At 42.7% G+C, this 576,716-nt stretch overlaps 8 protein-coding genes across 18 annotated transcripts; 4 read left to right on the forward strand and 4 right to left on the reverse strand.

The window, feature by feature from the left end:
* Positions 1-8,325: 8,325 nt before the first annotated feature.
* On the reverse strand, positions 8,326-57,765 carry LOC125460399 (SRSF protein kinase 3-like). 2 transcript variants are annotated; one of them, XM_048547850.2, is made up of 13 exons: positions 57,670-57,765; positions 50,439-50,517; positions 50,137-50,249; positions 42,496-42,604; positions 40,379-40,466; positions 35,342-35,429; positions 31,395-31,501; positions 28,521-28,677; positions 27,816-27,916; positions 27,045-27,152; positions 24,610-24,679; positions 14,100-14,192; positions 8,326-8,916 (listed from the first exon to the last, which is right to left on the reverse strand). In XM_048547850.2, the coding sequence occupies exons 3-13, from the start codon at positions 50,189-50,191 to the stop codon at positions 8,732-8,734; spliced, it is 1,161 nt and encodes a 386-aa protein (XP_048403807.1). In that variant the 5' UTR covers positions 50,192-50,249; positions 50,439-50,517; positions 57,670-57,765; the 3' UTR covers positions 8,326-8,731. The 2 variants fall into 2 exon arrangements, with proteins under 2 accessions (XP_048403807.1, XP_048403809.1); XM_048547852.2 differs by lacking the exon at positions 57,670-57,765 and adding an exon at positions 57,404-57,639.
* Positions 57,766-71,092: 13,327 nt separating this feature from the next.
* On the reverse strand, positions 71,093-86,572 carry LOC125460160 (ankyrin repeat and SOCS box protein 13-like). Its single transcript, XM_048547284.1, has 6 exons — positions 86,361-86,572; positions 83,969-84,109; positions 80,936-81,126; positions 75,594-75,787; positions 74,443-74,571; positions 71,093-71,685 (listed from the first exon to the last, which is right to left on the reverse strand). The coding sequence occupies exons 3-6, from the start codon at positions 81,114-81,116 to the stop codon at positions 71,446-71,448; spliced, it is 744 nt and encodes a 247-aa protein (XP_048403241.1). The 5' UTR covers positions 81,117-81,126; positions 83,969-84,109; positions 86,361-86,572; the 3' UTR covers positions 71,093-71,445.
* A 3,577-nt stretch (positions 86,573-90,149) lies between these two features.
* plxnb1b (plexin b1b) lies at positions 90,150-335,303 on the reverse strand. Of its 5 annotated transcripts, none has more exons than XM_059649798.1 (39): positions 334,891-335,303; positions 310,579-310,713; positions 206,941-207,025; positions 186,721-187,849; positions 181,860-182,042; positions 176,592-176,720; positions 174,505-174,605; positions 171,252-171,384; positions 169,656-169,812; positions 167,307-167,412; positions 164,407-164,515; positions 159,924-160,826; positions 158,887-159,015; positions 152,424-152,546; positions 151,465-151,558; positions 146,119-146,285; positions 143,463-143,614; positions 141,397-141,502; positions 140,527-140,663; positions 138,760-138,936; positions 137,490-137,670; positions 135,846-136,088; positions 133,326-133,502; positions 132,988-133,136; positions 130,771-130,871; positions 130,360-130,577; positions 127,154-127,332; positions 125,267-125,333; positions 124,188-124,334; positions 123,452-123,608; positions 118,333-118,436; positions 113,198-113,282; positions 112,571-112,737; positions 110,249-110,409; positions 104,763-104,910; positions 103,933-103,997; positions 98,860-98,935; positions 98,569-98,643; positions 90,150-97,450 (listed from the first exon to the last, which is right to left on the reverse strand). In XM_059649798.1, exons 4-39 carry the CDS (start codon positions 187,837-187,839, stop codon positions 97,346-97,348), a joined length of 6,630 nt encoding a protein of 2,209 aa, XP_059505781.1. In that variant the 5' UTR covers positions 187,840-187,849; positions 206,941-207,025; positions 310,579-310,713; positions 334,891-335,303; the 3' UTR covers positions 90,150-97,345. The 5 variants fall into 5 exon arrangements, with proteins under 5 accessions (XP_059505781.1, XP_059505783.1, XP_059505782.1 ...); XM_059649800.1 differs by lacking the exon at positions 334,891-335,303 and adding an exon at positions 334,512-334,601; XM_059649799.1 differs by lacking the exon at positions 310,579-310,713.
* Positions 335,304-389,875: 54,572 nt separating this feature from the next.
* On the forward strand, positions 389,876-424,009 carry zgc:171775 (STKc_p38 domain-containing protein). Its single transcript, XM_048548194.2, has 12 exons — positions 389,876-390,133; positions 396,823-396,952; positions 397,061-397,119; positions 404,485-404,596; positions 408,122-408,151; positions 409,595-409,642; positions 411,985-412,099; positions 413,776-413,847; positions 414,764-414,843; positions 416,076-416,154; positions 416,550-416,723; positions 423,469-424,009. Exons 1-12 carry the CDS (start codon positions 390,015-390,017, stop codon positions 423,528-423,530), a joined length of 1,080 nt encoding a protein of 359 aa, XP_048404151.1. The 5' UTR covers positions 389,876-390,014; the 3' UTR covers positions 423,531-424,009.
* Positions 424,010-429,177: 5,168 nt separating this feature from the next.
* Positions 429,178-441,847, reverse strand: ccdc51 (coiled-coil domain containing 51). 5 transcript variants are annotated; one of them, XM_048547994.2, is made up of 4 exons: positions 441,697-441,847; positions 438,698-439,038; positions 435,059-435,223; positions 429,178-433,453 (listed from the first exon to the last, which is right to left on the reverse strand). In XM_048547994.2, exons 2-4 carry the CDS (start codon positions 438,986-438,988, stop codon positions 432,680-432,682), a joined length of 1,230 nt encoding a protein of 409 aa, XP_048403951.1. In that variant the 5' UTR covers positions 438,989-439,038; positions 441,697-441,847; the 3' UTR covers positions 429,178-432,679. The 5 variants fall into 5 exon arrangements, with proteins under 5 accessions (XP_048403951.1, XP_048403950.1, XP_048403949.1 ...); XM_048547993.2 differs by lacking the exon at positions 441,697-441,847 and adding an exon at positions 441,363-441,576; XM_048547992.2 differs by lacking the exon at positions 441,697-441,847 and adding an exon at positions 441,321-441,576.
* Positions 441,848-442,171: 324 nt separating this feature from the next.
* brpf1 (bromodomain and PHD finger containing, 1) lies at positions 442,172-503,589 on the forward strand. Of its 2 annotated transcripts, none has more exons than XM_048547722.2 (14): positions 442,172-442,547; positions 447,925-449,472; positions 461,341-461,497; positions 461,884-462,015; positions 468,366-468,494; positions 468,653-468,965; positions 471,802-472,113; positions 482,194-482,481; positions 484,244-484,391; positions 486,555-486,688; positions 490,023-490,138; positions 494,166-494,320; positions 495,400-495,541; positions 503,017-503,589. In XM_048547722.2, the coding sequence occupies exons 2-14, from the start codon at positions 447,935-447,937 to the stop codon at positions 503,131-503,133; spliced, it is 3,681 nt and encodes a 1,226-aa protein (XP_048403679.1). In that variant the 5' UTR covers positions 442,172-442,547; positions 447,925-447,934; the 3' UTR covers positions 503,134-503,589. The 2 variants fall into 2 exon arrangements, with proteins under 2 accessions (XP_048403679.1, XP_048403680.1); XM_048547723.2 differs by having other exon boundaries at positions 471,805-472,113.
* Positions 503,590-508,757: 5,168 nt separating this feature from the next.
* ogg1 (8-oxoguanine DNA glycosylase) lies at positions 508,758-535,378 on the forward strand. Its single transcript, XM_048547858.2, has 8 exons — positions 508,758-508,903; positions 514,220-514,374; positions 515,562-516,016; positions 520,796-520,975; positions 528,785-528,963; positions 530,201-530,348; positions 532,073-532,122; positions 534,172-535,378. The coding sequence occupies exons 1-8, from the start codon at positions 508,850-508,852 to the stop codon at positions 534,238-534,240; spliced, it is 1,290 nt and encodes a 429-aa protein (XP_048403815.1). The 5' UTR covers positions 508,758-508,849; the 3' UTR covers positions 534,241-535,378.
* A 23,769-nt stretch (positions 535,379-559,147) lies between these two features.
* Positions 559,148-569,296, forward strand: LOC125460401 (elongation factor 1-alpha, somatic form-like). Its single transcript, XM_048547855.1, has 7 exons — positions 559,148-559,291; positions 561,292-561,471; positions 563,091-563,387; positions 564,210-564,360; positions 564,442-564,698; positions 565,963-566,197; positions 569,175-569,296. The coding sequence occupies exons 1-7, from the start codon at positions 559,148-559,150 to the stop codon at positions 569,294-569,296; spliced, it is 1,386 nt and encodes a 461-aa protein (XP_048403812.1).
* The last annotated feature ends 7,420 nt before the right edge of the window (positions 569,297-576,716 follow it).

Consider the following 576,716-nt stretch of genomic DNA (forward strand, 5'->3'; position numbering starts at 1 on the left):
TTCACAGCGAGATAATCCTGGACATTGTCTCACAAAAAGACTCACACAATGACACACTAAACCTTCATGATGGGTAAGACACAATGTTCCAATCCACCACACAAACCAACCAATAGCTGAGAGATGACCCAAACAGCAGTCGTGAAATTGTGAAATGGTTATACACATAGAGAAGGTGTTGGAAGCTAAAACTAGGGGCCATAAATTTTAGATTATTACCATTAGTTAATTCAGAATACATTTCTTTACCCAAACAGAGTGAAGAATATGGTGCTTGCTTCCACAGGAGTAATTGAGGGAAAGCATATATACGCACTTAATGAAAATCTAGCCAAACACAAAAGGAGAAAAGAATAAAAGAAATGTTGAAGGTGTACTATGAAGAGAATTTGGAGGAGGCTAATGTGAAGTTCAAATACAAGCACACATCTGTTGATTGTTAATAGATTCCATGTTAGTTAGTGAACTTGAAATCAAGAGATATGTATCTTTTCTTCTTGTGAAGAGTGCTTATTGATTTGCTCGGTCTTACCGCCCTCATCTCACAGTCAGTGTCACAGGTATTCTCTTTATATATGTGCCCTGAAAACCAAAATCCACCCCCTGCATCTCAAACCCAGCCCCCTACCCTATCCCCTTAACCTTGCATTCACCATAGCTGATCCACCTAACCTGCACATCCTAGGACACTCCAGACAATTTGGCATGGCCTATCCGTCTAACCTGCACCTATCAGACTCAAAATGTTAACTTTGTTTCTCTCTCGCTCCACAGACCCTGTCTTAACGTTAAAGACATTAACTAACTTTTCAATGTGATGAACCAGGCATCGACATTGGATAGTATCCCTGTTTCTGTCCTATGTTTCTATGTAAATCTATTTAATTCTCTCCCTTGCCAAGGTCATTCCCTTCCATTTTCAATTGCAGATACCAGCACTTAATTTCTAGGGCAGGATCCTAGTTATTTTCCTTAGATTTTCATATCTCTTTAGATTTTTGTTCTTCAATGAATAATTAACCAATGTGTGGGAGGAAGATGCAGCATGTGTCTGTCCTTAAGAAATAAAAATCCAATTTATTTTCAGAAAGCTTTGACAATTCTTTTATACATTTTCAAGGATTTAGACCTTTGAACATGTAGAGACAGAATCAATCCTAACCAAGTTGCCTGTCAATATGAAAAACATCAGATCAGAAATAACTCAACTCAGTAGCAACCTACAGTGCCTGGAATCAAAGGGATCACATCCAGTTAGTCAAATTTTATCAACAACTTGCAACAAAAACAAGTTAACATTTTAAGTCTGAAATGTGCAGCTTAGAAGGATTGGCCATGCAAAGCTGTACAGAGTGTCCAGGGATGTGCAGGTTAGGTGAATCAGCCATGGTAAATGCAAAGTTAAGGGGATAGGCTAGGGATAATGGGAACTGCAGATGCTGGAGATTCCAAGATAATAAAATGTGAGGCTGGATGAACACAGCAGGCCAAGCAGCATCTCAGGAGCACAAAAGCTGACGTTTCGGGCCTAGACCCTTCATCAGAGAGGGGGATGGGGGGAGGGAACTGGAATAAATAGGGAGAGAGGGGGAGGCGGACCGAGGATGGAGAGTAAAGAAGATAGGTGGAGACAGTGTAGGTGGGGAAGTAGGGAGGGGATAGGTCAGTCCAGGGAAGACGGACAGGTCAAGGAGGTGGGATGAGGTTAGTAGGTAGCTGGGGGTGCGGCTTGGGGTGGGAGGAAGGGATGGGTGAGAGGAAGAACCGGTTAGGGAGGCAGAGACAGGTTGGACTGGTTTTGGGATGCAGTGGGTGGGGGGGAAGAGCTGGGCTGGTTGTGTGGTGCAGTGGGGGGAGGGGATGAACTGGGCTGGTTTAGGGATGCAGTAGGGGAAGGGGAGATTTTGAAACTGGTGAAGTCCACATTGATACCATATGGCTGCAGGGTTCCCAGGCGGAATATGAGTTGCTGTTACTGCAACCTTCGGGTGGCATCATTGTGGCAGTGCAGGAGGCCCATGATGGACATGTCATCAAGAGAATGGGAGGGGGAGTGGAAATGGTTTGCGACTGGGAGGTGCAGTTGTTTGTTGCGAACTGAGCGGAGGTGTTCTGCAAAGCGGTCCCCAAGCCTCCGCTTGGTTTTCCCAATGTAGAGGAAGCCGCACCGGGTACAGTGGATGCAGTATACCACATTGGCAGATGTGCAGGTGAACCTCTGCTTAATGTGGAATGTCATCTTGGGGCCTGGGATAGGGGTGAGGGAGGAGGTGTGGGGACAAGTGTAGCATTTCCTGCGGTTGCAGGGGAAGGTGCCGGGTGTGGTGGGGTTGGAGGGCAGTGTGGAGTGAACAAGGGAGTCACGGAGAGAGTGGTCTCTCCGGAAAGCAGACAGGGGAGGGGATGGAAAAATGTCTTGGGTGGTGGGGTCGGATTGTAAATGGCGGAAGTGTCGGAGGATAATGCGTTGTATCCGGAGGTTGGTAGGGTGGTTTGTGAGAACGAGGGGGATCCTCTTGGGGCGGTTGTGGCGGGGGCGGGGTGTGAGGGATGTGTCGCGGGAAAGGCGGGAGACGCGGTCAAGGGCGTTCTCGATCACCGTGGGGGGAAAGTTGCGGTCCTTAAAGAACTTGGACATCTGGGATGTACGGGAGTGGAATGTCTTATCGTGGGAGCAGATGCGGCGGAGGCGGAGGAATTGGGAATAGGGGATGGAATTTTTGCAGGAGGGTGGGTGGGAGGAGGTGTATTTTAGGTAGCTGTGGGAGTCGGTGGGCTTGAAATGGACATCAGTTACAAGCTGGTGGCCTGAGATGGAGACTGAGAGGTCCAGGAAGGTGAGGGATGTGCTGGAGATGGCCCAGGTGAACTGAAGGTTGGGGTGGAAGGTGTTGGTGAAGTGGATGAACTGTTCGAGCTCCTCTGGGGAGCAAGAGGTGGCGCCGATACAGTCATCAATGTACCGGAGGAAGAGGTGGTGTTTGGGACCTGTGTAGGTGCGGAAGAGGCACTGTTCCACGTAACCTACAAAGAGGCAGGCATAGCTCAGGCCCATGCGGGTGCCCATGGCCACCCCCTTAGTCTGTAGGAAGTGGGAGGAGTCAAAAGAGAAGTTGTTGAGTGTGAGGACGAGTTCAGCTAGGCGGATGAGAGTGTCGGTGGAGGGGGCCTGGTCGGGCCTGCGGGACAGGAAGAAGAAGAGGGCCTTGAGGCCATCTCCATGCGGAATGCAGGTGTACAGGGACTGGACGTCCATGGTGAATATGAGGTGTTGGGGGCCAGGGAATTGGAAGTCCTGGAGGAGGTGGAGGGCGTGGGTGGTGTCACGGACGTAGGTGGGGAGTTCCTGGACCAAAGGGGAGAAAATGGAGTCCAGATAGGTGGAGATGAGTTCGGTGGGGCAGGAGCAGGCTGAGACGATGGGTCGACCAGGGCAGGCAGGTTTGTGGATTTTGGGAAGGAGATAGAAACGGGCCGTGCGGGGTTGGGGAACAATGAGGTTGGAGGCTGTGGGTGGGAGGTCCCCTGAGGTGATGAGGTCGTGAATGGTGTTGGAGATGATGGTTTGGTGCTCGGGTGTGGGGTCATGATCGAGGGGGTGGTAGGAGGTGGTGTCGGAGAGTTGGCGTCTGGCCTCGGCGATGTAGAGGTCAGTGCGCCATACTACCACTGCGCCACCCTTGTCTGCGGGGTTTGATGGTGAGGTTGGGGTTGGAGCGGAGGGAGCGGAGGGCTGCCCGTTCTGCGGGGGAGAGGTTGGAGTGGGTGAGAGGGGTGGAGAGGTTGAGGCGGTTAATGTCTCGACGGCAGTTGGAGATGAAGAGGTCGAGGGAGGGTAGGAGGCCTGGGGGTGGTGTCCAGGAGGAGGACTTGTGTTGGAAGCGGGTGAAGGGGTCAGTGGAAGTAGGGTTGGGTTCCCGGCTGAAGAAGTAGGCGTGGAGGCGAAGGCGGCGGAAAAACTGCTCTATGTCCGACCGTGACTGGTATTCGTTGACGTGTGCGGCAACGCTGAGGGGGAGATAGACCTGATGGCTGACATCCAGGACATGATGCCGGTAGCACAAAAGGCAAACGCGGGGCGACCGAAACCACCCAATAGGTATGCAGGCTGGAGGGAGTGGGAATTCGAGAAGTGGCAAAAGCTGGAATGTCAGGGAACTGGCATCCAGTACTTTAGAGATGACAAGATCTCTAACTCTTGGACTAAGGCTGGAGTACAACAAAAACCCTCTAGATTCATTAACAGCGTGCTCTTGCGGTGTAACCTATACCCGACGAGAACCACATTATCCAGAGGTAGGCTGAACAGAAACAAACTATGCTGTAGGTGTGAGATGGCAAATGAGACCCTACCACACATCTCAGGATACTGCCCATTCGCTAAAAACGCTCGGATCAAACGCCATAATAAGATCGCTGACCAGTTGCAGAAACACGTCACACCCTCCTGCAAAAATTCCATCACCTATTCCCAATTCCTCCGCCTCCGCCGCATCTGCTCCCACGATAAGACATTCCACTCCCGCACATCCCAGATGTCCAAGTTCTTCAAGGACCGCAACTTTCCCCCCACGGTGATCGAGAACGCCCTTGACCGCGTCTCCCGCGTTTCCCGCGACACATCCCTCACACCCCGCCCCCGCCACAACCGCCCCAAGAGGATCCCCCCCGTTCTCACACACCACCCCACCAACCTCCGGATACAACGCATCATCCTCCGACATTTCCGCCATTTACAATCCGACTCCACCACCCAAGACATTTTTCCATCCCCTCCCCTGTCTGCCTTCCGGAGAGACCACTCTCTCCGTGACTCCCTTGTTTGCTCCACACTGCCCTCCAACCCCACCACACCCGGCACCTTCCCCTGCAACCGCAGGAAATGCTACACTTGTCCCCACACCTCCTCCCTCACCCCTATCCCAGGCCCCAAGATGACATTCCACATTAAGCAGAGGTTCACCTGCACATCTGCCAATGTGGTATACTGCATCCACTGTACCTGGTGCGGCTTCCTCTACATTGGGGAAACCAAGCGGAGGCTTGGGGACCACTTTGCAGAACACCTCCGCTCAGTTCGCAACAAACAACTGCACCTCCCAGTCGCAAACCATTTCCACTCCCCCTCCCATTCTCTAGATGACATGTCCATCATGGGCCTCCTGCAGTGCCACAATGATGCCACACGAAGGTTGCAGGAACAGCAACTCATATTCCGCCTGGGAACCCTGCAGCCATATGGTATCAATGTGGACTTCACCAGTTTCAAAATCTCCCCTTCCCCTGCTGCATCCCTAAACCAGCCCAGTTCATCCCCTCCCCCCACTGCACCACACAACCAGCCCAGCTCTTCCCCCCCACCCACTGCATCCCAAAACCAGTCCAACCTGTCTCTGCCTCCCTAACCGGTTCTTCCTCTCACCCATCCCTTCCTCCCACCCCAAGCCGCACCCCCAGCTACCTACTAACCTCATCCCACCTCCTTGACCTGTCCGTCTTCCCTGGACTGACCTGTCACCTCCCTACCTCCCCACCTACACTGTCTCCACCTATCTTCTTTACTCTCCATCTTCGGTCCGCCTCCCCCTCTCTCCCTATTTATTCCAGTTCCCTCCCCCCATCCCCCTCTCTGATGAAGGGTCTAGGCCCGAAACGTCAGCTTTTGTGCTCCTGAGATGCTGCTTGGCCTGCTGTGTTCATCCAGCCTCACATTTTATTATCTTGGGATAGGCTAGGGGTTGGGTTTGGGTGAGATGCTTTTCAGATGGTTGGTGGAGACTCATTGGGCCAAATGGCCTCTTTCTGCTCTGTAGGGACTCTGTGTTAAAGTGCCTCCATAATTCTATGATGACTCTTCTTTGGAACCATGTCTACACTTGCCCTTCTCCACAGGTTCCAATGACTATGCAGGTGCTGAGCAGTACCACCAAGGTTTGTGTCTCGCATCTAAAAATACAGGGGGAGAAAACCTCTATTATTTGTGTGATGGATGTTTCATTTATTATTATTTGGAAACTTATTCTACAGTGAATGGAACCATGTGTAGCTTTAAGTTTGAATTGAATGACTATATCTGTAGGTTAAGGGGAGGGGAGACATTGTTTTAGTTTAGTTTTTGAGTTCTGTGATAAATGCAGCTACTCTAGAAATTTGTTTACTTGCATTTAAATAAGGCATTAAAAATGATTAATGTGAATAGTTCAGTGCTTTTAAAAACAAGTACAAAAGAGAGAAAAATATTGAGCTATTGCCCTGAAGAAGGTGTCCTATGGCACAACAAGATGAAGATAGAAACAAGTTGCCTTTCAGAAAGAAACAGAACCATCCAGAAGGCCAATGAATGTGCAGTTTTCTTTCAGAGCACAAAACAGACCATTAACAAAGAAATACCCTGGGGGTTACCATTGACCAGAAACGGAACTGGACTAATCATATAAATACCGTATCCTCAAGATGCCAGATGTGAGGAATCCTATGGTGAATAACTCCCCTCCTAATTCTACGAAGCCAGACAACCATCCATAAGGCACAAGTCATGATTGTGATGGAATACTCCCCATTTGCTTGGATAGGGCAGCACGGTGGCTCAGTGGTTAGCACTGCAGCCTCATGGCACCGGGGACCCGGGTTCGATTCCAGCCTCGGGCAACTGTCTGTGTGGAGTTTGCACATTCTCCCTGTGTCTGCATGTGTTTCCTCCGGGTGCTCCGGTTTCCTCCCACAGTCCAAAGATGTGCAGGCTAGGTGGATCGGCCATGCTAAATTGCCCGTAGTCTTCAGGGGTGTGTGGGTTATAGGGGGATGGGCCTGGGTGGGATGCTGCAAGGGGCGGTGTGGACTTGTTGGGCCGAAGGTCCTGTTTCCACACTGTAGGGAATCTAATAAGTGTAGCTCCAACAGTACTCAAGAAGCTTGAAACCATCAGGACAAAGTAGCCCCATTGATTGGCACGACGTCCACAACACTCACTCCCTCCACCAGTGGCACACAATAGCTGCAGTATGTACCATCTACAAGATATACTGTAGGAATTGCCCAGGTTTACGAGACAACACCTTCCAAATCCATGGCTACTATCATCTCGAGAGATAAGGGCAGCAGATACATGGGACCATCAGCACTTGCAAGAACCACCCCCCCACCCAACCCCCTTCCCGACCCCGAACCCCCAAAGCCATTCACTACCCTGACTTGGAAATATACCACTGCTCCCTCAGCATCACTGGGTCAGAGCCCTCCCCAATGACATTATGGGCCTCCCTCCAGCAAATGGACTGCAATGGTTTAGGAAAGCAGCTCAACACCACCCTCTCAGGGGCATTTCGAGAGTGGTGCCTACATCCTTGAATGAATAAAAGTAAAGCCGGTAACATCAGTGATGCAGTTTAGGAGTCTCCAAAATAGCCATCCAGGAGAAAAGAAGACCTGAGTGGCTTCGAAGTTAGAAAGAGAAAAGGAAGGTTCCAGAAATGGAAGGTTTTAAAGTGTCGGACAGGAAAACATCCTAAAGAGTATTGAGTGCAAGAATTTACAAAACAGGTTAAAACTAAATTGATCATGGTAGTAGTTTCTTTAAGGGTCTCCTTAGGATATATTAACTAAAGAAAATAGCATAGTATGAATGCAACAGCAGCCAAAAATTATCTAAGTACAATGATGCCAACTGAACAAGCAACTTTAAAGTATAAATAGGGTGACTTTTCACTGAGGTTTGACTATCTGTAATGTTGTTTTGAGGGTTAAGGTGTTGAACCTTTATTTTTGAAATTTGTAATATAATTGTGGCAAATATTTATTGTTTTGCATAAATATGTTTTTTTTATATATAATAAACTTCTTGTAAATCACTAGAAACTGACTTGACCAGTATTACCATCAATCAGGATCATATCATCCATAATGAATTTGTCAAGCACAATATTCACATGACAGAACCAGAGGACATAGTTTAAAAATAAGGGGTAGGCCATTTAGAACAGAGTTGAGGAAAAACTTCTTAACCCAGAGAGTGGAGGATATATGGAATGCTCTGCCCCAGAAAGCAGTGGACGCCAAGTCTCTGGATACTTTCAAGAAAGAGATGAATAGAGCTCTTACAGATTGTGGAATCAAGGGTTATGGGGATAAGGCAGGAACAGGATACTGATTGTGGAATATCAGCCATGATCATAATGAATGGTGGTGCTAGCTCGAAGGGCTGAATGGCCTACTCCAGCACCTTTTGTCTATTGTCTATTGACAAAGCCTTGAATGAGCCATTGTCTCACTTAAAAGATTATTTCATTATTTACATTTTATTTTGAGATTTTATTTATTTGATTTCATTCCAAAGTCTTGAGGATATTTTTGAACAGGACACATTGGACCAAATGCTGCAAATCCTCAGTTATCCAGCAACTTCCATACCCAGTAGAAAGTTATACCTTTATTACAGCAGATAATGGAAAGAGATAACACCATGTGGAGCTGGAGGAACACAGCAGGCCAGGAGCATCAGAGGAGCAGGCAAGCTGACTTTTGGGTCGGGAACCTTCTTCAGAAATATTTCAGAGGTCCCTTCCCCCTCCCTCATTTCTGAAGAAGGGTCCCGAACTAAAACATCAGCTTTCCTGTTCCTGTGATGCTCTCTGGCCTGCTGTGTTCGTCCAGCTCCACACTGTGCTATCTCTGACTCCAGCATTGGCAGTTCTTACTATCTCTGAGAAAATGGAAAGAAAAGGTTTTCAGGGGCTTAAATCACCAGCCATGGGTGTTTGAGGCATTCTGCTGCAGTTGCCCGTTCTTCTGGTATAAACTTGAGCATTTGATGAAGTAAATCTGAAAATATAGCTGCATCTGCCAAGAGGAACTCATATTTCTCTACAAGGACATCGTACAATCCCCAGTGTCTTAGTGTCTTGATATGACGTAGCTCACCTGAGAATAGAAACAGAACTAAGATTAGTATGGTTCATGTAGTGTTGATTCAATTTTATACAATTGCAATTGGATGTTCACTTGCTGCCTTTCTGATCCTAGTCAACATTATTTTATTTTTATTGCTTTGATAAAGCTTGGCATTGTGAGTTCAGTGATGTTAACTTTTATTTCATGGTAAGTTCCTAAACCCTAATAGCTCTATAATGATGATTTATTAGGTGATTACCCAAAGGGACATGGGAAGGGATAACTGGATATAAGTCCACCAGAAGAATCAGGAGACATCTCATGTCAAGTTAATTTATGAAGAGTTATTGGACCGCATAAACACATTCCAAACTTAAGATACTCAGACCATTTATGGGAGAATATGTTTTGCAAGGCCTTAATCAGTAGGAGAGATGTTGTTGATGCAAATGTCTTGCACATTTTCCACCTACAAATTGGTTCAGTGTGTTTCTCTGTGTCAAAAGGGTGTGGTCTAAAGCCCATTACAGAAGCTCCATGAAAAGATGCCATATTGCTGGAGATGTCAACCTTTAAAGAGATATTAACACAAGGTCCAGCTTTGTGATGCATGCAAACTTATAAGGTAGGATGGGCACTACTGATTTTGGATTGTTTAAAGTAGCAAAAGATCTTTGGGCCTTGTGGTGCAGTAGTAATGTCCCTACTGTTCCAGTTAGAGCTACAATCTGATCTATGGCCTTTTCCTGCCCAGCTTTCATTCCAGTTGAATTCTTACAAACTCCAACAAGTCCCACTGTTTCCCTTTCAGCTTCCAGTATTCCAAACAAATGTTTCCCACCTCATTCACAATAGAAACATCTTGGCTTTTGATTTTTACCTGAGGAGGAGACCTTGGGATATTCCCAATACTTAGCCTGGCTATTTGCCTCCCATTAATTTTTTCATTTTCTATTTCTTTGAATTTATGAAGGTGACAGAGAAAAGGTTTCGTTTTTGGATCATTATTTTGGATCATTCATTAATTGCATCTATTGAACAGATGTAACTGTTTGATCTTCAATGTAAGTTTTTATTACAGAAGGTTTCTGAATTTTTAATGTTTTAAATTCCTCTAAGAGAATAACTGGTCTGAAAGCTTCGGATGTAGTTTACCTTATAATGCCTTTATCCACTTGTTAAAATTATTTTACTTAACCCTTTCAAATTCAATTTAAGTTTGCCCCGTTTGCTTCCTTAAATTTCAAAGCTTGTGCCTATATGCTTCACGTATTAATTCATATGCATCCAGTAAGCTTTGATCACTGGTTATAATTCTGAGAAACCTTTTCTGCCAGTGATAAATTTTCTGTGCTTTACCTGTTAACTTACTAGTCACAAACAATAGCCAGTCCTTTTCTGTTCAATTCATTTGCCTAGGCAGTTTTTCAAATGATGTAAAGAATGACTCTATATCCTTTCCCTCAAATTACAGCATTACTTAAAGTACTTCCTTACTGGACCTCAAATTGCAATACAAGTTCTCCCCATCAGAACCTGCATTAGCATCTGACATCTCCAGTCACAGCTGCACCATTTTAAAACTTATATCCATATTCTCTCACTTGTTCTTCTTTTTGCAATTCTAATTCTGGTTTTTGCATTTCCATTCTTTTAAATTCCATTTTCCTTTCCTTCTCTTCTTGTCTCTCCTTCTCCTTCTCCGCCCTTTCCTTCATTGTTTTCTCTCTCTTGCCTTCTTTCTCTTTGCTTTTTGAATTCTATCTCCAGTTTTTTTTTCAAGTCTCTCCTCATACTCAAGCTGCCTGAACTGAAATTGAATTTCATCTGATTTCACTTGATTCCAACATTTCATTACCTGAAGTACTTCTCATATGGGTTTATATAATGATGAGAGGTATAGATATGCGAATAGTGAGGGTCTTTTCCTCAGGGTGGGGAAGTTTAAAACTAGGGTATATATTTTTAAGGTGAGAGGAGAAAGATTTAAAAGGTACACAAGGGGTAACTTGTTCACACAGAAGATGGTTCGTATATGGAATGAACTGCCAGAGGAATTGGTGGATACAGGTATCGTTACAAAATGTAAAAGATAATAGGACAGATACATGAAGTGGAAAGGTTTAGAGGGATACGGGCTGACACAGTTTAAAAAGGATTGGTTTAGTTTGGGAAACTTGGTTGGCATAGATGAGTTGGACCGAAGGGTCTGTTTCAGTGCTATATATTCTATGGTCTATGCCTATGTATGACTCTATGACTCTATTTGTATTTCATTAAAACCCAAGTGCCATGTTATTCACACTACTATCTCTGCCTTTTTAGGCAATGCTACCTCCAGTTCACCTGACGAGTCAGTTGACCTTAGTTTTGAAATGTCATTTAAGACTGCTAGTGGTAATTCTGCAGCCTCAGGAAATCTTTTGCTGTTTCCAGTGCAATACATTAAAGGTAAAGTTGCCACAGTCCTACTGGACTACAGGGCGCTCTGAAAGAGAGCAGTGGTTTAACCTACAGGTCTCTACGCCTCAGGCAAGTACAGAGGATGAGAAGGAAGAACCATTCATTGTAACCTCAGATGGTATTACCCGCTCTGTTGAAGTTACTCTACATTGCAACTGAGCTATCAAGCCAACCGAGCATAATGACCCCCAGTGCAGTACAGAACCTGATGTTTTTCTCAATCTATATTATTTAATAATACCACAGCCAAATCCTTGTTGCCAGTATTTCCAATCCAATCCAATCCAATCCATTCCTGCCAACACCCCCTCGACATTTGTTATGACCAAATGGGGTAGTAGACATAAATCATGCCCTACCAGATGTCCCAAATGTTAATATTTTATTTCAAGTTTCAAACATGAATTATTATTTAATATAGTAATTTCTCTATAGATGCATGCAAACAGAAATAAACATGTAATTCTAACTAAAACTAAAACAGTGGTCAGTACTGCTGTCTCACAGCACCAGGGACCTGGGTCAATTCTAGTGTCTTGCAAGTTCCTTGTCTGTGTGGAGTTCACATGTTCTCCCTGTCTCTGGTTTCCGCCAGTTGCTCTGGTTTCCTCCCCACGTCCAAAGTTGCGCAGGTTCAGTGGAGTGGCCATGCTAAATTTCTCATAATGTCCAGGGATGTGCAAGCTAGGTGGATTAGCCATGGTAAATGTGGGGTTACTGCGATAGGGTGGAGGGGCCCGGTCTGGGTGGAACAATCTTCAGAAGCTTGGTACAGACTAGATGGGCCAAATGGCCTTTTTCTGCACTGCAGGGATTCTATGATTCTAATTCTTTTATAAAGCCACTCTTACACACTGACACAAACAACTAAATAGGGAAAATAGATTATTGCTAGAGGAGAAAAACACTAGAAAGTCAGTTCAGTCACTTTTGATTCCTGATCAATGTTGAAATGAAACTTCTTTGGCCTTGGTGTTGAGTTGTCTTTCTCTGGAAACTTCCACTGGTTTGTAAGCTTACAGAATGAGTGATTCACTGGGAAAATATCTTTTATTTATTAATTTAAAAGCCACAGCTCATAGCAACTGCAGCCAGTCTTCCATCCACTGACTCCGTCTATACTTCTTGCTGCCTCAGGAAAGCAGCCAACATAATTAAAGACCCCTCCCACCCAGGTCATACTCTCTTCCAGCCTCTTCCATCGGGCAGAAGACAAAAAAATTGGAAAACACGCACTAACAGATTCAAGAATAGCTTTCTCCCTGCTGACGCTTGAACGGATCTGTATTAGAATTGATCTTTCTTGCACCTATCTCTGTAACCATATTCTGCATTCTGTTCTTTTACCCTGTTTTACATATGAAAGGTATGATTTGCCTGGATAGCACGTAAAAGAACACTTTTCACTGTATCTTAATTGGTCGGTACAACATCATTGGCTGAAGGGCCTGTACTTTGCTGTACTGTTCTATGTTCTTTGTTCTATCACAATACATCTGTCAATAATAAATCAAATAAAATCAAATTAAAACAAATCAAAGGAGAAGTAACTTTTTAAAGTTTAAACTGAGGTTTTTTTTATAGCTGGGAACAAAAGCTTCTGTTAGGAGATAGTGTGAGGATTAGGTTCACGTTTAACCTTAAGCCGAACCCTAACCCTAACCGTAACATTAACCCAAATCCTGACCCTAACCTTAACTGTAACCCTAATCCTAATCTTAATCCTTACCCTAACCCTAACCCTAATCGTGAACCTAACTTTAACCGAAATCGCTGTACGTGTGTGTGTGTGTGTGTGTGTGTGTGTGTGTGTGTGTGTGTGTGTGTGTGTGTGTGTGTGTGTGTGTGTGTGTGTGTCTATATGTGCCTCTGCAACTTGTTTCTGTTTCCAACCTGCTCAGTTAGCTGGGAATCTATCAGCACCACTTGTAAACAACTCTTTCGCTCTTGATTATCTGCACAACCTATTGCAGCCACAAGAAACAGAGTTCACAATAGGTATCAAGTTCCTTGCTTTGAAATTGCATAGAATTCTGGTAAATCCCTGTTTTAAAAAACACTTCTTTCTGATTACTGTTAACAGTTTTTAAAGATACAAAAATAAAATGTACATGGTCATCGCACTACCTTTGGACCTGAAGGTCTGAGTTCACAAACTCAGGATGTGATGGCCACTGAGGTGTGTCATAATGTGAGTTTGTAAAAAGAGTTAAATAAAGTTTACAAAGTCAAATGAGTCTCAGAGGCAATTGACCTAGAGATTTAACCCAAAAAATAAATTAGACTGGATGAAGCTGTGGTGAGTATTCCTGGAAGTTGAAATGAGAAATGTTTCCCAGCTGAGGCTTTGGCATATGGAGAGTTTTGACACCCCTTGCAGAAATTAATCAGTTGTGAGCTAGCCAATTGGTACTTAGATACGTACAGTTCAATGTAAAAAGCAGGCACTCTCTATAGTGTGGTGTGGTATTGAGTGACACCAGAAGATCCCAGACTTGATCTCTGGTCTTTTCTCAGATAATCAGATAAGCAGTTACGCCTGATACAGCAGATGTTAGAATTCAACTCAATGTTATTGAAGTAAGGAGGTGTGAAATTAAATGTACAAACTGGCTTGAGCCCAGCCGTGGTCAAACTAATGCACTAGTTTATCAAGGAAACTTTAAAGTACGATATTAGAGAATTATAGACCTTACAGATAATAATTTGTACTTAGCACAGTTCAGGATTTATGTGATTTGTTACTGTACCTTTCAGGTTGAAAAATTCTTTGGAGTACTTTCCAGATAATGCACAATTCAATGGGATTCTCCCCAGCAGTTCAATAATATGTGCAACATGGTCTGTAACGGAAGGAGGAATGGAAGATGAACAAAGAAAAATAAAGGAAAACAACATCTATTTACATGATTGAGAGACGGGCTTAGAGCAAATCTTATAAAAACTATTTAACCGTTAACCTCTCTATGCATGAGTAGGCGGATTCACTAAATTCCATGTGTAAAATAACAATAGGTAGGGTACTCATTGCTCAAATCAATGTATCAGTCTGTGCCAGTGCATGTGGTAGAGAAGTGGTGTATGTGTAGAGTGAGAGAGTGCGCAGCTATAAGACAGGCACCAAAAATGTCAGAAAATAAATTATAAACAGCCAAGGACAAGGGCCCAAAATTCCTGCATGGGCCTTGAGACTGTTTTGAGAATCTGCTGGGTCTTCTGTCTTGTGCTTTAATGTCACCGTGAATTTGGGATCTTTTTACCATTCTGTTCCATTTTACCAGCAAGCCTGCACATCCCCACTGCATTAAGGAAATAGACTAAAAGAGATGTCTGGCATGGAAACAGATCCTTCAGTCCAACTCACCATACCGACCAGATATCCTTAATTAATATAGTCAGCATTGCTTCAACATTTTATGCATTTCACATTGCCTTCTTCAGTTGGTTTTGGCACTCTGCTCTAGGTAACCCGTGTCCAGTGTAAATTAAGGGAATATGGGACCGAATGTATTTTGACCCTGTCTTTAATATATGCCAAGAATTCCAATAGCTTGGAAACAGTGGAACCCTACTTGGCCCAAAGAAAAATCCAAATTTAACACATCTTCCCTGCGTGAACTAGACCCCCAAACACTCCACAACAAACCTACCCTCCAAAAATCCTGGAAGTTTTAGCCCCAGAGAGAATAGTACATGATAGAGAAATATTGAACCCCTGTGGAAACTGACAGACAGAAAAAGAATGATCAGAGTGAGGAGTAGGCGAGAAAGCAACAAACATCTTGACTGACATGTTATTGTGGTGCTTTGGAATCAAGGTTGACGGTCAGGCTAAATAATTCCTCAGATGGAGGAGAAGCTGAATTTTGGATTCATACATTTGTCTGCAGTGGTGGGGTGAGGAGCACATTGTTTTGGAGGGAAACAGAACTCATGACCCCAGGTTGTCCCCGTTGCCTTTCCTTTGCCGTTATCGTTCTATTTTGCAACCTCATTGTGGCTTGCTCCTTGATGCATCAGGACGTGCTTTGTTCTTCCGGTCAATGGCATCAAGAAACAGAAAAATGAAACTTAGACGAACTTAGATAATAGTGGTGTGTGTGTATGTGTGTTTGTTTTCCCAAGTTTGTCCAATTATTGGATACTACTGAGGGGTCTTCTGACATGAGATGGAAGGCCATGTAACACATGTTGAGCAGTTAGTCAGCATGGCAGTCTGAATAAAGTGCAGTTGGATTTGTGACTATGAATATTGTCCTTTTAGCTTGGGAAGTGACATTAGCAAAGGGGCGACAAATCGTGGCTCAGTGGTTAGCATTGCTGTCTCAGAGCACCAAGGGCCTGGGTTTGATTCTACCTTCGGGCAATTGTCTGTGTGGAGTTTGCACATTCTTCACATTTCTGCATTGGTTTCCTCTGGGTGTTCTGGTTTACTCCCACAGTCCAAACATATGCGGTTTAGGTGGATTGGCCATGCTAAATTGCCCATAGTGTCCAGGAATGTGCAAGCTAGGTGTATTAGACATAAGAAATGCAGAGTTACAGGTTTAGGGTAGGGGGATGGGTCTTGGTGGGATGCTCTTTCGAGGATCTGCGTGGGCATAATAGGCAAATGGCCTGCATCCACACTGTAGAGATTCTATAAGGATGAAAGTATTTAAGCTTGTGGCAGGGCATTTGCTGGAACTGATATGTCTGCAACCTGAGGAATTCAGCTATTTGATCCCATGGGTGATGTCCAGTCCTGCTAGCATGAAACAGAGAGCATGACTGGAGAAGTTTGAAGTGTGTGCTGACAGTTGCTGTCTTTGAGGGGCAACAATGGTGCAGAAAACACACTGAACTGGCCTTACTGCTGTTCAATTCAGGGGCTTCAATGAAGGAAGCTTTCAAAGCATTGACTGACAATGAAGCAAAGGCTGCTAATGCATGTGTGGTGAAAGCCAAGAAGGATCATTCCAAAGGCATACTTTCTTGCAGATGAAACAAAAAGAGAGCATTGGCAATTGAATTGGTGACTTCTTAGAGACAAGTTTTTGATGGATATGATTATATTTTGATGGATCTGAACAATTGGATAATGGATCAGGTTGATCCAACATTGCAGTTACAAGGAGCTGAGGTGCAAGCTCCTGGAATGAGGAGGTAAGCATTGGATGACACTTTGAAAATAGCAACTACATTGAAAGCAGTGGATGGACAATTTCAAAGCACAAAGCCTGGCCTCATCTCCACCAGTTGCTCAGCAAATGCTGAAGTGAATTGAGTAACACAATGGAATCCAGGTATACACAAATGTATGCAACAAAAGATGGATAAGTAGTGTTTCGGATGTGGCAATTTGAGACATTAGGCAAATGATGGCTGCTGCTCTGCCAAGGCAAAAATATGCACACATTTTGGGGCAAAGATCTCTTTGCAAAGAAATGCAGAAGCAAAGCTAAAGAGATTGGAAACCCGGAAAACAATGTAAAGGGAAAAGATATGACACTTGTGAGGTGAATTGAAGCTGATGCAGTGAGTGACGACATTAATAGAACTATTGATACATGTTTTCTGTCAACGAAAGCAACCCAGAGAATGTTCCAGTATTGTTGGTGATGTGGGTTTGAGCATTATTGTAGATTATGGCAGAGACAGTGATGTCATTAACTGAGTACTGTGGGAGGAGGCATACGAATCTTGAAAATCTGAAAGCTCTGTCCTCACAAGTCAAAAACAACTCTTCAAACCATTATAATATAATAAAATGTGAGGCTGGATGAACACAGCAGGCCAAGCAGCATCTCAGGAGCACAAAAGCTGACGTTTCGGGCCTAGACCCTTCATCAGAGCTCTCTGATGAAGGGTCTAGGCCCGAAACATCAGCTTTTGTGCTCCTGAGATGCTGCTTGGCCTGCTGTGTTCATCCAGCCTCACATTTTATTATCTTGGAATCTCCAGCATCTGCAGTCCCCATTATCTCTTCAAACCATTAGATGTTTCCCCGAGGATGTAAGAACTGGGGATCAGAATGTAGAGTCAGAATTTGTAGTAATTGAAGAGAATAATGAATCTCTCTTCAGTTTAGAAACTGCCCAAGAATAGGGCTGCTATACATCACATTCAATATGAATTCTGTGAAGACCTATGCAAAGCTAAGAAAGAAATCTGGACCAGTTTAGAATTTACACAGTCACTAAGTGATGAGATGAGAATGTGAACCCTGTGGCTCAGTCTGTATGCAGAACACCTTTTGATCTGAGAGGCAAAGTCGATGGATAGATCAAGGAACTGATTGACACAGACATCTTGAACCTAGTTGATGGACCAACACCATGGATGAACCCTACTGCAGTTGTTATTGTTCTTATGTAACAGGTGAATGGAGTAACAATGGAAGAAAGTTACCCAACTCCCACAGTGAAAAACGATTTCAGAAAATGTCAACCAGCAAAGTATTTTCCAAATTAGTCTTAAAATGAGGATTACACCAGCCAGTTTCATCCTGTTTTTTGGAAGGTTACAACTTTTTGTCACTCATTGTGGACTTTACTGATATAAAAGATTGCTACATGGCATCAGTGCAGAGACAGAAATTTCCCAAAATCTATCAAGTAATAATTGGGATTCCAGGAACAGCTAATAACTCAGATGGCATCTGTTTCATGATGTCAATAGTGAGGAACACATTGACTGGCTCAGATTAATATTAGCTAGATTGCAGTCGGCAGGATATTTGGTAAAGGCAGATAAGTGCCTGCTGGGTGTGTCAGGGCTAACATTCATGGGCATAAACTTGCAAGAGGCTGAATAAATCCAGATAGGCACATGGCTCTCAAAATACCTGTGAGGTGAGAATTCTGGTGCTGGTGAACCATAAATCAAGGTACATTTCAAACTCCGCTGAACCATTGAGAAAGTTGATAGAAAGAATGAAAGGTAGTTGCTTTCAAAGCTTCAACGAGCAGGTAGACAAATGCTCAAATCCTAATGATGCAAATGCATCAGTTACAGACATGGCAGATGCTAGTCCAGTAAGATTAGGAATAGTCCTGGTACAGATGTATGCTGAAGGCCTGGTAACTATTGCCTATGCGAGCAGATCTCTGACACACGTAGAGAGGCAATAGTCTCAGAAAGAGCAAAAGGGTCGAGAATTAATTTGGGTGTGCAAGATGCCATGTGTACTTGTTCACCATCAGGTTTGCATTACTGAGTCATCACAAACCATGTGAGATGATTTTTTTCAGCTAGAATCTTGCTGTGTGCCAGAACTGGAAAACAGGGTTTTACACTTCAGCTGTGCATGTTTATTACTGGAAAGATGAACATCATTGACCTGCTGTCATAACCACCAAAGGAGGATCAAACACACAGAAGGAAACTGAATCACTTGTGATAGTTTGTGATAGCTCTTGCTTAATTTCCTGCCTAATTTCACCCAGAGCAATTGAAAGAGAATCAGAAAAACATCTGGAATTGACAACTGAATGAGAATTTGAGCTGAAAACTGGGAGAGTTGCCTATTCAAGGAATTGATAGTTATATGTGATGAACCGTGCACAATTGGGTAATGTCTTCTCAGAGCCAGTAGACTTGTTATGCGTGTCATCAAATTCTAAGCCTAAACCGGTGACGCTAGTTCACAAGGATCACTTATGAGTGATTTGTCTGAAGCAAAACTTATAAACCAAGGTATGGTAAGCCAGGCATGGAGAAAGATGTGGAGCAATCTGTCAAAACATGTCATAGATGTAAACTTGTCAGCCGACCCAATCCACCTGAACCGGTAAACAGCACACTACTACAGGCTGGACCTTAGGAAAATGCAGCAGTTGAATTATTATGTACATTTCCATTAAAAGAGTCAAACTAGAGATGAGATAACAAGGTGTAGAGCTGGACGAACACAGCAGGCCAAGCAGCATCAGAGGAGCAGGAAGGCTGATGTTTTGGCCCTAGACCCTTCTTCAGAAATGGGGAAGGGGAAGGAGGTTCTGAAATAAATAGGGGGAGAGGGGGAGGCGGATAGAAGATGGATAGAGGAGAAGATAGGTAGGGAGGAGACAGACCAGTCAAAAATGCAGGGATAGAGCCAGGAAAGGTGAGCGTAGGTGGGGAGGTAGGGAGGAGATAGGTCAGTCGAGGGCGGATGTACAGATCAAGGGGGCGGGATGAAGTTAGTAGGTAGGAGATGGGGTTGGAGCTTGAGGTAGGAGGAAGGGATAGGTGGAAGGAAGGACAGGTTAGGGAGACGGGGACGAGCTGGGCTGGTTTTGGGATGCGGTATGGGGAGGGGAGATTTTGAAGCTTGTGAAGTCCACGTTGATACTGTTGGGATGCAGGATTCCCAAGCAGAATATGAGTTGCTGTTCCTGCAACCTTCGGGTAGCATCGTTGTGGCACTGCAGGAGGCCCAGGATGGACATGTCGTCTGCGGAATGGGAGCGGGAGTTGAAATGGTTCGCGACTGGGAGGTGCAGTTGTTTATTGCGAACCGAGCGGAGATGTTCTGCAGAGTGGTTCCCAAGCCTCCGTTTGGTTTCCCCAATGTAGAGGAAGCCACACAGTGTACAGCGGATGCAGTATACCACATTGGCAGATGTGCAGGTGAGCTTCTGCTTGATGTGGGAAGTCATCTTGGGGCCTGGGATGGGGGTGAGGGAGGAGGTGTGGGGGCAGGTGTAGCACTTCCTGCGGTTACAGGGAAAAGTATCGGGGAAACCAAGCAGAGGCTTGGGGACTGCTTTGCAGAACTCCTATGCTTGGCGTCAGGTTTCCTTCTCCTCTGATACTGCTTGGCCTGCTGTGTTCATCCAGCTCCACACCTTGTTATCTCTGTTTCTCCAGCATCTGCAGTTCTTACTATGTCCAATGTTAGAGGTGATTGTCTCCAACAGCTATTACTACTAGCATGTTGTGATGAAGTCCACATTAGCAGAGAAAATGGTGTTTGCATCAACTGAAATAGTTATGAGGCATGATGTTATAACCATGGTGATGAGGAATGATTCAGCTCCTTTCTTTTAACTTCTCCCCATGATTGGTTGCAATCATTTTTTTCCCTTTCGTTTAGAATGCAGCTATCGCACTTCAACTGAAATGGAGTTAATGTTCAAAATAAAGGAAGTTTCTGTCTTGAGTGAAAGAAATAAGAATGTAATTGCTCGCTAACCCTAAGAGAAAAAAAAACACAACATCACACAAACAAAAACACAGATAACAAGTTTAAAAGGGAGAGCATACAGTACTGACAGTGAGAGAAATGTTACAGTCGAGGCCAGTAGCCAGAGCAGGAGCAGGCAGCCCAGGGTGGCAGCAGGAGCAGGGAGCAGGGACAGGCTGCAAGGCAATGAGAGCAGACAGCCTGCTAGGCCAGTGGGTATGAGGTCAAGCCTGAAGTTGGGGTGGTCAAGCCCTTGTGATGACCAAGTGCTTATGGACTGTGGCGTTGAGCTGTTAATTGTGTTTCCTTGTTTTTCCATAAAGACTGCAATGTTTAACTTTTTAACTTTGTTTTCCTTATATTTCTGCTTTGTACCTAAGATTCTGCACCTAGATACCTTTGTGCCTAAAATGGTGCCAGGAGTAGCGAATTGTAAACTTTTCACTGTTCTCATGTGAGTACATGTGACAATAGACCTAACTAAAATTCAAATTATTGTAACAATGGTCTGCCAGTCACTCTGTATTCACACAATATACCACAGTAGATTTCATAGACCATTAGAAGATTACAAGCAAGTCAACCCCACAAAGCAACCCCTAAAGAGTCATCGGCAAACTCGGACATGGAACTACCAAACCTATCCTTAAGGACACGGATGAGGATTATTCAGGTTGAAGACAAAGATTGTAAGGAGGCATTGCTGTCATATATGGCCATGTATAGATTAACTCTTCACATAATGATGGGAAAAGGCACAACTGAATTGTTATTTGGGCTCAAAAGACACTCCTAGATACCAGGGCTGAGGAATGTCAATGTTGATAAGGAGGTTTATGATGGTGATTCTGAGAAAAACACTGCTTCAAAGTTTTGTAGGGATTACCAAAAGAAACTAGACCACCTGATGTGATGCCAGGTGATGAAGTACCGTCTGAGAAAGACGGATACAATATTATACCCCAAGCTGTACACTGTCATTGCCAAGGAGGGAAATAGTGTGACAGTGCAGACACCATGAGGAGTACTACATGACAAAAATTCTTAAAGTGAAAATAGCTGTCATTGAGACAGAGATAAAGCAGCACTCAAACCATATGTAAAGCTGAAGCAATGCTGACATCCAGAAACCTAAAAGTCCATACCAGCAATGCCAAGAGCAGGCAGACAGCTTCTGTCCAAAGTGAAAGACATTGGCCACTCTACCATGATTAGGAAATACTATTGTCAGCCCTGGAGCCAGAGTTACTAAGACCACAGGCAGATCGTGCCAAAGTGAAATGACTTTCTGAAAATTTGACATAATTTACTGACTGAAAATGAAATAAGAAATAATATTTCCAGAAACTAGAACACTGAGCAAAAGACAAAATCTATACCAGACTGAGATGCACTGTACATACCTGAAATTTGTTATTGAAGAAGTCCATTTACACAGTGAGTTGGGAAAATAATGATTCAGTTGGCTTGTTTGCTAAGCTTATCGATGTATGTTTGGCACGTGTGGGTGTATATGTTCATGCGTGTTAGTGTGTACACGTATAGGATCCACTGGTGGAAGGTCAGATTTCACCTGGTGGCAAGTAAGCCAGCATCACTAATATGACACTGGGTGTTGTCAGCCTGAGATGTGACAAGGCAGAACATAGAGATAATAACATAGAGAATAGCAAGTTAGTAAAAGCAAGCTTGAGGGCAATCAAGTCAGCCTGGTTACAATATTGCACAGTTAAGTTACTCATTGCACACAACATTCATGCCTCTCACCAAAGATTGACTGGCAGGACAAGGGATATAGTGTTTATTATTAAAAGTATGTGACAGGAAATTGATTCTGAGTTCCCGTTCCTGGAGCAGGACTATGATGGTAGGCACACTTGGTAATATTGGAATATATGTTTTAGATGCATTACAATTACAATGTTCACTGCTGCTCAGAGATCCGAAGAGAAGAACATACAAAATTACTCCCTTATTGTTAATTTATTCTATTTATATGACAAACTATTTTTGTTCATCAACTGGCCTTTTTTTTTCTTCTCTCTTTCTTTCAATACAGTAAAATCCTTCAAGCCAACGGTGCTACCTAATCTCAGCTAGTGCTGCTGTGCAAATAACTGCCGAATGGTTCCTCAAAAAGTGGACCAACTTGATTCTCAAGTTGACTTTTTTTATCTTGCTATTGGAAATTATCTTCATGTGAAAGCATAGCTGAGGCAGGAATATCACACCAGAACTCCTGGGAGTTAATCTTCATTTTGTCCCTGCATAACTCAGCAGGTTAGATTTCTTCAGAGATAATGAGAACTGCAGATGCTGGAGAATCCGAGATAACAAAGTGTGGAGCTGGATGAACACAGCAGACCAAGCAGCATCTTAGGAGAACAAAATCTGACAATTCAGGCCTAGACCCTTCATCAGAAAAAGGGTCTAGGCCCAAAAGGTCAGCTTTTGTTCTCCTAAGATGCTGCTAGGCCTGTTGTGTTCATCCAGATCCACACTTTGTTATCTTAGGTTAGATTACTTGTTGACTGGATCATTCATACTAAACAAAATCTATTCCATAATTAAGTAAATAGGTGTCTCACTGGCAGAATCAGACAAACATTAGGCTGCTGGGCCCAAAGGAACTGCATAAATTGTAGATCATACGTAACTGGGCCAATGTTCCTATCTGTGGTATAAATGTATGACTGTGAATTCAATTCAATGTGGGTTAGTGGTAAGCATCGCAGTTTTGCAAAATATTCCTTGAAACAGAACAAGTCACGTGTGCCTTGGGAGTTTAACATTTTCCACACTTTTCATCCAAAAATCATTTAAAAACAGAGGAAGAAGGGTAATCTTTTACTTCCCATGTTCATGATATACAGAGTTTAAGAGGCAGAGTCCCTAATATTACTGATAGTTTAATTTCCTATACTAGCCATCCTGGTTAGTTCTCCAAGTTACATTTCAAACCTAATGTGAAAATACAGAGAAGTCCAGGATGTTCTGCTACATTCCCATTAGATGTATATTGTGTGAGTAGTGGATTGAGGCATTGTGGTGATATCACTGGGTTAGTAATCAAGAAGCCTCGCCTAAAGCTCTGGGGACATGGGTTCAAATGAGTTGTAGCTGGTGGAATCTCAAATAATGAAATCTGGAACTAAAAGCTATTCTCAGTAATGGTGAACCACAATTGCCATAAAATCTAACTAGATCATTAATGTCCTTTAAGGAAGCAAGTCTTGCCTGATCTGACCTAGATGCCAGTCGAGAAATAGAGCAACATGGCTGACTTTTAACCACTGTCTGCAATGCCGAGTAAGCTACTCCATTCAAGGACCATTACGGGTGGGCAACAACTCCTACCTTTACCAGTGATGCTCATGTCCCATGAAGGAATTAAGGAAAAGGCTTATAAATTGTTGGTTTATGTGTATGAATGGTCATCATGCCAAATGTGCCAAAGTGCTTCTTGGAATGGGCTACATTTCAACTTCAATGCCTGTTATTCATGCAAAGGTAGCAGCTATTCCATATCAACACTTTCAAACAAATAATTAACTAATTCATCAGTGTTTTGGTAGACGTGTTGACAAGGATGTCAGTATTACTTAAGTTCAGTGGTCACTTTTGGAATGGAACGGTCAAGTACAACTCCGTACCACCTCTATTATCCAGGGATAGTGTGTGTTACATGTCGGAACACCACAGCTGATGGGGAGAAATTACTTTCATGAAATAAACCCGGAGGTACAGAGTTGTGGAGAGAGAGAGAGAGCGAGGGTCTATGCCAGTGAGATTAGATTAGGATTGTTCTGTCAAAGTTAATTCACAAAGTTGGCCTCTTAACTTTCTGGAAAAGGTAGTCAATTTCTTTATCCTCCCAAAACATATATAGTGCTGCACTTCAACCTCTACCAGCACTGAGCAGCAAAGAGTACTAAAAGAGGGTGGTGAAAAGCCCATTTTAACACATTGATCGTGAAATTATGCCTATGACAGGGAGGCACCTGCCCAGGATTCTAAACCTTGCACTGGTAACTGACCATCGCTTCCAATTTAACACGAGTGAAATGGCAGTTCCTCATTTGAAAATTATGAATAAGAAGATGCTCTCTTACCCTCATCTTGAGTGAAAGTCTTTCCAGGTCGAGGGTCAAATAGGTACTCGCCTGTTGCCAGCTCAAATGCCTGCATAGGTAAAAAGACACCTCTGTCAATTCCTGTTTGCATTACTAATGGAATAAAATCTGACATTCAGTAAGTTTTGGATTGTGAAACATTAAAGATAATCCCTGAGAGGAGAACTGGACAAATATCAATGACATAGTGCCTGAAGAATCAGCAAAAGTAATTATGGGAATTATGTTATTCCATAAAAATTAAGGAATACTGCTTCACAGATTTGTTCCTGTGAGTGATTTTTCCTGTAATTTCTTCACCAAAATTGGGCCTGTCTAAAGAATCATAGAGGCAAAGAGTGCAGTACAGACCCAATAAATCTGTACTACAAAAGCTACATTAAATCTTCTTGAAAGTGGATTCGCAGGTAGACAGGGTAGTGAAGAAAGCGTTTGGAATGCTTGCCTTTATTGGTCAGTGCACTGAGTATTGGAGTTGAGAGATCATGTTGCGGCTGTACAGGACATTGGTTAGGCTACTTCTGGAATGCTGTGTACAATTCTGGTCTCTCTGTTGTAGGAAAGATGTTGTAAAACTTGCAAGTGTTCAGAAAATGTTTACAAGGATGTTATCAGTATTGGAGGGTTTGAGGTAAAGGGAGAGGCTGAATAGGCTGGGGCTTTTTTCACTGGAGCATCGGAAGCTGAGGAGTGTCCCTATGGAAGTTTATAAAATCATGAGGAGCATGGATAGAGTAAATAGGTAGGGAAGTCCAAAACTAGTGGGCATGGGTTTTGTGTGAGAGGGCAAAGATTTAAAAGGGACCTGAGGGGTGACTTTTTCATGCAGAGGGTGGTGCACGTATGGAATGAACTGCCAGAGGAAGTGATGGAGGCTGGTAAAATTATAACGTTTAAAAGGCATCTGGATGGGTAAATGAATAGGAAGGGGTTAGAGCGATATAGGCCAGATGCTGGCAAATGGGACTAGATTAATTTAGGGCTGTCTGATTGGCATGAACAAATTGGACTGAAGGGTTTGTTTCCTTGTTGTAAAACTCTATGTCTCTAGCACAACTTTAGCTCATAGCCTTTAACCTCATGACATTTCAAGTGCTCGACCAAATAGTTTTTAAAAATTATGGAGTTCCCCACCTTGGTAACCCTCCCAGGCAGTGGATACTGGACCCACTCGCTGGGTGAAAAACATTTTCCTCAACTCCCCTTTAAACATTTCATCTTAAAGTGTTCCCCCTTGTTATTGACCCTTCAACTAAGGGGAACGGCGGCTTTCTATCCACCCTATCCAAAATCTCAAGAAGTATCTGTACAGAAGAAGAGATGGAGATGATAAGTTTACCTCACATGAAGAGAAAGCGCAGTTAATGTTTTGGGTCCAGTGACCCTTCCTCAGATCTTTCTGAGGAAGGGTCACTGGGCCTGAAATCTTAACTCTGCTTCTGATGCCACAGATGCTGCCAGATTTGCTGAATTTTCTCAGAAAGTTTTTTTATAGTCCCTGATTTCCAGCATCTGCAGTTCTTTGCTTTTTTTTTGTTCAATGTTTACCTCACATGGACTTGGCATGGGCTTGATGGGCCAAATGTCCTCCTGAGGATGGGTCACTGGACCCCAACACATTAAGACTGATTTCTCTCCACAGATGCTGCTAGACGCTCTGAGCTCGTTCAGCAATTTCTGTTTTTGCCATCTTTCTGAGTTGTGCTGACTCAATGTAATTTACTATCCACTCCCCAACTCCAACCTCCTACCACCACCACCAGCCAAGAGGGGAGAAAGAGATGGGCCATTCGATCGAGCAGTGTGCATGGTTTGGGGAGCTCAACACTTTTCTGACTCTCCCAACTGGCCTCTGGTGGGAAAAATCCCATTCCGACCTGCAAGTTAAGTGAGACACCTGAGTAGCCACTTAAAAGGCTTTACACACACACCAGATTTTCCAGCAGCATATTGGGAAGGGGCAAGGGTTTGTCCCTTGCTGCCCCTGAGCACGAGGCACGAGACATGATGACTACTGAGAGACAGCCCACGCTGTCCTTGCTTCTAACACCCCCAGCAGCAGGACTGCTTTGTCCTAACTGGTGACTGCCTCTTTGTGGCCTCCATTGTGCTCCCTTTATATTTTATGTTTTGGTTTATTTTTTCCGTGTTTTAAGATGGCGCCAGAGAGAGGCGACACTATACAGCACTTTTCACTGTACTTTGCAACAAGATGCACATGACAATAAATAAACCAAATCAAACTGGATTTACTGAGCGTATTAGGTTCAGAATAGACCTGAGGCAGGTGTGACTGCTTGCTGGTCCCATTTGATTTATGCTGCAGTAAGCTCACCTGTACCATACGCAATTGAGTATCATCAAAGGGCATGTCACAGATATTAGAAAGTTGTAAGCATTACCACATTTCTTACCATACAGGCTGTGCTCCATATGTCAGCAGGGGACCCATAGCCAGCTCCAAGGATAGTCTCCAGTGCACGATACTGTCTGGTCTGGATCTCCTCCGAAACGTGCTTAAACTGGAAAAATGACAAGAGAAGAATGGCTTACAACCTTACAAAAAGTAAAATCTTGTTTACTTGGCACTAAACAGGGTTTTCTAATAACATTGTAAGTCACTCCAAGTACTCAGTGCAGAATAATGAATGCTGCACCTTGGAGGGATATTAGAATTTTGTGAAGAGTTCAGATCATTTGTAGAATTATAGATATCCAAGTCTGATTAAGCTTTATTATCACCCACTTATGGGTGAAGTCGAGTTTCAACAAGATATTTCATGAAGCTCTCTGTGTAATGTTCCTTGAAGCAATTCCAGGCAAGCTATTCCATGGATACTATTAAATAAAGCTACTAATCCATTATATTAAATGTACCACAAGAAAATTTTGAGCGCATGTAGCCATTCAAGGAATGAAAAGTGGCTTTGGATCTTCTGTCACTAACGAAAGCATTGCAGAACTGTGCTGTTCCAGCATGGGCTTCTGTCCTTTGGCAAGGTATTGGAGAATGTGCGTTGTTTTACAAAGAGGGGATAGAAGAAGTGATTAGTACAGGATGGAGGATGAGGGATGACAGTTTGCTCAAGCACGTTTCCAAGAGAGGGCCAGTATCCTCCAGCTATGTGACTGAACATTTGGGCTACAAAACCATTGTGGTGATGCTACATCCTAACAGAACTCACCGTCCAGCAGCCACTTCCAAGGTCCACAATTTTCACGCCTATTTCTTCAGCATGTTTAGGGTCCAAAGGGTTTACAAGTGATTGCTTTGCTTGCATTATCTCTGTGAATCACAAGAAAAATCCAAATCAACTCAAGGAGATTTGAAACCTCTGCTCGGGGTTGGTACATTTCTTAACATTTTTGCCTTGTCCCTGACAATTGTGAGGCATTTGGAAAACATTGGTCCATAAATGACGACACTTTGAGCAATGTAATAATGTTGAAAGCTACAAATTCTTTACCTGTCGAACTATGTAGTGTAACAAAGTGTGGAGCTGGATGAACACAGCAGGCCAAGCAGCATCTTAGGAGCACAAAAGCTTTTGTGCTCCTAAGATGCTGCTTGGCCTGCTGTGTTCATCCAGCTCCACACTTTGTTATCTCAGATTCTCCAGCATCTGTAGTTCCCATTATCTCTGAACTATATAGTGTAGTTATGTTTGATGAAAAACTGCCCATTACAAAGCAAAGGAGCAAATTAAATCCAGTATTGTGTAATCTTGAGAACCTGGAATGAGTTGCACTTTTGGGAAAGCCGGACAAAATGCCTTTTTTGGAATGTTAACTTTTGTTTTATTCACTTATAAGACATGGGTGTCACTGGCTAGCCAACATTTATTGCCTGTCCTGAGTCGACCTTGAGAAGGAATTATCAATGTCATTACCTGATAATCTCAGAGGTGCTTCTCCCACTTCCTGTTCTAGAGAAGCTGCCAAGTGACTGAGGTATTGTTCATTGACGCACAAAAGGATATTCTCTGGTTTGATATCTGTGTGCAGGATTTTGCATTTTGTGTGTAGATAGTCAAGACCTTGAAGAACCTGTCACAAGCAAAGAAAGAGCAGCCAATCAGCCAAAGCACTTGATGTGCATTGTAAATTGTAACTGAGTGATTAGCTGATTAAATATTTTATCATCAGTTATAAATCACACTTCTGAAAGAGCAAAGGAGTTACTCTTTGAGAGTTAACTTTCTCCCCATAACTGCATTGCTTTAGCATCCTCTCTCACATACGGCACTCTGGGTAAGAGAAGGAAGCTGCCCGTGTTTACAATTTGCTAACTTTATTCAGAAAATGGAAGGACATGCATTCCTACAGTGTTTTATAAGAGCATAACACCACAAGATATAGCAACAGAAGTAGGCCACTTGGCCCATTGAGTCTGTTCCACCATTCAACGAGATCACAGCCGATTTGATAATCTTCAACTCCACATTCCTGCCTCTTCTGATTTCTTCACTGATTATCAACTCTTTTGATTGTCCCAAAGCACTTCAACTCTAATAATTGACTTTTGACGTCATTCCGTTGTTTTATAAGAAAATGTGGCAAAATGTTTGCACGGAAAAAACGGTAGATGACAAGTTAACCCGCACAGTATCTTACCCTTTTTGGCTAAGTCAGGATTATGATGAGTTTTTGGGGGGGATTCCATTGAGACCTAGCAAGGTTTCTTGCCTTATCTTGCCAAACCCACTTCATTAACTACCATCCTGCCCATGTTGCCCCTCCTATCCTATGCCAGTCCCATCTTGCCATGTGCCATTCCCAAGCCAGCACTGTCACTCTCACACAGTGTCTTTGCTGCAGCATTACAATGGCAGCATTAAAGTGCAAAAACATACTGTAAATGGAGTGAAAATGTGCCATGAGGATTCTTAGAGACTGGCACATATTGGATGCCAGTGTCCACAGATGTGAGGTGCATGTGGCTAGTCCCATGCAGTGTGCCCTGAGATTATAGAATGATAGAATCCTAACAGTGTGGAAGCAGGCCATTTGGCCCATCGAGTCTGTACTGACCCTCTGAAAAGTATCTCACCCACATCCACCCATTACTACCCTATCCCTGTAACCCTGCATTTCCCATGCCTAATTCTTCTAGCCTGCACCTCCCTGGACACTGCGGGCAATTTAGCATGGTCAATCCACCTAACCTGCATATCTTTGGACTGTGGGAGGAAACAAGAGTACACAGACACAGGGAGTTTGTGCAAACTCCACACAGAGAGTTGCTTGAGTCTGGAATCGTACCCAGTTCCCTGGCACTGTGAGACAGCAGTGCTATCCACTGAGCCACCAAGCTGCCATTTACAGCATCCGATATGGAGGTCAATTGGAGAAAGTGGTGAGCTAGATTTGCCAGGTACTCGTGGTTTTCATGCTTTCTCAACGTCTAAATCATTTGGTAGGTTTGGTAAGATAGAAAGCTTATGAAAAAATGAGTTGGGCTGGGTTTAGCAGTCAATAATCTCTTGTAATTGGCAACTCCCTGCTGCCTTGCAAGATATTTGCTATGCTACATGTTAAAAACATCAAAGTTGGAGCAAGATGCTCCTGCTCTAGAGGTGTCTAGACCTTTCACCTGATTCTGCCACAGATCTCACGATAGCCCACATCACTTGGTTCCCCCATAAGATTTCGTCCTCTCTTCCTGAGAGCAGAAAGTTGGTCAAGATACTGGAAAAACAGTTTATTTTGTTTCAAATTACATCATTAGACAAAACCAATTTTTGGACCTTGGCAAACAAAACGTCATGCGTTCAGCACACACATCAGCAAGTAAATTTACCTCATGATTTCAGAACAACCAAAAAAATGATCAAGAAAGATGCGAGATTGTTTAAAAACTCAACTCGTTCACTAATGAGTTCTATCAGGATAAGGGTAGCTGGTGACAGACAGCAAATCTAGCATTGTCCATGTTATTCAACTAGATCAGATGCCAGTTAAGGCAGAATGTCATAGGTTCACGGTTGTCCAGGCCTTGGGCCCAGAATTTAGACTGACATCTTTGTGCATATTCATGAGTGTGTGTGTGAAATGTGTGCAAGTCTGTTCCACTCAGGATTCCTCAGCAGTCAGTCGTTGTGTCATACAGCACAGAAACTGTCTATTCTGTCCACCTTGGCCGTGCTGACCAGCTATCCTAAAATGATCTAATCCCATTGCCAAAATTTGAACCATTTCCCTCTAAACCCTTCCTATTCATGTACCCATCCAGATGCCTTTTAATTGTTGTCATTGTACCTGCCTCCACCACCTACTTTGGCAGGTCATTCCATACACACATCATCCTCTGCATGAAAAAAATTGCCCCTCAGGTCTCATTTAAATCTTTCTCCCTCACCTCAAAATGATGCCCTCCAGGTTTGGACTCCCATACCTGAACAGTATTCTCTTCAACAAAAGGTATCCTTTTCTCCAAAATTATTCCTGTGGCATCAAGAGACACTCGAATATGCTCTGGTTCCACAAGATTCCCAATTGTCAATGCACCTTCCTGTTCCTGTTCCTTATCCGCTCCGTTCTCCACCCACCCCTTCTTGTTGCTGGCAAGGCAAGTGGCCTGATATTCAACTTCTCCAAATGGAGACATGGTAGACATAGGCAGTGCATCCCCAAAATATCACAAGGCTTAAGGCCCAATTTCAGGCATCAGGTGGGACGAGTACTCAATTGGCATTGCCTATTTCTGGAACAAAATCAGGCTTCAAGCAAGTCTCTCTCTCCCTGGAGCAGACCGTCAATCTGACCTGTTGGATAATCTTTTTGACACATGTCATGGGCAGGCCCTGCAGCTTTGATTTGAGAATCCATCGATGAAGGTGGTCCCCAAGCAGCTCGAGAACCAGGCACACATCTAGAGATAAAGAGTGAAGGATTGTTATGAACTGCTTAGTCACTCCTTTTCAATTAGGAGTGGTCTTGTGAAGAAATAACAATGGCTTATCCTTCTATAATGACTAAATTCACAAATTTCTCCAAACATTTCATATAGAAAGCTAATCTGATACACACAAATACATTCACGTTCAAAGCTAGTCTAATAGTAACACCAAAACCATTGTCAATTGTAGTAAAATCCCACTAATGTCCTTCAGGGATGGAAATCTGCCATCCTTACCTGGTTTGGCACACATGTAACTCCACACCCATAGCAATGGTCTTGACTCTTAATGTTCTCCAAAATGTCTAGGAGAGCCAATGTATTCAAGGGCAATTAGAGATGGGCAACAAATGCCAAGCTTGCCAGCGATGTCCACATCCCATGTGAATATTATAATACAATGAACTACTTTGAAGTACAGTGATTGCTATTGACCAATGAATCTCATCAGATGTTTCGAACACAGGGTGATTTTACTGACTATAGTGAGGTGGATAGTCAGTTAATCTGCTTACAATGTTGAATACAAGAACAAACAACAGAATACTTTTGTTATTCATGGACAGTATTATGGTGGTAGAAAGGACGTTTGATGAAGACTTATCTGCTGAGGTAGTATGGGCTGACTTTAGAAACAGGAAAGGAGGCGTCACCCTGTTAGGAGTTGTCTATAGGCCTCTGAAAAGTTCCAGAGATGTAGAGGAAAGGATAGCAAAGATTATTCTGGATAGAAGCGAAAGTAACAGGGTAGTTGTTATGGGGGCTTTAATTTTCCATATATTGACTGGAAACGCTATAGTCTGAGTACTGTAGATGGGTCAGTTTTTGTCCAACGCGTGCAGGAGGGTTTCCTGACACAACATGTAGATAGGCCGACAAGAGGTGAGGCCACATTGGATTTGGTACTGGGTAATGAACCAGGCCAGGTGTTAGATTTGGAGGATGGGGAAGGAAACTGGGGCTGGGCACAATTGAAATGTGGAGCTTGTTCAACGAACAGCTACTGCGTGTCCTTGATAAGTATGTACCTGTCAGGCAGGGAGGAAGTGGTTGAGTGAGGGAACCCTGGTTTACTAAAGAAGTTGAATCTCTTGTCAAGAGGAAGAACGGGGCTTATGTAAACATGAGGCGTGAAGGCTCAGTTAGGGCGCTTGAGAGTTACAAGTTAGCCAGGAAGGATCTAAAGAGAGATCTAAGAAGAGCCAGGAGGAGACATGAGAAGTCTTTGGCAGGTAGGACCAAGGAAAGCCCTAAAGCTTTCAATAGGCATGTCTAGAATAAAAGAATGACTAGAGTAAGATTAGGGCCAGTCAAGAACAGTAGTGGGAAGTTGTGTGTGGAGTCCAAAGGGATAGGAGAGGCGCTAAATGAATATCTTTCATCAGTATTCGCAAAGGGAAAAGACAATGTTGTCGAGGAGAATACTGAGATACGGGCTATTAGACCAGACGCGATTGAAGTTCATAAGGAGGAGGTGTTAGCAATTCTGGAAAGTGTGAAAGTAGATAAGTCCCCTGGGCTGGATGGGATTTATCCTAGGATTCTCTGGGAAGCTAGGGAGGAGACTGCAGAGCCTTTGACTTTGATCTTTATATCGTCATTGTCTACAGGAATAGTGCCAGAAGACAGGAGGATAGCAAGTGTTGTCCCCCTGTTCAAGAAGGGGGGTAGAGACAACCCTGGTAATTATAGACCAGTGAGCCTTACTTCGGTTGTGGGTAATGTGTTGGAAAGGATTATAAGAGATCGGATTTATAATCATCTCGAAAGGAATAATTTGATTAGGGATAGTCAACACAGTTTTGTGAAGGGTAGGTCGTGCCCCACAAACCTTATTGAGTTCTTTGAGAAGGTGACTAAACAGTGGATGAGAGTAAAACAGTTTATGTGACATATATGGATTTCAGCAAGTTGTTTGATAAGGTTCCCCAAGGTAGGCTATTGCAGAAAATACTGAGGCATGGGATTGAGGGTGGTTTAGTGGTTTGGATCAGAAATTAGCTAGCTGGAAGAAGACAGAGGGTGATGGTTGATGGGAAATGCTCATCCTGGAGTTCAATTACTATTGGTGTACCACAAGGATCTGTTTTGAGGCCATTGCTGTTTGTCATTTTTATAAATGACCTGGATGAGGGCGTAGAAGGATGGGTTAGTAAATTTGCGGATGACACTAAAGTCGGTAGAGTTGTGGATAGTGTGGAAGAATGTTACAGGATACAGAGGGACATAGATAAGCTGCAGAGCTGGGCTAAGAGGTGGAAAATGGAGTTTAATGTGGAAAAATGTAAGGTGATTCACTTTGAAAGGAGTAACAGGAATACAGAGTACTGGACTAATGGTAAGATTCTTGGTAGTGTGGATGAGCAGAGGGATCTCAGTGTCCATGTGCATAGATCCCTGAAAGTTGCCACCCAGGTTGATAGGGTTGTTAAGAAGACATACGGTGTGTTAGGTTTTATTGGTAGAGGGAGAGTGTTTCGGAGCCATGAGGTCATGTTGCAGCTGTACAAAACTCTGGTGCAGCCACACTTGGAGCATTGCGTACAGTTCTGGTCGCCGCATTATAGGAAGGATGTGGAAGCTTTGGAAAGGGTGCAGAGGAGATTTACCAGGACGTTGCCTGGTCTGGAGGGAGGGTCTTATGAGGAAAGGCTGAGGGACTTGAGGCTGTTTTTGTTAGCGAGAAGAAGGTTAAGAGGTGACTTAATAGAGACATGCAAGATGACCAGAGGATTAGATAAGGTGGACAGTGAAAGCCTTTTTCCTCAGATGGTGATGGCTAACACAAGGGGACATAGCTTTAAATTGAGAGGTGATAGACATAGGACAGATGTCAGAGGTAGGTTCTTTACTCAGAGAGTAGTAAAGGTATGGAATGCCCTGCCTGCAACAGTAGTAGGCTCAACAACGTTAAGGGCATTTAAGTGGTCATTGGATAAACACATCGATGATAATGGAATAGTGCAGGTTAGATGGGCTTCAGACTGGTTTCACAGGTCAGTGCAACTCGAGGGCTGAAGGCCTTGTACTGTGCTGTAATGTTCTATGTTCTATGTTCTATGTTCTATGTTCTATGTTCTATGTTCTATGTTCTATGTACTTCATGCTCCTCTCCAAATAATGCTCTCCACTAACATCCAGCTGAACAGGCAAGACCTCTGTTGAACGTACCTTTCAGTACTGTTTTGTAAGCATCAATTTAGTTTATGATTCCAATCCCTTTATAGGGTAACAGCATCCAATTTTTAATAACTATGAGGCTACAGCTGGATCTATATAGCATGCCAAAATGAGAAATTACTAAATTATTGAAATAGGCCTGATTCTGACATTTATTGCCACATAAGTAAATATCTCATTCTCAAAATTCTTCACCCAAAGTCCTTTCACTTAGGAAATCTACATTCTCAATTTTCTTTTACACTGAGCGAATCCATAAAGCTCCGATGATCTCAATCAATATCTATCTTTATTCACTTATTAAGGTAAACATTCTCATAGTAATCTCCTCAGCTCATTCATAAACATCCAACAATCATGTATCCCTTTCAACTAAGGGTAATCAAGTGACTGTTTCTGGAATTCTTGTCTGTTTTTCAATAAACCTTTACAAAGAAAGCTCCTGTTGCTCATATTCCCCTTTTTTTGAATAAAAATCTGGGCTATGATTGACAAAAATGAGGAGTTAGGAATTCTGTATACGGATAACTGTATACTCTTTATTCTGGCAGAAGCAGAAATCCCTGTGTGGAACATTAAAAAGAAGCTCCTTGTTGTATGCCAAATTTAAAATGAGTAGATTTGAAAGGATACGAACACCATTTGAACCAACTATAATAAAATCATCCAGTAGCTGGACTATTCGGTCTTTTCCTGGGTCCTTTGAGCATTTCCATCTCACCTGAGAAAATAAATAACTTTTTAATGAGAATGTTAAAATATTTTGTTGAGAACCTTAATCATTAAAATAAGAATAAGTTGCTTCACCCTACTTTTCTCTCCACAAATGCTGCTCGGCCTGTTCAGTTTCTCCAGCACTTTCTGTTTTTATGTTATACTTAACGATCATTTGACTGTTTGAGATATTGGCACTTCATGTTAGCAGTGTTCCTGCATGCTCATTTAGTTTCTGTAAATGTCTTGATACAATTGGGAGAACGGAAGGACACAAGACACCCTTTGGGAAGTAACCGAAATAAGTAGGAATCTTTAAATGTGTCATATGTAATGCAGTTCAATATCCAGCTTTAGCCATTCCTGTAAGAAATTATGATGAACAATTCCATGATTTTGTGATATTTCTGTAACATTACTCCTTCCCCAGCCCTGTGTATTGTCCTATATCTGTCCCATTTACACCACCCTGTGTTTTGCACCAGCACCCTCTTTGTCATTTAGTCTCCCCTGCCTTCCAGCTCCTTACAGGCTTTCACCTTTGGTTTTTAGCCCACTTTTTCCGTATGTCAGTCTGCCTAAAAACTATTTCATTCTTAATTCTAGTTCTGATGGAAAGCTATTAACCTGAATCTTCCCAACCTCTCAGAGATGTTAGCTATGCCAGTTCTTATAGCTGCCAGCAAAGATCAGTGAAGGGGGTGCACATATTATTGTAGACTTCAAGCTATATCAATCTCACATCTGCAACTTGTGCCACCAACTTGTGAGGCAAATACACCGCATGTGCTTCAAACAAATGGCCACGATTCAAATTCTAAGAAGGACTATTACTCGGTCAATGATATGTCAAGGAAGGCATGCCAGAGGCAGCATCAGGCATTCTATGTAAAAATGAAGAGTCAACCCTGTGAAGCTACAACTTGACTATTCACATGCTCGTCAATGGAAACAGCGTGTGATACACAGGGCTAAGCAATTGCACAAATTATGGATCAGGTTAAAACTCTGTTCTCCTGCCGCATTGAGCTGTGAATGGGGGTGGCTGAAGCATTTGCATCCATCTCCAGCAAAAAGACTTGAGAGGATGATCCATCTCAGAGTTTCCTGGAAGTTCCCAGCCTCCCTAATACCAGTTTGCAGCCCATTTGATTCACACCACATAATATCAAGAGTGGCTAAAGGTGCTGGATACTGTAAAACCCACAGATCCTGACAACACTCTGGAAGTAGTACTGAAGACCTGGGCTTAGAATTAACTGTACATCTAGGCAAGTCATTCCATTACAGCTACAACACTTGGCATCTTCTGAACAATGTGGAGATTTGCCCAGTTATATCTTGTCCACAAAAAGCAAGACAAATTTAACCTAGCTGTGTTAGTCTACTTTTAATCATTAGCAGAGCAGGGATGGCAGCGTTGCTAACAATGGCACTTGCTCAGCTATAACTGGCTAACTGAAGCTCACTTTGGGCTCGGCCAAGTCCATCCCATTCAGTCAGCCACCTCAGCCCCAGGACACTTCTGCATGAGCTCATCAGGCGAGTATCCTAGTCCCAATCATTTCCAGTTGCGTCAGCAATTACCTTCCCTCTATCATGAGGTCAGAAGTGGTGAAGTTCACTTTTAATTGGACAAGCAGGGCTAGAGGGGAAAAGTGAAAATGACGCTAATTAGCCTTCAATGGGCCACACAATGGCAGAAACAGCCTTATCTCAAGTTACGTTAATGTGCTCACACACAAGCCTTTGTTGAGCACTCTGCTTGGGGATCCAAGTTCCAGCCTTAACCCAATGTCCTGGAGTAAGAATTCTGAGGCTGGGCAGCCATTTGTTTTGACAACCAGCATGCATTCTGGGAGATGTAGTCTATATCCAGCCAAGGCCCCACTTTCACCCTACTGCCAAATGCCAAGCCTCTCAAGGCTCCATGTGTGGTTTTCAGTGCATGCTGACTCACATGTGCAACTGCAACCTGAACTCAGTGGAAGATGCAGGTAAATCTTGTGAGCTTTTAAGCTGTTTATTGCCCAGATGAAGACGATCTAATATCATAAATCCAGGTGCCATACACAGGTTCTGTTCCCAATCTGCATGTTTGGGTTAACGAGATGACTTGACTGGCTTATAGGGAATAACTCACATTGCCATCATATACAGTCCAATTCTCAGATCAGTGGAGGATTACTTTCCTTTCCTTTCTTACATCCCCAATATACTTCCCATTCATTGAATGCTGTCATTCCTAATATGTAGGAGAAACTGTGCAGGAAGGCATGAATACCATGTTAGATACGCAGGTAGAGAATGAAACTGATGCCAGTCTTTCTCCTATCCATTCCTGAACATGCTCTCTAAGCTGGAGAGAAGTTTTGTTTTGGCAGCAGGTGGTATCATGTAGGATATGCAGGCAGGAAAGGACCACCTTAGGGTATGGGGTTGACTCTCCTTTGTCCTATGTGATCTGTTCTTGGAGTTTTCCTTTGAGAAGAAAGCTATTGAATTGACAATTTTTTGCTGGATCTTCTGTGAGTGAGAGAAGGAAAGCTCTTGAGAAATTGTGCTTTGATGAATTCTCAGTGTAGAAGCATTGCAAACAATACTATCACTTATTGTCCACTCTCACTCTAGACGGCGGTTTCACAAAGTAATTACAGCACAGAAAGACATTATTGGGATCGACCCGTGTGGTGATGGGCCTTCTACATGACTGAGTGTTTTGGAGACCACTTGCTGTTAAACCAAACATTGCAGTAGGCCCAGACCATATAAGGGTAGAATGCTTCCCTTCTTAAAGGACAATCTTGAATTTGTCTCTAGATTTTTAAACAGGAATCTAAAATTGCCAGTGTTAAACCTGAAATCCCAGCAAGTTACACAACCCGTTTGTGTAGATCGCCATGGAATATCTTTGAGGTGAATTGAGGTAATTTACAGATATGGTTGGCTATTTTTATACTTCAAAGTAAAACTTCAAAGGAGTTATGTACTGATAGATATAACACCATTAGTTCAAGAAATGTTCATTTATACATGGAAATATGAGATATTGTGAGGTTCAGGTCTTTTGGATGTTGAATGATTACTAAAGCAAATTGTTTCTACTTGTATATAAAAAGAAAGCGAGTAGCGAAAGTAAATGTGGGACACTTGCAGGATACAACTGGGGAATTAATAATGGGACCAGGGAAATGGCAGGTAATTTATAGTCATATTTTGCATTAGTCTTCACAGTGGAGAACGTTATAAACACCCCAAAGATGACAGATAAGCAAGATGCTAATGAGAGAAAAGATCTTGTAATGGTCTTTATTATGAGGGACATTATATTTGAAAAGCTAATAAAACTAAAAGCAGACAAGTCACCAGGAACTGCTGCCTCCATCCAAGGATGTAAAGGAAACAGCTGCTGAGATAGAGGAGGCATTTGTTGAAGTATCCCAGAACTCACTGGATTCTAGGAGGTTCCAATGGATTGGAAAACAGGTAATGGACACCCTGTTCAAGAAGAGAGGGAGACAGAAAGAAGGATACTGTAGGTGAGTTAACCGAATATATTTCATTGGGAAAATACTAGAATTCATTGTTAAGGAAGAAATAGCAGACCATTTAGAAGAGGCTAACATTATCAAACAGAATCAACATTGTTTGCAAAAGGAAAGTCATGTTTGTCAAATTTGCCAGATTTCTTTGAGGATATAATAAGCAAAGCTGTTAAAGGGTAACCGATAGGTGTAATAAATTTGGATTTCCAGAAGGTATTCAATAATGTGCCACACAAAAGCTTGTACGAATATAGGAGCTCATGGTATGAGGGGTAATGCATTAGCATAGATCAAAGATTGGTTAATACACAGAAACAGAGAAATGGGATTAATGCGTCTTCTTCAGGTTGGAAAGATAAAACAAGTGGAGTGCCAGAAGGATTAGTTCTAGTGCCTCAATTATTTACGATTTACCTTGATTACTTATTGGAGGAGACAGAATGTGCTGTATCCAAATTTGCTGATGATGTAAAAATATGTGGGAGAGCAGTTTGTGATGGGGATATAAGGAATGTGCACGGGGACACTGTAAGGTTGAGCAAGTAGACAAAACTTTGGCAGATGGAGTTTAGTGTAGGCAGGGTTGAAGTTGAGAAGGTGTTTCCGTGAGTTTTGAACATAGTTACAGTGCTTGGGGGCATTCATATAAAACTGAAATGCAAAGGAATTTCTTTTCTACCCTCGAATGTGTTGGATGCTAGATCACTGAAAATTTTAAAGACGGTGTGGATGAAATTTTGAAATAACAAATGGCCTACTCTGCTCCTATTTCATATGTTCCTCTTCTCGAGATTGTTCAAAATCATGGCATAACAAACTGTTAATTTTTAGTTTTGCAAAGTCGGGCGGAGGAGATGCTCTGACATACTGTCTGGGTCTCACTGACTGTGCAAGACCTCTCCACTAGTATCATTTCCCAGAGCCGAGCTGCAAACTGCGATATGGCAGAGGATGAGCAATGACAGATATTCCAGCTGTATCAGGAGGCCTAGCTCCTTCATTTAATGAGATAAAGTCCTCATCATTAGACAGTGTTTTTGATGACCTAGGGATATCTAAAATCATTTTTAATTATGGACATTTGAAGGGTAGCCAGGGTCCTAATGAAAGAAATACAAGCTCCAATTTTCACACAGTAAGAATTCCAGAAGCGGCAGTGAGATAATGGCCACACAATCTATTTGAGTAATATTGACTGAGGAATAAATTTTCATCAAGACACTGGGGAGAAACGACCCCCTTACATCAAATACTGCTGTGGGATTTTCTTTATATCTAAAAGGGGAAAGTATGCCTCTATTTAATCTCTCACAAGGCAGCATTCCAAAGGTGTGGTTCCAGTCTTTTCTTTGGAATTTGAAGCCACATCCATCTTTACGTTTACTTAACACTTCTGTAAGAGGTAACTCACACATTTCAGAAGCCTGATCTCATCCTGCGCTGCCTCTGAAAACCCCAATGCACTCTTCGCCACCTTTACTGCCACAAATTTATTTTTTCTGTTAAATGAAATATAATTGCATTAAGTTTTTTATTGACAAAACAACTTGGATATGTGTAGCATGAATACAAAACTAGAATTAAGCCTCTTCACAAATGTTTAAGCTATTCATCATGTGATAAAGCAGTTTGTGCCCTTATGCAGCATGAACCGGATAACATCGGCTGACACTGATAAATGGGGGTAATACACAAGCTATACAAGTGTCAGGAAATGGCTATCTCAAACAGGGAACTTAACCCAAAGGTAAGTCCCGAGTAGGGTAATTATCTCTTTTTAATCGAGTCATCCAGACATGTTGTTACACATACAAAGCAGATGGGGCCACAACCAAATCTTCTGGCTTAGAGCCAGGGGCCCTTACACTGTGTCACATAATCCCCCAATTCATCCTGACTAGACCAGTATTAAATGCCCATCCTTAATTAGCCAGAGTGCTGTTAAATGTTGTATCAGAGATAATAGGAACTGCAGATGCTGGAGAATCTGAGATAACAAGGTGTGGAGCTGGATGAACACAGCAGGCCAAGCAGCATTTTGTGCCCCTAAGATGCTGCTTGGCCTACTGTGTTCATCCAGCCCCACACTTTGTTAAGTGCTGTTAAATGTTAACCACATTTCTGTGGTTCTGGTGTTACATAAAGGCCAGGCCGAGTAAGAATGGCAGATTTCCTTCCCTAAAAGAATTTAGTGAACCAAATGGGGTTTTTTTATGACAATGGGCAATGGCTATACAGTCACCATTAGTTCATCTCTGTATTCCAGATTTTACTGGATTCAAATTTCACCATCTGCCATGGTGGGATTCAAATCTAGATCCCAGAACATTAGCCTGTTTCTTGTCCAATGACATTACCACTATGCCACCACCTCCCATAAATGGGATGACTGAAAGAGGCATGGGAATAGATTTTTACTTGAGGAGATAGCATAAAATGGAGGTAAAACATCAAATCTCTCCAAGATGGAGCTTTGCAATAAGCAGCATATTCATTTTGAAGTATTACTGTTCTTTCCCACTGGGGCCTGTTTTAAGTATTCATCCAGTGGTATAGTATGGCTTCCCTACAGGAATTCACTATAACAACTCATCATAATTTCTTTGGTAGCTCCACCAAACCCACGACTCCCCTCAGTGAAGCGTGTAAACCTAAAATGTCGAGGTTCCTGCTTCTCTGATGCTGCCTAACCTGCTGTGTTCCTCCAGCTCCACACTGTATTGACTCTGACTTCAGCATCTGCCATTCTTGCTATCTTCCCAGGAATACCTCCACATTGCTGGGCAAGGACAACAGGTACACGAGAACACTACCACCTACAATTGCCCTCCAAATCCCATACTATCTTGAATTTGATATGTATTGTAATTTCAACCTCACCTTTTGGTCAAAATCCTGGAAGAGCATTGCTGGAGTATCTTATTATGTGGATGGCCATGACTTAAAATGATGGCCTGGGTCAAGTTTCTCAAGGGCATATCAAGGTAGGCAATAAATTTGGCCTCATTGGTGACAGCCATATTGACTTCAATGGAAATGAATATTAGGAAAGATATAAAATATGTTACCAACTTTCAACACTCATTTCACAGTCATCCTTTCACTTAGTGCTCACAAGTTTCAAAATCTCACGCTTAGATGTAATCAAATCACTATTTTCTGATTAACTTCATCTCTTTTGTTTTAATCTTTGTGATGCAGTTAAACTCCTTGTATTTGCCAGAAGAGAATTGTGAACAGTTTGTGAATTTGTTGATCCACTTGATATTATTGTGTATTATTTTGCCTACTACAATTCGAACATTCACTCATCTGTGGCTTTCCAGGAGAAAACGTGTGCGTTGTGGAGTACTGCAGATGGTTCAATAATATCACTGAGTGTGGTATTCCCCAGAAATGCATCTCCGGTGAAAAGCAAATCTGTACTGCCCATCTATAATCATTAATCTTGGTTTGTCAATTTAAAAATAAACTGCAGGCCTTAACAATTCTTTAATAAAGTCAACATGAACAAGATTGGTTACTTACAGCAGATCCTGACAAAGCCACACTGTTGAGTAATAGCCCCAGCCCAGTTTTCTCATTACTTGGTACCTTCCATTAAAAACATCCCCTAATTTCACTGGATGGTAACCTCCTGTAAAGATAAATCTCAGCTTCAGCTCAGTTCTTGTCAAGGAAGAATATGACAGTAACCAGAAGTTGTAGATCACTCCCTCACGCAAATGCATTTACATCAAGTGATATTTTCATGCCCTGAAATTGAGATTGTTTCATCTCATTTATTGTTAATGTTTAATTCTTCAGGGAAGGGAGCAGAATATTGCTATGGAGTTAAATGTGGTTTCCCACACAATTGTTTCAATTTAAACATGTATATAAATTTCAAAATCATTTATTTACTGAATGTATAGTCCATCATTCTAAGAGGCAATTGTATATTTGTTTTCAAATTTGCATGTACTTGGTTGAAAATTTGTTTTCAATATCAAAGCTGCAAATTAGAGTGAATGTATAATTACCAGTCAGTATATAGCAAATTGAAGAAAAGCTATTAATCTATGCTAGCGAAAGCCTTCACTCAGTGGCATAAGTCAAGAGCATTGCGGAATATTCTCTTTTTGCCTGGATGAGTCCAATAACATCAGGAAGAAAGTAGCCTGTTTGATCAGCAAACATAAGCTCACTCCACTATCAGTGCACATTGGCAGGATCTACTGGATGTGACTGCAGCCAGTGGCAGGTTTCAGTAACTGAAGTGGAGATTGCTGACACTGTTCCTTATAGACGTTGAAGTTGGAGAAATGCTCCCCGAACACCCTGACTGGTAATGACCTACAAGTGAGAACCCTATTTTCCTCCAGGAAAGCGTCTGCCTTTGTGTTGACTCTGCCCATTCTCTCTGTTATGCTGTCGTCTAAGGGGGTGCATATAGTGTGAAGCAAATGATTGGCACAATAATCTCAAAATCAAGGCCATTTCTTCACTATTTGCCACAACACTCCCTCTAGACTTTAGCAATTTAAAACACCTCTGGAAACGACTGCATACCTCAGCAATGGTGGCAGTGAAAAAAATCAAAACAACCTTTCAAGTAATTATTGGTCTCTTCAAGCATGAGAAAGGTAGAGGTCACCTGAGTGATAAATGGAGACAGGATAAGAAACCAGGAAAATGTCTGCTAGAGTGATAATGGGAACTGCAGATGCTGGAGAATCCAAGATAATAAAGTGTGAAGCTGGATGAACACAGTAGGCCAAGCAGCATCTCAGGAGCACAAAAGCTGCCAAGTAGCATCGCAGGAGCACAAAAGCTGACGTTTCGGGCCTAGACCCTTCATGCGTGGGATGAAGGGTCTAGGCCCGAAACGTCAGCTTTTGTGCTCCTGAGATGCTGCTTGGCCTGCTGTGTTCATCCAGCTTCACACTTTATTATCTTAAATGTCTGCTAGAGGATCAGGTTAGTGAGGATTAAACATGGGTCAACTTCAACAAAAATGGTGGAAAAATATGAGATTTTGAAAGCATCAACTGATATATGAACTTTTGTTTCCTCTGTCAGATCTTTCTCTCTGACGTGCTTTTCTCTAATGATTCCAGCAAGATCAAGTGTCATTAACAACTGTGATGTGGTAAACCCGACTGCACTTTCAATGTAAATCTATGACATTTTTTCATTCATTTGTGGGATGTGGGTGTCGCTGGCTGGCCATGTTTATTGTCCTGTCCCTAGTTGCCCTTGAAAAGGTGGTGTTTAGCTGCCTTCTTGAGTTGGTACAGTTCACCTGCTGTGGGTTGACCAGCAATGCCATGATGCACAGAATTTCAAGATTTTGACCCAGTGGCAGTAAAGGAACAGTGACATATTTGCAAGCCAGGATAGTGAATGGGTGTTGTCTGAGGAACTTTGGTGAATTTTCGCAGTACATCTTATAGATAGTACACACTGCTGCTACTGGGCATCGTGGCGGAGGGCTGCAATTAGAAGGATATGATTTAATTGGAGGGGGTACAGAAAATATTCATAATGGTTTTGCCAGGACTGGAGGGTTTGAGTCATAGGGAAAGACTGGATAGGCTGGGACTTTTTTCACTGGAGCGTAGGAGGTTAAATGGCGACCTTATAAAGGTTTATAAAATCAAGAAGGGCATAGTTTAGGCCAATAGCAAAGGTCTTTTCTACAGGGTAGGGGAGTTCAAACCTAGAGGGCGTAAACCCCACAATATAAACAACCTTCCATTGACTTTCCAGGATTCCTTCACACTACTATTCTCTGTCACATGCTGGTTTAAAATCATGGTTCCAAGAAGATTGTTCTAGTTAATTATTAAGGTACTTCACACACAAAACAAAAATCCATTTGCCTCTGATTTGAAATACAAACTCCACGAGAAAATGACAACATATATCATTCAGTGATAATGGGAACTGCAGATGCTGGAGAATCCAAGAAAACAAAGTGTGGGGCTAGATGAACACAGCAGGACAAGCAGCATCTCAGGAGCACAAAAGCTGACTTTTCGGGCCTAGACCCTTCATCCCATGCATGAAGGGTCTAGGCCCGAAACGTCAGCTTTTGTGCTCCTGAGATGCTGCTTGGCCTGCTGTGTTCATCCAGCTCCACACTTTGTTAACATATATCATTCAAATACTTTTCATCACACCATTAGTTGGAATGTTGAGCTCGAAAATGAGAACATCAGTGTTAAACCTCCTAGCCTTTGCTGTCAACCAGAAAAGCATCAGGTGCAATTGCATGTAAGAACATAAAACACAGGAGCAGAAGTAGGCCATTCATCCCATCGAGTCTGTTCAACCATTCAATGAGATAATGGCTGATCTAATAATCCTTCACTCCACTTTTCTGCCTTTTCCTCCCACCTCTTAAGTTCTTTACCAATGAAAAACCTGTTTCAGCTTTGAATATACTGAATGGTCCAGCCTCATCAGCCCTCTGTGGTAAGTATTCCACAGATTCACTAATTTCTGAGAAAAGAAATTCCTCGTCTTTTTCTTGAATGTGTAACTATTTATTCTGAGATTATGATCACTGGTTTCACAGTCTCCCATAAGGAGATACAACCTTTCCACATGTACCTTGACAAGTCCCCTAAGAATGTTGTTTCTTTCAATAAGGTCACCTCTCATTCTTCTAAATTCCAGTGAGCACAGGGGCAATCTACTTAACCTCTCCCCATTAGATAGTCCATATTTGGTATCAGCCTCCTTTGCCAGTGTGCCTTTCCTTAGCTAAGGGCCCAATCTGTTGATGGTATTTGAGGTGTGGTTTGATTAGTACTTTGTACAGTTTTTAGGGAAGCCTTCTAGCTTTTGTACTCTATCAGACATAGTAAGAACTACCGATGCTGGAGTCAGAGATAACTCTGTGTGGAGCTGAAGGAGCACAGCAGGCCAGGCAGCATCAGAGGAGCAGGAAAGTTGACGTTTCAGGTCGGGAGCCTTCTTCTTTCCTCAACTTTCCTGCTCCTCTGATGCTGCCTGGCCTGCTGTGCTCCTTCAGCTCCATACTGTGTTATACCTGCTTTTGTACTCTGCTCTCTTTACGGCCACACAACTGCTGCCAGTGCATGCACAAATGATCCTGATGCTTTCTATTCAACAGCAAAAGCATCTGTAGTGTGTATGAGCCCACACAACATCAAATCCACTTCAGTTTCCATCTTTATTATTTGGGTAGACTTGTTCAAATTGCAATACATTGTGGAAATAAAAAATTAAATTGCTATTTGCAGGTTTAAACAACAGTCTCAGAAGCAAGTTGGAAAGGCTATGTCAAGACATTTCCCAGATAGCTTGGCTGGTGGTCTGCAATCTCTTAAACCCAGATTCATCGCCTCAAACCGCACGGTACCTGGCAAGTTTTTAAAATTGAATATTGCTTATTTGTTAGCTCTTCACCAAAGTAGAAACTCATTTCTGGAATGAAATAGGAGTTAATAAATAACAGAAGGTGGATTAAGCCCTTAAATGTCAATTCTTTTCATTCCATTCCTCATATTATCTGCAAGAAGTTCTATTAATAAACAAAATTGTAGAAATGACATAGCGCAGAGAGGGGCCAGTTGGCCCATCCTGCCTATGCTGACCCAAATACACCCAGATGCCTTTTCTAATCCCACTTTCCTGCACACGGCCCATAGCCCTGCAACTTACAGCACCTAAGGTGCAAACTCAGGTATCTTTTATAAGAGCTTAGCATCTCTATCCCCACTATCAATTCAGGCAGTGAGTTCCAGACGCCAACCACCTTTTACATAAAAAAGCTTTTCCTCACGCCCCCTCTAATCCTTTTGCCACTTCGCTTGAATCTACAACCCTGGGTTTTTGAGCTGTCTGCCAAGGGAAACATCCTGGCAAGACTTCATAATTCCAGTAGAAAACCTGGTGGTTGCCAGTCACCTACCTGGGTGATAATTGATCCAGGGTACTTTCTGAACAAGGTTTCTCTGTACCACACCTTCACGCCTTTGGACTTATTTAACTGAAGTGAGAAAATCTCAGCCACAGCGACAGTCACAGGCTCCTCCTGTCTAATCCAACTCTAGCCCCCACAATTTTGTATACCTCAATCATGTCATCCCTCAGCCTTCTCTATTCCATGGGAAACAACCCAACCTCTCCAATCTCTCTTTGGAACTTCAAAACCCAGATGTGTTTCCAATGGAATTGTAATAATAATGATTGGCAAGTTAACGGAACACTCTGAGGAACAGTCAATCCTGATGTGATTCTGTTTTAATTTGGTCCCTGATACCGATTTTAAATTCACTCGGAATTAATCAATTTGCGGTGTCTGTCTAGATGCAAATGATACAGCCACAGGCAGATTCAGTGTGACACACTGTGGCTGAGATCTTTTCCATTTTTGGAATAAGTCCAAATGTATGAAGGCTTAATAGAGAGAAACCTTGTTCAGAAAGTGCCCTGGATCAATTATCTTTCAGGTAGGTGACAGCAACCAGCAGATTTACTGCTGGAATTATGAAGTTTTGCCAAGATGTCCCTCAACCAAAGGAAAATACTACTAGAAGTCAGAAACAAATACTGAGAATACCAGAGAAACTCAGCAGTTCTGGCCGCAGGTTCTGGACAACAGCGATACCAGGCTTGAAATGTTAACTCTGTTTCTCTCTCCACAGATACTTCCAGACCAGCTGTGTTTAGTTCCAGGATGGCCCACTTATCTGGAGTAGCTGAGACAGCACCGTCCAGATTCCACCAGAGAAGGGTAAATGTTTGCAGAGACGGTGTCCTGATACGGGGAAAGAGGGACAGAGAAATCAGGAAGTGAGGGCAGGCTGGTGGCTCTGAGAGGTCCTTCTCTGTGCCCTAGGGCATGTCCCTCAGTCTTACAATAATGTGCAAATCAGGAAACACCCTTCCCACCTCTTCCACAAGTCCTAACAAACCACTCCCCACACCACAACCGCGCCAACCCCACCGCCCCCACCCCCCACCAAATATCTGCTCTTTTCACCACCTAGCCCACCACTTATTGGAATATTCCACTCTGTATCTGAGCATGTGCAGAAACTGCCTTCCCTGGTGGTGCAGCACAAAGAAACACATCTAGTGTTAAGTCAATGTTACACATTTGTTGGCTGCATTATCTGCTGTACTCTGCATGTTCACTGGATGCTTGCTGCAGATGTGCTAAGGGTGTTACCAGCAGTGTGTTTTTTTGGGTTTTGCATAGGATGTGGGTGTCGCTATCTAAGCTAGCAAATGTTTTGCCTATCCTGAGTTTTCCTTGAACTAATTGGTTCTGTAGGTCATTTCAAAGGGCAGTTAAGACTCAACCAGACATGGTCTGGAGTCACATGTAGACTGGGTAAGGATGGCAGATTTCCTTCCCAAAAGTGCGGCACGGTGCCTCAGTGGTTAGCGCTGCTGCCTCACAGCGCCAGGGACCTAGGTTCGATTCCACCCTCGGGCAACTGTCTGTGTCGAGTTTGTACATTCTCCCTGTGTCTGCGTGGGTTTTGTCTGGATGCTCCAGTTTCCTCCCACAGTCTAAAGATGTGCAGGCTGGGTGGGTTGGCCATGCTAAATTGCCCATAGTGTTCAGGGAGGTGTAGATCAGATGGGTTATAGGTGGATGGGTCTGGGTGGACCTGCCGGGCCAAAGGGCCTGATTCCACACTGTAGGGGCTCTATGAAAGGAAATTATTGAGGCAGATGGGTTTTTACAACAATCAATAAGGGTTACATGGGGTTGAATCTTAGGTTTGTTTTGGTTAAGTGGAAGATGTTTTGAGTCCCTTGGAGGGATCTCACCATAAGACCCAGTGAGATTTCTTGCTGTATTTTACCAAATATACTTCTTTAACTACTTACACTACCTCCATGGCATCCCAGACATCCAATTCCATCCCCAGCTTATCACATGCTGTTCCTGGGACAACTTGCCACTCAGGAGATGGACAAGGGCTTGGCATGCCAGGTAGCCATGGACGGTTCCCTGAGACACAGTTTGGAGTTGAGCAACTTGGAGCCTTTGTAGTGAGCAGTGAGCTGAAGTCACCAGGTATCCACTCTGGCTCCCATGTTGAACCATTCAACATCTAGCTTGTTTGGTAAAACAGAAAGCTCAATACTAATGAGATGAGTTGGACCATTAAAAAAGTATTTAACAAGTTATAATTCCCCTTAATTGACAACTCACCACTCTCTATCGAAGAACTACCCGGTCACACAGCATTTTTTTTTAAGATATATAATTTCTGTTATTAAAATGGTTCCGGAGTCAGGTGATTTAAACACTTTTCACTGTTTTTATTTTGTAAAAATACAAGTAGCAGTAAATTACTATTCTATTCTGCTAGAGCCACAGAGCTATGCAGCACAGAAACCAGACTTTCAGACTAACTCTTCTATGCCCAGCAGGTTCCCAAACTAAACTAGTCCCACCTGCCTGCACTTGGTCCATTTCCTTCCAAGCATTTCTTATTTATGTACTTATCTGATGTATTTTCAACATTGTAACTGTAATCACATCCACCAGTTCCTCTGGAAGATCATTCTACACAAGAGCCACTGTGTGAAAAAAGTTATCCCTCCTGTCTTTTTTAAATCTTTCTTCTCCCGCCTTAAAAAAAATTCCCTAGTCTTGAAATCCCCCACTTTATGGAAAAGACACCTGTCACTCAACTTCTCTTTACTCCCCATAATTTTATAAACCTCTATAAGCACAACCCTCAACCTGCTATGCTTCAGTGGAAAATGTCCCAGTCTATCCAGCCTTTCCTTATGACTCAAACCCTCCATTCCCACTATGTTGTAGCAAATCTCATCTGATCTCTTATCTAATTGTGCCACAAATTTTACCATTGTCCACAGTAACCATTAAACCATTTAATTCCAAAATTTATTTCTTACTTGAATTCAACTGCCATGGTGGGATTTGAGCATATAACCCCAGAACATCAGCCTAGTGTTCAGGATTGCTGCTAGCTGAGCGACGTGACTCAAAAACACAGCCAGCCAGAACAGCATTAGAAGTAGATCTGTGCCATAGGGATGCAACTCTAGAGGAAAAATAGCATTCACTGTGACAAGGAAATAGATCTAACAGAATTGTATTTCATGACCTATATGGTAGTTATCTGAGGCTTTAAGTTGGAAACCCACGGCACTCAAGAGACTGACCTGTGCGATATTCTGCTGGATCCTCATGCCCTTCATCTAGCAACTGCCTTGACATATTGAGAACTTGGCTGATGAGATACTTTCCAATAATCTCTTGCTGTTTACAATGAAACCTGGAATAACAGTAAAAGATAACGCTTTGATAATCTCATCCAGAGGTACAAAGATGCTGTCTGGGAAAAGCTTAGTGCAGGATTCTTATAATGACTTCCATGCAACATTCCAGGTGATGACAGGAAAGTAAAATATTGCAGACACTGAAACTCTGAAATAAAAAGAAAAATATGATGGATATACTCAACTGATAGGTTGACAGTTCCCAGAGCTGTTCTTGTAGGGTGAGTTGAAATATTGAACAGGTTTTCTGGATCCTCTTGATATCTGTATTGGAATCAGAGACATATCAGAGCTACCATCCAGCCACATGCTGTGGGTAGCTGCAGTATTTTTCCTTTTCAGGGTCACGTGGACCCATTGAGAGCTGGACTTTCCTTAACCAATTAAACAAGACTGACTGGAATCGACAGGTAACAAGAGGCTGAATGGAGGCATCAAAGCCAAGGGTCCCAGATTCAAGATAGACCTAAAGCGCACCATATCTGTCAGGATCAGCCCTGGTTCACCATGTACAGAGGTTTCCTCACACTTTCAACAGTGACCTGCAACTGCTGAGTGATTCCAACATCTTCTGTTTTTTTTATACCAGATAAGGGGAATCTGGAAGCATATGTTAATCTCCACTAATATAAAACACACATAATAGGATTGATTGATAACATAAAACCTTTACCATAGATCATCAAAACATTGATGTTATAAATAACATATTAGGTAATAAACAGTAGGTTAAAAAAAAGTATATTTTTCATTTTCTCATATTTCATTTAAGTCTTAACTGACTGTGGAAAGGCTCACAAAGCTGAACATTCCAGACCATTTCACTCTTTTGTCTGATGCAAGAGACTCTTTACACAATGTCCTGTTGGAATTGGATATTTTAGGTACTGCTCCTGCTCCCATTATGCCAACATCGCAGATTCATATCTGTATTTTACCAACGTTTTTATGGGTAGCACTGGTTAAGCCAGGCATGATGCTCTGAGACGGTAGTCCTATTCACAAAAACTTTTAAATTGAAATAATCTAGGGATGGGTCTTGCCAACTATTGCCAGATCACATGATGGACGTAGATGCGAAAGGCAATTGGTCAATCTCAGTTCATCAATTACAATCAATGCCCCAGCATTTCCCTTCCCCAAAGAGCCTCTTATCACAACTATATCTTTTTACTATATTCAGCAGCTATTCAACAGATTGCACACTCTTTCCCAAAGGAATTTTTAACATCAATCTTAAATATTGCTCCTTGCCATATTGTGTCTGTGTCCCTTGTCCTGGTGTCATTGTTCAGTGGTTCTAGATTCCATTCTTATACTGTTTAATCTCTTACACAAAATCAAAATACTGTGGATGCTGGAAATCTGAAACAAACACAGAGAATACTGGAGAAACTCAGCAGGTCCGGCAGCTTGCACGGAGAGAGAATCAGATATAACATTTCAAATCCAGTATGACTCTTCTTCAGTATATAGTTCAGCAAAATCTCCTATTTGTTGATTTATTTAAATTTTGGAAGACTTCTGTTTCTCTGCGCTGTCACTGTAGTTACGTATCACCTGATCCATCCTTCAAAATATAGAGAGCTTCACTCTCTCGGTCTGCAGAATGTGTGCAATGTTGAGTATCCTCGCCTCAACTCCTACCCTTCCTGGCAGTACATGTCCTAGATAGCCATGACTGACTGAACAGTAAAGAACTTGTACTAATGCTTGCCCAGTTCTTTAAAGAAAGAGAATGCACAGAGGAAAGAAACTTCTTAGAAAGACAACAAAATGTAAAAGAAAGCATAAAGCTGGGCATTTAGCAAGGTTTGAAGCAAGACAAAAGATACATTTCAGCATCAACAAATATCCCAATATTAATTTTTCCCAGAGAGTAATTTGTTACGCCAGAAACAATTCTATTCTTGGTGGCTGGCCAAGCCAACATGAATCTATCTCCATGGCAACTTTGCCTTCTTAAGTATTGCCAAAGCCGGGAATTTCTCAATGAATCACTTGAAGAACAGCCATCATTACTTGGCAGCAGAGAGCTCCTTGTTCTGCTGTAGCTTCTGTCACTGAAATGACTGCAAAGCAAAAATACGCTAAGTTCCCACAAGGCAGGGCTTTGGTCACAATTAAGGTTGTGGTTTAATAGCTCAGCTTAAATAATTTTAATCATGACCTTAATGAAAAGAGCAGAAAATTTGATAGTCATTCAATTCATTCATTGTTTTGGTTGTTAAAGAAAGAAAATCCCAAAGAGCTCTGAATGAGATTGCCATCTTGTGGAGAATCACAGATAATGGGAACTGCAGGTGCTGGAGAATCCAAGATAACAAAGTGTAGAGCTAGATGAACACAACGGGCCAACCAGCATCTTCGGAGCACAAAACCTGATGTTTCGCGCATAGGCCCTTCATCAGAGAATCATGCAGTTTTGTAATGACACCTTCTAGAAATTGGGTCAAAATTGTCTTTAATCCCACTGTAATGAATTCAATACAGGTTTTCCACATCCAGCAGAAGGAAAGATGACCATCATCTTTTTAGTCAGAGTCCCAATGACCTCTTCCGATTCTGGGTACAAATTTTAAACATGAACGTATAGTATGTTTAACTGTTGCATTAATATTATCCCAATGGAATTATCCATCCATTTTTCAGAGGCCTGGCAGAAATACTGCCCAGAGTGATTCAAAATGGTGTGTTTTATCCAGGGTGGACAGCCTGGTTACTATTGTAAGTAGCTCCAAATGTTGCCCGTGCAGTGATTTAAAATTTCAGTGCATTGTAACTTTTGATACTATTCTGCCTCTCAGTCAATGTTGGGCTCCAATTTCTCATCAATGTGGGGTCTAATGTTGTTGAGATAGGGTCCAAACTCTTGTTGAGGTAATGTCTAAACTGTAATAGAGGTGAGGTCCAATGTGTTACGGGTATGAGCTTCAAAGTCATGACAAAAAGGTGACACGATTAACTTAGTGACTTGTTGAGATGACAAAGGCACCCAGTTGACCAGCTTAAACATTCATTCCCTCCACCACTTACATACAGTGGCAGCAACGTGTAGTATGTGCAAGATGTCAAACCTCCTTCAATGGGACCTACCAAGCCCAGCTAGAAGGAGAAGGACAGTAGATGCATGGAACCATCCATGCAGTCTCCCTTCAGCTCAACATCATCCTGATTTGGAACTATATTGCTATTTCTTTGTAGTTGCTGGTCAAAATCCTCAAACTATGTTCCTTACAGCAGCGAGGATATGCCTACACAACATGGACTATAACAATTCAGGAAGGCTGCTCATTACCTTTTCAAAAGCAATTAGAGGTGGGCAATAAATGCTGGCCTCGAGAGTAATGCTCATATTTCATAAACAAATAAAAGAGAAGAGAAAAGTAAAGCTTTCACAATCTTTGAGTGTTGATATTAGAAGCTTCAGTTATACAGCAGTGTGCTTATTTATGGGTGGGAGACTATGATGCCTCCAGTGCGAGTTTAAGCAGCTTGATCTGTCTGCTTTGTTCCTCCTCAACCTCTTCACTGCAGTGGTAAAGCAGGTTCATCAAGTGATAGCATAATGTCTTCAGGTACAAATATCACAAATGAAAAACACCAAAAGAAAAACTGAAGCAATCAACAGAGGGGAAGTAGCATTACTACACAGAAACAAACAAGCCTTCTGCAACAAACCATAACCCACAACAGCAACATTAGCAGCTTAGATTTATATCCAAATAAGAAAATAATAGCATTTATGGACAAAAACTTGGTCTCTTAAAGCAGGAGAGGGAGTTAGAAATGCAAAGAGGTTCAACACAGTTTTGAGGTGGCCTTTAATACTTCTTCTGCCTGTAGTAACAGCCTATAACAAGCCTGAATATCTTTATTATCGTGGAAACCATTTCCAGAGGCAGGCAGTGAGACAGATGCATGTTTGATTCATAGGTGACAGCCCCTTAGTGGGTACTGCAAAGTGACCACATCACAGTCTCAGAAAGGTTGCAATGGAGCAATTGAATATTTGGGAATACAATACTACACATTGATAATCTAAGCCCCTCTACAATTTGCTCTGACTGGCTTCAAACTGGGCAAAAAAAATCAAGAAATTCCAACCAAACACGGTGAATGTATCCTTTTAGCCATGGTGAGAAAAGCAGTGGTTATCACACCCTTGAGAGATTTTCTGTTCATATTATCACAGTATGTGAGGAAGGGCAGCATTTATTGCCCATCTTAGACACACGAGTGGCCTTTAAGAGCATTTTAAGGGTAAACCATATTGTTACATGAAGCATGCCTGGGAGGCTTGGCAGATTTCCTTCACCGAAGGACGTGAGTGAACCAAGTGGATTTTTCAGACAATCTGGGAATTTCACAGACACCATTAATATCTATTTTTTTCAAGTTTATTTATTTAACTGATTTAAATTCCCAGCTGCCATGACAGCACTTCAACTCATCTGCATTACCAGTCTGTTAATATCATCACTATACCATAAGACCAGAGGTACATAAAAGTTAGAGCTTGAATCAATCAGGCTCATGTTGCACACTTTACTGATCTCACTGAGGGTCTCAGTGACAAAGATGGAAACAGATTGAAGGCCAATGACAGATACATTTGGCATCGGGTTTCTCTGTGTTGTGCTCTGCTTGAATGCTCTAGGATCAACAAGGGATCAGGAAATAGCTTGCTCTGCAAATCTTTTTTTTCCTCTTAACAGCTTCTGCTTTTTGTGCAGCTGGAAACTAGACAGGAATAAGTCAGTACCCTCATTTCTGTTGGCCTCCCTGTCCAGTTGACACCTGGACTCCATCTGCAGGTGGCAATGAGGGTGGCATAATAGTCTGATGGCACAAGTCTTCCAGTCTCCAGACAGCCAGGCACTGCACTGATTCAAAAAGTCTCTTGCAAGTCCTGATCACATGGGAATTTCTGGGAATTTAAAACTTATGACCACTATTTATCCAACTCAGAGTCAGAAACTTTAGAGGGCTCTATCTACCACCATAATGGTCGCCCAGGAGAGGATAAAGGGCATTAAACCTGCTCTTGCTCCCAGCTAACAATAACCCTCACCCCTCAGTCAATCACAATCACCTCTGATATTCCCTTTGAAACCTGATTTCCCTCCCAAGACTTGACTTCATTGACACATGATTTCCTACTCCCTTACGAACACTCTACATTCTCCCCTACCCACACCGTCCCCACAAACCCAAACGCACAACACCTAGACCCCCAACAGTCAACCCTCTTGACACTCGATCCCCTGACACTAGAAGCCGCACCTACACTAACATCTTCCTGCCTCGGCCTCTGGGCAGTCAAATGTATCCCCTCAACTGAACCCTGGTTCTGATACTTGACACACTCTGCTCTTTTACCTACTTACCTGCAACCAGTGATCCCTCACCAAATTGCCATCCTATGCCCTTCCAACTGCTACCCTATCCCCACCCACTTATCTGCCACCTTATGCCCTCATCCATGTGTCTTATTTGCAAGACACCCTTACCCCACCATCTCACGCACCCATCTGCTGTTCTTTTTCCATAATCACCTGCACTGAGTGTTAGCAAACATTTATCTCCCTAAACCCTCATTCCTTTACAGAAAGAACAAATGAATAACTAAGGAAAGTATAGAGGCAAAGAGAGACTTTGGAGGTAGTATGTGTGTGGGCTCAGAAGACAAAGGTACAGCACTCTTAGAAGACTTTGCTTCAGTTTTCTTAATGATAAATGAGATGTCCTCCACCGTGAAATGTTAGAATAGATTCACATATAAAAAGGGCAGTTACTGAAGGATTCATCAACCTTAAAATTGGATGAATCACCCAAATGAGATGTATCACAGGCTGTGAAGAGAGGCAATGGAAGAAATATTAGGGGAAGAGGACTGCAAGACTGCTAATGTTGTTATTTTGTTCAAAAAAATTACGAAGAGATAGACCAGGAAATTATCGGCCAGTCAGTATAACTTCAGTGGTGGGGAAGGGGAAGCTTTTAGAGAGAATTCTGAGGAAGAGAATATATCGGGACTTGAAGAGGCAGGGATTAGTTGGGGATACTTAGCAAAGATTTGTTACAAGGAGGTAGTGCTTGAATTCAACCAAGGAAGTGTGAGGTAATGTACTTAGGGAGTGCTAACAAGCAAGGGATTACACTGAAGATCAGAGTGACCGTGACGTGCATTTCCACAGATCCCTGAAAGTGGCAGGGCAGGTAGATAAATTGGTTTAGAAGAAAGATGGGATCCTTGCTTTTATTAGCTAAGGCACGGAATAATTTTATGTTGGAACTGTATAAAATGCTGGTTGGGCCGCAACTGATTGCGGTTCTTGTCACCGTATTGCAGGAAGGATGTGATTGCATGAGAGAGAATGAAGAGGTGATGCCTGGGCTGGAGGGTCTGAGCTTAGAGAGAAGTGTGGATAGGCTGGGGTTGTTTTCACTGAAGCAGCAGGGGGTTTGAGAGGAGACCTGACAGAAGTGAGGGGCACCGGTATGATGGATAAGAAGTCACTTTTTTCAAATAGTAGAACTATCAGAGACAGAAGGTTGAGAGGAAAGTTGAGGAGAACTTTATTTCACCCAGACGATGGTGAGAGTCTCCAACTCACTGCCTGAAAGGGTGATTGGGTCAGAAACTTCTGCAACACTGAGGCAGCATTTGGCTATTCACTTGTAGCACCATAGTCTCCAAGGATATGAACCAACAGCTGGAAAATGGGATTAGAGTAGTCAAAGTTTGAATGATCTGTATGAACACTTTGAGATGAATAGCCTCCCTCTTGCTTTAAATGTCAATGAGTCTATGAGAAGCTTGGATGTAAAGGGCACACACTTCTTTAACATAAAGAGATAGGGAAAATTTCTAGCAAGAATTGCCCTAAATCAACTTACTCATTTTCAGCAGGCAGTTATGGAATGACCTAGGTTTAGGACAAAGTCACCTTCTTATCATCTCAGCTGCCAATGGGCACCTGACAAGGAGAAATCAGTGACAAAGAAATTGCACAACAGTGCCTCATAAAACAGTTGTAAATTCATCTGCCAAACTAAGCACATAAGATGGCACTGCAGCATCAAACACAACTAGCTGAATCAGATTTTCAACACATTCCCATTATACTCACAAGTTTTTGCTTACATTTATTTGCCGTTCTGCTCCGGTAGGTAACATCCCATCTGGATAGCAGTTGACAGTGTCACAATTTAGTCCTGGGATTCAAAGAACTCCACTACCATAACCTCAGATTTCAAACCACAGTATGACCAGTTACAGCAATATCCTCAAATAACCCCATACTCTAGTTTTACAGATCTACACTGCAGAGAAAAAACAAACCTCATCAAAGGACCTCATTTTAGAGCAAGTCTATATTTATTTTTGTTTAAAGTCTGTATGTTACTTACTTGTGGAAACAGCTGCAGAGAAAGGAGACCAGGGAGGAAAAATAGCTTACAGTGGGGGAGGAGCCTGACACTAACTCAGGATGGCAACAGTTATAGCACCAAGACCCTTCTATAGATATGGTACATGACAACTGGCTGGATTGTGCAAGTGGGAAGAGGGAAGGCAGATTTTCTGATTGGCCATTATGTTCCAAGGACAAATTCAAAACACAGCACAGCATCAGGATAGGTTTAAGCTGCAGAGGGCTGTACTCTGGAGGTTTGAGATGAATTGCTGCTTTGTGGGAAGAAAAAATATGAATAAATCTGAACTAAATGTCAACGGGGAGTAATTGCCACCTTTAGAAAACCTGTACATTGGCAGAAATATGAGCTGTACAGCTGGCAAGTCTCATTAATATGGAAGCAGTGATCGCCTCAGATGACTTATTGTAGCTCCTCCATCAACACTGCAGCTCATCTTTCTCTCAGACAGCAACTCTTCTGAGATGGTCATACAGCTTAGTCAGGGAATTTGAGACACTGTAGCACCATAGGTCAAGATAATGCTCAGAACGGGACTCCAAAACAATGATGTTCTAGAAAAAGTAGGAGAGGAGGTTACAGTATTCTTCACCCTTTGTCTGGGTCTGAGATACTAAAACAGCACAGTCCTGTAGAACACAAAGGACTGAATGTCACATCAATAACTCAATCCTATGTTTTGGGCAGATCACAGATGTGATACTATCTTAGAATCAAAATGTTCATCACTATAAAATTTCTCAAATAATACCAAAATAATAGTACAGAATAGCTTAACACAAGTCTAATCATTATCTTTAACCATAGATAAGCAGGATGTATTATAATTACCAGACAAGTATTTACTAGTTACCACTGCAGAAATTGTTAACCACAGTATAAACATGTTATAATAACCAGAGATAGTATAAAGTAATACACATGGAAAGCAAAACAAAATGGTAGTGTAAGGGAGATCATCATGACTCCCCCAGTTTTAATTCCTGTTATGTCACCAGTTCAGATTCCATGCTGATTAAGTAAATAAAAATCCTGGCAGTTAGTCCAGCAACATATATCACAGCAAAATCCGATTCAATAGAAAAAGGTCTTCTTACAGGTTCCTGTCTATACATCTGTACCAGCTAATTTAAATCACCTCAACACCACATGCACTTCAGATTATACAATCTACTCATTCCAATGGTATACACCTTTCATGCGTAGCTATACATATTCCTGATCCACTTATTACAGGAAGGTGGAGTTACAGAGAATGAGGACAAGATTAGACAAGGAGAGAAAAGAAGAGTTGCATTTAATCAGATTTTAAAAGTTTCAAATTACATTTACATTCAGACTCAGGTATCCTCAAATTCTTGGTTCTGCAGAAGAGTCATACTGGACTTGAAAAGTTAATTGTGTTTCTCTCTTGCAGATGTTGCCAGACCTGCTGAATGCTCACCAGCACTTTCTACATTTATTTCAGATTTTCAGCATCTGCAGTATTTTATTTTTATCAGGTGTCTCCCTTCAGGTTGCACAGTCTGACCCCGTCATGGGGCTAACCTTGAGTCAATAGTAAATACTTTCACTTTTGCAACAGAAGATTATGAGTTTATTGGCACACTCCAGAGATTGGAGTACCTGACTGAGGACGAACAGGAAGTATTGGGGAAAGAGTAGTTCACCTCATTATTGTTTGTGGGAGTTTGCTGTGCACAATTTTGTAACTGCAATTACCTAACAGTGACTAGAATGAAATCTACTTCACTGCTGCATTAAAACTGCAATTCTTGACATTGTGAAAAATGATTTATTAATGCAAATCTTACTTCTTTATCATGTTACTCTGAAAATTAAACGAGAAACTGGTTTTACAACATGCTTCAGTGATTACTGAAATGATACAATGTGCATGTTCCCCTAGTCACTGAAACTCAATCCTCTCCATTTTAATACAGTTACAGGGTCAGTTCACATCAAACCATACACCTGCCTCCATTCTCTTTGTATGAAGAATAAATAATGTTAAAATGCGACAAAGTGAGTGTTTTCATTTTTGTTGTAATGACTTGTACCTCAACTGTTGCACTGTAACATATTCTTATTGTGACTTTCTGAAGTCCTGTGAAACACAAAGCTATTGTTCATGTACTAATAGTTACACTATTTAACAGTTTTAATATAGAAAGTATTTTAATGTAAGTTCATTTCCGTATGGCAGTAGTTTCAGAAACATGAATGCATTATACATGGTAGGTTACAGGGTTCTTTCAACATAATCCCTGCAACTGTAGCACTTATAACCTATTGATAGCAAACAGTTGGCTGGATTGATGCATTCCTTCCACATTCTTTGCAAACTGGTACATGATTAGACCATCCATGGACAGCAGCCAGTTGGCTGCAAGGGGGTCAATGAGGACCTCAAAACGGTCCAGTTATAAGGTGAATAGAGCCTTACATCCATATGGTATTTTTATCTGGTAGTGAGGTTGAACAACTGCTGTCCTTTACGGGCAGGACAACAATAGACCATAATGAGAGAACGATATCACCTTAAACAGGCAAGAATAAGAAGTAAGAAATTTTAATGAGGGAGGGCGACTAAAATTTAAAAACTATGTAGCTTGACTGTTAGAGTTGTAACCCTAGATGAATGAATTAATTCTAGTCAGGATTGGCAATAGCATTCAGTGACATATTCAGCCCAATCCAACCCTCATAAAAAATAATATTATACATATAAAAATATTCATAATGTCAATAAAATAGACTAAAATATAACTTGAATCCTCTAGTATGTAATATAAGAGTGCATTCGTGCATTTGAAGATAATAACTGGATTATGATTTTTAATCTACATTCATATTAAGTCAAATCTACTTCTTCTATCTCTCAATATCTTATTATGCTACCCATCTTTTATAACTTAAAGGAAAGGTTGAAAATAAGGTCAAGTTAATGACAGGGGCAGGTTATACAAATGGAGAATGGGAATGTGGTAATTCAGAAAACTCCACAAAGCGCATCTTTTCTACTTGACAGTTTCCATTTGGTTGTTTCAGTCTGCCAGGACTAGCTTTCAGATGGACAGTGAGGACTTCTGAGCAGGAGCAGGTAGGTCTAGCTTGCAATGTTTTATTGCATGCATTACTTTAGGCTGAACTTCCTGACCTGTGAATTTCATTGTGATGAAAAAATGAGAAATAAAAAACTCATCTTTCGAAAGAGGTTTCATTTTATGTGAAATAAAATTAACTGTAGTTTAATTTTGGACTACAATTTTTAAAAGAAAATTAGTCTGCCAACTTTGCTCAGGAAAGCACATCCTGTTAGCTTCTTAAATAATTTGAGAGGCCGATCCTCCACCGCTTGTGGTATTGATTACTTTCCAGGTAGTTGTTAGAATCCAATTGTGAGCTATCCAACTTTCCCAATAAAATGCCAACTGTTTGGTAGCAACAGCATTCCTTTAATAGTGTCCTTACCATGAGTTTGAGACATGACCGTGAACACCAATATGCAAACCTGCAATGAAGAAACCTAGATTTTCTTGGAAATAACAGCAGACTATTACATGTTAAACGGATGCCAAGGCAGATGGTGAAGTATGAATCCAGACACAAATCCTTTCTTCATTATAGATTTATTTCCAGAATGCATCTTTACAATTTCTCTACCTCCCACACCAAGAACAGTGTCCCAGCAATTCCAGATATGTATTCAAAATATTTAATTGAAAAACACTATCTTGCTGTTTATCCTTAACCTTCATGATACAATTAATGTATGATTAACATCAAGAAATTCCACCATTCCACAGGGAGGTCAATAATGTTATGGAAGCCTATCAAAAATGTTTATTTTAAGATAACAAGGTGTAGAGCTGGATGAACACAGCAGGCCAAGCAGCATAAGAGGAGCAGGAAAGCTGACATTTTGGGCCCGGACCCTTCTTCTGAAGAAGGGTCTAGGTCCAAAACATCAGCTTTACTGCTCCTCTGATGCTGCTTGGCTGGCTGTGCTCATCCAGCTCAACACCTTGTTATCACAGATTCTCCAGCATCTGCAGTTGCTACTATCTCAGAAATGTTTGATGGCTTTCAATTAAAAAAAAATGTAGTCATAAAAGATATATCACGGGCTTGACCATAATAAGAAGGCATGAGGTTTGGAAGCAGAAATCTTACACTCATAGAATTATACTGTATATTTGGTTCACCAAGTCTATGCTAGAACAGCAATCAGTTAAACCCACTCCTTTCTCCCGCCCAGATCCCCGTAACTTTTCTTTTGACGAATTTTGCAATTTTCATTTGAAAACGATTAATGAATCTGTATCTATCAGCTTCTCAGACACTGCATTCCAAATTCTAACTACTGGTTGCATAAATAAACTCTTACATGTCATTTCTGGTTCTTTTGCCAATCATCATCTCAATGTCAACCCTTCATCCGGTGGATGCAGTTCATCTTTATTTACTTTACCTAAACACTTCATGGGTTTAAATAGAGCTATCAAGTCTCTTCTTAACCTTTTCCATTGTAAGGGGGAAAACTCAGTTTATCCAGTCTATTGTTGGAACTGTAATTCCCCATTTCTGGAACTTTTCTTGCAAATTTATTCTGTATCCTCTCCAAAGACTTTTTGTTCTTCCTAACATATCCTACCATAATTGGACATAATGTCCCATCGGGATTGAACCGATGTTTCTGATGGGCTTAGTACAATTTCCCAATTTTAGAACACTATTCATCTAACTATAAATCTCAGGAGCACATTGCTTTGCTAATTTCCGGAATATTTGTGCACAACTACCCCTGGATGGTTAAGTCTCTATTCTTGTGCTCTCTTTAAAATTACACCATTTCAGTACGTCTCTTCATTCTTCCAATCAAAATGGATCACCTCACACACTTCTGGGAAATTGAATTTCAGCTGCCAAGTCTATTAAAACCATCCTTAGCATTTTATTCATTTCCAAATGTAGTGCCTTCTGAAAATATTGCTCTACTGAGCTCTGGCTTTAATTGTCCCCCCTTTCCCTCTTGTCAGAATATACTTACGTTCTACTGGAACAATTTTCTTTGTAAAGGCTGCCCATTACTTCTTTATATTTCTGCCCGCCAACTTTTGACTTCAATTTATCTGGATCAGATCCCTGCTCAATTTGCTGAAATTAGCCTTTCTCCAGTGAAATGCTTTTAATGTTGAATGCTTTCTGACCCTCTGCATGAATAAAGCCAATGGATTGTATGACCACCAATGCTTGATCTTCTGCATTACTGATCTAAACCCAATGATCATCAGCCCATTTTTTTGACTCTTCAAAGATATTATCTTTTTTGTAGCACTATACTGTTTTCCTTAAACAAAACAGTTACCCCTCCTCCTTTTTATCACTTGCCTATTTTCCTATATGTACTTGAAACAATAAGCACCCAATCCTCCCCTTTCTTGAGCTAGTCTCCATTGACCCTACTGCATCATATTCCCATGTGTCTATCTGTGCTTAAATCTTGACCAAGCCTATTAACATCACGTCATCAATGTACAAACATGCCCTCCAAACCTGATGTAGTTCTCTTGTTTTCTATGATCTCACTTCATTCTTGATCATTTCAAACCAGCTCTCTCAATCATAGAGACATAGAGCTGTACAGCATAGAAACAGACCCTTCAGTCCAATGTGTCCAAGACAACCAGATATCCTAAATTAATCTAGTTCCATCTGCCAGCATTTGGCCCATATTCCTCTAAACCCTTCCTATTGATATACCCACCCAGATGTCTTTTAAATGTTCTAATTGTACCAGCCTCCACTACTTCCTCAGGCTGTTCATTCCATACACGCACCACCAGCTGAATGAAAAAGTTGCCCCTTAGGACTCTTCTGAATCTTTCTCCTCTCACCCAAAACCTATTCCATCTAGTTTTGGACTCTTCCCCCATCCTGGGGAAAAGGTCTTGGCTATTCACCCTATCTATGATTTTACAAACTTCTATAGGGTCACCCCTCAGCCTTTGACGCTCCGGGGAAAATAGCCCCAGCTTATTTAGTCTCTCCATATAGCTCAAACCCTCCAACCCTAGCAACATGCTTGTAAATTTCTTCTGAGCCCTTTCAAGTTTAACAACATCTTCCCTGCAGCAGGGAGACCATAACTGAATGCAATATTCCAAAAGTGGTCCTTCCAATGTCCTCTATGCACCATGCATCTGCTTTGTAAAACTACATCTTGATGTTCAAGCCCCTAACAAGTCATTTAACCCCTCTTCCACAGCGCTGGTTAACCAGCCCACAAGATAAATATCTTGAGTTCTATCCAAGTGCAACCCATCCATTTGAACATGTCCCTCCTGCTACAGAGCTGATCCCAATTTCTGACGAATTTGAAGATCACCTCTGCTCAATGTCACCGGCTACATATGCAGTTGTCATATCTTCTTAATGTAGTCTCACTAGTGTGCAACATGGAGAATAATAAAGAGCAATTATTAGTTTCAAAGCCCTCCTTTTTAATATCCTCTGTGTCTCATTGAACTCAAAGAGAGCTAGGAAGAAATCTTAGGATGTTTGATACAATTTGCATAAAGGTTGAATAGCCTGGCATCAGAGCCTATGAAAAGGTTACTGGCTAAATGTGATGTTCCATGAGCAAATATTGACATATTCATGACCTTTACCTTTCATATAAAGCTGATCTGCTATAGCATTGCTTATATGCAATATGAAATTGGATCATGTCTGTAATATTTAGTTACGAACATGGCAGGTCCTGTTTAGGCTACTGCTCATGCACTCCCTATAAGGGAAGCGGTCCAACACACATCCTGAAATCAAATAGATATCAACTCATGTTGCTCCAGGAAATGTTTCAAATTCAGCAACTGCTTAGCTTCTCTCCTGAGAGGGAGGAGCTTGACTCTAGCATGTGTCTGTTTCACTTTCTATACATTTGATTGAATAAAAGGAGTGTTCCGTTATGGCTTTATGTTGTAAATAAAACTTGAGATTTGACAGATGTGTCTCAAATCTTTTTTTAAATACGTGTTCTCATCAGACAGAGCACATTGGAACATCAGCTGGGTAACGGGGAGCTAGAAAATACTGGTGTGCATTTATAGTCACACAACATAGATATTGATCGCAGTCACGTCTGAATGAAATCCTGAATGAAAGCCAAGAAGTTTCCAGCATGGAAACGGAGAAGATTGGAGGCTAGCTATTCCAAAACTGTTCTTGCACACAAATATTGACATTGACAGAGGCTTGGGAGCTGTCAACACTTAGCTGCAGATAGTGACTGTCTGAGAAACACCAGGGCAACCCGAAGGGCAAGATATAAGGATTTAAAACTATCAAAAATGTTGACATAGCATCGGCATGGAACTTAGACAGCAGGGAAAATCTGTCATTTCTACCACTGATCCATAATTCTTCTTGCCTTTTTAGGGTCTTCTAATACTCAAAAGTTGATCTAAGTTAATTATTCCATCTTGGAGGTTCTTAAATCAGTTAATAAGAAGATGGTCACTGAAGCTTGCCATAAATTGTAGCTAGAGAAATAGACAGTGAATGCTATACATTGGGGATTGACAACGGATTAAAGTTGATATTTTACCTGTTGCTAAACTTAATTACAGCCCAATTCACTGCAGGATACAAATCAATTACCAACTAAGATGAAGGAAAATACTTTATCTGCCTTCCATGCAGGATATTTGTGTAGTGACTTATGTAATTAAAGAATTATTTTTAAATGCAGGCAATGGACATTGCTGTTCTTTGTTTAAATTTATTTTATATTCCCTTTAGTTTGCACTGTTCTGAGTTTCCTTCTTCAGTTCATTTTGTTTTACATCCATTAGTTGTTGCGACTAAGATGTTAGGACTGAGGGTAGGGTTTGATGGATAAGAAAGTCTACATTTTAACTTTGTACAAATTTAGTTTAATTTGTAGTTGGGATTAAACTGAAATGTGCAGTTTAAATTCTGTAGTTGCCAATCTAAAACAAGGTTTTAACTGGGCTTCTAGTAAAACAGCAGCTTAATGAAGAAACAGCTGAAACTAGATCCTCATTTGTTGAATCAGGTAGGCCTTTTATTTTACGAGCACATAAAACTAGCCAACGTAGTGTGACATGGTTCTTGAGTGCAGCCAATAATATAATATCAATGTTATGTGATTAACAGAGTTAAGGGGAGGAACAGAAAGAGGTGTTTTGATGTTTTTGCTTACTCTAAACATTCCAGTATCAGGAATTGGCTTTGAAACTGCCAGAGGAAAAGAAGCTGCTTATTTGTTGAGCATCTGGTAAGTGATGAAGGTCTACTCCATTCCTAAGCTTAAATATAGCATAGTAGAGTTAATGAAATATTTCAAAACATAACTTAATATAAAATAATAAGTAGCTCCTTAGAAAACATTAAGGATGACAGAATAGATAATGTGTTGCAGTTACAACACATACAAGTTCCTTGATGATAGTTTGTTCTGGAGCAAACACTGCCACAGTATTTGTTAGTCAAGCAGCTTTGGCTCAGACATTATGAGATGGAGACTGAACAATAGGCACTGTGATACATCAGGGAGGGGAGCATTACCTGGATTCTTTGTAGCAGGAGTCAGCCACACCTTCTAGGGTTGGGTCATTTGATTTCATAGAATCATTGAATCACTACAGTGCGGAAAGAGGCCATTTGGCCCATCGAGTCTACACCAACCTTCTGAAGAAAATCCCACACAGACCTAGACCCAGAATACCATCTAGCCCCGTAACCCTATATTTTTCATGGCTAACCCTCCTAGCCTGCACATCCCTGGACACTACGAGCAATTTACCATGGCCAATGCAGCTAAACTACACATCTTTGGACAGTGAGAAGAAACTGGAACACTTGGAGGAAACTCACACAAACACAAGGAGAATGTGCAAACTCCATATAGACAATCACGCAAGGGTTGAATCAAGCCCAGGCCCCTGATGCTGTGAGGCAGCAGTGCTAACCACTGAGCCATCATGCTGCCCAGATTTGTTCAGTGTTCAGTGATGAGGCAATGTGACTGAGAGTGAGGCAGAAAGGGGATCTAGCAAGAGTCCAGGAACCTTAGCTTTTGTAAGTGTCCAACTAGTTTGAGATTCTTTTAGCTTGGCTGGATGACACAGCTGTGGGGTCAATGTACTAACTGAGCATGGCATCATGGTAGTGGAAGCCATTCAAGAGGGTAGGGTAAGAAAGAATGTAATGGTGGTAGAGGACAGTACGATGAAGGTGAATTAACGCCATTCTCTTCGGCAAAAAGCATGAGTCCAAATGGATGTGTTGCCTGCCCAGTGCCAGTGTTTAGAACATTAGCTCAGGGCTAGGGAGGAACTTACAGTGGAAGGAGAAGGATCCAATCATTGTAAATCACCAGCAGCATAGACAGGACAAAGAAGCAGTTCTACATAGTCAGAAGCAGAACCTCAAAAGTGATAATGTCTGTATTATTAACTGAGCCACAAACAAGCTGGCATAGGGCAAATCAGATTAGAGAGGTGAATGCATGGCTTTTAGCCTGATTAGGAAATGTGGGTTCCAGTTTGTGGGGTACTAGCACCAGTACTGGGTAAAGTAGGTTCTGTACTAATGGGACAGCGTTCACCCGAACCATGCCGGGGGAAGTGTTCTTGCCCGTTAGGTACTTTCAGCCTAACAATACACTCAATACACAATTTTTAAAGGTTATGAAGCTTCCTGCCTCTAATCTGCCCCAGGCAATGTGTTCCAAGATTTTCACCGCCATTTGGATAAAAAAATTCCTTAAATCCTCTCAAATCATCCTGTTTTTTGCCTTCAAATTATAGTCCCTCATTATTGGCCCTTCAACTATCCACTCTTTCCATCCACTCTGTCCCAGCCCCTCATCATCTTATAGACCTCAATCAGCCTCTCTTCATTGTTAAATTTCTCTAATCCAAGCAACATCCCCGTTAATCTCCTGTGCACCCCATCCTGTGCAATCACATCCTTCCTACAGTGTAGTCACCAGAACTTCACACTGTACTCCAGCTGGGACCTATCAAAATTCCTGTACACTCCACATGATCTCCCTGCTCTTTTAATCTTTGCCATGTCTGATTAATCACCCTGTTAACCCACCCTATTAACTAATTCTGCTGCCTTCAGGGATCTGTGAACAAACATTCTGAGATCCCTCTGATCTTCTTGGTGTCCTGCCATTGCGTGAGCTTCAGGCATAGGGCTTGTGCTTTTTCTCCAGTTTTAGTTCATTAAGTTGAGAGGGAGATGCACTTGCTGGCAAGTCTGTGCCTCCTAATTCTACACAGATCAGGTAACCAAATATAAAATGGAAAATCCAACTCTATTGGCAAAAGAAGAAGTTTCCATGAGTTGTCTCCCATGATGGGAACAACCATTGTATTTTATTGTCAGTGTCATGGCCATGGGTCAGAACCCTGACATACTGTGGGCATTCTTAACTTGTAATTCCTCTCTGATGAAGGGTCTAGGCCCGAAACGTCAGCTTTTGTACTCCTGAGATGCTGCTTGGCCTGCTGTGTTCATCCAGTTCCACACTGTTATCTTGGATTCTCCAGCATCTGCAGTTCCCATTATCATTGTAATTCCAAAATCTGTTTTTAAAAGAAGACTGATACAGTGAAAAATAGCCGTGGATGTAAATTAAGTGACTGTTGGGTGTGTGTGTGTCTGTGAGAGAGAGAGAGACAGACACAGTCTCATCGAATGCCACACCTAAAAGATCAAAGGGAACTTCAAACAACAACTCTTCAAAGAAGGAAGAAGCAAGTCAAAAAAACTAAAATGTAATCTTTTATGACTACAAAGATAACGAGTGATTAATGACCATCTCTTCAACAATAAGTCACCTCCTGTGAGCTATGTCCTGAGCTGCAAACACATTTTGTGTTTTTTCCCTTTGAACAATACAAATGGGCAGGGTTAAAAAGCCAGCTTCAATGCTACTGGACTGTGCTGGTGGGATTGAGGCTCTCTGTGTGCTAGTGAGTTAAATTGTGTTAGACTGAGTTTGTGAGTCCAAGAGTTACCCAGAGTAGCAGGTAAGGGAACTCTGTTACTCTGAGTCAGCTAGCTAGAAAACCAGGCAAAAGGATTCTGGACAACGAAAGGAACCTGTCTCACTCTGAATGCTGAATTCAGTCATGGTCAAAGGGAACCAGAACAACAGAATCTCAACCAATCTACAAAATACGATTATTGAAATTGACTGTTCAACTACCAACATCAATGTGATCAGCATCCTCACTGCATTGGCTGTATCTTTCAACTGTTCTCTTTTTAATTATCTTTTTGGATTTAGCTCTTGTTTGAAGTCCCTGTGTACATATGTTGCATTATTAATTACTAAATGTCAGAAGAATTAGAAAACTCACTCTTTGCTGACTCACAAAATAACTGGTTACATTAGCTCTTTTTACAGCATAAGATCATTTGGATCTGGAGAAAGGTCTCAATAGGAGAGGTGATCTGTTTGTAAATCATTTTGTGACCAATAAGACAATGGGTAAACAAGGATGGGGAGCAAGTTCATCCCATCTCATTTGGGATCTTAACAATTTGGGATATTCTATCCAGAACCATATCAAATTGGGGAACCTCGTTTAGGCATTAAATCAGTCACTGCCAGCATCAAGTTCTGAAATCCAATCTATAAGGTATTGACTCAGCAATGACTGGCTTTCCTCTGATTACATGAGGATTAGGGATTGTATCCCAACCAGGAGCTGGTTACTAGGTACTCAAGAAACAACTGAGGCTTGAAAGCTGGATCTTCAGGACAATATATCCTGACTTGCATAAGGATTTGCAGCAGAAGAGAGATCTTTTGTTTACATCCTGTTTAAAATCATCTATTTTTGAAATGGATATTTAGCTGGAGTGACAACATAGCTACCACTAATTGCATGATGCCAGTTGACCACAATTTCTAGAAAATTTGGATCAGCAGAAGTCAGTAGACAAAAGCTTGCATTATTGGTCAAGGAGACCACTGAAATGCCTTAACGCTCAACTAGGTGATCATTGCTATTTGATACCAAGCACAAGAGTTTTAGGCCCGGATATGAAAACCCTACTTATTAGCTGAATAACTAAGATAGAAATCCAAGTTGCATGACTGAAAGTGCTAGTTTGTTTGAAACATCGTTAATACAAAGTTCTTAATTCTTTCTGTAGTCTGCTTGTAACACCAGAACAGTAAACAGTTCCAAACTTACTATTGGGTGAATCTGATCTCTACCTGTCTCAAAAGACTGATTTCTGAAAGAATCCTTTATTTCACATGTGAAGTGAACCACTTTCCAGCTTATAACTACGTTGCCTTCACTAGCTATTTGGCTGATTAGTGCTTTTGTAAATAGAACATCTGTGCACAGTCACTGAAATAACTTCCACTGGATACTGACTTAATTAACTCTCTCATTCATGTGAACTAATTCCAACAACTTTGATTTTAAGTAATTTGTAATTTGTAGCCTATTTCCTTTCTCACATGTGAATGTGTTGTGAACCATTTCCCTGGGTTTTGAATACTCTAGTAAAGTCTACTTTGTATTCAAACCAAAATAATTCGCTGCACATTATTTTTAAACTGGACCTCACAAACAAGGTTTGAACAAACACATTACTGCTTATTTCTAAAAGTGAAAAGAAAAATAGAAAAAGAAATTAAAAGTCACTTCAGTTATGGATGGAAGAGGAGAATAGTAAGAATAACTCAACTCACCTCTCTTGTCTGTGATAGATAGTATTGAATGACTGTGAGCTATACAAGTTCATCAGTGATGTTACCCAAGGAGGTGGCTCATGCCAAGAGGCCAGTAGGGAACACAAAGTTGTGATTCAAGGATGCTATCATTGACTTGAACACCCTCAACATCAATTGCAACAAGTGGGAAACAAGCTGATGCTCAATTGCCAATGTAGACACCAGTTATGGACAGGAATTTTCCACCACAACATGTGATTTCAGAAGCTCTAAAGTGTCACTAGCCCTGAAAACGAGGCATGAGAGCAGAGAGCTTCCTTCACCATTGGCAAGGGATAACTTCATGTGTGGCAACTGCAACAGAAAGAATCAGCTTGTTCAGCTATTAAATGAAGTGATGTAATCTGACCTCACCAAAGTTTCTGAAGATGTATTCCCATCAACTGTTAGTGGGAGAATGTCAACAAACCAATAATATTTATTCCAAATTTTAATAAAAGCTTACTTATTCAATTTTGTAATCCTAGCTGTCAAACTGTATTCATGAGGGAACTGTTGAGACACTATAAGCTTATTAGGAGAAGAATGACATAGTCCTCACTGAATCGTGGTTTGACAATGTAAATGGATTAATCACAAAACAGTCTTTAAATACCATTCTTTGTCTCACTTCCATTTACTGAAATTCTGCGGTAACAGTTACTCTGTTCGACAATTGATTTCCACCGTAAGCTTCCCAAAATTATTATGAAATCAGGAAAAATAGACTAAATTGTTGCTTTGTGTCCACTTTTCAGCTTGAAACAATTAAGGAATTGTTTATAATGTACTAACTCTTCAAACAAATGAAAAGAAAGAAATCGAAACCTGCTCAGCAGCATTTGAACAGAGCTCAGCTCATGGGCTACGAACTACTGAAAAAGAATAGCAGGCACTTGAAAAGAACATGGAATCTGGCACTGATGTAACTGCAAAACAATGTTGGATGTTGAAGAGAGGGGTGTACAGGGTTACACTGGAGTAGCTTCTGATGCAGCATTGTACAATGTCAGGTCCTCAAACATAAGGTAATTTTTCAGTGACTGTGGGATGTCAAGAGTCCTGATGGCATGCAGCCTCCGATAGCCAATCGACTCACGGATCTTCAGCCGGCAGGTTTGCTTTAATGATAGTGGGTTCTTCTGATACCCATCTATCCAGGACAGGAAGGTGGTCTTGGAAGCCAACTGTTTAGGGGCCTCTCCGGTGTTCTGAAATAATAACACACTTCAAAGTGTCACTGCTTTTGGGCCGTAGCTCAGTGGATCACAACTTCAAAATATAAGCTAAGTGCTAGTGACTCCACAATCTAAAGCAAAATGGGCAATGTAATATCACTGGAAAATGAATTTTGAAGCTGTAACGGCGACACATTTCAGAAGGATACTTACTTTTTTAAACTTCTATTAATTTGCTTATCTAAAGATTAATGAAGGTATTTTCTATTAAGAAAGGATATACCTTAATTACATGCATATCACTTTTATTCAAAGATAGCCCATTCTCCAATTAAAGATGTGTCCCCTTCTTCATATATGCTGTCAGTTTCTTCAGCACCTCCTATTTTTAGTTCAGACTTATAGCATCACGGTAATTTGCTTTCACTTCTATAAAGTATCGTTTCAGTTTTCTGGTACAACCATCAATTTACTGGTGACCCAGGTAATGTTTCGGGGACTTGGTTTCAAATCCCACCATGGCAGACAGTGAAATTTGAATTAAGTTATTAAAAATCTGAAATTAAATGTCTGTTCTGAATTAAATCTGTTGTTGATTTTCAGAAAACACCATCTGGCTCACTAATGTCCTTTAGGGGAGGAAATTGCCATCCTTCCCTGGTCTGGCCTACATGTTAGTCCAGACCTACAGCAATGTGGTTGACTCTAACTGCCTTCTGGGTAATTAAGAATGGGCAATAAAAGCTGGCCTAGCCAATGATGCCCTCATCTCATGAACAAAAACGTTTCCTTTTGTTGCAAACTGATTGAGTGACCACTGTGACAAAGAAGAGCCAAATTGTGGCTAGCAACCATTTTAGTATTTGGAATAACTAAGAAATTTTGTATTACATAAAACTGAAATAGAATTTAAAGCCATGTGATCTGCCAAAATGTAACATTTATTAAGAGGTACCAGTCCCTCTGTCAAATGGATAAAGTTGCCAGCTCTTAATCTACTGCCCTTGACACTTTTGGCTGCCAGGTCGGATTTTCTGGTCCCTCTGCACACCATGGTTGAGTACAGAACCTCAATATGACAGGAATGCTACAAAACAGAGCACTTTTAAATTTTTTTTTTCATATCATTACTCAAAAGGGGTGGCATGGTGGCTCAGCAGTTAGCACTAATGCCTCACAATGTCAGGAGCCCGGATTCAATTCCACCCTCGGGTGGCTGCTTGTGTGGAGTTTGCTCATTGTATCTCCGTGAGTTTCACCCGGATACTCCGATTTTCCTCCCCAGTCCAAAGATGTACAGGATAGATGATTGGCCATGCTAAATTGTCCAGTAGTGCCAAGGATAGGCATGCTGGATGGGTTACTCATGGGAAATGCAAGGTTATAGGGATAGGGGTGGGTCTGGATGGGATGTTCTTTGGAGGGCCAGTGTGGACTCAATGGGCTGAATGGCCTGCTTCCACGTTGTAGGGATTCTATGATTCAAAATAATTGTGGCAAATACTTATATTTGGTTTTACCAAATGATAACTGATGTTATCAAAACAAGCTACATTTTCATTATCTCATTTCTGTTTGTGGAACTTTATTGCAACTAAAGATGGCTGCTATGTCCCTTAACTTACAGCAGTCACTATGCATCAGATATACTCAATCAGTGCTGAGGCAGTTGGGGATATCCTAAGGTTGTGAAAGGAAGTATATAAATGCAAGCATATTTTATGTAGTGTCACCATCATTTACATATCACATTAAACTAGAATCATGATAATTAGATGACAGAAATGGGAAAAGGCTTCGAAGAAAATTTAATCTGCGCTCTCGCCCCGCATTCTGCACAGAAATATATTGCCATAGCTTGCATTCAAAATAAAGTCCATTTTAGTTTGTATCAGTGGGACTTATACTTACTGGAGCAGCATACCATTAGGTTCTTATTTTATTCAGGAATATTTAGTAGTTAGAAGGTATTTATTCAATTTGGTAACAGTATAGTTAATTTGTTTACTGTTAATGTTCAATAAATAAATTGTTACTTGTTGATTTTAAAGTGAGTGTCAGGGATTTATTCTATTTACCCAACAGAAGTTGCTGAAGAACCGTTACACTACTTTTCACACTCATTTTACATATTACGGGATGTGGTGCTCCTCTTTGGGTGTTTCGGTGTTAGTTCTCAGATGGGCATCTGCTTTATAACATTATAGTGTAGCATTTCATCTTGTACAGATCAGGACAATTTGCAAGAATATCTATATAAAGAGAACAATGTTTTTACATTGTGTGAGAAGAGAATGCTGATTTGTTTTCACTCCGACAAGTGATTAGTTGGCAATGCCTCTGTTATTCAGAGTTCATTTACCAATCAGTGGGTCCTTCTCAAACAGTGCAAACATCTTGTGCCTATTTACTCTAGCATTCTTGTAAATTGTCCTGATTGGTGGAAGACAAAAAAAGTTTCACCAATGTATGTGATTTCTCAGCAACACTCATGTTTCTCATGAGTGAAGCTGAGTGTATGACATAGGCTCAATTTTGAAGTTGCTGAAAACAAAAGTCAGGAGAGATGCAAAATAGACTGCTGACTTGTCACCAGCTTTACATGATTTCATACATTCGATGGTCTCTCATCTCATGGTCAGGAATAAAAACAGAAACTGCTGGAAAAGCTCAGCAGGTCTGGCAGCATCTATGGACAGAGTTCACATTTCGGGACTAGTGACCCTTCCTCAGAACTCCCCATGTTGCCTGATGCTGCTGATGAACCAATGCTTCTTTTTCTTCCCATACCTTATTTCTGTAAGTGATTTTTGCTCCAGACAGGACAAGCAGTCGCAAACAGTCAAGTTGTCCACTACAGGCAGCCAAGTACATGGGGGTTACACCCCAGTTGTCAGGAAGGTCTACATCTGCTCCATTCTGAAATAGAAAAAAGGTGGGGAGGAAAAGCTTGATGCTAAATCTATGAGATATAATGGATCTTTTAAAAATCTCTTGCAGGTAGTTACATTTGAAAAGATTACAATGTATTCACATCCTTTTGAATTTCTTCCACTATGGACTTTTATCATTTTACCCTTTGCTTTGATATCCCTGGATAACACGCTGACTCCAACTGAAAATCTGAGCAGACAACGTGTTCCCAAGCATTATCAGTTGTTAAATGTTGTACGGGAGTCCTGTTCTTCTTTGTGGAACTCAGTGCTCCAACCTTCACCTTATATAGAGGCAAGGAAGCAGGTCCAATGCAGCCAGCGATGAGGATAGCACTGAGAAACCAATTTGATCCTCAATGGCTGTCCTACCAACTGAACTGGTCAAACTGTGCAAGGAGTCAGAGTTGCAACGGAAGCATACAATCTTACTTGCATGTTTTAGCCTGGAGCTATGGACTGTGATGGTAGAGTCCCCAGTTCCTTTCCAGTATGCAGCTAACCAGGAATCTACTCCACTGTTACCATCTATCTGTGTCATCTTTGGAAGGGTTTACAATTTAACATTCAACCTGTTTGGCCAAGTTACGACACAAACTCCATGGCAGTCAAGTTCTGGAGTGGGACGTGAACACAGAACTTCTGGCTCAGAGGCAGGGACACTATCCACTGCATCACAAGATCTCTACACTGAAGAATTAGACTGGTCATTTCCATTCTGACTTACTTTCTCATAGGGAACTGTACTCTTTCATTCTCAAAAATAGCAAAATGGCATGGGAAATCAACCACTTGGAGCATCACAGCACCAACTCATATCTTACCACTTTGGTTTGATATCGTGAAACATTCAGGTCAAATTTGTGACTGCAGGGTTTATTTTAAAGGCCTGAACCAAACAGTTACTATTCTCTCAGACTAATTCCTGATTTGCGAAAGTTTCAGCTTCAGTTTGCTGATTATTTGTAGCCCATAAAGATGTGCTGAGTACCATGCCAGAGCGCTAACCTGTATGAGAAGCAGAGCACAATCAGGAAATAGACCAATTACAGCATGGAGTGGAGTGGCTCCATGTTTACACTGGCTGTTGGCATCAGCACCATGTTCCAGCAGTAACTCGATGCAAGCTCGCTGCCCTTTGTATGCAGCCCAGTAGAGGGGGCTCTTGCCATAGTAATCCTTCTGATTGACCTGATCCTCACCTGAAATGGCACAAGATCAAAAAATAATTATTACGCTTGAAGTGACGTTACAAAACCTCAGATGTGTTTAACTATGTTTCACAGTCACTCCTCATATTTTGCATGTGTGTCAATTAATTAGAAGATTGTTATACTGTACCAAAGCACAGGGTCAGTACGATAAGAATAACATATCCTTCCTTCTACTGTGTCCCACGATACTGAGGACACAACACTGAATGTGTGTGTTTTCATTTTGTTGTCAAATTATAACATTTGTGAGTTCTTTTCACTCTTTCAAAGCTGCATTGTTTACTAAAACTTAAACACAATTCTTAGCACATAAGATCATAAGAATGCAAGACAGAGGAGCATTCAGCCTATCAAGCTGCTCTGCCATTCAATAAGCTCATGGCTGATCCGTTAATCCTCAACTCGACTTTCCCGCCTTTTTCCCAGAAAGCTTGATTGCCTTACTGATTAAAAATCTGTGTATTTCAGCCTTGAATATACTTAGTGATCCAACTTCAACAGCCCTCTACAACAAAGAATTTCACAAATTCACTAGCTGCTGAGGAAAACAATTCATCTTCATCTCTGTCTTACATGTGTGAACCACTCTTCTGGGATTGTGCCCTGTGGTCCTAGACTCTCCCACAAAGGGAAATGACCTCACTAAATCTACCCTGTCAAGCAGCCTAAGAATCTTGCACGTTTCAATAAAGCAGTCCCTCATTCTTCTAATCCCTAATGAATGCAAGAACAACCTACACAACTTTTCCTTATCATAAAATATCACCATAATTGGAATCAACATAATGGACCTTCTAATGCCTTTAATATCAGTGCATCTTTTCTTTCAGGTGGGCACTAAACTGTTTGTTGTATTCCAAGTGTGGCCTGACTTGTGCCTTGCATGCTTTTAACAAAACTCCCCTCTGTTTATACTCTATTCCTTTCGAAATAATGACTGACAGTCTACTTGCCTTTCCTATAACCCACTGAACTTGAATGCCAGCTTTCTCTAACAAATGCAAAAGGAACCCTGAAACCCCTGGAATGGAGCTTTCCGCAGTCTTTCTCCATTTAAATGAATTTCAGCTCTGTTTTCCTGAAAATCTGCATAGCCTCACATTTTCCTACTTTACATTGAATCTACCAATGTTTTTCCCAGTCATTTAACCTGCCTATATCCCTCCGCACTAGTCCTAATCTTCGCCTCCCACAGTCCTGACCCCTCCAACTCCAACCCACACCCCTACCAGGTTCTGATCTACGCTCAATCCCAATTGGGCTTCCTTGCACCCCTGCACCCCGGCCCCCTACACCCCTCCACCGGACCCAAAATCCCACACAGTCCTGATTTTCCCATTCCATCCTATCTCTTCGTCCCAGTCACCCAGCCCATCTACATCCCCCTGAAATCTGCAGACACATGACTTAAAGTGGCATATTGCACTGGTATGCATTGGTGTCAGCAAATACCGCCTTAATAATTTAGTTTAGTTGGAATGCTATTGATATCCTTTACATTGAAGGCTGGTTCAGAGCCTCTGCCTCTGTTTATTCAGGCCTCTGCCATTTCCTGGTTCCCTATTATTGTCTTTTTCGATTCATTTTTGTGGGATGCGGGTGTCACTGGCTGGCCAACATCTATTGCCAGTCCCTAGTTGCCTTTGAGAAGGTGGTGGTGAGCTGCCTTCTTGAACCGCTGCAGTCCACCTGTTGTAGGTTGACCCACAATGCCATCAGGGAGAGAATTCCAGGATTTTGACCCAGTAACAGTGAAGGAATGGCGATATATTTCCAAGTCAGGATGGTGAGTGGCTTGGAAGGGAACTATTTCATTCTGTAAGGGGCCTCTGTTCACTTTGGCCTTTCTTTTCTTTTACATAAATTTGAAGACGTTCTAATGTTCGTTTTTGTATTACTTGTGAGTTTGCTTTCACGTGTTCTTCCTGGTGAAGATGGTGCTTCAATGAATCAGGGTCAAATGACCAAATCTGTAAGAACAAATTTCTGCTTGCTATGTCTTATGAGAGCTCGCCACACAGAAGAAAACATCTCTTTCTTCCTGAACCAAATGTTTTGGGCTTGTTTCCAATTTAACACCAGTAATATCTTACTGGTAGACCTATAGCACAGCATTATGAGATTCAGCTTCTACCAAAGTTCTGTATCAGTGATAATGGGAACTGCAGATGCTGGAGAATCCAAGATAATGAAATGTGAGGCTGGATGAACACAGCAGGCCCAGCAGCATCTCAGGAGCACAAAAGCTGACGTTTTGGGCCTAGGCCCGAAATGTCAGCTTTTGTGCTCCTGAGATGCTTCTGGGTCTGCTGTGTTCATCCAGCCTCACATTTCATTATCTACCAAAGTTCTACAGTCTTTCCCTAATTCAAGTCTGAGCTAGGCGGATTTTCAATTGATAAAGGAATCAAGTGTTAAGGGGTAAAGGCAGGAAAGTGGACTTGAGGATTATCAGATCAGCCATCATCTCATTGAATAGTAGAGCAGACTTGTTGGGCTGAATAGTCTACTTCTACTCCTACATCTTATGGTCTTATGGTAACTTCATTCTTCTTTTCGACATCCCGCTTTGGCTGAAGTCAAAGGTGTATAGTCTCAGTGTTCTATCCAAGTTTGTGTCAAAGAACATATCCTACCCATTTCATAAATTCTACAGTCCAACCTTCCCTTCCACTGGAAACCTGACAATATTCTTTTGACCTCAGTACATGATTTCATCACTATTCTTTGAGACTCTGCCAAACTCCAACTTATCATAAACTCTACACCTCCAATATCTGGGCCACACTGAGTTACATCCACCCATTTTCCTTATTGTGACCGATTTCTATTGGTCCATTTTGAATTAGAAAGCATTGTCCCTCCGCAATGTGACCTCTGCAAAGCCATCAAAGATACCAACAGGCAGTACCGGGCCAAGTTAGAGGGCCAAGCCAACTATATGGACTCCTGCTGCCTGTGGCAAGGCCTAAATAACATAACGGGATGCAAAATGAAGCAGAGCAAGATAGCGGACAAAAACATATCCGCCCCTGATGCGCTCAATGCTTTCTATGCTCAGTTCAAGCAAAATGGCGACAATGCAGTGTCACCTAGCCTAACAGCCCCGGACGCACCTGCTCCCTCCACCACCATTGCAAATGCTATATTGTTCTTCCTGGGTGTCCATCCAAGGAAAGCAGTGGGACTGGATGGTGTGTCCAGCCGTGCAATTAGATCCTATGCTGACCGCTGGGTGGCTCTGACCTCCATAATCAATGAATTGCTTCAAGACGCTGGTCATGATCCACACCAACACTAGGCTCCTAGCCTGCATTAATCCCCTGTAATTTGCCTACTGGCACAAGGGATCCACAGCAGATGCCATTTCCCTCACCCTGTCCTTACCCCTGGAACATCTGGACAGCAAGGATACCCACATCAGATTCCTACACATTAACTACAGCTCCACCTTCAACACGACCATCCCCTCCAGACTGATCTCAAAACTCCGAGATCTAGGTCTCGGCTCCACCCGCTGCAACTGGATCCTCAGCTTCCTGACTCGTAGACCCCAATCAGTGAAGATGGGCAACTGCACCTCCTCCACAATGAAACTCGGCACTGGAGCTCGCCCAAGGATGCATTCTCGGTCCCCTACTGTACTTCCTGTACACCCATGACTGTGTAGCCAAATTCCAAATCAATGCCATCTACAAGTTTGCCAATGATACCACCATGGACAGATATCAAACAAGAATGAGTGGGAAAGGAGATAGAGGGCTTAGTAAAGTGGCGCGATGATAACAACTTCTCTCTCAATGTAGGCAAATCTAAAGAACTGATCGTTGACTTCCGTAAGAAAGGAGGAGAACAATCCCCCATCCACATTAACGGAGCGGAGGTGGACAGAGTCAAGACTGTCAAGTTCCTAAGAGTGACGGTACAACAGCCTGTCCCGGACTTCCCACATAGATGCGATGGTGAAGAAGACTCATCAACACCTTTTCTTCCTTAGGCAGCTCGGGAAATTTAGCATGTCTGTAAGGTCCCTTACCAACTTTTACAGACGCACCATTGAAAGCATACTGTCCGAGTGCATAACCACCTAGCATGGGAATTGAAGATAACAAAGTGTGGAGCTGGATGAACACAGCAGGCCAAGCAGCAACTCAGGTGCACAAAACCTTTTGTGCTCCTGAGATGCTGCTTGGCCTGCTGTGTTCATCCAGCTCCACAATTTGTTACCTTGGATTCCCTAGCATCTGCAGTTCCCATTATCACTAGTATGGGAATTGCTCTGCCCAGTACCGTAAGAAACTAGAGAAGGTGGAATGCACGGCCCAGGCAATTATGGAAGCCAACCTTCCACCCATGGACTCCATTTACATGTCTCATTGCTGCAGAAAGGCTGCCAACATCATCAAATGCCCGTCCCACCCCAGTAATGCTCTCCTACAACCTCTTCCATCAGGCAGAAGATACAAAAGCTTGAACACGCACACCATGTTCAAGAACAGCTTCTTCCGTGCTGTTGTTAGGTTGATGAATGGACTCTGTAACTTCAAATAATGTTGATCTTGCCTCACGCATGATTTGTGCAGTGTAACCTGTATGCCTCACTCTAAGTTCTTTCTCAGTTTATGATCTGTATGTCCTTGATTACCCTGATTTGCCTATACTGCCTGCAAACAAAGATTTTCACTGTACTTAGACACATGTGACATTAAATCAAAACAACTCAAATCTTGTACAAAATCCTCCCTAGCTTTGGCTCACTTAGCAACATCCCCCAGTCTCAGGTTCTAGTGCGTATGCTCCATTCTTCCATGTACCTTCCTTCCTACTCCACCCTCACTGATTATCAGCAAGGAGCACATGCCTATTCTCTGGAATTGTCTCCATAGAATTTTGCCACCTCTCATCTGTAAAAGTTTCATCAGTTTGACCTTAGTCACTCAGTTAGCTTTTCTTCCACCGTTTTTCAATTATTTCTGTGTTGCTCGTAATTTAACGAAATTCTGTAATTTAACGAAAATTGGTATTTAAATACTAGGACTTGTTTAAGATCTATAACAGTTTCCAAAGGTAAAAGGAAAGAGTTGCAATATCACTGCCATGAATAAACTGGTACTTCTGATATAACCCCTATTGTACCTGCAATGCAAAGCAATGCCTGCAGTCTCTCAATGTTCCCATGGCTCGCTTCACAATGTAGATCAGTCCATTTGTAGTTGTAGTTGGGTGCTGTTTGGTACTGCTGCCCCTGCGATGTCCCTTGCTGGAATCTGGTGTTTTTTAGTTCAGCCCCGGACATGGAACTGATATAAAATCCCATTCTGTTGTGTCTGTATGGGAGAAAGAAACTAAGCATTCATGGTATGAACTTCATAAAGGTAGTCTGTAGCACTACCTAGCAATCCGACAAGATACTTAGTGGGCAGCACGGTGGCTCAGCGGTTAGCACTGCTGACTCACAGCACCAGGGACCCAAGTTTGATTCCACTGCTGGGCGACTGTCTGTGTGGAGTTTGTACATTCTCCCTGTGTCTCGTGGGTTTCCTCTGGTTTCCTCCCACAGTCCAAAGATGTGCAGGCTAGGTGGATTGGCCACGCTAAATTGCCCATAGTGTTCAGGGATGTATAGATTAGGTGGATTACAGGGGGATGGGTCTCAGTGGGATGTTCTGACGGCTGGTGTGGGCATGTTGGGCTGAAGGGCCTGTTTCCACACTATAGGGATACTATGATGATGATACCAATGAAAGTTTTCATAAATGGAAATAATGTTACGTAAAATTCCACCAGTGGCCCACTGAGCAAATGCAATGTTGTACTAAGCTTTAGAAGCTGTGATCAAAAAGATTTTAAATGAGAGAGAGAGGCCATTTTACCAAGTCTATGTGAACTATATTTCCGCAATACATATCTACTCAATCTAATTTCTGTATATTTCCCTGATATCTTGAAATGTGTTTTTCATGTTGTTGATTTTCCTTTTAACAGTGACAATAGCTTCTATTTCCAAGATTGTTTCTGGTAGAGCATTACATCTCCTAACAAATCTTGGCTTATCTCCTGACAAAGAAAGCCTAAATCTCTGCTGGGTTTGGTAATAGCATTAGAGAGCTATCACTTTGTGTCAATTTCACCCGGTATATGGCTACCAACAGACCGCTGCCAGGAGCCAAGGAAAGTCCTGGCCAGGTAGAATGAAAGCAAAACAGTAGCATATGCCAGAGATCTGAAACAGACGCAGAAACTGCTGGAGAAACTTAGCAGGTCTGACAGCAACTGTGGAGCGAGAAACAAAATTAATATTTCACATCTGATATGACTCTTCTCTAGAACTAAAATGGTGGATTTTATACTTTTGACAGAGGTGGAAGAGGAGAAAAGAGAACATGTGGAAGTCCAGTATAAAAGACAAAGGGGTTACTAACTAGGGTGAAAGGTATCAGGATGTAAAGTTGGAATAAATTGAAATGTAAAGGACTGAAAATGTGCTCTTTTAATTGAAAACAAGCCAAACAAGACACAAACAAGACAAACCAGTTGAGGGAGAGAAGTAAGAATTTAAAAGAGATGGAGGACAGACCATATAAGGCAGGTTCTGAAGTTGTAGAATTTAATAGAGAGGTTGTAAAGGGTCTACATAAAAATGACATGTTGTTCTTTGAGCCTGTACAGTGCCTCATTGGTACATTGCAACTGGCTCAAGGCAAAGAAGTTATCATGGGAGCAAGGGAGTCTTTGAAAGGGCATGGAACTGGGAGGTCAAGATCATTCCTATGGACAAGATAAATGTGTTCCACGAAGAGGTCACCCAGTCTTCATTAGGTCTTGCTAATGTAAAGGAGACTACATTATGAGCAGCAAGTATTGTAGGCTAGATTGAAAGAAGTACAAATAAAAAGTTGTTCCACCTGGAAGATGCGTCGGGTGGTGGGAGGGAAGAGAGGAGGTTACCGGGCAGGTGTTGCACCTCTATGATGGCATGGGAAGGCGCTATGCGATGGTGAGAAAGTGTTAGGAGCAAGGGAGGAATAGGCCAGTATGTCATGGAGGGAATGGTCCCTGCAGAATGCTGACTGTGAAGAGATGGGGAAGATATGTTTGGTGCTGGCATCTTGCTGGATGAGGCAGAAGTACAGAGGATGATCTTTTGAATGCGGAGACTAGTGGGTTGGAAAATTTGAGCAAGTTGCTTGGGGAAGCAGCAAAGGGATATGGACGTAAGTGTGGAAAATGAGTTGCATACAGCTAGGGCCTGTCAACCACAATGGGGTGTAATCCTCAGCTGAGGTCATGTCAGAGGCACCCCAGTGGAAAGAGGTATAATTGAGACAGAGACAGAGAAATTGGGAGAAAGGAATGGAATCCTTGCATGAAGCACGGTGTAAGGAGGTGTTGTTAAGATAACTATGGGAACCGGTGGGCTTGGAATGGATACTGGTGTACAGCCTATGCCCAGGAAAGCAAAGTGAGAAGTGAGAAGAAAGTGATTGAAGAGTTAGAGTTGGACCAGGTGAATCGCTGGCCTGGGGCACTTATTCTCCATCTTATCTCCTCTTTGACATGGGGTACCATGCTGCAGAGAGAGGTTTCATTTAAGTGAAGACCCCATGTAAATTTAAAGCAATGGCTGGAGTCAAGATATCAGGGCTCCAAACTAATTTCTACACTTGTCCCACATTTCTCTTGTTCCAAATCTTGGTAGAGTACCCTGGAAAGTTCACAGATTTTCAGATAAAAGAGTAATTTCTCAATTTTGAAGATGTTTACATTCCTCTTTTAGGTTTTCTTGCATGGAAAATGGAATATTCTCAGTGATAAAATGGATAATTGGCTTCTGCATTTATCTGCAGCCACTCACTGGGACAGGTACATAATAGTAGGAGAAAGTACCTTTGCATTATAGTGTCAATCAGGTAGTTTTGAGAAGGTTTTGATTTGGTCAGACAAAAGACATGTCATTGATTAATTTTAAACATTAAGCTTCTGTATCAGGCAAGCAAACCTCAGTGGTTTAGTGACTGTCATTCTTGAGGTGAACTGATCACTTTGCAACTGTGTTGGATCTGAAATGCTGCTACAATAAACCATGGGCCTTAATCTTAATTCCTGCACCGTCAGATAATAGGCATCGAGCAGTAACTTTCATACATGCAATGATTGCAAATGACCTACCAGCAATCCTTCATTTCTGCCATTGGAGCAGTGGCCTTCGAGTTAACACCATTGTTTGTGAAGCTACAAAATGATTTTTGTCCTGCCATGGAAGATTGGACTTCCTGGGCAAGTGAAGACTTTAAAATGGCCAACAGTCATCTGTAAAAGATTAAGAATTGATTACGCAGTAAATTTATTTAAAAAGCACAAAGCAATTACTCTTTAAAAAATCCACTATATCAGCTAAATGGCCAGTCATGAAGCATCTGTGACAACCGAGAAAAAATACAAATTTGGAACACCAAACCCATGAGTAATAAAGATGTGAATATTGAAACTTTTTCATTTGTAAGTTGGAAGTATAACAGGAATATTTCTTTTAAAAAGAATAAACATATTTTCCTTCCTACTTTTGCTACTCTGCTTTGTCTTTTGAAGATGCTCACTCTTCATGTTTTTGAGCAATATGAAATATCTTATGCCAGTAGCCATTATTCATATCAAGTCCAAACAGTGTCTAAGTGTCATTAGGATATGGTAGACAAGATCAATCACTTCTGGATTATGATTGTTACCAATTTTCAGAAATTATTAGATAACCAGTAGGTGCAGGAATGATGATATTCCCCTTTTGAGTCCAAAAAGATTGGAAATAAATGAAGGGCTCCTAATGTAACACTGATGAGTAATGACCAAAACAAACTGGGAATGAAGGCCTGCAGGTATGCATAGCTTTAGTAACCATTGTCAGCTAAGCTGCGGCAGTCTGTATATCTTATCTTGCATAGATAATTTAATTCTTATATATAATTTATCTAGGTTGAAATAAGAGGTTAACCTATGAGTTTACTGCTAATTTTTAAGGAGTTTGGCAACTAGTAAGCATTGTCTGAGCTTGAAAAGGAGGGAGAGAGGGTGAAGGTGGGGATATTTCTGCACCTTCGATCCTACCGTACAAAAGCAGCTTTACATCAGGACCCACATCACTGATGTCATTTGCTGTTTTATTTGTTGCATTTGCACGTTCTGCCAATAAATAAAAGAAACAGAGCAGGAATAGCCATGTAGCCCATTAAGCCTTTTGCATCATCTAACGTATTATTGGCTGATTTTTACTTCAACTCTAATTCCTCACTCATTCCCTATACTCTCTTATTCCCAGGCAGATCAGAATTCTGTCCATCTCAACTTCAAATATATTTAACAATGGAGTATTTCAAAATTTCTGGAGTATAAAACCTCAAAAACTCATAACCTCTGAGTGAAGAAATACCTCATTTTCATCCTAAATGATCAACTCCATACCCTTAGACCAAGACCTTGTGGTCTAGATTTCCCAATCAGGGAAACAACCTCTCAGTATCAAACCTGTAAAGATCTTGCAGAAGCTGAAATGCTTCATTGAGATAACCTCTCATTCTTCTAAAGTCTGAAATATATAGGCGTGATTTACTCACATCCTAATCTTAGGACCACCTTCTCTGCTTGAAGATTAATTCAGTGAATTTTCACAGTAGTACAATAAATACAAGTATATCATTACTTAAAAATGGAGACCGAAATTCAACACAGTGTCCCATGAGTGGTCTCACTGAAGCCAATTGCATGAAGGCATCTTTATTCTCATCTCTATTCTCTTTGCATTGAAGTCTAACATGTTACTTAACTTCCTAATTGTTTCCAGTATCTGGTAACTAACTTTGAGCTCTTTGTACCAAGCATACCCAAGTCTTGCTGTCATCCAAATGTCATTCTGTCCCATATTATTGCTCTATCTGCCTTTTTGTTGCCTACACAAACTGTCAATATCTCTTTGCAGCTTCTTTTTGTCCTCTTCACAGCTTGCATCCCATCTAGCTTTCTACGAGCAGAGTGAACTTTGATACATTGCTCTGTCTCTTTGTCTAAACTGTAGATACCTGAGGCCCCAGGACTGATCCTTGTGGCATTCTGCTACTTAAAGCCTTCCAGCTTGAAAAAGGCCTTGTTTTTTCCTACCTTTTATTTCCTGTCCATTTACCAATCTTCATTCATGGTAACATATTACCCTGATTCCATGAGCTCTTATCTTGTGGATTAACTTATTTTTGTGGCACTCTATCTCATGCCTTTTTGAAATCCAAGTATACTCTACTTCCGGTTTTCCCTCTCTTTACCCGATAGTAACATTTTCAAATGAAAAAAACACGCCAAGTAAAATTTGACAAATGCAATTTCCCTTTTATAATACCACGTTGACTCTGATGGTTTTAACATTGCCTCAGTTAGTCTGCATTAAATAGTCCTCCAATTTTTCTGGAGCGTGCATCAATTTCCCCCATCGCAGAAAGTGTTGGAAGGAAAGAGGCCAGATAGATACCAGCAAGAGGGGCTGCAAGATTCCGCAAGAACCCTCCTGCATTGCACATACCCACGAATTATTGCATTCAAGCCCCGGGCCCGGTTGGTTCTTGCTTCGCTTCCACTGGGAGCAAACGGGTCTTGCAATGGGTTATCTCAGCCCCAGAGCTCCAAACTCGCGGTGAAAATCCTATCTGGCAGAGGATATCGATGCTCAGGCAATTAACCTGAGCGCTGTCCGCGGTGCTGAACACTGGCCTCTCTTCTACTGTTGCCCCTCCCTCCGAGTACAGACGTGCGCGTCCTGGCCAGCACAACGTATGCGTGCTCGTTCTTGAGAGCCCCGAGTTCAGTCGCAAGATTGCAAAATCTTGTTCCAGAACGATACTCTGCGATTCGTTTCTTTATTTATATAGAAAACATTTACCTTCAATGTATCTTAACTTTTGTTTTCTTAATCATCCCATGGTTGTTCCAAATTGAAAGTGCCCTGCTGTAATAAAGGAGGCAACAACGCATCAAGGGGTTGTGTGGTACACTGGTCATTTCCCTGGGTTCACGTGTCATAACACATTTGGGCAGGTTTTTTTAAAGGAAAGGATGAAATTAAATTCAGTCAAAGCTCCTCCAAACCCAGTTGGTACCCTATTACTTGCATTAATAAAAAAAACTTCGAACAACAGTAAAATGCTGCAGATGCTGGAAATCGAAGTTAAAAAGACCTAGATACAAAACATTAACTCTGTTTTCTCTTGTGGATCAGGTGGACAGCAGAAGGAATGGTTTGGAGATTGGAGCTTTTAATAAATCAAGGATGCTGGGAATTTTGACCGAGCAAGTTTAAACTCTGACCTCACTTAAAACTACAACCAGGACATGACCTGCAGTCTTCTGTCAACCAACCAGTGCATGTGTCAGGGTGATCTCCAGCTATATTAGCATCACTATACTCCATATAAAGGTAGTAAAACATAAGTATATTGTTTACCAGTAAACTGTAATGGCTGGGATTAGATTTTGATCGATTCATTGGCTGGGCACTAAAGATCTCTATGGAAACAGAACATAGTTTCAACTCATTTAACAGACCAAAGAGATTTTCTGAGATGAAGCCTCCCAGACCGCCTCCGAGGAACACATGCTCGAAAGGAACTTTCTGACAGGACCTACACAGAGAACAAAGTAGGCCACTTCACTCAAAATTGGTGGTAGTATTTTATTCAAGCCAAACTTGAATAAAGTAAGAGTTAGTTAAATGTGGATTAAGTGACACTCAGTAAAGTGAGTTAAAATTGAAGTTGTTAGATGAAGTGAGATATAATTGCGGCAATGAATGTTTTACATTATCTAATCCTTTAAAGTACCAATGCTTAAAGAAGGGTTTGTTTAATTAAATTCAGTTCCCTGCCTTTTGCCTATCACACAAGGAAATACCTGGGTAAAAGTTTTGAGTACTCCTTTTTGGGCAGCACTCTCCACAGATGCTGCAAGACCTGCTGAGTTTCTCCAGCCGCTCTGTTCTTGCTTTAAAATTCCAGCACACACAGTGTTTTGTTTGAATAAATGCTGGAAAAACTCCATTGTTGGAGAAATCAATTTCAAAGAACTGTTGGACTAGAAAATGTTAACTCTGCTTCTCTCCCCAAAGATGCTGCCAGCCCTGCTAAGTTTCTCCAACATTGTCTGTTTCTTATCTCAAATTAAACCTTACCTAAGAGAGAGAGGGAGTGTCAATATTTTAAAAAGGATGTAAAAGAAAAACATTTGTAGATCATTGCAATTAGAAGCATCACAGAATTTGATGGACGGTTTTTGAGGTGCGACTCAATAGAAAACATAGCAAACAATGAAGTCAAAAAGAAGATTTTCACTCAGTCTACTGGACACAATAAATTCTATTCTAAGTAAAAATGTACTGGATATGCTTGGCAAGACTGGCAGCTTCTGTGACAGGAGAAACAATTAAAATTTAATCAAATGAGACTTCTTCAGAAACAATAACAAAAAATACTGGAAAAGCACAGCAGGTCTGGAAGCATCTGTGGAGAGAAATCAGAGTTAATGTTTCAGGTTCAGTGACACTTTCTCAGAAACAATGGAGGCTAGGAAAATGGTTGTATACAGAAGACAGGTTAGGGGGAGGGATTGAGGAGTAAACAGAAGTTGGAGATACACCCCAAAGAGAGAAAACAATTGGACAGACAGAAGGAGTGGATAATGATCAGCATGGAGCTAGAGGAGCACAACAGGTGAGACAGCATCAGAGGAGCAGGAAAGTTGAAGTTTCAGATCAGGACCCTTCTTCAGAAGTGGGGCTGTTCTGAGGAAGGGTCACCGGACCTGATATGTTAATTCTGATTTTTATTTTCTTCACAGATGCTATTGGACCTGCTGAGCTTTTCCAGCAACTTAAGACCTGGTGCCTGGGAGGGTGAGGTAAGGACATCGGAAAAGGTGCCTCAAGTCCTACAGTTGTTGAACTCTATGACTTCTTCAGAACTTGCTTCTTACCTAATGTTTATTAAAACAAAGGGTGTATAAATTGCAGGTCGAGAGTCATACAGCACAGAAACAGACTCTTCGGTCCAACCGGTCCATTCCAAACATATACCTAGGCTAAATTAGTCCCACCTACCTGTGATTGGTCCTTATCCCTCCAAACATTTCTTATTCATGTACTTACCTAAATATCTTTTAAATGTTATGACTGTACCCACATTCACCACTTCCTCTGGAAGTTCATTCCACACATGAACCATTGTGTAAAAAAAGGTCTCTCATCATTTTAAAATCTCTCGCCTTTCACCTTAAAAACATGTCCCCTCATCTTGAATATCCCCCAGCCTAGGGAAAAGATGCTTATCATTAACCCTGTGAAGACGTCTCATGATTTAATCCCATTGAATAGTTGAGTCAGCTCAAAGGGCTGAGTGGCCAACTCGTATACAGGTTGGTATTAATATAACCCATAATATTTTCAGATCAACATGTGGAATTAGTTCACAGGAATACAATTGAAACTGCAAACAATTCAGTCTATGAACTAATGAACCAGGTCAGTGAGCAAGCCAATCACAGCAGCCTACACATGACTCTAGACTCATGGCAATCCATATAACTCAACTGGCTAAGCAAGCCACTCGATGAACAACAATTAAATTTGGGCAACAAATGTTTGTCTTCCTGGTGAAGCCCACATCCAACAAAATAAAGAGAAGATAGATCTGCTTATCTTTTCAACAGGATTTCCATTTGCCATGTTACATTTGACTAGAATCTTTAACTCTGCTTCTGTCCACAAAACTTGTTGCGCCAAAGTGCCTATTTCCACAAGGTAGGGATTCTGTGTAAATACTGCCTGAAGTACTGAGTATTTCCAGCACTAATTTCTATCACAGATTGGGCACCTGCAGTATTGTGCTTTTAGAATAAACTTGCACTTCAGTTTCTTGCGCAATACCTGGTCAAACCTATTTGTCTCTTCCTATTACCCTCAATAAGTTGTAACATTAGACACAGATAACAATACTGCAAACATTTTTAGAACCGTGTTTAGATCAGAGAGGGAAAAACACAGATACCCAACTTCCTAAAGTTGCAGTTTTAATATTCTGAAAATGGAGGACAGAACCTCACTGGCTAGTTCTGCTCAAAAGAAGGCACCAGCAATAACACATTATCCATACTTGAAATAGCCCATTCTCATTATGTACAAAATATACCTTTTAGAAAATAAGTTGCTGAAAGTTGTGAGGAGCCTTATCTGGGAATGTTGCTGGCTCTAGGGTGAAATTAAAGGATGCTCTCGAAAATGAAAAAATGACACTTCTGCATTTTTAAAATATTTTATTACCTGCAATTTGTATGTTTTCTTTAATAAACAGATTAAGGTAAGAAGCTAGTCAATTTGGTTATTTACAGATATTACATTGGTGATTTACTAAAAATTAACAGTCTTTCTGTGCTCATTGCAGAGCCAGCTCTACACATTATTTTACACTAGGTGGTAAAACATTTCATTTTAATTTCCTTCAGTATATAAATACATAACTGTTACTATATACAACTGCAAGTCAGTGCGATTCAGCAACCAAAATTTCCAGTAGAGATCAAGTGGTAATAGGCAGATGCAAATACCAGAAAATATTAGTGCAGATACTGCACTAGTGAGGAAGTCAGACAGAGTACATAGAGATCTATTTTCAGGGTAGGGAGAACGATCAAAATGAGATCACACTAGTCTGTCCCAAAGGATCTAATATCGATGTGGTGTTCATAAATACAGATTTTACTGAGGTACCCAGTTATGATCTGCAGGTTCCAAATCCCATACTATAATCAAAGGAACAAATGTTACTCCAAGTCTATCAGAACTCTGACCAACAAGCCTTAATTCCTACGCACAATGATCACAAACATAGATCCTATTGTTGACCTCCAACAGCTGAAACAAGGGGTTCCTTTCCACCATACTGTTTTACGGAAAAATAAAGACTCCTGTCAACCCTGATGTGAAGACCCTATATTCCATTCCATTTTCCAAGCAAAGTTGTAATGACAATAGAATTTACTAGATCCAAACTGATGAGAACTGGTCACAAAATGTCAGACAACAGTCACTGCATGTTAAAGGTACTTCATTGACTGTTGATTGTTTTGGACAGTCTTCTGAGATGAAAAATACTTCACAAAGCAAATACTTTGTTGGCATATATTTCATGTTATTGGTTGGTTACTAGGCCTCTTCAGAAGTGCTATCCTGAAAACTCAGTCATCCATTAATGAACTTACTCACGAGAGGTCAAGAAGGTTTCATGACATTCTATTGGCATTACTGCAGAAAAAAGAAGACACAAATAGGTACAGAAGAAACATTTGGGTTCACTGAATAGCTTGAGAGTACAACTAGAAATATTTTCATTCTCTTTAGAAAAAGCAGTGCGAATATAAATGTTGTGGAATATCCCTGCATACAAAAATGGTTATCCTGCACTGATCTTTATAATGGCATCCCATCTGCTGCAATACAGCAATTCAATCTAAGGAGGAGTGCCCAAAAGAAGTTCACTGTGATTAAAATCATTGAGCCAATAAAGGTTAGAAAGTGTTCCAAGTCCCAAACCAATTAAAGTCACTATATAATGAAGTATGTTTGCTCCAAGTTATTTTAATATGAAGTTTGGTGAATAACTGTTAATTTTATTCACAGCCTGCTTGCAACTGGTTAGCTTCAAAATATAGGGAACCAGACAGAAAATAGTTGAACTTCTGCACTAAAATCCAATGCTAGGATCGGTTTTGGCTCAGACTAAAGAGAGAGAAAATTTCACATTCTTAGCATTCTGTTGAGGTGTTACAGAATACTAAGACAATAACTACCGGCTCACGTTACTTCATTTATTCATAGTTATTCCCAAGATGTTCTATCAGTTCCTCCCATTGATAAGTTTGTTGGAACCATTTATCAGCAGCAAATCAGGCAGAGAACAAAACGGAAAGCTTCAGCGATCTATAAATGGTTTAGATTAGCTGAGGGAGCGCTGCAAAGTATCTCTTTGTTCCATGGCCCGGCTCTGTTCCTTTTCTCCCCCACAAAATTGTATTGTTAAATTGAGGCATACATATCACTCGAAAAGGTAGCCCTGAGAACTTGCGCCCCCACCTCCCCAACCCCTCAAAGTGAATAAAATGCTCTTGAACATATCAAACATTTACAATGCAAATTAAGAAGTAATAAACAAGGTTTGGGCAGATAGAGAGGGAGGAAAACTGATATTAACTTTAAAGGGAGGAGTTTTGGATGTTAATTGAAATTCTAGATATTTCCATCCCTTTCATTGTATCCTGGTATTGCAAGTTTATAAAGAATTTGCGTTTCATCTCTAAGTGTCATCCTACTGCTTCTTAATCAGAGCTCTGTTTATCAGAGCCATGGAAATTAAAAACATTTTAAAACTGAGCTGCAAAGTACATAGGTTATAAATTCGAATGTGAAAGTCAATAAAAGAGAAGTTTAGGCAAAGGATCCTCAAAGTGTGGTTAGGTAACAAACGGGGTTGTGACAGCTGACATTTTGGGATCATGCGTTCTGAGGCAGTAATGGTTGAAGCCCCAGCCTCTAGTGCCATAGTTGTTCCAAAACCCCAGAAACTGCGCTCAGCTCTCATTATGAGGTCGGAACAATTTTCAAACCTGATAATGGGGTCACAGTGAGAAAAGAGTTTGGGAAGCATTTGTTTAGATATAATTTTAAACAAAAATGCCAGGTTATTATAGATCAGCAGTGAACAAACTTTTTTAAAAGTACAGGACAGCACTGGAGATAATCAAATTGCCTGAGTTGCCAGATGTATGGCAGCATATGAAACACAATCCACTTGCTGCATCAATCAAACAAAAAATGATGCAAGTCATTCCTCCTCTAAAATGTTACATCACGATGCAGTAGAATGAGTTTGTTTACATATTTCCTGTTAATCTGAGGAGAACAGAATAAGGAGATTCACAGAATTGTTACAATGCAGAAGGAGGCCATTCATCTGCACTGGCTCTCCAAACAAGGATTAGTTGAAGCTGAATTCACTTTGTCCCATTCCCCTGCCATCGAGGAAACTGCAATACTGCACATTCTTTCTTTTCAGATCATGCAATTCTCTTCTGACTATTTCAACTAAACCTGAAACCACTAAACTTAAGCCTCCCTGCTTGAAAAGGGATTTTCTTTTTGCCTTTTTCACCAATTATTTGAAATCTTTTGCCCACTCGTTCTTGATCCTTTCATGAGAGGGAACAGTTTCTCCCACTCTGTCAGGACTCCTCATGGTTTTGAATATCTCTGTCAAATCTTCTCTCAACCTTCTTTTCTCTCCCCACTCGCCCCAGAACAGAGGAAAACTATCCTCACTTATTTTTATCACCAACTGAAATTCCTCATCCCTGGAACTATTCTGGTGAAGCTTTCCTGCAGCTTAATGCCATCACACCCTTTCTAAAGTGTGGATCCCAGAAATGAATACAATACACTAGCTGAAGCAGAGATGGAGAACAGAATAAGATGAGGTGGAAATCAGTAAGGCTGTTTTTCTATTTCTCAGACCTAGGTCTAGAGTAGGCAATGGAGTTCCTATCAACAAGTCTTGTCTCAAGAATGAAGTGCTATGAAAATTGACAATAGTGTTTAAACAGCAATAAAATCAAATGGCATTTGAAGATAAATCACAAACAGTAATTATGGCTCTCCAATAATAAAAAAAAACAAAAGTCAAGGCAATACTATTTCTCTAGAATGATTTGTTTTGAAAGTAATCTTTTCTCCCATTGACATGCATTTTTGGCGGTATTGCTACAATGAATGCGTTGATAATGACCGAACGCTTTAATTAGCTTGGATATGTATAAAGATCTGGTCATCTAAATTATAACAATCCATTGTCAACACGACTCCATTGAATATACCAGGTTTCCATACATTCAGCAGCGACCAGCCCTTTAATGAGCTAAAAAGCTGAGTGAGTACAACTATAGCATGTTCAGTAGCATATTAAGAACCTCCCTGAATAAATAAGATCATCACAGCTATGTTGTGACTCGGAAATTTAGATCACAAATGTACTTTATTTTTAGACATGTTTATTGATTTCAATTGTTTTTCTACTGGTCTCCATGTGAGTCATAACCTTCTTCCTCCAACCAGCCCCAAAGCTCCTCATTACAAGATTATTCTCATCACTACAATTAAAAGACATATACAGCAGGCAAAGTGCTGATGGAGACTCAGGTTTGATTAAGACCCAATCAATGCACATAGCATCCACCTTTATGGTGTTACGCTATCCTCATGTTTCTTCTGATATTTCTGATCTGTATATCAACCACAGTAACATCAATGCTCTTCGAAACAGAACACTACAAAACTGAGACCTGCTAATCTCTGTATAAACTTTGAAGATATGTCAATTTCTTGGTTCTAACTTGAGAAATAAACCCAGTAATTTGTTAATTTGGCAGTAGAAATGTGAGAATTAGATGTCTAGATGGGTGTCTATTTAAAAATTGTCCAATCATCAAAAAAAAGTCATTTTATTTGATATTTTTGAAGTTGAATGGGAATTTGCATTCTTCACCATGAGGGTAAATGGTATACATCACTCTCAGGTAAAGTGTTGAATGAGAATTTCAAAAAATCTTTTCACATTCTGGGAATATTTCCCAAGTTGTTGATTGAGCCATTTTATGGAGCTCCCCAGTATTTGTTGCTGTTTTAAGTATGGTTTGTTGGTACTGTGGATCCTTTAAAATATTATTAATTTGGACTTTGGAAGACACTTAAGTGCTATTTCATGACCAGTATGTAATCAAGAACTTCACAGAACAGAAAAGAACAAAAATTATCAGTGTCCTCATTTAACCAGGCTATGCCTGCTAATTAAATAAATACACTATTGTTTAAAAACAAAAAGGGATTTTATAAATGTTTTGAAAGTGAGCTTTTCTTTAAGAGAAAGCATCTATTTCAGTGGTTTAGTCACAAATACAATCAGACTGCTGAAAACTTCACCTAAAATGCCTCTGGTGTTATTTATGCTTGCTGTTCAAGTAAGATTTTCAGGTGAAAACGTGACCAATAGTAATTAGCTTGTGCGTAATCATCATCATCTGTAAAACTCGCAAAATGTTGTTTGGACTGACATCAAACCCTTTACTTTTACATTCCAAACATGTAGGATGGAATGTCATATTCCAGGTTTTCTAAGAGTGGACCTCTTGATGCTTTTTGAAATGTTTTAACAAAGTGGAGGTGCTGCCTCCTCGTTTATCTGATAAAAACAATGCAGCAGAGAAACCTGCTACTATCAACAAAATTTCCCATTGAAGACAGATCTTCCAGGCAAACAAATACCATTGCAGCCATATTGAGGTGTGCAGCTGCATCTTAATGACGTGGGTCCAAGGATATAAGAGACATTTCTAAGCAGTCGTGACAAAAATCTGTATAAAGTTTTATTGTGGATCAGACATTTGCACTGAACATCATCTATGTGTATGTGAATTGAGATGATATAAAATGATTAGAATTAAATACAACTCTGAATTCCAAGATCAAAATTGAAGTCCTGTCTCAGACTGTACCGTAAAAGAGTGTTACTGCACACACCCCAATATGGAAGAACAATTGTGATCATTTTCTTCAAGGGAATAATGTTTGAAGCCATCTGATACAGCGGACATCACTCTGGAAGATTTTGTTTCCCTCTAGAGGGATAACACTGCTGTTAAATACTGGATGTGTAAGCATATTATTTCAGACTTTATCATAAGTTAAAATGATAATGAAGCCTACTTTGAAACAGGTTACCATTGTTATGGGGTAAGTCAATATTTTTAAAAAAATCACTTCATTCCAAGCCCCACAAACTAAACATACGCCAACCCCCCCCAGTAAGACCAGTAGATCCTCTATTTCCTAACAATTACTCAATTGTCTGTCAGATGTTTGAACCTCAGAAGGCATCACATTTAAAATTAAAATATTTTTAAAAAAAATTCCAAGTGGTGCAGAGATTGCAAGATCTAATTTCTGGTGGCTGCATGGTTCAAGTGACATCTGTCACTTTATATGATGGATGTTAAAGTTACTCCCTCCTTCAAAAAATAAACAGTCCCCGATCGTCTACAATGGGTCAGGATGGAAGAGTTGCACATAATCAAAAAGGTAACAGCAGCATAATGGGAAACTATGAATAAACTGACAATTTACAAAAGATCATTCTTTCATTGAGCTTCGCAGATCAGGAAATTTGAAGACATTAGCAATTTTTCTGATATTGATTGGTCCTTTGGAAATAATTCTTAATCAGAAAATAAAATGAGTGAAAGCCTCAAAGCTGCTCAACATTCCCAGGCTATTTGCTACTAGGATCTCAAACTCCCACAGAATGGATTTGCACCAGTCTTAGCTGGGTGGCCTGACTTTGAATCAACTGGCTCTATTCACAACTTTTCATCAATGGCTGGACCCAAAACACAATGGTAACAATTAAATAATATTCTGGAGTGGACAATTAGCAGTGATGTAAAATGAGATATCAAGTAAAATAAGAATCTCCATTCCTATCAAGGGGCCCATCACCATCACAGGGTATTGAAAGGACTAGACAGTAAAAAGCAACATATTTGCGGGTTGTTGCCAGAGTTTAGGAAGCAGAATGGTCCATTGAAAGATATATGTGATAGACATGAACATTTAAACCAGCTACGGAATGATATTAATGTGCTTTGAGGCAGTGACATAGTTCCAAACGGTGACATAGTTCTAAACATTCACCTCCAAATGGCTTAATTCCCTCTCAGGCCTCTTCAAACTCACCAAGTGCCACATGACAATCCTACTTCTCCATACTCTCCAAATCTACCAATAACACGACCTGTTTGAACTTGGCCTTCTGCTCAGGAACTGAGTGCTTGACTGGACCTTTAACAGTCAATTTCCTGTGTGTAGTGCTTGCTGTCGACCATCCTATATTTATTGAAACCAAGCAACTAATTAACTCAGTCCAACACCACTTTGTGTATAAACTCTTCAATGCCTTACTATCTGTACCATTTCCCAATCTCACTTTGCAGCTTCCAACGTAGAACAGTAATACCTCTCTTATAGGATTAGTTTAAAAAAAAATTAAATCTCTCTGTGGAAAAAATATTAACATCATTTGTCCATTGATATGCTGACTCTTTAGACTGTTCATGGTTTGTGGTGTTTTCTAAGTTGTTTAATAGTCTACAATATGAACACTCCCAAAAGAGAGCTTGAAGCAAGTGGAAATGGCCTAGGAGCAGGGAAAGAGGCTCTTTTCAATGTTTTGCAAAACTGATGCATCATAGGAGTTTGCTTTCCTTCATTCCCACAGCTGAAGTAATAGAGGAAGCATGGTTCCATAAGGCACTCCTGCATTCAGCAAGCTCTGTTCACTGATCAGTGTCTCATCGCTCCTCAGTTTGCACCAATGCAAAGATGCCTCAACTCTTCCTTTGAATCATTCTCAGTAGTTCCTCCTGTCACAAGTCTGTGACCTTGTTTTCCACAGACGCAGCAATCTGCTGTAACCGGTAACCAAGCTGCATCTTCTGTGCTGTTGGATCCTCTTCTAGTGCTGTAATGATCTAAAGACAGACGAGAAGTGAAAAGTTATTCAGCTGTCAGGTTAAAACTCAGGTAGTCTAACGTTGTTAGGATTACACAGGAGATGCAGTACCCTTCTCCCTTCCCAATATAGATACTCCTGTTGGAAAGTCTGTTTAATCCATGTGGACAGCTTTCTGTCAAGTCCTTGTTGATCACAGTTCATCTGTGTACTATGTTTTGGAATTCACATGCATCAAACTTTGCAACAGATATTGAGTCTTTACTTATCATTGCTCAAACAGTAAACACAAATGTTATTAGACTCCACCTGGGCAGTTCTTCCAAGTTGGCAGACACAAGCCTGACTGCACACATCCAGATCCTCCAGCAGACTAAATCAAGTCAGTGTATGCAGCCCATACAGATTACCAAGTTCATACTTAGGGACATGCTAACCATCTCCAATCCACCTCCAGTCGTTGGTTTTCATCTGTACACTCTCAGACCTCCACATTAACGTTATCTCAGTGTATCACGATTCAGGCTTTATTTTCCTTTCTAGAATATGGTGTGTCAAACAGCATTATAGCTGCGATGAGCTTCTTTTCTATCCTAACCATGTTAGCTACTTAACCAAGCCTGATTAATTTTCGATATACAATGAATAAATTCTGTCATCAAACTCGCTGGCCAATGAGATCATTTTCATTGTGGATTCCATGGATTTGTAAAAGACACTGTCTCAGTTTGGTCAATTCAGAAAGTCAGATATGGAATGTGATCCAATTTACCGCCAACACATCATTCAGGGAAGACTAGCTGGAATCGTAAACCCCTAGTTGTAATTATAAAAGGAAAGTGACTTAAATTCAATGCTTGGGACACGTTGAAAGCAAACATCCCTGATCCTAGAGATAGCAGAAACTGCAGATGTGGAGAATCTGAGATAACAAGGTGCAGAGCTGGATGAACACAGCAGGCCCAGCAGCACCAGAGGAGCAGGAAAGCTGATGTTTCGGGCCTAGACCCTTGAAGGACCTTCCTGTTCCTGCGGTCCTGCTTGGCTTGCTGTGTTCATTCAGCTCTGCACCTTGTTATCCCTGATCCTAGTCTTAGCACAGAACCTTGCCTGTACCTACATGCCTGGTCTCCATACCTGGTCATAGTATTTGTTGATGTATTTATAGAGTTCATGAAGAGCCACGAGGGAGTTCATGTCACTGGAGTAATTCTGTAAAAGAGAAGAACACCGACTATAAAAGGACTCACCAACAGGGTTACTGTTTCGCAAAACAAACAAACAAAAAAAAAAATCAGCTTCTTCCTGAATCATCTCAGCATAAAGAGGTGCTGCACATCAATCAATTTTCAAACCTGGGTGAACTGAAGGATGTTTATTGCAGTTGTCTGATTCATTAAGAATCCCATTCTACTTCCAAATACTCACCCTGGACAGCTCAGCTAAAGCAGAGTTCATTTCCTGGTCACTAGCTGAGATTGTCTGCCGAATGTCTGCATAGTACCTGTCAGAAAGAGCAGAGTCCAGTCAATTTTGGCTGATAACATACTCCATCCCAAATACCTAAGTTGCAGAAATTAGCAGCAAGTAGATAAGCTTCTGAATGAAAGCAGTTTCACACTTCATGCAGATACACTCCAGTGGGATATTTTTCACAACTCTACACCATACACTTTTTTTCCATCCTTTTTGCAGATACTGATTAGCTTGCCTGCTGCAGGGTTCCAGCATTTGCACTTTCATTTTAGTTTTATACCTCTGCCCACAATTTCCAGAAATTAATTTCTGAACCAAACCTCCATCTCTTCCACATACTCAATCTAAAAGATGATCTTTGAGCTCTTGCAAACTATAGTTCACGATATTAATGCACAAACAGCACCGCATGCTAATGACTAAGGTCAAAGAGCGTGCAGTCACACAACAAAGAGCAGAATGGATTTCTAGCTGGTTTCAAGGAAGACAGAAGAGATTGGGAATAAAGGGGCATTATTCAGACAGTGCCAGAAGGTGAAAAGCTGTATTTTAGGATAGAATCCAGACTGGATAATAATTAAAAAATGTAAGAACAGCAGATGCTGTAAATCAGGAACAAAAACAAAGTTGCTGGAAAAGCTCAGCAGGTCTGGCAGCATCGTGAAGGAACAAAGAGTTAACGTTTCAGGTCCAGTGACCCTTCCTGTTGGGAGGAAGGGTCACTGGGCCCAAAACGTTAACTCTGTTCTTCCCTTCACAGATGCTGCCAGACCTGCTGAGCTTTTCCAGCAGCTTTGTTTTCGTTCCTGGATAACATTAGTTTGTAAAACCCTGAAGGACTGAGATAATTGTATTGACAGTTATCTCAGACAATGCCGTTAGAATTTTTGTAAAGTTTCAGGTCTCTTTTCCGTGGAAAGTTAACGCCGTCACGGCAAGTATCAATTCTCGCAATTGCTTATTCTGCCACGTGGATCAACGATAAGGTTCCAAATGAATGGTGCACTAGTTACTAGCTGATTTTCTTAATTTATTTGTAAATGGATTTATCAACATTATGAAATCAACAGCGTGAGTTCCACTGCAGCGAGCATTATATGCTGGCACTTTTCCAGATGTCACTTACAGACAGCAGAGCAGGTGGAAATGGTGGGGAACCTCTTCCTGACAATTCTCAGGTTGAGATGGAGCTGAGAGAGTGGATGCAGATGCAATCAGCACGCATTCTCATTGCTGTAGGGATCTTGTCACATTGGAAAGTAAGGGCAGACAACAAGTAGAACAACATCCTGCCCTGAATTACACTTGTCCCAGTTGACCCGTACACATTCAAAAAAAAACTTCCCAGCTCAGGAACTCTGAGTAATGTTTCTGATTGAGAAATCAGAGTTCAGACCACACTGTCCAAACCTAAAAGGTGTGTTAGGACACAAGACCATGCCTTATGAACACAAGTCAAATGCAAAGCTCACAGTTTGAAAACAATTAGAAAAGCATGCATTCTATTCTGCGAAGTGGTACATTTCAAAAGATGAAATGTAAATGACTTCCAAGCTAGCTGTACATTGTTTGAGGACGCTATTGGGAATTATTCTTTCATTAACTTAATGTTGGCCTTGGTAGTCATAGTTATACAATAAAAGCAAAATGCTGTGGATACTCAGCAGGTTTTAGTTTCATCTGTGGACAGTCATAAACAAAAAGAGTGTCAAAGCTTTGGGTCTGTGGTCTTTTATCAATATTCAGGCCTTAATTGCCTCTCCCTCCAAGGCTGATGCCAGGAGGTGCTGAGTATGGCCAGTGTTTGCTGTTATAATCTCAGATTTCCAGCATTCTTCAGAGTATTTTCATTACAAAATGATTCCAAATCCTCCAATCCAGTGAAAATCTTCACCGTCTTTGAGCAATAAACTCATGTCTAGAATCCCAGAGATCCCTTGGTCTGTGCCAGTCAAAAACAGCTGCCTAACTACTCTAATCCCATTTCCCAGCACTTTGGCCAAAGCCTTGTATGCCTTGGCATCACAAGTTCACATCTAAATACTTCTAAAATGTTCTGTGGGTTTCTGGCTGCACCCACCCTGATGGGCAGTAAGTTCCAGATTCCCACCATCGTCAGAGTGAAAATGTTTTTCCTCACATCCCCCTTAAACCTCCTGCCCCTTACATTAAATCTTTGTCCCTTGGTTCTTGATCCTTCCACTGAGAGGAAAAGTTCCTTCCTATGTATCTAATCTATGCCTCTCATAATTTTATACATCTCAATCATCAGCTTCTCCCTCAATCTCCCCTGTTCCAAGGAAAACAATCCCAGTCTGTCCTATCTGTCTTTATAACAATATCTCCAGCCCTAGCAACATCCTGGTAAATCTCATCTGCGCTCTCTACAGTGCAATCTCTATCCTCCTATAATGTGGAACACTGAATGGCACACAATTCTCTGGCTGCGGTCTAACCAAGCTTTTATACATTCCCAGCACAATCTCCCTGTCGTTACACTATCCCATATGCCATTTAACAACTTTATCTATCTATTCCACTAATTAAAGAGCCAGTGGACATGCACACCAAGTTCCCTCTGATCCTTGATGCTTCCCAGAATGTGACTGTTTATCAGGTATTCTCCTGCATTGTATGTCCAGCCCAAGTACATCACCTCACATTCATCTACTGCATTCCATTTGGCACTGATCAGCCCATCTAGATCTTCCTGTAATCTAACAATATCCTAAGTGTATCTGCCTCAATATTTATCACACCACGCAGTTTTCATGACCATTATCATCTATAAATGTGTTGATCAACCTGCCTGCATTAAAGTATAAATTATTTATAGACACCACAAATAGGAAGGGACCCAAGACTGATCTGTGTAGAACCCCACTGGGTACAGTTACAAAAACCACTCCTTGCCCCTCACCCTCTGCTCCCCACCATTCAGCCAACTCTTCATCCAATCAGCCAGATTTCCTTGACCAGTTTCAGGGACTAGGTCATGTGTATAACTGAATTACTTGTTGATTTTATCCACTCTTCTGTCAGGAGGAAGAAGAATCTTCACTAGAGAAGGAAACATCCTACCTTGAGCAAGCAGTGCTAAAAACAACTGTCAAGGGTCCCATTATTCAGAGAGAAAACAAGCCATCAGCAGTTCAAACATTTCCATGACAACAGTATGTCCTTGCTACATGTTTAACTAGCTAGAAAGAGGTTTGGTGTAGTAGTGGAATAGTTCCCTCTGAATATTCTAAACCAACATTAGGTGAAATTTATTCCCCATTAAGCCGTTTACCCCGAATTACACTCTGAACTGATGAGACTTGCAAACAAACATAAAAACTAGGAACAAGAAAACACTACATGACCCTTTGAAACTGCGCGATCATTCAATAAGATCACAGCTGATCTAGTTATACCACATTCCCATCGACCCCCAATAACCTTTCACCCTTTTAAGCGGTTGATGTAGTGTATATGGATTTCAGTAGAGTGTTTGATAAGGTTCCCCACGGTAGGCTATTGCAGAAAATACGGAGGCATGGGATTTGAGGGTGATTAAGTGGTCTGGATCAGAAATTGGCTTGCTGTAAGAAGACAGAGGGTGGTGGTTGATGGGAAATGTCCATCCTGGAGTTCAGTTACCAGTAGTTTACCACAATGATCTGTTTTGGGGCCACAGCCGTTTGTCATTTTCATAAATGACCTGGATGAGGGCGTAGAAGGATGGGTTAGTAAATTTGCGGATGACACTAAAGTCGGCGCAGTTGTGGACAGTGTGGAAGGATGTTGCAGGTTACCGAGGGACATAGATAAACTGCAGAGCTGGGCTGAGAGGTAGCAAATGGAGTTTAATGCAGAAAAGTGTGAGGTGATTCACTTTGAAAGGAGTAACAGGAATACACAGTACTGGGTTAATGGTAAGATTCTTGGTAGTGTGGATGAGCAGAGAGATCTCAGTGTCCATGTGCACAGAACCCTGAAAGTTGTCACCCAGGTTGATCGGGTTGTTAAGAAGGAATACGGTGTGTTAGGTTTTATTGGTAGAGGGAGTGTGTTTCGGAGCCATGAGGTCATGCTGCAGCTGTACAAAACTCTGGTGCGGCCGCACTTGGAGTAATGCGTACAGTTCTGGTCGCTGCATTATAGGAAGGATGTGTAAGAATTGGAAAAGGGTGCAGAGGAGATTTACCAGGGTGTTGCCTGGTATGGAGGGAAGGTCTTATGAGGAAAGGCTGAGGGACTTGAGGCTGTTTTCATTGGAGAGAAGATGGCTAAGAGGCAACTTAATAGAGACATACAAGATGATTAGAGGATTAGATAGGGTGGACAGTGACAGCCTTTTTCCTCGGATGGTGATGACTAGCACGAGGGGATATAGCTTTAAATTGACGGGTGATAGATATAGGACAGATGTCAGAGGTAGGTTCTTTACTCAGAGTAGTAAGGGCATGGAATGCCCTGCCTGCAACAGTAGTAGACGCGCCAAGTTTAAGGGCATTTAAATGGTCATTGGATAAACATTTGGATGATAACGGAATAGTGTAGGTTAGATGGGCTTCAGATTGGTTTCACAGGTCGGCGCAACATCGAGGGCCAAAGGGCCTGTACTGCGCTGTAATGTTCTACGTTCTCAAGAATATCTGCCTTAAAAATATTCAAAGGCTCTGCTTCCAACACCTCTTAAGCAAGAGAAATCCAAAGATTCTCATTCTTCTGTGAAAAAAGAAATTGTCCTCAACTGTGCCTGAAATAGGCCTCGTTTTAAAAAATGGACTCCAAGTTCTCGGAAGCCTCATTTTTGTTCACTGAAAGTTCACCTTCATTCCAAAAGTATTGAGAAAGGGTAAGGCCAAAGAAAGACATGATAAAGAAATGGCTTCAAATCTGAATGTTCAGTCAGCAAAATGTCTAACCAAAGTTCACCCCTAACAATGCATTCTAGTTCAACAAATTGATAATGTTTATTTTTGTTATTTATGTGGTGACCCCATCCCTGGAGCAATGAGAGAAAAACAAGATTCTTACCTCTCCACCATCTGCTTGTATCGAGGGATGTCTCTAGCATACAGCAGTTTGTTAATTGGAGAATCCTAGAATTGAAAAAAATCAGCAGGGTCACATCAGGTATACCTAAAGCTACAGGAAACGTCATTGCAACAAATTTTGTACTGGTTGAATCTCAGCATATGCTTTAAAAGTAAAAGGTTGGGTGGACAGTGCATTGCATGTGTTAGACATATTACACAAGTTGAATCTTTTAATGTTGAGTTAAAAGAATGTGGCAACATCAAGCCAATACATGAAACTCTACTGCAAACTAATAGGAAGCGTATAGCTTGAAGCTCACTTTGAGTTGAAGCTTGGCACTCACTTGCAAGGACATGCGGTTATTTGATCATCGGTTCGAGCACATTGTCTCAAATATAAGGTTTCAAACAGAAATGCAGACCGCTCTCTTCTCAGGTGCATTACTCTTATTGGCTCTATAAAATCGGCTACAGAAACTTTCTCTTGTTCACTTAAATCCCCTCAGATACCTTGTCATCAACTAACAGTTCCCTTAAGGAATGTGAAGAATGAGCCAACCGGTTATAGCATCCTTCATTGCAAGAAGCCAAAGCCCAGAGAAAATGGCAACTCTTCATCACCCTCTGAGGAGGATGAAACATCTGAAGGGGTAGTCGAAAACAAAGAATCTATTCCTAGAGGAAAAATGTGAGGTTGTCAAAGGCAACACGGAAATTACAATATCCCTTTTTAATACGTTGCCTGTTATTAGCTTAAGTGCCGGGGTATTTTCATGGGTATCTTTTCCTTCCCAGCCTTTCTTCCTCAACATCTATTGGCAGACTTACCCGGCCCAGTTTATGTTCTGCTATAGTGCAGGAATCCATGAAGGTCTGTGCAATGACTGATAGCATGGCATCCACATTATCTGACACCTGAACGTCAAAGGTGAAGTGAGGATTTTTAATAATGTTTATCCAGAAACGAAGAGGCAGACTGGAATAAAAAAGCAAAAAGATCACAACTCAAATAACCCTGCTATGGTTCTAAATTCCATTCCTTGCAGAATTTAATGATTTTAATTCTGCTGTTCTTTGAATCAATTTTCATTAACTTGAATGTTTACATCCTGGAATATGTTCCATTTCCGGAATGTTTTAGGATCTACCACTCATCTTCTCAAGCCGAGTGCCTACACTGGCAGAGAAAATTCCCTAAGTGTATCTGACTGTGACACAATGATTTATGGTCACAATATATTATTAAAGAAACTTAAATTATTGCAACATCACCTGGTTTCGTATTCACTGCATTTACTGGATTCTTTTGGCAAATGATCAGTCACTGCTCAATCTTCATTTTCCATCTTCGTCAACAGCCACCAAATAATTGCATTCTCCATGCAACAAAGAATGTTACTTTATAGTAACCTTACTACAGACTCCGTGGCATCTGAGAGAAGTACCTTCTGGTTTAGCGAATATTTTTAACTTATTCAACACAGTATCAAGCAGATTAAATAGTAATTCAACTTGTGGTGCTGTTTCTGGGACCTGGTTATGTGCAATTTGACTGTTGTAAAGCTCTTTATAGTGTGAAAATTTCACTGACACTGAAGCATTTGGGGTACCTTAATGTTATAAGGAGCTGGAGACGCATACATTCATTCTTTTTATCCATATCCTCCATCCATATATCATGAATGCCATCTATTTTCTACTGTACCTCTTTTCTTTCTCTGCATTAATGGAAATAAACCAAGCCTGTCAAACCTCTCCTCATAACTGATTTCAATTCCTGGCATCATGAATTTGAAGCGATGAGGAAACAACTTCATTTTACATATCATTGAGTCATTGAGATGTACAACACAGAAACAGACAGACTCTTTGGTCCAACTCATCCATGCCAACCAGATAACCTACATTAATCTAGTCCCATTTGCCAGCATTTGGCCCATTTCCCTGTAAACTCTTCCTGTTCACGTATCTAGCTAGATGCCTTTTAACTTTGTGATCATCAAGGCTTCATCACTTCCTCTGGTAGCTCATTTCATATACACTCCACCCTTGCGTGGAAAAGTTGTCCCTTGGATCCCTTTTAAATCTTTCCCCTCTCACCTTAAACCTACGCCCTCTAGTTTTGGACTTCCCCACCCCAGGGAAAAGACCTCAACTATCCACCCTGTCTATACTCCTCATACTTTTATAAACTCCTGTAAGGTCACCTCTTGGCCTCTGACACTCCAGGGAAAATAGCCCCAGACTATTCAGCCTCTCCCAATAGCACAAACACTCCAACCCTGACAACGTCCTTGTAAATCACTTCTGAGCCCTTTCAAGTCTCACAACATCCTTCCTATAGGAAGAGAGACCAGAATTACATGCAATACTTTGAAAGTAGCCAAACCAACGTCCTGTACAGGTGCAACATGGCCTCCCAACTTCTATACTCAATGCACAGACTAATAAAGGCAAGTACATCAAATACCTTCTTCACAATTCTGTCAACCTGTGACATCACTTTCAGGAGCTATGAACCTAATTTCTAAGATCTCTTTGTTCAACAACACTCCCCAGGACCTTACCATTAAGCGTAGAAGTCCTGCCCCAATTTGCCTTTCCAAAATGCAGCACCTCACATTTATCTAAACTAAACTACATCTGTGTTTTGTTGCTGAGGACGTGCACCACAAAGGCTGGCTTGTTGCAGTACATTGTGAAAGGTCTGTGTGATACATTCTAGATCTGATCGTTGATCCCTTGATCCTTCCTAGATCTAATTGTTGACCCACGATCTTTCCTCTGCCAAACGGTTAACACCTGAAACAGGCAGGGCACAGAATGCATCTTGGTTAACCAATGGAATTAGGCAATTTGCTCGGTTTTCAGTGAAAGGAATGAGCTGCACAATCTGCAGTCCATATCATAGACCCTCCCAGCATGTATATACATCATACCTAACTACTTGGCATTTTTGTGCATCTACAGACACATACAAACGTATAATTCACTTAACAGGATTAGAAGTGAAAGGAAACAGAGTAATAGATATGCAGCAAAGTGAAACACAGATACAGATAATATTTAGCCTGGGCCCATTAGTTTTAACATTTGGTGCAGAAGAGAAAGAAATCCCAGTGGAACACCTCTCTTTAGGGCTAGCTGTCTGACTTGCAACTGGTTATTTAACACAGGGAAAAGTTAATATAGCAACATTGTCACATTGTGGATTTGTGTGCATTGAGGTCTAGCTTGTGGCTGTAAGGACTCATTGGTTTAGATTTTCCAGTCAGAGAATTGGGATAATCATCGCTGATTCTGAAAATCTCGGCACTCCAACCATTTTTCCAGCTGGAACTTCCATCCATGGTTGCATCAATGAGGTTTCAGGGCAGCCATCCACAGGTAGTGCCAGTGATAGGGAGCAGCGCAGGAGGAGATAGCAAAAGAGGAGCAATACAAGCGGCACATCTCCTTTTGATCACATAATTTGCCACACTCAGATAGGATCTCAAAGGCTTCAGTTGAGTGAGTGAATGAGGGAGTCAATGATTGATGCATGCGGTGAATGATTAGTGGGTCGATGAGTGATTCAGAAGGTGGTTGAATGGGGAGACCATAGATTGGTCAGGTTGGAGGTGTGTGAGAGGCGCTCTGAGTTGTATGTGTTGTGGGGTGGCATTTTTTTTAAACATTCATTCGTGGGATAGCAGTGTCACTGGTGAGGCCAGGCCAGTATTTAGGGCCAATCCCTACCTGCCCTCCGGGCAATTAAGAGGCAACCACGTTGCATTGGGCCTGGAATCACAGACCAGTTAAGGATGGTAGTTTCCTTCCCAACAGGACCTTAGTGGACGAGATAGGTTTTTCCAGCAATCAGCAATTGTTGTTGTGGTCATCACTTAGACTCCTAATTCCAGATTTGTATTGAGTTCAAACTCCACCATCTGCCACAGTACAATTTGTACCCAGAACCCAGAACATTTACCTAGGTTTCCAGATTAACCTAGGTTTCCGGATTAAGAGTCTAGTGATAATACAACTAGGCCATTGGCTCCCCAAATATATGTATGTCATGGGGCTAAATCATGGAATTACACTAATACTCTCAGAATTACACCAGAGATTACACAGCATAATTATTCTAAGCTATCTGATACTGAAGTCAGCGTATAAGATAATTGTGAAATGTCCCCAGCACCACTAAATCAGCCAACCTAAGATTTCTTCTTCCTGGGAAACTACAGAGTCTGTAAATATGTCGTATTTCATCAGGGTCCAGACACACAACAGCAACCTCAGTGCATCACTGATCATGGCACTAAACATCTAGCCTAGTGTTCACAAAAAATAGGAAAATCTCATGTTATTATATCACTTATTTTTTAAAATAGTGAAATTCCAATGCTTTAATAATTAGAAATGGAATACAGAACATGGTAAATTCTGCCTTAAATAGTTTGAGGCAGTTCTTGCTTGCATTGAGCAGAGATGGGCAAATTGTAAATAGTGAGCGAATAAAAAATAAACTTCAGGACTGCACCTGGAAATGATGATGGTTGCCATAGGTTGTTACTGAAAGAAACAGTGCAGAAAGTTAGAGACACTATCTTGGTTGCTTAGCCCACCCACCTGGGCACAGGTTCCACTAAAAGCCACAGTCTAGTTAGGTTTCCCGTCTGAAGGTCATTGGGGTGGAGAACTGCAGTAAAATCAGGCTTCCCATGTTAAGATACTCTACGTGATGGGGGTGGTAAGGGGTTGCACAGGGAAGATGGTGATGTCATGGAACATCGCCAGCCTAGTCATTCACAAGTCCAAATTAATGCTGTAGTCACACGGGTTTGAATCCTACAGGCAGGTGCTGGAATTGAAAACAATCCTCAGTAATGGTGAACATGGAAAACCCACCAGGGTCACTGTTTTTTTTTAAAAAAGGGAGGGAAACCTGCCATCCTGACCCAGCCTGACCTACATGTGACTCCAGACCCACATTAATGTGGCTGACACTTCACTTGGAATGTCCCAGAAGGCCACTTAGGTCTAGGATAAACAGCAGTGGACAACGGACCCTGGCCATGACAGGAACATTCCATGAAAGAATAAGTAAATGAAAGTGAACACAAACTGCAAGGGTGACACAGTGACTCATGGTTAGCATTGCTGCCTCACAGCACCAGGGACACCCCAACCTCGGGTGATTGTCTGTATGGCGTTTGCACGTCCTCCCCGTGTCTACATGGGTTTCCTCCGGGTGCTCCAGTTTCCTCCAACCGTCCAAAGATGAGCAGGTTAGGAGCACTGGTCATAATAAATTGCTCATAGTATCCAAGGCTGTGCTACATAGGTGGGTTTGCCATGGGAACGAAACTGTCTCGGTAGGATTGGTGCAGACTCAATGGGCCGAATAGCCTCAATCTGCACTGTAGGGACTCTCTGATGAAACATACTGCAATGATTAACTATTTCATTTCTGCGACTGACTGCACCTCATGTCCTAGTGAGCACGGATAAAAAAATGCCATTTGCATTAATTGCAATGATCACACATTGGTTATCACAATTAAGTAAATAAAATGAGAAAGAAGGGAAAGAAGGCAGCCGTTATATTTCAGTCTCTTTTAACTTGGAAGGAAATGGTACAAGCGCCAACCACCTTCAACCACTTCCACCAATTGTAAATAATGTTGTGGCTGATAATAAGCTTCTCCATATTTCAAGAGGTTTCATGGCTTCAAAAGAACCAGGCCAAGTGGTGTGTACACTTCAGAAGTAGGAATGATACACTAGATGACACACTTCACTCGCCTGTCATTGCTTTCAACTTGCAAGAAATGCCATGGAGAGATTGAGCCATATTTCAAAAAAATCAAGTCTTTTCCTTTCACTTTTGTTTTTTCAAAATCTCATTAATAACCTTTTCAACAAAATTCAGCACATCAGCATAAATAGTGATTTCACACAGTAGAAAAACATCAAAGGTATAGACATATAAAGACGACAAGAAAGGCGTGCAAATTCCCTCTGCAAATCTCTTTGCCTTTCTGCCTTTAAGATGCTGCTTCAAACCTTCCTCTTTGATCAAAGATTTGGCTTGATGTCAATTTTTTATCCAGTCAGTGCCTCTGAAATGCCTTGGGACACTTTGCATACTTACAAGACATTATAAGCGTGCAAGTCAGGACAGATATAAAATGAAGTGCACACAGACATATGTAAACATATCCAGCACTGCCTACAGAGCATGCAAAACACCACTTTTCATGGTCTCAATATATGTGACAACACAAATCAAATCAAATTAAATCTGATGATTATGCAGTCTCAGTTACCTATTTGTTTTCCAGATGTGAATAGTTTCTGTATCAGTAATCCCATGGTGTACTGCTTGTTCATCCAGGAGGTCAAAGAAATATTTGACGGCAAGAGGGACAGGCCGACTTGTGCTGAGGATCACCTGGAAGAGGTCATCTACAAACTTCTGCAGTGTGCCCTGAAAGGTACAGCAAGATAAGAAGCTCAAAATGGTCTCTCTTACAATGACAACTGTGTTTGGTATCCAACAACTGCGTTTATGGCAGCACAGTGGCTCAGTGGTTAGCACTGCTGCCTCACAGCACCAGGGACCCAGGTTCGATTCCACCCTCGGGTGACTATCTGTGCATACTCCACATATTCTCTCTGGGTGGCCTGGTTTCCTCCCACAGTCCAAAGATGCGCAGGTTAGGTGGATTGGTCATGCTAAATTGCCCATAGTGTCCAGGTTAGGTTAGGTGGGTTAGACGGGTTAGACACGGGAAATGCAGGAGTAGGAGAATGGGTCTGGGCAGGATGCTTTTCGGAGGGGCGGTATGGACTTGTTGGGCCGAATGGCTGGTTTCCACAGTGTAGGTATTCTATGATCTGCAATTGCTATGAAATGAAAGATGTCTGCAGTGGGTGAGCCAGTATTAGAACAGCAGAGATAAACCACATTCCACTATTTCGTTAGAAGCCTGGTCAAGCCACATCAACATTGTCTTTAATCTTCTTAGGTAATAAAACGTGAGGCTGGATGAACACAGCAGGCCCAGCAGCATCTCAGGAGCACAAAAGCTGACGTTTCAGGCCTAGACCCTTCATCAGAGAGGGGGATGGGGTGAGGGTTCTGGAATAAATAGGGAGAAAGGGGGAGGTGGACCAAAGATGGAGAGAAAAGAAGATAGGTGGAGAGGAGAGTATAGGTGGGGAGGTAGGGAGGGGATAGATCAGTCCAGGGAAGACGGACAGGTCAAGGAGGTGGGATGAGGTTAGTAGGTAGGAGATGGAGGTGCGGCTTGGGGTGGGAGGAAGGGATGGGTGAGAGGAAGAACAGGTTAGGGAGGCAGAGACAGGTTGGACTGGTTTTGGGATGCAGTGGGGGGAGGGGAAGAGCTGGGCTAGTTGTGTGGTGCAGTGGTGGGGAGGGGACAAACTGGTGTGGTTTTGGGATGCGGTGGGGGAAGGGGAGATTTTGAAGCTGGTGAAGTCCACATTGATGCCATTGGGCTGCAGGGTTCCCAAGCGAAATATGAGTTGCTATTCCTGCAACCTTCGGGTGGCATCATTGTGGCACTGCAGGAGGCCCATGATGGACATGTCATCTAAAGAATGGGAGGGGGAGTGGAAATGGTTTGCGACTGGGAGGTGCAGTTGCTTATTGCGAACTGAGCGGAGGTGTTCTGCAAAGCGGTCCCCAAGCCTCCGCTTGGTTTCCCCAATGTACAGGAAGCCACACCGGGTACAATGGATGCAGTATACCACATTGGCAGATGTGCAGGTGAACCTCTGCTTAATATGGAAAGTCATCTTGGGGCCTGGGATAGGGGTGAGGGAGGAGGTGTGGGGGCAAGTGTAGCACTTCCTGCGGTTGCAGGGGAAGATGCCGGGTGTGGTGGGGTTGCAGGGCAGTGTGGAGCACCCAAGCGGAGGCTTGGAGACCGCTTTGCAGAACACTTCCGCTCGGTTCGCAATAAACAACTGCACCTCCCAGTCGCAAACCATTCCAACTCCCCCTCCCATTCTTTAGATGACATGTCCATCATGGGCCTCCTGCAGTGCCACAATGATGCCACCCGAAGGTTGCAGGAACAGCAACTCATATTCCGCTTGAGAACCCTGCAGCCCAATGGCATCAGTGTGGACTTCACCAGCTTCAAAATCTCCCCTTCCCCCACCGCATCCCAAAACCAGCCCAGTTCGTCCCCTCCATCCACTGCATCCCAAAACCAGTCCAACCTGTCTCTGCTTCCCTAACCTGTTCTTCCTCTCAGCCATCCCTTCTTCCCACCCCAAGCCGCACCTCCATCTGCTACCTACTAACCTCATCCCATCTCCTTGACCTGTCTGTCTTCCCTGGACTGACCTATCCCCTCCCTCCCTCCCCACCTATCTTCTTTTCTCTCCATCTTCGGTCCGCCTCCCCCTCTCTCCCTATTTATTCCAGAACCCTCACCCCATTCCCCTCTCTGATGAAGTGTCTAGGCCTGAAACGTCAGCTTTTGTGCTCCTGAGATGCTGCTGGGCCTGCTGTGTTCATCCAGCTCCACATTTTATTATCTTGGATTCTCCAGCATCTGCAGTTCCCATTATCACTTTAATCTTCTTGCCTTTTTTTGAAGGAAGCTTGCTCCTACCTTCATGGAAAGCAATCGTGTCAGGTAGATCTCAGGAATGGCTTTGGCTCGTTCCCGCTCCCGCAGGCTGCCCCTTCTGTGTTTGGGCAGTTCAGGCTCTTCACTGGCTTTAACCAGGTGCCAAACTTTGATCCCTCCTTCATCTGCATCTTCCAACATTGGTGTCTCTGGAGTGGTGTGAGGAGAAGGAAGAGAAACATGCGCAAAACAGCAAAGAAAAATGAGACTAAATATATTTCAGACAAGGCACTCCCCAAGAGTCAAAAGCAAACTAGCAAAAAAGTTTGATTAATGTGGAACTTAAATCTACTTAAGCAAAATTATTCAAAACATTACAACTATCTGCAGTGGCCACCATGCTCCTTTCCCACTTAGCGATCTGAGCTAGTTTACCTTGTGATCTCAATGCATCACTACGGTGAAGGTACTCATACAGTATTCAAGACTTCTTGTATAAGGTCCTTGAATTCCAATTTCATTTTTAATTTTTGTGGAAAACATAGGATTGGAACTGTGGGGTACCTAAAATTTGATTATTTTGCTTCAAACATATTTTGTCCCTCCCCAGACCTAAACACAAGAGTGTTTAATGGTTAATACAGAACAAAGATGCAGTTCTTCACTCACTCTCTCCTGCAGTAAAATCATGATTCTCATGGTGAATGTGCTTGCTGAGGCGTGGGACAAGAGCAACTGTGGCCCCATCAGTAACCTAAAGGATTTTCAAAACAGACGACAAAACAATTTCCATTAATTACTTGTACAGACATGAAGCTAAACTCTTTCACAAGACTGAAGGACATGTTAGAAATGATCAGTTACCATAAATAAATAAATCAAAGGATATTAAAGGAGAATGCTGCGTGGGTTCTGTAATTCAATCGGGGCATTTGTTCATCCTGATCACCCTTCATTGGGACAATTCTGCGGCAAGGAAAGATGCCACCCTTAAATGACTGTATTTCTACATAAATTAATGTGAAAGGTGCTTTGCATACAAAACAGAGGCTCTTTGGGATTTGCTACTAGATCATGCCAATAGGAACGTTGGGTGGCTTACCACATCAAGAGGAAGATTTAGACAGAGATAAGGGGAACTGCAGATGCTGGAGAATCCAAGATAACAAAACGTGAAGCTGGATGAACACAGCAGGCCAAGCAGCGTCTCAGGAGCAGAAAAGCTGACGTTTCAGGCCTAGACCCTTCATCAGAGAGGGGGATGGGGTGAGGGATCTGGAATAAATAGGGATAGAGGGGGAGGCGGACCGAAGATGGAGAGAAAAGAAGATAGGTGGAGAGGAGAGTATAGGTGGGGAGGTAGGGAGGGGATAGGTCAGTCCAGGGAAGACAGACAGGTCAAGGAGGTGGGATGAGGTTAGTACGTAGGAAATGGAGGTGCGGCTTGTGGTGGGAGGAAGGGATGGGTGAGAGGAAGAACAGGTTAGGGAAGCAGAGACAGGCTGGGCTGGTTTTGGGATGCAGTCGGGTGAGGGGAAGAGCTGGGCTGGTTGTGTGATGCAGTTGGGGGAAGGGGAGATTTTGAAGCTGGTAAAGTCCACATTGATACCATTGGGCTGCAGGGTTCCCAAGCAGAATATGAGTTGCTGTTCCTGCAACCTTCAGGTGGCGTCATTGTGGCACTGCAGGAGGCCCATGATGGACATGTCATCTAAAGAATGGGAGGGGGAGTTGAAATGGTTCGCGACTGGGAGGTGCAGTTGTTTATTGCGAACCGAGCGGAAGTGTTCTGCAAAGCGGTCCTCAAGCCTCCGCTTGGTTTCCCCAATGTACAGGAAGCCACACCGGGTACAATGGATACATAATACCACATTGGCAGATGTGCAGGTGAACCTCTGCTTAATGTGGAATGTCATCTTGGGGCCTGGGATGGGGGTGAGGGAGGAGGTGTGGGGGCAAGTGTAGCATTTCCTGCGGTTGCAGGGTAAGGTGCCGGGAGTGGTGGGGTTGGAGGGCAGTGTGGAGCGAACAAGGGAGTCACGGAGAGAGTGGTCTCTCCGGAAGGCAGACAAGGGTGGGGATGGAAAGATGTCTTGGGCGGTGGGGTCGGATTGTAGATGGCGGAAGTGTCGGAGGATGATGCGTTGTATCCGGAGGTTGGTGGGGTGGTATGTGACACCAGTTTCTAGCTGGTTGCCTGAGATGGAGACTGAGAGGTCCAGGAAGGTGAGGGATGTGTTGGAGATGGCCCAGGTGAACTTGAGGTTGGGGTGGAAGGTGTTGGTGAAGTGGATGAACAGTTCATCAAGTCTCCATCTCAGGCCACCAGCAAGAAACTCTTGTCCATTTCAAGCCCACCGACTCCCACAGCTACCGAGAATATACCTCCTCCCACCCACCCTCCTGCAAAAATTCCATCCCCTATTCCCAATTCCTCCGCCTCTGCTGCATCTGCTCCCAGGATGAGGCATTCCACTCCCGCACATCCCAGATGTCCAAGTTCTTCAAGGACCGAACTTTCCCCCCACAATGGTCGAGAACGCCCTTGACCGCGTCTCCCGCATTTCCCGCAACACATCCCTCACACCCCGCCCCCGCCACAACCGCCCAAAGAGGATCCCCCTCGTTCTCTCACACCACCCCACCAACCTCCGGATACAACGCATCATCCTCCAAAACCTCCGCCATCTACAATCCGACCCCACCGCCAAAGACATTTTCCATCCCCACCCTTGTCTGCCTTCCGGAGAGACCACTCTCTCCATGACTCCCTTGTTCGCTCCACACTGCCCTGCAACCCCACCACACCCGGCATCTTCCCCTGCAACCGCAGGAAGTGCTACACTTGCCCCCACACCTCCTCCCTCACCCCTATCCCAGGCCCCAAGATGACTTTCCATATTAAGCAGAGGTTCACCTGCACATCTGCCAATGTGGTATACTGCATCCATTGTACCCGGTGTGGCTTCCTGTACATTGGGGAAACCAAGCGGAGGCTTGGGGACCGCTTTGCAGAACACCTCCGCTCAGTTCGCAATAAGCAACTGCACCTCCCAGTCGCAAACCATTTCCACTCCCCCTCCCATTCTTTAGATGACATGTCCATCATGGGCCTCCTGCAGTGCCACAATGATGCCACCCGAAGGTTGCAGGAATAGCAACTCATATTTCGCTTGGGAACCCTGCAGCCCAATGGTATCAATGTGGATTTCACAAGCTTCCAAATCTCCCCTTCCCCCACCGCATCCCAAAACCAGGCCAGTTCGTCCCCTCCCCCCACTGCACCACACAACCAGCCCAGCTCTTCCCCTCACCCCAATGCATCCCAAAACGAGCCCAGCCTGTCTCTGCCTCCCTAACCTGTTCTTTCTCTCACCCATCCCTTCCTCCCACCCCAAGCCGCACCTCCATTTCCTACCTACTAACCTAATCCCACCTGCTTGACCTGACCTATCCCCTCCCTACCTCCCCACCTATACTCTCCTCTCTACCTATCTTCTTTTCTCTCCATCTTCGGTCCGCCTTCCCCCTCTCTCCCTATTTATTCCAGAACCCTCACCCCATCCCCCTCTCTGATGAAGGGTCTCGGCCCGAAACGTCAGCTTTTGTGCTCCTGTGATGCTGCTTGGCCTGCTGTGTTCATCCAGCTTCACACTTTATTATCGGAGACTTAGGCAGCATGCTTTTTGCTCCTTCTATCCCCAAATTTATGGCTGTGTCATGCACTCTTCTTCACATATGAGCACAATTACTCTCCCGTAAACAAACATATTAGGAGCAGAAGGAGGCCATTCAGGCCCTTGAACCTGCTGTGCCATTAATTATGACCTTATCAAATTTGATGTAGCCTCAACTCCACATTCCACCCACTTTCTTGTCCTTCAAAAATTGATTTAACTCAGCCTTAAAAATATTCAATGATCCTGACTCCACAGCTCTCCTTGGAAGATGATTCTGCAAACCAATGACCCTCAGGGAAAAATAAATATATCTTTGCATCTCAAATGAGAACCGTCCCCCTCATATTTTGAAACCGTGCCCCTAGTTCTCGTTCCTTCTTAAGGGAAACATCGTTTTATCATCCGCTTTAGTAAGCCCCCTAAATATCCTGTATGTTTCAACAAGGTCACCCTCATTCTTCTAATGTACAGCCTTTTTCCACAACATAGCCTGGGATGTGGTGGTCATCAGTTGAGTGAACCGTCTCTTAAGTTATGGGTCCAAAACTGTACACTGTACTCCCTGTACAAAAGAACAAACTTCTCTACTTTTATATCCCATTCCACTTACTAAATGAAAACATTAATTTGCCCTTCTGAACCACTTAGACAATCAGAAGTAGGAACATGAGAAGGCCATTTGGCTCCTCAAACTTGCTCCACCATTCAATAGGATCATGGCAATTTGAACACTCCTCACATCCACTTCCCAAAACTTTGGATGCCCCTACTTATCAAGTCTCTCGATATCTCTATCTAAATCTCCATCCATCTCAGCCCTAAATAATACAAGGACTTTGCCCCCCAAACATTTCTGTAGCTAGGAGTTCTCTTCTAGTCAGAGAAGACATTCTTTCTCATCTCAGTCTTAAATTGGCACTCCTCAATTCTGAGACTATCCCCTCTGGTCATAGACTCTTCAATGAGGGGAAACATCCTCTCTGCATTTACCCTGCCAATTCAATATGTTTCAATGAGATCACTTCCTCATTCTTCTAAATTCCAACGAGTAGAGAGTCCCAACCTTTGCTCATGAAAAAAAACTCTCTCCAAACCAGGGATCATCCTCATGAACTTGGTCAGAATTTCCTCCACTGAAATAATATTTTGTTAAACAAGGGAACAAGAATTGCTCATAGTACACCAAATGTGGTCTCACCAGCAGTAAGACTACCCCAGTCTTCTACTCCAACCCCCTTGAAATAACGGTCAACATTCCATTAGCCTTCCTTATTACCTGCTGCACCTGTGTGCTTGCTTTGTCTTTCATGCACAATACCCCAAGTCCCTTTATGTTGTAGTTTTTCTCATTTAAATAAATGTTCTTTGGTTCTCCCTTCCAAAATGAACAACTTCACATTTTCCCACATTATACTCCATTTTCCAGCTATTGCCCACTCACATAATCTATCAATATCTCTCTGTCAACCACTTACGTCTTTTTCACAACTTGTCTTCCCAGTTATTCTTATGCCATCTGCACATTTGGCTACAGTAGTACAGAAGTTTCCTTCTTCCGAATCATTAATATGTATGTTGTAAACAGTTGTGGTCCCTGTGGAAATCTACTAGTCATAGGTTGCCAATCTGTAAAAGAAGCCCTTATCCCCACTCACTGTTTCCTGCCCATTAACCAATTCTCTATCCATGCCAATATCCGACCTCTAACCTCACTCGGTCTTACTTTATGACTTAACCTTTTGTGAGGTATCTTGTCAAATGCCTTCTGGAAGTCCAAATACAACACATCTACTGGTTCACCTCTATCCACTCTGGTTAAGATTTCCTTGAAAAACTGTACTAAGTTAAATCAGATACAATTTCCCTTGCATGAAGCCATGCTGATTCTGCTAAATTAGATTTATGATTTTCCAAATGTTCTGCCATTACTTCCTTAAAAAATTTATTCCAATAGTCTTCTAATAATAAACATTAGGCAAGTGTATCTGCATGCTAACTTTGAGATTTCTAACACTGCTTGATCTGTGCTTAGTCTGGATTCCTGCATCCAGGCCTGGTGGAGATCAAGTAGCATGTTTAAAGAACAGCAAGTTCAATACTTTTTCAAAGAAACTCTAAGCTTACCTTATAATGCTGCAAGGTGTTTAGACGTTTCCAGTTTCCCTGGAGAACGGAGGTCAGGTCTTCATCAGAAAGGATAAGATGTCCAGCCAACCCCGATCTCCATTCTAATTTAGCATAACATAATCAATTAAAATAATGAAAGCTTCAAAAAAAAATTAAGTCAACACAGTCTAGCATGACTTTCACATTCCCAACATGAGTAATAGTGTTTCCGAGGCAGAAGATATGATTTTCCAATCTTAATCATTAGTAAAGAGAGCTGAACCTAACAACTCCTGATACAACCATGCACAAGGCAGCTTAATCCATTCTCAAAAGAGTTACGTCAGACTCTGCTCTAAATAGAAAGCATGTGCTTCCCAATCCTCAAAACTGCTGGAGCTTCCAAATTCCAATATCGGAATTCCAACAAACTGTTAACTTGGCGATCAATTTCAGATGGGAGATTTTTGAGAAAACTGCAGTCAATGTGGATAAGAGGGAACAAGTTGTTACAATGTCTTTAGATTTCCAGAAGACACCATAGAGTCGCAGGGATCAGAGTCAGAGGTCAGCAGCACAAGAACAGCCCTTTGGCCCATTCGCACCTGTCCATAGCCTTGTAATGCCTTGACATTGCATGTGCCCATCTAAATAATTCTTTAATGTTCTGAGGGTTTCCGTCTCTGCCACCTTTACAGGCAATAGGTTCCAGATTCCCACCAATCTCTGGGTGAAAACCAAACTCCTCACAACCCCTTTAAGTCTCTAGCCTCTTTCCTTAAGTCCATGGCCCCCATGCGAAGAAATTCTTTGCTGTCTATCTCCCTCATAATTTTATACATCTCAAATCAAGTCCCCACTCAGACTCCTCTGCCTCAAACAAAACAAACCTTATCTATCCAATCTCTCTTCATAATTAATACTCTCTCCAGGCCAGACAAAATCCTGGTAAACCTCCTCTGTTCCCTCTCGGGTGCTATCACATCCCTCCTAATAGTATGGATTCTAGAACTGCACCTAATACACTAGCTGTAGCCTAACCAACATTTTATACCGTTCCAGTACAACATCCTGCTCAAATGCTCTGCCTCAGCTGATAAAGGCATGTATTCCATATGCCTTTGAATGCATTTTATCCACCTGTCCTGCTACCTAAAGGACCAGTGAACACAATGCTCAGCGCTTCTGTTGGACCAACTATTCATTGGTTTCCCTTGCCTTGTTTGTATGCTGCCCAAGCACATCACCTCACACTTTTCCAGACTGAATCCCATCTGACCAGCCCAACTAGATCCTTCTGTATTCTAAGGTTATTCTCCTCACTATTTATCACCCCACCAATTTCACACCATCCATGCAGTTTCTGATCAACCCTCCTACATTTCAGTCTAAATCATTTGTAGACACTATGTTCAGTGACAGCCCCCAACACTGATCTCTCTGGAACCCAATTGGGCACAGTCTTCCAGTCACAAAAGCACCTCTTGATCATCCTCCTCTGCTTCCTGTCACTCAGCCAATTCTGGGTCCAATTAGCCAAATTTCCTTGGATCCCAAGGGCTCATACCTTCACTACTCGTTTCCCATGTGGGACTTTGTCAGAAGCCTTGCTGATGTCTAAGATGACTATATCAAATGCACTGCCCTCATCTACATACCTGGCCATCTCCTTGATAAATTCCATCATGCTGGTTAGACAGACCTGTAACTCCATCCTCCAGCTTCACACACTAATTACTACTGTGTTCCTAATGAGCCTTACTGTTTCCAGAGTTAACCTTTTACCTTCAACGTACTTGTAAAACAAACTTAAGACCTTGCTTTATTTTACCTGTCATTTTCATGCACCCTTTTTTCATCCTAATTTCCTTCTAAGTTTCCCCTTTCTCATCCAATACTACTTTAGGGCTTCTGCAGTTTTGATCCTTGGTACCTGCCTTAAGCCTCCCCTTTTTCTCTTTATCTAAGTCTGTATGTTGCTAAATATCTGGGGTGTTTGCTGGAATACAAAGGTTGGGTTACTCTGCAAAATAAGTGGTCATACTGTCGAGATGATGGGATGAACAGTGGATTGATTATTGAACAGGTTGCAGAGAGTTGGTATAAATCAGGTATTTTCAGGTTGGCAAGATGAAATGAGTAGGATGCCATGGGGATCAATGTTGGGACCTCAATTGTTTATAATTCATACCAAGGACTTGGATGAATTTACCGGTTTCTAAAATTGCTGATGACACAGCAGTAGGAAAGTAAATTATGAAATGTTCATAAGAAGTCTGCAAAAGGATATAGATTAGTTAAATGAGTCTAAAATTTGGCAGATGTTGGAAAATCTGAACTTGACTACTTTGGTGAGAACTTTAGAAAAGCAGCATGTTACTTAAAATGGAGAGAAATTGCAGAACTCAGAGTTATAGTGTGATCTGGGTATCCCTGCGACATGAATCTCAAAGTTATTATGCAGTTACAGCAAGTGATTAGGAAATCAAATTGAATGTCATCATTTCTTGCAAAGGGAAGTGGAATATAAAGATAGCAGCACAGATAATGGGAACTGCAGATGCTGGAGAATCCAAGATAACAAAGTGTTGGGCTGGATGAACACTGTAGGCTGAGCAGTATCTCAGGAGCACAAAAGCTGACGTTTCGGGCCTCGACCCTTTATCCTCTCTGATGAGGGGTCTAGGCCCGAAACGTCAGCTTTTGTGCTCCTGAGATGCTGCTTGGCCTTGCTGTGCTCATCCAGCTTCACACTTTGTTATCTTATAAAGATAGCAGCGTTTTGTTACAATTCTACAGGGCATTGATGAGACCGCATCTGGAGCATTATGTGCAGTTTTGGTCTCCTTATTTAAGTAAGGATATAACAGCACGCGAATCAGCTCAAAGAAGATTAACTTGTGGTACCTGGAACGAAGGGGTTTAGCTCATGATAGAGGAAAGGTGGGATAGCTGAGTTGGTTTGTATTGGACTTCAGAAGAATAAGATATATTCACTTTTGAGAATATATAACATTCTGAGGAGACCGGCTAGATGCTAAAATGATATCCCCTTTTGGGACAGACTAAAACCAGCTGACAGTTTAAAAATGAGAGATTCCCATTTGAAGAGAGAGATGAGGAAGAAGTTTTCTTTCAGAGAGTCAAGAACATATAACTCCCTTTCCCGCAGAGCAGTAGAGGTAGTCATTGAATATTTTTTAAGGCGGTTAGTTTTATGACTAACAAGGGAGTCAGAGGCTGTTGGGAGTACACAGGAAGAGGCCATTCAGCCCCTCGAGCCTGACCCACCATTCAATGAGATCATGGCTGATCTGCGGCCTAGTTCCTGTGTATAGCTCATAGCTGATGGCAGTATTAAAGGTAGGGGTGGAGGTTAGATAGACCTCAGGTTTAGGGTAAAAGTTCAGCACAACATTGTAGGCCGAAGGGCCCATACTGTGCTGTAATGTTCTCTGTTCTATATCCTTTAATACCTTTGCTGAACCAATATTTATCCATCTCAGATTTAAAACTAACAACTGATGGGGCATCAATTGCTCACTGTAGGTGGCAGCAGTAGTTAGCAATATGGAGCTAAGGGAATAATTAGATCAACTCTTATCTTATTGAATGGTAAGCAAGTTTGAGGGGCTGAATGGCCTACTTCCAGCATCCCATTAACTTTGTTTTCATCGTCTGCAGCAGTAATTTCCAGAAGTGGTCAATGCCATGAACGGTGTTCAAACACTGATTCTGGACCATCTGAGCAGTTGCATGGATGCAGGGCTAGGACGAAACATTGCTTACTCTTGATCCCATTTCATATGTTCATTTGTAATTCTAGAATGAAGTTTCATCCCTAAGAGCTTGGTCCCTTCACAAACTGGGTCCCGGTCCAAAGCAAAAACTGTTGCACCTTCATAAGCTGATGCCCAGCCAAATGAGCAATGTATATTGTCAATCCCTGCAATTCCACTCCTGACATAGCATCAGACAGTTTGAGTTTGTCGGAATCTGGCATTGTTGCCTGATGGGGTCTTACACATCTTACCTCACTCAGAGAGGTACAGAGCTCAGAAACAGACTCTTTGGTCCAACTCGTCCATGCTGACCAGATATCCTAGATAAATCCAGTTGCATTTGCCAGCATTTGATTCATATCCCTCTAAACCCTTCCTATTCATATACCATCTAGATACTTTTTAAACGCAATAATCATACCAGCCTCTACATGTCTCTGGCAGTTCATTACATACACGCACCACCCTCAGTGTGGAAAAAGTTGCTCCTTAGGTCCCTTTTATATCTTTTCTCTCTTGCCTTAAACCTGTGCCCTCTACTTTTGGATTCCCCCACTCCAGGGAAAAGACCTTGGCTATTTACCCTCTCCATGCCCATCATGATTTTATAAAGCTCTATAAAAGGTCACCCGTCAGCCTTCGATGCTCCAGGAAAAATAGCCCCAGACTATTCAGTCTCTCCCGAGAGCTCAAACCCTCCAACCTTGGCAATATCCTTGTAAATCTTTTCTGAACCCTTTCTAGGGTCACAACATCCTTCCTACAGGAGGGAGATCAGAGTTGCATGCAATACTCCAAAAGTGGCCGATCCAATGTCCCGTGCATACCGCACCTTGTTAGTAACAGCTAATATGCTCTAGAGTTATGCAAACTGTATATAGTTACTAAAATGCACCCGGAATAGGAGCCTCTTCTGCTTATTACTCGTAATTATTCATGGAGCTCATCCTCCACTATAGACTATGGAACAGCCCAAGATGAGGATTCATGGCTACACATGATCCCAACCACAAGTGCTGGGCACCCAGGCATCACATCATGCTTTTTATTTTAGATCAACTTGTTTGGCTATATCACAACACATATCTGAGGCAGGTAAGACTTGAACCCAAGATCTTCTGTCCCAGAGGGAGCACCACCACAACAGCCCTTCTAAGATGACCTTCTCATTACCACAATTGGTGGATATATGTTCAAATCAACCTGTTAAGGTTATGTCATTACTCAACTCTGGAACAGATGGGACGTGAACCCAGGCTTCCTGGCTCAAAGGTAGGGACACCACAAGAGCCCGCTCATCACTGCTGTAAAACTTACATATAGACGCACCTCATCAGAGGTTCCACATTACTTACCAAGATCAAGTGTTTCCACATGCGGTCGAAGTGAGTAGGTCACTCCTTTGTAGATCTGATCAATGATTTTTTCCTTGACTTGGGTGATGGTGTCACAATCCAATACTTTCACAGGTGAGGGTTGTACATCTTCACCTTGTACCAGGACGTTGAGGGTCTGTGCAGTGAATTGAGATAACAGGATGTTACATTTCAGATAACACCTCCACCAGGTGCCCTGACGAAACTACTCACATAGCGCTACAAATTTAGCTGCTGTCTGTCATGTCATCAAATTAAGGACAGAATAAGGAATAAGACCAAGTATCATTCTGCGAATTTCAGTGAAAGTCACTTAAATGTCTTGAATCTCCTTTCCACCCCACACAGCCGATGCACTGCTTCAGGGAGACAAACGAATGAAATGAGTAAACCTTGCACACATTAATAACATATACCGAATTGTGAACGTGCACATTCAGTACTGTATTTACATCAAACCTTTAAAGAAGGGACAATTGAAACAGCCTGATTTGGCACTTTTGCTTATCCAGCAGGGGACACAACTGAGAAGCAATCTCCTGCCCAATACTTTGTTTCTTTCCCTTGGCAGAAACTGACAATGGTCAGAATTCCCAGGACACAATGATGATCCAACTCTAGTATCTCAGTGGGGAACTGAAGGCAGGGCTGTAACTAGAACTGCTGATGGTTTAATTTACTTGAAGCTAAGACTATTGCACTTTGGGAGATTTACCAGTGTGCGGTATTCCACATCCTCTCGGAGTAGTCTGTTGTCATTGAGAGTATACTTGGCCTTTCCTGATACAGCATCAACAGGTCCTTTATCCACTTGGTGTTTGATTGCTCGGAACAGCATGTAGAGGGATTCCCCCGCCGAATCCTAGAGACACGTTGATTGGCAATTATCAGGTGGACAAAGTATTCATATTCAAGAATTTTTGCTTCACAACTTTGGACAATGTCATGGGTTGTTGACCCTAGAATTTCTGGGGTAATAATGACGACTTTTGGAAAACAATTAGGACAAAACAGCTATAAGTTCTGCAGTTTCACTCCAGTAGCAAAGCTATTTCTGGTAGCACTCCGCTGACTAAAACTTAAAAGAACACTTATTATGTGTTTTGAACCACGAGCAGAGCTCATTGAACTAGGGTAGCAAGCAAATCTTGACTTGAATGTTGACTTTGGGAAATTAAAAAGCTCGCTCTAAACAAATGCCCCAGTCAATTCAACACACAACTGGAATATCTGACCAGTAAAGATGCAGACATATTAGACAAGACAGTCCTCATTCTCCTGCCCAGTTGCCATTTGCTATTACTGATGTGGGTGTGGATCCTGCAGTGCTGAGCCCCTCTCCCTATAACATTGTGGCAGCGAGTTCTGTTCGTTCAGATTCCCATTTGGCCACTATTTCAAAAAGCTTGCTGCAATAGTTTGGAGCCTGACACCCTGAACACATCAACTAACTAATGAGACTTTGTATGAAAATAATACTTTAAAAGTTGGTTTACTGGCAAATTTAACATTAAAATACTTCTGCTTCTAGCTCTAAATAATATACTGGAACTTGCAGAGTGCATACACAATAGTACAACATTGTGCTATGGGGGAGAATCCAATTCTCCATGTGAAGGAAAAAAAAATGTATGGCTGTAGTTATTGGAATAATACATCATGAGCAGATTTTTTCCCCCGATCTGCAACACTATAGGGAAGAAAAGAAATAAGAGGGTATCCAGATAGCATTCCAATATAATTCAAACTAATGGAGGTATAGGAATCACTCACTTCACTGAATAGAATACCTACCCTGAGGAATGTGTATAGACAGATGGACATCCAATTTGTCAGCAACTTCTCCACCACTGTTTCTGTTCTGGAACAGAGTAAAATTACTTCAGATTTAGTTTCAATCCAGATTTTTAAAAAACATCAAAACAAATATTTGGTGTTTAGTAGTGAATACTGGAGTGGATGACCGTTATATAGCAGTTTGCTGGGTATAGTAATTGGGACCAGGTGGATCTTACTGACTATCAGATCCTTGATGGGGGGTAAGAGGGGGGTGGTTGTTAACCAAAGCCAATCAGGGAGTCCTGGCTGACCAATATGAACAGGGCATTCAGAATGTCCTCGCTTCAGGAACTGATTCCAAAGCTGGCTGACTACAGCCAGTGTAACTGTGCGCACGTGAACAAAGGGCCAGTTGGTGACAATATGTCCGTGCAGTTATTTCACGAGGCCCGCATTAAAAGGAGAAACATGGCTTTAGCTCATTAAGACAGTGCCTAATTTAACTGCCATGAATTTATATCTAGAACATGGAATTCATACACTTCCCCAGAAGGGAAAATTCAGAAAGCAGAGCTCAGGTGGTTAGGCAGCCAAAGTATAATGTGAAATGACACCACAGTGTAGTGTAATGTCATAACATCATCATGGAGGACTTCCTTTTCACCTTGAGCCACATGTTTACAGAATGCCGTCAAACTATACACATTGAATCATGATTCTCTGATGGAGAAAGAGGTCTATGATCTTTTGAGGACAATGGCTAATTTGTTAAGTTAGTCACTGTGCAGGACTTCTTATGTCATAAGCCTTCACACCCATTTGACTGCCCAGTCTCCCTGCATCAGAATAATGTGGGGAAATTTCAGCTGTTGAAAGAGAAAAATTATATTGGCTCGTTACAAAGAGCTAATGCATATCAAGTGTTACGGAGTCATAACTTATTTTTTAATTACATTTGTAGGTGTGGTGACAACACCCAGCTCTTTCTCACCGTCACTTCTCTCAACCCAGTTCTGCCTCAGATTGTCACACGTCTGACATTAAGTATCAGATAACAGCAATTTATTCAAACTAAACATTGAGATGACAGAAGTAATACACTTTGGCCCCTGCCACGAACTCTGTTCCTTAGCCTTTAACTGCGTTCATCTCCTACCCTCCAAAGCTAAATCAGAGCATAAGGACTCTGGATGTCCATCAGGACCCTGAGATGAGCTTTTTAGCTCTGCACTCAGCTTATTCTCACCTTTGTCATCTTGCCTAATTCCACTCAAGTTGCTACTTTGTTGCAAACACCGAAATCCACACATCATAGCATTTTCACGGCCATTACCACCAGTGGATTAATTCCTGGAGGTAATCCCCAAAGAATTTTACATACAATACAATCTTTTCTGTGTACATCGGAGCACATCAATTATTGAACATATTTCATAATCCCACATTATTTATCCATTCCATACATTTCATGGGTTACAGGTTACAGAAGGCTTCCTCAAAAAAAAGGACTGCTGCTTGCTGAAAAAATTTACTCCAGTTTCACTTTCCACCTGCTTTCTTTGCTCTTCCCTTAAACTGAAACTCCTTTTCAACTTGATAAAAATACTCAATAGAAAGAAGCTACAAGTTTGGCGTAATCCTACCCTCAAATGTGGCGTTCTAGAAGCCAGGCCCACTTACAATTCCCTTACTTGAGTTACTGAAGCCAAGAACCCTATTTTCCTGAGGTGGGCCCACTACACCAATCCAAGTGAGACATAATGAGTTTGTTACAGTCGGTCACTACTGACATTGTGATTTATAAAAGATGCACAATTAAGCCACTGGAGAAGGCACAGTGGCATTTAATGCATTATGTGATGCTCAGTTAGGCACCAGAACTCAGGTTCGATCGTCCCCTACCTGCGCAGCATCAGTTTTGGGTTCTTGGCAACATTCTGCTCCACCAGATCATTCAGCAGCGTTTTCAAGATGTCTGTGTAATACTCTAACTTCCCATGCAACGAGACAGTCAATAGCGATGCCACATAAGCACGATCCCGTGGGGAAAATGTCCGTTGGCTCTCCAGCGTGTGAATAAACTAATACAAAGATATGAAAGAACCTTGAACAAGTTTAAAAAAACACCACAATGATTTACTACCAGGATGCTGCCTATATGGAAAAATCTCTGCACTGAGGAGAGACTGGTTAGGCTGGCATTGTTTTACACAATGATTTGGCACCTTCCATTTGCTTCCAGTGCTCTCATAACCGGAAAACCAGCTCAGAATCCAGGCTACATACAAACAAATGGAAGCTCTCCTGGAAGGAGATACATCTAGTGCCTGCCCAAAATATGATGGTCACCCTTCCAACATGAAGATGGCTACTTGATAATTTTGGGAAATGGAAAGTGGGCAATAAGTACTTTTTAAAAAGGCTGTGGGCATGTGATAAATGTTTTATCACATGTGCACCGGGCGGCACGGTGGCTCAGTGGTTAGCACTGCTGCTTCACAGCGCCAGGGACCCAGGTTCGATTCCACCGTCGGGCGACTGTCTATGTGGAGTTTGCACAATTCTCCCTGTGTTTGCGTGGGTTTCCTCCAGGTGTTCTCATTTACTCCCCACGGTCCAAAGAGGTGCAGTTCAGTCACACTGGCCTTGATAAATTGCCCATAGTGTCTACGGCGGGAAATGCAGAGATAGGGTAGGGCATGGGTGTGGATGGGATGCTCTTCGGAAGTTTGGCGTGGACTTGAAGGGGCGAATGGCCTGATTCTACACTGTAGAGATTCTATGATCCACTTTTCTTTTTTAAAAAAAAGCACGCTCTTCACTCAAGTTCTGTTTTAAGTTAACAAAAGATAACAGTTCTTATTCAAACACAGCTATTAGAAATCAGGTTGGCTGCCAATGCCTTATATTCTGCAGTATCAGCTCTCCTACAGTAGCTGGAACCAGTTCCTTTGATGGCAATTGAGTCACAACACTCTGTATTTGTCTGCATAGTAACAATCCAGTGAGGCTGACAATGTTGTCAATGATGGTCCCTTTAAGAATTAATCAGGATATGCATCAGAGGCAAGCAAGAACAGCTAATGCTCATTGGAACATATATTTAAGTGTTGGGGTTTTCTAACTCTATTTTGATTTAGTCCCCTTCACCTTTGATGGTTTGCAATGCCTTTCACAGGCTTTGCACGTCAATTATTCAATTGGAAACACGGTTAATTTACTAGTGGTGGTTAATGGACAGATAACAAACCAATAGCGGATTTGGTGACAGGACTAAAAATAATGAGCTGATTTCTGAGAGCTCTTCTGAGACAATGGTAATATCCCTACTTCTGTACCATAAGGCCCAGGTTCAAGTCTCAACTGCTCCAGAGAAATACAATAATATCTCTGAACAGGTTAATGAGAAAACAAACCAAAAAGAAGGTTGGTATTCCAGGAGGCAGTTCTAGTGCTTGTGACTCTGGAACTGAAACACCGAGTTCAAGTCCCACACCAGGATTTGTTGGCCATGGAGGCGTATTTGTAAGGAAGCACCAACAGGTCTATAGTTGGTCTGTCAATCCTTCTAATATGCCTGATGGCAGACAGTAAGAGTGGGAGATTCTCCTGGTTAGGTATTAATGCAGAAGGCAATGGCGTTTTAATGTGGAACAACCCAGTGGAAGTCTACAACCCAAATCTCAAACAAGGAAGGCTGGTTTTTCATCCCCTCCAACACCATTTTGATTTAGTCACCACTTCTCTTCCTACCTTTCCTTCGTCTCTGATATCACTAAACTGTCCTTAATGGGTGATATAACTGTGGTGGCTAAAGGTGCAAAGTACCATGGAAGACAGAAAAGAAAGTATCCATTGTGCTTGGAAATAAAAAAGAGCAGTTTTTAGGTACTTGTGGCACTGTGATGGTTTCCCTATCTCTAAGCCAGGAGACCCAGGTTCAGGTCGCACCTGCTCATGAGGTATGTAGTGACATCTCTGAACAGGATGAATAGAAAATATTTTAAAAGAGGCTGTTTACCCCAGTAAGACGAGTTGTGTAAGACTGACAGACTCATGCTTCAGTAAATGGATGACTAAAACACTGTAACAATACTGATATGTACTTAATATTCCTACCCTTCACAAGGTTGCCTCTTCAAGCTCTTGGAAGTCAGGCCAAGCTAAGGCTCAGTGACAACAGGCCCCCAACATAAATTCGTGCACAGTCAGATGAACAGGCAGAACTGCAAATATGACTGTTGCCATCCAACATATATCATAGAATCCGCACAGTGTGGAAGCAGGTTAGTCGACCCAACAAGTCCATATAGACAAGCCCACCACGCAGACCCCAACCCCTACCTTATCCCTGCAACCCTGCATTTCCTATGGATATTCCATCTAACCTGCACACCCCTGGACACTATGGACAGTTTAGCATGGACAGTCCACCTAATCTGCATAGCTTTTGTCTGTGGAAGCATGTGGAGAGAATCCATGCAGACACGGGGAGAACATGCAAACTCCACAGAGGCAGTTGCCCGAGGCTGGAATTGAAGCCAGGCCCCTGGTGCTGTGAAGCAGCAGTGCTAACCACTGTGCCAACGTGCTACCCCAGTTGTTCAGGTTGTTTTCACAAATTAAGATGGTGCTAGGCTTCCTCTTATCATTTCTGATGAAATCCTTTGATATTTTCTCTTTAAAAGCACGAACACCTGCACAGTAATCCATTTCAATGAACCTCTCATACTTGTGTCTCCAAATCTTCACAGACAGGAAAAAAAAATTGCATAAACATTCCAATTTGACAAGTGGGAAGTTAGTCAGCTTGTTGAATCCTTTCTGGAAAAGTGGTCAAAATAAATCCCTGACAATAACAATAATGAAAAGCTCCCTTCTACCCTCCTCTCTGTACAAGATCCACAAAAGGGTGAAATAGTTGAATACATTAAAATTTGTTACAAATGTCACTTGTTGCCTCCTTAGGTCAGACCAAAACTGACTAACGTGTGACTGGTTTTGCCTATTGAGATCAGTGCGTCGCTGTCTCCTTGCTATTAGGATACAGAGACACTGCGTGGATACCATCAAAACCAACACAACAGAAGCAAAATGTTTCTGTATACCTTGGTGAGGAAAAGCTTGCTGTTCAATAAATTAGAAAGCTGCACAAGCCCCTGTTCTACTGTCTGGCGTCGAGATTCAGGTACATCCAGATCCCGTTGCAGAGGGGACTCCCTATGCCCTGGGAAAAAGATGCGCTCGGCATAGGTCTTGTAATCCAGAAAAGGAATTCCAGTTCCAACCAGATCACTGGATAGGTCCATCATTTCAGTCATGAGATCTGTTAAATGTTTGAATGACAAATTTAGGGAACATTTTGTTAGCAAGCTGAAAGCAGAGTGAAGAGACATTTATTGAAATACGTAAAACCTGTTTAATGCCAGAGAAAATACAGCACAAGCACGAAGCGATCTAATCTCTGTGCATTCAGGACCACACACACAGACGGGGGCCTGGGCACAGACACAGATTACCTGTAAACTCCTTCTTGCATCGATCACGGACACTGGTCTCCAGGTTCTCCAACTGGATCTGTACTTTCTTGTAGTCTCTCAAGGCCTGCTTACTTTTCCGCCTGTTAAATGGAAAGCAAGATCATGCTACTCACTGAAACGGGTAGATTGCTGGATTGCAAATAAAGTCAGGTTTGGATCCACTGCCCTTACGGAGGCTAACATTACCAACTTAGGAAGTCAGAAATGGGAGAGGAGCCAACTAGTTAAAATAGCAACAGAGGAAAGTACAACTGAGACTGTCCCAGAGGTGCGACTGAGGAAAGTGGGCCTGACCTGGTGATGCTCTGGAGGAATTAACACCAGATCCATCACATGATATAACCATCTCCCTTCGCACTGAAAAGAGCTCTCTTGGTGAAAAAAAAATCCCAAAGCAGGTGCAAACATAAACATGGCACTTCAGTTAAAATGTAGGCAGCAGTCAGCTTTCATGTACACACACACTCTCTCTCTCTCTCTCTCTCTCTCTCTCTCTCTCTCTCTCTCCAGGTCATCGTTCTATCAGAAGGACCCGACTGCACCGGAGAGGGTGCAGAGGAGATTCACCACAGGATGTTGCCTGGTATGGAAAGGCTCAGTTATGAATACAGGCTGGTCAGGCCAAACTTGTTTTACCTGGAGCAAGGGAGGCTGAGGGAGAATCTGGTTAAATAATACATAATTATGACAGGTATAGATACAGTAGATCACTGGAATCTTTTCCCTGTGGCATATGTGACGAAGACAAGAGGGCACGTGTTTGAGATGAGGAGAGGACCTTAGAAATATAGAATGTTCTGTCTGAGAGGGTGATGAAGGCAGGTACTCTCGCAACATTTCAGAAGCATCTGGATAAGCACTTCAAATGCCAGGGCAAACAGGCTATTGACCAAGGTAAACAGGGTTAATGTGATTTAGTTCATGTTGGCTGGTATAGGCATGGTGGGCTGAACAGCCTGTATCTACGCTGTGTGACTCATTTCACATTGAGCACTTAGAGTCAGAGTAGTACAGCATGAAAACAGACCCTTTGGTCCAACTTGTCCACGCTGCCCAAATATCTTGAATTAATCTAGTCCCCTTTGCCAGTATTTGGCCCATATCCCTCTGAACCCTTCCAATTCACAACCTCATCCAGGTGCTTTTTAAATGTTGTAAATTTTAACCAGCCTCCACTACTTCCTCTGGCAGCTCATTCCATACACACACCAACCTCGGTGTGAAAATGTTGCCTTTTTAAATCTCTCCCCTCGCTCCCAAAACCCATGCCCTCTAGTTTCAGACTCCCCTACCCTGGGGAAAAGACCTGGCTACTTGTCCTAACCATGTCCCTCAATTTTATAAACCTCTGTAAGGTCACCACTCAGCTTCCGATGCTCCAGGGAAAATAGCCCCAGCTTATTCAGCCTATCCCTATAACTCAAACTTTCCATTCCCAGCAACACCCTTGTAAATCTTTTCTGAATCCTTTCAGGTTTAACAACATTTTTCTTGTAGCAGGGAGACCAGAACAGAATGCAGTATTCCAAAAGTCACCGAACCAATGTCCTGTACAGGCACTACTTAACATTCTAACATATACCCAGTGGGCTGACCAATAAACACAAGCATTCCAAGTACCTCCTTCATTACCTGGGCTACTTGGAACTGCACTTTCAAGGAACTGTGAACCTACTTCCTAAGGTATCTTTATTCAGCAACATTCCGAAGACCTTATCATCAAGCGTAGGAGTCCGGCTCGGATTTGCTTTTCCAAAATACCTCACATTTTTCTAAAGTAAACTGCACCTGCCACTCTTCAGCCCATTGGCTCATCTGATCAAGATCCAGTTGTACTCCGAGATAACTTTCTTTGTTGTCCACTACACCACCTATTTTGGTGTCATTTGCAAACTTACTAACCATACCTCCTATGCTCACATCCAAATCATTTATTTAAATGACAAAAAGCAGTGGACCAAGCATTGATCCTTGTGACAAATTGCTGGCCACAGGCCTCCAGTCTGAAAAGCAACCCTCCCACTACCCTGGCAAGAAAAGAGCCAAATTTGTAGTGCCAGATTCCAGCAACTCAAACCATGAATTAGGGCACCCTTTACAGTTTGAGTCATCATCAGTGTCTCCACGAGCTGCGAGGTGATTGGGAGGTTTAAATACTTTGGTTGGTTGAACCTCAGCAAGGATATTGTTGCCCACCTGTAGATAAGCACAATGATCAGGACAATCAGAGCGACAATGGAAGCTCCCACCCCAAGTCCAATCTGGGCCTCGAGTGGGAAATTAGATTGGCTCTCGGCATCATATCGAATCTTTCCCAACTTGAAATGCAGCTTTCCCATCTGCACCTGAGAGATAAGAACAAAAAAAAGTGTGAAGGAATTTGAAACAGAAAGAGAGAGGGTCTAAACACTCCCAAACAGAGATTTTATACGTCAACTGTGACGGTTCATTTTTGCTTAAGGACTGCCCAGTGTAACATTCCATATCAGCAGTCTCCTAGACCATATCCAAGAATTATAGAACTTGGAACATACAATAAATTCCGGTAGTGTGTCCAGGCTTTCACGCTTTCTCCTCCTTCGTGCTGCAGGCTGTTCCAGGGGTGGTTCACAGTACAGGTGATTTGCGGTCAATGTTCTCACAACACAGATTCCTTCACCCACCATCGCAACTACTTCTTCCTTCGTAATCGCTAGGTCCAGGTTTTCACCCTGAATATGAAAAGATTAACGTGATCTAAGGTGTGAGATTTATATACATTAATACAATCTATTTTAGGGTTTGGAATTTGAACTAGTGGTATAAGTGTTTTGATCTGCATGCATATAGGGCTTAATAATTAACTTTCGGTATTTCTGGAGGCATGAGTTTTAAACCAGTATGCATCAAAGGGCAGGTGATTACAGCCCTCTCGGAGTGATTATGTGAGTTTGTTTGTATTAAAAGAACTTTATGAATGAAGAACAGAAATATTGAAGATCATTGGTTTGCTCTTCATTTATAAGAATTTTTTTTTGCTGAGACAAAAATATAGATTAGAGCACTTTTCTATCACTTTGCAGAAGAGCTGTTTAAGGTTAGATGTATGAACAGTTTCCCCTGGTTAAAGAAGTTAATTCTGAACGGTTAGGAAATGTATTCTGTCAGCGTAAAGGTTTTGGTTTGAAAATTCCAGACCAGAAGTATATGGTTAGAATGCGGAGGAGATTATTTGAAGCGAAGAAAGTTTAAGTTCAGTTGCTTGAATAATTAAAGAGAAGAGTATCAAACTTTCAAGACTAGAAATTGAAACAAACAGTTATATAAAACCTATAAATGTGATAGATAGGGAAACTCTCAGGTATTAAGAGAACTGCAAAGTGATGGTGTTGAGCAAAGAAGGGATTTTATTTTGTCCGTATGTTCTGAAATCTTTCAAATTATGTTTATGTATAAATAGCTTGCTTTGTCCTATTTTATCTCCTTTTAATTATTATAATTAACCTTTACATCATTAAAACCAAAATCAGCAGTATTGCATGCTTTTATTTCAGTGAAAAATCACCACATTAAATAAAAACAAACATGATTTATTCAACCAGATTTCAATCTAGGATCTGACTTGTCCAGTAACAAGATCAGCTGGGATCATACTATTAAGGAAAAACTGAACATTACAGGGGAAGAGGTGTGTTTTACACACCAGAATAACAGACAGTGAAGTAAATTTAGACTGTAATGGGCCATTGGAAAAGGATTGTAGTCACATCTGAGAGGCAGGATGTCAAGTTCAGAAATATTCCACAGAGACTGAGAGGATTGCTGACTCTGCAAAGAACTGTGCATTTCCAAGAGGAAAACAGTGTTATAGATGATGGCTGGAGCAATAGATTGAGAGAGTTAACTTATCACACCTTAGTGATCGGCATATATTTAGATCCAATTACCGTATTCAAAGACAGAAGGCAACTGGAACTCATGGATAGAAATTTCTCTATGCAAAGAGTGGAGTAGTGGAGATGTCTTGTCCTTACGAACACAAATGGAAGAGACTCAATGATAGTTTTCTGATGGATATTGTTATCATTGCCTACAGAAACGCTTAGACAACAACTGCGATTTAAATAGAAAATGAGGTGAGAGTGGGAATGAAGGTGGATAAATGACTACAAATGCATCTTCTACCAACAGAAACTCAAAAACACAAATACTGAATTCAAGAAATGTTACCTACAGTGGGGTCTCAATTTCCAAACGTCTGACTTCGTAATGCTCACGCTTACTACCACAGCTCCATTTGGAACATAATATTAATTATCTGACATACGATCATTTCCTGTACTTACACATGGCTATTTTATATTGTCCTGCATTGTGTTCCAACAAATCAACTTGTGGACAGGCTATCTGTATTTACATTGTACCAAGATTCTTTCACAGGATGTGAATGGTGCTGCCTGGTATAGCCTTTACTGCTCATCCATAATTATCCTCAAGAAGGTGGTGCTGCATTGCCTGTTAGAATAGTGTGCAGTCTGTGTGACATAGGTGCACCCATAATGCCATTAGTGAGGGAGTGCAGGATTTTGACCTGGTGACAGTGACAACAAAGTTCACACACACCGTCCTGGCGTAGAATTGGATAGGAGCTTGCAGACACAGGGTTATATCCTAGTACCTGGTGTCCTTGTTCTTCTAGGTTTGGGAGCTGCTGCTGAAGGAAGGAGCCTCGGGAAGTAGCTGCAGCACACCCTGTTAAATGTATACACTGCGGCCCTGGTGGTGGAGGGAGTAAATGTTGAAGGTGTTAAATGGTGCACCAATCCAGTAGGCTGCGTGGTCCTGATGGTTTGGAGGTTTGGCAAAGTTGTTTGAGCTGCATTTCGCCAAGCAAATGCAGAGCATAATATTCCATTGCATTTCCAACTCATGCCTCGTTAGTAGTGGATAGCTTTTGGGGAGTAGGGAATCGAGTCATTCATCACAGAATTCCCAGTCTCTGATCACAATGTATAACAGTAATGTGATGATTAAGTGCTGAAATACACTAAAGAAAAATGAGAAAGTCACCATACCTCTACAGACAGTACACTGCCTGGTTTGTGCCTGTATGGCTTTGATGGGTCATCCGCATTTAGTGGCTTCAGGATTGGGTCAGGCTTGTACGTGAACTTTGTTGGACTGATCTCATTGAAATCGAAGCACAGGTTATCCATGAGGAAGTGTACAGTGATGACAGCATCGCTGACAGGGGCTTTGATCGATGGTGTCTGACAAGTCATGAAGGAAGAGGAATTCACCTGACAGAATTCAATGAACTGAAAAAGGTTTGGTTGGAGTAAATAGGACAAAAAAAAAAGAATAATATCACTATATCTCATTAAGCCAGATAATCAACATTATAATTACTTGCATTGATACAGTGTAATGTCTTGAATACATTACTAGGTCTCAAAGTACTTCATATTAGGGATATAGCCTGTTTTTCTCTTTAACCATTCATTAGGCATGGGGGTGGGGGCTGTCACTGACCAATCCCTAGTTGCCCCTGAACTGAAGACTTTGGTAAGTCATTACAAATAGCAGTTAAGAGGCAACCGCACTGCTGGAATCTGGAGTCACATGTGGGCCAGACTGGGTAAGAATTGCAGATTTCCATCATAACAGTGAACCAGATGGATTATTGCAACAACAATGTTAATTTCATGCTAACTGTTATGGAGACTAGCTTTCAATTCCAGATTTATTAACAAAGTTTAAATTTCACCAGCAGCTGAAATGGTGTTGAAACCCCATGTCTCAAGAGCATTGCCCATGCCCCTTGATTGCTGGTACAGTGGTATTATCAATACATCACTAACTCCCCAAGACAGGGAAAAGATGGCTTGACCAAAGGACATACTCAAACTGCTTTAAAAAGTGTTTAACATCACGCAGATAATGATTTATTCAGCAATTGTTAAATCATCCTCATCCTGTGCAAGTAAAAATTCTGATCAGCAGAATTATCAAAAGGTGGTTTTGGGGAGGGATTGGGATTATGTAATATTCTGAGAGATGATGCCACCACGCAATGACCAAAACTGCTGGTTAGAAATCAGACTTGCAGCTGACAGCCAATGCTAAATAATAGTTACATCAGGTAAAACTCACATGGTTAACAGAATTAAATATTCAATTCAGTCACCAGTTAATGAGCACATCAGAACATGAGCTGTACTTCAGTTCATGGCAGGCTGTCTGGCTGATTTAATCTCACCTGCAGGGTTAAAGGTTGCTTCCGGACGACTGAAGAACAATCATTTCAATTGTGCAATTGAGCATAGCTATTTTATAACTCATGAGAAATAAATAGCAATGCCTTCTTAGTTTTGACTTCTTTTAAATCCATGCAGCAGTATTTTACATCAGTGTTATTAATGCCTGCACTCCTGTAACTCAGCGCTGGTCTTTCCACAGCTACCATGCCATTTTGTGTCCAGCTAAACACAACATAGTTCAACAGGGAGTGTATGGTTTGGCTAGCAGTCAGGACTTGGCTCTGGTGTCTGGCCTGACCACTTATCCAGGTTTCCCTATGGGTAAACCAGATTGCCTTAATCCACCTTTTTATTCTAGGCCGAGTGCCTGGTTTAATACAGAATTTCTAACAGAATTCAACATTTTGGTTGCAAACCCTCCCACTTTATTGCAGCATTTTATGCACCAGCTTTTCTCACCTTGAGTCCATGCCTTTCAGCGTTGTTGTCCTTTATCATTCTGCGTTTCCTCTCTCTCACCCGGCTCTGTAGCTCAGAGAGCCACCTCCGCCGTCGTTCATTTGGGATTAACTGGACCATCATCTGAGGTGTTTGCACAGCATCTAAGTTTTGTCCATTTATACTGATCACTCTTCCACCACTTAAACAGATCACAGAACACCGTGACAGCCTCAAATGCACAGAAAGTCTCAAGTGTTTCTTACTAGTAATTGTTGCCATTAATTTGGGTTCCTTCCGAGGCTTACTGATTTACTACTTTACTCTCATTATTCTTAGAAGTTAATCTGTATAAGCTTTCTTTCATGAATTAAAAACTGCTTTAAAATAAAATAACATAGATAAACGTTCAGCAGAGTCCCAAGATAGAGCCAAATCAGCAGATGATCCCATAGCCAATTACAGTAAGAACAACTGCAACACCAATTTGAATTTATGCGACACCTTTAACATAATTAAACATCCTAAGGCACTTCAGTGCAGTATTATAAAGCAAAATTTGACATTGCACCAACTAAGTCAATAACAGGCCAAAACTTGCTCAATGAGGCAGATTTCCACAAGCTTAAGTGAGAAAGAAGACTGTGATACTGATTCATAAAATGATTTACTCTGTCCTCAACTAGAGACAATTTTTTTTGTTGTTGTCTAATCTGTTTGCCTGTAGTATACCCTGTGTTCCAAACCAATAATCAATTTATTTTGGGCCACCGAGTCAAGGAATGACAGTGCTGAAGAATCAAGCACTTTATCACCCTACATTAGTCTCAAACTCTCCCTCCCAGGTTAGGTGTTCAACAGGAATGCAGGATGAACCACTTCCCGCTCTGCTCGATGACATTAAGAACAACCGCTCTCAGGAGAAAAGTTCTCCTGGTGTATTCAGGGCACGGTCACCTCCTTGCACCAGAAAGCAGACAAGCAAATGCACTCCATTTTGATGCCATGTCAAGACTCCTGTCTAGACAGTGTATCAGGATATTTTACAGAATTGCTTGGGTTCACAAAGCTGCTTTGCCTCATCTTCAACCCTTTTGCTCTCTGGTCCTTGGCTCTCCCACAAGGGGAAAACATCCTTTTCACATCCGTCCTGTCAAGTTGTCTAAGGATCTTCTGTGTCTCAATAAGGTCACTTCTCATTCCTCTGTATTCCAATCAGTACAGGCCACCTAGTGCATCAAGATAATAATATTTCCAACTGCCCATTCTTATCAATTAAAACCCATCTTACCCTAAGAAGCTCTTGTCTGGACACACACTGGTGATGTTTGGATTTTCTGTGTAGCTGTAGAAGGCACTGCTCAGTCTCTTTGGAATATGGCCATACTTGACTGTGACAGGCAGCTCATCTGTCTGGTTGCTCGGGCTAGTGAGACACTGGACATGACGATCTTCAATATCGGCAGAACTGCCCAGGGGTAAAACACAATTAAAATTCTGGCAGAAATTGTTATGTTTCTACATTGTGCTAACAAGAAGAAAGCCAGTTATTCATTTGTACAGGTCCAATTTTACATGATCTCACTCAGAATTGTGAAGAATTTAAGTAAAATAATTAAGAGCCACAGACATAACCCTCAGTTCAGTCGCCGAGTCTCGCAGACCAAGAATCATAGAATCGCCACAGTGTTAAAACTGGCCCTTCGGCCCAACAAGTCCACATGGACCATCAGAGGATCCCCCCCAGGCCCATCCCCATTTAACCCACCCAATCTACACATCCCTGAATAACACAGACAATTTAGCATGGCCAATCCATCTAGCCTGCACATCTTTGGACTGTGGGAGGAAACCGGACCACCCGGAGGAAACCCACGTAGACATGGGCAGAACGTGCAAACTCCACACAGACAGTGGCCCGAGGGTGGAATTGAACTTGGGTCCCTGGCACCGTGAGTCAGCAGTGCTAACCACTGAACCACCAAGTCACCCCAAAGATGCTCAGCGAATCCAGCAGCAGCTCTCTGTGGGGCATTGCAATTGGCCCCCATGGCACTGGATTAGGGAATGGGAAAACACTGGGCTCCTGTTTCTCATCAACATTCACTGATCTTTGCTGGAAAATCCAAACAGGGTGGTCAGGTGAGAACAGAAGCTGGATTAGCTGTGTGGCCATTAAAAGCTCAATAGACAGTAATTGAGTGTTGGCAAATTTGGCAAATCAAAAACCATCTCACGAATGTGACACCAATCTCAGCCTGGACTGCCAGCTTTAAGGTGAATTCAGATGGACGCCTGGGCTCAAGAGCCTCAAGGTGAAGCCAGTGCAGACTTCCGGCCTCTAAATGAAGCCCAGTGTTGTCTGGAGGCTAGGTGTTGGCATGGAGTTATTCTAAACTTTTCATTTCTTTTATTTTTCTAGTTTATATCTGTGATTTGGCACTTTTGTACCTCAGATGGCACAGAAGTCTGAAATAGTAGCCCTTTTCTCTCCCATAAGCTTTTTCCGTAGAATTTGTATTTATGAACTGGTACCTAGGTACCTTTGTATCTAAAAACAGTGATATAAGTGGCGACTTCTAAACTTTTCACTGCACTCATGTGAGTGCATGTGATAATAAAGCTAATTCTGATTTAATTCTGATGAGCAGTGATCACCGATAAAACAGGAGAGATGGGAATGAAAGCTCTTTCATCAACACCCTGATCGTCCCCATGTGACCCTCATATTGACAAAAATCAGCATTTCAGCACACTATGCTCTGTTATCTGAGAATATCCGCTTCCCCCATTCCATTCTTCACCTTGGCATTACAAAGCAAATTTAGCTAAGTTGTCTAAATCGATAATTCGGCCGGTAATGTCTTCCCGACAAGGGAAGAAACTCAAAACGTCTCCTCAGTATGTCCCCTTGATAGTATGGTCAAGATCAGGGGGAGTTATAGCTACCAAACGGCATCCTTTCACCCAACAGTATGACACATTGAGCTTACTGTAGCACTGTCCTTGTGTCAACGGTCTGAAGGATTCACATCTCTACTCCAATAATCATACTTACATGAGGCAGGGGAAGTCACCAACAAACACCTGGACATCACTTGGTCTGCCAGTCAACAAATTGATGCCATTGAGTGTGAGGAGTGTTCCTCCAGCTTTTGGGCCTCGTGATGGTGAGATAGAGTTCAGCACTGGGTTCTGAAGAAGTAAGAAATTGCAATATAGTGCTGCTTAATTACTTGTGAAATTGATCCAGATCTGGGTGAAATTGATCGAGCAATCAACCGACTTTTCACAGCTATTAAAACTTACAATCCCAATCATTTCACTCTAGAATTTCAACCACTTCACAGGTATTACAACACACCTCTGGAACAGAAGGGACTTGGGCCCGGGGTCACCTGGCTCACAGGCAGGGATATGTCCAACATAATACAAGAGTTCTTCAACCATTTCACTTTGGTGCAGGTGAAGCAACATCAAATTCTTCTCATCGCCTGGTGAAATTTTTACAAGTAGCAGATTCTGATTCAGTCTGGGTTCCGTCAATCTGACAATCTTACAAAATTTTAAAACTGAATGCTCCCAGAAGATTCGGCATTAAATTGTTCCTTCTCTGCCCAGGGCCTCTTACAAGCTGCACCTGCTGGCCTTGTGCCCATGGCTCTCCCCAAGTTGTTGTAGTATGTGCTGGGGCTGTCAGTCAAGGTTCCCCTCAGAATGACACTGTGCATACAGTCATGCAAAGCCACAGGGCTCCTCCAGGTTGTTGACTTTGTACACTTCTGCAACGTACCAATTAAAAAAAGAAACACTACTCCCATTCCAAATAATCTCCCCCTTGCAGAAATGACAACAAACTCCAGGAATCCTTTTTGTTTAAATATAAAGAGGTGAAATAAAAACATGACTGAATCCATTTCATACTGACCTGATAAGTAAAGGGCTGCGCAGAGGTGCTGCTGCCTCCATTTACTACTTCAACTGTCACCTGGCCTGATACTTCCTCATTAGCAGCCGCCGTGTAGCACACAATTCTACAGGAGGAAACCCAACAGCATTAGCCGAAAACATGTCACAATGTTCAAACACCAAAGTCATCCATTCATATGCGACACGGTGGCTCAGTGGTTAGCACTGCTGCCTTGCAAAGTGCCAGGAATATGGGTTCGATTCCACCTTCAGGCAACTATCTGTGCGGTGTTTGCACATTCTCACCGTCTCAGCATGGGTTTCCTCCCACAGTCCAAATATGTGCAGGCTCGGTGGATTGGCCGTGCTAAATTGCCCACAGTGATGTGTAGATTAGGTAGGTTATGTGGGGATGGGTCTGGGTGGGACGCTCAGCCGGTCAGTGTGGACATGGGCCAATGGGCCTGTTTCCACACTGTAGGGATTCTATGATATCCCACAAGTATTTTCAACACTATCAAATCACATTACTCAACTGTCACAATTATAGTTTCAGCAGTAGACCAATGACAAATAGTAAACTGCGACTGAGTATTTACAGCCAAAAAAACACTTTCCTTCCAAATGACGGAACTGATACTCTAATACCTGGCACTGTCCACAACATGACCCCAATGCAGGATTAGGCCATTCAGCGACTCAAACTAGCTCCATTATACTATCAGATCATACAGATCTGTACCTCATCCCCATTTCCTCAACACTACTCCCTCCCTGTGATACTCAAACCTAACCATATAAATATTGGTCACGATATTGGGCAAGAACTTCCTTTCTCTTCCTGGAATTCACAACACCCCAACAGGGTGAGCAGACCATGCTTTAATATCTCATCCTGAAGATAATGTTTCCACCAATGCAATAGTCCCTCAGCGTTGCACTGAAGCATCGGCTGGGATTTTGCATTCAAAACTCTGGTGTGGGACCTGAACCCATAAACTGCTGCCTCAGAGAACAGGATACTGATGCTCATCGGTGGCTAATACATTCACTTCTAAAATTCTTAATTGTTTCTCTAGCTAAGCATCCCCATTAGATAGAACCTTTCATGGAATCAGTGCTATGAGAAGGATATTATTAAATTGGAGAGGTTACAGAAAAGATTTGAAAGGATGTTACCAAGACTGGAGAGTTTCAGTTATAGAGAGAAGTTGGATAGGCTGGCACTTTTTTTTTAACTGGAGTGTAGCAGGTTGACATTATAGAGGTTTATCATGAGGGGCATAGATAAGATGAATGGCCAATGTCTTTTCCCTGAAGTAGGGGAGTTCAAAATCAGAGGCCATAGTTTTCAGCTGAGACTGGAAAGATTTAAAAAGGGACCTGAGGGGCAACATTTTCACACAGAGGGTGGTGCATATGTGGAACAAACTGCCAGAGGAAGTGGTAGCTGCAGGCAAAGATGCAACATTTAAAAGCAGTTTGGACAGATCCATGAATAGGAAAGGTTTAGAGAGATATGAGCCAAATGCAGATAAATGGGACTAGTTTAGCTTGGGAGACTTGGTCAGCGTGGGCAAGTTAGACCGAAAGGGTCCATTTCCATGCTGTGTGGCTCTATGACTATATGTGCCAATATGCAGCACTGAACAGGGCAAGTCACTCGACTCATTATGTATGAACAGGCTCTTTCAAACAACAATCATGTTAGTCCAACTCTTCTCCATTTTCCTTCTCATTAAAGAATTTCTTCAATTCTATTCAGATGTTTACTCCAAGATCTGTAACAACCACTTTATTACATTGTGCATTCCAAACTCTAACTGCTCAGTTGGTAAATAATCTTTTTCTCATGATGCAGTTGATTGTTTCGGTAATCACTGTTTCTGTGCCCTTTTTGTCATTGGCCCTTCCACTATCAGAAACAATTTACTTTTCTTCAACGCTTCGCAATCTTAAAGATACGTGTCAAACCTGCTTTTAGCCTTTTCTGCTCAAACAACCGTTCAAAGCTTTGCGGCATTGTGAATGGTATTCCGTGTGCTTGCTCACATGGTGGTAGTTGGCGATCTTTAAATGACTGACCTGGTGGAGACCTCGTACTTCAGAGGATCAGCACGACACGGGATCCCAGCCACCGTCACCTTGTTCTCGATGTCCTCGAATCGCTGGCCTAAGTTTGAACCCATGATGGTGACCACGGTCCCACCTTCCTGCAGCCCTGACATTGGGTCGATCTGGGAATGAGAGGAATCCACGTTAACATCTGCAAGTGTAACAGCAGCAGGGGAAGTGATGGAAAAGGTGAATAATCTTTTGAACGGGGTAAGAAAGATGCTGATGTCCAGTTTCGGAAAACAATACACGCTAGATATGCGTTGTTCAGAATTAAAGTTTGTAAAAATGGGGATAAAAAGACTGATAAGTTTGCTTTTTTTCCTCGTCATCTTTGCCAAGTTTAGAAAAACTTCTGCTTATTCATCCAAAATAATGTTATCAATTTGATCCTGAACAACAAGTTCCACCATGATATTCAATTGTTTAAAGGTGTCAGCATTGAGTTGATCCTGCAGCACACATTTGGTAGCACAGAGGCAATATTACTCGACTGGTAATCAAGAAACCTGCACTAATGCTTCAGAGATAGGAGGTCAAATCCCAGTCTGAAAGCTGAGGGAATAGAAGCTCACTGAATCAAAAAAAAGGAATAAAATGTTGGTATTACAAATGATAACCACTAAAAAATACCTCACTGTGATGAGAGCGCAAATCTGCCACACAACATTATGGTTCACTCCTAAATGCCCTCTCTAACTGCTGAGTTGGTCACTCAGACATAGGGAATCCAGCACCCACCTGGTCAAGGACACAGATGAGCAACAAGGGCTAGCCTAACCAGTGATGCTCACATCTCATGAAAGAATAAAAACAACTCCTGACCCTACCTGACACCAACAAAGGAGGTCACTGAATCATAATCAACAGCAAGAACACACAAGGCTAAGTCAGGAGAGCAAAGGAATAGTCCCCAGTTGCCTGAATAAGTGCAGCACCAAAGCACTAAAGAAGCTCAACACCATCCAGGGCAAAGCAGCCTCTTCATTCTCTTTGTCACCGCTCTACAGTGCCAGGAGCGTGCAGCATCTACTGGTGCCCTACAGTAACTCCCCTAGGTTCCTTCAACAGCATCTTCCAAACATGGGAACTCTACCTGCCTGAAGGACACAGGCAGTAGCTACATGGGAACACCAGTACTTGCGGGTTCCCCTCCAAGCCACACAACAATCCTCACTGGGAAATACATTCATTGTTCACTCACAGTCATAGAATCACAGAATCCCTAGTCTAGAAGCAGGCCATTTAGCCCATCGAGTCTGCACTGACCCTCTGAACAGCGCTCATCCAGAACCATCGTCCTTCTGTAACCACACATTTCCCATGGCTAGTTCACCAAGGCTGCACATCCCTGGACACTACGGGCAATTTAGTACGGCCAATCCACTTAACCCCACACCTTTGGACCGTGGGAGGAAACCAAAGTGTCCAAAGGTAACCCACGGAGACACAGGAAGAACATGTAAACGCCACAAAAGACAGTTGCCGGAGGCTGGAATTGAACACAGGTCCCTGGTGCTGAGAGGCAGCAGTACTAACAAATCCCTCCCTAACAGCGGCTCAACATCGCTCATCTATACAGCTCAATACTGCACCACTGAATGATTCAATGGGAAATCATCCATGTCAGTACACTGGCTCTCAGACACACCTTTTCCATCCATGGCTTTGCTCTTTTCCCACAGCCATGTCAAAAAAACTTATCCATTTTACGTGGAGATCCATTTCCTTTTAGGAAGTTACTACAGATTGTTCCACTACCTGCCTGGATAGCACCAAATCACAATTACTGTAGTTCAGTCAAAGAGAAAATCTCAAATCCCAAATGGCTGTTTCAGTGATCACTCCTGCCATCTGGCTTCTGATCTTTCGTGCCAGTGGAAACAGCCGATCAAAGCCTCTCTTCTATTTTTGAATGGCTTTATAAATTTCCCGTTAAGTAGTTTGTTGCTTTAAGGGGGAAACATGGTTATGGGTTAACCAAATTGCTGTTGACCTGTTACTATATAAAGATCTGACTGGGCAGATATCCTGAGATAGTAACAACTGCCAATGCTGGAGTCAGAGATAACACACGGTGTGGAGCTGGAGGAACACAGCAGGCCAGGCGGTGTCAGAGGAGCAGGAAAGCTGACGTTTCGGGTCGGGGTTCTTCTTCAGAAATATTTCAGAGTTTCCTTCCCTCATCCCCATTTCTACAGACGGGTCCCGACTCGAAACGTCAGCTTTCCTGTTCCTCTGATGCGGCCTGGCCTGCTGTGTTCCTCCATCGCCACACTGCATTATCTATGGGTAGAAATCCTGCAGAGATCTGATGAGACAAGTGTTTCCACATTTATCGAGTAGTTTCAAAGTCACCATTGTGGTGACTGGATGCTAATACCAGGTTTATTTCATTCATTGAATCCACACTGCCCAGCTGTTGCGGTGGAATTGGATTTTATGCCCATGAAGGCTTCAAGTTCAGCACTGCCATCACCCTGCGACTGAAACGCTAATATCTTCCCTTCCAACAAGATGCTGTGCTGTGTGCAGTGTGAGCCTCATCTCTCGTGCAGTTCCATACCCGTCTAGTTTCAGCTTACTTTACCGTTACGCTGGTTTTGACACGTGCGTGGTAACTCACCGAATGAATGACGGGTGCCGGGCAGGTCTGTACCACTCCGTCCACACAGGACTTTTCGTACACACAGCTGGGCTTCCCTCCCCCACACCACACACAGGAATATTTGGTTTCTGCTGTCTGACAGCGACTGCAGTCTGTTCGATCCACGGAACAGTTATACAGGGTAACTGTACAGGGGCAATGAGAGAGTATTAGTCATTGTGTCAGAGATTTTCTCCCAAGAATCAGAGCTCTGACTTGGACCTTGCTCTAGATCTTACAGCACAGTAGTGGCTACATTTCAAAAGTACGCAGCGGAGCCTATTGGGACGTCGAGATGCATTTAAACAGCATCTCTCAAGTTATTTCATTCAAAATAGAAACAAAATATGAAATATCTGGCTGAATGATGGTGTAGAGATTAATCGCAGGACACCTGACCTACAGGCTTGTGGGAATGTTTACAAGGTTAGCAAATTCCACTCGATTTAGCATGGCTGCTAATCAAATTTAACCAGTCAGAGTCATACAGCAGACAAACGGGCCCTTCAACCCGCTATGTCTATGCCAATCAATGTAGAACACCAATCCTTTTTACCTGCACATGGTCCATTGCCTATTATGCCCTGGCATTTTAAGTGCTCATCCAGATGCTTCTTTAATGTTGCAAACGTACCTCCCTCCACCACCCTCTCAGCCAGCAGGATCCATAATCCTACCACCCTCAGAGAGAAAACAATTTTCTAAAATCCCCTCTAAACCACATATACATGAGCCCTCAGAGTCATACAGTCAAACAGATCCTTCGATCCAACTCATCCACCCCGAACAAGTTTCCCAAACTAAACTAATTCCATTTGACTGCATTTAGCCCACGCCCCTCTACACCTTTCCTATTCATGAACTTTTTTTTCCCCAATGTTGTAACCATACTTGCATCTACCACTTCCTCTGGCAATTCATTTTACACACCAACCACTATTTGTGTGAAAGACCACCTGTTGTGTGGAAAAGTTGCCCCTCAGGTCTCTTTTATATCTCTTTTAAATCCTTTTATCTTAAAAATATGCCCTCTAGTTTTTCACCCACCATAGGAAAAAGACCTTTGTTATTCACCTTATCTATTCCTCTCATGATTTTATACACCTCTACAAGGTCAACCTTTAATTTCCAATGGTCTAGCAGTCATCCCAGACTATCCAGCCTATCTGTATAATTCAAATCCTTCACAGTCCCAGCAACATCCTGGTAAATCATTTCTGAACCCTCTCCAATTTCAAAATACTCTTCCTATTGCAGGGCAACCAGAACTGTACTCCACGTGCGTCCGCACCAACATCGTGTACAACCCTAATTTGACATCTCAACTCTTACACCCAATGGTCTGAGTACTGAAGGGAGTCGTGCTAAATGTCTTAACAACTGTCTACCTGTGATACAGCTTTTAAAAGAATTACGTAGCTGAACCCTTGGTGTCTCTCTTCGACAACACTACTCAGGGGCCTACCATTAGCTCTAAGTCCTGCCCTTGTTTGTTTTACAAAATGCAATATCTTGCATTTATCCAAATTAAACTCCATCTGCCACTCCTCAGCCCAGTGTCCCAACTGATCAAGATTTCTTTACAATCTTTGATAACCTTCTTCATTGTCCACTCTATTTTGGTGCCAACTGCAAACTTACTAATGATGTGTCCGAAATTCTCATCCAAATCTTTCGTATAAATAACAAAAAGGAGTGGACCAAGGACCGATCCTTCTTCTCATGATTTACTCTGTCTACGCCTCTCATAACTCTGCATACCTCAAACAGATTCCACCCTCAGTCTGAGATAGTAGGAGCTGCCGAAGCTGGAGAATCTGAGATAACAAGGTGTGGAGCTGGATGAACACAGCAGGCCAGGCAGCATCAGAGGAGCAGGAAAGCTGATGTTTCAGGTCTGGACCCTTTTTCTGATAGCTGTGTTACCCCCCTCAGTCTTCTCTGGTCCGAGGAAATCAAGCCTAGCCTTTCCAGTGTCTCCTCATAACTGACGCTTTTCATCCCAGTGAATTACTTCTGTACCTTCTCCAGTGCAAACACATCCTTCACATAGTGGGACAACCAGAACTGCACTAATCCTTATTATTGGCCTAACCAATATTTTATAAAGTTGTAACAAGACTTCTTTGTTCCTATATTCTGTGTCCTGGCTAATGAAGGCAAGCATCCTGCATGCCTTCACCACCCCATCTACTTGCGCTGACACTTTCAGGGGTCAAGAACCAAAAGAACTGAGGATTCTGTAAATCAGGAACAAAAACAAAGTTGCTGGAAAAGCTCAGCAGGTCCAGCAGCATCTGTGGAGGAGAAAACAGAGTTAACGTTTCAGGTCCAGTGACCCTCCCTCAAAACCTTCAGGGGTTTACGGACTTGTACACCAAGGTTCCTTTATATCCTCAGGATTCCGTTGTGACCTACCATTCACTGTGTGTATCCTTCCATTATTTGACTTCCCAAAATGCATCACCTCGCACTTATCAGGATTAAATTCTATCTGCTATTACTCTGCCCAATTTACCAAGTGATCAACAGCAGACTGTAACCTGGAACCATCCGCCTCACTATCGACAACAATCACCAATTTTTCGATGTTGTTTGCAAGCTTGCTAATTATACCTTCTACATTTACATCCAGTTTGTTAATGTACATAACAAACAGCAAAGATCCTAGCACCAATCCCTGTGGTACACCACCGGCCACTGGCCTCCAGTCAGACAAACAGCCCTCCACCGTCGCCCTTTGCCTCATATTTGCAAGGCAAGTTTGGATCCAGTTTGCCAACTTGCTGTGAATCCCATGGGCTGTTACCTTTTGGACCAGCATTCCATGTGAGACCTTATCTAAAGGCCTTAGTGAAGTCCATGTAAACCACATCGACTGCACTACCCTCATCAATATATTTAGTCATCTTGTCGAAAAACTCAAGACAGGATCTCCTTCTAACAAATCTACGGTGACTATCCTTGATCAATCCCGGCCTTTCCAAGCGTTGATTAATCGTGTCATTCAGAATTTTTCTAATAATTTCTCCAATATTGATGTCAGACTAACTTGTCCGTAATTCTGTTGGTCTATTCTGCTGCCCTTCCTGAACAAGGAGCCACATCAGCTATTCTCTAGCCATCTTGCACTTCGCCTGTGAAAGTAGTAAATATCTCCACCAGAGCCACAGCAATCTTCTCTATTATCTCCCATAGCGGCCCAGGATATATCTCAGCAGGCCCTGGGGATTTATGCACTTTTATGCCTGCTGTTAAATAATCCTTATTAATCTTAACATGTTGTGGAATCTCACCATCCGAACTGAAATCCAGCTTTAATGTCTTTTTCCTCTGTGAATATAGATGAGAAGCACTCATTTAAGACCTCACCCACATTCTCAGGCTCTTTTAGTCTCATAAGTCTAACGCTTTTGCTGGTAATCTTCTTACTTTTATATTACAAAAAACCGTGCGAATTTCCTCAATGCTATCTGCCAAACATATTTCATTACTGCTGTGCTCTCCTAATTTCTTTTTTCAGCAACCCCCTACACTCTAAAGGACTTCCCTGTTTTTAATGGGCTGTACAAAACATATGCTTCCTTCTTTTTCTTTACAAAGCTCTTGATATCTCTGGACATCCCTAGACCTGTTATCCTTGCCCTTCACTCCTAGAGAAATACGCTGGTCCTGAAATCTCTCATACTTCTCTTAAAACACACACACTTTCAAATATAGGCTCCTAGGCTATGTTTGCCAGATCCTGTCTGATTATATTAACATTGTCCTTGCCCCAAATTTAGACCCTTAATTTCTGCACATCTTTAACCCTTTCCATAATGACTTTGTAAATTTTCAGAGTTATGGTAATTATCTCCAAAATGCACACACATTGAACTTCTGTCACTTGACTGGCTGCAATACCTAGGATTAGGGCCAGCACTGCGCCATCTTTATAGTATTGGGGCAAAAAGCTCTCGTGGGTGCACTTTAAAAATTCCAACCTGTTCAGAAAAGTACCACATTCCAACAAATGTGACGACTTTGCTTCACATGATAGCAGCAAAGTGTGGTGATGGGGGTGAGGAGAGAGTTCAAACTAGGAAAACATGCTCTTATAGCTCTGTTAGAAATGTAATCTTTTAAAAGGTGAAATGGTAACGTATTAGATATGTGCTGATACCAACAGTAGAACCAGAATAAAAACAAAAACAGAAACTACTGGAGAAATTCAGTAGATTCGACAGCGTCTGTTAAGAGAGAGCAGAGTTAATGTTTCAGGTCCAGCTAGCTTCCTTCAGGACTGAGCAGCGAAGAGAACTGGAATGCTGATGACGGAGGGTGCGGAGGATGGCCAGAGAGAGACAATGAAAGTCATGCATACAAAGTGATAGTTGAAAGTAAGCTAAAGAAAGAGATAATGAGGACAGTGAGTAAGTGAAAATGGTTGCCTGTGCTGAAAGTAGCCCAGATCATGACAAGGCTTGGTGTGTGGGGCTGGGTAGAGGACATGGAAGGAGGTTCTCAGGCCCTTGACATCGAGTCCTGAAGGCTGCAGGATCTCGAAGGGGAAAATGAGATGCTGATCTTGCAGGACAAAACAAGTTCAAAAGGCTAAGTGATAAATAACCCACAGGATGGTGACTTCATATTTCCTATGTCAATAATAAATTCATAAATTATTTTTAAAATACAGATTTCTAGCTGAAAGCAGAATGCTGATATCACCAGAAATGAGTGAAGACCAACATATAGGAAAATTGTACGCATCGGACACATTTGCAATCAGGCTGCTGACCCGTGTCCCAGATTAGCCAGTGATGCTCACATCACATCAATGAATTTAAAAACTTCTCCTTTCACTACTGGGTGTTCATGAGAGAACTTAAGTAGGAAGGGGTGGGTGTTGCAGGGGGAGAAGACACTAATGGATTTTTATTTCTTATGTTCTCAAGGATAAGATGTGCAGGTCAGGGTCAGCTACTTTTGATGCTGTAAGTGCATTCCTGATTTGTTGTAAACTTTTCATGTGAACATTACAACACCGTTGGCTTAATTACTGCCATGAATATTCAAAATCATTTGCATCGATGTTTTAACAAACTACAACACACACCCTGACTTTATCAAGTACACAGTCACAGCACAAGGACTGTCGATGTAGCTCATCAGTACCAGTGAACTGTATTAATTATATGTCGTGATAAATATCAGAAACACATATAATGAACGTTACATTTTACAGGAAGATGCTGGCATTCTGCAGGATAAAAGGAGATGCAGCTGAGGAAATAATTCCATTTTCTTTCATAAATTCTTCAGGAAAGGCATGAAAATACTTACTATGCAAATCACGTCTGCTGTCCACTCTGTAATGGGGCGGTCGCTGGATATACACTGTTGCATTATACTCTTGCTGCAATGTGGAGTAGGTAAACTGCAGTGACAGAAATAGGAGGATAACAGACAAGGATGGACAGTACGTACCTAATGTCTGAATCTAATTTAAAAAGTCAAAATCTGCTTCCTTTTGCATGTACACACGTGTGACTCACTGTTGGACTCAAGAGGTGTAAAATGTAAAAGACTTTTGCTCTAAGCGTCTAGCCAATAGAAAGATAAGCTCTGTGCTCCTGGCATGGAGCTTAGGCCAAAGGGGGAACATAGTCTACAATGTGGTCACCCTTTCTCCACTGCTCTTTCCCTTCAAAGGACATAAAGGATTAAATGAGGCTACATAAATGCCATTTGCTGATATTTATCATATACTCCCGTGCTCATTGTCAAGATCAATTTTCTTTCAATAGCTTGCTGGAGTTGTCTCTTCTGCTGTTGAAAGCAATTGCTTCCTGAGTTGATAACATGAATTAGTGAAAGTTAATTACACCCTAAGTTATAGCTGGGTCCTCTTCCCATCTGGGTACCCATGTACTGCCCCTCCTGCCCTCCTCCATCACCATCAGTGGGTTCTACCTGGATAGACAGCAGGGCACTTAGTGTTTAATGAGACCGTGCTGGTCGCTAGGAGGTGATTTTGCTGGTTTAACTCCAACGAAGCCTCCACTGCTGTCTTGGTGATCCTTAAACATTGGCTCTTTTCAAACCAAACCTTCCAAAAAGAGATAAATGTGTTTGAGCAGAAAGCTAACTCCATACCAGAAAATTGCAGCCTGTTCTAACGGGAACGTGCCTGAGGTGGGAACACACCCTTAAGCAATGGTAATGGGTCTGAACACTCACTTGGCCCATCAACCGTCACCTAACTATCTCTCAGGGCTCTGCAACCATCCCTTGCTCCTTACCTGGTGCACCCGACAGGTAATCGAGTAAAACATGGGATCATTAACATCCCCTTCAACAAACGCCTCCACCACCACCATCCGACTCTCAATAACAAAGACACATTCATAATTCCCTTCCGGGTCCTGTGGGGAGCAGAAACGCAAGAGGTTAAGGAGGCACTGCCTCGCTGAATCTGAAATGTGTGCACTCCTATTAAAACCAAACAGGGAGGGCACTTCTAACAGCTGTCGAAGTCTGAGAGTAAGGGCTCTTCTGTGTGGCATGCAGGTTTACAGTTTTGCTGTATTTGGCAGACTGAGGAAATTTTCTCCCTCCCGGCCCCTCAATACCGCATTTCTATTTTAAATCAGAAGGAGCAGCAGTGATGCATAAAGATCCCCCAGCCATCAACGTTAACTCACAAATAAAACCAAAGACTCTTTTGTAAAGCTTCTTTCAATTCGGATTCCAGTGTCCAGGAGCCAGGTCCTGGTATATAAGCTTTTAAGTCCTTTCGCATGTTCTGGTGACAGACTCAACGACCCAAGTTTCAACTGGAGATTAAAGGATTTAAACACAGAAAAAGGAAGGAGCTGGTGACGAAATGCAAAAAACTCCCAGAATGAAAATCCAAAGACGATTAACATAAAAGGCCCTTCACTCTCTCAGAGCATACAATACCCTTTTCTGTGTACAAGTGGACCGGTAAGTATGTATTTGCTATCACTTTAGACTCCCAATTTACTAAAAGTGCACAGAAATGCACACTCCCAAGGTATTATTGGTTATTGTCTACTATTGGTTTTGGTCTGGGTGTGACATTTTATTTTACCTGCATCAGACCAAAAATGTCACTCAGTTTTATTCTGAGTACATCTCATTCATTTCCCCACCTCCCCCTTTCACCTTTTGAAATAAGACAGGAGCAAAATGCAACCTAATTTTGTTCCTCCCAGATCTTGTAATGGTCTGATGGAAACACCAGGGAAATAGCAAACATTGCCAGGTTTAGTTCTGGTCACTGCCCCTCTGCAGTTTTCAGCGTACAGACTGCACACATCACTCTGTCACGACAAATTGTTTAGTTGCACAGATTGAAGCAATTTTGCAAACCAGAATTCTTTTAAAAAAACCTAATGAAGCATTGCATTCTGAAGACTAGCATTCCAAAAAGAGAAAAAAGCAACACATCCCAGTTATAGCCATACAGTCATAGAGCATGGAAACATACCCTTCGGCCCAACCAGTCCACAATGACCCTGTTCCCAAACTAAACTAGTCCCACATGCGCGCACTTAGCCCATATCCCTCCAAACCTCTCCTATTCACGAACTTATCCAAATGTCTTTCAAACGTCCTAACTGTACCTGATACCACCTCTTCTTCTGGAAGTTGATTCCACACACGACCTACTCTCTGTGTGAAGAAGTTGCCCCTCATATCCTTTTTAACACGTTTTCCTCCCACCTTAAAAATATGCCCCCTAGTTTTGAATTCCCCACCCTAGGAAAAAGACCCTTACCATTCACCTTTATCATGAGGTGTGCTTCTCGTTTCACTGCACATCACTCTTCAACCTCCGATGCTCCAGTGAAAGAAGTCCCAGCCTTTCCAGTCAACTTTTATAACGCAAACTCTCCATTCCTGGAAACACCCTGGTAAATCTTTACTGTACCCTCACCACTTTAATAATATCCTTCTGATAACAGGGCGAACAGAACTACACACAGCATTCCAAAAGAGGCCTCAGCAAAGTCCTGACATCCCAACTGTTATAGTCAAAAGGTCTGAGCAATGAAGGCACGAATGTTAAATGCCTTCTTAACCATCCCGTCTACATGTGACAGAACTTTCAAAGAATTATGTACCTGAAGCCTTACTTAGCCATGCTTACTCTGACATCAGGGAGAGAAGCCCTTTATCCATTCTGTCAGGAGTGATGTAAACTGTAACAGGATCTCAATCCAGTGCTAAACATGTTAATGAAGCTGCAGTGCACATCTGAAAATGTCTTGCACTACACTTAGCACCGAACAGACAGTTATCAGAAGTGACTGCTTCCTAATGTGCTGAAGCTTGGCTTTTTATTCTCTCATAAGAGCATAACTAGGAGCAGGAGTTGGCCATCCTGCCCCTCAGGCCTACCCCACCATTTAATAAGATCATGGCTGATCTTTTTGAGACTCAGCTCCACTTACCTGCCCACTCACCATAACTCTTAACTCCTTTACTGTTAAAAAATGTATCTAGCCTCGTCTTAAAAACATCCGTTGAGGTAGCTTCAACAGCTTCACTGGGCAGGGAATTCCACAGATTCACAACCCTTTGGGTGAAGAAGTTTGTCCTGACCTCAGTCCTACATCTGCTTCCCCTTATTTTGAGGCGATGCCCTCTTGTCCTAGTTTCACCTGCTAGTGGAAACAACCTCCCTGCCTCCACCTTATCTATTCCCTTCATAACCTATATGTTTCTATAAGATCTCTCCCCAGAAGTGCTGGGGAGGGGAGGAGATGATCAGGGCGCAAGAAGAGTGTTAGGAAACTGATGTAGGGGTCTGGCTGGTAATAGGAAGGGGAGCTGAGGGCTGTTGAGTGCGGGGATTGGAGGTCACCGTGTAGATGTGCAAAGAAACGCACAGTTAGTAACTAGCAGACGGTGCACAGTAAGGATGGGGGTGAAGTGGTGGTGGTGAAGCTGGATTCCAATGAGTATAATCCCAGCTTACTCAGCCTCTCCTCATAATCCAACCCTCTCAACTCTGGAATCCACCGAGTGAATCTCCTCTGCACTCCCTCCAGTGCTAGTATATCCCTTCTCAAGTAAGGAGGCCAAAACTGCACATAGTATTCCAGGTGTGGCCTCACCAAGACCCTATACAGTTGCAGCATAGCCTCCCTGTTTTCAAACTTCATTCCTCCAGCAACGGCAGACAAAATTCCATTTGCCTTTTTAATTACCTGTTGCACCTGCAAACCCACCTTCAGCGATTCATGCACAAGGACACCCAAGTCCCTCTGCACAGCAGCGTGCTGCAATTTTTTACCATTTAAAACATTGTCCATTTTGTTATTATTCCTACCAAATGGATGACCTCACACTTATCAACATTGTACTCCATCTGCCAGACCTTTGCCCACAAATTCTCACACTCAAATTCTCGTGGTTTCACACCAGGATGTTCAATGATAGATGCAACTACCATCAGTTGTACTCTTTGGTGTAAAGCTGCTGATCCAAATGAATCAAATGACATCAAGGACTCACACTCCAGAGAAAAAAAAATGCCCTCAGGCAATCTCACAGCCTGAAATTCTGAATCTGTGGTATCCCAGAACTTGGGCTGATTTCCCATCAGATACGTGAATTTTACCAACATTTAATTTCACAAATCGTAAAGTTCCCGTATGACATTAAAGTATTCTCTTGCCTCTGGCTTCATGCTACAGTGACTCCCCGAACCTCTACAGCCCTCGTGGAAATAGCAGACATAGGGCTTGGTGGCAGGGGTGGGGGAGGTGCCAGTGAAGAGTTGGACAGCACTGGCATAACAGATGGTCAGGCAGCACCTGGAGGAAAAGGAGAAGTCAACATTTTGGGTAATAACCTTCTTCAGAGTAATACCCAAAATATTGACTTTTCCTTTTGTCCAGGTGCTGCTTGGCCTGCTGTGTTCTTCTAGCCTCTTGTCCGTCTACCTTGGGATTCCAACAGTGCAGTTTTTTTTTGTCTCTAAGCTGGCATAACAGAGCCACATGGGAAGACAGAGTGTGAGGGGAGGGAGTGTCAGAGAGGCAGAGTTTGTAAGGGGGGGATTGGAGAGACAGCAGGGCATGGAAGGGGAAGGGAGGTGGTTGTGGGCAGAGCCTGGGGTCCACAGGATGGGGGTAAGTGGGAGGTGAGCCTGAATCCAGGAAAGGAAGTGGGCTGAGGGCTGAAGAGGAGAGGAGCAGCCTGGAATTAGGAAATGGAGCTGTGGGTCAGGGACGGTGGGAGGAAAGGGAAATGGAGGTTTGGCTGGCAGTGGAGAGTGGAAGAGTGCTAGGGAGAGAAGTCAGAGGGGAGAGGAAGGGTGGGGAGAGAAGTCAGAGGGGAGAGGAGGGGGGTGGGGAGAGGAGGGGGGTGGGGAGAGGAGGGGGGTGGGGAGAGGAGGGGGGTGGGGAGAGGGGAGGGGTGGGGAGAGGGGAGGGGTGGGGAGAGGGGAGGGGTGGGGAGAGGGGAGGGGTGGGGAGAGGGGAGGGGTGGGGAGAGGGGAGGGGTGGGGAGAGGGGAGGAGTGGGGAGAGGGGAGGAGTGGGGAGAGGGAGAGGAGTGGGGAGAGGGAGAGGAGTGGGGAGAGAGAGAGGAGTGGGGAGAGAGAGAGGAGTGGGGAGAGAGAGAGGAGTGGGGAGAGAGAGAGGAGTGGGGAGAGAGAGAGGAGTGGGGAGAGAGAGAGGAGTGGGGAGAGAGAGAGGAGTGGGGAGAGAGAGAGGAGTGGGGAGAGAGAGAGGAGGGGTAGGGAGGAGTGCTGGGGAGGGGAGGAGATGATCAGGGCGCAAGAAGACAGTGTTAGGAAACTGATGTAGGGGTCTGGTTGGAAATAGGAAGGGGAGCTGAGGGCTGTTGAGTGCGGGGATTGGAGGTCACCATGTAGATGTGCAAAGAAACGCACAGTTAGTAACTAGCAGACGGTGCACAGTAAGGATGGGGGTGAAGTGGTGGTGGGGAAGCTGGGACAGTAGCTGCAATTAAAACCTTACCACCATCAACTGAGAAATTCCAAGGAATCAAAAAACCCTTGGTCCTCCAGGGGTATGTCTCAAAGCCATGACAGCTGAAGTAGTCTTGGCTTCACCACTGAAGTCCCCTCTTCCAAGACTGCGCCACTGCATTTATGCTGCTGCCGAGGGAGCAGGACCACACTCTACCTTGGTCATGAGGCAGAGTGTTTCACAGAGTCAGCAGCAAGTATCTCCAACTCATCACAAGATGGAGGCACTATTGCACTTCGTGATTCTCAGGCCAGCATCTGCAGTGGCTACAGGAAGGACAATCCTGGAGAGCGCTACACAGATGTTGCAAATTTGTGTTTAAACTCCATTCCCTCAGGCTACAGCTATATTCCTAAGAACACAAAATCCACTTGAACAACCCAGAGGAGGGAACTTAAGCACGTAAGCCATGTATAGCAGTATGGGGAGTAGGAATGGCAATTTCGTTAGTAAATCCTTTGTTTGTCCAACTATCTTTCTCTCTCTCTCTCTCTGTCTTTGGGCTCTATCCTATCGTTTACTCCCTACCCCACTCCCTCCCTATTTTCTGCACATAGGGTGATGTTTTCCCAACCACCATCAGTTCCAAGGAAGGGTCCCCGGACCCAAAACATTAACTCTGTTTTCTTCTTCACAGATGCTGCCAGACCTGCAGAGCTTTTCCAGCAAATGTGTTTTTGTTTCTGATTTATGGCATCTGGAATTCTTTCAGTTTTAAAATCAGGAATGGCATTTGTTTTCCTTACTTTTTACATTAATTGTCTTTTTATGTGGCGCACATTCCTTTGATAATGTATTACAATAATGTAAATCAAAATAAATTCTTTATAAATTCTTAAATGAAGGATACAATTGATATCGTCAGACACAAGCCGCATCTGTACAGACTTTTCCTAACACCCCAGGGAAAAAAAACAGAATCTGTCTGGGCAACAGCTGAGATGACAACACACTCTGTTGCAGGCTCCCCATTCTCGCCAGTATCATTGGTGCAATGACCAGTAACACTGGTATAGTGACCAGTGCTACTGATGCCAGTACCAAATACCATGGTATATTGGTCTTGTTCTGGTTCAGTTCTATTGCTTATTTTCTTGGGACCTGATTGATAGACCAGAGACTGTACTTCCCACCATCATTGGGTATGGCACCATCAGCTGCACTGCATGCAACTGTGCCAAACTTTTGTATTTCATTTGTAATGTGGTCGCAGACAGTTCACCTACACTTTTGCAATTGCTTTGGTCCTTGAGAAACAAGCTGAGCTGCAAATGCCACTTTAGCTTTTGTCACCATTTACACCAACCACTGATACTGGAAGAAAATAATCCAATGGGAACAAGATATCCCCACAGAAACTGTTAGACTTTCATAGAATCCAAGAGGAGAAACAATAGCCTATGATGTTGAGTAGTGAGCTTACTTCAAAGCTGAGTAAGGAGCAAACTAACAATGACACCTTAACAAAGGGAAGGGCGAAAAATAAGTACAAAGTTTCATAGCTGGAACGGAATGTTTTGATAAGGAAATATTGAAAGCTTCTTTGTGCGTCAATGTTTAACATGACCCATGGCCATCACCTCTTCATTTTGAGCAGCTTTATAAAGCCTTTCCCAGTCCAATCCAGCTCGGACAAAGCGCTGCCCACCCTCACCATCGAGTTCGATGCTGACAGTCCAGCAATGTATTCCCTGCCCTTAGTTCACATTCTTGGTTGCAATCTAAGGCATGCTGACCTGAAAGAAGTGCAGGTTTTGTCCCACCAGTGTTATTTTCCGTTCTGTGTTGACAGGCAGAAGAGGTGGTCCTCGAATGTTATTCACACAGGGACAGGCCGCAGGACCCTTATTTATCCCTTCGTGGCTCTGTGCAAAGAGCATAGACACATGTTCAGCATACAGAAGCAAACAGGAAAACAACAGCAACAAAGCTTGTAAATATTAAATCAGAAAAATATTCCTCATATTAGAAAACACATCAACAACCCCTGTGGAACATTTACAATTAAATACTAAAATTTAAATGGCAAGCTCAAGCTTTTGTTAGAAGACAATACTAGCCAAAAAAAAGTTTTGCAGGCAAAAGCCAGCATTTGTTTGAAATACATTTGCAAATAATTAATGACAGTGAACAAAATTTGCCTTATTGATCATTTTCTGGAAATATTTCCACAGGGTTTAGCTAGTTGATCCTAAAGTGAGTGGCATTTGTTTTTAAGTTAGCGGAGAGGGTGTTGGACAAAGTAGAACCCAACACAGATAGTGCTGAACTGCTGCAACACAAGACTTAGGGATAGGAGGTCGTCATTCGGCCCTTCAAGTTTGCTTCACCATTTAATAGGATTAAACTAATCCAGATGCCATCTCAGCTCCACTTTCCCATTCGCACACCTTAACTCTTGGCTCATGTCTTTCAAAATTCCACTTATCTCAGCCTTGAAGGCCCAGCCTTTCCTAACTTCTGGGACATTCCACAAACTCCTTGAGAGAAAGATATTGCTCATTACTGCTGTCTTAAAAGGGAGACCACTTCTTATTAAACTTTGGCCCTTGGCTTTAGGCTCCACCACATCTCCTAGTGTGCACCCCATTCAGGATCGTATATGCTTCAATAATATCGCCTTCCTCTTATCTAAACTCCACTAAATGACGGTATATAGATGAAAAGTAAAAGATAAACCTTTCTTTGTAAGACATGCTCAACTCTCCAGGATTGAGTCGAGCGAACCTACTCAACTCAAAAGTTGGTCACAAAGAAACAAACTCAAACTTACCTGTACGGAGAAGAATGGAGAGTCAGGTTCATAGTGGTAGTCGACCTCAGTGTCAAGCAAGTGGAGAAAGGCAGGAGAAGGGTTCTCAACATCTCCGTCACCTGATAGCAGCGCAGCAGCAGCCAAAAAGGCGGCTGTGTCGTTCTCAACCTGCACAGGGTCTACCCAAACATCTGGCTCCTTCCACTCACCAACGTCCTTCACAGGCCTAGCAGAGGGCAGGGTGGTCGGGTAATCAGGTCGAGGGTCAGTTGGTACAGCCAATCGAGTGGAAGGGGGCTCCGAGGCATCCGCGACAGGGACAGTCATGGCAACAGGAAGGGCGCCACCGTCCGTACTGTTTAAAGGAGAGGCTGACGCAGTTGTAATTGCGGCGTTGACGGTCGGGGGGACAACCGTCGTGGTTGGGCCAGCTTCAGACGGAGCTTCAAGCGTAGTGGGCAGCAATGCATATGTGACCGTGGTCAAGGCCACCCCCGATGGGACGGGGGTAGGCGCTGTACCCTCTGTTGTGGTCATGCCAGGGGTACTGCTCTCAGCCACTGTAGTAGCCCCAGAGGACGGAGTGGCTGCGGTCCACTGTGTGGTTGGAGCAACTGTGATATCCAGGGTGGTGGGCACCATTGTTGGTGCTTGCACAGTGGGCACAGTGGTGGACTGGCTAGTCAGACCAGCTGTGGCATTGGTCATTGCCACAGAAGTGGTGGGCACAGTGGTTGGCAATGTGGTCAGGGCCGTAGCTCTCGCGGTTGTGGTATCTGTGCCCAGCAATGTGGTAGGAATGGCTGTCGTTCCTGTAGTAAGAGCCGCGGTGGTGAGGCGGATGGTGGTTGGAAGAGCAGTCGTGTCGACATGGAGCGGCTTGGTAGCGAGGGTAGGAGGTACCACGTAGGGTAGTACAAACTACCAGGGAATGATTGCCATTTAAATCAATCAGGATAGATAGAAAGGAAAAAAAAAATTGGAATGGAAGGAGATGCACAGATAATGGGAAGGAGGACAGCAAGAGACAGAAAATAATTCATTATTTTTGATTTAGAATCAATTTTAAAACAGAAAATGTATTTTCTTTAAAAAATCACATTGAATTACTGCAGCAGAGCCTTTCTTTGCAAAAATCTCTTTAAAGGAACTGTAGGCTTTGATTTAGGCCTAACTAAGGCTTTTTGAATTGTAGGAGTCACTGAAATGTTTGTCATCCATATTTTCCAGCAGTTTTACAAATTGTAATTTGAAATAGTAGCTTTAATTCAGAAAGATAGTGCGTGACTGGTGCTACAGCCTGCATTGGCACGGACAGTTATGCATGGGTACTTCATGGCCCCCCCAGCAATGCTGGGGAGGGGTGTGCTAGGTGATGTCATTTCATTTCTTAGTGACTTCTGTAAACAAAATGAACTTTTAACAGACATTATTCAGAGAGTCACTGGATTTCAAGGAACTCGTTTGTTGGGTTTTAGCTTTGGAAAACAGTTCCTTTAATACAGAGAATAGCTCATAAATTCAAGACCAGATGTATTTAACATGACAGCAGTTCACCCAAGAAAGTGATTGATTTGCTTCTTGAGATAGCAAATGCAGATTTGCAGGAAAGAATTGCGTATGAGGTGAAGGAGTGCACTTTGACATCAAGCTGCAAAATAACTTGGAGGAGAGGGAGACTACCACAAGAATTTCACATGGTGCAGCCAATCAAGTGGAAGGGTTTCGGTTGAAAACGTTTAAAATGTATCAGCTTATTCTCAATTCTCCCTTTACAGTCTCCTCTTCTCTTCGCCATATCCCCTGTTGTCCTCTATTCCAAGCTGCATTCTTTAAGAATGTTTCAATTTTACCCTTTTTAAATTTATGTCCATACTCCAGTGTCCTGCTATCTTCTGAGAGACAAGTTAATGTCTGTGGGAGACTAAATCTCATCGGTTTTGTTCTTTTGAAGGCGCATGGTCATTGAGATGGACCGTAGGCAGAGTCGTACCTTACTTTTGTTCCTACATTACATCCAAAATGTTGATATTACATGGTGACGGCCTAGTAGTGTTATCGCTCAACTGTTAATCCAGAGACCCAGGTAATGTCCTGTGGACCCTGGTTTGAATCCCACTGTGGCAGATAGGAGAATTTGATTTCATTTTGTAAAAAAGCTACAACGGAGAATCTGATTGGCAGGCGGAAAAACCCCATCTGGTTCACTCAGATAGTGAGAACTGCTGATGCTGGAGACAGATAAAAATAAAAGGGTCCTGACCCAACCCATCAGCTTTCCTGTTCCCCTGATGTTACCTGGCCTGCTGTGTTCCTTCAGCTCCACATTGTATTACCATCTGGCTCATTAATATCCTTTAGGGAAGGAAACTGCCATCCTTACCTGGTCTGGCCTACATGTGAGTCCAGACTCTCAGCAATGTGGTTGACTTTTGACCGCCCTCTGGGCAATAAATCCTGGCCTAGCCAGAGACACCCACATCCCGTGAATAAAGTAAAAAAAAAAATTAGGATTAACAAAGAACTGGAATCCCAGCCATTACATTAACGCTGTAGCTCTTTGAAAACTCCAAGGTATTCATGACATCCACTGACAGTTCAAAAGCTGGGGATGTTTTGAGAACCGTCTTTCATGCGATTTTCAAACTATCGCAAAAAAATCCAAACTGTTGGGCCATGAGCGGTTTAGGAATTAAGCTGTACGATCTGAACTGCTCAGGCAGACATCTGGAGTGCTAATGTGCTTTTGATGTCCCACACAGAAATGCTACAGGAATAGCAAAAGCATCAATATGCTGCAAGTACTTCATTGTAGAGTGTTTACAAACCCACTAACAGCAAGAACCTTTCAAGGCCTTGAAAAGGGATGGGATGTGCACTTTGAAGATGGTTACAGTTACAAACCCCAGCACTGTTTCCGTTCTTATTTTATACAATTAACTTCAGTCAGCATCCTGCTCAAATGGATAGCAGGAAACCCATCATCCGCAAGTTGCTAATTAACCTTTCCCTGTCACTGGTTGATGGATGAGCTCTCACTTTGCTGGGTCACTCAGCACGACCACCCAGAAACACCAACTGGCATCCTGCCACTAGGCAACAAAGCATACACCACCGAATGTGAGCACAGCCTAATACCTTAAACAAGAGGCACCTGCCCATTTACATACACTTTGCAGGGCAAGGATAAGTAGGGCCCTGCTAATCACCAGATCCCTGCGATTTTCAATTCCAGGTCTTCAGCAGTTAAGTAGTCATGGAGATACACCAACAGGTTCCTAGCTCCACATTTCCTGTATCGTTCTACAAACAGTTCTCAAATATCCCACAGTCAAATTGAAAACAAAATGTCTATTTACAAAGGGGCCGGTTAGCTCAGTTGGCTAGATGGCTGGTATATGGTTTGGACTCTTGTAAAGAGTGCAGTCTTGATGCCTTGTCTGACCAAGTTGAAGCAGCGACCTGCCTCCTTACCCCTGGCCTATGACTGATGTCCAGCGGTGCTCCTCAGACTAGATAACCAGTTGTGTCCTTTGCTACTGATAGGCCTGTGATCACCCATGAACTATGCCTCTTACCTACCTCACGATTCAAAGTTCAGTTCATTCAACCAAAGCAAGAGTAGGTGGTAATTCAATGCCCTGAATCTGTTCTGCTGTTTAATTGTGTGTGTTTCATCACAAAACACTATCAAACATTTGTTTCAAAATTTCATTTGCTTCAGCCTCAAAAGATAATGAGGGGAATGGATTTTCGCTTCCCATCATGCTGCATTTGAAGAAGAAAGACCTACCTCTGGTTTTAAGGTTACGCATCCATGCACTGGAATACAATTGGAATCATATCCTGCAATGAGATCATCCCATAACCTTCTAAACTTCAGAAAAAAAAACAAGCTTGGTCCTGACAACTTAACATTAGCCTGGTTAGTTCACACGGGGTAAGAAATCCATTTTATAATGTGATGCCCGGAACTGAACACTAGGTGGTGGCTATGGTGTTCCTGCTTCAGAGCCAGTAGCTCCAGGCTCAAATTCTGTTGCAGGACATTTCACACCAGAAAAAGTATTCATGAAGCAGCTTACTGGGTTGATAATCAGCCAATTATCCTTCCTACATTTCTGCACTATTCCCGGAGATTGGGAAAAACGTGTGAGAAGACGCAGAATAAAGAAACAAAATTGCAGGAGACAATCAGCAACTTTCACTTGCAGCACACTGCTCAGAAGTCCCAGATTCAATTCTTTTTTATCTGCAAATTCTCTCTGCCCCTCCACTGGTAATGCATTCATTCCACGGTGACGTGAACCGCCTCCAAAATGACCATCCATGCACGACCTCAAACTGCGAATATTCTGCTAACGTTGCCATCGCAGACAAATATCACCCTGTCCTCATCAAGGAGGCATAAAGGTTTCAAACAGGGGGCACTTGGCAACATGTGGTAACTTTTCCTTTTCTAACCAGGAAGTGTGACCAGTCCTTACCATAGAACACTTACATTCTCATTAAAAATGATCACCTCGCCCTCACAGGTAGTGTTGTGGGTGCAATGATGCTGAAGCACACACCAGTTACACCCCCATTGACTGCTCACACATCCACGACACCTAGACAGGCAGCAGGAAGAGAAAGATGATCGTTAAATGGTTATCATTAGATTCTTAATTCCAGGCAATTTATGGAATTCGAATTCCACCATCTGCTGTGACAGGATTTGAACCCAGGCCCCTGTAACATTATCTGGGTCTTTGGACTAAGAGTCCAACAATAATACCATTAGGCCATTGCTTCCTCCATCGTCACTTTGGGAGGAATTATAGGAAGGCAGAATTCCAGGTCAATGGAAAGATTCTTGGTAGTGTAGATGTGCAGAGGGATCTTGGTGTCCATGTACATAGATCCCTGAAAGTTGCCACCCAGGTTGATAGTGCTGTTAAGAAGGCTTACAGTGTTTTAGCTTTTATTAATAGAGGGATTGAGTTCCGGAGCCGTGATGTCATGCTGCAACTGTACAAAACGCTAGTGTGGCGTCATTTAGAATATTGCGTGCAGTTCTGATCGCCCCATTACAGGAAGGATGTGGAAGCATTGGAAAAGGTGCAGAGGAGATTTACCAGGATGTTGCCTGGTCTGGAGTGCAGGCCCTATGAAGAAAGGCTGAGGGACTGGGGTCTGTTCTCATTGGAGAGAAGGAGGCTAAGAGGGGATTTAATAGAGACCTACAAGATGATCAGAGGATTAGATAGGGTGGGCAGTGAGAGACTTTTTCCGAGGATGATGATGTCAAATTGTACGAGGGGGCATAGCTACAAATTGAGGGGTGATAGATTTAAGACAGATGTCAGAGGCAGGTTCTTTACTCAGAGAGTGGTAAGGGCGTGGAACGCCCTGCCTGCCAATGTAGTTAACTCAGCCACATTAGGGGCATTTAAACAGTCCTTGGATAAGCATATGGATAATGATTGGATAGTGTAGGGAGAGGGGCTTAGATTAGTTCACAGGTCGGCGCAACATCGAGGGCCGAAGGGCCTGTTCTGCGCTGTATTGTTCTATGCTTCTATGCTTCTAAATATATTCAATATCAATGGCAGGGAGACTGAGAAACCGGGGCTCTCGCCCTGTTGAGGATCATTGCACATCTGTCACTGGGTGGCAGAAATGAAAAACACATCCGAAAATTTTAAACGCTCCTGATTGTTCGGAAATCAACTGCAAGTTCTCTGCATCCTTTAATGACCAAGTGAACATTATGGAATTTCTTGGTGGCTAATTCACTTTGGTCCCGAAGCCCACCTCGTGAATTTACACAGTGGAAAATGCTATATTTTTATAAAAGTATTTGTAATGCAGTAAAGCTTCCCGGTGTACTCCACAGGGCAGCTATAAAATAAAATTCAACACCATGCCACACGGTAGTAATTGACTCATAAGAACATCAAAAATAGGAATGGGGGTAGCCCATTCAGCTGACACAAACTGGCTCCAATACACAATACGATCATGGATGAACTGCCTCGAGGACTCAGCTGCGTCAGCCAATGAAAACCTCAGTCAAAGTCAGAAAGTCACACCAGCAGGGATACAGACCCTTCGTCCAGCCAATCCATGCCAACCATAATCCCAAATCTAAACCAGTCCCACCTGCCTGCACTTGGCCCATATCCCTCCAATAATTTCTTATTCTTATCGAAGTGCCTTTTAGATGTTGTAACTGCGCCCACATCCACCACATCCTCTGCAAGTTCATTCTGTACAAAAACCACTCTGTCCTCTCACCTTAAAAATATGTCCCCTAGTCTTGAAAGTCCCCCACCTTAGCTATACCACTCATGATTTCATGAACCTCTATAAAGGTCACCTCTCAACCTCCTACACTCCGATGAAAAAAGTTCCAGTAGATCCAGCCTCTTCTGATAACTCAAACCCTGTGAGCATCATAATAGAGGAAAGATAGATTTAGGGAAGGAATTTCAAACCTTAAGGCCTAGGTGGCCAAAAAGGCCTGGCTACCAATGATAGGCCAATTAAAATCAGGCATGATTGAGGGGGAGAAAGCTGATGACTGTATGTATTTCAGAGAATTAATGGGTTTAAGGAGATTACAACGTGACGCCATAGCAGGGGTGCTGGGACAATCTGTCCTTCAATGATCCGTCTCCACTTATCTTCTCACTCTTTCACCCCATCCGTCTCTAGTTCTGAAGAAGGGTCACTGGAACCAGAACATCAACTCCACTTTCTGTCCACGAATGATGCCAGGCCTGCTGAGTTTCTCCAGCAATTTCTGTTTTTGCTTTGGAATGAGAAGAAGGTTGGCTCTGGACTGAGTCACTGCAGATTAATTGCATTATTGTGCCACTCTTCAAGTAGCTTGGTAACATCAGCAGTAATGCTATGTGGACCAGAGAGTATCTGGCATTAAAAATGAACACACATTATAAATATAACATTTATAGGCAAATGTAGTGAGGCACATCAAGTATTGTACTGAAAGAAACCAATCTGTATCATACTCAATGCAGCGTCAAATCAGAACTGTTATTAAATGTACTTTTATACATTGTATGAATAAATACATTTGAAAAAAAACAAAAGTAAAATTAAAAGAGGTGATTTTATTGGTACCATGGCAGTACACTCAACTGCATAGAACCAAATGTTGAATCAGCATTGGATTTACTTTTAACGCAAAATACTACAGATGCTAGAAATCTTGGGGAAAAAAGTGCTGGAGGAACTCAGTATGTCCAATAGCATCTGTTAATGTTTCAAGTCCATTATGTCTCTACTTCAAAATTGAAACGAGCTTATCCAGTTTTCAACTTTCTCTTTTTAGTTTGGAGTGTTTGTTTGTCATCTTGATTTTCTTTGCTCAAAATAAAAATTGAAAACACTTACGGAAAATTTCTGGAGAGCTGTTGGACTGCACTGCAGTCATAGAGGGAGTTCTCTGCTGTCAGTGTGATGTTAAAGAACATTACTTGTAATGTGACAGTCACATGGTCTGTAAGGAGATTACAAAGATCAGAACTTTCTTTACACTAGCCACATTCATCGGTAACCAAGGGAAAGATTGAGAAACTCAACTAATGGCACCCACAAGGAAGCCAGGATTGAGAGAGAGAGAGAGAGAGAGAGAGAGAGAGGAGAGAGGAGAGAGAGAGAGAGAGAGAGAGAGAGAGAGAGGAGAGGAGAGAGAGAGAGAGAAGAGAGAGAGAGAGAGAGAGAGAGAGAGAGAGAGAGAGAGAGCAAAAAGAGAGAGAGAGAGAGAGAGAGAGAGAGAGAGAGAGAGAGAGAGAGGAGAGAAAAAGACGAGAGAGAGAGAGAGAGAGAGAGAGAGAGAGAGAGAGAGAGAGAGAGAGAGAGAGAGAGAGATGGAGACGGGCAGGCAGAGAGACCCGAGGAGAGAGGCGGAGACAGGCAGGCAGAGAGAGACCGAGCCGCGAGAGCCCAAGACCGAGACACAAAGGAAAAAAAAAGAAAGGAGAAAACAAATTCAAAGAATTAAGCACAACATTTACACATTTTCAATATATTGTCAGAGTGCTGCATTGTCAGATGTATCAAACTCCCTCTGAGCTGGACGTACAAATCTCAAGGCACCTGAATTAAGACAAAATGATTATGACGGGAATCCTGGCCAATCTTTCATCACTTGCACAGATGATCTGGTGATTGACACCTGGATTTTCTGGCAGAGTTTATCATGCCCAAATTGGCTGCTACATTTCTTGCATGACAAGAGGTCCTACACTTTGAGAAGGTATTGTACTGACTGTACAGCACATTGGGAGGCCTTGAAATCATGACAGACATGCACGCTTTTCATTCAAGAAACAATTGTGTATAAATCAAGCAGACATTTTGGCAATAATTGATTATCTAATGGAATTAATGCTTTTTCGCTAAACTCCAATACTGGTTCATCTTCTGGAGGTATTCATGAAATGTAATCAGAGGGCTGTTGCCTGTGGGTGCGTCTGCCCTAATTCTGATACCAGTCCTAACACTACACCAACGTATAAAACAGTCTGCCTGCAAAGTGCAACCTGTAGTTTGTGTGTCTCTGTATGTGCTCGAGTGAGGGAGAGCGCGCGAACGAGAGAGCGCGCGAACGAGAGAGCGCGCGAACGAGAGAGCGCGCGAACGAGAGAGCGCGCGAACGAGAGAGCGCGCGAACGAGAGAGCGCGCGAACTAGAGAGCGCGCGAACTAGAGAGCGCGCGAACTAGAGAGCGCGCGAACTAGAGAGCGCGCGAACTAGAGAGCGCGCGAACTAGAGAGCGCGCGAACTAGAGAGCGCGCGAACTAGAGAGCGCGCGAACTAGAGAGAACGCGAACTAGAGAGAACGCGAACTAGAGAGAACGCGAACTAGAGAGAACGCGAACTAGAGAGAACGCGAACTAGAGAGAACGCAAACTAGAGAGAACGCAAACTAGAGAGAACGCAAACTAGAGAGAACGCAAACTAGAGAGAACGCAAACTAGAGAGAACGCAAACTAGAGAGAACGCAAACTAGAGAGAACGCAAACTAGAGAGAACGCAAACTAGAGAGAACGCAAACTAGAGAGAACGCAAACTAGAGAGAACGCAAACTAGAGAGAGAAAACAAACGAGAGAGAGAAAAAACAAACGAGAGAGAGAAAAAACAAACGAGAGAGAGAAAAAACAAACGAGAGAGAGAAAAAACAAACGAGAGAGAGAAAAAACAAACGAGAGAGAAAAAACAAACGAGAGAGAGAAAAAACAAACGAGAGAGAGAAAAAACAAACGAGAGAGAGAAAAAACAAACGAGAGAGAGAAAAAACAAACGAGAGAGAGAAAAAACAAACGAGAGAGAGAAAAAACAAACGAGAGAGAGAAAAAACAAACGAGAGAGAGAAAAAACAAACGAGAGAGAGAAAAAACAAACGAGAGAGAGAAAAAACAAACGAGAGAGAGAGTTAAGCATTGTGGGTCTGGAATGGGAGCATGTAAACTTCCTCAAAGTTTCACAAACCTTCACTTTAAAAGTCTGGACAATAGCCTCTTACAGTATTCCACTCATTCGGACACCCAAGCAGTGCACTGTTAATCACTCCAAATTGTCCACCCATCACACTTTACATGAAAGCTCAAACAGTGAATTGTGGCACTGTTCCACTGCAGTTTTATGACACTAAGGACAATGTAAAAGTATTGTTGGTAATCAGATCCCTGTTCCCTGAAACAAGCAATCTTTGTATTTTCCCAATTTCTGACACACACCTGTTCCAGGTTTGGTTCGTGGAAGTTGCTGGATGTTGGGGGTCAAACAAGCCACACCTCTCCCAGTAATTTCTGCAGGACTGGAGTAATCATCAAACAGACAGGTGTAAGACTCACCCTTGGCAAGAACAGGCAAGTCAACAACCTTCACAAGTACCTACGGACAAGGCAGAAAAATACAACCTGAATAAAGGAGGACATCCCGCAACATCATGTTTTGTCCGGCAATCATTGCTCAGTTACATGTTGACATTTGCTACTTGGTAACACATACAACCCTGAATGTAGTGATTGGAATGAGGTAAGCCAAATGAATCTCACAGAATAGGAGTTCCTCAACTGGGGCTGTTAACCTGGTCCATTCCGGGAGTCTGGTTGACAGACATATACAGGAGTGCCATAGGGGCTCTTGTGGTGCACAGATAGAGTCCTTCCTGCTGGGCTGAGGTGCCCAGGTTCAAGACCCACCTGCTCCAGAGTAGCGTAATAACAGCTCTGAACAGGTTGATTAGAAAAGTTAGTTAAATTAAATAAAAAATAAACAGGAGTGCATGAGGTTCTATTTATTCTAGGAGCCAGTTCTGAAGAAGCCAGACCAGTGTCAAGGAATACAAAGACGTAAATAAAGGGTGACTTATTGACATGATACCGCCACTGTGGGGTTATTCCACTGAATATGTTATTCAAAGTGCAGGAGTTTTACAATGCGAAAAAACCTAGAAGCTGATCATTGTTTACTGCAAAGTTTGTTTCCAAACTGGGACAACTGGAGAACAGGAGGGAAACAGATATATCACATTTTTAAAATTAGTATTTGAGTAAGACAATGAGGTGGGCATGCAGAACTAAGTATGACAACAAAGAGGTAGGAGACTACAATTTAAAGGGTAAGCTTACCTGAAGCTTCATTGTCTTAGCAAGAGGCTTACTAGTGATACAGCATTTGCCGTGACACATGCCCTGACACAGACATGGCTGAAATAGTTAACTGTAAAGTTGAACAATTCCTTATTCAAGGGGAGTGATACAAGCTTTGGAAAGCAGCCTTAACATGCCCAAAAATCAAGGCAACAGAGCAAGATGATGATAGATGATGTCAGTGGTCTCAACTTTGTCTGCCCAATACCGCTAAGACTAAAGTAGAGATACTTGGGCCCTTGTGAAATAGTAGTGAATGAGTAATGGGCCAGATGTTTATTAACCTTGAAGTAACTGAAGATAGTCCATCACTTTGTTGAGATCCCTATTAAAGCACTTATGCTCTGCGTACTTAGCAACCACATTTTTTTTGTTTACCAGTGAAACGGAGTTAAATAGACTGACCATGTGGGGAGCTAGGGCCTCAGTTTAACTGACAATTCTGTTCAAATACAAATCTCTAAACAAGTCGTAGATGTACCACCTATTTCCATTGAAATTACGCTGTCTAAATATTTTCTGGAACAATAACTTTGAGCAGTCTCAGTATATCTAATTCTACTCTTCTTCGCCTGCCTGAAATTATTAACCCCGCCAGCAAGGAATTTTACCACATGGATGCTCAACTAGATGTGTTAGTGATTGCATTCTGACGTTCCCATCCACTCACACACTCACCTGTTTTTGCTCTTCTCTGCTGATATTAGCTGGGGTCAGAGTCTGCACTCTCAGACACTGTCGGCCTTCCTCATAGCTCCACAGCCACTGGACACCTTCCTCAGCCCTTTCACACTCTGACCTCCGACAGCACCTATTGGCAGAAATGAAGGCTGCATCAACACCATGCGGTACATTCATATTGAGCCATAAAGTTGCGCAAGCATCAACAGTGAGAGGAATGTTGAAATGAACACATTGATCCAAATGTTTGAAGTAATTGGTCAGCTCCAAAAATTGCTCAGTGAATTACTGCTGGATCTTTCAGCTTCTAGCCTAGTACTCAAGACTGCACATCGCCAACACATTCAAGAGCTTCAAAAGGTGAATTCCATACTGTTGCAGCTTACTGACCATCCCATTTCAAATAATAATCTGGCAGAATTCTGACCTTGCAGTTCGAGACAGTGATGTAAGTGACCATGACAGGAATGCACTTTTGGATAATTAAGCAGGGAGTTTTGCACAGGAAGTTAGAGATCACATATTTGACCCACTGTTCACATTCCAGATTTAACTATTTCATGGACTCCATTGAACTCATCCAGAACATTGCTTTTTAAAAAAAATGCCCGTTCTCCCAAGGTAAAGAATTTACATACTATTGGGCTAATTCTATCAACCTGTCCTTTTCCTACTGGGAGCATTTATGGGAGTGAACGACTGCAAATAATTGGGGTTTAATCCTGAATTTCCTACATACATTCCTGGTGTCTGAAGCTTCACTGTTGGAATTCCTAAAATGCTCTCCTACCTATCACATTTTGTATCATCCTTCAACCAGTTTCTTCTTTGACATGACATTTGTCCAATTGCAAGAACCATCATAGATCATCAATGCTTTGCAAAATGTCAGCATTTCAAAGGTCTTTCAATAGTTATCAACTTCTTTAAGTTAAAAGCTAACACAGCTTTGTTTTGCTAACATTTAATACAATCATCATTTATTTCACAGGCGATTAGAAACTATTCTGATCTCTAATCTCATTCAAGCTTCATGCATTTTTTTCCTCCGTTCCTGTCCTCTGCATCTATGTTCATAATCCAACTTAAATAAACTGTTCACGTATTCGCCTTATCTTCTCAATACTTTAAAATGTTAGGTCTTATTCTTTTCAATTTTCCAATCCAAATATAAAGATTTCTGCAAGCAGACACGCGTAGGTTGGACTCTTAAATCTGATCATTTAACGAATCACCAGACCCCCTTCAAACAATAAAATGTCATAAATTGCACACATGATTCTAAACACTGCCCCATTACTGAGGAATAAATGGCTTAAAAAGCTTTAATTTATCATCATACAATCTCAAATTATATCCCAATGCTTGTAGATTTGTACTAATTGAAAATTTTCAGTGAATGATGAATTATAACATTAAAATACATTCCTAGTTTTGCTAATATTCCTAATATGTGCCTGCGCATCAGATTTTGCATTTTCCATGACATTTATTTTAATTGAAATCCATCTTCCACTCCCGACCAATGCACTTAACTCGTGAAATCACAATGCTCATGGGGTGTCTCATAATTCTCACGTGGCCATCAGTAGCTTATAGAAGTTTACAAGAGATATTCCTATCTATATAATTTTTTGACAAGTGGGAACAGCCCAAAGCAAGTGTTTGAAGACAGTGAAAGCTAGACCCAAAACTGCAACGTATCACCGATCACACAACTCCAGGTTATGGTCCAACAGGTTTATTTGAAGACGCAAGCTTTAGAGATTCCATTCCTTCTTCAGTTATCAATGGTCAGAGGAGTGAGCGTCTGAAAGCTGGTGTCTTCAAATAAACCTGTTGGACTATAACCTGGTGTTGTGTGAATTTGGACCTCATCCACCCCAGTCCAACACCTCCACATCACTGATAGCAAGGCTAGAATGTTGGGCCTGTGCTGGAACTGCTGATACGCAGTGCAAATCACAGCATGAGAAGCAATGATTTGATTGATTACTGTCATTTGTACCAAGGTGTAGTGAAAAGTGTTGTCTTACATGTTTTATGGCCGAATCGTACTGTACAAGTGCATCAGGGTAACAGAGTGCAGGATACAATGTTACAGCAGCCAAGAAGGTGCAGAGAAAGATCTATATTAACATTTGACAGGTCCATTTAAAAGTCTGATAACAGCAGGGAAGAAGTTGTTCTTGAATCTGTTCATACGTGTACAAACTTTTGTACATTTTGCCTGACAGAAGTGTGCAGAAGAGAATATAACCAGGGTGCGAGGGATATTTGATTACGTAAGCTGCTTTCTCAATGCTGCGGGAAGTATAGATGGAGTCAACGGCTGGGAGTGGAACAAAGAGTGGCTTCGTTGCCAGCTAACGTTAGCATCCTTGCTAAGTGAAGTGTTGTGCTAAACATTAATCTTACTTATGATTGTGTATTATTGCAATTACTAGCATTGGACCATCACCATTTCCAGGAAGGTTCCCTCATTTTGTTGGTATATGTGTGTCTGCCCTACTAGGCCCTACATATTGTCACACAAACCAAACTAGGATGAACTTGTACACCCTCTAGGGCCCTCTGACACTCCCCAAGTAGTCACATAATATAAAAGCTAATACCTGATGAGGATAGCTGTCGGCTGGTGATGAGGGCTGACGTGCTGCACTTTATATCACCACATCCTTGACGTAGGGTCTGCTTCTGCTATGGTTGGTCTCCAGAGTTTTCAATGCCTTCATGCCCCAGTGTCTTCATTTTATTCTATCTCTCTCAGGTTGTGCTGTCTTCTCCCCGTTGGCTCACGTTAATTCATTTATTGTATGCCTTTACCTTATTGGCCCTGGCCCAGAGACTCAGGTAGCATTACCTCAATATTTCTCACCCAAATAAGGCTTTAGCATGACCTCATCTTTCTCACTTTTTGTAGAACTTAGCTAATTCAAACCAGTTTAAAAATTGGCTTAAACTATCACCTGGGCACAGGTCATTTTTAGTTCACAAGCTGCTTCTTTCTTCCTATCAGCACCTCTGCATTCAGTGCCTCCTGTTAGTGACATTGGCAGCTGGTACCCCCACCATCTCCCTCTCCATCTTTATGCAGCCTCTGGCTAACATCTCCCCAGGCATCGATTTCAGCATCTACTGTCTTTCTCCCACTGCGGCCTCTGGCTAACACCTCAAACCCACGAATGCATGGTGAAGGCGACAAAATCTGAGGGATGGAATAATCGGTCCACCTTTTTATGTGACTTACCTGCCCTGAAGTATGCACCAGCCGCAGTATGGGTCCCTCGCTACGAGGCAGGATTGGCAGTCAGTGTACTTGGAGCACTCACTCACGGGTAGCTTCAGCACCTTAAATGAGAATTGCTAAACAGTGACACAAAACTGGTCTTCATGTGTTATTGTCGAGACATTTTCCTCAATTTAACCTGTTTTTGAGGGGGACGGAAGATCAGCGACTCACACAGGCAGCTTCAATCTTCTATGAGGGGGTCGATGGCCGCCCTTCCTCCATCAGCGCCCGACTAACAGTAATTATCGAAGCCCATGTGGAAATGCACTGATGCTAGAGTAAGTCAGAGGGTAGGAATGTTGTAGCAAGTAAATCACTGAGTGACTCCCCCAGAACCTGTCCGTCATCTACCAGGCACAAGTCAGGAGTGTGATGGAATACTCCCCACTTGCCTCGATGGACGCAGCTCCAACAATACTCAGGAAGCTTGATGCCTCTAAGACGAAACGGCCCGTTCGATTGGCACCATACCCACAAACATCCACTTCCTCCACCACTGACATTCAGTAGCATCAGCATGTACTATTCTCAAGATGCACTGCAGAAACTCAACAAGGCTCCTTCTCCATCACCTTCCAAGACCCTGATTAATAGAATCCTTAAGGGCAGGGCAACAGACAGGTGAACACCACAACCCTGCAAGATTCTGTCCAAGCCACTCACCGTTCTGGCTTGGAAATACATCACTATTCCCTTGGCATTGCTGGGTCAAAATCTTGCACCTACCTCCAGAAAGATACATGGGTCAACCACAGGAAACAGATTGCAGCAGTCCAAGGAGGCAGCTCATCACCACCTTCTCACGAGCAACAAGGGATACTGGCCCAGTCAGTGATACCCAAGTGCCATGAATGAATTAAGAAAATCTCTTAACAACTTGAGCCTCTGGGATTCATATCCCCAAATCTTCTGCCCCAATATTGCTGAATAACACCTTCTGCTAACCAGTGAATCGAACTCTCAGTCCTGACACTGGCACTGCAACCAGGATCCGGTTCCCTTCCTCCAACTGCAGGTTCCCTTCCTCCAAGTGCAGCTGCCCACACTAAGTCACGTTGAGGACATGACTTGAAATAACAAATTAAATTCAAGACTCATCAAAAGGACACCAAAGGAAAGTATTAATTTATTTGACAAAGCTTTGACCCATGCTGAGCTACCAGCATTGAAACCTCAAAAGAGAAGAGCACTGAACCCTTTGTCTCCACGAACAGAGGCTTGCCTGCTGCAACTCGTGATCTTCCATTGTTTTTCAGAAGCCAAACATTGTTTCTGTATTTCTGTACAGGTTTATTATCGGAGGATCCCAACAGTGTGGAAGCAGGTCATTCAGCCTGTTCAGTCCACAGTGACTCTCCAAAGAGCATCCCACCCAGAATCCCCCCCTACCTTATCTTTGTAAATCTGCATTTCCTATGGCTAGCTTGCACATCCCTAGACACTATGGTGAACGTAGCATGGCCAATTCACTTAACCCGCACATCTTTGGATTGTGAGGAAGCCAGTGTACCTCGAGAAAACCCGCGCAGACACAGGGAGAACGTGCAAACTCCACACAGAGTTGGCTGAGGCTGAAATTGAACCCGGGTCTCTGGAACCAAAGGTAGCAGTGCTAAAAACTGAGCCACCGTGCCTCCCCAATGTTCAATATCATATATAAGCTTGGGAATATTTTAAGTACAGGCATTGTTCCACTTTTATTCTGCTTCATCTGATTGGGAGTACCATCAATGTAATTCCCTGTTCATCTCCTACCCTCCAACAATTCATTTCCTGTCTGTTTGAACTATGTTACGAAGGGTCTAAATCTGGAATGCTCCTCAAATCATTGTCTATCTCATTTTTATCATACAGTAGATGCTTGAAACATTTTAACTCATTTTCCCAGGTTATGAGTAAAATACTACACTTTACACATCCATTCTAAATCTGCTGACCCAGCTAGCACCAGTGGTTCCATTGTCATTGGATGGAGGATGAGGAACCCTTGCCCTTGGTCTTAATCTGCTTGAAACATGCACTTGGCTTCACTTCAGAAGATGTACCTTTAACTGAGTTGTGACATAAAGGTGCTTCTGCTCACGATCAAACACTAGGTCACTGTTGACTGCTGCATTGGGCTCGATTACAAGTGTCGCATATTGCTCGGCCTCTCCGGATGGCTTCACAAAAACCTAAGCCAGAGGAAGAAAACAAGTTGTTTCATTCATGGAGCTGGATCTCCACACAACAGACAAGAAAACCCTTCCATTTTCACAAACAACAGGCTTCATAGACTTTCAAGCGACTCTTGGATAGGCACAAGGAGGATCATAAAACGTTGGGTGTGCAGGGTAGATTGCTCTTAGTAGCAATAATAGGTCAGCACAACATTGTGGGCCGAAGGGCCTGTACTGTACTGTGCTGTATTCTTCTATGTTCTATGCTCAACAGTTAGATGTTATCCATGAACTAACCAACACACCGCACTCTGGTTAGGAACTGCTAAGTTGCCCTTTGTTTCTGGAGATTTTTAAAAAAAATAAACAGTCCAGGAAAGCTGAAAGAACAAATGAGAATTGGACCCTCTTCTCTCAAAGAGAAAATTAATGCAAATGCATGACAAGTATTTTGTTTCCATTTTTAAGTTTATTCTTTCCACATCCTCTGGAGTACCAGGCTAGCATCATAGTCCCGAAGCAGCAAAGTTTCTTCCGTGTATGGGGCCCAAAAGGGTCTTCACACAAGCTTAAATCATTCATCACTGGACATGTACATGCACAGTTTCTCCAGCAGCTGTTAACAGAGGCAAGGATCGAGATTGATTTTACCCATCTTTTTAAAAAAAGCATTTGTTCATTAAAAGTGAGCACTGCTGGTGAGGTCACCATTTGTGGCCCATCTCTAACTGCCCCAAAACTGTAGTGTGTTGGATGCAGGCACAATGCTGCTCGAAGGGGAGGACTGGAATTTTGATGCAGGGCTGGCAAAGGAATGGCCATATATTTTCCACTTCAAGGTAGTGAGAGATCAGGAGGGGTTCTGGCAGGTTGTGAAATCCCGAGTTGCAGTGCAGGACGTGCTAATACCACACACTGTGCTCTTGATATCAAGACAGAGATTCGTCTAACTCAATACACACAGACATTGAACAGTAACTTTCTGGTTTGTGTGATTTAATTATGATCTACCTTCAGTCCCCAAACTATTCATTGAAGATTTTCTTTGACTGCGTTATCTAATAATTGGAGGCATAAAATTGATTGTAAGCCATTTAAATTCACACCATTTTCCTCATCAATCCTCCTTCTGAAGCATGTCCCCACATAATTTAACATTGACAAATACTTCTACAGCAGATACAGCCGAGAAAGACAGACCAATTCCATCTCAAACACACAGCTAGTTTGAGTTTCAGGGACGGGCCTCATAGTTCAAATGAACCTGACTCGTCAAGACCCTACAACAGGGCAAACAAAGTCACATGCTGCTTCAGGTGAATTACCTTCAATGGTGAATCTTGTGCACTGACAGAGCTGTGACAATCTGCAAAGTGTTTAATCTCTCCAAGACAATTGGTCATCTGCAATCCCCTGTTGGCACACAGGCCATTGGGTCCATATTTCCTATGGCTAAACCACAACTTGCACATCCCTGGACACTCCAGGCAATTTAGCATGGCCGATCCACCTAACCTACACATCTTTGGACTGTGGGGGAAAACTGGAGCACCCACACAGACAGTCGCCCGAGGCTGGAATTGAACCCCGTTCCCTGGTGCCTTGAGGCAGCAGTGCTAACCACTGAGCCACCGTGCTACCCTCCCTGTGGGCCAGCATAAGGTCACAGAGCAACCCATACGGAGTGATTCCTGCTACTTTTTCAGATGCAATCTGTCAAATAATTCTGCTAACCAAACACTGGGAAAGGGGCTCCCAGAAAATCCATAAAAACATTCCAGAAACATGTGACACTCCCTGCTTAAACCTTCCCTACAACCCCTACCTTAAATCAGAATTTCATAATGTCTTAAAGAAAAAAACCCCTGAAAGAACTGTGGATGCTGGTATTCAGGAACAAATACAGAAATTACTAAAATAAAACTCAGCAGGTCTGCTAGCATCTGTAAAGAGAGATCAGAGTTAACATTTCCGCTCCAGTTCTGTGGAAGGGTCACTGGGTCCAAAACACTAACACACGTCTCTCTCCACAGACGCTGTCAGACCTGCTGAGCTTTCCCAGCAATTCCTGTTTTTTTGTTTTACGATGTCTACACTGTTCTAAACATTTTTTCCCCAGTTGTCTCTATTGTAAAATAAGCCACTCAAACATCATCAGCTTTGGCTAGTTATAAAGACTTACATTGCACAGGTCACAGAGCTGGTCCTGCTATGCCAATGCTGTCATTAACTGTTACTCATTCAGAATTATCTAAAATGCACCCCTGTGAATTTAACAAAACACCTGGCATTTATATGGCAGCCATGATCATATTGAATGGTACAGGTGGATAAAAGGGCCACTTCTAGTTTCTATGCTTATATGGCAACTTCAGTGCAATCGCAAGGCACTTCAAATCACCAGGACCAGATAAAATTTGATCATAAATCACACCTAGCAATATTACAGCACAATGTATTTCTTTTCTTGCTCTTTGTTCTTTTGCCTTTCACGTTAAGGTTCTCTGGTTTTCTGACCCTTCTCTCAGCAAGAACAGTTTCTCCCCACCTATCTCCAGGCACATCTTGATTCTGAAACTGTTCATCAAATCTCCTCACAACCTTCTATTCCTCAAGTAGAAAATACCCAGTTCTCAAATCCATCAACACAACTGAAAGTCCCTCAGCCAACAAACTATGCTTTTCCTCACCTTCTCCAACGCCTTCATTTCCTTCCTTATGTGTGGTGTCCAGGATGGGACACAATACTCCGGTTGAAGCCAAACCCATTTTTATTATAGCTTCACCAGAACTCGCTTACATTTATACTCCACACCTTGATTTCAAATCTCAGGATCTGGTGTGTGATATTAACCACTTTCTTAAACTACCCAGCCATCGTTAACGATTTGTGCACGCACACTTCCTGGTGCCTCTGATCATGTACCAGTTACACAACCATGTCTTTTATTTTAAATTGCGTCTCCTCGTTCCCCCTACTAGAAAGAGTCACTTTCACACCCATCTGCTTTCATTTCCCACCTATCTAAGACATTTTGACATTTATTTCAAAGAATGGGCACTTGAACAATAAACTAGTGGGACTGCCCTTAGCCACATAACCCTGGATGCCTCTACTGATCAGGATTCTATATATTTCAGCCTTAAAATACATCAGGACTCTCCTCCCACAGCTCTCTATGGTAAGGAATTCCTGCATGCCAACTTTCTGTGTTTCATGTACAAGTACCTGAAGGTCCCTTTGTATTGCAGCTTCTGTAATTTTTCTCCGCTTAAATAATACTGTTGTTTTTTCCTACCTTCCAAAAAGTGAAGAACTTTACATTTTCCCACATTGTACTGCATTTACCAAATTTTTGTCCACTTATTTAATCAATGTCTCTCTGGACTGGTTTGTGACCATCTCACAATCTGCCTTTCCACTGACTTTTGTAGTGTCTGCAAATTTGGCCTAGTACATTTGCTTCCTTCCCAGTCATCAATACATACTATAAACAGTTGTAGTTCCAGCAATGATCCCTGTAGAACTCCACTAGTCACAGGTCACCAACATGAAAAAGAACCTATTATCCCCACCCACTGTTTTCTATCCATTAGCCAGTTCTCTATCCATGCCAATAAACTATGTCGAACACTATGGGCTCTTACCTTATGACTTAACCTCTTGAGAGGTACTATGTCAAATGCCTTCTGGAAGTTCACGTACAACACATCTACTAGCTCCCCTCTATCCAGTCTGATTGAGAGTGCTTCAAAAAAACTCAGAAAACGTTGCTGTTCCTTTAATTCAAGTTAAACACAGCTGTTTCTGTCCCAAGTTTCTCACTCTCAGAATCTAAAATTAAATTCTATCACATTATGATCACTTCTTCTTCAGGAGGGTTTGGGCGGTCAGGAGAAATCTTTTATTCACAGGTTATGTATTAAACCTGCCTCATTACACATTACCAGGACCAAGGTATCCTGTTTTCTGGTTGGGTCCATGACATAAAAACCGACAGAACTGCAAATGATGTAAATCAGGAACAAAAACAGAAGTTGCTGAAAAAGCCCAGCAGGTCTGGTTGCATCTGTGAGGAAAAGATAAGAGTTAATGTTTTGGGTCCGATGACCCATCCTCAGAACAGTGTCACCAGATCTGAAATGTTAACTCTTATTTTTTCCTTCACAAATGCTGCCAGACCTGCTGAGCTTTTCCAGCAACTTCTGTTTTGGGTCCATGATATTTTGCTCTAGGAAACTATCCCTAACGTACTCCATATTAGAATTGGGATGCACTGGCTTTCCTCAATGAAGAGGTCAAATCCGTTCAAGTGATGGTTCATTTTGTCCCAGATCATTATTTCTGAAAGCTTCTGCACAAACAAGTTAAACTAACTGGAATGTACTTTCCAAGGTCATTATAGAATAAGGTATAACATTTGCAATTCTCCCGTCCTGTGGCGTCACTGTATCGGAGCAGATTTGGAAGGTTGTTGTCAGTACTTCCATAATTTCAACCCTTATTTATTTAAGTTGAATTAAGCACAAGATAAACTTGATACGCTCAATACTAGCTTTTAATGCTTTGTGACCTGAAGCAGGAGTAAAATTCCAGTCAGGGTTCAGTGAGCCCTGCAAAGGCAAAGCAAGACAGGACCGTGGTTGGTAGCCCTCCATAGTTAACTGACAACTAAGGAATAATTTTAAACTAGCATTCCTCGCCAGCCACAGCCTAATGGGCAGAATAGAGAGTAAATTCAGGGCGGGACAGAGCAACAGCGCTTTGACAGAAATCAGACAGCACTGAAGAGGTCACCTAGAAGGGAGACAAAACGTTTGCATGAAAACCAGTCAGCTCGGCGAACCAGCCTACAACTCCAGAATTGAGGGCCGTGTGAAGACGCATTTTCTCCAAGAACAGTGAAGAAACGTAAAAGTATTTCTGATCAGCTGTGGTGGAATTAAGGATGATGCTACAGACATGACAGTGCTATATTAAAAAAAAGCAACTGCCTTGTTTTACACAAGGAGATAGCCCTCTCAGCTGACAGCTGCACACCAGTTCTAACAGCTGTTGATATTATTCAGAGCTATGACGAGCCAAATGTCTAAATCTTTCTAGCCTGCATGCATATGGTTTCACCTGATCCGAGACAACATTCCTGCTCTTACCTTATGGAGATGGCCCTTGGCATCTCCCACGAAGGCGATGGTATGCTCCATTTCCACAGTCACAGCCACCGCTACCAGGCGCCCCTGCGCAACCTTGAGTACGAGAGCTGCCTCTATCGGAATACAGCTGGCCATTGGGCTGGGCGTGTGGTCATAACCACATGGGTATGCATTAAGAGTGTCCTATGGCAAGACCAGGCAAAGAGGAACAAAAACAGAATCAATTACTTAAAGGCTGAACGAGTCAAAAAGTTAAACGCAGTCTGCTTTACAGTGGCTTTTAAGAGCTGACTTGTAAAGAAATGGATTTTCATACTGCATCCATTGCATTGGCTTCCTGCAATGAGTTACCAATGCACGATGCTGTGCATACTTTTATTGCACAATTTCCAGAGTGTCAGGTTCACCTCAATTGAGTAAACGATTTTTGATGACTATAGGCGCCAATTAGAGCAGTGCTATTGAGCATATGTTAAAGTGTGCCAATTACTTTGTGCATTTCTGCACTTACCAATTTAAAAGCCTTGCTGATTTCAGGCCAAATCCAGTCTTCAAGGAGACATGCTCAGCTGTTGGCAATGCTAACAATTACAGGAGGCTGTCAGAACATGGAATCTTCGGGCTGGTTTAATTACATGGTTTTGCTGTCTTGCCCGAGCGGGGGCTGAACTGCTTCAGCACAAACACTGTACTTATAAATAAATGAAGAGGCATCAGTTTAAGCAAACATCCAACCATTCACCATTTTTAAAATTCCTAACATAAAGCCTCTCTTCTCCTTTTAGCTCAAAAAAAATCAGTCCTTTTACCATCTGCTCCTTTGATCTAATTCCAAGTGCTTCAGTCCATTCCTTTTCTCTTTATAAATTTGGGAAATATTTACTTACACTGGCTTTAATGGCTTGGTTAATGCTGCAACGAAGCATTCCTCTCTCATTGTTGACTTGTACCAAGAAAACGATCCCAGGTGAGAGACGGGTCACCAAAAGGCACTCAAGCTGCCGACTCCTTGCTTCTACAGCAGACCGTGGAACAGGAACTAAGTGTTGCCACTAACCAGGTAATTTGATAAATCTCTGTCCCCTGTTGTGCATGACAAGACAAAGCAAAAAGGTTCCCCCTACTCCATTAACTAATTCATTAGAGAATCTGGTCAGCAATTCAGACAAGCATCCAGAAGCCAGAAACATGCCAAGAGATCTGGATCAGTTAAAAACGAGGGAAGGTTAAGCAGCAAAACCAAATGGAACGGCTCATTTGCCCTGCTGCTAAAGAAACTTGATTCACCTTATGGGGGTGTATATATCTGAACTGCCCCTGTAAAGCTCGATTAATGTCTCTCCAAGCCAGTCTCTTCAGATTTCTACACACGCACGCACACATGCACACACACTCCAGAAGCCCCAAAGGACTAACTCCTCAAGCCATGTCTTGCTTTCTATCACTCTCGCAATCCAAACTTGGCAACACAGCAGCCATCATTGTTGCTCAGCCTACTCATTACAAGTTCACATAGTGCTGGTTTATAATCCAATTTGTTAGGTCCATTGACAATGAATGCAACTGACAAAACCACTGTTGCAGGCTTCATTTCACCTCCTAGTCTCTTTTAAATTGGGCTCATATCCGCTTATAGGTCAGTCAACTTCCATGTATCAGACCAAGAAATCTGGATTCAAGTCCCACCTGCTCCAGAAGTGCATAATAACATCTGAGCGGGTTGATTAGAAAAGTATACTCACATTCAATACACCAAATTGATGGTGCAGAGACTTCCTGGGAGGGAGAATGAAACTACCTTGAGAAATGATGTAACATTTCCACCTCAGTGCCAGGACTTGGCTAACTTGGGAGTAGACTGGGGAAGAGGGGTGTGTGGTCATTGGGGGTTAGTGGGAGTGGAGGACAGTTATCATGCTGGCCGCTCCCCATTCCCTACTCGCCATGACCATGCACTCTAGAGCAAGGCAAGACTGGAAATGCTACTTTATACGCTGCACAAGAAGAATGAATTTGATTACCAGTTAACATTTAAGCAAGTTTTGAACTAACAATTTCAGATTTGTGCAACTTTAATGCTTTCTTTGGTCTTAACTTTTGTTCAGTGACAGGAATGAGCAGCAATCAGTACACTTCAGAAGTTCTTCCTAGCTGCATGAACACTTGGGGCTGATGAAGAACGCTACACAAATACACTTATCTTTTTAGTTTTTCCAACGAGCTCCATTTTGGTCTCATGGCCAGGGTGGCTAACCAACGGGGACAGCGTTGGTGGCAATAATGGACAGATAAATCCAGCGTTTTGCTGATCCAATTCAGCAGAGGTGACAACCTCAAGGCTACAGGCTATTCAAAACACCACGGATTGGGATAGGCTCGATTAACCTTATGGAGGATTGAGGAGAAAAACCAAAATAAAAAACAGCTTTGGTAAACACAGAAAATATGCCCAGTTATTCAGGCTGAGAGTAAAGACGGTAAGAGAAATTTCAGATGGCAGAGGTGATCACCTTGTACATGAGGACTGAGTGCCACGGAAGGGAATTTGCAGTCATTGGTGTTCCCATGTATCTGTTGCCCTTGTCCTTCTCAACAGTAGTGGTTGTGGGTTTGGAAATGCTGCCTTTAATGAACTTTTGCAGTGTAGATGGTACACCCTGCTGTTGCTAAGCATCGGCGAATGGAGGGGGTATTTGTTGATCTGGTGTCAAACAAGCAGGCAACTGAACACTTGTTAGCCCTGATATTGTACAGGTCTTGCTACATTCGTAGGGGACAGCTTTAGTATCTGAGGAGTTACAAATGGTGCAATCAGCAGTGAACATCCTTTCTTCTCACCTTAAGGTAGAAGGAAGGTCATTAAGGAAACAATTGAACATGTAGAACCAAAGCAACAAGAAATATTCACCCTACACACACCACACAATTAGCGCCTCCAACACAAGAGGAACGAACCACGGTCTCTGGACATTCAAAAACATTCCTGTCACTGAATCTCCCACTAACAACATTCTGGGTGTTATCATTGACTAGAAATAAAAATATTCAGGCTAAAACAGGTCAGAGGCTAGATATCCCGTCACAAGTAACTCACATCTTGTCTCCCCAAAGCCAGCCCACAAGACACAAGTCAGGAGTTCATTGGAATACTCCCTCCACTTGTTTAGATGAGCACAGCATGATTGGTACCACATCCACAAACATCCATTCCCTTCACCAATGCTCACTGGCAGCAGTGATTGCAGTTTTGCTAGGGCTCTTTGATGCCACACTCCGTCAGATGCAGCCTGGTGTAAAAGGCTGCCATTCTCACCTCACCTCTGGAATTCAGCTTTTAGCAGTCTAATACCTATATAAAGAACAATACAATATAATACTCTTTGTCCCATAGTGGAATGTGCACAGGCCGAGCGGCCTTGTAGTCTGGGACCTGCAAGCACACCCTGTGAGCCCCAGAACACCACAAACAGCGCACAGGGCCTGGTCTTCAAACCCAGAGCAGCGCAGGGAAGAAACCCTGCAGCAGCACACCGGCAGCGAGCCCTGGGCAGAGACTGGTGTGAGGAAGCAATTCTGCCACCTACTTTAGAGCAGCTAAATGCCAGTATGGAGCAGAAAGGGGCTTAGAGCGGAACAGGCATGGCTGTTAGACTGGTATCTGCCATGTTCATTCAGGCCATGCATGGAGGCCCTGCACTGAGTCAATTTAAATATCCTACCTTATTGTAATGATAAACCTTTAATATTTACCAATTTTTAAAAACTTATTTTTCCCCACACGAAATAATGCAAAGACTCTTATTCCTCAGCTGTATCCAAGAACTTGTACCCAAGATGTTGCCATAAAGGTGGTAGGCATTGTAAAAGTTTAAAAACCGAAAGAACTGCGGATGCTGTAAATCAGGAACAAAAACAAAGTTGCTGGAAAAGCTAAGCAGGTCTGGCAGCATCTGTGGAGGAGAAAATAGAGTTAACGTTTCGGGTCCGGTGACCCTCCCTCATTGCACTCCTATAATGATGATAAAAGTACTGTATTGTTTATTATTGGTGCTCACTGTGCCAGATTAGTTAAGCCTGGGTGCAAACACGTTAACAAGGAAAAGAACCAGAGTCTACAGCTAGGAGCACGGAATAGAATAAAAAACAACAACACACACACACACACACACACACACACACACACACAGAAACCTGTATCATTTACACATAGATTGGAAATATAATAAGTGTAAGATTTTTCAGCAACAGAATTGCGGCATGTCTGTAGAAATGCCATTGTACGTCCCATTCAACCTAAAGCAATTTCTGCACTCTTTGGAACATTTTACATTTTTGCCCATTTTTCTCTTTAAACAACTAACTGGGAACTGCTTCAGCCAGTAAGTTTAAACTTTCATTCCAAAAGCTACATTTGAAATCATTTTAAACTCCATCCTGAAAATTTCATGCACCTTTGTTGTTCACTCAAAAGTGTCAAGCATATTAAATGATATACAGCTGCACAACAGGCACATTTAAAAATGTCTTTTAAACTTCCACAATTTCGAGAGTGTCATTACAAAATAGATGGGTTTTATAGAGCTACTGCATCAAAAACAGAGTGCCATTTCAGTGCCTGTAAATGGGACGCTCTCAAACTTCCCAGACCAAGTTGTTGAAGCAACCGGGATGGATATTTCCTCTTTTAAAACCTCTTTTACACATTTTTAACCTCCTTAAAGTGACAGGTCAAGCTACAAATTGGTGGATTTGCTGGCCTGGGCAGAACAGCAATTCCTTTCCTCAAGCAGGTGCGATTACTACAGAACTTCCTTTATTGATACTGTGAAACATTAATGTTTAGAATTATGAAAAGACTCACTGAAGTTAATCCGCTACAGCTGGATTTGACTTCATACTCGATGTAGGCTGCCTCACTCTTGTCCTCCATTTTCCCAAAATTGGTGTAACACAGGTCCCTGGTTCGGTTGATCATCTGGTCAATCTGGCTCATCGTGTAAATGCAAAGCGCTGATTCTTCTGTTGCCTTTGCCGTGGCCGTCTGGCCAACAGCGAAAGTGGCGAACAGGACCTCCCCATTAGTTTTAAGAACGCCCTCGGCCAGGCCCTTCCCTGGTCGGCTTACATAGGCCGCTTGGAGTAAATTGTAGCTCTTCCCAGCAGTCTGACAAACAAGGGGCACCTCCACGTACGAGTAATAGTGCATGTCTCCCAAGCAGATCCGCGACACGTAGGTTTTGTATTCCCTGGATGGGGACTTCAGGTCCCTCCGGTAGAACAGGAAATACACGGATAACTGATAAATAAAAGATTTGACAAAATGGTGGTTGTACTCGGAAAGCCTTCCGGCCACTGCTAATTTAGCCGTGTCCTCGTAGGAGAAAATAGGGTGGGATTCCAGACCCTGTGGATTTTGTAATTCCAAATTGCGGGTGGTGATCGGCGGGATCCCACCAGCACCTTTGCTGGTATAACCACGGCCCACAAACAGGACGGCCATCTTGCCTTTGGAGAGGCCAACCAAGCCGACCGTTGTGACATTGGGGTCATTGGCGGCGACGTACTGTGTATCGACCGGGCGCTCTGGACGGAACGAAACCCGGCTGATGTTTCCCAGACTCCTTTTCTCACAGATCCCCTGAAACAAGCTGCCGCAGGTGATCAGCTCTTTGCCGTAGGGGTTGGTCAGCAGGAGCTTGTTGTGGTTGTCGGTCATCCTCGCGTGGGGGCAGTCACTGGGGTTGACTGGCGGCAGGCAGTCCTTGCTGTCACTCTGCGGCCCCGTGGGCTGCACAACCAGGTCGGACAGCTCGGGGGTCAGCTGGAACAGGAAGTTCACGGCTCCGACATACACGTTTCCCGTCTGTGGGTCAACAGTCAGGTGCTCGAACTTCACTCCCGGCCTGCTGAAGGATTTGTACTGGTCCCCATGGCAGATGCTTAGAAAAACGATGGCAAGGAAGACGTTCCCAGACCGCATGATCAACGTGCTGTAACAGCGGGGGTTGGGGGACAAAAAACAAAAACACAAACAATGCATTATTAACTAGAAAAAGAGGATATCTGGGACTTTCTTTCCCCCCATAATGACAAAGATCTTCAGGCTGGGGGCTCAACTGGAAAATTTCTAAACTGGAACTAACAATATCCTTGACAGGCAAAGGAAAAACTCCAAGGCAAGGGATCGAGATTGACGTATGGCCCAAAATATAGATCGGCCATGATCTGGTTTGATGGAAAAACAGACTGAAAAAGGCCTGCTAGTGAGGAAGGGGGGATGACATTCTGCCGCTAAATAACAATAGGCAAATTATTTCAGAGATGGCAAATGTAATGACACCACCCTTTCATTCAGAAAATAGAACACAATCAAATCACTTTCACAATCACAGGATCCACCCAGAGATCCATCTCCAACCTCCATGGCAGAGCCATTCACTCGCCTCTGGAACCTATTCCTCAATCTCCACCATGCCCCTACCTACCAAACACTTTGATACCTTCCCTTTCTCCAAGAGTGCTGCTGAGTTTCCCCTGCCCAAACTTCTCACTTTCATGCTGAATGCCCTTCCTCCCTTACTTACCTTACCATTGTGCAGAAATTTGCAAGTATCCTTTTTGACTTAAAACTCTTAAATATATATTATAAGCTGTTGTTGTCAAAGCAATGCTCTGGATTTAGCTTTGATGCTATTCCCTGAGGACCCACAATGTTCCCAAGCTAGATAAAGCAAGTTACCCAAAAAAAACAAGGTTACCTCTATTCAGACCTAAAAAAGATAACTTTACCCTGTATTGAGCACACCCTCTGCCAATACAGACCCTTCATGATTGACAAATCCTAGCTGAAACTTGCAATTCTCCCAGCTTCAGCTACAGTCGCACACTGAACATGAAGAGGAAACTCACCCTGACTCTTGTAATAAAGGGTTGCCAAGCCTCCAGCATTTTCTTAAAATCTCCAGGAATTCAAAATTCACCTCCTGAACAACGCGGTGAGCAACACAGAAGAAAGCAGCAAGCGTCATTTGTTAAACGGGCACATGCCTGAAACTTTTCAGTAGGATTCTGCCCTGGAACTTGCTAGGGATGGTTATTCATAAACAATACCTCGACTTGGAAATAGTGACTAATGCAAATACATTCAAACTTAAAACATAAGTATTTGCAAGCTTATTTTCAGTGCCAGAGAGGTTATTCACGAGTAGACTTATCACATCAGTTTGGAAAAAAAAATCTGTTACTGTGAAATGGGCAAGTCCTGAGTTTCTCTGGCAAGTTTATGAGGTATTCTGTAAACACAGCAACTGCACACTATTCAATGTCATTGCATGCCGAGACCCCGAGCATGATCTTATAGTGAGCAGCCTCTGGAGGAGTAGGACAACACATTTAGTGTCTTTTTGGCTCCTGCTATTAGCTGGGCCTGTGTGGTTGCCCAAAGTTGTTGACACAATCTACAATAACAGAGAATGTTGATAGGTTCTTCGTACTGGCTGTAAAATATGACCCATTATCAATTTTTTAAAATTGCATGTTTAATTTCCTCGATCCCTTTTGTTTATTACTTGCAAACATATTAGGGAAGGGGGTTGGGAGTAGCAGGTTCCTGAAAACATTCAAGAACACACCTAACCAGATAAAAATCTGAAAGAACTACGGATGCCGAAAATCAGAAACAAAAATAGAGAGATTACTAGAAAAGCTCAGCAGGTCTGGCAGCATCCGTTCTGAGGGTCCAGTTCTGAGGAAGGGCCACCTGGCCTGAAACGTTAACTCTGATTTCTCTCTACAGATGCTGCCAGTCCTACTGAGTTTTCCAGCAATCTCAATTTTTGTTATACACCTAACCAGAGTCAGCTACTCTTAAAATAACAGGCACTCCACTTGCTCCATGCACTGCTGTCAAATTTCATAGAATTACAGAATCCAGTGTGAAAGCAGGTCATTTGGCCCATCAAGCATACACTGACTCTCTGAAGAGCATCCCACACAGACCCACCACTCATTCCTATGAACTCTCCTATCCCTGTATATCTTTAAAACACTATGGGGTAATTAAGCTAGACCAATCCACCTAACTGCACATCTTTGGACTGCAGGAGGAAACTGGAGCACCCAGAGGAAACTCATGCAGTCATGGGGAGAATGAGGATGGAATTGAACCTGGGTCACTGGCACTATGGGCAGCAATACTAACGCCAAGCCACCGTGCCACTTCTAACTGTTCTTAAACAGAACAGTAAACGGGAAAATAAACAGTAAAAGGCAGATTTGTGACATAAAACTTGTTCCCCTAAACCAGCAGTTACTGCAACTGGCAGCCAGTTCTGTTAGACATCCATGCTATAGACAGCAGTCAACAGGGGGAAGACCCATCTGTCTTACTTGTCCTATGCCTACAAGATTAAAGTGTGCACATTTAAATCAGGCAAGTCTCAGATTTAAATTGTGCTTTTCACAACCTCCACACCTCCAACAGCATTTCACTGACTCAGCATTGCTGTGATGCAGGAAAAGGTGGCAGCCAAATGGAATGTCACAAGCAAATAAAAACCGAAAGAACTGTGGATGCTGTAAATCAGGAACAAAAACAAAAGTTGCTCAAAAAGCTCAGCAGGTCTGGCAGCATCTGTGGAGGAGAAACCAGAGTTAACGTTTCGGGTCCGGTGAGCCTTCCGCAGAACTGATGGTGGCTGGGAAAGCATCAGTTTATATGCAGAAAGTAAGGAGATGGGTGGGGTAGGGAGTAAATGATAGGATAGAGCCCAAAGAGAGAGAAAGGCAGTCGCACAGTCAAAGGAGTTGCTAACGATCAGGCTGGGAGGGTGAATAGTTGTTAATGGGGACTGTCAGTGGCCAACAATAGGGAGTGTGTAATGGCAGGCTATGTGGCAACAAGGCCTGGTGTGTGGGGTTGGGGGCTGGGACATGGGGGAGTTTAGACCTTAAAATTATCGAACTCAATATTGAGTCCGGAGGGCTGTAGGGTCCTCAGGTGGAAAATGAGGTGCTGTTCCTCCAGCTTGCGTTGGGCTTCACTGGAACATTGCAACAAGCCAGAGACAAAGAAATTGGCCAAGGAGCAGGATGGTACATTGAAGTGACAGGCAACAAATAGTTCAAGATCTTTTCTGCGAGCAGAACGTAGATGTTCTATGAAGTGGTCACCAAGTCTACACTTCGTTTCCCCAACGTACAGGAGACCACATTGCGAGCAGCAAATGCAGTGGACTGGATTCTGGCAAGTGCAGGTGGTGTTGCTTCCCCTAGATGATGTTTCAGCCTTTCGATGCTGGGGAGGGAGGAGGTAAGTGGGCAGGTGCTGCACCTTCGCCGGTTACAGGGAAAGGTGCCGTGGGGCTGTCAGGAGGCGTTGGGGGTGAAGGATGTGTGGATCAGGGTGTCCTGGAGGGAACGGTCCCTGCAGGAGGAGGACAAAGGAGGGGAAGGGAATGTCTTTGTCTGGTGATGGCATCTCACTGGAGGTGGTGGAAAACGGTGTCTGTTGATCTTCTGAATGTGGATGCTGGTGGGAGAGTAGGTGAGGATAAGGGGAACCCGGTCACTGTTGCCGGAGGGAAGAGAAGAGGTGAGGGCGGAAGTGCGGGAGATAGGTCAGACCTGGTTGAGGGCCCTGTCGACAATGGAATATCACAACCGTCAAGAGCATCAGAAAGGTTTCACGAACACCAAGCGATCACAGCCAGGTAATCTGTGTTAGCTGTTGGCTAAGGAAAACAAAATGGCCAAGATTACATAACTTTTCCACATTAGACTGCCATTGGATCCTTTACGTTATTCTGCACCTAAAGTCAAATCAAGAGATGGCCACAGGTGAGCAAAAGCAGACTCAAACTTTCTTACTTTTCAGAAATTGACTCCTCTGTGGGATGTGGGTACTGCCGTAGTGAGGTCAGCACTTATTCATACCTAATTAGGGAGGGAGCGATGAGCTGCCTCCTTGAACTACTGCAGTCCATGTGATGTGAGGACATCCACAGTGCTGTGTGAACAACAAAAATGGCTACAGCTGTTGGACAAGGTCATCTGAGTGAACCTGTTTGATGCCTACTATAATGGTGATAGCTACTCTGTGTTGTATGAGAAAAAACAGGGAACATCACAGTGGTTACATGAAAAGGTCTGGTAATCCAAAAGGTCTGGATGAATAACTCAGAGAATGAAAGCTTAAATTAGGGCCACTTGAGAATGTTTTGAGGCCATCTTGAAACTAGAAAGTTCATAATGGCCGTGAAACTGTCCCTTTCGTGAAAGGAGCCTGTCATCTTCCTGTCTGAATTGTACCTAACACCAGTCCAAAGTCAACGTCATTGCTGTATTCAAGAAATTTATACAGCACATTTTACACACTATCTTCCACTTAGAATTTATGGAATTCAAAATTCAACTTGTTTTCGCACACAATGTTGCACCCTTGGGTTCATCAATGATGATATCTTAATGTTTAGACCACACATTTTGTGTAAAGCACACAGAGCAAGGACAAAACATTTCATGTTGAAAATGTCAGAAAGTGCAAGAGAAATAAACTTTTCTCGATACCCCTCTCCGAGGTGCCTCATTACAATGTCCAGCGTCTATATTCCTTTTGAGGAACACAGCCAAGGTGTCCCTTAGTGTACCACTGCTGTTAGCCCAGAAACAGCATCTGTGCCCTAGTGTGCACCTCTGTGGAGCTGCTTCTAGCTTCAGTACATCCCTTAACATGTAATCCGGGACGTTTCCACATGCCAGTTTGCAACACTCAGTTGATGACAACATTTCGCATCGAAGACCCACTGTCTTCTGGAATGGCCTAGAAAACAACCCAGCTAAGGTTAAATATCAGGATCAGCTATTAAAACTGATCTTACTAGCGTCATTCATATCCAAAAGAGTAAACATATTAAAAAAGTCAACAAGCACATCTCTAACAGTTAGACACTGGGTCCGTGAGGCTACTACTACATTTTGCATTTTAATTCCTTTGTTCTGTAGTGGGACGAGGCAGAACAGATCTGCTTCTCTGAAGCTAATCTCTCACCCAGAGACAATTCAGATAAGATGGGGACAGAAGCATTGGTGACTTTTAAAAGCTGTCTAGCTCAAAGCTGAACCTGCAGTAAGCTTCGATGGTGCTCAAAGGACAGCAGTTTTATAATTGTTATTTAGTTTCCACCACAGGTAACTGCATGGCTAAGATTCTGTGACAATACTGTATTGCAGGGCCAACCCTCTTCAAAAGAAGAGTGCCAGAATTAAAAACTTGCAAGGCATTTTACACAGAAGAACCTGATATTTTGTACAAACACAGCAACATGCAGGTGGCATATGGCAGCAACAAGGATGCCACACAATATACTCAGTCAGAGAATTGCTGATCACTGATGAACACATATGCTCACCTCCATCTCCACAGCTCCAGCATCACGGTGTCTAAGTCAGGAAGCCAGCAAGTTGCTAAGTTACGGATGATCAGCAAGGTCAAAGGCCGACAGCTGTGAATGACTCACTCATTCACAATGTGACCAACCTGATCCTACACAACAAGGAATGCAGAGCTTAATTAGCTTCCTAAACCACAAAAGCAAGTAAGTCTCAGAAAGAAAATCTTCAGCAGAGAAAAAAAGAGCTGAAAGACCTGTAAACTGGGTCACCTTCAAAGCATGAGTCTGAAGTCATAAGAATAAGGCAAGAGGCATGCAAGCCAAAACAGAACCTGCAATAAAAGAATAGACAAGTTCAAAATTGCCTCTCTCATATTATGCAATTGATCCCCCAAGGAAACCCTTGTGGATTTTTTTAAACATGCATTTATCTTGCTGCTTTAAAAAGATGCAAGTGTGTTTTTTTGTGAGAATCAATAAGAAACTGACGGCCCTTCAGATTCACAAAACCACTATCTGCACTAATACATTCAGGTGGAACGCACATTCTCCAGATGCCATTAGGGCAGTTCACAAAAAGCTATGCTCCTGTTACAGTAGCTGCTCGGGGCACGCGTTCTCCAGACACAAGCCACTTACAACCCAAATGTGCACTTACTGCAACTTGTTGTGTACTTTGCAGCCAACAGAAGGGGTTTCAGCAAAAAAAACCAAGTCAGTAAGCGTTTATTCTAGAGATAATAGGAACTGCAGATGCCAGAGAATCCTCAAACTTTGCCTTGCCTTGCAAATGCACATGCCCCGTGGTAGAATAGCTCAAAGCATCCACCTAAGTAGGCAGGTCACAGAAATCTCAACAGCTTGTCTGTCAGGACTACCTTCAACATACAGTCTTGTCCTAAAGCAACGTTATCAAACAAAACCTGATAGTGAGCCACACAGAAAGATATTGGGTCAGATGTGCAATATCCTGCAGTAAGGTCAGCTTTTAATGAACATTACAAGGGAGGAAAGAGGTGGGGAGGGAGGACAGGGGATTTCCAGAGTTTACAGCAGAGTTCAGCCAATAGCATATATTCAGCAGGAGATGGATATAGGAAGGATCCTACTAAATTGGAGAAAATATTTAGAAGGATATTATTGGGAATGGAGGGTTTGAGTTGTAAGGGGAGGTTGGATAGCCGGGACATTTTTTGGGGTGATCTCATATAGGGGTTTATAACATCATGAGGGGCATAGGTGAGCTGAATAGCAAGCGTCTTTCCCCTAAGGCAGGAGAGTTCAAAACGAGCAGGCATATTTTTAAGGTGAGAGGATTTAGAAAGGACCTGAGGGGCAACTTTTTGACATCGAAGGTGGTTTTATGTGGAATGAACTGCTGGAGGAAGTGGTAGATGCAGGTACAGTTACAACATCTAAAAGACAGGTACATGAATAGATTGGGAGAGATATGGGCCAAATGCAAATAAAAGGGAATAGTTTAGTTTGGGAAACTTGGTCAGCATGGACTGGTTGGACCAAAGGGTCTGTTTTCGTGCTGCATGACTGACTCTATAACGGCAGGAGTGAAAGCTTCTTAGAGCTTTGCAGGGCCGGAGAAGATTACAGAGATGGTGACACAGAGACAGGTATGAGAGAATTCAGTCAGGGTCTGTCTTGTAACACAGAATCTGGAGCTGGTTCCTTCGAAGTAGAAGTTCACATGAGCTATGCAGGCTGAGCTTGGAACTCGAAGACTCAGTGAGGATTCCAAGTGTTGCAGCAGTCATCTCTCCCCACTGGACCTTCCTTTCAGATCTATCTCACGTCGACACTCGATGGGAATCTCAATGTGCTTACTAACTAGTGACCTGAAAATCCGACTTGAGGAGCAAAAAAAAAATGGAACGACTGCTATCTCTGAGCGACTGCAACCCTCCCCAAAGTTCAGACATCTCGTGGAAGGCAGGGCACTTTGAATGACAAGATCGATGGAAGCACTCATTGAGGTTCAAGCAAACACTATATCCATTTCTCCACAGGGATTAGTGATGGAGACTCAATTGCTTACAATCAATGTGAAAAACTTGGATAAAGGGACCAAATGTGAAATTACAAAATTGCGGGAGACACAGAGATGGATGCAAGAAAAGTCATGCAGAGGGCACAAGGAGTTTGCAAACAGGGATATCGTTAAGTAAGGGGCAAAGTTTGGAAACTGCAATGTAACGTGAGAAGATGTGAACTTGTCCACTGCAGCAATAAATATCTAAAAGCAGCATATTATTTGAATGCAGACACAGAAGAGCTCTGAGGGACAGAGTAATCAGTGTTCCGATACATGAATTACAAAATGTTAGGATGCAAGTACAAATGATTAGAAAAACAAATGTAATGTTGTTTCTTGCAAGGCAAATAGAATATAACAGTAGGGAAGGTTTGTCACAGCTGCACAGAGCATTGGTCACAGCTACAGTGTAACAAGAGCTTGATAACTTAGAGCTCATTGGACTGGAAGCTTGTCACTGAATGGGTACAGTACACGTCACAGTTAGTCTGCAATTGATTAAAGTGTCTAAGAATGCAGTGTGCTCAATTGAGATACGTTGTATTTTATTGCATTTTCCGTAATGACTAGTTTGAAATGTTCTGGAATGTACCTTTTACCACTCTAGTAACAATATATATTTTTGCAAAAGTGTTTTTTAAAAATTGGTTAGAGGATATCTGCGATACTGTGCATGGTTTTTAAGGAAGTGCGGAAAAGACTGGAAGTCTGAGGTACATCTTGACAGGACAGTTTGGACTGTATCCATCGAGGTTTGAAAGGTGATCTTATTTTGATAAAAAATACTACGAGACTTGACAGGATGGGTGTTGAAAGGATGCTTTCCTTGTGGGAGAGACTCGAGCTTGAGGTCATTTTAAAAATGTGGTGTCCCATTTAAAGGTAGTGATGTGGTGAATTTATTTCCCTCAAGAGGCCGATAGTCTACAGAATTGTCTTGCCGAGACGGGAGGACGGGATCATTGGATTTTTTTTTAAAAAGGTGGATTTTAAAGTCTTGACTGACAAAGGAGCCAAAGACTATGAGCAGCATGCTGGAAAGTAGAAGTCACAATCGAGATTAATATCTTTGAACAGGTTGGTAAGAAAGCATCTTCAATCCAACAAACCAGGATCTTATCGATTTACAGAGCAGGCTCAAGGGACCAAATGGCTGAGATAACACGGTGTGAAGCTGGATGAACATAGCAGGCCAAGCAGCAGAGGAGCGGGAAAGCTGATGTTTCGGGCCGAGACCCTTCTTCAGAAATCACATGCCTGATTCCATTTGCTCCCGATTCACATATCCCCCTCCGTCTCCGTTTCCCTGCCTCTCCGCTTCTCTATCCTTTTAAAAGATGATTGTTAAAACTTGTCCTAGACCTAGCTGTGGATTTCAGATATCCCAGCCCCTCACTCTGTGGTTCTGCGTCGTTTTGTTTGACTGTTTCTGTGAAATGCCTTGGAATGTTTTGTCACACTAAAGGCGCAGTGCGTACCTGTTGCGGAATACCCGCCCCTGCCTGTATGCTACAACATTTCACATTTCAGTCCCTTCCTGAGCTAATCTCCAAGCCAACCTGAAGATATGGTGACGACTCCAAACAAAAAGGTGCAAGTTTCATATGGTTAGCAGCTTGTTGGATGAATGAGTTGGAAGAAGCAATATTGGTGGCAGACTAGCCCCAGGGAATTCTGCTTAACCACTTACTTATTGAAGCTTTACTACAATGTAAATATGCTAATAACAAAAAAAAAATCACATTTCAGTGTTTGATCCATTTATTTGTCCCGACTTGCATGAATCTAACGTAACCTAATAAACCTCCTTTGTTCATATCTTACTCCACCCATCAGCAACTATAAAAAGAGCTGTCTCAGTAACAGAAGCTAACTTTTCTCCAGAACCATTTGCCTTGAGGTTGTTAGTTTGAGCCCTTCAAACAAAGGGATAACACAGACTTGACTAGTGGCAGCATGCAGGTGTCATCTAACATCGTATATTTGCGCAGCACCTGCATTGTGGTAATTCAAGGAAACCACACGGTTAGCCATTTGTTGGCAAACACTATTTTTCTCTGGAAGATATTTCATTGATGAATAGGCTCCTTGATGATACATGAAAGCCACACTCCTGTTTTTTTCGCCCCCATCCTCAAGTTCAAACCATTTTCAGTCCAATTAAAAGGTTTCAGTAACCCAGTAGCCAGGCAAACAGAGACAGCAGCAACCACTCAAGTGGTTACCAAGGTGATCAGTACAATCCAAGAGAGAAAGCAGCAGTACAGATTAAACAGCATCTTTATTATACACATCTGAGAATCTCAAAGGACCCATCCTAAGCAAACATGTCAGCAACAGAGCATCAAAAGCTAGAAACAGCCCTCCCTCAGTCCTTGTGTCAGAATGACTACTTTCCCAAACCAGCTGCAGCCTAGAAAAGCAGAGGCAATGGCCTAGTGATTTATCACTGGACAGTTAATCCAGACACCTTGTAATGTTCTAAGGACAGAGGTTCAAATCGTGCCAAAGCAGATGGTGGAATTTGAATCTAATTTCAAAAGAAAAAAAAATCTGGGATTGAGAATCTAATGACCACAACACCATTGCTGATTGTAAGGAAAAAGCCACCTGGTGCACAAAATGTCCTTCAGGGAAGGAATCCTTCCCCGATCTGGCCTACATGTGACTCGAGACCCACAGCAACGTGGTTAGTTCTCAACTGGCCTCTGGGCAGTAAGGGATGCACAACAGATGCCTGCAATGCCCTCAACCCCTGAATGAATAAAAAAAATTCTCCAACTCACACAGATGGGGCTCACTCAGTATTGGGCCACTCATGCTTGACAGTCGGTACAAACCTTTTGTGGCTGCGTGAATGGTTTATGCATATCTGAATGCAGCAAGTGATATCAGAATGGAGCGGTGGAAATTTTGCTACTTCAGGCATCCAATAGTCAGAAACAGGTAGAGCCAGAAGAGGATTGCAGGAATAGATGGCAAGTAAAGGTTCCTGCCCAAGGGATTAAGGAACATTATTTGACAATAAGTTATGGGGAGTGAATTTACACACCATCTCTACAGGCAATAAGCTGGAATGTGGAATGCCCACGAAGGAGGGAGGAATGTACTAACTTTCTCTTGTCACGCAGCACCATGAGTCACAACCTGAATTTATCCCAGCCCTGATATTGTTAATTGTAATCTTTCTCCAGATTAGGCTCAGAATGACAAAGTTCCACTAATGTTCTGTCATAAAATCAAAACATGATTTATCATTCAAACAAAACCAATTCCAATTGTTCAACGCAAACAATGGGATACAAAATACATAAAGGTTTATCTTTCTGATAAACCAAAGCACATAAATACACAAATTCAGGGAAAGGGGATAGAAAAAAAAATGTAGAGATTCACGTTGGAAAACACTGTCTGACCAAGAGTGTCCTCTTGCTTCAAGAATAGCCAATGTATAGAATATTCAAAAATCTGTTAAGCGAGTGCTCTTGAAATTACATCATGTGTGAGTGTCTCTGGGGTCTTGTTAGACACTGCTGCTCAGAAACAGTGGTCGAAAGAACTTTTCAAAGTTGTAATTCCTGAGCAAGCTATCAATCAGGTTTCACACGGAATTTGCCATAGAACAGCTTCAGCAACAGGAGACATTAGCCTGCAGAGAACCTGCCTAGCTTTCTAAAACTACTTCCAAAAAACTCCATGCCTACAAACACTGTTCAATGAAGCAAGCACAAAACTGAGGTTTTAAGGATGTCAAGAGTTTATCCCGAATTGAGTTTAGGCAGCCAAGACGATTTTTAAGAAGGGTTTAAGAGAGAAATGGTCCAAATACTGATATATGGGACAAGACTGAAATAGGATACTGGGTCGGCGGGGACAGATTAGACTGAAAGGTCTGTTTCCATGTTGTATATCTTTATGACTCTATGGCTCTATAACCCTTAAAAAAAAAGGTCAATGAGATGACCTTACAAAAGCAGCAAATAAGACACCTCCAAAATATTTCAAACTCCTCGAAGAAATTAAATATAAAAGGAGCTTCATAACATTGAACATGTTCACTGGCTGGTTAGCTTTTGAAAGCAAAGAACCAATAGATTAAATCAGAAGGCAGCTTCAAACAGGCCATTAGATACTTGGCTTACAATGTAAATAATGGAATTTTTTTAATAAAATCTATTACAAATTGTTATCTTGTTATATTATTTGTAAATAATTATTTTGTGACTATCTGTGTGCTCTGGAGTCATATACTGAGTAAGCACCTTCTGCAGTGCAGGATTTGAATGTGGATCCCCAGACATTATCTGAGTCTCTGGATTGACGGTCCAAAAGATAAGTCTAGCAGACGGTTCAAAAGCCAGTCTAGCAGTTTACCAGCCAATTAATGTGTGGTGGGAAATACATTCAGTGAAGCTCCAGCATTAAGTCTAAATTGTAATTTTGCTAACTTATGGATCACAAAAGATGGAACAAAAATGAAACCCATTGACAAAATAAAACCTCAAAAGGGCACTTTTGAAGATTTGATTCTTCCAGAAAAGGAAAAAATAATGTAGCAAAGAAATAGAGTCAAAGTGCATGCATTGTGCTAATCTGCCAGTAGCCTTGCTCTACAGATGGTTGCGTCAGTTGTCTTCAGTCACATGGTAATAGGGATTCAACTTTTTTCCCTCCTTTATTCATTCACAGGATAAGGGTGTCACTGGCCAAGGAGCATTTATTGCCCATCCCTAATTGCCCTGGGGGCAGTTAAGCATCAACCAATTGCTGTGGGTCTGGAGTCACATGTAGGCCAGGCAAGGCAGGCAGCTTCCTTCCCTAAAAAAGGCATTAGTGAACAAGATGGGTTGTTCCAACAATCGACAATGGATTCAGGTCATCATTAGACTCTTAATTCCAGATATTTTTATTGAATTCAAAACTCTACCTTCTGCAGTGGCAGGATTTGAATGTGGATCCCCAGACACTGAGTCTCTGGATTGACGGTCCAAAAGATAATACCTCTAGGCCATTGCCTCCCCATGTGATTTCCTCCTCTGCCTGGAGCAATTAGCCTTGACTGTCAAATTTTTATTGCATTTACCCTGAACAAGTGGACTTTCAAGTAACCCTTGCAAGTTCGGTATAAATTGGGACACATACGTGATTTGACCATAGGCAATAGGCTTTTCCTTATCCTTTGTACTTGCTTCCAACCACCAGACGCTGACAAATGGATAAGGCTACTTCCAGGGATATCAAGGGGCCAAAAGAAATATCACTCATATTGTAAATACCCAACTGACCTGACACGGTGCTGCTCAGAATTCCTTGACCCACACCACCTTTCCAGAGGGAATGACAAGCAGCTCAGACAAAGACAGGTTAAGAACAGCTGTGAGGGCACATTCTCAACAAGGCTTATCTTGTCAAATTTTTCCTGAAGTACCAAAAACCTGTTCTAAGAAATCTTTCAATAATCTCAAGGGGATATTGGAAACCAGGCCAGCTCCCTGTTCAATGGGCTTTTTTTTGGAATTATTTCTCAATACAAGATTAATGAATCAATGAGATTTATGTTTACACTGCAGTGAATATAAACACGATAGCTATTATTTCATATTCCTGTTGTCCATCTGTAAAAGACTTGAACACTGTATTTGCTGTAAACACCAATCTTTGCAACGTGCTGTCACAATGTTTTTAACATTAAAACTTAATGTTTTCTGCTCTCCTTGCCCAGGCCTCCTCTTCAGCACTTTATCTTGCTATGTGCCAGTCTTAACGAAGGCCCATTTTTGTTTCAAGACAAAAAAAGTGTGACTTTGGGTTTGCCGCAGGCCAACAGGCATTGGAGGGCACTGGCAGAACACCATACACCATAGCAGCTTGAGAGCAACACTGACAGCGACACTAAATGTAGCCTCCTCGCCCGCCATTTTCTCCTAGCCATAAAAACACCATTGCTGGTTTGTCATGTTGCTGGACTGTTCTGGCCTTCCCAGCAAAACAAAACAGAGTGGTTAGCACTGCTGCCTCACAACACCAAGGACCCAGATTTGATTCCACTATCAGGTGACTGTCTGTGTGGAGTTTGCACATCCTCTCCATGTCTCTGTGGGATTCTTCCAGGTGCTCCCATTTCCTCCCACAGTCCAAAAGGTGTGTAGGTTAGGCCAACTGGCCATTTTAAATTGCCTATGTAGTGTCCAGGAATACACAGGCGAGGTAGGTTAGACATGGGTAACAAGGACAGGGTTGGGAATGGGTCTGGGTGGGGTGCTCTTCAGAGGGTCAGTATGGTTTTGATGGTCGAATGGCCTACTTCCACACTGTAGGAATTCTAATGATCACAGCAAGAAACCTGAAGAACTGACATAAAAACTGAATTATTTGCACTTCTTGTTGCTTAAGGTAGGCTGAGCAAAACAGAATGCATGACACCAGTAAATTAAGTGCTCAGAGATTTCTTTCCCCCCTGTGGCCTGAACAACATCCATCTCCAACACAGCCAAAAATAATTTAACTGATTAGTTAAAGTCAACATTGTTTACTGCTTCAGTCAGAGGAGCTGGAACGTATTCACATGACAGCAATGGAACATACCCTTGCACAAAGCGTCACTTCACACTGACGGGGAGCTGGGAACTTTTACCAACCTGTCAATTCTTGGAGGGTGAGTGGATGGCACGTCTACCCTGGCTGGTGAGTCTAGGACCAGGAGACAATCTCAGTACAAGGGGTAGGTCATTCAAACTGAGGTGAAGAGGAATTTCTTCAGAGGATGTTGAACATAGGGAGTTCTGTTTCCTAAGAGAGAGTGCTGTGAAAGTTCATTTGCTGAGCAGGTTCAAGACCAAAATTAATATGCTTCAGGAAGAGCAAATTACTCCAGATGCTGGAATCTGTGCTGGAGATACAAAAATGTTAGAAATCACAGTAGGTCAGGCAGCATCCATAGGGAGAGAGAGAGAGAGAGAGAGAGAGAGAGAGAGAGAGGGAGGAGAGAGAGAGCGCACGTTAGCGTCCAGCTGACTCTTCATCACCAGCTCTGATGAAGAGTCTTCTAGATTTGAATTGTGAACTTGCTGTCTCTCCATGGATGCTGTCTAACCTGCTGTGATTTCCAGTATTTTGTGTGTTTTCAGGTTCCTGGATATTAATGACAAAGAATTTGGAGATCGTACGGGAGAGTCGCATTGAGGTAGATGATCAGCTGTAATTTAATTGAACAGGTTCAATGGCCCATTCCTGTTCCTTTTCCAGGAAATCTGCACTAATAAATAACTAGGAAGTGCCCCAGTACAGTCCTAGCAGGGTCATCATGAAGAGGCTCAGAAGACTGTATGGCAGATCTTGCACCAGCAAGATTCCTGGCCAGGGTCTTAGATGCCAGTCTCTCCAGAGGCTGTGCAATGCCACCTGGACCAAGAAGAGGTTGCACAATGTGTCAGGTAGCATAACCTGAGTATGGACAGGTTGTGCCTGGGTCTAAATACTCCCAAAAGCTGCTACAATTCTCATACCATCTTAATGTCAACATTGACTGAGGTGCTCCACAGGCAAATGCAGACCCAAGGCAATGATAACAGGGAACCAAAAGCTCAGCCAGAAGGTTGGGTTACAAGGAAAGTGATAAAAAGGAGGAATGGAGAGAGAGCAAGGTGGGAAAAGTTAACAGAATTACAAAAGGAAAAAAGGGAAGAAGAGAGAGAGTTCAAGATGGGCTTGGAGTAGCTTGGAGTGAGAACCTAAGATTTAAATGCAGGGTTAAGAATTTAAAATTTTAGATGTTAAGGGACTCAAGCCTATCCAGATTAAAAAAAGTACTGTTTTAAAATATATTTGTCAAAGGGTGTGGGAATCACTGTGGCCAACATTTTTAGACCATCACTGACTGACTTTGAGAAGTGGGTCGTAAGCCATCTTCTTTGGGAACCACTTCAGTCCATGGTCTATGGATACATCCACAGCAGCCCTCAGGGAGAGTGTATTCCAGGATTGTTGATTTATTCCTCCATGAAACACAGCTGTCACTGGCAAAGGCAGTATTGCCTTTGGACTGAGTGACTTACTAGGCCTTTTCAGAAGGTTGTGAGGAGTTAAGTAAATTGCAGTGACGTGGAGATACATGTAGGCCAGACTGGGTCAGGATGGTATATTTGCATCCCTAAAAACCTATATATTTCACTAATATCCTTTTTACCACAAATCAGCGACAGCCTTCTGGTCTCCATTATTGACACTAACTCTTAATTCTGGACTTTATTTATTGACTTTTAAACCCATCAACAACCTTGATGGGATTTGAAACAAATAACTAGGAGGGGAATTTGCAGACACTTAGTCTTGCCTTTGTTACCTCCAGACTTGATTATGCTGATGCACTCCTGGTGGACTTCCCAACTTCATAAATTTGTGGCCACCCAACCTATGCTGCTCGCGTCCCCACTCTCACCAAATATCTTTCGTCCATTTGCTACCCTTGTCCTTCTAGCTAGTAAAGGTCATGGCGGCAAGGTGAAGCTGAAGGAGCTTTAGCCAATATGGCGCAGGCACAGAATTTTGGACAAGTTGGCAAACCATGCCTCCTCACTCTTTACGGAATTGATCACCACCTCCTCCTCCAGTGATCCCACACTGCTTTCCTGCATACCCAGTTCAACTATAATCCAAATCGCTGTTCAAGAACAGTCAGTAGATGCTCTTCCTGCTCCTACACCCTTATTCTGTTGTCCCTTAAGAATCTGTCCTTCACCTGCACTGTTGTATTTAATTGCTGTATCCTTGGTGGCATCATTCAAGTTTGTACATTTACTGAAGGCAGCCTAATGGACCTTACCACTAACCCACGTGAGCCCTCCACACAATTGTTGAACTATTCTGATATCCAGAAACCTCCTCCCTGATTCAACTAATTGCCTTCATTTCCTGCCACAAACTCTGCTCCCTCGCCACTGATTCCATCCCTCTCCATTTCAAATGCTCAAGACCGTTCGCAGCCTCCATGTGTTGGTGGTGATGGTGGCAGCGGCGATGACGATGCCACGTACCGACACCAGTGCTAAGCTGCCCATTTCCACATCCTCGCACTGTCCCACCTTGCCCTACCTCAGCTCTTCTGCCACTGAAACACTCAGGTCTTGCCTTTGCTAGTTCCACGCTTGACTATTCTAATGGACGTATGGCTAGGGGTGGGTCTGGGTGGGACACGCTTCAGAGGTTCAGCATGGACTTGATGGTCTAAATGGCCTGCTGCCACACTGAAGGGATTCTATGATACTTGCTCACCATTTGTGACCATGCTTTCAGCTGCTTAGACCCAAAGAACAAAAATTCCCTCTCTAACCTTCTCCATTTTACCTTCCTCTCTTAAGGCACTCTAATCTAATACCTACCTCTTTAAACGAAGCTTTTGATCATTTTCCCTATTATCTGCTTTTGCAGTTCAGTATCACTTTCAGTTTTATAATACCTCGGTGAACAACTTTTGGGACATTTCATTGCTACATAAATATAAACTGTTGCTATTTTTGGAGTTCAAGAGTATACACATAATCCTACATTATCAACAGTAAAGCCAGAAAAACATCGAAATAATCTAGAATTTGAGAGTGACAATGGTTGCTTTTGCTATGTACCTATTTTCTAGTAAAACAGAAGTAAAGATTGATTCTGTCCTCGAAGTTAACCATCACCAAACGTGAACTCAAAGTGTCTGCAAACTAAGCCATTAGGCAGAGGTGACAACTTGTATCTAAATAGCACCTTAGACATCATAAACTACTGCATCTGGGACATTTCACAATCAAAAGGATTCTTCTCTCAAAGTTTCAGAAAGGGAAAAGTAGCAGGCAAATTGGTAAGTTAAAAAAAAAATCACTTCCTCACAAATTAATCTAATTCATACCCCATCAAAAACAACACCATGTTCACCCCTAAATGAGATGGATAATTATCAATGGCACAATGGGTTATGAGGATAGTGTGGATGAAAGATATTAAAATGTGTTTGATTAGCCACACTGATTAAATGAAGTAGACTCAACAGGCTGAATGGTCTATACCTGTATCTAGTTTCCTGGGATTTCAGATCATCATGAAGTCACCTCATGTGTTGACGACCCAGTTCAATTTCACTAGTATAATAAAATGTGAGGCTGGATGAACACAGCAGGCCAAGCAGCATCTCAGGAGCACAAAAGCTGACGTTTCGGGCCTAGACCCTTCATCAGAGAGGGGGATGGGGGGAGGGAACTGGAATAAATAGGGAGAGAGGGGGAGGCGGACCGAAGATGGAGAGTAAAGAAGATAGGTGGAGAGGGAGGGAGGGGATAGGTCAGTCCAGGGAAGACGGACAGGTCAAGGAGGTGGGATGAGGTTAGTAGGTAGCTGGGGGTGCGGCTTGGGGTGGGAGGAAGGGATGGGTGAGAGGAAGAACCGGTTAGGGAGGCAGAGACAGGTTGGACTGGTTTTGGGATGCAGTGGGTGGGGGGGAAGAGCTGGGCTGGTTGTGTGGTGCAGTGGGGGGAGGGGATGAACTGGGCTGGTTTAGGGATGCAGTGGGGGAAGGGGAGATTTTGAAACTGGTGAAGTCCACATTGATACCATATGGCTGCAGGGTTCCCAGGCGGAATATGAGTTGCTGTTCCTGCAACCTTCGGGTGGCATCATTGTGGCAGTGCAGGAGGCCCATGATGGACATGTCATCAAGAGAATGGGAGGGGGAGTGGAAATGGTTTGCGACTGGGAGGTGCAGTTGTTTGTTGCGAACTGAGCGCAGGTGTTCTGCAAAGCGTTCTTGCAGAACACCTCCGCTCAGTTCGCAACAAACAACTGCACCTCCCAGTCGCAAACCATTTCCACTCCCCCTCCCATTCTCTTGATGACATGTCCATCATGGGCCTCCTGCACTGCCACAATGATGCCACCCGAAGGTTGCAGGAACAGCAACTCATATTCCGCCTGGGAACCCTGCAGCCATATGGTATCAATGTGGACTTCACCAGTTTCAAAATCTCCCCTTCCCCCACTGCATCCCTAAACCAGCCCAGTTCATCCCCTCCCCCCACTGCACCACACAACCAGCCCAGCTCTTCCCCCCCACCCACTGCATCCCAAAACCAGTCCAACCTGTCTCTGCCTCCCTAACCGGTTCTTCCTCTCACCCATCCCTTCCTCCCACCCCAAGCCGCACCCCCAGCTACCTACTAACCTCATCCCACCTCCTTGACCTGTCCGTCTTCCCTGGACTGACCTATCCCCTCCCTACCTCCCCACCTACACCCTCTCCACCTATCTTCTTTACTCTCCATCTTCGGTCCGCCTCCCCCTCTCTCCCTATTTATTCCAGTTCCCTCCCCCCATCCCCATCTCTGATGAAGGGTCTAGGCCCGAAACGTCAGCTTTTGTGCTCCTGAGATGCTGCTTGGCCTGCTGTGTTCATCCAGCCTCACATTTTATTATCTTGGAATCTCCAGCATCTGCAGTTCCCATTATCTCTCAATTTCACTAGTGACTGTTTTAAGCTGAAAAGTGGAAGATCTTTACAAACTCTAGATTACCTCTGTTATGGATTAGAAGTCCATAAGGCTGGTGAATGAAACAATCCCACACATCCACCACCCCCACTCTTATTCCAAGAGAGAAAGGAGACCTTCCTTACCATTTGTCTCTTCCAGATTTCCGTACAGGTGCATCAGCCCTGCACTGCCGGCTTCGTCATTAGTCCTGTCCTCGGAGACACAGACCTGTAGTCAAAGTGACAAAAAGAGAGAGAACATTGAAGTGGGGTTCTGGTTAATACAGAGGAACTAATTTCTCCGTCAGTTGCTGGCTGACATATTAGGCTTTTTTCCAATTATGGAAAGAACAAATTTGAAATCAGACAAGTCCCTTTCCCATAGCCAATGAAATATCCTGCTACTTATCACATTGAGTTACACAATGAAGATAGCAATATTATAACAATTAGCCTTGATCTCATTGAATGTTGCAGCTGATAAGTGATATTTGTCATCAGCCCCTCCTGCTCTGATTTTCTGCATAATAATAATGAACCCCAGTCCAAATTCCTTTCCATACTGAAGCCTCTGCGCTGGGTCAACTGGCAGGAAAGGAGGGAGAAACCAAGAAACCAAATTCTTTCTAGATTTGCTGAAACAATTTTGCTTTCTCTCCATGATGCTGCCTGACGTGCTGTGATCTCCAGCATTTTTTGCTCTTAGTGCTCTGGTTACCTGATCACCTGTGAGACAGTGGTGAGCCATCTTGAACCATTGCAGTCCTTCTACAATGGGTTTGGTACAAGTGAATGGCTTGCAAGTCAATTTCAGGGGGCAGTTAACATTGCTGTTGGATCCCGAAATCACATGCTGACCACACCAGATAAAGACAGCACATTTCCAATCATAGAGAATATTAGTGAACAGCTGGCTACAACAAATTGATGATTTCATAGTAACTTTGAGAGAAACTGGCTTTCAATCCCAGATTTGTTAACTAAATTTAAATTCCACAAGCTGTCACAGTGGGATGGGACCAGAGGTGTCAGATCATTAGCCTGGCTCACTAAATTCCTTGCCCAGTGATATTTCCCCTGCACCATGATACAAATATATTTTGGCAGGAGGCATTTCATTTGCTCTTGACAGTGCAGCCTTCACCCAGTCTTGCTGCATTCATTTACACAAAAAGGTACTGGGCAGCATTCTGAACACAGGCATCCACCATCATACTACAGATTGACTAATTTCAGCAGACACATGGATCAAAGTACAATCCACATGCCTCACAGTGACAGGTTTACTGTACTGAAGAGGATGGATTTCTGAACCAGTATGTTTGGAGAAATTGGAGTTAAAGTTTTAAAGGCCCGTAGATTGTAAAAAGGAAGAGATACCGGAGGGAGTGAATGAGTTAAACGTTTAAGAGCTGTCTACCAATCTCGGGCACACGAGCAAATGATCTCATTTTTTTTATAAAAAAGTCAGCTCAAATGTGCAGGGAATCAGCAGTCTGAATTTACATCTGGTCTTTCGTTTCGATTGCTCATTAGGTGAGGTTGTTCCACCCATCATTTGTCTCCTATTTCTTTTAATCAATCAAGAGATGTCAGTGTCAGTTTCAACGCCAGCATTTCTTGCCTATCCCTAATTGTTATGATGGTGTATGGTGTTCAGGAACCCACTGGATTCTCAGAGGTTTGTTATAACTGAACGGCCTGTTGGGACATTTCAGAAGGCAGCTTAAGAACAGACCACATTGCAGTGGGTCTGGCGTCACACAGCGGTAAGGGGCAGATAAGGATGACAGATGTCCTTCCTAAAAGGACACTTTACTGGTGTTTGCTTTCAGATCAATTGCATTTGGATTAATAGCTGCGCTGGTGGGACTTAAACTGGTGTCATCAGATGTCATCAGATCATGAGTCCAGACTTCTGGACTTGTCTGTGCCAGTGGAACAAGGACCACACTCAAACTCAGTCTGTTGGATCTGGTTGACTAGCCCATTTCCGAGGATATCACAGTGACCTTGCACAATGCTGCACAGAGACCCATCTGGCCTGTTTGTGGAGGGAAGGGAGCCTCCATACCTAGCAGCAACAGCAAGACAGTGTTTCAGAACTGACATTACTGCAGTTGTAAATTCGTACATGCCTCTTCTGTACATCAGAGCAGCAAAGCAGTCTCAAGATGTGACTTGATCAAAGGAAGATGTTTTTAAGAACAGCCTCAGGGTGCAGGGAAGAAAGAGAGCAAACTTCACTTTTAATCATGAGAGAGAACAGGTAGAATAGTTTCCACTGTACAGAGAGAGGGCAATCATTGGCACGGGGACCAAGAAGATTTTTTTTGCCAAATTAAAGCTAACAAAATACAAGTTAACCACTGGCTAAAAAGAAGGCATTGATACCAGTTCAAATTCCCACTCCCAAAAACAACAATTGAACTGTACTATTCTCCTGTGTGATTGAACTAATCGAAACAAAAACCCCTGATTTACTGGACTTCACATCATTATTAAACAAACAAGCAGCTCCTCACTGATCACTCGACAATCATTGAACTGAAGAGCAAAAATAAATAGGAGCCCGATAGGCTGAATCGAGAAGTCACTGAGTGATGCATGCAGCTGACCAAATATTTATCGAAATCTTCGGCTTTGCAATCACCACAAGGCTCGGTGCAGTTTGGCCCAAAGCTGGTTTTCAATCACACACCGGACTTCTTGTACATTCATTCTCAGCAAGAGCAGTGTGCTCTGTTTTGTAAAGAGCCCAGAAACAGAGCAGCATTCATCTACTGGGAGGGACAAGCAAGAGTGTTTTTATAAAATACTGGTTTTGTACTTCCTCCAACTTCTCCGAGCTGGAATATCCCTTCGACTGGCTCAAAATCGAGCTGTTTAACCTCTTAGCACATGTCAAAGCACATCAGGTTTCCTCTGCATTCTGCTCCAGACCTCAGAGCAAAAAAGGGTTAAATTAAAGACAGGTGGTAGAGTCTGGTTACATATTCCCTTAAGAAAAGGTGGTTAAGGGATGATGTAATTAAAGTGTTTGATAGAAAGGATTTGATAAGACAGATCGAGGAAAAAAACCCTCACGAAGGAGTGAAGGACAAAGGAGTATACAACCTTACAAGCACAGCTTTTCAGGGGTGATATCAGGTAGCACTCTGCAAGAATTTGCTCGAAACCGAAAAAAACTCTTGCCTTAAAAAGCCAGATGAATTGAAAGTTAATCTTTCAACTTTTGTTCGGCAAGATTATTAATCATAGAATCACTTCAGTGCAGAAATAGGCCATTCAACCCATCGAGTCTGCACTGATCCTCTGAACAGCATCACACCCAGACCCACACCCCTACCCTATCCCTGTAATCCCACATTATCTTGTAAATCTACCTAGACTACACGCCTCCGGACTCTATGGGACAATTTAGCACGGCAAATCCACCTAACCTACATGTTAGGGGAGAATGTGCAACGTCCACACAGGTGAGGATGGAATCGAACCTCGTCCCTGCTGCTGTTCAGCAGCAGTGCTAACCACTGAGCCCCCGTGCCGCCACTACTGAGCCACAAAATCAAGAGGATAGTTGCAGTTGAGCTTCAGGTCACCCAAGAATGGTGAACCGAGGGTCAGGGAACTGCTCAAGCCCCACCCCCACCCCGTTCACATGGTCGTATGGCAAACAGAAATCAGATTGGCGCACAGACTCACAACACTGTTGTAACCTTCATTTGGAATCAATTAACAATCATTGCAGTTGATTCAAAAGATTGCCTTACATTGTTGGACAGGTAAAATCTCAACCAGTAAGGAAATCAAGTGAGGCTGAAATGTTTCCATGGACAGTTTATATGGGATCTCCACTGACAAAAGACTCAACTAAATAAGACACAGTAGGAAAGCAAACAACCTCCAGAGTTAGTCCAGCGTTTCTTAACATAGGGAAGGAGGAAATGTTCTGTACGAGTGTCAGATGGAAAGCTGTACAGCGAGCATGCTGCTTACTGACTAGCTTAGTGACATTCAAAAAGGAGAGAATAATCCCTAAGAAAGAAAATAAGTGAGGAAACAAAACTCCACCAGCAAAGACTGTCCACCCCAGAAAGGCTGCAACAGGCATGGGGTATATATCTTAACAAAATAATTTTTTAAAAAGTTACAGCTGCCTCCAAAAGGAGCAGCACCTGACACTTAACTGCTATAAAGTAAAGTAGTTAGTAAAATAATAAAGGTGAGTTCAAGTGGAAGTAGAGCAGATTAAAGTACAGAAGGCAGGGAGTTTGCAGTTCAGAGACACCCCAATGAGCACCAGAGAGATTTATTCTTTGAAAAGTTTCTGAAAAGCAATGGTGCTGTGGAGCAGAATTAATGTGATCCACAAAAGCTACAGTGTGTTGAATAACCAAGTGGGGGATATTGTTTAAACGATGTACAACAGTTTTCAACTGTAGGGTTGCCATGGTGAATGGTACCAATACAATCTTATTATTTCCTTCTCTCCACAGGTCCTCTAGGCTTTCACACATTCAAATAACTGCATTTATGTAGCACCTTTACAAAACCAAAAGCATCCCAAGGTGATCTTCAGAGATTAAATCAAGCAAATTATCAAAACTGAGGCAAGGAGAGACATTTGGATCATAATGGATAGATTGATGCGAGTCAACACTGACGCACTGATTCTTCAGTGCACATCAGACTACAGTGAGGTGACAGACCATAGGTGGAAATCCCTGCTCCACTCTCTTGCATCGGTCCAAGTCACTTGTTAGATCACTGCAATACCTTAAGCTTCCCTGTATAAGGGGAATAAAACAAATTTGTTTTTATGAAGCAGGTAATCCCAATATCTGAACAGTTATTTGCCTGCCATTACCAGAGTGGCAGGGTGATAAAAGGTGGCAGAAGTAAAAGAACCTTGATAACTAAGAATTCACTTCTGCAAACAAACCAATAATTTCTCTTGAAAGCTGGCTGCGGCATTATCAAAGAGGCACAGAAACAGCCAGCAATATACCTGCCACGCAAATGGCTTTAGCCATCCTAGTCCTAATGTACAGATAAGTCACTAAACTGTTGCTAGGAATATCTGCAACCCACAAAATGAGTATTTACCTGTTTAGCTTCCATCAATGCTTTTGCTATTTGCCATGGGATTATAGCAGGATGTAACCTTGAGTGCATAATTATTGAAAAGTTATGCAGTTACAGAGGGGAGAAGCTGGTCGTTTCAACAGCATTGATGCGAATGAATGCAATACTTTGCGATGTTAGAAGATGTGTTATATGGTATCACTGCGCATAGAAAAAGGGACCACCAATCTACTTCAAACCAACAAATTTCCTAGCCACAGTTCATAATATGTTGATTCCATATCTTCAAGTGATGGCAGCTGCTCCATTTTTACAGTGCCGTCTCGTATACTAAGATGTCAGAAGACTACAGAACCAACTTGCATCATTCTGTACAACAAGCCAATTCCATAACAATGAGGATATGACCTATGTGCTAGCAGTTAGAAAGTAAGCACACTGAATTATTAAAAATGAAACAAACATTGTCACGTGGAACGAAGGAACTCGGCCAGAATAAGCATCGTAATGTCCTCTGCAATACACAGTTATTTATACAACCTAAAGAATTCATTCTAATTATTTTAGAAGGATTGCCATTTTGGGACGGAGAAATGATGCATTTTCCAGTGTGCTGTGTGCACATGCCCCCACACACACTGGTCTTTTGGAAATCCAGATACATGTACAATTTCGGCTGTTTTGACAGTTCATGTGTTTAGTTGCTCATGAAGAAAAGACTGAATTGTGAAGAATTCACAACGTTATCTTCAAAACTCTGCTGTGTATTTAAAATGTTGTGCTGTATGAATTGCCTGTATAATATGCCACAGAAGTTTGAAAAGAATCCAATGGTTACAAAATAAAGAATGGGGCTACTGTGACTTGTACAGCCACAGGAATGGCTGCAGGATTCATTAAAACCTAAACCAAAACCTTAACCGGCTAAATCACATCTCTGAGACCTCCTCATAATTTATAATTTTAACAGGGTGTTCTTCTGATGTAGACCCTGTCTGAACGTGGCATGCTGCCTGGTGTTCTGCCACAGAAAAGACAGGAAACATCTACTTCTCCCAAAAATAATACTGCAGCACAGGAAGAAAAGGCATTGGAAACTCTTCGATGGATTTGCAAATCTGATATAATTAAACCTTAATTCCATTAGTAGAAGCCTACAGTTATAGTGGATTTGAAAAAAAAATTCTTCCATGAAAAATGAACAATGGCTACATTTACTGCCCTTCCTGCTGACTGTGAGAAAGTGTTAATGTACTACCTTCTTGAATTGATGCAGATTTCCAACTGGCATTAGGAAGGCAATTGCACGATTTTGACCCAGCTACAATGAAGGAATAGTGAGCCTTCGATAATGGGTTCTGCTAGTCGCATTTGGAAAAATGGAACAGGCTGTCAAAGTATGCTTGGGCAACACTGCACTGTGAATGAATGGAGTGAATATGAAATCCAACGACAGCATTAACACATACTGTTTTGTCCCTGAAGGTGTCGAGTTTCTGGAAGTTTGTTCCAACTGCACCCATCCAGGCGAGCGGTGGCTCACTCATCATTAGGAGGTGAAGAGACGGCATGGAGGGTCAGAAAGTGATCCAATCATCTCGGAGTAGACAGCCTCAGTTTGACCCCTAGATGCAAGAGGTGCTTGGTGCTGTTAAACCTCTGGTCAGCAGTCATGTGTTGACAATGGGGATTGGGGCTAGGGGCTAGGGCTGAGGTGGTGCTGTTCCTTGTGGAGATGATCACTGCATTCCTGCTACTTGTTGTTACCCAGAGCCTGAATGTTGTCCCATTGCAAGTGGAGGTTGGCATGGGTGACGTGATCACTACAAGAATTGCAAGGTGGAATTTTTGCGACAGAGGGAAGTAGTGAGTAAGACGAGAGCTCAACAGAGCGAGAGCCCAAGATACCCATAGCTCTCCCAAAAGGTTTCTTGTCTCAGCATATTTGAAAACAATACAAAACAGCTTTATAATTACATGGGCAACAGTAAATTCCAAATAGTACTGCTGCTTTCAAGCAAAATTTACATGAATTACTTTCCACTTGTTCTCATGTTTCCCATTCCAACTAATTCTTCCTGTGATTGGCAACAGAGGCAGTCCAGCAAAAAGGTTCACTAGATTGATACCAGATACAGCGGGATTTTAAGCGATTAAGTGGTTTGGGACTGTATTTATTGGAATTTAGACAAATGAGAAGAGATATTATTAAACCATACTAGATTTAGGGCTTTGACACAGTAGATGCTGAGAACTTTACCCCCTTGTGGGACAGCGTAGGACTAGAGGACAATCTCAGAATAAGAGACCATCCATTTAAAATAGAGGGGGAAAGAGGTGGAGGAGGAATTTCTTTTCTCAGAGGGTAGTGAATCTGGACATCCTTACTGCAGAGGGCAGTAACGATTGGATATACTTAATGGCCCAAGGCTGAGAGAGACAGATTTTTAAATCAGCTAGAGAATCAAGAGTTGTGGGGGAAAGGCAGGAAAAGTGTAGGTAAGGCTGGTCTGATCAGCCATGACCTCATTGAATGTTGCAGCAGATTTGCTGGGCCAATTTGCTTATTTCTACTCCCAAGTTTAATTATTCATTATGGGAAACTCGGTTTGAAACATAATGTTACTTCCAGTTAACAGCCACACCTTTTTCCCCTTAATTGCTAGATTATGTTTTCAAGTATGGTTCAATTCCTCCTCCATTCAGCCTTATTTTAAAAGCACTTCTACTTGTTGGGGCCTGAAGACTGACTTGATTTGAAAAAGTATATTGAATAAAGTTTCAGATTAGGAGCAATCATTCAAAGCGCCTTAAGCACAAAAACAAGGCACTAACAGTACATTGAGTTATCATGAATGGATCTTATTCTCTTGAAGTTAAAAAATTGATGCTTCTTAGATGTCAAAAATATACTGGAGATTCTGTCAGCGTCAGACCCAATTTGAAAAATTAGTTACACGCAACTAACTTAAGTCTGTCAACAAATCTCGACTCAAGGAGCAAAGAAAGCATACATTTTCACAGCCCATTTCATGCCCTGCTCTGAAAACATTTAAAGGCAAAATATGGACAGGGTTAAAAACAAGCTCGAGTGTCACACTCTGGCAAACGTTATCAGACAGTAATAGACAGGAGACAAGGAAAACCAAAAATCGCTTTTCTCACTTCAAGATTGCGGCTCTCGCAACGATGCAATATGCAATGTCGCTAAACTTTAAATGGAAAATAAAAAATGCCATTCTGACATTGCTGTAGTAATACAGCATCTGCAACAAGCATGGTGCACAGTCAGGAATCCAGAGGCCTATCCCAATCCGAATGCTGTTTCCTTCCAGGCAGCTGAGATTTTGTTTGAATCATCAATGATATCAGCAGTGAGGCAGCCAGGCGGTAGTTACGACTGAGGGCATGTCCAAGTTTGACTGAAACACACGAGGCCTAATCACCATCACTGGGGTGGGGTTGGCTTTCTTGTAATCCATCCCAACTACTGCCAAGACATTTCTGTCAATATCCAGCAATCAAAACTGAATATTCAGAAACTTTATGGTATCTGGTGATTCAGCAATGTCGTAAGTTAAACCATAAATGCTTTTTAACGCATCTAAGTGGGGTCAGGATAGCCATCCTGACTCATACACAGATACTTCAGGGTCACGGGGAACTCACCATGAAACTGATTCTGTTCTAGGTTCAGACTTCCTGGCGATGCCTAAGTACTTCTCTCAGAATTCTCCATTTTCAACAAAGACAAGACGCTTGATTCTCCAGATAATAGTTACAATTTATCCTCATTCATAATGCACTAGTCACAGCACCTGGTTTTATTGTGCCAAGCTCTTGCCTTGCAGGTCTTTTCCTCTAGAATGCCCGAGGGAATATTAGACTCTTATGATAGACAAGTCGATCGGTCACCCTTTCAGCTCTGATCCCATGGTCAGAAAGCCTTCCTACCTCTCTGAAGCCTTTAATCCTGCTAACAAGTCACACTCATGCAACACTCCTCCACACAGACCAGCTACAGCAACTCTCAAGCTTAAGTTAGATGAGAAAGTAATTCTGCACTGTTCCAGACTAATAATAACTCCATCCCAGCGGAATGATTAGTACAAAACTCATTCCTGTACTGAGTCAATTAAAGACACAACTATCTTACCTTCTGTGCTGGAAATGCTCACGTTAAAAGGCAGAGTGGAAAGTTCAAAGCGAAACAGAACTGTGCATGTAGTGGCATTCAATCTGTTCTATGAGTTTAATGCAATAACTAGCAACAGTGAACAAGGCAAGCACTAACACGTGGGAATTTTCATCCTGTAGCTCACAATACGAGAGAGAGAGAGAAAAATCCCTCCAGGGACACACTGTAGCTGTGCCAATGTACTCGAGGAGGAGTTAACTGGAGATACTGCTGAAACCCTGGGGGCAGGCTGGCAGAAATGATTACTACTCCACACAATGCAGCCCACGCAACATCATATCTGGGCTCTTAACCTGCTGCCCCTTTCCAGAGCTCTATGCTATTTGACAAGAGGTTCAATGGATTTCGACAGAATAATTCCAATTTATTTTTGTTTGCCAAGATGCATCCATTACTTTGGCATTGGGCCCCAGTTGTCCCTTACAGCATGAACGTCCATTCAGATTCACCCTCAAACTCAGACTATCATGAGAGAACTCATTAACTTGACAAGCATTATCCTAATCCTCTGGTGTCAGTCATGTGTCAGTCCCTATTAGTTACTCAACCAAACCCAGTGACCCCCCCAACACCCTGTCCCCACAATCAAGCTAGGAAAAAAATATTAATACCATGGCGCCCCCCCACCCCCAACAATTATTAAATATTCAAAAGGGCACAGATTTACCTCAAACTCTGCACCATCACATGTACCTGGCACAAGAGCAAGATGCCAGGCACACGTTTGATAAATATTTCTGCATTCCAGGTTCCCCATCTTCCTGGAATGACCAGGGATGGTCCAGAAAAAAAAAACACTATTCCTCCCCACTGCACTGCCTTCTGTATACCAGATCACTGTCTACGTCTCCACTCCCTTGCCTTCTGTAACTTACATTCTACCATTTCAAATAAGAACACAATTCCCCTTTAAACGCCTTCTCCATTGTCTCCGGTCTCAGGTACTGCAGTCCCTGTCCTAACTGCATGAAAAGGCTTTTTCCATATGTCCCCATCACTTCTGTCATCAAATCCCTCAAGTCTGCACTGTTTCATTATCAAACCTTCCTTGTACTTGGTCCAAACCACTTAATTTTGAATACTTCTATGAAATCTCCTCACAACAATCTCCTCTTCTCAAAACAGTCCCAACTACTCCAATCTTTCTACTTAATGTAAGTTCCTCATCACTTAAATTTCCTGACTCTTTTCGACATCAGATTTTGTATCATCTCTCTGCATTCTTAGCAGAATGAATCATTAACGCTTGTCTGCATTAAATATTACTGCCAACTGTTGGCCCATTGTACCAACTTGTTTATATCCTTCTCATGATTCACAATAGAGTCAGAATTTCACAGTACTGGAGGCTATTCGACCCATTGTGTCCATACTGGTTCCTGAAAGTGCTACACGACTAGTCCCAATCTCCAACCCTGTCTCTACAGCCCTCCAAATTCACTTTCTAATATTTATCCAGCTGTCTTTTGAAACCTCCAACTGGATCAGCCTCCACCATCTCCCAGGCAGCAACTCCAAACCCTAACAACAAATTGATGAAAAAATTTGTTCCTCATCTCACTCCTAGATTTCTTGCTGATAATCTTGAATTATGACTGACCCACCCCACCCCACCACCTCCCCCATTACTAGTATACCAGCTAGTGGAAACTGAAAATCCTTTACTACAAAATTTTGAACACCTCAAGAAGGTCACCTCTTAAATCTCCTCTGATCCAAGAAGCAGCAGCACAATTTCTCTAATCTTTCCACACATCTAAAATCTGTCACTCCTGGTATCATTTAGTAAATTTCCTTTGCACTCTCTCCAGGACTTTAACATCCTTCCTTAAATAAGTTGCCCAGAACTGAACAACACTCCAAATGTGATCTGGCCAATTGTTTGTACTCCTTGCTTTTGTCCTGCCTCTATTTATAAACTCAATGATACTATAAAGCCTTAACTGTTTCAACCTGCCTGGTCAGACAATTATGCACATAAAGCCAGAGTTCCTCTGCTCCTGCACTCCCCTCAAAATTGTACCATTGAGCCTGTATTGTGTCTGCTTTTTTTTCTACCGAAATGTGTTCATATTTTTCTGCATTGAAATTCATTTCCCAAATGTCTCCCCATTGGGCCAACTTTCTTCTTGAAGTCATTCAGCATCATATTCAGTTCATGATTCTCCCCAGCTTAGAGTAATCTGTTAATTTAAAGATTTTGTCCTCAACACCTATCTCCAAATTTGTTGTTTAAAAAAAAGAGTCCCGACACTGATCCACGGGGGAGCACCACTTTCAACTTGTCTCCAGCCTAAGAAATGCCAAGCTATACCGACCTTCTGTTTCCTATTGTTTAGCCAACTTGTAATCCATGCTGCCCAGGACCGTTAATTCCAAGCGTGTCTCATTTGCTAACTAACCTGCTGCGTGGTATTATATCAAATGTTTTCTCCAAATCCAAACATACAACAGCACCACCCTCATCCACTGCCTGTGTCACCTCAAAGAGCTCAATTAAAATTTGTCAGATGGGACCTGTCCTTGACAAAGCCATCTTGACTGTGCAGTACCAACTTACATTTCTCTCAGTGTTTCCCATACATGGACCTCCATCGGTTTTCCAACTCCTGATATCAAACTGACAAGTCTGAACTTTCATGGCTTGTTCTTTTTTTCCAAGAAAGTCTGAAAGGACAATGTTGGATTTACCATCGTCCCGACCCCAGGACTAATCCAGTGTTCAGAGAGGCCTTGAAAATTTCTGTCAACAGCTCCGCGATTTGCTCCCTTACTTCTCTCATCCAGGCCTGGCGACCTTTCTAGATAGAACGTTGCCAGCCTTTCTGGTACTACTTTATTGCTCATGAAACTGCTCAGTTACTCAACACTCACATTTTCAACTAACTCATATCCTGCCTCTAAGAGAGAGCCACTTTTTTGGTCTCTAATTTGTTCAGCTCCTTCTCTTAACACCTTTATATTAAGTGGTAACCTTCTGAATTTCCTGTGTGTGTTAGCTGCCCATCTCTTCTGACACAATCTTAGCTTCTCTTATTTGCTTTCGCTTCTCCTTGAACCTTACACGTTTGCATGATTACCCATTGCACGCTCCAACTAAATGTGTCACAGGCACACTTCTTCTGCTTCATCTTAATCATTCTTTATCATTGAATGTGCCAGAACGACTTGCTCTTTGAAAAAGGAACCTCAAATTTACACGGCCTGAGAAGAGGGTGCTGATTGGTCGGGCCATTTGTCAGCATGGCGATCCGACAGGAACAGTTGACTGTCAATCCTTGTTCCTGGACCAGGACACCCACTGCAGACTTGCAGTTTTGCTTGCTCGTCTTAGTTTCCAATTTTTTCTGGCCCAAACCGAATCTTAACACCATTGAAATTGGCTTTGCCCCACTTCATTATTTGAATGATGGATCACTCCCCGTTATCTTCCACAGCCAACTTAATCTTATAATACAATCATTACTTTCTCCTAAATATTCCCCTATAATACTGGCTTGTCCCACCTCATTCCCCAAGAACCAAAGTCTAGCAGCGAATTTTGCAATTGGACTGGAAACGGCCTGAAGAAAATCCTCCTGACTACAAATCTAAAAAAAATGCGTTTGGCTCTCCCTGGCCTTTACATGACTAACAGAGCAGCGTACAATTTGGGCAAGTGTAGCAAACCTTGTTATTTCATCCCATTTACAACTGGTCTAGGATACAGGAACAATTTAGGCCACACGGCCCATTGAATCTACTCCACCGTTGAATCCTGGTTGGCATTCATTGGTCTACCCATTCTCCCCAGAATGGTGGATCCCATGTTTGGATTTCCTTGGCTTTCCAGAAGGCCTTTGACAAGATGCCACACTGGAGGCTGCTAACTAAGTCAAGAATCCAGGGTTAGGGGAAAGATACAGGCATGGATAGACAACTGGCTGACTGGCAGAGAGTAGGGACAAAGGGGTCTTTTTCAGGATGGCAGCCAGTGACTAGAGGAGGTTCACAGCCCTCTGTGTTGGGTCTGCAACTATTCACATGACACATTAATCTGATGAAGGAACTGAGGACATCGATGTTAAGATTTCAGGTGACAAATACAGATGGAGTGACAGAGAGCGCTAAGGAAATGGGGAAGCTGCAAAAAGGACTTTGACAGGCTAGGAGAGTGGACAAAGTAGTACCAGATGGAATACAATGTGGCAAAAGTGTGAGGTTATACACCTTGGTATGTACAATAGAAGAACAAAACTATTTTCTAGACAGGGAAAGGCTTTGGAATCCTGAATTACAAAGGGATTGGAGAGTCCTAGCTCAGGAGTCTCAAGGTTAACATACAGGTTCAGTCGGCATTTAGGAAGGCAAACAGAATGTTGGCATTCATTTTAAGACAAGAAAACAAGATCTACAGCTGTGGCATTATAGGCTCTGGTTAGATAATATTTGGAATACGGAGAGCAGTTTTGGACCCCATATCTAGGGACGGATGTGCAGATATTAAAGGAGATCCATTGGAGGTTCACAAGAATGATCCCAGTGATGAAGAGTTTGTCATATGAGAACTGTTTGAGGATTTTGGGACTGTAAGCAATGGGGTTTAAAAGGATGGGGGATGTGGTTGGGGGGGGGGGGGAGAAGAGGAAGAGGAAGAGGAAGAGGTGGTATCTGACTGAAACCACGGAAGTTTCGTTCTTCTTTATTCATGCACAGGATGAGGGCATCGCTAGCTAGGCAGCACTTATTTACCCAGAGGGCAATTCAGAGTCAACCCCATTGCTGTGGGTCTGGAGTCACATGTAGGCCAAACCAGGTAAGGATGGCAGTTTCCTTCCCTCAAGGACATTAGTGAACCAGATGGCTTTTTCCCCAGTCAGCAATGGATTCATGGTCATCAGTAGACTCAAGTCCAGATATTTATTGAATTCAACTTTCACCATTTGCCACAGCAAGATTCAAACCCAGGTTCCCAGAACATTATCTGGGTTCCTGGATTAACAATCCAGCGATACCACTAGGCCATCGCCTCTACCGTTACAGAAAATTGAGGGGCTGGAATAGAGTGAATATGGAGAAGATGTTTCCACTAGTTAGAGGGGCCAGGACCCAAGGATACAGCCTCAGACTGAAGGCATGACCCTTTGGAACGGAGACGAGGAGTTTCTTCAACCAGAGGGTGGTGAATCTGTGGAATGCATTGCCACACAGAGGATTGTGGAGGCCAAGGCATTACATGTTTTTAAAAGCACGCCAGAGCAGTTCTCAATTGGTAAGGGAATCCAATGTAATAGACAGAAGATAGGAGAATGGGTAGAGAAACATTAGCTATAAATCAAATGCTGTAACGAAGTCAATGGGCCAAATGGCCCCATTCTGCTCCTACGTCTATGATCTTATCCCCTCAATAAATCCTCACCCTCAGTCTTAAAGGCAGTCAATAACTTTGCATCCACAGCCCTCTGCAAAATATATTCCACAGATTCAGTACCTTCTGGCTGAAGGAATTCCTCATGTCAGTTCTAAAGGAACATCCCATCATGAGTCCATGCTTTTGGGTCCTATTCCATGGAAACATCTCCTCCACATTCACTCTACCCTCTCCGTTTCAATCAGATCCCACCCTTATCCTTTAAAATGGCACTGGATTTCATACCCAAAAGGTCCTAAATCATTTCTCAAATGACAAGCCTTTCATCCCAAGGATCATTCTTGTAAATCTTGTTTGGACTCCCTGCAAGCCAGCATATCATTCTTTAGAAACAGGATCCAAAACTGCTCACAATTTTCCACAGGTGGTCTGACAGAGCCTTATGCAGGCTCAGCAGTGCATCCTTGCTCATGGTTTGTTGCTGTCTTGAAATTAATGATAAGATGAGATTTGAAATTCTCACTGCCAAGTGTACCTGCATGTTAATCTTAAGAGAATCCTGAACTATGACTCAAGTCTCTGTGCTTTTGATTTCCAAAGCCTTTCCCTGTTCAGAAAATAGTCTGCACCTCTATTTTTCCTAACAAAAGTGCAAAACGCACACTTTCCCATACTGCATTCCACTTGGAAAGGCAAGTGGCAAGTCTTTCTGCAGCTTACCCACATCCTCAACATGACACAACCTATCTAAGCATCAGCTGCAGAATTAGCAACAATGCCCCCAGTTCCTTCTTCCGGATCACTAATTATAACATGAATAGTTGTGGTCCCAACACTGATCCCAACAGCTGTTGGCCTGAAAAAGATCCCTTGATCTCCATTCTCTGCTTTCTCCAGGTCAGCCAATCCAAGCCAATACCTTGCCCCCAGTACCATGGGCTCTTGCCTTACTTAGCAACCTCCTGTATGGCACCCTGTCAAAGGCCCTTTGAAAATCCAACTAGATCACATCCACTAGCTCTCCTTTGTATAACTGCTCATTACCTTCTCAAATGAATTCTAACAGATTGGCCAGACACGAACTCCCGTTGACGAAGCCGTGCTGACATGGCCCAATTTTACCATTTGCTTTTAATTACTCTGCAATCTCATTCTGAACAATGGACTCTAAAATCTTATTAATCACCGAGGTCAGGCTCACCTTCCTGTAGTTTGCTGCCTTCTACCTCCCTCCCTTCTTAAACAGGAGTGCTACATTTGCCGTTTTCCAGTCACCCGCTACCTTCCCAATTCCTGAAAGATCGCCACACAAAGCCTCCATGACGTCCTCCGATATCTCCTTCTGAATTCTGGGGTAGAGCCCATGCAGTCCAGGTGATTTATCCACCTTCACCAGCACCACCTCCTTAGTAACGGCCACCACACTCATCTCTGCCCTCTGACACTTGAAGTTCCGACATGCTAGTTTCTTCCACTGTGAAAACTGACGAAAAGTATTGATTCAGTTCCTCCACCATTTCTTTGTTCTCCATTACTACTTCTCCAGCATCATTTTCCAGAGCTCCAATGTCCACGCTTGTCTCTCTTACCTTTCAGATACCCAAACAACTCTTTCAACCTCCTTCAAATATTTCTTGGTACGTTCCCTCATATTTCATCATCTCCCGCTTTTTTAGAAAAAAAGTTGTCTTCTGGCAGGTTTCAAAGGCTTCCCACTAAGCTGCACCACTTTCACTGCCCCTGACTTCCCTGGTGAAGGTTCCCTCATTCTCCTCGGTATGTTTCTCCTTCCTTGGGATAAGTTTCTGCTGAGCCTCCCGAATTATCTCCAGAAACTCCTGTCATTGCTGCTCCACTGTCTTCCCTGTTAGGCACCCCTTCCAGTCATGTCTGGCCAGGTCCTCCCCCACTGAAGATACCTTAACTTACCGTTACCTATAAGGTTTGACTTTGCTAACTTCTTTGCAAATTTGTTCATCAACATCTTTCCTACTGGTTGGAGGCCTACAGACTACACTAAGCCCTGTAATTGAACCTTCTCCTATCTCAACAGATAGAACTTGTACTTGACACCTCTGGGACATCCTCTCTCTCCAGCTTGGGAATATTTTGTTAATCAACATGGATACCCCTCTCCATTTCCTCTTTATCCTGAACAGCTTGTGTCTAGGAACATTCAATAGTTAGTTCTATACATCTTTGAGTTAGCCATCTGTCATCTCCACATGGCTGTGTCCAACCCATCCACACGCACATACTGGAAGAATAATTTTGGTTTTATTACTTTTTCTCTGAACAAAACACACCCAATGCCTTATTATTTCCTACTCTATCTCTCTCTAGTATTACCTCCTGGTTCCCACGCACTTGCTAAGTTAGCTTCAGCTCTTCTCAATTGCACAAAATGGCCCTTCAAGGAAATGAGTTTTGTTTAATGCATTCCATCCAGCCACGAATTGAATTCACTATTTCCCTCAGAAAATGATCCAAATATTTCAAGAATCTCCCTTATTTGTCAAGTTCCCAAACAGTCTCATGGTTTAGTGATCTTATCCAGCAAGACTGTGAAGATCTCAACTTCTAATCTTGGTCTGCGTCGAGTTGGCTGTGCAATGCTCTAATTGGCCTCAACGCTGTTGTGTTAGTGGAAACAATATTAGTATCAAACAGGCTGAATGCAATCCAGGGTGTCTTGCAACATGGGCATGTGGCTGACTGATCCAGCCAGCACACTGCTGTCATTCAGCTCAATATTGAAGTTCCCACATCAACACTGGTAACATGGGCAACACACCACAGGCAAATTGGCATCTATTTAAGCATAAGCCCACATGAAGGTCAAAAAAAACTTCAGCACAGAACAGGTGGAGAAGGGAATTCTGAACAAAATATAAACAAACCTTACGAGGATAGTGGATTATATACCATCCTGATTATAATCCATTCGGCAGTGGGGGCAATGTGGAATTAACTGAGTGTGAACTGCAATAGAAAGTCATGCCAAATTCTTAGGTATAGAAACCTTTGGCAAGAGTAGTGTAGTCAGTTTATTTCACGCACTTTATTTTATGCAACTTCAAGCGCTAATGCACATCCTTATGTGCTTCTAAAATATAATTCATTCAATCACTGAATCAATTGTAAAACTTAATTGGACATTTAGAAGATTATCTGAGAGAGAGGGAGGTTATGTTTCATTCAGGGATCTTCAAACAATTGTAATCAAAGCAAAAATAAAACTGCAGATACTGGAGATCGGATATAAAAACAAAGTCATCAGGTTAGGCAGTATCTATGGAGTGAAAATGAGTTAACGTTTCAACTCCATTGTGACTCTCCTTCAGAACTCCTGATCTGTCATTAGCCACTTTGCTACCTGAACCAATATCTTGGGCAAAGTCCTCCAAATTTACTTTTTTTTTGCTCACCTTAAGTAAACCAGTGAGCTTCTCCAGGCAATCAGTGCCATTGCTTTGAGACTGGATCCTCAAAAGCATTGAAAGAGGGATTGGGACTAGATTCTCCGCCGCAGTATGTGCAAAACGGTTGCTGTCTGCCCCTCTCTAGTACTGTACAGTTGCATAGCGATCTACCTGAATAGCCAGCTGTTGTGAGCCAGTTTAAACCATGAGACAACCCAAACACTTGATTTCCACCCCATCACATCATGGAAGACTCCAGCCAAAGCTGTGCAATACTCCCAGTGAAAGAGAAACTCAAGGCAAGCCAAGAGGTCCTCGGGGGGTGGATTTCCAAATCTTGGAGCCGAGACAGCTAAATGGAAAGAAAGTGATTGTACACCCCTCCACAGAGACCAGAAACTCTGATTCAAGTAATCACAGATCACAGGCATGGTTCACACCCTTTGATTCCATCTGTAACACAGCACCTCATTGACTAGCCCAGAGTTGAGAGAGAGTTTGGTCAAGTCAGGAAAAAGTTGGAGGTTTTGGCAGCAACATTAAGATGAGTGTGTTTCAGAGTTCTTGGAATGATGGAAGCTGGACTGGGAGAATCACTGATTAGAACAGCATTAACATTGAATGAAGTGATCGAGAAAGTTGAATGGACTTGGGAACTGCATTAGTATAGTTTGAACGAAGGAAGAATCCGAGAGCGTGTCCCTGCGTGCGTATGCGCCTCAGTGTGCACGAGTGCATCTCTCTGGAGAGCCCTTGTTTGTGCGAGGACTGCATTTACAGCCACTGTGGCTACTCCTACACACTACTAGCATATATGCAATCATACCCCCGGGACATTTCAGCCAGTGACACCAATTTAAATTTTACAGCCTGGTCTCCTCAAAGCAAAATTATTGAAATATCAACCCAGAAGGATACTCAAGAACAGGCATCTCACTCCACCTCACCGGCTGCCCGTCTCCTCCAGTACCGAGCTGTGTAGAGTAGCAATGAGGGAGCGGATGATGGAGAAGCAACTATAATAGATGCACACATCTGGCTCCAATTACAACTTCCAGTGGGTACAGGTAACAATAATGATGTCACCAGCATCCTTGACCTGTTAAGTGCACAGGTAGATCACAGTCCTGTGTGCGTCTTCCCATGTGGTTGAGCACACGGTACATATGAATTTCAAGGTTACCGATGTAAAAGGTCAAACTTCCCACGAAATTCCAGACAATACAAAATAGACGGTACAATAAGTGGTACAGGGTAGCACTGTGGCTCAGTGGTTAGCTTTGAGGCAGCAGTGCATTAGGGATCAGGGTTCAATTCCACCCTCAGTCGACTGTGTGCACACTCCACATTCTCCCCGTGACTCCAGGAGCTCTGGTTTACTCGCCAGTCCAAAGGTATATAGCTTAGGTGGATTAGCCGTGCTAGATTGCCCCATTAGTGTTCAAGAATAATAAAATGTGAGGCTGGATGAACACAGCAGGCCAAGCAGCATCTCAGGAGCACAAAAGCTGACGTTTCGGGCCTAGACCCTTCATCAGAGAGGGGGATGGGGTGAGGGAACTGGAATAAATAGGGAGAGAGGGGGAGGCGGACCGAAGATGGAGAGTAAAGAAGATAGGTGGAGAGGGTGTAGGTGGGGAGTTAGGGAGGGGATAGGTCAGTCCAGGGAAGACGGACAGGTCAAGGAGGTGGGATGAGGTTAGTAGGTAGCTGGGGGTGCGGCTTGGGGTGGGAGGAAGGGATGGGTGAGAGGAAGAACCGGTTAGGGAGGCAGAGACAGGTTGGACTGGTTTTGGGATGCAGTGGGTGGGGGGGGGGGGGGGGGGGGGAAAGAGCTGGGCTGGTTGTGTGGTGCAGTGGGGGGAGGGGATGCACTGGGCTGGTTTAGGGATGCAGTAGGGGAAGGGGAGATTTTGAAACTGGTGAAGTCCACATTGATACCATATGGCTGCAGGGTTCCCAGGCGGAATATGAGTTGCTGTTCCTGCAACCTTCGGGTGGCATCATTGTGGCAGTGCAGGAGGCCCATGATGGACATGTCATCAAGAGAATGGGAGGGGGAGTGGAAATGGTTTGCGACTGGGAGGTGCAGTTGTTTGTTGCGAACTGAGCGGAGGTGTTCTGCAAAGCGGTCCCCAAGCCTCCGCTTGGTTTCCCCAATGTAGAGGAAGCCGCACCGGGTTTTATTATCTCTCTCCACCTATCTTCTTTTCTCTCCATCTTCGGTCCGCCTCCCCCTCTCTCCCTATTTATTCCAGAACCCTCACCCCATCCCCCTCTCTGATGAAGGGTCTAGGCCCGAAACGTCAGCTTTTGTGCTCCTGAGATGCTGCTTGGCCTGCTGTGTTCATCCAGCCTCACATTTTATTATCTTGGAATCTCCAGCATCTGCAGTTCCCATTATCTCAGTGTTCAAGGATATGTAGGTTAGGTGCATTAGCCACGGGAAATGTAAGGTTACAAGGATGGGGGTATTGGTCTGGGTGGGATGTTCTTCAGACAGTCAGTGTGGCCTGCTTCCAGACTGTTAGAATTCCATTATTTCTAAAGGGGGTGCAGGAGCTAAAATAATATAAAAAAAGGGACCTGGGTGTACACCTGCACTGATCAATGAAGATGGCAGGGCAGATTCAGAGAAATTAGTAAAGCAGACTGGCTTTAACAATAGGGACAGAGTATGAGAGCAGAGTAGTGACGATAAATTTGTACAAGACACTTGTTAGACTTCAGCAGAAACACTGTACAGTTGTGGACACATTATTAGGAAAAATCTGAATGCGCTGGAGAGTGCAGAATCAACTTACAGTAACAGTTCCAGAAATGAGAAACTTCTGTTCTGAGGACAGTGAAGAAGTTGGGATTTTTCTCCTCGGAGAAGGCTGAGAGATGTGCTAGAGACTTTAATTAAAATCATGAGTGGGTTGATAGAGTAGATGGGGGAAGTTGTTCTCACTTCTACAAGTAAAAGAATGAGGGAATAGATGTAAAGAGATGTACAAACAAAATAAAGATATCATCAAAAAAAATTTCTCAGCAGGGAGTTAGCATACGGAATGCACTGCCTAGAAATGTGGTGGAGGCAGGTTCAAATGAAACATTAAAAAGGGCATTGGATTATTATGGATATAGAAGTGAATACAGGATATGGGGATTGAACCAGTGCTGGCACGATGGGATGAATAACCTCCTTCTGTACCATTACAATTCTGAGATTCTGGAACAATTCAGGAATAAGATCATATCTTGGAGTAAGTTTATATACCTGTTTAAGAGCATTTCCATGAACACATGTGGGAGTTTTTAAATAACTATTTGCTCAGGAACCTGATACCTCTGTCAATCTGATGAAAGCCCAAGAAAACAAATGACAACTTGATTTGGAGTCATACAGAATCCCAACAGTGTGGGAAACAGGCCAATCAGCCCAACATGTCTGAATCAAATCCCCCACCAGTATCCCATCTAGGCTACCATCCCACCTCATACCCCATCCCTGTGACCCTGCAGTTCCCATGGCCAACCCACCGAGCTTGCACATCTCTAGACACTATGGCCTAACCACGTAACGTGCACATCTTTGGGCTGCAGGAGGAAACCTGGACTACTTGGAGGAAATCCACACAGGCAGGGGAAGAACTAGTAAACTCCACACAGACAGTTGCCCAAGGCTGGAATCGAACCCAGGATGTCCCTGGCACTGCTGGAGGTAGCAGCGCCAGCCACTAAGCCACCATACCAGCCAGGGAAATGCTGTGCAAAGTAAAAAGCAACCCCAGTAGAGATCAATACCCTGACAGAATCTGTCCTGCTTACCAGGAGCTAGCACCATTATTGGCAGCACATGTAACAATAATCAGAGCTGACACTTCAGTAATCTCAAACACTAGATGTTACCGTGGTTAGATTAAACCCCCACATTGTTTAAATGAAGCTCACATTGAGAGCCAGTGTAACGAGTCAAAACCTCAGAAGAACGAACACAAAGTACTCAAGATAGAATGAAGATAAACCCTTTCTACCAGGAAAGAAAGGATGGCCACAGAACACTGAGCTAGAAAGCAAAAACCAACATCCCCTGAAAAGTCTGAATAGATTTGCAAATTGGAGAGATGGGGATTTCCGCACCTTTAATCCAAACAAAAAAAGCTTCTTGCCAGAACATACGATTCTGAAGTGTTACACTGATCTCAAACTCCTGCACAGCATATAGTCTGATTTATTCTCCTTTTGTTATTAATACCTCCAATTATAGTGCAAGCCAGTCATTCAGATGGTAAAACACTGCTATGTTAGGCTCAGAACTACTTCAGTTGCTTTCTGAAGTCAAACAAAGAGCTGTAGCCAGAAGATAGACATCTAACATGAACCATAAGGATGTGGACATTTAATAAAAACATCGCCCTTCTGAAAGGGACTCAGCTGTGTGGAATAGAAATGATGTTTGCACCTTGGCAAATGTAGCGACTACCAGGACACAGTTTAACCAGTCAGTCAGTCACAGCAATCCAAGATGGATTCATCAATTAACAAACACACTTCATGTACTCAGACTGTGATGCACAGCTGTATCACCAGATTGCCAGGCAGGATATCCGCAATGTGTAGGCTCAAGGGGATCTCCTTTCATTTTCCACAGGGCTCTTAAGACTTCATTCCCCAGGGCCCACATTCCCATTGCTGACACTTGCTGCATATGAGACTATTATGGGGATTAATAACACAAGTGTCATTGATCCCTTGCAAAGTGCTGTTATGTATACAGCCACGCTCTAGGCAAATATCAAGTATTTGAAATATTTGGCGTGGTGAGGTGGGGGGGGGTGGGAAGAGGAAAGCAGAGACACAGGTTAGGGTTAACCCTTTAACTGCTTAGGATACTTCCAGATATGAGAAGATAAATATGACTCCAATGTACCACTTGGATTAAATCTGCACTCAGACAGCCAGGCGATGAGACCTCTCTCTGCTGTTGGCACGTGGACATAAAGTGTTTGCTCTTGATTTTCTGGGCGAGTACACTATTGGTATTTTGTGAAAGTCATGCTTCCTGTGAGAGAGAACAGGTCAGTCTCAACCTCAGGAAAGCCTGGATTCGGAGAATATGCAGGTGATAGTGACCACTTCAGCCAGGAGGGAGAAAGTGAATGTTCTAGTTTTAGGATGATCGATGGGTGATAATCAGCCTTGGGGGAGGTTGTTCTTCCTCACCAAAGGTATTGCCTAGGCCATGACATGAACCTTCTCAGATATCACTGCCTGTTCTCATTAACCACTGACATTAAACAGAGGGTGCTTCAACAGTACAAAGATCATTCAGACTAATCCAAGCTGAACTGAAACAGAGATCAAAGTGGGGAAAAAGAGTCTCATTTCCAATGGTGGCCGCTCTCAATTAACTTAGGCATCTTAAATAAGAGACAATAGCAAACGATATCTCCTCTGGCTCCTTTCTAGTTCAAGAGGATCGAACTTAATGTTGCACTATCAGCATTTTTTTAAAAAACGTGCCACGAATAGGAGAAGACAAATTTCCGCCAACTTCTAAGCTGTCCCCTTGTTGGTTTATTTCACCTGACCTGGTGCCATTCTCTGTGAGTGAATATTTGAGTAAGTGTAATAATGACCACTCCCCCCACCCCCCCCCACCCCCCCATCACCCCGTTCAGTCAGTGCAATCCAATTGGGTACCTTGGACAATGTAAATGTCTCATTGTCATGATCAACACCTTGTAGTTTCTTTGTCTGTCTTGTAGTTGTCTTTAGTGCCTTTACTGTCATCACAAAAAAAGTCCCAGGATTTTGAGCTGCAACATGTGACACTGTGCACAGGAAGAGATAATTGCATATTCTGATCTGGAATCACAGAATCCCTACAGTGTGGAAACAGGCCCTTCTGCCCAACAAGTCCACACCGACCGCCAGAACATCCTTCCCAGACCCATCCCCCTAAATCTACACAACCCAGAACACTACGGGCAATTTAATATGACCAATCCATACGGCCTACACATCTTTGGACTGTGGGAGGAAACTGGAGCACCCAGAGGAAACCCATGCAGACTCAGAGAACGTGCAAATTCGACACAGACACAGTCACCCGAGGGTAGAATTGAACCCGGGTCCCCGGCACTACAAGGCAGCAGTGCTAACCACTGATAGACTTGAAGCAGCATCTTAAAAAAGGAGGAAAGAAATTTAAGGAAAAGTAGTCATCGGGAGTGGGATTTCCAGTGCTGAAGGACCAGCTCCATTGATAAAATAATTAAAGATCACAGACACTGAGAAACTAGAAGAGGAGCAGCTCAGCTATTGGAGGGTCCCATGATGGAGGGGATGAGAGGGGTAGCTTGGGTCCGAGGTGATGGAGAGAGTAGAAAACAAGACTGAGAATTTTAAAAATTAAAATGAATGCTTTAACTGAGGGTCTAAATAAATCATTGGCAACAGGGTTTGGTGGGTGGGAGGGGGATATAGGGGTATGGGGCTTGGCATGGATAAGGGGATCGGAGTAGAGTTTTGGCTGCCCAGCTACGTCCTTGGTCAGTTTTCCTGCCATGTGGGTCTCAGAGGCCGACACACAGGTCAGCTCACCAGAACGCGCCAAGCCTTTTGGTGCAGCAGTGCAGCTAGATTAGGCCCAAGCCTGCTTGGCCCCTCAGTAAGATAATGGCTGATCTGACTGCACACACAATCAACACTACTTCCCTGTCTGCTCCGCCCCCACCAACACCCGATACCCCAGTCTAGCGACAAATCTACCAAGTGCTGCTTTGGAGTAATTTCACTGCTTGCAGGGCCAGAATGCCACAAACTCACCATTCTTGAAGAAATTAGCCATCTGAAACGTCCCTTGGACTCAAGGTAGCACAGATGACATCCTGAGGGAATGACCAACAGGAGAGATATGAATGGTTTTAAATGGGTTGGGTCATCAAATGGTCAGAGTCTCAAAAGGCAAAGGCAGAGCACCCATTTGATGGGAATGGATCAAGAGAGCAGGAGGTTGGCTTCGTGGACAAGGTTAGCTCAGAGAGGGCATGGGGAGGTAGGAGAGAAATGCGAGACTGATGAGTTGAGGGTCACCTTTACAGGAGGGTCAGCTTGTTAGTTGGTGGGGGCGGGTCGGGGGAAAAAAAAAAGTGGAGGACGTAGATGTAGTAATCAAAAAAAGGTTTCAATCCTATGATAAAAATGCACGTGAGCTTTTTGTACTTAAATTGTTGAAGGTGACAGGAGACAAGACTGGGGAGAGAAATTTAATAGGGTCAGCAACAAGGAAGAATTGCCAGGTTATCACGAGGTGCTGGATGCCCTGGAAAGCCAAGCAGTTTTCAAAGAGATGGTGCTTTGTGTAGTCCAGCCAGACCTGGTGGTAAGTGGATAAACCAGTTGCCATATATTTTCCAGGCTATTACCTTGAGTCAAAGGGAGACAGAGATGGAATCTGTTCCGGGGTGGGGAAGAGAGAGAGAGAGAAATGACCAAAGAGAGAGAAATATGAATGGCTTTAAAAAAGCACTAGGTCATCAAAAGTTGGAGTTGAGGGCTAGGATGGGCCATTCAGTAAATGCAGAACTGTCAGAGCCAGATCTACAGCACAGAATCTTCAGTCTAACTGACCCATGCCAACCAAATATTCTAAAATTGATCTTGAGCCATTTGCTGGTATTTGGCCCATATCCCTCATGAAGACTTGAGGAACAATTTCCATCAAATCAGATGAATTGTTCTCCTTGACTGCATCCAGTAGTCAAACAATCAACACATCAGCTAGGCTTAAAAAGATTTATTGACCCCTTTGAAGAATCTGGAACAAAGTTATTTTCAAATTAATCCTTCCATATACCCATGACTTCCTAAACATCAGCAGTATACAGATTTTACTCAGTCATTATTAACAATCCAAGTTCTGTTAGAAAATATCTTTTGTTTAATATTCATAGTGTTATACATTCAATATAAAACAAGTGTCAGAAATCCCAGATTTTTAAAAGAATTTTAAGTAGCTATTTCTATCATAAAAAGAGATATTCTTAAGCAATACAAGTTCATCTGCATTCTCACATTCCTGAGGCTACAAAAATCCTTAGAATATTTTTAAGAAATAGATTTTAATGTGGCTAAAATCCTCAACTTTTTGAAGTGCATTTTCATAGAGGCCCCTGAGGGAATATTAAAGAAACATGAGATGGTGCATACCCCAAATACATCACTCAACACCGAGCACACTGACTTGGTTATAATTTTGCATATATTGATTAGAATTACATTTCACATTTCAAGGAAAGAATGAAATACACTAATTTAATCCAGAGATCAAGGGAGTCCATTTAGGGATTTTGCCACATTACAGAATTCTGGAAATTAAATTTAATTTAAAAGCTTCCACTGGTTCCCACCAATAAATGCAAACTGAAATGTTACTTCAGGAGTCAGCTTCTACTTGTCATCTTGTTTAGGCAGTTTCTGCAGAATGTACCATTCCATTCCATGGTTTTTAAATCATTACTGTTCAGAAAAGGCTAGAACAGGAGTTGAGCATTATCAGGTTGACCATCATCTCACTGAATGGCAGAGTGGTCTCAATGGGCTGAATAGTCATCTTCTGCTCCAACATCCTATGGTCTAAGATAACCCCTGAAGCTGTACATTAATAGATAATTGGCTTCAACCAAATGTAGGCCAGAAAATCAGTGAGTCTCTCCAAAGTGCCTGAGCGCCACTTTGCACATGCTCCAGGTCCCCATTTCAGTCAGAATCCAAAAAGGTGATAGGGCACTGGCTGTCCTCAGAATTAACCCTCACACTCCAAATCAATCCACCATCAGATCGTTAATATATCAACTCAACACAGCGGATGTTCTTCTGTGTTAAAAAGGTGCAGCTATGGATCGGTGGTAACAACTCTGGCTTTCTGTCTTATTCTTAAGGTCTCCAAGCTAGGCTGACATTTCAGCAGGGGAATGCTTCATTGTCACAAGTGTCACATTTTGGCTGAGCCATCATTTGAAGGTCTTTTCCACCCTCAGATACATCCAAAAAAACTTAGTGGCATTATTTGAAGACCAGAAATGCTTGTGTGTCATGGTCAACACCTCTTCCATCCGCCTCACAAGAAACATATTATAATAACAGAGAATCTTGTTGTACAGGAGGACAGCTAGCTCATCATGCCTAGGCCAGCTCCTGGAAACAATTATCTCCACTGCTCTGGTCTTTCCTTCCCCTTCTCTGGCCCTGTTAATTTTTCACCTTTCAAGAGTTCATTCAATTACTTTTTGAAAAGTTGCTGGTGAATCTGCTTCCACCTCCAAGTACAGCCTCTGAATGCATTTTGTTTCAAATGAACACAAAGGATTTTAAAAACCCTCAAAATAAGTCCAATTTCATTTGGCAACTTAAAAACTCAGCAGGAACTATTGCATGTTTATGTTAATATCCATTTAGCAACTTGTTTGCTGAAAAAAAATTGCAAATGAGATAGTGTGTGTCTGGAGGAGATTATGCTTTTTGCTCATCATCTACCATGCCAACTCAGAATTAAACACAATTGTAATCATGTGCAAAGATTCACCATGTACAGTACAATTGCATTTCTGAAAATGGTTTAAGTTCAAATGCAATGCCATAATTCACTGAATCACAGTAGCAGCAAAATTAAATATTAACCTGGTCCTATTTTCACTTTAGGAAAAATCAAGGATGTTTATTAAACTGAAAGACACCTATGTTTCCAAGTGATTTTGCATTTGAGGACCTTTTCTGTTTTCTGAAAAGACAATGAACTTTAATATTGTTTAGATTATATTCTAGTCCACTTTAAGATTTAGGCTAAAAACAAAATCCACTACAAAAATTCTCAAATAAAGGTGATGGAAACTCACTTTATGGGTACACCATCCAACATTTAGACATTTTTGATCTTGGGTTAAATTGGTGATGACACTCCTGTTTTACAGGTATCTGACATGGCAGACAGTGCACACGTCGAGATAGATGCTTGCGTGCTACAATTGCTGCAGGCACCAAAAATAGGCACCACTAGGACCTTTGCCTCAACCACTTTAGTTTCTTTCATCTCTTAGCATCTGTTCACCAGATAAAAATTTTAAGAAGGTTACACTTCTCAGTCGCAGGCTTGGTGGTGGCTGGTCAGGCCTATCGTGACCAGCAGATAGGTGCCATGGCAACTGGGGACAAGTGGATTTGTCCTTCTCCCTCTCTTTCACGCTGGTTCTTCATTCAGTCTCTAATGGTGTCTATAGCAATCATGATATACTAAACTCCAGGCATCACAGGCTATGGCCTGTACTTCTTCCCATTCGCATTTGGTTGATGTGGCAAACACAGCGGAACATCTTTAGCAAGATGCTGAAATTTTCGTGTGGGGTCCCTTTGTTCCACTTACCAGTGGTTAGTTCTTTGTACACCAGTCTTTGGCAGGCAACTGTCTGGGCAACACAAGGTCTCAAATGGGTTTGGCAGAGGATGGCTTCAAATCCTGATGATGTTGGCTGTTTGCAAGACCTCTGTCTGTGGAATGGTCCTGCCAAGAAACTTCGTGGATGCTCCAAAGATGGCATTGGCAGAACGTTTCAGTAAATGCAGATGATGGAAGTACAGGATCCATGATGCTGCATCATACTGAAGGGCAATACTAGTAGTGACTTCTGTACACTTGGATTTTGGACTGCGCTCCTAAGGCTGTAAAATGTGTGTGGGACAACCACAGAGTCAGCCAAATGCACAGCTTGCTTCCAAAAGCACATTCTCGATGAGGTTATCGACGATGACATTAAGTAAACTGACACTCCCAGAGTTGGTAAATTACTTGGCAGCATTCAGCTCTTGCTTTCCTCGATCACGCTGAAGACAATTGTGAATAGTATCAGAGAAAAGACTCACCCCTGCTTCATGTCATTGGCATGAGGGGTTACTGCTGGGCTCAATTTGTCTGTACTGATTTTCTTAAACTGTTGCACCACGGCAAAAAACCTGGGGTGGAGGATGTCCATATTTTCGAGGATTGGTTCGAGTCTCTTTATGCAATATCAAACGCCTTAGTAAGATCTATTAAAAAGTGACATGCTGGCTTTGTTTAACTTGAATTTCTTGCATACATTGGAATGCAAACGTCATGTCTGTGGTGCCTTTGTCTGTTGTTTGTATACAACAAAGAGGCATGATGCCTACTTGGTGCTCCATTATTTGCAATCGCTTGCTCTGAATGCAGCCGCCAAGGACAAAAATACAGCTTTGGTAATTTTTTTCAAAGGGACCACAGCTAGTCTTTAGCAGAAAACGTAAACATTCTGATTACGAAGCCAGGAAGTAAAGCAGTGCTTTTAAAAAAGGATTTCCACGGGCCAACAGCCACCCCACTTCCGACCCTATCTACACCTCCACCCCTACGTGCAATTATAGAGTCATATAGCACAGACTTCGGTCCAACCAGCCCGTGGCAGCCATAATCCCAAACTAAACTAGTTCTACCTGCCCACGTTTGGCCCATATCCCTCCAAACATTTCTATTCTTCATGTACTCATCTCATTATCTTTTAACTGGTCTAACTTATTCACATCTAACACTACCTCTGGAAGTAGAGTCTACAAATGAACCACTGTTCCTCTCACCTCAAAAATATGGCCCCCAGTCTTGAAAGCCCAAACCCTGGGGAAGAAACACCTTGACCATCCATGTTATCTATACACCTGATGATTTTATAAACCTCTATGGAAGTCAGCCCTCAATCCCCAAATGCTCCAGAGGAGGGGGGAGGGGGGAGTCCCACTCCATCTAATCTATTTTTAGATCTCAAATCCTCCATTCTTGTCAACACCCTGGCAAACCTTTACTGAATCCTCTCCAACTTAAATCATATTCTTCTTGTAACAGAGCAACCGGATCTGGATACATCAGCTCACCCCAAGATTCCCAGCAATCCTTAAATAAAACTGGTCTTCAACATGCCTGGGAGTAGCCAGCAAGCAAGTGCAACCTGCCATCAAGTGGACTAGATTCCAAGCCGAAAGTCTGGGAAAATCTGAAACCCGGCAGTGTCTCAGTCCCAAAAAAGGTCTGAATTTTGGATATCAGAACTGAATAGTGCAGTTTTCACAACAACATTGTTAATATTTCATCCAATAAACTCAGTCGTTTACCTCAATGCTGATCGCAGCACTGTGTTGTACACAGATTGACTGCTACTTTTAATACTTCTGAAACATTGCAGGCTGTGAAGTGATCGCAACATCCCGGAGGTTATTAAAGACATCAAATAAACAAAAGTGATAATGGGAACTGCAGATGCTGGAGAATCCAAGATAACAGTGTGAAGCTGGATGAACACAGCAGGTCCAGCAGCATCTCAGGAGCACAAAAGCAACAAAACATGTTCTTTGTGAAATTACTGGCCTATAGTTTTCTTCATCCACCTCTCACCAATCCCTAAAGTCCACTTTTATGAGCAGGAAAAGCACAGACAAAAGGTGTTGGCAAAAATTCAATTACCATTGGAAATCAGTTTAAAGTGAAAAAGAGGGAAAATGTTTAAAGGAGATGTGTAAGGAAAGTCTTTCGTGCAGAGAGTGGTAGATGCCTGGAATGTGATGCCAGGAGAAATAATAGAAGCAGATACAATAGCAATGTTTAAGAGGCATTGAGACATATATGAGACATTAGGGAATAGAAGGATACAGACCATGTGCAGGTAGATTGGATTCGTTTAGAATGGCATCATGGTTGGTGCAGACATGGTGGGCTGAAGGACCTGTTCCTGTGCTGTAATGTTCTATGTAACTTTCCAAACATTATGACAACTCTAATATAGGCTAATAAGGCAAAGTGTCATCCTATCTGTTGGTCACTAACTCAGAGTCCCATGCATTGCAACATGGGAGTCATTCAAAGCCAAGACAGGTTTGAGGGAGCCTGGAGCAGTCAAAGACAGGAGCCAGTTACAACAACTTGCATTCTCTCAGCACAAACGCACACTGCAGCAAGAAGGTGCCTCACAGGAGCATTACCTTAACAAAACACCTGGCCACATCAGGCAATGTTTGAAGTCAAACTGTAATTTGTAAGCAGCATCTTAAGAAGAAAGAAAAAAGTGTGGTAAAGAGGCAGAGTTGTTTGGGTGGGGTGGTTCTGTAGTTTGCAGGCCTTGGGAGCTGAAGGGCAACGTGGTGGCTCAGTGTTTAGCACTACTGTCTCGCAGCACAGGGTCCCGGGTTGGATTCCACCCTCAAGCAACCGAGTGGAGTTTGCACGTTCTCCCTGTGTATGCACAGGCTCTCTCTGGGTTCTCTAGTTTCCTCCCACAGTCCAAGAGGCGTCCAGGTTAGGTGCCAGGTTGGCCATGCTAAACTGCCCCATACTGTGCAGGCTGGATGGATTAGCCATGGGAAATTTAGAGTTACAGGGACACGGGTGGGTCTAGGAGGGATGCTCTTCAGCGGGATAACATGAACCCGATGGGCTGAACGACTTGCTCCCACACTCAAAGGCATTTTATGGAAACATGCTCAACAATCAGTGGCAAACTAAAATGCGCAAAAGATCAGTGCAGTCAAATCAGAGAGCTGTGGAATTGAGGTGAATTGAGTGATACTGGGGTAAAAAGGCAATGTAATAGGATTGGAAAACAAAGACTAATCACTTTAAATTGGAGGTTTTGGTCAGGCAGGGCAATGCAGTTCAGCGAGTGCAGGGGTGACAGATCAATGGGACTTGGTGCTTGTTTGGAGTTCTTCATTACGTCAAATTAATGAAGGGTATAAAAATAGGAGCCCAGCCAGAAAAGCCTTGGTACAGTGAAGCTTAGAGGTAACAAAAGGTAAGGATTAGGCCCATTGTTTTTAGTGAGGTTGCTTGTGGATAGATTGATTTGAAACAGCAAAGACCCATTTAATTGCTTGAAGGAAGAGCTCAGCATTTCACAGCATGGGAGGAAGAGACCCCTGCCGCAGGACAATGCTTCTCACTAGGACTGAAATCAAATGGATTTGCAAATCAACCCCTTTCAATGTTTTTACTAGTGTTCTGCAAACCTCCACACATTCCCTGCTTGGAACTTCAGTCTTTAATGTAGGCAATTTTTGTTTAAAAAAAATTTAGAAAAGTTAGGCATTCCACTGTTACACCATATCCACCAAATATGCTAACTGCACGGGACATGACAGGACTTCGAAGGGTTTGGGTCATGATGAGAAAGAACCACAGAACAAAAGGAGGCGTACTGATGTCTATCATTTCCAATCCAGTAAAATCCCAAGCCTAGCACAGCAGGGAGGGAGAAGCTGTGGAGGAAGGGCGACAGAGGATGAAAAGGAAGAAAAACAGCAAAAAAAGAGTCAGTCGATAACCCAAACCCCTTGACGCAACCTGCTCTCAAACACTGGTATTTCCAGAAGCATGTGGGAACATCACCAACTTGCACCCATGCCTGTGAAATAATGTGGCCTGGTCTGTGGTGGTGGCAGTGGTGAGAGGAGAGTGGAGGATGATTAAATAAAACAAGAATATGTCCTATTACTATTCCAGGTCTACAACTCGACTAAAAACAGATCACAGCATTCAATCATTTGTGGAGCTTGGCTGGGTTTTGAAATTTCCACTCTCGTTTTCAGACTCCTCTGTGGTACCACCCTTCCTCATGGACTATTACCAATTTTGGTGCAGAATAGCTAGGAAAAGAAAAAAAAGGAAATAGAGTTTGTTGAGCAAACTGTCAGACTCAGACAAATACCATTCTTTTTTCCGCTGCCTCAAGACGTCAGATGGACAAAGGTTGCAGCAACTTACATTTAGACAGCACCTTTAAGGTTATTTAACATTTCAAAGTGTTTCACAAGAGCAGTATGAACCAAAACATGGCTCTGAACCACAAGATGATTCTAAATCAGACAAGTCATAAACTAAAATCGGAAGCATAATCAAAGATAGGTTTCATTGTGCAGCTTTAAGCTGCACAGTTTGAGAGCAGCAGGTAAGTGTTGGGAGGGAATTCCAGACCTTAGGGGCTGGGCAGCCACCAATGATCAAATTATTAAAATTAGAGCGACATAAGAGGCTATAATTGGAAGAAATAACAACAGGTAAAAGAAAAATCAGAGAGATTCCAGAACACAGCCTGAAGAAAATATCTGAAACATCGATTGCTCCTTTCCTCCAGGTGCTGCCTGGATTGCTGTGTTCTTCCAGCCTCCTGTTTGTCTACTTTGGGTTCCAGCATCTGCAGATTTTTTTTTGTCTCTAACCAAGAACTTCTTGACTGGGATCCAAAGAACAAGGATGAATTGGGAAACAATGCTGACCCTGCGTTAAGATACTGGCGTCTGGGTTCTGTACAATCTCATGTTTGTGAAGGACACATGTGGGGGAGTGGACAGGAGTGCATAGGAAGAGTTAAATCAAAAGGGTAGTGAAGGCACAGATAAAGGATTCAGTAGATGATCGGCAACAGTGTTGAAAATAGAGTCACATAACAGAGAAGAAAGTGGTAGTGGTTATCAAGAAGTCAAAGATATTGCAAACATACACAGTCAAATTTACCTCAAAAACACCAAGGTGGCAAACGTACTGCATCTTAGACAGTGCCTGAGAGGGGGATGAGGGTCAGTCCTTGGAAATGGGAGTTTGGAGCAGGCAAGCTTCAGTCTTCCCAGTATTTTATTGGAGGTAACTTCAGCTCACTGGCGGGTCCAAGAGAGGTGACAGTGAAGTCAAGCTGGGGTGACATCGGCATACCAATAATCACTAAAGCTATACATTCAGATGATGAGGCAGAGACAGCATGTAGATGGGAAATAGAAATAGGAGGGGACCACGGACAGATGTTTGGTCAATGTCCGAATTTTGGTTGGCGGGGGGGGGGGGGGGGGGGGGGGGGGGGGGGGGGGGGGGGGGGGGGGGAAAGAGGAGGAGATGATGAGAGAAAAGGGGCAGAGAAACCAAAGCGCCTTCATAATATCACCCTAGTTTGCTCCTGCTGCAGCTCAGCTGCTGCTGAAACTCTCAGTTCCTCTAGTCTGGGGTCTTGGCTGGTCTCCTACATTCTCCCTTCCATGGATTGTCAGATGATTATCCAAAATACAGCTGCCTATGTCTTAACTTTTCAACACAGCCCATGCCCCAACTCCTCCTGTTTGGGTGACCTGTGACTCCAGCTCAAACAACATTTCTATTTTAACGCTACCATCTCAAATCTGCTCATGGATTTATCTGATGATTGGGTATGTAAAGAACAGAACTGGACAAAAGTAGCTGCAGGAGAACTATGGGAGGAGGATAACGTGGCCCACCATAACAAAGGCTAAACACTGGTTGAGGGATGAGTAGGACAGATGGTTACTCTCAGAGTTATGTGGACTGTCTTTAACGTCAGATGGACAGCACATCATGGGGTGGGGAATGCAAGCTCTGGCAGCCTAGATGGGTTACTGGTGAGGGTTGGCATCAAAATGGTAGGGTGATACATCAAATGTTTTCCCACTGACGTGAAGACGCCATCTACACTTGTTGCTGCCAAAGACAGCCAACATCAAAAACGCCTCTCAACCTATTAATAATCTCTTCCAACCTCCTCCATCAGGCAGAAAATACAAAAGCTTAAAACACACATACCAACAGGTTCAAGAACAGCTTCTTCCAAAACATAAGAATATAGAACAACACAACACAGTACAGGCCCTTCGGCCCATGATGCTGTGTTAAAAGCTCTTATTCTAATCCTAAAGTCTATCTAACCTCCAGCCCTACCTTATACTATCATCCATGTATATACAGTCACCGCTTAAATGCCCCTAACGAGGCTGACTCCAATACTCTCTGGCAATGCATTCCACAGCCCTACCACTGAGTAAAGAACCTACCTCTGACATCTCCCCTATATCTACTTCCACTCACTTTAAAACTGTGACCCCTCGTAATAGCTACCTTCACTCTATCCATACCTCTGATCATTTTGTACATCTCTAGTCACCTCTCATCCTTTGTCATTCTAAAGAGAAAAACCCTAGCTCACTCAACCCTCTCGTAAGACCCTCCCTGCATTCCAGGCAACATCCTGGTAAATCTAATCTGCATTTTCTTCCCTGCTGTTATTAGATTTCCGAATGAGATTGATGATTTGCTCGCCGAGCTGGCTGGTTACTGTACAGGCATTTCATTACCATGCTAGGTCACATTATGCAGCCTCTATTGAAGTGATGTTGTTCTACTCTGTAGAGTATTTATATGATCCAGTCTGTTGATGTGTTTCACGTCATTTCATGTATGTTTTTGCAAGGGTTTGTATATAACGTCTAATCCCACATGTTTGCAATGATTGCATTATGGATAGAGAATCAGGTCTCTAGGAATTCCTGTGGATGTCTATGGTTGGCTTGGGTGAGGATGGTCATGTTGCAAGAGCCTTAAACTTCTGATTGGACTCTCAAATTTAAAATCTAATGTTGATCTTGCTTTTTGAGCATCATCCTTAATCAAACTTGTATTCCTCACTCTGTTCAATCACTCTACGATCTGCGTATATGTTATGATCTGCCTGCACAGCACACAAAACAAAAAAAACTTTTCACTGTAGCGAGGTATATACGTGACAGTAATAAATCAATATCAAAAGACGATCAGGGAGTGTACAACTTCCAAAAGGGAACTGTTCAAGACAACCGTGAAGCCATCCGACTAACTACTTATTTGCAAGGCAAGCTTATTTTCCGATCGCCCAGTCTGCCTTCACCACCCGCCCCCCTTCGATTTATAGCCCTGAGTACCTAAACATCCTGTTGTTACATGAGACAGCAGCATATGCCTTGCAATTATACACACAGTCTGCTACTCTCATGCCATCTGCGGTGATGGAATTGGCTGGCACTGCCAGCTCATCCAGCAGTGAAGCCCTAGGAAGTGGGGGAGGGGAGTCCGACTCAATAATCATAATCCACACTGATTCCGGTTGATCTCTCGCTCCAAATCAAGCAAGTCCTACAATTACACAGCCGGACCCACAATCAGAGAGATTACTGCTTTTCATTGCTCAGGCTTGGCTACAGTTTACCGCATTAAATTATAGCGGTTAACCCTGCACCAAGGGAGAGTGGGGGGCAGAGGGAAGGGGGAATAAAGAAAAACACAGGCTGCAAATAAAATTATCTGGTCCCACACTGCTGCAGGCATTTCAAAGTCTATCAACTACTAGCAATATAAACCCAAGGTCACATTCTACACAAAGCAAGAGGGAATTCCAGCTACTAACTCAAATGGAATTTTCCGGAACAAGTGTTAAGAGCAGATTATCCAAATCAGTGTAATGACAAACATTTTCATGTAGCAAGCAGTTCCAAGATTAAATAGTCTCAATGCCAGCGATAGAAAACTCATGCGTTGTTTCGTTATTTTGAAAATCTTCCATCAGTGAACTCAGAAGGGCTTTGGAAATGCCTGAAGGTTTTAACCACCTGGCAGGCTGGGGGTGAACACTCAGACATACAGTACAGAAATCGACCCTTCAATCTAACTCATCCATGCTGACCAGGTCTCCCAAACTAAAATTAGTTTGTTGCATTTGGCCCATATCCCTCTCAACCTGTGCTACCCATGTAACTGTCCAAATGCCTCTTAAAATGATGTAACTGTACCCAACTCTGCCATTTCCTCTCACAGCTTGTTCCATATCTGCACCACACTATGTAAAAACACTGCTCCTTAGGTCTCTTTTAAATCTTTCCCCTCACCTTAAAAACCTCTAGTTTTGGACTTCACTACCATGGGGGAAAACACTACAGTTTATACTACCTGGGAGAGAACAGTCAGTCTTGTGTGGCCAGAAGATTTAAGTGGATTTCAACAATTCAGGTCACATGAGAAGAGCACCCATATTCCTTAGAGATAAGCATCTGGCTTGGCCAAAATTCAGAGTCCCACTCACTGAGACTGCTTGGAGCAGGAGTGCAGCTCCTCCCATGGTCACTCTCCCCTCTACCTCTACTGCTCAATGCATCCTCTACAACTAACTTATCAGGTCTCTACTTTTACACCCCCACCCCAAACAAACATCAGAAACACTGAAAGTGCAGCTATTTTTCCAAAACTATATTTGCTCATTTGGCAGGCTGTTCCAAAACTAAATTAGCAGTTCTGTAGCTGCAGGGCATGACCCCAGTTCCCAGTAACTGAAGCAGTGAAACAAGGCTGTGCCAGACACTGAGTATCTGCCTTTGTCTGGCTTCTCAGTTTCATTCCTTCGGTCATAGAGCTCTGTTTGTGCCTGCTTCACTGGGCAGTCATTGGGAACTATGGAGCGATTAACTGAAACCTCAGTAGCCTGTTAAAGATGCATTTAACATGCTAAAGTTTTCCAGAAACATTCCACTTTCTTCTTAAAGGGCTAGTCATGTGAGAAGTGGGTGAAGGCTCTGGATCTAAACTCCATGAAGTTTAGGAGGATGAGAGGGTGATCTGACTCAAAATGACAGAATACTGACAGGCCTGGAAAGGGTGGGCATGGAGGTGTTTCCACTAATAGGAGAGGAGAGACTAGGACCCACAGGAACAGCCTAGTGAAGGGACAACCCTTCTGAAATGAGCCGAACAGGAATTTCTTCAGCCAGAGAGTGGTGACTCCGTGGAACACAGGAGGGCTGCAGAGGCCAAATCACTGAATGCACTTAAGACACAGAATGATTGGCAAGGGGATCAAGGGCTATAGGGAGAAAGCAGGAGATTCAGGCCGAGAAACATCAGCCATGATTGAATGGTAGAGCAGCCTCAAATGGATTAATTCTTCTCCTATATCTTATGGTAATGTCTGAACTTGATGACAAACCCCACACAGAGATGCTGTCACTGCTGAACTACAGCCTATGTGAACCCGAATCTGTCCCCATAGTGCTTCAGAACAACCTCGATTTTAAAAAAAACTCAGTGTCCTCAGGACCCACAGCCAGCACCTCCACTGCATCCTGGCCAAGGTCTATGAAGTACAGCGGCTCAGGTGAAGCAATGGACTGGTGAGTACATAAAACAATACAATACTTACACAAAATGCTTTAAAACCAGATCATCTTTATAATAATGTACTATGCATCAGTCTAGAATATGTGAATATTCATAATTACATACTTAATATACAATGCTGCTTTATTGGCTGTTTTCTTTTTGCTGGTTTCTGGGATTGCATTCATCTTCACATTTTAAAGTAGAGTTAACTGGAAAGTGTTTGGGAAGTGCTCAATGGAATGGTCCAACAAACTGATCCTCCTGTTAACTTCCTGCTATAGTTTTGTTCAAATACCTTATGCCAATGATATCTCAAGAAGAGCAAGTGCTGAGCAGGGGATCTTTGTATCTCTATGGATGATTCCATCACCACATTACAGGGTACAGGAAGTATTTTATTTTGTCAGTTATTGACAGAATATGGTCCTTCACCAGGCCAGTTTATTTAATCTGACAGAGTTACTGTTTTAAATAGGGAAAAAAAACATTAATCCCAAAACTAGATTTTTCAATCAAAAGTCTGATGGCTTTTTAAATAGGCAGAAACCATCAAGGTTATTGATCATTGAGTTCACTTCTTCCGAAATTCTCTGCCAGTTCTGTGAAATCAATTGAAGTAACTGAAAGAGAGTAGGAAATATTTGAGGTTTCCCGAAATCATCTTCATTGCCAAGGGAGGCTGGTATCACAAGAGATGTTGAGCTCATTAGTAATTCTGCAATCTATTATTGCAGCAATCAAGGGTAATCTTTGCTTTAAGGATTCTGCAGTTTCATTTTACCACTCACTTTGCTGTTCCTAGAGCAACATTGCATAAAGCAGGACAGGTCATCAGTCAGGCTGTGGTTACAAGGTCCGGATATTCCCTTTCAGTCTCTCTCTCGAGCAACTCTACCACACCTCAAAACATCACAAAAATCAATCTAAAAACTTGAGCTAAAACAAGGAATTGAATTATTTTAGTATTTCCTGGATATGATCAAAAGGGTAGTCTCGCTAGATGATAAACACCCTCTGCCATTGCTTTTATTGGGTTTGGGTGGTTTCTTTGAAAGTCTCAAGATCGCTGCCAATTAATCTATCAAACTCAGTGGCAAAGTGGGCAATAAATCCCATGTTCGGCACACCTGACCTGAAACATTACGTTGCCTTAGTACAGAATTGATTTTGTTTAATGCTTTCCCCTCTCTTTAGAGACCAAACCTTACATTAAAAGGACCAGCAATTGCAAACGAGGCGGCTTCAGAGAGATTTGGTTGCCCGAGCAACCGGGGAAAATTCAGATCAGCCCTGCGCCACAGCAGGCCCGCTGACATTTTCAGATGTGCTCCCCCCTGTTCAAATTGTTTCAATTTGCTTCTGTTTTAAAAAAGTAATATTTCTGGTAAGAAAAGAGACTAGAAATACACAATCATCAGGTAACATTACACATTAAAATGTGCTACAAGTGTCCTCAGCTCAAGCAATACAAATCTGCAGTTATGAAGTGATTCTCTAGCCATCGAAATGGTGAAACATTAGCAAAAGGATCAATATCACTCCTCAGATGAAAAGACAGTTTTCTTCCTTTGAACAGCTCATAACAGTTTGCAGTCTCTAGTATCTTGAGGCGTGTAAAATAGACAACTCATTGATATAGTGATAATAAATACACTGGACAGATTTTGTCTCTACCCTGCTGAATTAACAAGAGGTCAGCAACCCTCACCCTGGTAAGAATCAAATCAACACAGCTGCCAGTGTTACAAACCTTGTCTTATGGAATGGGAAGGTAGTTTTTCTGCACATAGGATCACAGAAGCACAATCATACAGCACAGAAACAGATCCTTCAATCCAACCCAGTCCATGCCGAATATAATCCCAATCTAAACTAGTCCCACCTGCGTGATCCTGGCTCCTATCCCACCAAACCTTTCCTAATCACGTATCTATCCAAATGTCTTTTCAACATTGTATTTATACTCACATCTTTTTCCCAGGAAGTTCATTCCACACATTTTTTAGTCATTTCCAATTGCTGAACAAATAGAGGAGGGTCTAGCCTCAGTTACCAATTAGTCAACTGAACAAGGAGTTTGGCATTATAGTTTCACAGCTGGCAAACCTTACCCTGCCAAATAAATAAGGAGTCGCACATTAGTATAATCATCACTGCAAATCTAAACTTTACTCAATAACGGGGGCTTAAGAGGATGAGCTGATGAACTGTTAATAAAGCTGTTTTTCTCCCTCCCCATTCTTCACAGGATGTGGGTTTTGCTGGGTAGGTCAGCCTTTGTTGCCCATTCTTAAGTGACCTCAAGAAAATGCTGGTGAGCTGAGTTCTTGAATCACTAATCTACATGCTATCAGTGCTATTCCACAGAGTTCTCCAATTTTGAATCAATGACATACACATGAATGCAAGCATATATGTATGAACAAGGATCAAGCCTGTTCTAACATTCTTTGATGTCATGGCTGATCTGATTTTAAACTCTTACCTGCGTATCACCAATAATCTTTCATCCCCTTGGAAATCAAGAACCTATCTACCCGGCCTTAAAAAATACTTAAAGATTTTGTATCCACTCTTTTGAGGAAGGACATTCCAAATACTCTCAACTCACATTGGCTGAGATTATCAAAAAAGCTTTCCTACTCAACCTCTCCCCTCACGTGAGGCATAGTGACCCTCATGTTAAACCACCCTCAGTTGCCTCTCAAATGATAGAGCAACCCTATGGCCCTCTGGGACTATGCCAACTTCAACCATTACCTGACATCTCTCTTACAGATCATTTTGCCGCCCCCTAAGAAGCAAGTAACATTTAGGTCACTTGGCAGCTTGAGCTGATGGTTGCGCCTAGGACATTACCCTGAGGAACTTGGGACCTAGAGTCCCAGACTCAAGACCCACCTGCTCGAAGTTGTGTAACAGTATCTCTAAATAGATGTGTTAGAAAATATCTACCTTGAGGGATTTCTGCAGCAAGATCCTGGAGTTGAGATACCTGGCTTCCAGCAACCACAACTAACTTTCATTGAGCAAGACATAATTCCAAACAACTAAGACAGTTTTCCTTAAAGACAGCAGTGTGGAGCTGGAGGAACACAGCAAGCCAGGCAGCATCGGAGAAGCAGGAAAGTAGGTGTTTTGGGTCAGGATCCTTCCTCAGACATCCTCAACTTTGGTGCTGCCTGGCCTGATGTGTTCCTCCAGCTCCACACGGTTATCTCGGACTCCAGCATCTGCAGACCTTGCTACGTCAGTTTTCCTCAACAATGATGAGTTCTGAGGAAGGGGTCACCAGACCCAAAATGTTCACTCTTTTCTCCTTCACAGATACTGCCAGACCTGCTGAGCATTTCCAGCAACTTTGTTTTTGTTCCCGATTTGCAGTTCTTTCGGTTTTTATTCAGTTTTCCTCAAGTTCAGTTTGGTCATGATAGCACAGTCCAGCAAATGCCACCTTGCCAAAAGCAACCACTTCTACCTCACCTCCTGGTTCAAGCTTTTTTATCCATTTTTGGACCAATCTTTTGAACAAACAAGAACACAAAATCGGCTTGGTTAGACTTATCCTGCCTTTCCTATGGGCAGGACATACCTGGCCACTTTTGCACGTTTTGGAGTGGTACCAGTGTTATAACTGAACTGGAACAGCATGTCTACTGCCAGGAATGGTTTAAGGCCCACAACACTTGCATCCAGCACCTTCAATTGTTCATTGGCATCATAGAGTAAGTGACAGAATTAGATTGTAGTTTTTAGGGTTAAATGGATCAAAAGGTACGGGCAGAAAGCAGGAACAAAGGAACAGGATTGGATGATCAGCCACAAATAATTGAATCTTGGAGCACGCAATGGGCTGAAGGGCCTAGTTCTCTTCCTGTTTTCTATGTTTTGAGTCAAATTAGCTGAAGACTCAGCTCTGAGGAAGGGTCACCGGACTTGAAATGTTGACTCAGTTTTCTCCTTCACAGATGCTGCCAGACCTGCTGAACTTTTCCAGCAACTTTATCATTGCCAGTCTTTAGCTACAAGGACAGTGGGAATTTTGTTCAGGCACTCGGAAATGTTGTATCTTTGTCTTTTCCAGTGATGTGCTCTTCATCATTGAAATGGAAGATGCCTTTGGAGCTTCCTCTGGCTGTCTAACTATCCGTCACCATTCATGGCTTGGTGTGCAGGACCACTGGTTAGGGGATAGCTTAGCTCAATCCTCTGTTAACCTGCATGTAGTCTTGTACAGCAGTCTCACTAAGTTGACAGCCCTCTACATGTGCCTGGTATTGCTCCTGGTGTGACTAATAGTTGGTCCCATGGCTTGATAGCAATGGTATTAAAAAAGGTACTGAGGGATATGCCAGGCCACAAGATTGTGGTTGAATATAATACTGCTGCTTTTAGGGTCTGTTGGATTCTCAATTTTGAGCTGCTAGACCTTACGAGCCTACCCCATCTAGCACACAACACAAGAGAGCACGTCCCCAGTGTGAATACTGGATTTCACCTCCACAGGACTGTGTGGTGGTCCCTCATTATACTGTCATGAAAGGACATATCAATATTAGATTGGTAGGGTTGGGTTGTTCCATTGTTCAATCTGCCTCATACTCAGCCTGGCATCTTTACAACTCTGCCTGCTCATCTCACCCCCATAGTGGTGTTACTGAACCACTCCTGGAGATGGACAAAGGAAACCAATCATCCTGGTACATCCTATGCTCGAGCAAGCCTCACGCTAGTTTCTTCCAAGTGTTTCGTTTTAACACAGAAGAGGATTAAAACCATTTTAGATTGGAGAGTGTGGAGGTTTTGGGGAAGGAGCAGTAGGTGGTAATAAACATCCTTGTCTTTGATTAGCCTGATGCCATGTGTCTTCATGGAGTCCAGAGTCAGTCCCTCCCAATGCTTTGCTCTATATTGATACCTCTGGTGATGTAATAGTGGAGGAGGAGTCTGGTAATTTCTAATCAAACTTTTTCCAAAATTTATTCATTGCAATTACAATCCTCATTGCTGTGACAGGAGTCGAACTCAAGTCTTCTGAAGGTCACTGTTCCAACATTCCTGTTCACCTTCAGGCTAAAGGCTTAACAAGTGGCAGAAGCAAATAGCGTGGTAAAAATCTCTCAAAATTGCAGAGTTAGGTAAGGATTCTCAAGGTCATGTTACTTGGATCCCGAGCAATGCTTAGTTATAGCCAGTGAATCAAATCTCCATTTACTCACAAGGGAAAGTCTTCTTTTTAGACAGTCAAACACCACCAGGAGAATAGGATTGACCCTAAGTTCAAGAGCCTGGGTCTGTGCAATGATGGAGTCATGCATATTTGCCAGCACAACCCAGGATTAGGGAGGGAAACAGAGGTCAAAGCTATGCACTAAGCGAGCGTACTTTGGGTGTGAACACAACCAAGTTGACAGTCAAACCCCCACTTGGTGGTCTTAGTCTGCCTGTACACACTTCTCTAAGCTAACACAAAGAAGGCTCTCACTCAGCTAAAGTAGGTGACAATAGGTACCTGTACCCCACAGCAGGAATAAATTCACAAGGTGGGAGGGAGAAGAAGACAGGGAAAGCAATGTTCAGCCACAGAATACTAACCCTGTTCCTAGGTTCTTAGACAGCCTCAAACAGCTCCGTACACTGGGTGTGGGCAGAGACAACCATCGCTGAACTAGCATGCAACAAGCGCACCAGAAGTCAGAACCACAACAATATGAAGCAATTGCAAACTGATATAGGGTAGGTACAGCAGAGTTAGCAGGCAACTGCAACACAAGGTCAGGGAAGAAATTTGCTGAAGGCCACATCAATTGCCTTCCAAATCATTGCTTCCACCTTTAAAGGCAAACTGGGACTCAATTTGTTACAGTTTTGGAACTGGTTCATTCCCAATTCATTGGTAAGTCGAAACAAAAAAAACGAAAACGTGCACATGCTGGAATCCAAGGTAGAAAACAGGAAGCTGGAAAAACACAGCAAGCCAGGCAGCATCTGGAAGAGGAGAAGTCAGTGTTTCAAGCATTACCCTGCTTCAGAAAAACTCCTGAAGAAAGGGCATTACCAAAACTTTGACTTTTACTCAACCTGCTACAGATGCTGCCTGGCTTGCTCTGTTTTTCTAGCTTCCTGCTTGTCTATCTCATACTGAGAAGTAGGATGGGTAGGAGGACTGGGTCAGTTTGTTTTGGAAAGTGAGCATGACTCAATCTTCCATTAACCACGAGGTAAAGGAGGCCAAAGACAGAGGGGAATCAGTTGACAGCTTCTGAAATCAACAATGTTAACCTCAACAACGTATTTTTCTTCGATTACATCCAAGTGGATGCCATTGAAGAGCAAGATCCTGGGACAATAGTTGTGGTCTTTGCTCACAAGTGCGGTGAGCTGGATTAAGGAGCAAGGGGTGCTCCTCTCTGCAGCTTTCTGGCTGATGGTTTCCTTTGGGCATCCAACACCCACAAGTGACACAAACACTATGTTCTCACAAAAACAAGTGAGCAAGCTTAGCCGAGGAACACGAACCTAACTTAGCTTCTGGATTCACAGTGATGTTGGGGAGTATCTTGGGGACAGACCAGGAATAAATGAGACACACAAACTGTTATCACACTCTGTGGCACCATCCACCCTCTGACATTTGCTCAGCTGTCATTAAGGTTTTCTGAAGCTGCCAACCATAGCAGCTCGAAGAACAGATGTGAACATTTTCACAACCGTGTAATCCTTGACTCTTCAACAGATTGAACATTACTCACCTCCCAGCTGCTTCACAGCCTTGTTAAAGAAAAAGGAGCTTTCACTGTCTTTGACTAGGGATTTCAGCAGACGGTGCCCAGTGGTGTGCGCTTTATTTAGTCTCTCCTTTTATATAGAAGGGGTGCTGGTTATTTGGCATGTGCATTAAGCTTGGTCCTCTCAAACTAGGCAGTTCCTTTCAAGTGCTTCCAACTCCGTATCATAGAATTGCAGCGGAGGTGACTTCCTAACCTTTAAGAAACATGTGTGCTCAGTTGGCCTACCCGACCAATGTTCGAAGCAATGTTGTGGGAGCTGGGAAACAGCCCCATGGCTCCCAGACAGAGAGCATCAGCATAAGCTTATAATGCTCAACACAGAGTCAGAGCTCTGTTTTAATGGAACTGTACAACATTCAAAGCCTCTTTTTTTCTAAACTCCGGGCAAGCTGATTTGGCTATTTATGCCAGCACTGGATTCAGAGGGAGTTCAAAGCAGGCCTCCTAATGTAACAGGGATTTGCGAGATACACAGAGCAAATCTGGGTATTTATACATTTCAGACAGTGAAACAGCACTCTTCATTATCTACTCAAAATATCTTAGCCCACACTTTCAGAGATATTCAAGAAACAAATCTACTTGTCAATTTAACAGAAAACCGTATGTATCTAAAAAGGTCCTAACCTGCAACACTGTCTCCCTATAGAATTAGGACTGATGCAAGCAATGTGGGAAAACTGATTTTGTCAAATTCACCCGTCATCCCATCTTCTTCACAGACAGACACACACCAGAAGAACCACAAACTATATTCACAAAATGAAAAAAAAATCAGCAAATGTCAACATGTTAAAAAGGAGAAGATTCTGGAAAAGGCACCATGGGCCAGGCCCCATCTGAAACAAAAAGGGGAAGAGACAGTGTTGCAGCTCAAATTACTTGCTCTTCAAGTGCTCAGCCTCCAATATTTTGCCAGCTGTATTACCAATTCATGAACGTGCTCAAATTCAGCAGCAACTTCCAGGTGAAGGGAAGGATCATGAACTCCAGCAGAGAAAACGCGAATTCATCAGAAATTTACATTGCTGCAGGTACAAGCTGTCAGACACAGGTGTCTGGATATACTGTGTGACCTGTCAGAGACTGCCATGAGACAGAACCAACTCTCCTTATCAGAGGCAGGTGTAATAACAGTACAGGTTACAAAGACAGATACAAAACAATCTGCATGTTCACACTTCTCCTGAGGTAGGCAGTGATACCCAGCAGTGCTTTTAAAAAAAAACTATTCAGTGCCAGTGAACACAATTGATTTTTTATTTATTTTTCCGCACTGTCTCTGGCAGCAGTAAAAACTCAGCCTGTATATTGAGGTCCTGTCAGGTCATATAAACAGGAAGACAATTGTAATGGCTGTCTCAAATTATTGGTATTTGAAGGTGAAAGGATTACCAGCTGGCCACCTGTTACAGAGGATCTAACACTAGGAAGAATGTGCATATGGTCTGGGATTGACAAAAATATGGCACTAAGGGACTACCCTATTTATTATCATTAAATGGAACTTCACGGATACAACAAGTGGGAAAATCTAAAATTGAAACATAGGAACATATGTAAACCCTTCAGCCCCTCAAGCCTTCTCCACCATTCCAGATCACAGCTGATCACCTACTTCAAAGCCATTTTCCTATGCTGTTCCCAAACCCTTTCATGTAGTTAGTATCTGGAAGCCTTTCAATCTCTTTATTGATACCCAACAGCCTTGAGGTGGAGCATTCATTACCCTCCGAGTGAAGTGATTTCTCCTCGTGGGCCCTCAAGGGCTTGGTCCTTGTTCTGAGATCGGGTCCCTGGTTCTAGCTTCTCCAGTCAGGGAAAATAGCCTTTCTGCCTTTATCCTTTGAGGATTTTAAATGCAGTCTAGCCGCATTTTATGACCAGGTGGGGCTAGTATTTTGAAACATTATCGTGTATGACAATGAAAGAGTCAAAAAGCACGGAATCAGACCCTATACAGATACGTCAAACATAATCCCAAACTAAAAGTCCCACCTGCCAGCGCCTGGCCCATATCCCTCCAAACATTTCCTATTCATGTACTTATCCAAATGACTTTTAAACATTGTAGTTGTGGTCATGGGAAATCAGCTTCAGTGTCAGTTCACACACTGTCACAATTTTGTGAAGCAACAGTCTTCAGCGTTCACTCTAAATCTGAACCTGCCCACTGTTCCCAGACAGGAAGGTGCTTCATCTGCAGGCCACTGCTGGGACTGACTGGGGAGAAGTTGCAGTGCCAAACTAAATGCCATGGCTGCTCCCTCCCTCTTGAACATTCCTGGCTCACTGTGGTCCTTTGATACAGAGGCCTGCACAAAATAAAAAGGGACTACACACAAGGAAAGAAGCAAAACGTAACCAAAAGAAACACAAGATGGCTGCCAGTAGAGACAGACTGGTGCATTTGCTTGAGGCTTCGGCCTGGAGGTTAATGACTGGTTTTGAGAACCGGTTGTTAAAACAGGAATGTACAAAAACACACAATTTACAGTCTGAGCTCAGCATCTTTGCTGAAGACAGTTTGTTGCTGCATAAATATGAGTCTTTCAAGCCCTTTAATGTCCACAAGAGAAATTGCTCACAAACTTGACACACACACATTGAGGCATGAATCTCTCAACACCACCTCCATTGGGTGGATCCAAAAGTCCAGATGACCCATCGTCCAAATCCTCCATGCACCCCATTGTCCAAGTGTAGCAGATTCTGCAGCTTACACTTTGGAGTTAATCAGCCATCTCCGAGTTCATTGAATTACAGTGGAGACAAGCCATCCTCAATCCCCAGGGACTGCCGAAGGTATCATTAGAACCTCTGGCCAGGAGGGGTGCTGCTGTAGTCATTAGTACTAGGGCAGAACTAGTGCCAAAATCTTACATGGATTATTCCAACTATAAAATGTGGAAATAGGAATTGAGGGAGGAAAAAGGTCAACAGGGAAATGTATGCCAGTTAAGTTACACGCATTATGGTAAGATAAAAGGTTGGTAAGAAATAAAAGTGAGGTCTTGAACAGGGTATAATGGTAGCAACACCCAAGTGAACTAGAATCTAGAATAGTACTATTCATTAACCAACTATTTGGGCAATTTTTAAACCACATTCAAAACTGCTCACACTTGGGGGTCTCAGGCTCTTCATTCACAATCAACTTTTCAGGTTCTATGTCTCAAAACTAAATCATCTCATTACCATGATACCATCATTCTAAAGTTATTCTGTCCTGTTCTGAACATTTCCCCTCTCCTCTTTCAAATTCGAGATACAGTAAGGCATTGCAAGATACTCTTCTGAGCATAGGGCACTTTATCAACGCTTTTACTGCTGTTTACTGGAAGCCGAGACTTCCTACTCAGTCAGCAAAACTGAATCAGATAAAAGGAAAAAAAAACGAAAAGACAAGAGATCGTTTAAAAGACAGACAGGTCAATGCTTCATATTCATGAGATTTAATGAGGAGTTGTATCTGAATCAGTAACCTTTCTCCTCTGCTTCAGATTTTGATTAGCTATGCATGCACTTCCAGTATAACGCATTTGTAAAAAAATCAACCGACATGCCAATAGAACCCAATTCAGCCTGTCATTCAGCTTGCACCCCCACCCCTACTTAATCTCCTAAGAGAGGAAAAAGACAAGAAATATTGAAGAAAAGCCCAGGATGATGAGGAGAAATGAAAGCAACAAACAGCATCGATATCACATTCAGGAGTCACTTTCTATCCATGCTAAACCCGAAATGGGAATTGGGCCTCATGACCCTTGTCCAGGTACCTACAGTCTTTGACGAGGCAAGTGACACCAGATTTTGATTGCTGTTCACACTCGAGGGAATCAGTGACAAGGAGAACGGCATTAAATGTGACTCACAAACAGTCCCTAGCTGATGCTAAAATACCACTGGAGGAGGAAAGAAATGGTCAGCTTGATTCAAAAATATGGCTTCAAAACCTGCAGATTGTAGAGAATTCTATAGAAGCAACAACTTGCATTTGAATAGTGCCTTTAATGTGGGTGAAAAAAATGTCCTGTGGTCCTGTAAAGGACCACTTTCAAACACGTTCAAGATTGCCTGTTGTGTGTTTAATAACTATTTTCAGTGTCAAACAATTCTCAGCTGCTCCTCTTATGAAAAGGTGAAGTTGTTTGCAAAACATTGATTAAAAAAAGTGACTCTGCCATTTGGTCGAGACAAACAGCTGAATGATTTGCGACTTAAATTGGCAACTTTGGGAGAACAATTCCTTACTGGAAAAGATTTGCCTGCACACCATAAAATGGATGAAAAAGGACTTGCACTTGCAAAGTTGTAAAAACTCTTAAAAAGAAAACAGAAATTGCTGAAGAAACAGTGGATCTGATAGCATCTGTGGAGAGAAAGCAGAGTTAAATTAAGTGCAGCGAACCTTCAACAGGCCCTTCACTAGTATTTTGGCCTTTTGACATTTTGACCAAAGATGAACAGCTGCAGGGGCCTCTGCTAAAGGGTATCATGGAGGGCAGGAGGAAGAGGGGTCACTTGGACATTGATTGATGATGTGTCAGAGTAGCTGTAGATGAGCTACAGTGGACATAGAGGATGGTATAAAAGATAGACGAACGTGACGTACTGTGACAGCAGATATCACAGGAGAAGGAGAAAGGAAAAACCTCCCCACCCCCAGGTCCACATTGTGTAGTTTGGCAACTGAACATTCTCACCTCCACCTGTACCTTCAAAATCAAAAAGGATTTGAAGACGTGATCTGAGAAATCCAGGGCAGTGTTAAGTGAAGGCTGCACTGTAACATGATGAAAAAAAGAGAGCACCAACCAAAACCAAAAGGATGGGGGAAGGGGCCACAAACCATCTGTGATAATGTTCAGTTGTGCAGAAGGGCTTGTGCCTGGAATGTCAGCTAACATGCACCTGCGTGGGATTTTCAGCTTAAAGAGTCCCCAGCAATACATTTGGCTTTAAATTTTGCAGTGCATCTTGTTCATTGAATTTCTGTACTAAGATCCTAGACAACACCTTCCAAGCCCACAATCACACTCACCTAGAAGGGCAAGGGCAGCAGATACAAGGGAACACCAAGTTCACCTCCAAGCCACTCACCATCTTGGATTTGGAAACATACCACCTTTCCTTCATTGTCACTGAATTAATATTCTGGAATTCTCATCATAAGACCATTGCAAGCCAACCTACAGCATATGGGCTGCAGCAGTTCAAAATGGCAGCTCACTATCATCTCCCAAAGACAAGCAGGGGTGGACAATAACATGCTGACCAGCAAGCAATACTCATGTCCCATGAATTTAAAAAAATACTCATTTTTCAACAAATGCAATCATTTATTTTCTTGCTCATTCATTGCTATTGAGTGTTTGCCAGCAACTGACCATGACCTTCCATTTTCAAAAGCCATTCTATTGACCTCAGTTGGAGTACTGTGTACAGTTTTTTCTGGCCACACATTGTAGGAAGTGGGGGGGGGGGGGCACAGATGATTTTTTTTTTCAAAAACAATGAGGAATTTCCATTATGTGGATAAACTGAAGAAATGGGGACTGTTCTCCTCAGGAGAAGGCAGTTAAGTGGTGATCTGGCAGAGGTTCTCAAACTCATGAGTGGACTGGATACTAAAATCAGGAAACAAAGATTCTAGCCAATACACCTCACAAAGCCTCCAAATCCTTAGGGTGTGTGCAGATGAAAATAACAGCATAATCTTGACAATTACGTCTCTTTGCTGAGTTTGCCCACCCCCTGCAAACTCTGGCTCTCCAACCTCAGGTCAGGAGTAGATTGGCTGAAGTGGCAGGTTTTGGCCTGGTTCACTTCAGGCCCGAGACAAAAAGGTGTGACTGCTCTCGTCTGTACTCAACTGACGGGCAAGGTGACACCAAAATTCCATGCAATTTGAGCCAACTCTGTTTTGTCAGAAGATTGTTAGGAGCTTGCTACGAAACGAGGAAAAGACAGTTGGGCTGGCCCACAGCCGTTTCTGTCTTACCACCTGGTGAGCAACACAAATTCAACCCAGGCTTTACAAAAACAGTAATCGGGTCAGACTAGGCATGCCCCAAGTCAAAGACCATACTTCCTAGTTTATATGTAGAGATGGTATAAGGAGATGGCATGGGCTCCAAACCACTGCAGAGCTCATGGGATTTCTCCTAGCTTCATAATTTTCAGAGAACATTGTGCATCCCTCTCCATCCATCACAACACCATTAGCAGCAGGTCCTGCAGTCTCAAAGCTTAGGGATTCCCTCTTTAAACCTTTCTCTGCTCCCCTGGATCCTCTCAGGCCCTCTTCAAAATCTAACATTTTGACCCAGCTTTTGGACAACTGTTCAGAATGTCTTCTGTCAATCATTCGTTTCCAGTGAAGCATGCTGGTTACTTTACACTGATAAAGGCCTGTATAGATGGACTGGACCATGGGTGGTACAGTGGCTCAGTAATTAGCACTGCTGCCTCAGAGCAGCATGGACTTGGGTTCGATTCTGCCCTCGGGTGACTGTCTGCGTTGGTTTCCTCCAATCTCCTCCCACAATCCAAAGGTATGCAAGTTACGTGGATTGGTCATAGGAAAATACGTGGTCACAGGGATAGGGTAAGTGGCGTGTGTCTGGGTGGGCTGCTCTGCTGAGGATCATTGCAGACTTGTATGGGCTGAATGGCCTCTTTCTTCATTTGAGGGATTTTGAGATTTTACAGAGCAGACATGAACTAGACCACTAAGACTCCAGACCAGCCCTGAACTTTCAAAACAAAGGACATCTTTGTGGGTCAGCATAACTCCCACAGGCATCCAAAACTAGGCCTGGACACTGCCATTTTACCCTACAGATGGGCAACTGCCCTGTTTGCCAGCATATAAAGGCACACCCATGCCAACTATGCAAATATAAGCTGCAGTTTTTCACATGGGCCAAGCATGTGCTACTCTCCCAGTGATCCTCCAAAATCCAGTCAGGGATCAACTTTGGCCGGCACTAACAGAGACATTCCCAGCACAAATTCAGAGTCGCACCCCTTGGTATTTCATCTCCGCACCATTCCCCACCCCACCTCTCATCACTAACATTCCTCTCTCTCTGCAGCAGAAATCTCCTTCAAACAGCAAATCATAAAAGCAGATCACGTCCAGTTATGATTCTTAGAAAGCTGCGCTGGGGTACGAAGGCTTCCTTTTTCTGTGCGGCTCCTGTGTCTCTCGCTCCATTGTGTAGATGTAAAGCACTGCAACAATCAACACAAGTAATAAAATCAAATCTCCTGCTCCGTGGAGTCACCTTGGCTCCCTGGGGCATGGGAAATGTGATTCAAACATACACACTGACACAATCAATGGGAGACTCAAAGCTGAAGGAGGGAAGGAAGCGGCAGAGAGAAAGAACTTGTTTTTATAAAGAGTCTTTCACAATGACAGGATCACTGAAAGCCCTTCACAGCCAGAAGAATTACTTTTGAAGTGTGGTCGCTGTTATCTAGGCAAATACCGCAGCCAATTTGCGCACAGCAAGGACTTAAATCACCAAGCAATTAGTGAAACTGTTTCCTCTCGTGTTGGTTGAGAGGAGATTATTAACTGGAACAATAAATTGTATTAGTACAGTACACTTTACCGTACATAATGCATTCCTATACATTTTGCACATGTACACAGAGAAGAACAAGAGTTGAAGCAAAGAGAGGGGCTTTGGGAGAACTTCACTCTCGTCTTCAGCTGATGGGTGATTTTATCTTTGCAAAGCTCAGCACAAAGGGCCTTATCTTAATTGGAGAGTGGTACTGCACAGCTAATTGGGCCATCAGCCATGTGCCAACCCTTTGGTAGATCAAATCAATTAACTTCATTCTCCTCCTCTGAGGAAGGGTCGCCGGACCCGAAACGTTAACTTTTCTCGTTCACAGATGCTGCCAGACCTGCTGAGCTTTTCCAGCAACTTTGGTTTTTGTTCCTGCTTTACAGCATCTGCGGTTCTTTCGTTTTTAAGACCATTCTCCAGCTTGTTAACTCAGAGTCTTGGGTGTTTTTTTTAAGAAAAAGACTTCCAGCAAGTGTCCTCTTCTGAACATTACATTGAGCCAGTTTCCATCAGTCCTGTGCATTTCCTCTCACAAGCTGCCACCTCAGGGAGGACTCCTCCCTCACAGAGCCTCTGGGTTGTCGATCAAGTGAAACCCAGGCAGCGATATACTCTCCTTGCTGTGGCAACAGTAAGGCACATAATCTGAACTGACCTAAGTCCTGGTATCTCAGCCACCGAAACTTGACAGGTCATCAGGCAGTCAAAATTAGAGATCTTGCTTTCAGTAAACAGCTCAGAATTTTGCCAAGTGCCCTGCAACTGACAAACCATCAAACCAAGCAAGACCAAGGAGGGTGTTGAAATAAATAGGGGGGGGTGGGGGGGAGAAAGGGGGAAAACAGGCAGACCGAAGATGGATAGAGGAGATGATGCGTGGAGAGTAGAGTATAAGTGGGGAGGTGGGAAGGGGATAGGTCACTCTGGGGAGTACGGACAGGTCAAGGAGGCGGGATGAGGTAGTATGTAGGAAATGGAGGTGCGGCTTGAGGTGGGGGTGGGAATAGGAGAGGGGAAGAAGAACAGGTTAGCGAGGCAGGGATGAGCTGGGCTGGTTTTGTGACGCAGTGGGGGGAGGGGACAACTGGGCTGGTTTTGTGATGCAGTGGGGGAGCGGGGAATTTTGAGGCTTGTGAAGTCCACATCGATACCATTGGGCTGCAGGGTTCCCAAGCGGAATATGAGTTGCTGTTCCTGCAACCTTCAGGTGGCATCATTGTGGCACTGCAGGAGGCCCATGATGGACATGTCATCTAAAGAATGGGAGGGGGAGTTAAAATGGTTCACGACTGGGAGGTGCAGTTGTTTATTGCAGACCGAGCGGAGGTGTTCACCTGCACATCTGCCAATGTAGGATATTGTATCCGCTGTACCCATTGTGGCTTCCTCTACATTGGCAAAACCAAGCGGAGGCTTGGGGAGCGCTTTGCAGAACACCTCCGCTCGGTTCGCAATAAACACTGCACCTCCCAGTGACAAACTATTTTAACTCCCCCTCTCATTCCTTAGATGAGATGTCCATCATGGGCCTCCTGTAGTGCCACAATGTCGCCAAAGGTTGCAAAAACAGCAACTGATATTCCACTTGGGAACCCTGCAGCCCAATGGTATCAATGTGGACTTCACAAGCCTCAATCTCCTGCTCCCCCACTGCATCACAAAACCAGCCCATCCCCACCTCCCTAACCTGTTCTCCCTCTCACCTATCCCCTCCTCCCACCTCAAGCCGCACCTCCATTTCCCACCTACCAACCTCATCCCGCCTCCTTGACCTGTCCGTCCTCCCCAGACTGACCTATCCCCTCCCCACCTATCTTCTCCTCTATCAATCTTCAATCTGCCTCGCCCTATTTCAGAACCCTCTCCCCATCCCCCTCTCTGAAGAGTCCAGGCCCAAAACGTCAGCTTTTGTGCTCCCGAGATGCTGCTTGGCCTGTGTTCATCCAGCTCCACACCGTTATCTTGGCTTCTCCAGAATCTGCAGTTCCCATCATCTCTGAAGACCAAGGGAGGGTGTTCTGAAGAAGAATTACTGAACTTGAAACGTGAACCTCTATTTTTCTCTCCAGAGATGGTGCCAGACTTGAAGCCCTCAGCACTTCATTTAGCATTCAGGATAGTAACACTGGGCCTTGTACAGGTACCATCGCTAGACTACTACTGCAGAAACCTGCCAACGTTCTGGGGACCTAGATTCAAATCCCCACAGTGGCAGATGGTGGGATTTAAACTCATTAAAAATCTGGAATATTCTTGAAACCATTGTCAATTGTCAGGAAAAACAGCCCATGTGGGTCAATAACACCCTTTTCAGGAAGAAACCGCCAAGTTTGCTGTGGGTCTGGAGTCACAAGTAATGCAGTTGACTCTGAGCTGCCCTCTGGGTGTTGAGGGAGGGTAAAAAATGCTGATCCAGCTAATAATGCTCACATCTCGTTAGGGATAGTCAGCGTGGCTTTGTGCATGGGAAATCATGTTGCACAAACTTGATTGAGGTTTGGCGAGTTGAGAAGATTTGTAGCTCAGGTTGAGGTTCTGGATGCGAGTTTGCTCGCTGAGCTGGAAGGTTAGTTTTCAGACGTTGTGTCACCATTCTAGGTAACATCAGTGAGCCTCCGATGAAGCACCGGTGTTATGTCCTGCTTTCTATTTATCTGTTTAGGTTTCCTTGGGTTGATGATGTCATTTTGTGTTCTTTTTCCTCAGAGGATGGTAGATTGGCTCCAAGTCAACGTGTTTGTTGATGGAGTTCCGGTTGGAATGCCATGCTTCTAGGAATTCTCGTGCATGTCTCTGTTTGGCTTGTCCTAGGATGGATGTGTTGTCCCAATCAAAGTGGTGTCCTTCCTCATCTGCATGTAAGGATACTAGTGATAGTGGGTCATGTCGTTTTGTGGCTAGTTGATGTTCATGTATCCTGGTGGCTAGCTTTCTGCCTGCTTGTCCAACGTAGTGTTTGTCACAGTTCTTGCAAGGTATTTTGTAAATGACAGTCGTTTTGCTTGTTGTCTGTATAGGGTCTTTCAAGTTCATTAGCTGCTGTTTTAGTGTTGGTGGGTTTGTGGGCTACCCTGATGCCAAGAGGTCAGAGTAGTCTGGCAGTCATTTCCGAAATGTTTTTGATGTAGGGGAGTGTGGTTTTAGTTTTGACTGAGGTTTATTGAGGATGTGACCAAGATGAGGGCAGAGCAACAGACATTGACAAGGTTTCAGATGGTAGACTGGTTAGTAAAATTAGATCACATGGGATTCAGGGAGAGCTTGCCAGTTGGATTCAAAATTGGTTTTACTGTATGAAACAGAGGGCGGTGATGGGTTGTGTTTCAGGCTGGTGGCCTATGTTCCGCAGAGACTGGGGCTGGGTTAGCTATTGCTTGTCATCTATATGAACAATTTTGATCAGAACCTAGGAAGCACAGTTGGTGGGTTTGCAGATGACATGAAAATCGGTTCTATAATGGACAGTAAAGAAGGCTAAGATTACAAATGAATCTTCTTCACTGGGCCAACAGGCTGAGGAGTGGCAGGAGGAGCTTAATTCAAGGCGTTGCATTTTGGTAAGACCAAACGATGGCAGGTTTTACACATTTAATGGAAGGGTCTTGGGGAGTGTTGTCGAAAAGAGAGAACAAGAGATTGAGATATATAGTCTTTGAAAGTTGCAGCACAGGTGGACAGGATGGTAAAGAAGGTATTTAGCACACTTGCCTTCATTAGTCAGAGCACCAAGTATAGGAGTTGGGATTGGGGTTGTACAATACTTCGGTGAGGCCACTTTTGGAGTACTGTGTACAGTCCTGATCAGCCTGCTATAGAAAGGCTAAATCATGAAAATGAAGAGGCTGAAAAGATTTATGAAAGGAAGGTATCAGGACGAGAAGGTTCGAATTATGAGCATTGAAAGGCGGGACTATTTTCCACTATAGCATAGGAGGTTGAGGGATGACCTTATAGAAGTCATGAGGTACAGACAAGGTGAATCGCAAAAGGTCTTTTCCCTAGGGTAGGGGAGTTCAAAACTAGAAAGCATAATTTTAAGGAGAGAGCAGAAAGATTTAAAAAAGGGACTTGTGGGGCAACTTTTTTCAGAGGGTGGTTTGTATGTGGAATGAACTGCCAAAGGAAGTAGTGATAGGTGTAGATACAGTTACAATATTTAAATTACATTTGGATAGGTACATGAATAGGAAAAGTTCAGAGGGATCTGGGCCAAACGCAGGCAAGTGGGACTAGTTTAGTTGGGGAGACGTGGTCAGCATAGACCAATTGGACCGAAGGGTCTGTTTCCATGCTATATGTCTCTATGACGCTAAGATTCATGTACCTCAACATCCAGATCCCTCTGCACCTTCAGGTTCTACAATTTCTCCAAATATATTAAATAATATGCTGCTTCTACATTCTTTCAAAATAGGAGAGTTCACATTTACCTACATTATATGCCATCTGCAACATTTTTCTCCACTCACTTCTCTGTATTTACCTTCCGTCCTCCTCGGAACTTCCTTTTCTATCCATCTCTAGGATATCAACAAGTTTGGAAGCCACAGAGGCAGTTCCATCATTCATGTCATTGATCTAGGCAGTAAATTGTTACAGTTCTGTCTCTGATCCCTGTAGCACTCGACTCAGTACACCGTACCAACCTAAAAAATGACTCATTTATCTCCACTATTTTCTACTAGCTAACCAAATCATCCATGTACACTAATATTCCCCCACATCATAAGCTCTTGTTGATGCCATCTGGAAATGCAAGTACATAATTGTATACATAGAAGGCCCATTATTCACATTGGTATTCTTTGCAGAAATGAAGCCATTTTCCTTTCAAGAAACCATTGCATTCAGATTCTCCAATGTCCTACATAACTAGCGAGTTTTGAGAAGATTTGTAGCTCAGGTTGAGGTTCTGGATGAGAGTTTGCTCGCTGAGCTGGAAGCTTAGTTTTCAGACGTTTCGTCACCATTCTAGGTAACATCATCAGTGAGTCTCCAAAGTGCTGGTGTTACGTCCCGCTTTCTATTTATCTGGTTAGGTTTCCTTGGGTTGGTGATGTCATTTCCTGTTCTTTTTCTCAGGGGATGGTAGATGGGCTCCAAATCAATGTGTTTGTTGATGGAGTTCCAGTTGGAATGCCTGCTTCTAGGAATTCTCATGCATGTCTCTGTTTGGCTTGTCCTAGGATGGATGTGTTGTCCCAATCAAAGTGGTGTCCTTCCTCATCTGTATGTAAGGATACGAGTGATAGTGGGTCATGTCGTTTTGTGGCTAGTTGATGTTCATGTATCCTGGTGGCTAGCTTTCTGCCAGTTTGTCCAATGTAGTGTTTGTCACAGTTCTTGCAAGGTATTTTGTAGATGACATTCGTTTTATTTGTTGTCTGTATAGGGTCTTTTAAGTTCATTAGCTGCTGTTTTAGTGTGTTGGTGGGTTTGTGGGCTACCCTGATGCCAAGGGGTCCGAGTAGTCTGGCAGTCATTTCCGAAATGCCTTTGATGTAGGGGAGAGTGGTTATGGTTTCTGAGCCCGTTTTGTCTGTTTGTTTGGGTTTGTTGCTGAGAAATCGGCGGACTGTGTTCATTGGGTACCCGCTCTTTTTGAATACGCTGTATCGGTGATTTTCCTCTGCTCTTCGTAGTTCCTCTGTGCTGCAGTGTGTGGTGGCTCGTTGGAATAATGTTCTAATGCAGCTTAGTTTGTGGGTGTTGGGATGGTTGCTCCTGTAGTTCAGTATTTGGTCCGTATTGTGTTGTTTTCCTGTAGACGCTGGTTTGAAGTTCCCCATTGACTGTTCGCTCTACTGTGACATCTAGGAATGGCAGTTTGTTGTTATTTTCCTCCTCTTTTGTGAATGTTATGCCAGTGAAGGGCATTATTGATGGTCTTGAAGGTTTCCTCTAATTTGTTTTGTTTAGTGATGACAAAGGTGTCATCCACATAGCGGACCCACAGTTTGGGTTGGATGATTGGCAGAGCTGTTTGTTCGAGTCTCTGCGTTACTGCCTCTGCTGAGAACCCTGATATTGGAGATCCCATGGGTGTACCGTTGGTTTGTCTGTAGGTTTTGTTATTGAAAGTGAAGTGGGTGGTGAGGCATAGGTCCACTAGCTTGATGATGATGTCCTTGCTGATGAGGTTGGTGGTGTCTGGTGTATGTGTCTTCTGTTCTTCTAATAGTGTCATCAGTGTTTCTTTGGCCAGGTTGATGTTGATGGATGTGAACAGGGCTGTTATGTCAAAGGAGACCATTATTTCATCCTCTTCTATCTTGGTGTCTTTGGTGTTCAGGAATTCTAGGGTGGAGCGAATGGAGTGGTGGGAGTCTTCTACTAGGTGTTTTAGTCTTTGGTGTAGTTCCTTGGCTAATGTGTAGGTTGGTGTTCCAGGTAGCGACGCTATATGAGCCTGTGGGGAATGGGGAACTTCAAACCAGCGTCTACAGGAAAACAACACATACGGACCGAATACTAAACTACAGGAGCAACCATCCCAACACCCACAAACAAAGCTGCATTAGAACATTATTCCAACGAGCCACTACACTCTGCAGCACAGAGGAACTACGCAGAGCAGAGGAAAATCACCTGTACAGCGTATTCAAAAAGAATGGGTACCCAATGAACACAGTCCGCCGATTTCTCAGCAACAAACCCAAACAAACAGATAAAACGGGCTCAGAAACCATAACCACTCTCCCCTACATCAAAGACATTTCGGAAATGACTGCCAGACTACTCTGACCTCTTGGCATCAGGGTAGCCCACAAACCCACCAGCACACTAAAACAGCAGCTAATGAACTTAAAAGACCCTATACAGACAACAAATAAAACGAACGTCATCTACAAAATACCTTGCAAGAACTGTGACAAACACTACATTGGACAAACAGGCAGAAAGCTAGCCACCAGGATACATGAACATCAACTAGCCACAAAACGACATGACCCACTATCACTCGTATCCTTACATACAGATAAAAGGAAGGACACCACTTTGATTGGGACAACACATCCATCCTAGGACAAGCCAAACAGAGACATGCACGAGAATTCCTAGAAGCATGGCATTCCAACCAGAACTCCAACAAACACTGATTTGGAACCATTCTACCATCCCCTGAGAAAAAGAACAGGAAATGACATCACCAACCCAAGGAAACCTAACCAGATAAATAGAAAGCGGGACATAACACCAGCGCTTCGTCGGAGGCTCACTGATGATGTTACCTAGAATGGTGACGAAACGGCTGAAAACTACCCTTCCAGCTCAGCGAGCAAACTCACATCCAGTCCTATATAACTTGTTAATAACAGCCGATTGTTGCATTTTTCAAAAAACAAAGTGAGTTAACTGGTTTTAATTTCCTGCTTTCTGACATTTTCTCTTCAATAGAAAACTGACAATTGCCTTTTTAACCCCCTCGTCTGATAGCACTTTTCCAGAATCTAGGAAAATTAGAACTATCCCTGTAGTCAGGCCAGCCAGCATCAGAGGAGCAGGAAAGCTGACACTTTAGGTCGGGACCCTTCTGATTTATGATGCTGCTTGGCCTGCTGTGTTCATCCAGCTCTACACCTTGTTATCTCAGACTCCAGCATTGGCAGCTCCTACTATCTCAGAGCGAGTTAGAACATAGAACATAGAACAGTACAGCACAGAACAGGCCCTTCAGCCCACAATGTTGTGCCGACCATTGATCCTCATGTATGCACCCTCAAATTTCTGTGACCATATACATGTCCAGCAGTCTCTTAAATGACCCCAATGACCTTGCTTCCACAACTGCTGCTGGCAACGCATTCCATGCTCTCACAACTCTCTGCGTAAAGAACCTGCCTCTGACATCCCCTCTATACTTTCCACCAACCAGCTTAAAACTATGCCCCCTCGTGCTAGCCATTTCTGCCCTGGGAAATAGTCTCTGGCTATCAACTCTATCTATGCCTCTCATTATCTTGTATACCTCAATTAGGTCCCCTCTCCTCCTCCTTTTCTCCAATGAAAAGAGACCGAGCTCAGTCAACCTCTCTTCATAAGATAAGCCCTCCAGTCCAGGCAGCATCCTGGTAAACCTCCTCTGAACCCTCTCCAAAGCATCCACATCTTTCCTATAATAGGGCGCCCAGAACTGGACGCAGTATTCCAAGTGCGGTCTAACCAAAGTTTTATAGAGCTGCAACAAGATGTCACGACTCTTAAACTCAATCCCCCTGTTAATGAAAGCCAAAACACCATATGCTTTCTTAACAACCCTGTCCACTTGGGTGGCCATTTTAAGGGATCTATGTATCTGCACACCAAGATCCCTCTGTTCCTCCACGCTGCCAAGAATCCTATCCTTAATCCTGTACTCAGCTTTCAAATTCGACCTTCCAAAATGCATCACCTCGCATTTATCCAGGTTGAACTCCATCTGCCACCTCTCAGCCCATCTCTGCATCCTGTCAATGTCCCGCTGCAGCCTACAACAGCCCTCTACACTGTCAACGACACCTCCGACCTTTGTGTCGTCTGCAAACTTGCTGACCCATCCTTCAATTCCCTCATCCAAGTCATTAATAAAAATTACAAACAGTAGAGGCCCAAGGACAGAGCCCTGTGGAACTCCACTCACCACTGACTTCCAGGCAGAGTTATCCCTGTAGTCACATCTTTTATGGTACTACAACGAAGTCCATCAGGGGACCTCTCTAATCTTTGCTCTAATCATTTTCTCAGCCCCAAGTGATCACAGTTGTTTTAGGTTCCTCCCTCACCTCTTGATTTACAATTTCTAGGATGTTATTTATGTCTTCCAGTGAAGATGGACAAAATCTCTGTTCAAATCATCTGCCATTTCTGATCATTAATTTTCTAGACTTCATCTTGGCAATCTCCCTTTACTCAATAATCACATCTTCCTTTTCTTTTTTAAATACCTGTAGAAACTCATTTATATTTTGAGCTAGCTTTGCCCACATTCCCTTCTTGATATACTTGTATGGATCAAACATTAGAACTCTCCAAATGTTGAGCTTTCGTGGTACATTGGGAAGCATGTCTATCAGCTAAGCAAACCACCTTTGGAGAGATGGACGTAATGAAATGTGGGGCTGGATGAACCCAGCAGGCCCAGCAGCATCTCAGGAGCACAAAAGCTGACGTTTCGGGCCTAGACCCTTCAGAGAGGGGGATGGGGTGAGGGTTCTGGAATAAATAGGGAGAGAGGGGGAGCCGGACCGAAGATGGAGAGAAAAGAAGATAAGTGGAGAGGAGAGTATAGGTGGGGAGGGAGGGAGGGAATAGGTCAGTCCAGGGAAGACGGACAGGTCAAGGAGGTGGGATGAGGTTAGTAGGTAGAAAATGGAGGTGCGGCTTGGGTTGGGAGGAAGGGGTGGGTGAGAGAAAGAACAGGTTAGGGAAGCAGAGACAGGTTGGGCTGGTTTTGGGATGCAGTGGGTGGAGGGGAAGAGCTGGGCTGGTTGTGTGGTGCAGTGGGTGGAGGGGAAGAGCTGGGCTGGTTGTGTGGTGCAGTGGGGGGAGGGGACGAACTGGGCTGGTTTTGGGATGCGGTGGGGGAAGGGGAGATTTTGAAGCTGGTGAAGTCCACATTGATACCATTGGGCTGCAGGGTTCCCAAGCGGAATATGAGTTGCTGTTCCTGCAACCTTCGGGTGGCATCATTGTGGCACTGCAGGAGGCCCATGATGGACATGTCATCTAAAAGAATGGGAGGGGGAGTGGAAATGGTTTGCGACTGGGAGGTGCAGTTGTTTATTGCGAACCAAGCGGAGGTGTTCTGCAAAGCAGTCCCCAAGCCTCCGCTTGGTTTCCCCAATGTAGAGGATGCCACACCGAGTACAGTGGATGCAGTATACCACATTGGCAGATGTGCAGGTGAACCTCTGCTTAGTATGGAAAGTCATCTTGGCGCCTGGGATAGGGGTGGGGGAGGTGGTGTGGGGGCAAGTGTAGCATTTCCTGCGGTTGCAGGGTAAGGTGCCGGGTGTGGTGGGGTTGGAGGGCAGTGTGGAGCAAACAAGGGAGTCACGGAGAGAGAGTGGTCTCTCCGGAAAGCAGACAGGGGTGGGGATGGAAAAATGTCTTGGGTGGTGGGGTCGGATTGTAGATGGCGGAAGTGTCGGAGGATGATCCATTGTATCCGGAGGTTGGTGGGCTGGTGTGTGAGAACGAGGGGGATCCTCTTTGGGCGGTTGTGGCGGGGGCAGGGTGTGAGGGATGTGTTGCGGGAAATGCAGGAGACGCGGTCAAGGGCGTTCTTGACCACTGTGGAGGGAAAGTTGCGGTACTTGAAGAACTTGGACATCTGCGATGTGCGGGAGTGGAATGCCTCATCGTGGGAGCAGATGCGGCGAAGGCGGAGGAATTGGGAATAGGGGATGGAATTTTTGCAGGAGGGTGGGTGGGAGGAGGTGTATTCTAGGTAGCTGTGGGAGTCGGTGGGCTTGAAATGGGCAGTTTCTAGCTGGTTACCCGAGATGGAGACTGAGGTGTCCAGGAAGGTGAGGGATGTGCTGGAGATGTCCCAGGTGAACTGAAGGTTGGGGTGGAAGGTGTTGGTGAAGTGGATGAACTGTTCGAGCTCCTCTGGGGTGCAAGAGGCAGCGCCGATACAGTCATCATTGTAACGGAGGAAGAGGTGGGGTTTGGGGCCTGTGTAGGTGCGGAAGAGGGACTGTTCCACATTCCTAGAATATTCAACTCCGTCCCCACATCCACCACCCAATCTCAGTGCTTGCAAGAGAGTTTCCCAGTTTCTCCGATAGAAGTCAAGGAGAAAGCCTCACCTATGGATACAGTGAGTGCCTGCTTTTGCTATTAACCAGTTATCGTTACCAGGTATGTTTGTTCAGGTGCTTTTGCTCCCTGCACTTGATAATGCACATGAAGCACCACACCAACTATGTGCAGTTTATTATATGGCTATCACACAACTGAAGAGGGCCACGGGGGCAAGGCTGCTCTTAAACTCCAGTCACACCTCAAGGCGGATTTCTTCTGTCTCATCATTAGTGTTTGACCAGGTTGGAGCAGGGAAAACAGAGATTTACTTACTGTCCCGATGCGCAGGGCTCAAGTTCAAACTCCTGTCAGCTGAGCTTGGGTGCTCAAAGTGAAAACGAATATTTCAACATTAGCATCCCACTATTCTGAAAATATAGCCAATTGTTGAAGAGGTTCCCAAGCGCTTGGATATTTCAAAGAGTAAGAAGTATAAACACATGTTGAGAGCACTGACTCCTCATTGGCACATGACAATTAGATGAATGTTGACGTGATCGCCGGGTAAGCTGCTCCTCAGCTGAAGCATCACAACTCAACCTGGTCCCCTCCCATCCAGACATTAGGCTTTCCCAGTCGGATTTTTAAAAAATTCATTCATGAGACGAGGGCGCCGCTGGCTAGGCAGCATTTGTTGCCCATCCCTAATTGCACAGAGGGCAGTTAAGAGTCAACCACATTGCTGTGGGTCTGGAGTCGCATGCAGACCAGACCAGGTAAGGATGGCACTTTCCATCCCTAAAGGACATTAGTGAACCAGATGGGTTTTTCCAACAATTGACAATGGATTCACAGTCATCATTAGATTCTTAAATCCAGATATTCATGGAATTCAAGTGCCACCATCTGCCATGGTGAGGCTTGAACCGGATCCTCAGAACATTACCTGGGTCTGGATTAACTATCTAGCGATAGTACCACTAGACCATCGCCTCCCCAACGGATGGCACTCCAAAAGCTCATTCTGGTCAATTTCCTTCTCCTGAATGCTCAAGAAATGAGGATAACCACAGTGACCAGCATGTGTCTCTGGTTGAATTCCACCAATTCAGTACAGAATAAGATTTAAACCCAGGGTTGAACTGATCTAGAAGACTGGAATCTTTGCCAATCAACTCCAATGAGCCAGAAGAACTTTATTGGCATGCTTTTGTAGAGGATTTGAAACAAAGGTTGCACTTTCATATTTGTCAGCTTTGGATCTCCATGCCAATCATTTTCATCCCTTCTTTAGTTTCATGCCACCTCCCATTCTCACACAATTTCTCCATCTCCTTCCAGGCACAAGCCCTGTCTGGACCAATGCTACTTTGTAAATCACAGAATCATGGGCATGTTAAGCACACAATAACCCCTTAGGAATCATCACACTTCCTGAATGAGGGTCACAGCTTCTCCAATCTATCACCAAAGTCCTTCATTCTTGGAACTATTCTTGCAAATCTGTTTTGTGCACTCTCTGATGCTTTCACACCCATACTAAAATATGGAGACAGAAATAGATACCTCAACTGAGGCCAAACCAATATTTAAAATATGGATTAAACGTAACTCCTTTACTTTTGCACTCTACATTGCATTTATAAAACACAGGATTCTATATCCTTTCTTAACCACTAAACAACCTTTAATAATTTATGCACATATACTCCCAGATCCTTTTGCTTCTGCACTTGCAATAGAATTGTACCCTTTATTTTATATAGATGCTCTGTGTTCTTCCTATCAAAACAAATCACTTCACACTTGTCTGCATTAAATTCCAGCTGTCACTTGTTTTCCCATTCCACATTATCAGTGTCCTTTTGAAGTTTGGCAATCTCCTACTCACAGCTCACAATACTTCCAAAGATTTGAGTCATCCACAAATTTAAAACATGCCTTCCAAACCTAAGCCAGGGTCATTAAAACATATACAAGTAGTGGGGGGCTGCTAACACCGTGGAACCACAATTAATAATCTTCTCTCAGTCCAAAAACAACTTAACTCTCCAACTGTCCCTTGAATGAGTTTTAATTTTGCTCACGTCTGTTTCATGGAGTTTCAAAATCCTTTTCAAAGTCTATCTATCTATAAATGTGAAATGTCACTGTAGAGTTTTCTACAATTGCCCATTTTATCCGTAGGAAAAAAAAGAGTGGGCTTTTACTTGACTCTTCAGTTATGATATATGGAGGTAGGTAACTCATTTTATTGGCAGAGATGAAATCCTGCATCCCAATGCACAGGACACGGTCAAAGCATTGTTTAAACATGAATTTTGTGGCCAAGAGGGTGGGACATTAGCACTGGGGAATGCACAGTTTTCATAATCGGGAGCGAAAGATCAGGTGGCCATCATCCCAAACTGGGTTCAAAGATTGGGCACCGAGTTAAGCTTCCTTTGCTCTGCTCAATCTCAGCCAGAAGATTGTTTCATACTGAAGTGACAGGGACATTTCCCCCCCATTTTCCACATTGCCACTGGGCTGTAGACTCTCAGGGGGCCCATTTTGTGCCCAGAGTTCATAACCAATTTTGAGAACAAGCTCATCCCTGACGTTTGAACTGAAAAACACCAGGCCAAAACACAGGCATCCAAACCAAGCATTTCACTGCGTTATTCAACTTAAATAATATGGGCGTGCACTCAGAGGGTTAAATGTGCGACTGTGGTTTGCTATTTTTATTTGATTATATCAGGGCCTTAGTCTAATTGCATCTTTGGGAAATAAGAATGAATTGTACATTTTTCTTCAACCAGGCATCAGAAACGATTACACATTACGGCAGAGTACAGACAGTACAGGAGAGGGTCGTGTTAAGAGATCAAACCTGACAATTCCAACACACTCCTTATTGGACCTGAAAGTCTACTTTCCTCAAACTAGAGATCATTCAAAACCCTTTCACCATAGTGTCCTGTTTACCTCTGCTTGCTGATTTGCATTGGCCTCCGGTCCAGCAACATCTTGATTTTTTTTTTTTAAGAAAGAGGTTCTTGTCTTAATTTCAATTATCACTCCATAGCCTCATCCTTCCTCATTTCTGTGACCACTTCTAGCCTCAATCCTCTAAGATGACTATTTATCCAATTCTGGATGTGTGGGGAATATCAAATGACACTACCGGAGAATGGTTTTACCATGAGACCCAGATATAACACCACCAAGCAGCTCAGTATTGATCCTTTCTAAAAAAATCATTTCATATTAGAATCAGTTAAGGACTGGAACCTGCAACAAACAATTTTACATCAGATACGACAATTGTTCTGTCATCTAGTTCACCTTGAAGTAGTGGGAAAGGGACAGAGGTGTTTTTTCTAAAAAAAAAGGGCTGGGTTTGATCAGATCCCTTTCCTTTTCCTCCAAATCAGCACAAGGTAGAGATCACAAATTTCTTGTTTGTACCAGGAGGGCTGTTAATCCAACCATTCACTCTGTCAGCAGAAGAAACTGGATAGTCACATATACCCTCACCTCCTCTGAAGGGTAAAGGGGATTCCATTTCTCAATCATTATTGGGATGGGGGTGTCCTCAGGAAGGGCATAATGTCTTAGCCCTCTGTGGCTGTTTTAGTGGGTCATATGCTTAAATGCCCATGGTTAATAAGGTAAAGGCATTTAAACAATGCTGCAGTGGTTTAATACAACCTAGGGACCTGCAAGGTCACCTCTGGGAACATTCTGCAGTAGGTGCTACTGATGTGGGTGCAGTGACAATTAGGCTAGACCGGGTAATAACAGGGGTTTTTTGATGGAAATCAGGAAACTAATTTAAATGACTTCGTCAATATCACGGCCCTCATTCCTGTTCGTAGCCCTCAGAGGAAAAATGTATAGACAACAGGAAGCTGAACATTGGAGGGGTGGATTTATCAGATCGATTACTAATCAAGGTTCCTGCCACCTTGTGAAATGATGTTCAAATTGTGAATCAAGATATAAAAGTATTGCACGAAGCCTTGGAAAAGACCTATAGCTCAGGTCATGGGTAAGGTTGTTGACTTGCTCACCAAGCCGGCTCGTTCTTGTTCAGACATTTCATATTGCACGTTAGAGGGAAAGGACGACAGAGGGCAAAGTCACCAGCTTCATAACCCAGGCCAGTGCACTGGGGACACTGGCTCTCTGCCACCACAGCATCCAGTAGAGCTGAAATTCAATTTTAAAAATCTAAGACAAAGCTAGTCTTAGTTACAGTGACCGTGACAACTATTGTTGTAAAAACTGCTCTGGTCACAACTGTCCTTGAGGGAAGGAAAACTATGATCCATATCTGGTCTAGTCTACACATGACTCCAGACCCAGAGCAAAGGGTTGACTCAAAGATCAAAGGACAAAGAAAATGACAGCACAGGAACAAGCCCTTCGGCCCTCCGAGCCTGCGCCGACCCAGATCCTCTATCTAAACCTGTCGCCTATTTTCCAAGGATCTGTATCCCTCTGTTCCCTGGCCATTCATGTATCTGTCTAGATACATCTTAAATGACGCTATCGTGCCCGCCTCTACCACCTCCACTGGCAATACGTTCCAGGCACCCACCATCCTCTGCGTAAAGAACTTTCCATGCATACCTCCTTAAAAAATTTTTTCCCCCTCACCTTGAAATAGTGACCCCTAGTAATTGATTCCCCCACTCTGGGAGAAAAAGCATCTCACTATCCAATCTGTCTATACCTCATGATTTTGTAGACCTCAATCAGATCCCCCTCAACCTCCATCTTTCTAACGTAAATAATCTGAATCTACTCAACCTCTCTTCATAGCTAATGCCCTCCATCCCAGGCAACATCCTAGTGAACCTCCTCTGCACCCTCTCCAAAGCATCCACATCCTTTTGCTAATGTGGCAACTCTTAAAAATATCAATTGTTGGAAGAGCTCAGCACCTCTGGCAGCATCTGTGGAGAGAAATCAGTTACCATTTCAGGTTGGACAACTTATGGGTAATTAGAAACCATAGAAGAATCAGAATCTCTATATTGTGAGAACAGGCCCTTCAACCCAACAAGTCCATACCGACCCTCAGAGCATCCCACCCAGATCCATCCCTGAAGACTATGGGCAATTTAGCATGGGTAACCTGGCCTGCACATCTTTGGACTGTGGGAGGAAACCGGAGCACCCGGAGGAAACCCACACAGACACAGCGAGAATGTGCAAACTCCACAGTGTCATCCAGGGGTGGAATGGAACCCAGGTTCCTGGAGCTGTGAGGCAGCAGTGCTAACCACTGAGCCTCCCTATGGGCACTAAATGCTGGGCTTGTCAGCAATATTCACACTGAATCAATAAATAAGATCGGTAGATAAAAGTGTGTTTTACCCTACTTGCTAAAGAAACGTTTCTTGCTAACATCTCTCAAGTAAATATGAGCAACTGGTTCTTACTATAAAGAAAATATATCCTGTGCACTCCTGTAAAGAAAATTGTCTCCCTTTGGTGACCCCAATCTTTTCCTGCCTCCTATTTAACAGTTTGCATTATTTGGTGACTTCAGAGTCTCTCAGGATCCCAGCCCAATAACCAGTGGCTTAACCAATCTGGACACTCAGATTGGCACACAAGAATGGTCAGTCAGTCAAGGGACTGGGAAAAACCATGATCCAGATAAAAGCAAAATACTGCAGATCCTGGAAAATTTGAAATAAAACTAGACAGTGCTGGAGACATCCCGGTGTGGGCAGAGAAACGGAGTTAATGTTTAGAGTTTGACATGACTTCTTCAGCAGTTCACGCCACAGAGGCTGCCAGACCTGCAGACTTTTCCAGCACTTAAAAACTTTGAAGCCATGGTCCCGTCTCTCCTCCAAGCATAATTCAGCACATTTAGAAAAGATGTGGGGGAAGAAACTACAAAACCAAAACAGGGTTTTGCTGAGTGTTCACGCTGCTGTAAATTACTGTAATCCCCAGCTCCACGTCGACTTAATCAGCTTTGAAAACTCCTGAGGCACAGTCATGATTAACTGCTGTACATTTCCAGGTTTATTGGTAACAATCTGGAAAATATGCTCAACAGAAAAAAATGCCTTGCATCTCGCAGGGCAAGTTACAAAAAGCAAGGTCTGCAGAGCTGTAGCCTACAGCTCAGTAAATGCCTGGAAATTGCTGAATCACATGTAACAATGAAACAAATGGAGAGCAAGAGGCAGCTTATAGCTCACTTCCAACCTGAACTGCCTGAGGCAGTGCCATCACTTATTCCTCATTTTCCTGACTTGGGCTTCCATTTATCTTTAGCCACTGTCTGTTACAGAATCAGAGAATGATTACAGCAGAGGAGGACTGTTTGCCCTGTCAACTGTCTGACTTTCTGCAACAGCAATTGAGCCCCGAAAATTCCTTTTCCCCCTTCCAGTGCTATGTCATTTCCCCTTTGAGAGGCATTTTTCGTCAGCATCAAGGATGGCAGAGTGGCTAAGCGGTTAACACTGCTACCTCTCAGTGCCAGGGACCCGGGTTCGATCCCACCCTCAGGTGATCATCTGCGTGGAGTGGGCACATTCTCCCCGTGCTTGCGTGGGTTTCCCCAGGGTGCTCCAGTTTCCTCCTACAGTCCAAAGATATGGATTGGTCACGCTAAATTGCCTGTAGTGTTCAGGGCTGTGCAGGCTTGGTGAATTAGCCATGGGAAATGCAGGGTTGCAGGGAGATGGGTGTGGGTGTGATGCTGTTCAGAGTGGCAGTGTTGACTTGTTGGGCTGAACGGACTGTTCCTGCACCATAGGGATGCTACAAACAGATTGCGGATCACAACCATCCATTACATAATGTGGGTTTCCCTCGTGTCACCTTAGCTGCTTTGTGCATCATCCCAAATCTGGAAATTGTATGTGACCTCCTGTCTGGGAGGCGATTCAATACAATAACCCTCCAGAACATGGAGCAAGGAACCTTCTATCCCATTTGTTAAACTGGGAACCGGTCATAGAGCTGTACACCATGGAAACAGACCCTTCAGTCCACTTGCTTGCACCAGACATCCCAGTCTGACCTAGTCCCATATCTCTCTAAACCCTTCCTACTCATATACCCAATCCAGTTGCCTTATACAATACTAATTGTAACCACTGTCACCACTTTCTCAGACAGCTCATTCCTCCTAATGAAACTGTTGCCCCTCCTGAATCTTTCCCCTCAAGTTTTGGAATTCTCCCCATCCTGGGAAAAACACCTTGGCTACTCACCCTATCCATGCCCCTCATGATTTTATAAATCTCTAAACAAAGGTCACCTGTCAGCTTCTGATGCTATAGGAAAACAGCCCCAGCCTATTAGGCCTGTCCCTGTACTCAAACCCTCCAACTCTGGCAACACAGTTGTAAACTGTTTCTGAACACTTTCAAGTTTAACATCTTTCCTATAGCAAGGAGACCAGAACTGAACGCAGTAGAGCAAGTGATATACAGCTCATCCATGCCAACCAGATATCCTGAAGAAATCTGGTCCCGTTTGCCAGCATGTAGCCGCTATCTCTCTAAACCGTTCCTATCTATATATCCATCCAGATGCCTTTTAAAATGGTGTGATTGGAGCAGCCTTCACCACTTCCTCCGGCAGCTCATTCCATACATTCACCACCCTGCGCGGCAAAACATGCCGCTTGGGGCCCGTTTAAATCTTTCCCCTCTCTCTTTATACTTGTGCCCTCCAGTTTTGGACTCATCTACCCCAGGGAAACAACCTTGTCTATTTAACCTATCCATGCCCTCATGTTTTTATAAATCTCTATAAAGATCATCCTTGAGTTTCTGACGCTCCAGGGAAAACCTATTCCAAAAGTGGCCTCACCAAGGTCTTGTACAGCTGCAACATGTCGTCCCAACTCCTATACTCAACGCACCAACCAAAGGCAAGCATCTTGAAGACGAATATCTTCTTCCCTCCAACAGTGGATTGGTCCTACCTCAATGTGTTTTCTTTCAGAATGAGGAGGGTGGGGTGAGGTTGTTTGATGCAAATTGATCCTTTGACCTTTGGATTCATTCAAACACTCGTTAGGTGCACAGCTGATCACCGAACAGCCTGCACACACCAATACAGAAACCATTACAGTTACCATCTTTCCATTGCTAATGGTCATTCATAAGGAGAATTTCTCACTCCTGAGACGCCTCCTTTGCAAGAGGCTTGGTATGTAACCATGACGACAGGAGCACAAGATCCAGCCCAATCCTTTTCACAAACTAGCCCTTGACAACCAGTAATTCAGCTTCAATGGGCAGAACTGTTTGGTCACATGGAGCCTACTGGTCTACTCTTCAATATTTTGTAACCTCAACTTCTGGCCTCTCAGACCTCCCCGCAAGATATAAAACAGGGCATTCGGGTTAATAAAATATTTTTATAGACAGCCAAAACATTTGGGTTGGAAGCAGAGGGGGAATTTGCTGAACTAAAATTAGGTTTTCCTTCCTCCCCTCAGTTTCTCTGCTTGATAAACACCACATTAAATCAGCTCACTGCCTGCCAACTCCCCCACTCTCGAGCGCAAGTTCCCGAGTCTCCAAAAGTGGACTCTATAGTGATTATTAGATTGTTGTCCGGGAGACAACATTCCAAGGCAGGCTGCTCCTCTGCTTGGCTTCAGAAACAGATCAGAGCACGGAAAGAAAACAGACCTAATTGAGAGCGCTCCCATCACAGAGCAGCCGGCTCTACTTCTCCATCATCTCCCCACACACCCATCACCGTCACCGTCACACCACCGCCCCCCCCCACCCCCCCCCCCCCGGCAACCCCAGCTCGCATCTCCCACCCTCCCCACCCAAAACATCCAGCTTCAATAATCCTCTGAATACCAAAGACCATTTGGCAACATGCACCCGAGGTAGCTCAAAAGGAGGGTTGATAGGTTTAATTCCTGACAGCTCCCATGACAGAGCAACTCAGTCTCAGATGTATGTATCGTTTTCACATCTTTTGAAATGAAAATCAGCCAACACTTCACCCGTTTGATGTGAATTCTTGTTTGATAAAAGGTCCAATGGATGTTTTGCTGCAGTAAAGGCTGCTACGATATATCCAAGTTATTGTTGTGGCCTCCAGAAAACAACCAGCCCCCTGTGGATTCTCTCCTTGGCTTCCCTGGTTGAGGCAAAACTCTTGCCTGCAACTCATCTTCGGTTGGATTTTTCCTTGTCAACAGGAGCTATATTTTGGAAAGGGCACAATGGGAAGACAAAAGAAATGAGTATTTCATTCATGTTCCTCTGATGACTGGATTCCCACGTGTGAATGCTGTACAGTGCAGGGCAAAGTCAAAAACATGAGGAAGGACAAAGTGCTATTCCCAGTCTGGACACCTACCAAGTCCCTCAGAGAAGAGGAGCAGGGTGGAGATTGAGCTCGAAACATGTGGTATGTGGAGCAATGTAGTTAGTGCCTTCAGTGGGGAGGAAAACATGAAAAATATAACTTCAATATTTCCAGCATGTTTTGCTCAATATCCTTCGTTTAACCAGCTCATTCTCAAGAACCAAAGTAAAGATTTGTAGCCAGCGCTTACAATCGATCTTGGCTTTTCATATTTCAAATGAAACTAAAATTACTTTAGGGACGGGCAAACTGACACAATTTCAGCTATCATGATGTATTTAATTCCATTTGGAATATTCCACATTGGACACACAGATAGTGAGTGACTGTGGTTTTCAGATGTTCTAAGAGTACCAGATGTTCCTCCTGAAGAGGGCAGCTGGGTAAACCCAAACATTAATTACCAATTTGGCTGGGATCTCCCAGGGAGATGAACCCAAAATCAGGCAGAGGATGTTGTATTGTTTGTCCATTTCTAAATGCATTTAATTACATGAGTACTGAAGGAAGGAGAGTTGATTGCCTGCATGTATTGGAAAAACTGCCTCATGTCAGTCTCCAAGATAACAAAGTGTGGGGCTGGATGAACACAGCAGGCCAAGCAGCATCTCAGGAGCATAAAAGCTGACGTTTTGGGCCTAGACCCTTCGGGGGAGGAGGGGTGGGAGAGAGATGGGGAGAGGGAACTGGAATAAATGGGGAGTGGGGGGGAGGCGGGGGAAGGCAGACCGAAGATGGAGAGAAAAGATAGGTAGAGAGAGGAGGAGCTTAAGTGAGGAGGTCGGGGATAGGTCATTCCAGGGAAGTCAAACAGGTCAAGAAGGCAGGATGAGGTGGTAGGTAGGAAGGAAGGAAATGGAGGTGCGGCTTGAGGTGGGAGGAAGGGATGGATGAGAGGAAGAACAGGTTAGGGAAGCGGAGACAGGCTGGGCTGGTTTTGGGATGCAGTGGGGAAAGGGGAGATTTTGAAGCTTGCGAAGTCCACATTGATACCATTGGGCTGCAGGGTTCCCAAGCGGAATGAGTATGGACTTCACAAGCTTCAAAATCTCCACTCCCCCCACTGCATCCCAAAACCAACCCAGCTCATCCCCTCCCCGCACTGCATCCCAAAACCAGCCCAGCCTGTCTCCGCTTCCCTAACCTGTTCTTCCTCTCATCCATCCCTTCCTCCCACCTCAAGCCGCACCTCCATTTCCTTCCTGCCTACCACCTCATCCCGTCTCCTTGACTTGTCTGTCTTCCCTGGACTGACCTATCCCCTCTCGACCTCCTCACCTATACTCTCCTCTCCACCTATTTTCTTTTCTCTCCATCTTCAGTCCGCCTCCCCCTCTCTCCCTATTTATTCTAGTTCCCTCTCCCCATCCCCCTCTCTGATGAAGGGTCAAGGCCCAAAACGTCAGCTTTTGTGCTCCTGAGATGCTGCTTGGCCTGCTGTGTTCATCCAGCTTCACACTTTGTTATCTTGGATTCGCCAGCATCTGCAGTTCCCATTATCACTCATGTCAGTCTCCATCAGGACTACCCCGACATGCAGTGCCACCTCTCAAATGAGTAATACTATCAATCAGCAAAATGCCAGCATCGTTTATAGTCACTGACTGCCATTCTGTGTGCCTGGCATCACAGTCTGCTATTTACGTAAAATGTTTCCACACCATTTTATAATGGTTCAGAATCAGCAAGACAGAGCACAGAGCGGCATGGAGAGTGAATGAGTAGGAGGGGGTGGCAGGGTGAGGGAGAAAGAGAGAGCAAGCGCAGGAAGAACAGAGTAAGCAAAAGAGCAGAGAGCGAGCATAACATAGCAGGGAGAAGAGTGAGCAAGAGAACAGAGAGCCATGGGAACTGGTGTCAGAAAGCACAAAGGAAATGAAAGTGGGAGAGGGAGAGAGTTTGCATCTGTTAGATTAGCACAGACAGTGAGAAAGCAGGAGAAAATGCTGGGGAATAAGACTGCATGAGTGATAAAGAGAAAACACGAGAGAACACAGGCTACTTGGAGAGCTTAACAAACACACAAGGAAACAAGTGTGGTTGAGGTGGTGGAGCGAGAACGAGCAAAATCGTGCAGCACATTGGGAGAGCATGAGAGTGCGTGCGTGCATGCAAGACAGCCTGGCTGGTGTGAGTGTCTCTCAGGGAGCAAGTGTGGTTGAGGGAATGACAGCATGCAGTGGAGGAGAAGAAAAAAGTAGGGAAACTAGAGAGCAGAATGAAACACCCAAGTGCGACAGAGCAGGAGAGGGTGAGGAAGAGCACAAGTAGCAGAGTGCACAAGAGAACAGGAGAAAAGCCAGGTGCTACTCTGAATGAGATGTTTGCAGGCTCCTGCTTTCCAGCACTGGGTTTAGATAAGACATAGGAGTGGAAGTAAGGCCATTCAGCCCATCGAGTCCACTCCGCCATTTAAAATCATGGCCGATGGGCATTTCAACTCCACTTCCCTGCATTCTCCCCGTAGCCCTTGATTCCTTATAAGACCATAAGGCATAGGAGCGGAAGTAAGTTTGAGTGACTCTACTCCAGGTGGCTTGCTTTTGCTGTGCTTCAGTCTGAGTGAGATCCTATCACTGTGCTGGGTTGATCAGAGTAAAGCAATTCAAAAGCAGCAAGAGATATCTTGTAACAGTGCTTTTATAAAACGAGGTTCAGGCATGTCATACTTATGACCAAAGCAACAACCTGCATTCACATGGCACCTCCATATTAAAAAAACACAAAAACTAAAGAGGTTTTAGGACAGGTGACCAAAAGCTCAGGTTGAAGCAATATAGGCCAAGTCTAACAATACCCACTGCAATGCAGGCAGGTTCTAGTTAGAATGCAGATGACCACAGCACAGTTTGGGGGACCACAAGGCTGGCAAAGTGGAGGCAGTACAGAAAAGGAACCCTCAAAAGAAACACAAGCAACAGCTATCCTTAACATGGCAACACACAGACAAGCCTGGCAACACCCTGATCCACTCCAGCTATCACAGAACCAGCGGCATTCGAAGCAGAATAGGCAGGGCTAGAAACGTGTCCCATGTCCACACCAATAGAACCTAGCTCAGCAGATCCAAGAGGCATTCCCAGACAACACAGCCAAGCCCCTTGGAGATACATGGGACACAATCATGCACACAGTCTACTTTACCATGGGTTACCCATTGAGAGTTGCAGAGTGATGCATAATGAAGGTTAACAAGCCCAAGCAGTATCTTGGTTTGAAGAGGTTTTCTCTGTTCCAGATGTTTGCATATACATCAAGCTGTGATCTGTTGGAGTTGAAAGGCATTGCACCCTGAGGAGACAGACGCACAGACAGACGCACAGACAGACGCACAGACAGACGCACAGACAGACGCACAGACAGACGCACAGACAGACGCACAGACAGACGCACAGACAGACGCACAGACAGACGCACAGACAGACGCACAGACAGACGCACAGACAGACGCACAGACAGACGCACAGACAGACGCACAGACAGACGCACAGACAGACGCACAGACAGACGCACAGACAGACGCACAGACAGACGCACAGACAGACGCACAGACAGACGCACAGACAGACGCACAGACAGACGCACAGACAGACGCACAGACAGACGCACAGACAGACGCACAGACAGACGCACAGACAGACGCACAGACAGACGCACAGACAGACGCACAGACAGACGCACAGACAGACGCACAGACAGACGCACAGACAGACGCACAGACAGACGCACAGACAGACGCACAGACAGACGCACAGACAGACGCACAGACAGACGCACAGACAGACGCACAGACAGACGCACAGACAGACGCACAGACAGACGCACAGACAGACGCACAGACAGACGCACAGACAGACGCACAGACAGACGCACAGACAGACGCACAGACAGACGCACAGACAGACGCACAGACAGACGCACAGACAGACGCACAGACAGACGCACAGACAGACGCACAGACAGACGCACAGACAGACGCACAGACAGACGCACAGACAGACGCACAGACAGACGCACAGACAGACGCACAGACAGACGCACAGACAGACGCACAGACAGACGCACAGACAGACGCACAGACAGACGCACAGACAGTCAATGTTTTTTTTTAAGTTTTAAGTTTTGAATGAAACCATATGGAAATTGCAGCGGTCTGTCGGGGAGAATGGGATGAGAGTTCAGCACAGAGGCTTATAAAAAAAAGGTACAAGGTCGTATGCACAGATTGGCTGTTGCCAGCAAGCTCATCCTCACTTGAATAAAGTTCAGTAAAATTTCCATTTATTATCTGTCTAACCTGACCACACTCCATTCTGTGACCCCACCCTTTCCCAACTGCCCTGCAATTTGCAGCTCAAGGGCCAAGGCATGAACGTGAAATGTTAAATTTAAGAATGTCATTCATCTAAAGAGAACAGCAGGAAACAGGTCTAAATTACTGTTACTCAGAAGCCTGAGAAAAACCGACATGAATTGTATTAAATAAACGTATCACCAGGACAGTGTAGCCAGTCAATTATTATTCTACTGACCATTCATCATCTCTTAATCTCTTTCAGTCTCACTACCAGGCCATTTTAATCAAAATTTCCCTAAAACCTCTTCCAAAATCCACAGACTGTTCACCATCTTTGGGCTCAAGAGTATTTAATACTGGCATGCAGCTGAACAAAACTGTGCCGAGCGCTATTTTCACACGAGCACTTGTTTAATTCCAGGTCATAACATACTCACAGCCATAACTAGCTTCAGTCTGTTAGCTCACCAACTTCTGAATCCTGAACCCAGCAGCAATATCCTGAACCAGAAAACAGCAATTAGCTCTAAGGAGAGTATAGCAAACTGTGAATCATATTCATGGAATTTTAAAGTGTAGATTGAGGCTATTTGGCCCATCTTCTCCATACCAGGCAACAAGGGCAAATGCAATTCCAAATTCTTGTTAAAATGTTGAGCAGTTTCCACATCTAATATATAGTGTCAGGCAGAGCTCCAGATTCCCACCACCATCCGAATGAAAATAAGTTAGCTTTTGATTCCCCTCAAATATCTCCAAAATCATCTGCCCAAACCTGTATCCCTCCTCACGATTGTCCACCAGTCAACCAAGTAAGATGATACCTTCCAGTCTACTCAATCTACTCTGTTCAAAAGCAAATGACCCCTGCCTAGTCAAATTTCCCCTCATATCAAAATTTTTTTTTAAGTGCCAGCAATATCCTTTTAAATCTCTTCTACACCATTTCCAATCCAACCACTTTCTCTCATGTAGTGGCTTGAATTGCACACAGTATTCCAGCTGTGACCTAACACTCCTTTATACAGACAAGCAATAGCTTCCCAGTTCCTAAATTCTTGACCTTGACTAATGAAACTCAGGATATCTGCATGCCTTTTGAACCATCTTAGCTGTCTGTCCAGGAACTTTCAGGGATTCACATGCACCAAGATCTGTTACCCAACACAATCTATCATTTATCCAGTGCGTACACTTGCTTTGGTAACCTTCTTCAAATGCATTACCTCTCACTTCACCAGGTTGAACTCCATGTTGTCACTGATCTGACCCAGCAGTTTACTTTTTTCCTGTGTATTATCCATTATATGGCAACTTCTGTACTGAGGCTATGCTTATAATAATTGAAATTTGATACTTATTGATAAGTCCCCATAATATTCGGATGTTTCAATTTTCCAAGTTGATCCTTTTACTTAAGTTCTTGACTGATTCTGATTCCATGGTCAACATCAGCCCCTTCACTTGCTCATGAGGTGTGAACACAGGCAGTGTCTGCAGATTGTTCCATTGACGTGGGTCAGCACAGACAAACCCAACCCAGTCCCAATCCAGCACGGAATGTTATCGCGATCATGAACAGAAACCTCAAGCTTTCTTTCACTCCTCCCAGTTCAGGAAAACTGAAGTTTGCAATGACCTGCCCAGATTGAGGCTAGCTTCTCAAAACTTCATTTATTGCAATAAATGATTTTTCCAAAATGCAAACTGGATCGTTGATCGATCGATCTGGTCCACCATTCAGAGGGAGTGTTTGTTTGTAATGTAATCCATCCTGTGCCGGGTAAGGAGGTTCAGAGCTTCCAAGATTGCTAAACGCTGTCAATGCTCAGCAAGGTATCACAGGCCTAGAACTATATTTTACTCCTGTTAAGGAAGCACTCCAAGACCCTGGAGCAACTATGCCACAATAATCATAAAGCTGCACATCACTGAACATAAATAGCACAGTGCGGGCAGAATTACACCACAAAAGATCAAACTAGACTATACAGCTCTCTGGAAGATACTGAGTGACAAATGTTGTGTCTTCCCCTTTCAAGAATACACAAGGACAGATCATTAAAAGCCAGTATAACACTGGTCTGTGTGGGCTAAATGGAGGGTGGTGTGTGTGGTGAGAGGCAGAGGTGAATCGTCACTGGTCATCCCTGCACTGCAGGTAAACCAGAAAAGGAAACCTTTCGTTACACAAAGCAAAAAGACAGAAAAAAAAATCCAGAGCTCTAAGCATGTGCCAAACAGCTGACCTGCAAAGCCAAACAAGTCAAAAATCAATTCCTTACTACTAATTTCTAAAGGGTCCTGACCCAAAACAGCAACTTTCCTGCTCCTTTCATGCTGCCTGCCCTGCTGTGCTCCAACTCCACACTGTTGTCTGACTCCAACATCTGCAGTTCACGCTATCTCCTACCAATATCAGTGCTGTGCGCATCACTCCTGGTGACTGTATCAATCTCCCATTGTCTATTAGTCAAGGAACCCAGAACTGATTTGTATATCTTTTAAACTTTGTTTTAGACTCACCTCTTATTTCTAATCTATGTGCATTGTGTTCCTCTCACATTTAGTAACTAATAAACTCACTCTTCGATTAACTTAGAAAAACTGGTTAAACTAGCTCCTTTTAAAACACAACTACATTTGGACCAGCAGAGGGGACAGCTTAGTGAAGAACGACAGCCAGTCCATCCCTCCTAGAGGGAGATATTTGAGGCATAACCCTGAAACTGTAATAAGCTAGGGAGCCTCATTTGCAACTGATCATAACATTGAGATCTATGCCTGAAGACCAGTCTTGAATTTGCCTTCCCCTCAAAATCAGTGTGTCTTCATCCAAACTCACCATGACATCGAACCACATGATAAAAGAACACCCATCAACAACTTCAGCAAGGAGAAACCTACAGACTCAGCACAAACTAATAACTCAACATGTGTCCAATCAGTGCTATACAATTCAGTAATACACTGGATAGATCCATTGTACAGCTTGGCCTGCTGTGTTTATCCAGCTCCACACCTTATTATCTCAGATTCTCCAGCATCTGCAGTTCTTATTATTTCTAAACTTCCAGGGAAATTTCCTATAAGTAGTTTAACTGTTTTCAAATTCAAGCAAGAGATATGAAGCATAGTGACTTTCTCAATAAGATTGCACTTTGCTTAAAGCCCAATGGTCTGCTTTATGCTGTTCTCTGGTCATTCCAGCTCAGTATGCCAGAGGAGATGCTGCATCATGGTAGGTGCAGTTTATAGCACTCAATATTAACCTTGAACTCCTCAATATTATTGAGCACTTCAAACAACTCTGATATTCCTAAATACTTCACTTTTCCAAAACAAAACAGTGATATGGGAAATGGGGCAGTTCATGTGCAAACAGCAAAAGGTCCGACAGGCAGCAACATCACAGAATTGTTGCAGTGCAGCAGGTAGCCATTTGGCCCATCGTGCCTAAAGCAGCTCTACAAACAAGCATCAGCACCTAGTGCCAATCTACTGCTTTTACCCCATACCTTGACATCATTTTAAACAAAATCACTCACTCAGTGCCCTCTGACAATCTGCTTTAGTGATGATTAGCAGTATTTCGGTCAGCTAGGGCATCAGGAAAAGTCAGTGAAGCTTTTGGAAGTTGGTAGAAATTGCCCAAAAGGCCAGACAAGGTCCAGTTGAACTGATCATTTTACTGACCTATTACACCAGTCTTCAATGATATGACTGAAGCCTTGCAGTGTTTGACCCACAAGCAATGTGGCAAAGAGACAGAAGAAGTGTTCCCACTTGGTTAAAATTGACAGTTTTACAACTGGTCCAAGTCACTTAAAACCAGGTTCAGCTTTACAATGCATGGTGGCCTAGTAGGTAGCACTGCTGCCTCACAGCACCATGGACCTAGGCTTGATTCCAGCCTCAGGCAACTGTGTGGAGTTTGCACGTTCACCCTGTGTCTGCATGGGTTTCCTCCAGGTGCTCCCACTGTCCAAAGAAGTGGACGTTAGGTGGATTGGCCAGGCTAAATTGTCCATAATATTCAGGGATGTGTACGTTAGGTGTGTTAGCCATGGAAGAAATGGGGATTGGGCGGCTGTTGGGGGGTGGGGGTGGAATGGGTTAGGGAGGGGTGCTCTTTGGAGGTTGGTGTGGACTTTAGGCCAAATGGTCTGTTTACACGCTGTGGAGATTCTGTTGTTTGTAGTTTAAGCACCAGAAGACACACAGTCATAATAATATCAGCAGCTTCAAAACGGAAAAAAGGAATGTTTTTCTCTCACCTTATAAAGGGCAGTCACTGAAATGGAGTGAACACAAAGCAACTCTAAAAAAAGGACAGTCAAACAAGAAACACGACCACTTTCTCTCTCCACAGATGCTGCCAGACCTGAGTTTCTCCAGCATTGTGTTTATTTCAGATTTCCAACACCTGCAAGTATTTAACTTTCATTTAAATATACCAGAAGAGGGGGTTGGTATGGAAAGTTTTATTGTTGATGCATATTTACAAATGAAAAAACACAAAAGGGATTTAAGTACAGTGGGGACACCTTGTAATGGATGATTAACACTTCACAGTTGCTCTTTAGGGAGCCTGCCCTCACAGGGAACAGCACAATTCATTTTCGACACATGGACCTAGTTACAGTGAAGAGTGTTGTTTTGTGGGCAGTACAGACAGATAATTCCGTGCAAAGTGCATTAGGGTAATAGGACATAGCAAGAAATACAACGTTACTCTGCAGAGAAAGGTGCACAAAGAGAGTGAGGTCAACATTAAATTTAAAACGTGAAAGATCAATTCAGAAGTTTAACATCGGCATGGAAGAGGCCGTTTAGTCTGTTGGTACATGCATTTAAGCTTTTGTATCGTCCGCCCAGAAGGGGTCAGAAGAGACTATGACAGGGGTTAGAGCCCTCTTTGATTATGTTGGCTGACTTTCTAAGGTAGCAAGAAATATAGATGGAGTCAATGGATGGAAAATTACCATGTGGGATGGATTGAGCTGTCTTTACCAACTAGAGTGAGACCACAGCCCAGTCCCTTTGATATTGCCAGCATTTGGTGTGAACATAGAACATACAGGCACAGCGTTCCATTCAACATCACGTCTGCCTTCTCCTTAAATTCACATCAACTACTCCTTTTGGTAGCATGATCAGCATTCTACTCACTTTCTGGGCCATGCAGTCTCTTGCAGCTCCCTGCTGAAATTGTTTCTAACTGTTCTGCATGTACAACCACTAGCTTTGAGCTCTCAAAATGGGAGAGATCTTTACACCCACCTTATCACATGCCACCAAGTGATGAAAAACCTCCACCAGGTCACATTTCAACCTCTTTCTAAAAGAGGAGCACTCCAGCATGCTCAAAAACACTCAATAGCAATAAGCTCGTCGTTCTGCTAGATGCTTTACAAACCTCTTTCTTGGCATTGTCTCCAATGCTTCAATATACTTTTATTCAAGACATAGAAATCAGAACTATTTTGATTCTGGGAATGAGCCCACACTAACTCCTTTGCCCTTAGTAACCAGTGTTGCAACTTTAATTGGCTTGTATATCTGTACTTTGAGATCCGTCGCTCCTCTGCCCCATTTATATTGGAATTTCCTAAAGATTTTTCAGTGTAATTTAAATCCTACTTGTATGAGAAAGGGTAGAATGCAGTTAGCACATGCTTTGTGAAATGCTCCAATAGATTTGTTCATTGGCACTGCAACACAGAGGGATTTAAAAAAAAAGGGAAGATTGTCTACAGAGTGTCGTATTCATTTTCACGCTGGCTTTGGAAAGGCAGGCAAATACTGGGTTTTGTTGGGTAGAGGGTCTCAACAGCACAAAATAAAACAGAAGGTATGATCATGACACAGCGAATAGTCAGATAATCAAGCTGTCTCGAGCAGCACGGTGGCTCAGTGGTGAGCACTGCTGCCTCAGCGCCAGGGACACCGGTCCAATTCCACCCTCTGGCAACTGTGTGTGGAGTTTGTACATCCTCTGTATGGGTTTCCTCCAGGTGCTCCAGTTTCCTCCCACAGTCTAAAGATGTGCCGGTTAGATGGATTGGTCATAATAAATTTCCCCATAGTACCCAGGGATGTGCAGGCTAGGTGGATTATCTATGGGAAATGCAGGGTTACAGGGATAGGGTAGGCGGCTGGGCCTGGGTAGGATGCTCTTTGGAGAATCAGTGCAGACGCAATGGGCTGAATTGCCTCTTTTCCGCATTGTAGGAATTCTATGGTTCTATCTGAACGCAAATATTTTAACTCACTGGATGATCAATATATCATTGATTTTGCAACATTTTACAGCATTCAGGCAATCAATCATGAGCCATGCGAGTTAGTGATGTACCTGTTGAGTGAACAGATAAAGTTGATGCTCGATGTACTTGTAGTTGCATTCAGCTGGAATCCCTACAAGAATTCCAACACCTTCTTGCATCATGTCTAAGTAATCAAACAGATTGTCCTATTGTTGCACAATGGACATGCGTTTTCTCAACACTGTTTACTTTCTGTCTAGGGCCTGATTGTGCCTCTGTGCAATTCTACTGGCTCAGCTTTAGCCTAGAATTCAACATGAAAAGTTTACAGCACAAAGAACTTCAAAGACAGCTTCACAAACCCTCTGGTCAATAACACTGCTGCTGTAAATTCAGTCACTGATACAGACCTGGTAGTTACCACACATAGGCAAATTGTTAACCACAACAGCATTGAGGTAGCATTTTGTTGATCTCCTGAAGTTTCTAACTCTTGCTTAGCTATATTTCACCAGGCACTGCCAGTACCACACCACATTGCCCACACCATTAAAGTTAGTGATGAGTAAAACACCTCATGAGCTGAACAGTCAGCGGCACTAAACTACAAATTTCCAAATAATCTTGTGGGTGTTTAGGTGCTATATGAAAGTGAGTTGCTGTCTGCCTAGTGACTCATTCAGATGTCTATGTTCAGGGTTGGCAGAATCCCAGGCCTCAGTGAGAGGCCAACTCCTTCAAGCACTGTTAGCAATTGCGGTGCAGGTTTAACCTGAGGGTGACCATACCTCTAGGCAGTGAAGTTGACAAAGTGGAACCTTCACGACAACCTCAGCCTGTGCAGGAATTGAACCCACACTGTTCGCATCACTCTGCATCACAAACCAGCTGACCAGACAATTGAGCTAACCAAAACCCAATGTTTACAGTGCCATGGAGTACTATAGACCCACCAGTATTAACTCAGCCACAGGAGTAAATCTAATTCCAAAACACCCCTCCTCAACAATGCACCTTATAGCCACTTGTACCCAAAACAGAATTCTTATTTTCCTTTGCACTTGCCTTGTTTCAGCTAATTATTGTAATAATTAGTTATCAAACAAATGATAACCACAGGTTTGTATACTCTCTATTCACCACAAACTGTACTCCTTTTTATTTGTAGCATTAGATACAATAATTCAGTGATGCTGGGCCTGTTGTGGACTAATGGCTTAGGATTTATTGAACTCCATGCAGCCAATAATGGAAGTGATAAAAATGCTCTCCATATTTAAGGACACATCTATATGGGGGGCAATGCAATAATTAACTTTGGGATGAGAAGGATGTCCTACACAGCAAGAGGTTTATACAATTTAGAGACCTGGACACACTACACTAAAATGTAGGAGGGTCTACAGAGGCTTGACAGAATTGACACTGGGGTTGTTTTCCTGCCTAAGGAATCTAGCAGTTGGGCAAATCATTTAGAATAGCGATGAAGAGGAATGCATCATTCCAAAGGTTGGGAACATGAGATTTCTTTACTCCAGAAGGTAGTGGATGCTCTATGGATGAGCATATTCACATCTGTCATGTGGAAGGTAAATGGACTGGAGTATAAATGAAGGGAAATCTTGCTGAAAGTGCCCAAGACTCTGATTAAACCATGCCTGGAATACCATGAAGAACTCTATATCCCTCATCTCTGGAAGGTATATTGACTTTGGAGTCAACCCAGAGAAGACGCACTAGATGGGTTCTGAGAATGGAAAGATTTACTTTAGTGAAGGGAGGTTGAGCAGGAGGGCTTGTACTCATTGGAATTTAGAAGAACAAGAGACCTTAATGATACACAAGATTCTTAGGGAACTTGGCAAGGTACATGCAGAGAGGATGTTCTCCTTGTGGGAAAGTCTAGGACCAGAAGTCATAATCTTGGGAGTAATGGGTCACTTATTCAAGACAGATGAGGAGGGATCTCCTCTCTCAGCAGGTACTGATTCTGTGGAATTCTCTACCAGAAAAGGACTGCAGAAGCTGGATTATTAAGCATATTCAAAAGCCGAGATGGATAGGTTTTAAGTCAGTGATGGAATCGAAGGTGCTTGGGGGAAAAAGCAGGATGGTGGAGTTGAGGATCATCAGATCTCATTGAATGGCCAAGTGGATTTGATGGGCTGAATGGCCTACTTCTACGACTTATGGTCAGAGTGTAACAGATTCTGGATCCCTTAGGAATGCAGGCTGAAAAATGAAGTCAAGGCACAAGACGAGGCAGGATCATAGAGAATGGCAAAGCAGACTGGAGTGACCTGTGTATTTCTGTCCCATTTAAAATCAGACAGGTTACAAAAATGAAAGACTGTTTAGTAGTGTCTACTTTACACGGCAACTGAAAAACCACCTTCACCTTCAAACTGGGAGCAATAGTGACAATTGAATCAAGAAACAATGCGCACAAACTGTCACAGAACAGGCAATAATCAGCAGTGACATAGGAACACTGATTATCAGTCACCAAGAGCAGTAAATGGTTGAGACCGCCAGAGAAGGTGTGAAAAAGAGGAAATAAGTCTATATTGAGCTCCTGGCTCTGATACAGAGTTGAATGAGGCATGCACATTCCTGACGATTATGGTCTACTTGAATTCAATTTGATTACATCAGAAGAAACTGTCAGCACTGTTACAATGTATCACTCATAGAACCGTAAAAAACTTCCACCTAAAACTCCAAGTTGAGCTCATGAGTTACTTGCTGTATCACAAAAGTGATTGTGTTTGCAGGACACACCCTCATTATTAGCAGATAGACAGCAAATGCAAGCCAATTCCCAAAGCAGAGGGTCAATCCAGGGCTCGATTATTTTGTTAACTGGAAACTGGAAGAACTGCGGATGCCGGAAATCAGAAACATTCATGATCACCTTAAATATTAACTCAGATTTCACGCCACGGATACTGCCATACCTGATGAGCCTTTCCAACAATTTCTGGTTTTGCTTCCACTAGTTTTTTGGCATGCTCAATAGATCTGTCCAATCTTTCCTTCGCTTATTTGGCATATCTGCCACCTTCATCTAACCTACCTGGAGACCAAGTGACATCTCTTTTCCTGGTCCTACGAGGTTTCCTGCAGTGCCATGTACGACAGTGTTAAAAGAAAGCAACAGGGTCAATCATTGACTTCAGGCACCAGCCATAGGGACGTATTGTATGGAAACAAACCCTTCGGTCCAACTGAACCATGCAGACCGGATGTCCTAAATTAATCTGGTCCCATTTTCCAACACTTGGCTCTTAGCCCTCTAAACCCTTCCTATTTTAGGGGGATATAGGGCAATTATAACTATCAGACTAAGGAAATCTAGCTGTGGCTCCTAACCTAGTGACCCCTCCCTGCACTGCAGATGGCAACATGTTTGAACATGGAAGCGACACCCATTACAGGGTGGCACGGTGGCTCAGTGGTTAGCAATGCTGCCTCAGTGCCAGGGACCCAGGTTCGATTCCATCCTTGGGTGTCTGTTGGGCGTTTGCACAGTCAGTCATTCTCCCAGTGTCTGCATGGGTTTCCTCCCACAGTCCAAAGATGTGCAGGCTAGGTGGATTGGCCATGCTAAATTGCCCATATAGTGTTCAGGGATTTGCAGCTTAGGTGGGTTATAGGGGGATGGGTCTGAATGGATGCTCCAAGGGTTGGTGTGGGCTTGCTGGGCCGAAGGGCCCAGTTTCCACACTGTAGGGATTCTACGATTTGTGATTACCCAAAGACAAATTCAAACCTCACCACAAAAGCTCATACCACCTAAATGCAATAAAATGGATACACCTCTCAGGCTATTAAAAATCATGCGATTGCCTAGAATATTCATGAACATTCAAGGCAAAAAAAAAAATTTAAAAAAGTTTGCTGTCGTTACCCCAGCCTGGGTAACAGGTGACCCACAGCCACATGGTCACTTAACCTCCCTCTTTAAACGACCCAGAAGGCCATTCACAACTAAGCTGCTGGCAACAATCAACCTTCTTAGGAGGGCAATTAGGAATGGTCAGTTTAAAAAAAAACTGGCCTGGTTGTAAGGTCTCCTTTATATTCATTCTCACAAAGAAGCATGTGACTAACCTTTGAATAACTGCTGATCCAAAACAGAACACTGCAAACAGACAGGAATGAGTTCACCTGGCTGCTGTCAGCATGGGGAGGCTGACCTTATGAGGTCGTCACACTTACAGATAGAATGAAACGTTGAAACGACTGGAATTATTTCTCCTGCAAAAACATCATCCCAGGGGAAGTTTAATCTGTAGCTAATCTGACATGATACAGCTGCTCCTGGGATTCAGCTGGCTGCCTAGAAATGGCAATGTCCCTTTAACTGGGGCTACTTCAGACATAAGCGATCAGAGTCTATTAGCATGATTTCCAGACGGAATTATTCAACCAATTGGTTTCAGCAAGAGGCGGCGAATCCTTCTTCCACTCCTCCAGGCAGGGTCCTTTCATCCTGGGTGCACCAACGGGGGCAGTGGGCCAGATGGGGGTTCAACATAAACCAATCAGCAGCCAGCATTCCCCCCCCCCCAACACAGCACAGCTTCCTTCACAACTAATTAACTGTACTGACATCAAGGAGTCAGTGAAAAAAGAACAAACATTTAAAAAAAACACCTCAAAAAGCAGAAGCGGGGAGGGAAGTTTAGTTTTTGTTTAAAAACAGTGTCTGTCAGATAATGGATTAAAACGGAGGCCCTGTTAATCTTTCGTGTTGACACAAGCAGATGTAAATTTAACGGAAAATGAAAGTGATCACTACAACTCTAAGCCATCTCTCTTTCATTGCACCCCCCCCCCCCCCCCGCCCCCAACCCACAACCACCACCGATATGACCAAAAAAAGACTGAGTTACTTGGCCACCTCTTTACTGATTGTGGGAGTTCCTGCTCACAGCAAAGATACTGTTGTTACTTGAATCACATGCACTTCATTTCAATAAAAAGGAACAATTCAATTCACAAGTGTTTGGGAACATCATGTTTCTGGAAAGGTGCTTTGCTTCCTTAAGTGAATTGATTTAAAAAACTTTCACACAAAGACTCGAGAAGTTGTTATCCATCCCATCGCTTCTTTGCTACAACAAAATAATTCACAAATAATGGGGATAATATTTTGCAATAATATATGGTGAGACAATCACACATTATTAGACTATTAATCCAGAGTCCTGGGTAATGTTCTGGGGATGACGGTTCAAATCCCACCATGGCAGATGGTGGAATTTGAATCTGGAATGAAGGTTCTACTGATAACTGTGAATCCATTGTTGATTGTTGTAAAAACCCATCTGGTTCATTAATGTCTTTCAGGGAAGGAAGCTGCCTTCCTTACCCAGTCTGGCCTACATGCGACTCCAGGCTCACCGCTTGACTCTGAACTGCCATCTGGGCAATTAGGGATGGGCAGTAAATGCTGGCCTAGCCAGAGATGCCCTCATCTTGTGCATAAAATAAAACAAAAAAAGGACAGAAAATATTGTCAATACTCTGCAAGTTAGGTAGCATCTGCGGGAGAGAAACAGACCTAATCTTTCAGAACGTACCAAAACATTAACTGTTTTTCTCTCTCCACAGATGCTGCCAGACCTGTGGAGTTTCTCCAGTTTTCAACGTTAAACATTTCAAGACTGTCAGGAGGGAAAAGACCATCAAGTTAGAATGTTAAATTAGTTTTTCTCTCTGTGCAGCTCCAACCTTATCTGCCGAGAGGTACCTGTACTTTCAGAGATAACGCGGTGTGGAGCTGGATAAACACAGCAGGCCGAGCAGCATCAGAGGAGAAGGAAAGCTTGACGTTTCGGGTCGGGACCCTTCTTCAGAAATGGGGGAGGGGAAGGGGTTTCCGAAATAAATAGAGAGACGTGGGAGGCGGATAGAAGATGGATAGAAGAGAAGATAGGGTGACAGGAGACAGACAGGTCGGGGGGGGGGGGGGGAGGAGGTGTGCAGAATTAGAGCCAGTGAAAGCCAATGTAGGTGGGGAGTTAGGGAGGACGGTCCAGGGAGGATGCACAGGTCAAGGAGGCAGGATGAGGTTACCGTGTAGGAGATGGGGGTGTAGCTTGAAGTCGGAGGAATAGTGAGGGAGGCAGGGACGAGCTGGGCTGGTTTTGGGATGTGGTTGGGGAAGGAGATTTTGAAGCTTGTGAAGTCCACATTGATACCCTTGGGCTGCAGGGTTCCCAAGCGGAATATGAGATGCTGTTCTTGCATCGTTTGGGTGGTGTCATCGTGGCAATGCAGGAGACCCAGGACAGACATGTTGTCCAAGGAATGGTTCGTGACTGGGAGGTGTAGTTGTTTGTTGCAAACTGAGTGTAGGCATTCCACAAGGCGGTCCCCAAGCCTCTGCTTGGTTTCCCCAATGTAGAGGGGGCCTCAACAGGAACAGCAGATACAGTACATCACTAACAGATGTGCAGGTGAACATGGGTTTGCTGTGGAAAGTCTTAAGGCCTGGTATGGGGTGGGGGAGGGGAGGGGGAAGAAGGTATGGGGCAGGTGTAGCACTTGCTTCAGTTGCAGGTTTTAACAAAAAGTGCTGGGGGTGGTAGGGGAGTGTGGAGCAGACAAGGGAGTCCTGGAGAGAGTGGTCCCTCTGGAAAGCACATAAGGGTGGGGAGGGAAAATTGTCTTTGGTAATAGGGTCAGATTGTAGATGGCAAAAAAAAATGGTGGGAGGATGTTGCTTTGGATTTGGAGATTGGAGATTGGTGGGGTGGTAGGTGAGGACAAGGGGGATTCTGTTTTGGTTACTATCACAGATAGGGGGTGTAAAAGGATGAGTTGCGCGAAATGCAGGTGACATGGTCAAGGGCATTTTCGATCACTGTGGACAGGAAGTTTCAGTTCTGAACAGAGAGAGGGGGGACACCTGGGACGTTGGGAGTGGAATGCCTCATCTCGGGATCAGATGCGGCGGAGACGAAGGAATTGGGAATGGGGATGGCATTTTTACAGAAAAGGTGGGCGAGTGGAAGAATATCCTAGGTATTTCTGGGAGTCAGTAGGCTTAAAACAGATCTGTTTCCAGATGGATGCCAGAGGAGGAGACAGAGGGGTTCAGGAAGGAGAAAAAAGGTGTCAGAGTTGGTCCATGTAAACTTAGGTTGGGGGTCAAAGGTGCTAGTAAAGTGGATGAACTGTTTGAGTTCCTCATGGGAACAAGAGGGGGCACCAAAACAGTCGATGTAGTGGAAGAAGAGGTGGGGTTTCGGGCCAGTGCAGCTTTGAAGAGGGATTGTTCCACGTAACCTACAAAGAGGCAGGCATAGCTTGGGCCCATGCAGGTACCCATGGCCACCCCTTTTGTCTGTAGGAAGTGGGAGGAATTGAAAGAGAAGTTGAGGGTGAGGGCGAAGGCGAGTTCGGCTAGGCGGATGAGGGCGTCAGTGGAGGGGCCTGGTCGGACCTGTGGGACAGGAAGAAGAAGAGGGCCTTTAGGCCATCTGCATGGGGAATGCAGGTGTATAGGGACTGGATGTCCATAGTAAAAATGAGGTGCTGGGGGCCTGGGAATCAGAAGTTCTGTAGGAAGTGGAGAGCGTGGGTGGTGTCATGGACATAGGTAGGGATTTCCTGAACCAAGGGGAGAAAAATGGAGTCCAGATAGGTGGAGATGAGGTCAGTGGGGCTGGAGCAGGCAGAGACAGTGGGTCAACCAGGGCAGTAAGGTTTGTGGAATTTGGGAAGGAGATAGAAGCGGGCAGTGCAGAGTTGGGGAACAAGGAGGTTGGAGGCTGTGGGTGGGACGTCACCTGAGGAGATGAAGTTGTGGATGGTTTGGGAGATGATGGTTTGGTACTCGGGGGGTCAGGTCATGATTCAGGGGGTTATAGGACAAAGGACCAGAGAGCTGGCGTCTGGCCTCAGCGATGTAGAGGTCAGAGCGCCATACTACAACTGCGCCTCCCTTGTCTGTGGGTTTTCAGGGTGAGGTTGGGATTGGTATGGAGGGCTGCACGCTCTGCGGGAGAAGAAGTTGGAATGGGTGAGGGGGTGGAGTGTTTGAGGTGATTGATATCTCAATGGCAGTTACAGATGAAGAGGTCGATGGAGAGTAGGAGGCCTTGGGGTGGTGTCCAGGAGGAGGGGGTGTGTTGGAGGCAGGAGAAGGGGGGGGTTGGTAGAGGGAGGGTTAGGCTCACGATTAAAAGAAATAAGGTGCGTGTGCGTGTGCGTGTGCGTGTGGAGGGGGACAAAGGGGAGTCCTTTGAGGAAAGACCATTTGTCCTCAATAAGGGTGAAGACTCGGCAGGGCTGGTGTCATTGTCTTGTCTAGAGATGCTGGCCGTGAAGGTGGTGGGTGGAGCGACGTTACCACTCCTCCCGTCACCGGTCACAGGTCTGCACTCCTCCCTCAAAACAAGTCAGCATCTTTCCCATTCCATGCCTCTCGTTACAGGTCAGATTCTTCCCAGTTCCCAAACATCAATACGTTTACAACTAGCTCTCATCTCCTATCCCTCCCTGACCACCTCTTGTGGAGGAGTGATCCCTCCCATTCTCACCCACCTTGGGACAGTGTCCTTATCCTCCAATGACAGGGCAATGGGACAAGCAAACCAGCACTTTGAACAAAGAGCATGAAAAAGTTAAAAATGCACCACACAGGCCCACTGCAAATTTGCAGATGAAGCTGGGAGATGGAGAGATGAAGGGATGAAGGGAATGCACTCGGATTGGCTGAGTGTAAGACAAGGTGACGACTGTAGAATTGGTGCCAGGCTTTCAGCTCTTCTCTGTAACACAATCACGGCCTGGGAATAGCCAAGTTTGCAGATGGCGCTCAAGTCAGGAGGCAGCACAGAGACAAAAACAGAAATTGCTGGAAAAGCTCAGCAAGTCTGGCAGCATCTGTGGAGAGAAATCAGAGTTTCAGATCCGGTGGCCCTTCCTCAGAACTGAGGCAACACAGAGGTACGTTGATGACAGTAGGAAGTTGCAGAGACATCTATGCAGATGAAGTGACTGGGCAAATGAAGGCAGATTGAGTCCAAGGTGGGGAACTGTAAAGGGTGGTCACTTTCAGATTCAAGAAAATCAAACAGGAATATTTTCTAAAGCTAGGAGATACTAGGAATTATTGAAGAAGGATGCTGTTAGAATACTTTATCTCTTTAAAAGTAAAGACAGCATGGATACAAGTAGTAATCAGAAAGGCTAATGGAACTCAAAACTTTAATGCAAATGTGTAGGAAACAGGGGAGAAAGAGAGATTTACTTCAGAACAGCATTCAGTTCTGGGCATAACGTCTCAGGCAAGGTCAAATGATCTTGGATACAGCAATGAATTGCACAGATTTTGTAATATTTTAACATTCATGAGATGTTGAATTCACTAATGCCAGCACTTGTTGCACATTCCCAACTGCCTCTGAACTGAGTGGCTCACGAACATAGAAATAAGAAACAACAGTAGGCCACTCTGCCCTTCTAGTCTGCCCCACTATTCAATGAAGATCCTGGCTGAACTGCTTCAACTCTACATTCCTGCCCATCACCAATAATTTTTCTTCCCTTCAGTAATTAAGAATTTCAGAGATCTGGAGTTACATGTAGGCTAAACTGGCCGGGGATAGAAAATTCTTCCCCTTAAAGGCACGAGTGAACCAGGTAGGAATTTTTTTTTGTTAAGCTACAAATTTGTGATGGTTGCCATGGTCACCAATACAATGCTAGGTTTATACTCCAGATTTATTCATCGAATGTAAATGCCCACTAGTTACCATGGTGACATTTGAATGCATGTCTATTGAACTTTCAGCCTTTGGATTGCTAACCCAGTGACATCACCACAACCCCACTGCCTTCCTCCAGCTCATATCAAGGTATTTCGGCCCACTAATTCAGCCCTATACCTTGCCGGTAGGCCCAAGCACTTAAATTATGAGATTAGACAGAGTCAGGGTCACACAGCTTGGAAACAGACCCTTTGGTTTAAAGTCGTCTAAACTGACATCCTAATTTGATCTAGTCTTATTTGCTAGAATTTGACCCATATCCCTCTAAACCTTTTCTATTCAGGTACCCATCCAGATGGCTTTTCAATGCTGTATTTGTGCCAGTCTGTACCACTTCCTGTGGCAGCTCATGCCATCCACACTCCACCCTCTAAAGAAGCTGCCCCTCAGATCCTTCCTAAATCCTTTCCCCTCTCACCATGATACAAATGTCCTCTAGTTTTGGGCTCCCCCCCAACCCTGGGGAAAAAGGCCTTGTCCATTCACCCTATTCATGCACCCCATGATTGCCTCTGACACTCCAAGGAGAAAATCCCCAGCCTACTCAGCCTCTCACTGCAACTCAAACCCTCTCGTCCTGGCAACGTCCTTGTAAATCTTTGCCGCACCCTTTCAGGCTACATAAATGTATCTAAATCAAATTTAGAAGGTTGAGTGGGGATTTCAAAGAGACCATATGCTGGAATGAAAGGTGTAAGGACCATCCAACTTTCAGTGATCACTTTTTAAAATTGAACACAGTTACTGATAAAACATAATATTTCATAGAACCCTAACCACAATTTGATTCCAGTTCTATTCAATGCCAGGTCATAATCAGGATTGTTTTGTGAAAAAGACTTTTGAGCTGGAGACTTTGCAATTAGTGGGAAATAGATTCACGCTACATGAAATGCATCATTATAATTGACTGCGCAAGGACAGGATTGGATCAGCTGCAGGATCACTGTAGTTGACTCGTTTGTCGACACTTAAGAACAAAGGTCCAAAGCATGAATAATGCACACTGGCTAGATAGAAAAGCATATTCAGTCAGTTAACAGCTTCAAAAAAAAAGGTGGGTAGATAGGGGAAAGTGATGAAAAGGAGGAGAGATAAAAAGCAAGACAGCACGGGAACCCCTTCCTCACCATCGCCCGCAGCCATACACACACAACAATTTGTGATAACGACAGGAGCAGCGTTACACAAACTAGGCTTCACTGATGATCCATGCAGGCCTGTGTGGATACTCCATTCAAACTTCAGAGGCTGCCTTGCCTTCCAACGCAATTAGACCGAGCTGTGTTTGGCAGCCAGAGGTATGTGGGCAGCGTGGGAGCTGGCATTCCAGACCGACTGAAGCTCAGTACCCCCACGGCCCCTTCACTCACTAAGACAGAGCTTACTGTCACAGCAGCTGCTGCAGGGCTGGCGAGATGTAAAAATCCTCTTCACACCATCCACTAAATTATTCACACAGTGGAGGCATATCCCTGGGGGGAGCACAGAGTACTAATCAACAAACTGCTGGAAAGAAAACAAGGCGAGGTGGGGAGTTGCGGGGGGCAGGGGTGCTCAAAAAGCCGTGTTGGAATCAAAGAATAGTAACGAAGGCAAAAATAAAATCGGAGTAGAACACCAGCGCGCCCCCCCCACCACCCCCCGTATGCTGCTCATTCCCTCTAGCATTACAACCATGACACTGTTAATGCAAGCCCACAGTGCAGACTGACTGCCCATTTATCTGTGCGGGGAGTATCAAGGCCAAGCCTGAGCCAATTCCTACTCATTAAAAACAGAGAGAAGACAACTTCCAGATAAAGGACAGTGATTGTTTCATCCATACAAGCAAGCAGAAACAGCGGGTGAAGTTGGTGAGCCCATTGAGAATGGAACAGGTCAACACCAGACTATCAATTTACTCACAGGCTAGTACAATGTTTTTGTGCCCAGCGCTGGCTGTTACAACAGGTTCATTAATTTCTAACTCAAAACAGTGCTCTCGTAACAGCAACAAACCAGCTGTTTTGCACAAGCTGAGCTTATGCAGCCAGATCCATCAGGGAGCCTGGCCCAGCAGAGGCTGGGGAATAGAGCCCAGCTAGAGGCCAAGGTATAGAAGGGAGCCTGGCCCAGCAGAGGCTGAGGGTCAACAGGAAACCAAGCCCAGAGCCCAGGATACACAAGGGAGCCAGGCCCAGTAGCGGGCAGGGCAACCCAAGCTAAAAACAGGGAGAAATCATCCCCACAAACAAAGACAGGGAATTCTGTGTGTGGAGTCCCTGATTCGGTTCACAATCATTTAATTCCTGCTTTAGTATCACCAAGCAGTGGGTTATTATAGGCTACTGTAATGCTTTAGCAGTCTTTTTGGAGACTCAGAGCATCCATTTTCTGCCAGCTTATTTCTACTTCCATAACATATGGCAGTGGAAGCAAGGGAGACAACGTTGCTATCAATGGTCACATTGACAACCACAAGCTGGTCTCCAGAGAAACATAGGGAGGACTGGAAGATAATTTTTTTAAACATTCCTGGAACATAGCTGTAGCACTAGAGCTCAGGCACCAATTGGACACAGCTTGAAATCCCATTTCAGTTCACACATTGGGCACAAGCTCGGTAAAGGAATAAAGGTCCAATGGTTTGTTAAACTGGTCATATAGCACACAGGAGACAGGAACAATGCAAAGTATAGATTCTGTTTAATTGGCTTACCATAAGAGATGCCAACTAACCTTTGCAACTGTGTAGGAGGGAGCTGAGATCACCAACTCTTGAATTTGCAGGAAAAAAGTAAGGATAGGAGATAAAGAGGTGAAATAGCACAATGTACCAGGGAATGTTTATTCATTGTGACATGGGAAACACTAATTTATTACTGAGAGTACAGCAAACTTGACTTTGTGTTATCCTATGTATTCTCCCAATCTCTCGCACACAGTTTTTACCAGAACCACCAGGGACCTCCGAGCATTGATCTACTCTCCCTGTTGCTTCTGCATGCGAAACTTCAATTTTGCATTTGGACAGTAAATCGACAAAACCCTCACTTTTATGTCTCTGTCCTATTTGTCAGCCAGCCAAATAGTTGAGGTATCATATGTTCCACTGTCAGTTCTGAACTACAGTCAGACGCGGCAGAAGATTTAAATCTTTCATTTGTGTTTTTCAAGCATCTGAAATCTGTGAAAAAGAAAAGATCATAGGAAAATATGCAGAGGAGTAGGCTACTCAACCCATCATATCGATCCCATTATTCAATTAGAGAGAGATTAATCTAACGGGGTGTTAATTCCACTTTGACCTCTCCATAGACACCAGACTATAGCATCTAGCAAAAAAAATTCTGTGCAACTCCTGTCCAACAGTCCAAACTCCACTGTTCACCTGGGGAGAGAATTCCCAACACTAACCCTCAGAAGGAATTCCTTCTAATTTTTAAATCTTAATGGCAAACCTTATTTTGAAACTATATTGCTTTGTCCTGGATTCCTTCACGAGATGGTACGTGCGAGTGGAGCTAACAGATACTTACGAGCTTAACTGAAGATTGAAGTCAGGGATCTTCATTCAGGTCTTGCAGTCGCAACTTCTTGTTAATTCTAATCCAACTCCTGTCAAGGTTGAAGTTGCATTCTTGAAGAAGAATCTCAAGAGTCCTTGTACTTTCAAGCAGTGTTGAAGAACGCTGCTGAGGTGCTGCTGAATGAGATGCTCAGTTGTTAACTAAGTCTTGGGACCGTCTCATGCTAACATTCATTGCCTATAAGGAGGCAATGGTGAGCACCTTTTTAAACAACTGTAGCCCTTGCCACCTTGTTCTTCTAGATTTGAAAGAATGTGTCCGGACATTGCTGTCAAAGGACCCATGCTGAGATGTAATGCTGCATCTTGTAGTTGATACAGTGCTGCTACTAGCATCAGTGGTAGAGGCAGTGAATGGCAAAGATGGTGGATAGTGTGGCAAATCAAGCAGGTTATGTTGTCCTAGATGGCATAAAGCTTCTTTATTGCTCGAGCTACAGTCAAACGGTTGATTTAAAGGGTCACAGTGACACACTGCAGTGTTCAGTTGAATATCATCATCATCTGGGGCTGCTACCTGGGTGCACATGACTCAGTTGTGGAGTACCCAAAGGCTGATGCTTGAAGCAGATTTATCTTGGAGACAAAGACAGTATCTGTATTGGCGGTTCATTATGAAAATGCACCTTCGTGCCAATTGAAATTTACAGAATTTCACAGCAGCCACTATCAAAGCTTGGTAAGAAACATGGCTGAGGCATCGTGACAATTTCCAAGCCTTGAAGTTGAGTCACTGCAATAAAACATTGGGAGGCAGTTCCTTAGACTGTTCTGTATATGTGCGATTTTAAACACAGAGCCCACTAATGGCCATACCTTCAGCTGCCAAAAACTCTAGAACACTCTCTCCTTCAACCCCACACAGCTTTGTTTTTCTCTTTCCTCCCTCAAAAGGATTTCAAAAGGAGACTATGCCTCTGATCAGATTTTCAGTTACCTGCCCTTTTGGATACCCCAAGTCAATCTTTGCTCAATTAAACTGCCGTCAAGCAGTTTGGGACATTATAAAGCTTTAAAGCAGCAATAGAAATTTGTGCTTTAAATCAGAAACTTGGACAGTGAGTTGGAAGAATATAAATCACACAAAGAATGTTTCTCTGGCTCCCTGTTCCAAACGTAATATTTAATCTTTTATCCAAGTACATACAGGGTATTATGAAGACCAACGAAAGCACAAAAATAGTAACACACGCAGGGTCGAGATTGAACATATTGTAATTATGCACGATTAAAGGAGCAGTAAATATGCAGTAGCCCAATAAGGTTTGGTCTCAGAGGCTGCACTCAATCCCCAACATTATTGAAAATAAACTGAACCATCCCTGTAGAGCAGATTAACCATAAAGGCTGGGTATTCGATAATAGATATTGGAGCTCACTGATCAGATTAATAAAACACGCTGAACTGGCTCAATATACTGGCATAAGAGTGACAAGCTTGTACCATCATAAAACTGTAAGATGTAGGAGGAGTACGCCACTCAGAGTCCACGCCACCATTCAATGAGATCACAGCTGATCATGATTCTTCTAACCCAACTTTCCGGCTTTATTCCTGAAGCACTGAGCTGAAGCCAAATCAAAAGGATTTACCTTAGCTCGTAAAGAAACTCAAATGACAAGGCACTACACAGAGCACCTTCCATCTATTGAGAGGTGGCCAAGAGTCATGGATAGAAAAAAAACGCTTATAACCATGTGAACAAAGTTTCAAATCAGGTTCCCTTTCACTCTTTTTAAAAAAAGTGACACGATCAAAAGGAAAATAAAAGTGGGATTTCAATAGTTTTTGACACTTAAAAATATCATACATTTATGCGACAACTCAACGTGCTTCTCCACCTCAGGTAGAACACAATCTGAATTTTTTTTTAATGAGTTAAAATAGAGAAATAAGTTTTCAAACATCGCTTCACTCTTGTGGATCAGTGCATCCAAGTATCTGTACAATTCAAATTGAAGGAATGTAGATCTGAGCTATGCCAGTTGGAATGCTTCGTGCTTTAAAAGGAATATTCTTGAGCTCTTCCTGCTGCAGAGCTAACAAAGTCATCCTCTCCTCTGTTTGACTGACTGGTAAAAAGGGAAATGCAATTGCTTCGCCACTTGCGAAGATCTTTGCATCCTCGCTCTCCACTGGAGTCGTACCTGAGGACTGGAGAGAGGCAAATGTAATTCCTCTCTTCAAGAAAGGAAATAGGGAAATCCCCGGCAATTATAGACCGGTAAGTCTCACGTCTGTCGTCTGCAAGGTGTTAGAAAGGATTCTGAGGGATAAGATTTATGACCATCTGGAAGAGCATGGCTTGATCAAACACAGTCAACACGGCTTTGTGAGGGGTAGGTCATGCCTTACAAACCTTAGAGTTTTTTGAGGATGTGACTAGAAAGGTTGATGAGGGTCGAGCTGTGGATGTGGTGTATATGGACTTCAGTAAGGCATTTGATAAGGTTCCCCATGGTAGGCTCATTCAGAAGGTCAGGAGGAATGGGATACAGGGGAACTTAGCTGCTTGGATACAGAATTGGCTGGCCAACAGAAGACAGCGAGTGGTAGTAGAAGGAAAATATTCTGCCTGGAAGTCAGTGGTGAGTGGGGTTCCACAGGGCTCTGTCCTTGGGCCTCTACTGTTTGTAATTTTTATTAATGACTTGGACGAGGGAATTGAAGGATGGGTCAGCAAGTTTGCAGACGACACAAAGGTCGGAGGTGTCGTTGACAGTGTAGAGGGCTGTTGTAGGCTGCAGCGGGACATTGACAGGATGCAGAGATGGTCCGAGAGGTGGCAGATGGAGTTCAACCTGGATAAATGCGAGGTGATGCATTTTGGAAGGTCGAATTTGAAAGCTGAGTACAGGATTAAGGATAGGATTCTTGGCAGCGTGGAGGAACAGAGGGATCTTGGTGTGCAGATACATAGATCCCTTAAAATGGCCACCCAAGTGGACAGGGTTGTTAAGAAAGCATATGGTGTTTTGGCTTTCATTAACAGGGGGATTGAGTTTAAGAGTCGTGAGATCTTGTTGCAGCTCTATAAAACTTTGGTTAGACCGCACTTGGAATACTGCGTCCAGTTCTGGCCGCCCTATTATAGGAAAGATGTGGATGCTTTGGAGAGGGTTCAGAGGAGGTTTACCAGGATGCTGCCTGGACTGGAGGGCTTATCTTATGAAGAGAGGTTGACTGAGCTCCGTCTCTTTTCATTGGAGAAAAGGAGGAGGAGAGGGGACCTAATTGAGGTATACAAGATAATGAGAGGCATAGATAGAGTTGATAGCCAGAGACTATTTCCCAGGGCAGAAATGGCTAGCACGAGGGGTCATAGTTTTAAGCTGGTTGGTGGAAAGTATAGAGGGGATGTCAGAGGCAGGTTCTTTACGCAGAGAGTTGTGAGAGCATGGAATGCGTTGCCAGCAGTTGTGGAAGCAAGGTCATTGGGGTCATTTAAGAGACTGCTGGACATGTATATGGTCACAGAAATTTGAGGGTGCATCCATGAGGATCAATGGTCGGCACAACATTGTGGGCTGAAGGGCCTGTTCTGTGCTGTACTGTTCTATGTTCTATGTTCTAAGTGCCCGTTCTCATACTAAATGTCTTTTCACAGCTGCTCATGCCTGATCCCCAAATTCTCCACCTCCCCCTCTTCCTCCCTGGTCATCATCGTCACGAGTTTCAGCTTCAGCTGCCAGTCATGTTGTGCAGAGAATTTGCTTAACAGGCTAACTCAGTCCATTCAGTCACCATCTGCAAAAGTAACTAATGCAAGACTGATTACAGGGCAGCGTCCAGCCACTAACACCATCTCCCAAAGCCCAGCTCCAAAAGGAGCATGTATGATTAGAGAGGGGCTTCTGTTCCTTCCTATAATCATGCCCTCTTGACATCTTCTGCACAGGGTATTGCATAAAGCGTTCCAGCTGAAAAGATCGCCATGCTTGGAACGTGTTTGAATAGTCAGTCAATAATAGGAAAACAGGCTGGAATACTTAAGTTGTTCTCATGTAATATCTGCGCTCTTGCCTTAATTTTCCCTCACCCCCCCCCCACCCCCCGCAAAAGGCAGTCACTCTTTCTGGTTCAGAGATAATGGGAACTGCAGAATCCAAGATAATAAAGTGTGAAGCTGGATGCTCCCGAGATGCTGCTTGGCCTGCTGCGTTCATCCAGCTTCACACTCTTTCTGGTTCACTTTTCTTCTTGAATGCCTCATCCAAGAAATCAGTCTTTACATGAATCTACTTCTTTGTCAAACAGATAGATCCCACCACATCAAGGAGGCAGTGGTGTAGTGGTAATACCAATGGATTAGTAATCCAGAAACTCAGGGTAATGCTTTGTGCACACGGTCTCAAATCTCACCATTGCAAATGCTTTTGTGGACAATAAAATGCTAGCCGAGCTTAGCTGGCAACACCTACAATTCATGAATATAAGAAATCACATTCTTGAAACTTTTCCCTTGCCACAAACACAATCAATGGCCTTCTGAAACCAATAATAAAAGTCTGCTCCAACATTTTTTTGGATTGCTCATTGTACAAGTGTGCATCATTTGTGGCTACTCTATTTCGGTCAAGAGCCACACATGTGCAACTTCCCTCCAAGTGAGCCCAGCACATACCAATTCTGCAATTTTCCTCATATTTATGGTTCAGTCCTAGTGCAACAGCATGTGCTTATTAACTGATCACTGGAAACGTGATCATATAAACAAGAGATTCCCTCGACGTACAGACCCCTCTGATGCTCTGCAGCAGTTGCAAGGAGAGGAGAATTCCCACCCAACTCCCTGACACCACCGAACCGCAACACCCTGGAGTACATATCATTATAACCTAGTGATTTTGACCTTGTCATCAACATATTAGCCCTTATGCCTTCACGATTATCAGAGTCTTGTACAGAAACCAAAGGAAAGTATCATTTAATCTCTCTCTGCCATCCCTTTATAATCTAGGGGTTTCTTTGTTGTGTCGAACAGACACTACTTTTTCATTCACTGTTGTCTGAATGCTTTCTAATCTTTTAAATACCTTTACAACGCTTTGCACTGGCTCCATGTTGCTTTGTATTATGAGCCCTCGATATGCTCCATGCTTCCCTAAATACCTCTAGACATCACTGCTACACTCCTCACTGTGAGCAAAAATTTGTCTGCTTTGCATTCGAATCACCTGGTTTGAAAAGTTTACATTGTCCATGATCTAAAGCCCCAATTTTCTTGCTGATTCATTTAGGCATTGGCATTTCTCCCCCTCCCCCACAATCGACATTATGTTATTAGACAGTTCGCCCTTTCCAAATGTTACCTTGAACTTGCTTAAGCAATGGCTGCTGCTTCCTGAAACATCTTCAGTCCCAATACCTGCTCAGTTCGTTTCCTTCATTCGAACTGGATTTCACCATTGTCCCAAATTTAAAAAAGATGAGCAAGAAGCAAGCAACATTCGAATTTAGAAACCAGGCTTACTGACTGTAAAGACCATCCCCCTTGCTATTTACATTGAATAATTCATGAATTACCCCAGTGTATGTAAAGTTATGTTATTATTTCTGCATATTTCTCTCATTAGTCTACATTGTTCCTTCATCTCAGTTTCACTGTTTGGGAGCCTTTAATAAGCTCCCAATAGAGTAGCTGTTCCGTTCTTAAGCCAAATAAATTTCCGTTTTCCTCCCTTTTTGTAGCTCCGTGATGGAATATTTCATTGATGCTGGTGCTCCTTCACCCCTCCACTTCTTCCGAAACACTTGGGATTAGGAATATTTAGCTCTCATTCACATCCTATGCCTAACCCACATTTCTCTAGAGAGAAGATCATATCCCTCAGCACCAACTGGTGGTTCTCAGTCAATTTTGCTGAGTAATTTGTGCATTTATGTACAACTCTATTGTGTTTGTTTGGCAACCTGACTCTCTAATTTCTCATCCTTCTGGTAACCTTTATTACTTTCCTGTTATTTTTACAGCAACCTTTGACACTGCTGTTTTCTTCACTTCCTCTAAATCCAGTTTCTTTTCCTGCAGCCACTTTGTTTTAAATCTTCCCACACTGCACTCTGGAGAAGGAATCAGGGAGAGCAGGAGGGGAGATGGGGTACTGGCGGGGGTGGGGGGTGCGGGGGGAGAAGCTTAGGGATTGGAGGAGATGGGAAAATAAAAGGGGTGGAGGAAGAGGAATGAGAAACGAGACAGAGCAAGAGCGAGACTGCATGCGAGTGATGGAGGGGGTGTACAGACAGAGAGAAATAAATACAAAAGAACACAGGGTAAAGTTTCATGAAGGTATGGCTTCAAAACAGTTAGAGTTCGAGATAACAAAAGTGTGGAGCTGGATGACCACAGCAGGCCAAGCACCAGAGGAGCACAAAAGCTGACGTTTTCGGCCTAGACCCTTCATCAGCTTTTGCACTCCTAAGATGTTGCTTGGCCTGCTGTGTTCATCCAGTCCCACACTTTGTTATCTTGGATTCTCCAGCATCTGTAGTTCCCATTATCTCTGATACATAGTTACAGCTCAGTTGCTTTTTTGACAACTTCCGTCCAACCAATTTAGTTTTGTAGTGGCCCAGCTGAGTAAAGTTCTCAGGTGTGCTGGTTAAGAGCTGGCCTCTTTCTTGCCTGCTGGGTTTATGACTCCACAGGACAGGAGTTCACCTTGTTTTCAGAAAGCTAAGTGCCAGACTTTCCAAAGCTAAGCACATACAAGGAACCACAGTTACACAGAAACAAGAGTAGGAGTAGGTCATTCAGCCCTTCGAACCTGCTCTGCCATTCAATACGATTACAGTTGATCATTCAACTCTGTCCCTGTGCCTGCTCCTACCTTCTCCTTGTAACTTTTGATCTCTTTAGCCCTAAGAACTATATCTAATTCCTTCTTAAGAAACATTCAATGTGTTTTGGACTCAACCCCTTTCTGTGGCAGAGAATTCCACAACCTCACTACTCTGGGTGACAGATCTGTCTGCTTATCTCAGTCCTAAGTGGCTTACACTGTATTGTTAGACAGTGCTCTCTGGTCATTGGGAACATCCTTCCTGCATTTACCCTGCCTAGTTCTGTTGGAGTTGTGTTGGTTTTTTATGAGATCCCACTGCACTCTTCTAAACTCCATAAGTGCATGTCTAACTGATCCAGTCTTTCTTCATACATCAATCTCGTGAATCAGCTTGTAAGTCTTTGTCATCACACTCTCTCCATAGTCAGACATCCTCAGATCAGGAGACCAAAACTGTGCAAAATACTCCAGGTGTGATCTGATTATATATTGTACATTTTTGCACTGCCACATTCCCCAAACAGTAATGAGATGAATTACCAGTTCAACGTCCTTCCTGGTAAAGATTGGAGGTTGGTGATCAGTCTGTGATGAAGCTTAGGAGCTCACTACTCTTAACATTGTGAATCTTCAATGGCTAATTGAACATACATTGACCCAGATCCTGGAGTTAGGCTAGCCATGGTGGAACATGCAAAAAAAAGAGTAAAAGTAATGATTAAAAGGGTATTAGACAAGAAAAACATTCAACACAAATCTGAACTGTACCAGCCGTAAGTTTGAGGTGTTGCAAATGAATTAATTCAATGATAACACTGACAAGTTTTTGCTCTCAAATTCTATCCATCAAACAAAGAGGTGTAAACATGGGCTCACAATTCCCCAGATATAGATCCATCATAAGTACTAATTGCCAAGAATTAGCACTGACCCCAAAACTCTAAGAATATTCTTTCCAGAGAAGCCTCCTTATTCGCTGCAGCAGGTACAGTCTGACAATTTTCACAAAGTATCTTGCAGGACAATAAAAATGAAAGCTAGAAAAAGTGACCCATTCAGAGAATGCAATGACGAGGAAAAAAGAAGTGTTCCCACTCAGTGTTGCAATCAATTTAAAGTTAATATATTAACTCTCTACCGCAGTAACTGGCCAGTAATTTCTGAACCATCTACAAACCCCAAAGGAGCAACAAGGCCAATCGCTTTCCTAGTTGAGCTAGAGAGATATAAAAGTGGCTTTGGGAGATCCCCACCACCACTTCCAGGTCATGACAGATATTGTATTACTGAATGTTAATGTGGCCCCAGGTGTTAATAACAGAAAGAAATACAGAAAATCATTCCTCATTTCAGGCCTGGGTACTACTCCCCTGGGGGAAAAACAAAATCAGAGAAGGCAGCCAGCTCCAATAAAAAAGGTGATGAGTAAGATCAGTTTACTGCCATAATAAACATTATTTGAGCACAGTGCCATGGGTTCGGTCAACAGTGCAGCGATGTAGAGTGAGCACTAGTGTCCGGATGGAGAACACCACATTTCAGTGTCTCTCGTTTTAACGTCAGTGGATAAGTTCTTAGGAGCCATTTTTGTTCTCTTGTCCTGAAAGAGAAATCTCATCGGACTGTGGGTGTGATCCTCAGCTCAAGGTGTCCAGGTGACCAACTCCCAGCTCAGATAGAGATAGAGATAGACATAGAGACAGAAGCTGCTCAAACATGGGGATGTATTAAAACTTAGCAGAGTTTCTTTTTGGATCACAGCTGTCCTCATCCCCTCGTTCTTGTGCCGACTGAAATACCAGAAAATCTTCATGGTCAACTTCATTATTGCCTAAAACCCTGTACCAGCCAACTATATTCAGGGAAAAAAAGAAAATCACTTGGAGAGGAAGGAGAACGAATGCCTAAAGAAAGAGGGATGGGGGTGGGGGACAGGAAATTGTTCTCAATTTAATCTTGGTTCAAAAATCAGCAACATTTGCTAAATTAGACAGTGTACAGATTTTGCAATGAATAAACCTAGCACCAGCACTGAATGCTTTTTTTTAAAAAAAAGAGAGCTCATAGCTGGTTAGCAATTTCCTTCAAATGCTTAGAGAGCAGTTAAAAGTCAACCACATTCCTGAGAGTTTGGAGTCCAACTTAAGTCACAGACCAAGTATGGCCTGAGGAACAGTCCTGACCCAAAACGTCAACTTTCCTGGTCCTCTGATGCTGCCTGGCCTGCTGTGCTCCTCCAGCTCCACACTACATTAAAAAAAAAAAAAAAAAAAAAAAAAAAAAAAAAAAAAAAAAAATCGCTGACTCCAGCATCTGCAGCTCTTGCTATCCCCAAGGATGGCAACATTCCTTCCTTTTAAAAGAAACAGATGGGTGTTTATGACAATCAATAGCTTTTTAATCAAATTCAAATCTCACCATCTGCCACAGTGGGATTTTAAGCCATGTCTCCAGAATGTTAGTGTGGAGTTCTGGATAGCTAGTCCAGTGATTCTATCCCTGCACAAGGCCAAACTCAAGTGTACAGCTTGGCATTATTACCAGCACACTGTGGCAATCTCTGCTGGAGGACGAAGACTCAAGCCATTTGTAGAAGTTCTCTTACTGTACCGAATGGTCAAAAATAGTGGACGCAAGATAAAAACAAGGTGAACTAAAAATAGAACTTAGAGAACAGAAACAAGCATATAAAATGGTATGGGACATCCTTCAAACTGAAATGCATAGAGGTCTCTCTGATCTTAAAGTGTAATATCCTACATTGTCATCTTCTGAGCTCCTACAGTCAGGAAAACCCTCCAAAAGCAGTTTGTACACACAGTCTGCTTGCCCAGCAGACTGTCACCAGATACATTTGTAAATTCATTCACAAACCCGACCCATCCATTCATTCATCCAGCTGCTTAAAAGACCTTTGTGAAAAATGGGTTTAAAAGAAACAAACTGCCCTTGCCAGTTCTAGTTCACAGGTACTCTGTCCTGGGTGGAATATGGTCTCAACAATCCAGGGTTACGTCCCCATTCTATACACAGTAAGCCATAGGCAGGGCAAAAATTCAAAAAGATCCTCAGACAGCAACTTGCAAACCCACGACCACTTCCATCCTAAAGGACAAGGGCAGCGGACATAAGGGAATGCCATCACCTTTAAGTTCCCCTCCAAGCCACTCATCATCCTGACTTGGAAATATATTGCCATACCTTCACTATCGCTAGGTCAAAATCCTGCAATTTCCTGGCATTGTGGGTCAACCCAAAGCAGGTGGACTGCAGCAGTTCAACACGACAGGTTGACACCACCTTCTCAAAGGCAACTAAGAACGGGCAATAAATGCTGGCCAGCCAGTGATACCCACATCTCTCAAACGAATAAACAAAAATACAACGGGCCTCAGCTTGACACAAGTAAAGGGAATTCAAAACAATTTTCAGTTTTGAATAATTATCCAGAGTTCTCAATGGATTTAGCAAAGTAAAAGCTGATGAAAGCTCAGAAATTAAGCTAGGTTGTGATGTCCAATGCAGTCAAATTGCCTGTTGCTTCTGAATTGAACTCATGAATGGCCCCTTTGATAAAATTATTAGGAGACATATTATTCATGGAAAAAGTCTCAAGCAACAGGCAACGCATGCGGGATCTAAAAAGGGAGAAACGAACACGCTACAAATTCTGGGGAGCAAGGGAGCAAAAAGAAAAAAAGTCAGCAGCTAGTTTATTACTGTGCAATCATGTGGGAAAACATTCTGATTACAGTGTCACCATGACAACAGATTACACTGTTTGAGCCTCCCTGAAGTCAGATTTTAATAAAATGTGATTTGCTTTTCCCCCTGTGTGGGGAACAAAGGTTGTATGGGTTGTTGGTAGCTCACAATTGAGGAATTGAGACTATTTGGCCTGCGAGACTTCAAATTCCCTTCATCAAATTTGAATGCTATTCAGTTAAGTGCAGCTGACCAAAACTCCACAACGTCAAGCTTCCAGGAAATGCATAAGTACGGGTTCACAACAGTTTCCCCCAACACATATCAGCTTGGGAGAAAATGAGAAGTGGTTACGGGGTTTAGGCTAATGTTCATGCATGAATTGAGTAGCTTCACTCACGGCAGCACACAAGTGGAAGGCTGCTGCACACAGGAAGCCTGTTACTAAGGGGGGTGGCAATCAATAATTGGCAGCTGAACCAGCAATTCAGCTGGAACTGGGTGGAGGTCAAGCCTTCGGTTGCCTGTCACCCCAAAACCCAATTAAACGTTCAACAGCAGTGTGGAGAGGGAGACCAAGGCAGGACAAGTTTTAGAGAAATTCAAAATGTTAAAAACAAAGTTACAATATTATTTTCTACTTTGCCACAAAAAGCTAGCATCCAAGTTTACCGGGTTATAGGGAAGGTGAATTAAATGTTGGCATTTATTTCAAAGGGACATTGGAAACAGTCCGGAGAGGGTTCACTGGGTTGATATCAGGATGGGAGGGACTGGTGTCCTATGAGGAGAGGTTGAGAAAGTTGGGCCTATACTCATTGGAATAAAGAAGGGAAGATGACTTTATTGAAACAGAGATTCTCAGGAGACTTGACAGGGTAGATGCAGAAAGATTGCGCCGTCTGTGAGGGACATCCAGGACTAGAGGGAATAATCTCAGAATAAAGAGATAGAATGTATCTGAAACAGGGATGAGGAGGCATTTCTTCTGAGGGTGATGCATGGAATTCTTTAACACAGACGGCTGTTGAAGCAGATTCATTAAGTACTGTCAGTGCTGAGATAGATAGATTACAAATCTATCAGTAAACGGGAATCAAGGGTAACAAGGGTGGGGGGAGGGGGCAGAAAGTGGAATGACCAATAAGATCAGCCCAAAGCCTCATTGAATGGCACAGCATACTTGACGGGCTGAATGGCCACTTCTGCTCCTACGTCTTATGGCCTTGGATTTAAAAAAATAATCTTTGGACTCGGAAAATAAACCAGCTTGTTGGTTAATAACTGGCCTCCTTTCAACACGTTCACAACATCTTTGTGAAAGGCAAGAGACAGGAACAGAAATTACAGCTTTGGGGGAGGTGGTGTCCTCATGTAATTAACATAATCCAGAAATCTAGATAACGTCCTGTGGAGCCAAGTTCAAATACCTGCCATGACAGAATTAGAAATTAATATTAAAAAAATTGTACTCAAGAGTCCAACGACAATCATGAGACTGTTATCAATTGTCATCAAAACTCATCCTGTTCACCAGTGTTCTCAAGGGAAGGAGATCCAATATCCTCATTGGGTTGGGCCTGCATGGGACTCCAGACCCAAAGCAGTGTGCATGTCTCAACGACCTTCTGGGGCAATTAGGGATGGGCAACAAATGCTGGCTTAGCCAGCAATGTCTACCTCCCGTGAAGGAATAAAAGAACAAGTTCATGCAGGTTTCACAGTTACCAAATTTTTAATTTCAAAAATAAACTCCATAAAAATATCTTTATTTTCATACATAGTCACTGAAACAGTTTGGTTCCGTGCAGTAGTATATGAACAAACAAACACTGGAGTTTAACTCTGTCCAAACAAAACCGAAGCATTTCTTGTTTGTACAGATAGTACTTACTTACATTTGAGGCATCGGAAGGGTCCAATAACTAAACAGACCTCCTGTTAGCTTCAGCAGAAAGACCTCAGACAGTGGTCTTTCCCCTCCCCACTGTGACTTGGTGGCAGCTGCCCCAAGTTTTAGTCCGTCCCTCAGCATGCAGTCCTGGACCTTGAAATGTGCCAGTCCGCAATACTCGATTCAGGTCAACTCCTTGTTCTGGAAGGCCAAGTTTGGGGTAAACCAGAGTGCCTTTCATCAAGTTGACGCTTCTACAGGCACAGTCAATGTTTGTCTGTGTGTATGATCCTGGGAACAGACTGTAGTAGACAGAGTCCTGCATCATGGAGCTGCCGGAGATGAATTTGGACAAAAACCACTGCATCTCCTCCCAGACCTCTTTTGCAAAGGCACATTCCAGTGGGAGATGTGACATTTCTTTGAGGGCAGCATGCAGTTGCACTGAGAGTCCAGGCCTGTGAAGGTGATCTCTTCTCACCACTAGCCAAGCGATATCTTGGTGCTTGTTGGAAAGCACTGGCGAGGAAACATTCTGCCAAATGACTTTAACAGTCTGCTTAGGGAACACGCCAACAGCACCCTCTCCTTCCCCCCCGCAGGATCTTGAGAATCTAGGTGGTGACCACTTCCTGGTAGAGTTGTGGTCAAAAGGTGTTTTCCTTCACAAATTTCTCCACAAAGGACAGGTGTTATGGACCAGTTCAACTACTTGGAACGTTCATTCCATGGCAACAAGGCCAGGCCCTTCCTTCGTAACACCAGGAACAAGTAGAATCTCAGTACACATGGTGTTTGCGTGCTAAGGGTCTATGTGCATCTTGATGCAGCTGCACACAAAAGGTGGGCATCAAGAGAAGGAGGGCAGTGTTGGGTACATTCTTCCCCCACTTATCCAGAGTTTTGTACATTGTGCTCCTGTGGACACTGTTCATCTTAGACCTCCAGCTGAAATGGGAGACGGTTCAGGTGACTGCAAGGCACAGGTTCTGGGAATGGGCCAGACGTGTGCCATGTACAGCAGAGTGCGCCTCACACCTAACTAGGTTTTTATTCACAATGGAGGGTGTGGTGCTCCAAAAGCCCAGTTTCTGCCTCACCTTGGTGATATGCTCCTCCCAAGTTTTTGTGCATGCCCCGGCCCCTCCGAACCATATTCCCAACAACTTCAGGCCATCTGCCTTGATAGTAGAGGGGATGAAGGATCAGTCAGCACCAAAAAGCATAGACTTGATTTTTACCTTGGCACCAAAAGGCCAGTTTGAACTGGACGCAGTTGCTCATGAGTCTGTGCACTGACAGTGGATCCGAGCGGAGGAGGCAACGTCATGCATGCTTTGAGCTGCAGGCCTCTGCTGCCTGGAACAGTAACCCTTTTCAGGCTCACATCCTTCCTGACAGACTTGGCAAAAGGTCTATACAACACACAAACAAGGCAGCAGAGAGAGGGGGTGGGGGGGGCAAGTCCTGCCTGACTTCGGATCTGATCGGGAAGCTTTCCGATTTCCACCCATTGAGTGAGACTGTATTGGCATAGAGCAGTTGGATCCAATTGCAGATTCTCTCCCCAAAGCCCATTCAGACAGCACATCCCACCTGAACAGGAGATATCCTGTCCCAGGAGAATGAAGCAGGCATCCAGCCCCCTACCTCATCCTGCACATAGGAGATTGTATCCCTGAGTGGGAGGTTCTCAAGGTGCTCTGTACAGCACCGATTCATTAATTGCCAACATCCAAGACTAACAAGATCATTTGAGTTGATGCCAAACAATAAAATGCAAACCCCTGATAGTCTTGTAGCTTACACAGAATGATACAGTTCGCACACTAATCTAGCGGACAGATAAACATCAGTAAACAATCCAGAATAAGTTATAACCAACAGAATTCAACATCAAAGAATTAGGCACATGCACATTATACATTGAACACATACAAACACACAAGCAGTGCACATGTACAGTTGCTGTAATGGCACAAGCTCTTATCCAGCTCCTACTGGCAGATTCCATTGCAGTTTAGATCGGACCTCTTTATTTACACTAGATATTAACCACAATGTGTGCGCCTAGGGCAAACGGAGAGCAGAGAGGCTGCAAAACACTGCTCGATGTGTGTCCACTCAAACGAGTAAATGCCTCAAGATTGTTGGTGGCTAAACTCCTTCAGATCAATGAAGGAAGTTTGGCTGCAAAACCAAGCAGTCAGGATATTATTTGAATGTTTGCGCTGTCATTTCAACTGAGGACTAAAAATCTCATCTTCTTCTGTGAAGGGGAGCAGGAGAGTTTGACCCAGCTAACAAATACTTCCTTTGCAAAACCTTCACCCCTTCCTACCTATCCTGTCCCACTTGCATCAGTCACTTACTCTGCAAGCCCACTGAAGGGCAGCTCAAGAGGGAATCTCAGCCTCTGAGAAGACTATTGCCCACTTTCCAACTGGATGCATAGCCCAGTAATGATAAAAAATACCCAGTATCTCAGCATTGGTGACAAATCTTCCTCCAGGGAATTACAAAGCTGCAGAGCAAGGGTCAGACTAAAGGCCCTTCCTCCCAAGACACCACCTCAAATTAATACTTCAGTGAAGTTAAAACAAAAAAGCCCCACACATTTCTTTCTGGCTTCTCACACACCCTTCCCCGATGACATGGTCATTCTGTAGTCATTAGCCACACGCCAGTAGAACAGTAATGTAATTTGGTAGAGGCAGGACAAAGAAGGGGACAGGTTGAGGCCAGAGTTAAACCAATTTTTTTTTTTAAAAGCAAACGTTGAGATGCAACCCTTGTGAAATCTACTCATCCTTCGCCATAGGATCCGAGATCAAAGATGGGAAACATTAGAGTGGAATTAAGACAGCCACCTGCTTAGCTCAGTTATGTGTTGTTCAATACCTTTACTGCTGAATCACACAGTGTTGTTCATTCAATTAACTTTCAAACACACTTCACACATTCTGTTCAATGAAATACGTCCTCACTAGCGTTACCAAGCATAAACAAAGACAAAACTTTACCAAGCTTATTTCAACAATAGCACGTTTAACATGAGCAAAAATAAAAGCATCCTCGGTATTTCGCAGGGCGTGCGCAAAGAAAAAGTACGTTAACCAAATCACAAAAGGAGTTGACCCAAAGTTTGGTTGAAGAGATCAGTTTTCAGGTGCATCTTAAGGGAAGGAAAAGTAGAGGGAGAGGTGGTGTAGGGAGTGAGGTTCATAGTTCGGAGTCTAGGCAATTGAAAACACGGCCAATGGTAAAGCGATGGTAGAATGGTGTATAGTTTCAGTCTTCGGTGAGAAAGAACGTACTGGCACTGGAAGGAGGCTCACTTGGTGGATTCTGGAGTTGAAAGGGTTAGCTTATGAGGATCAATTGAGTAGACTAACTATACTCATTGGAATACAGAAGGCTGCGGGGGATCTTATTGAAATTATGAAGGGAATAGATAAGATGGAAGCAGAGAGGTTGTTTCCACTGCCGGAGTAAAATTATAATAAGGGGGCATAGCCTCAAAATAAGGGGGGGCAGATTTAGGACAGAGCAGAGGACAAATTCCTTCACCCAAAGGGTCATGATTCTGTGGCATTCCCTGCCCAGTGAAGCAATTGAGGCTACCTCATTGAATGCTTTTAAGGCAAAAATAGATTTTTGAACATAATGGAATTAAGGGTTATGGTCAGCGGACGGGTAGGTGGAGCTGAATCCATGAAAAAGATCAGCCATGATCTTACTGAATGGCGAAGCAAGCTCAACGGGCCAGATGGCCTACTCCTGATCCTCCTACTTGTGCTCTATTACAATCAGGAATGCTCAGGAAGCCAGAATTGGATTGCTGCAAATGCCTCAGTAAGGATCGCAATTTTCTTCCCCCAGGTTCATCTGTCTACATGGGATTGACAGCGTTTTAACAGATATTTTGCCAGAGTGCTGGCTTTTCAACAAGCATCAAATGACTTCACAGTGCATTAATCCTGTGGGTCAACATTCAGCACGTGATGGGTGAGGAAACAGACTGGCAGGGACAAGCTGGTGGGGACAGAAGAAGGTAGAAATACAAGAGCTGAAGTTTTTGGTTATTACTTATTGGTGGTGGTCTATGTGCATTAAGCTGTGACAATACACCCCCAACCTCATGCCCCACTTCAAAGAGCCAGCCAACATTAACTGAAATAACTGACAAGTTCTAAATTCTCATGATGCAGGCATAGTCTAGAATAAGTCAGTAACTTAAGTCGCAGAAAATTGAAGATTTATCTCCGCACTGAGTTGTACAAATATATGAACTGTGACCTTGCGAGAAATCACACACAGCTGTTAATTCTCAAACTAGATGTCGTGTCACACATGACTGTTCAGGAGTCACATTTTTCACATTCTAGACTAGTAACAGGAGTTTGCTACTTAAACTGCAGTTGAAATAACATTGGATCCTGTTTGACATGTTCCTAAACAGGCCATCCAGCTTCACGTCTTAATTTAAAGAATCAGCTAGACGGTGGCTGGTTTATTGGTCTCAACATCATTTTTCGGCATTATCCACGCATCTATTGATATTTATAAACCTATTGACGTCCATCTTGAAGGAGAGTGCTTCTGTCACCCTCTGGGTGATAGAATCCCAAAGATTCAAAATCCTCTGAAGTGGAGAAATGCCTCCTCACCTCAGCCTGAAATGGCTTACACTTATTCTGAGGCCATATTCCCAGTTCTAGACTACTCACTGAGGGGGGCACCTTCCTGTACCTACCCAGAAAATTCCAGAATTTTCTACGCATCAGTTAGGTCATCTCCCAGGGGAGGGCTGTGGCGCAGTGCAGACATGAAAACCCTACACCACACCCACAGATAGCGTGTCACGGCTCCACTTTGCTCAACAACAGTTGAATGGTTGTGCTCAACAACCCCAATGTTTCCACATGGTGCGAAAATAGAAACATTTCCAGGGCCAGAGAGAAATAATGGGAGGGGCCAATTGAAAATCTCTGTCAAACGAGCAAGCTCAAGGGAGGGTATCCCAAATTCTATGACACCCTCAAGAAAGGGTTAGATTAAAGGGAGCCGGCCCAGAAGAGATCTTAGTGAGGGTTATCCACAAGTGAAAAAAAACACCACAATTACAGCCATCCAAACAGCAGCTCATGCCCTTACCTAAATACTGGAGCCTGGTGTTAAAACTGTAACAGCCAATCAGCAAAAAACACAACACTGAAGCCTAATCTGTATTTGCCAAAAACAGCTTCGATTGGTACGAAATGTTACACTCTCCTTTTAGTTCTCCGAGATGTGGGCATCACTGGCAACGGCAGCATTTCTTGCCCATCATATTTACCCTCAAGAATATGGTTGTGGTACTGGAGGCCATCTAGCGCAGGTACTCTCACTGCTGTCATGAGGGGAGTTCGGGGTTCTTTCTTCTTAAACCCAGTGACAGTGAAGGAATGGTGTTTTGGTCCCAAATCAGGATAATGTAAAGTTTGGAGGGGAATTTACAGGTCGTGTTTGCATCCATGCATCTGCTGCCTTGATCCTCGTCAGGAATCAGACGACAGCAGTTTATTGTCCAACAGGTTTATTTGAAAATCACAAGATTTTGAAGCACGGTCACTTTGCATAATGAAAGAGCTTGGCTCCAAACAAACCTGTTGGACTATAAGTGATAATGGGAACTGCAGATGCTGGAGAATCCAAGATAATAAAATGTGAGGTGGGATGAACACAGCAGGCCAAGCAGCACCTCAGGAGCACAAAAGCTGACGTTTCAGGTCTAGACCCTTCATGTTGGGCTATAAACCTGGTGTCGTCTGATTTCTGACCTTGTCCACCCCAGTCCAATATGGCACCTCCACATTGTGGCCTTGATCCTTTGGCAGGGGGTGGGGGTGGGGTGCTGGGGTGGATGGATGACGCAGGTTTGGCAAGGCCCCTTTGAGCAGTTACTGCAGTACATCTTGTAGATGGCACACAGCGCTGACACTATACATGGGTGGGTTGGGAGGGAAAGCAAATGCTGAAGCTGGAAGGGATGACAATCAAACAGATGGCGTTGAGCTTCGACTGCTGTCGAAGCTGCATTCATACAAGCACCACACTCCAGAACGGTGCCTTGGGGACATACGCTGGGAAGTCAGGAGCTGATTTACTCCAACAGTCAGTCATTCTCTGCCATTTGTACAACTGGCACTTGCTACTATCTAAAACGAGCACGGCCAAGCCACCACCAAAAACCAATGGGACACAACAGATCAATTTAATGTCCACCTTCAATGCCTCTGCCCCTTTTCTCCCCCCTCCACATTTGGTAAAGGTTTGCTCACTGGCATGTTTTCTGTGAAATACCAAAGCTTTCCCCCCCGCTCCATCCCAGTAGGCCGCAGGTCACCACCCACCAAACCTCCTGGATACAACAGCCTTTCTATCCTGCATCCACTCAAGCCAGCTCAACTTCAGCTTTTAAATGTTGCGACAAACCCAAGCAGCGCTCTTACAGTCAAAGCTGTTCAAAATAATGACTAGGCAGCACCTGTTCCAGGCGTGAAGGGTTTGCGCTCACTTTTCTTACCCCCCAACCAAGCATTCTGAAATTTTCCAAAGCCCTTGGCCCAGCTTCCTGACTGACCTCAGCCAGGCTCGCTGCATCAAAAATCTTCTATCGGCTTTCAGTGATTCACAAAGATCCACTCTAACCCTCCAGTGCATTTTCCCCTTCGGGGAATTTAAATCATGTCTCTGGGGACATTTTTAGTCACCCAGGGCAATACATTGATCCTGAAAACATTTCACTGACAGCACTGTCTCTGATCTGTGTGGAGAAAGCTCATCCCAGCCTAGATACTGGCAGTGCTCCCAGGTATGAAAGGATGTGGGTGGAACACGCCAGGGAGTGGGGGATTGGCCAAAGCTCTCGTTCTTTCTTCTGGTTCACAAATTGGCTTCCACATTTTTGTACAACTGCACATCCAAAAGTACTTCCTTGGCTGTGATGTGCTTGGACGCATCTTCAGAGGTTCTGAGAGGCGTCAGCCAAATGCAAGAGTTTTGTTATTCAATATCTAATGACATATGCTGGAGATTGAAGTTTCCACACAGGCATCCAGTCAGGACAGGATCAAACTTGACAACATCAAGCGACTGATTGTGGAGTTTATGTTCAGGCTTCCTGGAAAATGTGGCATTTGTATGGGCCATGAGAGGGCTCCAAGGGCCATGAAGCACATCCCACAATGCATGCAGTTTCAGACAAGGGAAAATAAAAAGAACACATGCAGCCATAATCTCCCACAGCATGAATGCTAATTTATTCATTCACATATTCTGGACATTCTTTGCTTGGCCTGCATTTATTGCTCAGCTCTAACTGCTCAACAAGGTGGTGATGAGCCACCTTATTGAACTGTTGCAGTCCACGTGGGGTGGATAAATCCACAGTGCTATTGAGGGGAGGAGGCTCCAGTGACAATGAAGAACCAGCAACTTTGAAGCGACCTTGCACAGGCGGTAATCCCATGTATCTTTCTCAGTCCTCGCAAGCCGTAGATTTTGGTTTGGAAGGTGCCGTTAAAGATGGTTCATGATAGCAAACTCTGCTGCCACTGTCCAACAGTGGTACAGCAATTGGTTTATGAAGATGGCATTAATCAAATTGGAAAAAAATAGAGTGCAGAAGAAATCTACAAGGATGCTGCCAGGACTCAAGGGACTGAGTTACGGGGGAAGAATTTTGTCCAGCTAGGACTTTTGTCATTTGAGCATAGGCGGCTTGGGTCAGGGTGTGGGAGGGTGGTGGTGGAACCTTATAACTGGAAAAGATCACGAGAGGCACGGATTAGGGTGAATGCACTCAGTCTTTTTCCCAGGGTTGCGGATCAGTTTAAGATGAGAGGGAATAGAATACATGGGAACCCGAGGGGCAACGTTTTGTTTTTTTTAAATTAAAAAAAAAAATCACAGGGCGGTATGCATACGGAATAACCTGCCGGCAGAAGCAGTTGAGGCAGGTACATTTACAACATTTAAAAAGGCATTTGAACAAATTAATGGATAGCAAAGGTTTTAGAAGGAGATAGGCCATGTGCAAGGAAATGAGCTTAGCGTAGATGGGCATTTAGGTCAGCATGGACCAGTTTGGGCCAAAAGGCCTAGCACCGTTCTATAGGACTGACTCTAAACAGATCGCTTTTTCCTGAACAACGTTGAGTTTCCGAGTGTGCTGTTGAAGCTGCAGCTATTGAGTTAAGTGGAGACTTTTCCAACACACTACTAACTTGTGCCTTGTAGAGGACGGACAGGTTTTCAGGTCACAAGAGGTGCCTAACTCTCCATAGAAATCCCAATTTTTGACTTGTTCTTACAGTCACAGTATTTATGAGTGCTTCAGTTTCTGTCAATGGTAGCCCTTAGGATGTCAGTAGGGGGGGATTCAGCAATAGTAATGTAACTGAATGATAAAGGTGAATGGTTGGATTTTCATTTGTTGATCTAGCACGCCAATCATGGAAATGAATCCTTTCCCAGTTTACTCAATTTTTGAAGTATTCTTATGAGGGGGGTTGGGAAAGTGCAATATTTTCTAGGACCAGGAAAATAGTGTCAAAATCCTATGAATTATACACACGTGCATAATGAGTTTGATATTGTCAAAATCTGTGTGCATGTGTGTGCGCGAGAGGGAGGGAGGGAGGGAGGGAGGGAGGGAGGGAGGGAGGGAGGGAGGGAGGGAGGGAGGGAGGGAGGGAGGGAGGGAGGGAGGGAGGGAGGGAGGGAGGGAGGGAGGGAGGGAGATCTCTCACACCCGCACAAATCATCAACCAGGTCTCCTAATAAACACAACTATTTGATTATCAAATCAAAAAATCCCATTGTTGGTTAACATACAGTGATTTGGAAGTATAGATGCTTCTCCCCAAAACACCCATATTGTTCAGAAAGAAGGGAGGGGTGGTGGGGAGAAGATTTCTTTTCAGATTAGCTGTTTGACAAATAAAGTAACTGGCCAATGTGTTATTCTTGAAGGCAAAAAAGGATAAACATAGGACACTGAAGTCTGTTGCTCTGATGTTCTGGTACATGTGATCGTGATCAAGTCACAAACAGTTGTTTGAGATCCTGCTAGCTTTCAGAAGAACAAATAGTTTTCACCCCAAATTCAACAAAAGGATAACTAAATGTGAGGCTGGATGAACACAGCAGGTCAAGCAGCATCTCAGGAGCACAAAAGCTGGCGTTTCGGGCCTAGACCCTTCAGAGAGGGGGATGGGTTTTGCTTTTCAGGATTGGGAAAGAGCAGCTAGGCAACTTTATTTTAAAAGCAGGCTTTCCTCCAAATAAACCAAATAAAACAGGAGCCTCCCCAAATCAGTCACTATTCAAACCTGCTGGAGCAGAGGTCTACAGCAATGCAAACAGCTATCAGCAGGCATATGATTTAGTGGAAGCCTAGTTTAAAAATACTGCAATGATGTCTTAAACCGTTCCAGGTATTTCCAGAAAAATTGAAATCAATCCATCTTCCACATTCCTTCAAAATACAATTAAACATAAACCATCTTAGTAACATTACCAACTGCAGCTGAGCTGTAATGCAGACACTCGTCACACACTTATCAATGGTGAGTTCAATCAAACACATGCAACTATTTATTTCAGTGCATGTCACTTGCTAGACTGGAGATCAGTCCACCATCCAGGTGGATGTTGACGGCTCACAGACAAGTTACACTGATGCAAACCAATAATCTTGGGTCAAACCCCAGCCTGTAATAAATTGTAATCTGCATCAATAGAGACATGCAAAAGATACCACGAGGGAGGGAAAGGGAAAAGAAAATTCAGCCAAGCTTTCTGCTCCTCACCCCTGATGCCTATTGTTGCAGCCAAATAAGTGGATGAGCTCTCACTGAGGTTATTAAGGATAGCTGGCAGTTGACAGAACACTATGCAGTATAGGTACAACAGGCCGAGTGGCCTGATATTGCGTTGTACCCTGGCTTGATCTCACAGACGTTGTGATAAAGACAACAGGAGAAAATTGAAGACAAAAGAACTGTCAGTTTCAGTCAGCACAGCACTCTCTGAACACAGCCAGCTGCTTTGTCTAGTGTATTTTATGCTGGTACAAATAAGTCATGGTTTCATGAATCAGTCTGGTCTGAAATACCATGAGTGCATAAATCGGTACAGATTAAATGTCACTTTGCAATAGTCAAGATCCTTCATGATGAAGTAAGTGGTCACTAATAAGCTCTTTTGCCTGGGAGGTTTTATTATAGGGCAATTTCAGTGCTCAAACCCTGCATCAGAAGATCACAGCTCTTCACAGGGACCATCTGGAGATTTCAATGGATTTGGAATCTGGTAGTGAGAGCACATGAGATGTTAATGAATTAAAATTCAGAGAGAGAGATAGAAAGTATGAATATTTCAAAAGTCAGTCTGCCAGAGGCTCTTTCTACAAGGACTTGGACAGCAGCTTAAAATGAATGGCAATACAATGCCCTTAAATTCCTGTCACCATCTTCCATGTTGATTCTATTTCCAAAAGGCAAATAAAAAAAGAACGAACTGCGGATGCTGTAAATCAGGAAGCAAAACAGAAATTGCTGGAAAAGCTCAGCAGGACTAGCAGCATCTGTGAAGGAAAAAAAACAGAGTTAACATTTCATCCTCTGCTGAGGAAGGGTCACCGGCCCCGAAACGTTAACTCTGTTTTCTCCTTCACAGATGCTACCAGACCTGCTGAGCTTTTCCAGCAACTTCTGTTTTGTTTCCTGTTTCTAAAGGTGACTCTGATGTCACCCTGCATCATACAGCAGGCCCTTAAATTGAAGGCATTGCTCCTGAGAGTTCAGTCACTGCCACACAACAACTGCTGGGACAAGAGCACTCCCCTAACGGAGTCCATTCTTGAACTTCCCTCGCTTTAGAGTAAAGCTCATGGACTCAATTTCTAAACTCTGCATGATACAGCTGGTAGTGAAAGATCATCATGCAACAAATGGCTACAACCCAGTCCAATCCTCCAATAATGTACTGACTCGAACGCACCATTTCTGACACCTTGACCTTGAGGCACAGCAAACTGGAGAGAGTGACTCCCACTTGCACAGAGAAGTAATTTTAAACACTGCACAAAACATGCGTTTTATTCTAACTAAATTGCCTTTCCTCTCAACTTTCTTGCAAAATTCGATAGTGTCAAAATGCAAACATTTGCCACAATGTCAAAGTGTGCAGCACACAATACCAACGTAATCTGGTTTTTAAAAACCTGGTGTATTGTTGGCCACTACACCCAACAAGTCAATGTAGCTCCGACACTAACTGTAAAAAGCAGAAGTAAGCCATTGGGCCCTTTCAGGCTGCGCTGATATTCAATTAGATCATAGCTGGACTGATACTCATCAACTCAGTTTTCCCTCCTTTTCCTCCATAAGCCTTGATTTTCTTACTGCTTTAAAAAAAAAGCCCAGCTTTGAATATATTAAAATAGCCCAGCCTCGGCAACCCTCTGCAAGCAAGATTCCACATAATCATTACACACAGGGAAGAAATTGTTGCTCATCTGAAATTATGCAACCCCTAACTTTGAGATCATGCCCTCTGGTCCTCCTCGACTTACCCCCAAGGGGATAATAACTTCCCAGCATCTACCCTGTCAAGCCCCCACCCCACCAAGAACCCAATGTATTTCAATGTCAAGAAGCTTGAACACCATTTAGGACAAAGCAACTTGCTTGATTGGCACCACATCCACAAACACCAGCTCCCTCCAAAACTGACAGGCAGTGGCAGCAGTACGTACCAACTACAAGATTCAGTGCAGCAATTCACAAAGGCTTTTTTCAGCAGCACCTTCCAAGCCTGCAACTTCTACCATCCTGAAGGACAAGGGCAGCACCATCATGGTAACGCTGCCCAAGTATGCTCCTCTCCAACACACCCACCACCCGGCTTGGAAATATTTTGGCATCCCTTCACTATTAGTGGGGCAAAACCCTCAACCTCCCTTACCTACAGAACTGTACGACTTACCTGTTGTGATCCACGTATGGTAGGTACAGAGGTTGGCGTGCCATCACTTTCTCACAGGCAGCTAGACAGAGCAATAAAATGCCAACCTAGCCAGCCGCACGCACATCACACACACATGAATTAATAAGCTGCTATGGTAAAGAGGTCTTCATTGTTAATTGCTGGAACTACAAAAGAAGGGAGTAGGCTTTGCAAATGGAGCAGCTACTTCCAAAATAAGAATTCAATTCCAGCCTAGACTGTAATGATGTCTCTTCCCATTGAGTTTGGGCACAGTTGGCAGAAAACTTTAAACTCCAAGGTGTCAATATTGCTTAGTGCAGTGCTTCCCAAAGTGACCACGTACAATGGCTCAGATTTTGACAGACCCTAGAGCGAGAAGTCAGCAGGGGGTGGGTAGGGTTGATCAATGGAGGAAAAAGGGCTAAAACACCCACGATTTGATGGGCCATGGTTGCCTCAGTAACTAGGCCTCAGAACATACAATTAAGCCACACCCACTGAAAAACAAAAAAATCTTTGAGGGAACCTCACAGCTACAGAGACTTAGATGGAGCTCACCTCTGCCCATTGAGGAAGCATTGGGCATGGCGCAGGTACCAGCTTAGTAACAGAAACAAGGCCCAAACCACCATTGTCCATAAATACCATTATATCAAGAAAGCACATGTTGGGAGTCAGCATACACATTATCATGATAGTCTGAAGATACCTTTTATATCAAGGGTCCAAGGACATTTGGTGTTTAAAGTTATAGCAAAGCAACCTGCATGTGTCAATCACATATACATGGTAGGGTTTAGTCATAGTATCAGTGAAAACTTGACTCGGATAACAGGCCTGGGAAACTTTCCTCACGAGGCAATGAGCCAGCCAAGCATTGATAATAAGCCACTCCATACATCGGTGTGCTCACAATCAGGGCAGTATTTCACAAAGCAACTGCAACACACTGATGCACTCAATCACAACCCTCCCAGCTGACCTGACAGGAACCTTGAACAGGCATATTAGCAACATGTGAAAGCCTGGGTGTGGCCAACCAAATGCCATAGTAGGACCATTGGGAAGGGTGCCAACTCTGCCAAGAGGCACCCATGGAGAGCCGATTACCTGACACTAGATCATGAGGTGCCTAATCACATGACCAAGCGTGCATCCTTGTCCTTTTAAAGATGAAAGTTGCATCCCTATTAGCCACAAGAGATTAATAAAATTCACAGAATTTTTGAAAGAGTTGGGAACATGACCTTTACAGAAAACAGCATCTACAGTCTTCAACTTCCTTCAAAGTTTGTGTAGAAAGTGCTTCATGTCTGTTTAGTTAAAAATACAATGTATTTTTTTTGTTCGCTACTACGCCACTTCAAATGGAGGTGGGCAGAGACATTCTGTACAGCTGCAGAGCCTTGTTGCTTTTTATGATCCAACTCCACACCCACCACCACAAAAACCTTCAAATCCACTCCTCCCCCTACTCCTGAGTCAAGCCAAGTACATCAGGATTAAAACAGAAAATCCCAGCCTCTAAATAATCAGTGTGTATACAACACTCCTCCATAGTCTAATTCCCAGCACTAATTCATGTTTTAATCATTCTGTCTGCACAGCAAAAACAACTTTCAAAGAGAAAGCTTTCCCCATTTGCTGGGAGTCTGAGCTGAATAGACTGTCCTGAAAATAAGAGGAGACTGTGTGCAACTTCAAACAAAACAGGAATTAAATAAAAGCACTCACTACCTTCGGGGGATGAAATTATCTTTTAACAAGGGAGTGAGAGAATTTCTGTGTCTCCTCATAATTGATGATCTGTTAACAATATGCTTTTTCTAAAAGGAAAAAGTAAACCGAGGATCCATGGCTTCAAAATGCGTATAAGTAATGATGAAGAAGAAAAAAGGAGCCGCTATTTAGAATTTTTTGCCTCATCTTTCCTGGACCGAGGGGGCTGGGTTCAAATGCCACCGGCTCCAAAGGTGTGCAACAACATTTCTGAACTGATTAATCTATTTTTCTAATTAATCATCTTAAAAAACATATTTACCACCAAGAGTGTAGTGATTGTGTGGTACCATGGTAATGTCCATTCCTCTGCATAAGAGGAGCATGTGTACATGCCTGTCTTACTCCAGGGCCGTGTAATAACCTCAATGGGCCAATGAGGAAAACATATAGAGATCAGGGTTCACCAATGCATATACAGTGCCCTAATGTCCTTGTCTTTCAATCAAGAGACCATGTTTGAGTCCCACCTGCTTCAGGAGGTGTGCACTCGCAATTTAGATTAAAAATAAAATCGGTCAAGTTGTAAGTGCGGTATCTTGCTGGCTCAAGAAGAGGCTAATTGTGAGCAAGACGGCTAGGTCAATTAAGGGTCAGACTGGCTAACTCTTCCACAGAAAAAGGACACAACAATCAACGAGTAGGATCTACATAAAAAAAGGGAAAGTTTCTCAGCACTGAGGAGAATTTTATTCTTTCCTTCAACATTCGCAATCACACTAGTGAGGGCCTGGTCTCAGCACTGGCACATACCAACATTACACCCCTCTTAGTCCAGCAGGTAAGACTCTCCAAGGCTAATGTCGCTTTTGTGATGTTATTTAAGATGAACGTGAACCCAATGAATTGCTATTATACTGTGCCCAGAATTCAACTTTTCTATCAAAGAGCTGGGTGAGCTATTATTGAGTGCTCCGAGATATTTGAAGACTTCACTGCCACTTCAATCCACATACTAGAGAACAGGAAAGTCAACCGTTTTACCAGATTAATAACAAAATTTGACACAATTTTCAAGCATATTTGTTAGCTTAGCTTGTTTTTATGCGCTATTTCCTCTAGTGCCACGTCTACACAGCACTCGGCTTGTCTAGAACCATATAGGCCACTAATCTGGGTGGAAGGACCTCTCATACTAACTTGCATTAACATTAAAAATTTTGCAACCTCTTGTGTATAGTCATCAGAAAAGACATCAGAGAAATTCTGGATATGGTGTCATTCAAGCACAATACTAGAGCAAAGCTTTAGTGCCGCTGTATTATAGACATGGCTCAGATAAATGACAAAACACAAAAAGAGCCTCTCAGACAGAGATTGAAATCCACATGCATTCCAGTTGCGTCTCTGTATTCTTGGCATCCTTCCGCCCACAGAATGACCAACCCAATTACAATTCCCACATTATGGTATCAGTGTAGCTTTTGGGTATTTCACAGTTTATTGCCTGCCCTTACTCTCAGTACATCTGGTCACATTACTTTTTATTGCTTGCCATAATTCCTTGCTCATCTGATTACACATCATGGCAGTTCTGAGGATTGCCGAGTCCTGAGCTCAAATCAGTGCCCTCCGGTTTGATCCCTGGCATCCCTTTAACATTAAACGAGTATATATGGAGCTGAGATCTTAGCATGCAGTCGGCTTTTTGTAAGTAGGAGTCCCCGCCCTTTTTCAGTGGATTGATTTATTTTGTTGACTTCAAATTAAAGGGTGCCAAAGGACTCAAGTGCATTTAAACATTACAGATACATTGTCATGGAAGAAAGGAAGGATGAGACAAAGATGAAGAAAAACTGATGAGGGTTTTCTTTCCTACAATTCTTATTTGAACCCTTCTAAAATTTCCTCAGGTTTAATTAATTGATATTAAGTAGTACTTACCAGGTGATTTGACTGATGTTTAAGTATAGGGATGTTACACTGTCTAAAAAAAAACTTAACACTATGCCCAGTAACATTAATAATCAATCCACAAATAAAGGCAAGACTGATTACGACACAAACACACAATCACCACAGCACAGCTCTGTATTAGATAGTCGTAACACAGGACACAAAGGTCCTGTGGACATTCACAGATTAAATCATCTTTTAAAAATGCAAGGTACTTCAGCAATTTGTTTAATAAGTCACTGAAGAGACTGCAATTCTCAGATTCCATCAGACCATTTGTATCATATACGTAAATGAGATAAACAGCACAATTAAAAAATTTAAACAAATTTACAATACCATTCTAAAGAAAGCTACGAATTATTAAAATCAAACTAAATCACACAACTTCAGTGATCAGGAAAATGAAGAAACAAGGAGGGACGGTTTCTTTATGATACATGAAAGGCCTCAACAGACTACACCCAGTAGTCAAACACAGACTACAGCATAAAGTTCACGTCATGACTTGCATCTGCAAACTTAAATTCTCTTACAGCACTCTAATCATGAACACGGACAGTTAAGTTAAAATTTACTGAGTCACAGTACTAATTTGAACAATTCAGTCCATGTGCGGCATCTGTCGCAAAGTAGGCACAAGACATTTTGCCAGCAGGTACAATCCAAATCACTCACTAACAGACAAAAGGATTTGCAGGGTGGTCAGGCTCAACTTTGTTAATTCCCTGGTTTTCTCTCATCATCTTCTCCTTCAGGCACAGCCACTCCCATTAGGGTACAGTCCCACATATTTGTCATCCACCTTAGCTCAGCAGCCTTAACTTGTTAAGTTTGACTGTTTCTCTCAATCTCTGGGAAGGCATCACACAGGAGTACGAGCCTGTTCAACAGGGCCTGTGGATCCTTATGCATCTTCCCATTTTAAAGTGGAACACCCCACACAGTAGGGATCCAGTCTCACCTTTGTTTTAAAAAAAATAGCCAAGTTATACCTCCAGCAACCAAGATGCCTACACGTGTGTATAACCAACATAAACAGCACTCTGGTAAACAAATCAAAGAGGAGAGATTTAATGACAGAGTCAAAATGCAAACAATCATTCTCGGAATGCCATAAATTTGAGGGGCATCCATGCCATAAATTCCTCAATCCCTGATCACTGGGGGCACATGTAAACTCTGGACATGGCACATTCTTTTCTGGCCCCACATCAAGGACAGATATTTGACAGCAGATGGAGAAAGTACAATCTGGGGTTCCCCAAATAATTCATGGGAAAATTGGTCAGGCTCAACTCCTGGCCTGTTAGATCATCACAGCTGGGACGGTGGGACAAGTTGTACAGTTTGTCAAGACATTGAGGGAGCCTGTGCTGGAGATCCTACTGCCGGTTACACAGCAGCCGTCCCCAACCACCATACAGTCAGGCTTTCAGACACAGATCAAGGGTTAGCTTGGCTGCGTTGTCCTCTATCTTTGCAGGCAGCTTGCCATTATCTAAAGGGGCGACACAGTGGTTAGCACTGCTGCCTCGGAGCCAGGGACCTGGGTTCAATTCCAGCCCCGAGAGACCGTCCGAGGAGTTTGCACATTCTCCCCGTGTCTGCATGTGTTTCCTCTGGTTTCCTCCCACAGTCCAAAGATGTGCAGGTTAGGTGGATTGGCCATGCTAAATTGCCCATAGTGTTCAGGGAGGTATAGATTAGGTGGGTTATGGAGGGATTGGTCTGGTCTGGGTGGGATGCTGTGGTGGGGTCGGTGTGGACTTGTTGGGCCAAATGACCTGTTTCCACACTGTAGGGATTCTATGAGAGAACAACATAGCCATGACAGTCATTCCTAGCATGTCTGACTGATCTCAGGAAACAGTACAGCGGTAAGAAAAAATTATGCCATCCTGTGATGACGTAGAGGGAAGAAAACTGAATGGAAGAACATCTGATATGGATTCAACCTCACCTTCTCTTCCCCATTTTCCAGTCAGTTTACAACTACAGTGGGTGTTTTCGAAACAGTATAAAGTGAACAGAAATGGGGGCAATTCTCAGGTAGATCTTCCAAATTACTGGAGTTTCCAATCTCAGATGCACTGCCTGTGAATGTACATAACACCTTTCCACGTTAAGAAAAAAAGGGGAGGGAGTAATGAAAGAATGACCCAAGTGGATGAAAGGAGAGTGGGAGTGAGGAGGCATAAAATTTGGGGTGTGGCACGATTTACAGGAAGTCGAAGGAAGAGAGGGGGGGGGGGGTCAGAGAGTGGAGCAGTGTTAAAAGAGCTGAGAGAGGAGGGAAAATAATTCAGTCGTTCGTGAACATAACAGTGTACAGCAAAACATCAGCACTAAACAATTGCAAAGTTTACATCCACACAACTTTAAAAGAAACAAATTTGAAGGGGGAAAAAAATCAAGCAGCTGGCTGAGATTGCTTCACACAGAGAGGGTGGTGAACAAGTGGAACAGATGTTTGGGAGTCATTGCAGGAGGACAATGTTGGCAAATTCAAAAGAGAGAGAATAAAGATAGATATCTGGCAGTGAAAACAATCGAGACTACACGAGAGTGTAGCAGAACAGGGTACAGATGGACTCACTGACCTCTCCAATATGCCCAATCGGTTGTTAGGAAAACAATGTGGTTCCATGTCATGTACAATAAATGCAAAGCAATGCTCCAGAAGCCCTGAAGTAGCAACACCGCGGGAATAGAAAGACTAGGGTGTCAGGGAAATCATACCTTCCCATTCCTCAGAACCACGCCGCAATAAAGAGAAGCGAACCTTTAAACGATCAGTTTCACGAGTAGCTGCAGGTGTTACAGCTGTCAGAAACCGTTTAAAACAAAAGAACTAGCTCCGTCTTATCAATCAGCCTTAATTCTTGACAGTGCCCCATTATGACAGAGTTCAGAAATGCAGGGACATCAGCTTTACTTGGGAAAAAGTCCTACTTTTGTTTTTTTTCTTAAAAACACAAACCAAAACTTTTTTTTTGGGGGGGGGGCGTGGTGTGTGGGAGACCACATCTTGTTGCCCCTTACAATATACACAGAGTTAACAGTTTTCTAACCAATAGACTTCAGGCTCAGTCTCCCGGCATTTCGCGTTCAATCCGTTCCCCCACACCCCACCCGACTCCCCACCCCCAGCCCTTACCCTTTTAAAAGAAAAGTTGCCCCCTTGCAATGTGAGGGCTCCAGTGACCCAGAGGAGAAGCCTCGCGAAAAGAACAGCTGTCGCTGAGTGTCCACAGTGAATGGTCTCCCCAACCCCCCTCAAGCACTGACTGTCCCATCCATCTCCCACCCCTCCCCTCGCTGCTACTATCCATTCACCTCAAATAAAGCCAGAACAAAAGAACTCAACTATTCCCCCCCCCCACCCCCCGCCACCTTTAAAGTGGCCAGGAAAGCAACAAGCTGCTATTCCTTTCCAGAAAACAGCAGGGTAGAAATAAAGATTTCGCTTCTTAAAAAAATGTATACAATTCCTATCGCTCCTTGATAAACGAACAGTGATCCATTTGTCTGCTTACCTTGAAAAGTTTCTCTTTATCTTTTAAAAGCCTCAGACTTTTTTTGCTTGTGCTTCACACAGCAGTAACAGGAGTCCCAGAGCCGATCAGACCTTAATCCACTGTAGAGCTCAGAATTCTGGGCTTGATACACCAGCAAAATTTAATTCCAAGGACTTTCTGCGCTGCACCAGGACCTTGCTGCACAGGATGAAGTTTGATTTTTAGTTTTCCCTCGCCCTCTCTACTCAGTTGGTCGGGTTGGCACTGTGTGTGTGTGAGAGAGAGAGAGAGAGAAGAAAGCTTCCTTGTACGGCTATGAGCAGCCTGCTGTTTTCGGACTCGCTCCCAGTTCACATGCACTTAATGAATCTCTTTCATATTGTAAGCAGCGCGCTGTGAGATCACATGCACTGCGTATCACAAACACACAGGCGGACATCCTCTTAAAGAGTAAGACCTGCCCAACAGATGACATCATTCTCGTAACACCCCCACTCGAGACTTAAAAGGGCAACGATCCACTGCTCCAGCCCACTTCTATCTCACCGATTTTGTGCAAATACGCCGCAATCACCGCTGTTGTGAAACTTTCACCAGATACCAGATGCTAAATAAAATGTTATCGGCACTTTGGTCAGCAAAGTTTCAATCATTCCTGTGACAGACAGGCAGTCAATTCTGCTTCAGAGACAATCAGTACTGACACAATGAATTACACAGTTTATGACGGTATTGATATGGACAGGGTCAGGAGTGGTATCATCAGTCCTGTTATTGATAGTCCATGGAAGTACAGTCTGTCTTGTTATATATGCTATTACAATTGTGCAGTCAGTCATGCTATAAATACAGGTCTGAGTTTATGTTACAGCACAGCAGGAACCGTTTAACTTGTCCTGATGGTGCCAGTTCTCACAGCCCTGCAACTCATTTTTCTCCTGATATTTACCCAATCTTTTTGGAAGGCTTCCATTGAATCTACCTCCAGCGCGGTCTCAGTCAGGATTTTGCAGACCATAACCACTCACTGTACACTTCTTGCCAGTTCTGAGTTTGCTGCGTGTGTTGAACCAGACCTCTCTGGTTGCGACTGTTCTGTCAATCCAAACCTCCCTCAGACTTTGAGAATCTCTCTATCAAAACTTCTTCCCTATTCTTTTCACTTCCAAGGAGAACACTCCCAGATTTTCCAAGGTTTCCGCATATCTGAAGTTTCTCATCCCTGGAACAATTCTCCTGAGCTTGCTTTGTTTAATCTCTAATGTCTTCTCATCTCAAAGTTTTTAACTTAGGCCCTGTCCGCCCAAGCCTGGATTATTAATATACTTCAAGACATGTTGTGGAGGTGCTGGTGTTGGACTGGGGTGAACAAGGTCAGGAATCACACAACACCAGGTTATAGTCCAACAGGGTTAGTTTAAAAAACACAAGCTTTCGTAGCCTTGCTCCTTCTTCTGGTGTTAGTGATAGAGGTAGAATCAGACGCAGAATTTATATGTACCACTGAGGGAGCAGTGGATATGCCAACACTAAATCCCTGGAATCCCACTATAAACTTCTACCTACTCTGAAAAACAACCATTCACCACATCTCTCCAGTCACTCATCTCATTTAATACTGGTATTGTCCACTTTATTTGATCACCTCAATCCTGGGCATGTCTTAGGCCGAACCAATTGCTTCATCAATGAACTTCCGTCCATCATAAGGTTGGAAGTGGGGATGTTTGCTGATGATTGCACAGTGTTTAACACCATTCACAAGTCCTCAGATATTAGGCAGTCCAAGTTCAAATAAAACAAGACCTGGACAACATCCAAGCTTTGAATCAGAGATGACATGGGCATTTGTGTCGCTCAAGTCAAACAAGAGAGAATCTAGCCATCACCCCTGGACATTCAATGGAATTATGATCTCTAAATCCTGGTAGTTACCACTGAACAGAAATTCAGTCCATGGAAGTACAGTCTGTCTTGTCATATATGCTATTACAATTGTGCAGTCAGTCGTGCTGTAAATAGAGGTCTGAGTTTATGTTACAGCCAACCACACAAATATTATGATTACAAGAGCTGGTCAGACACTGGAAGTCATAGATCATGGAATCCTTACAGTGTGGAAGAAGGCCATTCAGTCCATTGAGTTTGCATTGACCTTCCAAAGAGCATCCCACCCAGATTCAAACACCCAACTCTATCCCTTTAACCCTGCATTTACCATGGCTAATCCACCTAGTCTTAACCTCTAAAAACATAATCTCAAAAGGCCTTCCCACACCTCACCCATGACCATTGACTCCTCAGACCCTCCCAAAACATGGCTCTTCCATATCCATTCACCCTATAGACATTGCACACAGAATCAAAGAACCCTCTATTAACAATGTTTAAAACTGCTTAGAAAAAAAACACGCATTCATAATTTTGAAAAAAAAATCTATTTCCAGAACCCAATAACAATGTCAATCCAATAGGCCATTGATGTATCAACAGCAGAAATTTTGAGCATTTTAATGCATCTTACCTTTTCGCAAATAATCGTCAAGACTTTGGTAAAAGAGATGACAAAAAAAAATTTAATATTATAGAGAGGTCAAACAACCAAAGTCAATTCTTCTTTATACTTTTGTAAATAAAGTAATTCACACAATCCCTTTACAAAGGTCCAGGCTGTCAGCCTCACATTCATAACGAATCCTTCTGGGAACTGTGCCAGCAAAAACGGATAGTGAACCAGAAATATGACAATTGACTCATCATGAATGCTTGGCTGAATTTCTAGAACTCACAAATGTATTAGCTCAGTAAGGATCTGGTTGCACAAGGAGAAGTGAGTACCTACCTTACTTGAATGATATGTTAATGAGAGTATAATAAATTGTTGTTTCTGCAATTTCTTATATCAATGTCTCAATGTATCAATGCTAATTCTCACAAGTTTCAGAGGTGTTAATTGGGTAAAGTTTCTGCAACTGATGTTACAATCATCCTGGTCCAAAGAAGCAGATATCTGAAACAAAAGCTGAAATTGCTGGAGAAACTCAGCAGGTCTGGCAACATCTGTAGGAAGAAAGCAGAAATAACACTTTGAGTCCAGTGACTATTCATCAGATTTCTGAATGGTGTTTTATCTTCCTTAATGTTTCAAGACATGCCTATCATCTGACTCATTGGATCTTTACATAGTGACTACTGAGTGAGTGGGCATGGAGGTGAAGTGGGGGCATGCGGGCACAACAGTGTCATGGAGAGCTGGTGAGAGAGTGAAGGTGTGTGAAGGGTGAGGGGTAGAGGGTTTAGCCATTTCTACATAAAGTCTCAGAAAATTGAGGAGGACTTTCTAACCAACCCACCTGAGCACTCACCTCTGCTCCCCACCACGAGTTACCTAGTAGTTGGCAGGCATAATTCTCTCCTGCACCCCATCTCTGCAGCCAACAGTCCACTTTGTGGGACCGCTTAAACCAAGGCTGGTACTGGGAAACCAGCATGCTGGTCAGCCATGTGAGTGTTCACACTAACCCACCTCTATACTTGTGCTTACTCCAGCCCTAGTGATAGAAAAAAAGAAACTGCAAAAAGCACACAAAGAACAGACAGGTGTGGTATACCCCCTGCTGAGATGATTTGGAAACTGCTTTTCTCAGGCCAGGCTGCCAAAGAAAGAAGGAAAGATGAGGTAGCCAGGTACTAGATCTTGCACCCTTCATTGTACATCCTGTGACTGAAAGTTAAAAATAATTGGCAAAAAGAAGAGACAGAGGCCTTGAAAGAGAAGCAAAGCGGGGGTAGAGGACTCAGCTGCAGAGGAGAAAGAGAATATAACTTTAGAAGAGAGACAGAATGTGGAGTGAGCAAGAAAGCAAGAACTGGCATTTTAATATCCTGTTTTTCACTATCTCAGAATTTCCCAATACACTTTACAGCCAGTGAAGACCAGCATACACTGCATTGCAGGAAAATCCTTGTACAAAAATATGGCTCCTCTCAGTATGGCATTGAATATGATTCTGGTATACCAGAGAGGGCAAAAGAGGAAGGTAAATAATTTACTCCCAGAGCTTTAAAAATACACAGTGCTGGATGATGTGAGTTTCGTTTCCCGAAATAACAGCCATTTCAATCTTAGCCTATTTAACTTGGAACTTCAAGGTGCTTCTCCACAGAAAATGAGAGAAAATGTTTTGAGTGAGTCAGCTGAGGAGGTTAAGTTTTATTTGCCTCCAGCAATCAGTGGAACTGCAGCATTGGGTAAAAGCCTGGGAACAGGTCACTTGGCTGCTCTTTTTGGATGGGGAATGATGCGTAATGTTGAGGGAGAAATGGGGAGACCTGGAAACAGAACTAATAAAAACGTACTGGTGAAGAAATGAGTCCGAGCAAAAAAGATTGAAGAGTCAGATAGTTATTGAAGTAGAAGCATCATAAACGCAGCAATGTAGCTGAGAGTGCAACCATTTGCTTTTCTGCATTGGGTTTGTCTGACACTTTGTAAATTACTTCACAGACTTTGGGAGTCCTTTGCATTGTTAGTTTTATGTCGAATTCCTAAGCTGTTCCATGTTCACTCAACTGTTTCAACTCATCCCCTCAGCCAGGATGACCTTCCTATACAACAGCTTGTTCCTTGTCTGCGTTATTAGTAATCAGGTTGTTTTATAAATGTGTGTGTGTGTGTGTGTGTGTGTGTGTGTGTGTGTGTGTGTGTGTGTGTGTGTGTGTGTGTGTGTGTGTGTGTGTGTGAGAGAGAGAGAGAGAGAGAGTGTGTGTCTGTGTGTGAGAGAGCGTGTGAGTGTATGTGTCTGTGTGAGAGTGTAGGGGTGTGTGTGTGTGTGTGTGTTTGAGAGAGAGAGAGAGAGTGAGTGTGTGTTTGAGAGTGTGAGTGTGTGTGTGTGAGGGAGAGACAGAGTGTGTGAGTGTGTGTTTGTATGTGTTTGAAAATGTGAGAGTGTGTGTGTTTGTGTGTGTGTGTTTGAGAGTGTGCGAGTGTGTGTGTGTGTGTGTGTGTGTGTGTGTGTGTGTGTGTGTGTGTGTGTGTGTGTGTGTGCGCGCGCGCGCGCTCACTCCTACAGTACAAAGCTGCTTCTCTCTGAATAGCTAGGACTCTGAGTCTGTCATTCATGGCACGCCACATTCATTACTGAACACTAACTCATTCATGCAAGGACTGAACTTGGGAGTCTGCAACCCAACCAATCTATTTAAAGGAGACTGCACACCAGAACTGGTTCGAGCCCTTTAACCCGTTTAGAAGCAATTTCTGTGAATTATTGACATGTTATTCTGTGGCTTTACCCCACAGGTAGGTAGAATGGATAAAGTGTATTAAGCAAGCTCGTCTGGCGAGCAGGTTGCGAATCCTGGAGCTGTCTGTCATTCTGTGAAATGGCTGCATTGTGTCAGCGCTCAGATGGAGGGCTGAATGGAAGAGACACTGACTGACAAACCCTATACAAATTGCATTTTCTGCAGTTCAGTCGCTGCGTGTGTTGACCTAAACTGTCTTCCTCCACTCCTTTTTCCTAATGACGGATGGATGATGCTGAATGCCCTGCATTAATGGTAAAATGGGGAAAACACACGAATAATGTAACATTGATGTGCTAACATTGGTGAAGCATAAACACAAGATGATAATGTACCAAGGTGGCATTAAGTGACAGATAGATGTATTTTGTTAACATTTTGTCTTCTCCTCTTCGAAAAGTGGAGACTTCTATAGGGTTGCAGTTTTCTCAGCGATGCCAGCCTTGAATCTCAACATGCTGCACTCACTTAAAGCAGTTAATTAACCACTGGGGCCATCAGACAGGGCTACAAACCCTGAGGAGGAAATGGAGAGAAATCAGGACTGGAAATCTGACCTGATTTTTCCTTCCCTAGTTATATTCAAACAGACTATCAGTTTGCTCAGAAATGGGATTAAAAGTGGGATTAATGAAGGAACAAGCTCACCCCTTCCCAGCGAAGGATGTTCCAGGGCTATTTGCAAAACAAACGCATTTGAAGTGTAATCGCTGTTTAATGTGACAACTCATTTGTGTAAAATCTCCCCACATGTTGATGGCTGGCCAATTTGTTTCTCACTCATATTTGTTGAGATGACATTTGCCAGGATGAGGGTCACGGGCTGGCTGTTCATCTCCCTGTCCATGGATGCGAATGTGAGTGTGCAAAGGGGTGGGGTGGGGTTGCAGAACAGACATTGGAGGACCCCTCAAACCCACTGAAGAGGTCATCCAATTGGCTGACAGCTTTCTAAAGTTGGACCTCCTCTCAAGATAGGGGCAGCGAAATAGTTCACTCCTGCTCCCAATATGGGACTTGCTGCAAGATACTCTAGGTAGGTATTGTAAAATCCAGGCCATAGAGGAATTCCTGCTCAGAATGAGTCTATTCAGCCCATCACATCCAGATCAGCTCTCTGTGGAGAAGCCTCATCTATCCTTCTTCCCATTCTATCCCCATAGTCCAGCAAGTTTATTCCCTCAAGTGCCGTTACAAAATCATTCACTGTCTCTGCTTCCACCATCATCTCAGACAAGGTTATTGCTATTACTGAGACTTGGTGTTATTGCTATGACTGAGGGAAGGGCGAGATTGGCAACTAAATATCCCAGGATATAGATGCTTCAAGCGGGATGGAGAGGGACTTAAAAGGGGTGGAGGAGTTGCATTACTGGTCAAAGAGGATATCACAGCTGTACTGAAGGAGGGCACTAGGGAGGACTCGAGCAGTGAGGCAATATGGGCAGAGCTCAGAAATAGGAAGGGTGCAGTAACAATGTTGGGGCTGTACTACAGGCCTCCCAACAGCGAGTGTGAGGTAGAGGTACAAATATGTGGACAGATTATCGAAAGATGTAGGAGCAACAGCGTGGTGGTGATGGGAGATTTTAATTTTCCCAACATTGACTGGGATTCACTGAGTGTTAAGGGTTTAGGTGGAGCAGAATTTGTAAGGAGCATGCAGGAGGGTTGCTCTTTGTATCTTGATTGCAGCCTGCCGGGAAGTTGGGGAAACCATGTGGCCTTGTAAAATCCAGGCCAGAGAGGAATTCCTGCACAGAATGAGTCTATTCAACCTATCATATCCAGATCAGCTCTCTGTGGAGCAGTCTCATCCATCCTTTTTCCCATTCTATCCCCATAGTCCAGCAAGTTTATTCCCTCAAGTACCGTTATGAAATCATTCACTGTCTCTGCTTCCACCATCATCTCAGACGATAAGCTACAGGCCATTGCCATTTGAGTTAAAAAATTCTTCCCCGCGTTCCTCTGAGAAGACCTAATTTGTCTAATCTCTTCTCATAACTTAACCCTTGAAGTCCAGGTAACATCCGTGTCAAACTGCTTTGAACTCCCTCCAGGGTCAATATATCCTTCCTAAGGCGTGGTGCCCAGACCTGCTCACAGTACTGTTAGTGAGGTCTAACTGCTGTTTTGTATAATTGCAGCATAATGTTTGCATCCGACACTCCAGCCCTTCAGAGATGAAGGCCATCATTTCACTGGCCTTCTTACCCACTTTTTGCACCTGTTCATGACATTTTAACTCCAAATCTTGATTAACCATGAAAGCACTTTTGAAAAACCCGTGTGGCCTTTAGAAAAGTAAATTACTCTCCTTACTTATTTATTTCAGATTTGCAACATCTGCGGATATTTCACTGTTTTATAGCATCTAGATTTAGATGACTCATACCTCAACACACACACACACACACACACACACACACACACACAGGCAAAATCCCTTTCCATCTATCTCACCTCCCTCTGTGAAATCTCAGTCACAATCTACAGATATGTATTAGAGAGTGGTTGTGAAGCCTCCTAGATAAGAATAGCCAGTCAACTCTGTGGCACACATGAAGAGAAGCTACCTGCAGGAGAAACCAATGCACTGTCAGCATCAGTGGAACTGTCACCCAGCACAAGCACAGCACACGTCAGGAGGACAGAAGAAGACTGGGCTGGATAATTTGGGTTTAGAATATGTTATGATTTCAAATGGTCACATTTACAGTGAATACTTGTGTTGAGAAAAGCTGAATTATCAAACAAGTGAAATATAATAGGTGCAGAGCATTGTGCAGAATAAATGGAAACTTAGGGTTCCAGGACAAGCTTAAGATTGGAACAGGTTGATGGGAGCAATTTCAAAACAAGCATGCAAAACTGTCTGTAATACATCACAGAGCCTTGCTACTTCCAAGCAAAAGGGCAATGAAAGGGAAATGTACAAGCTGGGGACTGAAGGGAGTGGCATTAAAGCTGTTTCCCTTCAACCCTCACCCTCCACTCCCCTTACAAACATCGATCCTTACACTGTTCCTGATCATGTTACCACAAATATGTGCTGAGCTGGGGACTACTGGGCTGGGCACTGAGTTATTAAAACTAAAGCAGAAGAGGCTGAAAGATGTGAATACACAGGGGATTAAAGCATCAATGCGAGGTCACCAGCCTGTAGGCCTGCTCTTCCAAATGTAGCAGCAGTTCAGGATCTTGCAGTGATAACCAGGAACGTGTTACATGCCCAAACACAACAGATTCAGTGTAAATAGATGAAAAGCACTTGCATTTATCGTGTGCTTTTGATGTCCTCAGGGTGTAATCACTGTTGTAATGTAAGAAATGGAACTTTATGTGCACTGCAAGGTCTCACACAACCTGGTGTGAATGAGCAGAAATCTATGTTTACTGAAGGATATATGTGGTTTCCTACCCTGGAGAACGGCCCTGCTTTATTTCAGATACGAAAGTGTGGAGCTGGATGAGCACTGCAGGCCAAGCAGCATCTCAGGAGCACAAAAGCTGACGTTTCGGGCCCTTCATCAGAGAGGGGGATGGGGAAAGGGAACTGGAATAAATAGGGAGAGAGGGGGAGGCGGACCGAAGATGGACAGAGGACAAGATAGGTGGAGAAGAGAGTGTAGGTGGGGAGGTAGGGAGGGGATAGGTCATTCCGGGGAGGACGAACAGGTCAAGGAGGCGGAATTAGGTTAGCAGGTGGGAAATGGAGGTGCGGCTTGAGGTGGGAGGAGTAGATAGGTGAGAGGAAGAACAGATTAGGGAGGCGGGGACGAACTGGGTTGGCTTTGGGATGCAGTGGGGGGAGGGGACAAGCTGGGCTGGTTTTGGGATGCTGTAGGGGAAGGAGAGATTTTGAAACTGGTGAAGTCCACATTGATACCATTGGGCTACAGGGTTCCCAAGCGGAATATGAGTTGCTGTTCCTGCAGCCTTAGGGTGGCATCATTGTGGCACTGCAAGAGGCCCATGATGGATATGTCATCTAAGGAATGGGAGGGGGAGTTAAAATGGTTTGTGACTGGGAGGTGCAGTTGTTTATTGCAAACCAGCGGAGGTGTTCTGCAAAGTGATCCCCAAGCCGCTGCTTGGTTTCCCCAGTGTAGAGGAAGCCACACCGGGTACAGTGGATACAGGACACCACATTGGCAGATGTGCAGGTGAACATCTGCTTGCTATGGAAATTCATCTTGGGGCCTGGGATGGGGTTGAGGGAGGAGATGTGGGGGCAAGTGTAGCACTTCCTGCGGTTGCAGGGGAAGGTGCCGGGTGGTGGGGTTGGAGGGGAGTGTGGAGAGGACAAGGGATTCACGGAGAGAGTGGTCTCTCCGGAAGGCAGACAAGGGTGGGGATGGAAAAATGTCTTGGGTGGTGGGTCGGATTGTAGATGGCGGATGTGTTGGAGGATGATGCGTTGAATCTGGAGGTTGGTGGGGTGGTGTGTGAGGACAAGGGGGATTCTCTTAGGGCAGTTATTGCGGGGACGAGGTGTGAGGGATGTGTTGCGGGAAATGCAGGAGACACGGTCAAGGGCATTCTCGACCACTGCGGGGGTTGGGGGTGAGGGGGGAGTTGCGGTCCTTGAATAATGCGCTCGACCACTGCGGAGGGGAAGTTGCGGTCCTTGCAGAACATACTGTAGTGGGGAGTGGGATGCATAGAGCAGGAAATGCCTGCGCTCATTGCCTCACCTGAACAAAGTACCTCGGATAGTGTAGCACTCTGTCAGCACAGCGCTTGAATATCAACTTGGATTATGTGCTTAAGTCTCTCGCGTGGGATTCAGGGCCACAACTTTCTGATTTAGCTGAGCATGTGTTACCACTGAGCTGCAGCTGACCACTAAACCCAAACCAGGACTCGGGTTTCACAGTCTGTTCCCTGGTCATTACTTAATATTTTTATTGTATTCCTTTACTATATCAGCCAGGAGCGTTGCTGAAACTCCAGAAAGGTGTGAATCACCTGAGCTGCAACAGACAAGGTGGAAAAGCCCCTCTCTGAAGTTCACTGCCACCAGTTTCCAAAACCTTGCTAAGCTACTGGACCTCCACTCACAAAACAGATGCCTCATAGAATCAACCCTAGTGGTTGTTAAGAGCACAAGAAATAATGAAGAAACTGAACGTAACAAAAGCTCAACGTTGCTGATTTAGCTAGTGATGGATCACATTGCATTCAAACATTTAAAAAGATTGGGTTGTGTTCCAGGAAACAGAACTGTTTGGGAGGTAGGATAACTGGTATGTGGACAAGCTTTGCAGATATGTCTTACAAAGATCTTTTTTTAAACTGAGAGCAGCTCTTGTAGTACCAGCAATAAAACACTAGCCTTGATAAGAGGTACAGACTCGAATCCTGCCTTGCTCACAATATGGTAGAGAACTGTGAGGCTTTTAGAAACCCAGGGTGGATTGTTAACTCCAGGGCATGGTGGAAGCAAAACAGGAGAACTCAGAAGGTGTACTGCCCTGCATAAAATGCCAATTTCTCAGAACCACTCTGCTCTCTCCTGGGCCATTTTCCCAGAACTGGATGAGGGAAGCAGCAAACGGTCCACTTGCTTAACTGGGGCTTCTCAACAGAGGCCAATTTGGATTTTCCAGTTAGCTTCTAATGGTGTCAAACCATAAGATGTTGGGTCAGAAATAAGCCATTCAGCTCATCAAGCCTGCCCAACTATTCAATAAAAACCTGGTTGATCTGATAATCCTCAACTCCACCTTCCTGCCCTTTCCTTATTACACTTGATTCCCTTACTGATTAAAAACCTGCCTATCATAGCCTTGAGATAGTAGGGCCTGCTGATGCTGGAGAATCTGAGATAACAAGGTGTAGAGCTGGATGACCACAGCAGGCCAAGCCGAAAATTTTCTGAAGAAGAGTCTAGGCCTGAAACTTTAGCTTTCCTGCTCCTCCGATGCTGCTTGGCCTGCTGTGCTCATCCAGCTATACACCTTGATAATAAAATGTGAGGCTGGATGAACACAGCAGGCCAAGCAGCATCTCAGGAGCACAAAAGCTGACGTTTCGGGCCTAGACCCTTCATCAGAGAGGGGGATGGGGGGAGGGAACTGGAATAAATAGGGAGAGAGGGGGAGGCGGACCGAAGATGGAGAGCAAAGAAGATAGGTGGAGAGGGTGTAGGTGGGGAGGTAGGGAGGGGATAGGTCAGTCCAGGGAAGACGGACAGGTCAAGGAGGTGGGATGAGGTTAGTAGGTAGCTGGGGGTGCGGCTGGGGGTGGGAGGAAGGGATGGGTGAGAGGAAGAACCGGTTAGGGAGGCAGAGACAGGTTGGACTGGTTTTGGGATGCAGTGGGTGGGGGGGAAGAGCTGGGCTGGTTGTGTGGTGCAGTGGGGGGAGGGGATGAACTGGGCTGGTTTAGGGATGCAGTGGGGGAAGGGGAGATTTTGAAACTGGTGAAGTCCACATTGATACCATATGGCTGCAGGGTTCCCAGGCGGAATATGAGTTGCTGTTCCTGCAACCTTCGGGTGGCATCATTGTGGCAGTGCAGGAGGCCCATGATGGACATGTCATCAAGAGAATGGGAGGGGGAGTGGAAATGGTTTGCGACTGGGAGGTGCAGTTGTTTGTTGCGAACTGAGCGGAGGTGTTCTGCAAAGCGGTCCCCAAGCCTCCGCTTGGTTTCCCCAATGTAGAGAAAGCCGCACCGGGTACAGTGGATGCAGTATACCACATTGGCAGATGTGCAGGTGAACCTCTGCTTAATGTGGAATGTCATCTTGGGGCCTGGGATGGGGGTGAGGGAGGAGGTGTGGGGACAAGTGTAGCACCTTGTTATCTTAGCCTTGAATTTGTTTAACGACTCACCCTCTTCACCCATTCTAATAAAGAATTCCACAGATCACTACACTTTAAGAGAAGAAATTCCTCCTCTTCTCTGCCTTCAATGTGCGACTCCTTATATTTAGATTATGCACTCCAGTCCTAGACTCTCCTGCAAAAGCAAACAATCTTTCAATATCTACCCTGACAAGTCCCCTAAGAATCCTGTGTGTTTCACCTCTCATTCTTCTAAACTCCAATGGGTACAGGCCAAATCTACTCAACCTCTCCTCATAAGACAGTATCTCCATACCTGCGATCAGCCGAGTGAACATTTTCTGGACTGCTACCATTGCCAAGAGATCTTTCCTTAGAAAAGGGGACTAATACTGTCACAGTATTGGATGTACGGTCTAACTCGTGCCTTGTATAGTTTTAGCAAGACTTCTTTAGCTACCTGATATCAGGTCAGAGAGCTATCATTCCAGACAAACCTTGAGGCCCTTCCCTCCTGCCTGGGATCAGCTGTGGCCATAACCCATAACCATGATCCAGCTGCAAAGATCTTTCCTTTTTGTTTTGAATTTGAAAGCGTTGAAGCAAAGATGCAGGGAAATCTAGCCACATTCCCACACCATGATGTCAGCATCAAGTATTCAGCACCAAGCTTTTAGATCACATGAACTCATAGAATGGTCATAACAAGGAGGCCACACCTCTGGTAGTCCCATCACCCTTTCTGTAAATGACCTATCTTCAGATAATTACCCAATTGTCTTTGAAAACCACAGTTGGATATTCCTTCACTATCCCCTCAGGCAGTGCATTTCAGATCCTAATACCTGCTGCATGAAAACGTTCTCCCTTACTTCACCTTAAGTTATTGTCTCCTGCTTTCTGACTCTTCTAGCAGGAATGAGTCCTCCAGTTCTACACTGTCCAGACACTCTCATCATTTGACGGACCTCTGCCAGATCTTCTGTCAACTTTTTCATCTCAAAGGGAAAAGGCCTCAAGTATTTTCACTCACTCACAAAACTGAAGTCGCTCATCCCTGGAATTACTCTCTCTCTGATATGTTCACATCCATCCTAAAATGTGATGCCCAGAATTGGACACAATGCTCATTATTGTATTTAGGTTCATCATAACCAATGTGCTTTGTGCTCTCTGCTACTATTTATCTCGCATGCCTAATTGGCCTTTGTCTCAACCTACCCTATCATCTTTGATACTTTACATGCAGATTTCTGCAGTCCTGTTTCTGCACCATTTGTAGAATTATATCCCTTCTTTTTATTGCCTTGCCTGTTTCTGCTTGTCAAAATGTATTGACTGGGATTTACCTATTTGTTAACTAACTATGAGGGTGTAAGTTGCTAACTAACTCATTAACCCTACCATTGAGATAAATTGACTGCTTTGCACTCATTAAGAGCTACTAGGCAGTACACAAGCTAGTGTCTCATCCTAACAGTTACCTTGACACTGGTGTGTCCGGTCATCAGAGGCCAATCAGAGGCTGGGCAGATTCTGGGTCCTAAGGACCACCAGTTGAGGCTTATTCCTGAGGTAAGCAGGGTCAAGAAGACAGGTAATTTCTTTACAGAGATAATAGGAACTGCAGATGCTGGAAAATCTGAGATAACAAGGTGTTCAGCTGGATGATCACAGTAGGCCAAGCAGCATCAGAAGAGCAGAAAAGCTGACATTTCGGGTCTGGACCCTTCCTTAGAAACAGTCTTGTATTCTCTTAGTGGTGTGCAGGTAGCACGGTGAGGGGACTTGAGGGTCAGAAGCAAGGGCATTAAAGCGTAACTTTCAAATGCTATCTACCCCTCAGGTTTCCCACTAATTGGCAGGGAGGTGGCAATTTGACGGCCTTCAGTGGCCATTAATTGACATATGAGTTTTGATTGGTGAGTGAGGAAGTTATCCATGGATTATCTTGTCCAATATTTAAGCAAGTTTCCCTCCAGTTACAACTTGCTTAACCACTTTCCCTTTTCATCTTGTAGGGAGGGGAAGATTCCACATTAGGTCATACTCCTCTGCATGATATTTCATCTGCCACATATCTCCTGATTCCACCAGCTTGTTTGTGTTCTCTTGAAGTTTACGATTATCCTCCTCACATTTCACAATGTTTCCAAGTTTGATGTTGTCAGCAAATTTTGAAATGATGGCCTGCACACTTCGGCCCAAGTTGTTTACACATATCACAAAAAGCAATGGTCCTTGAAGTGACCCTTGGAAACTCAAGTTCCTCCCTCGAAGCTGAAAAACAACCATTCACCACCACTCTGTCTCCTGAAAGTCAGCCAATTTCTTATTTGTGCCGTCACTGTTCCTTGAATTCTATAATTTTCACGTGACTGAGAAGCAAAGATATTAAATGCCTTTTGGAAGTCTATTTACATCACATTACCTGTACCACCCCGATGAACCCTCTCCACTGCCCCATTGAAAATACTCCAACTTGTCAGTTGACCTGCCTTCAGAAATTTGTGCTTGCTTCTATGTATGAATCCATTTTTCTTCAAGTGATTTTTAATGTCATCCAAGATGACCTTTTCTAACCGCTTTCACATCCTTGTTGACCTGTAGTTGCAGGACTCTCCGGCCTCGCCCTTTTCCGCTCTATCACACGGGACACAGAGCAAATCTAACTCTTTTCTGCAACAATGTGGTCCCAGTCCAGACATCAGCCATATTACAGCTTTGCAAAGTAACATCACCACTTTGTTCTGGCTTTGAGGAGAGCTTTGCAACATGGGCTGTACCCACAGACATGGGTCTGTGATCTCCCAAGCTCATTTTGTGTGAGACCCTTACAACAGGTTAGAGTACAGGCTGTCATTTCATCGATCTGAGAGACATTTGACTACAAGTTCCTGGGTGAAAGGCTAATTCACTGCTTCATTTCGGCTGTATTGTAAACATTGTAGCTGGTGGATTTGGCATGAATAGCCCATATTAATCAATTGTGTTAATCAGCAAGGCTTTAACTTCAGCGAGTTCAGGAGCAAAAGGAGAAAATTAGCAAAATAAACAGACATAAACAAGTCTTCATTTTATCACAGCTGTTAGAAATACGGCATAAAATTTGTGAGAAATGTCAAATTCAGAAGAGCAGCCATTTGTCCATAATGATATCAGGTGGAAGAACTTTAAAGTTGTGGTGGAGAGATGTACAGTGGTGGTTAATGGAAGATTGACTGGATATTCCCATTGGAATTGCAAGACAGCTTCCAAATCCAACTCATTTGATTGACAGGCCATCTGGTGTAAGTAAGAAAAAATCATCTGGTCATGCACTCTCAACAGATGTCTTTGTTGACATTTCTCTAAGGGTATTATGTTTGTGTAATTATCAATGCTTGGCTGAGTTTCAAATAAAAGCATCTCAGCAATGGGTTCTGATTTCACAGTTTTACTAATGGTTTAATTTGATTATTAAAGGTCTTGTTATTTTTAATATTGAGCTTCAATAGAAGCTTTGTAATAGATTAACCAGATGAGAATATTTAAAAGCAATGTTTTGTTTTGGATCTGACATTTTTCAATTTCAGCTGTGTAAGAGTGAGAGCTTAAAAATTTGAAATTTTATTTTAGACATCTCTACATGCCTCTTGAGGTTTGCCTATTCCATTTGAGTGGCTATGGAAGTGGTATTATGGCATGAGAGGCAAAAGAATTTGAAGATGGGTGAGAAGCAGTGTTCTCTCTCAGCTATATGATTATGCAGCTGCTTAGAAGTTCCATGGTTGATGTGCCAACACATATACTTGCAATTCCGTTAGTGCATGGATCTCAGGGGTCTCCATAATAAGAAAATAAATGAGGGAGAATGTAGATGAGAAAGTATCAAGCATGAATGTCGGAGGGCCTATTAAAACATATAACAATAGGGGCAAAACACCCAAGAACTAAAAGGAGCCTTCTATAAAGTGTACTCCAGTCCTCAGCTTCCTCCAACTTGATCCCACTCCCATTTCCCTGGAGAGAAATTAAGTCTGATTGGTTTATTTAAACTGACACAGGTCCCCCAAAGTCAACAAATTTCCTGAGTGAAGATCCTTTCTTGAGAGCAAAACTTCAGCCTTTACATAAGACCTAAGAGCAGGAGTATAAAATTCAGCTCCTCGAGCCTGCTCCACCATTTAATACAATCGTGGCTGATCTCATCTCAGCTTCAACTCCACTCTCCTGCCTGCTCTCCATGATCGTCCAGCGCATTATTTATTAAAAATTTGTCTGTCTCTTCCTTAAATTTATTCAACGTTCCAGCAACCACCACACTCTGGGGTAATGAATTTCACAGATTTACAATGCTTTGAGATAAGGAATTTCTCCTCATCCATACAAGCACAACCCTCTGGGCAACTTTTTCTCACAGAGGGTGGTGTGCGTATGGAATGAGCTGCCAGAGAAAGTGGTGGAGGCTGTTGCAATTCCAACATTTAAACGCATTTGGTTGGGTATAGAGATAGGAAGGTTTTAGAGGGAAATGGGCCAAATGCAGGCAAATGGGACTAGATTTATATAGGAATGGGATATCTGGTTGGCATGGATGTGTTGGATTGAAGGGTCTGTTTCAGTGTTGTACATCTCTCTGACTCTCTGACTGCTGATCCTAAATCTATGACCTTTCATTGTAGATTGTTCCATATGAGGACATATCCTTCTTACATTTAAAAACCAGAAGAACTGCAGATGCTTCGTAAGGTTCACTGGACCCGAAACGTTAACTCTGCTTTTTCCTTCACAGATGCTGCCAGACCTGCAGAGCTTTTCCAGTAACTTTGTTTTTGTTCCTTTCTATGTTTACTTCAGTCAATCCCTTTAGCATCTTATATGCCTCGATCACAGAATCAGTGCTGTTAGAAGTCATTTGGACCATCAAGTCTGCACTGACCCTCCTGTCCCGGTAACCCCTCATTTACTATGGCTGACCCACTGCAGGTAAATTTAAATGGCCAATCAACCTAACCTGCACATTTTTGCGGGAGGAAACCAAAGCACCAAGTGGAAACCCACGCTGACTCAGCGAGAATGTGCAAAGTCCACACATTCAGAACCCAAGGCTGGAATCAAACCCACATTCCTGCTGCAGTGAGGCAGAAGTGCTAACCACTATGCCACCCTGACCTCCTCTTATTTTTCTAAACTCCTGAGAATATAAACCTAAACTGTTCATCTCTCTTCATGAGACAAATCCTCACAAGAGTCATAGAGTTCCTACAGTTCAGAAAGAGCCCTTCTGGCTCATCATGCCTGCACTGACTCTCTGCAAAAGCATCCCACTCAGACTCTCCCCTCCTATACCACCACATTTACTGTGACTAACTCCACCTAACTTGCACACTCTGGGAACATTACCATATCATCGAATCCCTGCAGCGTGGAAACAGGCCACTCAACCCAACAAGTGCACACCAACCCTCCAGAGAGTATCCCATCCAGACCCACTACCCTATAACACTGCATTTCCCATGACTAACACAACAAACCTAAACATCCCCGAACACAGTGGGCAATTTAACATATGGCCAATTCACCTAGCCTGCACATCCTTGGACCATGGGAGGAAAACAGAGTGCCCAGTGGAAACAAACACACACACACACACACACACACACACACACACACACACACACGCATGACGTTCAAACTCACACAGCCAATCACCCAAGGTGGAATCAAACCCAGGTCGCTGGAACCTTGAGGCAGCAGTGCTAACCACTGTGCCACTGTGCCACCTTGGTCCCTGGTGTTGTCAGGCAGCAGTGCCATCCATTGAGTCACCATGCTGCCTTCACCTCTGGAATCAATTTAATAAACCTCCTCTGAACTGCCCCCAATGCAACTACATCCCTCCTCAAGTAAGGGGAACAAAATTGTATGCAATACTTTAGACATAGTCTTACCAGTGCCTCGAACAGTTGCTGCAATAGCTCCCTACTTATGTAATCTATTCCTTTAGCAATAATTGCTAAAGAGGGAGATTTCTTGGTATGGAATTTACAGCGGTCAAAAGTGATGTGATTAAAATTTAAGATGTGGATAGGGCTAGAATTAGACAACAGCAGGGGCCTTGAAGGGTTGTAGGGCCTGAGAAGAGAAAAGGACAGGGAGTGGCCATGGAAATCAAGGGTGAGAATGTTAAAATCTATGCATTGCTAGACAAGGGGTTAATATGAGCACAGAGGCGATCCTCCCATGTTTCTGAGCACAGTGCGCTGATTTTGTGATAGTGAACACAGTACACTGTGCTCTCAATGCTCCACTGCTTTTTCAGGCCTCCAACTGTGGTCATTGACAAACTGCCACTTTGGGAACACATTCCAGCCTGAAATCCAGGGGAACCAGCAATCCCAAGCTTATCAGAGACAGAGCATGAACTTCGGAATTTTAGTTATTTATTTATCCATATAATTAGGAGATTACATTCTACGACTTCAATGGGATTAGAGGTTTATAATACACTTCCTAAACTACCCCACAGGCCTGGTAACTCAGTAGCACCCCTGGCATGAAGGAGACTGTGAATGAAACAACAGGAGATGCAGCAGTTTACCGCAACTGGCACCATTATTTATCAAGTGTTCCCAGAATGGGCTTATCCCAGGCCCTGCCCCTACAACCTCTTTGAGCCTTTCATCATGTGAATAATACTAGCCAGTCAAAGTTCATGGCTGGGGCTAATGTACAAAACAGATCTTGTCATTAAATTGGGGGATCGACTGATGTCCGTGGTGTGATGTGCCTCAGGAGGGCAGTCCACACGTTTAACTGGAGTGACGCGCACTTGAGTTAGTGAGGCTGAGGGGTTGGGCACGAGGTGTCAGGTTAAGTTGTCAGCTGCTTCCTGGGGAACCAATGGGACAGGTCACAAAATAGGTTTGAAAGAGCAGCTTAATGAAGGAGAGAGGGAGATAAAGTCTTAGAGTCATACGGCACAGGAAGACCCCTCAACCCAACCTGTACATGCCGACCAGGTTCCTTAAACTGAACTAGTCCCAGTGGTCTGCATTTGGCCCATTTTCTTCTAAACCTTGATAATAAAATGTGAGGCTGGATGAACACAGCAGGCCCAGCAGCATCTCAGGAGCACAAAAGCTGACATTTCGGGCCTAGACCCTTCATCATTTTCATGTGCCCATCTAGACGCCTTTTAAATGTTGTAATTGTATTCGCTTCCACCACTTCTTCTGACAGCTTGTTGCATATATGCACCACCCTCTGTGTGAAAAACCTGTTCCTCAGGGACCTTTTAAATCCTTCCCTTTCACTTTAAACCTATGCCTCTACTTTTGGGATCCCCAACCCTAGGAAAAAGACATTGGCTATTCATGCTATCCAGGCCCCTCATGGTTTTAAAAACCTCCATAAGATCACCCCTCAGCCTCCTACACTCTAGGGAAAGAAGTCCCAGCCTATCCAGCCCCTCCCTATAGCTCAAAACTTCCAGTCTCAGTAACACCCATCTGAATCTTTTTCGCACCCTTTCCAGTTTAATAACAACTATCTAAAAGCAGGGTGACTAGAATTGTATGCAGTACTCCAGGTGTAGCCTGACCAATATTTCGTACAACTGTAAAATGATAACCCAACTCCTGTGATCAGTGATAATAAAATGTGAGGCTGGATGAACACAGCAGGCCAAGCAGCATCTCAGGAGCACAAAAGCTGACGTTTCGGGCCTAGACCCTTCATCAGAGAGGCTGCTTGGCCTGCTGTGTTCATCCAGCCTCACATTTTATTATCTTGGAATTCTCCAGCATCTGCAGTTCCCATTATCTCCTGTGATCAGTGCTCTAGCCAATGATGGCAAGTGTGCCAAATGCCTTCTTCACCAACCTGTCAACCTATAAAGCCCCTTTCAAGGAATTGTGTACTGCCTCTTAAATCTCTCTGTTTGACAACATGCTTGAGGACCCAACCAGTAACTGTATAAACATCTGGATGAAAATGGAATAGTGTAGGTTCGATGGGCTTCAGTTTGGTATGACAGGTCAGCACAACATCGAGGGCCAAAGGGCCTGTACTGCACTGTAGTGTTCTATGTTCTATGTTCTAAATCCTGCCCTATTTCATCTTAAGAAATGCAACAACTCCCACTTACCTGAATTAAACTCCATCCGCCATTCCACTGGCCTAGTCAATCAAAATACGTTGTATTCTTAGAAAACCTTCTTCACTACCCACTAGACCACCAATTATGGTGTCATTTGCAAACTTATTAACCATGCTTTCTATATTCTCACCCAAATCGTTGATATAAATGACCCAACAGTGGACCCAGCGCTGATCCTTGTGGCATACCACTGGCCACAGGGCTCCAGTCTGAACAGTAACCCTGCACCACCACCTTCCGTTTCCAATCCTCAGACCAATTTTGTATCCAGGTGAGGCACAGACACTTAAGGGCTGGATTTTCACAGGGTCCATGGTCACTTATTAAAATGGTGGCCAGCTGTTGGATTGGTAACTCCTGCCAGTACTTCTGACAGATCCAATTGTATTGGTTTGATGGGGAAAAGGGCAGGGTTTAGTTCACACAGGAGAGGAAATCCAAACTATACAGTGCCCTTCGAACTTAGATTTGAGCTCAGTCAGATCCCATTTTGGCTGTTGAAGAGGTCTGCACTCACAGTGTAGCAGTCACATAGTTATGTAGTTAATGTAAGCATCTCCTCCAGTTTTCATCAGCATGGTGAAATTGGTTCTGTGTTGTCTTCAAGATTAACACTGGATGTGGGAGCCTGGGACAAGTCAGGCAGAAAGGCCTGTTTCCCTGCTATATGACTCTGTGATTCTCTGTCTCTCTCTCGTTCATTAAGCTACTCCTCCAAACCTGTTACATAGCACAGCCCCCGATTACAGCTCACTGCAGAGCACATGGCACAGGTTTTACAAACAACAAAAATCAGACCGCATGTTTAACGTATTAAGTCATTCTAAACTCTTGACGGGAGTGCAATCAAAAAAATATTCAACTCTCAGTCACATAACCAGTTAGAGTCAATGAGTCACACAGCATGGAAATAAACCATTCAGTCCAACCAGTCCATGCTGACCATGTTCCCAAAGATTATTATAAAACCTTTGTTAGGACAGGGGCAGAAATAGGTGCAAGGGGCAGATTAATGGAGGGGAGAGAGAGATTGTGAGGTTCATAGCCTTCAGCTTGGATTTTTATTCAGTTGTGAATTCTCTGCTGACCTTGGGTTTGTTACTTACTTCCGCTTGTGCCACAGCAGTTCCAGTTAATTTCTACCCAAGGTCATTCAAGGGAACTTCTGGGCAGGTATTCTGAAGAAAACTATCACTAAAGTTTGGGAAACAGGCTACCCCCAGCTGCAAGTGAAAGCTACAAATGGATTGTCACCTACTTTGGCACAACTTCAGTTCCTATAGCTAAATTAAAATTGCCTCCACTGTCCCCAGTGTGAATCGACTCAATAAAATTGTCCCCAACATGAATCCTCTCCATCATATTGTCCCCAGAATGAATTCTTGCTATGAAATTGTCCCCATGGTGCAGGTCTTTTTTTAACCCACTAGCCCCCAGTGTGACTCCTATATCCTAAACCCTTTCTAATGTTTTCACTTCCCTCCTGAACCTGCCTTATCCAATTCACAGCCAGTATTTTTGAAGGATTGCAGAGATTCCCAGCGGAATAAAAATCTAGCCCAAAGGCTCTGAGCTGCACAATCTCTCTTTCCTCCAATAAGCTGCTCCTCAAACCTATTTCTGCACCTGTCCGAATAACTGTTTATGTGACTGAGGGTCAAATTTTGTTTGATCGCACTCCTGTGAAGAGCTAGGAATGCATTACAACGTGAAACATGCTATCTAAATGCAATCTGATTTTGTTGTTTGTAAAACCTATGTTGTGTGCTGTGCAATGAGGTATGATCAGGGCACTGCGCTGTGCAACAGGATGAATTATCTGAAGACAGAAAATTGTACAAAACAGCTTCTCTATATAGTCATCGAAATCAGGCGTGATTATTGTAATACAGTAATCTCCATCAATACTCTGGGCTTTGTCTGGAAATCACAAGACTGCAGTTAACCTCGACAATTCTGAGGGAACCTCATTCTCTCTCTTTATAGGTATCCAGTGTTAAAGTATCACATAACTCTTGTTTTAATCATGATATAAACTTCACAGATGTCCTCCATGTGTTTATTGGCCTTTTCCTGAGACCCATGACTCCGATCCTCTCGTGCCTACAGTAAATTACAATTGCTGGGCCAATTATTCCTGTAATTGAATATTAAATTGATAACCAAAAGTGATTAATCAAAGTCGGATGAATTAAGGGATCCTTAAACCGATGCAGTCTGGGGTGAAGTTCCCTGGAGACTTGGAATAGTCACAGTGCCACTGGTGCATGTGCAAGATTTATTTCCTCTCTTGACCTGTGTTAGGCAGCCTTCGCTGAGGTGTGAATGTCATGCTGTCAATACAGTAAAATATCTGAATGCACTTCAAAAGGAAAGCGGATGTAGTGGTAGCGTATAATAAATATACAATTGATCCTCTGAGATATGCTGTATGCAACTGCAGCCTCTGTAGTCACATGATAGACTCTGCTCAGAGGTTGGAACTAGTGCACCTCTCGGCAGAGATGTCTTCTGCCATATTATTACATTGTATATTGTTAATAAAAACAGCTTAAAGACATGGCTATTTGCAGAGCAGATAACTCCACAGTAAAACCAGGGAGGAAATACTGTGAGGAAAAAGTAAGAAGCAGAGTTTGGGACAGTAATATGGAGACTGGACAGAGAGGTGGTCACCTTTATGAGAATTTACAAAAGTAGGGAGAGATGAAGAAAATGGGAGAGATTCAGGAAAGGAATTCCAAAGTGCCAACATATAAAGGCCAAAGAACCTACTTGTCCTCTACAATCCTAGATTCCTGAAGTCTGATCCAGTTGTCCTTCTGGATTTGCAGGGATCAAACAGAGATCCATGGAGGCTATAGAGATAACAGTGCAGGATGAGGGGGAAAATTATTTGAATAAGAATATAGAAAGCTTGGTTAGTAAGTTTGCCGATGGTGCCAAAATTAGTGGTATAGTGAACAGTGAAGAAGGATATCTAAAATTACAAAGAGATCTTGATCAATTCTGTCAATGGGCTGAGGAGTGGTAGATGAAGTTTAATTTGGATAAATGAGAGGTATTGTATTTTGGTAAAACAAAGAAAGACAGGATTTATTCAGTTAAATGTTGGGCCTTGGGTAGTACAGTGGAACAGAAAGATTTAGGTGTTCATGTACATAATTCTTTGAAGTCAGAAGTCATAGAAGACCAGGTTATAGCCCAACAGGTTAATGTGAAATCAATAGGAGCTTTTGGAGCACAGCCTCTTCTTCAGGTGCAGTGAGAGAGCATGGTACACAGACCTAAAGTTTATAGGCAAAGAGATTAAGGACAGAGAGATCAAAAGTTTATACAACTGGTGAATGGAGTATGAGATAATAAGTCTCTGCAGGTGACCAAGAGTGTTAGATGGTGTGAGTAAAGTGTTACCAGCTGAATAACCAGCAAAGGGATGACCTATAATCCAATTAAGTGAGGCAGAGAGATGGTGCTGGAGACAAACTAAACAACTGGAATAACATGATAGGTATAAGAGTCACAAACTGAGGTATAACCAAAGTAATAAGTTACCCAAAACTGTACAAGCCAATTAAGGCAGAGAGATCATAACACTTTATCAAGGTGATGCTGTCAAAGCAGGACAGTAAGGAAGATTTTATAGATACAGAACAGTGTGCTGTGGTCACGTGTAGCATGACATGAACCCAAGGTCACAGTTGAGGTCGCCTACATGGGTACGGAACTTGGCTATCAGTCTCTGTTTGGCAACCTTAAGCTGGCCATTGTTTGCAGAACAGTAACCAGCCTTCAGGACAACATCTAACACAACACCACACAACCCTGCCATAGCAACGTCTGCGAGACATGTCAGATCATCAACATAGTCTACCATCACATGTGGGAACACCACCCACCATGTACACGGCAGATACTGATGTGACTCAGCCAATGTTGTCTATCTCATACACTGCAGGCAAGGATGCCTATATGCATGGTATATGGTGAAACCATGCAGATGCTATGAAGAAAGGACACTGCACGACAATCGCCAGACAGGAATGTTCACTCCCAGTGGGGGAACCCTTCATTGGCAAGGACATTCAGCTTCCCATCTTTGGGTAAGTGTCCTCCAAGGCAGATTTCAAGATACACAACAAGGCAGAACCACTGAGCAGAGAGCTTGTCTCTAGTGCCACCTTATTTTGCATTTTTTGTAATTATCTCTCAGTCTCATTTAATTGGATTATAGGTCATCCCTTCACTTGTTATTCAGCTGGTAACACTTTACTCACACCACCTAATGCTGTCAGTCACCTGCAGAGACTTATTGTCTCACACTCCACTCACACCAGTTGTATAAACTTTTGATCTCTCTGCCCTTAATCTCTTTGCCTATAAACACTGGGTCTGTGTGCTCTGCCCTCTCAGTGCACTTGATGAAGGGGTTATGCTCCAAAAGCTTGTGATTTCACATAAACCTGTTGGACCATAACCTGGCGGCGTTCGACTTCTGACTTGGTCCACCTCAGTCCACGTCATAACTCTTTGAAGTTTGTGTCTCGTGCAGACAGGGTGGTTAAGAAAGCGATTAACATGCTTTCCTTTGATGCTCAGCTCTTTAAGTATACGTCATGGTGAAGTTGTACAGGGTGTTGGTGAGGCCTCATCTGGAGGGACTGTGTCCAGTTCTGGTCTCCTTGTTATTGGAAGTATATTATTAAACTGGAAAGGGTTCAGAAAATATTTACCAGAACGTTGCCGGGAATGGAGGGTTTGAGTTTTAGGATGAGGCTAAATAGATGGTACTTTTTTTTATTGGAGCATAGGATGTTTACAGGTGCCTTATAGAGGTTTATAACATCATGAGAAGTTTAGATAAGGTGGATGGCAGGTGCCTTCTCCCTAAGTTTGAAGATTTCAGGATTAAGGAGCATATTATTAAGGTGAGAGGAGAAAGATTTTAAAAAGACGTGAGGGGAACTTATTTACACAGAGTGTGGTTCGTATTTCATAGAATCCCTACAGTGTGGAAACAGGCCCTTCGGCCCAACAAGTCCTCACCATCCCTCACACCATCCCACCCAGATCTATCCCACATAACCTACCTAATCTACACATTGCTGAACACTATGGGCAATTTAGCATGGCCAATCCACCTAGCCTGCACATCTTTGGACTGTGGGAGGAAACCAGAGCATGCGGTATGAAGCTCCAGAGAAAGTGGTGGATTCAGGTAAAGTTACAATGTTTATAAGCTAAGTACATGAATAGGAAAGGTTTAGAGCAATAGGGGTCAAGCACACGCAGGTGAGACTAGTTTGTTTTGAGATTATGGTCAGCTTGGACTGGTTGGGTAGAAAGGTCTGTTCCTGTGCTGTCTGACTCAATGACTTGAAGGTGATTTTCTGACTATGATTTGATAGATAATGGAAACAAACTAGGACAGTTCCACAACAGAGGAAAGATTTTGAAAGAGGATACTGAAGTTAACTGTGTTGAATGAAGAATGAAGAAGGATGGTTGGCCATGATCACACTCACAAAGAATAACCTTGTCCATGGCAACTTCTGTCCAGTAGCACAGGTAGAAATCTGATTGGAAGGGATCAAACATGGATTTGTAGTAAATAGGATCTGGGAAATGGCAATTGGTTTAAGGACTTTGGAGAAGAAAGGAAAGTTGGAAGTGGATTGATAGCTCGTAAGTTTGGGGGCATATGGGGGGTTTTGAAAGAGAGGATTGTTGAGTACAGATTTGATGTAAAGATTGACAGTACGTCAGGAAAGGAATTTTAACAATATCAGCCAAGATTGGGTGCTGAGACTGGAGCTGATCAGTTAAGATTCTAGTGGAAACAATATCAAGGCAGAAAGAGCTGAGTTTCATGACCAAGATGTCGTAGCAATGATCATTGTAGGAAATGACATGGAATTTGAGGAAGCTGCGAGTTCTGGGATACGCCAGCAGACAACAGTTTGTCAAGTTTGTCCTGATGGACTAGGGGACAAGAGGAAAGTGGCAGAACTGAACACGTTGTCTTGATTTTTGTGACAAAACAAGCCCATGAGCTGTTCACATTTATTGTTCGAAGTTAGAGTGACAGTCAGGGCAGTGTGGTTCAGGAAGATAATTTGTGGTGGAGAAAAGAAGCTGGGGATTAGTCTTTGCATTTCTCCATGATCATTGAATAACGAATAGTTTCAGTCATGGACTGCATAATCCAATAATCTTTTCACAAAACCAGACAGATTTAGCAATATATGGTTAAACTAACTGAACACCAAATACATTCAAAGCTGCATCCATTGGACTCAAATGAATGGAGGTGATAGATACAACAAGGAGAAAGATTCATTAAGAGGCAAGCTAATGGAGATGGGCATTAAAAGTGGGGACAGACTGCAGTTTAATAAATAATTTTGCAGACAAGTCACTAACACAGAATCACAGAATATCAAAATTGTTTAGAAGTAGGCCATTCAGTCCATTGTACCTACATCAGCTCTTCAAATAACCATTGGGACTTAGTGCCAATCTCCTACTTTTCCCCCTATCCCTGCATATCAATTCTAACCAAATCATCATGCAGTATCATCTTGCATGCCACAATTGAACCTGACTCCACCACATTTCCAGGCAGTACCTTCCAGACCCTAACTACTCATTATGATAAAAAAAATCCTCACACGATCCTTGCTTCTTTTCTAGATCACTTTAAGTGTATACCCTCCTGTTTGTTTTATGAAATGGAACAGTTTCTCCCTATGTACTCTGTCACACCAGTTAGCACGGTGAAGGTGAGCAGGGAGCTGACAAAGAGGATAAATCATTCCAGTTTTCTCAGCAATACTGGGTGCTCTGCTACAGTGTCAGATCAGGGCATCATTTCGCTTGCTTGGCTGGACAGCTGGTTTGAGATGCAGAGTGATGCCAACAGCATGGGTTCAATTCTGACACTGGCTGGGATTACCACGAAGGTTTCTCTTTCTCAACCTCAGGTTAATCCTTCACCAGTCATCTCTCTCTCTGTCTCTAATGAGAAAACAGTCCTATGGCCTGGTAAGACTATGATGACTTCACCTTGACACGTCTTGTGTAGGGTTTGGGAGAAGCATGGTATCCCTGTACCCCTCAGTTCAGCTCTGCTTCTTTCTGTTGTGTACAATCTCAGCCTGCATGGGAGATGTTAGTGGTTGTGTTGCAATGTGTTTAGGTGATTTGCTGCACCTGAATACATGGAGGCATGTGAAACAAGAGCGGCTCACCTTTTTGGAATGTATTTGAGGATAAGATGGAGAATCTGGATGTTAGGCTTGAGTCCTAACTGCTACAGGCTGCTAATGGATAAGTGTTGGGGATTTAATGCATTGAGCATGGTGAGAGAATGGGCATTTGGTGAGAAGGAAATATGAACACCAGGGTGACGCAAGAAGAGGCCATTCTGCCCACAGCTGATATGAGTTATCCAGCCAAATTGTACTGCTCAGCTCTTGGTCTTTACCCCTGAAAGTTACTGTTTCATCAGGTGTATATCCAATTTTTTAGCTAAACCATTTTCTGCCTCTGGCATACTTTCAAGCAATGAGTTGCAGACTCCTTGTTACCCTCTGGGTGAAAAACATTTCAACTCCCCTCTAGTTCTAGTTTAAATCTTGACTGCCTAGTTTAAATCTACCTCCACCTCCATTTCTTGGCTATTGACCTCTCTGCTAAAGCAAAAGGGTATTTCATCTTCCTCTCAATTAGAACTTCATATACTTCAATTAAATTTCCTGCCTTGATCCAAAAGAAAGTAACCCCAGCTTATTCAATGTTTGTTCATAAAGTTCACCATTCCTGACAAAGCACTTGTACATTAACCTCCTTACACTTTCAGGTAGGATCATGTGTACCTGAGACCAGAAATGTACACAATATCTTAGTGTTGGACTGATGGCATCCGAGGGTGCAATCATTGGCGGAAATGACAATTATGAGGGGGCATCATTTTAAGGTGATTGGAGGAAGGTATGGGGGCGATGTCAGAGGTAGGCTGTTTACACAGAGAGTGCTGGGTGTGTGGAATGCGCTGCTAACAGTGGTATTGTACATTAGGGACATTTAAGTGAATCTTTGATAGGCACATGGATCATAGCAAAATGTAGGGTAGTTTGATCTTTGAGTAGGATAATAGGTCGGCACAACACTGTGGGCCAAAGGGCCTGTACTTTGCTGTACTGTTCTATGTTTTATGACCTTGGCCACACATACAGGCCATCCGAAATCAAGTGATACTGCTTCCAGATCCTCAGCGCCAAACTCCAAAGAGTGACCTCCCTGATCCCAATCAGTTATGAGGGCACTCCTCAAGGGATTCCCAGTTTCCTGTCCAACAATATCCACGAAAGCATCCGACACCATGTCTATGAATCAGGGAATCCATTCTCTTTACTGATGCTCCATGTTCGTTCTCCAGGGTTGCAAAAATGGCATTGAGCAGCTATGCTTCTCTTTCAGAGGGGCAGAGTGTCTTTAACTAGAGTCAACTGCCACGGCCAATCAGCACACAACGCACACCCCCTCTGCTAAACCCAGGCAGCACCATATATCCCTCTCAAGCACACCCGGCTAACAGCTAAGCCAAATTAGGATGCTGACAACTTTCATGGCAAAAGACATGGGCAGGTTGTAAATGATTTGTTAAACAATGTAGACTGACTTCTTGCCTAAAGATTTCAGAACTGAGAGATAAAGGTTGGGCAAGGAGGAGAAGTTTCCAGGGGAGGAGATGGAACAAAATGTAATTTTTCAGTTAAGGACTACATCACCTTCATAACAATTTGAACAGGGCAAGTGGTGGGAACTTCAGTCAGAGGGTTTAATATTCATCAAGGGGAAAGATGACATCACCCCTCAATCATCAAGACCATGATGCCAAGGAATGGATGGTAAGAGCTTTACTCAAAAGTGGGCATACATTCTGGAACAGGACGAGGAGATGGGTGATGGTGATAGACTATCCACTGACACAGGCCACACAGTTAGCACAGGGAATGCCGAGAGGAAAGGTGAGGAGGTTGGCAGGATGTGACCTGCAAATGGATGGCTTTGGGAGAATAGGATGGCTCAGTTGGTATTGCTGATCATTCAAAGTCAGTGAAGAGCACTTGGGGGGCCTCCTGAAGCTGGCAAGAAGCATTGGAAGCTGCTGAGAGAGTATTTAAGAGGGAGATTAGACCACTAACTCAAAGGGTTATCCTGGGGAGTAGATTTTTATCCAAACTGACATCACGGAACTGCAACTAGGCAACTGGGACACCCTTAGCCCTTTCCTTCCTACTTTCACCTTAATAGAAGTTCCCGCTGAAGTCTGGAAAGTTGCAGGCTTTCTGTTGCTATGGTAGCAGTATTATTGGCCGACAGTAATAGCTCTCATGTAACATATTACTCAGTAGGTTGTCAACATACGGCACCAGATGCTGTAGGAATTTGTAGCACGATTTATTTGGGTGTTGAGTTCCAGTCAGAAATCTCTTTGTTTCAGTTTAAAGGTTCACATTTGGGTGGCTGAGAAATTCTACCGATGGTGCAATCCTCAGCCTTGAGGGAGTCTGGGAACGCTCAGTACATGCTCCTGAAATTCCAAAGCAGCACTTTGTAGCTGGAATCAAAGCTTTCCACTGCGCACTGCCAGTACTTACTACACGAGCCTATCACTGTGGTAACAGGCCTGTTTTCTTTCTAATGTATGAACTTGTCGTGCCTTGGTTTGAAATGGGGTTGTAAGTTGTAGGAAAGGCCATACCGTCGACCAATGCTGTAAAGATTCCGGGCCTCAAATTCCAACTTTGTGTCACATTTTGTTTTGCAGCCTTTCGTAAGGACAAGGGTGGGGGGGGGGGGGGGGGTGCAGAATGAAAGAAAACACCATCTGTCTTGCCCATGAGACGGTTACCATGGAAGTTAAGCATCAAAGATGAATTATGTAACTTTATTCAGCTGACAGCAACCTTGGCAAGTAAAGGATTTACCCTGACCTTTTCGCAGGAGGTACACTTTCAGTGGAGTTGAAATGTATATCAGGTGAGCCTGTTAACTGTGATATAACAGGTTAACCATGTGAACTACTAGCACTCAGGCTATAATGCATCCTTTATACAAAGCTCCTTTCAGCCCCTTCCAACAGCTTCAAAATTCCATTAGCTAGGAAGAAATTATGGCCAGTTAGTTTGTCCAATGCCTCAGTAGATAAACGTAGCGTGCAGTGTCATAGTGACCATGAAGGCCTCAGTTCCAACTCTGCAATTAACTTATCTCTGTCAGGACAGTCCAGAGGGTTCCAACTATCGCCCTCAGTTAGGAACAAAAGGAAAAACAAATCTGGACTCTCCAGGTCAGCATCCAGTGAAATAAGATCGGAAGTGCTGGAGAAACTCAGCTGGTCTGGCAGTACCTGTGGAGAGAGAAACAGAGGCAACGCCTCACGTCTTAAGAAAACTCATATTGAATTCAATGTGTCAACTTTGCTTCTCTCTCCACCGATGCCGCCAGACCTCCTGAGATTCTGCAGCACTTTTTGTCTTTATTTCAGATTTCCAGCATTGATAGTATTTTGCTTTTATCTGAGGATATGACTGAGCTTGGCTGTGATATCCACACACTGTAACAACACCACAAATGCAAAGAGGCTACTGCAGCTAAGTATTGGTAGGTCAGGGTGTGTCTGAATCAATGGCTCAGCATATATCAATGTCTTCAGGAGAGCGAAGGAAAAGAGTGACTATCAACAGGAAACGCAGCAGGTGGCTTGATGCTCGTGGAAAGTAAATGCCAGGTTAGAGTGTGTTATAAGACATCAAGACTTAGCAGCAGAAGTAGGCCATTCAGCCCATCTAATCACTCCACCACTCAATGAGATCCTGGCTGATCCAAACATCTCCAACTCCTGCCTTCTCCTTGTAACCCTTGATCCTCTCACTTGAAATGTTAAAAATTTAGGAGTGAAAGGAGGAAAGGAGGCAGAGAATATGATTTTGGAATAGCGTGGTTCGACAAAAGAGTATAAGCTGGTGTGGCCATTGTCTGTTTGCAGAGAGGCCAGTCAAAGAGCATAAATAAATCTCAGTCCTCACAATAATCAGTTTCAGTACAGGCAACGGCTTTTACATCAAAAATAATGCTTAGTTTTTTTTCCTTTATTCATTCCTGGGATGAGGGCATCACTGGCTCGGCAGCATTTATTGCCCATCCCTAATTGCCCAGACAGCAGTAGAGAGTCATCCACATTGTTGTGGGTCTGGAGTCTCATGTAGGCCAGACAAGATAAGGATGGCAGTTTCCTCCCCTAAATGACATTAGTGAACAATTCCAGACATTGCAACTAGAAACGCAACTAGTGGGAAGTTGCGTTTTCCCAACAATCAACAATGGATTCACAGTCATCATTAGTTTCTTAATTCCAGATATTTATTAAATTCAAAATCCCCTATCTGCCATGGCAGGATTCGAATCCGGGTTCCCAGAATGTTGTCTGTTCTCTGGATTAACAGTCTAGTGATAACACACTAGGACATTGCCTCCCCTGCTTGGTACTAGGTAACCGAGAAAGAATAAAAGCAAAAGAAAAGTAATAAAGCAAGGCTCAAAGGAGAGACTGGCATGCATATGGGAAAGAGAAAGACAGAATGAAAATAGATAATTAAATGATAAAATATTTGGTGCAAAACTCTTAACAAAAGTAGAAGAAAATATTATCAATGATGGATAGCAGCCTTGGCATGAACTGTCAGCAGGACACTCCCTGTATCAGTTGTCCTTGAGCTTATCCATTTTTAAAGATATATTTCTGTTTGTTACATCTCACAAGCAGAATGACAGAGGTTTCAATTTTCCATTAAAATAGAATAGAGCTGTAAAGGTTCAGTCATTAGTCCCATTTCCAGCGCCTAAGTAAATTATTCAAAAGAGAGACCATTGAATAATGAGAACATATAGGTTAGTCTACAAATAGCTGAATAGAAATTTGTTGATTTTGTTTTGGGTCTCAATCTTTTGCTCTTGGTACCAACAATACAGCTGCACAGAGCTAATCACCTGAGGTAAACTAGTCTCAGACATTTCCTGCTAAGATACCTGCAAGAGAAGAAAGGCACATGTGAATCTAAAAATATAACACAATACCTTTGGTCACTGAACAGATTCCCTGATTCTGGAAGAGTGAGTCACTGTGGATTTGGGTATTAGTCACTGCTAAAGCTTTTGGCAAAGTGACTAAAGTTCCCAGACTCAGTGTCATTGCAGATCACTATTATAGCTCTTATCTCATGTACTTACTCAATATCTAGCTGATTTTCTTTCAAAGTTGAAATGTTGTCATGCCCGTAGCCTGTGACATCGGGCAAATGCTATTTGAGAGTGATTACGGATACCGCATGTTTGGAAAGGTACAAATGTTGACACCAATGTAATTTCCTGTGGGCAGGACCAACATTGTGGAAACATCCCTACTTTCAATTTTTAATGAAAGCAAGTACTGCGGATGTTCAAGATTTGAAATAAAGTTCTGAAGAAGTATTATATCAGAATCAAAAGGTTAATTTTGTTTCTCTCTCCGTCTCTGCTGTGATTCTCCAGCACCCTCTGTTTTTGTTTTAAGTTTTTAATGTCAATTTGAGGCTGGCCACCATGTAAAATTCTTCCAACTCCTTTTGTTTGCATGACGCATGACATAAAGAATGCTTATATTAATAGAACGTCAAGGGTTGCTGGGCAACTTTAGATATCCTGAATTGTGTGCAAAGTACACTCCAAGCTGAAGATGTGTGTGTTTTAACTGTTCGCATAGTGTTTTCTTTTGCATTTTGCCCTTGTTCAAATTTAGGCCTTCGCAGTAATTGTTTCAGTTTTAGATGCATCCTTCATCTTCGCTTACCAACCATCGCTGACTTTGGTGGGTTTCTCAGTCTAAAGTGGTGGGAAGTGAAGTAGAACCTGCCAGGCAGATCATGCAGCAGGAGTCAAGTCCATCTACTGGGATGATAAACAAGGTAGAATGACCTTTCTGTGCCAGTCTGTTCGGAATGGTGAAGGGAACTGTGATGGCATACCATTGCGGTCACCACTGCATTGTGTGATGCCACACCACGCACATTGCCAATTCGGAAGCACCTCACTTCCAGAATGTCAGATGTTCGGTAGTTTTAAGTAAACGCAGACATGCCAGGGTTGGTCTAAATGCATCAGTGTCTGCTTTTGATGAATAGGTCAAGAAGCTCCCAACTATTTTTGCAGCTTCAGACCTTCATATTTGCCTGAAGATTGTCCCGTAGGTGCCCGGGATCTGTAGAATGATATCAGCCAGCAGGACTCCTGCCCAGCCCACAGAGCAAGTAGATGACATATCCAGTGACAGCACCAATTAGCTGTGGCCTGAAAACTAGGCTGCACATTCTTGTTGTGTTGATACACAGGCCCAACACCCTGAACACCAGCTGATTCATGGCAACACCCTGTAATGGCTGCTTATGGGTCTAACAGCCCCTTTAAACTCCCTAAACTCTTTCAGAATGTTCATCCCCTTATCATAATCCTGCTTTCAGTGGCCTGGGATTGGTACAATCTGATTCCTCTTATACACTTCAGTTTTCTTCAGCACTGTACAAATGCTTTGTTGCACATTGAAGAGTAAGATAACCACTGAAATATGACTGTAATATGTCCTTCCATTTGCCACCTGAAAGTTTAACAATCACCTTTCTTGCAGAATGTTAGTCCAGGTCTTTATTTCCTAATTCCTGTTCTTGGAGCATCTTACTTCTTCTAAGTGCAGACATCTCATTAAAATGTATTTACTCTCGGCCTGTGCGTAATTCAGTTCTCACTTATTTATTCTATTTTCACTACGTTTAATCTGTCTTTTGGCATTGTCATTCATTTGTGTCGCTTTTTATTTAGATGAGAGATGGGAATCACCGAAGAGTCTTGTTGCCCCCTGCTGGGTCTAGTGGGAATCCACACACGAACTGCATTCTTATTACGAGTGCTGTTGAGGATGTGCCTCACAAATATGATATCGCTGTTCATTGTACAGTTGTAATTGTGGGCAAAGTTACCACTAGATGGAACTACTAAAACATATGTGCAAGAAACCAACCCTACAGGGCAACCTGGTCTGACAATTCATTTCATTGAGTCTTGCTTCAAACTAAAGCTTTCTTACAGATTAAGCCTAACACTACAAAATATGTGCAGAGAGTTTGTATGGAGAAAATCACAAAGCTGACTTGTCCAAATCTGTTCATATTCCTCAGTTTTAAAAACAAATAAAGCTCCAACTGAGTTTCATTTCTCTTAATTTGATGCTTATGTCATGTGATGTGATGAGTATAAGAACTCAAAATGTTACAAACAAGGAGGAGACAGAAATTGTTTTTCCCTTTGATTGTTGATGGATTGAATGTTGTCACATGTACCAAGATACAGTGAGAAGTATTGCTGTGCGTGCTATGCAGGCAGATCGTACCATACCAAATTCATCAGGGTAGCAGAACGGCATTGAGAATATAGTGTTATAGCGGCAGAAAAGGCACAGAGAGACATGAGATCAGAAATAATTTTTGAGAGGCCCATTAATGCTGTTCTTGAATCTATTTATACTTGTATACAAACTGTGTAATCCTCTGCCCAATGCAAGAGGTGGAAGTGTGTATAACTGGGGTCAGAGGGTCTTTGGTTATGTTAGTTGCTTTTCTGAGGCTGTGGGAGGTATAGATGGAGTCAAAGGATGGAAGGCTGGTTTATGCAATGGCCTGGGCTGTGTTCACACCTCTCTATTGTTTCTTGCAGTCTAGGGAAGAATAGTTGCCATATCGCACTGTGAAGCAGCCATCCAGATGGAATGTTTTCTATGGTCCATTGATAAAACTTGGTAAGAGATTGGTATGAAACTAGCCATTTCAACAATGAAATAAGCAACATGTTCCAAACAGGAAGAATTGTGCATTTATGTACAACTGTGTTCGAGAAGGCAATAGAGATAATGGGAACTGCAGATGCTGGAGAATTCCAAGATAATAAAATGTGAGGCTGGATGAACACAGCAGGCCAAGCAGCATCTCAGGAGCACTCCTGAGATGCTGCTTGGCCTGCTGTGTTCATCCAGCCTCACATTTTATTATCGAGAAGGCAATAACCTGCTTTGTTCTCAGTAGTCTATTAATCCAGTGACCCTGGTAATGCTCTGCAAACCTGGATTCAAATTCCACCAGGTCAGATTATAGGATTTGAATTCAATAAAAATCTGGAGTTAGGAGTCTAATGATAAATATGAAATGCTTGCCATTTGTGAGGAAAAGCCCATCTGGTTCACTGATATCCTCTAAGGAAGGAAACCATTGTCCTTACCTGTTCTAGCCAAAATGTGAGTCCAGACCCACAGGCTGACTTTTAACTGCTGTTTGTGCAGTCAGGGTGGCCAATAAATGCTTGCCTAGCCAGCAATGTCCACATCCCATGAATGAATACCAGAGCTGTGTTGTGGAGAGGGATAGTGCTCGCAATTTTTATAGTGGCACACCATCATTGTGTTGGGAACACACACTCTGTAAGCAGAAGGAACATACTTTGAATGAACAGCGAGCTTAATTTATTAATAACATGCTGTACATATTCATTTTAAAAGTAGGCATTAAATGAATTTCTGGTTTTCATTGGTGCTGTACACTTGTTTCACTGATTTTCTCTGCTTGGCAACTCCAATAGAAATGCCAAGAATATTACCAACCTCCACAACATGGCCTTCATCAACTTGACTAAGGCTTTTAATTCAGTCACCGGAGGGTTTGAGTGATAGGAAAGTCTGAATAGAGTGAGGTTTTTTTCCCAGGAGAATTGGAAACTGCGCTGTGACCTTATAGAGGTAAGTAGAATCGTAACAGCCATGGATAGGGTGAATAGCCAAGGACTTTTTCCAGGGATGGGGGATTCCAAAATTATAGGTCATAGGTTTAAAGTGAGAAGGGAAAGATTTTAAAAGGACCTGAGGGATGACATTTTCACACAGAGGGCCGTGCATATATGGAACGAGGAAGTGGTGGAAGCTGGTACAATTATAGCATTTAAAAAGCATCTGGATGGGTATATGAATAAGGAAAGTTTAGAGGGATATGGGTCAAATGCTGGCAAATGGGACTCAGAAAGAATGGGATGTCTGGCCAGCATGAATGATTTGAGGCAAAGGGTCTGTTTCCATGCTGTGTGAGTCTGTAGTTGATATGGAAGATCTTGTCAAAGAATAGCTGTCCAGTGAAATTTATCAACATCCTCTGGCTGTCTGTGACTGTCCTCACCAACATAACATGACAGAATCCTTTGAGTCAGCACAGGAGTCGAGCAGGGATAGGTCATTGCGGTCACCATTTTCTCCATCTTCATCACCACCGCTCTTCATCTTGTTAAGGACAAGTTTCCCAGTGATATGACATTGTCTACAGGAGGGACAGAAATCTTTCTCAACCTCTACCGGTTGAAACCCAAGAGGAAAATTACAGCAATCTGGCTCGTGGAAGTTCAGTATGTAGGTGAAATTATCATCTCTGCTCTCTCAGAAAAGTACCCTCAAGCCTCACTTAATGCCTTTGCTGAAGAATTGGTCTCAGCCTCAACCTCAAGAAGGCTCCAATCCTTTACCAATCCATCTCATGAAAGTTCTAGTCCATCCCTCCACCAAGATCGATGGAGAAATCTTCCCAGATTGAAATATTTCCCCTACCTGGGAAGCTACCTCTCATGTAAGGGTGACATGGGTGTGGAGATTCAACACTGTTGCATGTGCAGCATTTGGATGCCTAAGGATGAGAGTCTTTGACAGCTGTGGCATAGGTACTGACACCAGGATCCTTGTGTTTAAGGCAGTCATTATCATTGCAGGATCCAAAGGAAGTGGAGTACTCAAAAAAGTGAGATTGAGGACCCTGTCTCTTTGGCACCTCTCTAAGTGGCCAGTTTAACCGAACATGAGCAATAGTAGCATCGGAAAACTAATCATGGAGGCCCAATTTGCTGTTCAGTAACACTGCACTTCATTTCTCGTGGTAACATCTCTTTTGTCTAACAACCCTTAACCCCCACCCAAACTGGTTTCAAAAGTCAATATTGTGATTTGAATCCATGGTTTGCAAGACCATTCAGAGACCATGCATGCTGAAAGAAAAGTGTATAAAAGTAGGGAAGTGTTCCTGCAACTATACATGGCATTAGTGAGACCACACTTGGGAAATTACATACAATTTTGTTCCTCTGACTTGAAGTTACATTGTAGGCAGTTCGGAGGAAGTTCACTAGACTGATTTCAGAGTTGAGGGTTTTGTCTTATGAAGAGAGATTGAGCAGGTTAGGCCTGTACTCACTGGTGTTTAGAAGAATGAGCAGAAATTTAATTGCAATAGGTCAGATGTTAAGGAGATTGACAAATTAGAAAGGGTGTTTCCATGTGAGACAATCTAGAATGACGAGTCACAGTTTTAGGATAAGAGGTAGCAGATTTAAAAAAGGATGAGGAGAAATTGCTTCTCTCAAAGAGTCATGAATCTGAAATTCATTATCGCAGTGTGCTTAGACATTGAGTAAATTTAAGGAGAAGATAGATAGATTTTTAGTTAGTGACAGGTTGACAGGTTGCCCAGAGTGGGCAGTAAAGTGGTGTTGAGGCTGAGATCAGATCAGCCATAATTGAAGTAAGTGGTGGAGCAGGCTCAAGAGGTTGAATTATCTACTCCTTGCTCCTCGTTCTAATATTCTTATGTATGATTTGTTATGGTCATAGAGTCACACAGCATGGACACAGACCCTTCAGTCTGATTCATTCATGCTAAGCAGTTTCCCAGACTAAATTAGTCCCCATTGCCAGCATTTGGCTCATATCCCTCTAAACCTTTCCTATTCATGTAACTATTCAAATATCTTTTAAATGCCGTAATTGTGATCGCCTCTACCACTTCCTGCGGCAGCTTGTTCCATATACCTACCACCCTCTGTGTAAAAAAAGTTGCCCTTCAAGTCCCTTTTAAATCTTTCCCTACTCCTGTTGAACTTAGGCCCTCTAGTTCTTGACTCCCTTACCTTAGGGAAGACTTCCCAAATATTTCCTTTGCCTATGCTGGCCCTGTTTTCAAATCATTCCTTTAACTGCAAGCAGTTGCTAATAAGCCCCAAGACTGCTCCTCCATTCAGTATGACCATGGCTGATTTGATCACCATATACTTTCCATCTGCTCCTGATAACTCCTGATGGCTTGTCAAAAATGTGCCTTAAAAATATTCAAAGACACTACTTTACTACCTTTTGAGGAAGCAAATTCCAAAGACTCACATGCATCTGTAAGAAAAGTTTCTGCTCATCTCTGTCTTGGTTCTTAAACAGTGACCCAGATTAGCCCACAAGAGGAAACTCCCTTTTCGCATACACCCCATTAAGGCCCTTCAGGATCTTATATGTTTCAACTTTCTCTTCTAAAACCTAGTCTGTTCAATCTTTCCGGATAAAATGACCTGCCCATTACAGGTATTAGTCTGGGTCAGAAATCACATGACACCAGGTCACAGTCCAACAAGTTTGTTTGAAATCACAAGCTTTCAGAGTGCTGCTCCTTCATTAGGTGAAGTGTCAGACTTCACCTGACAAAGGCACAGTGCTCCAAAAGCTTGAGATTTCAAATCAATTTGTTGGACTATAAACTGGCGTTGTGTGATTTCTGACCATGTCCACCCCAGTCCAACGCAGGCACCTCCAGATCACAGGTATTAGGGAGTAAATCTTCCCTGAACTGCCTCCAATGCACTTACATGCTTCTTCATATAAGACCTATTTCATACCCAGTACTCCAGAAGTGGCTTCCCCATTGCCCTGTGGAACTGAGGCGTAACCTCCACACTTTTCAACTCAATGACCCTTCCAAAAATTGGTTGTGTTCTATTAGCTTTCCTAATTACTTGCTGTACCTCCATGCTCACCTTTAGTGATTCAAGAAATAGGAATTGTACTTAGGGCAGATCAGGGCTTTAAAGGGTTTTGTGACTGAAATTTTGTTGCCGAATAAAACCATAAAACCAATCTTTCTCAAAAACAGAAATTACTGGAAAAGCTCTGCAGGTCTGGTAGGATACATGGAGAGAATTCAGAGTTAATATTTTGGGTCCAGTGGCCCTTCATGTGCTGCTAATTAATGTGTAATTGTAGATTTTATTGAACTCAATTTGATTTTTAATTTACGTTGATTTTGAATTGATTTTTAAAGTAAAAGTCACCAAAAAGATATCTTTTCCAAGAAGTCTCCCTGGACTCAAAACGCTGATTCTGCTTTCTCTCCACAAATAAGCATATGGACGTACATGGAATAGTGTAGGTTAGATGGGCTTGAGATCGGTATGACAGGTCGGCACAGCATCAAGGGCCGGAGGCCCTGTACTGTGCTGTAATGTACTATGTTCTATGTAAATGCTGCCATTTGTTTTTGGTTCTTTTTACCATTAGTTTATTGATCTTATTCATTGGTATCATCCATTTATCATCCATGGATCATAGCAAAATTCTTTTTCCTTAAGCGATTAGATCTAGATGTATTTCAGTATCTGAATTCCTAGTAAAGAGCAGTGTTATGCTGTTAACATCTGAGAAATGATGTTATAGTGCCATCTGTTGTGGATGTAAAACAGGTCTGTCGGAGAATGCCGAAACCTTTTTCACAAATCTCTGCACTCACGGCTAAAATATCTTGCTGTGTGTTTATTGCATTGAATGACATAAAGTGAAAAACAATAATTATACCACCTGGAGTACAAATAAAGCTTAAGTAAAGCATTAAATAAATATTATTGTAAGAGTTCCAGCATGACAATAATGTTTTTAGATTCTGGGAGGGTCCATTCTTTTAAGTCAATGTAATAATATATTGTGGCTAGTCATGAAAAACACACTTGCTGCATAAACATGTTAACAATAAGAATGCAGCACAACAATAAAAAGCGAGAGACATAATGTGATGAAGATGTTTTAATACTTGCAAAACGTATCCAACCATACTATTACAGGGATTTCAAACAGTTCCTTAAATGGAGAGAAAGAATATCGGGGCCATTTTTTTCATAGTTTAGACTTCCTTTTTCTCCATAACATCATCCACAATAACATTTCCAGAGAACTCTGATTTCCACTAATTCTGACCTGTTGTGAATCCCCAGCTTCCTTTGACCCACTGTTTGTAACCAGAATCATCAGCTCCCTGGGCTCTAAACTATTGAAATGATCACCTTAAATCCCTCCACCTTTAAAACATTCATTATAAAATTGATCACTTTGACCAAAGTTTTTTTGTCAAACGTCACGTTATCTTCTTTCAGGGCTCCAAGCCAACTTTGCTTGATCATGTCCCTGAAAATATCTCGAGATATTTTGCTACAGTCAAGGTGCTAGAATAATGCAACATGTTAATTAGAATTGCAAAGGAATTGGCGTATAAAAACAGACCGTTGAACACAATGATCTATGATGCTACTTATGCTTCACACAAACCTTGTCTCACCCTGAAGAAGGATCACTGGACCAGAAACATTAATTCTGCTTTCTCAGCAGAGGTGCTGCCAGATCTGCTCAGTTTCTCCAGCAATTTCTTTTTTTGTCTGCTCTCACCCTTCTTCATTTCATCCTGTCAGTGAATCCTCCTATATATTTCTCTCTCATGCACTTACCCAGCTTTTCCTTAAACGTATGTCTGCTATTCACCTCAACTACCCTATGGTGGTTCAGGAGAGGAGGAGACATTTCTTCACCCAAAGAATGGTGAACCTGTGGAATTCATTACCACAGGAAGTAATTGATGCCCAAACATTGAACGTATTCAAGAGGCAGCTAGATATAGCACTTAGGGTGAATGGGATCAAAGATTATGGGGAGAAAGCAGGATTAGGCTATTGAGTTGGATGGTCAACCATGATTGTGAAGAATGGCAGAGCAAGATTGAAGGGCTGAATGGGTCCTCCTGCTCTTATTTTCTATGTTTCTATGCTTCTACATTGCGATAGCCAAGAAGGCACAACAACAGCTCTACTTTCTCAGCAGGCTAAGAAAATTCAGCATGTCCACAAAGACTCTTACCAATTTTTATAGATGCACATAGAAAGCATCCTATCTGAAGAATCACAGTGTGGAATGGCAACTGCTCTTCCAAAGACCAGAAGAAACTACGGAGAGTCATGAACAAAACCCGGTCCATCACGCAAATCAGCCTACCATCCATTGACTCTATCTATACTTCCCTCTGCCTTGAGAAAGAAATCAACATAATCAAGGACCCCTCCCACCCTGAGTTCTACTCTTTTCCACCCTCTTCCATTGAGCAGAAGATGTAAAAGTTTGAAAGCCCATACGAATAGATTCAACAACAGCTTCTTCCTTGCTGATAACAGACTTTCTACTTGACCTCTCAAATGTTAATTCTGGTCTCTCTCTCTCTGCACCCTGTCTGTAGCTGTACCACTATATTCTGCATTCTGTTCTGCTAACTAATGTACTTTGTATGGTATGATCTGCCTGTACGGCACACAAAACAACACCTTTCACTGCATCTCAGTACATGTGACAATAATAAATCAATCAATCGATCCTCTGGACAAAAACGTTTCTCCTTAATTTCTTACATATTTATTAGCAACTATCTTAGATTTCTAACTGAATGTTGGGACACCCTTCAAGGAGAAACACCATCACAGATGATTAAAGGGTGAGCTGACATATAGGATTTTGAGGGGGTTTAACAGGATAATTCTAAGAGGGTGTTTCCTTGTTGGGGGGTTTCAAACCAGGGGGCACAGTTTCAAAATGAAAGGTCAACCATTTAATTTGGGGATAAAGAGGAATTTCTTCCAGCAGATGTCTGCAAATCTTTGGGATTCTCTGCCTCAGAGGTTAAGTCATTTAATTCATTCAAGGTGAAGTCAGGCAGATGTTTGAATAGTCAGAGCTTCAAGGGTTATGGAAACAGTCAGGAAAGTGCAATTGAGGAAAAAAAAACAGATTATCCATAACCTTATTGAATACTGGAACAGGTACAAGGGGTGTTATGGCCTAGCCCTGTTCCTATTGTGTTGATCTAGGTTCTTGTGTTCTTTAAATCTACACAAATAAAATCTTTTTGATAACTTTGAAGGCCTCCTTTGCATCTAGGCTGATAACTGCATGAGAATAGTTGGTTTGTACAGGAAGGCGAAGGAATATCTCTGTGCATTGTTAATTCCTGCTTTCTGATCCATCATTATGATATTGAAACTGAACTATAAGCAATCGATTGTCCTTGAAATTCACAGGTTATTTTGGGTGATCTTCATCCTACCATATGATGGAACAGTCAATCTTAGAACTTTCTGAAGAAGGGTCTAGGCCCAAGACATCAGCCTTCCTCCTCCTCTGATGCTGCTTGGCCTGCTGTGTTCATCCAGCTCTACACCTTGTTATCTCAGAAATCATCATAGGTTTGTGCTTCTAATGAAACAAAGCACATCATTGGAGGTCAGATACTTTACCAAAATTAATGTTTTTCGTGACATTTGTATGTCTCAACATTGAAATATCATTGAAACAGCCCAACAGGATACGAATTCAAATATACCGTGAATATAATATCAGTACCACTTATGAATCCATCTACACCTCTCAAGCAACAATTCAAATGGTGAACTATAGTGCAGTCACACTTTGGAGGTTTGGTGATGTGGGGGCATTTAATACCATGGGACAGTCACGGGTGGAGAAAGCACTGCCTTTCCCACCTCTGTCCTGATTACTTTCATAGCCTCTTACCCTGCCACCAATTATGTGCCCAAGTAGGCAATTGATGCCAAGTTAGGACTTTCATCCATTGCTGGTATTGATCAAGAGGCAAGCAGGGGCTATGCCACATGGGAACACTGAATGGAAAGCCCTGTTATAATTGCTTGCAGGATGTCTCTTAGTCAAAGGTCCCCTGTTGACAAACCCCCACCCCAGCTCCACCATCACCAGACCAATCATTCAGTTGTATCAGCTCCTTCATTGATCCCAGAGCTCAATGGTTGTAGTACCAGCAGCAACAACTATGCCTTGGTGACGTTGCCAAGCAATGAACAGCTTACAACTTCTGACTGGCTGGCATCGCTTGGCTGGTGGAACTTTGCCTCGCTGGGGTCCTAGAGAGAGCCTTCTGCCGCCCAGGTTAGTGCCTGACTAGTACACGTTATAGTGGATGCTTCAAAAAAGTGGAGCTGTTGGGCATCTGGTTCTTCAGCTGGTGGGCAAGACCTCTCTACCTCCTTAAATACTGCCCAAAGCTTAAGTTTATCCATTCTAACCAGCTGTCTAATCTGTCTATCTCACTCACAATGTCAACTCACACTGTAGAGTCTTAAGCTACCTATTTGCCTAAGTCACTTATTATGGTGACCCTGTTCTGTAATTTTGCCAGCCCATCATTACAGAGCTCTGCTCACTCATCCTATAGAATTTTGAGCCTCACTTTTCAACCAAGTGCCTCAAATGACATTGAAGGCAGATTTAATCAGGATTGTGAGAGATAGCAATATTGCATGGAATGAATGGAGAGTGGCAATAACCGGCATTGAAAGAAAGCCCTATTGGTACAATGGGAAAAGACAAAGTATGGTGGTGATCGGAAGGTAATCAGTGTGGCGTAGATAACTTCAGTATATGTATTTGATACTTTGAGATCACTTAAAATTCAGTAACAATCCCTTTACCTACAGCACAGGGACTGCAGTGATTCATTGGACTGCTCACCACCACCTTTTCAAGGGCAACTAAGGGCAGGCAATAAATGCTGGCCCAATCAGCTGTACCCACATCCCATGAGTGAATAAAAGAAGAGACAGACAGCAGAGTAACATTGTCTGTTTTGCTTTGTGGTCAAATCACATCTTTCATCTCCTTCAGAGCAAAGAACATACCTGAAGAACACAAGAAAGTCTTAAGTCAAAAGAATGTATTGAAGATTCATAATATGTTACTGTTACGTGGAAATTTAGATTTGAAACCAGAGGAATAATGTACAGCTTTATGTTTAATTTATACTTCAATGTTTTGTGTATTAACAAGGGAAGGACAAGATTTTATTTTCATTTCAGACATGCTCTGTGAGAAGTACAAACAACAAAGAACAACAAAAATTACAGTACAGGAACAGGGCTTTTGGCCCTCCAATCCTGCGCCGACATGCTGCCCGTCACAACTAAAACCCCTTACCCTCTCAGGGACTGTATCCCTGTAGTCCCACCATATTTATATATTTGTCAAGACGCCCTTTAAAAGGCACTATGGTGTCTGCTTCCACTACCTCCTCCAGCAGTGAGTTCCAGGCACCCACCGCCACTGTGTAAAAAACTTGCCTTGTACATCACCTTTAAACCTTGCCCCCTTGCACTTTAAACCCATGGCCCCTGGTGACTGCCTCTTCCATCCCCTGGGAAAAAGCTTCTGACTGTCCAGACTGTCTATGCCATTTATAATCTTGTGGACCTCCGTTGTTCCAGTGAGAACAAGGCAAATTTCTCCAACCTCTCCTCATAGCTAATGCCCACCATACCAGGGAACATCCTAGTAAATCTTTTCTGTACCCTCTCCAAAGCCGCCACATCCTTCTGGTAGTGTGGGGACCAGAATTGAACACAGTATTCCAAATGCGGCCTATCTAATGTTCTATAAAGCTGCAACATTACCTGCCAATTTTAAACTCAATGCCCCAGCCGATGAAGGCAAGCATGCCGTATGCCTTGTTCACTACCTTTTCCACCTGCGTTTCCACTTTCAGTGACCTGTGTACCTGTACACACACATTCTTCTGCCTATCAGTACTCTTAAGGGTTCTGTCATTTACTGTAAATTTTCCATCTGGATTACTCCTTGCAAAATGCATTTTCCAGATTAAACTCCATCTGCCATCTCTCAATCCAAGTCATCAAGTGGTCTATATCCTACTGTATCCTTTGATGGTCCTCGTTGCTATCTGAAATTCCACCAACCATTGTGTCATCAGCAAACTTACTAATCAGACCAGTTACACTCTCGTCCAAACCATTTATATATGTAACAAACAACAAAGGTCCCAATATTGATCCCTGAGGAACGCCTCTAGTCACAGCTCTCCATTCAGAAACACACCCTTCCACTGCTGCCCTCTGTCTTCTATGACTGAGTCAGTTCTTTATCCATCTTGCAAGCTCACCTGTGACACTGTGCGACTTTACCTTATGTGTCAGCCTGCCATGAGGTCCTTGTCAAAGGCCTTACTGAAGTCCATGTCAACAACACTCACTGCCCTACCCTCATCAGTCATCTTCTTCACTTCCTCAAAAAACTCAACCAAGTTAGTGAGACACAAATTCCCCTTCACAAAACCATGTTTCCTCTCACTTATTTGCCCATTGATTTCTACTCTGCTGCCGTCTTCAAGGTACTTGCCTTCCCTTAAACACTGAGAATGTCTTGCAGAAGTTCGCCTTCTGGAAGCAGTGACTGCACTGATGCAGATCTTTCCCACGTCAGCCAATCAGTGTCACCACTCTGCCGCCAAGTACTGGTTCATCTTGAAACTTGCTTGTTTACATACCCTGTGATGAGGTTATTAAGCCTTTGAGGTGAATAATTCAGTGTATTAGGAAATAAATTGTAGAAGAAAAAAAAACTATGGTTGTTTAGTGACAGAAGTCCAGTGTCACAGAGTAGTAGATCCACCCAGAAGCTGGAACAGCTTCTTGTGTGCAGCATTCAATCAAAGAGGGTTTATATCGACAGAGGTGCGGTTAGTTTAACTCTGAAAAGAGATCCTTACTAGACTTAAAATTCCTGAGTGAAAAGCTTCAGAAACAGATGGCAGCTACTAAAGAGATGAGTTTAAGGAACACACATTAAATAATAAGTGAGGTGTGTTAAGTATTTATTAATTGGTTTCAGGGAGATACATTAATGAGTCAAAACAACATCAAGCTAAAAAACCCAGTTACAGCCATGTCAACTGTACGATGAGCTTTAAAGTGGAAAAAGAGGGACTGTGCATTGAGATTTCAGCTTTTGAAATGTTGTTGCTCAGGATAAAAGATTGAACCTTTATTTCTGATATTTATAATAACATAATTTCAAATAACTCTATAGTGTAAGGTAACTTGCATCTTTTACTTTCATAGAAAAAGTTTTATATTCATTTGTTAAAAGTACATTGACAGCCTGTTGTGAATACGTTCGGTGATTGACCACAATGATTAAAAACAGCAAAAATAAAACATAAGATCTGTGAAGCCAGGTCTCACTCTTGGTCTAACTTGTTAATAATTATCATCAGTTGGGAACATAACAAGGTTATCTGGACCTTCAAGCTCAATGTAACTGAAAAACTTATCTTCCCATTGCTTTAGCTTTATAGAACATAGAACATAGAACATTACAGCACAGTACAGGCCCTTCGGCCCTCGATGTTGTGCCGACCTGACATACCGATCTCAAGCACATCTAACCTACACTATTCTGTGTTTGTCCATATGCTTGTCCAATGACGACTTAAATGTATCTAAAGTTGGCGAATCTACTACCGTTGCAGGCAAAGCATTCCACTCCCTTACTACTCTCTGAGTAAAGAAACTACCTCTGACATCTGTCCTATATCTTTCACCCCTCAATTTAAAGCTATGCCCCCTCGTGCTTGCCGTCACCATCCTAGGAAAAAGGCTCTCCCTATCCACCCTATCTAACCCTCTGATTATTTTATATGTTTCAATTAAGTCACCTCTCAACCTTCTTCTCTCTAATGAAAACAGCCTCAAGTCCCTCAGCCTTTCCTCGTAAGACCTTCCCTCCATACCAGGCAACATCCTAGTAAATCTCCTCTGCACCCTTTCCAAAGCTTCCACATCCTTCTTATAATGCGGTGACCAGAACTGTACACAATACTCCTAGTGCGGCCGCACCAGAGTTTTGGACAGCTTCACCATAACCTCTTGGTTCCGGAACTCGATCCCTCTATTAATAAAAGCTAAAACATTGTATGCCTTCTTAACAGCCCTGTCAACCTGGGTGGCAACTTTCAAGGAGCTGTGTACATGGACACCGAGATCTCTCTGCTCATCTACACTGCTAAGAATCTTACCATTAGCCCTGTACTTTGCCTTCCAGTTACTCCGACCAAAGTGCATCACCTCACACTTGTCTGCATTAAACTCCATTTGCCACCTCTCAGCCCAGCTCTGCAGCTTATCGATGTCTCTCTGCAACCTACAGCATCCTTCGTCGCTATCCACAACTCCACCGACCTTAGTGTCGTCTGCAAATTTACTAACCCATCGTTCTACGCCCTCATCCAGGTCATTTATAAAAATGACAAACAGCAGTGGACCCAACACCGACCCTTGCAGTACACCGCTAGTAACTGGTCTCCAGGATGAACATTTCCCGTCAACTACCACCCTCTGTCTTCTTTCAGTAAGCCAATTTCTGATCCAAACTGCTTTATCTCCCACAATTCCATTCCTCCGCATTTTGTACAATAGCCTATTGTGGGGAAACTTATCGAACGCCTTGCTGAAATCCATATACACCACATCAACCGGTTTACTCTCATCTACCTGTTTGGTCACCTTCTCAAAGAACTCAATAAGGTTTGTGAGTCACGACCTTCCCTTCACAAAACCGTGCTGACTATCCCTAATCAATTTATTCTTTTCGAGATGATTATAAATCCTTTCCCTTATAACCTTTTCCAACACTTTACCAACAACTGAGGTAAGGCTCACTGGTCTATAATTACCAGGGTTGTCTCTACTCCCCTTCTTGAACAGGGGAACCACATTTGCTATCCTCCAGTCATCTGGCACTATTCCTGTAGACAATGACGAGTTAAAGATCAATGCCAAAGGCTCAGCAATCTCCTCCCTGGCTTCCCAGAGGATCTGAGGATAAATCCCATCCGGTCCAGGGGATTTATCTATCTTCACCTTCTGAAGGATTTCTAATACCTCTTCCTTCTGAGCCTCAATCCCACCTAGTCTAGTACCCTGTATCTCAGTATTCTCCTCGACAACATTGTCGTTTTCTAGAGTGAATACTGTTGAAAAATATTCATTTAGCGCTTCCCCTATCTCATCTGACTCCACACACAACTTACCACTACTATCCTTGATTGGGCCTAATCTTACTTTCGTCATTCTTTTATTCCTTAAATACCTATAGAAAGCCTTAGGGTTTACCCTGATCCTATCCGCCAACAACTTCTCATTTCTCCTCCTGGCTCTTCTGAGCTCTCTCTTTAGGGTTCTGGTGGTGCAGCTGTGTCCATATCTCTGGACCAGGAGAATCAGGCTCAAATCCCACCTGCTCCAGATGTATGAGAACATCTCTGAAAAGTTGATTAAAAAATTAAGTCCACTGCATTGCCCTTGTCACATCTTCATCATTTCTTTGCAGAATTCCAAAACAATTATTAGCACGAAATAACTTTCAGAAAACATTGTCAGCTTTATTTCACACTGGTGTCTTTCAACATTTATACCTGGTTTTGTTGTAGATTTTATTAGAACACAAGGAGGAAGAGGAGTTGGGTAGACAATACTTTCAAGTTGTTTCACTATTCATGGCCTCAGCTCTACTTTTGTAAACTCATTTTTTAAAAAAAGTTCATTCATGGGATGTGGGCATCTCCGGCTAGGCCACCACATTGCTGTGGGTCTGGAGTCACATGTAGGCCAGGCCAGGTAAGGATGGTAGTTTCCTTCTGTAAAGGACATTAGTGAACCAGATGGGTTCTTCTGACAATCAACAACAGATTCATGGTCATCATCAGACTCTTAATTCCAGATTTTTATTGAATTCAAAGTCCACCATCTGCCAATAGCAGGATTCAAAACCAGGTCCTCAGAACATTACCTGGATCTTTACATTAACAGCCCAGTGATCATACCACCAGGCCATTTATTTATTCAACAAATAATTAGAAATTAAGATTAGCAGACACAGAATGCAGCAATCCCCTACTGCAGTGCTGTTTGGACATGTTTACAGATAAAACCTGTAGGCCAAGCAGCGTCTCAGGAGCACAAAAGCTGATGTTTCGGGCCTAGACCCTTCATCAGAGAGGGGGATGGGGTGAGGGTTCTGCAATAAATAGGGAGAGAGGGGGAGGCGGACCGAAGATGGAGAGAAAAGAAGATAGGTGGAGAGGAGAGTATAGGTGGGGAGGTGGAGAGGGGATAGGTCAGTCCAGGGAAGACGGACAGGTCAAGGACGCGGGATGAGGTTAGTAGGTAGGAAATGGAGATGCGGCTTGAGGTGGGAGAAAGGGATGGGTGAGAGGAAGAACAGGTTAGGGAAGCGGAGACAGGCTGGGCTGGTTTTGGGATGCATTGGGGGAAGGGGACGAACTGGGCTGCTTGTGGGATGCGGTGGGGGAAGGGGAGATTTTAAAGCTTGTGAAGTCCACATTGATACCATTGGGCTATAGGGTTCCCAAGCGGAATATGAGTTGCTGTTCCTGCAACCTTCAGGTGGCATCATTATGGCACTGCAGGAGGCCCATGATGGACATGTCGTCTAAGGAATGGGAGGGGGAGTTAAAATAGTTCGCGACTGGGAGGTGCAGTTGTTTATTGCGAACCGAGCGGAGGTGTTCTGCAAAGCGGTCCCCAAGCCTCCACTTGGTTTCCCACCCCCCTTCCCCCACTGCATCACAAAACCAGCCAAGCCTGTCTCCGCCTCCCTAACCTGTTCTTCCTCTCACCCATCCCTTCCTCCCACCTCAAGCCGCACCTCCATTTCCTACCTACTAACCTCATCCCGCGTCCTTGACCTGTCCGTCTTCCCTGGACTGACCTTTCCCCTCCCTACCTCCCCACCTATACTCTCCTCTCCACCTATCTTCTTTTCTCTCCATCTTCGGTCCGCCTCCCCCTCTCTCCCTCTTTCTTCCAGAACCCTCTCCCCATCCCCCTTGCTGATGAAGGGTCTAGGCCCGAAACGTCAGCTTTTGTGCTCCTGAGATGCTGCTTGGCCTTCTGTGTTCACCCAGCTTCACACTTTGTTATTTTGGATTCTCCAGCATCTGTAGTTCCCATTATCACTATTATAGATAAAACCTTTTTGGCTGAATTTATTGATGGTAAAACATTAGGGGGAGCACATCTGTCATAGGTGCAGATATAGACAGTGATATCGTCATCACTGACATACTCCCTACTACTTGAAATTCATTCCCTAATCCTTTAAAGATGATGTAAAAAGGAAATACGGAAACATTGGAAGAAATGGGAAGCAGTGAAATTTCATTTGAAAGTAAATAATGAAACAAGAAATGTATTTAAAAACTAATAATAGATGGATATTAGAATGAATCCAAATCATGCTTGGAGTTAGTACTGGTAAGGAAGGATCTCTCCTGGTAAGGATATCTCACAGTTCCAACTTCCAATCTTCAAATAAGTTGACAAATATCAATGTATAGATTATGTTTTAGGAAAAGATCTATCATCCAAAGTGGAGCTGAAAACCACAGCAGTCCTCTTCCACTAAGCTAGGCAGGAAATCCCTGCACACCGCCTTTCCAACTCGTTCTTCAACTTGCAAATTTTATTTAACTCTTTCATGGTATGTGGCGATCAGTAACATTTGTGGTCCATCCCTAATTGCATTTGAACCGAGCAGCTTGCTAGGACCATTTCAAAGGGCGGTCAAGAGATTAACCACAATGCACTGGAGTTATATGAAGGCCAGACTAGGTAAGGCCAATAGATTTAACTTCCCTAAAGGACATTAATGAACCAGCTGGGCTTCAATGACAATGGTTACATAGTTAGCATTAGACTAACTTTTAACTCCAAATTTTGTTGAATTCAAATATTTGTCAGAAAATGAGTTTAAGATTACTAGTCCAGTAATATGGCCATTACAACGCCAGCTTCCCCTGTTCAGGTGAGTCAACGGGGCAGCTGATGCACTGAGAAATCCAGTATTAACACTCCTAAGACTTTTTAAACTGTTTACTCATGTTTTCCCCCCAAATTATACTTTATCCATAATATTTCTAAAAGTACATGACATGACTTGTCTAAAATTGATATAACATCGGGTCAAACCAAATCAGCCTTTCCAACAGTGTTTGTTATTCACTACAATTACAATTACAGTTGTGATTGCCATTTCACATGGAGAATTACTAATTAATCTCCCTCTGGAGCTTGCTGAATATGAGTTCCTTTGGTGACAACCTGTCTGGCTAGAACTCATTAACTAAGCACTTTATAAAGCAGACACCCACTTCACTCTCCAAATTCATTTTGATTTTTCTCTCTCCCTCTCTCCCTACCTCCCCCTCACTTTTGATGGTTTGCATTGCCTGTAATGGGCTTTGCATGTAAATGTCCAATTGGGTGCATGGGTGTTTTATTAGTGGCAATTGGTAGTTAAAAACAGGGGGAGAATGCCATGGTGATTTGGTGGTGGGAAAGCCACCACTTGTGAATATATAACAAAAAACCAGACCCCAGTCTCAATGCCTTTAGACAAAAGGGGAAACAATGCTTTATCTTCCCCAAGCCTCTTCCCACTCTCCCTACTTCCCCTCCCCTGACTTTTGATGGTTTGTATTACCTGTAACAAGCTTTGTATAAATATCTAATTGGCCGCATGGGTGTTTTACTGGTAGCAGTTAAGAGTAAAAAAAAAAATCATTTGGTGGCCAGAAAAAGAAAGTTGTTGTGTTGAAGAGCACTTCTGAAAATATATAAAATTAAAGCAAACGCAGGGCTCTTGTGCACAGTGGTAGTGCACCCACCTCTGAACCAGGAGGCCTGGGTTCAAGTCTGGCCTGTTCCAGAGGTATGCAATAACATGTCTGAACATTGATTATGGATATGGGTCTGCAGAACTGTATGACCTGGGTGGGACCAGCTGATGCATGCCACAAGTGAAGGCTATACTTTGGTGTTCAACGATAAATGATGTTCATTTCCAGTCAGGCTTCCTGACTATTATTGTGGTTAATATATATTATATATCAAACATACATCCCAAGGGGTTTTACCTAGGTTTCAGCTCCTCAGTTTACTACAGCAGAAAGACAGTGGCATTTCCCATGTACATTTCTGGTGACTGCCTTTAGCTTTATGATTCCATTAGCACATGATGATAGACCTTAGAATGTGTCTTCAACAATATTCTTTGCACTGGAAGACCAGCTGGTTCCACAAAGCCAAAGAGTGTCTTTCACTGAATTGTTTGTCCTCCTGCCATCATTGGTGTTTATGTCAGTGTATATCCTTGTGAGTCGACTGTCGAACACAGAATCCTGTGTCACGGACCTGCTAGACTGAACCTTGACAAAAAAAAACACTGCATCTCTCTACAGATTTCCTTTGCAGTTATGTTCCGGAAGGTAGTGGACAACAATCAATTCCTTACCACTGATCGCTTGTGGTTGACATATGGTGAGGTTGAGACGCTGTCTATGCAGGTAGGACTTAATTGGGAGGGTTGGTTCTCACAGCAACTCCTGCTGTTAGACTATTTACCGCTTGGTCGGATGGGATGAGGGAATGTGGCAGGACAATTGGTGGGCATGCACGTGAGGCATTTAAAGGCTTTTAAAGATGTCACCAGAGACCAAGTAGGGTTTTTTCAGTCAGCCTCCAGATACAGCAGGCAATGAGGGGTATTGAGGGAGGGCAATGGGGGCCAGTATAGCTCTGTGGGGTTGGCCTTTCAGTAGACCAGACAGTGTGGTCCAATCAGACTGAGAGACCCTGCCTGTCCTAGTTCAACAGCCCATCTTTAACAGCGATAGCCCAGCTGCAAAGGCTTCAGTTTACTATCCATCTCAGAAGTTGGAGAGAGGACAGGTCCACCTTGGGTGGCCTCTCCCTCGCTCATCCTTTCACCACCATCCTGCTACTTCCAACTGGCCTGACCCAGGAAGGGAGTTGCTAGCATCAACTAACAAATGGCCAACACCTAGATAAACAGAGCCAAGCATCAGTCTGCCCCCACTCACCCCCGACTCCCCACAACGGTGTGGAATTCTGAAACCCACAGGGAGAATCTGTGCTGTGCCCCTTATCAGTTCAAAGCATTCTGTGAAGAAATTACTCAATGGTTAGATTTAAAAGCATCAAGAGGTTCGGGGAGAAAGCAGGAGTGTGGAATTAAGATAGAGGAGAGGGCATGATCATATTGAATGGCAGAGCTGATTGAACCACTCCTGCTCCTAGTTTCTGTGTTTTATTCGCTAAAACCTACCTTCTGCTTGTTCAGTTAGGACTGCCATTCCAGCCCTGGTTTGTGAAGTTTTACAGAAGTAGGTGGCAAAAATCTTTTCCTATCCCAACAGACTAAACCAAGCCTCCAGTTCCTGCAGTGAGCCAGACTGATTAATCAGAATGCAAGAACCTACAGGATTACAGACTGAGAGATAGCAGGAATTGCAGATGCTGGACACAGTAGGCCAAGCAGGGGTGTCTGGACATGAAACTTCAGCTTTCCTGCTCCTCTGATGCTGCTTGGCCTGCAGTGTTCATCCAGCTCTACACCTTGTTATCTCAGGATTACAGACTGAACTAGCTCCGGTATTGGAATCCCCAGACTGCCAGAGGGATCGACTGGCTTCCAAGCTCCCATGTGCAGCTTTGGCATCAGGAATCATTTTGATCCCGAAGAGCCATGTGTTTCTCCCCAAGAAAAGAGCATACAGCAGTGTGGGTCAGTGGACAAGCTGAGCAGATACCAGGAATTCCTTTCAATGGTGATAATGCTATGGCTTTAAGAGATATATTTTATCCTTGTTTTTTGAAGAAAGGATTTGAGACAGATGTGTCAAGTTGTTGCTCCCAAGCCAATAAATTTGTCAGATACATGAGGGACGTTCGAGCAACATTTGGATAGGCACATGGATGATAGTAAAATGTAGGGTATGCAGGGTAGTTTGATCTTAGAGTAGGATAATAGATCGGCACAACATTGTGGGCTGAAGGGCCTGTACTGTGCTGTGCTTTTCTATGTCCTATAAACAGCTTATGAGGCCTTGGAGATTTTTCTAAAAGCTAGAACCATCGAAGCAGCATGAATGAGTGGTGTCAGGCTCCTATAGAACCAGGATTTTAGTTTAGCTTTCTTGGTTGGGGTTTTTAAGTTGCTTGTGGAAGCTGTTATACACTTCTCTTGGCCACAGCAAAAGGCTGGAGTTTTCTCTCTCTCTCCGCCAGAATTGTACCTTGATGTTCTTTTCTCCTGGACTGGAGAAACATCACATGTCAGACAATCAATTTTCCTGAATTTGCCTTTGCAAAGTGTGTGTTTATGAGATATTACTATATCCAAACAGTTGCTGGAGTTAAACAATCAAGTATTCTGTTAAGCCTTATTGTAGAGTTAGTTATACCAATTCCTTTTTTATTGTTTGTAATTTAACAGGGGATAAGAATAAAGTGTGTTTTGCTTAAAGCCTAGTTGGGAGGCCAATCGAATTACACCCAGAACACAAAACCTTTAAATAAATAAAGTTGGGGTCTTAGACTATCCCCTTGGTATATTTGAAAGGGATTTGGTCTGTTCCAGAACACAAGTGAGAAAGGTGGGTAGTGCAACACACTGCCTGAGGATAGAGACAAGAGCTACAAGTGGGAAGGGGGTCTAGTTTTTGTATTTCAAATTTGAATATGGAAATAGAACAGTTATTGAGAGCCAAGCGCATAAAAGGTTCAGACTGATTTCAGAAGAGCCAGCGAACTGGGAGAAGTGGAGGTGGAGTTGCGGATGGGCTTGCCTACAGCTTGTGCGCGCAATCGAGAGTAACTGATGAAGTGAAACGCACCTGAAACTACACTCAGGCAGTTCCGCTTGTGCTGTCTTCGGAAAACTCAGGGACATGGGGACCCCGGTCAGGAAAGGCTTCCACAGACAAGAGCTTAACAAGACCGCCTGGGAAGTGCCGCTCAGGTACACCGGCCTGACCCCGATAGGATCAGGGGCGTATGGAAGCGTGTGGTAAGTGAGAAATGGGATTCTTTTGTGCACCAGCTCCACTCTGGTTACACGATTATGTGAGCTTGGGTGGAATTTAAGGTTTTCTTCAAATATGGGGATCTTTGGTGCTCGAGTTAATTTTCGGACAGTGGGTCTTTGGGATTTGGACCGGAGACAACGACAATTTTTTAAAATTTAAAAATTACAATGCAATATGCGTAAATGGTGCAGTGTACGAGCTCCAGACACAAACAAGATGTAAACAAATGTGCAACTTGTGCACGCAGACAAAAGTAGGAGTAAGATTCTCCCACCAGTGTCAGTGTGATCCTCAGGAAGGGGGTTTGGTCTTGGCAGATTTTTCTCTCTCTCTCTCTGTCTCCACTTTAAGCTGAAAAGGAATTGGGAAGTGACAAATGGCACAGAAAGAGTAGGAGTATACAATTGTTTAAAGAGGGAAGGAGTTTCGGAATTTCATTAATGGGGAAAGATGACAGGTCTTTCAGTGGTAATATCATTGTTTGAGACTAGTGTCTGGTATCTATTTCAGAGGCTTGTCTGTTTGTCTACAGTCCTTAAGCCATTATATATCTGCCTCTCACATTGCAGACTTTGAACTTTTCTCTCAGGATTACCGTCAAGGTTGGGCTGTATAAAGACAGAGGAGGAGATGATTTAACCCATCAAAACTCAGCCATATTCCAAACCAACTACCAACTGTTTCCTCACTCCTTGATCAATTTAAATTGGTCTCCTTTTGGTGCTGCCCCTCTTTGAACCTGTCTCCCCTTCAATTGCTGGGGTGTGAATCAAACATTCAGTATTTAACCTCACTGTACAGTCGTCTCTAGCCGTGCTTTGGAGCAGTTGAGAAAGATCAGGGTTGAATTCAATTGCTGTGTCATTGGCCACAACAGGAGACCTATTATTGAAAGCCGAATCCAGAACAGAGATGTCTTAGTCCTACTTAGCAGCAGCCACGTCCCCAATAACGATGGCACAGTGACACCACGAGTGTGATACGTAGAGCAACAAAGTCTCATTGTCACTAATGCAAACACATGCCAAAAAATAAAAATGTTCCAGTATTACCAATGGAACAGGGCAATGCTCCTACAGTGGGTATGTGCTCACAGCATAGGGATCAAGAATTCAACAAATATGCTGCTTTTTAGCTCACACCAAAGCAAGTAAGTATATGGCTTGGACCTGCCATCCAAACTGGTCTGGCTGATACATAGAGACACTACAGAATTTGTCCTTTAATGCCCTTGGAAATGCCCCCTGAATTGGTATACAGCAGGGCAACAAGTCATGTGCAATAAATGAAGTCATATCCTGTGAAGATGTGCAAAAAATAAAATCAGGCTGAAATAAGGAATTGTAAAAATAAGAAGCTGCTGCTGGTATCTACTCCTGCCAAGATATTTGCTGCCATGTTTTGCCAAGCTTGTCTGACTTGCAGTGTCTTTATATATCCAGAGTAACTCATCTGCAACTGCTTTGTGATATCCATCGTCTACTGACACTAGCTTGACGTCTCCTTTTTACTGTCCTACACTTTATCTTCTTGAAGAAGTCTCTGTATCTAGGGAGTTCTGATTGAACGGCTGAACTACTGATATTTCAATGTCACTTTTAGAGTCCTTTTTGCTGTTGACATTTCTAATAAACTTGTTATTTGCCTTATCATCTCTGTATGGAATTTTTAACATTTGCCTCAGCCATCCACATTTCAAAAACCTCTATTTCCTTTCAAAGACCTTTTACTTATTGTTCAGGCTGCTAAAAAGCACACAGCATAGAATGTATCACCCTATGAGTTTTTACTTGTTCCAAGCTTATCTTGTTGTTGACAGATCCTTTGACTTCACAAAATTTTATCTGGCTACCTCTGTGCTTTTCTAATGTCTGCATCACAAAGTGTGTCACACACTCATAGATCTGTACAGCATGGAAACAGACCCTTCGGTCCAACTTGTCCATGCTGACCAGATATCCTAAATTATTCTAGTCCCATTTGGCAGCATTTGGCCTGTATCCCTCTAAACCTTTCCCATTCATATACCCATCCTGATGCCTTATGTGTTGTAATTGCACCAGCCTCCACCATTCTCTGGCACCTTATTCCGCACATTCCCCTTTTTGGCATAAACAAATGAACTTATCTACTTTCTGCAGTGTGATTCCATTTCAATCTTCATTCCAATTTCTTCTAATATATTCCATTTAACATCTAGTACTTTTGACTTTGTGGCTTTTGAGTTCATACCGAAGACATATTCTAACCTTCTAGATTTTACTTGATCTACGATATTTTTTAAGACCGCTTCCAAGTCTGTAATTTGCATCAGGCCATCAGCATACTGCAGGTTTTTATGTTCTTGCCTTCAATTTTCATCCCAGATGTACATATAATTCTCTTAATATTTGTTGTGTACCCAAATTGTATAATTTTGCCAACATTACACAGCCCTATTGCAATCCTCTCTTCATTTGAAACATTTCTGATTGCCTCTCTCCTAGCCTGACATTCCCTATTTCGTCGCATCCTAGACCCTGGAGAAATTTCACACCTTTACTGTCAATTTCAGCAACATGTCTGTTAACTTTTGGCAATCAACATGACATTATATAATACATTCTCATTTTGATGAAACAGAAGTAAATTTTGTTGTTTAATTCTAAATATTTATCAAAGGTTGCTCCAAGGCTAAATATTCCCTTTCTTGATTTTACCCAGGTCAAAATCCTGACCACGTATCACCAGTTTTTGGTTTATATGTGTTTTTTTATTCTGTTGTGATTTTGATGATCACTTCAATAAGATGACTCTTAAAGCTTATAGTTCTGAAGTGTTTGCAATCCATTGCTTAAGTTTCATAGGTACCTGAATGAATAATGAATGTATCAAGTCACTTGAAACATATCATTTGGTGCATATTTGATCACAAACATTTGTTATCAGTTCTGTTTCCCCAAATGCGTTTGGACATTCTGGTATTACTTCACCCAAACCTGGACCTTTACCATAATCAACAATTTCAAAGCATTCTTCAACTTCATGTTATAATGTTTGGTCTTTCATTTGACTCCATATCATGAGGACTCTGTTGATTTGGATCATTTTTCAACTCACTTGTAGCCTGTCTAATGTTTGGCTACTGTATCCTTTTCAAGCAATATTTTACCACCTTTGCCTTTCCACCTCCTATCTATCATTATACATTTTCAGGTCATTTGTCCATAGCCTTCATAAGAACATAAGATAAGAACATAAGAACCAGGAGCAGGAGTGGGCCATCCGGCCCTTCAAGCCCACTCCACTATTCAATCAGATCATGGCTGTTCTTTTTTGTGGCCTTAGCACCACATAACCACCCTCTCACCATAACCCTTAATTCCTTTACTGTTTAAAACATTATCTATCTTAGCTTTAAAAACATTCAATGAGGACATCTCAACTATTTCACTGGCAGGGAATTTCATAGATTCACAACCCTTCGTGTGAAGAAGTTCCTTCTCAATTCACGTTATGATTTTTTTCTAGCTCCAGTCTTTAAAGAAATCTTGTTGTAAGTTCCTCTTTAGCCTACCTACATGCATTTTTTAAAAAAATGAATTTCATCGTGCTCAAGCATGCTTTCCCACCCCCTCTCTATCATCATTGCTAGTTTCTCCTCTGTCATTCACATCTTGCTGCTTTCTGTTTTCTTCTATTTTAGTGGTTTTTTCTTTGAAGCATAATGTATACTCTCCATCATGTTGCTTCATTTTCTTGTGAGAGAGGCTACATGCAAACATATTAACTCATGTTGTACAGTCTGCTCTCAGCCCAATACCCCAAAAATAATACTCCAATAAGCAGTGACCCAGTGAGTCACATTGGATAAATGTAGATCTGCAGTATGCAACCAGTGAGATATCTAGTATAATCTTGGGATATCCTATACATCACAGTAACACAGTAACTGTATTACAGGACTAGTAATCCAGAGCCCAGGACTAATATGATGTAGGTTTCAGGGGTATGTCAGCCAGGAGTCAATACCTGAGAGGAATGCTAAGGTATACAAAATACTGGCAAAGTTGGATAATAATAAACTAGGAAACAGTAAATTAATATCTGGGCTCAGGAAAAAGAATAAAGCCTAAATCAGGCTTACTGTGCATGTAAGTGAATGCACAGAGGTTGGTTAATAAGACTGGTGCAGATTGCCATGTGGAAATACAATATTATGGCTATAACAGAGACCTGGCTCAAGGAAGGGCAGGAGTGAGTGTTAAATGTTCTTGGATATAAGATATTCAGAAATAATAGAAAAAGAAGAAAAAAGGAGGGGGAGACAGTATTGATCAAAGAGTACATTGCCAGGTTGGAGACTCATCCAGAGGGAATAGGGACCAATATTTTTGGCTTTGGTTAACCACTTATAAATATAAATTGCAATGTTTAATGCAGTCTACAGACCACTCACTGGTGAGGAGGTGATTGAGAAACAAATTTTCAAGGAAAATACTGCAAGGTATAAATATATTAGGATCGTTGTATTGCAGACTTTAATAATCTCAATACAGATTGGAATAATAGTAAGCAAACAGCAGAGAAAGGCATGAGTTCCTAGAATTGAAAATTTCCTGTAGTGGTGTGCTAGTGTAACAAGAAAGAGGACAGTGCTAGATCTAATTGGTGGAAATGAGATGGACATGTGGATTTAGCGTCAGTAGGGGATCATTTAGGGCACAGTGATTACTGCACCAAACATTTAGGTTGATTTTAGAAAGGACAAAGAATAAATCCTGAGAATAATTAACTGTCGGAAAACCAAATTCAACGGGATAAGAATGGATCTGAATTAAATAAATTGGAGTCAAAGGTAGTTAGGAAAAACAGTAGTTGTACAATGGGTTGAATTAATTGAATTGAATTGAGTTAAGTTTATTGTCACATGTACTCACACAAGCGAAAAGTTTGCAAGTTCCACTTACAGTGCCATTTTAGACACAAAGATACCCAGGTACAGAAACTTGGTACAGGTACAGAATCTTGGATTATTTTCAGAGCGGAAATAGTTTAGGCACAGTAATGGTATATTCCCTCGAAAGGACAAGGTACAATAAATAAGGGCAAAAAAGATTCTTGAGAATGGTTCCAGATATGAAAACTTTGTCTATGAAGATAGATTGGATTGCAATATACTCTTTGATCAATACTATCTCCCCCTCCTTTCTTATTCTTTTTCTATTATTTCTGCATATCTTATATCCAGGAACAATTAACACCCACTCTGGCCTTCCGTGGGCCAGGTCTCTGTTATAGCCAAAATAGTTGTTAGGACAGTTTTTTTTGCTGAAAAGACCGCAAAGAGGAAATTTGATAAAGGTATTCAAAATCATGAGGTTTCTGGACAAAGTAGCTTAGAGAACCTGTTCTTACTTGTCAAAGAATGGAATAAGAGGTCATGGTTTTAAAATGATCAGAAGGGTGAAGCATAAGTGATATGAGCAAGAATGTTTTTACACAGTGAATGGTTAGGGCCCAAGGTGCACTACCCTAACCTGTGATGGCAGCAAGTTCAATCAATGCATTCAACAGGGAATTAGACTCCAGAAAGGAAGAACATGCAGGGTTACAGGCAGAGGGCAGGAAAATGGCACATTGTTAATCAGTTCTTTGGAGCGCTGGTGCAGATATAATGAGCCAAATGGCCTCCTTTAGTGCTGTAATAATTCTGTGAAGTTCTAATCCCACCATAGGAGCTGCAGTAAACTCAAATTCAGCCAATTAAATAAAGACATACTCATAGAAAGCACCTCCGGGGGAAACAACATTTAGTATTTTCAGGTACATTGTTTTACCTCAATGTTTAGCAACTTAAAAGCCAAGTAAGCAACTGATAAGTTGTTAAATTGTGGAAGAAAATCAGTTCTTCAATTCTAATTAATATTACTACATTGACTGAGATGTAAAATCAAGATAAATATGATGCATTTTGCAAAGTAATTTTGCATTTATGTTCTTACAGTTTATCTGATTTCTGCTTGATGTACTTTCACAGTGAGATTGCGGCATTTGCGCTTGTAAAATAATGGGGCCAAAGTCACATCCTATGATTCGGTGGTATGCTGCGTTGCAGCTCTCATCACTGTGCTTCTTCATCAGACAGATGTGAAACTTGACAAAGTTCAGAAAGTATTTACAGGGATGTTGCTGGAGTTGGAGGGTTTGAGCTATGGGGAGAGGCTGAACAGGCTGGGGCTGTCTTACCTGGATTATCGAAGGCTGCGGAGTGAACTTACAGAAGTTTGTAAAATCATGAGGGGCGTGCTTATGGTGAATAGACAAAGTATTTTCCTCAGGGTATGGCAGTCCAAAAATAGAGGGCATAGGTTTAAGGTGAGAGGAGAAAGATTAAAAAAAGGGACTTAAGAGGCAACTTCTTCACACAGAGGATGGTGCGTGTATGGAATGAGCTGCCAGAGGAAGTGATAGGGGTGGGTACAATTATAACATTTAAAAGGCATCTGAATGGGTACATGAATAGGAACATAGAGGGATATGGGTCAAATGCTGGCAAATGGGACTAGATTAATTTAGGATATCTGGTTGGCATAAATGAGTTGGACCTAAGGGTCTGTTTCTGTGCTGTACATATCTTAAATTCAATGAGAAATGCTGATAATCTACTTCTCGTTCCAATTACATATAGTTCAGCGATTGACCAGAAGACTGGAGAGAAAGTGGCTATAAAGAAACTGCACCGACCCTTCCAGTCTCTAACTCATGCTAAGCGAGCGTACCGTGAACTCCGCCTGCTCAAGCACAACAAACAGGAAAATGTGAGCTTGGATCATGAGCCTTAGAGAATGGATGCTGAGCATATTGACATGTTAACTTTGTTCATGTATCTTCTTTGACTTTTTAAAGCCAGTTTCTTGTTTTTGCAGGTTATTTGTTTGCTCAATGTCTTTTCACCAGAAGACTATTTACATACATTCCAGAGCTTGTGAGTACATGCAGCATGGTTGAAGAAAAATACCTTTCTTCTTTTTCTGTTTGTGGTGTTGTGAATTCCAACATAACATGTATGGTCTTGCAGAAACTCCGTAAGCAGCACGTAAATGGTCGGGCATTTATTGATGTTCTCAGTTCTCCTTGCCTTTGCTACACACATAACTGAGTTGCAAATCTCCACTGCATCATTAAGGGGAGTCACTAAGTGAGACCTTTTCCTTTCTAATAAACAGACCAGAACTGACAAATCAGTTAGCCATCACTTCTGTGAACTGCCTGATATTTTAGAGCAAGTGCGAGGCCTATCACTTTCCTATCAAAACCTCCACACACTTTTCCTCCTCACCAACAGATTGCACGCAGCTTTGATGTGCCATTTAACTCTTAAACTGAACTTCAAGTTCCATATTCTAACAATCACCAAGGCCATCTGTTTGCACCTTTAAAGAATTGTTTGTGTATGCCTATTCTCTCACTGCCGATGAATCATTCATTAATGACTTCTCCAGCTCTAGGCTGGATATCTTATTTTGCTTTTGTCAATGGCCTTTAACACTCCTCTATTTTGAATTCATTAATTGGATGGGGTCATCACTGGCATAGTCAACAGTTGTCCATTCCTAATTGTCCCTTGATCTGAGTGGCTCAGTAGGCCATTTCAGGGAGCAGATAAGAGCTGAGTACATTACTGTGAATCTGTAGACCAGACACAAATGGTAAATTCCCTTCCCTAAAGGACATTAGTAAAACAGATCACTTTTTAATAACAATAACTTTGGTTTTACAGTTCGTATTACAGAGATTTAACTTCAGGTTTTCTTTCCCCAAAATTCCTCCAGCTGCCATGATGGGGCCTCAGGATTGCTAGTCTGGTGACATTACCATGACACCACTGTGTCCCAATTCTATATATTCAACAACTTGCTCATGCACCCATATTCCATCCAAATGTTCTGTCTTGTTTGGCATCTCCATTAGCTCCCCTTTTTCTCACAGTATTTGAATGTGAAATTCTCATTTCCTCTGGACAATTTCCATGCAGTCCCACCTCTCTTTATCATTACATTCCCGTGCAAATGCTTCCCAATCTATGCCCTCCAAACTCCTACAACCCTTTTTCTTTGCCCCCTTCCCAACATTCCAGTTTCTGTGGCACACTCTTCAGGTGTTATGGCTGCCATCTCGGTCCAACTGACTATGTGTCTTGCCACTTCCAAAAGCATTCTTAAAACATACCTTCTTGATGCCTTCAGACCCAAATGCTACCTCTTCCACTCATGCTGTAAGCCTATTTATGGCAATGTTCAATGCCTTTGGAAAATTTTCCAGTGCTAATGACATTATATAAATGTAACTGATGGGAATGCAATAAGACCCAATAAAGGACAAGGGAAAATAAAACCTAAGAACTAAGAAGGAGCCTTTTGAACTCCAGTTTTCTCACTTTATTGCTCTCAATCTGTCTTTCATTTTCATGTCTCATATATTCTCATGCTTTGATCCGTGAGAATATTAGCACACAATAGTTTTGGAAAACAGATTAAGTGATCCAACCAGCTCCACCCTCTCCTCCCCAAAAGCAGGAATACACTGATTACGTAAACTCTGATATTGTCTCTTTGTGTGGCTCTGCTACAATATGCTGAGAAAGTCTTGATGCATATGATGTGAATACATGCCAAAAAAACTTTAACCTTTCATGGGCTGTAGTGCAATTGACAATGTCAGCTTTTGTTGCCCATCCCTAATTGCCCTTGAACTAAATAGCTTGCTAAATGTCAACCATATCTCCCTGGGTCAGGAGTCACATACAGACCAGACCAGACAAGGATGGCATATTTCCCTCCCTAAATCACAGCAGTGAACAAGATACATTTTTGCAACAGTCAATGATAGCTCTCATGGTTACTGTGATCTGCATTCAATTCCACATTTCTTCCAAATTAATTCAATGGAAATTCCATGAGCAGCCACAGTGGGACTGGGACCTATACCCCAATGTTTCAGCTTGGGACTGCTCAATAACTAGTCCAACTACACAACACTACCATCACCCCATACACAATTAGAACAGACTTCAGTTTTTGCATGTTTTTCTTTTGTTTATTCATTCACGGGATGAGCACGTCACTGGATGGGCCAGAATTTATTACCCTTCTGTAATTGTCCAGAGGGTAGTTAAGAGTCAACCACATTGCTGTGGGTCTGGAGTCACGTGTAGGCCAGACCAAGGATGGCAGTTTCCTTCCCTAAAGGACATGAGTGAACCAGATGGATTTTCCAACGATTGAAAGTTTCACAGTCAACATTAGGTTCTTAATTCCAGCTCTTTCACTGAATTCAAATTTCACCATCTGCCATGGTGGGACTTGAACCCATGTCCCCAAAATATTATCTGGGTCTCTGGATTAACAGCCCAGCGACAATACCACTAGGCCATCATGTCCCCTCTACATTCCCAAGATGTAGTTAATTTAAATTAATATTTCTTTTTCCACCGCATATTTTTATGCTTACCTTATATTTAACTTTATGCTGGGATGCAGTTCCATGCGTGACCACTGCATGAAAGTAACTCACCAAGGCCATTCTATGTTGTGTGATCTTTGGTGTTTGTGGAAAATATGACTTTTCATGCTTCACACCTTAATCCAATCTTGTTCCACATTCATACATTTAGTAGGTCTCTTGCTCTGGGATCACGAATGACCCTCTTGGCCAACTTAGTTATTTATTTCTCTACCATACACTTTCTGTAGCCTCAGGTACCACTTTCCTGCTACCCTAAGGTTAAACAACAGGAAACGGGAGCTTTATTGATCCTTTTAGCTCCATTGCCCACAGGCTACACTCACTGGCTTGTTTATTACAGTCAGCATCGGAGCACAGGAGTAAAAACCAGAAGTGCTGAAGAGACTCAGCATCTGTGGAGTGTGTTGAACATGAGTCTCAAAGGGGTTAATGTTGAGGAGGGCCAATACCTGCTTTGGGAAAGATGTTGCGAAACTTGAAAGGCTGCAGGCAAAATTTACAAGAATGTGACCAATGTTGGAGATCGTGAGCTGTTGGGAGAGGCTGAATAGGCTGGGGCTATTTTCCCTGGAGCATTGGAGGCTGAGGGGTGACTTTAGGTGTTTATAAAATCATGAGGGGCATGGATAGGGTGAATAGCCAAGGTCTTTTCCCTAGGGTAATGGATTCCAAAACTAGAAGACATAAGTTTAAGTTGAGAGAGGAAAGATACAAAAGGGACCTAAGAGGCAGCTTTTACACAGAGCGTGGTGCATGTATGGAATGAGCTGCCAGAGGAAGTGGTGGAGGCTGGTACAATGACAGCACTTAAGATTTATCTGGATGAGTGTATGAATGGGAAGTGTTGGGAGGGATATGGGTCAAATGCTGGCAAATGGGACTAGATTAGTTTAGGATATCTGGTCAGCATGGATGAGTTGGACCAAAGGGTCTCCTTCCATGTGGTGCAACTATGATTCTATGACTATGACACTGTGATGATGTCATATGGACTTGCAGGTAGGACAGCTTAAGACCTCAAAGAAGTGAGACCCAACAAATGGCTGTCCTCAATATCTCTGTAACAATGTCCATGATCTCAATGTAATTTGTTAACATGCAATAATGTAAATCTTGTTTACTATAAGAGCAATGTTCCCTCTGAGTTGTATGGTTCACAGCTACAGAAAGGCCCAGATAAGCCTATTTGCCTACAGATGCATAGACTTCTATTTCCGGAAGTCACTGGTGCAGATGGACTTTGGAGCAAAAGGAAAAGTTAGAGGGAACATGATACAAGACAGTCTTCCAGTTGGACCAGGGAATGGTTTTCCTCTGCAACATTAGACCAGGCAGGTTCTGTCATTTCCTACACTTAGAGAAAAGGGTGATAGCAGGCTTCATCATGAGCAGCAACTCATACAGTGGAGTGAGCTCACATGCCTACACAACATGGTGGGCAGTGGGGCAGATTTGATATGACTGTGTATGCAACGTGGTGAGCTGTGATGTGAGATATTCAGGCTCAGCTTTAAATCGTCTGCTGATGGAACACTGTCAATACTGGAGCTTTAAGAAGTCCAAGAGAAATCCACACAACGTCTCCAGTTGATGAGAGCTGAACTAAACTTTACTAAAGTTGAGGTTTCTCAAAACCTGATGCAAATACAGGATTCTGGCAGGTTGCATCAGACAAGTATTCAAGCTTGCTTACTGCATTCATTACTTTGTGTGGAAGATTTTGTTGGAACAGTTAACCACTTAAAATCGCCTTGGCCCCAGAGATTTTTTAATGAATGATATCTAATATCTTAAAAGGTCTTAATGGAATCATTAATCAACATGAATAATGTATTAATACATAGGGAAACAGCTAAAGAGAATGAATGCAGTCTTAAAAGTGCAGAAGAGCTTGCCCTTAACATGAAGTGCAAATTCACCAAGGGATCTATTTATTTCATGGGGCACGTTGTTAACCATGAGGGTGTAACAGCAGATCTTCAGAAGACTTAAAGCTATTATGGAGCTCCACACTCTGTATCAGTACAGTGTCTCCAAAGACTGTTTAGGATTGTAATCCAGTTGTCAAAAATCAGTTTAGTCAGACGGGAGCAGTTGAGGGACACCTCAATACTCATTAGAATTACATTTAAAATTGGCGTCATTAAGGGCCCACTAACTTCATCTTGAAAACTAATAGCACCAGCAGCATTTTCCAATTGTAGACAACACATAATGACTGATTGGTCACTCCAGCTTTTACTTTGGGAAGATGTCCACCTGACACCTGGGGACAGCTGAGTGCAGATTTCAGTGAGCAGTGCACTGGCCTGGGATCTCCAAAGACATTGGGCCATGCACATATTGGAATCATTGATTCTGTACATTGCATCAGAATCTGGCCAATTGAAACCCAATTTAATTATTAAGAAACAAGCATATGAAGAGACAGCAGAAATAGAAATTGTCCTTTAGAACAGGAAAGGTTAAGGGGAAATTTAGTATGTGTTCAAAACAATAAGAAGCTTTGATAGAATAAATAAGGAGAAACTGTTTCCAATAGCAGGAGGGTTGGTAACCAGAGGCTATTGATTTGAGTTCAATGGTATGCAAGACACATTTAGCTATGGCCCATAAACTCACATTCCAAGTCTGGTTACTGTACATTGAAACTGATGTAAGTGTCTGGCTAATGTTCCCTTTCACTTACCTCAGAGTAGAAGAGCTAGTTGTAGCACTGTCTGATGCTGCCCGCCTCATCCATGCTTTGCTCAACTTTGCACCCTGACTATTTTTCAATGCTGTTCTGGCCAACGTCCCCGAAACTGTTTCTGTATCCAAAGTATGGAATTGGTGTACAACCTGAAAGAACTGCAGATGCTGCAAATCAGAAACAAAAACAGAAATTCCTGGAAAGCTCAGCAGGCCTGGCAGCATCTGTGAAGGGAAATCCGAGTTAATGTTGCGGGTCGAGTGACCTTTCCTCAGAATTGATCATAGTTAGGAAGATTTTGGTTTAAATGAAGAAGATAGGGTAGGGGAGGGGGTAAGAAGTAAACAATGGGCGATGATAGAGCCCAAAGAGAGTGCAGGACAATTGGACAGACAAAGGAATGGATAACAATCTGGCTAGGAGGATATATAGCTGTTAATGGAGGCTGTTCTTAGCTGACAATGGGTTGTGTGTAATAGTAGACTATGTGACCACATGGCCTGGTTGTGCAGACTGGGACATAGGAGTTCAATCCCCAAAGTTATTGAACCCAATATTGAGTCCGGAGGGCTACAGGGTCCCTATGTGGAAAATGAGGTGTTGTTCTTCCAGCTTGTGCTGAGCTTCAAAGGAACACTGCAGCAAGCCCGAGACAGAGGTGTTGGCCAGGGAACAGGGTGGTCTGTGTTGAAGTGGTGTTAATTCTTGATTTCTTTTCGCAGATGCTGCGAGACCTGCTGAGCTATTCCAGCAATTTCTGCTTTTGTATGTGATTCTTATGGTGGAGAAGATGGCCTTTTGGCCCATGGTGTTTGGACTAGCTCTCCAAGCATTTGAACTTGGTGCCAATCTCCTGTCTTTCCCATGTAACCATGTGCATTATTTCTATTTAAATAATCTTCAAATACCCTCGTGAATGCTGGAATGAACCTGTCTCTACCACACTTCTGGCCAGTGCATTCCATACCAAACTTTTTTCACATGTTGCATTTGCTTCTTCTGCAAAACACTTTAAAACTGGTTCCTCTGCTTTTTGATCCATGATTGTCCAGGGTCCTTGAGCATTTGAAAACTGCTTTCAAATCTCCTCTTAGTCTCCACCTCCTCCATGAAATACAGTTCCAACTTCTCCAATCTTTTCTCATAACTAAAACGCATCATCTGTGAAAACTTTCTCATAGACCTCTAGCCAATGCATTTACATCCTTAATATCATATGACTTACAGAGTGGAAAGCAAAACTTGAGCTGAGATCTAACTAACCAGTACATTAAATAAGTTTGTCATAATCTCCCTGCTCTTATTCTCTATGTCCCTGTCTATTATGCCTACCTTAGAATTCTGTTTGCTTTATTAACAACTCTGTCTATTTGTCCTCAGATGTAATGACATATACATGCAGTCTCCCTGATACAGCACCCTGTTTAGAATGGTATCCTTTTATATTTTACTGTTTCTCATGCTCTTTCAACTAAAGGCTGAACAGTTCACAAACTAAAGCATTTCAGGCACAGTAAGGTAGGTCAGGGACCGTATGGATGAATGGGACTTGGGGCAAGTTTGGATATATGTAGCTGAGCTTTGGTAAAAGAACAGAAAACATGGGAGAACTGTAAACAGTGAGGTGGATAGTTTACGTCTATCTTGCTAATGTCCTTGTAAAGTTCAGAGCTTTGTAAGAAGTGCAGCCATAATGGGCCAAATGGCCTCCTTTGATGCTGTGACTATCTGAGGACATGTGAAAAGTATTCATACATATTCAGTTACAACGAAGGCAATTTTTCTGATTTTTAAACAAACAATTGAGTGTTTTCCTTTTGGAATGGATTCTCAGTCCAATGAATGGAACACTGACATAATTTTTACTCATTGCTCATAGACCAGATATAAAATCAGGAAATGCTTTGGGCTTGTCAAAACAGTAAAGATCAAAAATAGAAAAAATCTTTACTTACCAGGAATAATTAACTGTAAATATAGGAATTTAATGTTATAAAATGCAGCTGAAGTTGCTGGAATCAACTGAATGCTCACATGTGTCTGTGTTCGTGTGCCTGTGTCTATGTGTGTGTGTGTCTGCGTGTGTACGTCTCTGTGTGTGTATGTATGTTTGTGTGTAAATTCTATTCACAGTTACCTGGTGATGCCGTTTGTGGAGAGAGACCTCAACCATATCCTGAAAAGACAGAAACTCTCTGAAAGTATGGTGGTGTTTCTTCTTTATCAGATTCTCCGTGGATTAAAGGTGAGAAGAATGAGGGCTAAAAGAGGTGGATTAATGGAACAGGATGAAGCGAGTTCCAACCTCAAGGACAAATGTGGTTGTGGTGAGGGAAGGAGAGGAAGAAGCTTCTGGTTTGACAGTTTGTTGGGGATGATATTGACCTCAACATCAGACAGAAACAGAAATACTAATCAGATTAGTGGATATTAGTGTAGCCAAACACAATAGTAATGCCCAACCCGCCAGGTTTTATTGCTTTGTTCTTCCCATTATTTTCCCTATCTCATCTGAAAGGATTTGTGGCCCTTCCTGTTTCCAGCTGTATAAGTGCTGATCATTGGCTCTCCCACTGTTCATGAGTGAGATTGGAGGATTGTTGCTGGCAAGCTGCTCAACTGTACAGGTGCATTTCAGTCCACACCCAACAGGTGAGTGGAGTGTGAGGTCAACTTTCTACCACATTCTACCTATGATATGGTGTGATATGGAAGGAGGATGATAGCTCTCCTGCCCAAAGGCCAATTATGCCACTTAATTAACAAATTGAGGGCTTCTTCCAGGGGCTACTGTCACTTTACCAGTGGCATTTGGGCCTGATGGGGAGACTGCCTGGTGAATCCTGCTTGAGCTCTCTGTGGCTCATGTTCAGCAGCGAGCACCTCTGCACCCCCCTCCCAACCCTGCCTCCTCTCATTGTGGCACTGGCTGTTCCAATGGCAACATTCCTCCCCATCCTTATTAATCCTCAGCCCTTTCTTAGTGGGACATGGCAGACTGATTCAGATGAACACCACCCCCACCTCAACCAATCCCACTTACCTTGTTGTAATGGTGGCTTCCCTCCTTGCTGCCTGAGCTGGGCGCGGTCCCGGTGGTGCTGCTGAGAGTAAAGAGCTCTTTGTGTCTCCATTTTTGGGCACTACTCTCCCAAATTGGAGAGAGAAATCACGGCCAAGCAGGTGCCTAAATGTATCCCTTTTTCCCGTCTCTTTTATTATAATACTATCTGTAATAACTGAAATTGAATCCAAGCACACCAAAGATCATTTGGGAGGTATGATAATTATAGAAACACGAGTTCAGGCTAAATTATGGCAGCCACATTTTTATTGTTTTAATTTTCCCATGATGCCCATCAATATGTCAAGAAGTGGGTTGCTGGATTTGTTCAGTTTACTTCTTAATAAATAATTTTGATTTTATGTAATCTGAATTGAATCAAATTGGTGGTTACAGTTAAAACAGTAAGCAGATTGTCTCCCCATCCTCCATTACGATCCTCTTCAGTGATTCAGCTTCTATTTACAACTCTAATTCAGTTCTGTTATGAATACTGAGTTGGCATTGGGAACAGATGTCAATGTGGAGAAAAAGCTTGAAGTGAAAGGAGTTGAAAAGTTTATTGTGAATGAAAAAGGCTTTTGGACATGTCTGGCAGCAAATGCCTCTTCATCCCAATCTAATTAGCTCACTAGTTCCTGCGGGAATTGAAAAGAACACACATGTTTAAGATTCCCTGAGGGCTACTGGTCCTACTATTGCACTATGGAAGTGTAAGCCTTCTCCCATAATTCAGGAAGTGAATGGCCCTGGAGCATCCCTCATGAATGGCTATGGAGCAGGTGTCTTCTTTACTGATATAAACACAAATGGCTGAAATTCTGTACATATATCTTTGAGTACTTAGGAATCTGTACACTTTACAAACTCAAAAGGGATCTTTTAACAGATTGCTTTGGAGCCTTTTCTCATGCAGAAGATATCTCACAGAATTTAGGGCGGCACAGTGGCTCAGTGGTTAGCACTGCAGCCTCACAGCACCAGGGACCTGGGTTCGATTCCTGCCTCAGGCAACTGTCTGTGTGGAGCTTGCACATTCTCCCTGTGTCTGCGTGGGTTTCCTCTGGGTGGTGCGGTTTCCTCCGACAGTCCAAAGATGTGCAGGTTAGGTGGATTGGCCATGCTAAATTGTCCGTAGTGTTCAGGGGTGTGTGGGTTATAGGGGAATGGGGATGGGTCTGGGTGGGATGCTTCAAAGGACGTGTGGACTTGTTGGGCCAAAGGGCCTGTTTCCACACTGTAGGGAATCTAATCTAAATTTCATATCGTGCCAGACTTTGGCATTGAAGAAAGGAGAAAAGAGTGGGCGGGAACAAGTAAAAAGGGCAAAGTAAGAGGGAATTCAATGGATTTAAATGATATGAAATGATTTTATAGAGGTAAAATATGAAAATGTAAAGTACATGCATTCATTGAATAAGCTGCAAAGTTCCTTTGGTTTCTGATAATCGCTGACTGACATTGTTCATTTCAGATGAGAATGAAGGATCAGACAGATTACCAAATGCATGCTAAAGACTTGCTTTTAAATTGTAGAATTTGTTAAAGCCTCCACATTTACCCCTATGGCAACCAGCCATAGCCATTAAGTGCTGACCTAGCCAGTGGGTAAGAAAAAATTCGCAACCAGCAATGCAGCTTCCCTTTATACTATGTCAAAGTGCTAGCCAAATGTTGTGATTATCAAACAAAAACAAAAAGTTGTGGATACTAGAAATCGGCAATAAAAACTGGAAGTGTGGAGAGACTCAGCAGGTCTGGCAGAATCTGTGAAGAGAGAAACAGATTGATATTTCGAGTTCTGTATAACGTTTCAGAACTTCCCTCAAGCAGGGGTCCCGTTCACTCACAAAGACACGCGTGGCTGTAATTCTGTAGGATATCTTGTATACTCATTTTATAAACTCAAACTTTACCTATGTGGCCAATCCCGAGGCAAGCTCTAAAGAAGAATCATATTGGATTGATTTCTCTGTCTACAGATGATGCCAGACTGCTGAGTTTCTCCAGCGTGGTCTGTTTTTATTTCAGATCATTGTGTGTGGTATATTAATTTTTGGCAATGTGTTTGAACAGTATATGATATTCATTTCATATAGTGTACTGATGTTACAACATCTGTTACAAATAAGATATCATGATCATTGCACATAATATATCCCATTTACAATTTATGTTCACAGATCATACACTGTGTGTAATGATCATGATGTATTATTCTGTTAACTACAGGTCTGTAATTATTATGGCTCTTCAACATTTGTTTAGCACCACAGGTGCAAAATGCAAACATCTCTACACTTTGTATTTAGTATCAAAGTGATGGCACATTTCACAGCCTTTTTTCTTAACGTTGGAAGATCAGTTTTTACAAATCACAATTGAAAAAAGTCCAAGAGTTGGAGTTTTCAAAAGTCCATAAGTACGTGTGCTTGGCCTATGCTACAACTGCTTATTCAGTGGAAGTTTAATCTTCACTGAAGATTTGGACACTTCTCATATGCAATGGCATTAGTAAAACTCATCGCCAGATCTAAGTACACTGGTGTTCCCCATGCCCACTCAAAATGCAGTGACCTTCATTTTGAATCCTAAAAGTGAATCAAATTATTCATTCAAAAAGAGGAATATTTTTATCTCAATGTCAAAAAGTAAGGTTTTTACTTTAATATTTACTGGTATTCTGACTGTGTTTTCTTTCCACAGTACATCCATTCTGCTGGGATTGTGCACAGGGTAAGGCACTTTTTTTCATAACCCTTTACAGAATGTCCTCTTGGAATCCATAATTGGGGAATGGTGAATACAGTTTCTTCTGGCAGGAAGTAATGACCACCTCGTAAGCCACAGATAATATTATCCTTCTATTTGGTCCATTTATACCATCAGCAATAGTACGGTAACATACAAGTTACTTTTACAGGGATTATTCCACCTTATTCAATTGGTCAACTACACAGTCTCTGCCTGAATCCTTGTAAAATGACACCTTTGTCCCAATGCTATTCAGATTGTCCCTTTTAAAAGGTAAGAAAAGAAATGCTCCCAGCCTCCTTTATTTGAGGCTTCTACAGACCTGAAACCCCTCTCCACACTGTTGTTTAGTTGGTGTTGCTTCAAAATAGATGGGATCATTTCTGGCTTTTAATCATTCCTGGTTGAAATCAATATCCCTAATCGAAGAAGGTCAATCTAGAGCCTTGCTATTTACATTTCCAACTGGGGAATACCAGCTAAAATCTCAGCCAAAACCTACAAGAACTCTGGTCAAAGGACTCATAGTCAAATCTCAGCTTCAGTTGACAGGAACTTCCAACCAGACAATCTAAGGTTTCATCCCAAAAGTGAATGACAGAAGTTCCTCAGCAATGAGTCTGAGAATCAGTCCAAGACAAGTGAAAATCCTAACCATAGTTTAACTTTAAAATCGATCGACTACCGCCCTCCATAATAATTGGGAAGGAATTTTTTGAGCAATTTTACCAAAATTAGTTAATGAAAGATAGTGTTTCTTCTGCTGAAATAATTGATGGCAATATGTTGATCTTGTTGTGTCACTATTGTCCTCCCACACCATAGGGCTGCTGTCTCATTAGAGAGGGACAACTGGTGGTGATTTAATCTGAAGACCAATATACTTCAGGCAATAAAAGAGGTTGAGAAGGAGAGCACTTCATGATAACCTTAGTTGGTGTTGGAAATTGAACCCACACAGTTGGCGTCACATTGCTTTGCAAACCAAGCATCCAAGGCAGACAAGCTAAACCAACTTCCATTATGTTGGGATACTGTGTATCAAATTATGAGGGGAGTTATAGAATGAATAAGGCAGCACTATTTTCCTTGATTGAATGAACCACAATCTAGGGAGAGTTTTAAAGTTAGAGGCAGGAGTTTTGGAAGATATCTGAGAGGAAACGTTTTCACTCCGATTGGTAGGTTCTGAGATGCAGTGCCTGAAAGGAAGGCCCAGGTAGAAACTCTTACAACGTTTTATAAGTCTTTAGATTGTCATTTAAAGCACTATAATCTACAAGGCTATAGACAAAGAGATGGAAAGCACAGTTAGGCTGGATGGTAATCTGCCAGCTGGCAAGGTTATGATGGAACAATTGGCCTCCTTTCCACGATCTGTGCTTGAAGCTCTGAAAGATAGTTATTTTTATTGTTTCTTTGCAGGACCTCAAACCTAGCAATCTAGCAGTGAACCAGGACTGTGAACTGAAGGTAAGTATAAATTAATGAAACTAATTCCACATTCAACTGAACACAGAAAACCGGAGAGCACTGAAACCACTAAATGTGAGTGGTTCCATACAATTTTAAGGGGGAGAAATGCTCTGTTTTCCAAAACTGTCAAAATAATTAATGTATGTGCTTTCTTTTTCTTGTGGGTGACCTTATAGAGGTTTATAAAATTATGAGGGGCATGGATAGGGTGAATGACCAATGCCTTTTTCATCAGGAGGAGTGCAAAACTCGAAAGTATAGATTTAAGGTAAGAGGGGAAAGATTTAGAGGGGACCCGAGGGGCAAATTTTTCACATAGAGGGTACTGCGTGTATGGAACGAGCTGCCAAAGGTCATGGTGAAGGCTGGTCCAATTACAACATTGAAAAGGCATCTGGATGGGTGCCTGAAAAGAAAGGGTTTAGAGGGATATGGGCCAAAAGCTGGCAAATATGATTAGATTAATTTAGGATATCTGTTTTTCGTGGATGAGTTAGACAGAAGGGTCTGTTTCCATGCTATACAGTTCTATGACTCTACGCGAGTGTTTTTGGATGTTTATCATGTCCAATTACATTTGTTTGTGCAAAAAGTGGGCAACGAAATTATGTGAAGAGAAAAATGAAAATTGATGTTGCTGTAGCCCAGATCAATAGGATTCCTTTTCTTTGCTGGTACTGGAGAGTTCTGAATTAAATTAAATAAAATCCTGCAATGTACTATACCTAACATATCTGGATCCTGACAAAGGGGGATGGAGAAACACAGATTGCATAGAGAAAGAAAAACACAAACTGGGGAGAGCAATGTGTTCATGTGAGACATGACTATAAACTGAGGACATCACACACTGGGCCAGGGAGAAACAGGAAGTGCTGGAGAAGCTCAGCGGGTGTGGCAGTATCTGTGGAGAGAGAAACCAAGTGTAGTGTTTCAAGTCCAGTATGACTCTTCTTTGGAACTTTTATTCAAGAATTCATGTTTGTGCTCTTTGGTATAATCAAACTCATGGAACTCCATTCCTAACAGCCCTGCGGGTGTACCTACACCACAGGGACTTGTAATGGCTTAAGCAGTTCCAACTTGTCAATGGAAATTGGTGATAGGCCAACATGTGTTGCACATGTTTGAATTTTCTTAGTGTTGAGATATTGTAGAAACATCTCTGAAGTCATTTTTATTTACGTCTTAGTTATATGTTTCTAATTTTTCTGTATTTTTGATTTATGTTTGTCATATTATAACACAAAAGATCATTTTTTGGTGAGACCTAAACATACAATTAAGTAACACAATGACATTTCGAAATAGGGCAAATATTACATAATTAATAACAACTTGCATTTGTACAGAGCCTTGAACATCATAAAGACTCCAAGATGTTTCAGAATTACATTATCAGACAAAATTTGACACCAAGTCACAAGGACTGATATTCAGATAGATGACCAAGGTATATCTTAAAGGAGGAATGCTGGGTGAAGAAACAGAGAGGTTTAGGGAAAGAATTCCAAAGTTTAGGGCCTAGGGAACTGAAGCTCAGTGGTGAAGTGATTAAAATGAGAGAAGCACATCCTCAAAGAAATCACTGTGGAGTGTACTGCTATCTGTACCTTCTCAGTGTGTGGGTTCTTTAGGGGCTTGTGCAGTCTTGCGTGTATGAGTGTTGCCACCATTTGATCTAGTGAGAAGGGTCTGGTAGGCTAAACAAGACGTCATTATTGCATATCTGCAGATATTTACAGGTGATAAGAATAGGTTGTACATTTCTGTAAAGACTGTTGGGAGATGCTCGCCTTTGGTCTGTCTCCCTCACAATCATACTTTACTCACCCACTAAATCATGACATCATCACAGTGGGTGATGTTTTCGGCATTCAATCAAATATTAACCCTTTTAGTTCCTTCCAGATCCATATGCAATACTAATGGAGGTTAGTCAGACTAGAGTTAATCAGACTGAGTTCTAGTGGAAGGCATTAAGTGGCAAACTGATTGAACCCTATTCAGATAGATACCTTCTGTGAATGTAACTGCATCTAAACAAATTTCATCCTTTCCTGAGCCTGAATCAGCAACTGTCTTGTTGAATCACTAATTATATTAAACATGTTTTCAATGATCGGAATCATCTCCGGATTCTAGATGGACTTATCATTCTAAGACACAGAGGGGAGCTGATGTATTACTCATCAATAATGAGTAATTTTGAACTTTGGACTTCAGTATTTTTGTTCCGTCCTATATGTTTGTTTTTATTTGCTGTGAGAAAAGTATTCTTATGGTGTTTGTCAAAAAAAAAGGATCTGCACCCTTTTTCTAAATAACTTTCCTCTCAGATCTTAGATTTTGGACTAGCTCGTCCGACTGAGACAGAAATGACGGGTTACGTCATAACTCGCTGGTACCGACCTCCTGAGATCATTCTGAATTGGATGCACTACAGTTACTCAGGTGGGAATCTGAGGGTAATCAAAAAGTATAATGACGCAGCCCACATAGATCACTGAGTTTATCCAGTCAGGATCTGTGACACTAATGTAGGATTTGATGGCTGGTTAGTTGATCTTAGCTGGTGCCAGTGATATTAATAGCAATATTCATTCAATATTAATTCAGTTGGCTTTTGTTTCCCGGACATTCATGGGGTTATGGATGTTCCTAACAGAACTAGCATATGTTGCTTTTTCTTAATTTCCATTGAACCTGAGGGCCACGCTAGGCCATTAGCTGCAAAAGGGCAATTAAGAATCAATCACATTCCTATGAATCTGGAGTCATGTAGACTAGACTAGATAAGGATGGCAGTTTCCTTTGCTAAAAGGCACTAGTAAGCCAAATGAGTTTACAGTTTTGCAGCTTCACGGCACCATTATTGAACTCGCTTTCAATTCAGGATTTTATTAATTGAACTCAAATTCGATCAGAAATCATGGTGGAGCTTAAACCTATGCTCCCAAAGTCTGGCCCTCTAGGTTACATATCCATTGTCATGGTCACTCTACCACCATCTTCTCATGTGTGTTGAGAATGAGAGACACAGCAGCCGTAATTTTAAACTGTCTCAAAACCCACTCATTTGCATGGAGTTACATTCAGACCCTGTTGCTAAGACTGAGCTGTGTTGCCCAAAGGTTGAATAGCCAATTTGCCTGCTATTGATGTCCACTCATTAAAAAATGGGAACTTGGAAATGTAGGGCATTCCTGATAATTGTGGAAGAGTTTCTCAATTATTCTATAATAATTTACAAACCAAACCCAAGGTACCAAATCCATGCATTTTAGACAAAAAGCAAAATGCTACAGATAATCAGAAAATGCAGCTAAGAAACATGTCCAAACAGTCCTTGTTGCTGTCTATGCTCTGTCAAGTCTTGTCCCATTCCTTCTTCATCTGATGCTATCATCATGAGCCTCAATTCCCCTTTGCCCTCATATACTTTCCCTTAAATGCAACCAAACTATTGATCTTAATTAATCCATAGGGCAGTGAGTTCCACATACTCACGGCTCTCTGGATGAAGAATTTCTTCTTAATTCTCCAACTGCTTTATAGGTGACTATCTAAATGAGGTCTTCCCCAGAAGTGGAAATGTTCTTTCTGTGTCTACTGCTTTAGGTCCATCTTTGAATCTTTTCAAGAGAATAGAGGCCTTCTCTGTTCATCTTTTCCTGATAATGATTTCTGAAATCTGAAAATAAAATGAAAAGTCTGGGATCCATAGCAGAACAGTCAAAATCCTTAGGGTTACAGAAGTAAGTTTTCAAAAGAATAAGTCTGGAAGAGATCGAAAACATTGACTAACTGTCTTCTGCTTCTTCAGAGAATCTGCTTGACTCATGTTTCTCTTCACCTTTTGGCTTGTGTTCTGTACAATTATAGTGTTGAATTGTCAGAAAATACTTCCTACTTTCTCTAACACAGGGAGGTGATGGGTGAATGGAAAACCTGATAGGCAGCCAAGGGAGAGGGAGGATGAAAAAGTTCTTACAATAATATAATTCTAGCATTTGTGCAGTGTTTCATCACATTCAACATCAAAAGTGCAATTATTTTTTTGAAGTACATTGTTATTTCTCTTGTATTTGTCTAACAGTTGGTTTCTATCCTTTTATCCTCCCGTGCAGTGGATATTTGGTCAGTGGGCTGCATCTTGGCTGAGATGGTCACAAGATCGGTGATTTTTCCTGGATTTGACCGTATCCTTGAGTGGAATACTAACTGGTGAATTTGAATGGGAAGAAGCTTGACCCCTTGCTGGGTGAATGCAGTTTTCAGAAACAACCAATGCATTTTGCTCAAAAACGGGTTCATGTGGAATACGTTTTATTTATTCCCTGCCTCTCCAAGGTCAAACAATTACTTTTGGCTTAATTAGAAATTTCTGAAGTGAAGTTGAAAGTTAATGATGTTTAGCTTTGCCTGGCCTTTGATATTGTCTGTTGTAAATCAGGAATCAGCACCAGAACTGACTCGAAAGCAAAGGGCTCCCTCTGCTCTTCATTCCAATGTCAATTTGCAATCTGGCTCTGAATTTAGTTCTATCTACGCTGTAACTGCAGTGGGTTGTATAATCTGTTATTTGTTATTTAAAGCAAATGGTGGGTCTAAATTTTAAAAATTTCTAAAGAATCATGAAAATTTTATTTTTTTTCTCTGATTTATTTTATTTTATGACCCCATTTAAACACATTTAGAACTTCTGAAGGAGAGTCGTATCAGACTTGATACATTAATTCTGCTTCTGTATCTATAGGTACAGATGTGACTCCATATATACATATATATTATATGGAATGAGTTGCCAGAGGAAGTGGTAGGGGCGAGTATAATTGCAACATTTAAAAGACATTTGGGCAGGTACATGGAGAAGGAAAGCTTTAGAGGATTATAGACCAAATGCAGGCACATGGGACTAATTCAGTTTAGAAATCTGGTTGGCATGGGTGAGTTGGAGTGAAGTGTCTATTTCTGTGCTATATGACTCTAGATGCTTCCAGACCTGCTGAGTTTCTCCAGCAGTTTTCTTTTCATCCATTATTTATAACCTTTGTCCCCAAGTTCTAGTCTCTCTATGGCAATTACTTTGATAATTCTTTTAACTCTTCCCTGAAGATTTTGATCAATTGAATAAGATCATGAATGTGACAGGAACACCACCACAATCTTTTGTGGATAAGATGCAAAGTGAAGAGGTATGTATAGTTTACACAAACCATCTTTCAAAATATTGGCCATTCCACTTGACAAATTCCGCTACTCTCTTTTGAACCAGTACTATGGTTTACTCCGTTCAGCTGAGAATGTGAATGGGACCTAAGTTTCACACTTAAGCTGAAAGTATTTCCAACAGTAAAGTATTCCCTGGAGTTTCTGGATGTGAGCTTGCTCGCTGAGCTGGGAGGTTAGTTTTCAGACATTTCATCACCATTCTAGGTAACATCATCAACCTGAGCTACAAATCTTCTCAAAACTCACTATTCCCTGGAGTGTCAGATAGTTTACTTCTTTTTTGAGTGTCAATTTCAACCCACAACCTACTGTTTGTCAAAGACAGGATGACCATTGCTAAGATACAATGCTGCCAGTAATATAAAGAGAAAGACCACTTTTTGTGAGATCTTGGTAGAATATTGTTGGAGAATAAGAATACCTTTCCAGAAGATGCTGGGAATATTTTTCTCTCTGCAGTTGTATATGCTGTATTAATCCTTGAAAGCATTTGCTAGTCATGCCATGTCCTCTACTGACAGCATTAACTCCTGACAGACAATGCACTTGAGTCAAATGACCATTCAGTTAGCATAAGCCAAGATAAAGTGACAATTGATATGACTGAATGAGCATTAAGTGATAAGCTAATATTGTCACCAACTGATTTTAGCATTTGTCCTCTTCAGCAGCAGTTCCTGAACAGTGTCCAAATGTAAGAACTCAGGCAAATTGATCCCTTCTTGGGGATTGTTCTTTATTATTGGATTCCTGCTGTCATCACAGTTGAGACATATAAATTGCAGGAGGATATCAAAGAGATGAAGAGAAACCAGTTCACCTGAAAGGGTATTACAGCTCACTGGGGTGGTGTGCTGGAAATCAAGTCCCACTATTCCTGCAGTTTTCACACAGCTTAAAGATTTTGTAAAGTACAAAAATTTCCCAATTTACCTGACCTTTACACCCTGATTGATAGAAATCACAGACCAGATTTCTGAACAGGACACTAGTAATTATTTATAAGAAATAATTTTAGTCCAGTTACAGGTAAACAATCAGAAATTGTCCACATATAACAATAATTAAAATATTAATCCCAGCCATGATTGTATTGAATAGCAGAGCAATGAATTGTATGATTTACTCCTTCTTTAGTTGTGTTCTTTTGATTGTCTAAGCTTTATTTGCAATTAACATGTTTGGATCTTTTCAGGCAAGAAACTATGTTTGCTCTCTCACACCAAAACAGAAGAAAGATTTCCAGCAGGTTTTTCCCACAATGAATAAACAAGGTATTGGAATTACTGGCTAAATTCATTTGGGGGTGTGCAGGGGAAGGGTTTGTTAAAGTGGGGGCAATTACACAAGGCTAATTCCATTTTCTCTGTAAGAAGTTGACATTGTTCAGGGCAAGAAATAGCTTGGAGACCGTAATTCCATGGAGGTAAGAGGAATAGAGTAGACAGGTGACAAAAATTCATTTAAAAAAGAGACAAGTTATAATTCAAGAACAATGTGAAAATAGGCTAAATAGGAATCTTCAGTTTGAAAGTACTGATCACTTTGTTCAAGGGAATGGGTACAGAATGATTTTGTGCATCAATATTTGTGTATCCTGGATGTATGGTCCTAAAGCTTGAGACTATATTAACTTGTCCTTTTCTGTCTCTTCCCCCTTCCTTTCTAGCGGTTGATTTGCTGGAAAAGATGTTGCAGCTCGACCCCGATGAGAGAATTACTGCTTGTGATGCATTAGCACATCCATATCTTGCTGAATATCATGATCCAGCTAATGAGCCAGTGGCAGAACCATATGATGATTCCTTTGAAAATCTGGACCTAAAGATTGAAGAATGGAAAAGTAAGTGTTATTTAGTGTAAGTGATAATGGGAACTGCAGATGCTGGAGAATCCAAGATCATAAAGTGTGAAGCTGGATGAACACAGCAGGCTCAGCAGCATCTCAGGAGCACAAAAGCTGACGTTTCGGGCCTAGACCCTTCATCAGAGAGGGGGATGAGGTGAGGGTTCTGCAATAAATAGGGAGAGAAGGGGAGGCGGACCGAAGATGGAGAGAAAAGAAGATAGGTGGAGAGGAGAGTATAGGTGGGGAGTTAGGGAGGGGATAGGTCAGTCCAGGGAAGACGGACAGGTCAGGGAGGTGGGATGAGGTTAGTAGGTAGGAGATGGAGGTGCGGCTTGGGGTGGGAGGAAGGGATGGGTGAGAGGAAGAACAGGTTAGGGAGGCAGAGACAGGTTGGACTGGTTTTGGGATGCAGTGGGTGGAGGGGAAGAGCTGGGCCGGTTGTGTGGTGCAGTGGGGGGAGGGGACGAACTGGGCTGGTTTTGGGATGCGGTGGGGGCAGGGGAGATTTTGAAGCTGGTGAAGTCCACAGTGATACCATTGGGATGCAGGGCTCCCAAGCGGAATATGAGTTCCTGTTGCTGTTCCTGCAACCTTCGGGTGGCATCATTGTGGCACTGCAGGAGGCCCATGATGGACATGTCATCTAAAGAATGGGAGGGGGAGTGGAAATGGTTTGCGACTGGGAGGCACAGTTGTTGCGAACCGAGCGGAGGTGTTCTGCAAAGCGGTCCCCAAGCCTCCGCTTGGTTTCCCCAATGTAGAGGAAGCCACACCGGGTACAGCGGATGCATTATACCACATTGGCAGATGTGCAGGTGAACCTCTGCTTAATGTGGAATGTCATCTTGAGGCCTGGGATAGGGGTGAGGGAGGAGGTGTGGGGGCAAGTGTAGCATTTCCTGCGGTTGCAGGGGAAGGTGCCGGGTGTGGTGGGGTTGGAGGGCAGTGTGGAGCGAATAAGGGAGTCACGGAGAGAGTGGTCTCTCCGGAAAGCAGACAGGGGTGGGGATGGAAAAATGTCTTGGGTGGTGGGTTCGGATTGTAGATGGCGGAAGTGTCGGAGGATGATGCGTTGTATCCGGAGGTTGGAGGGGTGGTGTGTGACAACGAGGGGGATCCTCTTTGGGCGGTTGTGGCGGGGGCGGGGTGTGAGGGATGTGTTGCGGGAAATGCGGGAGACGCGGTCAAGGGCGTTCTCGACCACTGTGGGGGGGGAAAGTTGCGGTCCTTGAAGAACTTGGACATCTGCGATGTGCGGGAGTGGAATGCCTCATCATGGGAGCAGATGCGGCGGAGGCGGAGGAATTGGGAATAGAGGATGGAATTTTTGCAGGTGGGTGAGTGGGAGGAGGTGTATTCTAGGTAGCTGTGGGAGTCGGTGGGCTTGAAATGGACATCAGTTACAAGCTGGTTGCCTGAGATGGAGACTGAGAGATCCAGGAAGGTGAGGGATGTGCTGGAGATGGCCCAGGTGAACTGAAGGTTGGGGTGGAAGGTGTTGGTGAAGTGGATGAACTGTTCGAGCTCCTCTGGGGAACAAGAGGCGGCGCCGATACAGTCATCAATGTAACGGAGGAAGAGGTGGGGTTTGGGGCCTGTGTAGGTGCGGAAGAGGGACTGTTCCACGTAACCTACAAAGAGGCAGGCATAGCTGGGGCTCATGCAGGTGCCCATGGCCACCCCCTTAGTCTGTAGGAAGTGGGAGGAGTCAAAAGAGAAGTTGTTGAGGGTAAGGACAAGTTCGGCTAGGCGGATGAGGGTGTCGGTGGAGGGGGACTGGTCGGGCCTGTGGGACAGGAAGAAGCGGAGGGCCTTGAGGCCATCTGCATGCGGAATGCAGGTGTATAGGGACTGGACGTCCGTGGTGAAAATGAGGTGTTGGGGGCCAGGGAATTGGAAATCCTGGAGGAGGTGGAGGGCATGGGTGGTGTCACGGACGTAGGTAGGGAGTTCCTGGACCAAAGCTGCATTCCGCACGCAGATGGCCTCAAGGCCCTCCGCTTCTTCCTGTCCCGCAGGCCCGACCAGTCCCCCTCCACCGACACCCTCATCCGCCTAGCCAAACTCGTCCTCACCCTCAACAACTTCTGTAGGAAGTGGGAGGAATCGAAAGAGAAGTTGTTGAGGGTGAGGACGAGTTTGGCTAGGCGGATGAGGGTGTCGGTGGAGGGGGACTGGTCGGGCCTGCGGGACAGGAAGAAGCGGAGGGCCTTGAGGCCATCTGCGTGCGGAATGCAGCTTTGGTCCAGGAACTCCCTACCTACGTCCGTGACACCACCCATGCCCTCCACCTCCTCCAGGATTTCCAATTCCCTGGCCCCCAACACCTCATTTTCACCACGGACGTCCAGTCCCTATACACCTGCATTCCGCATGCAGATGGCCTCAAGGCCCTCCGCTTCTTCCTGTCCCACAGGCCCGACCAGTCCCCCTCCTCCGACACCCTCATCCGCCTAGCCGAACTTGTCCTTACCCTCAACAACTTCTCTTTTGACTCCTCCCACTTCCTACAGACTAAGGGGGTGGCCATGGGCACCCGCATGGGCCCCAGCTATGCCTGCCTCTTTGTAGGTTACGTGGAACAGTCCCTCTTCCGCACCTACACAGGCCCCAAACCCCACCTCTTCCTCTGTTACATTGATGACTGTATCGGCGCCACCTCTTGCTCCCCAGAGGAGCTCGAACAGTTCATCCACTTCACCAACACCTTCCACCCCAACCTTCAGTTCACCTGGGCCATCTCCAGCACATCCCTCACCTTCCTGGATCTCTCAGTCTCCATCTCAGGCAACCAGCTTGTAACTGATGTCCATTTCAAGCCCACCGACTCCCACAGCTACCTAGAATACACCTCCTCCCACCCACCCACCTGCAAAAATTCCATCCCCTATTCCCAATTCCTCCGCCTCCGCCGCATCTGCTCCCACGATGAGGCATTCCACTCCCGCACATCCCAGATGTCCAAGTTCTTCAAGGACCGCAACTTTCCCCCCCACAGTGGTCGAGAATGCCCTTGACCGCGTCTCCCGTATTTCCCGCAACACATCCCTCACACCCCGCCCCGCCACAACTGCCCAAAGAGGATCCCCCTCGTTGTCACACACCACCCCACCAACCTCCGGATACAACGCATCATCCTCCGACACTTCCACCATCTACAATCCGACCCCACCACCCAAGACATTTTTCCATCCCCACCCCTGTCTGCTTTCCGGAGAGACGACTCCCTCCGTGACTCCCTTGTTCGCTCCACACTGCCCTCCAACCCCACCACACCCGGCACCTTCCCCTGCAACCGCAGGAAATGCTACACTTGCCCCCACACCTCCTCTCTCACCCCTATCCCAGGCCCCAAGATGACTTTCCACATTAAGCAGAGGTTCACCTGCACATCTGCCAATGTGGTATACTGCATCCACTGTACCCGGTGTGGCTTCCTCTACATTGGGGAAACCAAGCGGAGGCTTGGGGACCGCTTTGCAGAACACTTCCGCTCGATTTGCAATAAACAACTGCACCTCCCAGTCGCAAACCATTTCCACTCCCCCTCCCATTCTTTAGATGACATGTCCATCATGGGCCTCCTGCAGTGCCACAATGATGCCACCCGAAGGTTGCAGGAACAGCAGCTCATATTCCGCTTGGGAACCCTGCATCCCAATGGTATCAATGTGGACTTCACCAGCTTCAAAATCTCCCCTCCCCCCACTGCATCCCAAAACCAGTCCAACCTGTCTCTGCCTCCCTGACCTGTTCTTCCTCTCACCCATCCCTTCCTCTCACCCCAAGCTGCACCTCCATCTCCTACCTACTAACCTCATCCCACCTCCTTGACCTGTCCGTCTTCCCTGGACTGACCTATCCCCTCCCTACCTCCCCACCTATACTCTCCTCTCCACCTATCTTCTTTTCTCTCCATCTTCGGTCCGCCTTCCCCTCTCTCCCTATTTATTGCAGAACCCTCACCTCATCCCCCTCTCTGATGAAGGGTCTAGGCCTGAAACGTCAGCTTTTGTGCTCCTGAGATGCTGCTGGGCCTGCTGTGTTCATCCAGCCTCACACTAAATAAAGATAATAAAATGTATCTCACTTTGTATTGGACATTTCATACTTTTCAGAACTCAATATAGTGACTCTCCATGATTGAAATGGAGTGGAGAGGTAATGCTCCCAGCCTTCCGTCCATGGGCTGGAAGAGCAGCACAGGTTTGAGTCCTGTAATATTCACAACCTCCTAGTGGGTTGAGAATCTACCCTCCCTTGACTCTTCATGCCAACAGGGAGAACTGTTATCTCTTACGTGGACATAGGTATAAATTACTTAGTATTCCCATGGCATTGTACATTAGAATACTTCCACAATACACATTCTTCATCACTTTGTAAGAAAGAGCTAATTAATCCATGGATTGATATGACCAGGTGCGGATGTGTGAATTGGCTTCCCTCTTCCTAATCCTCTCTTGGTCTGTTGCAACAATTTTTTAATTTATTTTTAGTTTACAGCATATTAAAGAACAACTAAAATGTCATTAAGTAGATTACAACGAAGGAGCCAGTTACCAAGTTTTCTCGAGTGACAGAGAGAAGAATTTTATTACTTGCAAACCCTGTGACAAATAATAAAACATGATATCAAGTACATACACAAAAACAAGTATAAAGTTTAAAAAAGAAGTGTTTAGTAGAAACAGGACAATCAAGAAGATGCAGCTTCTAAAGTCCAAAAATCCTTTAGGTTACAGAACCTGACACATCAGTCCCTCAAATGATGATTTGTATCCTCAGTAGTAGCAAAGTTTATAAATATACTTGAACTCAGTGAATAGGTGTTTCTCTGACTTGCATTTCAGTAGTCATCATTATCTGAGAGGTCAAGGCACAGGGAAACAGAGGACAAGACTTCAGCTCTGCTGTTATGAATCCATTTCCTTCTCTCTGCCCAAAAACTGTTTTTTCCTGAAATCTAGTTCACCTGTGTACTTCTGTATTTAGTGTGGTTGTTCTTTCAAGCTACGTAACCTGTATGTGATGTTCATCCCAATCTGTGAAACTTCTAGAACAGTGTAAATCAAAAATAGGAGACAAGAGTTTATTCACGTCTGACTGGGTTTTATTGCCTTTTGATGAAACATTAATTTTGGCTCAGACTAATTATCTCACACTAGTTCTTTGATGCTCAAGATGTTCAGATGATCACAGAGACCATCTTAAATCAGTAATTTCTCTTTCTTTAAAAACAAACAAACAAACATTCTCTCCATGAGGATCTCTGGTATTAAAATCTGATAATGGAAGTTGAAATTGATAAGCCAGACTTTACCACTATCATGATGGGCTCAAAATGTAATTCCTTCGCTGGTAACTTATCTCTAGTAATGCAGAAATTCCAGAAGGAAATAGCTGCTGATATTTTAATCCATGTAGCTAAATAGCAGTTGATTTTTCCTGACTGGAGGTAACATGGCTTCTCTCAGTCTCGTTCAATAGTGGGTTGCTGTTCTCCAGTATGTTGAATGCCCTAGTGCACGTAAAGATTCAGATAACTCATCCCATTGGGCTGAAAAGCAATTACTTTTAAAAATGTATCCAGTCACTTCTTTTTTATTACATAGGTTATTTAAAATCCATGGTCTTCCAAATGAATTTTCTGTTTCTTGCCTATTAAGTGCAGGTATGAGGAAAAACTGAGATGTAGAGATGGATAATTCAATTTGTACTCATTAGTGTCACTGCTTTCTCAGTGTTTATTTAAACTGTGATCACATTGTTACAAGCTTATCGCAGGAATATATCATTTCTGCTGTTTCTTTCTGACATTAAGAATGCAAGTAAGATGTATGTTTCTGTAACTTAAGGATGCACACATCTCTTGTGCAAACCATCTCACTGGTTTTGCTGTACTGATTTCTAAAAGCTTTCCACTGGATTTGGGAAGGCATTGACACATAATTGGAATGAACTCCTGCTATAATGTTTCCTTTGTAACATATTTTTGTGCATCAATATTCCTCATAGCATCAGGAGTAAGCTATGACAAGAACTGCATAAGTTCTCTGAGCCACTTGCTTAGAATGAGTAATTTTGAGAGCAACAATCAGATGTGAGATTGGAGCATGATCTTGTGGGGGATGGAAGTGAAGCTACTTATCTATCTTTGCTATTTGGAGCCTTCACCCCAGTGGAATAATACTTGCCATGATCATGGAGCCCTACATTTGGAAATGGCCAGTCAGAGGGTATGACCCAAGTTCCTTCAGGGTCAGTTGTGTCCACTATTGAAATGGATGTGAAGTACAAAGCGTAGTTTTGTTTTGAGCTTGGGTGGCTATAATTGAGTGTGCCCTACATCTCATATTGACCTAATAGTGAAATACAAAACAGGAGCATTACCATGTTTAACGAATAAAAGGAGACAGAGTACACTGGCTTAGGTCTCACCTGTGCTATATCAAATTTGGGAACAGTTGATCTCTATAAAACAAGGAAATAGCTGGAGAGTTATTAGTGGCAGGGAAGGGGTTGGTTTGCTGCATATCAATATGAAAAGAGCAGTATATGTTCCAAACCTTTCCTGCGCATGGGCAGAAATAGGAATATTGTCATAGGATACCAAGTAGGTATATAAAGGCAAATGTGGTTATCCAAATGCAAAGATTAGATTTGTGAAGAAAATAACAGTCTGTTTCAACAGATACTGTTGCACATTAAGTTACGGTTTGTGCTTTTATTTTTGTAGGCCTTCTTCACATGGAGATCACAACCTTTGACCCAGAAAATCCAAGACAAATGGCAACATGATGCTTTTCTATTGTGTTTCGTGGTACTTCTAAAATGAGAGAATGCAAATTCATTTTTTAAACATCATAAAAACTGAAGCTGAAATCCCTAGACTGTGTCATTGTTGTTAATTTGCATTCCCTTCTTTCCTTTGTTCCACAAAGCAGCAATTTTTCAAATGTAACATCAAAGTAACATCCAGCAAAGGCACAATGACAAGAAATAAAACCAGTAAATTCCAGAAAAATAGATTTAACCCCGACCTGCTGTGGACTAAGCTGGCAGCATAGTGGCTTGCACTACTGCCTCACAGTGCCAGGTACCTGGGCTTAGTTCCAACCCTGGGTGACTAGCTGTGCGGAGTTTGCACATTCTCCCTGTATCTGCAAGGATTTCCTCCCACAGTCCAAAGATGTGCAGGTTAGGTGGATTGGCCATGCTAAATTACCCTGTAGTGTCCGGGGATGTGTAGGTTAGGCAGATTAACTGTGACGGTTGCAGGGAAGAAATAGGGTTGGTGGGGGGGGGGGGCGTTGAGTCTGGGTGGGATGGTCTTCAGGGAGTTAGGGTGGGCATGTTGGGCTGAATGACTTGTTTCACCACTGTAAGGATTCTCTGATTCAAAAGCTTTCCAATAATATCAACCTATAGCCAAGTTAAGCTGCCACAGACATTTACTCTCAAATAAATGACCATATTCCTGCAGCTGACTTGAGAACCATTCTTAAATAGAGAGGAGGTTCAGGGCTACTTTAGCTTAATTTTTAAAAGGCATTACAGAGATGTACTGTGAAACAGGGCTGGTGGAAAGGCATTAAGGGTCCTGCACAATCTTTTAGCTTTGTGAGCCCATCCTTCTCTACCCTCATCTGCACTCACTGATTAATTTTTGAAAATCAGTATTGTACATTATTCTGATAAAGAACAGCATTTATAGTTAGATTTACTTCATATGAGAAAGCAAAATATTATGACAATGACTGTACATTCTCATTATTTTAGGCTTTTCACAGGCTGTGTATAAAAAATGAACATTAAAACGTATAGTATGTTTTGCAGGTGTTCGTGCAACTGTTTCGAAATGATTTTGTGCACAATTATTACAAAAATTTTAATAGATTATGCCCTTTCAGAATTGTCATGTAGATATTCAGATTTCCAAAACTGCTACATAGATATGAAATTTTCAGAAAGACAGAAATATAAAGGCATCTAAACCTATGTATCAGTACAAGTGGATGTAGATCGGTAGATCTAAATCTCTCATTCCCACTTTTGAAGATGCCAATTTACTCATGCAATTTCATGAATAGTTCATACTTTTTTTGCACCACCCAAATATTACTCCTCCAGGCAACAGCTTAGTGGTTGGGCTGGTCCTGATCCAATGTTCCCATCAATTCCTGATTTATGCAGAGTTGGCCACTCTCAGCCTCGAGTGCTGTAATTGGCCTCAGAGCTAGGCAAGTTTTGCAAATACATAAAAACTGAAATAGCTGCAGATGCTGGAAATCAGAAACAAAACAAATTGCTGGAAAAGCTCAACAAGTTTGGCAGCATTTGTGCAAAGAAATCAGTTAACATTCAGAGCTGAAGAAGGGTCACTGGACCCAAAATACAAACTTTTTACTATGTATTGCCCATTTCCCTGCAGCCCGATTGCTGTCTACTGACCTCTGCTGGTCTTTGCCTGTACATACGGAAGCTGCCACATGACTGAACAGCCTGTTGATACTGTCACAAGTGGGTGTAACAGCAGGTGTGCAAAGTTACGGATGCATCCACCTAGCTTCATTCCAGGACTTCATGGAAGAAAATGACTTTAAAAAAACCTGGACCCAACAAACTTTTTCGGGACATAATTTGTTTATTAGTTGCTCTGTATGCTGATAGAGGTCTATCCATAGGATTAACCATAGGATGCCTCACTGAATTCATTTCTGCAATCGCCAATCCAACACTTGAGCAATTGTGTTGAATGTATTGAGTATTGAAGCTGATAATGTCTTCCAGAGACAAACTCGACAAAAAAAATCTCCGCTATACTTGTATTGTTGGAAATGGTGCTGAACATCACATCAATGCATTGCGGTTAGATGTCAGGGAATAGTGACAAGGATCACTAGCTAGCTTTCCACTATCAACCCAAGCACACTCACCACCCAGACAAGTTAAACCTGTTCTAATTTCCCTGATAACTCACTGTGCTGTCCAATAAACCATTCAAAAATATTTCCTCAATTTTTCTTCATCTAAGCCAAAGCTATCACTGCTTAATTTTGATATATCCAGCCTTTGTCATATCAGAAACCCTCACCACTGACCATCTATCACATAATGCTATCTTCTCAAAGTGCGTTAAATTTACTGCCACCATCCTCATTTAGAATGGGTGGCGCGTTAGAAGAAAATTATTTTCTCATCTAGTGAGAAGAGGCATATAGGTTATTGCATATTAGCCACTGAGTACATGTTACACTGATACTAACAGAAATCACAGAGGAGGATCTGGATGAATCAGTACAGTATGGAGCTGAAGGAATAAAGCTGGTCAGGCAGGATCAGAGGAGCAGGAAAGTCGATGGTTCAAGTTTCCAATCTTCATCAGATCTTTCCTGCTCCTCTGATGCTGCCTGACCTGCTCTATTCCTCCAGCTTCACACTGTATTAACTCTGACTCCAGCATCTGTAGTTCTTGCTACCTCAGGAGGATCTGTTACTAAATAATTTTATGCATAATTTACAACAAAATCTCATTTTACTCTATTGATATCCAAAGCTGTTCTCCCACCAGGTATGGTATAATCATAGTGGGCATTCCATAGTATTAATCTTTTCAAACACATTTACAACACAACACCCTCCATTCTCCAGCTTTGGACATTCTTTGTCTTAATTATCTTATTTGCTCTCAAATAGAATGCCCATGTCCTTCTAGTTTTAAACAGGTTTAGTTCTTCTTGTGTATGAGACACTTTTCCCTTCAACAATTCTTAGCTGCTTATAAACTAAAGAACATTTCATTCATAATGTATATTAATATACACCTTTAACATAATAAAACGTCCCAAAGTATTTCACTGATGCGTTATTCAACAAAACATGATACCGAACCACATGAAATATTGGCAGCATTTAATGCCGTCCCACGATGAGCTGGCTTTCCAGCCTTTCAGCCACTAACCTGACTAATTTTATGGTGGGAAAGCTCATGATTGGTTATCCAACCTTACTGCTAATTGATACACTTAAGTGACAATTGATGCCCACTTATGGGGCAGAGGAGAAAGGAGTGGGGATCCTTATTTAAATCCATTTGGGTCCTAACCTAACAGGAAAGGGGGTAGATAGTCACTGAAACTCACTTTCAACCCCTTTCCCATGACTCCGATTCTGCAATCACTCTTCTGTACCTTGACCTTAGATAGGTGCATTACCAGCAACAGCCACTGCCTCCTTCATTGTGCTATTGATCAATGAAGACATGCCACACTCTGAGTGACTACAACTCTCAGTGAACTGCACTTCCACCCAGAGTACTCATTAGGTCAGGTTACAAAGGCTTCAAAGAGGTAGGTTTCAAAGAGTGTCTTGAAGAACAAAAGCAACGTAGAACAGGAAAGATGTAGGGAGAGTACAGATAAGCAGATATCTATGAGGATCATGGGGCTGAAGGAGATTGGAGATAAGGAAGAGTGAAGCCAAGGTGGAATTAAAAAACTATTTTAAAATAAAATGTGAGGCTGGACGAACACAGCAGGCCAAGCAGCATCTCAGGAGCACAAAAGCTGACGTTTCGGGCCTAGACCCTTCTGATGAAGGGTCTAGGCCCGAAACGTCAGCTTTTGTGCTCCTGAGATGCTGCTTGGCCTGCTGTGTTCGTCCAGCCTCACATTTTATTATCTTGGAATCTCCAGCATCTGCAGTTCCCATTATCTCTGATACTATTTTAAAATAAAAATGTGTTTTCAATGGGACCTAACATAGGTCATCTACTGGTGACAGTTGAATGCAACTTTGTACAATAAAAAACCCAGCAGAGCTTCAGCCGATCACAAATTTCATGGAGGGCAAGATAATAGGAGTTTGTTCATGAAGGTATTGGAATAATCAGGTTGAAAGGTAACAAATGATGAACGTTTAAGCAGAAGATTAACTGAGATAGGAATGAAGTCAGATGATGGTAAAGTTGGAATAGTTATTTGGAGCAATAACACAAATGTGTAGTGAGAAAGATGCCAGGGAACAAATATGATACCAAGGTTGCAAACAGATTGATCTTGTCTCAGACTGTTGCCAAGGAGAGGAACAGAGTTGGTAGCTGGACAAGGGAATCTGGAGTAGTGATCAAAGCAGTAGCTTCAGTTTCATCTTGGGGAATCCATTCTGGTCGCTTTCTTGTGGAGAAAGAAAAGATCTTTCTTACCCTGAACATTCATGCCAATCACTTACATTTTTTAAATTTGATATTCCGGTGAATGCACGTCACATCGTCCTTCTGTGTGCTTCAAGTTCAAATAAATTGCTGCCCATTTTAAAAAAGGCAAGAAAGAACAAACTCAACACTAAGATGTTCTATTACAGTTCTATTTTCCAAAACATTAAAAAAGGTGTAACTTCTTAAATTCCTCAGAGTTACCTTATGATCTTTGACCTCTAAAATTGAAATTGAAAACTGAATCAGTTCATCATTACTTCATAAAAGCTTTCTTTTAAAAAAAAGTCTTATCTTTCAGCAGGTTAAAACAATTCTTTCTGTCTAACATAGAGAAACTATATAGCCCATGATGTGTAGAATTATCATTGTCATTATTCAAACCTTGGAATGCTTATGTCCTTACGACATGTGGATTTGTTATTAACCTGAAAACAATGTAGCATATATGAGTATCTAGCTGCTATATATATTCAACAGATTCATCTGAATGGTCTGTACACTACATTCTATAAAATCAGAGAATTTAGACTATTCACCCTATTGTTGTAACGACATTATATGGCCAATTGGAGATTAATCTTTACAGTTCATTGCAGCTTTAAGCCTGCTGCATTTCTTCAATGCTTGGCTTGGAGAACTGGCTTCACCATAATTGACACTGAGACTTACAAAAGGGATTATTGGCTTCTAAGCAGGAGCAGGAACTGTTCTTTTCTCAGGAAAAGCATACTTTAAATCTCTGTGAAAACAACAAAACATTGTACATTTAAGAAAAGTGCTTTGTCTTGTTCATTCAATGATTCGTGTTTGTGTGTCATTTAATATCAGGGAATGCAAGGTCTGCAAAATTGTTCTGTTTCTAAGTGTGAGCAGTCATGCAAAATCCACTCTAGAGCCCAGTCAATGCTGATTATAAGCCCAATTAGGCCTAAAACAAGCCATTGCTCCATCTACTCAGGATATGCAGCCACCACATTTGTAGGGCAGGACTGACTGACCAGCTGTTCCTTCCTGTCATTTTCTTAAATTCTTATATATTCTCCCAACCCAACCACTACTCTTGTATATATTTCTTTAAAAACCCAATTTGCTGTCAGTTCACATAAAATCAATTCCATAATATCCAAATGGCAATACTTTTATCGAATATAACTCAAATCAGGTAAATTAAATTTTGGCTGCAGGCAGGTTTCAAGTTACTAAAAATAAAAAGTAGGGCTTGATTTCAAATAAGTCAACATCAAAATAATTTAATATGTTTCAGAATGTGTAACCATGTATAAATTAAATCCAACAAAATAGTTACTATCATGGAATCCGAGCTGAAGCCACAGTTTAAACCAGCACAACAGGATGCGGTGACCCCTTGATACAGGGAAAAGTTGGAAAAATAGCCACAAATAATTGAGATGAAGACTTTTGTCAAAATGTTTTGGGTTAAACTCAAACAGCACACTGATCCATCGAGACATAATACTGGTCTGTAATACAACTGAGCAAAGAGCGCACAGTAAAGAAAAAAAAAACATTTAAGCTTTTTTCTATACACCACTGCTTATAAAGTTCATGGTGAAATACTCCACCAACTTTATTTTTGATATATCACACTGGAACAGAAAATCCATCTTGCATCTTTAGGAGGAAATGTTTTATTCCCTGATAAACACTATGGAAAATGCTAATTCAGAACACTGCTGTGAATTATGGCAGTGGAGTAGCAGCACAGAGAAACAAAACTGGCTAATATCACAAAATAATCTTTTCATATAGGATGATTGATAGGTGAAAAGGATAGTGCAGCAATTATTTCACTCTTATGTCCTGTCATGAAAGTACCGAATGGATATGCAAGGCTGTAGTTATTGTTACAAGTTCAGCCAGGTGGATCTCATAGAATATGAGTTTCCTGATTGGAGATGTTTACCTGGTCCAATCAGGGAGTCCTGGCTGACATATATAAACAAGCGTACCAGGGGTTCTGCTTACCCTAGCAGCCAGCTGAATCAATGTTATGTACTATGCACATGTAAATAAATGGCAGCATGGTGATGGAACACCAGCCTTCGTGGAGTAATTTCAGTGGAAACGAGAATGGGAATAACGATGTATCATGCAAAAGCACCTACTAGCCAAAGCCTAACTGGACTTCAAACAGGCACCGCAATTGGCTTTGTCATTTAAAAATATGGCAAGTGGAGCTTATGAGTTAACAAGGTACGCTAATGGAAGTGGACACCCTTGCAAGGTTGGCTCAGATTGGGGGTCACCACTTGAGCGAAGGCAGTTGCATAGCCTCAATCAGAACATATCCTGAACAGAGGGACTCTAGGTCAGATCACAGCAAAACTCCAAAACACAGCCAAGCTTTGACCAAACTTTCCTTGAGGATCCGGGCCGGCAGGCACTGTAGCTGCTGCCTGTATGCGGACATGATGCAGCAAAAGAGTCCCACTTGGCCTCAACTGAGTAAGAGAATTCATAGTCAGATATCCAGGAGAGTGCACAATGTGGAAAGTCCACCTACTGCTGGTTTGGAACATGTAAATTCCTCAGCAACATCCAAATCAGAGCCAATCAAAATAAATGTCTTGGTAAATGGTCACCCGGTTCTAATGCTATTTTCCAGCTACCATGGGGAACATTTTACACAATCTGCCCCAGGTCGCCATTTATCTAGATGACATGCTAATAAACCAGAAGACCAATAAAGAGAATTGAGAGAAACTGGACAAAGTTTCACCAATACCTTTACAGACATCAATTTACAGTATTAACAGGCCACAACCCTTGCCCCAGCTACTTAAACTGGAAAGGACCGTACTGCCCATAGCTTCAGATCAAATTCAGGGGTGGGGTCTTATTCTGAGTGCATAGAGTTACAAGTTGAAACACTGTCTGGGATACCAACTGACAAACACACATGTTGAGCTGCCTCCCACTGGTGGATACACCATCGGTGTATCTCGTGCTGCCACTCGAATAGTCCATTCTGTTTTTAAACTTTCTGGACACCTTTCCAGTTACTGCTGACAATATCTGACTGCGGACACAAACGTCAGCCAGGTGGATCTCATAGGTTAACAGCCCCCATCAGGGGTTCCTGGCTGACTGATATAAACAGGATTGTCAGGGTCTTGCTCACTTCAAGAGCCAGCCCTGAGCTAGCTTGGTCAGTGTCATGTATGATGCACGTGTAAATAAAAGGTAACTTGGTAACAGGATACTGACCTTCGAGAAGGTATTTAAAGGCCTTTTCTACTGGACTCCCTGCTTTGCATTAGGAATATAGAAAACTACATGGACTGGTGACCACTGGTGTTGAATGCTGGAACCATATGTCAATCATAACACAGAGACTGCATGATATCACTAAACATCATGTAAAAATATTTTTAAATCTTGCAGGAGGCAGAAATTGTGCAAGTTGCCTGACTTCTTTCTAGAATCATTTTAAAGAAAAAAAATCAGAACCTTTCATCATTTGGACCCTGATTTTAAACCTTTCAGTACAATTAAAAGTTTATTCTTCCAAGTAGCAAAACAAGTGCTCATGTATCTGGTGTATTTTAAAATAAAAATTTCACTGCTTTAAAAGTATCTCTTGAATAAAGTGTTTATTATCGATGGTTGAGCAGCAAACAATTTATTTAATCAGTGGTTTAAATTCCAAACCTGATGCCTGGAGGATTAATTCTTAATTCTTGAACTGATTGTGGTTTCATCATGTAAATCTGCTGAGCTTATCTGTTGAGAATAATTTTATGAAGCAGCTTGTGCTTACTCTACAAGAACTAACTTAAAGTTAGTACGCAGGTACAGCAAGCAAATAGGAAGTCAAATGACATGTAGATCCTTATTGCAAGGGAATTGGAGTACATGAATAATGGAAGTCTTGCTCCAATTGAAGGATCCTTTGGTGAGACTATACATGGAATACAGTGTGCATTTCTGTCCTTCATGTTTCAGAAAAGATATACCTGCACTGAAGGTGGTGGAGCAAAGGTTCACTAGGTTGGTCCCTGGGCTGAGAAGATATGAAGTTGAATAACTTCATTCCACATTCTCTGGGATTTCGAAGAGTAGGAGAATGTCTTATTGAAGCATGGTGGACTCTGAAAATTAATACACTGAAAGATTCTCCCTGGCTGGAGGAATGGGGGACAAGCTCAGGATAAGGAGTCTATCATTTAGAGTTGAGACAAGGAAGAATTCAAAGGGCTATGGTTCTTTGGAATCGTCTACCTGAAAGGCGTACATGTTCCATTGTTGATTATACTTAATGTTGTGGTGGACAAATGTTGCGTGGCCTTACAAGAAATTGAGATATACAGGAAGCAGGTAGAAAAGTATTATTCAGCCAGATGTTCAACTGCAGTCATATTCCTGCAGAATTTTCTAAATGGAAATTAAAGTGAAAATGAAGTGAATTCTTGGATGTGGAGCTTCTTATTCCAGTGTTAAGATTGTTAGCAACATTGACTGATCTGCATAAGAACAGTGACCTCATTTCTAAAGCTATCAATTGGTGAAATATCCGAATGGTGCGAGAGGCTATTTAAGCACAGATTCTTTCCTTTGAGAGAGTAACAACAAGATCAAAATAATACCTTGCAAAATTAAAACAAAAACACTTCAATTGCTAAAACTAATTGTCCCAATTACTAGAAAATATTATCTACTTTTCTCAAACAGCATAATGCCTACATGCAACATTCATGCGCTACAGTTTCTTTCAATTCCCTTTGAAGAGCATGTATAACACCGGCAGTGTGAGCGCGAATGCAGCATATGTCAGCATTGTGTTATACAAAGAACTTGCTTGGATATGAGTTTCTAGCCGTTTCTCCATCTCTGCTAACCCATCAATCATATTCTCCGTAGCCAGAATCTGCCAATCCTGTGTCAATTCTGAAGAAACAGTCTGTGATGCCTTAGCTTGTGTGACAGATTTTACTGTCCTAATGTCAGATGCAACCTTCCCAATTGCTTGTTCCAGACCATTTAGTTTCAGTTCTAGTCCTTCTAATGCTGCACTCGTCTGTTTTGAGGAGCTTGCTTGTTTCTTCAACGCATCCATAACGGGATCTGGTTTGAGACCAGATTCTGCCTTTTTAAGATTAGTGGTGGCCTCCTTACCTGCTTGCTGAAATGCACTTTTGTCATGTACTAGTTCCTTCAGATTTGTTACAAGTGTATTGAGTTTCTGGCTTTGAATTTGGTGTATGGAAGCTTGCTCTTTAAGAGCTTCCTGCAAGTTAATTGGCCCTTTCTGTGCCTCAAGAAGTAATCCCTTCAGCTCCTGCAATCGAACTCTGTTGATGTAGGTTGATCCCAGAACCCCGATCATAGCACCCAACACGGACCCAATCACAGACCAGTTTTTTGTTCTCTCTGCTCTAGTCCGCTCTTTCTCATGGCTTTCTCTCACTGCTGCAGAAAAGAGAGCGAATGTCTCACGTTCCAGCTCCTCTGCATTTTCGTATGCTGTTCGGTGACGTCTCTCTTCCTGATTAGAAAAGAAAAATTATAAAAAAAGTTTAATTTTACTCTTTCCATTTAAGAAAGGAGGGCAGGAAATATTACATGGGGGGTAAGTAATGCAGCTAAAAACAGAAAGTTAAGCCCAGAAAATTTAGAACCTGAATTCTATCATATATTACCATCAGAGAATGTTAATGGCAGAAGCTCAAATACCCTACCTCTGAGCCAGGGTTTAAATCCAACTCCTCCAGAAGTGTGTCATAACATCTCTGCAAAAGTTGATTAGAAAATATCCAGGGTTCTTGTGCTGCAGTGGCAGCATGCCTATGTCTGAGCCAAAAGGCTCAGGTACGAGTCCCAACTGCTCCAGGGATGTGCAATAGCAACTCCAGGTAAGCTGATTTTAAAAAAACATAGAACGTTCATGGCACAGAGATGCCATTTGGCCCATTGCATCCATGCAGCTAAAAAATATCCACCCTAATCCCACTTAATAATCTTTGATTTGTAAACAAACAGGATGCATCAGACCCTGGAGAGATTGTCCTGGTACCACCCACTTGACAAAAAAAATTCCTGATCACCCCAACCCTTATCCTACTCACCACATCTCTACATCTCACAGTCACTGAGCACTCTGGTAAGGGAGCAAGTTCTTGCCTTACAATTTTGTACATCTCAAATGAAACCTTGCCTTAGCCTCCTTTGTTCCAAAGAGATAACAACAGCCTATGCAAACTTCCCTCATTGTTACAACTTTCCAGTTCTGGCAACTTCCTTGTAAATATCCGAGATAACAAAGTGTGGAGCTGGATGAACGCAGCAGGCCAAGGAGCATCTTAGGAGCACAAAAGCTGATGTTTCGGGCCTAGACATAGAACATAGAACAATACAGCGCAGAACAGGCCCTTCGGCTCTCAATGTTGTGCCGATCTGTGAACTAATCTAAGCCCCTACCCCTACACTATCCCATCATCATATCCTCTGTATTTGCCCTGGGGCAAATGCATCACTTCTGTACTGATGTGACCGGAACTGCATGGTGAAAGCAGCAGTTTTACAAATCAAAGACTAGAAAGTGGGATTAGGCAGCACAGTTACATTTCTTACCTGACACATGACACAATGGGCCAAGTGGCCTCTTTCTGTCACTGACATTCTGGCCTAACCAATGATTTATACTTTGAGGAAGGGTTACTGGACGAGAAATGCCAACTGTTTTCTCCTGCACAGATGCTACCAGACCTGCTGACCTTTTCCAGCAACTTTGTTTTTGTTCCTGATTTACAGCATCCACAGTTCTTTTAGTTTTCGTGATTTATACAGCACCAGCAAAATCTCTCTGCTCTTATATGTTTTACAACATGGTTAATAAGGGAAAGGATTTCTTAGGCCTTCTGAAGCCACTGTATCGACTTCTCCTGCTAATTTCAGGGAAGGACAATCTCTCCAAGGTCTTTAACTTTCTCTGTAACTCTCACTGTCGTCCCTTATTTGTTTCTTAAAACATAACATACAGGTCAAATGCTTTTTACTGTTTTAAATTACTAACAGCCTAAATGTTAACAGGAACATTTAATAAAAAAAATCCTGCAGAAGTAAAACAGCAAAAATAAAACTATTTTCTCACCTGCAGCAGTTTATGCTCTTGGGTGGCCAGTTCTAGATAGTGATTGTCCTCTCGTGAGACTCTGTCTAATCTATCTCGAACTTCCTTCAGTTTCAACTGCTGATTTTCAAGGGTTTCCCGACTTTGTCGAACAACACCACGAGCCACCATGAAAGCTTTCTCTGCCTGACAGAAGTAGTACATCCATCAGTCAATCAAAGCAAGCTTGGTACAGTAAGCCTTCTTACTCTAGAACTCTAATTTACTTTGGGCAGTTCCCATATCTTGTAATGACTAAGAATGTTTATCTGACTTAGAGTCATACAGTCACGAAGAAAAACAGCACAGAAACAGGGTCTTCAGTCCAACTTGTCAGGTCAACCAAATAGCCTAAATAAAGTGTGAAGCTGGATGAACACAGCAGGCCAAGCAGCATCTCAGGAGCACAAAAGCTGACGTTTCGGGCCTAGACTCTTCATCAGAGAGGGGGATGGGGTGAGGGTTCTGGAAGAAATAGGGAGAGAGGGGTGGCAAACCAAAAATAGAGAGAAAACAAGATAGGTGGAGAGGAGAGTATAGGTGAGGAGGGAGGGAGGGGATAGGTCAGTCCAGGGAAGATGGACAGGTCAAGGAGGCGGGATGAGGTTAGTAGGTAGGAAATGGAGGTGCGGCTTGGGGTGGGAGGAAGGGATGGGTGAGAGGAAGAACAGGTAAGGGAGGCAGAGACAGGCTGGGCTGGTTTTGGGATGCAGTTGGGGGAGGGGAAGAGCTGGGCTGGTTGTGTGATGCAGTGGGGGGAGGGGACGAACTGGGCGGGTTTTGGGATGCGGTGAGGGATGGGGAGATTTTGAAGCTAGTGAAGTCCACATTGATACCATTGGGCTGCAGGGTTCCCAGGCGGAATATGAGTTGTTGTTCCTGCAACCTTCAGGTGGCATCATTGTGGCACTGCAGGAGGCCCATGATGGACATGTCATCTAAAGAATGGGAGGGGGAGTGGAAATGGTTCACGACCTGGAGGTGCAGTTGTTTATTGCGAACCGAGTGGAGGTGTTCTGCAAAGCGGTCCCCAAGCCTCCGCTTGGTTTCCCCAATGTACAGGAAGCCACACCGGGTACAACGGATGCAGTATACCACATTGGCAGATGTGCAGGTGAACATCTGCCTAATATGGAAAGTCATCTTGGGGCCTGGGATAGGGGTGAGGGAGGAGGTGTGGGGGCAAGTGTAGCATTTCCTGCGGTTGCAGGGGAAGGTGCCGGGTGTGGTGTGGTTGGAGGGCAGTGTGGAGCGAACATGGGAGTCACGGAGAGAGTGGTCTCTCCGGAAAGCAGACAAGTGGGGATGGAAAAATGTCTTGGGTGGTGGGGTCAGATTGTAGATGGCGGAAGTGTCGGAGGATGATGCATTGTACCCGGAGGTTGGTGGGGTGGCCGAAATAAATCCAGTCCCATTTGCCAGCATTTGGCCCATACCACTCTAAACCCTTCCTATTCACATACCTGTCCAGATGCCTTTTAAATGTTGTACCAGCCTCTACCACTTCCTCTGGCAGCTCATTCCATACACTTAATGGTAAGCTCTGTGTGAAAATCTTGCACCTCAGATCCCTTTTAAATGTTCATCCTCGCAAATTAAACCTATGCCCTCTAATTTTGGATTCCCCACCCTGGGGGAAAGACCTTGTCTATTTTCCCTATCCATGTCCTTCATGCTTTTACAAACCTCTATAAGGTCACTCTCTGGCCTCAGATGTTCCAGCGAAAATAGTCCCAGTCTATTCAGTCTCTACCAGAGATCAAATCTTCCAATCCTAGCAACATCCTTGTAAATCTTTTTTGAACCCTTTCAAGGGACCAGAATCGTACGCAGCATTCCAACAGTGGAATAACTAATGTCCTGTGCAGCCACAACGTGACCTCCCAACTCCTATCCTCAATGCACTGACCAGTAAAGGCAAGCATGCCAAATGCCTCCTTCACTATCTTACCTACTTGTGACTCCATTTTCAAGGAACTGTGAACCTACACTCCAACGTCTCTTTGTTCAGCAACACTACCCAAGATCTAACCATTAAGTGTACAAGTCCTGCCCTGATACCACTTTCCAAAATGCAGTACCTCACATTTATCTAAATTATACTCAATTTGCCACTCCTCAGCCGATTGGCCCATCTGATCAAGATCCTATTGCATTCTTGAGGTAACCTTCCTCGCCGTCCATTACCCCTTCAATTTTAGTGACATCTGCCAACTGTCTAACCATACCTCCCATGTTCCCATCCAAACCATTTATGTAAATAACAAAAGGAGTGGACCCAGCACCATGTGGCACACCACTGGTCGCAGGCCTCCTATCCGAAAAGCAACCCTCCACCATCACCCTCCGTCTCTACCTTCGAGCCAGTTCTGTATCTAAATAGCTGGTTCTCCCTAACCTAGCTAAATCAGTCTACCATGCCTTATTGAAGTTAGTGATACATGATTTCCCACACACAATCCCTAATCAGCCCTTGCCTTTCCAAATATTTGTAAAGCCTGTCCTTCAGGATTCCGTCCAACAACTTGCCCACCAATGTCAGGCTCACCAGTCTATAGCTGCCTGGCTTTTCTTTACCATCTTTCTTAAATAGTGGCATCAGGTTAGCCAGCCTCCAGTCTTCCAGCACCTCACCTGTGGTTATCGATGATACAAATATCCGAGCAAAGGACACAGCAATCACTTCCCTAGCTTCCCACAGAATTCTAGGGTACGCCTGATCAGGTCTTACTTAAGGGTGCTAGAAGAATGTACCATTTACATGTCATTTTTAAATGCTGCAAAACATCTCAGAGAAGTATTAATAAACAAAATATGCCACTGAGTCACAGGTGACCAAAAACTTTGTCAAAGGTAACAGACGGATACTATTTGGTAATGATGCATTATTATTAATGATTCTTGCTTACAGTGGTTTTGACATCAAGCAACAACCAAAGCATGCTTCTGACTTAGATCATCGAGTCCCATTTTATCAGTTGACACACCAGGATCCAAGGATGAAAAATGTTTCAGTTCCAATGAAGCTTTATACCTGAAAGGTTAACTTATGTTGTTACTTTCCAGACGCTACATGACCTCATGATTGTGTCCATTGCTTTCAGCTGTAAATTGAGATTACCAGCATTGCTTTTTTGAAACATGTACATGTGAAGAAACAATAAAAAAATCGCTGCTTGTAAGCTCTTTATGTTCATTTGGTATGTGCATGCACACATATTTCAACAAGGGTCACTCTATTCTTCTCATTGCGAAATCAAGAGTCACAGGGAAAGGACAGGAATATGGATCTGAGGAATGCTAGGTCAGCAATGATCCTATCAAACAGTGGAGCAGGCTTGAGGGGGTGAATGCCGAACTTCTGTTTCTATTTTTTATGGTCTTATGTTGGATGACGCACAGGGCCCCTGACTTTTTAACTCCCTTGTTTAATGGTGTTAAGACCGCTTAGTGTGCCTCTACTGGAGAACAATGAATTCAGCACAGACCAGGAATAAAACGATGAGAACAGGTTTAATCTCTTTAGGTGCTTTTCAGTCTACTCATATGATGCTACCTAGACCACAGGCTATAACAGTACTAGCATATAGTCATGAATGGCAAATAAAATCAGTACAATACCTCAGTGACCTTGAGCTGTGCTACTTGCACCTCTTTCAGTCCAACAAACTCCTCATATTTCTCCCACAAGGAATTGGTTGTGATTCGAATGTGCTCAACAGTTTTTTTGCTTAAATCTTTGCTCAGTTCCACCCACTTCAGCTGTGTCGCATTGGTAGTTTCATTTAGAGTCTTGGCAACTGTTTTCTGGGTGGGCTGTGAGCAGTAAACTCGTACTTGGAGACTGTTGCTTCTTGCAATATGGAAGCAAGAAGCACGGGGGCACATCACACTGAGTAGCTGCCTCTTCATCTCCAGGTTCACTTCAAAAGTGGTATTATTCAGCCAGAGCTACAAATAACCTGTGAATGCAGAGACAAATGTGACTTACAGACCTCATGCAGCAATGTTAATACTGGCGAGCATTTAGATAGAATGTTAAACGTAGTAAAATGGCAAGGTGCTTCACAGAAACATTATCAAACAAATTATGATAGCAAGCGACATAAGGAGATATTAGGGTGGGGACGTTAGTTAAGGGGTAAACAAAAAGGAGAGAAAAAAATGCGGAAGATGGGTCTAGGGAAGGAATTCCAATGTGTAGGCAGCTAAAAACAAACAGTGTCATCCATATTAGTATGCTTACAATTAGGAATAGTCAAGAAGCCAGCTAATTTGGAGCAGTGCAGATATCGGAGGGATGTAAGGTTAAAGGAAATCACAAAAATAGGGAGGGGAGTGCATGAGCATTTTAAAATTTAAGTGTTTGTTAGCTGGGAGCCAATATAAGTCAGCAAACGCAGAGGTGATTGATAAATAAGATATGGCGAGAGTCAGTTCTGCTGCCTGTTCCAGTACAAGGAGGGTAGAATGTGGAAGGGCAGCCAGGAGAAAGTTGAAACAGTCATGTCTATATAGGTGTGAATGAGATGATTTCACTAGAGCAATAATTTCAGAGATTGAAATAGTGATCACAGTAATTTTCAAGGTAAATGGTTGAATGTTCATCTTGGGTTGAACTAAAGTTGCAAACAGTCCTTCACCAACTGGCAGTGCAATGTTGCAGCTCTCCCTACTCACTGCATTCCACACATACCAATTCATCCATTCAAGACATAATCTAAAGAATGCAACTGAGTTGTTCCAGAAGTTGGAACAACATCAATTTTCCACTCAGTTTAACAATTTACCGTAAAAAGTAATAATGTGCCTTCAAATCTCACTAACATTCATTGACAGTTATAATTCAAATCCTGTTCTATCAACGTACTTTTAATGGTCTACCATCTTTATTCCCTGGCAAGATAAACCCACCTGGTCAACATTATTGTCAGTTTAAAACATCAACTAAGAGAAATTTCACATCTTTAAAGGATACAGAGTCAGGATTACCAGTTATAAACTGTGTCCTGTAATGAAATGCTTCCCACAACCACATCACCAGAGTTTCCAAATGAGCAAAATCATTGAATGAATAAAATACAGATATATATTAGCAGAAATAACTTATTTTTTAAGCTTATCATTATAAACATTTAAAATGGTAAATTAAGAATTCAGGGATGTTGTTTTCTAGATGGGGGCTTGTGAAAAATTCAGTATATGACTACAGTAATTGTTGATGAATTTTTTATAAAAGTCAATTCTAAACTAAATTACAACAATTAATTACATCACATAATATTACTAAAAAACAAATACTTCACCAAGAAGTACAAATATGCAAGGCTTATTTTAATGAGAATTATGTACTTCAACATTGTGATTACAGATTACATTAATTATATTTTCTTGATTAAAATTGGCAATTTTATAAATTCTTATGGTACACACTCCATTGTCTTAGTTTCTATCTTCCAGGTATTTGACAATTTTACATTAATGATGCCTCCCAAGTCTCAAAAAGACCTGCACTTATCTGGAATGTTTCATGCTTGCTTTGTGGCACTTATTCAAATACTATATACCATATTTAACACATATCATACTTAACGTGGAGCAGACTTGGAGAGATCAAACAGACTACCCTTGATCCTATCTTCTATGCCTCTATGCATAGAATTTACACCTTCATCTATTTCTTATATCAATCGTTTCTTCACAGGCCAAAGATGAACGGGTTCGGTGGATGAGCCATGCTAAATTACTCTTGGTGTCCAGGGATGTCAACGTTAGATGGATTAGGCATGGGAAAATACAGGGTTGCAGGGGTCGGGGGGAGTCGAGATATGAGGTGTAATGTGGTGTGAACGTGATGGGCTGAATGGCCTGCTTCCACAGATGATAAAATGTGAGGCTGGATGAACACAGCAGGCCAAGCAGCATCTCAGGAGCACAAAAGCTGACGTTTAGGGCCTAGACCCTCTGATGAAGGGTCTAGGCCCGAAACGTCAGCTTTTGTGCTCCTGAGATGCTGCTGGGCCTGCTGTGTTCATCCAGCCTCACATTTTATTATCTTGGATTCTCCAGCATCTGCAGTTCCCATTATCTCTGCTTCCACAGAGTTGTGATTCTGTGACAATGTAATATCTCTGCTGCACCAAGGACACAACAGTCACTTTCTCCAGCTTCATCAAACTAACCCATCCCCACCCCCCCTCCTCACGAGAGAAATTACTGGCCTTTCAGGTTAGGAGTAATTCACCTCTTACTCCTCCGTGCGACAAGGTTCTTATTTTTTACATACATATACAAGGTTCTTTTCTGTGGTAATTACAGCACAGATTCCTAAGGCCGGGTTGAAGTTTTTGTGCTGATCCTCTTGCCAATAGCCACATTTCTGCTGAGCGCCTCTGGCTCCATAAACTTTCCCCACTCCCAGCTCTGACCTTTAACCTTCACCGTGATCACTGCGCCTCCGCTGAGAGGAACCGGTTTCCGTGGAAACCCCCCCCTTTACTGCCCATTGCCGCTCCGCCCCCGCCCCGATATTGGATTCCTGCCCAGAGACATTACAGCGAGCTGAAGGCATTATATTTTAACTAATTTACAGGAATCCCGCCCCCCGATCCCGCACCCACCGTAAACTCCTCCACTTACTCCACCATCCGCGTCCACCGATTCGTCTGAATCATGCCGGCGACCAACGTTTCAAATAGAAAGAAACACGGCAGCCTCCCCTTCTGTTTATATCGTATTATTCGTACTTTTATTTCTAGTGAGCTGCCCTGCCGTTGAGTGTCTGTTTCCGAATTAATTCTTTCGAATATGCGCCTGATAAACACATCACTCCATTTACTCTCCGGATTGTCACTCCCGATCGCTCCCAGCAGATTCGCCTCTTTCATTCATTCTCGCAATTCAGGCAGCTGGAAAATATAGTTGCTTGTGAACGCCCATAATAAATCGAACAGGACAAATCACCGCGATGCATATATTTCTAGTCAGATTTTCCTATTTGCGCCTTGCGTATTTTATTCCGGGATATGAATGCAGTGTAGACTGTGTTGAATGTGCTGTTGATTGAATTCAAAGTCAGTTGTTGGTGGAGGAGGCGCCTTTGTTCCATCTTGTGAGTGGAACCCTGGGTTAACATTCAAACTGAGGGGGAAAGAGCCATTTGGTAACAGAGAGAGGGCAGGAGAGGTTGGGGCAGGTCTGGGCTGTATGTCTGTGTGAGTTTGGCTGTGTGTTTAGTCTCCTCCTGAACCCTGGCTTCCTCTGTGTGTGAATGGGGGTGGGGGGTGCCCCTGGGAGAGATGCTGTTGTTATGGAGCTCACAGCCTGGTTCCTTTACTGACTGCCTGGTGGTGATGGGCCTGCTCTGGAACAGCACACCGCAAACCCCTATCATCTAATCACACACACCATCATCCCTCTGCACTGACATCACTACAGGAGCACAACAGAAATGATCCATCCTCTTAACTTGGTAATATTCTTAAATATGTATGCTTTTTTCAGTTGCTCTGTACTTAAATGCTTAATCAGTCCAACTCCCCCTCCTCAGTTATAAATATTTATTGTAAAATATGCTGATAGATGTAATGAAACTCAAAAGAACAACTTTAATTTTAATACATTTTGCCATTTTATTTGCAGAACTGATGCTTTGTTCAGGTTGCCAGCAGCATGAAAGTGTCTGACACTATGGCTGTTGTCATTTTTCAGCAGATAGTTGCTGAAAACTGGATATTTCATTTACAATTATTGTGTATTTTTGCTGATTTGGCAGGCCAATGCTGCTATCGCCATTAGGCTAGTTGTGCTCATGTGCTGTGCAGTGTGAGTTCTGCTAAACCAAGAGCTCTGTCCCTGATCTGTCATTGTTGGAGTTAAATATTAACTGGCACTTCTGTGAATATATGATGAATGAAACAGATTGAGTTGGAGTTAGATGCTTGTTGGTATTGATTTGTCATTTGGCTGTAGTAAAATTTGTTCTTTGCTGTGTGATAGTTAAAGCACCATTGCAAATGTGCTAACAGAATGATGTATGAAATTACACTTCTGTGTTCTGTATGTGGAATTTTATTTTTCTTTATTCTTACATGGAATGTCAGCATTGCTGGCAAACGTAGCACTTGTTGCCATTCTTAGTTATCACTGAATTGAGTGGCTAGCAAGGCATTTCAGAGAGCAGTTAAGAGCCACGACTTTGCTGTTGTTCTGGACTCACATGTAGGCCAACCAGGTTAGGTTGGCAGAGTTTTCTTTGTTTAAAAAAGTTAATGAATTAGATGGAGTTTTACAACAACGACAGTTTTATATTCCATATTCATTAACTAAATTCAAATTCCACCTGCTGCTATAGTGAGATTTGTCCCCAGAGCATTAGACTAAATTATTCTGGAATACTAGTGCAGTGACATTTTCACTACATCATCATCACCCCATTGATTTGAAATATTTCAAAAGGTTATCATGCTGTTTGTCCAACATTTGACACTCACTGCTGTGTTCTCAACATTGGACTTGAAAATGTTTGTGGTATTGCAGAATACATGTCTGTTTTATGCAGACAGCATTGATTCTGGCATGCCTCGGTCAACGTAATGCTGTGCACATAACTTGTGCCTGTTTGATCACTGCACTTTGAATGTGTAGTTGGTTATCACTTGGAATTGCATCTGTCATTGCTAAATAAAGCATGTAGCTTTTACAATTCCACTTGGCTTCATAAACAGATACATTCAGTTTTCAAGTCTTATATTGATTTCTGGCTGATCTTCCATGGTATTGCTCTGGAGTAGCTTATCAAATGACTGTGGCTGTTTGTACTGTTCAGCTATCAAGACAGCTTGTCTCAGACAACAGCTAAGGGCCTTTGCATCAAGATTATTTCCATAGTAACTTTTTTGGCTTATTTGGAAGCAAAATGAATTGCAAGTGTTTGAGTTTTCTGATAGCTGCTTCTGCTCTGGGGAAAAACCAGAAGACAAGCAGGAAATGCCTGGCTTGTTGTGTTCTTGTGTTTGTTGTTTCAGGGTATTCCATTCTGATGTGTTTTGTGCAAAGTAAGACATCTAATGAAAAGATAGAGCAGTGAGATTGTGCTCTCCCAGATACAGTCCTTGTATTTAAAAAGCATAGTTTAATCAATGTTCTACATGTCCCTTTCTTTAATTGCAAGGCAAGCGATTTAACTGCTTGTGCTGCATCCAATATCTATGGTTGTGTAATTGGAATCATAAGAATTGCAAGAGCAGTCCTGGCTGGCATAGCATATTTAAACAATACATGTAGCTAATGCTATGAAATCGAGAAAGGTTTACTTTTCAGTCAGATCCATCTTTTTTAAGAATGTGCAACTACCATGTTCCAAAATTTGTTCCATTGCTTCCCTGGTCAGATTCATATGTGGGGATGTTATACTTTTGAGCTTGCCTGGATTTGAGCTGCCCATTTCCTAACTCAAAAGTTGCTATCACCGGCATGTTCATTGACCAACACTGGTTCCCAACACCTTGCAATATTTAAAATTCTAATCGTTGTTTTCCAATCTCTCTGTGGTCTTCCTTCTTGCCATCTCTGTCAACCTCCTCCAGCACAACAGTCCTTTGAGATCTGAAGAAGGTTCTCGACCTGAAGCATCAGCTTTGCTGCTCCTCTGATGCTGCTTGGCCTGCTGTGCTCATCCAGCTATACACTGTGTTATCTCAGATTCTCCAGCATCGGCAGTTCCTGTTATCTCTGTAATCCTTTGAGATCTCTGTGCTTTCCCAGTCCAACCTTTGGACAGACCACTTTTATTCATTCTACCTTTAGCAGCCGTGCCATCAGCTGCCTGGGCTTGAAGCTCTGAAATTCCTTTCTAAACCCCTGGAGTGCTCTTTGCTTCTTTCAGATGCTCCTTAAAACCTGTCTCTGACCAAGATTTTGTCTTGACCTGATATTGCATAATGTGGCTTTACGTCAAATTTTATTTAATAATGCTCCTTCAAGACACCTTGGGATATTTATCAAGGTGTAGAGCTGGATGAACACAACAGGCCAAGCAGCATCAGAGGAGCAGGAAAGCAGATGTTCCGGGTCCTGCTCTTCTGCTTGGTCTGCTGTGTTCATCCAGCTCTACACTTTGTTGTCTCAGATTCTCCAGCATCTGCAGTTCCTACTATCTCTGGAATAATTATTAATATGTTTTTGCTGTGACAGGGTTAAGTGTCCATACTGTTATTCCATGAATTACTATTTGAATCAGCAATGGAATGGTATGCAAACTGTCATATTTTTGACTGTATTAAAGGAGACCAACTCACTTGACCGATAACATTTGCAAAACACCTAAACATGTGGCAATTCTTATGTGGCAATTTGTCAATAACTAGTTCAGGAAGCTCTAAGTTGAACCCGTGTACTTTTCTACAAGGAAGTCAAATTGTGGAATGGACAAAATTGTCTTCTGGCTTTTCTCCAGGGCAGAAGCAGCTATCAGAACATTCAAACACTTCCAATTCATTTTGCTTCCAAATAAGCCAAAGGATTACTATGAAAATAACTTCTTGATGCAAAGGACCTTAGCAATGGTCTGAGACGGGCTGATTTGATAGCTGAACAGTACAAACCGCCCCAGTTATAACCTAATAGGCAACTCAAGAGTTATTTGTGAAATCATAGGAGCAGTTTGCACCTCATGCTCAGATGTTAAAGATGGGCAGCTGGGTACACAAAGGAAGGTATAAATATATTTCATAAAAATTTAAATTAAAAATTTAAGATAAAAATGCCAAAGCATTTCCCTGACTTGGTAGTGTTTAAAATTGTGTCACGTTAAGGATCCTTGCAAATTCCCCTTTCATTTGTCTGGTATGTGATGAGTTTGAACTCTCCTTGAATTATATATTCAGTGACCGAGGTGATTAGTTTTGTTTCATGGCAGTGATGGTGTAGTCAGAAAAGTCAGCAATGACCTCTAATTTTTAGTTCGTGCTCGCAAACATAACTGAACACAGGATCAATAAACAGGTGTACAAGACAAATGTGGAGTATTGATGTGGATTTAATGCTGTGTGTATGTTAATTTAACTTGTCTAATTAGTGCAGGTTCCTGGTTCTTTTCCCATTTGATGTCTTATTATAAGAGTAATAAGATCATACAGCATGAAAACAGACCCTTTGTCCAACCAGCCCATATCCCTCCAAATACTTTTTATTCATGTACTTATCTAAATCTTTTAAATGTTATAACTGTACCTGCATCCACAACTCTGCCTGGAAGTTCATTCCACACATGAACTACTGTGTGTTTAAAAAAAATGCACCCATGTCTTTGTTAAATCTTTCTCCTCTCACCCTAAAAATTTGCCCCCTAGTCTTCAAATCCCCCACCCTAGGGACAAGACACCTGCCAATCACCTTATCTATAGCCCTTAAGATTTTATAAACCTTTTATGAGGTCACCTCTCAACCTTCAACATTCCAGTGAAGAGAGGCCCATCCAGCTCTCCTGATAACTCAAATCCTCCATTCCCAGTAACATCCCGGTAAGTCTCACCTAAACCCTCTCCAGCTTAACAATATCCTTCTTATAACAAGGAGACCAGAACTGGATACAGTATTCCAGAAGAAGCCCCACCAATGCCCTGTATAATCTCAACATAATGCCCCAACTCCGAATTGCAAAGCTCTGACCAATGAAGTATGCTGACTGCCTTCTTGACAGCTCTATTTTCCTGTGATGCAATTTGTTCTTTGAGCTCTTAGCATGGTCCTGTGTGAATAAAACATACAGATTCAGACCTAGTAATATTTAATGTGCTGACTGTGTGAAGTTACATTCAAGTACAGTAATCCATAAGCATACTGTCTTTAATGAAATGTGTATTTATTACCACCTATCTATGCATTACTGTGATCCAAAACTAATGTAGCACTTGGCCATTCAAGCACTGCAATGGCATTAATGTCATAAGGAACTGAATGCTGTTTAGCTCAGTTTTGCACAACAGTGAAAAAGCATGGGCTTGTTCAAACACAGCAGCATGTTGCTGCCAGGTGATATTACTTTGTCTGACTAAACTTCCCACCCAGTGTCTTTGCATCAGACTGTGCTGAGTGAATCCTGCCCATTGAAGGCACCATGATGTATTTGACTTGTTCAGTAAGGTCATGAATAAAGAATGGTTTGTGATGATTTGCTTCTGTTATTATCACAGCTGCCACTGTATTTTCTATTAAGTAAAATACAATGGTTAGGTAAGCCTTATTGCATACTGGAAATTGATTAGATTGGTTAAATATCTCAATTGCAATACTTATTTTTGTTGCTTGTACCCACTCAGCATTGTCAGCGAGCAACTACATATGTCATCACCACATTTGTTTTTGGCACTGTTTGTGACTCAGCAGTAAACCTCCAACATCTGGCTGGAGCAGAGCAGTGCTGATGTTTTCCTTGGTGCTTTGCCCAATGACCTGTCAACTTGCCATTAAACTGACCTGATTTGTGAATAACATGAACATTAGACTTGTTCTCCTAACCTGTCGCCCTGTAATCATGCAATGCACACTTGACAGTAATCTCACTAACTTAAAAAATATTTAGATCAGTGGATTAGCTCAAGTCCCAAATACTTCATTTTTGGAGACATAATGTTAACAACTAAGCAAAAGAGTGTCAGAATTCTAGAAAGGTTACCATCTCATGGATTTCTATTTCATGTTGGAATCTATTCCCCAATGGCACAACTCCATATTTTGTACTCTGTAATTCATTTAGAACTCTCATATGATGTTGAAATATTGTATCTAATGAGGCAGGCCTGTTGTTTATATAGTATGTAACACTGGATTTTTGTTTCTGTTTTCAGAAATAGCAGGATGGGTCTGGACTTTGATGTGAAAACATTTTGTCACAACCTGCGTGCAACCAAGCCTCCTTATGAGTGCCCGGTGGAGAGTTGTCGGAAAATCTACAAAAGTTACAGTGGCATTGAGTACCACTTGTACCACTATGATCACGACAACCCCGCGCAGCAGACACCAGTGCGGAAACCTAAGAAGAAGGGGCGTAACTCGCGGACGGGCACACAGCAGTCTCCGAACCCGTCGGAGATCTCCCAGTCACCGACCCGGGAGTTGCTGACGTACGCTCAGGCACAGCGCCTGGTTGAGGTGGACATTGAAGGGCGGCTGCACAGGATTAGCATTTTTGATAATCTAGAGGTGCTATCGGAGGACGACACAACAGTAGAGGATATTGTTGAGTGCAACAGCAACAAGGAAAATGCAGAGACTCCGACGGCAACCCCGAAAACCAACAAGCACAAAAACAAGGACAAGCGCAAGGACTCCAGCCATAACACCAGTGCTTCTGCCACCAAACTGCCAGAAGTGATCTATCGTGAAATTGACCACAGTGCATCAGATGCTCCTCCCCGCCCATTGTCATATTACCGTTACATTGAAAAGTCTGTAGAGGAATTGGATGAGGAGGTTGAATATGACATGGATGAGGAGGACTACGTTTGGTTGGACATCATGAATGAGAAAAGGAAAATTGAAGGAGTGAACTTCATCCCACAGGAGGTGTTTGAGTACCTTATGGATCGGCTGGAGAAAGAATCCTACTTTGAAAGCCACAACAAGGGAGACCCGAATACGTTAATAGATGAGGATGCCGTCTGTTGTATCTGTAATGATGGCGAGTGCCAAAATAGCAATGTGATTCTTTTCTGTGATATGTGTAACTTGGCTGTACACCAGGAATGCTATGGAGTTCCTTATATACCTGAGGGCCAATGGCTCTGTCGTAGGTGTCTGCAGTCTCCATCACGGGCAGTAGATTGTGCGTTATGCCCCAACAAGGGTGGCGCATTTAAACAGACAGATGATGGACGATGGGCACATGTAGTCTGTGCCCTGTGGATCCCGGAAGTCTGCTTTGCAAACACTGTTTTCCTAGAACCTATTGACAGTATTGAGCACATCCCACCAGCTCGCTGGAAGTTAACTTGTTATATCTGTAAGCAGCGAGGCTCAGGGGCATGTATTCAGTGCCACAAAGCCAACTGTTACACAGCATTCCATGTGACCTGTGCACAGCAGGCGGGATTGTACATGAAAATGGAGCCTGTACGGGAAACTGGTGCAAATGGCACTTCATTCAGTGTACGGAAAACAGCATATTGTGACATTCATACACCACCAGGGTCTGTGCGTAAGCCTCCTGCTCTTTCCCATAGTGAAGGTGAGGAGGAGGATGATGATGAAGGAGAAGATGGGAAGGGGCCCAGTTCAGAGAAAGTGAAAAAGGCAAAAGCCAAGTCTAGGCTAAAAATGAAGAAAGCTCGCAAGATCCTAGCAGAAAAACGGGCGGCAGCACCTGTAGTTTCAGTACCCTGCATTCCACCTCATAGGTATGTGTGACTTGTTAGACTGTGAACTAGAGCTGAGCCTTTATAGGTAATTATCAGCTGTGACTAAATATAAAGCTGTCAATAGGTATGAGACTTCAAAGGGTTAACTTGTGTATGCTGATCAGAGAGGGATGGATTGAGAATGCATACTGAAATCCCCATGAGAGAGGGAACTTCCTCAAAACATGTAAATTTTATTTCACATCTCTTGGACATTTGCTAAACCAGCAGCTGTTAATAATACGTGTTTTTAATATTACAGTAATTTTACGTAAATTGTAATAAACAGTTGTAATTGAGGACAAAGTTAACTTTTGGAGCAGGTACTGGACAGTATATGTTGCACTTGTTTAGCTGTGGGTGGAAGCTGATGGAATAGGCTAATGTCAAACAGTGATTGCACTGGAAGAAGAGACAGTTAGAGTTACAAATTGGACAGTGTGAAGGAGATTAGCGCACACCAGGTGAAGGAAATTTATCTCTAGAGACCTGGGATTAATGATGGTATCTATGTTGGCATTAATTTACTCCCTCACTCTGGCTCAAGAACTCCGAGCTAAATTTGACAGAAAATATCAGTGGCAGCAGACAGGATAATAGTACACAACATCTCAATTACTGACAGTTTTCTGTCGTCAATTTAGTGTTTTTAGGAATGCATTTTTTTTTAAAAATGCTATCGGTCAACTGATGCAGTTATTACGTCTTGGGGTATATTAAGCAGAGCAAAGTAGTTGCCCTTAGAGGCTACGTTTATACAGTTCCTAGTGGCCACAACAGAGCACTAGGGAGCAATTTTTAAGAGTGTGTTAACTTCATAATTGTGACTAAACAAACCCAGTGGCCGTGAAAAGCTAACTATATATTTGTGCAATGTCCTATTTCTCTCTAAATTTAAATTAATTCTGCATATTTCCAAAAAGATTTTACAAACAAAACTGCCTTTTACAAGATTGTCTTAAGACAGAACCTAAAACAGTCATAATTGTTTAGACCTCTACTGAGAATTTGAATTAAAAGTAAGGGGTTTCATCACTCTGTATTTAGCCTCACCTCTAGCCAAGCTGTTCACATGGTAGAGTAGCAATGGCGGGAGTTTCTGGGGATAATTCAGGATGCACAGCAATGAAAAATGAGACTAAAATAACTAGTAATATAAAAGAAGATTGCAAAAGCTTTTCTAAGATATATGAAAGGTAGGATAGAGGCAAGACCGAACCTTGGACCATTGGAAAACGAGGCTGGAGAAGTAGTAACAGGGAACAAGGAAATGGTAGTGGAACTGAATAGGTACTTTGAAACAGTCTTCATTGTGGAAGACACAGTAGCATGTTAGAACTTCAAGAGAGCCGGGGCTGAGATGAGTCACCTGCCATCACCGAGGAGAAGGTGTGGAGAAGCTGAAAGGCCTGAAGACGGATAAATTACCTGGACTGGATAGATTACAAGCCATAGTTCTGAAGGAGATAGCTGAGGAGACAGTGGATGCATTGGTGGTGATATTTCAGGATCACGGGTTAGGGAGTGTACCAGAGGACTGGAAAGTGTTTAAAGTAGCGCTCCTATTTAAGAAGGAAAAGTAAAGGCCTGTTAGCCTGACCTTGGTCATGAGTAAGATTTTAGCGACCATTATAGAGGATGAGATTGTGGAGTACTTGGAAGTACTATAGTAAATTAAGCCTGAGCCAGCATGCCTTTGTTAAGGGGAGATCATGGTTGACAAATCTGTCAGAATTCTTTGAGGAGGTAATAAACAAGTTAGACAAAGGAGGGCCAGTGGATGTGACCTATCTGTACTTGCAGAAGGCCTTTGACAAGGTACTGCACAGGAGGCTGCTAAATAAGAGCCCATGGTATTAGAGACAAGGTACTGGCATGGATTGAGAACTGGCTGACTGGCAGAAAGTAGACAATGGGATGGCTGCCAATGACTAGTGGAGTTCTGTAGGGGTCAGTGTTGGGACCACAGCTATTCACATTATACATTAATGATCTGGATGAAGGAATATTGTTGTGAAGTTTGCAGCTGACGTTGCTCGTTCCCCTCACTTCTGATGCATAGTGGCAGTCAGGTGTATTGTTTACAAGATGCCCTGAAGGAACTCATCAAGACTCCTCTGAAAGCACTGTCCAACCACATGACCTCTCCCATCTAGAAGAACAAGTGAACCTCAGCTTCAAGTTGCCCTCCAAGCCACACACTATCATGACAGAATCATAACACTATTCCTTCAACATTGTTGCTTCAAAATATTGGAACTCCATTCTGAGTAGTGCTGTACCACCCCCAAAGGACTGCAGCACTTCAAGAAGACAGCTGGCCTCCACATTCTCAAGGGCAGTTGTGGATGGGCAATAAATGCTAGCTTAGGCAGTGTCACACATATTCATGAACAAATAAAAAGGGAATTTCCTGGTTTGCTATTGAGAAGATTTGTATACTTGACCTGTTTACTGACATCGGTTTGACTTGGGACCAGATTTGAATTGCTGTCAGGTGAAAGGAAAACATTGCCACAGGGCTTTGAGGGCGGTTCTCTTTGAGGGCAATGGCAAATGCAATTAGTTTGACTGCAAAACCTGGTGGCTGAATGAACCTTAGACATATGATATTTAAGCACTTGAAAATCATGGGTGTCTTTAATCTTCACAATTAATTTGGAATAGTCAGATTGGCAGAGGAAAACTTCACAGCAGATAATTGGGACAGTTTCTAGAACAATATGTTGTGGATCCAACCAGGCATCTGGTGATGTGTAATGGAAGGTGTAAGAAATAATGTTGAAGATAAAGATCCCCTTGGAAACTGTGAACATAACATGGTAGAATTTAGCATTCTATTTGGGATGTGCCAGTGAGGTGGGATTAGCTGTGGTTAATACAGGGTTACAGGGATAAGGTAGGGTGGGTGTGGGTGTAATGCTCCTTTGGAGGGCGGTGTGCACTCAATGGGCTCTTACAGCGTTGTAGGGAGTCTGTGCTAAAGATACATGTCCTGTATGTTGTCCTAAATACCTTATTAACCTGCCCTTCCACCTTCTGGGATTTGTGGACAAGCACCCTGAAATTCCAGTCTTCCTGTATGCTTTCTGGTGTCCCACTGTTCACTGTTCATTAAGTGTTCTTCCAAAGTGCATCAGCACACTTATCAGGGTTAAATCCTATTTGACCAATTGTTTATATCCTCCCTTAACTGAAGACCTTCTTTCTCACGTCAACCATCTGGCCAATCTGTGTGTCATCTACAAACTTACTTGTAATTCCACTGCCCACATACATTCTCATCTACCTCATTGATATAAATCATTAACAGTAAGGGACCCTGCACCTGATCCCTATGTTATACCACTGGACGCTACCCTTCAGTTACGCAACAGCCTTCTACCGCCACTAATTTTGGATAATAATGGCAGAAGAGTTGAATAAATACTTTGCATAGAGGACGCAAATAGCATTTCAAAATTGCTAAACATTCTAGGCACCTTCACTGAGGTTTTCTTTGCAGAATGAAGAAATTCAAAACTGTATTGTAGGGTGTGTCTTATAACCTTCCACTACGGGCAGAAGGGAGGAGACAAGAGAGAACTGAATTTTGTTGAAAGGCTCATTGCTATCAACACTTAGTCATTCAGTATTAGATTAAGTATGTTGTTTTCACCTTAAGGAAGGCTCCACCCATTTCAGTTACTTGTCAGTGTAGAGTTCAACTACATAGCTACACATTGCAAGATTATAAAATAAAACTTTACATTTTTTGCCTGTCTCAGGGATTCAGATCTTCTCTATTCTTTTGGATTAATATAATTGAATTAATTTGTTAGATGGCCCCCTTTAATGTATTATGTTTTCCTGGTAGGATAAGTGAGGTAAAAACCATTTGGGAGCTAATTAGACATGGTTTGGAGACGTAGGTTTCTGTGAAATGTTGGAATCCTAGGTGGACTCATTGGCCTAATTTGTTCATTCTTTTGGTTTGACTTTTTTCTGCCCATCTATTTCATTATAATAATAACGCCTAGAGGATTCACAATTTTAAGTTGGTCTGCTTGTGTATCAATTTTAAATCTCACCAATACAAACAATGCATTGCCTCAATTACCTGTCCATCGTTATGACGCAATATGCAGCAATATTGAATACAGTAATGGTAATAATGAAGTCACGTGTTTGTGAGAAATTATTTCTTGTTCCTTGTCCCGGGGATAGCAGCATTTGCTAGAGTAGCTTCTACAGTGAGATTGATTTAAAGGACATGACTGTAGTTCTTTTCTGAAAGAGCATTGTAGAGAAACTTTGCAGATGTACCTTTGTGCTGGTGCAGGTCAGTTAGTAATTAAGTGTCATCCAAGGAAGACATGTTTTTTGGCACTAACATAAATGTATGATTGACATACAAAGGGAAGTGATTGTTTAAAGTACTTATTTTAGAGGACTGGTTTACGATAATAATTGAATCAAATAAATGCATCTGTAGAAGTTAATGTTGCCAGGCAGTCATTCTCACCTGCAATGACTGTGCAACTTTGTCGTTTCCTTTTGTACATTAGTCATGCATTTATATTGGCTTATCAAATATCAAAAAAAAGAGCTAGGCATGACAGAATTCAACTGCGAGTAAGAGCTGGTACTCTGTAAATTTAGCCTGTAGTTACATTGATCACTAGTGTGTGTCCTACCGTGTTGTATTATGTTTAATTACTGTATTCTAGCTTCAACAAGAACAGGAAAACAATTCAAAGGAAATGTGAAATGAACAGGAGGGTTCAACTCTGTGGTTTAAGATTTAGCCCATGACTGCCCATGCTTAGATTGCTTATAGCTGAATAGTCAATGCACAGCGTGCTGCTTTTGTGGCTTGTGCCATGATTAACATTGCGGATGTGGCTGATAGACATTCAGAAAAGGGCTAAAATAAAAAAAACCACTACAAGGGGAAAGAATGAAGCTCACTGTGAAAATGAAAGTTGTGCACACTTCAAAATGAAGATAAGCGTTATATGCACTGTTCAGCAACATGTGAAAACTGCAGGGCAGTAGCACCAACTATCTTATACAAATCAGTTTTTGTTATCTACATGAATGTTCAAGTCATCGTGAGAGTTAGAAAAGGTCCAGTTTGTTTGTGCCATTATGCATGAAAGGACTTGTGGAGGTATAGCCAATTTTCTTGTTTTTATTAAAAGTGCACTTTGGGAAAAGAGATAGAAGAGAAGTCTGGTATATATGTGTTGGTTAATTTTAATATGTGTAATTTATAATGTGTATATACTATATATATATTTTATATGTATATTAAAAACAGATGAGTGCCTAGAATGTGACCTATATTGGAGAGGAGATAATGGGAACTGCAGATGCTGGAGAATCCAAGATAATAAAATGTGAGGCTGGATGAACACAGCAGGCCCAGCAGCATCTCCGGAGCACAAAAGCTGACGTTTCGGGCCTAGACCCTTCATCAGAGAGGGGGATGGGGTGAGGGTTCTGCAATAAATAGGGAGAGAGGGGGAGGCGGACCGAAGATGGAGAGAAAAAAAGATAGGTGGAGAGAGTTTAGGTGGGGAGTTAGGGAGGGGATAGGTCAGTCCAGGGAAGACGGACAAGTCAAGGAGGTGGGATGAGGTTAGTAGGTAGATGGGGGTGCGGCTTGGGGTGGGAGGAAGGGATGGATGAGAGGAAGAACAGGTTAGGGAGGCAGAGACAGGTTGGACTGGTTTTGGGATGCAGTGGGTGGGGGGGAAGAGCTGGGCTGGTTGTGTGGTGCAGTGGGGGGAGGGGATGAACTGCGCTGGTTTAGGTATGCGGTGGGGGAAGGGGAGATTTTGAAGCTGGTGAAGTCCACATCAATACCATTGGGCTGCAGGGTTCCCAAGCGGAATAGGAGTTGCTGTTCCTGCAACCTTCGGGTGGCATCATTGTGGCACTGCAGGAGGCCCATGATGGACATGTCATCTAAAGAATGGGAGGGGGAGTGGAAATGGTTGGCGACTGGGAAGTGCAGTTGTTTATTGCGAACCGAGCGGAGGTGTTCTGCAAAGCGGTTCCCAAGCCTCCGCTTGGTTCCCCCAATGTAGAGGGAGCCACACCGGGTACAGTGGATGCAGTATACCACATTGGCAGATGTGCAGGTGAACCTCTGCTTAATGTGGAATGTCATCTGGGGGCCTGGGATAGGGATGAGGGAGGTGGTGTGGGGGCAAGTGTAGCATTTCCCGCAGTTGCGGGGGAAGGTGCCGGGTGTGGTGGGGTTGGAGGGCAGTGTGGAGCGAACAAGGGAGTCACGGAGAGAGTGGTCTCTCCGGAAAGCAGACAGGGGTGGGGATGGAAAAATGTTTTGGGTGGTGGGGTCGGATTGTAGATGGCGTAAGTGTCGGAGGATGATGCGTTATATCCGGAGGATGGTGGGGTGGTGTGTGAGAACGAGGGGGATCCTCTTTGGGCGGTTGTGGCGGGGACGGGGTGTGAGGGATGTGTTGCGGGAAATACGGGAGACGCGGTCAAGGGCGTTCTCGATCACTGTGGGGGGAAAGTTGCGGTCCTTGAAGAACTTGGACATCTGGGATGTGCGGGAGTGGAATGCCTCATCATGGGAGCAGATGCGGCGGAGGCGGAGGAATTGGGAATAGGGGATGGAATTTTTGCAGGAGGGTGGGTGGGAGGAGGTGTATTCTAGGTAGCTGTGGGAGTCGGTGGGCTTGAAATGGACATCAGTGACAAGCTGGTTGCCTGAGATGGAGACTGAGAGATCCAGGAAGGTGAGGGATGTGCTGGAGATGGCCCAGGTGAACTGAAGGTTGGGGTGGAAGGTGTTGGTGAAGTGGATGAACTGTTCGAGCTCCTCTGGGGAGCAAGAGGCGGTGCCGATACAGTCATCAATGTACCGGAGGAAGAGGTGGGGTTTGGGGCCTGTGTCGGTGCGGAAGAGGCACTGTTCCACGTAACCTACAAAGAGGCAGGCATAGCTGGGGCCCATGCGGGTGCCCATGGCCACCCCCTTAGCCTGTAGGAAGTGGGAGGAGTCAAAAGAGAAGTTGTTGAGGGTGAGGACGAGTTCGGCGAGGCGGATGAGGGTGTCGGTGGAGGGGGACTGGTCGGGCCTGCGGGACAGGAAGATGCGGATGGCCTTGAGGCCATCTGCATGCGGAATGCAGGTGTATAGGGACTGGACATCCATGGTGAAGATGGGGTGTTGGGGGCCAGGGAATTGGAAGTCCTGAAGGAGGTGGAGGGCGTGGGTGGTGCCATGGACGTAGGTAGGGAGTTCCTGGCCCAAAGGGGAGAAAATGGAGTCCGCTCCCTCCGCTCCAACCCCAACCTCACCATCAAACCCCGCAGACAAGGGTGGCGCAGTGGTAGTATGGCGCACTGACCTCTACATTGCCGAGGCCAGACGCCAACTCTCCGACACCACCTCTTACCGCCCCCTCGATCATGACCCCACACCCGAGCACCAAACCATCATCTCCAACACCATTCATGACCTCATCACCTCAGGGGACCTCCCACCCACAGCCTCCAACCTCATTGTTCCCCAACCCCGCACGGCCCGTTTCTATCTCCTTCCCAAAATCCACAAACCTGCCTGCCCTGGTCGACCCATCGTCTCAGCCTGCTCCTGCCCCACCGAACTCATCTCCACCTATCTGGACTCCATTTTCTCCCCTTTGGTCCAGGAACTCCCTACCTACGTCCGTGGCACCACCCACGCCCTCCACCTCCTCCAGGACTTCCAATTCCCTGGTCCCCAACACCTCATCTTCACCATGGACGTCTAGTCATGGGTGGTGTCACGGACGTAGGTAGGGAGTTCCTGGACCAAAGGGGAGAAAATGGAGTCCAGATAGGTGGAGATGAGTTCGGTGGGGCAGGAGCAGGCTGAGACGATGGGTCGACCAGGGCAGGCAGGTTTGTGGATTTTGGGAAGGAGATAGAAACGGGCCGTGCGGGGTTGGGGAACAATGAGGTTGGAGGCTGTGGGTGGGAGGTCCCCTGAGGTGATGAGGTCATGAATGGTGTTGGAGATTATGGTTTGGTGCTCGGGTGTGGGGTCATGATCGAGGGTACGGTAAGAGGTGGTGTCGGAGAGTTGGCGTCTGGCCTCGGCAATGTAGAGGTCAGTGCGCCATACTACCACTGCGCCACCCTTGTCTGCGGGGTTTGATGGTGAGGTTGGGGTTGGAGGGGAGGGAGCGGACTCCATTTTCTCCCCTTTGGTCCAGGAACTCCCTACCTAAATCCGTGGCACCACCCACGCCCTCCACCTCCTTCAGGACTTCCAATTCCCTGGCCCCCAACACCTCATCTTCACCATGGATGTCCAGTCCCTATACACCTGCATTCCGCATGCAGATGGCCTCAAGGCCCTCCGCTTCTTCCTGTCCCGCAGGCCCGACCAGTCCCCCTCCACCGACACCCTCATCCGCCTAGCCGAACTCGTCCTCACCCTCAACAACTTCTCTTTTGACTCCTCCCACTTCCTACAGGCTAAGGGGGTGGCCATGGGCACCCGCATGGGCCCCAGCTATGCCTGCCTCTTTGTAGGTTACGTGGAACAGTGCCTCTTCCGCACCTACACAGGCCCCAAACCCCACCTCTTCCTCCGGTACATTGATGACTGTATCGGCGCCTCCTCTTGCTCCCCAGAGGAGCTCGAACAGTTCATCCACTTCACCAACACCTTCCACCCCAACCTTCAGTTCACCTGGGCCATCTCCAGCACATCCCTCACCTTCCTGGACCTCTCAGTCTCCATCTCAGGCAACCAGCTTGTAACTGATGTCCATTTCAAGCCCACCGACTCCCACAGCTACCTAGAATACACCTCCTCCCACCCACCCTCCTGCAAAAATTCCATCCCCTATTCCCAATTCCTCCGCCTCCGCCGCATCTGCTCCCATGATGAGGCATTCCAGTCCTGCACATCCCAGATGTCCAAGTTCTTCAAGGACCGCAACTTTCCCCCCACAGTGATCGAGAACGCCCTTGACCGCATCTCCCGTATTTCCCGCAACACATCCCTCACACCCCGTCCCCGCCACAACCGCCCAAAGAGGATCCCCCTCGTTGTCACACACCACCCCACCATCCTCCGGATACAACGCATCATCCTCCGACACTTCCACCACCTACAATCCGACCCCACCACCCAAGACATTTTTCCATCCCCACTCCTGTCTGTTTTCCGGAGAGACCACTCTCTCTGTGACTCCCTTGTTCGTTCCACACTGCCCTCAAACCCCACCACACCCGGCACCTTCCCCTGCAACTGCAGGAAATGCTACACTTGCCCCCACACCACCTCCCTCACCCCTAACCCAGGCCCCAAGATGACATTCCACATTAAGCAGAGGTTCACCTGCACATCTGCCAATGTGGTATACTGCATCCAACGTACCCTGCGTGGCTACCTCTACATTGGGGAAACCAAGCGGAGGCTTGGGAACCGCTTTGCAGAACACCTCCGCTCAGTTTGCAACAAACAACTGCACCTCCCAGTCGCCAACCATTTCCACTCCCCCTCCCATTCTTTAGATGACGTGTCCATCATGGGCCTCCTGCAGTGCCACAATGATGCCACCCGAAGGTTGCAGGAACAGCAACTCATATTCCGCTTGGGAACCCTGCAGCCCAATGGTATCGATGTGGACTTCACCAGCTTCAAAATCTCCCCTTCCCCCCACCGCATCCCTAAACCAGCGCAGTTCGTCCGCTCCCCCCACTGCACCACACAACCAGCCCAGCTCTTCCCCTCCACCCACTGCATCCCAAAACCAGTCCAACCTGTCTCTGCCTCCCTAACCTGTTTCTTCCTCTCACCCATCCCTTCCTTCCACCCCAAGCTGCACCTCCATCTACCCACTAACCTCATCCCACCTCCTTGACCTGTCCGTCTTCCCTGGACTGACCTATCCCCTCCCTACCTCCCCACCTAAACTCTCTCCACCTATCTTCTTTTCTCTCCATCTTTGGTCCGCCTCCCCCTCTCTCCCTATTTATTGCAGAACCCTCACCCCATCCCCCTCTCTGATGAAGGGTCTAGGCCCGAAACGTCAGCTTTTGTGCTCCTGAGATGCTGCTGGGCCTGCTGTGTTCATCCAGCCTCACGTTTTATTATCTTGGAATTCGCCAGCATCTGCAGTTCCCATTACCTCATTGACTCTTCTTGTTTTTCAAATTTCTGTAGAATAGCTTGGACAGCAGCTCTCCTAAATGTTAGATTTTCCCTATTACTCTCTGTTCCCCCACACAGTGTGTATCATTGATCAGCTGAAATGTCAGGTGACCTCAGTGTTGGGAACCTAATCCATGTTGCTTTTGTTTGGTGTTGGTGAGAGAATGAGGAATGTGATTTGCATCCTCTCCCATTAGAAATATCTAGCTCACCCACCTATCCAGAAATTTAATGGTAGAGAGAAGGAGTTGCCTATTGTGAAATGTTGCGAAGATTGGTACAGTATTTGTGGATTGGGAGGCTGGACATTATAATTTGATGTTTGTAAAATATTAGTTTTTGTAAAATGCTGGGGGAGGGAGCGTTGTGTGGTCCCTTTAAAAGATTGTGCTTTTTCTATGCTTGGAAATGTCTGTGAGCAGCTTGAAAGTTTGCAAGTACAAAGTACAACGTACAAATTGAAACATTTATATTGAAAGGCCATACCATTAGCAGGCTAAGCAGCATTTTTTACCAAGACAACAAGTTTTTGAACTTAGCCATCAATTTGAACCAGGCAGTTAGATATTTAAAAACCCATCAAATTTGAGTCTGATGGTTTTGACAACCTAGGACCAATCCAATTGTAAGAAATTGATATGTCATTGGGTATAAAAGAACGGAGCATTTGGACAAGGACAGGAGAACTAATTGCCACCTGCCAGAGTTAACAGCTCTCGAGAGAATTGCTGCCTGTCACAGACTCCTATAAGTCTTAGAGAAAGCGCCATCTAAATATCAAAGGTACCAACTGGTTAATTTTCCTGACAGAAGAATCAAAGGAGGTAGTGTTCCTGACAGAACATTCAACAGAGAAGACACAGAGAATTCTGGAAGACATATAATCTAGCTGTGATTTCGAGAGACTATATTCTACTTTTGTAAATTTTATTTTATATATGTGGGACTTGTATTTATTGGAACAGCATACTATTAAAATCTTCCTTGATTTCGGAATAGTAGTTAGAAATGATTTGTTTGGTTTGTTAATAGTTTATTTAATTTGATCGCTGTTAGAATTAAATAAATTGTTATTTGTTGATTGTAAAGTGAGTGTCGGGGTTTATTTTATTTAACCACTAGAAATTGCTGAAAGGCAAGTTACACCACTTTTCACACTCCATGTACAGATTATAGGGCAAGGTACTCCTCCTTTGGCTGTTTTGGTTTTAGTTAACAGATGGGGGCGTCAATCTCTGCTTTCTTATGGAAGAAAAGAAAAGGTTTGGGAGAATGAGAGATCCCAGTCTGTAGCAGGAAAACCAGGACTACCATCACTCTAACCCAAGTCACAATATGAACTGGAGTATAATAGACGCGAGGGATGAGAGAATTATGTTTGGAGGAACTTTTTCTGAAAACTTTACCCTGACAGACTCTCAATGTCAGTGAGGGTAATGCACCCATGTCCTCTGTTCTTACTGAGAATAGTGATGTAAGGTCAAGACATTCATCAACAATGCACAACTTAATCTCTTCAAGTAATATGCAGAGGACGAATTATTAATTCTGGTCTTTTCACTGAGGACTCACTGATATTGAGTTGTATCTTGTCATTTCTTTATGCTGATGAAGGTTTTATGCTCCATTCTCAGTGTGCATTAATTACGACCATTTTGAAAATAAATAAACACATTATATCCTTAATTTATTTTTAGGTTAAGTAAGATTACAGGTCGACTATCTATTCAGCGTAAGAGCCAGTTTATGCAGCGACTTCACAGTTATTGGACATTAAAGCGACAGTCAAGAAATGGTGTCCCACTCCTTCGGCGGTTGCAGTCCCATTTGCAGTCTCAGCGAAATGCAGAGCAGGTACACTTTCTGTATGTGGTTTGACCAGGTAACTAACTTAATATGTGATGTTAGCTAGAGAATAACATGACAAATGGTTCCACACACCAAAATGCTTCCTCGCACTCATTCATGTCTCAGTGATTAGGGACAAACAGGAGTATAAAAAAAGCTCAATCATTTGGGCTCTGTTCACCTATTGTTTAGGTTCTATGTGGAACAAACACTAATTTTCATTCCCTCTCTGTCCTGATGCAAAGTTAGTATTCTTTCAGCAAAAAATAGCAGCGTTTAACTTTCCATCTCATAGCTAAAATAAAGTTAGGCATCCTGGTTCAAACTTATCTGTTCCTTTATGTGTGACGGAAATGTGAAGGCATTTAATACTGTTTACTTTTTAACTTCAGAGAGAGTCAGAGGAGAAAAATTGTGCGCTGAAAGAACAGCTGAAATCGTGGCAGCGACTGCGACATGACTTGGAAAGAGCACGACTGCTGGTGGAACTAATCCGTAAACGAGAAAAGTTAAAGCGAGAGGAGGTTGGACAACTGTTTAATTTAAATTACTGTGTGGCCTGTTGTGTTGCTTGGTTGTAAATCTTGAAATGTGTTTTCATATTTACGGATTAACTTTAAGATATAAGTTTTTGTTATGTGTTTACAGTCTAAATATCCAGTTTCAAGATGAATAAAATATTGATCAGGAATGACTGAGGCTGATTGGTGACTGAATAGCCGTCTTTACATTTATCATAGGGTTTGATAAGGCAGATACTGACAATATGTTTCCACTTGTGAGGAATTCTTGCAGTCGGGATTATACATCTAAGATAGTCACCAGTATATTCATCAAAGAATTTGGGAGAAATCTTTTTACCCAGAGTTCTGAGAATGGTAAACTTACTACCTCCAAGTAGATTGGATACTTGAAAGAGGAAATTAGGTAAGCGCATGAGTGAGACAAGAATAGCAAATGTACTGAACAGCTTAGACAAAGTACAGTGAGAGGAGGCTCGTTTGGAGCATAAACAGCATAATTTAGATGTTTGTGTACAGACTAAGTAATTCTGTCAGAATAACTGGCTCAGAAATCCCTCTTTAAATCTAAAATTATCACTTCATTATTTATTACTGTTAATATATTCTAGCTATGTCTCATTTAATAACATCAGTTCATTTGTTCAGATCTTCCCTTTGATAAGTAGTAATGAGGTAAGCCAATAGTTCAAGTGTCAGTGGGAGAACAGTTGGATTTAGCTTGACTGTGGAAAAGGATGATGAACAATCCAGCATAAGGATAATTAATGGGCAAAGCCAACTTGCATGGGGTCAGAACAGTCTGGTTCAGTAAATTGGAGTCAAAGGGTGGCAGACAAAACGGTAGTTGATCAATGGACTGCCTTTAAAGAAGAAATCACTCCAGCACAGTCATCACCAATTGCTTTGGAAAGGAAAGGTAGGGCAAACAAATCCAGAGTTCCTTGGATAATGGATGAGATAGAAATTATGATAAAGAAGAAAAAGTGTGCATATGACTTTTGTCTGGTTGAAAATGCAGTCGAGAATTGGCTGAATCCAAAAGGTTCATAGGGTAGTAGTAAAAACAAAAGAGTGAAATAAAGAGAGGAGAATGAAAAGAGAAGGAAGTTAACATCAGGTGGAACCTGAATGCATTTAAATATATAATTAGTAAAAACGTGTAAAAGGAATGATGATGATTAGGGGCCAAAAAGGGGATTTACACATGGATGCAAAGGGCATGACTGATGCATTACTTTTAATACTTTGATTCTGTCTTCACTAGACGTGGTGAGAAAGGAGGAAATTCAGTTGCTAGAAATGTGTAAAATTGATAAGGAGTAGGTTTTGGCTAGGCCATTTTACTTCAAATTTGATAAGACACCAAAGTCAGACGTCTTTTACTTACTTAAGGGTATGTGGACTCCGCTAGCTTTGCATACATTTATTGTCATTGCTAATTGCCCTAAAGAAGGAGATGGTGATATGCCTTCTTGAACTGCTGCAGTCCTTTGGGTAAAACTGCATTCACAGCACTGTTAGGGAAAGAGTTCCAGGATTTTAATCAGCGACAGTGAAGTAACAGTAATATAATTCCAAGTCAGTATTGGATGGGGCTAGGAGAGGAACTTGCATTTACAGCCCTTGTCCATCTGGATGCTAGAGGTTGTGGGTTTGGAAGGTGCTTTTGCCGCAACCGTGGTGAGGTGTTGCAGTGCACCTTGTAGATGATGATGTACACCACATAGGTGGTGAAAGGTGTGAATATTGAAGGCCAGTTGCTGGTCAAGAGGGCAAATGTTTCTGGATGATGTTTTGCTTCTTGCTTGTTATTACAGCTGCTGTTATTACAGGCAAATGGAAAAGTACTGTGCTACGCTCCTGATTTGTGCCTTATTAGTGATGGAAAGACATTAGGGAACAGGAGACGAATTATTCGGCACAGAATTACTGACCTTTGACATGCTCTTGTAGAAAAATCTATATGACTGTATTCTTTTCTCATAGTTTTTCCTTTTGCATCTGTTCTGCTAATGATAATGCATGCTGCCTCAAAAATAGAATCATTGAATCATGGAATCCCTACAGTGTGGAAGTAGGTTGTTCTGCCCATTAAGTCCACACCAACCCGTAGAAGATCATCCCACCAGACCCACCTCTACCCCATCCTTTTAACCCTGCATTTCCCATGGCTATCCTACCTAGCCTCCACGCCCCTGGGCACTATGGGCAATTTAGCATGGCCGATCCACCTAACCTGCACATTTTGGGTTTGTGGGAGGAAATTGGAGCACCCAAAGGAAATCCACGCAGACATGGGGAGGATGTGCAAACTCCACACAGGCAATTGCCTGAGACTGGAATCGAATCCTGGCCCCTGCCACTTGGAGGCAGCTACTAAGCCACCTTGCTGTCCTAATATCCACCTTTTTCCTCATCTGTGGGTTTCCCACCACCATGGTTGACAGGGCCCTTAGCCAGGACCGACCCATTTCTGCTCGTACCCTTTCTACCCTCACCTTTTCTTTTCCCTTCCACAACACCAGTAGAATTCTCCAAGACCTCACATTCTGCACCACCAGCATCCATATCCAATGGATCATAAGCACAAATTTCTGCCACCTCCAGCAGGATGCCGTGACCAGACACACATTCCCCACCTCTCCCTTGTCAGCAGTTTGCAGGGACCATTCTCGCTGGGACACTGTGGTGCATTCCTCATCCACTCCTAACACCTCCCAGAGCCCCACAGCACCTTCCCATGCAATCACAGAAGGTGCATCACTTGCCAATTTATCTCCTTCCCCTTCAGTATCCAAGTTCCCAAACACACCATCCAGGTGAAGCAGCAATTTACTTGCATTTCACTCAATCTAGTCTACTGCATTTCCTGCTCACAATGTGGGCTTCTCTACATTGGGGAGATAAAATGCAGACTAGGTGACCACTTTGCAAACACCTGCATTCTGTCTGTAAAAATGCCCCTGAGCTTCCTGTCCCTGAGCTTCCTGTTACCTGCCACTTCAGCACACCACTGTGTTCCCTGGATAACGTTTCTATCCCAGCTGTCCTGCAGCGCAAGGTGCAGGCTGGAAGAACAGCATCTCATCAACTACTTGGGAACCCTGCAGCCTTCAGGATTCAATATCTACCAAGTACACTAACTTCAGAGCCTGAATATCTCCTTCCATGCCCTTTACCCAGCCCGCACCCCAGGCTCCTTCATGACATGGGCTGTATTCAGCACAGCCAACTCATTTTCACTTACCCATTGTCCCTGTTATCAGTTTTCCTTCTTCCCTGGCTTGGTATCAACCATCTCTTTTGTCTTCCTAACTTTGTTCCTGTTTCTCTCAGTGCTCCATTTCTATATATCTGCTCGTTACTCCCCTTCCCCGACACGAACCTCCGGTCATCAGCATAAATATTAACTTTTCCTAGCTGCTATCAGTTCTGACGTAAGGTCACTGGCCTCAAAAAATTAACTCTACTTTCTTTCCACAGGTGCTGCCAGACCAGCTGAGTTCCTCTAGCATTTTCTGTTTATGTTCCATTTCTTCAACATTCACAGTTCTTTGTTTTTCTTTAATCCTGGGCTATGAGACACAATTTCAAAATTTGCAGCTGATTCAATACTTGGAAGCAATGTGAGCTGTGAGGGGGATAATGCAGAACTTCAAAAGAAGGCAGATTCTTTGGTGGAATGAGTGGATAGATAGATGGCAAATTAAGTTCAATGTGGAGAAGTGTCAGATGATCTATTCTGGTCAGGAGAACGTGGCAAGATAATATAAAATTAAGGGTACACTTCTAAAGAGGATGTAGAAGCAGAGGAACCTGAAAACATGTGCTTAACATCATTATAATGGTATGGAAGGTTGAGAGCACAATTAATAACATTGACTTTCTTACCAGACGGATAGAGTACTTGTACAAAAGGGTTATTTAAACTTATATAAGATATTTGTTCAGTCTCATCTGGAGTATTGTGCCCTATTCCGGGCATCACATATGATGAAGGACCTAATGACACTGGAGAGAGTGCCGAAAAGTTTTATGTTTCCAGTGATGAGGAATTTCAATTCTGAAGATAACTTGAGACTGTCCTTGGGGAAGAGAAGGCTCAGAGGAGATCTGATCGACATATTCAAAATCATGAGAGGTCTGGACAGTTAAAGAGAGAGAAAATGTTCCCACTGGTGAAAGTATATTAAAAGAAAGGATACAGATGTAAAGTAATTAGTAAAAGAAGCAAAAATGATCTGAAAAATATTTTCCACACAAGGAGTGGTTAGGGGCTGGGAATGCAGTGCCTGAGAATGTGTTAAGGCAAGTTCAACTGTAGTGTTCAAAAGGGAATTAGATGTTTATGTGGAAAGGCAGAATATGCAGGATTACTGGGAGAAGGCTTAAGGTTGGCAGTAGATGCGGTGCTCATTTGGACTGCCTGGCACAGGCACAATGAGCTGAATGGCTTCCTCCTTTTCTTTTGTAACTATCTTGTGATCCTGAATGCACTTGTCTGCCCAGGAATTGCAAGTGTCACGGTTTTAATGTTATATACAGTTGTCTTCTTCATATGAATGTCCAATTTGCAAATTGGGGCTACCCTTAATACTATTGCCTTGCCAGGAGCAGTTCTTTGTTTGGCAGGCTGCAGATCTTAATATTTGTGAAGTTGATGTAGTATTACCACACTTCTTTCAATCTATAGTTGATTTTTTTAAATAAAAGGTTTGTGTGTTATTTAGTTAGAGTTGGGTGCTGCTAAGGTAACAGAGTGGGCAAGTTTAATGCTGACTCTGTTCATCATAAATACATTTCTCAATGGGATCAGTCAGCAGGTGTTAGACTTCAGTTTGCACAGATAGGCTGTTTCAAGCCTGCAAATTTAATAGTGAGACCAACATCAATGCATATTGTGCACATGCAATCCCACTGTAAATTAATGTACTTTGTATCCCTTTTATTTCCTAAAAAATTCTATCCATTCATGTTCCATTTAGACAGGTTATTTTGCTATATAATGCTACTGTACCTCTCACAGACATTAATACACCAATTACATTTAGTTGAGTTGCCTTCCAGTATTGATATAAGTAGAATTCTGCTTAACACGATGGGAGAGGTGCATGACAGCAGAGGTAAAAAATCATTGGCTTATTTTGCTGTGTGAGTCTTTTACTAAGAGATGGTTTCAAAAATCCCGAATCAGTGGAATATATAATTTCAAGAATACTTTAGCACGTATAGCATTAAATCTATGTGGCTTGCAGTGGCTTATTAGAAAACCAATCAAAGAATATTCCATGCATTTATGTGGTAAATCATGTCTGAAACATATTATTTAAATGCTGACACACTGAGACTTCACCTTTTGCAGTGCCACAATGATGCCACCCGAAGGTTGCAGGAACAGCAATTCATATTCCGCTTGGGAACCCTGCAGCCCAATGGTATCAATGTGGACTTCACCAGCTTCAAAATCTCCCCTTCCCCCACCGCATCCCAAAACCAGCCCAGTTCATCCCCTCCCCCCACTGTACTACACAACCAACCCAGCTCTTCCCCTCCCCCCCACTGCATCCCAAAACCAGTCCAACCTGTCTCTGCCTCCCTAACCTGTTCTTCCTCTGACCCATCCCTACCTCCCACCCCAAGCCGCACCTCCATCTCCTACCTACTAACCTCATCCCACCACCTTGACCTGTCCGTCTTCCCTGGACTGACCTGTCCCCTCCCTACCTCCCCACCTATACTCTCTTCTCTACTTATCTTCTTTTCTCTCCATCTTTAGTCCACCTCCCCCTCTCTCCCTATTTATTCCAGAACCCTCACCCCATCCCCCTCTCTGATGAAGGGTCTAGGCCCAAAACGTCAGCTTTTGTGCTCCTGAGATGCTGCTGGACCTGCTGTGTTCATCCAGCCTCACATTTTATTACCTTTTGAAGTGCATCAAGTTATATGGATAGAAAAGCACAGCCTTTGATACTACAAACAGCACTGAGGGAAATGGTCAATTAATTGTGCTTTTAACAATATTGTTTGAGAGGGAAATGTTAACAGTGGGTATCTCTGGTGTTTTTTGAATGGTACTAACAGAACTTTAATGCTAACTGAGACATAGATATAGCTTCAGTTTAATGTCTCACCTAAAAAACAGGACCTTCAACAATGTAGCACTCCATGACCACTGTGCTGAAATGGTTGCTGATATTATGAACTTAAGTTCTAAAGTTGGGCTTCAACTTTTAATTTCTAGCTCAGGTATGAAATTTGCTACGGGAGGAAGGGCTGCTTGAACAGATAAGGTACTTTTCATTGTAAACTCTATTTCTAATTTGTATCTTCTTGATTTGGTTATAACCCAGCTTAAGATACAGCAGTTTGCAATGGAGCTGCAGCTGACTCCATTCCTCATCCTTCTCCGTAAGACACTAGAACAGCTCCAAGAGAAAGATACGGGAAACATATTTGGTGAACCTGTGCCCCTAAAAGAGGTAGGCTTTTCTAATTGTGAATTTCTGATAATTGGTGTTTGTGTTTGAATATACTGCTGTCTTTGGAATACTAATTAAGTGAATTAAATCTTAAGTAAATTAAGTAAGTTAAAAGATATATTAAACTAATGCCAGTAATTTACATTTTATGTTGTTAGGTTCCAGATTATTTGGATCACATTAAGAAACCAATGGATTTCCAGACCATGAAAACACAGCTTGAGAGCCATCAGTATCGGACGTTTGACCAGTTTGAAGAGGATTTTAACTTGATTGTGAATAATTGCTTACAATATAATGCCAAGGATACAATCTTTTACCGTGCAGCAATCAGGCTAAGAGATCAAGGAGGTGCAGTGTTAAAATATGCTCGTAAACAAGCAGAGAAAATTGGCTTTGATTATGAAACAGGAATGCATGTACCTGAACCTGTGCCATCAGAAGATACGGGACAGCTCTTCTGGGAAGATGGTGAGTTCATTTTAAATATTTGTTATTTGTTTTAATTGTGAATGCCACTCATTAATGGTGGGATCAGCCAAAATATCAAATACCAAACATGGAAGCTCATTGCATTCAGCTTCACTTTGGATCCCAATTTGAGTTCCCAAGTCAATTTCTTTAGTTCTTAGCTACAGAATAGAAAATTGGTAATTATCTTCGAGGCCAAGAAAAAGCAAGATGTTTTATAAATTTCAGTATTTCATATTTCATGTCTAATTTGCTCCCTTTCTGTTATGAATGAGCTAATTCCTGGGGTGGAGTAATATAAGTTATCCGACTCTATATGCAATCTTGGATAGTGAGGGCCAGTCAGGTAACTCTTCTTTGAAGGTTATCAACACATGAGACTGAACCTGCCCTCATCCTAGGGTCTTAAAGGAAGTGGCAGGAGAGATAATGAATCTATTGTTTATAATATTCCGAAATTCCCTGGATGCGGGAGAGATTGCAGTGGATTGGAATTATACTAATGTGAATGCCCTTGTTCAAAAAGGGAGAGAAGCCGAAAGTAGAAAGCTACAGACCAGTCAGTTTAATGTGTTATTGGGAAATTGCTAGAATCGATTAACAAGCAAGTAATAACAGAACATTTGGAAAGTCAAACGTAATTTATCTGAGTCATCATGGTTTTTCATGAATGGTGAGTCATATTTGACTGATTTGCTAGAGTTCTTTGAAGATGTAGCAAACAACATAGACAATGGGGATCCTGTACATGCGGTATATCTGGACCTTAAAGGCATTTGATAATTTGCCACAGAAAAGTTTATGCACAAGGTAAGATCATTGGGGTTGAGGCAAATTATTAGCTTGGATAGAGGATTGACTCACTATCAGTAAGGAGACAGTTGGAATAAATGAATCTTTTACTGGTTGGCAAAATGTAATTACTGGGTTGCTGCGAGCATCAATCCTCTGGGCCCCAACTTTTTTTCCAATCTAAAAGAATAACTTGGATGTGGGGATAGAAGCTACTGTAGCCAAATTTGCAGATGATACAAAAATAAATTGCAATGAAGAAATAAGAAATTTACGAATGAATATGGATAGTTTAGGTGAATGGCCCAAAATTTGGCAGATGAAGTTTATGTCAATAACTATGAGGTTATTCATAATAGTTAGAGGAATAGAAAGGCAACTTATCTTCTAAATAGACAAAAACTTCAGAGTTCTTCAGTGGAGAGGCATCCGCATGTCCTCATGCATGAATTGCAGAAAATCAGTCTCCAGGTACGGCAGGTCATTAGAAAGGTAAATAAAATTTTGGCATTTATTGCTAAAGGAATAGACTGTAAAAGTAGGGAATTGTGGCTAAAGCTATACAAGGCATTTGGAGTATTGTGTACGGTGTTGGTCAGCTTACTTGAGGTATTGAAGGCAGTTCAGAGGAAGCTCACTCAATTGATTCTCAGTCTTAGTCTTAGGAAGAGAGATGATGCAATTTAAGCCTGTACTCTGGAATTTAAAAGAATGCGTGATCCAAGGCACGTAAGATAGTGAAGGATATTGACAAAGTAGACACACAGAGAGACTATTTCCTTTTGTGGGCAATCTAGAATGCTAGGTCATAATTTTAAGATAAAGGGTATCAGATTTAAAACAAATGAAGAGAAATTACTTCATTAAAAGAATCATGAATCATTAGCCCAGAGCATGGTGGATGCTGGGTCATTGACTAAATTTAAGGAGGAGATACACACATTTTTAGTTAGCAATGGGCTGCAGGGTTATGGAGAGCAGGCAGGAAAGTGGAGTTGAGCAAAGATGAGGTCAACCAAACCCACCAAATGGCGGAGCAGTCTCGATATGCTCAACTGCATGCTCCTGCTCCGAGTTCTTACATTCTTCAATTCTTATCATTATGTACTTTCCTTTAGAATTAGCTGGTTGACAGCCAGCAGCAGAAACCTTGGCTGATTTTGCTTTTGTTTTGTTTAATCTTCTCTAGCACAGGGGTTTCATTCAAGCTGAGATCACAAGTTAGAGATGGAATTTTATTTGAGATCAGCTAGTTTACCACACCAGAGATCAAATCCGGGACATTCCTGGGTTACATGATATCTAATAGATCCCTTGTTAAAACTTAGGGGTCAGTATTGAATAAGAATATTTGATATCTGCAAGGCTCAGCTTGTAATATAGTTAAAAAGAAAGTAACAATATAACTTGCAGAAAGTAATTTTTTTTAATTATAAAGTAGAAGCTGGAGCTTGAATTTTAACAGGTTGTTGTGGATTTCAGAACCATTCCCCCCCCGCCCCACCCCTCCTTCAATTTAATTGATGAATAAAACTTTGAAATGGCTGTGATGGTAAGGACAACATTAAACAGCTATATAAATGGAAAGGTGGCCAGTTCAGTTCCCAGTCTTTGATGTTTATTCAAACCTTGATGCTAATAGAGATGAGTACATTAGTCTAGGACAGGAATAATCACCACTGTTGAAACAGACTCATGGGTTAAACAAGCACAAGGCAACCATGGCTGTGGATGTGATGCTCATTGGACTGTACAATCCATTAATATCCATCAATTTGACATTAGACAGACAAACACTTGGTCGTGATAACAGGCATCTGTTGAACATCTTACCAAAGAGACTTGTCAAAAGGAAAATGAGTAATTTCCATGACACAGGTACACAATTGCTTTTAGAAAGAGTTGTTGGTCACTGGTCTACCATGAGCCATAACCAGCAATCGGATACGTGTAATTTTTGAATCAAAATCAGTTTCTTGATTTCTCTGTCACTAATAACCTCTTTGATTGCTTTGGTCTTTCTTTGGTCCCCGTTTCTTGCCAGAAGTGGATAGACTGCTGGTACCAGAGAACAGGTCACATATGTCATTGGAAGAACAGCTGAAATTACTTCTTGACAAACTGGACACAATGGGCTCTGCTAAGCAGAACAATGGACGGTCACGTCGAGCTAAACTTCTGCGAAAAGAGATTGCTATGATTCGACGGAAACTTGGTCAGCACAGAGAACCAAACGCAGGATCAGACCGGCATGGTGTACCGGGTCGTGGATCTGCTGCTGGACTTAACCCATCAAGTAAAGATGGTCAGACGGACAGTGCTGCTGAAGAAAGCAGCAGCCACGAGACGGGGAAAGGTAGGGGTGAAACCAAGTTCTTGATCTTAATTTCATACTAGGACCTACAGAGAAATTTTTAAAAAAAGCCCTGGATGAAGAATTACTAAATTAGTTCAAGTTTTTAAAGAAAGGTATATGGATAGACTGTGAGTACCATATTTACTTCAGTTGGTATTGAAATCACTTTAGGGGATTTGAATCCAATTAGGTTAAGGGAGAATCCATTTGTCCAGTGATTGAGTGCCTTGTAAAAAGCACAGGCTGACTTGGCTCTTGGCAAATAACACAAGAAATTGCTGACATTTTTCTGGATGGGTGCAGCTTCAACAATGCTCAAGAAGCTTGACACCATCCAGAACAAAGCAGCCTGCTTAAGTGGCACTACATCCAAAAGCATCCACTCCCTCCATCACTGACACTCAGTAGCAGTAGTGTGCACTGTCTATGAGATGTACAGCAGAAATTCACCAAAGATCCTCAGACATTACCTTTCAAACCCACTACCACATCCATCTGAAGGACAAGGGCAGCTGATATATGGGAACACCACCACGTGCAAGTTCCCCTCCAATCTGCAAATATCTCAACTCTTAGCAACATTTTGGTGCAACGAAGTCCATTAGCATGCCTTTATAATAAGGCAACAAAATGAACGGATATCTTTTGGCATCCTGACTTGGAAATACATTGCCATTCCTTCACTGTCTCTGGGTCAAAATCCTGGAATTCCCTCCCTAATAGCATTGTGGGTCAACCCACAGCAGGAGGGCTGCAGCAGTTCAAGAAGGCAGCTCACCACCACTTTCGCAAGGACAACTAGGGATGAGCAAGAAATGCTGGCCAGCCAGTGACACCCACATGCCACAAATGAATAAGAAACAAATCTCCTGAACATTCATTTCTGGTACTGGGGATCCAAATGCTTCCTTCAGTTTAAATTTTTAATATGAAACCATGTGTCGTACTATCTACAGAAAGTTTTGTTATATGCTTATTAAAGGATAAGTGCATTCTATGGATTTTCATGTAGTTCTGTAAGTTATAAAGTGATGATAGCAACACATGTGTTAGAATTTCTCAGTTGCCTGTTGTTTAAGGGGTTAAAACTCCTGGCTGCATATCCAGGGATCAGGCGGTTTTTTTGAAGCCCCTAGCATGGTCAGTAGAATGGAAAGACATGTAGACATCAGCTGCTTCAAGGGGTCCAACTTGGTTTGGCATGAAGTGCTTGGAATTATGCTTAAGACTTATCTTGATTTACTGATTACTGTTGTTCAGTGCAGACCAGGCTACTGACGTAAAGTGAACAGAAAATGTCAACATGTTCAGCTCAGGCAATCCTGGCAAATCCAGTTCTCTTTAGTCACTCTGTGTTGTGTTACAGTTTGTAAAAACTAAATAAAGTAATCAGGGATGACTAAGATCATTAATCTGCAAATACCTCAACTCTTAACAACATGTTGGTGCAATGAAGTCCATTAGCATGCCTTTATAATAAGGCAACAAAATGAACAGATATCTTTTGGCAAAAATCGGATTTTAAAGCAGAAAATAGGCTGGGACTTTTTTCCTGAGGAGGCTGAGGGGTGACCTTGTGAGGTTTATAAAATCATGAGAAGCATAGGGTGGGGAAAATAGCTAAGACTTTTCCCCAGGGTTGGGGAGTCAAAAACTAGAGGGCATAAGTTTAAGGTGAGAGGCTAAGATTTAAGAGGGAACTGAGGAGCAACTTTTTCATATAAAGGGTGGTGAGTATATGGTGCAAACTGCCAGAGGAAGTATTAGAGGTAAGTACAACTAGAATATTTAGAAAATATTTGGACTGGCACATGAATGGGTAAAGTATAGAGGGATATGGGCCAAATGAGAGAAATGGAACTAGCTCACTTTGAGAAACCTGATTGCCTTGGACGAGTTAGATTGAAAGATCTGTTTCTGTGCTGTATGATTGTATGACTATAAATATGTAATCAAATGGCAATAGTATATTGTGTCTCTTGTGTCTTTTACTTTGATTTTTATAATATTTTTACTTATTGCTTTCAATCATTCTTGGCCCCAGTTTTGCAGATTACTGATACTGCTAGGAAAATATGGTGGCAGTTACAGGCTTTATCACCACGAACCATATTAACACGTGAATTATGAGCGGAACTACAACATTTGACCTTCGAGCCTAATCTGCCACTGATTAAGCTCTTGGCTGATCAACTCGGCATTCTTACCTACCACCTACATGCTTTGAATTCCTTGTCAGTTAGAAATGAGGAAGCCTCCACATAAAATTCCACAAACTCATGGCCCTTTAAGAGAAGAAAATTCTCATTTCCATCTTCAAGGGGGGAGTGCATATTTCTCAAATAGCACCCCCTGGTTCTAATCTCTTCCTCAGGAGAAACATCTTTCAGCATCCACCTTCTGAAGTCCTTTCACATAGTCATAGTCATAGTGTCATACAGCATGGAAACAGTCCAACAAGTCCACACCGGCCACATTCCCAAACTAAACTATTCCTACCTGTCTGTATTTGGCTCATATCCCTCCAAACCAGGGCTGTCCCTGGGTCTGCTTTATTTTTATTTATGTTTGGCAGTGGTATCACACACAACCGAGCAGTTTTTTCTTTCATCAACATACTAGTGTATTGCTGTAATATGACTGCATTTCTAATAGATTCCATTAGATACAAGCATAAAAATAAACCTATTCAACTTTCTCTTAATGTAACATCCACCCACCCCATCCCATTTCCAGATATTAGGTGAGTGAATCTTCCTTGTGCCACATTTCTGTCATTTCTTAAATAAGTGGACAAAAAATTGCTCCAGAAGCTAATATTCAGTTTGAATTTAGTTTTTTTAATCATTTGAGTTGAATATTTATACTTCAGTGTTTTGCTGATGAACTGAGATTTGTTTGGGTTTCCCTAACATTTCAAGTTTTCTGTCATGGGAAACTTAATTTGTGACTGCTGTTCTCGGCAGACGTCCTACTTATGCAGAGCCTCTAGAAAAACTCTGCTTCCATTCATCTCTTAGACAGGTAATTGAGACCAAATCATTTTTGCTTAATGTTAGACAGGATTGTCAAGTAATAGTGATGGAATAGTCAAAATGTCATGCACAAATGTACTTTTCACTGGGGAATTGATTATTGCTTCTGGCTATTTGATGCTTGTTAGTTTACCAGTGAGACAGATCATAAGATACACAAGGGTACCCGCGGGTATTGCTTGGATCCATTGTGTTTATGTACATTTGTGCAGAAATAAAACCAGGAGAAAAGAACTTGAAGGGGCAGATTTGAATGATGCTCTAGAGTCAGCTCTCAAGTCCAGTGTGAGTCTAATTCTGGATTCTTAGGGGCCAATTGGATCATGCATTGGGAACAAATGACAATCCAGTGGGGAAAAAGGATGCATGGAGGGAGCATGTCAGGGATAAGAATCTACTTGGTTAAAGTTAAACGATGAAGGTGCTCTTACACCCCACAGTTGATAAATAAAAGTTTGTAAAGGCCCAGGGATTTAGAGGGATTTAATTTTTCTGCTTCAGACTAGGATAGAAGTAGTACTACAAAAAGGGATGATTTCCTGTTGTGAGAATTTCCTTAGTTGTTATGTTTCTGTTCTGACCATGAAAAAAGCAATGCTAGAAATGTTTCGGAGGAGTGAGGATAGGACAGATGAATCAAATTTCCTTTGAAGAATGTTTTAATGAACAGTGATCATAGTTTCGTAAATGTAGGTTAGCTATGATGAGGAAAAATCTGGAGGAAAATACTTAATTGGAGGAAGACCAATTTACATATTGGAAGAGATGAGTTGACAACGGATTCATCCCAGGTAAATTGAAATTAGGCGATCTTCAGGTAAAACCGTACTAGAACAATTGGCTGCCTTTGTAAAGAAGGACAATTCTATCAGAGGAAGGTAGGGAAACATATCTGTACCCTGGATGAAAAATTAAATAAAGTTAGATGAAGCAGGCAAATTGTGTGTATTGCAAACGTCAAGTCAATAACATAACTCAGAGTTAAGCTGAATGCAGAAAGCTCCAGTGAGAAGTAAAAAAAGATTACGAAACAAATAATGTGTGTGAAGACAGATAAGGTAAAGGGGAATGTAAAGCCTTCACAGGTATACAAATAGTGGAAGTGCCGTAAAAGGTAGGGTGAGGCTGATTAGGAACCAAAAAGGAGAATTGATTACCAAAGAGCGGAGGTGCTGCTTCATTTATGTAAAGCATTGGTGAGACCACATCTTGAGTACTGTGAATAGTTTTGATCATTTCATTTAAGAAAGGCTGTTAATACATTGGAGGCAGGTCAGAGAAGGCTTTCCAGACTACCTGGAATGAGTGGATTGTTTTCTAAGGAGAAATTACAGAGGCCAGGCTTGTTTCTGCTTGAGATCGGAAAAGTGTGAAGTGACTGGATTGAAAAATATGAGACCTTGAGGAGTCTTTATAAGGTAGATGCTGAAAGAATCGTTGCTGTTATAGGGCTCAGAGAGAGAAAAATGCCTTATCTCTGTTTTAAACAGGTAATCTCCGGGTTTTTAAACAAATGGTCATGAGTCTTTGGAACTCGCTTCAAAATATGGTGGAAATTGAGACCTCAAATATATTTTTGGCAAAGATAGCTAGATCTTCTTATGCAAAGGGGTGAAATGTCTTCAGGGGTGGGCTGGAATGCAGATTTGGATTTACAGGCAGATCAACAATGATCTTGCTGAATGGCGCAGCAGGCCTGATAGTTTGAATGGTCCGCTCCTGCTCTTTAATGATATGTTCATAGAAAGCTATGGGAGATGATGTCAGAGCATTTGAGAATTGCAAACATTACGCTCTGAATAAACTGCAATCCAGTAACTTAAACCTCAGTGGTGAGCCAGCTTTTTGACATGATAATCTGGAGAAAAACTAACAGTTGTGTCAAAAATGTGAATTATTTAAGATAAACTTGCAAGGATTTGTTAAAGATAATGATTGTTACTTAAATTTCTTCGTCAAACAATTAAATTGAAGGTTATTTTTGAGTAAATGCAGTTGTTACGATCTATATAGAATTACAAAAGGCTGTGCAATTTTACAAAAGTACTACATGATATACTCACCAGCAAAGTTGAAGCCAATGGCATAAAATAGACAGTGACAGCTTAGACGCAAGTTAGCTGAGTAACAGGAAACAGATTATTGGTGACCAATGTATTCCTTTGTTAAAAAAAAAAGTGGGACTTGGCAATGGTGTGTACTGGAACTACTAGTTGTCTTAATGTACATTAATGGCTCAGATATGCAGGGCACAATTTCAAAATTTGCAGTTAATGTCAAATTTGGGGGGCTTGTAAGCGGGTAATGATAGACTTAAGAAGATGTAGGCTTGGAAATCACATGACAAATTCAGTTTAATGCAGAGAAGTGTAATACATTTTGGCTGGAGAAATGAGGTGAAGAAATGTAAAGGAAAGGAGGAATGATTCTAATCTGGGTGCAGGAAGAAACAGACCTGGGAGTGTATGTGTTTAAATCAATAAAGAGGACAGAACTGAGAAAATGCTTAAAAAGTTATACCAGTGTTAGATTGTTAGTCAACCATGTACAGGGGCAGGAGTCAGTGTTTATTTGCACTGGAAACAAAAATGCTCAAAATTTAGCTTGCTTTCTTCCTGTGGATGCTGCCTGACCCACTATGATCTCTAGTACTTTTTTATTTTCAGTACAGATTCCAGCATCTGCCATAATTTGCTCCTGCATTGTGTTTATGTACATTTCTGAGTTCAATACAACTCCAATCAGCTTTCTCTCTTTTCTAATGAACTCCTCCTACTGGGGAACCCCAACCTTTTGATATTTTTCCAATCAAGATGTAATTGCACACCTCTGGAGCAGATGGAACTTGAACCTGAGCCTCTTGGCTCAATAGACAATAGGTGCAAGAGTAGGCCATTCGGTCCTTCGAACCAGCACCACCATTCATTATGATCACGGCTGATCATCCACATTCAGTATCCTGTTCCTGCCTTATCCCCATAACCCTTCATTCCACTATCTTTAATAGCTCTATCTATCTCTTTCTTGAAAGTATCCAGAGACTTGGCCTCCACTGCCTTCTGGGGCAGACCATTCCATATATCCACCATTCTCTGGGTGAAGAAGTTTCTCCTCAACTCTGTTCCAAATGGCCTACCCCTTATTTTTAAGTTGTGTCCTCTGGTTCTGTACTCCTCCATCAACGGAGACATGCTTCCTGCCTCCAGAGTGTCCAATCCTTTAATTATCTTACACGTCTCAATCAGATCCCCTCTCATCCTCCTAAACTCAAGTGCATACAAGCCCAGTCACTCCAATCTTTCAACATATGATAGTCCCGCCATACTGGGAATTGACCTCGTGAACCTACGCTGCACTCCCTCAATAGCCAGAATGTCCTTCCTCAAATTTGGAGACCAAAAGTGCACACAATACTCCGGATGTGGTCTCACCAGGGCCCTGTACAGCTACAGAAGGACCTCTTTGCTCCTATACTCAATTGCTCTTGTTATGAAGGCCAGCATGCTATTAGCTTTCTTCACTGCCTGCTGTACCTGCATGCTTGCTTTCATTGACTGATGTACAAGAACACCCAGATCTCGCTGTACTTCCCCTTTACCTAAATTGACTCTATTTAGATAGTAATCTGCCTTCCTGTTCCTGCCACCAAAGTGGATACCCAGACATTTATCCACTTTAAAATGCATCTGCCATGTATCCATCCACTCACCTAGCCTGTCCAAGTCACCCTGTATTCTCATAACACCTTCCTCACATTTCACCCTGCCACCCAGCTTTGTGTCATCAGCAAATTTGCTAATATTACTTCTAATGCCTTCATCTATATCATTAATGTGTCTTGTAAATAGCTGCGGTCCCAGCACCGAACCTTGTGGTACCCACTGGTCACCATTCCAAAAGGGACCTGTTTATCACTACTCTTTGCTTCCTGTCAGCCAGCCAATTTTCAATCCAAGTCAGTATTTTGCCCTCAATACCATGTGCCCTAATTTTGCCCACTAATCTCCTATGTGGGACTTTATCAAAGGCTTTCTGAAAGTCCCGCTATACTACATCCACTGGCTCTCTCTTGTCCATCTTCATAGTTACATCCTCAAAAAATTCCAGGAGATTAGTCAAGCACGATTTCCCCTTTGTAAATCCATGCTGACTCTGACCTATCCTGTTACTGATATCCAAATGATTCATAATTTCATCTTTTATAATTGACTCCAGCATCTTTCCCACCACTGACGTCAGACTAACCGGTCTATAATTCCCTGTTATCTCTCTCCCTCCTTTCTTGAAACATGGGGCAACATTAGCCACGTTCCAATCCTCAGGAACTTATCCTGAATCTATAGAACCTTGGAACATAATTACCAATGCGTCCACGATTTCTAGAGCCACCTCCTTAAGTACCCTGGGATGCAGACCATCAGGTCCCGGGGACTTATCAGCCTTCAGACCTAACAATTTATCCAACACTATTTCCTGCCTAATATAAATTCCCTTCAGTTCATCGATTACCCTAGGTCCTTCAGCCACTATAACGTCTGGGAGATTGCTTGTGTCTTCCCTAGTGAAGACAGATCCAAAGTACCTATTCAACTCTTCTGCCATTTCCTTGTTCCCCATAATAAATTCACCCGTTTCTGTCTTTAAGGGGCCAATTTTAGTCTTAACCATTTTTTTTCTCTTCACATACCTAAAAAAGCTTTTACAATCCTCCTTTATATTTTTGGCCTGTATGTCTTCGTACCGCATTTTTTCTCCACGTATTGCCTTTTTAGTTATCCTCTGTTGCTCTTTAAAACTTGCCCAGTCCTCCGGCTTCCCGCTTATCTTTGCTATGTTATACTTCTTTCTTATCTTCATACTGTCCTTAACTTCCCTCGTCAGCCATGGCCGCCCCTGCCTCCCCTTAGGATCTCTCTTCCTCTTTGGAATGAACTGATCCTGCCCACTAACCTCATCCTGCCTCCTTGACCTATCCATCCTCACTGATCAGGACATTGCTACTGTATCACAAGAGCCCATGAAAGCCAAACCTTTTAATAAACCTGTTTAGAGATATTATGTCGCACCTCTAGTGTCAGTATGTCTGGAACCTGGGCCTCCTGGGTCAAAGGTAAGGACATTAACACTGTGCCACAAGAGCCGTCATGAAAGCCAACTCTCTTTTTTAATTAATCTAATTTTCCAAGCAATCTGTTGAGTGAGATGATATGATGCATTTTGCATCATGATATTATGCACCTGGGCCTCCTGCATTGCTACAATGATGCCAACTGAAAGCTGCAGGAACAGCATCTCAAATTTCACTTTGATACCCTTGGGCTGCAGGGTTCCCATGTGGACTTCACAAGCTTCAAAATCACCCCTCCCCCGACCACATCCCGAAACCAGTCCAGCTCATCCCTGCCTCCCTAACCATTTCTCCTACCTCAAGCCCCACCCCCATCTCCTACCCACTAACCTCATCCTGCCTCCTTGACCTATCCATCCTCCCTGGACTGACCTATCCCCTCCCTAATTCCCCACCTACATGCACCTTTACTGGCTCCAACCCCACCTCTTTGACCTGTCTGTCTCCTTTCCACCTATCTTCTCCTTTATTCATCTTCTATCCACCTCACCATCTCTCCCTATTTATTTCAGAATCCGCTTCCCTTATCCCATTTCTGAAGAAGGGTCTGGACCCGAAACGTTAGCTTTTCTGCTCCTCTGATGCCGCTTGGCCTGCTGTGTTCATCCAGCTGTACACTGTGTTATCTCAGATTCTCCAGCATCGGCAGTTCCTACTATTTCTGTAACAATTTTAACCCTTTAATATATGTTCCAATGCACATAAGCTACTCACTCTTATTTGTGGATTATGTCCTGTTTTATTCTTAAAGAATCCATTATTTACAGCATTACTAATAAGATCTTGAACTTACAAATGGAGGCTGAGAGTACTAAAGCAGAAACACCAAAAATAGGAACAGTGGTAAAGCACATGGCCCATTGAGTCTCTTCTCCCATTCAGTACAGTCGAGGCTGTTCTTGATCTCAACTTCAGTGTTCTATCCCTTGATTCTGAAAGAGGCGAAAGGTTTGTCAGTCACAATCTGAAATATATTTAGTGATGGAGCATTCAAAAACATCTGGAGTAGAGAATTCCAAAGATTTGCAGCACTTTTAATTAAGAAATTCCTCATCACCTCCTTCCTAAGGGTTCATTGCTTTATCTAAGACTGTTCTCCAGTATTCTAGAAACAACATCTCACTGTCTAACATGTGGAGCCCGTTCAGAATGTTTTAAGTTCAGTGAGATCACCTCTCTTTCTTTTTGACTTTGAAGAATACAGGCCAAATTTACCCAAAAGAACCTCTCCAGTGTTGTTGTGACGACCTTAATAGAATTCTAGATGGGATATGAAAGCTTGTCGAGGGTGTGCAGTAGAAGAAAAAGCAACAGTAATGGTTCCAGGGATGATGGACTTCAGTCATGTGCTTATGTTGGAGAAGCTGGTTCTTTTTTCATTCTGGGAAAAAAAAGTTTGAGCAGAGAAAAATCAGAGTGGTTCTAAAAGCATGGGGGCCTAGGTAGAGGGATAGAGATAAACTATTCTCATTGCTGGAAGGATTGAGAACCAAAAGGCATATATTTAGGTGACTAGTGAAAAGGGCTTGTACCTAGAATACTCTCTTTGAGAATATGGTGGAGGTGGATTTGAATTATGGCTTTCAGTAAGAAATTGGATAAGCATTTGGAGGGGAAAATAAAATTGAAGGACTATGTGGTTAGGGTTTTGAAAAAAAATCTAGACTTGTCCCAGTGGGGCAAATGGCCTCCTCTGTGCTGTAGCCATTTTATGAACTTCAGGAAACTATATCCCTGTGCAAAGGAATTGGATTTTATCCTACTTAATAGTAGTTTAATTTTAGAAGTTTGTAGGTGGTCATTATTCTGCCAGTTGATTGGTTATTTCAAGTGATGCAAAGGACATTCTTCTCTCAAAGGACCAGAAGGTGTTGGCTGCTACTACTTGTCCTTTATTGAAAAGTATTTCTCTTGTAGGTCTTGGCACTACCTCTTCATCAGCTTCAGCAGCAGAAGTTGGTAGACGGACAAAATTCCTCTTCACGGCAAAATCCAAGAACAAATGCGTTGGATTGCCCAAACGTCCAGGGCGACCACCGAAGAATCGTGACACTCAGCTCCCGCCAAACCAGGGAAGTAGCCCTCAGAATCCAACAGCACCACAAACTCTGACCAGGTCCAGCCAACCAAGGAAACGAGGCCGGAGCCCCAGCACGAGCTCCGAAAGTGACAGTGACAAATCAGCTGGAGGTGGCGCACACATAGGTAAAAATAGTGTTTTACACGAAGCTGAGAAAGAAATTTAACTGCCTCCATTACCAAAGCTAAACATTTTAAATTCTAACAATGAGGCTCCCGTTGAAGTGATCAATGTTTAGTTGGAGCAGCTGGTTAGAATTTGAACAATGTTAACCTCTGTACATAGTCAACAGACGCAAGATGTATGCTAATAACTTTTCATTTCCGGGAACTTATGATGAATCTAGCCATTATTGATGGAATGCATATCTCCCTTTTGTGTGGATCATCCATATGGATTTTTGGCACTATCAGTCTGGTTGACCATGAAGTTGTACATCATACAAAACTAATTGTAAGTTAGTATATGATACAGTGCATAAACCATGACTTTAGATTTTTGGCTTATTGCCCAGGCTGGAACCTAGCATGATGGGATTGCTTGCTATATAAAGAGCTTACGTAATAACAAACAGTCTGTTTTACCAGATTACGTTCCAAACAGTGAAAATGAAAACCTATACCATATCCTGACTCGGAGAGACTGAGTGTATCCTAATCTAACCTACTTATATTCAGTTAGGGAAATCTTGTTTTGCAGTATGCAGTAAAGTAGTCAGTTTACCATGCTGACATCCAAATCCATGATGAGTACCTAAAATAAAATTGAATATGCAGCATCTTTATGCTGAGAAATTTGTCGATTTCTTTGTTCTCAGTGGAAATTACTGTCCTGACATCCAATCAATGTTGTCAATTAGAATTAGCTTTATTGTGCACGTTCTGACATAAGTACAGTAAAAAGTTTACAAGTCACAATTTACGGCTCCATCTTAAATACAAATGCACAGATTCTTAAGTACAAATTCTTAGGAAAAATTAGAAAATAAAGAAATAAAAAGTCCTACATTAGAGACCGTCGGGTCATTCTTGGGTATGAAAGTACAAAATCATAGGAATAAATTAGAAAAGAAATTAGAAGTTCAGAATAACAGTCCTTCCAATACCATCTGCATTGGCACCTCCAGACCGTGCTGGGCTTACTGCTGAGGCCGGGAGTCTGCTCTGGATTCTCCTCGAGGCCAGCAGTCTCTGCTGAGGCCAGGAATCCACGCTGGCTTTACCTCCAGACTCTCAAAGCCAGGAGTCTGCACTGAGACTGGGGGTCTGCACTGGCTTCACCTCAAGGCTGGGAGTCCACGCTGAGGCTAGGAGTCCGCAGTGACTTCACTTGAGGCTCAGGGATAGGAGGTAAGAATACAGAAAAGAAAAAAACATGAAGAGAGAAGAAAAAGAAATGAAATGGACAGAGTGCACAAGCTTGGCTGAGAACTCCTACTCCATTGCCATCTTGGAGAATCATTCATTATGAACTGTGTATAGCAAAATGTACAGTCTTGTAACATTCAGCATTTTGAGCTCTTGCTGATCTTTTTCGGATATTACCTTCTTCAGGACTGTCCTGTGACTGCTCCTTTTCTCCAGATGCTACCTAACTTGCTGCATTCTTATCAACGTTTCGGATATTACCTTCTTCAGGACTGTCCTGTGACTGCTCCTTTTCTCCAGATGCAACCTAACTTGCTGCATTCTTCCAGTCTCCTGTTTGTCTGCCGTGGATTCCAGCACCTGCAGTTTTTTTTTGTCTCTAACCAACGAAGATCTAACTATAATGCAATATCCCTATAATTCTTATACGGAGGCTGTGAGAGGAATGAAGAAGAAAATAATCATTCCCAAGATAAACGTTGCTTGTGATGTGAGTAATAAATCTGTTTTGTGCTTTCAGGTTTACCAACAAATGGATTTGATGGAGGTAGTCAGCCTGTGAATGAGAGTTTCCGTGTATACCGGAATGAGCGAAGTCTCCCACGTAGTAGTTCCGACACTGAGTCCAGTTCTAGCACGAGTAGCAGTGCAGCTTCAGATCGCACCAGGTATTATGTATTCGGTGTTGACATCAATGATGTATTGACCAATGATTTAACTTAGCAAAATAAGTGGGATGCAACTTAGATCTGAAATGAGAAGAAATATTTTAACTTCTTGTTTCACTGAGTCTTTGGAATTCGTTACCACAACAGGCTGTGAACTCAGTCTTTGAATGTGTTTAAGGTAGAGATTGGTAGATTTCTGATTAGTGTACGGGGTTATGGGAATGGGGTGAAAAAGGCATTGAAATATTCAATAGCCATGGTTCATTGAATGGCAGGGCAGGCATAATGGGCTCCTGTTCCCATGAACCTGTATTATCCTGTCACACTCTTGTGGGCTTCTAATCATTGAAGTTCAGAAGAAATGAGAGGCGATCTTATTGAAATGTAACATTCTAAGGTGAATTGACAGATGAATGCTGAACGGATGTTTTTCCCTTGTGGGAGAGATTCATGCTAGAGTGTGACAGTTTAAAATTAAGAGATGTAAAACAGAGATGAGGAAAAATTCTTTTCTCTCAATGGCAGATAAACAAGGGACAAGTTTCTGGCTGTACCTATAGCACGGATCCTCCTCCAGCAGTACCATATATACAAATGTGTGAATTAGGAACAGGAGTAGGCCATTCAGCCCCTAAACCCTGCTCTGCCATTTGTTGAGATCATGGCTGTTCTGATTGTGGTTCCAATTTCCTGCCTATCTACTATTCCCTTTAACTTTCTTGTTAATCCAAAATCTATCTAGTTTGCCTTTAAAATATTTATGATCCCACCTCTGCTCGCTGTAGAAAAAAATTGCCATTGAGAGAAAAGAATTTTTCCTCATCTCTGTTTTACATCTCTTAATTTTAAACTGTGACACTCTAGCATGAATCTCTCCCACAAGGGAAAAACATCCGTTCAGCATTCATCTGTCAATTCACCTTAGAATGTTACGTGTTTCAATAAGATCGCCTCTCATTTCTTCTGAACTTCAATGATTAGAAACCCAATAACACCCAGTCTTTCCTCTTAAGATAACCCATAACTGATATTTGTGGGCACAAGTTGACTAATTAGAAGTAATATCTATAAGTAATATAGTTACTAAATGAAACAAAGATTTGGTGCTCAATTTCCACTCTAAATTACAAAGGTTATAATGATGACTGATATTAAAAATAGAAATTTGCACTGCTGCAGTAGAGGGTGTGGATGTTTGCTGACCTTACTATACCTTGTTCAGGTGGTCAAGAAAGATCTTCTCACTGCTTTTGGTCTTGCTGTGCCTAAGTTTGGTTCACTGATGCAATAATGTTTATCTGCACAATGCACTCAATGTATAGTCAATATTGTACTGACTGTTATCCATAATCACAGTTAGGTTGATCACAGAGTTTGTTGATTAACAAAAGTTAATTGTTATTCAGAATAAATTAACAGAATCTAAATCATCTTGAGCGTAGTAAAATGTAAAGTTGCCAACGTCCCGTCAGACCATAGGGCTGCTCTGAGAGAGATGACCAGTGGTGGCCTAACCTGAGGGTAACCATGCCTCAGGCAAGGAGAGAGGTTGGAAAGGAAGGGCCGTCATGGTAACCATAGCCCATAGGAGAATTAAGCTGTGCTGTTGGCATTACTATGCATTGCAAACCGCTTGTTCAGCCAGCTGAGGTAACTGAAGTACAAGCACTGACTTGGCTGCCTTAGTTACAGTAGTGCATAACAAAGTTTTTGCATAACAGTCAACTTTCTGTTTATGGCAACAATACACATTGAAAAAGGATATATTCAAAGTATATACTCAGCATATCATTGGTAGATCTCTGGTGTTAAACAACATCTCTTGAGTTATACAGAGTTAATAACATATAACCGTTTTTTTTGGAATAATGGTCTAACAGACATGTTGAGAAATTGAGTCTTCCTGTCTGATGCTCTGTTTCCATGGCTGGATTAGATCTGTGATGTGTGCTGCTTAAATTGAAATTCTCTACCCATGCAGCGACATGGTTCATGACAGTTCCATTTTTCTTCAACATAATGTCAAAGTTATGAGAAAATGAGGACGTAAATGCAAATATGAGTAGCAGCATCAGTCATTGACAGGGTGGCAAATAGCAGCATTTCCTAGGGACCATCAACTGAAACATCTATCCTAAAAAAAAGTCTTCTTCCTCACACCAGCACAACCCCCTCGAAGCAGGGACGAGGGAAGCCTTCTTTTTCCCGAGTGAATTTCCATGAAGATAGTAGTGAGGACACTTCCTGTACAGAGAATGAATCTTATCCCATTGGATCAAGCAGACATGGACATGGTGGTGAGTCCACTTTTGGAGGGGGTTAAACAAGTTTTAGAATTTGTCACTTAAGTTCTAAAATATTTTCCTTCTATCAAGTCATAAACACAAATGATGCTATCAAGCAAGGAAGATTAAAGTTTATTCTGAATGAGGTAGGTGAAAAGGTTAAAGTTTTGTATGCCCTATCAAGTTCGACAACAGCAGTAGCACCTAACCTTTTAGTAGCAACGTACGTGAAAACATAATGTGTATGCACGTGTATATGTATATACCCTCATATGTAACATTGTACAAAATGTCACATTGTCTATTAAATGTTATGCTATGTTAGAATATAATTGCTTAGCAATGAAAAGTGAATAAAGAGAAACTTCCTTTATGTAACAAATATAATTTTCCATGGAGATTAGAAAAGAATAAGATCAAAGTTCTATTGTTACAAGGCCAAAATATAATTGCATAGACAAAATCCTTGAGAAGTACATGTGGGTAACATTAGTTAATTTTTTGCATGTATATCTTTGAAAGGTTGATGTATCTTTATTCTTTGCAGCTGCCAATGGGCTTCTTTTGTGTTTCCAGCACTATCAGTTCTTTTGACAGACTTCAAAAACAGTATATTAAATATCAATAAATATAAAAATACAATCATAATTAAGAGTATTGTCAAGGTTTGAATTGCCCTGACCAGACCTTTTTTTTTAATAATTTGTTTGAGATATATTGTGCACGCTTTCTGTGACTAGTGATTTTCCTTTCACTTTTAATGCAGAATATATGTTTTGCATCTATTTTGCTTTAGCGAATCCTGTGAGCACCTCAAACAAAAAACAGAAATTGCTAGCAAAACTCAACACGTTTGGCAGCACCTGCAGGGAGAAAGCAGAGTTAACATTTTGAGACTGGTCTTAAGGAACAGTCACTGCACTGAAAATGTTAACTCTGCTTTTTCCCCACAAATGCTGCCAGTCTGCTGAGTTTCACCAGAGTTTTTATTTTTGTTTCAGATGTCCAGCATCTGCAGTTGTTTGCATCATACCACAAGGATCACATTAGTTACTGCTCATGGAATGGATATAATCCTGAGGAGAAAAGATTTGAGCAAATATGTGCACTTCTCTGGTTTTGCATCATTCCTTCCTTGCACTGTGTAGAGGTAGCCTAGATTCCAAGTGAAAGATTATCTTTAAGAAATCTTAATTTGACTCCCTATTGCGATCTTTGTGTTGTATCACTAGGGAAAGAGCTTGTTCATCATATTAGGTATAATTAATATTTTTCATATATTATAAATGTCGAGATCCATTTTGATTTAGCCCCCTCCCTGTCACCGTAACTCACACTCACCTTTAATGGTCAATGTTGCCCTTTATGGCTTTTGTAGGTAAATTAATCAATTGGAAAACACGCGTGATTTACTGGTGGTGGTGGTTAATTAGCATAGTTGATTTGGTGATGGGGTAAAGAAAACATTCAGTTGTGTGTAAGAGCACCTTTGATATGAGTTAAAAAATAAAAATGTTCAGAGAGGCCACTTGTGGCATACTAGTAGTGTCCGTATCTCTGAACCAGTAGGCCCAGGTTCAAGTCTCACTTGCTCTGGAGGTGTATCATAACATTTCTAAACAGGTTGATTAGAAAACATCTGAACATAGTCCAGCAAGAACTCTTGTACTATCTCTACCTCAGCCAGGTGGCCTGGGTTCAAGTCCCACCTATTTCAGTCAAAGTATCTGAAAACATTCTGGAATGTCCTTAATTTGTACTTTGCATTACTCCCCAGTTTATCTTTGGGAGTGTGCTCATCGAATGGTGGGGGCTGGTTCTCACAGTTTCTTACCTGTTTCAGGTGCCAAGTGGGGATCAGCGGGAAATCAGTTCCACTGTTAATTTGCATTCCATTTGAATTTTTAAATAATATTAATAAACATGTGCAATGTATGAAGACAAAGACTTCCTCTTTTCCAGGAACATTTTACTACTATCATACCAACCAACTCTCCAAAGCCCATTGTTTAATGCCAATTATTTGCTTTCAATAAATATCAAATGCTCCTAGTGCAAATTGCAAACTCTTCTCATATCCTCACACTCAACTCATCCAAACATAAATGCCATCACTCAATCTCCTCAGATACTCCCCACATACTGCCAGTACTACTGTTTTCCCCTCATCACTAACCGTTAACGCTCCAAATACTTAAAACTGTGGTTATTATAAAAGGCTAGTGTTTTTTTTTCTCCACTATTTCAAGGACAAAGGGGTAGACCAAAAATAAATATATTTCAGAATTCTTCTGGCCACTAACTTAAGTCTGAGACTAAAATAACCCAATCATGGGATTCCATGTTGTTTGTTCAAGTTTCCATTATTACCTAAGGGATGAAACAGCCTTCTAATAACAGTTACTGAATTTTAATTGCTTCCTGGGATACTCCATTGAACGCCTTTCCTGTGACTAACGTGGATTCAGGATTTGTAGTTTTCCCAGAGCTATCGTTCCATCAGCTGAGACGGGAATAAGTTTATTTTCAAGATTTTTTTTAATATGTGCAATCATTTATTGGGTCATAGATTATAGAATCCCTGCAGTGTGGAAACAGACCACTTGACCCAACAAGTCCACACCTCCCCTCTAAAGAGCATTCTACCCAGACCCATTCCCCATGTCTAACCCACCTAACCTAAATATCCCTGGGCACCATGGGCAACTTAGCATGGCCAATCCACCTAGCCTGCAAATTTTTGGACTGTGGGAGGAAACCGGAGCACCTGGAGGAAATCCACGCAGACAGGGGGAGAACATGCAAACCACGCACACAATCGCCCGAGACTGGAATTGAACCCTGGTCCTGGCACTGTGAGGTAGCAGTGCTAACCACTGAGCCACCGTGCCACCCTTTGTCACCATCGTTGCCAGGCTAGTCTTTGTTCTCACCCAACATGGTGTTGATAAAATAGCCGTGATTTAGGATGGGGGTCACGTTGCTAATTAGTTTGTGAAGCAGTGCCTTAGTCCTTCGCTTACCTTCATATATATAGTCCAGCAAGGTCATGAGTAGACCTAGTATGTTGAGTCTGATCTTCATCCTGTGTTACATGTACTAATTGCTGTGAACGGTGAAATACTGAGGTCACTGGTGAATTTGTACAAAGTTATTGGCCCACAGTCTTGATAGGAATACAAGATAAACACGTAAACTAACCTACTTTAAGTCCAGTAATTACCTGATTTCTTTCACAAAAAAAAATTCATATCTCTTTGTCCTTAGTTGCTCTTACGCTGCACATAGCATGAAGGATTCTTTTTAAAAATCTCTTGACTATGCTAAATCTCTCTTTGTGTAACAGTGCGTAAAGGATTAAGCCGATCTACAGGCTGGATGTCAGATGACGAAGACAGTCCTTTGGAGTCTCTGGATTTGGTCTGGGCAAAGTGCAGGGGGTACCCATCCTACCCAGCTCTGGTATGTCCATTGAATTAAAGTGTATGAAAAAGGAACAGCGGGCAGGACATTTTACCTCTGAGCTGTTCATTGGTAGTTTCTTGACCATGTGTCACTTCTTATCTTTGTCTTTTAGTTCCCAGAAGTTATAATTCTGTATAAATGATGAAACTTGGGCATTTTTATTAGTTTTGTAACTGTGGATGATATCTGATTGTGCTGATCCACCTTGCCCTTTTTAAGACAATAAGATATAGGGATAGGATCGGGCTGTTTGGCCCCTCAAGCCTGCTTTGTCAGTCAATAGGATCATTCCTGAACTGATATTCCTTGCGTCCACTTTCTTGCTTTATCCCCATAACTCTTGATTCCCCTACTGATCAAGAATGCATCTTTCTAAGTCCCGAATGGCTCCAACACCCCTCCTGTCCCTGATGGTGCTGATCATCCCATCACCCCTTTCACTCCTGACCGAATTCACCCTCTTCTTTCCCCTCAACCCCTTACACTCTAGCTGATGTATTTAGCATTTCACTAATTTTATCCCTGCTTTCAAAAGCTGTAAGTGAATCCGTGTAAAATTCATGGAACTGTTGGCCAAATAGTCCAAGGATCCACGATCCTTGTCAACTGATCCCAGTGTTGTTGGAATCACAGAGCAATATGAACAGGGTTAAACTGAGAATAGGAACTTTAAACTTCTCACATTAATTTCATGGATATATACACGTTATGACTTACTCAGGGTCCTGAAGTGCATCAACAATGTTACATTGAGCCAAGGTCTCTTCCCAAATTGAAAGGTTTGGGCTAATAAATCATAAAACCATAAGACATAGGAGTGGAAGTTTGGCCATTCAGCCCATCTAGTCCACTCCACCGTTTAATCATGGCTGACGGGCATTTCACCTCCACTTACCCGCACTCTCCCCGTAGCCCTTAATTCCTTGCGAGATCAAGAATTTATCAATTTCTGCCTTGAAGACATTTAACATCCCGGCTTCCACTGTGTTCCAATGCAATGAATTCCACAGGCCCACCACTCTCTGGCTGAAGAAATGTCTCCTCATTTCCATTCTAAATTAACCCCCTCTAATTCTAAGGCTGTGCCCACGGGTCCTAGTCTCCCCGCCTAACGGAAACAACTTCCCAGCGTCCACCCTTTCTAAGTCATGCAAATCAGCTGAATTCTGTCTGTTGACTCCTCAATGACAAAAAAGTTTTGAATTTATGTAGTGCCTTTCATGACCATAGGCTGTCTTGTGTGATTTACAACCAATTAGTTTTTATTTTAAAGTGTGATCAATGTTGTAATACAGCAGCTAATTAGCACTGAGCATCTCCCACAGCCACCTATGTGATAATAACTAGATATCTTTCTTCGTGATGTCAATTGAGGAATAAATATGGAGGCAACGTTTTCTCTAGGCTGTGCACATATGCAGTTATTGGGATATTTTGTGCACAGTCCTGGAAGCCACTGCCATGGATGGGCCTCAGAGGCATGTGCAGCCAGTCGAAAATTAGAGGGAACGCTAATAGGCAGGCCATTTAATCCTTTTCCTTTCTAATTAAACTCGTGGAGACTAAATTATTCCTGTTTTATAACATTCCATAAGAAAGTTTCTTCTTATACAAGAGAATTTTTGATCCCGATTTGACTAAGTAGGTATTCCTTGCTCAACCACCTTGACGGGAGGCCATTGTTTGACATCACCAAGCAGGGACTTCCCATGTGAGTCACTAATTTCATGATATATAAGATTACTGCTATGTCTGATCTGAAAAAGTTAAATTGTAAAATATGCTGGTAATAGGAATTAAGAGGAAACCTTTAGGCTTATGTGAGAACATACCTGCAGAATACACCTCCTTCCCTGTCAATGATTTAATAGCAGGAACCCAAATTTAGACACAGTTTTGACACAACGTTATGTTGGAAATAGAATGTTTTATTATGCTGATAATATCTCAACATTCTGATTGAAAATAAAACTTTTCATAATGCATAATGAGTTAAAATCATTCTCCACAATATCATATTCTCCAGAATTCCATTTCTTCCATCTGGAAGTATAGCATTATTGAAATGGCCTCATGCAAAACAGCACAGCCAAGATCAGGAGATCATGTGTACTAGTCAATATCCCACTGCTACCTTGTGGTGCTTTACCTCAGTGGTCTACCATGTTCCACTTCCATTAGTAAAAGGTCACGTTTATTGTCAGTGCATTTGCAGAGGATGCTCTGACCGCCTATGCAAGCATACTGCTTATAACGTCATTGCCAGCAATACAGCAGTGAGATGCCTGCATCAAGGATAGGAGCGATAAATTCATATCCTTGCACTGTGATTTCCTCATTGCTCTGCTCTGCTCCAAACACTTCTCTGTCCTGCTCCTGACTCCTCACTGCTCATTTCTCCCCCACTCCCACACTGCACCATGTTGCCTTACCAGGTGATGAATGGGAGATATTGGCAGTCGATGTTGGAGTGAAGAATCGAGTAGAGATGGTGAATGAGGTACCAAAAACACTGAGTATGGCAGGAGAATGGGATGCTGAATAGTGCTGCCCGTGGAGTGACAGTGACCAGGGTTCCATGGGTGTTAGTGGCAATGTGCATGTGCATTTGGCACCAGCTTCTGATTCTCAGCACACACTGATAATCTGCGATGCCAGTCTGTCCTGCCATTGCAGTAACAGGTGATCCTTCAGTAATAAAATAACTGAATTGCCCAGGATTCTCACACAGAAACAATGGTGGATGGACCTCAATCAAACCCAGCCACAAATTTCAGTGTGAAGCTGCAGTTACAAAGGACTGGCAGGGCACACTCCTGAATCTGTGCTACCATTCACTGAGCGCTTCTATGTTCCTTCTCATTCTAATGGAACAAACCGTAGCTAATATTTCATTACAAAGAACAGGTCTGGTATGAAGGTTTCAGATTGCACCAATTGGTTGCTGTTGCGGTCCTCATTGAGATCGATCACTTTTAAAAAGATATTTGAATTTCTAGTCATTGACTGGAATGATCGTATGAGAAGAATTAAAGTTTTGAGACTTTAACTGCAACATACAAATTAAAACAAAACATTGACTAAACAATGTTTTTGCAGATAACTTAAACTCTACATTACAGAAAAATTACCCCATTTAACTTTTCAGACGACTGGAAATTCTTGCCATTATTGTGCATTACAATGTCCCTAAAATGGACATTTCTATTACCTTCTAATCTTAGAATTAACTTTCAAAGTGCGAGTTACCTTAGCAATTCCTTCCTCTAGCCAAAGCTAGGCAAATTTCCAGTCTTTTCCAATGTAAATCATCACAAACCTGCTCTCTTAAATTTGAGCATGAGCTCCCACTGTCTCTGTATGGGGAGTAATGAAGATATCATTTTCATTGCTTTGGGTGCAGGACTGGTTACGACTTCCTCAGCTTTCTATCTCTCAAGTTCTTGTACACACCTTTTGTCTCAGAGAGTTTCAAGGATACCTTAGAAACACCCTATAACCCAGTACAACGTGACTTGCTCTGCTCCTTCCCCTCGCAAATCCCATCACATGCCAAACTGTATCACATGGACTTTGCATACAGATAGAAACAGTAATTAGGTTTCCTTTGGATTCAAGCTTGGAATTAAATAATTTATTTAGCCACTTATAAACCTGATATTCTTAATATCTCCTGTGAGACTTGGAAACTAACGGTCTACCCACAGTTACTGCAGATGCTCTCGTCTTATTTAAAGCGAAGTGATGTGAATATCTTGCACCATATTCCCTTTAACCTTTTAACAACCGATCCATCCAGGTTTACTGTCAGGCAATACAAGATTCGGAGCGTGGAACATGCCCCCTTTCATTTCTCCATTTCAGTCTTAAGTTAAAAGAGACAATCGCAAAATATAAACCTAATAAAATGTGTATTTGTAATTTTAATATTAAGAGAAATTGTTTTAAAGTATCTGGGTACAAACTATATTTGAAAAGAGAATTTATTCACAGTGATGTTGTTGCATATCTATAACTACTACAGATTATTGATCCGAAGATGCCTCGGGAAGGGCTGTACCATCACGGTGTTCCAATACCTGTTCCACCACTTGATGTGCTCAAGTTGGGAGAACAAATGACTGTGGAAGCTCGGGAACACCTCTACCTCGTTCTTTTCTTTGACAACAAAAGAACATGGTAATATTTAAAGAACTTCTCTTTCTTGTTCAGACCATGTGACCACAAACCAATCGGGCTTGAATCAGCTTAGATTGAGATACTGTAGGTTTTAGGATATCACCAATTTAAAATTGTCACTGGCAGTAAGGTGAAACGTAAATAAATATTTGAAGGACAGCAAGGCAATGGGATTAAGTACAATTTATTTAGCAGATTCAGCATAGATGCATTGGTTCAAACAGCAACTTTGTGCACTGTTAAAGTATATGTACAAATTGGAGCTTTATAGTGGACTTATTAACCTCAAAACATGCTCTGCACTTGGTAGATATTGATGCAACATTAATAAAAATCATTGAATTCCATTATAAAGCCACAATTTGTATATTAATGTATTCTGTAGATGTTTAAAGTGGAGACATCCACACTACTCTCTCCAAGAGAAAAAAATCTCCTCAGCTCTAAAAGGACGACTTCCAGCTCCCCAATCGCTCTAACTGATTAGATTGAAATTACATTGAAATAAATTTACTTAATCAAAGCAATTTTTGTTTTTGTTTCTCTGCTATTGAGATAAGTATTCTAGATATTTTTGCTAATAATCCAGACAGCATGAATTCAGGTCCCACAATTGCAGTCTAAGAGCTTTAATTTTGTTTTTTTTTAATCTGCAAATAAAAAGCTGGGATCAGTTAAAGTGATGAGGATGCTCTCAGATTGGTATGTTAACCCAATTCATTCACATATGTTTCTTAGGGAGAAACCCTCCACGTTTACCAGTTCTAGCCCACATGTGCCTCCAGTTCAGCTCTAATGTAATCGATTCTAAATTACCCTGTGAGCAGTTTAATAAGGCATCTAGTTATACCATGCGGGTACACACTGATTCAAGAAGAAACATTGCTACTTTCTCAGGATGACTAGGAATGAATAATAACTACTGGCTTTGCAATGGGTATATTTAACTGATACATGTATTTAAGTGGTGGGACTGGGGAAGAGAAGATGATGGAAAATAAAATGTTGGCGAAAAATTACTTTATTTGCATAAGGCACTTTTATACAGTGCTGGTACATAATGTGTTTTTATTACCCAGGCAATGGCTCCCTCGAACAAAGCTCGTACCTCTTGGCGTGGACCAGACCCTGGATAAAATGAAGATGTTGGAGGGGAGGAAATCAAACATCAGGAAATCGGTGCAGATAGCATATCATCGTGCCATGCAACATCGAAGCAAGGTGCAGGGCGAGCAGAGCAGCGATTCCAGTGACACTGACTGACCATAGAAATTTCATTCATTTTTTAATGTTTTATTTTTTTAAAATAAAAATGGACCTGCAACTCAGTGATACTGAGTGTAAAATGCAGAAGACTGCACCGTCTCAAAGCACTGAATTTTAAACTATAAAGTACGGAGCAGAGACAGAACGGTGCTGGCCGCTAGACATGAGCCGATGGACAGCCATGAGTTCTGAAAACAGGAAGCAGAGCAGCTATTCCAACAGTACTAAACTGTGTTAAACAAGACTCAAACCGTTCTTTAAAACACAAAATTAAAGTAAGGGATAAAATCATGAGATCTGGCTAAACCTCTAAGTCTAGTTTTTTTTATATAAAAGTTGGCAAAATCAGAAACCACACAAGTGGCTTTAATTAAATTCAGAGCATTAATTGAGCAATATAGAACATCGGATACTGTGAAGCCGTGGATTGCCTTAACTCTTTTACTTAGAATTATGAATAAGTGGTATTATGGACTTGCAATTCCTGTATGAAGTCCATTTCTTATGATCATATTTACATAATGAAATCCCTTGGAAAGAACAGGTTTATGCCAGAACTTAAAATTCCTTCATTACGTTATCTATCTATAATTTTCAGTTGAGGAAAGCTATACTCAACTAATACTGATGACCTAAAAAGGAAAGTGAGAAAGGTGCTGTGACCAGAGGGGAGTAAAAGTTGAAACGATTGACAGTAATGAAATGTGAAGAAAAGTGTCTATCATAATGAAAATGAGTAAGTTCACTGCTAGATTCAGTTTTGTTTTCAAATTACATAAAGACAACTCTAATTACTTTGGGACAGTAATTCTGATTTTAAACCTGCTGCTAAATACCACACTTCAAACAAACAAATTATAATATATACACTGTCATTTCATTAAATTTATAGTCTTGTTCCTCCCATAAAATCAGTGAAGACATATTATTGACATTAAATGTACTGCGTACACTTATCTGTTCATGTATACAGTTGCAGATGTATCTGTGGCCCTTAGGGTTTCTCACACAAAAATGCACATTTGTGCTTTCAGATTTAACCATTGGCTTGCCTGATAAAATTACAGGAAAACTTTTACTGTCTGACCTTCTGCCAAATGAGTTAATCCTGGAACATGCCCAAAAAATGATAATGACCCATTCAACTTGTTTTTGCCCTTTGGCTTAAATTATGCTGGCAGTACTTTCTGAACTCTAGGACAGATATGTTTTTCTTAACTGACTGTCACTTATTTTCTGTCATCAGAGCTTTACAGGCTGTTAGAACTGCATTTTTGCTAGCCCTGGTATATAAATAACATTGCATTTTTGTTCAGTCATATTGTCACCTGTGTTTTGTTTGGGAAAGGGTCTGATATCTCCTTTAACTGAATAATCAACTGGCTAAAAGTACTTTTGGAAGGCTACATAGGTAATTGAATCAACCTAGAAATGCAATTGTTCTCTACTTTGAGTTGGACATTGAGGCTGTACTTTAGAAAGACTGGTGAACAGGATCATTAGATTTCCAAGTCTGTGGACACTTGAGAGAGAATGTGAGCATCTTTGTTGTGGCTACATGGAACATTATTTTTAAAGCAAATAGTTTTTGTTGCGTTTACCTGTTCAGTGTTTTTTAACAATCTTCAGTTAATTTGCTGCCATTTTCCATCCAAAACAGACACCATATTTGGTCATGGATGAGTTGTTTAGATACATGCTGTGTTGTATAAATATCAGGCAGTTAGATCATGCAGGGGCTTTGGTTTTGAATAGAGGTTTGACAGAATCACCAAGTATGTTCTTGAATGTAGAAGTTCACAGTATTGTGCCAGGTGCATGATGCCTTCTGTTCTCCTGAAGCCCATGCTTAAAACTTGATCATAGAGATTGCTTTCTGGTGAAAGTCGGCATCTATGTTACTGTAAATCGAAAACTGTGATTGATAGCAAAAGGTTTTGGGAAGAAAGCTGGAATACTGTATGTGTGTCTCAGGAGGATGGAAGAGTTACTTCCATTGTTATGTACTTTAATGCTCCCCACCTCCCCCCCCACTCCCCGGCCTTGGAAAATGCAAATTAATTAAACAGAACATATCTCATTGTGGATAAACACCTTGTCAGCACTCTCTGATAATGTTAAGTCACATAAACCAGGGAGGTCACAATTACTCTCTGGTCTATGGTGATTTTCGCTTGGGTATAAATGGAGATTTTGCTGTTGATCTCACTGTTGGGTGTTATGTGAAAGGGGAATTAGTTAACTTGGGTCTCTGCTTCTGATCGTATTCTAGATCACCCCTCTTCGTGAACTATTGTGTACATAATCTTTGCTGATAAATGCACGTGTTCAAAGCCAGCATTTCTTGGGAGGACCCAGTAGACATTTTGAGCTTACCTTTAACATTTCTACATGTAAAAGAGTTAGTACCTCTTGTAGGTGAAGTCGAACAGAAATCAAGTAAATCCTTCCCAAGAGCAGATATTCCCAGGAAAAGATTCTTAATGACCAGGTTATTTTGTTAGGTGGAAAGTATTTGTCATAAAGCTCTGCTGTTATTGTGGGCAGGAATTAGGTGCCCCCCATCTGGTGTGGGAGTTGTCAGTCCAACACTGTTGAAAACTTTAGACTTTGTCAGCATTTACAATAATAGAAAACTTTAAGGATTTCAATATTATTAGGTACTGTAAAAGTACTTCACCTTATATAATACAGTAACTGTGTCAGCAAACGTGATATTGCTACTGCTGGACTGAAATCCAAGTCTGGGAGCAATCCCAACTCCATTTACAGGACAGGCTGCCATGAGAATATCTGTTCTTGGCCAGGAGATGTTTTAAGTTCTTCTGAGGGTCAAACTTTAAATACTAAATATTGTGCTCCTTACCCCACTCCATCATTACTTTAGTTTAAAGAAGTGTACTGTCACTCCATTAAGTGCTCAAATTAATTGTTATGGAGAATCTGGAGAGACTGGTTTTGAAGTCTTGTTAATTTAGAAACATTTTATCAAAGAGAAGACTTTTTAGATGAAGCCCCAAGACAGATTTATCATTTCTGTTTCCATCTGCAAGTAAAATCCTGAATCTGATTTTTATATCAAATGTTTTGGGGGATAAAGAATGAGTTCATTGACCTTGGAGTTGATTTCACCATCTTCTGTTTTACTTTCCTGAAGCTCAATATGAAAGCACGTTATTTCCCTAACCATGACTCTGTTACACATGCTGCTTGTTGAATGCAGTGACTGACAGGAACATAAATAACAAACTGTCACATTATTGTGCCCACCTTCATGGTTCCCAGAAACACGGTGACTTTCAGTATGAGAGTTGGACATAAAAGTAGTTGAGTGCAGCAACGTGCTGTGGGTAATGCAAAATTGCATGTACCAATAACTATGCTGTGATGGGGCAGCATTGAACAGAAGCTGGGTGTTTTCCAGTTTGGCAGGTAGAGAACCAGTATTGGCCAGCTTTTGGAATAACTTTAAATTGACATTGAAAAAAACTCAGGTTACTTGGATTTCTAGTGTGTGTGTGATTGTGTAGACGATCTGAGGAATGGGCTTTATTTAGAAAAGCTGTTTCAAATAATTATAAATCCAGTAGGGGCATGAATTTTGCAGAGGGATATTTATAGTTAAAGCACTTATGTGGTTGGAATATCCCTTTGGGAAACTCTTTTTCTTTTAAAGTGAATATGAAATTTGCTAATGACTTCTGTGAACTTTTACTGTTGGTGGGCGATCTCTAACTCTTCTGAAATGCCACTTAGGTTGACATAGTGTCAACAGTTGAAATCGAATCAGCAAAGGTGATCTCTTTATAAATTATTTTCCAAATTGTAATAAGAGCAAAAGGAAAATCATTGCATTAAATCATCAGTATTGTCACGTGCATCAACAATACATTTCAGTCCCTCCTGTACCCTCCAGTTGCACAAGGCTTCAAGCTTCCCACTAATGACAACTCCATCTCAAGGAATGAATAGAGCTTCAAAAGAGAAATAGTTAATTGAACAACAGGCTCTTTCAGCTAATGGTATCTTGTGCTGCACCTGCATAGAAATATGAGATTAGCAGGTGGATACTATCACTGTTGGAACTTTGAAATTGGAAATTACAGGCTGGAAGTATTTGCTATCAGAATTGATGCATGAACGTTCAGTATATAAATTTTATTTTCTGCTGTTTGCTACTTTAAAGAAAGCATTGTTTCCCATATCAAATAGCAAAAACCGAGTTTGTTTAGTAACATCATCAGCAGTAATTTCTAGCTTTTAATACCATTCACATTTCTGTCCAGTTCAAGGATTTGAAATGGAGTTGTTTGTGTAATCATTGTTTTTCTTGGAAATACCTTTGGTGTGCTTTGTGAATACATGACCTAGTTTACATTCAATCCACGAATGACCTCTACTGAGTAAATGCTAATGTAGTACAAGGCTTTATTTGCTGATATTTAGAAACTGCATTAACCAGTCAGTTTTTATCCTTTCTATAATGGCGAACTGAAATGACAGCCATCTATTGGAAATCCGGTTGGATTTAGCAATTGGTCAGTGAATGAGCCATTGACAAGCCAGAACTTTCAAAAATACTCAGTACGTGGATGCACTTTGTCCATGAAAAAAATACTTTGCTGCCTAAATTTGTCAGCTTTGATTAAGTGTGTATGTTTTATCTGTACACTTTTTAACAGAGCAGTGGGGGGGGGGGGGGGTGGTGGAAGACATATTAAAACACTTGCTACTACTCTAAAACATAAATTAGAAATTGCATTTTTTTTAAAGTAAGCCAAAACATTCACACATGATCTTTTTAAATTTTCAAGCTTCCTGCATGTACTCACTCATTGGGTAATAGTTCCTTCCTCTCTTGTTGCATCATTGAATGCAAATTAAGTTATAAATCAACATCAAATTTTTGATAGTGAATTTCCTCTATAGAAATGTGGTTTCAATTTATTGTCACCATGCTGTTTAATCAATTTCATTCCATTCTGTTTATCACCCTTCCAAACAAAATTTCCCTCTGCTGGGCTCGCTGTGCCACGGATCATCTTTCTGATCATGCAGTTTGGAACTTGTCAAACTTTTAAATAAGAGAAGAGGTACTCTTTTATGTTTCATGCAGGGTTCAAGTTAAAGGGGGCATATCTGCGTTATGCCCATACAAGTAGTGTTGCTTCTAATGGCTTTGGTGGCCAACCTTTAGATGCTTCTGATCGTATGGATGTTGGGAGTTAGAATTCAGTGCTCAAATTGTTGAGCTTGTCCTTCCATGTTTGTTTCTAATCACTTTCGGTATTTTAGACTAAATTGGAACACAAAAATGATAATTTTACTAAAGATCTAATTTGTGTGACAACCTTACAGTGCAACACCCTTTAGTTTTAGGATAGATTAAGTCAACTAAACTATAATTCCATGCAGCAAAGTTCTTGTCTCTTCTAGTCCTTCAAGAACAGTTTACAGAGATGGGTTAAGAATTTTGGATGGGTTAAAGTTCAATTTAGTTTAATGAACAAATAAAGGCTTCTCTTTTCATTGCAACAATGACTTCCTCGCAGACATTTAACAAATTAGACTCTTAACTGCCATTAGGGAATTGGATTATTAAAGAGGTTTCAGCTAAATAAACCTTTTAGACCCCAAGCTGCAATGACAGTTCCATTAGTACAATGCCTGTGTGTATATATTGCTTATGTCAATGAATCCCACTGGTATTTCAAAGTCATTCCAAAACACATCTGGAAACACTGTCTGTTAAATGAATAAGTGCTGCAATGAAGTTCCTAATACTTTCAATTTACTTCAGAGATTTTTTGTACTCTCACATGATTAAGTTTCCTATTTGCTTTCCTAAAAGAAATGCCAGCTCAGGACAACAGCAGGATTGTAAAGTGGCAAATTTTTCAAGACTATTGACACTGGTTAGAGGCTGTGTAATTTGGCTGCGGTGCAGAGCACATGGCCTTATGGCAGTAATGTTCAATTTATTGACAGTTCGACTTTTCTATTGATTCTATGTCATATCTACTTTACAGCTGATCGTAGCTAAACTTGAGTTTAACAAGATGACTCACCTTGGAATGGTTTGAGTATTTGTCTTTAGAAAAAGCATACCAATTTATTTTCTAAATTAAATCAATCAAATTTTAATCATTCCCCATCTATTTTGTAATTTTTTGACAAATCTGTCAGTTTTCAACTTGTTGTACATCTAACACTTTTCACTTTGTTTGATTAGTACTCCTTTTAATTTTTCTTTTTCTACATAAGCCCAGCTGAAATACAAGTGATATTAGATCTGCAAACAAGGAAGGGACCATGCTCTATTGCAGTCTATCTGCAGAGCTAAGCTGATGTTCTCTTTCTTGTGGAATCTGGACGTAAAATTCACAAGTGTCCATTTTGGAATTCCACCAAGTGCCATAATTTTGCTGTAACCCAAATAATTTATAAATTCTTATGAGATCAAAATAGTGAATTCCATTTGCAGCATGTTGTGTACGCTTGCTATTTATGGAAAACACCTCTTTTTGGGGTATTTCACAACATTGAAAGTTTTGAAAAAGCATTGATTTAGGAGGGTGTGAATAATTCTCTGACAAGTGTGCTTTATTAGCACACGAAATGGTCAGTGTGGTAAGTAGTCATAAGGGGAATAAATGAGATCAGATGAGTAGTGGAAGTGAGTGAGTAATAATGTTCTGAGGTTATTAAGTGCTTTGGGAGGTTGTTAAATGCAGTTATAACTATCAGAGGAAGTTGTCACAGCATGAATACGTCCTTGTCGTCTCTACAGCCTAACTTTGTCATAGAATTGTTATGACTGTCAGTTCTATCAGGAAAAATAGCTGTTAGAAAGGAAACTCCATTTCAAAGATAAACCTGTGCAGGAAGACAAGAATAAACTTAATCTTGATCAGTCTCCGCTCAAAACTAGCCATCTTCTTTCCCGTTAATGGCTCACTTTTAATGTTGAAATGACACTAATTTGGCAGTTTTCCTCTGTACTGATTCAGCAAATACTGATGAAGTACAAACGTTGTCACCTCCTTTCCCAAACTCCTCCTTTTCTGTTTTTTTTTAACCGTCTCCCTTCCCAAGACAAGCATCAAGTCCCATATGTTTGAGGTGTCACAAGACATCTGAACAGGTTGACTAAAAATATCTACAAGAGCACTTTTTCACATGAAGGTTCAGACGGTTTGATGTAGCACCCTTTAATCAAACTCCTCAAAGTGTGATATTTTGCAGCGTCCCTCATTATATTTGCATCAGGTGTAAAATTATATTTAAATTGTAATATGGATATATTGAAGCCTGCAGATTTGTTGGGTAGACTTCCCTTCCCAAACAGACTTTTTTTTTTAAAAAATGTAACTTGCTTTCCAAAACAAGAAACATGTAAAAAAACAAACCCTCTGGTCTTTTACACACAGGACATGGGTACCAAAATTGGTGGTTCATTGGTGGAGAACAAGGACACCAAACAGTGCAATGCAGAAGGAAGTTGTCTACCTGGAAAACGCATTTTATATAAAAGCTCTGTCTGTTAACAGGTGAACATGAATCGATGGCTCAGTCAGCTCAAGGTTATGCCCTAGGCAAATCCATTGTAAATAATGTACATTGTTATGCTAAGGATTTTTAAATTATTTTTTGTTTGTAAACATCTCTTGACATTTCTAGGCTTTCAGCAAAAATACTTCTTTGAGTACATTAAAATGGACATCATGAAACCTTTTCTAAATTTTTGCAGGTAATTCTAGTGGGCAGCAAACTGGTGTTGTGTGATAGCAGACACACCATTTTAAACAAATACAATTAAAAACAACCGTACTACAAAATACAAAAACCCTTTCATACTTTGGGCTGGGAGCATGGTACTCCGATCCAGCAAAAAAAAACCTAGATACTCCTTTAATTTCTAGAATGTTTTCAGTTTGTATTTATTTTGGAAGAAAAGAAATCTATCTGATTCTTAGGAAAATAAATAAATGGCTATTTGAAAAGTTGTGTCACTTGCCTCATGTTATTCATGCTTTTGTCAATTCCTCCTATCTTTCATTTTACCCTAAAATGGAAAGGAAGACGAATGACAAGAGACAGCTCCCAGCTTTAGAATCTCACCAATTAGAAAATAAATTGCATTTATCTGATGAGGGAATGTTAACATTGGATATCATTGGTAGTGTTTTGAGGGGCCTGGGGGACACATTCACAATTCTTTGAATATGGCAGAGCAAGTTGATATGGTAGTTCAGAAAGCATATGAGATTACTTGGCTTTGCAAATTGAGGCAATGAATACTAGAAGGGAAAGTCATGTTAAACGTTCACAAATCATTTGTTCAACCTCCAGCAAAATAAAAAGAGAAACTTTAGTTTATTTTACATGTCTTGTGACCATAGGATTATCCCAAAGCTCTTTACAGCCACTGAATTACAGTTACAATTTTACTGTAAGAAATAGCAACCAGTTTTCACATAGCAAATTCTTACAAACAACAGTGTATTAATGATCAGACCCTTTTGATTTCAAGTGGGACGGCAAACACATTGGCCGAAACACCAAAGCCAACCTCCCTACTATCCTTCATAGTAGGATTGTATAATGGGACCCTTGTGTCAAATGGGCAATGTCAGGAAAAAAAAGTTGGGTGATGGGTGCTTCTGTATAAATTTCCACCTACACACTTTCTGCCCACTTTAAATATTTCCCCCTCAATCATGCATGTTATTTCCCCTCTTCCAGGACTCACCTATCAATTTAAGCTCTTCAAATTCAATCATAGACTCCACAAATTGCAAATGTTTACCACTTTTACTTATCCATTCTTGATGTCGTGCTGATGAATTAAAAATGGTTGATGTCTACTTGGATGTAGTATGTAAAGAAACAAACTGAAATTGCATAATTTTCAATATTTGAGAATAAAGGAGTGATACCAGGATAAAAATTAGCAATTGAAATAAAAGGGAATCTAAAATTATCTTTCATGGCAGCAAACAAAATGATCCATCTTGGCCACCTCCTGAGGTGCCCAGTCTCTCAAATGCCAGTGTTCAAGCAATTCTATTCACCACATGATTACAAGAAACTGTTGGAGGCAGTGGATATGAAAAGACTACGGATACTGCCAACTTTCAGGAATAGAATTGAGGACTTGTGGTTCAGAACTTCGAGCACACCCTGGAAAACTTGCAGTACAGGTACTACACTGGCGTCTAACCCACAATGAGGAAAATTGCCAAGGTATGTCCTGTATACAAGAAGCAGGACAAATTCAACCCAGAAAATACTGCCCTATTGACACTTATAATGGTCAGCAAAATATTGGAAACTATTATCTATGATGCTATCAAATGACAGAAGCCCAGCAATAACCTGCTCATTGAGATTCAGTTTCAGTTTCACCAGGCCCACTCAGCTCCTGAAATCATTGGTTCAAACAGGGACAAAAACATAAACTCAAGGGGTAAGTGAGAGTGGCAATGCTTGACAACAATGCAGCATTTGGCTGATAATGGTATCGAGTATCCCAAACAAAACTGAATTCAATGGGAATTAGAAAATGTTCTCAGGTGGTTGGAGTCATACCTAGTTGTAACAAAATAGTTACTGTCAGATGTCAATCATCTTAGCTGGTGAACACTGCCTAGGCCTAACCATCTTCAGTTGCTTCTTCATAATGTCACAGGGATATTCATGGATGACTACAATGTTAAGCACCATTTGTAATTCTTTAAATATTTAAGCAATCCATAAACAGCAAGACCTGTCGAACATTCAGTCTTGGGCGTGTAATCTTAAGTCCCAGAAATGCCAGGCAACAACAACCATTTTTAATTCATCAATGGGATGAGTGTGTTACTGGCTTGGCCAGCATTTATTGTCCACCCCTAATTACCTAGAGACTAGTTGCAGATTAACCATTTTGCTGCAGGTCCAGAATCACAAGTAGGCCAGACTCGGTAAGGATGGCAGAGTTCCTTCCCTAAAGGGCATCAATGAACAACATTGTCAACAGTTTCATGGTCATCCTCAGATTTTTTTTAAAAAATTGAAATCAAGGTCTGCCATGGTGGGATTTGAACCCAGATCCCCAGAAAATGGGCTCAATCATTGGATTAATAGCCTTGTGATAATACCACTATGCCATCACCTCTCTTGATCAGCTTCAACAAAATAGAATCTAATCGTCTCCTCTCAACATTTCTGAATCCTCCACTATTAATATCTTGATTGTTACCATTGGGCAGAAACAGAAGACACCAGCCTATTAAACATTGCGGCTACAACAGCAGGTCAGAAGCTCAGAATTCTGTGGTCACTGATGTACCCCCTGCTGCCTCAAAGCCTTTTCACTACCTACAAAACCCAGGTCAGGGCTGTCACGGAATACCATCCATTTGCTCCAATGAGACGCAAGCAGCTCAATATCATGCAGGATCTACAACTCATCAATATCCTTACAAAAGTACCTTCAAAATGCATGACCTCTACCATCTGGAAGGTAAAGGACAGCAGATGCACGAGAGAACCATCACCTGAAAGTTAGTTTCAAGCCAGCACCATCCTGACTTGGAATTATATCACTGTTCCTTTAGTTGTGCTGCTCTGTAATCCTCAAACTCTTTCTAAAAGCTCTGAGTGGCCCTACACCATACAGATAGCGATAGTTCAAGGAGGTGCTCATCACCACTTTCTCAGGGACGCCTCTACAGCGTCCTACTTGTCCAATTCCAACTCCATCTTATCAGAACAAGTTAACACTCAGCACATACCTGCTGAAAGATCAGCATCATTGGCACCCACACCATAGTTATAAGGCTGCTCTGCACTCAGAAATGCACTGGCATTCTGAAGGTGTCCTACCCCGTGATGGACGTTCAGTCAGAAGATGTCCGAGAGGTGAATGCTGCATGATTACTTGACAGGGACCTGGTACAAAGAAGGGGGAGACTCTTCTGGGAGGACTGGCTAAAGAGAGCAAGCTACCAGACCCTGAAAGCTTCGTCCAAGGGTGACATCCAGGCCATGACCATTTCCATAGGCTAGAGGAACACTGCAAGAGGGTCAGTGACCTTCTGCATTCTGCCAGCCACAGGGATCACAAAGCATTAGGGAGCCAGCATGTCTGCATCCTCTCTGCTGCATGGATCTATTTTTCACTTCATCACAAGATGAGACCAGGGTGACTGTTGACCAGAACTGAACTGAACTAGCCGCATATATAGCGTGGCTACAAGAGTAGGTCAGAGGCTAAGAATACTGTCGTGAGTAAATCACGGAGTGACTCCCCAAAGACTATCTACAAGGAATAAATGAGGAGTATGATGGAATACACTCCACTTGCTAGGATGAGGGCAGCTTCAATAACATTCAAGAAGCTTGATAGCATCCAGGGCAAAACAGCCCACTTGATTGATACCACATCCACAAGCATTCATTCCCTTCCAGCAGTATACTATATTGGAGATATTTGCCAAAGACTCTTGGACAGCACCTTCCAAATCCATGATCACTTCCACCCAGAGTTTACTTGGGAACACCACTTCCTGCAAGTTTTTCTCCAAGCCACTCATCAGCCTGACTTGGAAACATACCGCTGTTCATTGTTTGTCACTGGGACAAAGTCATGGAATTCCCTCTGTAACAGCATTGTGGTTCCACTTGCAGCACATGGACTGCAGTGGATCAAGAAGGCAGCTCAGCACCACTTTCTCAAGCAGAGCTAGGGATGGGCCAGCATTGTCTATCACATATGCTGCAGGCAAAGATACCCCGGGGCATGGTATATTGGTGAAACCATGCAGACAATACAACAACTAATGAATGGACACCACATAATTGCCAGACAGGGATGTTCCTCCCAGTGGGGGAACAGTTCAGTGGTCAAGGGCATTCGGCCTCGGAACTTCAAGTAAACATCTTCCAAGATGGACTTCAGGATACACAACAAAAGTCGCCGAGCAGAGGCTCATAGCCATGTTTGGTACTCATGAGGACGACTTCAACCGTGATCTTGGGTTGATGTCGCACTGCAGGTGGCCCCACCACACTATATACTCACAGACACATTCACACATACACGCAAACACATACATATGGGATGAATTTGCCTTTGCAGAATTGTATTTGCAGTTACATTCTATTTTGTTCCAAAAGCACACAATTTGTAGACATGGACAGTCAATGGGGCATTTTATAAATTCCTGGTTTGGAAACAAAATGAGTCCAACTCCAGGTTAAAACATAGATAGATTCTAAACAAGGCCTCACCCTGCAAATGCATTGTCTGACCTGAGATGTTACCTCTTGTATACACACTGATAAAACCTTTAGTTGTCTTGGAGCAGCGACTTGAAAGAAATTCTGGGATGTGCATTTTAATCAAACAAAATCTGCATCTCCTTTCTAACTGATTAAAGATTTAATAGGAGGGAGTCAGCCAGCCGTTTTAGGTTTATTCAATACATTTGCATTAGTTCTACGATCTTTCAATCTTTTACATACAAATTATTTGTCTTGATGCCTCTCTCACTACACCTGATGAAGGACAATGCTCCAAAAGCAAGTGTTTTCAAATAAACCTGTTCGACCATAACCTGGTGCCATGCGATTTTTGACTTTGTCCAGCCCAGGGCAACACTGGCACCTCCAAATCAGGCAATGAATGCTGGAATGGTCAAGAACACCTACGTCCAATGGATAAAATAAAACCAGTACGTATATACAAAATGTTAGTAAGATCTCAATTGGAGTGCAGTATGCAGTAATCAGCAGGACACTTTAGGGGAGTGCACTGAGGTTTTGAAGATAGTTTAATATATACTCAAACTCCCTCCAAAAGTGTCATCCAAATTGAGGGTTTCTAAGACGTTCAGTACTTAAATGTGTAATGTATATTATTACATGTAAGGTATATTAAAGGATATATCACATGTTTAAAATAGCTCAAGGATTCTTTCGCCACACATCAGTTGTTGTCAGTATTTCCGCTGATGTCTAAGGCTGGAGCCAGCTGGCACCATGGAAAAGTAACCTCGGGATACATACACTGGGCCAGCTTATAGAGCGGCGGCGAATAACAAAAAACCCCGCAAAAAGGGTCAGTCGGCCAACACGAGGTGAGGCCCAGCTACAGGGAGCTGCGAATCTTAACCGGGTGCGGGGTAGGAGTGAAAAAATAAAAGTCAGAGTCTGAGGTCAGCATGGCCCAGCGTTCAACCATGAAAAACCAGGAGGGAAGAAAGTAGACATTACCAAATGGACCTTGACTGGCATGGGTATCGGGGTTTGTGTCTGAGCGATGGGGAGAAGGTGGGGTTTCTGTCCGTGTGACTGGTAGGGGGCGCGGCTTGTGGCTGATCGACGGAAGAGGCGGGGCTTGTGTCTGAGAGACGGGGAGCGGCGTTGTTTGTGTCCATGCGGCGGGGAGGAGGTTTGTGTCTGTCTGTCTGGCTGGTTAGGGACAAGGTTTGTGTCAGAGTGACATGAAGCGGCGGTGTTTGTGTCTGTGCGGCGGGGTTCAGCGCTGAGTGACATGAAGGGGCGGTGTTTGTGTCTGTGGGGCGGGGTTCAGCGCTGAGTGACATGAAGGGGCGGTGTTTGTGTCTGTGGGGCGGGGTTCAGCGCTGAGTGACATGAAGGGGCGGTGTTTGTGTCTGTGGGGCGGGGTTCAGCGCTGAGTGACATGAAGGGGCGGTGTTTGTGTCTGTGCGGCGGGGTTCAGCGCTGAGTGACATGAAGGGGCGGTGTTTGTGTCTGTGGGGCGGGGTTCAGCGCTGAGTGACATGAAGGGGCGGTGTTTGTGTCTGTGGGGCGGGGTTCAGCGCTGAGTGACATGAAGGGGCGGTGTTTGTGTCTGTGGGGCGGGGTTCAGCGCTGAGTGACATGAAGGGGCGGTGTTTGTGTCTGTGGGGCGGGGTTCAGCGCTGAGTGACATGAAGGGGCGGTGTTTGTGTCTGTGGGGCGGGGTTCAGCGCTGAGTGACATGAAGGGGCGGTGTTTGTGTCTGTGGGGCGGGGTTCAGCGCTGAGTGACATGAAGGGGCGGTGTTTGTGTCTGTGCGGCGGGGTTCAGCGCTGAGTGACGTGAAGGGGCGGTGTTTGTGTCTGTGGGGCGGGGTTCAGCGCTGAGTGACATGAAGGGGCGGTGTTTGTGTCTGTGGGGCGGGGTTCAGCGCTGAGTGACATGAAGGGGCGGTGTTTGTGTCTGTGGGGCGGGGTTCAGCGCTGAGTGACATGAAGGGGCGGTGTTTGTGTCTGTGGGGCGGGGTTCAGCGCTGAGTGACATGAAGGGGCGGTGTTTGTTATCCATAACAAAGTGTGGAGCTGGATGAACACAGCAGGCCAAGCAGCATCTTAGGAGCATAAAAACTGACGTTTCAGGCCTAGACCCTTCATCAGAAAAGGGGGATGGGGAGAGGATTCTGAAATAAATAGGGAGAGAGGGGGAGGCGGACTGAAGATAGAGGAGAAGATAGGTGCGGAGGAGAGTATAGGTGGGGAGGTAGGGAGAGGATAGGTCAGTCCGGGAAAGACGGACAGGTCAAGGAGGTGGGATGAGGTGGTAGATGGGAAATGGAGGTGCGGCTTGTGGTGGGAGGTGGGGATAGGTGAGAGGAAGAACAGGTTAGGGAGGCAGGGACGAGCTGGGCTGGTTTTGGGATGCGGTGGGGGAAGGGGAGATTTTGAAGCTGGTGAAGTCCACATTGATACCATTAGGCTGCAGAGTTCCCAAGCGGAATATGAGTTGCTGTTTCTGCAACCTTCGGGTGGCATCATTGTGGGTCTGCAGGAGGCCCAGGACGGACATGTCGTCTAAGGAATGGGAGGGGCAGTTGAAATGGTTCACGACTGGGAGGTGCAGTTGTTTATGTGAACCGAGCAGAAGTGTTCTGCAAAGCAGTCCGCAAGCCTCCGTTTGGTTTCCCCAATGTAGTGGAAGCCACACCGGGCACAATGGATACAGTATACCACATTGGCAGATGTGCAGGAGAACCTCTGCTTAATATGGAAAGTCATCTTGGGGCCTGGGGTGGGGTGAGGGAGGAGGTGTGGGGACAAGTGTAGCACTCCCTGCGATTGAACGGGAAAGTGCTGGGTGTGGTGGGTTTGGAGGGGAGTGTGGAGCGGACAAGGGTGTCGCAGAGAGAGTGGTCTCTCCGGAAGGCAGACAAGGGTGGGGTTGGAAAAATGTCTTTAGTGGTGGGGTCGGATTGTAGATGGCGGACGTGTCGGAGGATGATGCGTTGAATCCGGAGGTTGGTGGGGTGGTATGTGAGGACTAGGGGGGGGATTCTCCTTTGGCGGTTATTGTGAGGGATGAGGTGCGGGAAATGCGGGAGACACGGTCAAGGGTGTTCTCGACCACTGCAGGTGGGATGTTGCGGCCCTTGAAGAACGAGGACATCTGGGATATGTGGGAGTGGCATGCCTCATCCTGGGAGCAGATGCGGCGGAGGTGAAGGAATTGGGAATAGGGGATGGAATTTTTGCAGGAATTTAGGTGGGCGGAGGTATATTCCAGGTAGCTGTGGGAGTTGGTGGGCTTGAAATGGACATCAGTTTGTAGGTGGTTGCCTGAGATGGAGACAGAAAGGTCTTTGAAGGTAAGGGATGTGTTGGAGATGGCCCAGGTGAACTTGAGGCTGGGGTGGAAGGTGTTGGTGAAATGGATGAACTGTTCGAGCTCCTCTTGGGAGCACGAGCCAGCACTGATACAGTCATCAATGTAACGGAGGAAGAGTTGGAGTTTTGGGCATAGGTGCGAAAGAGGGACTGTTCCACATAACCTACAAAGAGGCAGGCATAACTTGGCGTGGTGTTTGTGTCTGCAGGGTCGGGGCTCAGCTCTGCTTGACATGCAGGGGCGGGCTCAGGATGTTGAGCTAGAATTGAATGGCAGGCACTGCCTAATAAGGGCGTCTGATCTGAACTAATCTGCTTGGGTTTCCCCATTGTAAAGTTTCTATTCCCCTTTTTTTCAACTTTACTCATCGTTTTTGCCCCAATTACCTTCTCAATTTCTGACAAAACTGTGGGAGTCAATACCTGTGCCTATGTATTGCATTTTACAGTCGGCCAATGTCTCAGATAGAGGGCTGTGACTAGCTGAGTTGCTGTTACAGAGACAGGATCGCTGAATGATCTCCTGTCGTTGTACAGTTTAGTGATTCCAAAAATAAGTATATGGTGGTTATAATACAACGATAATAATTCACTGGAGTTTAAATCTTATTTGACAAAGTAAATTAACTGGTAACAATAACGCAGCCGAAAGATGCACTAATATCCTGAATGGAGGAAATCTGCTATTGTCACATTGACTGAGTCCCACATCAATGTGATTAACTCATTATGAATTAACTGAGCAAGCTGCTGTGATGTTTCTGGAAGGTAACTACTACCACTTTGTCGGGGCAATTAATCCGGTTATACTATAAGACCATAAGATATAGGAGCACAAGTTAGGCCATTCGGCCCATCAAGCCTGCTCCGCCATTTAATCATGGCAGATAAGTTCCTCAACCCCATTCTCCTGCTTTTTCCCTGAAACCCTTGATCCCCTTGATAATCATGAACCTATCTATCTCAGTCTTAAATGTACTCAATGACCTGGCCTGCACAGACTTCTGTGGCAGTGAATTCCACAGATTCACCACTCTCTGGTTGAAGAAGTTTCTTCTTACCTCCATTCTAAAAGGTATTCCCTTTACTCTAAGGGTCCTAGACTCTTCTACTAATGGAAGCATCTTCCCAACACCCACTTTGTCCAGGCCATTCTGTATTTTGAAAGTTTCAGTTAGATCCCCCCATCCTTCTAAACTCCAATGAGTATAGTCCCAGAGTTCTCATACATTCATATGTTAAGCTTTCTATTCCTGGGACCATTCTCATGAACCTTCTCTGAACCCGCTCCAGGGCCAGTATATTCTCCCTGAGATATGGGGCCCAAAACTACATGCAGTACTCCAAATATGACCTGACCAGGGCCTTATAAAGCCTCATTAGTACATCCCTGCTTTTAAATTCCAGCCCTGTCAAAATAAATGCCAACATTGCATTTGCCTTCCTGACTACTGACTCAACCTGCAAGTCTACCTCGAGAGAATCCTGGACTAGAACTCCCAAATCTCTTTGCACTTCAGACTTCTGAATTTTCTCCGCATTTAGAAAATAGTCCATGCTTTTTTTCTTCTTACCAAAGTGCATGACCTCACACTTTCCCATGTTGTACTCCATCTGCCACTTCTTTGCCCACTCTCCTAATCTGCCCAAGTCCTTCTCTGGCCGTGCCATCTCCTCAATACTACCTGTCCCTCCATCTATCTTTGTATCATCTGGAAGCTTAGCCACAATGCCCACAGTTCCTTCATCTAGATCATTAATGTATAAAGTAAAAAGTTGTGGTCCCAACACCGACCTTTGTGGAACATGACTTGTCACCGGTTCCCATCCTGAGAAAGAGCCTTTCATTCCCACTCTCTGCTTTCTGCCATACAGCCAATCTTCTATCCATGCTAGGACCTTGCCTCTAACACCATGGGCCCTTATCTTACTCAGCTGCCTCCTATATGGCACCTTATCAAAGGCCTTCTTGAAGACCACGTAGATAGCATTCATTGGCTCTCCTTGGTCAACCCTGCTCATTACTTCCTCAAAGAATTCTAGCAGATTTATCAGGCATGACCTCCCCTTGATGAAACCATGCTGACTTTGCCCTATTTGACTATACCTTCCAAATATTCAGAAATCTCATCCTTTACAGTGGAGTCCAAAATCTTACCCACAACCAAGGTTAGGCTAATTGGCCTGTAATTTTCTGCCTTTTGCTTTACTCCCTTTTAGCGATTTTCCAGTCCTCTGGGATCCTCCCTGACGCTGGTGATTCCTGAAAGATCACCACGAATACTTCCATCATGTTTTCAGCTATCTCCTTTAACACTCTGGATGTAGTCCATCTGGTCCAGGTGGTTTGTCCACCTTCAGGCCAGTCAGTTTTATTCGCATCTTTTCCTTGGTGATGGCCACCATACTCAGCTTACTGATGTGGCAAAAATCAGTGAATTAAAAATTACTGTCTCCCCTGAACTATTCATTTTTGTCCTCTTCTGAACAGCTGTGTTTGATTTACGTGCAGGGCCCTGAGCTCCTATTGGGTTTGATTCCTCCCTCGGGCGACTGTTTGTGTGCAATTTGCGTATTTTCCCTATGTTTGCGTGGGTTTCCATCGGTGCTGTGGTTTTTTTCTCACAGTTCAAAAATGTGCATGTTAAGTGGATTGGCCTTGCTAAGTACAATTTGGAGTGGGGAGGGAGCACGGTGTTGGATGTGGGAGAGATGCAATTAGGAGGGTCGGTGTGGACTTGATGGGCTGAATGGCCCTGTAGGATTCTGTGATTAATTTAGACACTTTGCCTTCTATCTCACCGTAGATTTTCTATTTTGTTCTATTTCCCCTTTTTCATACCTGTCCCTGCTTCTGTATTTGCTGAAGATTTATTTCATCTGTGACATTTACGAGTCTGATGAAAGTCACTGTGCTGAAATATGAAGTGTTTCTCTGTGCACTTCTCCTGAAATTGAGTTTTTATGTTTCTTGTAATATCTCTTCACTTGAATGTTTTTACAGGGTAAAATATTTTGCAAGTGTAGCTGCTGTTCAACTTATAAAGTAATGCAGCGACATGCCACACTGACTACAGACCCAGCTCTGTGGAACTTCATCCCCTGCAGTCGCTCTGAGCTGAGGCTTGACATCGTCCTTACTTGTGGCCAGTCGTTCCGGTGAGTATCTGTTTATGAGCGTTGATGTCAGTTGGAGTGAGATGAATGTGCTTCCCCATTGTAGAATTAATTCCACTGAATACACAAGCACAAGTGAATAACACAACTGTCGTTTAACCTCAGAATGAAACAAAACCATGTCAGATATAAATGGACCCTGGTATAGAGCTTTACACCTTATCAAACACTCCAAGGCCAGTTATCATAAGACTCTGATGAAAAGACATTGACCTGAATCGTGCATTCTGTTTCTTGCTCCATTTGTATTGCCTCACCTACTGAGTAATTCTATCGTTTTCTGTTTTTATTTCAGTAATGACATGGGTTGAATGGCGTGTAAAGATCCTGTGTCCTGTAATACAGCTCCAAATTACATGACAGAGTCTGCAGCTTGTGAGACTATTCCACAGGATCAGTGCAGCACTCACACTTGTAACTCCAGCCACCATTTCCCTTTACCTTCATAGTTACTGGCACTGTGTCCTAGAATGTGTGGAATGAATTGTCAGATAAAGCAGTAGATGCAGGTACAATTACAACATTTAAAAGACATTTGGATAAGTTTGTGAATAGGACAGGCTTAGAGGGACGTGGGCCAAATGCAGGCAAGTGGAAACAGTTTAGTTTTGGGAACTTGATCAACATGACGAGTTGGACCGAAGGGTCTGTTTCTGTGCTGTATGACCCGACGACTGAGTTTTACTCGATTCTCCCATCCAAAACCCCTGCATGGTAAAGGGAGAAAACCAGGGGCTAAACCCTACTTCTGCATCCTGTCCTGGGCTCAGTTTAGCATATGCGCCTCCAACAGGGAAAGGCTGCCATTCCACTCCCTCATTGCCAAAACCATACTCTCTTGAAGCAAAGTTCAGGTCACCGAAGAGAGAGAGAGTCCCTGCCTTTGTTACCACGTACAGAAAAATGGGAAAATTCATTCTCAATTCTTTTGATTCCTTTGAGGTTAAACAGGCTGAGTGTGTTTTGTAAGGGTGGCTCCTGACATTTTGAATTGAGGCCCTGAAAGTTGAGGAGGAGGTTAAGTTTGAGTGAGAGATGACAGCTCGAGGACCATGGGTTGTGAAGGGCAATACTAATAATGATGTTTCAGGAGCCAGCAAGTAGTTGGAACTAAAAGGCAGCAGGCAAATGTAATCAGCACCAGTCTAAACGAGGATTTTCTTTTGCAGTTGGCAGGAGAGGAGCCCTGGGCACTGGACAGGTGTCTTAGCTAATCGTGTATGGACCCTAACGCAGACAGAGGATAAGATCTGGTATCGGACCTATTCTGAGGAGGCAGAAAATGCTATTGAAGAATTAACGAGAAATCACAAGAGAAAAGGACTTCCCACAAACACAGTGGATGTTAAAGTGAAGAAGGAAAATGGAACTGAGGCTCAAATTAAAGGTGAAGATGGAGATTTCCAAGCAGCAGATATGAAGTCTTCTGAAGTGAAAATGGAACCTGTACAGCACATGCATGATACCACACCTGGACAATTGAAGTTGGAATGCAGTGCTGCGGATGAAGAGGAATGCAGGATTTTAACCGATTACTTTCAGCTGCATGTCTGCCTCTCAGAGCTCTACTCACATTGGAGTCAAGCAGACAAACACTTTGAGCGAGTAGCACAAGATTTCCCTGGTGGGTGGGTTCCTGAAGGAATTCAACAGATAATGTTCTAACAAAATGGCTAGTACGTGTGTTCGTTTGAAGATCTGATTGATATTTTGTCACCCTGCATTGCAGATCCCATATAGAACGTTAGTCTAACACTGATTATTAGAAGATACTTTCTGTTGGAAGAGTAAGAGCAGTATTGAGGGAAGCTCAATGGATGTCCTCCTCATGAGACAATCTAGAATTGAGACACGAGGAGGGGTGTAAATAGTTGGAAGGATAGCCTTGGATTGCAGGAGGATTTTGATGGGCTGGTCAGTGCAAAATGGAATTCAATCTGGATAAATGTGAGGCGATGCACTTGAGCAGTACAAACATGCAAAGGAATTCATGATGACCAGTAGGATCCAGGGAAGCATCGAGCTTCAAAGTCCCAGCAACAGCTGAAAGCTGCAATGAAAAGTCTTGGTTCAGTGGGAGCTTGACACCACCCATTCAGACTGCTTGTATAGTCCCAACTTTCAAAAGAAAGCCATCACAAGTCGTTTACTTTGTTGGCTTTGAGCAGAATGCTTGGAACCTCTGTTTCAACCTTCATGTTTTTAAAAAAAAGGTCAAAATACTCCTCTTAAAGCCATATTATCGCCACAACACAGAAACCCTTATAACGTTTAAGAAGTATTTAGATGTAACTTGCAATGCCAAGGCTTGTGATGCTGTTGACCAAATACTGGAAAAAAGATTAGAATAGTTGGGTGGTTATTTTTGACTGATACAGACACAATGGGCTGAAGGGCTTTTTCTTCCCACGTTGCAGACGTAGGACATTTTTCCTCATCTTAGACTAAATCACTAGCCCCTTGTTCAAAATTCCCCAAGGAAATACAAACTTGGAATATACCCATTTTATAGAATTTTCAATGCGTCAGGAGACAAAACTTTAAGTTCCAACTAACACACAGTTTAAATACAAGAATAGGGGACCTGTAAATGATTTTTTATCAACCTGCTCAGACATGTTATGATACACTTCTGGAGACAGGTGAGACTTGAACCTGGACCTGTTTAGCCAGAGATAGGGACACTACGCTGCACCACAAGATCCCCCACTGACATCTTGTACAACTGTGATTGGCTGCCTATCTGAAATAACACCTCGGGGGCAATATTCTGTCACCACATAACCCTTTATTTACTTGTGCACTGTATGCTGTCTATGACCCGCCAGCTCAAAGTCAGTTTCCTAAACTGAGGAGATGCTAAATCCCCTGTTTATATTGGTCAGTCTGGGCTTGCTGATTGGCCCAGGGTATTGACCCCAATAAATGACCTTATAGTCAACCTGGTTCCAATCACTACATTCCCTAATTTAGTTGGGGATACATTCTTGCTTATCTTTTAGTGTGATTTAAAAACGTCCCAAGGCATGTCACAGAAGTATTAGTAAGCAGGATCTGATTCCTGAGACTCTTTGATGACTATATTGGTGCTGCCTTGTGCTCCCGTGAGGAGTTTGAACAGTTCATGAATCTCACCGTCACCCATAAATTCACCTGGACCATTTCTGACACCTCCCTCCCCTTCCTGGACCTCTCCATCTCTGGTAATCAACTCATTACTGATATCCATTTCAAACCCACTGACTCCCACAGTTACCTTGACCACACATCCTCTCACCCACGCTCCTACAAAAATGCTGTCCCATACTCTCAATTCCTCTGCTTCTGCCACATCTCCTCCCAGGATAAGGCATTCTACTCAAGGACTGCCCAGATATCCTCTTACTTTAGGGACTGTAGTTTCCCCTTCTCTGTTATTAAGGATCCCCTCAATCGCATCTCCCCTATTTCCTGTGTTTCTGCCCTCAAATCCTCTCCCCCAAACAACAATAAGGATAGAGTCCCCTTAGTTCTCACAGAGCAAACCATCAACCTCTGAATACAATGCATCATCTTCAGACTTTTCTGTCACCTATAGTCAGACTGCACCACCAAAAAGATATTCTTCTCCCCTCCCCTGTCTGCTTTCCACAGGGATCATTCATTCCATGACTCCCTTGTCAGCTCCACGTTCCCCACCAACTCCTGCACCACACCCGGTACTTTCCCTGGAACCGCAGCACGTGATACACCTGCTCCTCCACCTCCGCTCTCACCTCCTTCCAAGGCCCCAAACAATCCTTCCAAATCCGGCAGAGATTCACCTGCACTTCATCTAACCTCATCTACTGTACCCATTGCTCTTGATGTGGCCTCCTCTACATCGGGGAGACCGAACACAGACTTGGGGACTAGTTTACGGAGCACCTGAGCTCTGCATGCACCAACCAACCTGACCTTCTGGTTGCCATCCACTTTAACTCCCCCTCCCACTCCTCTGGTGACTTGTCCATCCTTGGTCTCCCCCACTGTCAGAGTGAGGCCAAATGTAAACTGGGGGAACAATGTCTGATATTTTGCCTTGAGAGCTTACAGCCCAATGGCCTGAATATTGACTTCAACAGCTTCAAAATATCTCTGCCCCCACCCTGTCCGTCTTCCAACTCACCTATCCACTCCACCCTTTCCACAATAACCCCTTACCTGCATCCATCTATCACCACCGCACCTAGACTCACTCCTTTCCCTCTATTTCTGGGCTCCGCTCCCTACCCCATCCTGCTGAAGGGTTTCGGCCCGAAACCTTGACTTCGCTGCTCCTTGGGTGTTGTCTGACCTGCTGTGCTTTTCCAGATATGCATTTATTGACCCTCAACCACAGTGCTCTTCTGTTTTGACAATGTTAACTTACATAGTCCAGTTAAATAGCAATCTGTTGGGTTGGTGTTAGGGTGTATAATTACAATGTAAATTCAAATTTGTTTTTTGCTTGGAAAGAGGAGAATGATGAAGTTGTACCCGAAACATTCCAGTTAGAAAAGAGGATGAAATAATGCAGGTAAACTCACTTCTGGCCCCTCACAGTTTGTCAATGTAATGTAATTTAGATCTTTCAGATGTTAGTAAGATTTAATAAGAGTAAATGATTATTTTTGCTGGTGGAACAAGTGCAGAAAAAGGCAAATAATTTATTTTTAGGATAAGATCATTTAGATGTGATGTCAGGAAGCATGTCCTACAGAAGATGTCAAAATCTAAAGTTTTCCCTCCAAAAGGCTATTATAGAAACAGGCTGTTCAGCCCACCAAGTCCACACTGACCTTCAGAACATCCCACCCAGACCCATCCCCCTATAACCCACCTAACCTACACATCCTTGGGCACTTTAGCATGGCCAATCCACCTAGCCTGCACATTTTTGGACTGTGGGAGGAAACCCTCCAAAGGCATGGGGAGAACGTCTAAACTCCACACAGTCACCCAAGGGTGGGATTGAACCTGGGTCCCTGGTGCTGTGAGGCAGCAGTGCTAACCACTGAGCCACTGTGCCACCCATTGATGATTCTTTAAAAAGGCTGCTGGGGCTTGGGATCAATTGACAACTTTAAAACTGAGTTTTTCAGATTTTGGTAGGATGTGACATCAAGAGAAACAATCAAACAGGTAGGTGGAGTTCAGAAAGAGAGCAGCCAATATTCAATTGATTGTAGAGCAGGCTTAAGGGCTGATGGTTTCATCCTATTCTGAAACTGGGGTGCAATCCTAAAAGATCTCTATTAGACTTGCTGCTGTAGTCTTAACTAGAGGCTGCAGGGAGACAGTACTTCACTCAACTAGCAGTGCAGATCATGGGTACATTGGTTTTAATCCCACCATTGGTAGATAGTGGAATTTAAATCCAATAAATATCTGGAATAAAGAGCTGATCTAATTGTGACCGTGTAACCACTTTCAATTGTTGTAAAAACCCAAATGGTTTATTTGTGCCCTGTTTAGGAAGGAAGTCTGCCGTCCTTTCCTTGTTAGGCCTACACTCAACTCCACATACACAACATTGTGGTTGACACTTAACTCCCCACTGGGAAATTTCTAATTCACAGATGATGCACACACCGAATGAGTAAATATGAAAATAAAAACTGAATAATTAAATCTAGAACAGAGGAAACAAAAGGCCACTCTTGGTTAGTGACCGAAGATTCAGAAATCGATAGCAATGTGAGTAGTGCAATGGGTTATGTCAGCCCTACTCTGTAATATGAGACGGTGGGTTCTGCTCTATAGTGGCCATATGGGTATTGTGGTAGGTGGCAGTGTGTATTGCTGTGTGGTAGGGTCTGGTTGGTGCTGCACTTTAGTGGGTAATGTCCTTATCACAGTGCATGTTTGTGATAATATGGTGATTCTGTTACAGGTCTAATAATTCAAGAAAATGAGTTACTATCCCCCACGTGCTAGTTTGATTGAATTTAGTTTTGAAAAACAGCTGATAAAAGCTGAAATCAATAAAAATGACAATGAAGGTCCTGTCTGAACCCCTTGCCCAGTCTGGCCTTTATATAGCTACAATCCACTTTCACATGATTATCTCAGTTGACTCTGACCAGGGATGGCCAGTAAATGCCAGCCTTACCAGTAATGCTCACGTCCTAAACATGAAAAATAAAGACATTTCTTTCACTGTGGCTTCATTTACAGACAGAATGCTCTTCTCAGCAGATTTTCTTAAGCTCGTTCAGTCCAAGAATAATTTTAAATTCTAAAATTTCTGGCATATGATGAGATAAACCAATTCCTTACGTTCAGGTGACCATTCAATGTGCGAAAGAGAATGCGCTTTGTTATTGTAGGACAGTTTATGCATTCAGCTCTGCAATGACTAAGGAATTTATTTCTAACTTGAGCATGCTCTGTGCTGTTTCAGGTGTCCGCATCCTGCGGCAAGATCCCACTGAGTGTCTCATTTCTTTCATCTGCACTTCCAACAACAACATCTCACGTATCAGTGGAATGATCGAGCGCCTGTGCCAGACCTATGGACAAAGGCTCTGTGAACTGGACTCGTACACCTACTACTCATTCCCCACACTGCAGGCCTTGGCAGGTTAGCATCACAGCAAGTTGTCGTTGATCAGGCTTCTGGCTAGTGCAGGCTTTGTGATATAACCGATTTTGATTTAATTTATTATTGTCACGTGTACCTAGATACAGTGAAAAGTTTTGTTTTGCGTGCAATACAGGCAGATCATACCATACTAAGTGTCTTAGGGTAATAGAGTTAGAAATACAGTGTAACTCTGCAGAGAAGGTGCATAAAGACCAAGGTAAACATTATATTTAAAATTTGCGAGGCCCATTCAGAAGCCTAACAACAGCAGGGAAGAAGCTATTCTTTAATCTGTTGGTATGGGTGTTTAAGCTTTTGTATCTTCTGCAGGACAGAAGAGGTTGGAAAAGACTGTAACCAGGTTGGGAGCGTTCTTTGATTATGTTGGCTGACATCCTGAAGCAGCAAGAAACTGGGCTGTGTTCTCAACTGCCTGCAGTTTCTTATGGTCCTGGGCAGAGCAGTTGCCATACCAACCCATCAAAGTGTGATAGAATACTTTCTATGGTGCTTGTACAAAATGGATCTATGGTGCTTTTATAGAATTTCAGGAAAAATTATACAGAAACCTCACTCCTTGTCACTCTCCGGTGGCTGTGCTAACCCCTCCTTTCCTGGAACAGGCAAGCAAAGATCTACGATGGCATGTTCAACTGTGAATCAGAGTTAGGGACTTTGTTGTGACACCTAATGTGGTTGAATAGTCTCTGCCACAGCACCAAGGCATGAAAAATGACTACCTGCCCAACGTAGCGGAGGATGGCCAGTGAATGTGAAACTGTACTCTGACCTGCGTTGATGCTTTGAGTGCTGAGGAAGGTGACTTGGCATCAGTCTGGAGGAGGGCTTCCTGCAGCAGATGGCAACAGTGTGGAACACACATCTAACTCAACTAGAATGGATTTTGAATTGTACCTGCCTGAGCTCAGCCTGGAGTTTGAGGTTGCTTTTGTAGCCTCTCGACAGAAAACAAGAATCAGGTGCTCTCCTCCAGAAAGACTTAGAAGTCAAATACACAGTTTTAGGACATCCCAAAGCAAATCACAGCCAATGGTGTACTGTCGAATGATTTTCATTGCATGTGGCAGCAGCCAATATGAGTGCAGCAAGCTCCCGCTAACTGAATGTGATGACCAAAGACCGACTACATCTGTTTTCAGTGAAATAGAAATAGAAAATGATGCCAATAATCTTTAACATTGTGTTTGACGATACAGGATGAATGTTTCTGGTCAATGACTTGTTGCCTTGTTGGTCGAGTGTTTAATGTTAAACAACATGGGTTTGACCCCTTTAGAATACTATGATCAATTCAGGCCTCCTGCCTCGGCAAAATATTGTGAAACTTGAAAGGGTACAGAAAAGATTTACAAGGGTGGTGCCAGGATTGGAGGGTTTGAGCCCATAGGGAGAGACTGAATAGACTGGGGCTATTTTCCCTGGAGAATCGGAGGCTGAGAGGTGACCTTATGGAGGTTTATAAAACCATGAAGGGCATGGATAGGGTGAATAGCCAAGGTCTCTTCCCCAGGGTGGGGGAATCCCAATCTAGAGGGCATAGGTTTAAGGTGAGAGAAGAAGGATTTAAAAGGGACCTAAAAGATGCCTTTTTCAAACAGAAGGTGAATGAGCTTCCAGAGGAAGTGGTGGAAGTTGGTACAATTACAGCATTTCAAAGGTCTCTGGATGGGTACATGAATAGGAAGGGAATAGAGGGATATGGGCCAGAAGCTGCAAAATGGGACTAGATTAATTTGGGATATCTGGTTGGTGTGGACTGATTGGACTGCAGGGTCTGTTTCCATGCTGTACACCTCTATGATTCTGTGACTAAAATGCTGATGAGAACTCCCCTGCTCTTGAAAATAACACAGTGGGATTTTTAAACATCCAGTTGACAAAGCCAACAGAGCTTTTGGCTAAATGTCGAATCCAAAAGGTGACACCTCCAACAGAGCAGCACTTGCTGAGTACTGAAGTTTCTGTCTGAGTTTTTGCACTCAAATTTCTGGAAAAGAACTTGGTCCCACAGCCTTCTGACTTGCATGGGGCATGACTGACACGTGGATCACTCAAATTTGCCTGTATTTGAACCACGAAGTAATCTAGGGCTGCAGTGTGCAATGAGGTTAATAACCCAGGCACCTGATACAAAAATATGAGCTTTAATTGGGAGAGAACATAGGAATTGGACAGGACCATTCAAACTTTGGGGGTGGGGGGTGGGGGGAGAGCAGATACCTTGTTGCAGTACTGAGGATTTAAATGAATAATCAAGTGAACTTTACGATTTGTGTAGATTCTGATTTTCATAAAACAAGTGAAAGAAGCTTTAAAAGGGAAGGATGATCAGCTAAGATTTAGCAATTTTGCACAGGGTGCTGGTTTTTTAGCTCAGATTTCCAGTATTTATGTCTCTGTTTCCTCCCCAGACAATGTCAAGGGAATCTGGCTAACTAACAGTATTGACTAGAGCATTTAAAATCAAGAGGAATCTTGACAGGGTGAATGTAGAGAGGATGTTTCATCTGGAGAAAATTTACAACTAGGCAGGGTCACCATTTAATTATCAGAGGTGACCAATTTTAAGACAGAAATTAGGCAAAACTTCTCTCTGTGGGTTTAGAACTCATTTCCCAAAAGTTAGGAAAGCAGAATCTTTGAACATTTTTTAAGGCAGAGGTGGAGAGATTCTCAAGAAGAAACAATATTAAAAATGATTGAGGTTAGACAGGAATGTTGAGTTGAGGTTGCAATGAAATTAGCCACAATGTTATTAAATAACAAAGCACGATCGAGAGACCAAGTAGCTTACTTCTGCTCCTAACTTGTATGCTGGTTTGTATTGAAAGTAGTTGAAGGTGCAGGCTAGGAGAAAGCTGTAAGAGTATAAAAGCAAAATACTGCAGATGCTGGAAATTTGAAACAAGTACAGAGAACACTGAAAAAAATCTCAGCAGATCTGGCAGCATCTGTGGAGAGAAATAGAGTAACTTTCAAACTTGTTCTGACCCTTCTTCAGAATTTCAGAAAGGAGACTTCTGAAGAAGAGTCATACGAGACTCAGTATTGCCTGTAATAGTGTGTCCAGTCCTCGACTTTGTTTCTTTATCCTTGTCTGCATTCCGTAGTAGTACTTATTTCAAGTTGGACCTCTGTCACTAGCAAGATACACAGCAGTAAAACACGCAAACCATATTGTTCACCGGTACACAAGCCCCACTCCCTGCAAATTAGTCCATTCAGTTGCCATTTCAGAGCTGGCAACCTGCTTACATTTAGGATATTCATTGTCTGGTTTTGCAGTCTCTGACATTTTTGTGTTACAGAGAATGTTTTGAAAAAGTTTTGGCTTCTTTTGCCCCATTTGTTTACCAAATAAAAATTGTGGAATGTTGCTGTGGAAGGAAATTTCTTGAAGACCCTTCCCAGTGGCTTGACAAGTTTGTCAACTGATCAGCTGACCAGGCCAATCTTTGCTGCTCTCCCTGAGAGTTTGACGTGGCTAGTGGTATGTGTCCTCCTGTTTGTTATAACAAGCTAGTCTCAAAGAAGTAAAATTGGCCCTGTTTGTTTGTTATCCAATCACATTCTGCAGAACATGTGCTGACTGGATGATGTCCATGATGAGACTATAATACTGTCCACCATTAATTAGCATGTTGGGATTACTGGGCACGTGATTGATTAGCTTAAGTTATCAACCCATCTGGCTTGACCTGAAGTTTTCAGAATTAAAGACTGACCTCACAGACTTGCATGGGTGCGAAGATGGAAGCAAATTAATAAATGACACTTTCCCTGCCTGCTGAACTGGAGCTATTTAGCCAAGGTGTAGTTGTGTTTTAGATTGGGGTGAATTATTATCAATTATTATATTCAGTCACAGAACTTTGTAAACGTATGACCTATATCAACCAGTTATCTATGTAACTGTTGTCAAGTAAATGTGTAACTGCTAACTGTGTGGCTACAGTCATGTAACTGTGTAAACGCCAGTCTGTAATCATTGAGGTCATCATATTGCTGCAGCTAGGTAACCATGTAAGCACCAGCAACATTGTGTGACCTGGTCCTTACTGAAAGTGGAAATCAGTGAGCAAACTGCTTGTTCCATTGGAAATGAGTTTCAAGCTATTCAGTGCCCAGAGCATGTCCATGCAGAGTGAGCAAATATATTATTCAACAACTTTGAGAATACTTGTGGATGGGTAGAGGTTAATCCCTAACACCCCATCAATGTATGAACACCTTGAGGAGGTTGGGAAAGAAAAGAGAAAGTGAGTAAGTAAGTAAATTAGATTATTAGCAACTGGCATGGATGAGTTGTATGACTACGAAAAACACAGTTGGACAAATCTAGGATTGTATCAGTGAAGATGTGGTGGTGTTGGACTGGGGTGAACAAGGTCAAAAATCACACGGCGCCAGGTTATAGCCCAACAGGTTTACTTGAAAACATACGTTTAACGCAAGCTATAACCTGGTGTGATTTTTGACCCTGTATCAAATGAAGAGTTTTTTTTGTAGTTTTCCTCTTCTATCACAAGATGGCAATAACACACTGAAAACCTCTCAAGGTTTTAAAGAAGTCAGGAAACAGGTCCACTGCCTCCAAATGGTGTTTCTGGAAATCTCTCCCATTAGCCCCAGTTATAATGGTCTAAGCCTTGGTTCTATTCCACTGAAGAAGCTGGGAAATTCTCAGGTCTTCAACTTCTGTCTTACTGATTTAACTTTGGATGTACAAAAAAAAGGGAAAACCGTACAATTTTAAAATAGGACCTTCGTGATGCCTAGTAATTCCCAGGTTTTGTTGAACTCATCAGTGGTCTGCTGTTCTGTTGTTACTGACTGATCAGTCAATGTGTAAATCTTGGGTGGATTTATTTGTGTAATTTTGGTTGTAGTTTATTCAGTTTTTGCCTTTCCCTTAGAAGCATTAGGGTACTCAGTGTAATAAATATGTTTTAAACAGAAAAGTGTGCAAATAATCAGGATTAGCTTTCACTCAGTCGTCACTCTCTCCCTTTAAAACTCCCACCCCCTCCATTTAAAACTGATGCTCTGGAGACTTAGCGCACTCTTATTTGTGGGATCCTGCTGTGCAAAGAAGTAGCTGCACTGTTTTGTTTCAGGTGACTATAATTTTCTAAGCTATATCATTCACTGTGAAGTTATTTTTGAGACATTCTGAGAAAATGGAAAAAGAGCTCTGTAATTGCATGATAATAAAATGTGAGGCTGGATGAACACAGCAGGCCAAGCAGCATCTCAGGAGCACAAAAGCTGACTTTAGCCTTCAGTAAGTCAGACCATTACCAAGGAAACACTAAAGGAGACAGGCTGATAGAAGCACACTGCATTCATAGCAGCTCAACTCTAGAGGGTTCACTGTCATAAATGATTGACTTCATTCAGTGTAACAGCTGAGTTTGTGTATAGGGAGGTATTGCCTGAAATATGTACACAGGGTTAAATGATTAACTTAAATAACAATGTACAATGCACAAAGTGGAACAGACGTCAGGGAAAGGTAATAGTAGGCAAGGAATTCTATGGGGTTTAGCTTCAAGTTAATCAAGAAATGAAGAACCAAAAAAAAATTCAACAAGAGAGCCTCCAAAATGTCCACCTTCTTCCTCAGTTGAGGATTCCCCAGCACCGTTGTTGACAGGCCCTCAGTTGGGTTCAAACCTTCCACTCCCTCCCACAAAAGCATTAGTGCTCCCCTTGTCCTTATCTACTCTGCCACTAGCTTCCACATCTAGAGGATCATTAGCCACCATTACTGCAAGCAGGAAGCCACCACCAGACACTCATTCCCCTTCCCTGCCCTCCCCTCCCTTGTTCACTTTCTGCAGGGACCTTTTCCTCAGGGACGCCCTGATCCAATCCTCCTTCACTCCCAACACACGCCCACAGCCCCATACCACCCTCCCCTGCAACTGCAGAAGGTGTAACAGCTGTCAGTTTACTTCTTCCCTCCTCAGTATCCGAGGGCCCAAACACACCTTTCCAGGTGAAGCAGTGCTTTACCTGCACTTTGCCCAACCCAGTCCACTGTATTTGCTGCTCACAATGTAGTCTCCTCTACCCTGGGGAAACGAAGCGTAGATTTGGTGACCACTTCACACAACAGCTACGTTATGTCCACAGCAAAGACCCTGAGCTTCCAGTTTCCAGTCACTTCAACAAACCACCCTAGCCAACATCTCATTGCGGGCTTGCTGCACTGTTCCAGTGAAACTCGGCGCAAGCTGGGATAACAGCGCCTCATTTTCCACTTGGGGACCCTACAGCCTTCTGGACTCAGCATTGAGTTCGACTTCAGGGCTTGAGGTCTCCCATGTCTCTACCCCAACCCCCACACACCAGGCCTTGTTAGCACAGTCTGCTGTTAGACAACAACCTATTGTTAGCCACTCACCTTTCTAGACAGATCGTTATCCATTCTTCTTCTGTCCAACTGCTCTTCTCTCTCTTTGTGCTGTATTCCCACCTATCGTTTACTCCTTACCCCTCCCCCATCATAACTTCTGCATATGAACCAACATTTTCTGAGCTTTGTTTTGAGTAGTTCTGAGGAAGGGTCACTCGACCCAAAATGTTAACTCTGATTTCACTCCGTGGATGCTGCCAGATCTGCTGAGCTTTTCCAGCAACTTCTGTTTTTGTTTCTGACCTATGGCATTTGCAGTTCTTTCGCTTTTTATTTATGTTGATTTTTATGCTCAGGCAATGATGTATAGTAGCAGTGTTTTGGATGGAGATTATATGAGCAGGATGAAATTAGAGAATACAAATGAGAGGGAAGGTTCTGTCAACAGTGGGGGTTACCATTGACCAGAAAACAGAACAGGCTGATAGAAGCACACTGCTGTATTGCTACAAGAGCAGGTTAAACTGGGAATTCTGTGGCAGGTAACACATTTCCTGATTTCTTAAAGCCTGCCCGCCAACTGCAAGTGGCAAGTGTGACAGAATACTCTCCACTCGCCTGGATGAATGTAACATCAAACACACTCAACACTATTCCAGACAGCCTGCTTGATTGGTACTCTATCCACCCTCACCTTCAGCATTCACTCCCTCTATCACCAATGGCAACAGTGTGTATCATCTACACGATGCACTGCAGAAACTCACTCAGGCTGTTTTAACAGAATGTTCTGAGCCCTCGACCTCTACCACTTAGATTGGAGGCAGCAGATGTATTGGAACACCACCACCCACAAGTTTCCCTTCCAAGTCACACAGCATCCCGAGCTGGAAATATATCAGTGTTTCCTCATTATTTCTGGGCCACATTTTCATAATTTTGGAACTCCCTTCCTATCAGCACTGTGGATTTACCCACATCATATGGACTGCAGTGATCCTGGAAAGCAGCTCACCAAGTCAACTCTAGCATGTACGATGTCAACATTCAGTGAATGGTTTGGGGGAAAACAGTGGTAGGAAAGGATGTTAATATGACAAAGCATGGGCAGGATGGAGAGTAATGGGGGGGGGGGTGGGAGAGTAATGTGGGAGGGTGGGAGAGAGTAATGTTGGGGGGGTGGGATAGAATAATGTGGGGGTGTGGGAGAGAGTAATGTGGGGAGGTAGGAGAGTAACGTGGGAGTGTGGGAGAGTAATGTAGGGATCTGGGAGAGTAATGTGTGGGGAGGTGGGAGAGTAACATTGGGGGGTGGGAGAGTAATGTGGGGACATGGGACAGCATGAAGACGGTGTGAAAAAAGACAATTTATGAGTACTGGGTTGTAGTAAAGGATGATGATTTCCTATGATTTTTCCATGTAGGAGATGATGTGGAACAACAATTGCAAGCTCTGGGATTTGGATACAGAGCAAAGTTCATCAATCAAAGTGCAAAGCTGATATTAGAGACACATGATTCAAATTGGCTGAATTCACTTCGTGCGGCATCACATGAGGAAGCAAAGCGTGCATTGTGCACTTTACCTGGTGTGGGGAGAAAGGTGAGTCTGCTAACCTATAAATGATGGGATTTTCACATTCTGTGTCAGTCACATTTTAAACATTTTGCTTCTACTGTTCTAAACTGAAATAAATGTACTTCATTTTCATCATTTTTACTTTTCTAAATACTGAAAAATTGGTTCAGGTTTACTTGAAGGAAGAAAAAAGTTGAGAGTTTATTACTAACATTTCTCCGTGCTCATTATTCTGTTTGATAATGCGCTTATCATAATGGCAGTCAATAGTGCTGGGGAGTTGAACTCCCATTCTACATTAAAGCCTCCTTTTGACATTGATTGCTAGTATTAGACTAAAGACATTCACAAAGTCCGTGTCAGGGATTTGTACAAATAGCTGTAGAGCCAGATTTAGTGGCATTTGTATTCTGTTTCCATTTATTTCTCTCCTGTAGAATTAAAGCGTGAAACAAGCTGAGTTTTTGAGTTTGTGGACAGTTCAAACTATGTATTTATATCAGAGAAACCAGCACAGACCATTCATCCTCTGCAATCAGTTCCACTGTTCAATTAGATCATTGCTGAACTAAATCTTAATTCTATCAGTGATAATGGGAACTGCAGATGTTGGAGAATCCAAGATAGAGACCCCCTCTCTGATGAAGGGTCTAGGCCCGAAACGTCAGCTTTTGTGCTCCTGAGATGCTGCTTGGCCTGCTGTGTTCATCCAGCTCCACACTTTGAATTTTAAGTCTTAATTCTGTTTTCTCTATGTTGCTTGACTACTGACCAATCAAGACTCTCGTGATAACAAGGTGTAGAGCTGGATGAACTCAGAAGGCCAAGCAGCATCAGAGGATCAGGAAAGCTAACGTTTCATTCCTGCTCCTCTGATGCTGCTTGGCCTGCTGTGTTCATCCAGCTCTACACCTGGTTATCTCAGTTTCTCCAGCATCTGCAGTTCCTATTATCTCCAAGACTCTTGTGATTTCACTGTTACATTTTATTTGAGCCAGAATCCATGGTTTTTTAGGGGAGAAGTTTTAGATTCCCAGTGTCTTTTCAGTTGGAAGATAGTGCTTCCTGATTACCCCCCTGAATGATCAATTACGATTGTTCTGAATTCCTCTACCAAGCAAAATTATTTCAGTTTTGAATTATTTTTAAAACTCTAAAATCTAAAGCAATGCAAACCAATTTTATGTAGCCTGTTTCCATCAGGCAACTTTTGAAACATGCTCTTCCCTGACACAATTAATTCCCTGATCTCTGGCTCTAGGTGGCTGACTGTGTTTGCTTGATGTCTCTGGATAAACCAGGAGTTATTCCCGTGGACACTCATGTCTGGCAAATCACAAAGCGTGATTATCAGCCCTACTTCGGGGCAGGTCAGAAGACTCTAACTGACAAGGTGTATCGAGAAATCGGTAAGAAAAGATCAACTTTGGTTGTTCATGGGATAAATAAACTGCCTTGTCATAATCACTAGTCAGATAACTATTTTTAGATTCACTGAATTGTACAGTATATAAGGTGGTTATTCAACTGCCTGAGCTTTCACCAGTACCTTCAAGGGAGGACCTATTTAGTCCCAGTTCCCTGTTCATTCTTCATAAAATCTGTACAGTGTGGAAACAGGCCCTTCGGCCCAACAGATCCACATTGACCCTCTGAACAGCATCCCACCCAGACCCATTCCCCTACCCTTTCCCTGTAACTCTGCACTTCCCATGGCTAATCCACCTAAGCTACACATCCCTAGACACCATTGGCAATTTAGCATGGCCAATCCACCTAGCCTGCATATCTTTGGACTGTGGGAGGAAACTGGAGTATCCGGAGGAAACCCACGCAGACATAGGGCGAATGTGCAAACTCCACACAGACAGTCGCCCACAGGTGGAGATGAACCCGGGTCCCTGGTGCTGTGAGACAGCGGTGCTAACCATTGAGCCACCGTGACATGATGAGAAGGGAGTGTTGCAAAGAAGAACTATATTGGCAGAATTATGATGAAATGCAGAGGTGTTATGATGCAGAATGACCTGTGGATTCTTTATACGCCTGCAATGTATTATTCAAGTATTTATCCAACTTCCTCCTTAAAAACTACAATTGGACCTGCCGCATCAGACACTACATTCTGGGATTTTAATCACCCATTGCTCAATAAAGATTTCTCTCAAGTTAGCTCTAGATCTTCTGTCAATCATTTTATATCTCATTGTTGAACCTTCTGTTATTGGAAACGGGCTACATTTTACATCCTACACACCATTCAATAATTTAAATTCCCCTGTCAAATCACCTACTGGGACTTGACTACACTAAGAATTAACCTCATCTTCTCTCGCCTGTCCATGTTAGTATAATCGGGGCGGCTCAGTGGCTCAGTGGTTAGCACTGCTGTCACAGCACCAGGGACCCAGGTTCGATTCCAGCCTCGGGCGACTGTCTGTGTGGAGTTTGCACATTCTCCCCGTGACTGCGTGGGTTTTCTTCGGGTGCTCCGGTTTCCTCCCACAGTCCAAAGATGTGCAAGCTAGGTGGATCGGCCATGCTAAATTGCCCGTAGTATTCAGGGGTGTGTGGGTTATAGGGGGATGGGTCTGGGTGGGATGCTCCAAGAGGCAGTGTGGGCTTGTTGGGCCGAAGGGCCTGTTTCCACACTGTAGGGAATCTAATCCCTCATTACTGAAACTGTTCTGGTAAATCTTTGTTGTAGCTTCTCCAAAACCATCAGGGCCCCTTCTAAAGTGCCTGGGGTTACCCACAGTATTCCGGTAGGCTAGAGCCAGCACTCGATATGGGTTTAGTATAACCTGTATTTTAAAACTTTATGCATCTTCTTCATTAATTTATTAACTTGTCCTGTCGCCTTCAAAGGACAGCTGGTTCTGTACTTCCTTGTAAAATGGTATAATTTAGTATGTATCGTCTGTTCTAGTTCTTCCTGCTTTTCCGCTTTTCCACTTTTCTGCAATGAGTTTCGTCTGCTACGACTGTGATAGGGGGAATGTGCTGATAGTCAAAGCCCACTGCACAGTCACACCAGGTCGTCATATAAGTGAGCTTCCTATCCTATGCTTCTAACATGAAGCTGTTTTATTACGATATCTGAAAACTTTCGCTATCTTTATTTTTATTTCAGGTGAATTTTTTCATAACCTTTGGGGTCCTTTTGCTGGCTGGGCACAATCTGTAAGTAATAAAAATACACAATTCATAGACGGCTGTAAGAACCACGATGATCAATAGAACTGTCGGAGACTAGCAGAATTGTAGATTTTATATCAAACAGTAAAAGTGAAGAGGTGATGATGAGCCTGTCTAACCTCAATAAGACCTAAGTCAGACAGGGTGGATGTCACACTGAGTAAGAGTATTGAAGCTTTATTGCGGGTTCAGTGTAGATTGAACAGGATACTGATGTATAAGCAAATAAACATTAAAAGATGGCCTTGGAAGTTGCAGCTTTTGTTTTAATGAACAATACAGATTGCAGGGCGATATGACAGAGGCGTTTAATATTTTGGTAAGATTGAATACTTCTAGTAGTTGAGTCAATAGAGGGATGTGTGTCAAGGCACTGGACAGTCGCGGGGTGTTATTTGACCTGACTGTGTACCTCTCTCTTGCGGTTATATCTGAGCCCAACTGCCTGAGGAGTGGGAGAGTCCAGTGTCTGCCTGTGTAGTTGAGGCCTTCCGTGGCCGCTGACGTGTTTTATCGACACCTGAAACTTTTGACCTTATGAACAGTGAAGAAAAGTTGTGCAGTTATCAGTGCAAGTCGGTGGTTACTCTCAAATCGAATAAGTAGCTTGAATTACATTTAGCCATCCTGTCCCCATATCCTTTTACCTCATTCCTTCCTTCTTCAGCCTACCCCCATTTGACTCTTGAAAGTCAACAGTTTCTGCCTTGACTATTTAATTTTGGATGCAAACACAATTGTGTGTATTTGTGCTCCCCTGTTCCAGAAGTCTAATATTTAGTCTTTCACCCATAGCCTCCTGTTCCAAATCTTTCGCTGAATAAAAAGAGGCCATTCGGCCCATCAAACCTGCTCTGCCATTCAATCAGATCGTGAACTGATCTGATTTGTGACCTTAACTCCACATTGACAACCTAAACTGACCACGCAATTGATGGTTAACCACGTTGACAGTATCATCTTCCCAATCCCCATCAGGGAATTCAATCCCGTGTCTCCTGTATGATAGGCAGGGAACTTAACCAAAGCCTAACAAATTTAAATCAAGTTTTAATTTGATTTGTTAAGCTCTCTGTACATTTTTATTGAAATTACACTGTATTAATGGGAAAAGCAGCAGGTGCTGGAAAAATTCAGTAGGCCTGTTGCATCTTTAGAGAGAGAAGCAGAGTTAGTGTTTCAAGTCCAGTACGGCTATTCTTTGGAACTGAAGGAGAATCATATTGGACTTGAAAGGTTAACTTTGTTACTTTCTCCATAGATATTGCCAAACCTGCTAAGTTTCTCCAGCATTTGCAGCTCTTAGCTTTTGTAATGTGAGCGATGTCCCTTTTGAGAAGAAGGCAAATAGAATCTTTTAATTCATTGATTACAGTAAACGTCAATCACGGTTAGCAAAAGATTTAGAATGAGGGGCCTAGGTAACAGATTAAATGTTAAGACTTTTCAAACACAGGAGGAATAGGATCATCACGCAGTTGTGTTTGCAACCAAAGTTAAATAGTCGAGGCAGAAATTCTGGGCTTTCAAGAGTGAATTGAGATAGATGGAAGAAGAAAGAAAACACATAAAAAAAATACAGGGATAGAATGGTTAGATGTGATTCGAGCTACTTGTTCGATTGGAGAGTAACTACCAGCTTGAATTGGATAATCTGCACAATTTTTCTTCTGCATTGGAATTTCTAAGTAATCTATGCACTCTGCTGGTTAATCGAGTCAGACAGAACATTGTATCTAAACCCAGCAATCACATTATATTCTCTTGCATCATGTTCCCCCGCTGCTGAGACAGCTGCGCATGTATGTATTAAGGAGTCTGTGCCTGGCATGAATCAGTTATGTGATTTGTGATCATTCTCACATCTTCGCTGATATATTGGTTCAAGCTGAAAAGGTAGCAGTTATAGAATTAGACAGCTTTTGGAAACAAATGGGGTATGGTTTAAAGAGACAATATCAACAGCTCCCTGCAGTTACTATGTATCGTGTCTTGGCTTCAAAGTAACTAATTGCTTGTATCTTCTCTTTCCAGGTTTTGTTTTCTTCAGATTTGAAGAAATTTCAGGGATACAAGTCCGAGCAGGATTTACAGGAAAACTGAGAAACCTTGAGCTAACTATTGGTTACTATTGGTCCCATATAATGTAGAGGATAATGGGATTACGGTCTTACATTCTTCCAATGATATTGCTCTTGCAGCCACCATCCTGCCTCACCGTTTTTAAGCTCAGCACAGTCTGGGGCCCAGTTTTTCTTTCCCTGTGGAGCGACAAGGACCTATCTGTTTCTCCAATTTTCTCTTCCACCATCTTTTATTGTGCAAATGTTTTTCAGAATTATCAAGGCCAGGCATTTTGATCTCCTATTTTCTGTCATGATTTTTATTCTTAAGAATGTTCCGATGGAGCAGTAGTGCTATCATACAGCAAAGGTAAGAGTCTGCAAACGCTGTTCGGGCTGGGGTGTCTTAGTTTTGTGTTCACCAAAGCAACAGGCAGCCTGGGTGTTACTGTCAAATGGGAGTATTCTGCAAAGTGACTTTTAAGCAAAAATCGTCTAGTTGAGATATAGATGAACATCTCACTAAGTTACTGTTTAAATCACTTCACATCCAATGCTACAGACCCCGCCATACTCACCCCAATTTCCCCCCACCCCACCAGTTTTAAAAAGTATATGCTTTTCTCCTTCTGAATTTTTAGCCAGAGTTTTGGCGTGCTCAGATCGAGGCTTCGAAGGTAAAAGTGTAAGAAATAGGAGCAGCAGTAGGACACTGAACTGCCTCTGCTATTCAGTAAGCTCTCATCTAGCCCTCAACTCCACTTCCAAACTGTTCCTCATTACCTTTGATTCACCTTTATGTTCATGAAAGGAACCCTTAGGGTAAGTTGGAGATTATGTTGCTATTTGAGGAAGCCAAGACTACATTTGGTGAATATAATTAGATTGCAGTAAATCCAATAGGTAATTCAGGAAGTGGAACATTGAATAGAAGGATCTGCTGATGGGATTGGACGAAGAGGAAGGGGATGTGCGGAGCATGAACAACAGTACAGACCAGCTAGGCCAAAAGACCCGTTTCTGTGCAATGTGTGTGTAACTGAAATTCCAGTATATCAGGCTGCCTTGGAAGAGAAGCTTTGTGGAAAAGTGTACGTCCATATATGAATTTGATACATGTATAAACGGCTAAATATTCGATTAATGTATTTTTAAAAACCTAATAAAAAAAAGAAGGTTGCTAACATTGGATTTGACATTGACTCATTCAACCCTATTAGGAATCCAGTTTGAGGCTAAAATTTAATTGAAGTCTTCTGGTCCCATATTAACTATTTCTGTTATCAACTACAAACATTCTATTGGAAGACACATACAGGACTGTGGAGAAGGAAGCAGGGAACGGGACTGATTTGATGGCCTTACCAAAGAGGCACCTGGGACCAAATATCTACTTACTACACAGTAATGATAGCCCTCATTCTGCTTTCACACTTAATATTATTTCATTTGAATTATGTTTTTAGGCTCTTTCTTCAAGTCACATTGACATTTCCAGTTTGATGCCATTTTGCGTATGTTGCTGTGCGCCGGAATCATCTGATGGTGGGACTCAATCAGTGCCATTTGCAGAACTTTGGAGAAACTTTTTTAAAAAAGAGTTTAATTTTTGCAATGAGGTGTTGGGGAAGGAGAGAGAGCCTGAGTGAAATAGCTCAGTTTCAGGAATGCTCTGAGTGAGACATGGAAGTAATTGAAGTCAGTGCGACTCAGTGCATGTAATCAAACAGCTTAAACATTAGCCAGGTACATCCCACAAGTGGTGGCAGTAAACCTGCTCCTGCACAGAGAGGAAGTAAAGCCATTGGCCATGCAATAAAATTGGATGTATTAAAATATCGATGCTTGGACAATACTTTACGACAGAACAATCAGAGACAACTCTGCCAAATTTAAACAATGCAAAGTGAATCAAACTAGAAACAGCACAGTCGGAGGTTTGCTTACATGATGGTCTGGGCTGTGCACACAACTTTCTGTAGTTGCTTATGGTCCTGGTCAGAGCAGTTACCATACCAGGCCGCTATGCGCCTGGATAGAATGCTTTCTATGGTGCATCCGTAGAAGTTGGTGAGGGACCTTATGGACATGCTAAATTTCCTAAGCCACCTGAGGAAGAAGAGGTGTTGTTGTGTCTTCTTGACTGTTGCATCTACTGGGAAGTCCAGGACAGTTTGTCGGTTGTTGTCACTCCCAGGAACTTGATCTCTCAACCCTCTCCAGCTCAGCTCCATTGATGTAGATGGGGGCACGTTCTCCTCCCTTCTCCCTGAAGTCAATGATTACTTCCTTTCTTTTGCCAACATTGAGAGAGAGATACACCAGACTAAAAATGTTACATCTGTTTTTCTCTCTCTACTGATGCTGCCAGACCTGCTGGATGTGTCTAGCAGTTTATTTATTCATTTATTTCAGATTGACAGCATCCTCAACACTTTGCTTTCATCGCACCTTTTCTCATAGATTCTACCATTTCCCCGATTACTAATATCAGGCTAACAAGCCTGTACTCTGATGTTTTCTCTCTTCCCCTCCTTTCGTAAACAGTAGGCTTAGATTTGCACCTTGCAGTCTGAAGATACTATTGTAGGATTCATAACATTTTCAAAGAGGGTTACCAATAAATTCACTGTATCTTTGGCCATCTATTTCACTCTCGGAAGAATGTCATCAGATCTCGGGGATTTGTCTAATTTCTGTCCCAATTATTCAGTACAACTACTCTACTAATTCTAATTTCTTTCACTGTCACACTCTGGCTGTACTCTTGAATCCTAATTATTTCAGGCAACTTGTCTCTGTGAAGACAGTTACAAAATGCAGAATCTTACTGGGGTCTGGCCAACGTGGGCTATGGTGATATTTGTTACAGAATCAGCAACGTCTGGCAAGACCCATCTTGATATCAGGAACATCTCACTCTTTTTTATGCTTTTCACAAGTGGTGTGTTTCCTGCTAGACTGAAGCGAGTTGCTAGTTTACAGAATATTGCTTGTTAAATATTTAGTTGATGGCCCAATTCACCTCATTAATATTCCATCTTCCACCTTACCAAGCTAGGCGATCGCCGAGTGATATCATCACTGGACCGTTGATCCAGAGACCCTGATAATGTTCATGGCAGATGGTGGAATTTGAATTCAATAAATACCTGGAATTAAGAATCCAATGATGTCTATGAATTCATTGTCGATTGTTAGGAAAAAGCCATCTGATTCACTAAAACCCTTTAGGGAAGGATATTCCCATATTTACCTGGTCTGGCCTACATGTGACTCCAGGCCTATGACAGCATAATTGCTCAGAAGGCAGTTCAGCGTCAATTAGGGATGGGCAATAAATGCTGCCTAGCCAACGATGCCCTCATCCCATGAATGAATAAAGAAAACGAAAGCTTGTCAATTTAGTTAGATGTGGAGAAAAAAGAATGTGGAAGCCAGTGTGTACCTGGTAATTTCAGCCTGCTCACTTGTTCCAAAGGGCCTCCATGCTGAACACCAGACACCAACGTCTCTGGGCATTCTCAGTGGCCACTGCCCACACACCCTACATCCATAGGCAGGCTCTAAGAACCCTCCTGATACATCCCCAATCCACTCACAGGACACACTCATTGTATGCCTGCCTAGGTACAAACATCGTCCTTCCTCACAAGGCCTTGTCTTGATTTTTGCAACTTAGCCCCCTTAGCCTGAAACACTAGGTTCATATTAAGTCCATCTTGCCTTGCCATTCAGCACAGAAACGAAAGGAAGGAAGCCTGTCATGTTTGTCAGCAGTTGACAATCCCCCTTGAAAATTGACAGTGCAACAATTCAAGGACAGCTTCCAACACCAGTCTAGAAGCTTGGAAATGATCAGTCAGCCGCTCAGGGTGGTCTGACTTAGGACTCTCCTACATAGGGTTGGGATTCAAACATCAGGCAGCCCATCACTCATCTTGACTCTCTTTTTGCTCTATTGTAGGTTGTTCTCTTCCTGAAATGAGAGAGGAGCAGATATTATTGGAGATGTCACTGTTACATTTGCAAGTAGTGAAGTGCCCTGAGCAGAGCCATTGCAGAGGCCATACTGGGCTAGTGGTGTTAGGATGGGTGAGTGCAAGTGAGGGAAGATGTTGCATGTGGCAGAGTGGTGGATCCCAAGCCTTGATGGGAGTTTGGTAGAGTAGCAGAGGTTGAGTGAGTGTGAGGTATTGGAGAGAAGATGGTGACACTTATACTAGCCGAATGGGGAAGATCATTGGCCTTCTTCCTACATTGCTGTGCATTCCTCAAGATGGCTGAGGCTGCACTAACCTTGGTGGCAAACTCAGACCAGGCTGGTATGGTATGGTTTCAACTGCTGATCCTGGGGAAAAACAAAGTCTCACCTCTGCACCATCCCATCCAGCAGGATTTCCAGGACCCTGCGGCAAGGCAGGATGCCCATTTCCCCCTGTCTGAAAGTCCAGAGAAAATGTCAGGAAGCAGGAAAGCTTCAAACTGATCAGGCCTGTCAGCATGCACAATGGGCTTTTGAAGTTGGCATGGACTCAAGGGTTGCTGGTGAATTCTGGGATAACTGTTGAGTGGCAAGCTGTTCTGGGAACAGTATGTGGTAAGATGGGGTGTTATCAGATGTGAGTGATTCTGCAATTGTATCTTTTTTTTTGAAAACCAAGTGCGAACACATCACCTGGGTGAGGGAAACTGGCTTTGATGAACTGGATGATACTAACCTGATGAAATTCCTCATATCCTATTGCAGAGGAATTATCGAATGAAGGTGTAAAGCAGCGAGTGAATCAATGTGCTGAAGGGGAAGACTGCACTCCTTCCGATGAAAGGATTATCAAGAGCTTTCCAACTCATCAGGCAATGAAAATCTTCACAGGGCAGATCCAAACAAAGAACACACTGTCAAAGTGGACAGAATAATAAACGATAACATTTACTCCTCCAGACTGGTTTTTAAAAAATCCAACAAGCCCAGCATAAATTTGACAAATGATTTTGAATTGATGCTAATTTCTGTGATATTTGGTGATTTATTCTATTTTCTAAGTTATCTCAGCCAGGAATGCATGGAGCTGCATAAATAGGCTACAATCATGGACTCTTTGCAGGGAAATAGACCCCTTGGTAAGTCAGTCCATGCTGAACATAATCCTAAATTAAACTAGTCCACCTGCCTACTGTTAGCCCATATTCCACGAAACCTTTCCATTCATGTACTTATCCAATTGTATTTTAGATGTTGTAATTGTATCTGCAAGTCTTTTAACTTAGACTTTGTTTTCTCCAAGGAAGAAAATGTCCAAAAGAACTTAGCTCTTTCTTTGACATTGATTCCTGTAGGAAACCGTAATTAACGTTAAAGTAGCAAATTTCAGGAGCAAAATGCAACTGGAAATGAAGACCATCATTCTAATTAGAGTCATATAATAGTTACTGCATAGAAGGAGCCCATTTTGCAAACGGGTCTGTGTCAGCTTTCTCTGAGATTTATTTTGCTAATCCCACTCTCCTTCCCTGTGCAACCCTGCAAATTTGTCTCCATGGTACTCGGGCCGTGCATTCCTCACAGTAACCACTCACCGGATTAAAAATGTTTTCCTCATGTAAGCTTTGATTCTTTTGCCAATCACTATCATTTGAACTAAATCAGCTGTAAGCAGAGAGGCTTTGAGGGGATGAGCGAATTTACAACTTAAGTCACCATCCAACAAGCTGTGGAATTAATGCCACAAATATCTGAAAAAGTAGCAACATAATATGGTGTGTGCTGGATCAGCTGACTCATGAATGGGATTTTATCAACACAAAAGAATAACTAATAACAGGAAAAATGCTAAGACTAAGTCACAAATGGTCTGGTTTCACACTGATTTTCTGAAGAATTTGTCCAATCCTTTAAACCCAGCAACTTGGAATGTACTGCTCAGATCTGGAGATTATTATGGTTGAAAGTTGGATGCATGCAGTTTCAGCATGAGGTGAATTGTGTGCGCATTTTTCTGAAGCTGTTAGTTAAGGATTTTAAAAGACTCAAGCACTGAATTGAATGCCCAACAGGCAGCTCCACCCTATACACAGGAATACATGCTCCCAGGCCTTTCAGTGGCTTGAATGTTTGGCCTCAAAACCACACTAAAACCTGAAGTTATTATCATTGTGATCAGAAACTGCAGATGCTGGAGAATCCGAAATAACAAAGTGTGGAGCTGGATGAACCCAGCAGGCCAAGCGGCATCTTCGGAGCACAAAAGCTGACGTTTCGGAAGGGTCTAGGCCCGAAGCGTCAGCTTTTGTGCTCCTAAGATGCTGCTTGACCTGCTGTGTCCATCCAGCTCTACACCTTGTCATCTCCTAAACAAACATTGGAGTTTGACTCTAAACCAGCAAGCAAACCAAAGGCATTCCTTACCTTACAAGTTAAGTAAGTACAGGTAGATTTATTTCAAATAAAAAATCACCAATTGGAATGTATAAGCAACAGCTTATAAAACAGTAATTACTGGTGCAAAAGTTCAAGGAAATCAGCTCAAACACGGAAAATATATCAAAAAAAGGAGCAACTCTTATAGCCATACATAACAGTGTGGAGCTGGAGGAACACAGCAGGCCAGGCCGCATCAGAGGAGCAGGAAAGTTGACATTTCATGTTGGATCCCTTCTCCTGCTCCACACAGTGTCATCTCTGACTCCAGCATCAGCAGTTCTTACTATCTCTGAGCTCTTACAGACACATTAGTTTCCCCCATCCTCCATCTTGGATTACCCAGAATCCAAGAGCAGCATTCCACAAATACCTCTTGGTTCTTATTTAGAATTTTTGCTGCTAACGCGCTTGTTAAATGTGGAGCATTTATCACAGGGGTTCATGTCAGGATGCTTAAAGTAGGCAGCAGACTTGCTGGTCTTTGTCAGTTTTAAATTGTTTCCTAACTCTAGATTTAGATTTAGATTTTATTGTCACGTGTACGCAAGCAAAGAAGTGCAGTGAAAAGTGTATAATGTGCCACACATAGCACGATCTCAGCTACAAAGTTACTTAGGTACAAAAAAACTTAGGTGCACAGTAATAAAAAAGAGAAACAAAGTTAAATAGGTTAAGCATTACATCATAGTATAAGTAGAAAAATAAAGAAATAAAGTAATAGTCCTTCTTTATATAAACCACAAAAAAAATGTTAAAAGTTCAAGTCTTTCTTGAGTATTTGACCATAATGTGACCCCAGTCTATGCAGCAACAGATCATAGATCACAACAGTGTGGAAACAGGCCCTTTGGTGCAACAAGTTCACACCAACCCTCAGAGCATCCCACCAGACCCAACCCCCTGTAACACACCCAATCTACACATCCCTGAACACTGCATACAATTTAGCGTGGCCAATCCACCTAGCCTGCACATCTTTGGACTGTGGGAGGAAACTGGAGCAACTAGAGGAAATCCACACAGAAACAGGGCAAATGTGTAAACGCCACACACATAGTCACCTGAGGGTGGAATTGAACCCGGGTCCCTGGTGCTGTGAGGCAGCGGTGCTAACCCCTGAGCCACCGTGCCAGCTTCTTCTTTCACAATTGGGTTTGTGTTGCCTGGGCATTTTTGCAACTGGCTTTTCAATAAGGACCAACTCCAGCTGTTTTGACACCCCAGACCTCATCACCCCAATAGCTGTTAGCTGCCTCTAATATGTTGACCAAAGTGACCTGCAAAGAACACGAGCAACTTATGGTCCAGGGCTTTACAATTGGCAACAAAAACAAACATTTCTGGAAAATTTTAGCAGGTCTGGCAGCTTCTGTGAAGAGAAATCAGTGTTAACATTTTGGGTCCAGTGACCCTTCTTCAGAACTGATGGCAGCTAGGAAAAGTTGTTTGTTTAATGGAGGAGATAGGGTGAGTGGAGGAGGTAAGGAGTAAACGATAGGTAGAGATAGAGCGCAAAGAGAGAGAAGAACATTTGGACAGACAAAGGAGTGGATAACAGTCAGCCTGGGAGAATGAATGGTTGCTAATGGGGAATACAAGGATTAATAATGGATGGTGTACAACTGCAGCCTATGTGATAACAAAGCCTGGCATGTGGGAGTTGGAGTAAGGGCAAGAAGGTGCCTCAAGCTCCAAAATTGTTGAAGTTGATACTGAGTCTAAAAGTCTGTAGAGTTCCCAAGTGGAAAAATGCAGTGCTGTTCTTCCAGCTTGCACTGACCTTCGCCAGAGCACTGCAACTAGCCTGAGTCAGAGTCCTTGGCCAGGGAATGAGGTGGTGTGTTGAAATGGCAGGGAACTCAAAGCTCAAAGTCTTTTTTGTGGACAGAAAGTTGGTGTTCTGCAAAGCAATCACTCAGTCTACGCTTTGTTTCCCCAGTGTACAGGAGATCACATTGTGAGCAGTAAATGCAGTAGATTAGACTGTGGGAAGTGCAGATAAAGCACTGTTTCATCTGGAAAGGTATGTTTTGGCCTTTGGATACTGAGAAGGGAGGAAGTAAACAGGCAGGTGTTACACCTTCTGTGGTTGTAGGGGAAGGTGGCATGGGGTTATGGTGGGTGTTGGGAATGAGGGAGGATTGGACTGGGGTGTCCCTGAGGAAAAGGTCCCTGTGGAAGGTTGACAAGGGAGGGGAGGGGAATATATGTTTTATGGTGGCACCCCATTGGGCGTAGTGAAAATGATGGCTAATGATCCTCTGGATGTGAATGTTAATGGGATGGTAGGTGAGGACAAGGGGGATCCTATCGCTGTTGTAGGAGGGAAGAGGGGGGCTGACGATGACAGTGAGAGAGATGGGCCAGACCTTCCTAGGGATCTGTGAACAACAGTGCTGGGGAATCCTTAATAGAGGAAGAAGGTGGACATTTCAGACGCCCTCTTGTAAAAGTTGAGATCAGCAGAACAGATGCAATGGAGATGCAGGAACTGGGAGAATGGAATAGAGCCTTTACAGGAAGTAGGTTGCAAGGTTGTATAACCCAGGTAACTGTGGGTGTCAGTTGGTTTGTAACAGGTATTGGTGGCCAGCCTATCCCCAGAAATGGAAACCAGAGATGTTGGGGAAGGGAAGGGAGGAGTCAGAGATAGATCAGGTGACAGTGAGAGTGTGGTGGAAATTGGAAGCGAAATTGATAAACTTTTCCAACTTGTGAGAGGGAAGCAGCACCAATGATATCATTGCTATACCAGAGAAAGAGTTGTGGGTAGGGGCCAGAATGAGACTGGAATGATGGGCGCAGTGGTCCATTGGTGTGCTTAAACAATGTTTCTGCTGCCTGGAGAGCGCTGGTGGTGTGCTGCAATGCTGTCTATCCTCAGCAAGGTCTGGGGCACTGTCCACAAGCTCACTACCAAGGGCACACCCTTCGTTGCTGGATATTTGGCATGGAGCAGAGGGGGAGAAGGAAGTGAGGAGACAAGCAAAACATCCCCTTGCTGCAGGTAATCAGTAAATCCAATGATGGTACTGGGAATGCGAACTTCACCTTCTGTTCAATGGCTTACTTACCATCCCTCTGTTACTGGTCATCATAGTGTTCTTTTGGCCAAAGTGCTGTAATAATAATCATCACAAGGCAATCCTTCGAAGCCAACTTTAACAAACATTCCAAAAATCCATACAGAACCTTGGGTTCTGTCTTTTGGGTTACTTTGCCTCTCTTAAGGCTCCTCTCCAGTGTTACACCAGTTGCTGCAGCATGGCTGATGGAACAGGGCAGAGTTGATGTGTGCAGACTGCAGATGCCTTACAAGATGATATTGTACAGCTCAGTGCTGGGTTTGGACTGAATCACTTTGACTAGGTTGGCAATGGTCTGTGTTTGCTGGCTGACAGGTATACTCTGCAAAAGGGCTTGTGGAAACAAATTTGCAGGGTTACACAGAATAGGAGAGTGGGATTAGTGAAATAAATCTCACAGAGAACTGACCACAAAGCCAACGTGCAAAATGGGCTCCTCCTGTACAGTAATCGTTATATGATTCCAATTAGAACGATAGTCCTCACTTGAAGTTGTGCTTCCCTTCTGAAATTTACAGCCATGTGGCAGCAGCTGGAGGGTAACCACTGTCAGACTGACACCAGATACCAGACTCATCATCCATCAAAGCCATTGCCATTCTCCTGTATTGGTGCCTCAACAAACCTTGCAATCTGGAGCATAGATTGCTGAAGGGTTGGTATTTGGCATCATGCTCACAACAGTCTGAGACAGGGACTGTCTGAACCAGTACAGTCTGAGGTCACACTGCGCCAATTTACATAATGGTGGTCTAAACTTTCACTCTAATGCAGTTTGTATGGTTTCTGCTTCTGCTGCAATGAAGCCCAGACACCAGTCATCAGATGTTGCACCCAGGCAAGTGCCTGTGAGCTTGGAACCTGACAACGAAGTGGGCAATAGCCGGTTTATCACAGGCAGCTGCGAATGGCCACCATGCACCATCCGCTGTGGTGCAATGTTATCAGCTGAGTGGATAATGCAAATATTGTACATTGGCCTCACAAAGACTGGGTTGCCACTGACTCTTGGGTTTGTTTGGGACCCTTACTAAATTCAGCTTGACATGATATTTATGGCTGCTTTTGATGACCTTGACCACTCACGTGAAGTCATTAAACTTTTTCTGCCACGATAGCCAGCTACTGTGGCAACACTTGCTTGCATCGACTGAACTGTGTTCCTGCTCCCATTGTGTTTGGACTCTGGGCACTACAGAGAGTGGACCTGTCTTCTCTTCTTTAGCTCATGCATCATGGTCTCCACTGTTGTGTCAGAGGAACATGGGGCACAGTCCCTACACTCTTGCACATATTTACCCATCTTGCAGAATCAGACGGTCCTCCCTGATCACTCCCAGCCAGAATGTGCTTCTCTTTAAGAAATGCAGACTGGCTTTATGTAATGCAACTGACTTAAGTGGTTCTGGACTCATACATTCTTAGACACTCTGCTGAAGCCCACAGCCTCTCAACAACACAAGCACAAAATTTGCATGAGATAGTAGGGACTGCAGATGCTGGAGAATCTGAGATACCAAGGTATAGAGCTGGATGAACACAGCAGGCCAAGCAGCATCAGAGGAGCAGGAAGGCTGACGTTTCGGGCCAAGACCCTTGTTCAGAAAATCACAAAATTTGCATGCTGGCTGCATTCAAGTGGGTACTAGTTAATCCTGCATTGCAATCTCTGCACTAATTGGGGAATATCACATTTTCACCACTGAATGTTTCTCACTGCTGTTCTGTTTCTTTCTCTGCTAGGAAAGTTTTCTGGTTAATTTTCTCTTATTCCATTCCAACGCCTTTAAGCTAAGATTTCTTCACTCCATAAAGTATGACTCTAATCTTTGCTTAATTTGAATCTTCAGTGTGGCAACAGCTTGCAGTGGTGAATTGCTGAGATTTGAAAGGAATTCAGCACCATAATTGAAGGTTAATGAAACTTTCATGACATGCTACTTTGAACTGAACAGTCTAAGCATTTTCATAAAAGTATACACCTGTGCTCTCCAAATATTAACATAACGTTTCAAAGCTCTCCCATTGTGCTATTGAAGTATAATTACCTGAACTTTAAAGTGACTGGAAAAACAAACCTCACTGTTGGAAAGTGCTTAAGGGTATACATTCCAACAATTCCCTTGGCTGGAAGGCCATAGATAGTCCTAATGCTTTTAGTGAAGACCCTAGTGTATCTCTCTTTTTTATACCTATTTTTGTGTTATATTGATCTGTGTATACAAAACAAAGGACTCTCAAAAGTAACAATCATCCAGTCTAAAGCCCTCAACAATGTGAAGCTTGCGATAAGATAATGGAAGAGACATCACCTTCTCCAAATGAAACAGCAAGTTCTGGAGAATCTCAGCAAGTTTGGCAGCATCTGTGGCAAGAGAAACAGTGTTAGCACTTCAACTTTGGAACTTTGACATAATAACTGAAATTAAACTGTAATCAATCTATTTGCATTACATTGGAGTTATCAGGAGAGCATTTTAAATCTAATTTGTTACAAATTGGGAATAACATAGTCCGCTCAGGCCATCGGAGCACTCCTTCCACTTGGTTAGCTCATGGCTGACCTCTGTATCTTGACCTTGTTGTCTGCCTTTGTTCTTTGGCCTTAATTAACCTTACCCTGACAAAAATCTACAGACCTCAGTCTTAATCATTTACATTTTAGGGGAGTGAGTTCCAGATTTCCATTACAACAAAACAAACAGCAACTTTTGTTTATTCTAAGGCACTTTACAGGTTTCACCAAAATAAAGCATATAGCAAGAGAAGGAGAAGTGAGAAGAACTTTGTTAAAGAGGTAAGCTTTAAAGCTATGATTCCCAAATCATGGCTTACAGCCCTACGAACAATTGAGGTTATGAATGCTGGTATATAAATAGAGACCGTGGTGACTTTGGGGTGATAGTCATTGTACCAGCTCCATGGCCATTTAATATGCCCTGTAGATTTTTATTTCTATCAGTGATTTGAAGAACGCAGATTTTTCTCTGCAACACTTTGAGGCACAGCCACTTGGTTGAAGCAAATGCAGTGTGTTTATAGCAGAAAGCATTAGAGCAGAATTAAGTTATTTGGCCCATCAAGCATGTTCTGTCATTTGAAATGATTCTCAATCCCATTTTCCTACCTTCGCCCTATACCCCTTGATCCCCATGCTAGTCAAGAACCTATCTACCTCTGTCTTAAATGTACTCAATGAGTTGGCCTCCACGGCCCTTTGTGGCAATGAGTTTGACAGATTAACCAGCTTCTGGCTAAAGAAATCCCACCTCCTCATAATTCTAAAGGGTCGTCCCTTTACTCTGAGGCCCTACCGCTGGGTCCTAGTCTCTCCTACCAGTGGAAACATCTTCTCCACATTCACTGTATCCAGGCTTTTTAATATTCTTCAAGTCACCATCAGAACCACACTCCCCCATCCTTTTAAACCTCATCAAGTACAGACCCAGAGTCCTCAATCTCTTCTGAAATGAAAAACACAAGGTGCAAGTATGCAATTGATATAGCATGGTGCTGTACATTTACATTTACCCCTTTGACTACTGACAACCATGACATGTTGCTTTACATCTGAGATAAAAGGTAAATGAAGACGGGAATTTTGAGAGTCTGAGATAACAAGGTGTAGAGCTGGGTGAATACAGCAGGCCAAGCAGCATCGGAGGAGCAGGAAGGCTGACGTTTCAAGCCTAGGCCCTCCTTCAGAAAATAGGAAGAATTTTTCTAATGAAGGGTCTAGGCCCGAAACGTCAGCCTTCCTGCTCCTCTGATGCTGCTTGGCCTGCTGTGTTCACCCAGCTCTACACCTTGTTATCTCAGATTCTCCAGCATCTGCAGTTCCTACTATCTCTGTAACAATACTGTGAGTCTGTTAGCTGGCTGACTTTGAGTGGCAAAGTGCAAAAAGGCACATCAAGACCAAGCAGGGATGCTGTGAGCATCGATGTAGACACAAAATAAGTGTGCATTAAGAGAGTAAGCAAAACACCCTGAGGAGCACCCAGGTCCAATCTAGGATGCCCGTCACTATATGCCAAATGACCTTGCAGCAACATTACAGCAGAAAGTGCCAGTGTGCTCCATAGCCCAGCATTTATGTTCCAAAGTGTACTGTAAGTAGGGAGGAAATGTGTTAGCCTTCTATCTGATGCAAATGTTCATGGATGTGGGGTCTGTGAGGCTGATGCTCATGGAAGGTGACCTGGGATGTAACTGACAGCCTTCCAAGATGGAAGCTCAGAGGGGCAAAGATTTGAGCTAGAGTCATCTCATACCTACTTTGAGCTTCAGTTCGGGAATTCTTAGTATTTGTTTCTATTTGGCAGAGTGAATGTGAAACTACACATTAATAAAGAGAGACTACCCAGTAATGAAGTTTATAATGAGCAATAATCCATGCTAATAGATCTCTTGGTGATCAGTAATGGCAATCTCACCTAGTCTTTCAGCAATTGGTTGGAAAAGGGGTCTGTTTGGACTTAACCTCAAGATGATCCTTGGTGAACGTTTCAACCGATTTCCCCAAATTTCTCATTCAATGGCCCACATTGATTAGGAGTGGGGAAGTTACTGCTCCATGAGCATCAGTACAAGATAAATCTGAATTAATTACAAAATGAACCAATTTTCATTTATACCAATTTCAAGATATAATACTGGAGCATTATAACCAGGATAAACGCTCAGAAAAGTGCATTAAGTGATATTGCTGCATAAGGAAATGGACATTGACTGTTCATTGTTCCCAAGTTAGAAGGTTTTTTATTCATTCACAGGATGTGGACATCACTGGTCAGACTAGTTTTCATTGCCCATCCCTAATTATCCAGAGGGCAGTTTAGAGTTAATCACATTGCTGTGGGTCTAGAATCACACATGTAGGCCAGACTAGATAAGGATTTCAATTTCCTTCCCTAAAGGACATGAGTGAGACAGATGGGTTTCTCCTGACAATCGACAATATTTTCATGGTCATCATTAGACTTTTTAATTCCAGATTTTTATTGAATTCAAATTCCACCCTCTGTTGTGGCAGGATACGAATTCAGGTCCCCAGAACGCAAGTCTAGTGATAATACTATTAGGCCATCATCTCCCCTGTTTCTTTTTTACCTTTGGAATGTTCCCTTTGCTCCCTCTGTCTCAGCTTCAACATCCCCCTCCAATCTGGGAACAGTGTAATTGCAATTGTGCTGCCTCCCTGCATTCCTTCAACTTTTCCAACAGGTTGAAGCACTGCGTGTTCATGAGAAGCTGTGACAAAGCAGGCAACACTTTCAAACACAACCACAACATACCAAACACAGTGACAAAATCAAGGTTTGAACAAGCAGTAACAGCTCCTCAAAAAAACAATACTGGAGTCACTTCCCACTCTCTGCTTCTGCCAGGAACTGGCAGAGCAGGAAGTGTTGCTTCTGACCTTCAGGCAGCTTTGAGTTGACTGTTTCTTTTAAAAAAGCCATCAGTTTTTGCCACATCTCTTCCATTGCTGGTCATAGAATTATACATTCATACAGCATGGAAACAGACCCTTCGCTCGAACAAGTGCATGCCGACCATAATCCCAAACTACACTAGCCCCACCTGCCTGTGTTTGGCCCATATCATTCCAAACATTTCTCATCCATGTACTTATCCAAATGTCTTTTAAATGTTGCAATCATGTTCACATCCACCACTTCCTCTGGAAGTTTAATCTACACACGAGCAACTCTCTGCGTAGAAAATCTACCCCCCCCCCCATGTCTTTTTAAAGTCTTTCTCCTCCCACTTTAAAAATATGTCTCCTAGCCTTGAAATCCCACAACATAGCCATTCACCTTACCCATAGCCGTCATGATTTTAAAAACCTCTATAAAGGTCACCTCTCAACCTCCTAAGCTCCACTAGAAAAAAATCTCCCAGCCTACTCGGCCTCTCCTCAAGCCCTCCATTCCCGCTAACATCCTGGTAAATCTCTTTTAAAACCTCTCCAGTTTAAGAATATCTTTCCTCTAACAAGGCGACCAAAACTGGGCACTGTAGTCCCAAAGAGGGCTCACCAATGTCCCGTACAACCTCAATATCTCATCCCGAGCCCCTTACTCAAAGGCCTGGTCACCACCCTTAGTGACTATCTAGTTCACCTACTGGTTGCACCAGCCCGAATCACCAATATTTATTGGCCAGCCAGTGGCAGTCAACAATGTAGTGATCACCTTTGTCTGTTGATTTAAAAATGACCAGTATATGGAAGCTTTGTCACTCAGGGTTGTTTCAAAGTTGGTAGGCTAACATTGCTATGGGGCTGGAGTCACATGTAGGCCAGATCAGCTAAGAATTGCGTAGTAGTATTATCACTGGGCTACTCATCCAGAAACCCAGGTAATGTCCTGGGGACCTGAGTTCAAATCCTATCAAAGCAGATGGTAGAATTGGAATTCAATACAAATCTAGAATTAAGAGTTTGATGATGACCATAAAACCTTTGTCAGAAAAACCCATCTGGTTCTATCTGCAAAGGAAGCTATCCTTGTAAAAGACATGCTTCTGACATAATTAGGGTTTGGTAATGGAGAATTGACTCACCAGCATAAATGCAAGTTTGAAAAAAATGGCATATTTCTAGGACTCAGCAAGAAACATTTGAGCTTGGCTTGGTGAGGTGTGGTTTATCCCCAGCACCTTGAAGCTGACCTATAGACTGCAGGTGATGGAAATCAGAAATAAACACAGAGAATGCAGGTCAACTCAACAGGTCTGGTAGCATCCGTGGAGAGAGAAACTGAGTTCATGTTTCAAGAGTCATACCAGGTTCAAAACACTAACTGTGCTTTCTCTCCACAGAAGCTGTCAGACCTGCTGAGTTTCTTTGGTGTTTGGTATAGATTTATTTAGCCTTTTACAGAAAACTGTGCTGTCCAAATGTATGATTGTTTCCCCCATGTTGTAAATTATAAACCATTCTTCCTTCTTGACTTGCCATCACAACATTTGACATCTGTAAGATGGACTGCTGGGATCATGTTGGGAATCAAGCTGGCTAAAAGTTCAGCGATCCTCCTCAAGGATAGGTGCCTGATCTCTAGTTAGGGCTCACCCCCATGACACATTGCTGACATTGGATACTCCACCAATGACAAAGCCAATCTGGCCCAATTGTAACGCAGCTTGTTGGGACTTCATCATACCTTGCCTCTACGCCAGCCACATGTTTCCCATATTTACTAATGTGGTCTTTCATCGGTATTCATCCAAGTACAAACTTGAATAAGCTATCTTTGAATGGAATTGTCAGCATGTTGTGCTCTCTCATTGGGACTAGTGGGGAGGCAGCAGTATGGTGGTATTATTGTGGGGACTGTTAATTCAGTAAATCCAGGTGACGTCCTGGGGACCTAGGTTCAAAAGCCACCATAACAGATGGTGAAATTGGAATTCAATAAAAATCAGGACATAAGGGTCTGATGATGAACATGAAACCATTGTTGATTGTTGAACCCATCTGGTTCACTAATGTCCTTTAGGGAAGGACACTGCCATCCTTACCTGGTCTGGCCTACATGTGACTTCAGACCCGTAATAATGTGGTTGACTCTTAACCACCCTCTGGCAGTAAATGTTGGCATTTTATGCTGTATTGATGAGTAACCGGTTAATTGTTTGTGCTGTGGCATGCTATTTTAGGCATAAGATGTAATTTTCCATTCAGGCTGAGTTTATGGAAGTTACCTCTTGTGATAAGCATGAGTTATGACAGTTGCAAGAAGCTGTTAATTTTAACACTACTATTCTGGACTTTGTACATTCTTGTGAAAGATGAGATTTGGAATTTGTGTTTATGGAGCACCTCTGACCCATGTGCAGCTGCACACTGGATATGGGTCTTTGACACCTTGATCTTCTAACTAGCATCTGTAACCATTACAGCGCAACAGAGACCTCATCCCAGACTCCAGATTATAAATGCCCATGATGTATTGATGGCAACATACAGAGTTACAAATAAGCAACAACACACGAAATACAGGGGACAAGCCAGATTTACCCTGTAGGATCCAGATGTAGATTCACAGAGATGCTGAGCTAATTTTGCAGAAAGCCTCACATATTTGCTCATAATTTGTTTGTCTCAAAGCACATGTACTTAGCATTGTGGGTACATATAAATAATACTTTAAAAACACATTATTATGGAATACAATATAAGAGTGTTTTCACATCAATTGATTCTGTCTTGGTCCACCCAAGTTGATGTGACAATCAAGAAATGATAACATTAGCCTCCTGGGGAAGTAGGGGCAATGAAATTGTCCACAAAGTCTCTTACCAATTTTTATTGATGCACCATAGAAAGCATCCTATCTGGGTGCAACACAGCACGGTATGGCAATTGCTGTTCCCAAGACTGCAAAGAACTACAGAGAGCTGTGAACACAGGCCAGTCCATCACACAAACCAGCCTTCCATCTACTGATGCCATCTATTTTTCCCATTGCCTCAGGAAAGTAACCAACATAATCAAAGACCTCTCCCATCCAAGTTATAGTCTCTGCTACACTCTTCCATCAGGCAGAAGCTATATAAGTTTGAATACACACAAATAAATTCTGTCCATCTGTCATCAGAGATTTGAATGGACCTCTCAAATGTTAGTTCTGTTCTGTCTCTCTCCACCTCTCTGTGGCCATAACATTGTATTCTGCACTCTGCTCTGCTACTTGATGCACACTGTACGGTAAAATCTGCCTGTACTGCATGCAAAACAACAGTTTTCACTGTATCTCAGGATATGTGACAATAATAAATCAAATCAAAAACCTTACCCTGAATTACATATGGATATATTAAACTTAGACATACAACATTTCTTTTAAAGAATGAAACACAAGCCAGAAGATGGCCAAGAGTGTAAATACAATAGTTGTTTGAATCCAGGAATGGATTACACTTAATCCTGAGACCACTCATGGAACGTTGCATTTGAAGACTGCCAAGGGAACTTCAAACAGTGATGCTTCAGAGGGAGAGATGCCAATCAAAAATCCAAATTGTTATTTTCTGTAGGCTGTGTCACCATTTGAGGAGATGATATGAGTAGAAAGAAAGACATGATTATGATTTACAACTCTAGAAATATACTAAAATGGGGGTCAAAGGCCAACTGCAATCATTGGTCGGTGTGCGCTAGTGAGCTAGAGTGCAGACAAACTGTTTTGCTAGCTTGGGGTTCAGCTAAAGGCTGATTTATTTTGTTTTTACTTTTAACTTATGGACTCATCTCATTTCTAATCTGTGATTACATGTAGTGTTTTATTATTTGTAATCACATTTCCATAGCTAATAAACTCACTTTCTCTAACTCAAGAAAGCCTCGTTAAATTAGTTCTTTTTAAAAATACATGTGGGATGGGAAAAGATGTCAATGGGATCCACTTTGAATTAAATTTGTTTCAACCAACAGAAGGAGGGTTTGAGTCAGAAGGGGAGGCAGTGGATTTACAATATCACAGCTCCTCATGCAAAATATCAGTGAAGTGTTATTATTCTTTTCGAGCCATTGCCATTACCGGGTGTGCAAAGAGAGTTGTGCTCAATGATATGTTCCATGGTGTGATAACATCAGTATATCTATCATCTTTATTTACCCATAAACTCATGCAGCTTTAATTCAGAAATAAAATCCTTGTATTTCAAACTTTGCATTGTAAAGGTCTTATTGACATTGCACACACTTCTCTTAAAACGTCACTGCAGCACATTTTGGTATGTTACAGGATGGATCAGTAGTAAACCACTGTTAGGAATGAGCATTTTTTGCTCTCAATCCAAATATTTTCCTGTTGCAAACATCCAATAGGAATTAATATTCTTTCAGCATAATTAATCATCAGTCAAACCTTCAATTTCACTTATGACATCCACCAGAAGTGTGTGCAGGGGCAATTTTCCTCCCCTCTCGGCTGTGCACTGCATTCAATTGTAAGCCTAACGTCTCATACTCTGTGGAACTGATTTGTATTTACACACTCTCTCAAAGTGACGTATCATCAGTAAAGTGCAGTCATTGTAAGGACTGATAGACATTGACATAGCAAACACAGCAGCCAATTTCTATACCACACAACCCCACAAACAATCCCATGATAATGATTACATATCCTCCATTTTGAATTCATGTTCGTTGAGGGATAGACCTTGCCCTTCATAGAAACAGTACTACAGAATCCTTTCCATCCACCGCAGAGCTATAGGCTCTGGGTAACATTCGATACAAAGGCAGCACCTCTGACAATGTAGCACCCTGTATTACTATACCAGAGTGTCAGACTACATTGTGTTCAAATGACTGGATTGAACTCATGACCTTCCTGATTCAGAGGCAAGAAAGTAACATTAATCCACAACCAAACATCTTCCACCTGCCAGTGGCTTACTGATTTGCCAAGGTTCTCACATGAGGAGCCCTATTCATTAGGCTTGACTTAAATATGTAAGCAATTTTGACAATTGATATGGATCCTAAAAGCAAGTAGCTTCACCAGTTCATGTATGAACTTTGGGCTTATGAACTTTATCATCAGAAATTCCAGCACTAACATTATCTTCACATTGCTGTCACTAAGGACAGTGTGCTAGAATGCCAACCTGATCTGCTTTAAAACATCTGAGCCAAGTAGGCTCACAGTTCATTAAAGACAATACATTTTGAAATTGCTTTGCACCATTGTCCACTTGCCGTTCCTTTCTCTCCCATTGGGTTATGTCATGTTGCAACATTTCTGTCTGGTCACCATCATAGTCTGCATTGGATGAGTCCTGATTAGGAACTGCTCCTGACACCACTGCAGAGCTGGTGTGCGGAATTCATCACATTATGATAGTGTTAAATGATTGATTGCACTTTTCCATGCAGTCAGGCCATTCTAAGGTTGAAAAATCAACCAACTTTTAAGGGAGTGTCATGCATCCATTTTAAAATCTTAAAAATCTTTTAAAATCTTAATTGAATATTCAACTTGAAAGTTATTATTTATGATTGGTGTGTTTTCGATCTGACTGTAAGCAAAGATTTTGATCATATTTTCCACAGCTAGAAAAGCAAATAATAAATCCTTCCTGGACCTGATTCTTGAAGATATTGTTAACTTATTAAATGAAACAGCTCCTCTGTTGAGCGTCCACTCTGTGGCCAGGCAGAAATGACCTGCCAAATATTTGTGTAGAGCTAGAGATTGCAATAGCTTTCAATCCCGAGTCTATTTAAAATAGAACATTAATTCACTGATTCAGATCTGTAACGTAATCTCAGAATTTGAGTGACTACATTTTACACATCTTACCATTTCATGTTGTGCTTTGTTGTTTCACAAAACCTTTGCATCTGCTTTTAAAATACAAAGTGAGAAATAAAGTTAAAAATATGACCAAATGACATGGATAGATTTAATTGCCATCATGGTTGCTTATTCTGGTTGAACAAGTTCCTGAATGTTTCACCACATGTTGTATTTGCTCTCTGAGCTGGGCTTGTAATGTACTTACCACGAAGCAGTCTTTCGCCAGTGCAACTAAGGACCAGGTAAATTGCTACAGCCCCATGGAGGGCTAGCCACACTCCTGTGAAGACCTTACACAGTTGAATGCTTCAGTTGATCATTAAGTCTTCCCCAATGCTACCATAATAAACTCAGAGTTCCTGCCAATCTAAAACTTATCTATTTTTGAGCCAAAAATGCCTATGTGGAAGCACCATTAATTGAAAGGTTCATTGCAACTGATTGGCATAATTGTGTACAGAGCAACTTTTAAACAGCATTCTGATTTAAACTTCCATTAACTGTCATTGGAATGTTGCAGCTTAAGTTGAACTTCTTTGAGTTTTATTTGACTATTTTCTTTGCTTACATTTGGAATGTTTTTAAAAGGGCCCACTCACTGATTCATGTTAGATGTTACTAGTACATTAAAGTAGATTTATCCATCTTCATTTTGAAGCCCTCTAGATGTGGCAGCCCATCCATTAAAGCTAATTTTGCAGAGCTTGCCTGAATGCTTGCAGTGTAGGCTTCAAGAAGAACACTAGTGGTTATTCAGTGATCGTCCCATTAAATCTGGAGGACCTGGTAGGGGTGTTGCTGTTGGAATTTCTCTAGGATGGCTGATAAGTGTCAGCCCTACAAAATCCTATTTAATTAATTTTCAAATGGCCTGTATTTCAGTATGGACGAAAGAAAATGCTGCAAAGATACCTGTGAAGTTCACCTTAAAACAGAGCAAGGGAGAAGCAAATTACCTGTTATTCATAATGCTTGAAAACTGTAGTGTTCTATTTTTATGCATGTTTGATTGTGGACTGAAATGGAAAAGGGACTATTTTAAAAGCCAAGGAATGGTGAAAGGATTGCTGCACTCTTTAAAACAATCTGCAAATGAAACCACAAGATATAGGGGTAGCATTAGGCCATTCAACCCATTGAGACTATTTCACCATTCAATCAGGTTAATATGCTTCTCAACCACATTCTCTTGCCTCTCCCTGTAACCTGTGATCCTCTCGCCAATCAAGAACCTATTTATTTCTGTCTCAAGTATACTCAATGACTTGGCCTCCACAGATTCACCCTCTGGCTGAAGTAATTCCTCCTCATCTCAGTTCTAAAGAGTTATCCCTTCACTCTGAGGTTGTGCCCACAGCTCCTCGTCTCTCCTACTTCTGGAAATATCTTCTCCACGTCTGCTCTATCTAGGCCTCTCAATATTCTATCAATTTCAATCAGATCCCCCCTCATCCTTCCAAACTCTGTAAAATACAGACCCAGAATCCTCAACTTCACCTCGAATGATAAGCCCTCCGTGCTTAGAATCACTCTTGTAAACCTCCTCTGGACCCCCTCAAAGACCAGTTTATCCTACTGCCCTACAGCAAAAACCCACCAACTCGAGGAAATGCCATCTTTAAATAGGAGGACAACTGCCAATAGTAATAAATAAATGCAATCATGAGGAGAATCTCCCACCACCCTGTTTGAGTATAGCAGTTTCTTCGAGGTTAATCTGGAGACCTCAAATTTCACAATTCATGTTCACACAAATACTGCCACTTGTCCTGCAATATCTGCTGGCTGTATTTCAGCTCACTCAATGTTCAGGAATATTCCCACATTGAGAATTACATTGGTAGACAGGATAGTGAAGGTGGTGTTTGGCATGAATTGGCTTTATTGGTCAGTGCATTGAGCATAGGAGTTGAGAGGTCAAGTTTTGGCTGTGTAGGACATTGGTTAGGCCACTTTTGGAATACCGTGAGCAATTCTGGCCTCCCTGCTATAGGAAGGATGCAGTGAAACTTGAAAGGGTTTGGAAAAGATTTACAAGGATGTTGCCAGGGTTGGATGGTTTGAGCTATAAGGAGAGGCTGAATAGGCTTGGAGCTTTTTTCCCTGGAGCATCGGATTCTGAGGGGTGACGTTTCAGAGGTTTAGAAAATCATGAGGGGAATGGATAGGTCTTTACCCTGGGGTGTGGGAGTCCAAAACTAGAGGACATAGTTTTAAGGTGAGAGGGGAAACATTTAAAAGGGATCTAAGGGGCAATTTTTAAGCACAGAGAGTAGAGCTTGTGTGGAATAAGCTGTCGGAGGAAGTGGTGGAGGTTGGCACAATTATAACATTTAAAAGGCATCTGGATGGGTGTATGAATAGGAAGGGTTGAGAGGAAAATGGGCCAAATACTGGCAAATGGTACTAGATGAATTTAGGATATCTGGTTGGCATGCATGAGTTGGACCAAAGGTCCATGATTCCATGCTATACATCTCTAATTGTATAATTAGCTAATTTTCCTTTGTTCCCAGTGTGCCAACCTCTGTACTTTCACCAGGAGCCAACCATTTCAAAAGGAGCCTGGTACTTTAAATGTAGGAATCCTCCCCTGCATTCTTCAGGATCCGAGTTGGAAAGTGTTGCATGGGAATAGTCTACCAAACAGATTCTGAAGCCACTTCATAAAATATGTTATTACTTGTATTATGAATTCCCTTTGCTTAAGTTTTCTCTTGGTTGTGCTCCGATTAAAGAGTGTTGAGTTGGTACTTATGTTAGACTGCTCTATGAGACACTAGGGGAACCTGCCCCTTCTTTCTGGCAGCCCTTCAATCCTATGTTTCTGATTTCTGGCTACCTGCTATGAAGGTTTCGGATGGGTCAGAAGATGTCCTCATGGGTCTGCTGCCGCAATGGCTATTGACAGGCCCAGATTAGTGTTGGTCCAGGATGCTGTTCTCCAGCCATGCCTATGACCGACTATCTGGAGAGGGAACGCGCGCGAGAGAGAGCGAGAGAGCGCGAGAGAGCGAGAGAGAGCGCGAGAGAGCGAGAGAGAGCGCGAGAGAGAGAGAGAGCGAGAGAGAGCGAGAGAGAATGCGCTAGAGAAATGATGAATAGATAACAAGAACAGTCCTATAAAATTACTTTTAACCAGCCTGCAATAACACATAAATAAATAACTACAAATGTTGGAAATTTGAAATAAAACAGAAATCGCTTCAGGCTAACCTATGACCCATAAGACCATAATACATAGAAACTGAAATTAGGCCATTTGGCCCATTGAGTCTTTCCAACATTGAATCATGGTTGATAAGTTCCTCCTGCCACTTTCTCCCCATAACCCATGATCCCCTGGATGATCAAGAACCTATCTGTCTCAGTCTTAAGTTTGTAAAAAACAAACTTGTCATGCACCTCTGGCACAGGATGGACTTCAACACAGACTTTATGACCCACAGGCAAGAACACCACCATTGGAATGTCCACCAGAACAGCATCATACATCATTATGAATCAAATTATTTGGATATGCTATGCCACACATCGAGACAGGTGGAATTTGAACAAAACTTTCCAGGTCCAGTGGTAAGTCCACAACCACTACACCACAAAAACCTACCAGGCTGTAACATTAAAAAAAATTCTTGCAACTGGAACTTTATTTGACACAACAAATTCTATACATGCATGGAAGTTATCTATCAATAGTATTTGCCTCATCAAGCCATTCAAAGGTGTTATAACTCACCTCTGAGCAGAGTGGGACTTGAACCAAGGCCTCTTACCACATTGACTAGGAACATTACCACTATACCAGAGGAGCCCTACACTGCCATAACTCTACCTTGAGAGTATTTATTAGAATTTGGTCATTATTCTTCATAAAGGGTACAATTGTGGTTTCAATGCTTTTGTTTGAGGATTAATTATCCTAGTTAATCAGCAAGTGTTTCAACTAGGCTTTCTAATCGACTGTTAACAATTACAATGTGCTGGTTCATTATTTTCAGCTGTCCATAGGGCAGGCTGGTCAGCCAATATAAATGCTGTTCTTGGTAGGAATAGTATTCTTCACATTTTTTGTTATTCCAAAAGTAGTTGCATCTTCTCTGAGCTGCTATCACAATGGGTAAAGAGAAAACCCACATTAATATTGTAGTTATTGGCCATGTGGACTCTGGTAAATCTACTACCACTGGTCACTTGATTTACAAGTGTGGTGGCATTGACAAGAGGACCATTGAAAAATTTGAAAAAGAAGCTGCTGAGGTATTTTTATTTTAAATGGAAGTTAATTATGAGGTGGATTTGGCTTTTTTTTGTTCTATGGTAGTGTTGTGGTGAATACTATTTTTTAAATCCAGTTTTTTTGCTTTTAAATCCATTGCATTCCTGGTCTAATATCTTATGGTCACGTTTTCTTGCAGACAAACTGAAATTTTGCATATGTTTGTTTCTTAATAGCTTAAGATAGGGCTTTGTATCTCATTTGGGTAATGCATCATGCATTCCTAATGCAAGCAGCACTGTGTGGAAGCCTAATACCTGCATTATGAATTGTAATTTCAAGTCTATTTTTAAAGGGAATGTTTCAACTGGTACTTGATTACTCAGCAGGATGGCTGGTTTTCTATGACCTTGATTCAAGCAACTGCTGTAGGAAAGATGTTGCTGAACTTGAAGGTGCAGAAAAGGTTATCAAGGATGTTGCTGGGGATGGAGAATTTGAGCCTATATGGAGAAGGTAAATAGGCCAGGGCTGTTCTTCTCCTGGGAATGTTGGAGGTTGAGTTTTTAGCTTATAAAATCATGAGGGGTATGGATAAGGTGAATAGATAAGGCTTTTATCCCCTACCCCATGTTGGGAGTCCAAATGGAGAGGGGGAAAGATGTAAAAGCCACCTGAGTGGCAATTTTCTTTTTTCAAATAGAAGGTGCTAGGTGTCTGGAATCTCTTGCTAGAGGAAGTGGTGGAGGCTTGTACAATTGCAACACTTAGTGTCTGGTTGGGTATATGAATAAGGATAGTGTAGAGGGATATGGGACTAGATTGTTCAGGACATCCGATTAGCATGGATGAGTCAGACCGAAGGGTCTGTTTCCATGTTGTACAACCCCTGACCCTATAAACTTGTGGCTGCTTAAACCTGAGCTGTAAAGGGCTTTTTTAACTTCAAAGTTGTGTTGGAGGCTCCTAGATGAGGTTTACAAGAATCTTCCCTGGGATGAAGGGCTTTAGGAGTGCAGTTAAGGACTCTGGATCCATATTCAATGAAGTTTAGAAAGATGAAGGGGAACTTCACTAATATACAGATTACTCACTCCTGAATGGAGTGGCTATGGAGAAGATCTTTCTGCTAGTAGTAGAGTGTAGGACCTGAGGACACCCCCTCAATGAATGGGTGGCCCTTTGACAGCTTAGGAGCTTCTTTAGAGGGTGATGAATCTGGCCGTTATTGCTGCAGGGGGCTGTGGAGGCCAAGGTATTGAGACCTTCTGATTAGGAAGGAAACTGGGAGTTTTTAGATGAAGACTGAAGAATAGATTTTGAGACCTATCTTCTATGGGCTGAATGGTCTAATTTAGCTCCCATATCTCATGGTGTTAAACTTCCCCTAAGTTACTCGTTGAACTGCTCTTTGATAATTGATGCTACTAGTTGCACCCAAATGCAACCTCTATTGCAAGTTGGCTTGTTCCCACTTAATTAAAAATGTTGCTCTCATCCAATAGAGAACTTCCCTTTTGGATGTGTAATAATGGGTAATAACCCATTATGGCTCCAGCGTCCACCTTGTACATCCAGATGTTTTGTTTCTCTTCCTCTTCCCATTAGAAGTAATTAATGCCTTGTGTTAAATCTTTAAGTTGCATTCCAATCAGTGCTTCTCTTCAAGGTTGGTGTATTTCTGTATCCTGGACAAGAAAGTCATATGTTTACTGTCAAAATAGGTGGGATTATAAATGGCTATAAACACCATCTATTAAATCACTTAAATTGAAGTTAACACATTTTTAACGCAATACATGCAAATAGTACTCCTACTAATCAACTGGATTGATTTAACTTCAAAGTGCTCAAAACCAGCACTCTTCACCTAAAATGATGTTTATCCTTTTGTCCAAAGGATGTTGGAAACTATTTGGCAGTATCTGTGCATATCAAAGAAATTGACTTGAAGCTGGTAGCACCAGCAAGATTTTGAGCCCAGTAAGAACTTGATAAATGTTTGACAGTAAAATGTTAGACTTTAGCACTTATCTTGCAGATGGGTAAAGGCTCCTTCAAGTATGCCTGGGTGCTGGACAAACTGAAGGCTGAGAGGGAACGTGGTATTACTATTGACATTTCCTTGTGGAAGTTTGAAACCACTAAGTACTACATCACTATCATTGATGCACCTGGACACAGGGATTTCATAAAGAACATGATCACTGGGACCTCTCAGGTATGTGTTACAACAAACTGTACCTTCACAAAGCTAGAAATGAGGACCTGATGTTTAATGAGCCTTGCACTCATTTCAGAAATGAAATAAATGGAGATCTCAGAATCAAGAGATTGTGGGTGGACATAGTAATTCTGAAATTGCATTACTTTGACTGTTGAGTCAAGGCACCAACTGTGTAAAAACCATTTGAATACATTATTTCACCACAGCTAATACAGAATTGTACCAATTTACAAAGGCACCCTACACTCAGCGCATATTTTTGTTCTGGGGTAATAGTTAAACCTCTTAGCCACTTTATAGTCTCCAGTCACCACCTTTTTTCTAACCTAGTTATGTAACATTCTAACTGCTCGTCACAAACTGGTGAATTAGAATTTTTTCACCAAAAAGCAACATTTTTTGTTTCACTTGCGCACATCCCAGATGTCCATGTTCTTCAAGGGCTGCAATTCCACCCCCCACCCCTCCAACAGTGGTAGAGAACGCCCTTGACTGCATTTCCCACAACGCATCCCTCACCTGCCCTGCCCCTGCCACAACCTCCCCCAGAGGATCCCCCTCGTGTTCTCATACCACCCCACCATCCTCCGGATACAACATATCATCCTCTGACACTTCTGCCATCTACAATCTGACCCCACCACCCAAGCTATTTTTCCATCCCCACCCTTGTCTGCCTTCCAGAGAGAGCGCTCTCGCTCTCTGCAACAGCAGGAAGTGCTACACTTGCCCCCACACCACCTCCCTCACCCCCATCCCTGGCCCCAAGATGCCCTTCCATATCTGGCAGATGTGCAGGTGAACATCTGCTTGACATGTGGTATATTGTATCCATTGTACCTGGTGTGGCTTCCTCTACATTGGGGCAACCAAGGGGAGGCTTGGGGGACCACTTTGCAGAACACCTCTGCTTGGCTTGCAACAAACAACTGCACCTCCCAGTCGTGAACCACTTTAACTCCACCCCCCAATTCCTCAGATGATATGCCCATCATGGGCGTCCTGCAGTGCCACAATGATGCCACCCGAAGGTTGCAAGAACAGCAACTCGTGTTCTGCTTGGGAACTCTGCAGCCCAATGGTATCAATGTGGACTTCACAAGCTTCTAAATCTCCCCATTTTCTCCCAACCCCTCCACTGCATCCCAAAACCAGCCATGCCTGTCTCTGCTTCCCTAACCTGTTCCTTCCTCCCACCTCAAGCCACACCTCCACTTCCTACCTACCACCTCATCCTGTCTGTCTTCCCCAAACTGACCTATCCCTCCCTACCTATACTCTCCTCTACCTATCTTCTTTTCTCTCCATCTTTGGTCTGCCTCCCCCTCCCTATTTATTCCAGTTCCCTCACCCCATCCCCCTCTCTGAAGGGTCTAGGCCCAAAACGTCAGCTTTTGTGCTCCTGAGATGCTGCTTGGCCTGCTGTGTTCATCCAGCTCCATGCTTTATTTTGTAGGTCCCCTTCCTGCAACCACACTTTAATATTGTCCCCATTGCATAGCCAAGTTACACTTCAATGTTGTAACCCTCTGTGATGGGACATACAATCTCAATTTTGTCATCTGTAGATGTTGCTCCTAAACCCCTTCTAATGAAACTGAACTTGTTTGCAGGCTGACTGTGCAGTGTTGATTGTGGCTGCAGGTGTAGGTGAATTTGAGGCTGGCATTTCAAAGAATGGACAAACTCGGGAACATGCACTCTTAGCTTTCACCTTGGGTGTAAAACAGCTAATTGTTGGAGTCAACAAAATGGACTCCACAGAGCCTCACTTCAGCAGCAAGAGATTTGAAGAAATTGTGAAAGAAGTGAGTACATACATCAAGAAGATTGGCTACAATCCTGCTGCAGTGGCTTTTGTACCAATCTCAGGATGGCATGGGGACAACATGCTGGAACCTAGCAAAAATGTAAGTGAGAACACTCGTGGCAGTGAATTACCAAACAAGATCCCTGCCTAGTATTGCCACTACAGAACAGGCATTTAGCCCAGTGTTGATTATGCAGATGAAGATGACTAACTTTATTCTGCTAGAGAATTGTTATAAGGGTAAATACTGGTAGCTTATGAGAAATAGGCTTTCAAGACACCAGGTTTCCTCGCTTGCATGCAAAAGTGATCCCACCCACCTTAGATGCTTTTTCATCACCAAATTGCCTGTGTACATAGGTTTACATGAGCCATGGTTTGGCCATCTCCAGATAGCACACTCAGATAGAACTGAACAATGGCAACAGTTGTCATGAGTCACTTGAACAATCCTCCTATGCAACATGAAATCTTAGAAATCAATGCACAGACTGAATTACATGCAAGTAGCAACTTCTGTCTTTAGATTATTGTCCACTCCCTGATTTGTGAAATTAAGCCACGAGCCACTAACCACCAGAGTACAAATCAATTACAGTATGCTTTCAATCAATGTTGACAAGTGATTATTATAAGTGGACCAGGACTAGATTTTTGTTGATTAATTTAATCCTCTTCCACATTTTTTGACATTTTTGAGGTGTAGCTTTTACTTTTCACTAACAGAATGACTTAAACCAGATTTAAGATCTCTATTGCAGTATTAATCTCTTCAGTAGACCTCATACTTCAGCTTGCATGGTTAAATTCAACTTTAAACTCTTGCAGTTATGGTTGACCTTTTTTGAATAAATTTGTTCTCCTAATTTGGGTTTTCCAATTTTATTCCTATACACATGTGCATCTGATGCTCTCAATACAGATGCCTTGGTTCAAAGGCTGGAAAATGGACCGCAAGGAAGGCAATGCTGCTGGAACAACACTGCTGGAAGCTCTAGATGCCATCCTTCCTCCATCACGTCCAACAGACAAGCCTCTTCGCCTCCCACTACAAGATGTCTATAAAATTGGAGGTGAGGTTCAATTCAATTGTGAACATTACCTAGCAAACATAGATCAAAAATTAAATTTTAACACTTTTTTTATACATTCAGGGATTGGTACAGTGCCAGTGGGCAGAGTTGAGACAGGAATATTGAAGGCTGGAATGGTGGTGACTTTTGCTCCTGTTAACCTCTCCACTGAAGTGAAATCTGTGGAGATGCACCATGAGGCATTAGTAGAAGCTGTGCCTGGAGACAATGTTGGGTTCAATGTCAAGAATGTGTCAATAAAAGACATTCGCCGTGGTAACGTGGCTGGAGATAGCAAGAATGATCCTCCTTTGGAATCAGGGAGTTTTACAGCCCAGGTGAGCAAAATCAATGGCCTTAACTTACTATGTTGGCAGTTGGCCACTAGCTTCCGGCCCTGCTTGGGAACTGTTGTAATCAACAATAACCCCCACTGAGTCTTCTCTCCCCCTCCCTCTTCACACCAAGTGCTGAACAACCTACTATTTACATTTCATACCTCTTGGTGAGGAAGATAGGATTTTTTTTGAATAAACATACAAATCTGACTTAGTGCAATTATAAAATGTCACAGCTATTGATTTGTAGTTCTAGTTTGCTTGCCTCGACTGTTGGGAGGTTTTAGTTTGGCAGCTTAAACAAAGGAAGGGTGCAGGAGGTGCTCCTATGGTAGTGGGTGAAGGAGGACCTCTGTCATCAGTGGCTTCCTTGAACTGTTAAGGGCAGTGGTGCCTGGTGGAGTTCCTCAGCTGTGACCTTCACAACACCAGCCCTACAGAACTACATCACACTAATACAGATCTGGATTAGACATTTTCATACCCTCTGTCCTCTCCTGCATTGCTGGAAGGAGAAACTTTTTTTTTCTCTCGTGCCTACTTTTACCTCTGCCCTCAGGCTGGGTGATGCTCCTGCTGCAATGCCAACAAAAACTGGCCTCTTTACTCCAAGATTACAACTCTGATTTTGGCTTTGCATCCTCAAGTATAAAGTTCCTTGTCATTCCAAAGATTCTCCAGACTAAGCATGAGGCCCACAGTGAATTCTCCCCTTTTTTCACATTCCAACATCATTTTGGTTTTGTTTTTAGTCTAAACATCCCTTGATGGGTATCATTTGGGGATATCATCCACTTATGATAACAATTAACCAGTTGAAGATGAAAAAACAGGAATATTCTGGGAGTTGTAATTAAAGGAGAGTAACATGACTTGGATCCAACAGGAATAAACAGTAAAACTAGCAAATGGAATCTATCTACTAATTATAACAGACTTTCAAGTCCAGTGTGATAAGATGTGAGCTTCCAAAGATTAACATTCCAACTGTCCTGAGTTAAAGCTAAATTCTCCTGTAGAGGAGCAGGGAGTCCTGCATCTAAACCTAGGATCTAAAAATACTATAATTCAAATACTTCAATTTCTGACTGAAACTTGGTAAACATCTACCAATGGCACCACATGTTTAGCAGTAGTGATTTAAAATCTTGCTTACACTTTCAAGCTTGTTTGGGAAGCACTTGTCACTGTCTGATGTAATCCTTACTACATTGTCAGCTGGCGGTGCAATAGAATTCTGTACTCTAATTGGCTAATTTTCCAGGTGATCATTCTGAATCACCCTGGACAGATCAATGCTGGCTACTCACCTGTATTAGACTGCCATACTGCACACATTGCTTGCAAGTTCTCTGAACTCAGTCAGAAGATTGACCGTCGATCTGGCAAGAAGCTGGAGGACAACCCAAAGAGCTTGAAATCTGGAGATGCTGGCATCGTTGTGATGATTCCAGGGAAACCAATGTGTGTGGAAACCTTCTCTAATTACCCTCCCCTTGGTGAGAATGAAACTTTTTTGATTTTTCTTTCCACTGCAAACAGTTTAAGTACAATTGAATTCAGTAGCTGGAATATTAGATATCCTAGGTTGTTCCAGGAAGCAAGGAAAGGAGGTTGCTAAGCTGCTAGTGAAGATCTTTGCTTCCTCCCTCTCCACAAGAGTTGTACTGGAAGATTGGAGGGAGGCAAATCTTGTTCCTCTTTTCAAGAAAGGGAATAGGGAAATCCCTGGAAATCACAGACCAGTCAGTCTTGCATCTGTGGTCAGCAAGGTTTTGGAAAGAATTGAGGGATAGGATTTATGACTACTTGGAAAAGCATAGCGTGATTAAAGGGAGTCAGCATGGCTTTGAGGGGCAGGTCATACCTTACAAATCTTATTGAATGGAGGAAGTCATGACAGGTTAACAAGGGTCGGGCAGTGGATGTGTACGTGGACTGCAGCAAGGCACTTGATAAGGTTTCCCCACAGCAGGTTCATAAAGTCAGGAGGTATGGGATACAGGGTGATTTGGCTGTCTGGATTCATAATTAGTTGGCTGACAGGCAGATTGGTTGTAGATGGTATGTATTCTGCCTGGAGGTCAATGCGGAGTGGTGTCCTACAGGGCTCTGTTCTTGGGCCTCTGCTCTTTGCAGTTTTTATAAATCCTCTTGGATGAGGAGGTTGAGGGGTGGGTTAGTATGTTTGCTGATGACAAAGGTTGGAGGTGCCATTGATAGTATCGAGGGCTATTGCAGGCTTCAGCAAGACACTGACAGAATGCAGAGCTGGGCTGAGAAATGGCAGATGGAGTTCAACCTGGATAAATGCAAAGTGATGCATTTTGGAAGGTCGAATTAAATGCTGAATATAGGATTAAAGGCAGGATTCTCAGCAGTGTGGAGGAACGGCGGGATCTTGGTGTTCAAGTGGATAGCTCCCTCCAAGTTGCCACCCAGGTGGATAAGGTTATGAAAGCATATGGTGTTTTGGCTTTCATTTACAGGGGGATCAAGTTTAAGAGCCACAAGGTTATGCTGCAGCTCTACAAAACCCTGGTGAGGCCACACTTGGAATATTGTGTCCAGTTCTGGTTGCCCTATTATAGGAAAGATGTGGAGGCTTTGGAGAGGGCACAAAGGAGGTTTACCAGGATGCTGCCTGGACTGGAGGGCTTGTCTTACGAGGAAAGGTTGACTGAGCTCTCCTCCAGAGAGGAGAGTCTGAGAAGTGACCTGAGCGAGGTGTACAAAGTAATGAGGCATGGATAGAGTCTATAGCCAGAGGCTTTTCCCCAGGGCAGGGTTGACTGCTACGAGGGGTTATCGTTTTAAGGTGTTAGGAGGAATGTATAGAGGAGATGTCAGAGGAAGGTTCTTCAGAGTTGAGTGCATGAAATAGTTTACCAGTGGTAGTCGTGGAAGCAGTCATTGACATTTAAGTGACTGCTGGACATGCACATGGACAGCAGTGAATTGAGGGGAATGTAGGTTAGGTTATTTTATTTTTTTGCTGTAGGAATATTCCACAGCACAACATTGTGGGCTGAAGGGCCTGTACTATGCTGTGCTGTACTCTTCTATGTTCTATAAAATATATTGCACAATTGAATCTTTGATCTGCCTCCACTAATTGGCAACTCCCTAGGGCCTAGAGAAACTCCATTTTCTGGGACACTTCATTCTGTGCTTCCCCACCCCCCACCCCCCCCACCTTGTGCTGAGTTGGCACCAGAGCCATTCTTGCCATCACCCTCCCCTCTACCATCAAAACATAAGCTGAATTTTTCAGCTGAAGCTGAAAAATTAGGCAACATCTCAACTAGAGGAGAATTTCTCATCATGGTAATGGTGCATGGACTTGGCTTGAAGTGCTATCGTACCACATGGCGGGCAATCCACCCTTAATCCTCCCACTTCTTTACACCAACTGAGTTGCAAGATAGCCCATTGTGCTCAGAACTGGCATAGCATACATTGTCAGATGATGCGGATCACACTAAACAGGACTGTGCTTTCTACCACCCTCTGGCTGAGCTAAGCCCCACTTTGTGTTCAGACCCCAGCAGCTCTGCCCAACATGTGATATCTGCCACTAATTCCTGCCATGAGGCTTTAGGCAAACTTGTAACTAGCACCATGCCCTGTCTAGTTGATGAACCACTTAACCAACATAATCCACTGAAGATTGCCCTTGACAATCAATATTGTCCCATCAGACCAGGCCCCAGTTCCTGCACCTTTTATATACACCTAGGTGTTACTTTCTGTCCCCTTCCCATAGTTGTGCACATTACCTTATCAAAACATTTTTTAGAGTATCTGATTTTCCTTGTCCCTGGCTATGGCATTGCATGCCAGGTCTCCCATCAAGTAGGAATGGAAGTGTCCTTTAGAATAGAACAGGGTTTTCAGTACACTGTGTGCCAACACATGATGCTTTTCTAGACAAAATGCATTTTTGCATCTATGTAATCTGTATTCACTTATCCCCTGCCTGTAATAGCTGTCAACATTCCTCTAGATGTTACTATTGCATCTGGCTCCTCCAACTCTGCAGTGTGTTCCAGGCACTTGTCACACTTTCTGAAAAGCCTCTTTAAACTTTTTCACCACAGTCACTTAATAACTGACTACCCTGTAGATAAGGGCTTCAACTATCCATTCTATATGCCCCTCAATTTAAACTTCTATTGGGTAACTCCTCACTTCAGTTTATCCAATCTCTCTTAGTTAATACACTTCAAACCAAGTGACATCCTGGTAAAGGTTTCTGTACCCTCAAAGCCTTTACATTTCTGGTAGAGCTGTACGTGTAATCCAAGTGTGCCCTAACTATAAAGCTCTATATAGCTGCAACAAACTTAATTTTTTTTTGTTTTGGCCCTCCAGCATGGATACAAACATTCTTTGCTCTTTCCAAAAATGTTATGGCTTTGTCTACAACCCACACTCAACACCAGATAAAACTGATCTCTCTATTCTCTGTTGCAGGCCGGTTTGCAGTACGAGACATGAGGCAGACGGTGGCTGTTGGTGTGATCAAGGCAGTAGATAAAAAATCTGCTGGACCTGGCAAAGTGACCAAGTCAGCTGCAAAGGCAATGAAAAAGTAACAACTGCATAATCAATGTAGAGATGGCCTCAAACCAACTGCATAATAAAGTCACTGAACCTAGTTAACTTCATCTGAGTTTGTACCTCTGGCTGCCTAGTGTTATAGGCAGCATGATCTTTTATCAGCAGTGCTGATAAAGTCAGCATTTGTTACCCGTGGTTAATGGACTCATTCACTTTTGGCTCTCCACTCCATAAGAGGAGATAGCTCTAGTCTAGGATCATTTTGGCAATAATCTGTAATGAGACTATGAATTTGTTAAAGTTCATTCTTTTGGCTTTTGAACTGGCCTTCATGTGGCTCCAGGCTGCTGCAATGTGGTTCTTAACTGCCCTTTGGCAATTGGGTTCAGCAAATTCCATCTTAGCCAGTTACAACCACATCCATCCATGAATGAAACATCTGATGTGCAATTCTAGATATTAGAACAAAATGGATTTTTTAAGCATGTGCTGCCTAACAATGGCTAGCTTAAATTGCAGGTTTACCAATTAGCCTCTAGCTCCAGGGCACAAACACACCTTAATCAGTCTGTGACCAAGGGCATGCAATAAATGTGGATTCTAAATGAGATGCCCCAAATCCTTATTGCTGGGTAAGGGGAGCAGTGTGAGCTCCCCTAACTAACACTTTGTTTTTTCCAATTTAAAATCTCTTCCTGAGTCCAAAGCTTTTAAAAACAGTCAAATTAACTGGGCTTTTTTTTTGAGTTAAAGGGGTGGTTGCCTCAACCAGAGTTTGAACAGGGCAGGCCCAAGAAAACAAGAGCTAGTCCCTGGGTTCTGTAGCAAGTACAAAGTGGAAAATTCCAACTAAGCTAGATACTAGTAACTGAAGCAATTGGTTTAGGGTCTTGGCTCTGCAAGCTAGCTGCTAAGTCTTTGACAATAGCCTCTACCAATCTAGTGTCTCTTTTATATGCTGTACAGAAGTGTTTAATGGATGTGTTCACAATGACATTCACAACACGAGTCCACACTTGTACAACATCATCTCTAACACAAAGCCTGTGGGTATTTAGAATCACCAAGAGGGTAAAACAAGCCTGTCCTCCTGTCCAGCAGGAAAGCTGACTTGTCAGATCAGGGTACTGACCTGAGATGTCAACTTTCCTACTCTGCCTGGCCTGTTGCACTCCCCCAGCTCCACACTTAGCTCTGACCCCAGCATCTGCAGTGCTTATTATTCCCAACCTTCTGACCAGTCTGGTGTATAAACCCACAGGAGTTAGTTTCCCTTCCGAGGGAAGTCAGGTGGTTTTCTCTTTGCATTTCATGCCTGTTTCTAAAGTTTTGCTTTTGTTAAAACAGGTGTGGTATGCCATAGATTCTTTCTTCTAGCAGTCAGTGAAGATTTAAGTTGGCAATTTATTAGCTTGTAGGGTGCTTTGTGTTAGAATAAACTTGGTTCCAGTGCTAATCCAGACTGACTTTTACTGTTGACAGCTGGGCTTCCAGCTTACTTGGAGTTACTGCTACTCCATCACCAAACAACACTGCACACCTCCCCAAGCCCCCACCCCCAAACCATGCACTCTACCTGCTGGCAGTATGTTCTTGTTCCAGTTTGCAGTTAGGCTTTGTGCAAAATGCTTATTTCACTATGCTGCTCCATTTGATGCAAGCCATTCTTTATGAATGCAAAAGCATTCTTAAGCATATTTTAAATGTCAGGCTAAGTTGGTCACCTGATCCCATTTTGGACAGTGGCTGTGCCAGGTCCTAGCCCATCGCTAAAACTTGCTGCAACCTGGGGCAGCTGTTATAAACTTTAGCAGTTGGTAATTACCTGAAGATGAAACCAGGAAATGGTGGCTCTTTTGTTTTCCCTTGAGTAATGGAAGTCACAATTCTCTACAACTGCGAGGAGCAGATGTGTTTGTCCTAAACATCAATCCAACCAATTGAAAGTAACAAGATGGCATTGCCAGTTGGCCTCTAAGGTGGAGCAGCACACCGACTTGGTTAGTGCTGTTGTCTCAGCACCAGAGACCTGGGTTCAGTTCCAGTCTTGGACAACTGTCTGTGTGGACTCTACACATTCTGTTCCTTTCTCCCACAGTCTAACAAATGTGCAGGATAGGTGGATCGGCCATATTAAATTGCCTGTTGTGTCCAGGGATCTGTAGGCTCGGGGGGGATTAACCCTGGGGAAATGCTGGATTACAGGGATAGGGTAAGGGGTGAATGTGGGTGTGATGTTCTTTTAGATAGTTGACTTGGACTTGTTTGGCTGAATGATGTGTTTCCACACTGTAGGGAGTCTAGCCTATGATAAATGTTCTTCCAAGATCAACACCATTGGTATTTGTATCCATTGGATTGAACTAGTTGGAAGGGAGTCTACATGTGGATTATGAACTGCACTGTTTTCCAGAAATTGTTTCTAGGACCATTGTTTTAGTGTTTGCATTATTATTACAACCCCTGTAGCAACGCTTTCCCTACAGAAACAGAAGATATTTTCATTAAAGACCAACTAAGCAGAAAATAGATTAGATGTTACTATCCTTGCTTAATAGACAGTAAAGAAAGTGCTCCTCAACTTTTAATTTTAAGGTACACTTTTGCAGACCTTTCACTGCCATTCTGCAGGAGGAATGAGTCCAAAGTACCTTTGGGTTCAATTATCCCTACTTTACTGGATTAAACCTTCCTCTGTCCTTAAAGTTTTTCCACTCTGTTTTCCCCACCCCAATTTTCATCAATGCCCTCTTCCTTAAATCAGTTGTGACTCTCCCTCCTGAACTGGAAAATTGGCCTCTTGCAGCATTCCTCCTGGGTTATTAGTACAAAGCAGTCATTCTGTTTTCTCCACTGCAGCAGCTGTTTTGCCCTGTCTTTTAAACAGCTGTCCCTTTTATCTGAGTTACTGCTTGAAGGTGTGAACACTCACTTGACATTTCACTAAGCTTTTGTTTCCTCTGTGTGAAACCCGATCAGATAGACATATCTCTGAGCTGAAGTTCTTCCAGAACTAGCAATTTTACCTTGAATTAAAAGGCAGTAATTCTGTAAAATCCAGCATCCTTGATACAGCCAGCCCTTGGGTCCATTTCCCCAACTTTACCTCAGTTCAAGATGGGTAATCTGTGTTGAATTTTCCTGATCACCCCGCATCTCATCGGATCGCTATTGTTCACTTGGCTTCTCAACTTTGTTGGAACAAAGTTAATTTGCAAAGGATTCCCTCCCTCATGGATACCTTTTCTGCCAGACCAATCTAACTTGGGTGGCTCAGTGGTTAGCACTGCTGCCTCACAGCACCAGGGACCCAGGTTCAATTCCACCCTTGGGTGACTGTGTCTTTTTTTTTACTTTGCACGTTCTCCCTGTGTCTGCGTGCGTTTTCTCCGGGTGCTCTGGTTTCCTCCCACAGTCCAAAGATGTGCAGGCTAGGTGGATTGGCCGTGCTAAATTGCCCATAGTGTTCAGGGATGTGTAGATTTAGGTGGGTTTATAGGGGGATGGGTCTGTGTGGACTTGTTGGGCCAAAGGGCCACTGTAGGGATTCTGTGATGTAAAAAGCAGTCAATTTAACTTTGACCTTGATTTGAGTGTGTTTATTACTTAAGAATATGAAATAAAATTGTAACAAGTAGGTTACAGATGAAAAGCAAGTCGAAAAGGAAACTTTTAAAAGAAAAACGTGGAACAGACTCCATGTTGCCTAGAATGGTGACGAAATGTCTGAAAACTAACCTTCCAGCTCAGCGAGCAAGCTCACATCCAGAAACTCAACCTGAGCTACAAATCTTCTCAACTCGCTAGACTCCATGTTATTCACGTAGAGTAGATGATAGAATATTGAAAGTTGAGCAGTTGATTTGCAATTCTTGGTTGTGTGGGTTAGCTAAAACACTTGTGTGCTGTTTCCTTTCAATCTGCTTCGAGCACAGAGAGTTCTTTACCTGTAACACACTGGTGATTAGTGGGTGACTGTGGCTTTCATTGCACACACATGTTCAAACCCATTATAGTAGCTCTGCTGAGAAGCACGCTCGAGCCAGGGTTGAAACTGGTTTTTCACCCATGTCCTTGTGAATTCTTGAAAGTGGAAAGCAAAAACACTACTTTTGCACAATTTGTTGTCTAATCTCTCGTCACAATCTGTGGCATTTACAGGTGATTATGGTCAATTTGCAGTGCAATTCTCCCTTTGAATCATCCTTAACGCTGACATTCCAGATATTCTCTACAAATGGCTAGCAACTTTTTGCTGTTTCTCTTTACAAGCATACTTTAATTAAAAGTTCATCAGTGATGGTCCAGGATAGTGAGCTATTCTGCTGAATTCTTACGTGATCTAGATCTTGTCAATTTACTTGGTAAGTTAAAATTCTTTTAGCCAGGCTAGAGAGAAGATGGTTATAAAATATCCTTTTGTACTTACAATTGCGATTGCTCTTCTCGAGCCTTGTCCAGCATTTTACTCTCCACCCAATACTAAAATGTTAACAGGTTTATTTGTTCCATCTTAGTTACTCTTCTGCATAATTCTCTTACTGACACAATGCAAAAGGCACTCTTTAACTAGTAAGATTTTGACCATCTTGAGAACATGAAATTCATTCGATCAGAGAGTACTCCATGATGGTGCACACTTGAAATAGGTCATGGATTCAAACTCTCCTCTAGAAACATTACACTTTTTTCCCTTTTGAAGTGGAATTGTGAGTTTTCTAAAATTCACAGAATGAGGGCATCATGGGCTGGGCCAGCATTTATTGTCCATCAGGGGCCGTTAAGAGTCAATCACACTAATGAGAGTCTGGAGTTACATGTAGGCCTGACCAGGTAAATTGCCTTCCATGACGCTCATTAGTGAACTGGATGGGATTTTCCTGAAAATTGGCAATGGATTCCCGGTCATCATCAGTCTCTTTAATTCCAGATTTTTACTGAATTCAAATTCCACCATCTGCCATAGCAGGAGTTGAACAGGACAACGAGGACATTCCTAATCTTAAATAATCCTGTTTTTTTTTGTATTTATAAAGAATGCCAATAAAGATAGGTCCCCAGACCATTGCCTGGGGCTCTGGATTAGCCGTCCAGTGAGAATACCACTTGGTCATTGCCTCTGAGTACTGTGATGTTAGAAGGGACGCTCAACAGATGTGACATAAGAGCAAATCTTTATCTGCGTTCTTTATAAATACAAAAAAACGAACAGGATTATTTAAGATTAGGAATGTCCTCGTTGTCCTGGCTAATATTTATCCCTTCACTGGTACCAGTAACAGATGATCTGGTTGTTACTTTTCATAGCAAGGAGCCCTCAAACAAATCATTTGCAGGGAATTCCTATGTTGCGTTTAGTGATATTTCCTGTAAAAGGATGTCCTGAACTCATGAAGGGTGCAACAAAAATGTAAGTGATGCTTGAACAATTCATGTTTACCATATCGTGAAAAAACTTCAAATCTGCAAATAATTATCCAAATAAAGACAAAAAGGCAATTTGGTATGTTGGATTTCAGAAAAACATCTAGATTTGGCTTTGAGGTAAGAGGAAGTCTAATATTTCCACAGGTAAATGGACAATGGAACTGTGGAGGGCCAGATTGCTTAATTTCCACTGAAGTTTGGATATGAAACTCTGCAATGGAGGAATGGGAAACAATAATTGGATGTGAGCGGAACGCGGGGCACGTGCATAAATGAGCAAAAGTTAGCGACATTACAAATCCTGGATATTGATCTGTGATTGGAATGGGTTTCTGATGAAGGGTCTAGGCCCGAAACGTCAGCTTTTGTGCTCCTAAGATGCTGCTTGGCCTGCTGTGTTCATCCAGCTCCACACTTTATTATCCCGGATTCTCTAGCATCTGCAGTTCCCATTATCCCTTCAAAGTATAGAGATGGGTTTAATGAGTCTGTAGATGAGTCTTTGATATAAGCTATGATGTTACCAGCCTCTAGGCATGTATCCACTAAGAGATTGGGCCCTGCAGAGTATGGGCCAGGCTGCCCTATAGCCTTGCATACAGTGTAATTAACAATATCCAACAGTAACTGAACAGTCTGGCCTGAGGTTGCATGAGGAGAAGAACCCCCTCTGACAAATAATATTGGAGGTAAGTCCTTTTTAAATCAGTTATAACAATGAAATAATTTAATTGGTTTTGGTAGATGATTTCAGATTGTTTAATTTGAATTCAAAAGGAACTTGCTGTCTCTATTCCAAGCAGTGTGTACAGGCATTTATTCCCAAAGTTTCACCTATAAATATAGGGACGAGAATGGCAAGTTGCATAAATGTAATCATTCCTCAGTTCTGTGAAGAAGTTTAGAATAAACGGGTGTCTACATGCGGCTCTGAGATGGCGGTTTCCCAGTTCAGTGCCTTTTACTTGGTAACAAAAACAGAAGTTTCTAGAAAAGCTATGGCAGCATCTGTGAAGAAAAGATCAGAGTTAACATTTTGGGTCCGGTGACTCTTCCTCAGAACTCTGTTCAGTTCTGTTCTTTTCCAGCAATTTCTGCTTTTGTTCCTGATTTACAGCATCTGCTGTTCTTTCGGTTTTGTTTTCTTTTTGGTTGGTGTTTGGAGCTGTGCAGGTGGCTTTGTAACTGTCCGTGGCACCTTTCAGCAGGAAAAGAAATTTGGACAGAGAAAGAGACTTCCGTTTCAGGCTACTCCAATGGGACTTGATGAGGAAGCACAGAGAATGCTGGGAGGAACTCAGCAGATCTGGCAATATCTGTGGAGACAGATAAAACAATGTTAACATTTTGTATCAGGGATGGATGTTCTTGACGTAAAATGTTAACTCTGTTTCTCTTTCCACTGATACTGCCTGACCTGCTGAGTTTCTCCAGCATTCTCTGTGATTGTTTCAAATTTCCAGCATCTGCAAATACTTTGTCTTTACTGTTAAAGAATGGTGTGAAGCTTTTTACGATTGAATAATCTTTTCATACTGAAAGAATTATTTCGGTGATGGTCTAATTAATCTTGGGGGAGTAAACTCTTTGAGCCCACTTCCTTGTTTTACAAAAAAATGAAGTTGTGGAAAAGAGGATATCAAAACCCGGCTGCTACAAGTCACCTGACCATACTAGTACCAGCTCTATTTGGATTATAGCGAAGCATACTGGCATGCATACACCTTCATCCTGGAACAAATGAGGACCTTTTGACTCATCGTGAGCCCAGTGCTTTCCTGAAATAGAATCCCTATAGTGTAGGAAGCAGGCCATTCAGCCCATCAAGTCCATACCAACCCTCTGAAGCACCTCCCACCCAATCCCTGTAGTCCCACATTTCCCATATCTAATCCACCTAGCCTGCACTCTACAGGCAGTTTACCATGGCCAATCCACCTAATCTGCACATCTTTGGACTTCAGGAGGAAGCCCACACAGACGCAGGGAGAAAATGCAAACTCCACACAGACAGTCACCCAACGATGG

The sequence above is a fragment of the Stegostoma tigrinum genome, chromosome 11, assembly GCF_030684315.1.
Source record: "Stegostoma tigrinum isolate sSteTig4 chromosome 11, sSteTig4.hap1, whole genome shotgun sequence".
NCBI lineage: Eukaryota > Metazoa > Chordata > Chondrichthyes > Orectolobiformes > Stegostomatidae > Stegostoma > Stegostoma tigrinum.

What these genes read in the sequence shown, in the direction of transcription:
- LOC125460399 (XM_048547850.2), bottom strand. Translation starts at nt 50,191, where the DNA reads ATGTCAAGGCAGTTGCTAGATGAAGGGCATGAGGATCCAGCAGAATAT. An exon ending in TCCAGCAGAATATCGCACAG is followed by an intron (nt 42,605 to 50,136) that starts GTCAGTCTCTTG and finishes TTATCTTTACAG; the next exon opens with GAGGTTACCATCCAGTGAAA. An exon ending in AGATCAGGCTTCTGAAATGT is followed by an intron (nt 35,430 to 40,378) that starts GTGAGTTACCTC and finishes TTATTTTCTCAG; the next exon opens with GTGAGATGGAAATGCTCAAA.
- ogg1 (XM_048547858.2), top strand. Translation starts at nt 508,850, where the DNA reads ATGGACCTTGACTGGCATGGGTATCGGGGTTTGTGTCTGAGCGATGGG. An exon ending in CACACTGCAGGCCTTGGCAG is followed by an intron (nt 520,976 to 528,784) that starts GTTAGCATCACA and finishes TTTTCCATGTAG; the next exon opens with GAGATGATGTGGAACAACAA. An exon ending in TTGCTGGCTGGGCACAATCT is followed by an intron (nt 532,123 to 534,171) that starts GTAAGTAATAAA and finishes TTCTCTTTCCAG; the next exon opens with GTTTTGTTTTCTTCAGATTT.
- zgc:171775 (XM_048548194.2), top strand. Translation starts at nt 390,015, where the DNA reads ATGGGGACCCCGGTCAGGAAAGGCTTCCACAGACAAGAGCTTAACAAG. An exon ending in CTGCTGGGATTGTGCACAGG is followed by an intron (nt 408,152 to 409,594) that starts GTAAGGCACTTT and finishes GTTTCTTTGCAG; the next exon opens with GACCTCAAACCTAGCAATCT. An exon ending in ACCAGGACTGTGAACTGAAG is followed by an intron (nt 409,643 to 411,984) that starts GTAAGTATAAAT and finishes CTTTCCTCTCAG; the next exon opens with ATCTTAGATTTTGGACTAGC.
- brpf1 (XM_048547722.2), top strand. Translation starts at nt 447,935, where the DNA reads ATGGGTCTGGACTTTGATGTGAAAACATTTTGTCACAACCTGCGTGCA. An exon ending in CAGCCACGAGACGGGGAAAG is followed by an intron (nt 472,114 to 482,193) that starts GTAGGGGTGAAA and finishes TTTCTCTTGTAG; the next exon opens with GTCTTGGCACTACCTCTTCA. An exon ending in TTTGACAACAAAAGAACATG is followed by an intron (nt 494,321 to 495,399) that starts GTAATATTTAAA and finishes TTTATTACCCAG; the next exon opens with GCAATGGCTCCCTCGAACAA.
- LOC125460160 (XM_048547284.1), bottom strand. Translation starts at nt 81,116, where the DNA reads ATGGGATTTTATATCAGTTCCATGTCCGGGGCTGAACTAAAAAACACC. An exon ending in GGCATTGCTTTGCATTGCAG is followed by an intron (nt 75,788 to 80,935) that starts GTACAATAGGGG and finishes GTGCCATTTCAG; the next exon opens with GTGAGGATCAGGTCAATCAG. An exon ending in AAATCACTTACAGAAATAAG is followed by an intron (nt 71,686 to 74,442) that starts GTATGGGAAGAA and finishes TTATTATTTCAG; the next exon opens with AACACCGGAGAGGCCCCTAA.
- plxnb1b (XM_059649796.1), bottom strand. Translation starts at nt 193,290, where the DNA reads ATGCTGGAGCTGTGGAGATGGAG. An exon ending in ACGAACCAAACCTGGAACAG is followed by an intron (nt 167,413 to 169,655) that starts GTGTGTGTCAGA and finishes ATCTCCTTACAG; the next exon opens with ACCATGTGACTGTCACATTA. An exon ending in TGTGGAAACACTTGATCTTG is followed by an intron (nt 118,437 to 123,451) that starts GTAAGTAATGTG and finishes ATGCTAAATTAG; the next exon opens with AATGGAGATCGGGGTTGGCT.
- ccdc51 (XM_048547994.2), bottom strand. Translation starts at nt 438,988, where the DNA reads ATGAAGAGGCAGCTACTCAGTGTGATGTGCCCCCGTGCTTCTTGCTTC. An exon ending in CACAGCTCAAGGTCACTGAG is followed by an intron (nt 435,224 to 438,697) that starts GTATTGTACTGA and finishes TACTTCTGTCAG; the next exon opens with GCAGAGAAAGCTTTCATGGT. An exon ending in AAGAGCATAAACTGCTGCAG is followed by an intron (nt 433,454 to 435,058) that starts GTGAGAAAATAG and finishes TTTTCTAATCAG; the next exon opens with GAAGAGAGACGTCACCGAAC.
- LOC125460401 (XM_048547855.1), top strand. Translation starts at nt 559,148, where the DNA reads ATGGGTAAAGAGAAAACCCACATTAATATTGTAGTTATTGGCCATGTG. An exon ending in TGCTGGAACCTAGCAAAAAT is followed by an intron (nt 563,388 to 564,209) that starts GTAAGTGAGAAC and finishes CTCTCAATACAG; the next exon opens with ATGCCTTGGTTCAAAGGCTG. An exon ending in CAGGGAGTTTTACAGCCCAG is followed by an intron (nt 564,699 to 565,962) that starts GTGAGCAAAATC and finishes CTAATTTTCCAG; the next exon opens with GTGATCATTCTGAATCACCC.